Source organism: Heteronotia binoei, chromosome 1 (assembly GCF_032191835.1).
Source record: "Heteronotia binoei isolate CCM8104 ecotype False Entrance Well chromosome 1, APGP_CSIRO_Hbin_v1, whole genome shotgun sequence".
NCBI lineage: Eukaryota > Metazoa > Chordata > Lepidosauria > Squamata > Gekkonidae > Heteronotia > Heteronotia binoei.
The window spans coordinates 182,322,948-182,819,307 of record NC_083223.1 but is presented as its reverse complement, the minus strand read 5'-3'; the positions used below and the strand labels follow the sequence as shown (position 1 = coordinate 182,819,307).

Genomic DNA, 496,360 nt, shown 5'->3' with positions numbered 1-496,360 from the left:
TGGCCTCCCAAATTTTGTCCCCCCAGTCACCCTCTCAGCCTCTCTCTAGGCTTACTGAAGTGTTTCTTTTGATGACAGCCATGGTTTTGATTCCAGCCAGGAAAAATGCAGATCCCTGTCAAAAAAAGTAGATCTGACAAGCTCTTCACTGTTTACAGGGTGCAGCTCAAACTGAGGGAGATGCTGGGTTATTCTCTGAGACTGAGAAGGGCAGCCATGAACCAGAAAATATTCTTAAATTTAAGGAAGTATCACTGGAGACCAAGTTCAAGGTAGTTCTTGCCTTTATTTCCCATTACTACAGATGGGTAGCTGGATAATGAAGAAAGCTGACAGGAAGAAAGTTTATTCATTTGAAATGTGGTGCTGGAGGAGAATTTTACAGATATTGTGGACTGCCAAAAGTCAAATAAGTGGGCTTTAGATCAAATTAAGCCTTTCTCCCTAGAATCAAAAATGACTAAACTGAAACTATTGTACTTTACTCTGATCTGGATAGCCCAGGTTAGCCTGATATTGTCAGATCTCAAAAGCTAAGCAGGGTGGACCCTGTTTAGTATTTGGATAGAAGACCTCCAAGAAACACCAGGGTTGTGATGCAAGGGCTCTGAATGTCTCTTGCCTTGAAAACCCCATGGGGTTGCAATAAGTTGGCTGTGACTTGACAACAAAAAAAAATCATATTTTGGTTACACCATAAGAAGACAAGAGTATCCAGAAAAGATAATACTTCTTGGAAAAGTAGAAGACAGTAGGAAAGGAGGAAGATGGATTGACTCAGTCAAGGAAACCCATGGCCTTCAGTTTGCAAGACCTGAGCAAGGCTGTTAATGATAAGATGTTCTGGAGGTTTTTTATTCGTAAGTCAGAAACAACTGGATGACACATAACACGCCTGTCTTTAAAGGTTATTTATTTATTTATATTCCGCCCTATCCCAAGCGGGCTCAGGGCGGATCACATACATATAAAATCAACACATAATGCAATAAATGCAATGCAATAAAACCTATAAAAATCAATAAAAACCAATAAATACAATTAACATAGCACAAAATACAATATAGTGTAACAAAGTGGCAGACTGATAATACAGATTGGGGTAAATTAGTGGCCCCGATATGGCAGTTCAGATCACTGTGGGGGAGGATGGCTAATGGTACAGGCAGTAACCCAGGGGCGTCTGCCTGCCGCAGCCGAACACCTGGTGGAACAGCTCCGTCTTACAGGCCCTCCGGAAAGGTAACAAATCCGGTAGGGCCTGTATCTCCACCGGGAGCTGATTCCACCAGGATGGGGCCAGGGCCAAAAAGGCCCTGGCCCTGGTCGAGGCAAGACGGACGTCCCTTGGGCCAGGGATGACCAGAAGATGTTGATTGGCAGATTGTAGCTGCCTTCGGGGTTCATATGGGGAGAGACAGTTCCTCAGGTATGTCGGTCCCAGGCCACGTAAGGCTTTGAATGTCAATACTAAAACCCTGAAGTGGATCCGGTACTCAATTGGTAACCAGTGCAATGCGCATAGCATTGGTCGACTGTTTGCCCGTACAGGCAATCCAGTCAGAAGCCATGCCGCCGCACCTTGCACCCGTTAGTTTCCAGATCAGTCTCAGGGGCAAGCCTGCATAGAGCGAGTTACAGTAGTCCAACCTGGAAGTGACTGTTGCATGGATCACTGTAGCTAGGTCCTGAGAGGCCAGATAGGGTACCAGCTGCCTGGCTTGCCGAAGATGGTAAAAGGCAGAATGCGCAACTGCAGTGACCTGGGCCTCCATGGAAAGGGAGGTATCCAGTATCACCCCCAAACTCCTCACCTGCTGCGCTGGCACCAAAGGGGAACCATCTAAGGTGGGAAGTCAGATGCCCGATCCTGCCCCCCTTCCCCCCCCCCGACCCAGGTACAGGACCTCCGCCTTAGTTGGATTAAGCTTCAGCCGGTTTAACTGCAACCATCCTACCATGGCTTCTAAGGCCCTGATCAGAAGGTCTGGGGCAGCGTCCGGCCAGCTGTCCATCAACAGATAGAGCTGGGTAATTGAAATCTATGGTGCATTTAAAAGGGATGCATTTGAAAGGGGAACTCAAAGAGTGAGACCTGTTGCTCTTCACCTGGGGCGCACAGCTGGAATGCATGAGTGGAAGAAGGTCTGGCATTACTGGTAAAAGAGAGTTTCACCAGTTAAATAGCAGGTACTGACATAAAACTACACTTGTTGGATAACACTGACATCAGGACACCATGACTGGACTCCTGGTCTGTTGTAGCAGTTCTGTGCAGTCACTAGCATGTTGACTTGAAGGGCTGTCTTTAGAGGATGATGTGGAGTTGTTTTCTGTTGTCCTAGAAGGCTGTACCAGAACCAATGGGTTGAAATTAAATCAAAAGAGTTTCCAGCTAAACATTAGGAAGAACTTCCTGACAGAGCGGTTCCTTAATGGAACAAGCTTCCTTGAGAGGTGGTGGGCTCTCCTTCTTTGGAGGTTTTTAAACAGAGACTAGATGGCCATCTGACAGCAATGCTGATTCTGTGAACTTAGGCAGATCATGAGAATAAGGGCAGGAAGGGTTGCATCAGTGCTTAGTTTTTGTGGCTTTTTCTTACGCACCCCAGGAAATGCTCATTACCACTTTGGGGGCAGTCAGCAATTTTTCTCTGGATCAGTTTGACCAGGGATCCTGGAGGGGTTTTTTTGCTGTCTTCTAGGTATGGAGCAGGTATCACTGGGTGTGTGCAGGGGGAGGTATTTGTGAATTTACTACACTGTGCAGGGGGTTGGACTAGATGACCCTAGAGGTCCCTTCAACTCTATGAGTCTATGATTATTGACATTTAGATGGCTTATAGTTTTGGAGGGCAATCTTTACTTTTAGCATAATGTCTGATTAACACAATATTTCAATAATAATAATCATCTTTTATTTATATCCCGCCCTCCCTGCCAAGGCAGGCTCAGGGCGGCTCACAAGACATGGAGTGTACCATGATTATAATAAATACAATTACCGGTATGCAATAAAATACAGTTAAAACACATTAGATAAATAAATTAAAACCACTACAAATTAAAAGGTGCTACAGTACAGTGTGTGTGTGTGTATATATATATATAAATATGGTTAGATGTCACTTTCAGGATTCCATCTTATAAGCCAGTTGAAAAAGGACAGTTTTACAAGCCCTGCGGAACTGATTAAAGTCCCGCAGGGCTCGCACCTCCTCTGGTAGTTGATTCCACCAGTGGGGAGCCATTATTGAGAAGGCCTGTTCCCTTGTTGTTTTCAGTTTGGCCTCCCTTGGTCCAGGGATTTTTAGAAGATTTTGAGAACTAGATCTCAGTGCTCTCTGGGGGATATATGGAGAGAGGCGGTCCCTAAGGTAGGCAGGTCCTCGGCCATATAGGGCAATACAGTTGGGCGCTAGAAGATATTGGGATGAGGTTTATCAAAGAAAGCTAGTATGTGATAACAAGGCTCGGCCCTTCCCAGCCAAGCCGGCATCGCCGGCGTTCAGGCTGGGGGCCGCATTTGCCCTCCTGGAAGAAGGAGAGCAGGCATTGACAGCCCCAGCCCATCCGGGGCTTGAGCGGGGCGTGGCGCCAGGGCTATATAAGCCCTGGCCCCGCCCGACTCAGTGCGGCTGTCGTTTTGGCTCTCTGTTGGAGAGCCTCGTGCGTGTGCGGCGAGTTCTGGTGGCCTGCGGAGCGTCGTTTGACGGTGGTGTCGGCTCGGGCGGTGGTTCAGCCGAGCGGCGCGGGCGAGGCGGCGCGAGCGGCCGGTGATCGTTTCCTTTCTGGGGGGAGGCAGCGCGAGCAGCCGGAGATTGTCTCCTGGGAACGCGGTTTGACGTTTGGGGGGCGAGCGGTCGATTGCGCAAGCGGCGGCTGCTTCCAAGGAACCTTTTCCGGGGGCTAGGAGGCTGTGTATGGCGGCAGCGGCCGGGCTCGGCCAGCAGCGCGCGCGGAGGCTGCTTGGCGGGGAAGGTGTCCCTTGCGGTGTGGGAAGCCTCGTGCTCTGCATAAGGCGCTTGCGGTGGCCATTTTAAAAAGGCGGGCGTCGCTCCCTATTAGTCCCTGTCAGCAAGCACAGAGCTATTCACAGCGCGTGCGGCAGACATTGCACTGACTGCAATCCTTGGGCAGTAAACGGGGAGCTCCGTGATTCCCCACGGTGGGCACGGCGGCCATTTTATTGACGGCTGTTCGGGCGGCAGGGAGACGTTCGCGGCGGCCATTTTCCTGAGACAGGCGGTTTGGGCGGCAAGGAAGGGCATGCGGCGGCCATTTTCTGGGACCGTTACAGCGGCCATTTTAGGTGGTGCTACTGGTCTTTTAGTGGGCCTGTGGCGCAGCATCTGTTTAGCGGGCTGGGGGTGCTTAGTGAGCCCCTGGGCATAGCCAAATAGCTTGGTATAGCCAGCTACCTTGTTCTGCTGGTTTAAGGGGTATATATCTGCCTGTGGTCTTGTGGGGGAAGGGCTGGGTAGCAGTCCTCTTTGTTTGTTGCCTCATTGAAGGTCAAGGTTCTTAAGATGGCACCTAAGAAAGGTCAGGATAAGGGTAAAGGCAAACAGCCCGCTCGTCCACCTCGCGTGCGTCCAACTGAGGAGCTTGAGCAGGGTGAGCAGGTCCGTTTGGCCATTATTAGCCAAGTGGAGGCATTGGAACAGCAGCGGCTTGCAGTGGGGGCTCCCATTTGGCAGGGTCGTCGCCGCGCTTCTGGGCGGTCGGCGCGCCTTACGTTTGAGGCGGAGATGCTTGCACGACTGTCTGCATTACAGGGTGGAGTGCCAGCGCCTGAGCAGCAGCTGGAGCCGGAAGACGAGGAGGACCTTGGCGAGGGACCATCAGGGGGACAGCAGGGCAGAGGTATACCTGGAGGCGCTCTTCTGCAGAATCCGGAAGATGGTGGAGCTCCCGCTGATGCTGGGGGTAAGTCATTGGGGCAGCAGAATCCGGGATGGCCCTGGGGACCTATCCAGTCTCCGGCTCTCCCCCCAAGTTTAGGGGGGGGAATTGGGGCGTAGGGCAGTATGGTACACCCGCTATTCAGTGGGGGCGGGGTTTCCTTGGCCTTGGGGCATGCAGAACCCTGTTACTCTTGGACCTGGCGTAGGTAGTGCTGGCTTACAGACAGTGGGTACACAGGCAGTAACGGCGACTTCTGCAGCTCCCGCTGCACCGCCTCCCCAAGGGGTTCTGCCCTGGGGGGGCAGCAAGTTGCCCAGATGCATGGAATGGGCCCTACGGGGCTGGGGGGCGGGTGGTTTTATCCACCTAACCCTTATACAAACATCCCATTCCATGCGTTCCCATATGGTGACACTTCGTTACCTCTGGGCGATCATTTGACGGGAATTACCCGTGAAAAGATCTTACGCGGGGAGTATGTGGATGTTTTTGGACTTCTCTATAGAGAGCTCGAGAAGAAGAGCAAAGACGAGCTCGATGAGAAGGACAAGGAGAAGCTGAAGCGCCGAATGGTCGACAGGACCTGGGCAAACTGGCTGCCTGGCTTTTTGATCTATGCGGGGGTTATTGCCAGGGCACAGCCGGCCCGGGCGGCCGCCCTCTTCCAATACATCGATATTATTTATAGAGCTTATACGGACTTCGTCGGTGCAGCATGGCTGCAATACGACGAAGCGTTCCGTATGAGGGCCGCTGTTCACCCGGGGTTGCCTTGGGACCAAGTCAGCCAGCAGCTCTGGCTGCAGCTGATGTCCTCGGCGAAGCCTAATGCCGGAGACAGGTCCGACAGCGGACATCTAGTCCAGAAGCATCAGCAGCAGCTCACAACAGGTGCCCGCCAGTCGGCGGGCCAGCCGGTTCAATCCCGGCTGCTTTGTTGGGAGTTCGCTTCCAAGGGAGTGTGCCCCAGGAAGCAATGTAAGTTCAAGCACGAGTGCCCGCTTTGCAGCGGGCCTCATGCCCAGTCCGCCTGCAGTAGGTCTAAACCTAAAGCTTGGGGCAAATGCCCCGGGGGAGGCGGCAGCGGTCAGCAGCCACCTGGAAAAGGGGCCCAGCCCCATTCAGCTGAGGGTTCTCAATAATTTATTGAGGAGATACCCGCGTAAGGCCGATGGGCAATATTTGTGGGAGGGGTTTTTCTTCGGGTTCAGGATTCCTTACCAGGGGCCTAGGGCCCCTTGCTGGGCTCCTAACCTTAAGTCAGTAGTGGGTCTCGAGCATATCGTTCGAGCGAAGATCGCCAAGGAATGTCAGGAGGGGAGGGTCCTTGGACCCTTTGATTCGCCTCCAGTAGCAACGTTGCGGGTGTCTCCCTTGGGGGTGGTGCCTAAGAAGGCTCCAGGAGAGTTTCGTCTCATCCATCACCTGTCCTATCCCAAGGGGACGTCGGTTAATGACGCCATCCCGGAGGAACTTTGTTCGGTGCGGTACACGTCATTTGACCAAGCGGTCAAGGTAGTGCGGGGTTGTGGCATTGGGGCTAAGATGGCGAAATGTGACATCAAGTCAGCATTTCGTCTCTTGCCAGTGCACCCTGAGGATTTCGAGCTCCTGGGTTTTTGCTTTGAGGGCAAATTCTATATGGACCGCGCCCTCCCCATGGGTTGCTCGGTATCCTGCACCGCATTCGAGCATTTTAGTTCCTTCATTGAGTGGGCACTGCGGGACAGAACAGGGTGCAATGACACGGCGCACTACCTGGATGACTACCTTCTGGTTGGTTCTCCAGGCACTGGGCAGTGCGCTAGGTTGTTGAGGGCCTTTCAGGAGTTGGCCGGTGAGCTTGGGGTCCCGTTGGTGCAAGAGAAGACTGAGGGACCCAGTTCAGTACTCACTTTTCTGGGCATTGAGCTGGACACCCACGAACAGTCTTCTCGGCTGCCGGAGGCTAAGGTTAGGGACCTTAGAGCCCGGTTGGCTACTTTGAAAGGCCGGCGCAAGGTTTCGTTGCTGGAGTTGCAACAGTTGGTGGGTCACTTTAACTTTGCGTGCAAAGTGGTGGCCCCAGGCAGGGCTTTCTTGCGGCGTCTTTGTGACGCTATGCGGCAGTTGCGTTTCCCCCATCATCGCGTCCGCTTGACCGCTGGAATGCGTGCGGACCTTGAAGTTTGGGAGTTGTTTTTGGAGGCGTTCAATGGCATTTCCTTTTGGAGGGAGGAGTTGAAGATCGAAGCCGAACTTCAGATCTCCTCGGACGCCTCCGGATCCACCGGGTTTGGTGTGTACTTTAGGGGGCATTGGTGTGCAGAGCAATGGCCTACAGAGTGGCTGGACAGTGGGCTTAGCAGGGACCTGACATTTTTGGAGTTTTTCCCTATCCTAGTTGCCGTTTGGCTCTGGGGTGAGCAACTTGCCAACCACTCTGTACTCTTTTGGTGCGATAACATGGCAATAGTACATGTTATCAACTCCTTGACTTCGAAGTCTCTGCTGGTCATGAACCTGGTTAGATCTTTTACGCTGCATTGCCTCCGGTTGAACATTGTGTTCACGGCTAGGCATGTACCCGGGGTCTGCAATGGGGTGGCGGACGCTCTATCTCGCCAACAGATGGAGCGTTTTCGGCAGCTCGCCCCAGAAGCGGACTTGCGGCCGGAGCGGATGCCCTTGGAGCTATGGCGGCTTGGGAAGCTGAAGCCGGTAGGGCCATTCAGTTGGCTTTAGCGCCTAGCACAAGAAGGGCTTATGATAGGGCGGCCTCGCAGTTTCGGGAATTTAGGAGGACTGCTGCGCTGAAGGATTGCTGGCCTATTCCCACGGCCCACATTATGCAATTCAGCGTTTATCAGAAACAGAGGGGTTTGGGGTTAAAAACTATTAGAGGCCAACTGGCGGCGTTGGCCTTTATTAGCAAAGCCCATGGTTTTGAGGACAGCACGGCTGATTTTAGGATCAGGAAAATGCTGGAGGGTTGGGCCAGGGAACGCGGCCCGCGCGTGGATGACCGGCAGCCCATCTCCCCTGCTGTTTTGAAGGGTTTGTTTGGCGGCTGGCCGGCCATTTGTTCTTCCCCCTTCGAGGCCGCTTTGTTTCACGCGGCTTCGCTGGTGGCGTTTTTCAGGGCCCTAAGGATCAATGAGCTGGTGATGCAGTCCAAGTCGGACGTTTCCATGAGGGCGCTCCAGGCGGGAGACGTCAAAATTGGTCAGGGGCAGGTAGTTTTGTCAATAAGGCGGTCCAAGACCGATCAATGGAGGAAGGGGTCCGTCATCAGTATTGCTGTAAGACCCCTTTTTTGTCTTACAGGTGCTGTGGCTCGTGGTGAGAGGCGGCGTATTCTCATCTGCGGCCACAGCATGGTGTTCTGGGCCACCCATCAGGCTCGGCGGTCGTCAGTTGGCACCCAGCTGGGCCTCAGTGCATGGGCGGTCGTGGAATGGCTTGGTCGGCGAGGCCTGCGGTGGCCTGGTATTATGCCCTTATTGTTCAGGGAAAGGGCTGCTCCGCCTCCACACATATTGGTTGTTCACCTAGGTGGTAACGACCTTGGGATGCTGCGAGGGAAGGCTCTCTCGCAGCAGGCGCTGGCTGATCTCCGTGAAATAAAGCGGAGATGGCCTGGGGTGATCCTGGTGTGGTCAGCAATTCTGACACGCAGGGTGTGGAGGTATGCCCTTTCTCCTGGTGGGATCGAGCGCACTAGGCGCAAGGTTAATAGGGCACTACAAAAAGCAATGGAAGAGGGCTTGGGAATTTTCCTCCCTCATCCGGCCATACGGGTCGATGATGCAGACCTGTATCAGTCGGATGGAGTTCATCTGTCAGAGTTGGGCAACCGGGCCTTTTTGGATGAGATTCGGCAGGGTTTGCGGTCGGCTCTGGGCCGCCCGTTGGGGCGCTAATGCCTAAGCAGAGGCTTGGCATTGGCGGTGGCCGGGGATGTGTTGGCCACAGTGTTTCAGGGGAGCACCTATGGCCTAGCACCTTTGGTGCGTGTGGTCTGTATGAACCGCAGATGGGCTACACGGCTCAGTGCGGGGAATGCAGATCACGGGGAGCCTCACCTGGGGCGGATCTTTCCATGGGGGATCGATGCTAGCCCAGGTGGAGAAAGGCTGGAGGCCTGGCCGCTCAGTTACAACCCAAATACGGCGGGTTTGTGCTGGGGGCAGGGTTGCTCGCCCTTTGGACAAGGCGGGGTCCGTGGGTGACCCCAGGGGCTTGTCTGGTTAGGTCTTATCCCTGCCGAGTTCACAAGTTAATTGAGTTTAATAAAGCGGCCCGGTTTAAACCCAATACTTTGTGTCTGTCTCTTATTTCGACAAAGTTCTCTGCCTGTCTAATCGCCATACCCTCCCAAGCACTGCTAAAGCAGAGGGCAAAATCAACTCTCTATACATTTGCCTTCTCTGTTGTGGCCCCCACCTTGTGGAATGGACTCCCTGAGGTCAGGAAGGCTCCTCCTCTCATGGCTTTCTGCAAAGTATGCAAAATTGAGTTATTCAGTAGGATTTTTCTACACAGGTAATAGGGTAGACCTGCACAAAATGAGTCACAAAGTTACTTGGATAAATTATTAGGGACTGTGGTCTACACTACTGTGTATAGTTTAATGTAAATTGGATTCCAGTGTGTAATCTTGCATCATGTAATGTGTCATGTGATCTCACCTGCAATAATAAACTACTTAACACTAACACAGACTCCGGTACCAAGGCCTGGAACAAACCAAGATGCCAACTTTGCTCTCATATAGATCCTAGCAAAACCAGTTGCGGACCCAGCAACGTCAGCCATACCATCTCAGGTTCCTACTCCTACTCATCCTCTTAGGCGTTTAAGCCATCAAATGTCAGCAATTCCCTTCCACCCTCTACTTTAGACAAATAGGCCAGTCCCTACAACAAAGAATAAATGGACATAAGTCTGACATTAGAAACCACAACATTAAAAAAACAGTGGGGGAACATTTTAACATTCCAGGACATTCAGTTGCTGACCTAAGAGTAACAGTTCTCTTACAAAGGATTTTCAAAGGGGGATTAGAACAAGAACATAAGAGAAGCCATGTGGGATCAGGCCAATGGCCCATCCAGTCCAACACTCTGTGTCACACAGTGGCCAAATATATATATATATATACACACACACACACACACACACAAACACTGTGGCTAATAGCCACTGATGGACCTCTGCTCAATTTTTTTATCCAATCCCCTCTTGAAGCTGGCTATGCTTCTAGCTGCCACCACCTCCTGTGGCAGTGAATTCCACATGTTAATCACCCTTTGGGTGAAGTACTTCCTTTTATCTGTTTTAACCTGACTGCTCAGCAATTTCATCGAATGCCCACGAGTTCTTGTATTGTGAGAAAGGAGAAAAGTAGTTCTTTCTCTACTTTCTCCATCCCATGCATAATCTTGTAAACCTCTATCATGTCACCCCACAGTCGACGTTTCTCCAAGCTAAAGAGCCCCAAGTATTTTAACCTTTCTCCATAGGCAAAGTGTTCCAAACCTTTAATCATTCTAGTTGCCCTTTTCTTCACTTTTTCCAATGCTATAATATCCTTTTTGAGGTGCAGTGACCAGAATTGTACACAGTATTCCAAATGAGACTACACCATCAATTTATACAGGGGCATTATGATACTGGCTGATTTGTTTTCAATTCCCTTCCTAATAATTCCCAGCATGGCGTTGGCCTTTTTTATTGCAATCGCACACTGTCTTGACATTTTCAGTGAGTTATCTACCATGACTCCAAGATCTCTCTCTTGGTCAGTCTCTGCCAGTTCACACCCCATCAACTTGTATTTGTAGTTGGGATTCTTGGCCCCAATGTGCATTACTTTGCACTTGGCCACATTGAACCTCATCTGCCACGTTGATACCCACTTATCCAGCCTCAACAGATCCCTTTGGAGTGCCTCACAATCCTCTCTGGTTCTCACCATCCTGAACTATTTAGTGTTATCTGCAAACTTGGCCACTTCACTGCTTACTCCCAACTCCATCCAAATTGTTAATGAACAAGTTAAAGAGCATGGGACCCAGTACTGAGTCCTGCGGTACTCCACTGTGAAGACTGCCCATTTATACTCACTCTCTGCTTCCTATTAATTAGCCAGATTTTAATTCACAAGAGGACCTGTCCTTTTACTCCATGACTCTCGAGCTTACTAAGGAGGCTTTGATGAGGAACTATCAAAAGCTTTCGGTAAGTCAAGGCAAACAACATCGATTGCGTCCCCTTTGTCCACATGTTTGTTCACTCCCTCAAAGAACTGTAACAGGTTAGTGAGGCAAGATCTTCCTTTACAGAACTCATGCTGAGTCTTCCTCAAAAACATGTGTTCATCAATGTGCCTACTCATTCTGTCCTTGATAATGGTTTCTACCAACTTTCCCGGTATTGAAGTCAGACTGACTGGCCTGTAATTTCCCGGATCTCCTCTGGAACCCTTTTTAAAGATGGGGGTGACATTTGCTACCTTCCAGTCCTCAAGAACGGAGGCAGATTTCAATGAAAGATTACAGATTTTTGTCAGGAGATCCACAAGTTAAACTTTGAGTTCTTTCAGAACTCTTGGATGTATGCCATTTGGACCTGGTGGCTTATCAGTTTTTAATTCATCAATCAATTGTAGGACCTCCTCTCTTGTCACCTCAATCTGACTCAGGTCTTTCAACACCCCTTCCAAAATTAGTGGTTCTGGAGCGGGCAAACACTTCTCATCTTCCACAGTGAAGATGGAGGGAAAAAAATCATTCAGCTTCTCAGCCATTTCTCTATCCTCCTTCAGTAATCCTTTTACCCTTTGGTCATTCAAGGGCCCCACTGCCTCTGTGGCTGGTTTCCTGCTTCTAATATATTTGAAGAAATTTTTATTGTTGGTCTTTATGTTTTTTGCAATATGAGGTGTATCAAAGAAAGCTAGTATGTGATCCATTACCCAGTAGAAAAGTAACAGCTAACCCTTCATCTCTTTGAGATGAGTCCTTCCGAACCAGAGACATTTCATCTCCTGTCAGCTTTCCCCCAAGATTTAGTTTAAAAACTGCTCTGCCACCTTTTTTGATTTTAAGCGCCAGCAGACTGGTTCCATCTGGGGACAAGTTGAGACCATCTCTTTTGTACAGCTCCCGCATGTTCCAGAAAGCATCCCAGTGCCTAACAAACTTAAACCCTTCCTCCCTACACTAATTTGTGCCTGTCTCGCCAGCCCTGCACGTGGAACAGGTATCACCAACTGAAGAAGAGGTCCCTTCTGAGGGCGCATTCCCCTTCTCCTCAGAACGGTGCCCTGTTCCCTCTCGACCCTCATGCTCCCTGGCAGCAACGGGGCTGCCATGTTCAGAGTGGGGCTCATCTAATATGGCCCCGAGAGTCTTCTCCGAGTGCCTAACTGACTGTCTCTGCTTCTCCAGGTCAGTCACCTCGGCCTCAAGGGTACAAACTCGTTCCCTGAGGACCAGGAGCTCCTTGCATCGAGCACACACCCAAGACTTCTGTCCTGTGGGCAGATAGTCATACATGTGACACCCAGTGCAAAACACTGGAAAGCCCCCACCCCCCTGCTGGCATTCTACCTTCATGACAGCTTTTTTAAAATATACAGTCCCCTTTTAAAGCCTGTTTGTTTTTGTGGCTCTCCTTCTGGAGTGTCTACTTACCTTATTGGGAACACAAGGAAAATCGGGATCTGGGTTCCTGGTCCTTACACAGCCTCCAGGCTAAGAGCCACAAGCCAAGAGCCCTTTAGCTCTTGCCCTTCAGCTCGCGCCTCTGGCAAGGTGCAGCTTAATAATGCAAAGAGGGTGGGGCCTCAGTCTGTCCCAGGAACACAGCCACTCCTAATCATCTTCAGCCCACTCAAACCAAACAAACAGCAGTTCCCCAGCAACCACAAACTCAGAATTTTCAGCAGTCACACAAACTCAGAAATTCTCAGCAACTTCCCCAGCTGTTTAGAAAGCCAAACCTCACCCTAATAGCACTTCTTATCTGCTTTCTCTCAGAGCTCTCTGAAATGTGCTCAGCCTCTGGCAAGGCGCAGCTTAAAGAGATTACTGAATCACAACTGATAATGAAGCTCAGGACAGTGCATCCTTCTGGACTTAATTGAGACCTAGCTTTCCTGGCTCATCATCAATGCTGATTTCTCCACACCTACTACCCTTCTGCATATCACACCTAAGCCTATTGTCATTCAGCATCTGTAATCACTCTACTCTCACGACCCAGCACTGGGCCACACAGGCCTCAATGCCGGGTTGTGGGGCCTCCTGTACATATCCCCCTGACTAGCAAAAATCAGGGGACCCAGCTGTGCTTGCGCGGGAGCCTCCAAACCAGCACGAGGATGCATGGCGCCCTAGGCAGACTGGTGGCCTGCCACACATCCCTCACCTCCCCCCACAGCATTGCACTCCCATAACTCCTCCTCCCTCCCTTCCCCACCCCAGGTCAATTTCAATGTCCAATCAGCTGTGGGCTGTGTAAAGGCACCCCACCCCCGCCGATCACCTGATTGGCAGGAAAAACTGCACTGAGCGCTCACTCAGCACCAGGGCAGGCTAGTGGCAGCTCAAACCAACCATGTCCAGAAAGGGCACCACCACTGCTCCCTCCTCCGCACTTCCTGGATGGGAAGGAAGTGTGGAGGAGGGAGCGGCACCAGCGCCCTTTTAAGATGTCATTGGTTTGAACTGCCACTGGCCTGCCTGGGCACTGAGTGAGCGCTCAGTGTGGTTTTCCCACCAATCAGGTGATTGGAGGGGGGACCCTTTTATACAGCCCGTAGTGGCTGATCAGACATTGAAATTGACCTGGGTGGGGAAGGGAGGGAGGAGGAGGCACCGGGGGGGGGGGTAAATGAGGTTTGACTTCCCCCTGGCCAGGGGAGTTCAGGAGACCCAGCCGTGCTTGCATGGAAAGAGTCAGCAGTTTAAAAGGTGAGTTGGTCCCATCCCGTTTCTTTCCATTTTTCCTTTCTTTTCTTTTCCTTTCTTTTCTTCCTTTTGTCCCTCCTTTCTTTCACTCCTTCCTTCCCCTTTATTTCCTTCCTATTTCCTTTCTCTTTCTTTTTTCTTTTTTCTTTTTTCTGTCTATTTGTTTCTAACTCCATTCATTCATTCATTCATTCATTCATTCATTCATTCTTTCATTCATTCTTTCAGTCAGTCTTTCTATTACCCTATTTGCTTTATTTTCCACTTGCCCTTTCTTTCTTTCTTTCTTTCTTTCTTTCTTTCTTTCTTTCTTTCTTTCTTTCTTTCTTTCTTTCTTTCTTTCTTTCTTTCTTTCTTTCTTTCTTTCTTTCTTTCTTTCCTTCCTTCCTTCCTTCCTTCCTTCCTTCCTTCCTTCCTTCCTTCCTTCCTTCCTTCCTTCCTTCCTTGGCATTGCTAATCTGCGTAGACCAGGAGGTGGGGATGGGAGGAAGCTTGAAATGTCCTGCCATTCCATGTTTTCTGCTGTGTGATCCTTGTGCTTTTTCCTGATGTTTTATTTTAAAAATTGCATTGCAAAATCCCACCATGCTCCTACCTTTCCTAAACAAAATATTACAAGTTTTAAGCATGTTTGTACTTCATTTCCTGTCTCCCGGTTCCACCCCCAAAGTCTCCTGACTCCACTCCCAAATTTAATGGGCCACAGAGGAGAAGTGTAAAAATAACCAGGCCATGGGGGCAGGGGGGAGTTTGGGAAACCCTGCTCTAAGGTATAAGAACAAATACATTCTAGCTGTATCTGAAGAAGTGAGCAGTGGCTCATAAAAGCTCATACCCTGCCACAAATTTTGTTAGTCTTTAAGGTGCTACTGGACTCTTGTTCTTTTCACTGCTACAGACAGACTAACATGGCTACGTGCCTTCAGCTGTTTTCATGTTATCGGTGCAGAGGGGAATGTGCATTCACATCTTTTTCATTAATGCACACAAAGGGCTGCTTCCATTCCATGCACATCCATCTTGCTTTATCAAGGTAATATTTTAAAATATTTATCCCTTAAATGAATTTATACATTTCCTGTTAAATTAGTGGAAAGAGTTTCTCAGATAACATACATTCTAATTCTGCAAGATCTTTTCTACTGATAGTCCTGAGTTGACTAAATCTGCTGCTACTACTGCCCTTTTCTCATATGGTGAAGGCACTACCCAATATCTTTCTCCAACACTTTTAGCAGCAAATAGGCCACTGTCGTATATTAGCCAGTTATACATCATAAGGTGTGGATAAGCAATGTCTATGATAAGAGGGCTAGGCAGCTGCCATTTTCAATAGCAGTGAAGAAGGATGTGACCAAAAGTGGCTGTTTGGAAAAACTAGCTGCTTATAGAGTCATTTTGGTTCACCTCTAGATATATAGTTACAGGCATCTGAAGAAACGATAGCTGTTGGAAATATTTACAACTTGGAAATATTTACAACTTGGAATAACTTGGAAACTGATAACTGATGGACGGCCGGCCCGCCTCCCCCCCGGAAGGCCTGGATCGGGCGTTACAGGCTATCGCAACGTGGCTTAGACTGAGTGGGCTGAAGCTGAATCTGGCAAAGACAGAGGTTCTCTGTGTGGGTCGCGGCGCTCCAGGGGGGGAAATATCCCTCCCGACCTTCGATGGTGTGCAGCTAAAGGCGGCGCAGCAGGTGAAGAGTCTGGGTGTTTTACTGGAGCCTTCATTATCAATGGAGGCCCAGATAACAGCCACTGCCAAGTCAGCATTTTTCCATCTGAGGCGGGCAAAGCAGTTGGCCCCTTTCCTGGAGCGTCGGGACCTAGCAACGGTGATCCATGCGACGGTCACCTCACGATTGGACTACTGTAACGCCCTCTACATGGGGCTGCCTCTGTGCCGGACCCGGAAGTTACAGCTAGTGCAGAACGCGGCGGCCAGGCTGTTGCTTGGTCTCCCAAGATGGGAACATGTACGGCCGGGGCTACGCGAACTGCACTGGTTACCGATTGTATACCGGGTCCAGTACAAAGTGCTGGTTATCACCTTTAAAGCCCTATATGGCTGAGGACCAGCCTACCTGAAGGACCGTCTCTCCCCGTATGAACCCCAGAGAGCACTGAGGTCAGTAGGAAAGAACAGACTGACTACCCCTGGGCCAAGACAAATCAAACTACAGAACACTCGCTCTCGGGCCTTTTCGGCCGCAGCCCCATATCTCTGGAACCAACTTCCAGAGGAGGTGCGGGCCCTGCGGAACCTTGATCAGTTCCGCAGGGCCTGCAAGACCACCCTTTTTAAATTAGCTTATGAATAACTGAATTATACTGATAACGAAGAAAATCCGCCATCAGCATCAACTAGAAGAGCGTCAAGGATAGCGTTATAATATGTTTTAGTTAATTGTTTTAATCAGGTTTTTAAGGTCAATTAATGTTTAATGTTTCTAATGTAACTGTTTTATTGTTGGTGCACCATTGGTCACCGTATTGTTAGCCGCCCTGAGCCTGCTTCGGCAGGGGAGGGCGGGGTACAAATAAAAAATTATTATTATTATTATTATTAAATATTTACAAAGGCGCTTAACTGCATTCAGTCTTACAAGACCACTCACAGGGCATATAGTTAGGTGTTTATAAGCCTTTGAAGCATAGGAGAATTAAGGGATGTAAGATAAAGTTAAAACTTGCATGCAGTTTAGAATTGCACTACTCATGGAGATAACAAAATCTACATTCCATATAGTTTTTTACATTGCTTGCTTATTACTACATCTTTGTCCTTCCCAATTACAAAAAGATATAAAATGAATACCCAGCTTGCTGGGGTTAAAGTGTGGATGACTGGGGAAGGCAGTGGCAAACCACCCTGTAAAAAGTCTACCAAGAAAACATCATGATGTGATTTAACCCAAGGGTCAGTAACAACTTGGCGCTTGCACAGGGGGACTACCTTTACCTTTAATAGTAATAAATTACTTTGGGAACCAGGTTTCATGGCTCACATCAACAGCTATTAATTAATTTACACTGAGATGTTACTGAAATGACCCTACAAAGCTCATGATGGATGTTATACTATAAGGATCGGGGTGAAAAGGTTCAGGGGCAGAAACATGTTTTAAGGGCAGATTATGCCATAAAAGGGAATTGTTTTTCACATCAAGTGTTCTGCAAAACCTTCTGTATCAGCCTTTGGTAATCTAAATCGTTGGTTAGATCAGTTGTCAAAACAAAGGAATGTGAGCATTGTTAAACTGAGGACAAAGGTGCTTATTGTGTACAGAGTTTCTGTGCCAGGCTGCTTGTTCCCTCTGACAAAGAAGTTAAACACCATGTTGTATAGATAGGGGCTGGACTGTAAGCCATGCCCAGTGTTATTATTAGAAGGCGTAAATGACTCTTACATCTGGCATACACTGGCTACATCTTCTGTTTAATCCCAGCTCTGAAGTGACTGCAGGAGGGTAGACTGAGGAAGAGTAGATCTTGACTTCACTGAAGCCAAGGGAATTTAATTTCAGAGCTATGCCCAGAAGATATTATGAATGTGTCTTTAATTTGGTGGGTTTTGACCATATGAAATCTGGGTTTGTATCACATACCAACCATTTGCTTATGTGAAGACATTAATGAGTCACTATATCCCTATCTAGAAAACAGTATCCCTCAATATCCCTATCTAGAAAACAGTAACAATAATGACTAGAATGTGTTAAAACAATGGGTAATAGATGCGCTAACAAGCAGCCATAAATGATTACTTAATTTTTTTAAAAAAATAATATTTTGTTAAAAACATTTTGTTTGATCATTGATGTTTCTGTAGTTTAACCACTAAAAGAGACCCTGAATATGGTAGTTTGGGCAGGCTCAGAATGCCTCGTCTGTTCATACTGTGAATGCCTTATTTCAGCTGAAAGGGAAACAACATTAAATCAAAGCTGCAGACAAATCTAATCTAAAATAGTAAATGATTTGAGGTTTTCCATTATCTATCCCAATGTCCAGGCAGTTAGAACCACTGTGCTACTAGACCATAAGTGGGGAGGAGGAGGAGATGAAGGAAGAGGTGTCTCAGAGTGGCTTACAATCACCTTCCTTTCCTCTTCCCACAACAGGCAACCTGTGAGATAGGTGGGGTTGAGAGAACTCTGAGAGAGCTGTGACTGACCCAAGATCACTCAGTTGGCTTTATGTGGAAGGGTGGGGGCTCAAACCCAGTTCTCCAGATTAGAATCTGACCACTCTTAACCACTACATCATGCTTGCTGTCATGAGAGAGCTGCACAGCTCCTGACTTCATCAAAGAGCACTTCAGTCCTGCAAACCTGCTAAACTACTATGCTTGGCAAGCTCCTCAATGGAAACTCACTGTACCAGCCTCTCTTTCTTTATGTTTATCTATGGGTATAGTAGTTAACATGTTAGACTAGGACAGCGAGGACTAAGGCTCAGATCTCCACTTTTGCCATAAGGCTCACTAGGTGACCTTGGAGCAGACACTTTGTTTCAGCCAATCTATTTCACAAGATTGCAGTAAGGATAAAATTGAAGAGGGGAGAAACTCTGAGCGCTTTGGGCAAAAAATCAGATAAAAATGCAACAATAATGGTCCTTCCCCTTTGAGTCTCACCCTCTGAAGGTATCCAGAGAATGCACCATGAGCCAACATAAGGTAATTTTGCTGACAAACAGCAAGGTTAGTTTGCGTGGATTTGCTATCTGTGCCTACACTTTTAAAGTGTCTTTATCACATGTGTATTCTAAACTGTCTCCAAGTAGTTCAAGTAAGCATAAATGCACTTATCCTGTTTCTATCATAGATTGAAAACTCTGTAGGGAAAGTTAGGCTGTGAGATAATGCCAAAGCAAGACAAGAAACTTCATAGCTGAGCAGGGATTAGCACCCAGGTTTCTCTTTCCAAGCACTATGTTCTATCCACAATAGTATTCAACTCTGTGGCTCAGAGTGGTAAACTGCAGTACTGCAGTCCAAGCTCTGCTCATGACCTGAAAGTGAAAGCTGGGTTCAGTCAGCCTTCCATCCTTCCAAGTTCTGTAAAATGAGAAGCCAGCTTGCTGGGGGTAAAATGTAGATGACTGGGGAAGGCAATGGTAAACCACCCCATAAAAAGTCTGCCGTGAAAACATCATGATGTGATGTCACCCCATGGGTTGGTAATGACTTGGTGCTTGCGCAGGGGACTGCCTTTACATTTAGTGAATTACATTAGTGGCTTTACTATGATTCCACTCATTGTTCTTTGTTTTGCTTAGAGTTTTTAAAATGAAAGAGAAAGATGTGGCATGGGGGAAGAATAGTGAACAGGAGACGGTGAGAAATAGGGAACAACAGAGAGAAGAAGATGATATTGGATTTATATCCCGCCCTCCACTCTGAAGAGTCTCAGAGCGGCTCACAATCTCCTTTACCTTTCTCCCTCACAACAGACACCCTGTGAGGTGGGTGGTGCTGGAGAGGGCTCTCACAGCAGCTGCCCTTTTAAAGACAACCTCTGCCAGGGCTATGGCTGACCCAAGCCCATTCCAGCAGGTGCAAGTGGAGGAGTGGGGAATCAAACCCAGTTCTCCCAGTCCGCACACTTAACCACTACACCAAACTGGCTCAGTTACTACCAAACTGTAGTAAAAAATCATGTTGCATTTTGGATATCTCAGAAGCAGCATTGGCCTGAGGGTGCATGGCACCCTAGGCAGACTCACAACCTGCCTCCCCCTTCCACAGTGCCTCCATGCCTCCCCTCCTCCCTGCCGCACCTCCTCCTCCCTTCCCCACCCCAGGTCTATTTCAATGCCTGGAACGGTAGTCGAGAACTGCTCCCGAGCTATCTAAAGGCATCCCCCCCACCGATCAGCTGATCAGCAGGTAAAACCATGCTACACACTCACTGTCTGTCAGGGCTAGGGCAGGCCAGCAGCAGCACGAAGGACCAGCATCCTGAAAGGGTGCCGCCTCCTCCCCACTTCCTGGAACGGAGGAGTCAGCGATGGCACTGCCCTTTCAGGACACTGGTCCTTCCTGCTGCTGCTGGCCTGCCCTGGCACTGACAGTGAGCGCAAAGTGCAGTTTTACCCGCTGATCAGCTGATCGTCGGGGGGTGCCTTTAGATACCCCGCGAGCAGTGCTCGACACCATTCTGGGCATTAAAATAGACCTGGGGTGGGAAAGGGAGGGAGGAGGAGGCTGAGGAGCGGGCAAACTAGGCGTTTGCCTAGGGAGGAGGGGGGAAGGCCGAATTCAGTGCCCTGCCTTGCTGGTGCCCTAGGCACAGAAGGTTGAACACCACTAAAAAATAGTTTGGAATATATTAGTCATTTGTCATATAAACTTTATGAGAGACAGGGTTGGGTGTGGTTGTGTAATTAAAAGTTATTTTAAATAAATTATTTTTAGTGATGGGATACAAAATACTGAAATTTCTAAAATAATCCAATTTCAGAGGGTAGCCATGTTGATCTGCAGTAGGACAGTTAAATCTGAAGACAGGAGCACTTTAGAGACCAACAAGGTTTTCAGGGTAGAAGCTTTTGAGAAACAAAACTCTTTTTGGCAGACATGAAGAATCTCAAATCTTTGGAAGTCTGCAGTTAACACTTGCGGTTTTCTTTCTGTATCTGCCAGATTACAGAGCAATCCTGGGGGTGGGATCAGAATAGGGAGTCGACTTACCCCCACACCAGCGTAACTCAGACATATGCAAGGATCATATATGCTGGTGGAGGGCACGAGCAGTACTACACAGTGCACTGGCACTGACACAGCTTCACTGCAGCCACATGCTGGTGGAGTGACAATGCAAACCCCTATGCCAGTGGAAATGTGGGCATGCCAGGGGGCATGGTACCAGTCAGTCAGCTTCCAAAGCATTTTCAGCATGGGAATGCCCCCAGAACAGGTGCAAAAATGCTGATACAGTCTATTGGTAGCTATGGTGACTCCAATTCACCCCTCCCCCCACTCAGCTGCAGCCAAACTTTTTGGAACCCAAAAAACTCAGGATATCGACCAAAATTGCTCCCAGTCAGTATGCACCCCCAAGCCAGCCCTGCCCCTCCATGGCACCAAATGATGGCCCTACTCACCCTACAAATGGTTCCTGTAGATTGTCCCACAACTCCAGATGTAGGGTACACAGCATAGGATGCCATCTGCCTTCCCCAGCCAAAAGCACAAACTGCATGCTGAAAAACTGCAGGGCTGCCCAATGAACTTTTCAGGATCAGTCAGGGGGCACCATGGGGGGAGACGTCCTGCCTCAGCAGTGAGCACAGATGCAAATGCCATGGGTGCTCCCTAATGGATCAGCCATGGTTGAGGTCCCTAGGCCCAGGGGGCCAGCATGATCCGAAGACCAGAAACTGTTCTACAAACAATGCTATTGGTTTAAGGGGCCAGCACCTCAGTGTAGCTTGGCAGATAGCATTCGGCACTGGTGAGTGGAAATGGTTGATTTCAGAGGGCAGTCCCCTATAAAAGCTAATTTTGCACATCTGGATCCCAGTTGTTGTAGGGATATTTGCATATGCAAATGAGGGGCTTGGATGGCACATAGCGGTGGCTATTGGGCAACCTCAGCCACTGACAGCAAAACCAGGGCACAACGGTCAATATGTGCATCACCCTTCCTGTTGGCTTCCCTGCATGACTACTACCATGAGGTAAATGCTGTTGCTGTCAAGCCACATCCCAGCCACCCAAAACTATCACAGGGGCCAGTGCTCACAGAGTTAAGAGCATCCACCCATCACCGTGTGGATGCAGGGGGCTTGCACCATGGAGGGATCAATCATTCCCATGGATGTGCAGTCCCTTTCATAATCCTCAACCTATTGTTCTTACAAAACTGGTATATCTCAGTGGTCCCATCTGGTGGAAATTCCTAGCTCTGTAACCACTGCCATCCTTTCCCCTGTTAGAGGATCCTAAGCAATGTGAAAAACAGAATGGCTAGGGGGCCAGAAGACACAGCCCCCATGGCAGCAATCCCGCCAAACCCTCTGGATGCCAGAGTCCACAATGGCTCTGGCAGTTCAGCCATGGGTATGTGGATGCAGATCTGACTAAGCCCTGATGCTGGCCGGTTGAGCCGAGTAATGCCACTGTGTTCACTCCAGTGTGGTTAGCAGGCCACCCTGTCAGTTCTGATGACTTTCAAATGGCATCATGTACTGAGGAAGTCATATGGAGCCAGAGGTGCCCCAAAGGCCCATGGTAGAATTTAAGCATCATGGGTGGGCCACTAATGGCTCTGCTATTTCTCAGCAGCTCTGGAAAAGAAAGCAGGAAAAGAAAATTGCTCATGGACTGGATCTGAGCTCTGCTGGGGCCAGATATGGCGCACACAGGGCTGGTGCCAGGTTATTTGGCACCCTAGGTGAGGCTACCTACTTGCAGCACCCCCTTTTGGTACCCTAGGCAAGGCAAGGTGAGGGTGGGCAATAAAAATGGTGCTTTCACATATGCTAAATATTGCAGTTTCAATTCACTTCAACGACCACTTGTAAGTGGATTTTGCCAACTGAAAGTGCATTATTTAGAGCAGGGGTGTCAAACAGCATGTCAAATCAGGCCCCTGGAGGGTTCCTATGAGGCCCTGAGCAACTGGCTGTCATCTGCTTCCCTCTCCCTCTCTCTTGCTTCCTTCTGCATAACAGCTTGCTTTGCAAGGCTTGCTTAATCACACAAAAGCTACAAAGCAAAACCTCTATTTTCTTCATTGGCTGAGGCTGCTCCCTTGGGGAGGAAGGAGGTAGGCAGAGCTTGCTTTGCCAGGCTCTCTCAACTGTACAGCAGAGCTACTGAGCCAAGCCTCTCTTCCTTCTATTGGCTGAGGCTCCTCCCTCTCCTGGTCCCCTGGGGAAGGAAGGAAAGAGCCCAGTTCGCTGGATCCCATGGGGAAAATACAATGAAAGCACCTTAGCTAAGTGACTCATCAGCTAAGTTCTATAGCATTTTAATTATTCAAAAAGTCTATTTATTTATTATTTTATTACTTTACATTTATATCCCGCCCTCTCCGCAAGCGAACTCAGGGCGGCTCACAACATCATAAAAACAATCAATTCAATAAAACATATAAAACCATAATTTACTTATCAATTTAAAAACTATTAGCGCTATCTCAGTCCAATCTAGGCGGTAAAGTCTAAAATATGAATAAAAGCTAAGTTTTATTATGGTAGAGAGACCATTAACCATTGTAACGGTATCACTTTCATGGAACTAGATAGTGCTGTAATTATTTGCACCTGGAATACCAAGTACTGTTTAATTAGAAACCAGAAATGGCTTTGAGTAAAAGATTGTAACCCATAATGGAAGATGTAAGAGTTAGCAGTTTCTGATTAATGAGATATTGCTAAGTGAACGTAAAAATACGTAAAGGGTTTTTCCAGGGGATATATATTTGGGAAATGATTTGGTATTAATGTGTATATTATTATTCAGCTTAGAGGAAGTTTACAGTGAAAATGAGTTCCTAATATTCCAGAGATGCTCATTTAGCTGCTTGGTGAGCTGTTTGATAGCACCAACATTAATATTAACAGTATTAACAATAGCACCAATATTAACAATATTAACAATAGCACCAACATTAATATTAATTTTACCGTTTTTAGAATTTTAATAGTTTTTAATTAACTGTAGTTTAATATTGTTAAATATAGCACAATGTATGTATTGAATTTCTGTTGTTAGCCGCCCTGAGCCTGCTCCGGCGGGGAGGGTGGGATATAAATAAAATGTGATGATGATGACGATGATTTAGCTGGACTGCTGTCCCAAGAGGAATAATTTACCAGCGCGGCTGGAATAGAAGACTTCCTCCAGATTGAAGAGCATTTGTTTCACAGTATTAACAACTTACCTGTTGGACTAAGAGTACTGCGTCTGTTCCTTGCTGTAGTTGTTCCATGTATATCTGTGTGAATTTTTTGTTGTATGCGAATATTGTTTATAAGTGTTCATTAATAATTTGTGAATATACAGAATTGGATGCAGTACTTATTGAGACTGTTATGCACGGAGGCGTTGCTTCACTCAGTTGCCATCTCATCTGTGTTTCTCATTTTTGTTGTCATAATCCCCAGTTGGGATTCCCCCGCTTCACGGTTATCAGAAAGCGTGTGTGTGTGTGTGAATGTCCTCTGGGCACTCCCTTATACTTTATGGAGACTGGGCCCTATAGCAGGGGTGGCCAACAGTAGTTCTCCAGATGTTTTTGACTACAACTTCCATCAGCCCCAGCCATTGGTCATGCTGGCTGGGGCTGATGGGAGTTGTAGGCAAAAAACATCTGGAGAGCTACCATTGGCCACCCCTGCTATAGGGTATAATGGATTATTGATCTGTGGGTATCTGGGGCTCAGGGAGGATTGCTTTTTGAGGTAGAGGCACCAAATTGTCAGCATAGCATTTGGTGTCTCTCCTCAAACCTCCCCCACAAAGTTTCAAAAATATTAGACCAGGAGGGTCCAATTCTATGAGCCCCTAAAGGAAGTGCTCCCATCATCCATTATTTCCAAGGAAGAGACAGCATTGAAAAGGAACTTGGTCCTTTTAAATGTGATGGCCAAAACTCCTTTCGGAGTTCAATCATGCTTGTCACAACCTAGCTGCACCCCTAAAGTCCCCAGATATTTCCTGTGTCGAACCTGGCAACCCTAGTATACAAACACTTTAGATTCCCTCCCCAAAATAATTGGGAATGTATTTCTGAAGGTATCTACATGTGGAGCCCTTTGGATTACGCTAGTTACTGGTACTATCTGGGAGATTCTTATCTGGACAACAGAGGAAGAAGAAAAATGAAGGAATGATTGACAGGAGGCAGCAGGAACTTATAGGAGGGACATGGGAGCAACAATACAAGGAAAGAGTTTACTGTTATTTGACTGTGAAGATAAAGCTTCCCTGTAATTGATCCTGCCTGGCTCCAGTCCTACTTAGCCACTTGTAGTCTGTGGATCAGCTCCTATACATCCATCTGCCATGTACTGCATGGCTCTGTCCTTGACAGTCTGCTTCAATGACATATTTGGTGCAGGCCTGCTTAAACAGCATTTTTGACAGTATAATTTTGGCTACAGTGCTTACATCTAATATTCAAAAAAAGCAAAAACAAGAATTGCTGTTAGAAATCATTTTCTGCTAGTGAGCTATCTTGATTTTGAAGAGAAACCCAAACAATTATGCTCGGAGACATTCCCCAACTCTCTTTGAGAAAATATTGAAGTGACCTGCTCTTGAGTCCAGAGCTTTTCAGTAGATGATAGCAGAAGGCCATAGGAATTTATTTTCTTTTAGTATTTCTTGACATGTTCCGTGGTATTAAACAGTCTTCCAGGAAGTTATGATAAAATAAAGGTCCAGAATTTCACAATAGTTCATCTTCAATTTAAGAGCTTAAATGAGCCCTGAATTTTTACATCCAGTAAACTAGTTTTCCCCTCAATATCTTTGAGGGTGTATGAAATTCTGATCCTTTCACAGTGATGGCTCCACTGCTGCTATCAATATTTTTCTACTGTTTTGTGTGCATTACACTCTTTAAAAACAAACTATAATTAACAACAAAACAACTGTCACTTACATATGATCTTACGTGAAGTCTGTTGCTATAGATTTGTTTTGGGGAGTACATTGCTTGGAATTTACCACTCAATAATCTGGGCCAAATGTCACAAGCTGAAGAATGTATGTGATTGCCATGTATTTATTTGTGCAGCTGAATAATTATTAAAGGTTCTTCTAGTATAATCTTTCTCTTACTCAAGCTTATTCCAGCCTGTTTTCCAAACTGCTGAATCCATACAAACTGTTAATGTTATCTCCCAGGCAACCACAGAGGACATATTGCCCATGTACCATGGTGTCAGCACTCTGAAAGAAGAATTGCAGAAAGCAGTTCCCTATCTTAACAGGGGTGTTTCCTTAAAATAAATTATCTGGGAACCAGCATAATCAGAATTCTAAAAATTCAGATTGCCGATTTCCAGTTTTTAAAGATGATTATGGAAGACAAAGAATGGTCAGGAGTTGTATCAGATATACTGAGAGTCTACAGTCAAACTTCTGAGGGGAAATGGTCAAGTTGGTGTCAGGTTTATGACTTAGAAGGTGAACAGGCAACAGGAATGAGGTAATTTTGTATAAATACAAAAGTTTGTGACAAACAAGTAGCTGTTTTGTTATACAGATAAGTCTCCACAACTGAGTAGTGAGATTTCTTGGCAGTTTCTGCTTAAATAAAAAAGCATAAGCTTATTTGTCTCAACGATACTTAAGTTGGTAAAGGCAGGAATATTTACACAAGTATCCCTTTGTATCCACTTCTCAGTGATCACACATATCCTTTTACTAGGAGCTATTTTCCTCAGACTTGATAGAAATCACCCTCCTTTTCTAGGAGCTGTTTCCCTCAAGGAAGGGTCACTTGTCACAGTTTCTTACCTCAGTATCTTTTTTGATCCTCTCATGCCGCTTAACTCCTTTCACACTCCAGTCTCAACTGCAGAATTCCATTTAAATCCCCTGTCATTCAGGGTTCTCAGACCAGGTTAAAGCATTAACCATTTATTGCCCATCACACTTCCAAATTGCAATTTAGCAAATAAACAGGGGTTAAATACTTAAAAGTACAAGAAAAATAATAACTATAGTGAATTACAAGTCTACATCCTGGACTGACCTGGGGTGCGCAGGGCAGGTTTACTTAGGGCAACAGGCTAAGAGCAAAGGTCCAAGAAGACCCCTTTGTCTCATGCCAAAAGGCTCATTCCTCTGGCCATGTTCAATACAGGAAACATAAGCTCTGCACAGATCTGGTTCCTCAAGTGTTCTTTGCAGCACAGTCAACATGTGTAAATAAAACACCAATAAGACTTTCAACAATAAATGTTAAAATATTTGTATTCATCTCATGGGTAAAAGGAAGGTAGTGGCTATGAAATGTCTAAGTTTCCCAGTGATGTAAACACATTGCATTGTTCTGGATCCCGCAAGTCTTAGAAACCTGGCAACCCCAACCAGACAATATGAGTTTACAGTTCTTGATGTGAGTCATGACATCAGAACCTGATACTTCGTCTTGTACCTGAACTTCTGAATGAGTCACTCCCCCTTTTTTGACAATGGACATAAATCAGTTTTACTAACTATATCAAATCCTCAGTTATCAAAAAGCATATTATACATTCCACACTATTACCCAAACCATCGTTATGATCACCTATCATGTCCCCTGTCCAGTGGTTTTGTTTCCACAGCAATTGCATGTTTCAGAGGCAGAAAATGGAAAATGAAAAAGGCAAACTAAACTAAGTAACCAATAGAAATGATATGATGTGTACACAAAGGGCTTTTTTTGGAGATAAAGCCCAGAATGAACTCATTTGCATAGTAGGCCACATCCCCTGATGCCAAGCCAGCTGGAACTGCATTCCTGTGTGTTCCTGCTAAAAAAAGAGTAATGTGTACACAAATAATTGTATTGTCATTTAGTTCCAAAGATTTGCATGACTTGAACATGATTTTGGCCATTTGTAAGCACTGTGGTAATCTCTAACACAATGTAAACTCAAATGATATTTCATTTTCTACACAGGCAGCTTCACTTCAGCATAAAAAACAGCTAACATTTTTTAAAAAAGTAAATCAAGTTTTAAATATTTGGGTTTTTTGCTTTCTACTTAAAATAGAACTGAGTAATTCTGTTTAGAATAAAATAAAGCTCCAGAATTTTACAATTTCATTCATCTTATATAAGACAATACACTGTTTATTTAAGACAGTATTATTATTATTATTATTATTATTATTATTATTATTATTATTATTATTATTATTATTTAATATTTGATTTCTAGCTCATCCTTTCCTGAATGGGCTCTGAGCAGGTAACAACAATCAATAATACAAGGTTAAAATCAGATTCACATAATAAAACAATATAACACTACTGGGTCCCATGCTCTTTAACTTGTTCATAAATGATTTGGAGTTGAGAGTAAGCAGTGAAGTGGCCAAGTTTGTGGATGACACTAAATTGTTCAGGGTTGTAAGAACCAGAGAGGATTGTGAGGAACTCCAAAGGGATTTGTTGAGGCTGGGTGAGTGGGCGTCAATGTGGCAGATGAGGTTCAATGTGGCCAAGTGCAAAATAATGCACATTGGGGTCAAGAATCTCAGATACAAATACAAGTTGATGGGGTGTGAACTGGCAGAGACTGACCAAGAGAGAGATCTTGGGGTCGTGGTAGATAACTCACTGAAAATGTCAAGACAGTGTGCGATTGCAATAGAAAAGGCCAACGCCATGCTGAGTATATTTAGGAAGAGAATTGAAAACAAATCAGCCAGTATCATAATGCCCCTGTATAAATTGATGGTGTAGTCTCATTTGGAATACTGTGTACAATTCTGGTCACCGCACCTCAAAAAGGATATTATAGCATTGGAAATAGTGCAGAAAAGGGCAACTAGAATGATTACAGGCTTGGAACACTTTCCCTATGAAGAAAGGTTAAAACGCTTGGGGCTCTAGCTTGGAGAAACATCGACTGCGGGGTGACATGATAGAGGTTTACAAGATTATGCATGGGATGGAAAAGGTAGAGAAAGAAGTACTTTTCTCCCTTTCTCACAATACAAGAACTCGCGGGCATTCCATGAAATTGCTGAGCAGTCAGGTTAGAATGGATAAAAGGAGGTACTTCTTCACCCAAAGGGTGATTAACATGTGGAATTCACTGCCACAGGAGGTGGTGGCGGCTACAGGCATAGCCAGCTTCAAGAGGGGGTTAGATAAAAATGTGGAGCAGAGGTCCATCAGTGGCTATTAGCCACAGTGTGTGTCTGTGTGTGTGTGTATATATATATTATTGGCCACTGTGTGATAGAGTGTTGGACTGGGTGGGCCGTTGGCCTGATCCAACATGGCTTCTCTTATGTTCTTAACATCTTAAAAACAAACTGTAATTCTGCAGTTGGTGGTATCAGTTCCCTCCACTCCTTCCATACATCCCCTAGCTGGTATAGACAAATGGCTAGACAAAGTTATTTCATCGGGGACCCTGCTCCTTATTGAGAACATTGCACAGAATAACACAATAGAATTCAGCACTTTACAACTGTAGACTGTGGGAGAAGGAGTCAAAATCTGAATGGGTTGGATCACATCAGCCTGATCTCTCTTCAGATCTCAGAAGCTAAGTAGGGTTAGCCCTGGCTAGTACTTGGATGGTATTCCAGGGCGTTATGCAGAAGCAGGCAACAGCAAACCACCTCTGAAATGTCTCTCTTGCCTTAAAAACAAATATTGCTCACCACCTGGTGGTACAAAATGCTAAAAGAGCTATAACTTCTGGCTGCCAGACAATCTTAGAATCTCCTGGCGATACTACACACACTGCCATACAATAATTATTTATCAAAGATTTCAGGTTTTCACGGCTGGTAACATCATTAGGGTTTGTAGAATCTTTCGAGATCAAGTGCTGTGTTCTACTGGAGAAAGTTTTCCTTCCAGACGTTTCGTTCTCAGCTGCGGAGAACATCCTCAGTGGCGTTGCAGCCGGAGCAGGCGCTCAGACCTTCTTGGCTGCTGTGCATTGAGTGGAGCCAGGGCTGCTGGAGAGCTGCTATTTGTAGGCTGGAGGGGGTGTGATGAAAGGGCAATTGGTTTGTGGGTGTGCCCATTGTTTGGTGGGGCTTCCTGGAAGGGTAGTGATAAGGAAACTGGCTGTTGAATGTGACCATTGTTCTGTGTTAATTGCTGGGAAGGTTGGAAGGGGTTTGAAGATAAGGAAGATGGTTGTTGACTGTGCTTATTGTTCTGTGGAATTTGCTGGTTGTGCTGAGACTTTCTGCAATTTATAGTCTGTAGGGTGTTTTGCAGAGCTGGGTACCAAGATTGGTGGATGAAAATGCCTTCTTCCTTTCTGTTAAAATTGTGCTGGTGTTTGTAAACAGAGAAGCTATTGAGATTTACAAACACCAGCACAATTTTAACAGAAAGGAAGAAGGCATTTTCTCCAGTAGAACATGGCACTTGATCCCAAAAGATTCTACAAACCCTAATAATTATTTAATTCTTCCAGGCTCAAAGGGAAGAAGTACCTCCAGGGATTATTAAATAATTAAATAATTATTGTATGGCAGTGTGTGTAGTATCGCCAGGAGATTCTAAGATTGTCTGGAGATTCTAAGATTTTGAGTATGAACACATAGGAACACAGTTCCAGCTGGCTTGGTGTCAGAGGGTGTGGCCTAATATGCAAATGAGTTCCTACTGGGCTTTTTCTACCAAAAAGTCCTTTGTGAAACAATGGTGACATCAGGGGAGTGGTGGTCTTAATATGCAAATGAGTTCCTGCTGGGCTTTTTCTACCAAAAAAGCCCTGGGTACCTCTTTTGATTCTCCCATAAGTCTATGCCCAGATTTGTAGAACCTAGGGTTGCCAGGTCCAACGCAGAAAACATCTGGGAATTTTGGGGGTGGAGCTGGAAGAGTTTAGAGGCGGAGCCCGGAGACTTTTCCATTCCCTAAAATAAAAATACAGCAGTGTAGTTATCCTGAATACAGTCTTCATTTCCTCATTCCCCAGCAGCTAAACTTCCACTAAATGAAAATGAACACACACTATCCCAAAGCAGCCAAAATAAACAGTTAGCAAGCACACACTTCTGTGATTTCCCTGAGGCAATTTATTTACATGAGTTGCTGAATGTAAACATTTGGTGTATTTCAATCAACTTCTTCAGACTCATAGGAAAATGAAACAACAGCCTAGGGTGTGGAGTTTTCCTCCAAACAAAGAGAGGGACTGAGAGCAACATGGATTTGTCTGCTCACCCCACCCCCCTGCAGCTTTCCTGCTGAGATTTAAAGGCACACACACATTCAGAAACACAAACAGTTGCAAGCCTCTTCTAAACCAATAGGTTGAAATTAAATCAAAAGAGTTTCTGGCTAAACATTAGGAAGAACTTCCTGACTGTTAGATCGATTCCACAGTGGAACAGGCTTCCTTGGGAGGTGGTGGGCTGTCCTTCCTTGGAAGTTTTTAAACAGAGGCTAGATGGCCATCTGACAGCAATGAAGATCCTGTGAATTTAGGGGGAGGTGTTTGTGAGTTTCCTGCATTGTGCAAGGAGTTGGACTAGATGACCCTGGAGGTCCCTTCCAACTCTATGATTCTAAACCTGCTGAGGCACATGGTAGCTGTTATGGTGGGGCTGGCTGTCAGCAGGGAGGGGCCTAAAAAACTGTGGGATCCCCCTCCCAGACCTGTGGACTGGCAAGCCTAGTAAAACCCATGTAGCTAAAAACTTGTGGGATAGGTGGTAGATATGGAGGGTGATTGGATGAGAGTATCACTTTTTTCCTTGCACCAACAGAAAACCTAGTAAGATCCAACCTAATGCTTTTCCATGTAAAAGAAAACCTTTCTGCATGTAGTTGATTTGCAGAATGAGGGAGAGGCCTTTTCTGGGCTATAGTAATTTTCTATTTGTACCTAATTTCTTGTATAGATTCATATCCAGTCTTCCAGTTGCAGCCTGAAGTAGAACACCTAACAAATCTGTCACAGACCCATATCCAGAAATGTTATGGTGCACGAGCCTAAGTGCCCACCAGAAAGGGGGATTGGGGAAAATTAACAAAACAGCCAAAATCTAAAGAAGAAGGTGGTAAACATTCTTTCAGTGAGCAGAGCTCTGCTCTCAACAGTCTAGATCCAAACAATTGAGCAGAATATTAGAAGACAAGAGCAAGTGCACTTCTTAGTGAACAAATATGTAGAGAAGGCAACTGTCTACACAGCTCTTCTTACATATTACAAATAATAAAAAGTCTAGAGACTTAGCTACTTTTTAAAAAAGTAAAAGCTGAAAATTTAGGGAAAGGATGGCACTGGAAGGCCTCTTCATGCCTGTAGCCATGCGCTGCTAATTCATTCTACCACCTGATTCAGTGTAATTTATAGAACAGCTCTAAAGCTGTAAACATACTCTGGAAATCTTACTTAACTTGGAACTAGTTTTGCTTCTCAAAGTTCAAAGTTTCATGCTCTCATCTTTCCCAATGACTCCAATCAATAGATGGAAGCCTCATCAGAACAAGTCTTCTAATTTTTAACATTTATCTAGCATCAGTAATTTTCTGGTAACTGAAAGATGTACCATAGTTTTTATCACTGTGAAATCTGTTAAGTTAAATCATCTATATGCCATAGGGTTGCCAAGTCCAATTCAAAAAATATCTGGGGACTTTGGGGGTGGAGCCAGGAGACATTGGGGGCAGAGCCAGGAACAAGGGTGTGACAAGCATAATTGAACTCCAAGGAAGTTCTGGCCATCACATTTAAAGGGACAGCACACCTTTTAAAATGTCTTCCTTCCATAGGAAATAATGAAGGATAGGGGCACCTTCTTTTGGGGCTCATAGAATTGGACCCCCTGGTCCAATCATTTTGAAACTTGGGAGGTTCTTTGGGGAGAGGGACTAGATACTATACTGAAAATTTGGTGCCTCTACCTCAAAAAACAGTTCCCCCAGAGCTCCCGAAACCTCCAGATCAATTCCCCATTATACCCTATGAGAATCAATCTCCACATAGGGAATAATGAAGTGCTCAGCAGACGTTTCCCCCACCCTGTTTCTGGCGACTCTGAAGTGAGGGATTGGTCTCTCTACTCACGAGCTGCAGCCAACCTCTTCCAAGTAACACAGACACCCCATTCCAAGAGGAAGCCTTTCCAATTGGAGACTGGAGCCTCTGGATGGGGAAAGTCACATGATGGCTTTGGGGGTGGGGCTTCCCCCCCACCGGCCAGCTGACTGGGGGCGGGAAGGAGATGGGAAAGTGGAAGAACCCCCGCTGGGACCTGGGGATTGGCAAGCCTAATATGCCATATATATAGCTGCTGTGCCAGCTCCTGCAAGACCGGCTAGTTGGGTTATGTTGAGATGAACCAATCATGTTAGGAGCTTAGGGGAAAAGCGCAACAGATAAAAGAAAATTTAACTTAAACAGCTTTAGATGCTGCTTTACCAGTAATAGCACATGTCTTTCTGAGGTGTTTTGCATCATTTTTTGCAAGCAAGGTACTCTGCTTCCCTGGAATAATTGATATCAAGCTTCTCTGCTTGATACAACAGATGTATTTTGTTTAAGGAGCATTCAACTTGCCTTTGAAAAAAAGAGGAAACCTTTAAGAAAAAGTGGGAGGAAGAGGAGAAATGTAAATTACTTTATATAGTCCTATGACAGCAGTGGCTTATTTATAGCTGAAAACCAGAGGGCAGTACTCACATGGCTATTGAAAATGAAAACAGTATGTGGGGGTTTTGTTTTGTTTTGCGTTTTTGCAATTAAAATCTCTCTTTGCATTCCCCAAACCCCCTGTTAGTGTAACCAGAGCCATATTTCACATTGCTACAATTAGGGGCTATGTAAATTCCAAGGATTTTAACTGAAAGGCCCTGCACACTGTGTGTTTGGCCACAAAGAAGTTGACACAAACAGTTATGGACAACTTCTTGAGATGGATGATGAAGGTGCTCAAATAAACAGAAAACAGATGGGAAACAGCTCAAAATTCAGTCCGAACTGGAACCAAATGCCTTTGGGAAGTTCAGATAAGTACACTTTTGTTATAGTCTTAATGCTTTCACTTTGGTAGGGGAACTTTAGAGAAGCTCTGAAGTTATAAGGAATCTAATGGGACACATTATCATGGTATAACACATTGGTTTCAGTGCACCTAACATAGACTAATTAGTCAGTTAGCTGGTTTACAATGAGATGATTTTTTTATAGACTAAAGACCATCTGGAAGGTCAAGCCAGATCATTATCTCACCAAATCATAAACTCCCTGTTCCTACATATTTATTGTATAGCACTGTCAAAGTACACGATACTTTACAAAGTATATCAATATCCCCTGCATGTGGAGTCACACGCTAACAATCCAAAAGCTCCTTTAGTTTTATTGATAAACAAAAAATTGCGAACTTGTATTCTTAGTTGAAGGATTTTTTGGAACCAATGATTTTCAGCCTTTCCAGACCTGGGACCTACTGAAGTACCAGCACATTACAACAGAGCCATGGGATTGGGGTCATTGAAGACCCTTTCCTCCCAAACTCTGCCCACCTCAGGCTCCATCTCCCAAATCTCCGGGTATTTCCCAACCCGGAATTGGCAGCCCTATTGCTTCATCAACATTGAGACAGCAGGCCAAAAGAACTGCAGACAGAGCACACAAACCATTAACCAAGAGTGTACCATGGATCAGAGCCATAAAGAATCCCTTCCAGTGTTGATTAATCTTGTTTTCTTGTCTTGCTGATCCTCTCACTGTGTAGAAGGAGAAGCAGGAGCTGTGGTGCCTTTGCTCTTTATGCATGCATACTAGTCTCATATCTTTCCAAAAAGCATTCCACTAAACAGCAGCTCTAGAAAGACTCCAGGTCCAGTAGATAGGGCTTTGCAATACATCTGATTTTCCAAGCCATGGCTAAAGACCGCTGCTTTAAACAGGTGACAACAGAAGGCCAATAAAGGGAAGGGAACAGACAAGATGCGATGAATTTCACATACCTAGCAGACACTTTCGAGGTTGGTAAAATGAGTACCCAGCTTGCTGGGGGTAAAGTGTAGATGACTGGGGAAGGCAATGGCAAGCCACCCCATAAAAAGTCTGCCAAGAAAACATCATGATGTGACATCACATCATGGGCCGGTAATGACCCGGTGCTTGCACAGGGGACTACCTCTGCATCAGAACCGAAAGAATCAGCATGCCTGACCTTTATAGCAGTAAAATATGAAAAGAAGCAAAAAGGGCATGACTATATCTCATAAGGAGAACAGCACAAGCTGGCAGGTCCCCTGAATAGTTATTGTTTACTTGTTCACTAAGAATATCACAGGAAAAGGGGGAGAAACAATTTAGTAAAAGCATTCATTAACCTATGAAAAACACATTTTAACTGGCTCCTGCTGCAGTTGCAAGGCCTCTTTTGTGTTTAATAATTTTCAAGAGAATGGGAAGACACCATTTCAAGAGAATGGGAGGACACAATAGGGATAACGGTCAGGTTTTGGATAGGCTGGATGAAGGCAATGATTTTATCTAACAGGGTTAGATAGTCTTGCATTATTGAGAGGGACAGCAGGTCCCCAACTGTGGTAGTCAACTGTAACCCCTCAGCTAGAATTATTTTAAAAAGCACAAACTCACATACTTGCTGTTGTTACTTGAACAACTAGATTTGAGTCCAGTAACACCTTAGAGACTAACAAGATTTTTGAGGTATAAACTTTTGAGATTCAAAGCTACCTTCACCAGATGTTCTGAAACTATTTGATAATCTGAATATGTGGAATGGTAGTCATAGTGTGCCTCTTTACAGAACCCTGGTTCTGGTTACCGGCAGGCTATTGTATCCAGTAATGAAAACCAAGCTGAACAGGGATGACTGGGGTTGCCAGCTACCAAGTGGTGACTGGAGCTCTTCTGGGATTACAGTTGATCTCCAGGCAACAGAAATCAGTTCACCTTTAGAAAATGGCCACTTTAGAAAGTGGACTCTAATGCATTATACCACACTGAAGTCCCTCCCCAAATCCTACCCTTCTCAGGTAGGGTACAACCAAGCTTGCATGGTTTCAAGATAATCCAAATATCCCCCAACTTGGAGCTAGCAATCCTAGGGATGATGGACTAGCTGCTATTTTAAACTGAAAGTACAATAGGTACCATAGAGTTTCCCCTCCCAAATGGCTAGAGTGTCTGGGAAAACCATAGTTTTTCCGGAAACGCCTAGAGTGGCCACCACGCACCATTGCCAGCATGATGATGTCACTTCCGGGTGACATCGTGCCGACGACGTTGGGGGAGGTTCCCCCCGACCAGCCCAATGTGGGTCAGTGGGTTGGGAACCTCCCAGGTGGGGCAACTCCTGCCGGACTGGGGGCTTGGCAGCCCTACTTGGAGGCCCTTCCCCTGATTCAGGGTTATCAGAAAGTGGAGGGGGGGACTGTCTACTGAGCACTCCATTATACTCTATGGAGACCAGCCCCCATAGAGTATAATGGAGAATCAATTGTGGGTATCTGGGGCTCAGGGGGGCTGTTTTTTAAGCTAGATACACTAAATGTTCAGCACAGCATCTGATGCCTCTCCTCAAAACCCTCCCAAAGTTTCAAAAAGATTGGACCAGTAGAGGTTAGTCGGGCTGAGATACTAATATAATTTTAAATTGGCAGAAGATAAGAAAAACACTTTGAACAGGCAGGCAGTGCCTACTGGACAATAGGAACACTTTGCAGAGTTGATGGTCTAGCCCTATTCTTAGGCTTCACAAATAATAAAAATAATAAATTACATTTACTCTTTTCCACACACACTGAGGACTCCTGACTTGTGCCAGATCAATATTCCCTCACAGACATACACACCAGCATTCAGGATTCACACTTTTGAGAGCTAATTTCCAGCCCCTCACTCCTGTGTGTCCCACCCAGCTAGATTTCTAGTCTGTATCTTGGGATTCCTTCTAGCCACAAGAATCCAATCCTCTCTTCAATGTTAGAGTGTTCTCAGTTTTACTAAAAGTCTGTCCTGTTGTGCTGACAGACCTCCACAGAGAGTTTTGCCTCACAGAAGGTGCCTGGCTGTGACCCCTCTTCTGACCAAAAACTCTCTCATTAACAGAAGCTTTTTATTCAGCTCTGTCCACACAAGGAACTCAGCCCCACTAGCTGTTCTCAGCTCCTTCCAGTTGCTTCCCACAGCAACTCAACAGCTTAAGTACCAAGTCTCCACTCCCCTGTTCAGTACTCAAGCTCCAGACTGAACAGAATCTAAAACCCTGAGGCATTTTACTTTCCTCCAAGCTTTTCTAAATTTGCTACATTTTCATTTCTGTAGCTGTTGCCCAGCCAATCATTGCAAGGCTGTTCCCAGCTTCCAGGTTAACTTGCCAGAGTCCATCACAGACAAAAGTAAGGGGGAAAGGGAGGAGCAAGAGGAGAAGGGAAACTGTGTGTGTGTCTGTGTGTGTGAGAGAGAGAGAGTAAAAGAGAGGGGGAAGAAAAAACCTCATATATTGGGAGTTGTTCAGCTTCTGCTCTAGAACTCGCACATGTGCGTGTGAGGCAGGGAGAGAAGAAGCCTCAGAGATTTGGAGCTGTGCAGCTTGTGATCTATGAGGCATGTGTCTGTGCATGTGAGAGAGAGTGAGAGAAAAATAGCCTCAGAGACTGTGCTGCTCTCAGTGAGGCATGTGTGTGTTTGTGCAGTGGAGAGAGTGTAACGTGCTGAGACAGGAGACGTTGATAGGGCAACATGCTTTAATGGAGGCACATTACAAGAGAGAGAGAACACGCGGGCCGGGTCCCGCTTATGTACAACTCCGGGAACCTCCCTCCAGACAGGCCAGTCCAATCCTGGCCTGTTGAACTTCCCGCCATAGCTGGTGATTGGCTGGGAGTTCGTGCCCTGCGCTGAGCAGCCCGGGGACAGCCCAGTCGCTCCGCGCAGGGTCGCGCTGGCTGGTTTTATGTTATCGCGTTATTGCGTTGTATCGTTATCTTGATACACTACAGAGAGCACAATCCAAAACACATCACACAACATTTTGTTGTGGGGCCCCTCTCATCATATCTAATCTGCTGTCTAAGCATGGATAGAAATTGTTAGGCAAGACTTCTACCCCACTGTCAAAAATTGACCACTAACAAATCACATTGTCCATGCTTGTCCGGCACTCTGTGATGGGTGGCTTTGGCCTGTGTGCATCCGTAAGTGTTATTTGTTTATCCAGACTGTAGCTTGTGCTGCTCAGCTTCCCCCCCCCCCCCACATAGTCCACAAAAAGGAAAAAACATAACAGTCTTTTTAATTAAGCAAGTTTGTCAGGGATGTGCCCTCAGCCCAGGTCTTAAAAATGAAACTATATCTTACTGACCTCAAACAGGCTAAAAGTTTTCTCATTAGGCTTTGTGTGAATTTTAACCTGTCAGGAATTCATGGCCTATAAAGGTAGTGATCAAACAACTGAAAGCATTTTTCTTTCTTTCTAAACAAGAGAGTGGAGGGGGGTGGAATAGAAGATATAGGCCTGATAAGTGCAGAATCACAACAACACATGCAATAAAAAGTGCTTTTCTAGTTTACTATTTAAAAATTCTATAAAAGACAGTAACAAAAAATAGGAAGTGCTGGGGCTCATGACTAACATGATTTAAATAGTCTTCAAAAAGCTTCACTGCCTAGAATATACGTTGTCTGCCTGTGAGTCATATTGGGACACAGTTAAGAAAAAAAGGATCTTCTTGAACAAAAACAAATGTCAACTTCAAAGCCTAGGAACAGAAATGCTGGCTTGCAGGCGGATTATAGCTTTAAGGCTAGCAAATGTGGAAAGTAAGTAAGTAAGCAAGATTCCCTCTTTGATGCCAATATGTGACAGACACTGAGATACTGAGCCAGTGTTTACCCCACTTCTTCGCCCCTTCTAGTCCTATCAAGACTGCTCTTTGATCATTCCTACCATCTGGGGGTGAAAGATCTCTTTAGCTCATTTTTTTTAATAACCCTAAAAGGCCCTGGAGCAAATTTAGGAGAAAATTATTAACCTCTGAAAGTTCCATAGATGGTTTCTATGGAGTCTTCCACACAGCAAGTTATGTTGAGAACTACTTTTGGTCCTGAGGACAGCAATTTGTACACAGGTGTTATTAGATAGGCAGGGGGCTCACTCACTATTAAGGTGATATTCTCATGTTACATTTTAAGAACATCCTCCAGAGAAGAGAAATGGCATTTTCAAGCACAAGGTACATTATTATCTTTTATCACACCTTCTTCTAAGGAGCATATTGATGTATATGGTTTCCCTTTACCACCATCCATGTAACACAGGTTTAGGATTGCCAGCGTGACCAGAGAAAAATAACCTGTCTCTTTAAGAGAAGATTAATGTATAGAAATGAGCAACTATGGAAGCTTTATGTATAGAATTCCATGGCTGTTCACTATTAGTCTAACACTACAACCCTTTCCTAGGATTGTTCACGTGGTAACAATTAGATCATAAACTTTTATGTGTTAGGCTCATACTCATTCATCTGGAACAGCCTAGCAGACTGAGTGCACACTCTGTCTTCAGGAAAGCTTGTAAGACATACAGGGCTGGTGCATGGAAATAGGCGAACTGGGCAATTTCCTAGGGCACCAGCTCCCAGCAGGGGAGGAAGGCAGGCGCCCCCTCCCCACTTGTGCCATCCCTGAGCCTCTGCTGCTCTTTTGGCTCTGAGGGATCCAATTAGTGGATACAAACGAAAGTGACATTTCCCTTCCCCGGCATCCTCCAAGGGTGCTGGGGAAGGGCCAAGTGTTCTTTGGACTCTGAGGGATCAGAGGAGCTTCCCTTGATCCCTCAGAGCTGAAAGTGGTGTTTCCCTTCCCAGACATTCTCTGAGGGAGCTGGGGAAGGGAAGCACTGAGCACCCAGCATGATGATATCACTGTGATGTCATCATGCCATGCGGGCACTTTGTGTGCAAGACCTTTTATGAGGGGGAGCGCACGTTGGGATTCTGCCTTGGGTGCCAGAACCCCATGCACTGGGCCTGAAGACACAGGGTTGCCAGTCTCCAGATGCATTGAAGTGAGATGGAGCATGTCTTGCGACTGCCAGTATTTGAAGTATTGGTATTGGATTATATAAAGCTCGTCAAAGCTGGAGTGAAACAAGGATACAAGTACGGTCTCGTCGCTGGATATTATTGCCAAGCTGCATTGAATTCAAGAAATTTGCAACTGAAACACTGGACTCTTTTAAGAATATTTATTTGAGAAGCTTCCTCCCAATCCTCTTACTTGATGAAATTGCTATGGTGCCATCATAAAAGACTGGAATTTTGTAAGGGGAGCAGATGTTATTGTTTGTATGCACTAATATTCATGTGTCAGATATGAAAGTATTTATTATTGATGGATACATTATTTATTTTGTGAAATTATTTTGAAACTGGTTAACGTGGAGGCTTTTGCCTTTTTTTCTCTACCCAGATGGGGGCAGGGGATCCCCTGGTTTGAGGCCCTCCCCCCACTTTGGGGTTATCAGAGAGTGGAAGTGGGGAAATGTCCACTGAACACTCTATTATACCCTATGGAGATCAGTCCCCATATGCTATAATAGAGAATTGATCTGTGGGTATCTGGGGCTCTGTGTTTTGAGGTAGAGGCACAAAATTTTCAGCATAGCATCTGGTGTCTCTCATCAAACAACCCCCTAGGTTTCAAAAAGATTGGACTGAGGGTCCAATTCTAAGAGGCCTAAAATAAGGTGCCCTTATCCTCCATTATTTCCAATAGAAGGAAAGCATGTAAAAAGAATGTGGTTCCTTTAAATGTGATGGCCAGAACTCCCTTCGGAGTTCAGTCCTGCTTGTCATAACCTTGCTCCTGGTTCCAGCCCCAAAGTCTCCTGGCTCCACCCTCAAAGTCTCCAAATATTTCCTGAGTTGGACCTGGCAACCCCAGTAAGACAGTTTGGTTCCTGAGGGTATCTGGGGACTAGATGTGTTTATAAACTCTGTGATTGAATTGTTAATTGTATATTTATATTGTTTTCAATCTTGATACTGGACACTTTTGTTGGTCTTATGACTTTGCAGCTATCACAGCTTTGTTAGCTGCCTTACATTGGAAAAGATAAGCCGGGAAATAAATATTTTAAATCATTAATCATTATACCACCATGGCTTTCAAAAATGCAATATAATTACATTGAGTCTGAAATTTCTGCTTCATGACAAAGGAGTACTTTGATCAGAACAAATCAATATTGCACAAACCATGAACTTGCATTAGGTTTTTTTTGTTTCCTAAACTGGCCTGTGCTCTGTTTGGTTCAGGAGGTAGTAGAACAGCCCCCTTGTGAGTTAGAGATGCCAAGCTCACAGGGAGTATTCAGCAGGTTCTCTTTCATCCTCCTTATGAGTTTAGTGAAGATTGGATCTGCAATGTCTGAGTTATAGCCTTCCAAAGCAGGTGCCCCCAGGAAAGCTCAGTTCTAGCTCCAGGTTCGGTCCCTGAAACCACAACAAGGAACATCTTCCCAGCTGGTAGAGGTGTTTAAAAATTGTCCCACTGGGGGTGTTTGTGTGAAAAGTCCCTCAAAGCCTCCTCTAAATCAACAATGCAGCAAACAGTTCTTCTGCTCTCATGACAACTAACTCTTCTCTCTTCATGCTGCAAAGTGAAAGCATCTGAGAGAGGGTGTGATATTATACTGGTCTATAATTTGCTCTCATAGAGCAAAAGCTTAGTGGTTGGCTCCCAGAGCTGCCAATCAAGCTATGGACAACTGTTTTGGGTGTTTCTAGGGCTCTCCACAAGTCCACCCTCAGCACTGCCTAGAGATTGATTGAATCGGCGCCAGGCTGTCTGCAAAATGAACCACAAAAATGCACCTCCCAAACCTCTACGGAAAAAAGGCAGTTCATTTTTGGGTTTAGGAACAATGCGACCAAATGAACTGGTGCAAACAAAGCATGAACCAGCCTGGTTCATGCTTGAACTGTGGTTCATATTTTGGTTCATGCCCATCCCTAATATATGTAGTTATGAGAGGTTAGTGAGTCTAAAGAGCAAGGCAAGTGGGCAGAAGTATCTTTCTATTGCCTGACAATTGCACTCCCATACTTCCTATCATACACAAATGTCTATAGATAGATATGTATGTTAGTCTCTCTCTATCTCTCTTTCTCTCTCTCCATGTCTATCAGTTCTATCTGTCTGTTTGCACTTCCAGAGTTGGTACTCTAGGTGACCATGGACCAGTCTATCACCCTACGAAATCTATAGATAGGATTGTTGTTAAGATAAAAATTGTGGAAAAAACATATTTACTTGATCTGGATAGGTAGGCATAAGTGAGAAAGAGAGATGAGAATCCATGTAGAAGACTTAAGTGAGTACTGCAGTCATTAACAGACCAGATTAAATGTCAAGGACATCAAATATTTTAAAAATGAAGGTCTGAGGGAGGGAACCTGTTCAGAAAACATTAATATGAGTATATGTGTGAAGAAACATATGACAATCAGACAAAATATTCTGAGTAAAAATAGAGGCTCCAGGATTTGTTTTTGGGGTTTTTAAAAATGGGTTTGAGAACATTTTGTTCTAGTCTTTATGGGTTATATCTCCATAGTGCTGACCTAGGTTTGAGAAGTCACAGAAATTTAAGCTTTGGGATCTATAATTAGTATTCTTCCTTTCACCTCTTGTGCCAGGAAATAGGGTCCTCCAACTAAAATACAGAGTTGCCCTGAAATGACTTTACATTCTTCTGGAATTCCAGAATCCTCTGGAAGTCATCCAATAACCATGGTTAACAGATCAGTAGTAGTCATGACACATCTGGAAAATGTCTAGATGAGGCTGTGTAAATCTGGCATTATCTCATGCACTATTTAAGTAATAAAAAGTGGTTTAGAAAGAAGGCTAGAACTGTAACCAATATTATTTTGGATGGGGAAAAATACTGAGCCCCCAATTCCAAAATATTTGTGTTCCAACCCCTCCCTCAAAAAAGCCCTATCTAAGGAATAGGAAAATAAGCTATAGAAATAATGTATTAGGGATTCATGAGACACAATGACACATACACATACTCAAAGACTGACATAATGTTTTAAGGACAAACTGCCCATCAGACTGCCCTCCAAAAAAAACAAGTGCAATGCAGTCATCCTTTATAATAAACTCCCCTTTGTCTTGGCAAACCCAGGCTTCCTGATTGGTTGGGACTGGGAAGGACTGTGGTGCATCAATCTTTGGCCCGTCAAACTATCGATCAAGAGTACTTGTGTGCCACTGGTTGAGTCCACTCCTCTCTCCCACCTGAGTGGCTGTTACTAGCCAGCAAAGCTGATTCTGTCAGTAAAAGGCAACCAACCTTAGTTCTGGAAGTTACTGGCTCTCCCTACACTCCCACTGACTGAGCTGCCTGTTGCACTGATTCATGGATGTGAGAAAGAAACCCTTTCCTCAAATGGCTGAGGGAGGGAGGAGAAGGGAAACAGCCAGAGAAAGGCTTCCGTTGATTGGCTAAGGATTCCTCCCTATTCTCCTCTGGAAAGGGGAAAACACTTTGTCCTTTGGAAACAGGCCACCAAGTGTAACATTTCACAATAGCCACAATCCTGGATTCCAAAATAGATACTGTCTCTTTAAATCACCATGAAAGCTGCTGTGGAGAGGCCTGGTAAATGACACTATACTTTCTCGCTGCACTCTCTCTCTCTCGGCTTGACTTCGCGAACGAAGATTTAAGAAGGGTGCAGTAGTCCACTGTGGAGAAACGCCATCTTAGTCAATGTTGGTGCTTCTTTGGGAAGGAACTTGAAACTGCTAAGCAGGCTTCGGCCTAGCCTTCCCCTCACTCCCCCCCTTCCTTACAGAGCCAAACCAACAACTCTAGAGGGAAAGTCTCCTAGAGAGGCAGGAAGTTCTTTTGTTCTTGGCATGTGCTAGGCAGGAAGGGAAGTGAGTTCTCAGCTGCAGCTCGAAGGAAGAGGCTGCCAGTGGGAGAGCTCCTGCCTGTGCATGCGGCCTATTCAAAAGAGAATGAGGCCTCCAGGCAGTAAGACAAAGTAAGTCATCCAAAAGGGCAGGGCATGTTTAGATCAGGGCCAGCAGGATGCGTTTATAATCAACTTTTCTTTGTTATGCTGTGTGCTGTGCGGGTGCTGTGCTAACTTTTTAAATGCAACTGTTTTTGTTTTGTTTTTCTTTCCCTTTCTTTTTCTCTTGTAAATAAATATTTTTTCTGTTTTAAATGCTGGCAGTCAAACTCTGTACCACATAGATCCCCAACCGCTTTAGACCACGCTGTGTTAAGAAGGGGGCCCCAGGTGAAGGGGGGGAAGGCATGCAGTTGGATAAGGTGCCAATCCTCCAGGGGTGCCCCAAAGAAGTGCTGAGGTCTCTGTGAAACCCAAGTGCAGGGTGGCAGAGGACCTTGAGGCCTGGCCTCACAGCTGGAGAGGGGGATTGGGAGTCCTGTTCCTCTCAATCTGAACCCCTAGACTGAGCAGGTGGTGGCAGCGAGCCCAAGGGGCAGGAGGAGAAATAGCTCCCTCCAGGAGTTGGCGACTCAATAGGGAGCTGACGGGACCGGGTCTGAAGGCAGAATCGGGCCGGTTCTGTCACATCCACGTCTGCTGCAGGCTCGCTGGTGGCTGACAAGACCAATGCGGGACAGGCAGATCCGGCCACAGTGGCTGCAGGGAAAAGTCTGATTTGGGGTTGGTGCTGTAGCAGTGCGATTCTTCCTCAATCTCCTTTTGTCCTCAAGACCAGCTATGCGTGCGTTCTCAAAGGAAGAGACGGCCTGGTGGATGGTGTGCCTCCATGCTTTGCAATCTGAGGCTAGGTCAGACCACTGGTGATGGTTGATGCGACAGGTGCCAAGGGATTTCTTCAAGGAGTCCTTGTACCTCTTCTTTGGCGCTCCTCTATTTCGATGGCCGGTGGAAAGTTCGCCATACAGAGCAATCTTGGGAAGGCGGTGGTTTTCCATCCTAGAAATATGCCCTGCCCAGCGCAGCTGCGTCTTCAACAGCAGTGCCTCGATGCTTGTAACCTCCGCCCGCTTGAGAACTTCAGTGTTGGTCACAAAGTCACTCCAGTCGATGTTGAGGATGGTGCAAAGGCAGCGCTGATGAAAGCGCTCAAGGAGTCGCAGGTGATGACGGTATAAAACCCACGATTCGGAGCCGTAGATGAGGGTTGTCATCACAACCGCTTTGTAAACATTGATCTTTGTGCCTTTTTTCAGATGCTTGTCTCTCCACACTCTTTTGTGCAGTCGGCCAAATGCACGGTTTGCCTTTGCCAGCCTGTTGTCAATCTCCTTGTTGATCTTGGCATCTGAGGAGATGATGCACCCAAGGTAGCTGAACTGCTGGACTGTCTTCAGAACTGATTCACCCACAGTGATGCAGGGAGGGTGATAATCTTCCTGGGGTGCAGGCTGGTGGAGAACTTCTGTCTTCTTCAGACTAACTTCTAGGCCGAATAGCTTGGCAGCCTCTGCAAAGCAGGATGTCATATGCTGCAGAGCTGATACCGAGTGGGAGACAAGTGCAGCATCATCAGCAAACAGTAGCTCTCGGATAAGTTTTTCCATTGTCTTGGAGTGAGCCTTTAGTCGCCTCAGGTTGAACAGGCTGCCATCGGTGCGATAGCGGATGTAGACACCATCGTCATCATCTAGATCTACTGCGGCTCTTTGAAGCATCATGCTAAAGAAGATCGTAAAGAGAGTTGGCGCGAGAACGCAGCCTTGCTTTACACCTATGCCTATTGGGAAGGGCTCCGAGAGGTCGTTGCAGTGTCTGACTTGGCCTCGCTGGTCTTCATGTGGCTGGATGATCATGCTGAGGAACCTTGGGGGACATCCTAAACGTTCCAAGATTTGCCACAGGCCTTTCCTGCTAACGGTATCGAAAGCTTTGGTAAGGTCGACAAAAGTCACATATAGACCCTTGTTCTGTTCCCTGCATTTCTCTTGGAGCTGCCTGAGAACAAATACCATGTCGGTGATGCTCCTGTTAGCTCTGAAGCCACACTGGCTCTCTGGGAGGAGTTCTTCTGCAATGGTGGGCACCAGTCTGTTCAGGAGTATTCTGGCAAGGATTTTGCCTGCGATGGAGAGCAGGGTTATCCCCCGGTAGTTGGAGCAGTCTGACTTTTCCCCTTTGTTCTTGTGCAGAGTGATGATAATTCCATCGCGAAAATCCTGTGGTAGTTTGCCTTGTTCCCAGCAGGTGACAAGTACTTTGTGAAGTGTGCTATGTAGTACTATGCCCCCATGCTTCCAGATCTCTGGTGGGATTCCATCAACTCCCGCTGCCTTTCCACTTTTCAGTTGCTTGATGGCTTTAACAGTCTCTTCTAGGGTGCGGACCTCATCCAACTCTGTTTTCATTGGTTGAAGTGGGGTGAGGTGGATTGCTGAATCTTGAACTACGCGGTTGGCACTGAAGAGAACCTGAAAATACTCCGACCACCGGTTCAGTATGGATGCCTTGTCTGTGAGGAGCACTTGGCCGTCTGCACTACGCAAGGGACTCTGAGCCTGATATGATGGGCCATATACTGCCTTCAGGGCTTCGTAGAACCCTCTTATATCACCAGTGTCTGCACACAGCTGGGTTCTCTCTGCAAGCTTGGTCCACCACTCGTTCTGAATGTCTCGAAGCTTGCGCTGGAGGTTGCTACATGCAGCGTGAAAGGTTGCTTTTTTTCCCAGGACAGGAGGGCTGAGCAAGATGTGCTTGGTAGGCAGATCTCTTTTTTGCTAGTAATTCTTGGATCTCTTGATTGTTCTCGTCAAACCAGTCCTTGTTCTTCCTTGTGGAGAACCCGAGGACTTCTTCAGAGATCAACAGGATGGTAGTTTTTAGGTGTTCCCAAAGTGCTTCTGGAGAAGGGTCTGTGGGGCAACTGGGGTCCTCAATTCTTGACTGGAGTTTTGCCTGGAAGGCAGCTTTAACTTCGGCTGACTGAAGGCTGCCAACCTGAAGCTTCCTCCGAGGGATACCTCCTCTCATGGGTGTGGGTTTAAAGTGAAGACGGAGATTGAAGCGTACAAGACGATGATCCGTATGACATTCCGCACTGGGCATTACTCCGGTGTGTAAGACATCGCAAAGGTCTCTCTGGCGCACCAGAATGTAGTCGATAAGGTGCCAGTGCTTGGACCGTGGGTGCATCCAGGTTGTCTTCAGGCTGTTCTTCTGCTGAAAGATAGTGTTGGTGATGGTGAGCTGGTGCTCCGTGCAGAATTCTAGCAGGAGGCGCCCGTTATCATTGCAGTTGCCAATGCCGTGTTTGCCAAGTACTCCTTTCCAGGCTTCCGAGTCTTTACCTATTCTGGCATTGAAGTCGCCAAGGATGATCACCTTGTCCTCTGTAGGGGTCTTCCGTACGAGGTTGCGTAGATCAGCATAGAACTTGTTCTTTTCTGCAGGATCTGCTTGAAGGGTTGGGGCATACACACGGAAGAGTGTTGCATGCTGTTTGTTTTGAAGTGGGAGGCGCATAGACATGATGCGATCTGAGTGACCTGTTGGCAGGTTTTCGAGTTTGGAGGCAATGGAGTTCCTGACCATGAAGCCAACGCCAGAAAGGCGGCTCTCAGCCTTTGACTTACCCGACCAGTAGAGGGTATAGCCAGCACCACGTTCTTGAAGACTACCTTCCTCAGGGAAACGGACCTCACTGAGAGCTGCTATGTCAATATTCAACCTGAGAAGTTCGTGGGCAACTAGAGCAGAGCGTCATTCAGGGCGACCACTGTCTACTGTGTCAAGCATGGTTCTGATGTTCCAACATGCAAGCTTTAGTCTTTGCACACTTTGTGAGGCAGGTGCATGCCTTTTCTTTGTTGTTATTTTTTGACCGCAAGTAAGGATGCCCGTTGACCATGGCTAGCCAACTGGGGTGGGGGAGACGAGCTTTGTTTAGGCCACCTTTTCTAGGCCCCTCTCCATGCGGAGGAAGCAGTGCTGTCCCTAGATAAGGCTGCTTGGTCATTCAGGGTGCTGCCGAAAAATGCTTTCGTCTCCGGGTCAGCATCAGGCGACCAATACCCTGAACCGCCTACATGCAGGATTGGGACTGCGGCTTCCAGTGGCATCTTCCACCTGCCGTTTCGCCCCTTGCCCATCGCTGCAGGACTTGGTGTGTTGTGGGTTGTGGATGTGGATATGCCCTTCAGGCCTGCGTAGAGGAATTTTTAGGTGAAGCACAGTGTGCGCGGTACTGGCTCCACCCTTTCACCTTGGGGTCATCTGCCATGGCCCAGTAAGCCGGGACGCCGGCAGCGAGTCCTCCAGGTGGTAGGTGTTACATTAACGAGCTCTATCTGCCTGGGTTTGATGTTAAGAGCTTTCCTTCTCTTGGCTGGCGAGGTTGGTGAGCCCAGCCTGCCCATCCGGTTATACCGCCGGACATTCGGTCGCACCATGACGTGGCAAACTCTTTGAGAAACGGGGGGGACCAGCGGGAAGGTGTTGCCACGGATGCAGTAATGCAGGAGAGGCCATTGCAGTGACCATCTGCCAGGCATAGCCGGACAGTGACCACGCGGCGTTCACTACACCGGGAAAGGAGAGGCTATGTATTGCGCATACACTTTCTCTGGGGGGGGCAGGATACCCATGAGGGAGCCCCCCCTCCCCCCTCTAGTTGGTGTGTAAACTATATTTACTTCCCAAACAGTCAATGCTTGTGTCAGAGTGATCTTGAATCAATACTTAACTTTAGCAATCAAAGGAATCCATGGAGACTGGAAAACAGGATCTACAGAAGACAGAGAGGACTCACCTTTTCTGAAACTAATGGGTGGTTTTGAATGTCTTTCTCAGCTCTATCTCTCTTTCAACAAAACACTTCTTCACAGAGCCACAGAGAATAATCTGTTGGTTTGGATTAATGTGTACACTTCTGGTCTCTGCAGGGCTGGCCCATCCATTAGGCAACCCTAGGGCGTGGCCCGCAGGGAGCACTAATATGGGCCCTCTCCCCACCCTTGCCTCCTCAGCAAGGGAAATAGGCAAGCACAGTGAGGCTCCTGTGCCTCAGAGCGCATGTGCCACTTGGCCATCGTCACTCAGCCTCCTGGGTTTGGAAGTGCAGACCTGGGCGGCTGAGTGACAGCAGCCAGGCAGCATGTATGCTTTGAGGCACAGGAGCCACGCCACTCCACCGCAGTGGCATTGCCCCTTGCCAGGGGCAAGGGTGGGGGGAGGAAAGGTATAGGTGGCAGAGCAGGACCTTGCCTTAGGCACCAGACGTCCTGAAGCCAGCCCTGAGTTTCTGCACGCATCAGTCAGTCAAAACTGCCCATCAGTTCCGGAAAAGGCAAGTCCTCTCTCTCTCTTCTGTAGATCCTGTTTTCCAGTCTCCATTGATTCCTTCAGTTGCTAAGGTTAAGCCTTGATTCAAGATTGCTCCATCACAAGCATTGACTGTTTGGGAAGCAAATAAAGTTTACACACCAATTAGAGCATTGGAGAAGTATAGTGTCATTTACCAAGCTTCTACACAGCAGCTTGCAAGGCGATTTAAAGAGACAGTATCTATTTTGGAATCCGGGACTTTGGCTATTGTGAAATGTTAAGCTTGGTGGTATAAGATTGTTTATTTAAAAGTTATATAAGTAGTAAGAGCATATTTGGTTGTATATGTGTATGGAAATTTAGAAAATATATAATTGATATTGTGTTTGACATTGTTTCTTCAATGTTTACTTCTTCAATCTCCAGGTGAGGGCTGGATATCACTCAGAATTACAACTGTTCTCCAGATGGCAGAGATCAGCTTCCCTTGAGGTGAGGGGGGGGGAGTGTATGGCTTCACTTGGGTGGGTGGGAAGACAGTGGGGGGGGGGGCACTTACCCAGAGCCTCTTTCTAGAGCCCGTTGTATTTTTTCTCCACAATGGGTCTCATTCCTAGTCAAAGAATAAATCCCAGCCAAAGCTTCTATCACCACTTTAATATCAGTGGCAGTGAGAACATAAGCACTGGTGGTTGTTTCAGTGGAGAAGTCCTGATCCAGCAGTGGGATCATGAGATTATAACCAATGTACACACCCATCCTCAGCATACAAATATTTTCTACCCACCAGAGAGTTATTTATACTGTGTGTGGCTTTAAATAGAACAGCCTAGTATCAATTTTCCCATTTAAGATTTTTGCAGTTCAAGGAGAAGATCAGAATCAAACTGTAAAATTGCAATACTACTGATATTGTAGGGTTGCCAACCTCCAGTTGGGGAAAAAATAAAGCACAAAGCTTCCACGATTACCAGACTCAAACAGAAATCAATAAACACTATTATCAAAACAGTTATATTATAAACCACACTCAAGGCAAAGTCAATGGAGTTGGGAGTAAGCAGTGAAGTGCCCAAGTTTGTAGATGACACTAAATTGTTCAGGGTGGTGAGAACCAGAGAGGATTGTGAGGAACTCCAAAGGGATCTGTTGAGGCTGGGTGAGTGGGTGTCAACGTGGCAGATGAGGTTCAGTGTGGCCAAGTGCAAAGTAATGCACATTGGGACGAAGAATCCCAGCTACAAATACAAGTTGATGGGGTGTGAACTGGCAGAGACTGACCAAAAGAGAGATCTTGGGGCCATGGTAGATAACTCACTGAAAATGTCAAGACAGTGTGCGATTGCAATAAAAAAGGCCAACGCCATGCTGGGAATTATTAGGAAGGGAATTGAAAACAAATCAGCCAGTATCATACACACATATTTTGACCACTGTGTGACACAGAGTGTTGGACTGGATGGGCCATTGGCCTGATCCAACATGGCTTCTCTTATGTTCTCAATGCAATTACTTAAACAAAACGGAACATCATAAGAGAACCATTGGAAATTAAGTCCAATCCTAAAGCAATCAAATGCTGTTTTCTTGCCAGGAAGTCCGATGATGAACTGAAGAAGATTGATGTCCAAGTTGATCCAAGTTCCAATTTATAAGGCAGTCAGCAGTCCAATCATTGATTTGCATTGATTTGCTTGGAGAGACTTGATTTTTTGGCGTTCACACCTAGATATTTGAAATGGATTTTTGAAGATTGAAGAAGCAATTGTGAAACAAGGCATTAGTACATCCTTGTCACAATGACTGGACTGCTGGCTGCCTTATAAATTGGAATTTGGATCAACTTGGACATCAATCTTCTTCATCACTGGCAAGAAAACAGCATTTGATTGCTTTAGGATTGGACTTAATTTCTGATGGTTCTCTTATGATGTTCCCTTTTGTATAAGTAATTGCATTGACTTTGCCTTGAGTGTGGTTTATAATATATCTGTTTTGATAATACTGTTAGTGTTTGTTAATTTTTGTTTGAGGCTAGTAATCACGGAAGCTTTGTGCTTTATTTTTTTCCTACCTGTTACCATGATTCTCTTATGTGATTGCTTAGCCTCCAGGTGGGAGCAGGTGATCCCACGATTTCATGGGCTCCTGCCTGCTGCCAGCCAGCCAGTCAGCAAAGGGAAACCCAACCTCCAACAGCCACCACCCAGCATGATGTTCCCAGCCTGATGACATCATGCAGAAGTGACATCATCATACTGAGGATGTTGTGCAGTGACACGCTAGTATTTTGGGCAAAACTCTATAGTAGCCAGAGAATTTTGCCCAAAATACCAGAGCCAAAAACCCAAAAGAAAACTGTGTCCTAAGGATGCTACACACAAAGTTATGAAAACAAATGTATATTCAAAGAAGGTTATATATAATACAAATAACTATTATTACAAAAGTCCCAAATGCTAAATAGACTCCTCTGTAAGCGTTGTGTCTTTGGTAAAGTCTCTATAGACCCAAAAGCAATGTTCTTGAAGAAGAAGGTAAGCAGCTTTCTTGGGTAATCAGACTTTCATTCCCAAGTCATATAAGGAGAATGTTATATAAATCTGATGTGTCAAATCTCAATATGAATATACAACGCAATTTCCAGATATCTATGCATTTCAGGGATGAAGCCTTTCCTCAGGTAAGTGTATTCCAGTAAAGGGCATATCTTCTGCCAAGAGATTTTTTTACACTCCAGTAATTATTTCTTAACAAGATCCCGATCGAAAATTTACAGCAGCACAGCTCACATAATTCAAAAACTCAGGCAGTATACAAGAGCATTGCCACACAACATCACCAGTGTGATGACATCACTTCTACATGATGTTATAATGCTGGGGATGTCATGCATGGTGACTTCGCTCCCCCACCCCACTCCTGTAAAGCTCTCTCCCACCCATTGCCAGCAACAAGGTAGAACTTGGCAACCGTACATTATATGTCATGATCCCCTTTGACCAGTCCAGTAACTCAGACTCAGAGTTATCATGGGAAGAGCCTAAGGAGCCAAGGCTGGTGGCTGAAGAAGGCCAAGGAGGATCATGCAGCGTCTGGCACCACTGAGACACCTGCTGACAGTGGCCTAACAGCACCAGAGGCCTTCCTTGCTGAGCCTGCAAGGGAGGTCCCACCACCAGCCCTTGAATATTCACCAGGCCTCTGTTGGGCAGGATGCGAACTTGGGCCAATAGCCCCCCAGGGAATGCTCCCACTCTGCAGGAGCAGTGATGGCTGAATGCTGGGGCCTAGGTGGCCCAAAAGAGACAATTGCTCACCTAGCTCCATTCAACCCCATTCTAGAGCCAGGTACTGTGAACAATAACTCTTCAGAGGCTTCTGGCCAAAGTCCAGTGCAGCCGCAGGAGCTCAACATCTGCCAGCAGAGCAGCTGAGTCTGATTACTTAAGCTGAGGCTTGGGAAAGCTGCTATGCTGGATCAACCAGTCTACTAGGCTCAAGCTTTTGTGCCAGCTCCAGTTCCTTGCCTCCTCCTTCTGGCTGCCAGCACCAATTGATTCTCCTAAAACTTGCTATCTAGACCTGAGGGCACCATTCCATAGAATACCCAATTGGGCCAGCCTGCAGATAGGGATGCCTGTCTCCAGGTGGGCCCTGGATTCAGACACGCAAAGTTCAAGATACAAGACAATACGATCAAAATAAAAAGCTGCAAAATAAACTCCCTACATAGAGAATACAGTATTATCAACTGAAGGTCCCCTCCCCCTCTTATCATTACACAAACAAAACCAGCCCTGTGCTGTAAAGTTGCTATAAAGACAAGCAGGACTAACTGACTGAATTTGAGACCCTGACAGCCTAATCAACTTCATAATGCTGCATGACAGCTGAGGGGCATTACCCCCTCTGGGAAATCCCAGGGGACTTTAATCCTGCAGCACACTCTCCCCATTTGAAACAAGGTTTTCAGTGTATTCAGGTAATTGTCAGCTCCTTTCAATGGGCATACTTCAGAGGTTGGAGAGTAATGCAGTGGCAAATTACAAAGTTGCAACATGATGGTTTTATGGAGTTATAAAAAATTCAACTAAAATGTTATTATGATATGTGTTTGCAATACCAACTAAGCTGCTGTCAGGGGTGTGTGTATGTGCATGAACCAGCGATCCTTCTTATATTTTTTCAATTTAATCCAAATTATAGCTCAGTTCTGGAACATCTTTTATTGCCAAGTTTCATACCAGAGATTTCAGAATTCAGCCTTGAAATACATGATTTAATCATAAGAAGAAGGGAATTGCAGTGGCATGCATCTTGCCACTTCACTGAGCAATGAAGGAGCCACTTGAGTTGGAAGAAGGCTCCTTGGGGTGGAGGAAATTCCTCCAGTCTATGGTTGGATATGTCAAAGTGAGTGGGAGTGGGAGGATACTGAATTCAAGTAGTGTCACATAAAGGCAGGGACGCGCCCTAACAACATTCTTTCTAGAATATATAAATTGTTCCATGGCTTGTAGATACCTTTGATTCACCATTCAATATGATAAAAATCTTTTTTTCATAATCACTGACATCTGGTACAGTCTTGTAACTAAGCAAATGAGCCGTGATCCTGGAGGTTCTTAATTTAAATCTCACAATATTTTAACCCTCATACAAGTCACTCTTTGTTAGCCCTCCATCTGCAATGTCTTGGATTATAGAACTGAGCCACCTTACAACACAACAATGTCTGAGGACTACTTCGTACACACTAATAAGTACTGTTGTCATACCAAAATTCTCATACCCAGCCAGCCCGAGTTAGATATTCGGGGGTGTGAACTCTAAGTGCTGAAAAGTGTAATGAATATCAGCTAACATTTCAGCTTCTTATTATGGAAAATATGGTTTGTCACTAACAGTATGTTAACCCTATTTTGGAAGATTTTTGTTTGAGGTGTCAGCCAGCCTTCTCAATTAGCCCATTATGAAGCAGTTCTTCTAGGAAAAACTGACGCCTAGTTACTGGAAATAAGCCCCACTTAGAAATAACGACTGAATAACTGCTGTGTTACTCCTTTGCAAATCCAGATGTATTTATATCACTGCCAAGACAAAAGTTTTGGAACACAGTACATGTGAGCAACCACATAGGCACATGTATGCATATACATACATATAATCACATTCCTTTTCAGTGAGATTCTTTTTCCTTCAATACATGCAAGCTTAAATGGCAAGTCATGTTAGATTTTGCCTTGGACATTGGTCCACTAAAGCATTGCCCCCATTCCATGAGTCACTGCAGTCATTATTCCATATACCACCCACATCAACATAGGAGATTCCTGCAACTACTTAAACTTACATGTCTGTAGTCAATCCATTCTTTTGACATAGCATCTCTCCACCCAACCAATACACTTCTCTACTCTGCAACAATTTACACTCCTACACACAAAAAGCAAAAAGTATTTGTAGCTTTGCAGCATTACAAGAGCATCAGCAGCCTTGAAAGAGCCTCTTTTGCGGTTGCCAGTTTGTAGAACACCATGACCAGCATTGTATAATTCATTCCTGTTCTTCATCCTCACTCCAGTTCAGTATTTTTATGCCTTATGCCTACTCATTAAATTGTGTTGGCTTTGCTAGAACAGCTGTATTAATGAAACTCTTAACATCCCCCAACACACACACACACACACACAAAGTAGCTTGTTAAGGCAATCCAAGATCATGAAGCAGGCAAAGCAAGATTTTATTTTACATGCCTTGGGGGACAGAAGGAGAATGTGGGAAAGGAGTAGAAGGCAAGTAGCTGTATATGTAAACTAAAAGCAAAGGAGATCATCAAACTGAGCTCCTTGTTTTAGTACTGACCTCTGTCAAGAAAAATCATTCATGTTCCAGATAAATTCACATACCATGAGGTAGCTCTGTTTCTCATACAGTCATGCTACAGTGAAAATGTAATGATCTTCTCTCTCTAGCAAATTAAAACAGACCACAATAACTCCCCTATTGCTTCACTTTTAATCTCACTGGTCACATGAATTCCAAATTTAATTCAGTTTAAGGACAGAGTGGCTAACCATGCTGCATGAGAGACAAACAGCAGGATCTTGTTTTTCTTTAAAATCTGTATCCAGATTTCATTTTACTGTAGTCATAGTAGACTTTTTAATCATGCACTTTGTTTGTATTAGCAGAAAGCCATTTCACTTCTTTGGGTTAAAATTGTTCTCTCCCTAACCTTCTTATTTATTCTTTCCGAGGATATCCATGCTTCCAGTCAGTTCCTTCCATAAGAAGTCATGATAAGTGTCTCAAATTAATGCTGAGCTCCTTCCACCAGGGTTGGTTGTCAGTCTTTTCAGATATCCAGCAGCCTAAGGGTATGCAGACAGATTCAAAGTGCTGAGAACCCCAGACTTTAGGAAACATTTTTCTTCAAGAAACCATTTGGGATAAGCCTGACATACTGGATTCAATTTTCCAGTAGGAAAAACCCCACCTGGAAATTGATTTAATGCATTTCTTCACAGGTGCTTTGAGGAGATGTCAGAATGATAGTGTTAAAATCAGATGAGAAATTCTTAATATTTGGGTTCAACTGGGCTACTGCTTAGGAACACAGTTGTAATTTCCACCTCTTAAATGCTTCATATGATGAGGGAAAGTAGAGACAAGCAATCTATTATCTCTTCTATCTTGGTGGAATCCAAAGTTGGATGTACCGTATATGTATGTCCTCAAACAGGGATGCAGCCCTGGGGCTTTAAGTCACAGATCCCTCCCAATTTCTTTCACTCACTACAATCAGACAGTAACCTGAGAGTCTTCTTGCTGTCAGTTCCTGTATATAACAGTTCAGAGAAACAAACCATTCAACCTAAGTCCTCCAACATCCCAGAATATTCTTGAATTGTTTAAAAACAGAAACTAGAGCTTACCCTTTACTTTTATTTTCCTGTCAGGAATGAAGAGAGTTGTTGCACTAGCAACACTTGCATCACACTGTTTTCATTCCCTGTGCCTTTCTGCCTTTTTCCTTGCAATCTTACAGTCCACACACAGAGCACTACATGTCCGGCTTTCCTTTCACTGCCTGTTCTGTCCTCAGAAGTGAACTGCTGCTGTTTTCACTTTCAGATCAGCCTTCCTCTCCAAGAGCCTCTGACATCAGGCTGCCTCTACAAGGTATTTATGACTCAAATGCTTAAGGTTTCCCTAGGTAAAGTTCAAGATTGCTGCTCTGTGGGATTTTCACTTTCAGATGGCAATCTTTTCCAAGGGAGAGAGTGGGATCAGATGAGCACTTTGATCCATTGGCATTGCTCCTATTGAATGGATTTGAAGTCTCCAACCAACCTAAGGTGCCGGCAGGGCAGGGGCAACAAATTCAGCCTTCCCCTTTTCCCCCTAGGCAAACGCCTAGTTTGCCCACTCCCCAGCCTCCTCCCCCCTCCTCTCCCCATGTCGATTTAAATGCTGGAATGGGCTCTAGCGCCACATTCCTGGCTATCTAAAGGCGCACGCCCCCCCCCTCACCGATCAGTGGGTAAAACCGTGCTGCATGGCCATGTTCACTGTCTATCAGGACCAGAGTTCTAAAAGGGTGACCCTGCTGCTGCTGACTCCTCCCCTCCCCACTTCCTGGATGGGAGAGGAGTCAGCAGCAGTGGGGCCACCCTTTCAGGATGCTGGTCCTGACATGACAGCGAGCATGGCTGTGCGGCGCAGTTTTACCCGTTGATCGTGGGGGGGGGGGGATGCGCGTTTAGATAGCCGGGAGCATGGTGCTAGAGCCCGTTCAGCACAGAAGTCCAGCATTGAAATTGGCATGGAGTGGGAAAGGGATGGGGAGGAGGAGACACGGCGGGGAGGATGGAGGTGCAGGGAGGTGTGGGGGAGTGCAGAGCCACAGGGGGAGGTGCAGGGGGTGCTGTGGGGGGTGCCAGGCAGCGAGTCTGCCTAGGGTGCCATGGGACATTGGGCCAGCACTCCCAACCAGACAGCAACATCTGGTTTCCGTCCTGCAGTGGTCACCCTCCCATGCTCATCCTTAACTTTCCCAACACCATAGAAAGTCTGGTATTTACAGATCCTACTGGTTTCACAGCACTTCTGTAGACGTCTGGTTGCTCTCTCGTGGGGTAAAGCCTTTTGGGAATTAAAATTGCTCATTTCCTCTTTCATTATCATTTCCCCCTGAGTTATCGATGCGTGCATAAGCAGCTATGCGCTGCAACACACTACTTGTGCATTTTGTCACCTGCTCCATTCACCCCTCTCCCCTCCAGCTGAACAAAAGAGAGTCCCCTCCTCCCTCCAGAGCCGCTATCTCACCTGTCCCTTCCCTGAACTAAGGCAGCTGCATGTGTGAGACAGTTAGCAAAGCACTTATACACGTGCTCAAAAGACAAATTATTTTAAAATGCCCACTACCCCACTTTGTGGCTGCCATGTCTGATCAATCAACCATGGGGTGAAAACACATTGAAACAGGTTAAGGGGCAAATGTCTGATCAAAACTCTCCATTACAAAACAACAACAACCCTTGATCAATTAGAAGCAGGGCCACACTGGATCAAACTGCATGTCTGATTGCAGTATATATGAGATGGTGGAGTCAGGACAAATAGGGAACATAGGTGTTTCAGACTGCACAACAGAAAAGTGCTGCATCTTTTCTCTGTCTCTTATAAATAGGAGGCAACTTCTGTCTCCCAACTGGTTATATATAGGGTGAGGAAGAATTTGAAGAAACACAACTACCATATTCCTTAGGTCATCACCTCAGAAAGCAGTGATTCTTGCCATACCCATTGCCATTTACACCTAATCTTGCCCTGGGCTAAGAAAAATTATGCTAGGGCCTGCACACACATCAACTTCTTCCACCCTCTCCAAAAACCCATTCATATATTCAGCACCAATGCCAGGCTATAAAGCGCCCCAGGCGAGGCTTCCCTACCACCCAGTCTCCACCCCAACCTTCAGGCAAAGCATGTCCCCCATCACCTGATCTTCCTCCCCAAAGGCACCTGGCCAGCCTTGCCTTGCCTCAGCTGCCTTACCTGAGGGGTGTCTGAGAGGTGGGGCAGAGCTCCCTTCCTCGCCATACCCCAGTGCAGTGCAGCCTGGTTGCATGAGCTGTGATCCGGACACATGATGCCTTCACCTCTGCCGCACTCTCCCTCCCAAGCAATTTAAAATGCACAGGAGGGCGCAGGTGAAAGGGCCTGCCAATCAGCTGATTATCCTCAAGCAAGAAGGGCAGCGGCTCTCCCTTCCTTGCTAGCTTGCTTGCTCCCCCCACCCACCGCCCAAGAGGAGGGTGCTCAATTCAATACCCCTCCCCCCCCAGGGCTGCACCCATAGGCAACCACCTAAGGTCGCCTAATCGATACTGCAGCCTTGCATACATTCTTTTGAGATTTGCCAGCCACACTAGGAATTGTTACAATTTGGGCAGCAAAATTAGTACTGCACCAAGTAAACATTTGTGCAAAAAGAGCAGAAGTAAAAACTGCTGTATGTCCCAAATTGAAATATGGGTCCCCAACTTTTTGAACATATTCAAGAAATCTCTACTGATCATAAGAACATAACAGAAGCTATGTTGGATCAGGCTAATGGCCTATCCATTTCAACACTCTGTCACACAATGGCCAAAAAAACCCCAGGTGCCATCAGGAGGTCCACCAGTGGGGCCAGGACTCTAGAAGCTCTTCCACTGTTGCCCCACTCCCAGCACCAAGAATACAAAGCATCACTGCACCTTGCCCATTTGTGACAAAACTGAAGCAAAAGGACTATTAGTCAAAGGCTGGATACCAGCATTTTGCTGTAAAGCAGTAATGCTTTAAAAGGCTCTCCTCACACCTGCCTACATGTCAGTCCATCAATCAAGATTCTCCTTCCAAGATCTTCTATGCTCTTACCTGTAGAAGTCAGGTAGGTGAAACTGATAGACAGGCTTTCTTTCAGTGTTGGCTAGGAATGCTATAAATAAGATCCTACCAATGGTGTGACTGAATGTCCATATTATACAAATAACTAATTACATAAACCTAGCACATGAACTGTTGTGTTATCTAACACCTGCCTTGTATATCCTCCTGTTAACTACCACAAAAACAGAGAATGATAATACACCCATTGCTCATACCAAAATTTGCTCAGGAGCTCTTCTATGACAACAGTAAACAGCTTGCCTGGGAGAGATAAAGGTGCAGCAAGACAATGTGCCCTATGGGCCCTGGTTTTGTTCTTCCAGCAGTTCATGGTTCTGTATCTGTGCTCAGTTATTGTACAAGCAAGAGTTCCCATGAAGGACGTTCTTATTTGTTTTTCTGCCAAGTCTTGAACCCCTGACAATTTAACTATACATAAAAAATATGTATAAAAAATACAGCTTGTAGCAGTCACTCTTAAGCAGTAGGAATGGGTAGTCCTCATGGCCACCCAAAGTAAGATTTGGGCTTCTATTCAGTGCACATCAATCTTCTATTGATTTTAGTGGAGTTTCACTGGTTTCCATTAAATTAACCATCAATGAAGTGTGAACAGGACTAGAACTTTAAAGTCTAATCCTAAATTACTCTGAAGTAAATCCTATCCATTAAACTGGATTACTTTTCAAGCAAGCGTGCATAGTAATGCAGCCTTAAATATTTCAAATATCTCCCAACAACACACAGTAATATAGAATCAAAGAATTTCTCTGTGCAAAACATTAATGAACTATAAAACTCCAGATAGGTTTTGTGATCAATTTGTTTCATGATCCTATTATCCTTCCTTTAAACATGGGGAGCTGAGTATGAGAAAATGGCTAGTATATTTGAAAAGAGGTTTGAACCCAGACCTTGGTACTCTTAAAAACTTTGGGTCTCCTATTATGTTGTACCATGTGAACACTAGCACTGCAAAATTGTAGTCAGTATGACTCAGTGGGAAAAGGAAGGACACTGGGGCAGCTAAAGCAAGAGGCACCTAAAAACACTCATTCAGAAATAGATGCACCACTTATACTTACACTCCCTCTCCCAAACAAGATACACATTCACAACCAAAAATATGGCTCTTGCTGACAAAAAGCTGACACTTGCCTTTTTTCATGCCTAGCCACTTATATAACTCTCTCAGAAGAGCCTTTGTTTCATCCTCTGATGTTCTGATTCATATGGCACTGTTGCATCGTAGGAGTAGCTTTCACATCATTTGGTCCCATGCCACGCACATGGTTTGGGCAAATTACATGGTACTTTCCTATGCCTTTTTGGAGCAACTGACACTGATGAGGGAAGAAACCACATAATTTGTACTATCTACATACTTGTTTTTATACATATTATCAATGTGGAGTGGACTGTATGGAAGTGTCTCATGCACAGTAACATGAATTACCCCTCAACCATATCAGAAGAAGATGCTCGCACATTTTTTTAAATTTATTTATAGTAGTTATATTCGGCCTCTCTACTCATTAAGCACTCAAGGCAGCTTGAATCGTAGAATATTTTTTCATATAAATGTTTATCCTGTCCTTTGTTCAAAGATCTCAGGCTCATGGCTAGAGATGGGCATGAACCAGGAAAATATCCTTTGGTTTGTGGTTAGGGATGGGCATGAACAGGCTCATGAACAAAAGCTCATGATGAATTTTGGCCAGTTTGTGGTTAACATAGTGGTGTTCATGAACTGAACAGCCACCACAAACTTCCATGAATTTTAAGGCAATTCATAGCAGTTTCTGGGCATTTAAACCCCTGCTTTCTGCTTCCTTCCACTCAGCTGTTTTTCACGGGAACAGAAAGCAGGAGTTTAAATGGCTCAGAGCCATTAATGGCCTGCTTTCTGCTCACTGCCACTTTTTGCAGGGAGCAGAAAGCTGCAGTCACAAACTAATATCAGCTGGTTTGGTTCATGAATCAACCTCACAGTTTATATTGGTTCATGGCTTGCTTTGTGGTTTGGCCATGAACCACAAACTGAACCACAAAAATGTGTTTCATGCCCATCCCTATTTGTGGTCTGTGGTGTGCCAATTTGTGACGCAGAAACCATCATGAATTTTTAGCCACCAAACAAACCAGTGTAAGAGTGTGGCCATGGATTGCATCACTAATGTTGACACTTTCATGAACATGCACCTGGCTGAAGAAACATTTACGGACCAGCATAGCTGTTCCTTCTGGGTGGACAGCCTCTTTGTGACAGGAAGGAACATTTGCTACATCCACATCCTTGATGATGTGAATATCACGATCACAACTGAGAAACAGTTGCAGTTCATCCACAGAGTTCACACCTTTGGTGGCCAAGACAAGAAGAGGAAGTTTGTTCTTAGGCCAAACGACAAATGAATAGGACTGGCAGTGTGCCCTGATGTTGTTCTGGTTGTTTTTCACTGAAATCCACTCTCTTGAGTTAGGGCTTCACTATCTCTCCTTTGCTGGCTATACCTTATTTGGTGTTTCAGGGATTTCAGTATTTATTTTTTTTAAGGAGAAAGGTACTGAGTCTTTTGTACATTAAAATTCTCTGAAGTTTCTAATATGTTGTGCTTCTATAGCTGTAGTTCTATTTTGATAAATTCTGGTTTTGTTTGTTATTTTTCAAATACATTTGTATCAATACCTTTAAAGTCACAGGGAACCTCCCCCAGACACTCCCTGTAAGTTCTGTCCTCCCTGTTGCTTTGAAGTTTGGTAAGCATTTAGACTGAGCAGAGACAGTCTGTCTGGAAATATATCCTTTCATAAACCACCACAAACAGTTAGAAAGTTCATGGAAAATTTGTGCCTATTAACCTCCCATGAACTTTACTTTGCAAACCATGAAGTGTCCAAAATCTATCATGAACTTTAGTTTGTGAGCTGGTTTGTGCCTATCCCTACTAAGAGAGCCAGTTTGGTGTAGTGGTTAAGTGTGCGGACTCTTATCTGGGAGAACCGGGTTTGATTCCCCACTCCTCCACTTGCACCTGCTAGCATGGCCTTGGGTCAGCCATAGCTCTGGCAGAGGTTGTCCTTGAAAGGGCAGCTGCTGTGAGAGCCCTCTCCAGCCCCACCCACCTCACAGGGTGTCTGTTGTGGGGGAGGAAGGTAAAGGAGATTGTGAGCCGCTCTGAGACTCTTCGGAGTGGAGGGCGGGATATAAATCCAATATCTTCTTCTTCTTCTTCATCATCTTCTACTAATGGCTCTTTCCCCATGTTGTCCTCATGACAGCCTTACAAGGCTGGTTCCTTATAACAACCCTTTGAGATGCAATGGCTGATTCAAGGTTACCCAGTGAACTTCATAGGCTAGGAAGCTGGGTGCCCCAAGTCCTAGTTCACCATTCTAAACCACTACACCACAATCTGTAATTCATATATATGACACATAATTTATTTTATTTGATATATACAGGGCTTTTTTGTAGCAGGAGCTCTTTTTCATATTAGGCCACACACCCCTGATGTAGGCAATCCTCCTGGAGCTTACAGTAGGCCCTGTACTAAAAGCCCTGTAAACTCTTGGAGGATTGACTAAATCAGGGATTTGTGGCCTAATATGCAAAGGAGTTCCTGCTATTAAAAAAGCCTGAACATATAAGGCGAAAACACTAAACCAATAAATAATTATACATTAAAAAAACAGCATCAGTGCAAGAAAAGATACAACTTATTCAAATATAAATGAGGCCAAGCCTGCTCTGTCTCCAGGAATGGTCACAGTTATCAAACTAGCCTAAATAGTTGTGGTGTTTTTAAAGAACGTTCTATGGCATGGACTCTTAAAGGGCTGTAGGCTGTGACCACTGCCAGTCAGTTAATGCAGTATTACAGAATGTTGTCTGGAAACAAATTTTCTTCCTTTAGAATAGCAGATCTGTCAGAAAAAAAAAAACAGGTTTATCTTCTAGAGTCTAGGCAACAGGTTACATTCTAGGTTCTGTAAATTCTAACCATATGACTGAATACTATCTGACATCTGCTATTTCCCTGTGTTTGTCATCCATATACAATAAGTGGTTAGCATGTCCAACTAGGATCCAAAATACCAAGGTTCAAATCCCAACCCCATCATGAATGTTGCAGACCAGGGGCCAGTCAAAGTCTCTTGGCTAACCTATTCCACAGGGTTTACTGAGGATAAAATAAAGGAGGGGGGAAATGACACTGGAAGCTGCTTTGGGCCCCCACTGGGGAGAACACAGCATTTAAATGTCTACATAAATAGTTTTGGTGACCAACCATGAATTATAGTTTAAAAAATCTCTTGTATGAAACCAAAGGCTAGGTCCAGTCTGTTGCCTAATGATAGTTCAATGGGGGCATAAATTGGTTTCCTGCGAAGAATTATGTTCAGGAGACTTTCTGTACACATGAGTTATGTTCTCTTTTGAACTAGCTCACCACACATAATCCGTATAAGTACACAACAATAAAGAGTACTGTTTAGTGCTGGAAATGAGAAAAATGTCCAGAATGACTCATGCATAATTCTCTCAGATTAATTAGTAAGAAGACATGCTGTTCCAGTCCCCAAGAGAAGGGGGGGGGGGGAATGTTACAAATCACAAGGAATCAGTGCACAACTCTGAATGGCCAACTCTGGCGCTGGTTTGCTTGCAGATGTCATTTCCTTGTTTTTACATTATTTTGCTAGTCATTGTAATTTAAGGTGCCATCTCACAGGAATTATCCACGATTCGGAATATCAGCATTTTAACAGTCAGGAATCCACATGCTACTAAAAATAAGACTGAATACTTGAGGAATTGTGATCCATGGAGCTCCTCAATCAATGATTCATATATCTACATTGGCCTGAAGATTTATAAAGTGACTGGATATATGAATCTAAACTAATTTTTTCAACTGGCTGTTTGGTTATTAAGACCTGGTCCATAAATTACATTGGTGATGTAGTTACTATAAAGGAGACAACGGGAACAGACATCCAACAGCATGGTTGGTCTCTCTGGAAAGCAGCAGCAGCATTCAATGGGGAACATGACTATAAGAGATTTTCCTGTAGTGAAATAAAAAATAGCCTACAGTATCTTCTTGTTGAAAACCTTGTTCAAACATGCTCAGAACAATCACAACCGTTTGAGTGACAGTTACCTAAGTGGCTATTGTAGAAATTAAGAATACTAGTAAAAGATGCTGCACATGTAGGGAAATATTAGATTTATTGATGTTAAGGGAAATGCAGCTATACAGCTGGTCATGCTACTGGAATGTTATTGCTAAAGCAAGGTAAGTTTGTTCCAATGGAAAATAACAATAAATGAGTGTTATCAACTATGAAATCCCCCTTGGCAGAAAGAACTGGAACCTCTAAATCATTAGGGGAGTAGCCTGAACATGCTCTTTCTAGGTTTTCGTATACTCTATGTACACCAGGTGACCTCTTAATGGCTACAATAGCCCATAGGAATAATATTTAGCTAAAGAAAACATTCTGTAAGATACCTACCACCAGAGTGGGAAATGCTATAAGACCAATTTGTCTCATCTGAGTTAAAAATATGTGTGCACTAAAAAGAGTAATTTGAATTTGGCAAGAGAAAAAGAAAGCTCAATGGTTTGTTTTACAATTTTAGAGTCGCCTATTGTGACTACACATGACTAACTATAGTATTGCTTCCTAAAAAGGAAATTAAACCACAAAACCTGCAATCAAACATCACAGTCATACCATAGTAGATCTCCGTCTGGTATGCTGCCTCCAGCAACACTAAAATACCTGGCAATTTAAAGCAAGCAGAACAAAAAGGATAATGCACCTGGCCAGTTCTGGAAGGAAATTTCACAGATGGAGTTGTGGTGTTAGGAAGAAAATGCTTTTTTAAACTCCCTTGGCTGATCAATTACTCCCTAAAGTAAGAGGCCTCTGCTACTGAATTTCTTGGTTTCTCTAGAAACCCATTTGGAAACCTATTAGAACAGACTTAAAGCCAAATTATTAGAAAATTTAAACCAGAGGCTTATGGTAGTAGGCATTCAGGGATCTGATATAGAGGCCACTTTTTGCTTAAGAGCTGACAAGACAACTTCCAAATATCGATTTAGGCGCTGTACAAAACAAAGAAAGGCAATATCTTTGCAGAGAGAATCCCATCACAATATACATTGGGAAGATGAGCCAAGGGAACAATCAGGGAGTCATTTTATGCTAAAAGTGTCTATCTTATGGCTGTCTTGTAACAAAAATGGTATTGTTTCTTAATAATTATAGAGATATCATCAATGGGCTTTAATTGTTAAGAAATGGTGTCCAAGCACCCGTCAGGACTTGGATGAGTTAACCTCTTTTCTAAGCTCAAGAGACGAGGCAGGTATGTGCTTGTGTGAAAAGAAAGAATGGTTTAGGTTCTGGACTATACAAAGAGAGAAGCAAACCGATACCACTGTAATTTGGGGGTGTAGGATCTCTCTTTTTTCTGCAGGGTATTATGAGGGGTAGTGAATTTCCTGCTCTATAAGAGCACCTCTGCCTGTATTCTACATACATTTATAAATAAAGCAAATACCACAAAAACACCATGCGTCTCCAATGCTCTAAGGGAACCATACAATATGCTGTGTCTAGAACTCTTCAACTTGGGAAGTGAGACACAAGTAACACAGATTAGTACTGAACATATAATAGAAAAGATTCTAATGTCTCTGGGTGAACATGCAAAAATAAGTATAATTTGTCAAATGCTTTGCTAAAATTTGAGTCTTTAGGAACTATTTAAAGAAGGGAAGCAGCTTAACGAACAAGGTATAAGGAACTTACTGTGCCAAGTAGAGTTACACAGCTTTCTAAGTCCATTGCAGTCAATAGACTTAAAAGGGTGGAACCCTGATTAGGATGTCACTGATAGTGGTGCAAATACAGGAATCTGAAAAAGAATGATTGCTGTTGGGGAAATTTACTACCCTTTTAACCTTGTTCATCCCTTCTGTCCTGCAAAGTCCCTTTTTAAAAATATACAAGTATCCTTGATAATAAACCACACCTCTCAGGAAGATGGTGTTGGCTGTAGTTCCTGATTAAGAGTATCCACGTAGATCTGCTATGTATTAGGCAAAAAAGGCACAAAGTGAGGATCAAAAGCCTGAAGTGGATGTGGAGTGTGACTAAAAGCCAGTGAAAGAATGTAAAATATGGGATGACCATGATCAAAGTACTGGAAGGAAATCAATGCATTTTGCAGATGAGCTGTATCACCTGGAGAAATTCAGTAGGCTGCACAGCATTAGGAACTCACAGCAGTCTAGACAAAAGACAAAACAAGCACATGGGGAAAGTTGCAGCAGTTAAGTGGATAGAGGAAATCAGTCTTGGAGGTGTTGGAAAGGAAGAGGTGGCAAGATTTAAGGATCATTTGGATGTGGGAGGAGGAAGTACAGGAGCAACATGACTCTAGCCAGAATGCCACCATGATGGCAGCAGCAGCAAAGTGTGAGTGGGCATATCAGTAGGTTTGCTTATTTTATGTTTAATTTCAGATATGAGAAGAAGGCTCACTTCGCAACTTTTATTGTGACTCCTTTCCCAAATACTTCACTCTCTTTCCTCCATGTAGGCTTCCCAATCCCCAGGTCCCAGCGGGGGATCCCCTGGTTTTACAGGCTTCCCCCCTCTCCCAGCCAGCTGGCCAGCGGGGGAAGCTCCACCCCCATAGCCATTATGCACCTCCAGGAATTCCCACAGGGAATGATAGGGAATTGATCCGTGGGTGTCAGGAGCTCTGGGGGGGCTGTTTTTTGAGGTAGAGGAGCCAAATTTTCCGTATAGCATCTAGTGCCTCTCCCCAAAATACCTCCCAAGTTTCAAAAAGATTGGACCAAGGGGTCCAATTCTATGAGCCCCAAAAGAAGGTGCCCCTATCCATTATTTTCTATGGAAGGAAGGCATTCTAAAAGGTGTGCTGTCCCTTTAAATGTGATGGCCAGAACTCCCTTGGAGTTCAATTATGCTTGTCACACCCTTGCTCCTGGCTCCGCCCCCAGTGTCTCCTGGCTCCACCCCCAAAGTCTCCTGGCTCCACCCCCAAAGTCCCCAGATATTTCTTGAATTGGACTTGGCAACCCTACCTCCATGGTAGTCTCCAGGGTCTAAGCATAGGGAGAAGAGTACACTTTGCCAGGAATGGGAGATGCATGGAGGCCTGGCTAGGCCAGAGAGCATGTAGGAAGAGAATGAAGCTAAAATTGCAGATTATGTGTGAGGATATTTATGGTAACATTTCCTTGTCACCACCAGATATGAAAGAATGAGCCCTTTCCTTCTGCCACCTCTTCAACAAAAGAGGAGACGATGTGGGATACACATGGTACAGTTAATTTCTTTAAATGTTACACAGAGAGAGAGAGAGAGAGAGAGAGAGAGAGAGAGAGAGAGAGAGAGAGAGAGAGAGACATTCCACCTGAAACACTGTCTCGCCAAAATATGTATTGGAATTAAAATGGAACCTCATGGATGTATGCAGCTTGTATGCTTCTACTTTCTGTTCAGTACTCTCACAGGCAGATACTATGCTGCATATATTTTGAAAGAAAGAATAGTTTCTAAAAGAAAGAAATTGGCAGAAACATAAATTAAAAAAGGAATATGAATTTTAGCAGATTTCTGCTTTCTTCCTAAACAACTAACAACATTGTCCCTGAGGACAGTACTGTTATTATCTAAGTATCTAGGTCTTAGGTAGGTTTGCATGTATAAAGCCTTAAGCATGTATAAAACCTTGGTATCTTCCATAAAAGAATCTTAGTAGTAAAGCTGAAAAGCAACATTGTCTACGGCAGAGGTGTCAAACTCATTTATAGTGAGGGCTGGATCTGATATAAATGAGACTTTGTCAGGCCGGGCCATGCAGGTCATAAAATGTAATGCCAGGCAGTGGAGATACAAACTTTATAAAGGACACAGACAAACACAATTAAAGATTTTTTAAAAACTTAAAATAAAACATACTGAAAACATTAGCACTCTTGCAATGTGTTGTTGTTTATTTAACAATCTCTGATTACTGACACCTCTTGATCTGAATTATTGCATTAAAATCTGGAGAGAATGTCTGTGCTGTAACAGTCTCAAGTATGCTGTTCAGTGTCATGGGTGCTGGGGACCCTGCAGAGGAAGTTGAGCCTGCAGAAGAAACTGTGCCCCTGCCACCTGCACCAGTGCCCCTGCCTCCTGCTGGAGAAGATCCCAGCCCCCCCTGCCTCGCCCTCTCGGGTGGCGCGTGTGCGTGACCGCCTCCGTCAGGACCTCAGGGATCGGAGGAGGGCGGCACACTCACAAGCAAGACGCTCCCTGAGCCCTGAGTTTTGAGAGGATTCTGGCCCTTCTAAGAGCAAGGATGCTTGAGTTGCAACAGGATCCTGGCTGCCTCTCTGAGCCAGCAATTAGCCCAAATGGGCAACAGCCAGCAGAGGGCTATATAGATGTAGGCTTTGGGAGGAGGCTTTGTGGAAGCAACTAGTCATCTCCCTGACGTTCTAGCATCCACTCTGGCTTGACTTTGGTTTCTGGACTCACTGACTTTGGCTTGTGACTTCTGGACTCCCTGACCTCGGCTTCTGGACCTTGGACCTGCGATACTTGTACAGTGATTTGGATTTGGCGCCTTGGACCCTCCTGCTTACTGGCTACAGACCTCGGACTGCCCCTGGACTTTGCCTGACCTGGCCCCAGCCGTGACATTCAGGTGTTGTTCAGGTGTGTATCTGTAAATTGCAAACCTACTGTTGATTGACATTCATTACAGAAATCTCATGGTCAATACTTTGAGCCTAGGATCCAGAGGAAAACATGAAATGACTGGGCATTGCAAGCTTTTGTACACAAGTTACTTCATGGGCTGGTCAAGAACATGTGAATGTACCATGACACAGACTGAGAGTTATGTGTTTTGTCTACAAAACTATAGTCTTCCCCAGAGAAAATAACTACTACTCCTACAAGGCAGTGCAAAAATAGAGAGACAGCAATGAATAGTGGTCAGTATGAGCTGACAATCTGGGAAGCCTAGGTTAAAAATCTCCAGTCTGCAACAGAAATGTGCTGGGTCAACTTGGTCTGAACACACACTCTCAGCCTAATCTACCTCACTGGCTTGTTGTTATTCCTCATCTAAATAGTTGACATTGCTTTCCTACTGAGAAAGACTTTCCTACTGAGATCATGAGGGCATGAATACAGTGAAAAAAGGGGAGGCAAAAGAAGGCAAACCCCGTTGCACCCAGGAGAGCCAGTTGCACCCAGGAAAACTGCTAATGCCAAGGATGCTGATGAGGATGCCGGGGATATTGCTGAGGATGCTGCTGAGGCTGAGGATGCTAAGGCCTAGGATGCAGAGGATACATATGCCAAGGATGCTGAGGATGCTGATGTTGATGCTGAGAATGCTGATGCCAAGGAGGTTGATGTAGATGCCAGGAATGCTGAGGATGCTGCTGATACTAAGGATGCTGATTCTTATGCCAATGCCTAGGTTGAGGATGCAGATGCTGCCGATGCTGAGGTTGTCAATGCGGATGATGCCAGGGGTGCCGATGCCAGGGATGCTGAGTATGCTGCTGATGCTATGGATACTGTGTATGCTAAGGAGGAAGCTGCAACTGATGCCACAGATACTGAGGAGGAGGATGCCGCCTAGGATGCCAAGGATGCTGTGGATGCTGAAGAGGATGCCGAGGATGCTGATGCCAAGAATGGAAAGGATGCCACTGAGGATGCCAAGGATGCTGCTGATGTTCATCTTCAGTGAGTTATCTATTATGAATAGAGTTATCTATTCCTTTCTGGTTTGAAAGGTTTAAATGTATTTATTCCTTTGCCTCTTGCTAGATCATGCTTGTGTTGATTGCCCATTAACAACAAATGAACACAAGTTGTTTTTTTTTTAAATTCCTTTACCAACTGTAGAAGGTTCAAAGTTTTGACTCCAAATAACATCAACAGGATAGGGAGAAAGAAATATGGCAAGAAGCCCGGGAAAAGGCAAGTTGAGTAGGAATGGGAATTGGACACAGTAAGCCTCCAAGCCAGTCTTAAATAGCTTTATAGCCTTTGGAGAAGAATAATGGTGTAATATATGATATGTGGAGACTTCTGAATGTTATTGGGAGTATTATACAAAGAAATATAAATCTGTGGTATGACCACATTCAGAATACTGTTGCTATTCTAGTCTCTTATCTCAGTAATGGTATCACTGAGGTGGAGAAAATACATAAAAGGGCAACTATAAGAACACTCAAAATATTGGAGTATTCACATTAAGAAGAAAGGTTTAAGCAGACAGGACTTTTTACTTCAGAAAAAGATCATGCTTTATGGCATTATGAATGCTGTAGAATCAAAAGAGAAATAAATTATTTTCTTTGAAAACAACAGAACATGCTTTCTATATTTTATTCTTTGGAAATAAAATGGCATGATAAATGAGAGCCAGCCCTAGCTATTACTACTATAGTTAGAGCTGCCAACCCACCGAAACAGCCTAAACTTCTTTGATACTCCTTGCATGGCAAGATGAGCATTATCATCTGCTTATGTTTGCACACGTAACTATTGCTAAAAGGAAAGCAGATGGACTGTTCAGTAAAACTGGCAATCCTAGTTGTGATAATAGAAAAGAGCAAGAATCCAGTGGTACCTTAAAGACTACCCCTGAAGAAGTGAGCCATGTCTGAAGTGGTATCTGAAGAAGTGAGCAACGACTCACAAAAGTTCATGATATTATATTTAGATTTTTAACTATTGTTGATATTATGTTTAATTATTTTGCTGTATTGTATTTTACCATGTGATTGTAACCTATCCCAAGCCTTGTGGTGCAGGGGAAAATGGGCTCGAAATCAAATAAATACCCTGCCACAAATTTTGTTAGTCTTTAAAGTGCTACTGGACTCTTGCTCTTTTCTGCTGCTACAGAAGAACATGGCTACCCATCTTGATCTAGCTGTGACAATAGCTTATGCATCATGTAGAGAGCCTGAGATTGCAAGTAGTCACCTTCAACCCAGAGCCAAATCCCAGGCTCCCATAGAAGCCATCATGCTGTAGTGACTAGAGTGTAGAAAGACCCTGGTTCAAATCCCCAGAGTGTTAAGCTTGCTGAGTGAATTTGGACCATTAATTCTCTCTCAGTATAACCTACTGCCAGCACAACTGGCATTGGAAGCTGAGTGTAGTTTTGATAGACTGCTGTTATATGTTTTATTATTTTACTGTTTTAACTGTGTAAGATGTTTTAAATTCAAAAATTATGTTAGATTTTTATGTGTTGTGAGCTGCCGTGAGCCACTTCGGTGGGAAGGGCGGGTTATATATTTAAATAAACTTGAAACTTACTTTACAGGGTTGTCATGATGATAAAATGGAGGAGGGGAGGACAGTGTACACCACCCTGGGCTCCTTGGAGGAAGCGCAGAAAATGTATTAAATAACTAAAACAAAAACCATATAACAAAATGTACCACATGGCTTTTGTTTTTTTTGCTATAGAGTAGCTATCAGGCATACTATCAAATCCTCTGACATGGAGAGCCCAGGCTACCTTGATCTTAGCCGATAAACTGCATCAGCTCTAGTGAGTATTTAGAAGAGACACCACCAAGGAATACCAGAGTCATGACGTTGAGGCTGGCAATGGAAAACCACCTCTGAATGTCTATTGCCTTGAAAATCCCAATAGGTTGCCATATGTCAGTTGTGGCCTGATGGCAATAAATAAAATATAAATAAATAAATAAATATTGATGGCAATAAATAAAAAAACAAAGACCAACAATAAAAATTTCTTCAAATATATTAGAAGCAGGAAACCAGCCAGGGAGGCAGTGGGGCCCTTGGATGACCAAGGGGTCAAAGGATTACTGAAGGAGGATAGGGAAATGGCTGAGAAGCTGAATGCATTTTTTGCCTCAGTCTTCACTGTGGAAGACGTGATGTTGCCTGCTCCAGAACCACTAATTTTGGAAGGGGTGTTGAAAGTCCTGAGTCAGATTGTGGTGACAAGAGAGGAGGTCCTATAACTGATTGACGAATTAAAAACTAATAAGTCACCAGGTCCGGATGGCATACATCCAAGAGTTCTGAAAGAACTCAAAGTTGAACTTGTGGATCTCCTGACAAAAATATGTACTCTTTCATTGAAATCTGCCTCCGTTCTTGAGGACTGGAAGGTGGCAAAAGTCACCCCCATCTTTAAAAAGGGTTCCAGAGGAGATCCGGGAAATTACAGGCCAGTCAGTCTGACTTCAATACCGGGAAAGTTGGTAGAAACCATTATCAAGGACAGAATGAGTAGGCACATTGATGAGCACAAGTTATTGAGGAAGACTCAGCATGGGTTCTGTAAGGGAAAATCTTGCCTCACTAATCTGTTACAGTTCTTTGAGGGGGTGAACAAGCATGTGGACAAAGGGGACCTAATAGATGTTGTTTACCTTGACTTCCAGAAAGCTTTTGATAAAGTTCCTCATCAAAGGCTCCTTAGAAAGCTTGAGAGTCATGGAGTAAAAGGACAGGTCCTCTTGTGGATCAAAAACTGGCTAATTAATAGGAAGCAGAGAGAATATAAATGGGCAGTCTTCGCAGTGGAAGACGGTAAGCAGTGGGGTGCCGCAGGGTTCAATACTGGGTCCCATGCTCTTTAACTTGTTCATTAATGATCTGGAGTTGGGAATAAGCAACCGGGTGGTCTTCAATCTGGCCTCCCTTGGCCCAGGGATATTCAGCTGGTTCTTTCCAGCTGACCTCAGTGCTCTCTGGGGTTCATATGGGGAAAGACGGTCCCTCAAGTAGGCAGGTCCTCGGCCAAATAGTCTCTCTTTTCAGCCAGGTCATGTGGCCTGGGTTAGCTTGATCATGTCAGATCTCAGAAGTTATGCAAGGCTGGCCTTGGTTAGTATTTGAATGGGAGACCAACAACAAAGGAAGCAGAGAGTGAGTATAAATGGGCAATTTTTGCAGCGGAAGATGGTAAGCAGTGGTGTGCCGCAGGGCTCAGTACTGGGTCCCATGCTCTTCAACTTGTTCATTAATGATTTGGACATGGGAGTAAACAGTGAAGTGGCCAAGTTTGCAGATGACACTAAATTGTTCAGGGTGGTGAGAACCAGAGAGGATTGTGAGGCACTCCAAAGGGATCCGTTGAGGCTGGGTGAGTGGGCGTCAACGTGGCAGATGAGGTTCAACGTGGCCAAGTGCAAAGTAATGCACATTGGGGCCAAAAATCCCAGCTATAAATACAAGTTGATGGGGTGTGAACTGGCAGAGACTGACCAAGAGAGAGATCTTGGGGTCGTGGTAGATAACTCACTGAAAATGTCAAGACAGTGTGCGATTGTGATAAAAAGGCCAATGCCATGCTGGGAATTATTAGGAAGGGAATTGAAAACAAATCAGCCAGTATCATAATGCCTCTGCATAAATCGATGGTGGGGTCTCATTTGGAGTACTGTGTGCAATTCTGGTCACTACACCTCAAAAAGGATATTATTGTATTGGAAAAAGTGCAGACAAGGGCAACTAGAATGATTAAAGGTTTGGAACACTTTCCCTATGAAGAAAGGTTAAAACGCTTGGGGCTCTTTAGCTTGGAGAAACATTGACTGCGGGGTGACATGATAGAGGTTTACAAGATTATGCATGGGATGGAGAAAGTAGAGAAAGAAGTACTTTTCTCCCATTCTCCCAATACAAGAACTCATGAGCATTCAATGAAATTGCTGAGCAGTCAGGTTAAAAGGGTGATTAACATGTGGAATTCACTGCCACAGGAAGTGGTGGCGGCTACAAGCATAGCCAGCTTCAAGAGGGGATTGGATAAAAATATGGAGCAGAGGTCCATCAGTGGCTATTAGACACAGTGTGTGTGTATAGGCCACTGTGTGATACAGAGTATTGGACTGGATGGGCCATTGGCCTGATCCAACATGGCTTCTCTTATGTTCTTAAAATAAATAAAATAATAATATTTTATGATTTGGTTGATTTTAAATTCAATGTTACTAGAATAGACTCAGAGGAATCAGAGAGAGAAAGGAGTAATTCCTTATAAGGTGAGTGTTCCTATTGAAAGGAAAAGAACAAGGTCTTAGATAGCCAATGTAATACAGAAAAGGTAAAAACATTCCGGAAGGATGTATGTGAAAGGCCCCCCCCCACCAATTTGCAAAGCCTGGATTTTATCCACAAATAAGTAGATCCAATTAAAAACGAAGTTACTAAGTTTTATTTTCCATGCCTGGCATATTTTTTTAACCCTGTTTTGTCGTACACTAACAAACACGGATCCCTATTGGTGATTCGTTTAATCTGCTAAAAACATTCCCATGATCCCACACTGCCCACTTATATTACCTACTGCTACTTCCCTTTTCCATTTTGTCTGATGAAGTCTGCTTAAGAGCATACGAAAGCTTACATTCTGAATAAAACTTAGTTGGTCTTAAAGGTGCACTTGTCTACTGCTTTGTTCTATAAACTGTAAAGGAATTTTTACAAAACACTTGAGCACCTTTATGGTGTCACAAGACCATTTCTGATGTTCTCTTTTATTGGTTAGGAATTACTTCCCAACATTTACAGAATAATTCTAATAGAGTTTTTCTATTTTATGTACATTTGACTTCAATAAATTTAGAAGGGTATAATGCCACTTAGGATGGCACTGCTAGGAGTTGCCTTTGTTTTGCCTAAGGCAAATTTAGAGGACTTTAGCTCTAGTAGTTAAAATAATATTGATAAGGGTAGAATATAAAGCAGAGCTGTGTGGATTGTACACTAATTTTTAAAGGAAAGTTAAAGAACATAGGGTGATGTTCCTTTCACAACGTTTTCACGGCAGACTTTTTATGGGGTGGTTTGCCATTGCCTTCCCCAGTCATCTACACTTTACCCCAGCAAGCTGGGTACTCATTTTACTGACCTCAGAAGGATGGCAGGCTGAGTCAACCTCAAGCCGGCTACCTGAAAACCCAGCTTCCACCGGGGATCAAACTCAAGTCGTGAGCAGAGTTTAGGACTGCAGTACTGCAGCTTTAACACTCATTTTAGTTTAAAAGAGATTATTTAAATCTTTACAGACTTTTTCAAATCTGAAGTGTGCTTGCACATGAAAGTTCATACCTTGAATAAAATTTTGTCTTAAAGGAGCCACTGGACTCTTAACTTTGTTCTGTTGCTTCAGACCACCACAGCTACCCACTGGATCTACATGGCACTTAGTTGCAGTTACTGATTCTAGAATTACACCTCCCTATGGGATTACAAAAAAGTCTAAGTACTATATACAAGCAGCTGCTTGTTCAGATTGTTAGCAAGAATGCTAAACACGATCAGAGAGCTTAAGTAGATCCTTGTAGTTTATCTGAACATCACTCTTCTGCCTGCCGTATGTTATAACATAGATTTTCTCTTTATGATCCACTCCCCATTGTCCTGTCATGTCCGTGACTTGGGGGGGGGGGGAATAGTTTCGTTTGTCTGACATGGGTATGATAGTTCAAATTAATAACACCAACAATCCTGAATTGCAAATGTGTTACTTAAAGCCCACATATTTCACACACATTGCTTCATCATCCACGAAGGCTGCAACTTCATTTCAAAACGGAGCAGCTGGAATATTTTGCTTACATTAAGCCCTCTATCAGAGGCAAGAGAGGATACTAGATGGAAAGGAATCCCATGCCTGCTGGAAGAAAGGTGTGTGGAGGGGAAGCAAACCTTCACCGGTTTCTGTTAACAATGAAAGATAAAAGGAAAAATGCATTCCCTAATTGGTCAATGGAACCTCCACAACCAGTTAAAAACATGAAAAGGGTCACGACAAAAGACTCTTTCCTACAGATCTACCCAGACCGCCCTTACCTCTTGCCCGCGCAACTTCCTAGAGGTTTCCTAAACACCGAAGCTGGGGCGCAAAGCATGCTGGGTAGCGTTCCTTGGTTACTGTTGCTAGGAAGGGCCTCGCGCCCCTTCGCTGGTCTCCAACTGGCAGAAGGTTTAATTTGCAAAGATGGTGAAGCAAACGATCCAGATCTATGCCCGAGTGAAACCTTTGGGCAGGAAGCAGCCGCCGGGGGTAAGTGCGGGAAAACAACAGACATGGGCAAGGAGCGAGTAGCTCGGGGAGTGGGAAAGGTCTACAAAAGGCGAGAACTGGAGGTTTCTGTATGGGTCAGAACAAAGTTGGAGTCGAGTTGCACATTTAAGACCAACAGTTTTATTCATAGTGTCTTAAATCGTCTTAAAGTTGCTACTGGACTCCAGCTTTGTTCTATTGCTGCAAGCCAACACGGCTGCCCATCTGGCTCTATCTGTGTATGGGTTAGTGAGGGAGAGGGGGATACAAATAGTAGGGAGCTTGAGGTGGTCCTAAGTGTTTGCATATATCTAGGCAAGAAGGTGATTCAGGGAAACTGCTTTGTAGGATTGCCGGCCTAACCGTGTGGTATGGAAGGTATTACTTGCACCCATGAGGAGGTGTAGACGTGGATGCTCGGAAAGTAGGCGTGTAAGCTGCATTTGGAAAGGCAGATGCACACGACCATGTTGTTTATGTGATTATTAATCAACAGCTAATTTCTGGGTAGTCAGGCCATCACCCCCATTAAAGTGTGAGTTTTCACTGGACAGTGAACTTCCGTGTAATCATATTGTACTATCACCATGACAATGGATTGTAAAACAGGTGAAGTTGAATCTCCATGACAGGAATTGTACTGTAAGATTTAAGTCAGATTTTTTTTTTAAAGGGGTCATGGTCTGTATCTGTGGCATTGTTCTCTAGAATGGCCATGTAGGCTTTTTTTTTTAGAGGGGAGGTTACCAAATTTTATTCTATCATGGCATCTGTGATTCAAAATAGTAATAATAATAGTAATAATACTTTTTATTTATATCCCGCCCTCCCCGCCAGGGCAGGCTCAGGGCAGCTCACAATATGCGAGTATAAAATACAATAAAACCATACATAGTAAATTACAATTTCAATAATAAAATCATCATTAAACCATTAACAACTATATTAAAATTAACATTGTGGTGCTATGACTTAGGTCTTAATAAAATTCAGTGGCTAAAACATGTCCAGCGAAACTTTCTTGGCTCGGTATTAGGTGAAGGCTAGTTTGAAGAGGTAGGTCTTGCAGGCCCTGCGGAACTGATCTAAACATCGCAGGGCCCGTACCTCCTCCGGGAGTTGATTCCACAGCAGTGGGGCTGCAATGGAGAAGGCTCGATCCCGGGTGGTCTTCAATCTGGCTTCCCTTGGCCCAGGGATATTCAGCTGGTTCTTTCCAGCTGACCTCAATGCTCTCTGGAGTTCAAATGGGGAAAGACGGTCCCTCAAGTAGGCAGGTCCTCGGCCAAATAGTCTCTCTTTTCAGTCAGGCCATGTGGCCTGGGTTAGCTTGATCATGTCAGATCTCAGAAGTTATGCAAGGCTGGCCTTGGTTAGTATTTGAATGGGAGACCAACAACAAAGGAAGCAGAGAGTAAGTATAAATGGGCAATTTTTGCAGCGGAAGATGGTAAGCAGTGGTGTGCCGCAGGGCTCAGTACTGGGTCCCATGCTCTTTAACTTGTTCATTAATGATTTGGACATGGGAGTAAACAGTGAAGTGGCCAAGTTTGCAGATGACACTAAATTGTTCAGGGTGGTGAGAACCTGAACTATGATTGGGGTCATAGTCAGACCCCAATACCGCCAGACTAGACTGAGATAGCGTACTAGTTTTTAACTTGATAAATGTTTTATGGTTTTATATGTTTTATGGAATTGACTGTTTTTATGATACTGTAAGCCGCCCTGAGTCCGCTTGCGGAGAGGGCGGGATATAAATGTAAAGTAATAAATAAATAAATAAATAAACCAGAGAGGATTGTGAGGCACTCCAAAGGGATCCGTTGAGGCTGGGTGAGTGGGCGTCAACGTGGCAGATGAGGTTCAACGTGGCCAAGTGCAAAGTAATGCACATTGGGGCCAAAAATCCCAGCTATAAATACAAGTTGATGGGGTGTGAACTGGCAGAGACTGACCAAGAGAGAGATCTTGGGGTCGTGGTAGATAACTCACTGAAAATGTCAAGACAGTGTTCAATTGCAATAAAAAAGGCCAATGCCATGCTGGGAATTATTAAGAAGGGAATTGAAAACAAATCAGCCAGTATCATAATGGTGCGGTCTCATTTGGAATACTGTGTACAATTCTGGTTACCGCACCTCAAAAAGGATATTATAGCATTGGAAAAAGTGCAGAAAAGGGCAACTAGAATGATTAAAGAGTTGGAACACTTTCCCTTTGAAGAAGGGTTAAAACGCTTGGGACTCTCTAGCTTGGAGAAATGTTGACTGTGGGGTGACATGATAGAGGTTTACAAGATTATGCATGGGATGGAGAAAACAGAGAAAGATATAAATAAATACAGAAAATTTTATCAATATAAAGGTAATTTACAGGGGCTACATATATGTTTTACAGATATATTCAGTTGGTGAAGATGAGACATCAGCATTCAGTTTGGAAATTACTGTGCCCCGTGATTTGGCAGATGGATTTGTTAATAATAAACGAGAAAGCTACAAGTTCAAGTAAGTTAATATTCCACAGGGTTTCTTTCTGTTTAATTAATTTTAGAGATTTTATATTATTTAAATGGTAGAACTTGATGGTTTTTGTTGTATATGTCACCAGCTCCCCCCCCTCCAGTTTCTATACGCAAGAAAGGCGCTCTTGAGGATGTGATGAGGTCTGGAGAAGCCTTAAACCTCTTTGCCCTCTAACATACCTTCTCCTGCCCTCTGCCCTTTCACAAGCCAGAAAGAGAGATGCTGTTGTCCATACAGTCCTATAGAAGCAGTACTCTGAGTGCCAAGGTCTCTTGAGATTAGTTGTCTCATGGCTGCTGTGGTGCTTAGTAAGAAGCCCTGAGAAACTACATTTCCTAGCAGTTTTGGTATCCATGATCATGTTCCAAGACCTAATGATGGCCACAGTAACAGCCTTTTTCATCTCTATCTCTAAAACTAGTTAGGTTTTAGAAGTAAACATTTGGGTTTGTTGGTGCTGGGACTTAAGAATTAGTACTATTTGTTTGTTTGAAATAAATTAGTTCAAACTTCATAGAATTTTGGTCACAGCTTATAATTAGCTTGAAGTTCTTAACCCATGAAGCTTCTGCTTCAGACTCTTAAATCAGGGGTCCTCAGCATCATGCCCATGGGTGCCATGGCATCCTTTTCTGGCAGCCGTGGAGTATCTTTTGGAAGTTATCAGGGCCAGTAGGGCTTTTGCCCAGCAAGGCTTCTGATTGACTATTGGAGATCTGATTGGCTGTGCAGCTATTTCAAAATATTACTTGGCAGCAGCTGGTATCACACAACAAGGATCTGCACTGTGTCACCAAAAGTTAATCTGCAGTAATCATATATGGCTGGGCTGGCTGCATCTCCCACAGTAGCACTTTTGTGACAGCTGTTTTGTTGCTGTCCCCACCTTGCCATTTCAGAATTCCAAATGTACCTACAGGCTCAAAAGGGTTGGGGACCCCTGTCTTAAATTGTAATCATCTCTCAAAAGAGTCAGATTATAAATATTCTCTTATAAGGAACCACTACAATGGGGAGCTTGCATTTCACATTTTATATGCAGCATTGCTTTCTTATCAGGATCTGTTGCAAGTGTAAAACCACTCTAAAGAAGTAAAATTTAGTTATTCATTTGTATTAGGTAATGGAAGTAGAGCAAAATTGCTTTTGAAATGTTTGCTCCTCTTCTACAATAACTTTCCTACTGACTTTCTTAAGAGAAGAAAGTGAAAATAGCTGATGTTGATGCACTCTCGAATTTTAAAGTTGCTTATACAAGTTTCTGTGTGTGGCCCTTTGGAAGCACTGAGCCCCTTGACAGTAGTAAAATACAGTTGTCTTTTTCTAAGCAGTATTATTTTTATGAGAGGATTTTATTGTACAGATTTTGTGAAAGCAACAGTGTTTACAGTCTTTTGTGGATACAATAGCACAACAGCATAGTGTGGTAAAGACTACAGGGAAAACATTGTGCCGGGTTATGTAAGTCTAGTGATGTAAACATTGACTTAGTTACAAACAGATTTTTAAAAAAATGAATCAAGTAGTGTCTTAAGATTCTGGATGACTAATTGTTGATAATTTGAAGATTTCAGAAAGTTTTTGATCAGGAAGCAAAACAAGATGAAATTTTTGAAGCCATTGCCAAGCCAGTTGCAGAATGGTAAGTCTGATTCTTTTAAATGAGCAATGGTGTGAGATTTCCCATTAAATATATTGCTGATAATTGCCTATATTATTGTTTGAAAAGCTATTTATACATTCAGTGGTTTATGTCAGGCAGTGTTTTGCAAGAGTGTCAGATTAGGATCCGGGAGATCCCAGTTTGAATCCCTACTCTGTCATGAAAACTTTGCTGGGTGACCTTGGGCCAGTCACACACTTTCTATCTAACTTAGCTCATGGGGTTGTTGTGAGGATAAAATGAAGGAGAGGAGAATGACATAAACTGCTCTGTGTCCCCATTAGGGAGAGATGTTAAAGGTAACTGAAGCAAAGTAGGAGAGAGATCGTGTAGATGACTTTATATTTAGAGGCAATATATTCTAAGCAGCCATCATCTTTAGGCTCCTAAATCTCTATTGGCTATGCCTTCTTTGCTGCTGATTCACCTGGCTTGTTAGGAATTGGGCTTTTTTCCCCATTGGAGTGTCATTGCTTTTTAATGGCTTTCCGGAGGCTATATGTTAAATCTCTTTCCTATTAGCTTGTTGATGGGCCTGTTATTTTGGAGGACATTCTGTTGAGAATTATGGAAATACATGGGATTTCTGTTACTGCAGAAAAAGAATTATGGTATTTTATATCAGAATTTTATTTATTCATTCATTTACATTTCAATGATATATGGTCCCTGTGACCCACTACAGTCAATATTCTGGTTGCCGCATTCTGTCTTCAATGGCAGCTTCATGTAGAGTACATTGCGATAATGTAATATAAATGTTACCAGGTATGATGGACATAGGCTTGCCAGCCACAGGTCCGGGTGGGGGATCCCCTGATTTTGCAGGCTCCTCCCTGCTGCTGGGTCAGGGGGGAAGCCCTGACCAAGCAGCCATGATGTGCCTTTAAATCTCAGCAGGATGAGAGCTGCATGGGGGGGGGGGGAGCAGGCATGAGCCACATGGCTTTTCCCGGTGAGTGTGTGAAGTGTGTGTGATAGGAAGAGAGCACAGGTCCATCTGTTTGTTTTGCATTTGTTTCAGGAGTTGTGTGTATAGTAAAATGGATAGTAAAGAGTTAACTAGAAACTGATTATGAGATGGAGGAAAAATCCATCCCCTAGACTGCTTCCTTAATTTTGGTTTTCTCTGTTAGTCTGAAGAAGTTGGTTGAAATACAGCAGATTGTTACATTCAGCAACTCCTCTGAGTAAAGCGATTTATACCATTGTCTCAGTGAGATTACAAAAGTGTGGACTTGCAAACTGTGTTTGGGAAAGCACAAAGGCTGCTTTGTGAGTGTGTGGGTGTCCCTTAATAAAGCCATGTTTGGAAATGCTGCCAAAGCCTGACAGGGGAGTTGTGGTGGTATGAAAATTGCACTTTCATTTTGTGGAAGTGCAGCTGCTGGGAAACCCTTTGAGGCCAAAAAAGAGGATGAGGAAATGAAGACTGTATTCAGGGGAATGGCACTGCTGTATTTTTATTTATTTATTTTAGGGAGTGGGAAAATCTCCAGGCTTCACCCCCAAAGTTCACAGGTATTTCCTGAGTTGGGACTGGCAACCCTAAACAGGCTAGGCTCAGTCTCTCCCAATTAATAGCTAATAAGAGCTGACAGAATACTGAGACTGTAAGACTTTAAATTAAAGGAAGCAATTGAAAAATGACAGGGGTTAGCAGCAGAGAGCAGTTGACAGCTTGGGCACTGAGGTGAAAACAGGTTTTCTGACTGACTGGAACTATGTAGAAGGCTTGTGACAGGGTGAAAATAGTAAATTTGTAATTGAAGGATCCAAGTTGTAGGAATAGGACCAAAGTTCCAAAGTGCAATGGAAGTGAAGTTTTATTCCTTGTACTTTATTTTTCTCAGTGTTTTGTTCATATAATAAATAAAAGTTTTCTTGTTTGATTAACCCTGTGGTCTGTGTGTAATCTATAATGATACTTCTTTTAGAAGTTTTCTAGTTTTACCAAAAAATATTTTTTTCAGAAATGCCCGTCTTCCTAAGCTGTCTTTCTCTGCCAAATAATCTGTCAAAGAAATATCATTTTGTGCTTTCCTTCCAGCATGCTGTTGCCTGTACTGGGATAGCCAGCTTCATATCCTTGGGAACCACTCTGTTCTCTAGTCAGTGGTTCAGGAGCCAGGAGTGGTCACTCCCAAAATAAAGTTGGTACATCTAGCAGTAGAACTATAATTATACAATACATGTTGTCAGACCTAACACTGCACCTAAAAAGTGTACATTTGCAGAATCTGAAGGAGGAATGTAATAGTTAAGTTTTCAGTTGGTCTTTTTAACAACTAAAAAAAAATTGGTAGCAGCCTGATCTAGATTATAAGCTTGACTGGGGCAGGCACATTTATTTTGTGGTAAAGATGGAATGTGATAATTTGGTAGTCTGGAGTATCTCTGTTGATTAATATGGATGGGATACCTTTTGTCATGTAAGAAGTACTACAGTGATGATTCGCACATGATAATCCTGCTAAGGAGCATGGGCACAGCGTGGTGGGTTCTTATTTATTTTTTGACACTTCTCCTGTGAAGAATAAATAACTGCTAGAGGCAAGAAGTTGGACAGATGTAGGAGGCATGTTGAAGCTCCCCTTTTCTCACAATAGCCATTTATATATCTGTACATGTACGCACAAAAATAAAGGTGGAAATAAAAAAAGATGAAGGGAACATCCTCCATGTGTGGTCCTGCGCTGTTACTGGGACTGGATGGACCCCTATGTCATAATCAGCAGGTGAGCTGAATCCCTCAGTTCAGCTTTTAACTGACAGCATTAAATTTTTCTTATTAAGTTGTATGTGGATCCTATTTTTACTTGTTTCTTTTTCCCCAATATGGTTTTACACAATGTTTTGGAGAAATAACAAAATATGTGTATTAAATTGCCAAATCCACAGCCAGCAACAGGACCTCTTCTTATGTTTATGTTCTTTCTAAACTATGTTGTAATTTACCCCTTTGTTCTGAACTTATGCTTGTTTCCAAATAGTTAAGTAACACTTTTGTTCTATTTTTTGTCTTCAAAATACAGGATGTTTTTGCTTGCTGGTAATTGCAGTTATATTGCAACATGGTTTATTATTTAGCAAAGTGATATTTTTATAAGCCTGTTGATTTTAAAGAACTTAGAAAGGTGTAGCATTGTTTAGGATTGCACTGTAAGTGTGCTTTGTAAGTATATGTTAAAAACCAGCAACTCCTGTCTGTGTACATTTCCAGAATGTACACTTCGAACTGTGTTCATATTCTAAAGTGCTCTTCATTTAGTAGTCCTTCAGCTGCAGTTATATATATTTCACTCTGTAATTTAGTATGCCAAAATTCCTTTATATTGTGTTAAATTAATTTAATTATTACTATTTTAGAATCATGATTCATAATAATGTTTTTGTTACCTTAAAAAAACCAAAGGCCAACATGCTGTTTTGGCAGATGATTGCTTCTGGAAGCTGAATTGGACATATTCTTGAAGGGAAAAGTAAAGCTGTAAGTAGAGAGTAATCAGTCTCACTGATGTGTTTCCAGAAAAGTAATACAACAGAAAACACCAGTGAAGTTTTTCATCAGCATTTTAAAGTTGCTTGTCATATGATTACATGAAAACTAAATTTGATATTGCAACAGAATAAATCTGTTGAAACAATAAGAGCAAAGAACACATTTGATGCTAACTAGAAGTTTCCAGTGCCTTGCTGGCAGGATGAAGATTTAAATAATTTTTTTATTTTTGTCTTTCAGCATGAGCAGTAACCAGGGTTTGCAAACCAACTTTGTATCCTGGTTTCATACTCTGGTTTATGAGGGCATATTAATAATTATTTGGCATTAATATGCACACTAAACTATGATTAAAGGAAACTGTGGAAGGAAAGATGGAATTCAGATGTGTGAGGGCAAAAGGGAATTAGGGTACCCTATGGTATCCTTCCATTCTTCTAACTATGGTTAGGAGATTGGAGCTGAATTCTAAGCACACTTACTAGCATGTAAACCTCATTTAACTCAATAGGGCTTCTGATTAAACAACTTTTTTTTAAAGGCGGGAGTGTTACATCTGCACTGTTGCTTTAAAATTGCAGTGTATTGGACCCAAATCATTGTGCAGTGGAAATTCACTTGTATGAGAATTCTTTCTGCAAGCAGCAACTTAAAGTTCCACCCCACGCCTTGAATAGAACCCAGTAGGTTTTTACTAGGCATCTACATTTAATGAACTACATTTTAGATAAATATTACATGATTTTATTTTTGCTTTTATTATGTATGTTTTTGTGTAGAAGAATGTGTATTACCATTCTTTGCCTTCTCCCACAAAGAATGGCTATTGCCATTATTCTTTGTTCATTGTTCTAGCCGTTCAGCTGTGGTGTAGCATGTCGCATTTTCCATCCTCTATGACTCGATTGAGTGCAGCTGCAGCATGTTGATTCTGGACATGTAGGTGCTTTTTTCTGGTGTAGTAGGTTGCTGGGCAATCTAACTGTCAGACAGAATGTTTTCCAACACTGTGGCTGTACCAAAAGAAGCCTTTTAAAACCCATTTATGCTACCTGAATACTGAAAAGGAAGATATTGTCAGTTTTCCTGTGTTAGATCATTTAATGCTTCTGCTATTTGAGACCATAAATTCTTTGGCACAAGAATTGTCATTTAGTTTTATGTTTATACAGCATCTGGAACAGCATGTTCTAATCTGGAGTAGTGTACTCTGTTTTATATATTCTAACCAAAAGATTTACTGTTGAGGTTTGTAAAGTTTTGTGTTATTGTACCTTACTTTGAAGAATGCATAACCACAGTAACTGTAAGACACATTTATCTTCTTTGGAATGCACAAATTAAGGTGGAAAAGCCAGATTGATCTTTAATGCATCTCAAGGGTATATTACAGTTATCCAGTTTGATTATCAAAGTCTTGGAATGGGTGCCTTGAAAACTGACAGGATGAAAACTCCTACCTTGGAAAAGTGGACTGGCAGCAAGTTCTTTTTATGGTATCATTGCCACATCCTTCCATACCCTTTTCTTGTTGGTGGGTCCCCCCTCCCCCCCCCCCCCAAAAAAAAGAAAGAAATTTCAGGGGTCCAGGATTGTCCCTGGGCCCCTGTTGGTCCCTGGGAATTTTTATTCTTATGCACGTACTCTAAGATATTGAGCAATTTAAGACTGAAATCTGATATTGAAATAGGGTGCGTTTCAGATGCTACTTCCTTTAAGTGAACTGCAACTTGAAATTTGAAGCATTAACCATAAATGAATAATAAATGCAATATTCCTGTACTCCATAAAATCAAAACTTGAGGCAGAGGCAGTGTGGTATAGTGATTAGAGTGATTAGAAGAGACTGAAGCTCAAATCCCCACTCTGTCATGAAATTCACTAACAGTGCAATCCTGTGCAGAGTTGCTTCAATTTAAGTATGACATGACGTCCTCTGCCCAGCCCCCCGTGACTTTGTCTCCAGGTCCTCAGGCAAAGAGACTGAGGAGGACCAGAGAGACCAGTGATGGCCCAGCACTGCGGAGGTGCCTGCTGCCAATGTTCCAGCAGAGCCAGAGGCCCTCCTGTGACAGCCTGCAAGGGAGACCTCACTGAAATAAATTCCAGGCAGGATTAGAGGCAAGCCTCAGCCATGCAGTCCATAGCTCCACAGGGGATGTTCTCACTCTGCAGGAATGGTGACAGCAGAAGGCTCAAGCCGAGGTGGCCTAAAGGAGGTGAAGTGCTCAACTGGTTGCTTGCAAACCCATCCCAGTGCCAGGCAATGAGAACAGGTAATACTTCACAGGATCCCGGCCTAAGTATAGTGCAGCTGCAGGAGCTCAACACCTGCCAGCAGGGCAGTTGAGCCTGATTACTTCTCAGACTAATTAAACTGAGGTTTGGGGAGGCTGTGTTGCTGAATGAACTGGTCCATGAGGTGCAAGCAGTTCCTGCTTCAGCTGCCAGCTTTCGTTGAAGCTCTCAAGCCTGGCTACCTACTCCTGCTGATGCTCTCAAGCCTGGCTAGCTATCTGCTCATGAGGAGACATATTGAAATGAATGACATTAGACTGGAGTAATTCTGTGTAGGATTGTACTGTGATGGATCTTGGACCATATTGTGTCCAGGGTTTTGTGCACCCAAGCGCTCCTGCGGTGGCCCATTGGAGCCGATGGACTGAACTTGGAACTCTCATAACAAAGGAAGCAGGATCCTAGTCTCTGCACTTCCCAGACCAATCACGGGTCCCCCTGCTGGTTGAAACAAGCCTATGTCATGCCAGTGCGGGAACCCAATGTGTACATAGTTGGCTTCATTGGCCCTTGCCAGTGAGTTCAGTTCTTACTCGTTATGCTGTAATCACAATAAAGTGAGCTGATCACTATGCTATGTGCCTCCTTGTGAATCAAACCCAGTATTTAACAGACCATTTGCTCTTTTTTTAGCATAATGTACCGTGACAGGTTAAAATGGGAAGGGGAAATCATGTATGCTGCTTGAGCTCCTTTGGGGCATGGGGGGATACCTGGTTGAAGTCCTAGGGCAGGAAACAATGTGTATTCCTACTTTTACATAAGGAGGCAAGTGTCAACTATTTTGGGAGTCAAGTAGTCTTAGAGAACCAATTTCTGTACAGCCAGTGTAGCAAGTACAAGATAATTTATTCTTGCTTCCAGATAGAGAATGTGGACTAATTACCTTTCTAGGAATTAATCTTTTAAAACCATTAGCTCCAAATACCTCCGGGATCTATCATATTGAAATTTGTTTGCAACCTTTAATTTTTTGATAGTACAAATTAATTAATTGTGAGTTCTGTTCTTTGAATTAATACCAGAAAACCAGACAAAAACCTTCAACCAATGATTATCTTTTACTGAAAAAAAATAGTTCTCTTTATTAGATAATTTGTTGGAAAATACAAGTATGTGAAAATTAACTCTACAGGTACTGCAAAAACAAGTGCAAGAACTATCAAAGCTCCTATGATTTCTCTACCATATTAGGGTAAGTAAAATTTAAAGCAAACTAGGTTTTGGATTATTGACCTAAACTCCTTTTAGGAGTTTTTGTATAAACCCAAGTCCCTGACAAACACAGAAATCTCCCCTAATCTCTTCTGAGAGTTCCATCCAGAGAAATCTAATTTATTTATTACATCAGTGCATTTACATAGAAAAATAGCAATCTTATGCTAGATCTTTTCTAACTTACATATGTGGTTTTCATCTAGATAAATGGTTTATTCTTAACTATTGATGAAATAATCACAGTTGCACCTAAAAGTACATCTTCTAAAGCAAGATCAGAAGGCTAAATGCTTTATTAAAAGGTAATAAATCTAGTATTTATGTAACTTTTTAAAATTAGCTGTCAAAGATAAAAGAAAAACCTTATGCAAACAGAGTTGATCAATAGTTGAATCTGGCATGAGCTCACAAATACAGGAATACATGCATGATCAGCAAGAAAACCTGTGATATTGTCAAAATATTGCTATACCAGTCACTAAGGACTCATTCACAAAGTCCTTGTCACTGCTATGAGGACTTTGAATTAGATTTGTGTTGGGAATTCTGTGATTCCCAAGAGTATGCAGGCCCAATTTGGAACAAGACCCTGATGTGTGTGGAGAAGGGACTTCAGCTTCCTCTCTCAAGCTGAAGAGGGTTTTCCTGACCTGCAATGGCCCTGGGGACTATTTCTTTGGGAAACTTATGTGCAGCCATCATTACATGTAGTTTTTTTTGCCACAGAGCAAATAGATGTTCCCTGGAGCTGTTTTGGAAGAGAGGAAGGGTTAGGTTGAAGCTCCTCCACGTGTATCCAAGTGTTTGGGATGCACAGAACCTTCAGTGTATGTGTATCCAAAGTCTTCATGTTGTCCTCAAGGATTTGTATGGTATGAATGAGCTCTAAATTGCAAACTGCTTTTCTTGCTGCATTTTGTCCTGCATGGCAGCTATGCAAATGGGCTTCTGGTGAGGCCACAAGAAATGTAGCTGAAGCAGTTCAGATCCAGCAAGCAGTTCAATTCAGCAAGCAGTGGCCCTCATAGTAAGTGAGTGCTGCTAGTGGCCATCACAGCAAAAACTAGCAATCCAGAACCTTAGTGCCAGTTGCAGCTGGTACCATCTTAATACTGCTTCATGTTCTAGGCCTTGCTATAGATAACCTTTTTCTTGGCGTGCCTAGGCTGAGTAGAATATACAAGGCATTCTAGCACTGAGTGGCTGGCTGCATAAAAATGGAGGTTAGAGGTTGGGGACCATCCAGCTCTTCCCCAAAAGCTTGCTTCATGATTTAATTGTTGAATTGGAAGTATCCAGTCCCTGCAGTGATAGGTGCATATGATACGCTCTGTTTAGGAGAACAACTCACATTAGTTACCATTTCTGTTAAATGGGAATATGAATGATCTTGAATATGGACTGTAGCTGGGCCTCTCAGATTAAAATAATACACCTCCCCAACTTGGGAGCCGGTAAGAAGTTGACTGGGAAACGGCCAGTGGTTGAGAAACAATTATGTACTGGAAGGAATGATCTTTCTTTATCTTTTTATATCTTTTGGTCCATATGGTGGGTGGTGGTGAGGCTTTGTAACAGATAAGCATGCATCACATCTTTATTCCTATTAATGTGGGTGACTTGACACAGAGATCTGTAGGATCTATTTGCAGGATGGTGGGTGAAGAAAATAACACCCTTTTTGAATGCCAGTTTGCCATGATTATAGGATTTTGTTTAGCATGCTTTAAGTTTGCTTTCTATTTAAATTTGGTAAAAAATTATGTATCAGAACTGCAGCAATTAAAGTCTCTCTTTAAAAGTCTTCCAGCTGTGGAGCACAGATCTGGACTTGTGTAAGAATCTGTTAACTTTCTATTAAATTGCTATTATAGCACACAATATCTTAAGATTCATTTTGACATAAATTACATACTTTCCTTCTATTAAAGTTACATATAGATTATAATATGATGTCTGGCATTTTACCAAACACTTGGTATATAACATTTCAATCAAAAATTGTTTTACTTTTACAAGTTTACATAGTGTTAAACAGTTCAAATTAAACAAGAAATGTCACATCTCTCTTTTGAGGCCAATTGTCATAAATTTCTACAGGAATGGATGTATCCTGTATGGGTTTGGTCCTAGAAAAAAAATCAGTGCTGTTAGAAGTATTTAAATGGATATAACTATGAAATGGGAGGGGGGAACCCTTTGCTAAATTGGTTTTATGCTGCATATCTGCGTAAAAAAAGTAATGCTGAGACATTTTGTTTATTTTTGTTAAACAGATTTTTATCTTTGAATGAGAACATATTTAAGTGCAAATCTTCTCCAAAGGGAGAAGAAAAAGAAAATTTACCCTCATTTAATCCTAAACAGTGGGACTTGAGACTTAAACTTGCCTGCCATTTGTCAAATTTCATTGAGCATCTATGATGGATTGGATATTATCAAAATACTCTAGACTAGATTACAGTTTCTTTACCAGATTGTTTTCCCTAAAGAAAAGCTAGTGTATGCGTTGTTTTTTATTTTATTATTTCTGGGATTTCTATCCACCCATCCTGCCAAGACAGACTCTGGGCGGAATACAATATAAAACAGGATCAGCCTTTTCCAATGCTCAAACCTATGGGCCCTCAAGGTTATCTACACACAAGAAGCCAGACTTTGGTGAAATATATGAAGGTTTCTTAAATACTTGAAGAAGTAGGATATCATTGGGCAACACAATCTCTACAATCCTGTAGCAAGAAAATAAGAAAAGCTAATTTTTCTATCTAATATTTCAATACCTGGTATTAGACCACACACTTTTTAGACTATCAAAATTAGAGGCTTAAATGTTTTCTATGTCACAGGCCATTGCAGTGAGACTTGATATAGTCAGAACCCCAGAGCCATGGACCAGTACCGGTCCGTGGCCTATTAGCAACTGGGCCGCGGAATGAGGCAGAGATGCTGCACTGCCCCTTTTGCCCGTCTGAGTCCCAGGTGGATAAAAGAAGCAGCACAGACTCACTCTGAAGCACCACCTCTTTCAGTCGCCGAAGTCCCAGGCAGGTGGAAGGGGCAGTGCGGTAGTGACCTTCACCTATCTCTCATTTAAAGACCCCCATGGGAGGGCAGGGAGGGGGTGGGAGCAGCCTGGGACAGCAAAACTCCCAGCACCCCCACCCCCACCAGTCCGTGGAAAAATTGTCTTCCACAAAACCAGTCCCTGGTGCCAAAAGCTTGGGGGCCACTGCTCCAGAATATGATGACATCCGCTCCTGCTTCCCTCCTCCCATTCAGTTACAAAAGTGAACACAGGTTCCCATGATTAGCCAATTACTACATTCTTGAATCCAGCCTTGAAAGAGATAAGGATGGCATAGGCAGGGAAGGTATTACTTCACTCTATTCTGGTTAGACCTCACCTAGAGTATTGTACTCAGTTTTGGGTACCACAATTTAAGAAGGATACAAACAAGCTGGAACATGTCCAGAGGAGGTAAATGAAGATGGTGAAGGGTCTTGAGACCAAGCCCTATGAGGAAAGGCTGAAGGAGCTCAGTATGTTTAACCTGGAGAGGAGATGACTGAGAGGTGATATGATCACCATCTTCCAGTACTTAAAGAGCTGTCATATAGAGGATAGTGCGGAGTTGTCTTTTGTTGCCCTGGAAGGTCAGACCAAAACCAACAGGTTGAAATTAAATCAAAAGAGTTTTCAACTGAACATTAGGAAGAACTTCCTGACAGAGCAGTTCCTCAGTGGAACATACTTCCTTGGGAGGTGGTGGGTTCTCCTTCTTTGGAGGTTTTTAAACAGAGGCTAGATGGCCATCTGACAGCAATGCTGATTCAATGAATTTAGGCAGATCATGAGAAGGAGGGCAGGAAGGGTTGCATTAGTACTTTGTTTTCATGTTCTCTCAGGGAATTGCTGTTCGTCACTTTGAGGTTAGTCATCAATTTTTCTCCAGGCCAGGGATCCTGGAGGGTTTTGTTTTGGGGTGTTTTTGCTATCTTCTAAGCATGGAGCAGGGGTCACTGGGTGTGGGTGGGATGGGAGGTATTTGTGAGTTTCCTGCATTGTGCAGGAGATTTGACTAGATGACCCTGAAGGTCCCTTCCAACTTTGTGATTCAAAGCCCAGTTATGGACACCTGCAAACCAGAGCAGGCCAGCTAAACTTCATGTTAATCCATGGGCAAGGAATCAGGGTATCCTCTTGCCTCACAAAGTGTTATGCCCTTCTAAGTTCATTAAAATAAAATCCACTAAAATCAATTGGCTTAGAAGAGTGTAACCCTGTTTAGGATGAATCTGTATATATTTAACTGTTTCAGATATACTTAAGGTAACTTACCTAGGCACAGTACAGAACAAGCTCTGCTCCTATGTTCTCTAAATCTTTAGGAGGTTTTAACTGAAGGAATATTTCTCTCCAGAAGTGGGCGGGCGGGGGGGGGGGAGACAATGAGTAATCTTTTATTCAGTCGATTAATCAGACTGCTGACAGCCACCATGGGCCCCCAGGCAAAGATTCTGCCTGCACCCCCATATGGCTTTGGTCAACAAAACAAATCACTTGGCCTGCTGTTACAAGAATTGGCCTGTTTGTCCATCTGTCCATTCATCTATGGCAGACATAACGCATCGTATAATAAAGCTAGGAGACTCAAAATTAGCTACTAGCTTCTGGATGGCTGTGGGGGTTCCATGGCCAAAAGTGAAAAACATAGAAATATCCTAGCCCAGGATATTTCAAGACACATCCCTCATACTATTTGTAACAGAAGCTAAGGGTCTCCATTTCTTGCAGACATAACTTATAAGAAAATAATGCTTTATGTTTAAAAAACAACCCTAGAATGATTATGGAAGTTACAGTGCCAAAAATGAAGGGAAATAGAACCCTAAACTAGGTTATCTTCATGGTAGACAACACGTAATAACAGAGCTTTTAAGCAACCTGTTATGTGTCTCTAATATTCAGGTCCCCAGAGAGGACCTTCTCGGTTACAGCTCCCTGCTGGTGGAACCAGTTGCCAGAAGAGGTACGGGCCTTGCGGGACCTTAACCAGTTCTGCCGGGCCTGCAAGACCGTCCTCTTCCAGCTGGCTTTTTAATGTGGAATTATTATACCATCGCTACGCAAGCTATGCTATATTCGTAGCACCAAAGTAATCTGTGGTTTTAAATTCTTGTTTTATTGATGTTTTAATGTTGAACTGAGAAATAATTGTAAATTGGGGTATTTTATTTTGTTTTATTATTGTACTACTGTAATGCAGTATTTTGTTATGTGAGCCGCCCTGAGCCTGCTTCGGCGGGGAGGGCGGGATATAAATTAAAAAGTATTATTATTATTATTAAGCTTAGGAAATGTGCTGGGTGGATTTGGTCTGGACACACACTCAGCCACACTCACTGGCTGGTTCTTATTTCTCATCAAAGTAGATCACATTGCTTTCCTACTGAGAAAGATTGGATCATGAAGGCATGAAAAGGGAACCCAGTTTCACCCAGGAGTGCTCTGGCATAATAAGGCAGCAAACCACACAAACAAACAAAAAGCTCATATCTTGAATAAAACATTGTCTTAAAGGTGCTTTCTTTGTATCTCTCCCATGCAGTCAAGGGAACTGGGCAAAGGAAGCTCTCACTTCTTCCCCCCAGCCCAGGGATGAGGAGGGGGAGGAGCCTCACCACAATGAGGTCACACCATCAAGCTATACAGGGGCATTACAATATCTGCCATTTTATTCTCAGTCCCTTTCTTAACAGTCTGTAACATAGAATTTGCCTTTTCCACTGCTGCAGCACACTGGTTTGACCTGCATTGAATTATCCACTACAACTCCAAGATTTTTTCCTTCTCTCAGCAAGTTCAGACCTCATTAGCCTATACTTGAAGTTGGGATTTCTTTTACAATAGAACCAATGTAAATGTTTGCTGATGACTTTGATTCTGATTTCTGATCTTGCATGAAAATAAATTTAATGTTAATGTACATTAATGTACAATGACTGTAGTAGCTATCAGCTGTGCTAGCTTGTCCTGCTCCAATACTGCTTTGGTTGATGGGCTTAGCATGATTTGGTAGGCAAATTTGTTTCAGTCATGAAGAAATGCAAGTCTAGCCAGTAGCCAGAGTGCCTTTTTCTGTGCTCAGACTTTATTGTGCTCCTGGTTGCTGCAGCAGGATCTGCATTAAAAGTAAAATATATGGAAAGGCATTTGGCTGGATGCAGTATAATGCATCCTTCAGGGGCTCTCTGGTGACTTGTGTCCTGGAAATTGTCCCCTAAGTACCTCCAGCTCAGTGGCCCTGCCATCAACAGCTTAGCCTGGCATACATTTGTGAAGTTCTCTACATAAAGTTTTGTAATAAAAAAGTTTGCTGCAATTTGTTTCAGCAGGGTCTCTCTCAGATTATGAGTCTTGAGTGTGTTTTGTTTGAAATACCAAAGGGAATTAACAGTGACCAGTTTATCAGCTCAAGGGTGTTAGAGAAAAAATTCTGGTTTCTAATTCCTTTTTATGACAGCTTAATATGTAGTTCCTATTGTCAAATGCGACCAGGATACTCTGGTTACTTGGTTCTCTTTTTCTTGTACACAACCATTTTTCCTGATATTGTTAGTTTTTCTTCCAGTTAAGTTCCAGGCTACATGAATGCTTGAAATGTATTTGTGTGAAAGAGACTGACTCTGTTCTGGGGTTTTGCATGTTCCAGATTGGTGGTGTCTAGAGAGATACTAGGGGAAAGCAGCCCTGTTCTAATGTATATGGCTTGTAGGAATGTGATAGGTTTTAGGTGTCTCAGGTAAATCAGGCAGACCTAGTAGGAGACAATTCTAAAGTGCTTCCATGTGCAGCCGTGAACTTACTAGGAGTCCAGGATATGGAGCAGACAACACTGGCATCTCTTAACACAGTCATCAAATGTCCTCTGTTCCTTGAGTAGCTCTGTGAGAGAAGCAGGAGAGCAGACAAATCTAAAAGTGATCAGTGGATATTGGAAGGCACAGCTCCAGGCCCAACACAATCCCACCTACTGTTGGCAAAAAGGCCACATGCAAGGAGGGCTTGTGGAGTTGCTGGATCTAGTGTTGGGGCAACTCAGCAAGGCAGACTCCTCAGGGCTAGTCATAATAAAGGTTGCACCCAACCAGCAGCTGTCATCTCCCTTTGCTTTCTTGTGCAGGGTTAATCACACAGGAAGCAGGGACATGTGATGATGTGGGCACAGCCAATTGTGCCTGCTTTGTAAAGGCCAGGGACTTAGGCCAAGAGAAGCCATGTTGGATCAGGCCAGTGACCCATCCAATCCAATACTCTTTGTCAGACAGTGGTCAAAAAAACCAAGCACCATCAGGAGGTCCACCAGTGGGACTAGAAGCCCTCCCACTGTGCCCCCCCCCCCAAGCACCAAGAATACAGAGCATCACTGCCCCAGACAGACAGAGAGTGGCTAGTAGCCACTGATGGACCTCTGCTCCATATGCTTATCCAATCCCCTCTTGAAGCTTTCTATGCTTGTAGCCACCACCACCTCCTGTGGCAGTGAATTCCACATGTTAATCATCCTTTGGGTGAAGAAGTACTTCCTTTTATCAGTTCTAACCTGACTGCTCAGCAATTTCATTGAATGTCCACGAGTTCTCGTATTGTGAGAAAGGGAGAAAAGTACTTCTTTCTCTACTTTCTCTATCCCATGCATAATCTTGTAAACCTCTATCATGCCACCCCACAATCAATGTTTCTCCAAGCTAAAGAGCCCCAAGTGTTTTAACCTTTCTTCATAGGGAAAGTGTTCCAAACCTTTAATCATTCTAGTTGCCCTTTTCTGCACTTTTTCCAATGCTCTAATATCTTTTTTGAGGTGTGGCGACCAGAATTGGACACCGTACTCCAAATGAGGCCGCACCATCGATTTATACAGGGGCATTATGATACTGGCTGATTTGAAGAAGAAGATGATATTGGATTTATATCCCGCCCTCCACTCCGAAGAGTCTCAGAGCGGCTCACAATCTCCTTTACCTTCCTCCCCCACAACAGACACCCTGTGAGGTGGGTGGGGCTGGAGAGAGCTCTCACAGCAGCTGCCCTTTCAAGGACAACCTCTGCCAGAGCTATGGCTGACCCAAGGCCATTCCAGCAGGTGCAAGTGGAGGAGTGGGGAATCAAACCCGGTTCTCCCAGATAAGAGTCCGCACACTTAACCACTACACCAAACTGGCTCTCAATTGTTTTCAATTCCCTTCCTAATAATTCCCAACATGGCATTGGCCTTTTTTATTGCAATCGTACACTATCTTGACATTTTCAGTGATTTATCTACCACGACCCCAAGATCTCTCTCTTGGTCAGTCTCTGCCAGTTCACACCCCATCACCCCATCAACTTCTGGAGTGGGCAAACACTTCTCATCTTCCACAGCGAAAATGGAGGCAAAAATGCATTCAGCTTCTCAGCCATTTCCCTATCTTCCTTCAGTAATCCTTTACCCCTTGGTCATCCAAGGGCCCCACAGGCTCTCTGGCTGGTTTTCTGCTTCTAATGTATTTGAAGAAATTTTTATTGTTAGTCCACATAGTCCCTTTTTGCCTGCCTGATCACAGTCTTGCATTTGATTTGCCACAGCTCATGTTCCCTTTTATTAACTTCACTTGGACTAGCTTTCCATAGCTTAAAGGAATCCTTCTTACCTTTTACAGCTTTCATTGCTTTATTTGTTAACCATGCAGGCTTTTTTAAAAATACCTATTTGTGCCTTTCCTAACTTGTGGTATGTATTTTATCTGAGCTTCTAGGATTGTAGCTTTAAATAGCCTCCAAGCTTCCCCAAGAGTTTTGACCCTATTTAACTTTCCTTTCAGTTTCCTCTTCACATGCCTCCTCATGTCAGAGAATTTACCCCTTTTAAAGTTAAAAGTGGTTGTGTTGGTCTTTTGGGGCAACTCCCTGTTTATACAAATGGTGAAATCAATAACATTATGGTTGCTGCTCCCAAATGGTGCAATCACTTTTACATCTCTGACCAGGTCTTGGGCATTACTTAGGACCAAATCCAGGATCGCCCCACCCCTGGTAGGATCTGTGACCATCTGCTCCATAGCACAGTCATTGAGAGTGTCTAGAAACTCAATCTCTTTCTCCCGACCAGAACACATATTTTGTTTAAAACCATTTTATTAGTAACATATGGTAACAAAATTATTTCTTAAATCTTAATAACTTTTTTTTATCTATCCCATATATTACTTTCTACTCCCCCCTCCCCCCATTACTTGACCCCCGCCGGTGTTTTTTACTTAAAATGCTAATATTTAAAGATACCCTTAACTATTAAAACAAAAACTTATATTCTTCTTCTTCTAAAACTTAATCATTATCAGAAATTGTCTGATGTCCTTTTACTTTCCACTCTTTTTCTACATATCTTCTGAACTTTTTCCATTTCTTCTTAAAAATTTCTAAATCATAGTCTCTTAGTGTTCTTGTTAATTTGTCCATTTCACTCCATGTCATAACTTTTATGATCCAATCCCACTTCTCTGGTATTTTTTCTTGCTTCCACAACTGTGCATATAATGTCCTAGCAGCTGAAAGCAAGTACCAAATTACAGTCCTATCTTCTTTTGGAATTTTTTCCATTTGTAATCCCAGGAGAGAAGTCTCTGCAACTTTCTTAAATTCATATCCCAAATTTTTAGTAATTTCTTGCTGAATCATCTGCCAATAATTTTTCGCTCTTTCACAAGTCCACCACGTATGGTAGAAAGATCCTTCATTTTTTTTTACATTTCTAACATCTATCTGGCATCTTATTCATCTTTGCCAATTTTTAGGAGTCATGTACCATCTGTACATCATTTTAAAACAGTTCTCTTTAATACTATGACACGTCGAAAGCTTCATAGAATTTTTCCACAAATATTCCCAAGTTTCCATCTGTATTTCTTTATTTACATTAATTGCCCACTGAATCATTTGAGATTTCACTACTTCATCTTCCGTAGACCATTTTAACAATAATTTATATATTTCTGTTTGTCCTTTTCTTATCCCTTCAGTTTTGATATCATTATCCACCAAGCTCTTTATTTGTTGCATTTGGAACCAATCGTATTTATTGTTCAACTCTTCAGCAGTTTTCAATTCTACTTTGCCACTTTGTATTTTTAATAATTGATTATATGACAACCACTTTTCTTCACCTATTTCAGCTGTTATTTTTATTATTTCAGCCGGCACTATCCATAATGGTTTTCTCTCATCCCCATATTTCTTGTACTTCATCCATGTATTTAATAAGTTATTTCTTATATAACGGTGAGAGAAAAAACTGTCCATCTTCTTTTTTCCATAATGCAAATACGCGTGCCAGCCAAATTTATGTCCGTGACCTTCCAACACTAAGAGCTTTTTGTTTAACAGCGTTATCCATTCTTTTATCCACACCAAACAAATTGCTTCCAAATATAATTTTAAATTCAGTAGTTGAAATCCACCTCTCTCTTTTGCATCTGTCAGAACTTTCATTTTAATCCTTGGTTTCTTCCCAGCCTACACAAATTCTGAAATTTTCCTTTGCCATTTATCAAATTGTTTACTTTCTTTCACAATGGGAATAGTTTGAAACAAATACATAATTCTTGGTAGGATATTCATTTTAATTGCAGCAAATCTACCCAGCAATGAGAAATTAAGTTTGTTCCATTTTAGCATATCTTCATCCATTTTACGCCATAGCTTCTCATAATTGTTTTTTAATAGATCAATATTCTTCATTGTTATCGCAACATCCAAATATTTTACCTTGGAGGTAACTTCACAGCCCATTAATCTCTGTAATACTTGTTGCTTATTTAATTGCATATTTTTGCATAGAGATTTTGATTTTTCTTTATTAATACAAAGTCCTGCCGACTCCCCATATTCTTGTATTTTAGCTAACAACAAGGGTGTAACTTGTATGGGGTTTTCATTTATAAACATATCATCTGCAAATGCTCTATATTTGTAAGTAAATCCTTTTATTTTTAATCCTTCTATTTCTTTATTTTCTTGAATCTGCATCAGTAATATTTCAAGAGTCATTATAAACAACAATGGGGAAAGCCGACAATCTTGTCTTGTTCCTTTACTAATTATCATATCTTCTGTAAGATCTGCGTTTATACATAGCCTTGCACATTGTTCAGTGTATATTGCTTTTATCATTCTAATAAAGCTTTCTCCCAACTCCATCTTCTTCATTACTGCAAACATAAAGTCCTAGTTTAAATTGTCAAATGCTTTCTCTGCATCCACAAAGAATAATGTTACTTCCTTTTCTGGATGTCTTTCATAATCTACAATATTTACAACAGTTCTAATATTGTTTCTTATTTGCCTTTTGGGAAGAAACCCCGCTTGATCTTCCTTTATAAAATTTATCAAATATTGTTTAAGCCGTTCTGCCAAGATTCTTGTATATATATTTTATAATTATTTAATAACGAAATTGGTCTGTAATTTTTTACATTCGTGACATCTCTATCTTCTTTTGGTATCAACGAAATAACAGCTTCCTTCCATGTGTTTGGTATTTTCCCTTTTACTCTTACCATATTCATCAACTTCTGCAATTTCGATGTTAACTCATCTTTAAAGGTTTTAAAATATTTAGCTGTATATCCATCTGGCCCAGGTGCCTTTCCATTTTTCATTGCATTAATTGCAGCCTAAATTTCAATTTTTTTTCAATTGGATCATTCAAAATTTTTCGCATGTTTTCTGTTAAGGGTTCTATTTTTATCTTTTGTAGATACTCATCCATCTTTTCTTTCTTTATTTTAACACCTTTAAACAACTTGGCGTAATACTTAAAAAATTCTCTTTTTATTCCCTCCTGACTAACCACCTCTCTTCCATCTACCACAATTTTATTAATTTTATTTTCTCTTTTTTTCTTCAGTTGCCAAGCCAAATACTTTCCAGGTTTATTTGCTCTCTCAAAAGATTTCTGCTGCAGTCTTTTCAAATTCCATTCCAATTCATTATTTAACAAATGTCTCATTTGCGTTTGTAATATTGTAATTTCCCTTATAATTTTCTTTTTCCCTGGCCTTTTCCTCAACTCCTTCTTTTTTCTTTATTTCATTCTGAATATCCAACAGCTGTTTTTCTTTTGCTCTCTTATCTTTATTATTCAAGGTAATCAATAATCCTCTCATTACTGCTTTATAGGCATCCCAAACCATCTGAAATTCCATATCCTCTTTATCATTCACTTGAAAGAAAGCTTCAGTTTCATTTTCTAGGTATGTCACTATTTCTTTATTCTGTAGTAAATCTTCATTCAATCTCCATCTTCTCAACTTCTTAGACAATTTTGTAATCCACATTATTGGGTTATGATCAGCCCCAATTTTAGGTAAAATCTCTATTTTTCCTTTTTTATAAGACCTAAATTTTTAGTGCCCCACAACATGTCAATTCTGAAAAAAGTTTTATGTCTTGCTGAAAAAAAGATATAATCCCGCACCTCAGGGTTACATTTTCTCCATTTATCCTCCAATTTTTCTTGTTTGACCAATTCAAAAAAGGACTTTGACAATTTTTTTCTTTGTTATCATTCCCCCCCCCCCCCCCCGATCTATCCAAAGAGTTCTTAATTGTTCCGTTAAAATCTCCCATTATCAAAATTTGGTCATACATCAGTTCATCGTTGTTGCGTAATGTCTTTAAAAAAAATCCTTTCCACCATTAGGCGCATACAATCCCAATAACAACGTTTTCTTTGCATTTAATATTATTTCTACTGCTACAAATCTTCCAGTTTTGTCTTTGAACACTAATTTTGGCTCCAATTCTTGTTTGATATAAAAAATCACTCCCCTTTTCTTCTGTTCAGCCAATGAAAAAAATTCTAACCCCAATTGCTTATTCCATAAAAAATTGTAATCCTTTTGTTTAATATGCACTTCTTGTAAACAAACTATATTACAATTTTGTTTTTTAATCCAATGAAACGTTGCCCTTCTTTTTTGTGGTGAATTTAGTCCTTTTACATTCCAAGACAATAATTTGTAATCCATCATGGTGCAAATTCTTTATTTTCTTCATAAAAACTACGCAATTCCTGTGCATTTGTGATTGTGATTCTTTTCCCCTGAAGTTCAAAGCTCAAACCTTCAGGTATTATCCACCTAAACCTCATTTCTTTGTCCCATAGTTTTTCTGTCCTTTTTTAATATGTTCTTCTATCATTTATCACTTGCCTTGGCAACTCCTTCATGATCCTTACTCTGCTGCCTCCCACTATCAATGTCTTTTCAAAGTTTTTACTCATGATCTTTCCCACCATTTCTTTTGTCATTTATCTTATAACAACATCTCTTGGTAGATTATTTTTCTTGGCATAGAGTGAATTCACTCTATACATATAGTTATACATATTTTTAGTCTCTTCAGGATCTTCCTTTAAAAATTCAATTATTTTTATTATATACTCTTTCAAGTCACCATCTTCCTTTTCAGGTACTCCTCTCAGACATATCTGAGTTTCCATCAATTTGCAGTCATGGATTGCCACTTTTTCTTGTATTTTCAATGAGGTGTAGTCATGTATTTTTATTCTCCGTTCTACCTCCTGCACTTTTTTAGATGTTTCCTCTCCTTCCTGAGATCTTCCATATCTTTTTTAATTTCTTCTATAATTTCTTTTTTTTTGATGCAGTTATCTCTTTCATACCTTTCATCATTCTAGCCTCCATTCCCTCTAATTGGTCTTGCATTTTCTCCAATGAAGTGGCCCTTGTATGGCCTTGCTTGTGTTCTGACATTTAAAAACACCGAAAATTTTGATCTCACCAACTTGAACTTGAACTATCCAGTTCAAAAGATTAGGGCTTGCTTTTTACAACAAGCCTAATTTTGCCGCCCTCAGAGCTTCCCAGACCAAAATATTAATTTTTAAAATTTTTAAATTCTTCAAAATGGTGATCACAACTTTTTGCTGCTCTCTGCAACTTTTTCCCCTATTTCTTTTAAAGGTTTCTAAAGTCCATTACAAACAATATGTCCAATATGTCTTCTTATCATCTCAATCAATTCCAACAATTTTTAATGTCCTGAATACTTTAATTTTAACCTCCCAGCAATGGCCGCCAATGTTTCTCAATGGTGTTATAATCCTAGAGTAAGCTTTTCTTCCTCTACTTCCTGCTTTACTTGCCACCAAATCGCGTTTCCACTGGTAAGGAGATCTCACGATGCTTGACGTACTTCCTGTGTTGATTGCATATGCTGCAGGTGTCAAGTCTGAGTTATGCTTTAGTAGTATAGATCTAAACTCTGGTTCAAACTTTGGTTCAGGAAATGACTCCTGGGTAAAAACCATACTGTATTCAAGTGCTGCTAGCTCAACCTCTCCCTACCCCCCTCCTTCCCTTTGTTATGTAGCAAAGCTCTGCAACTAGCTATGAGAAAAAGATTACTGTGCCTTCTCAGAGATAATGGGTACCAAGGAAGCGCCCAAGGCCAGCCAGGCCTGAGAACGATAAAGTAACAACGAGGTGTAAATGTGCTCGCTTAAGAATACCCCCCCCGGTAGGAGTTCCTCTGATCTGTACCTTAAATGTTTGCCCTCTGTATATGCTCGCCAGTTCTCTCAATCTCTGTCGACCAGTCTTGCAATATGTTACAATAAACTTGAAACTTTTATCAACAAGAACTCGTTATTGAAACATCAGACTTGACAGCAGGTCTGTGACGATGGTGCTCTTTTTTCAAAACCACAAGTAGACCAAGCAATAAATTCCTTTCCACTTTTTAGCACAGTCCTTTAAATTTACAAAGTCCAAATTTCACCTCTTCCTGCCTTCTTTTTCCAAGCTTACTAGATTTCTATTTCCCACCTTCTGAGTTTATTCTGTTTAACTGCAAATAGTCCCGGAATGAAAGATAATCATCTGTACCTTCTCTACCGGTTATCCAGATTCACACTGTTCTTGCGTAGCTTTAGATGTTTAACAAAGTCCAAGAAGGTTAGGATTCTGTCAAGCTTATGTCAAATAAATGACTCTGAGAACTTCTGCAGATGATGAAAATGCAACTCTTCTCCGAAGACCCCTCAAAGCCTCAAAGGAGCCCCCCTCCCCGGGACTCCCTTTTAGCCAAGGTAAATCTCCTCAAAGTTTCTTGTGCATATCTTGGACTAATCTCTAACTGACAAAAGTAGGCAGTAGGCATTAATTTGCCTTCCACTACCCTGAACAGAAGTTCCAGCCTGCTGCCGTTGTGGGAAACAGCTCAGCTCGACATTTTCCTCTCCCAGAAGTCCCAACCAGAACACATAGGGCCTTTTCACACTTACTGGTGGAAACCGGAAGGGAGTCGGTATTGTGCCGCCTTGCAATAATCTGAGGCAGGGATGGGAGTTTTCAGACACGTTTTTCCCCCCGGTAGGGTTCCGTGATTGAAGCAAGCCATTTCACACTGTTCCGCTTTTATCTCGCTTCCACCAGCGCCAGCCGTTTTTGCCAGCCGTTTTGCGATCTCCGGCTTATTTTTTTTTTTTGGAACGTCGGGCAAAGATTGCTATTGCGCTATAGCAACATATCACAACAGCACCACCATAGAGATGGCTAGGCTCCATTGAGATAAGTTACCAAGTTTCAGTGGCGGCGATCTCTGGCATCTTAATGGAACCCAGGCATCCCTATGGTGATGCTGTTGTGATATGTCGCTATAGCGCTATAGCAATCTTAGCCCAATGTTCCCCCCCAAAAAAGCCGGAGATAGTGTGCGGTGGGCGAAAAAGGGCACAAAAACTGCTCCCGGATTAGATACTGGACAATTCACACAGTGCCCCATACCGATTTCAACCTGGAAGGAGGGGTTGAAAACTGGAAGAAGCTGCTCTTTGTTAGTAATGACTCAGGCATGCCTCACTACCGGGACAGCCGCGGGACTGTGTGAAAAGGTGACAGTATTCCGGTAGCAGTCAGTTACTGAGTCGGGTCTGTCTGAAATGCCAGCAGAAACCCGTTACTGTTCAGTAACTGACCAGCTTCCATACCGGAATACATAGGCTGTGTGAAAAAGTTCATATTGACTCAATCAATCTGTGGGTAGTTAAAATCATCTATTATGACACAGTTTTTACATTTAGCCACTATCTTTAATTCTTGCATCACAATATAAACCTTGCTCCCTCTGTGCCTAGCTGATTGGAAAGGAAAGTGGGGGGAGAGAAAGAAGAGCTGAGTGACCTGAACACCTTTCCTCTTTCAAGACTCAAGTATCCTGGCCCAGCCCAACATGGTGACACTGCAGAGACTTTCAAGGTGCTATTGAGATGGGTGAATTCTGAAATTGAAATCTAAGGCTTAGAAGATAGGGAGATTTGTTGGCATTATTATTTGATACCATAAGGATGTGCTTTTGTAAAATTTTGTATAGCTGTCAGTTCAGTAAGAGTTCTTCAGGCCTCAACTTCAAGGATGGGGAAAGTTGCCTTCTTTTCTTCAACAATTATAGTGCCAAGGCTGAGGGAGAGGTGATTTGTACATAAGATGAAAATTGAATGGATATCAGAACAATAATCAACACCCCCCCCCCCCCGGTTTCATTGCAATACCACAATGTGCAGAAAGGGATGTTAAACTAACACTAAAAGTTGACACATCTGTTTTACTCTAATTGTTTTTGACACAGTAGATAAAAATGATACCTTGCAAACTAAGGTGGAATGTCTGCCTAATAACCAGGCAGAAAATGAATGTTTCAGAAAACTTTGCTATTTTTCTAGTGAGCAGATGCTGGCTTTCTTTGGCATCTCATTGTGTGCATTTCTTTGACATTTTGCTATTGTAGATTATACTGAGCCATCTGGCAACTGCTTAGGCTTCCAGATAAATGAGTTGGAGACCCTTTGCCTCTCTCATGGCACCAGAATAGTAGCTGACCTACACATGGCCCCTTCCTTTGAAAGGAGGAAAGTTTTGCTTTTCTTAGCTTGATTTATTTATAACTTTACTCATAAACAGAGTACACATAAATGCTTCTTATTATTTTCTTTTACATAACCATGTTTTAGGTCTTTGACCTGAGCAATCCAAAAGAATTGTTTTTTGAAGCAGAATAAATCTTATCTGGAGAATAATTCTTTTTTGATTATCAATATTTCAATTCATATTCTTATAAGTTGCTGATAGCTTTATGGTGAAAAGGTATTTGAGATACATTTTTGCAGATTACAACTGTGTTATGTGCACAGCTCTGTCTCTCGCTTTTATTGCTCTTTCTAGAATAAGAGGAAAAAGCTGGTTTATGGATATACTTTGAGAACAACACTAAATGGTCTGCTAGATCAGGGGTCCTCAACCCCCGGGCTGGGGACCGATACTGGGCTGTGGCCTGTTTGAGATGGGCTGTGCAGCCTCCTCTTCCCCCCGTTTTCACCATTTTAAGGTCGGAGAAGGGAAGGCTCCTTCCCCAACCTTAAAATGGTGAAAATGGGGGGGGGAGGGAGACGATGCTGTGCCGACAGTGATGGTGAAGGAGGAAAATGGAGGGGCGGAGGCGACAAGGCTGCGTGGACAACAGCAATGGCAAAGGAGGAAAATGGAGGGGGGGGAGGCAGGGAGGCTGTGTGGACGGCGGCTGCAGAGGAAGGAAACAGGGGAGGAAAATGGGAGGAGGAGGAGGCGGTGAGGCTGTGCACGGGGGGGGGCTAAGGAGGGAGGAGGAACTAGGAGAAGAATGGGAGGAGGCAGCGAGGCTGTACAGGGGGTGAAGGAGGGAGGAGGAAATGACGTGGGGGAGACGCCGAATTGGGTGCCCCCACCCTGCCAGTCCTGGGGCTGTGATTGGCAAGCCAACCCTGGGGCCAAAAAGGTTGGGGATCACTGTGCTGGATGGTCTAGAGATAGTATATCCTATGGGAAACGTCTGCACAGAAAAACTAGCATAAAATGTCCATAGTGGGAATAAATTTCATTTGTGTCTGTTGTCATAGTTAGTTAGTTCTGAATTTCTAGCTTTCATTAACAAAAATGTCTCTAACCTTCCCCCCCCCCCCCCGAAGAGATATAAAGGGGAATGAACGCTGTGAATTCAGACGAACTAGTTGAACACAGTGACAGATCAGTATAATGTTATCTCTGTAGCAGATATTACACTACAGCAAGGGGAAAGATCCAATAGTGTGGAGAAATGGTAGCAACTGGGGAAATAAAATGCCATTGATATTGGCAGGACTGGAAAAAAATCCCCACAAATTGCAAATGTACTTTGACTGTAATCTTTCCAGAAAGTGTAACAACCCCATCCTAGGAATAATTGCAGCAAATCAGGGGAAACCTGGAAAGTGAACAAGCAGGGGATGATAGAATGTGAATCAGGGGTGGCCAAACTGTGGCTCAGGAGTTGCATGTGGCTCTATCACAGGCCTGGCACATGGGAGTAGGCAAACTAGGCAATCGCCTAGGGCACCAGCTGCCAGCAGGTGTGTGGGGTCGGGCGTCCCCTCCCTACATGCACCATCTGGAGCCTCGGACTCACGTCTGCAGTTCTGCAGCACCCACGGAACTTGCCGAGTGGGTTTTTTTTTTTTTGGTTTTTTGCTTTAAGGGATCTGGGAAGTTTTCCGACCCCTTAAAGCCAAGAAAAAACGGGGCTTGGCTTTCCCCTCTGCAGCCGTCTGCGCAAATGTGACAATCTGCCCTGCTGGGCTTCCCCACACCATGGGGAGGTCAAGCAGCCAGGGGGAGGAGCAAACTGGTCACATTTGGGTGGATGCTGGGGGCACTCCCCCACTGGGGCAGGGATGGAGCCTTGCTGAGGGTGGCAAAAGTCCCAGTGCCGGCCATATTGCGTGGCTCTCAAAGACCCCTCCCCCTTGGCCAACTTGGAGAAGGCATTCTCATTTTAAATCACATCTCCAAGCCAAGCCAGCTGGTGGCTTGGAAAATGCATTTAAAGTTAAAGTTGCTTTCTTCCCATCTCTCTCTCTACTATCTTCCTTCCTTCCTTCCTTCCTTCCTTCCTTCCTTCCTTCCTTCCTTCCTTCCTTCCTTCCTTCCTTCCTTCCTTCCTTCCTTCCTTCCTTCCTTCCTTCCGTTGCACACACCATCAGTGCCAAGGGTTGAGTCCCCAGCCCATTTAAGAGACTCAACAGATCCAGAGATTCTTTTATTGCCATCGATAGCAGGAGGAAAAACAACTCTCTCTCTCTATACCAACATTCTTCCTGCATTTTTTCTCAGCTCTCCTTTTCAAAACATAACATATTTATACAATTTTGATAACAAAGCAAGTCTAGTTGATTGGTTACAAAGTTCTCACTTTTGGACTTTTAGCTCAGTTTATTGGTTCAAAGAAACCTGTCTCTATTCTGGGAGATAGGAGATTACCCAGGATGAAGTAGCTTCTTTGAAGTTCTTTTGATATGTACCCTGAATCGCTGCCTTCTGGGCATCTTGCATCTGGGCGGAACTCTGTGGTCATGGTGGTCATCTGAGAATGTGCGGATAGCCAAGGGGTGTTGTTTAGGTCCTTTGTCTAGATTGTTTGGCTTGGTTCCAGAGAATATGTCAATAAGCAAAATCTCTGCTGTGTGGGGTTGTTCTGACCTCCAAGTCAAGAGGCCTTTTTCTGGTGGTGGGAAAATTGTATACTTTTCAGTGAAGGAATATGACTGTCAGTGAAGATGTTTATATTTTCAGGAACAAAGTCTTCTATCCTCTGTCAATACTGTAAAATGCTTTGCAATATACTTTTGGCCATTCAAGTGACACTGATTCCTGAGTGTTAAGACAGGCTACATAATTAAAGTTAGTGCAATGTGCTTGGCACTCTGTGCATACTCTAATACAGATCTGAATCTACATTCTACCCTCCCTCCCTTCCTTCCTTCCTTCCTTCCTTCCTTCCTTCCTTCCTTCCTTCCTTCCTTCCTTCCTTCCTTCCTTCCTTCCTTCCTTCCTTCCTTCCTTCCTTCCTTCCCTCCCTCCCACATCTGATGTTCATCTTGTGTGGCTCTTACGGTAAGCAAGTTTGGCTACCCCTGATGTGGATACTTCCCAAAAGCCAACTCCAATGTAACAAAACCTCTGTGGAGAAGCAAGTGTACATTTTCAATGGTTGTTCAACTACTACACCATACTGGCTTATTCCTACACAATCCTCCAAGTATATTTGTTCTTCATGTTTCTTGCTTAGCTTTCACATTTGATCTGGCTTCTGCCAAACTTCAAGTTACTGGCTTAGTAGGCAGAAACAGCTCATTTCCTCTTTGAAGTGTCCTTGTCATTCAGCAAATTATGTTGGAAGACTGTGGCTATTGGTAGGCACAGATTTACTGATTTCTGTTTGTTTACCTTATGAAGTGCTTTTTTTTTGCCACGACAGTGGTCTCTTTCTATCTTGTCCTCTTTCTTCCACCCTCTTTTGTCCATCATCTTATTAAGACATGGCATTTCACAAGTATCTGAGCTGAGTGACTGCTGCAGGTTAGTAATATTATTGGAAAAAACAGCTCTTAGGCTTGCATATTAAAGTTCACAAGAGTGCCTAATGTTTAATTACAGTGTGTGTCACAATGTTGTATGTTGTTGGTTTGAGAAACCTTTTCATCTAAAACATGCAATGCTCATTCATGTCAACAAAGTTTTCTATGGCTGCATAATTACAAAGTAAATGTTTGCAAATTTATATTAGTTATCCATGGTTAACATATAACGAATTTTCTGCTGTATATTCCTCCATTTTAGTGCTCTAGCTGGCTATAATGGCACTATATTTGCCTATGGACAGACAGGAAGTGGCAAGACATTTACCATTACTGGGGGAGCAGAACGTTACAGTGATCGAGGCATCATTCCCAGGACCCTGTCTTATATTTTTGAGCAGCTGCAAAAGGTAGAGGACATATTCTCTGCTCTTTAATACAAATAAGTGACAAAAGTGATGATATAATAAGTGAAATAATCCCACTGTGGTACCTGAATTTAGTATAACCTATGCATTTCTTCTCCATAATCTTGCTGCAGATAGCTGTATGTTAATTTCACCCCAGCCTCAGTTTGTTTAAATAGCTAGAAGCATTAATTAGATTGTTTAAAATGTTGAGTTTATTCTGAAATGTGTATATCAAAATACAATGTCTACTGTGTTCAGATTAAATTATGTTTATAGTATAATTCTGATTATAGTGTTTGGGTTTATAGAAATGTAGGGTTGTGGGAGGAGCAGTGTGGGTTGATTGGTGCAGTTGGGCCAGAAGGTCCCACATTCTGGATTTAGATGATGATGGTGATTGATTAAATTTGATTAATCACCCCATCTCAGCTAGTGCAATTTACATCCGAAATAGAACATACTACAAAGTTAAAAATCTTAAAACAATATAATTAAAATGTTTTATAACCCCCCAGTAGCACCCTGCTACTTCTATAATTCCAGACTATAGGCGTCATATTGGAGGGGTGAGGGAGGATTAAGAATGAGGGTGCCAACTAGGCAACCATTGCTGTCCCTAATCGAAAGCCTGGCAGAATATCTCTGCCTTATAAGCCCTGTGGAATTGTAAAAGGTCCCACAGGGCCCTAATGTCATCTGGCAGAGTTCTACCAGGTCAGGACCAGAACTGAAAAAGTCCTGGCCCATGTTGAGGACAGCCAGATGTCTCTAGGGCTGGGGATTACCAGCAAGTTGCTACCAACAGAGCGTAACACTCTTCCAGGGACATAGCAGAGGAAGCAGTCCTGTGGATACATCAGTCCCAGACCTCTCAAGGCCTTAAAGGTCAACACCAAAACCTTGAATCTGACTCGGTACTCAACCAGAAGCAGCACAAGTGAAATGTGTGCTGTCCATGGCGTTCCTGTCAGGACTTGCACTGCCACATTCTGGACCTGTTGGAGTTTCCAAGTCAGTCCCAAGGGTAGACCAGCACAGAGCAAGTTACAGTAGTCTAATCTGGAAGTGCTCATCATGTAGATTACAGTGGCTAGAGCAGAGTGGGACAGAGTTCTAACAATAACTGTGAGTTCTAACAATAACTGCAGCACCAACCTGCCTCAATCCAGTTGTCTACAAAGATAATCCATCAGGGCAACCAGTACAGTCTCCTTCCCATGACCAGGGCAGAATTTTATGCAAGAAAAATATATAGTACTGCTACAGTCAGAAACCAGGTCAGTGAACAAATCCAGACGTCAAAACTATAGAAACTGGAGTAATCATAAACTGAAAAGTTGCTTAAATGCACATCAAGGTCAAAGCCTTTGGCAGAAAGAGGAAAGCATCTAGAAAAATGGAAGCCAAAGAAATGAAACAGGTAGAAGTTGGGTAAAGTTAGGCTGAAGAAGAGACTGAAAAACAAAGAGAAGGGGGAAACAATCTTTCAAAGCAAGACTATAGTAAATCCTTCATCTGCAGAAGGCTGTTGTTTTATGAAGGTACCCTGTAAAACATGGCATGAGAAAAGGAACTTTGCACAACATAATAGGTGAGTGATCTGGCATAATTATGTAGGTATGGCTTTTGACAGCAGTTCTCATTGTCAGCGTAGGGTTCATTGAGTCTTCAACAATGAGAGAACTCTTTTCTTTTTGAAAATAAGTTTCATTTATTGATTACAACAATGTTACTCTTGCAGAAGGTCTTTGAGAGTGATAACGTATAGGGAACAAACACTAGCATTTATGGGGATACATCAAAGCCTGGGGGGTTTAAATCATTCTCATAATAAAGTTACATTCTGCTTTCAGAGGTGCTTGATTCACACGCTTGTTATCTCTTCCGTTGGGCCATCCCCACTCCCCCTCCTGGCTGGTGTCCTTGCCGGCGCCTGGGAAGCGGCCGTACTCCTCTGCACTTCAAAACCCTTTATGGCCTCTGGCGCCCAATTCCCTCCCGCCTTTCTTTTCCCCCTCAGGCATGCCTAAAGTTCTACAGGGGATCACTGGGGTTAGTTGCAGGTAAATAAACATTATAGGAGACATGGTTAGTATCAATGGAACACAAGCTGACACTCATAGGCTCCATCTTATCATTCTGACAGGAATCCAGGATATAGGAAGAGAGAGTAAATGGAAACCTCCTACTAAAACTGTTTCTACATTTTCAAACCTTTCACAGTGAGCTGATCACATGCTAGAAGTAAGCTGAGATTCTGAAGAGGCAGATACTGAGCTTGTTTTGAACATGTCTCCTATTTTTTTGCCACTGGTTGTGGGGGGGATGACAGGCCAGCTTTCAGGGAAGTTAGTCAGAGGCCCAACTAACTCAATTTGAGATCAAGAAGAAAAATGGTCAGCAAGCAGTGTGCTTCAGATTAGTTATCAGAAGTAGTTATTCAGAAAGATCATAGAATCATAGAGTTGGAAGGGACTTCCAGGGTCATCTAGTCCAACCCCCTGCACGATGCAGGAAACTCACAAATACCTCCTTGTAAATTCACAGGATCTTCATTGCTGTCAGATGGCCATCTAGCCTCTGTTTAAAAACCTTCAAGGATGAGAGGCCTCCACCTCTTGAGAAAGCCTGTTCTGCTGAGGAACCGCTCTAACAGTCAGGAAGTTCTTCCTAATTTGAGCCGAAAACTCTTTTGATTTAATTTCAGCCCATTGGTTCTGGTCCTATTCTGGGGCCACAGAAAACAATCCCGCACCATCCTCTATATGACAGCCCTTCAAATACTTGAAGATGGTGATCATATCACCTCTCAGCCGCCTCCTCTCCAGCCTAAACATCCCTTCTTCCATGGTCATCTGTTGAGGGAATTCAGGCATCATATTCTCTTCATGTCTTTGGACCTCAACACTGGTAACAGAGGTCTTGGATCATGATGATATGTATTAAAACATTATGGCATGTTAACCATCACTGAAGCATATGTCTTCAGGTACAGAATTATCCAAATTATGCTTTCTGTGCCCTTCTTTATTGTCAAGATACATTTTTTGCAATATTGATGTATGATAAAAGAAGACTATTCACCAACTCTAATGGACAAAGAAAAAGTAGATGCTAGGCAATCGTTTTTCTTAACTGCACCTGCAGACCACATGAGCCAGGTAAATCTGTGAATAGAAAAACACAATAAAAGTATTTTGTCCAGAACATATTCTTCACTGGAAACACTTTTTCACCTGTTTTGAATTTGGTGCTTTTAAGATATTTAAAAAGGTACCTGGACCTGAAATACTATTTAACTCAATCCTATAGAAGACTTTGAAGAGTGAATTGTACCATAAGGCACAGATTTACAGCTGTTCTACAGGTGGAACTACCACTGAACGTTTTGTTGGTAGGCTGCTCACAGACATGGCTGCATTATGAAATATAGTGTTTGGTATTAAGATAGTTAAATAAAAGTGTGTTTCTAAATCTGCTTACATGGGAAAAAGTCTTAAGACACAATTTCCATAGTAATATATTTAAGATCAAAATGTTAGCCTCACAACATGTCTATTTTCACTTTCCTTTATCACTCATTTTTAAATTTGCTACTATCCTGCATCCCATTAAATGGTTTCTCCCATAAACAATTTTACAGTTAAATCTTTTAAATTAGCCCTCCTTTGTATAGTGTTTTAAGCTATATATGGTGCTTTCAGTCTTTTCACTGGTGCAATCCTGTAACATGTTGCATTAGTTAGAGGAGCAGGAAAGTAGTATTTCTTGGTGTTGGTAGATGCCTCTCCCCCATTACAGCTACTAAATGGCTTTTCAACAATAGGATTTTTTTTCATAGTAAAGAGTTTGGGTTGTAAAAGGCATTTGTGTGAATAGATCATCTTAAATTTTTCATCTTAAAAGGCTGTTTGCAGAAATGGTTTAAATCAGTATAATCAGACTGTCTTGATTCCAAAAGTTATGGTCAAAATTCAGTGCTGTAATACTATGAAAGTGGGAGATGTGGGCAGCAAATGAATTATTATTATTGAACTCATGGCAGAGTCATGGCAAGGCTTAAAAAAATGAGTTGTCGGACAGCAGAAGGAATCAGTCAGATTACCACATTATCATAGATTCAGTGCTTACTTTTGCTAACTCACCTCTTAGTATCTCTGACTGTCATGGATGCACCATTTACTTCTGTAGCAATGGTGAAATTCACTAGGCAGTCATGAAATTACCAAAAAGAAGCACATCTGAGTGAATTATAAGGCACCATACATTTTAATGACTCAAAGAAGCGAATGTCTAGATATGTTCTCAGCACCTGGTTCTAGAACAGGACACTCAATGGGTGACCTCAAAGCAGCTGTTTTACTGAACAGGAACTTCAAGAACAGAGTAGAAAGGGAAATTGCTGTATTACAAGTTATTACAAAACTTGGAGCCAGCTGGTTGTTCTTCTGACTTGTTAATTGTGCTATTTTGGCATGGATTCTGACTTGGTGCTATTTTGCATGCTTGATCACTGCCCACCAGCTATATGTAACTCTGCTCACTGTACCCATTTCATTCTCTGATTAAGTGTGCGTGCATGCGAAAACTTACATTCTGAATAAAACTTTCATAGAATCATAGAATTAGAAGGAACCTCCAGGGTCATCTAGCCCAACCCCCCCCCCCCGCACAATGGAGCAAACTCACAAATACCTCCCCATAAATTCACAGGATCTTCATTGCTGTCAGATGGCCATCTAGCCTCTGTTTAAAAACCTCCAAGGAAGGAGAGCCCACCACCTTCTGAGGAAGCCTGTTCCGATGAGGATCCGCTCTAACAGTCACGAAGTTCTTTCTAATGTTGAGCCGGAAACTTTTTTGATTTAATTTCAAACCATTGGTTCTGGTCCTACTTTCTGAGGCCACAGAAAACAATTCTGCATCATCTTTTAAATTACAGCCCTTCAAGTACTTGAAAATGGTGATCATATCACCTTTCAGCCTCCTCCTATCCAGGCTAAGCAGGCCCAGCTCTTTCAACCTTTCTTCATAGGACTTGGTCTCCAGACCCCTCCCCGTCTTCGTCGCCCTCCTCTGGACCTATTCCAGCTTGTCTATATCCTTCTTACAATGTGGTGCCCAAAACTGAACACAATACTCCAGGTGAGGTCTAACCAGAGCAGAGTAAAGCGATACTATCATATCTCGTGATCTGGACATTATGCTTCTGTACATGTAGCCTAAAATTGCATTTGCCTTTTTAGCCACTGCATCACACTGTTGACTCATGTTCAGTGTATGATCCACTAAGACCCCTAGATCCTTTTTGCACATACTACTGCTAAGACAAGTCTCCCCCATCCTATAGCCATGCATTGGATTTTTCCTACCTAAATGCAGAACTTTACATTTCTCCCTGTTAAAATTCATTTTATTGGTTTTAGCCCAGTTTTCCAGCCTGTCAAGGTCATCCTGCATCCTGTCGCTGTTTTCTACTGTATTTGCAACCCCTCCCAATTTAGTATCATCGGCAAATGTAATAAACATTCCCTCTATTTCTTCATCCAAATCATTTATAAAGATGCTGAACAAAACAGGTCCCAGGACCGATCCTTGAGGCACTCCACTTGTCACTCCTCTCCAAGAGGATGAGGACCATTCACAAGCACTCTTTGAGTGCGACCTGTCAACCAGTTACAGATCCACCTAACGGTAACAAGATCCAAACCACATTTTACCAACTTGTCAACAAGGGTAGTATGTGGAACCTTATCAAAAGCCTTACTGAAATCAAGATAAATGATGTCTACAGCGTTCCCCTGATCCAGCAAGGTAGTCACTTTCTCAAAAAAAGAGATCAGGTTAGTCTGACATGACTTGTTCTTGAGAAACCCATGCTGGCTCTTAGTAATCACATCCATTCTTTCTAAATGTTCCAGGACCAACTGTTTGATGATTTGTTCTAAAATTTTTCCAGGTATAGACGTCAAGCTGACGGGTAGGTAGTTACCCGGATCATCTTTTTTCCCCTTCTTGAAGATGGGGACAACTTTTGCCCACCTCCAATCTTCCGATACCTCTCCTGTTCTCCAAGTATTCTCAAAAATAATAGCCAGAGGCTCAGAAATTACATCCATACTACAAATCACCCCACCTCAAAGAAAAAAGATATCATCAGTTATTTCCACACTTTAGAGGAGATGGATGGAGTGCAACAGCAGGATCAGATGATTGCTCTTAACACTCCATAATTAAGAAGGATATATTTACATATCTATCACCAATTCTAACATATTTAGTTGACTCACTGTTTCCCCTGGAATTGAATCTAAATAATGATGAGCTTATAAATTTAGCTTGTTATTCCTGTTTGCATCTGTTAAAACATTTCATTATATTATATGCTTGTATACTAATTTGCTGTTCAACCTCTGCCTTATATGCATGGACTGGTAAATTTCATTTCATTTTGTCTGAAGAAGTGTGCACACACACGGAAGATCACACAATAAAAGTTTGTTGATCTTAAAGATATCACCAGATTCTCACTTTTTCCCAGCATTACCTCTGGTACAGGAATGCCTTTTTTATTTCTTTGGCTAGTGCAGATGTGCTTTTCAGAACTTGTGAAAAGCCTATAGTATCACAGGTTTTTTCTAAATAGTGAATTATTATGTCAGCATTAAGGTTACTGTAATCAAACCCGAGTTAGACAGGAATCCTGGACACTCTAAACTAGGGATGGCCCCGAACCTTGTAACAATCCTAAATTCATATTGTAAATCACCCAGTTCATGTGATCCCATCTGCAGTGAAACTCCAAAGGACCTCCATGGTTTTAATGGATGTTTGGGTGGTTCGTGTTGGTAGTTTGTCAAAGCAAAGAGGGGTGGACTCCAGCCTTTCTGAAACCCTAGAAACATCAGTAGTGGCCCACCAAACAAAAGTGGCCCTTGTGGGACATAGAGGAAAGCATGAAAGAGTCTGGGTCAGGGGTGGAAAGAGATGAAGGAGAGGCAGAGGAGGGGTGTGCACTGGTAGCAGCACAGGAGAGAGAGGAGGCAGAGATCCAAAGCTTGGGGGAGAAAGAGGAAGGTGATCTCTTTTTTGCAGAAGCAACAGGAACTTTGGGAAACCATTATGTAGAGCAGTCAGAGGGAGGCCAGCAGATGAGGCCTAGCCAAAAAAAGGGGACCCCAGAAGGTTCAGAAGTCAAGGATCACAGGGTCGGAAGGAAAAAGGGAGAGCAATCTCCCTTTGATGGAAATGGCAGAAGTTCTGGAAAACTGATCTGGAAACTGAACTGGAAAACTGGGGCAGTCAGAGGGAGGCCAGCAAATGATGCCACCCAAAAAGGGGACCACAGGAGACCTCAACAATCATGGGATCAGAAGGAAAGGGGGAGGTGATCTCCCTTTGGTAGAAGAGGAGAGTCAGCTGGAGACTCACTGTGAGTTTGGCATCTCTAGCCTGCAAGAGGGCCATTCTACTTACTGTATCACAAACCTCATGAAACAAAATGGTTTGTAAATGGGAAGGTTCATGGCTTGTGAGACCCCACAAACCATAATGAAGAAGAGTTGGATTTATACCCTGCCTTTCACTCAGAGTCTTAGAGCAGCTTATGATCTTCCTTTCCTCTCTGCACAACAGACACCCTGTGAGGTGGGTGGGGTCGAGAGACAGCTCTAAGAGAACTGCTCTTGAGAGAAGAAGAGGAGATTGGATTTATATCCCACTCTCCACGCCGAATCTCAGAGTGGCTCACAATCTCCTTTATTTTCCTCCCCCACAACAGACATCCTGTGAGGTGGATGGGGCTGAGAGGACTCTCACAGCAGCTGCCCTTTCAAGGACAACCTCTGCCAGAGCTATTGCTGATCCAAGGCCATTCCAGCAGGTGCAAGTGGAGGAGTGGGGAATCAAACCCGGTTCTCCCAGATAAGAGTTGTCATGATCCTTGGCCTAGTGAGGCCTGCAGGCCCCAGGGAAGCCAGCTTATGAGTTACTGGGAAAAGCCTACATCTCCCAGGATCCCTTCCTGTCCCTCTGATTGGGTGGCAAGGTTTTGTAGGGAAACTGGCCCAGAGAGGGGTGGGGCCTGGGTGGAGGACTTAAAAGGGCCAAGCCTAGGAGGTGGGTGATCGTTCCCTGGAAGGCTGAACTGGAGGTAGGCTGTGCCTGGAGAGCTTGAGCAGGGGAAAGCTCTCTCATCCAAGGCAAGAGGTGAGTGTTGGTATTAGGTAAGGACTGTATAGATAGACATGTTAGGGCATTTGTTTATTTTCCCTTCACCCTTTTACTGTTTTATGCACCTTGTTTGTTATATTGCTCTGACCTTTTAAATAAACCTTTCCCCCCCTGTTGTAAACTCTGCCTGGTCCTCACGCCCTTATTTGGCCTAAGCTAAGGGAGGCCTGAAGGGCTTGGGAGGGTACTCTAGGCCTTCTCAAGGGGAACCCTTAACCCAGAGTGGTGGCAGCAATTGGTAATACCCTTCCTGAGTCGTGACAAGAGCCCACACACTACATCAAACTGGCTCTCAGAGAACAACTCTGAGTGAACTGTGACTGACCCAAAGTCACCCAGCTGGCTGCATGTGGAAAAGTAGGGAATCAAACTTGGTTCTCCAGATCAGACTCTGCTGCTCTTAACCACTATACCAAACTGGCTCCATGAAACCTCCGTTTTCCCAGTTCCTGTCCTTCCCTAGTCTTAACCATAGTTAATCTTGTCATAATGCTTAACTACAGTTACATCAGGAGGGATGGATGTGGTCTTCAGAATGAAGCATGCAGTCCTGAGCTCTCAAACATGTTATGGAGTGTATCTAGACTGGTTATACCAGCTTTAATATCCAACTATTATTGATAGAAATATTGTTAATAGAAAACTGAACACAGGTTGGAGAACTTTATATTAAGCTTTCTTCTGATGAGGTGGGAATTGGAGGGAGTGAAGAATCTTACTGGTCATGCAAAAACAAACATGAGATTTTATTTTACTAGATGAGAGCAGATACATTGAAGAGGGTTGTACATACTCAAGTCAAGCCTCTAAGACAGCCTGGCAGTTCAATACTTTTGTGCAGCAGGAAATGAAAGGCCCTTGGTAATCCTGCCATCATATTTCACAGAAAAGAAAATGAAATTTTATTTATATTTTGAAATATCAGTTCTATCACTTCATTACCTTTTGAGGCAAAGCCAAAAGGAAAAGTTTTATGCTCTTCCAAGTTAAAATCTTTGTATATTCTTCTATCCTCATTCTCTAATCTAGTCAAATTGCTGCTGAATTAAGCTTTATTGGTTTATTTACTCTCTGGTTAAAATGTGAGAATTGTGTTTCAAGTAGGCAAATGTTTTTCTAATTTATTATATGAATCTGCCAGAATCTAAGCCTAGATTACAGATAATTCTTTACTGATGGAATATTACATTAGCAAAATAGGATTTCATTTTATTCTATTGATAAAATCTTTTTTTACTAGGAAAACCTGGTTTATGTAAATTTATAGAAACATGTTTATCATCCTTGAATGACCTATATCGCATTAAGGCCTATATCAAAGTAGAAGCTTTCAATGGACAGGTAATTGCTAAGAGCTGTACATTGATCTTTCTTACCAATCTTAGGGGTCTTGCTAGGGTTGCCAAGTCCAATTCAAGAAATATCTGGGGACTTTGGAGGTGGAGCCAGGAGCAAGGGTGTGACAAGCATAATTGAACTCAAAAGGAAGTTCTGGCCATCACATTTAAAGGGACCACATACTTTTTAAAATGCCTTCCTTCCATAGGAAATAATGAAAGATTGGGGCTCATAGTTTTGGGGCTCATAGAATTGGACCCCCTGGTCCAATCTTTTTGAAACCTGGGGGTATTTTGGGGAGAGGCACCGGATGCTATACTGCAAATTTGATGCCTCTACCTCAAAAAACAGCCCCCCCCCTCATAGCCCCAGATACCCGTGGATCAATTATCCATTATTTCCTATGGGAATAAGTCTCCATTGGGAATAATGGAGTGTCCAGCAGTCATTTTCCTCCCCCCCTCCCGCTTTCTGATGACCCTGAAGCGGGGAGAAGGCCTCCAAACTGGGGGATCCCCTGCCCCCACCTGAGGATTGGCAACTCTGTCTCCAAATGACAGAGGTCAGTTCCTTCTGGGGGGCAATGGCTGCTTTGGAGGGTGGACTCTCTGGCATTATATCCCAAGGAAGTCTGTCCCCTCCACAAACCCCCACCTTCCTTAGGTTCCAACCCAATCTCCAGGATTTTCAAAGCTCCAGAATTTTCACAGGTCCATCAGTGACTCTTAGCCACAGCATATTGTTGGAACTCTCTGCCTGGGGCAGTGATGCTCTGTATTCTTGGTGCTTGCGGGAGGGCTACAGTGGGAGGGCTTGTAGTGTCCTGGCCCCATTGGTGGACCTCCTGATGGCACCTGGGTTTTTTTTGGCCACTCTGTGACACAGAGTGTTGGACTGAATGAGCCACTGGCCTGATCCAACATGGCTTCTCTTATGTTCTTACCCAGAGTTAGAAATAGGGTTGCCAAGTCCAATTCAGGAAATATCTGGGGACTTTGGGGATGGAGCCAGGAGGCATTGGGGGTGCAGCCAGGAGCAAGGGTGTGACGAGTATAATTGAACTCCAGAGGAGTTCTGGCCATCATATTTAAAGGAACCACACACCTTTTAAATGTCTTCCTTCCATAGGAAATAATGAAGGATAGGGGCACCTACTTTTGGGACTCATAGAATTGGACCCCCTCGTCCAATCTTTTTGAAACCTGGGAGGTATTTTGGGGAGAGGCACTGGAACTATATTGAACATTTGGTGCCTCTTCCTCAAAAGACAGCCCCCCCCCCGAGCCCCAGATACCCATGGATCAATTCTCCATTATTTTCTATGGGAATAAGTTTCCACAGGGAGTAATAAAGTTCCCAGCAGATATTTCCCTCCCCTCCCCTCCCCTCACTTTCTGATGACCCTGAAGCGGGGGGAGGGCCTCCAAACTGGAGGATCCCCTGCCCCCACCTGGGGATTGGCAACCCTAGGTCTTGCACACAAGGACAGGATTTTGTGGCTTCCTTGTTGCTGGTATGGCTGCAAATAAAGCATAGCAGCAGGATTTCCACAAGATGTGTTTTCACATGTGAAAGCCATTTTAGTATAGAATATCTAATTCTCAACTTGAAGAATTAAATCTGGAGATTGGAGTCATGAACAGACGAGACAACTTTCTACAAACCTGAAACTGCCTCAGATATGTAGAAAAATATGATGGTGTCTGACAGCATATATTGGGTTTCAGCTTCTGAATAATGCATTTTAAATATAACTTCTTTATTCATAAACTGAAGCTTTACATTTTTATAGTAATGTGTTTTGGTGATAAAATAGTATATGGCATAGTTTAGTATCCAAGTTAGCATATTATAAGTATGTTTTTGAGATGCCTATGAATGCAAATATAATGGGGCAAATGTATTTGAAAAGATGCTCATAAAGATAGGTTCTGGTTGCTTGGGTGGGTGAGCATCTCAGCCTCCATTTAATTTCCAAGCATTTCTACCTTCTGGTCCTATTTGTTTCCTCTGAGTCAGAACCTTATCCTTTGCTGTAGGTTGCTCATGTTATAGAGTATGACTGAATTATATAGCTGTCTGGTTGTTGCTTCTTTTTGTCAATATTGATTCATGATCCTTTTCTTCTAGACCTGCTAACCAAGGCATTATTCTGTCTTTTAGTGTGATTTGCTAGACATGCAGATTAGTCTGCAAGGAGGGTGGTGATTGGTGGGATTAATAACTGATATGATGAATACTTTAATGCCCTGCTTAAAGGAGGGGTAAGTGGTGCTTTTTCCCATGTAGCGTCAGTGTGAATGGGACCTTTGTATGGTGCTTTCCCAGGTGAATTTTGGAAATTTTCCATAGGGAACACAGTCTATTAGTTTCTCTTTCAGTTTTCAGTTGAAACATCTGCTTACTCTAGCGAAAGAGACAAACTTCATATTTAGCTCAAATTGAAAATGTGTCCAACAAATGAGATACAGTAAAGAGATATAGTCACAAAAGCTGTACTGCCAATTTACCCTGGGGTTTTAGACAACTATTTAAAGATGATCTTTTTATTTTTTTTTAATCCAGGACAGCAACAAAGTATATACAACGCATATTTCCTACTTAGAAATTTATAATGAGTGTGGTTATGATCTACTGGACCCAAGACACGAAGCCTCCAGACTAGAAGATTTACCGTGAGTAAATATAGTTTTAACATCAGCAAACCTCCTTTTTCTTCCTCTTAAAAAACAAAATGAAAACCACATGGATATTTTAACCTGCAATAAATAACCTATTGTATTCACCTTTGAAATGCTGACAAGCCACCCTCATTCCCTGCTCAGGCAGCTATCTCTTGAGGAAACCAGTTAAGCCCAGCCCTGCTCCGAAGCTAGGGAGGAAGTCATTTTGAAGAGGGAACCCTGCCCTCTCACCCCAGCAGGAATCCCTTGCTGCTCTCCAACACCCCTCTTAAGCATGGTTCAGCGCCATTTACCATAATTTGATCCCTGCCCCTGTCTCTAGTTTGGTGCCAGGAGAATCATCCAAGCTGGGGCTGATTTCATAACTTGAGCAACAGTGACGCATATAGGAAAGAAGACAATCACTTTCTCTTAACTGATACGATTTCATTCTATAGGCAAAACTCTAGAGCAGGGGTGTCAAACATGTGGCCCTCATCTGCCTTTAGACTGGTAACATATGCTTCAGTTAGGATTTAGTATTTATAGAACTGGTATTTAGTGTATGTGTGTATGTTCTTCTACCTTTGTATTCAGTGTGCTAATTCCCTATGTTATTAGTTTAGTTTTCTCAATGAACTTTCAACATTGAACCTGTTTATTTCTAAGAATCTGCACACTTATATGAAACATTAGCTCTGATCTTGGACCCTGGAATACATGAGTCATAAGGTCCCTGCATACAGGTGTTCATATGCTCTTAATATATATAAGGGGGAATGCTTCTAAAGTCAAGGTAACATGTACATCTGCAGCATCGGTTCTTTTCCCTGTCTTACCCTTTCATTTTTCTAACTGTTACTGTTTGTTATGAGAGACAAAAAAAGTTCCTTCCACAAGCCTAGGTGTTAGGTGCAGATTAATAAATAGCCTGTAGCTTTGCAAAAGTTTAACCGGGCTTGGAAGAGTCCTAGAGCTTGACCAGACAAGTTCAGGGATTGCACAGCTTTTATTTCAGTGTTTCAGAATTTTCTTGAGTGTTCTCAATGAAAGCATTTAGGGAGGTAGGGAACAGAATACAGAACTCCAAGAACAGGACCCCTCTTCTTACTTTTGTACTCACATGTTTTGGTTTCTCTTATTTATTCTAAATATTTCTATGCTGCCTCTTCCGAGAACCTGCTTGAGATGGCTTAGAGTAAAATATAATGCAAACACTAAATGTCATAAAAGTTAACTTTTTTTTAAAGCTAGTATTTTCCTGAGATCCTAGAAAAAATTGTTGATTCCTAAGGTTTGCAAAAATTGCTGCTCTTGTGATGTGAAATAAACAGACACTGACAAGGCAGTCCTGAGAACGCTTCCCTAAGTACAATGGGAGAAAGTCCCACTGAAAAGACTTTAGTAGGATTCTAAGTAGACCTGTTTAGGATTGCTCTGTAAATCCATTAATACACTCAGACTTAAGCAGGGCGGTCTAGGGAGTGGGTGAGGAGGGAAAGCAGTTTATAGCACAGGGAGGGTTAAAATAGGGATAGAATGAAGGAACTAGTTCAGTAAACTGAGAGGTCCAGCTTTGGCGCAGCTTTTCCAACCGATCATATGTTCAGCAGGGGGGGCACCTTGCAAGAGCCCCAGGAGCCCGCTCTTTACTTTTTCACCCAGTGGGTGAGTGGGTGGCTGCGTGGGAGGGAGAGAGGGGGAGGTGCCGCATGGAAGGGGGCAAGGCCGTCAGAGCCGTGGGGGGGGGGGGAAGTGGTGGCAGAGAGAGTGGGGGCCACCAGAGGGGGGCCTCTCCATCCAAAAAATTTTTTCATGCCCCCCCCACCGCAGTTTTCTGGCTACAGGCCTGCATGGGGAAGGAGTGTCATAGGTTGAAACTCTATTGTGCCCACAATCTTGTCAGTCATGACAGCTGCTTGCTTATGAACTTCCTTAATGTACAAAATTCTAAAACTTGTAATCATATGTTAATCATCTAAGATTTCTTGATACATATTTAACTGAACAGATTTATATCTTGTTCCACATTTTGAAAGTGCTATAGCTGAAGTATGAATTAAATTGCCCTTCTATCTGGGTGAGATATTAACACTGACTACTCAAGATATTAACTAGGCTCTTGTAATATTAAAATAGCATATATTTCTGCAGGGAAATCCATGTAGTGCTGTGAGAGGAGGGAAAGGAAATGGGCAGCACCTGTGTTGAGCAACCCTTTCCTTGGCCATCAGCATCTGTTAACACACTCTTTGTACATGGGAATTAGAAACACATGCAGAGCAATGTGCCTGAACATTTTCTTTACTTTCAGGTGCACACCACACTTTTTAATTTTCCTTTGTCTGGTGGTCACATGATGCCAAATGCCTTCCTGGCTCTTGTCCTTTCATTGTTTTTTCCCTTCCATTTGCTTTGTTGGCAGTCTTGGCAGGGATGAACCCTGTTTTAACACTTTTCTGGCATGCTTTAGAACTTCCATGTAGCTGAAGACTTGGTGCTTAACATTAAACTTTACATATTAGCTCCACAGCGCTTTACCTTTTTCCGCAAAGTTTTACTGTGTGGTGCATCTAATTATCCTGCAGACTGATTGGCTGATACTTTATTGGAATAGCCAGCCTTGAAGGAGATAGCTGCCTTATTTATCACCTGGGTTTAGAATGTGATTCATTATGCTCAGTGCAGTGAATTGAGCTGTAACAGCCACCATCACCAGGCATTTTAAATTACCGTATTTTTCGGACCATAAGACGCACTCCCCCCCCCCCAAAAAAAAGTGGGGGGAAAAGTGTGTGCGTCTTATGGTCCGAAGGTACGTATCTTCAGGGGGTGAGGGGGCGATCTGCTGCCTCTTCCTCCGATCCGGCGCTTCCCCGGCGCCTGCTTGCCTGGCTCCATCTTCTTCAGGCAAGTGTGGGATCGCTCCACGTGGCCCCAGCGCTTCGCAAGCGCGGGCCGCGGAGGGGGCAGCGTGCTTCCTACTTCCTTGTGTTCCTGCCTTCAGCTGTGACATTTAAAGCAAGCGCTGGGATCGGAGGGGGGAGGGAGCGATCCCAGCGCTTGCTTTAAACGTCACAGCTGAAGGCAGGAACACAGGGAAGTAGGAAGCACGCTGCCCTCTCCACAGCCGGCGCTCGCAAAGCGCTGTGTTTGCAGAAGGGGCGGGTGCTTCCTACTTCCCTGTGTGCCTGCCTTCAGCTGTGATGTTTAAAGCAAGTGCTGGAATCACTCCCTCCCCCCTCTGATCCCAGCGCTTGCTTTAAACATCACAGCTGAAGGCAGGAACACAGGCAAGTAGGAAGCACCCGCCTCCTCCGCAAACGCCGTGCTTTGCGAGCGCCGGCTGTGGAGAGGGCAGCCTGCTTCCTACTTCCCTGTGTTCCTGCCTTCAGCTGTGATGTTTAAAGCAAGCGCTGGGATCGGAGGGGGGAGGGAGTGATTCCAGCGCTTGCTTTAAACATCACAGCTGAAGGCAGGAACACAGGGAAGTAGGAAGCACGGTGCCCCCTCCGCGGCCGGCGCTTGCGAAGCGCTGGGGCCATGTGGAGCGATCCCACGCTTGCCTGAAGAAGATGGAGCCAGGCAAGCAGGCGTCGGGGAAGCGCCGGATCGGAGGAAGAAGCATCGGATCGCCCCCCAGGAGGAAGGTGCGTCTTATCCTCCGGTGCGTCTAATCGTCCAAAAAATACGGTAGTTTTGTTGGGTAGAAGTAGATAGGCGATGCTGCTTTATGAAAGATGCAATTGATGGAAAACTGTAAAGAGTACACTTGAATACTAGAAATAAGTTTTTCTCTTTTTATCCAATACTCAAAATAGTTCTAAAGTGTATTTCTTAATTTTGGCCCATGTCAGGATGATCCCAGCTAGCTCAATCTCATCAGATCTTGGAAGCTAAGTATGTTCAGCCCTGGTTAGTATTTGCATGGGAGGCCAACAAGGATCTCCAGAGTCACTATGCAGAGGCAGGCAATGGCAAGCCACCTCTAAATGTCTCTTGCCTTGAAAACTCTATGCAGGAGTGTCAAACATACAGTCCATGGGATGGAACCAGCCCTTGCAGGGTTTGTATCTGGCCCACAAGCAATTGGCCTCCTGCTTCCTTATCTGGGGCTGCAGCTGCATCACAGCTTGCTTTGGCTGGCTCCCTCAATTGCATGGGAGAGATAGAAAGGCAATCCTCTCTTCCCTTCATTGGCTGAGGCTCCCCCCTGCTCCTCCTTTGGGGGGAGGAGAGAGGGAATGAATGAGAGCTTGCTTTCCTAGGCTCCTTCAGTTACACTGGATACAAAGGCAGTCTCTCTTCCCTGCACTGGCTGAGGCTCTGCATCCCCTCCCTTGAGTCCAGTGGCATCTACATAAGACCAATAATTTTTTCAAGGTATAAGCTTTCCTGTGCCTTGCGACAGCTACTGTGCATGTGTGTGTGTTTTGTTGGGCTCATTATGCTGCAGCTCTCCTGTGTGCAAATGGGTTTGCCTCCCCCGCCGTTCTTTTTCACTGTATTCATGCCCTCGTGACCCAGTCTTTCTCAGTAGGAAAACACATACAAAAGCTCTCAATGCCCAACCACTTTATATCTTCCCCTGGGCTCAGAACATTGAGCATGAGATTTCTGTAATGAATAATAAACCAACAGTAGGTTTGCAACTTAGAGATACACCCCCGAACAACACCTGGACAGTATACTCAAGATTGTTACAGCACAGACATTGTCTCTAGATTTTGATGCAATAATTCAGAGCAAGAGGTGTAAGTTATCAGAGACTGTTAAATAAAACATTGCAAGTATGCTAATCTTTTAAGCATGTCTTATTTTAAGTTTTTTTTAAAAAAAATATTTAATTGTGTTTTCTGTGTCCTTTATAAAGTTTATATCTCCGCTACTTGGCATTTCATTTTATGACACACACTAGCAGTAAAGTCCATTGTAGGAAGAAAGACAATGAGCCCTAGAAAAAAATATGAATGTGGGGTGATGAATGTGTAGGTGGGAGGAAGGAAGGAAGATAGACAAACAGAATGAAAGAAAGAGAGAATGAATGGTAGGGAAAAGATGGGGAGAAAAGAGTGAGAGAAAGGCCCTTTCTCCATTCAGCTTTGCTCCAGATTTACTGAGTACTGAATCTACCTGCTACAAACTCACATCATTCAAAATGATTCTACATTTAAAAATATGTCCTCACCTCTTGCAGAGTTTTACTTCTATATTTGAAAAGAAGGAAGCCCCAGGCAAGGATTCCTGCCCCCCACGCAATGGAGTGCACATTGCTGCTGCGTGCCACCTCTTTTACCTGCCTGGGACCCAGGTAGCTGAAGGGGGTGGCAGGGCGCCTCTCCGCCACTTGGAGGCTGCCTTCCTTTGCCACCACCTCTTTTGCCTGCCCGGGACCCTGGCAGGCCCAGTGCTAAGGCCTCAGATGCCCCAGACTGTTCCCCTCACTTGCGCCTGCCCTGCCACTGTACCCCCGCCCATGGGGAGGGCAGGTGCAGTGGTGTGGAAGGAGAGGTGGGCAAGCTCCAAGCCGGGCATGCACAGTGTGTTCTTGAAGGCACAGACCACCTCTGAGAGCGCACTGAGAAAGCGTTCTCCTCTGAGTTGTGCTTGGAGAAGCCACATTGATGCCCCACCTAGCTGCTTTCACCTTGAGGGCAAGAGCAGCCGGGTGGGGTGTATTTTTTGAGTTGGGCCTCCCTTGTGAGGGAAGCCTGGCTTGGAGAAGCTGCACTGACACCCCTCCCGGCTGCCTTTGCATTGAAGGCGAGAGCAGCCAGGCGGGGTGCATTCTCCTCAAAGCTGAACTTTCCTTGTGAGGAAGCCCTGCTCAGAGGAGAGCATATGTCGACACAGCTCTGAGCAACGCACGTAATGATTTCCTGAATCACTGTTCTTGCAAGTGAACAATGGACAGGGCTTTGGGAAAGTAGGGTTGCCAATCCCCAGGTGGGTAATATAAATCTGCAAAAAAATGGAAAATAAACAAAAAAGACTGAAAATTATTTCAAAAATATATGTGATTAGTCAACTACCTCTTAAACAATATAATGATGATGATGATGATATTTAATTTGTATCCCACCCTCCCCGCCGAAGCAGGCTCAGGGCGGCTCACATAAGAACATAAGAGAAGCCATGTTGGATCAGGCCAATGACCCAGCCAGCCCAACACTGTGTCACACAGTGGCCAAAAAAATTGTACACACACACACACACACACACACACACACACTGTGGCTAATAGCCACTGATGGACCTCTGCTCCATATTTTTATCTAACCCCCTCTTGAAGCTGGCTATGCTTGTAGCCGCCACCACCTCCTGTGGCAGTGAATTCCACATGTTAATCACCCTTTGGATGAAGAAGTACTTCCTTTTATCTGTTTTAACCCGACTGCTCAGCAATTTCATCAAATGCCCACGAGTTCTTGTATTGTGAGAAAGGGAGAAAAGTACTTCTTTCTCTACTTTCTCTATTCCATGCATAATCTTGTAAACCTCTATCATGTCACCTCGCAGTCGACTTTTCTCCAAGCTAAAGAGCCCCAAGTGTTTAACTTTTCTTCAGAGGGAAAGTGTTCCAACGCTTTAATCATTCTAGTTGCCCTTTTCTGCACTTTTCTCAATGCTATAATATCCTTTTTGAGGTGCGGTGACCAGAATTGTACACAGTACTCCAAATAAGACCGCACCATCGATTTATACAGGGGCATTATGATTCTGGCTGATTTGTTTTCAGTTCCCTTCCTAATAATTCCCAGCATGGTGTTGGCCTTTTTTATTGCAATCGCACACTGTCTTGACATTTTCAGTGAGTTATCCACCATGACCCCAAGATCTCTCTCTTGGTCAGTCTCTGCCAGTTCACACTGCATCAACTTGTATTTGTAGCTGGGATTTTTGGCCCCAATGTGCATTACTTTGCACTTGGCCACATTGACCTCCTCTGCCACGTTGACCCCCACTCACCCAACCTCAACAGATCCCTTTGGAGTTCCTCACAATCCTCTCTGGTTCTCACCACCCTGAACAATTTGGTGTCATCTGCAAACTTGGCCACTTTACTGCTTACTCCCAACTCCAAATCATTTATGAACAAGTTAAAGAGCATGGGACCCAGTACTGAGCCCTGCGGCACTCCACTGCGAAGACTGCCCATTTATACACATTTTCTACTTCCTATTAATTAGCCAGTTTTTGATCCACAAGAGGACCTGTCCTTTTACTCCATGACTCTTGAGCTTACTAAGGAGCCTTTGATGAGGAACTTTATCAAAAGCTTTCTGGAAGTCAAGGTAAACAACATCTATTGGGTCTCCTTTGTCCACATGTTTGTTCACCCCCTCAAAGAAATGTAACAGGTTAGTGAGCCAAGATCTTCCCTTACAGAACCCATGCTGAGTCTTCCTCAATAACTCGTGTTCATCAGTATATCTACTCATTCTGTATTGAAGTCAGACTGACTGGCCTGTAATTTCCCGGATCTCCTCTAGACTGAGGCAAAAAATGCATTCAGCTTCAACCATTTCCCTATCCTTCTTCAGTAATCCTTTGACCCCTTGGTCATCCAAGGGCCCCACTGCCTCCCTGGCTGGTTTCCTGCTTCTAATATATTCGAAGAAATTTTTATTGTTGGTCTTTATGTTTTTTGCAATATGCTGCTCATAGTCCCTTTTTGCCTGCCTGATCACAGTCTTGCATTTGATTTTCCACAACCTGTGTTCCCTTTTATTAATCTTTCTTGGTCTAGCTTTACACCGCTTAAAGGAGTCCTTCTTACCTTTTACAGCTTCCATTATTTTGTTTGTTAACCATGCAGGCCTTTTCTTATACCCGTTGGAGCCTTTTCTAACTTGTAGTTATATTTTATCTGAGCTTCTAGGACTGTTTTTAAATAGCCTCCAAGCTTCCCCAAGGGTTTTGACTGCATTTACCTTTCCTTTCTGTTTCCTCTTCACATGCCTCCTCATCTCAGAGAATTGACCCCTTTTAAAGTTAAATGTGGTTGTGCTGGTCTTTTGGGACAACTCTCTATTTATACAAATGGTGAAATCAATAACGTTATGGTCACTGCTCCCAAGTGGTGCGATCACTTTTACATCTCTCACCAAGTCTTGGGCATTACTTAGTTCGAAATCCAGGATCGCCCCACCCCTGGTAGGTTCTGTCACCATCTGCTCAATAGCACAGTCATTGAAAGCATCTAGAAACTCAGTCTCTTTCTCTCGACCTGAACACATATTGACCCAATCAATATGAGGGTAGTTAAAATCACCTAATACGACACAGTTTTTATGTTTAGCCGCTATCTTTGATCCTTCCATCATATTATAATCGTCCTCTATTTTTTGATTTGGTGGGCGATAACAAACTCCCATAGTTAAATTTCCTTTTGGGCCCTCTATTTCAACCCAAAGCATTTCTAGAAGGGAATTTAATTCTTTTGACCTTAGTCTTACTGGACTGTATGCCCTCTCTGACATACAGAGTCACCCCACCTCCAACCCTTCCCTCCCTATCCTTCCGATGTAACTTATATTTCGGAATCAACGTGTCCCACTTATTCTCCTCATTCCACCAAGTTTCTGAAAGTCCCACAATGTCTGTGTTTTCCCCGAACACTAAACATTCCAGCTCACCAATTTTACTTTGAACACTTCTAGCATTTGTATACAAACATCTATAATTTCCCTTTTTTTTGTGAAAAAGTTTTTTATTATAAAACAATTACCAACAAACACAAACAAAAACAAACACACTCAAACCCACAAACTTACCAAATACAGTCCCAAGCTCTCGCACATAATACATTCCAGAAATCACAATACATTCTAAACAGATCTGTACGAGGTACAACAGGATACAACCATGACCCATACTACAACCACCCACCATACACACAGGGAGATGAAGAGGATTTTAGAAAGTTAGAAAACAGTATTATTACTCCATACCAAAACCTTTACTTTTAACCCATTCGTAAATAGGGTCCCATTCCTCCTGACATTTTTGCACATTACCGTCTCTTAATCTTGTGGACATTAAATCAGATTCTGCGACATCCAGCAGCTTATTGATAAATTCGTCTCTATGGGGGGTTCTGTCATTCTTCCAATACTTGGCATAGAGTATTCTAGCGATAGTAACTATATACAATAAAAGTTTCAACTTTGTCGTAGGAAGGTTTTGTCTGCAAATATTTAAAAGGTATAAGTCTGGTACATGGTTAATTTGTATTTTCAAAATTTTTTGTGCCCAAGTATTAACTTGGGCCCAGTATTTCCTAGCACGTTTACATTGCCACCATATATGAAACAGCGAGCCTTTGACTTCTTGGCACTTCCAACATTTGTTAGAGTATGTGGGGTAAATTCTAGCCAATCTGTCCGGTGTAAGATACCATCTATACACCATTTTATATAAATTTTCTTTAAGGTCCACTGGTTTTATTAATTTTAAGTTCTGTTTCCATAGCTTTTCCCATTCATCCAAGTCTATGTTATATCCAAAGTCCTTCAGCCAACGAATCCATGTTTCTTTCACAACTTCATCTTGCATTTTAACTTGAAGTAGCCAATCATACACTTTAGAAATTATCTTCTGTTTACTCTAAAATAAGATCTAGTTCAATTGGTTTATTCGAAAAACCCTTTTCCTTGTCTTTTTGAAAACTTGATTTAAGTTGACACTGTAGCCACCAATTTAATTTAGAGAGCTCTTCCTCAATCAGTTCATTCTGGTTATTCAGTAAATAAGCATAGTCTTGTGGATTGTCCCAATTATACAAGTTGGGATGAGTAAACGCTTCTATTGGGGATAGCCACTTCGGGGTATATGGGTACTGCGATTTAATTTCTACCCAAATTTTGTACAAAGATCTTCTTATTTCATGTCTAAAAAAATGGCCAGTTTTTATTGGGGTACGATACCACATATAATTATGCCAGCCTTCTCCTAGGCCAGCACCCTCAATGGTCAATAGTCTCTTATTGTCTAGCTTACACCAGGTTCTCAACCATGCAATACAGCAAGCCTTGTAATACAGACTCCAATCTGGGAGGGCTAGACCACCTCTTAATTTACTGTCTTGTAAAACTTTCAATTTTATTCTGGGCTTCTTGCCTTGCCAGATAAACGTCTTAATCAGAGTTAAGTTGTTGAAAAAATAATTTGGGTAGCATGATAGGAATTGTTTGGAAGAGAAATAAAATTCTTGGAAGAACGTTCATTTTTATTGTAGCAATTCTACCTAAAAACGAAATCTGAAGGTCTTTCCAAGTAGTTAAATCATTACGAATTCTTTTTAATATTTTTTCATAGTTGTCTCTATACAAAGTCTTTAAGTCACTTGTCAAGTAAATTCCAAGATATTTTATCTTTATTTCATGCTTGAATCCTGAGAGTTGCTGAAGAGATTCAATTTGAGCTTTCTCCATATTTTTTGTTAGAATTTTTGTCTTAAAAACATTCAGTTTAAAACCAGATATGTCTCCAAAATCTCTCAATCTTTGCTTCAGAAGAGCTATTGAAGAAATAGGTTGTTCCAGAATGAAGACTAAATCATCCGCGAACGCCAAAGTCTTGTTCTACATTGTTTATTCTGATCCCTTGAATTCGGGTGTCCTCTCTGATCTTCTTAATTAAAGGTTCTAACGTCAAAATAAAGAGCAGGGGAGATAGCGGACAGCCTTGTTTGGTTCCCTGTTCTATTTCTATCGAATCAGACATCACTCTGTTAAATATCACTTTCGCTGTCTGTTTCGAATAGACCGCTTCAACCATTCTACGGTAACTTTCACCACAACCGATTGCGGCCAATGTTACTTTAATAAAATTCCAATTGACGTTGTCAAAAGCCTTTTCCGCATCCACCAAAATAGCGGCAAATTCTTTGTCAGGATGGTCCCTATAATATTCGATCACATTTAACAATAGTCTCACATTCTGGTTCATTTGGCGGCCTGGAACAAAACCCGTTTGGTCTTCGTGAATTAAGCCAGCAATTATTTTCTTCAGCCTATTTGGTAAGATTGCCGCAAAAATCTTGTAATCACTATTCAGAAGTGAAATTGGTCTATAATTTTTAATTTCTGACGGGTCAGTACCTTCTTTATGAATAATTTCCCAGGCAAGCTAGGCCCTCAACCTTCCTCCTGCTGCCTCAAGACTTTGGCAGGCAGCCAATACTGTTTCTCACCATCTCAGTGGACAACTCTGATCCATTACCCGGTAGAAAAGTAACAACTAACCCTTCATCTCTTTGCGATGAGTCCTCCTGAACCGGAGACATTTCATCTTCTGTCGGCTTTCCCCCAAGATTTAGTTTAAAAACTGCTCTGCCGCCTTTTTGATTTTAACCGTCAGCAGCCTGGTTTCATCTGGGGACAAGTGGAGACCGTCTCTTTTGTGCAGCTCCCGCTTGTACGACTCACATAGCATAACATAAAATACAAACATTACAATAATAAAAGCACGTTGGTTACATAACAAATTACATATTACAGTTCACTTATATTATTACATTAAAACCATCAAATTCAATTCCAACCAATTAGTTTGGTGCTACAGTTTCGATGTTACTCATCTTACAATTTTACGTGATGACAGTACAATAGGTTCCACATTAAGAAAAAGCCAACTGAATGAGGGTTGTCTTGCAGGCCCTGCAGAACTGGATAAGGCTCTTCTGGCAATTGGTTCCACCAGTGGGGAGCTGTGATTGAAAAGGCCCTTTCTCATGTAGCTTTCAGTTTGGCCTCCTTCGGCCCAGGGATTGTCAATAGATTTTGTGAACCAGATCTCACTACCTTCTGGGAAACACATGGGGAGAGACGGTTCCTAAGGTAGGCAGGTCCTCTGCCATATAGGGCTTTAAAGGTAACGAATCCGGTACACAATTGGCAGCCAGTGCAGTTCCCACAGACTCAGCTGTATGTTCTCCCACTTAGATAGTCCCAATAACAGTCTGGCTGCCATGTTCTGCACTAGCTGCAGTTTCCGGGTTTGGCATAGGGGAGCCCCATGTAGAGGTTAATATAATCATTAATATCACTATAAATTCCAAAAACCAAGGTAAATGTGCAAGAGAACAAGTTTACACCGTTTTTTCAGTTCATCATATCAGTTTCAATTCATCATGTCAGTTTCAGACTTCAAGCGCTCAATGACTGGCTCCGCGGGAAGAATAAAGTGCCAGTGCCAACCAGATTTCAAGTGCAGATGATTTGAGTTTTTCAAAGATGTTTCTTCTGTTGCAGGTGTTCTATTAAAACTTCCATCTTTTTAAAGCAATTTCAAATTCAGTGGGTTTTCACAGCCTCTAACAGTAAAGCTGCCTGTAATACTGTTTCACTTTCCTTCATCTAAGAGACGTTTCCCACTCATCTGCAATCAAAGACATACATCAGTCCAACATATGTTACCAATAATTAATACAATGTAGCCAAGTCAGATAACAACTTACCAACACACAAAGAAAACACTTTTTGTAGCACTAGCTCTGGAGAAAACTCTTAAAGGGTTTCCCCACACATTCAGCTTACATTGTCACAATCCCCAGGTGGGGGCAGGGGATCCCCCACTTTGGAGGCTCTCCCTTCACTGCAGGGTCATCAGAAAGCGGGGGCTGGGGAAGGGAAATGTCTGCTGGGGACTCCATTATTTCCTATGGAGATCAGTGCCCATAGGGTATAATGGAGAATTGATCTGTGGGTATCTGGGGCTCTAGGGGAGTTTTTTTTTTAAGGTAAAGGCACCAAATTTGCAGCATAGCTTCTGGTGCCAATTCTCTGTGGCCCCCAAAAGGTGCCCCATTTTTCATTATTTCCAAAGGAGAGAAGGCATTTAAAAGGTGTGTGATCCCTTTAAATGTGATGGCCAGAACACCCTTTGCAGTCCATATGGGCTTCTAAAACCAGCTAACAGGGCTATTTATCTTCACTGGACAGAGATAAACATTCTTCCATTCTCTGACATGTGCTAAACAAAATAATATAGAACTCTAATAGAATCAAAGCCTACTAGCAAGTTATTAATGTGGTTGGAACCCTAGTTTGCACCTCATTTTCTCCTGGAGCTTATAGGGCTGTTCTTACAGAACCTACTGGAAACTCTTGGAGAATTGGCTACTTCATGGGTGTTTGGCGGCAGCCTAATATGCAAAGGAGTTCCTAAAACAAAAAAAGCCCTGGTTGCTATCAATATGTTTGGTGGCATTCATTTTTAGTTAGAATAAAGCCTGGTCTAGAGTTTGTAGCTGAAATACCAAAATGTTTCACTCAACCTCTTCCCTTGCCTTTTTCTTTCAGAAAGGTGACAATAATGGAAGATCCTGATCAGAACATTCATCTGAAACATCTCTCTTTGCATCAAGCAATCAATGAGGAGGAAGCACTGAACCTTCTTTTCTTAGGAGACACCAACAGGATGATTGCAGAGGTGAGAATTTTGGGCCAAACCAACCTAATTATCAGTTTATTCAAATTGTTGAAGCATTCCAATAAAAATGATCAAGTTAGTGTAAGATAGGAGGTCTCAATGTATTAGTCGCTTCTTCAGATGTTTAGAAGCATGACAAATTGTTTCATAATAATAAAAATAATAATAAATAAAATAATACTTTTGTCTCACTTGATTAAGAATCACTGGATCAGAGCAGTGGCCCATCTAGTCCAGCATCCTGTTGCACACAGTGGCCAACCAGTTCCTCTAGTGACCCAACAACAGGGCATTGAGGCTGAGACCCTCTGGTTTGCTTTCTGAATTTTTACTTGTTATGGGGGCGGGGCGGTTTGTATAAATTCTGAACTAATGGTTCTGTGTAGGTATATTGGAACACTTTTTCCCAATAGCCTACAACAAATGGTTGAAGGCTGAAACAAAATATCATTCATACAATTTTGTGGAAGAATGTTGGATATTAAATTGAATGTCTGATTGAATTTTGTGCATCCTGCATAAGTAAATAGACATAAAAAGATCAGAGCAGTTATTTTATATGATGGTATTAAAACTTCTTTCAGAATTGTATTGGAAGAGGTTATAGTAATACTGGAAGTAAAATCATTTTTATTTAGTTTTACTCCCTTTTGTATGCCTCTACGGGTGTGTGTGTGGGGGAATATATGGGATATATTAGTATGCTTAAAATGAATAACAATATATTAATTTGTATTCTAATTAAAGATTTGTCCTAGATGCAGGAGCTCCAACGTACATATTCAGCTTCCAGTCTGTCAACAGTTTTTTGCTTTTATTTCAAAATGAAGGGAGCCAGTCTGCATTTGCATTCTATTGTAGGTGAGAACTGGCTCCCTCTACTGAAGGGCACTCACAAGCCATTCCTGTATTTAGATAGAACAAAATAGGAGTCAAGTTGCACCTTTAAGACCAACTTAGTTTTATTTAGAACATTGGATCTTAAATTTGTACCAGTTTGCATTCTGAGCCACTGACTACCAGCTATCTGTGGGTTTGCTCACTGTACTGGATTCCTCGTCTGATGAAGTGTGCTTAGAGAGCACATGAAAGCTTATGTTTTAAATAAAACTAAATTGGTCTTAAAGGTGGAACTTGACTCCTATTTTGTTCTACTATTTCAGACCACCACAGCTGACTACTTGGATATGTCTTTAGATAGATATACTTACTTCATGGGGCTGTGTTAAATGCTAAGAATTCCAAAGAAGGGTTTCATTTGAAGACACAGGTCTTTTATCTTTGTGTCTGGATTCATTTTGAATTATGCTATTAATTTAAAATAGCACAAAATATACCTATGTGGTACTATCAATCTGATGCATTTTTAAATGCTGATTTAAATTTACCCATGTGCGAGCACATTGTTAGATGGATATGGCCAGCTGCATAAAAAATTAACCACATTTGTTCATGATGTATGGAATTTCTGCTGTGTAATTTTTTATCAGCTTTTCTGAAGATGACTTTAAAGGTCCACATGAAATGAATCAGAGTGGATTCAGAATTTCTTGAGATTTCTGCAAGCTGTCTTGCAAGGAAAGTTCAACCAGTACGTGAACATTAATTGGTGGAACATGATTTTGAGGTTTGCCAAATTCATGCTAAATGGTGATTTGAGTACACAGTTGGACCCTCCACATAATCCACTTCATCAGCTGGTTATAAAACATACAGATACAATGGTGGGAGGGGATAAAAAGTGTGTGAACCAGAAAGCAAAGGGGGGAAAGAACATGGTACACCTAAACTATTATTTCTATGTTATGAATACACGTCTTCATAATATGATGATGCATGTTCATAAAGGCTAAGAAATGACTGCTTAACTCAGTAATGGCCATTGGAGACCATCGTGTTCAGCAGTAAAGCCTGATATAGAATAATCTTTTTTGAATTTTTAAACTCAACACATAAAGATTTCTGGCATCTGGAAAACAAGAATTTTTAATGCAGTTGAAGGACTTATTTTTGCTTGCGTACAATGTCACTGTCTGGGTTTTTATGGCTATATGGGTGCTTATGAACCTTGAATATCTGATTTTATCATGCAACAGAGCAGCAAAAAATTGTTTTGGTTTTTAACCTATCAATTTTCAGGTTTATTTTCTGGTGAAGTAGTTTAGTAACTTAGTAACCAGTTTTTAAAATAAGGTGTCATGACTCAGGGGGGTCTTACCAAGTGCTGCCACCATTCTGGGTTAAGGGTTCCCCTTGAGAAGGCCCAGAGTACCTGTCACGGCTGGGGCCGGGTCAAGCAAAGTCCAGGGGCAGTCCGAGGTCTGTAAGCAGGAGGGTCCGAGGCACCAAATCCGAATCACTGTACAAGTATCGCAGGTCCGAGGTCCGGAAGCCGAGGTCAGGGAGTCCAGAAGTCACAAGCCAAAGTCAGGGAGTCCAGAAACCAAAGTCAAGCCAGAGTGGATGCTAGAACGTCAGGGAGATGACTAGTTGCTTCCACAAAGCCTTCTCCCAAAGCCTACAGCTATATAGCCCTCTGCTGGCTGTTGCCCATTTGGGCTAATTGCTGGCTCAGAGAGGCAGCCAGGATCCTGTTGCAACTCAAGCATCCTTGCTCTTAGAAGGGCCAGAATCCTCTCAAAGCTCAGGGAGCGTCTTGCTTGTGAGCGTGCCGCCCTCCTCCAATCCCTGAGGTCCTGACGGAGGCGGTCACGCACACGCGCCACCCGAGAGGGTGAGGCGGGGGGGCTGGGATCTTCTCCAGCAGGAGGCAGGGGCACTGGTGCAGGTGGCAGGGGCACAGTTTCTTCTGCAGGCTCAACTTCCTCTGCAGGGTCCCCAGCACCCATGACAGTACCCTTCCAAGACCTTTAAGCCTCCAGTAGTTTAGGTCAAATAATAGGCATGAGGACCAGGCAGAGTGAACAACAACAAAAAGGTTTTATTTTAAGAGGGAAGTTCAGTGCAATATAAACAAACAAGGTGCATTGACGAGTAAAGGGATGAAGGGAAAATAAACAAATGCCCTAACGCGTCTCTCTATACAGTCCTTACTGTCTCGGTCAAACCTGGGCCTACTCACCCTTCCTCTAAAGGCGAGGGTGTCTTCCTTGCAGCAGCCTTCCTCAGCTCTTCCTCCTAGGAAAAAAACACCCCCTTCCTGGGCTTGACCTTTATGTATTCTCTTCCCAGGCCCCACCCCTCTCTGAGCCACTTCACTGCTCACTCCCAACTCCAAATCATTTATGAACAAGTTAAAGAGCATGGGGCCCAGTACCAAGCCCTGCGGCACCCCACTGCTTACTGTCCTCCACTGCGAAGACTGCCCATTTATACTCACTCTCTGCTTCCTATTAATTAGCCAGTTTTTGATCTACAAGAGGACCTGTCCTTTTACTCCATAAAAACCAGGTCATCTGCAAAAGCTCTCAATTTATATTGTTCACCCTTTACCACCGCTCCCTTAATACTTGTATCTTCTCTTATCTGGTTATTCAATATCTCTGAGCATAAAATAAAAAGAAGTGGTGACAGTGGGCAAACTTGTCTAGTACCTTTTTGGATATCAATTGCTTCTGTTAATTCACCATTCACCATCACTCTTGCTCTTTGGGAGGAGTATATTGATTCTCTTGCTCTCAAGAAATTTTCACTACATTCCGTTCCCTTCAATTGTTGTAGCATAAATTGCCAACGAACATTATCAAAGGCCTTCTCAGCATCCAAACAAATTAATGCCAATTGTTTATCTGGATGGGTCTCATAATATTCCAGTATATTACAGACTGTTCTAACATTGTCTTTCAGATATCTTCTAGGAATAAATCCAGCCTGGTCTTGATGTATTGTGGAATGTAGAACTTTCTTCAGGCGCTGTGCCAATATTGCTGCAAAAATGTTATAGTCCACATTCAAAAGAGAGATTGGGGGAGAATTTTTAATATCTTTCAAATCTGCACCTTTTTTTGGAAGTAAGAATATTGTAGCTTCTTGCCAATAAGCTGGTATTTGGGCTTCATCTTGAATCCTTTCAAGGAGACGTTTAAATGGTAACAGTAAGGACTCCTCATAAGCTTTGTAAAATTCTGCAGGCAATCCATATGGACCCGGGGCTTTACCATTCTTTTGAGATGCTATTGCATCTCCTAGTTCCATTATTGTTATTGGTTCATTTAAAATGTTTTGTTCTTTTATAAATTTATTAAGATTATTTTGACTAATATATTCTTATAAATCTGCCTTATGAACTTGTTTAACTTCATATAATTTTCTGTAAAATTGTTCCACAATTGGGCATGTCTCCTGTCTTTGAACTTTCTCTTTGTTATTCTCATCTTTCAGAACTGGTATTATTCTTTTGGCATTCTCTTTTCTCATTCTGTAGGCCAACCACCTTCCAGCTTTATTAGCATGTTAAAAAAAATTTTGTCTTGTGAATCTCAGTTTTATCTCCATCTCCTCTATAAGTAATAAATTGAGTTGATGTTGTGTTTCTTTGACCTTATTTTGAAACTCATGTCTTGTCGGTTGCACTTTTAAATTCTTTTCAGCTTCTCCTGCTTGCAACATTAATTTTTGAAATTTTTCAGTTCTTCATCTTTGCACTATATCTGATTACAAGGCCCCTGTAATATGCTTTAGCAGTATCCCAAACTACTTTCATCTTTACACCTTGAGTTATGTTCTGTTTAAAAAAAGATTCCATTTCAACCTTAGATTCTTGAAGAAAATCTTTATCTTTCAAGATAGAAATATTTAACCTCCATGATCTTCTAATTCGTGTACCTTTGAGATCTTCTTTGTGGTCTCTGTGCTTCACACACATGGGGATAGAGCGCCAATCCCCAAATCGGTACCTAAAAAGCCCAGGATTTTTTTCGCGCTCGGCACCAGTGGGCATGCGCAGGCGTCCCAATACACATGCTCATTGGCACCAGCGCGAGTATCCCGCCAGTTCCTTCTTGACTGCCACGTTGAAAGGATCTGCTTTTGACTGCTCTGGTCGATGCATGGTAATCTGTTGGATTTCCTCTTCTTAGCCCGTTTGTTGTTTTCCTCTTAGTAGTTAATAGTTGTTGTTTTTTAAAAAAAGACTTTGTGTTGGACTTTGCCCCTCAAGGCTTTATTTTCCCCTTCCCTTGTGGGCTCCAGTCCTATGGAAAGGGGTTGGCGGTTCTTCAAACGCTGCTTGAAGTGCGGTAGTAAAATTGCACCCCCTGACTGTCACTCCCTCTGCTTGTTGTGCCTGGGTGAGGGAAACCATGTAGACTCGTGCCCGCATTGTTCGAGGTTTTCAAAACCTGAAAAAATCGTGTGGCAAGGCTATCGGCGGCCTTAGTCGAGTCGGCTCTTTGCCCGCTTAAAATGGCTGTGGATCCATCGGCATCGATGGGGGATGCCATTCAGGCTCTGGCTTCGACGTAGGTCGATCCATCGTCACCAGAGTGGGGCCGACCCAGAAAACTACCCTCTTAAGGATTAGTGATGCCCACACCATCGAAGAAACATCGGGACGAGTCGGGGACCCGATCGTCCCTCCCGAAGAAGCTCAAATCGAAGGAGAAGCGGAAGGACAGACTTTCTCACACTCCCTCTCCTTCTCGGGATGTCTCTATGGAGTCGGTGTCAGTGCAAGTTGCTCCACCTAGGAAAATTTTGCCGTCTCCTAGCTCGTGAAGTCCGTCAGTACCGAGGAGCCGTGGCTCGCAGCCGCTCCATCTTTTGGGATCAGAGCAGGAAATAGATCTAACACAGTGGACCCATTCATCCAGGTCGGGGTCGCATCGTTGGAGCAACAGTGGTTCGATATTGGAAGTCGAGGCTTCAGCGCCGAACGAACCTCTAGCACCATTGCCACCTATTACAGGACGCAGAGAGCTCAAACCGAGTACTGTGATGCGTCGCTTCCCTCCTCCACCATTGTGGGACCAATGCCACTGGCCTTGCTCATATGGACCGCACTCGTATCGGTCGCCATACCCATGGTACCCTCCCCATGAGTTCCCGGAATGGGATCAGCGGTCGGAAGCTTTTTTCTCGAGGCTTTCGTATCAATTGGCCACTTGATGCAGAGAGCAGTCTGGGGACTGGGAAGTTCATCCATTGGTATCGCTCTATTCACCTGAACGTGCTTTGACCCTGGTTTTATCTGAGCACTCTGCTAGGAGAGAGTCTTCGACATCGAACTCTGAGGTCGGTACTGATGATCTGGACAGAGCAGCGGAACCTTCTCCAGATTCTCATATTGCTGAGAACCTTCTCATGTCACCATCAGAAGATCTCAAGTCTTATGGGAACCTGGTGAAGCAGATGGCAGTCTCTCTCCCTGCCAGTAGTCCAACCACAGCCAGTCGTCGATGATACCGTCTTCGACATAATGCAGAGGGATACATCGACAGCTGTGGCCCTTCCAGTGACGAAAGTTATTCTACAGGCTGTAAAGGAGTCTTGGACCAAGCCGGCGTCCACACCGATCTCAACACGTCGCCAGGACCACATGTACCATGTTCAGGAGGCTGGTGCTGAGTTTTTGTTTTCCCACCCCAAACCCAACTTGTGTGGTTTCTTCATCTTCAAGGGCGTGTAAGACGCATTCTTCCTCACCCGATAAAGAGGGCAAGAAAATTGACAATGTTGGCAGACGATTCTACTACGCTGCTTGTATGGCTCGCTATCAGTATGCGGTTTGGGAACAGCTCACACCATTGATGTCATCCCTGAGTGAGGAGAAGCGGGCTTCGCTGGAGAAGTTGCAAAAAGAGGGATTTGCCGTGGCCAAACAGCTGACTGCATCAAAGCACATGGTGGATGTCTCTGCAAAGGCCATAACTTCTGCTGTCTCCCTGTGCTGTCACTCTTGGCTATGGTCTACAACTTTGCAGCCTGACACAAGGGCCTATGTTGAAGATTTTCCCTTAGAGGGTGAAGGTCTTTTTAGTTCCACCACTGACAGTGTCTGTCAAGAGATGGACAAAAGTATAAAGACCTCAAAGAATCTTGGTGTCCCTGCATCTACTAGGGCCGGCAAGCCTAAGCAGTGACACAAATCTTGGCCCAAGAGGCCTTATCAAAAATTTTCCCCTGACCAACCCTGGAGACCTCGCTCTTCACAGCCAGAGAGTAGATCTCCTTATAGGGGAAATAACAAGTCTAGGTTTGCTTCAGCTTCTGCTAACACCAGCAAATCTAAGGGCTCTCGCCAGCAGAAGCAGGGCCTTTGACTTTTCTGCTGCACACATCGCCGCCCCTCTTTCTTCTCACATCCGCCTCCATCACCATCTACCGTCTTGGGAGTCCATCTCCACAGACAGATTGGTTCTCTCCATCATTGTGGAAGGCTACAAGATAGACTTTGTTCAAGTTCTGGCTCAGTCAGTGATTGTTACAACACCTCCTTCCCCCCCTCTGCTAGAGGAAGTCAGCAACCTCTTGCAGAAACAAGCCATAGAACCGGTTCCAGTAACAGCCAGAAAGGGGGGGGGGGTTCTATTCTTGTTATTTCCTGGTCCCCAAACAGGATGGGGAATTGAGGCCAATCATGGACCTTCGAAATCTGAACAAGTTTATCGTGTATCAGAAGTTCAGGATGTCCACTCTGCAAACAATCCTTCCCCTCATCAACCAAGGGGATTGGATGGCAACATTGGATCTGAAGGATGCTTACTTTCATATCAGCATCCATCCATCTTACAGGCATTTCCTCCGGTTTGTGAAAGGCTCCAACCATTTCCAGTTCAGAGCCCTTCTATTCGGCCTGTGCACTGCACCGCAGGTGTTTGCCAAGATGATGAGTATTGTAGCAGCACATCTTTGGCTCCAAGGCATAGTCATTTATCCGTATATCGACGACTGGCTCCTTGTGGCGGATTTGGAAGAGCGTCTATCCAGCCATATTGCAATCACTCTTCGTCTTCTTCACACCTTAGGTCAACATGAAAAAGTCCCATCTCATACCATCAAGGACAGTTCAGTTTATTGGGGCTCTGCTGGACACAAACCTTCATCGTGCTTTTCTGCCTCAGCAGAGAGCAATGGACATTTTCAATCTCATCCATCTTTTTCAAAGCCGGAAATGGGGCACAGCACAACAGCTACAGTGGGCTGATGGCAGCGACTACCAGTGTGCTGTTGTTTGCAAAATTGCACATGAGAGGGCTTCAACTTTGGTTCCTCAGAAAGTTTCAGCCTTTATGGGACTCACCTCGAAAGAGGTTCATGATTCCATCATCGATCCTTTGGGCCATGGAATGGTGGACATCCAGAGACAACATCTGTCAGGGAGCTCCTTTCCATTTGCCTGTGACGACAGTTACAATCACCACAGATGCGTCTTTATGGGGCTGGGCTGCTCACATGGACTCTCTGTGTATGGGAGGACCTTGGCCTCCACAACTGACTCTTTGTCACAAACTATCTCGAACTGTTGGCAATTCATTTCGCCCTTCGGTCCTTCCATCCTCTGGTGGCGGGGAAGGCTGTGGCCCTCTTGACGGACAAGACTACAGCCCTTTGTTATGTCAACAGGCAGGGTGGAACAGTCTCTCGACAGTTCTGTGCACTAGCAATAGAACTGTGGATGGAGTGCTTAGAACATGGTATCTATGTGAAGGCTGCGCACCTTCCAGGAGTACTCAATCTGCAGGCGGATTTGTTGAGCAGAGGAGCAGCATCTCCACATGAATGAGAGATGCAGTGGCGCTTCCTTCAACCTGTGTCCCAGCTCTGGGGGTATCCTCAGGTGGATGTTTTTGCCACAGCACAGAATCGGAAGTGTCCCCTGTTCTGCACCAGGGGAGGATCGGACCTAGAGTCTTTGGGAGACAGCCTGATGTTCCTGTGGAACAATTGGTTCCTGTATCTGTTCCCGCCTCTTCCACTGCTGACGAAAGTTGTCAACAAAATAGCGAGAGAGAAACCGAGGTGCATTCTAGTCACACCGTGGTAGCCTCGGCAGAACTGGTTCCCGATCTTGCTTCGTTTAGCGAGGGGAGTTTATCAGTTCCTGGTGGAACCGGACCTTCTGTCGGCCCAGGAAGGACAAGTGTTTCATCACAATGTACCTCACCTGAAGCTGACGGCGTGGTTCATCGACCCTTCGAATTCTCGAGCAGAGTTCAGCACGTCTTTCTAAATAGTAGAAAGTTGTCTACTTGTGCTTCCTATGATAGGAAGTGGGGGAAGTTTCTTCGGTTTTTGACTAACCCTACAGTCTCACCCCAACGAGTGGGCTTACCGGTGATTTTCGATTTTTTTTTTTTGTCCTTGGTGGATGCTGGACTTTCCTTTTCTTTTGTTAAAGTTTATGTATTAGCAATATTATCGTACCATATCGTATATCATCTGTCGAGGGACATTCAGTTTTTGCTCACCCTCATTCGAAACAGTTTATGAAAGGACTGATCAGGTTGCATCCTCTCTCTAGATCACCTCCACAGTTGTGGGATTTGTCGTTACTATTGGATAGGTTGACTTCGCGTCCTTTTGAACCAATGACAACCTGTTCCCTACAGCTTCTGTCCTGGAAGACTGCATTTTTGGTGGCAATCACATCAGCATGCCGTGTAGGGGAGCTCATGGCTATGCGTTGTGACCACCCATATTTAGTTTTTCATGAGTCCGGAGTGTCGTTGGCTACTGATGTTTCATTTCTCCCTAAGGTGGTTTCCCAGTTTCACCTTAATTTGGACGTTTGGCTACCCACATTTTATCCCACACCTTCCTCGGACAAGGAACGTCGGTGGCACGCTTTAGATGTTACTTTTTTACTTGAGTCATTCTAAGAGTTTTTGTCAGGACCAGTATCTTTTTGTTTCTTATGCTGCTGCTAGATTGGGTTCAAAAATTTAATCTCAGCGGCTTTCGAAGTGGCTTACTGAGACTGTTAAACTGTGCTACTTGCTGGCCAAGAAGCCGTTGCCTGGACCCATTCATGGACACTCTACTAGAGCGATGGCAATGTCGGTGGCATTCCTGAAGGGATGTGTGCAAGGCCACCACCTGGTCCTCTCCGCATGCTTTCATGAAGCATTACGCTCTGGATGTACATGCTCAGCAGAGAACTCGTCTGGGAGCTGCGGTGCTGCAAGCTGTCTGTTCTGGTTGTCCGTCTTCCCGCCTCCAGGTATCTCTGGCTTGATAATCTCCAATGACTGTGAAGCACAGAGACCATGAAGAAGATAGACAGGTTGCTTATCTGTAACTGTAGATCTTCGAGTGGTCATCTGTGCATTCACGCTACCCGCCCTCCTTCCCCACTGCTGATGGTCTCTTTATGGTAGGGGCTTCCAGCGGTCAGGAAGGAACTGGCGGGATTCTCGTGCTGGCGCCGGTGAGCATGCATACTGGGATGCCTGCACATGCCCACTGGTGGTGAGCGCGAAAAAATCCCGGGCTTTTTAGGGATCAGCGCAGGTGCTGTATTCCCATGAGTGTGAATGCAAAGATGACCACTCAAAGATCTATAGTTACAGGTAAGCATCCTGTCTTTTCACCATTACGGGACTATGGTCTGATATAACTCTTGTTTGAATTTCTGTCTCAACTAAATCTTTAACCAAATTTGCAGAGAGCTAGCATATACCTATTCCTGACCATGTTCGATGACTGGCAGAGTAGTAGGTAAAGTCTTTCGAATTTGGATATCTTGTTCTCCATACATCAACCAGATCCAGTTCTTCTAATAGCTTCAAAAAGCTTATTGGTAGTTGAGGACTTTTGCTTTTAGTATGTTTATGTATTTTTTTGTCCAGTTGTCTGTCAGAAACTGCATTAAAGTCTCCTACTATAAAATGTTCTACATATTCTAGATTTGATAACTTGTGGGAAGGGCGGGATACAAATCATAAATAAATAAATAAAAATAAATAAAATGTAAATCTTGAAAAAATTTCTCTTGGTGATCATTTGGAGCATAAATATTTGCTAGTAGAATTTTTTTGTTGTCCACCATGACTTCCATTAAAGAATTCTGAAGCATACTGTAGTTTTGGGTTAAATTTATCCTTAACATAAACTGCTGCTCCCCTTTTCTTTTTATTCATGTCTGTTGCTATAAACAAACTGCCAAGTTTCTTATTTTTCAAAAGGTGTTGATCTCTAGCTGAAATATGGGTTTCTTGTAAGCAAATTATGTCCATTTCCAATTTTGTCAGGTACCTAAAAGTCTTCCTCCTTTTAATAGGATAATTGAGCCCACTCACGTTAATAGAAATTATTGATGCCGTTATGAATTTTTCTTATCACTATCTTTTTTAGTCTGTAATCTTGTCGGGTATTTCCGTGGTTCATTTGGGTCCTCTTCACCAGAGCTTTCTTCTTCCTCTTCATCATCCTTCTTTTCCTTCCCCTCTTTTTTCTTCACTCTGTCCAGAAAATTCTGAGCTTTGAAAATAGAATTTATCCTATACCTGTTCTCTTCATAAGTAAAAAAGAGGCCTTCCGGCATTAGCCATGTATAGGGTATTTCTTTTTCCCTCAGGAAGCTTGTCAAAGTTTGGTATTCTCTCCTCTTGTCTCACTGGCCAGGTTACCTCTCTCAAGATTTTCACCGTATTTCTTGCTATCATCATTGGTTTGTCTCTTGCTTGCTTCAAAATATCATCTCTGGTCCTCTTTCTTGTAAGTTTCAAATGAATTTTGCTAGGCAATTTATTCCATCTCATAAAGCTTGATGGTACTCTCTTAATCAAACTCTTCTTCTATCCTTTGGGGAGTCACCTGTAGAATTTCAGCCAAGGCCTCACTTAGTATTTTCTGTAAATCTTCATTTTTCTCTTCTGGTACATTTTGAAACCTCAGCATATAGGCAGCGCTATCTATTTCCAGTTGTAAGAGTCTGGTACCATGTATATTCTGTTCTTTTCCCAGTTGTTCCACCTTTTGTGTATTGTCTGTCACCTGGGCATCTAGTACCTTTAAGGCTTTGTTAGTCTCGGCTGTCTGTTTTCTGTTCTCTAGAAGCTTTTGTTTGATCTTGCCGTCTGCTCCCCTACATTATCTACTTTATCAGTCAGCTGTACTATTGCAGTTAGAGTATTCTGCATCTCTTTCATATTTCCCTACATGGTCGTAAATTTCCCTGGACCAGATGCAGAGCTGGGTGATGGGATTGGTGGTTTACCTTCTCGATTGTCTTTTTTTAAAATTGTTTCTTTAAAGCCAATCACAGCTTTATTTTCCATCCTTATTAATATATTTGCATTCACAACCACAAGGTCCTTATACTGCCTCTTGATTTATTTTGGAACTCAGTATTCCTGTGTATATTAGATAAGCTAGTATTTGCCAAACAATACCAGTATTATACAATGATTTTAGGAAAACAGCCTCCTAGCTACTATCAACAATTCACCAGACCCAAAACAATGATAAAACTTATAATAAACAAGATCTTTTTAGCCCAACATCATTAGTGCCACTTAGCCAAAACAGTTCAACTCACTGAAACAACAACAGTTCACTATGACATCTCTTCTAATAATGGTAGTGCAATAAAATCCAAGTTTTAGCAAACTCATCCAACTGCTCCAGGTCATAAATTGTAATCCAGGGCTGGATGCCCCATTTGTAATCCAGAGGTGAAATCAAAAATTAAAAATTAAACAAACAGCCCAAGAGAAAAAAGGAAAAAAAAATAGAATAAACCAGATTAAAATAATCCAGATATTCCCCCCAGAAAAAAACAAAAAGAAAAAACTCCAAATATGATATGAAAACAAGGGAAAATGGAAAAAATGAGTATAAAAATGAAAAAAACAAAAATGTTCAAACCATATGGAAAATAGGACCAGACTTAAAAGGTTATATCCATAACATCCACCATCAGAGGTTTATAATCCACTTTAAAGGTTTGCACAGGTATTCTTCCTTCAGCCAACAATCTAATTATATTTTTTAGTCCAATATACATAGCCCACAAAGGTTTAGATGTCTGTTTGAAGCTCACACAAATTAGTTCAGAGCACTTCAACATAACCTTCAGATTCCTTCTTATGCCAGCTGTCCTTCTTATCCATACATATTTGCAAGCAATTTTCCCAAAGCCAAGTCTTTCTCCAGAAAGAAGTTTAAAACAAGTCAGTTCAATTCAGCCATCAAGTCTTTTCTATATTGGAAACTGGTGTGCTTCATACTTCTCGTGCAAGGGTTATAAACATCGCCAGATTAGGCAGGAACTTTTGGAAGCCTCGGAGGAGAAAGAGAGAGTTCCACCCCCTTTCTCAGCCTTTGCCTCTGCCAAAGTTCCTCTTCAGTCCCAACTCTCTACTTTCCCTGCTTAGAGAAGCAATACCTCAGGATTTGATATTAGAAAGAAAAAGCACTTACAATCTTCATAAGAATGATGCAGCTTGTCCAATTCATGCAGAATCACTAGTTGAAAGGAAGAAAAGTAGAAGTCCAGCAGTCAGCTCCTGTGCCATTTAAAAATGGCGATAGGGACATTGAGGCTTATGGCGAGCCGGGATCGGGAGTCAGCCGCCGCTGTCACCCCCATCCCACAGTTCAAGCTGTCTGCCTTCCAGGACCCCTCCCGGGTCCCAGAATAGAGTCTCCCAAGTCGGGGAGACCCCTCCACTTCCTGATTTAGGAGCGGCTCTGGACACGCTAATCCGAGCCGCTCCTAACGGTGGGTTGCCAAAACCGGAAGTCCCCCAGAGATGCAGATGCAAATCTGTGGACTATGAAATCTGGTCTGTGACACCAGGGATGCACAGGGATACCTGGAGGGACCAAGGACCTTGGTGAGACCAGGCTAATGAAACAGGTGGCTAGTGATGTGGGGAATGGAACTATAGGAGTGTCACATTGGCAGGGTTGACCAGGAATCCTGTCATCTGGGCGAGGGTGGCTTGGGCACATGGTGGCTGTATGTGGAAAGGGTCTCCCATTAGAGCTAAGTTGGGATTGGGGTCAGAGACCAGGAAGGCAGGGGGATGAACAAGGAGAGCATTCCTGGCTTATTGGACAGGATCTTGAGGCATTGCAGCAGAGTTGGACTGCATCCCTGAAGGGGCAACAGGAATTGGGTTGGAGTGCAGCAAATGCCAGACAGCCATGATATAGACTGTAGAGAGGCCATACTGGCAATAAAAATAGAGCCTGGACAACCTTATCATTAAAGGGCTTGGAAGCAAGACCTCCCTCCAGCTTATTGTGAGTGACTGCTCCTTCCAAGATTCCAGGTATTTATTTATTTATTTATTTATTACCTCTACCTTGTCCGAGCCACCCCCAATTACCTGATCTGTATTGGGCCCATTATTTGCAAGTGATGTTGGTTGTCTCTTGCTCCTCCCGCCTTTATCAATCTTCGCTAGAAAATCATCCTTCTGCATTGCTGAGAGGTAAAGTATCACCCTGTATGTTTTCTCTTATGTGTTTCCCTACCTAATTTCCCATCTATTTTCCTAGGACCGTGTGAATGTTGTTTGATTTGTTTTTCTTGTGTGCTGGAAAAATTTTCTTAATAAAAACTCTTTTTTAGTACACCCATCTCCTTGTTATTTGAGAGGGCTCCTGGGTGGACTGACTCCTGTATAAACAGGTTATTGACCCCCACTTAGTTTGCCATCTTTGCCCATCTAAATAATTCCCCCATACCTCATTTGAGGGCTATTTGGCTAACACCTTTGCACATACTCCATTATCAATATAAATGCAGAATGTATATGAATGTGAAGGTAAAGGCTACTAAAGGCCCTAACAGATTTCCATGTTTTTAAATTAATTCCCTCACCATTTAATCTTTACAATGGTCAGTACCTCTCCTGAAAAAAGTTACAGCAGACCCGGCTGAATTGGCGAATTACCGGCCGGTGTCCAATTTACCGTTTTTAGGTAAAATTATTGAGAGGGCCGTGGCGCAGCAGCTACAGGGGTTTCTGGATGACGCTTCTGTCCTAGACCCATGTCAGTCTGGTTTCCGGCCGGGCCATGGGACGGAGACGGTGCTGGTCGCCTTAGTGGATGACCTCCAACGGCAACTGGATCGGGGCGGCGTTGCGGTACTGATGTTGTTAGACCTGTCGGCTGCATTTGATACAGTCGACCATCGGTTACTGACGCGCCGCCTCGCCGACATTGGGGTTGAGGGGTCGGCCTTGCAGTGGCTTTCCTCCTTTCTCCTAGGTCGGGGACAGAGGGTGGCTATCGGGAGCGAGCGGTCCCGGAGGCGCACACTGGATTGTGGGGTGCCTCAGGGAGCAGTTCTCTCCCCGATGTTGTTTAACATCTATATGCGCCCCCTTGCCCAGATTGCCCAGCGGTTTGGGCTGGGTTGCCATCAATATGCAGATGACACCCAGCTCTATCTACTAATGGATGGCTGGCCCAACTCCGCCCCAGGGAACCTCGACCGGGCATTACAGGCTGTTGCGACATGGCTCAGGCTGAATGGGCTGAAGTTGAATCCAGTGAAGACAGAGGTCCTATGCGTGGGTCGCGGCGCTCTGGGAAGGGAAATAGCTCTCCCGACCTTTGATGGTGCGCCATTGAAAGCAGCGCGCCAGGTAAAGAGTCTGGGTGTTTTACTGGAGCCTTCACTATCGATGGAGGCCCAGATAGCAGCCACTGCCAAGTCAGCATTCTTCCATCTGAAGCGGGCAAGGCAGCTGGCCCCTTTCCTTGAGCGCCGGGACCTCGCAACAGTGATCCACGCAACGGTCACCTCAAGACTAGACTACTGTAATGCCCTCTACTTGGGGCTACCTCTGTGCCGGACCCGGAGATTGCAGCTAGTGCAGAACGCGGCGGCCAGGCTGTTGTTGGGACTCCCAAAACGGGAACATATACAGCCGGGGCTACGTGAACTGCACTGGCTGCCGATTATATACCGGGTCCAGTACAAAGTGTTGGTCGTTACCTTTAAAGCCTTATATGGCCGAGGACCTGTCTACCTGAGGGACCGTCTTTCCCCATACGAACCCCAGAGAGCACTGAGGTCAACCGGGAAAAACCTAATGACTGCCCCTGGGCCGAAGGAAATTAAATATCAGAGTACCAGAGCACGGGCCTTTTCGATCGCGGCCCCTACCCTGTGGAACCGACTCATGAGTCAGCGACACACCTGACTGGCCAAAAACCTGGCCGCCTTATAGCCAAATTTGTGTCCTGAGGCAGTGTCATGTGGTATATGACATCAGCCTGGAGATGGCTCCCAGGAGTTTGAACAAAAGGATTAATGGGCAATGATGATTTTTACCTAGTGCAAACCACCTTTTAAGACAAAGAAATTTGATTGGTCAATCTAGAGCCAAATCATTACCTATTGTGATACCTTAGCTAACACAGTGGAGAAGGTCTGCGTGACAGGATGAAGTAGTAGACAGACGATCATCTTTACCAATGTTCTACTGTGTAAGATGTTTGCCTTGATGGTTGGCAGGAAGAATCTTTTGTTAGGTGCAAAGATGTTGCAGCCATTCTATTGTTGACTGTTGGCTTCTTCATTTACATCTCCAAAGCATGTCTGGTCTCTGGAATGCAGAACATGGTGTGTAAATCTCCTCTGCATGGTGGTTTGCAGAAGTGAGGGTTGTCTTTTTGGGAACATCTCAGGAACATGACTTCTGTCATGGTTGCTTCCGGCACTGTCTTCTGGATGTCAGGAGTGCAGTTGCTGTCTGCAGGGTTGAGCAGCTTATTTGGGAAGTTCAGTCTGGAGTCCTCATTGCAGGGCAGGCACAAACAGTCATATAGTAACAGGTACAGGCAGGAAGCTGGCTGGAAACACTGCTGCAAAGTCCATACATGGTAAATGTCCATATTGGGGCTGGCACAGAGACCAAATGCTTATAGTCCAGTGAGATTGAATGTCCATAGTGCAGTAGGCATGAGTTTTAAGTTAACAGTGTCCATTATAACTGAAAGTTCATGTGGGTCTGGCACCAGAGCCAGAGAACTATAGTCCATAATGGTGGGAGAGGGAGTCCAAGACTAACAAAGGCTGTCAGAAAGAGAGAGAGAGCATATACACATTAAAAATTAACACAAAGCATAAGGGGATTCATGGGACTCATTCTGCTCCTGCTTCAGTGATTGAATGGTAAACTTTGAATACAAATTCCGTAAAAGAGACAGTATGATGTGGCATGAGAGAGCATTACATTGACATTATGCCTTGGAATATTGCAATGCCATGTGTGTATCTGCTGCGTTAGCCCCTGAATATGGGATCTGCTCACACTCTTATTTGTTTTACAGAGCTATGAGAGTGATGGTTTTGGTAACACACATGGGTTTTTACACATTTTGCTGTTTAATACCTGAAAAGTCTTTTCATTTTAAAATGAAAGAGATTTGTTCCGCTAGGTGGAAAATTGTCTCAGAGACTCAAAAGTGGTGCTATGTGGCCAGAATTCAGAACAATCTAGTGTAAGACATTCAGAACCTTTCCCTTGAGAGTTTATGATCCTTTTTGCACATCCCTATCTTCAGTTTTTCCTTTTGCAAGTCTCCGGTCTGCCAACAATCTAAACATATTCTAGGGATCTTGACATCACTGGTCTGATGAGGAAAAAAACTGTTGTGTATTCATAAAATGTTGAGGTTTCGATTGCTCATTTAAATTATTTGTTGAAATAAAGGGCAATGAATTCCTAAAATTAAAAAAAAATGATGACCACCACTTTCTTAGTTAAATACAGAGGTGACCTGAGCAACAGTAGAAGAACTGGTTATCTGAGGAGGGATCTCTTTATTTTTAAGGAACTTTTTAAAAAGGAATGATCTAGGAATTGTGTGTGTCTGTGTATAAATGAAAGGAATTGTTTAGAAACAGAGTATATATAACTAATATAGTAGGTTTGCCAGCCGTATCTGGCAACCTACCTGCAGGGAGCAATTGGGGGGATGAAAACAGGTGCACTAGCCTGATGCCAGCATACAACATTTACTTACCAGCGAAAAACCAGAAGTGGCACCATTACATTGGGTAGCACTCTAGAATTTGCTTTCAACTCTATAGAGTGTTGCTCCAGTGTAATGACAGCTTGTTGGTTTCTTCCCCCGCCAAAAGTGATGTTGTGTGCCAGTGTGCTATTGGCACCTCCCTCCATTTTTCCCTGCCAGCCTGTGATGCGCTGGCAGGGAATGAAGGAAATTGTTTAGAAGTCTCCCATTACAGCTATAGTGGAAGACCTGCCCACCCCCTCACCCCCGAGTAGATTAATAGGGTAGCAATGTGATAACCCTTCAAAATAACCTATTATATATCAGTTTTAAGAATGTTTCTTCAGGATGCAAAGCAGCAGTCTGGAGGAGTGAGGACTTTAAAAAGTCAAAAATACTGTTGCATAGGAGTTCTGTTGTGCTGCTAACTTCTGTGGAAAGATTAAAAATAAATACTGTTCCACCCCCCCCCCCCCCCCCACACACACATGTATTCAGGAAGATTCACAAACAAACATCCAATTGGCTTAAGGGAAGTGTGCAATTGTACAGTTAATTTATATGCAAAATCATGGACAAAGGCCACCTTAAAACTAACAGTTCCTAGTGAATTTTATAGACATGTACAGTCTTGTATTTCATGCTTCTTTTAAACTTATCTCCATACAATTGTGCTTTCTCTTGTTTTTTTAGAAAGTACTCTACAAATGCCTCCCTTTGATTTAGAGGATTATATCATTTTCATTAAAAAAAATAATGAACATGACACAGCTGATATAAGTACAGCTTTTCAGTTTTCTTGGCTCATGTTTCTCTAGATACTTCTAAATAAAGTGTGTAGTCAGACATTTTAGCTCCTCCGGATATTTTGCTAATAATCCATATTGTTGTGTGTGGTGATTTTTTATGCAATCACAGTAACAAATTTGTAGCTGCCTGAACTATTAGCTGGCATCACAAAATTTTATGATCTGTTATCTATTTTAATTTTAGGAAAGCTACACATTTTCACAGTACCAGAATACTGGAGATATAAGGGAATAATCAGAAACAACTGCAGCAATTTTCTAACCAGAAATCTCCATATAAAGTTGAATATTGTTCAATGCTATAAGGATTGTTACATATCCTGAGATTAAAATGCAACTAATGAGCAATGAGAATTGACATAGAATGAACTATATTTAGTACTTCTAGATAGCATGATATAGCTTTTGTGATAGACATGAACTTATTTTACCGTGTAATGTCTTAAGGCCATGCAGAAGCCACTATCTGTTGTTGAGGGGGGGGATTACAGTGGTTACCATGCAGGCATATAGTGTAGCCAGAATAAGTGCTGTGTTTCTCATAGAAGTTGCTGAATAAAGCATTTTGTTCTTTTTGCCCCTCTTATGAGATAATGAAGGATTTGAGCATTGTGGTTTATGATGTCATGGCATCCTGATGTTGAAGTTATTTTCTAGTCACTGTGATCAATTTATTTATTTTACGTATAGTGTCGCACCAGTAACCATCTGTTCCAAGATTGACTCATTCTTTCCAATGATAAATATGTTTGGGATGTTTTAAACAAGACTGAGTAAAAATCAGTAAAATCCCATTAAAAATGGTAGATTTAAAAAATTTTTTCCAAGTGGTCCGATTAGCTTCATAAGTAGATTATGCTGTGAAATTTCATAAGAAAGATGAACACAAGGAACAGAGGCTTTATTGTTTCTGTGAAGATTCTGACAAGTGCTGTTTCTTTTATCTGTGCCCAATACTGAGTGTGTATATGGGTATGGTATGAGAAAAAATGTTTGAGGGTGGTGGTGGCGTCATAAAGATTATGGTCAGGCTCAGCACTACTACTAGGTGAAATTGGGAATCGCTTAGAGTGCTGGCTTTTGGGAACACCAAATTAGATACCCCCATGTGACGTCTGCCACTGGCCCTCTTCCCTCCTGGGCTTCCCCATAAGCTGTGCAGTGGTGGACTGCACCTGCACAACAGCAGCAGATGTGGTCACCTGGCTGTGGGGGAGTGTGCACACAGATGTGAAGAGCCAGCCACGGTAGCAAGGAAGGGTTTCGTGGGCCAGCAACAGCACGGCAGATGCCAGTAGTAGGGGGTGGATGGGCAGGGAAGAAAAGCTGCCAAGGGACAGGAGGAAGACTAACCCCTAAAGGGCACAAGACATCCTGGGAAGAAACGGGGATGGGCGATGAAAGCATTTTATTTTTATTTTTTTTAATTCTGTGTCATCTTTCCTCCTAAATAAGGTGCCCTGTGGATGCATGCTTAGTCTGGGCAATCAGAGGCTGACCATCTGTCACTTTCTAGGCCGAGTGTCATGGCCATGCTTCCCCCAGTTATGGGGCAGATGTGCGCGCAAGCACATGCTAATGAGTCCCTGCTGGGTGTTTTCTACCAAAAAAGCCCTGGCCTCACCTAAAAAGTAAGTAGGGTGGTCTCATCCTGGAGCGCTCTCCCTTTCTCTGTTCTCCACCTGTGATTTGTGAGAGAACACTAAGATGTCCTACTCAGATTTGTAAACCTGTTTTTACATAACTGCCAAAAAACATCCCTCCCCTCTCATGAGACTTCCTGGTCCCACAGTTTTGGCCAGGGCTTTTTCTTTTTTTAGCAGAAATGCAATTCTGGCTGGCTTGGCATCGAGGGGTGGGGGTGGGGTGACCTAATATGCAAATGAGTTCTTGCTAGGCTTTGTCTACAAAAAAGCCAGTGTGAAACAATGGTAACATTAGGGGTTGTGGCCTAATATGCAAATGAGTTCCTGCTGGGCTTTTTCTACAAAAAAAAAAAAGCCCTGCATAGGTTCATTGTAACTTGGGAACAAAGCTACAGATCTTTCTCTGTGTGGGAGGGGATATTGGTTGGAGTCTTACTTCTGTGGGGAGACCACAAGGGGGTGGAATGGTTAAGCCCCTTCTCACACTGCAGTTTCAACGGTCAGCTGCTATTTGCTTTTGGTTTCCAGTGGTGGCAGTACTGGTTTACTGAAGAGTGAGATTTGAGTCCGGTAGCACCTCAGAGGTTAACATTTTTGGAGCATGAGCTTTTGACGGTCTTGCGTCAGATACATGCTTTTAACGAATGCTGGGGATCTCTGATTGTCTGTTGCCCCCCCTTCCCAGCCAGGTTAGATCCTTGGGGAATCAGCTGGCTAGGAAGAGAGAGGAGCTGATTTGACTTGTGAAATGTCTGGCTAAATTTTTTTCCTGGAAGACTTGTGTAATTCTGCCTCTCAGGGTTGCCAAGTGATCTGGAGAAACGTGTATAATATAGATGTACTGCTTTGTGTCTGAGTGAGAAAGATGGACTATAAACAAATGCGTCCATTGACGAGATTGCTCCCTGGCGCCCTCTTCACTGCCATTCACGGTTTGCACCGTGGTATACCCCGGAGTTGTGGCTGATGAAACGGCGACTTAGAGAGCTAGAGATGTGATGGCAGCATACTCGTGATGAGGCGACAAGAACATCTTATAGGCTGTTTATGAAGTCCTATGAGGTGGCAGTCAAGGCAGCAAAGAAGGTTTACTTTGCGGCTCAGATTGCATCTGCAAACTCTCGCCTGGTCCAATTGTTTAGTACAATTTGGACCCTTACTAATTTGCCACAGGTCAAACCAAATGCTAGGGAATTGGAGATTGGCTGTGAGGCTTTTGCAGACTTTTTTGCAGATTAGGTCTTCTCTTTCCACCGTGACCTCCCTGCCAACTTTGATACAGTAAGGGAACTCGAGGCTCCAAGCATGTCTTCTGATTCGACTCTGGATCAATTCACTCTACTTGGCCTGGAGGAAGTTGATAGAATCCTCTGCACTGTATGTCCCACTACCTGCGATTTGGACCCATGCCCATCCTGGCTAATATGTTCTTGCCAGATGGAGCTGCGGGCCCCATTGCAGGAGATTATCAACAGGTCCCTTATTGAAGGGATCTTTCCCACGCCTCTTAAAGAGGCAGTGGTTTGCCCTCTCCTTAAAAAGCCATCCTCGGACCCGGCCGAATTGGCAAACTATCGGTTGGTGTCAAACCTGGCCTTTTTGGACAAAGTTATTGAGAGGGCAGTGGCAGTACAGCTACAGGTGTTTCTAGAGGATGCCTCCGTATTAAATCCATAAACTGTTATATTGTTATATTATATAGTCTTGTTTTTAAAGCTGAATTGTTGTTTTAAAATGTTGTTAGCCGCACTGAGCCTGTAAAGGGAGGTCGGGATACAAATCTGATTAAATAAATAAATGAACATATATACATAAAACCATACTTTGCTTGTGTAGATTTTATCATACCTGAAAGTTATAGAAACACACATTTGTTGCTCTCTCTTGGGGTTGGGCTTTTCTAAGGATGGTGTTTTTTACTGAAAGTGGTCTTACTGCTTGTCTTGTTCTTATGCTGTTTGATATTTGGGTTCCTTGAACGGCTTCAGATAGCCTTGAGTCTTCTACACATTTACCTTTGGGACTCCAGGAATAATTTAGAAAGTTGCCTTTGGTGTTTTGGTGCTGAGGTAATATGGTCATGTTCAATAAATGTAGTTTAGACGCAGAGAATTATTGGGGTCTAAGAATTCAGTGGTAAATTGCATCAACAACATTTCTCATCCTCAGCTACCCAGGTTTTAAGACAGTGGATTTGTGGTTTGACTTATGCTTGTGATGGGAGAGGATGTGTGTACCCAAGGTTTTTAATGAGCTGTCCCCCTTGCAAGTGGTGTTTAGCAGGTTCAGGGAACAATTTCAAGTTTTATGCTTTTCATTTTCCCCACAATTCATCTGTTTTTGAAATTTGATTATCAGTGTGGCGGGGATGGGGACCAGAAGTTATCCTTGCCTAGGGTGCCAGACAGTCTAGGATTGGCCCTAATTATGGTTAGTGTTCCATTATTACACCCCCTAGCAGTTTACATTTTTCCTGGCCATGGTGAATATTCCTCATGTGGGAAGATATAATTATTTGAACTATTTGAATTATAAGTGAACTAAACAGTATATTAAAGAAATCATATACTGATTGTGCATGTACAGTATCTTGCATTAAGGTTCCTTAGTGCTGTGTTTGATGACATATACGTGTGTAAATTTCGTTAAAAATGGATGCTCTTACCATTGGATATCTGTCTTTCCTATTATGTAATGCAGGGTGTCAAACCACACAGGGTTCCTATTCGGCCCTTGAACAACTGGCTGGTTCCTGCTTCCTTCTCCAGTTCTGATTCTGCTGATAGACTGCTTTCACAGGGAGGGTGGGATATAAATTTAATAAAATAAATAAATAAAAATAGACAAGCTTTTGTTCTCTGCATTGGCTGAGGCTCCTCCTCAATGCCTCAATCGCATGGGAGAAATACAAAGCACCTTTTAGGCCAACACAGTTTTATTCAAGGTATGAGTTTTTGTGTACCATGCCACAGTGTGTGTATTCTCTTGGGCTCATTATGCTGTGGCTGTTCTGGATGCAGCTGGGTTTGCCTCCCCTTTTAAATTGTATTCATGCCTTCATGGGCCAGTCTTTCTCAATACGAAAGCAATGAGGAATAGGGTGGGGAGGAATTTTTAGTTCTGGATTGTAAGAATAAATTCCCTGCATATGGAATTGGCTTATTAATTAATTAGTATTGAGACTATGTTGATGTTTTATATTAATTAGTTTATTTCTGGAAGTATAGATTTACGGGTGTAGAGGTCAGTTTTTGTAGTGAAAATTGCTGTTTGCAATGTTGATTTAACCAAAGCTGTACGCCACAGTGTCTGCCTCCAGAGATCTAGTGGGCCCAGGCTGGGCCAATACATTCCAATGGGGGAGGCCACACTGGGGTCAGGGATCCCAGTGCTGTTGGGGCATGGGAAGTATGGCGGTGGGAGAAGGTCGTTTGTAGGAAGGAGACAGATATATGGATATGCTCGGTCCCTTTCCAACCTTCGTCCCATCCCGAGAGATGCTGGCTGTGGGGATAGAAAAGTACACCCTTCTCCGACACTGGTGTTGTACAATGCCAGATCTATCAATAATAAGATCTCTGTCCTCCAGGATCATCTGGTGGAACAGGCGGTAGACCTGGCTTGTGTGACCGAGACCTGGGTGCGAGATGGTGAAACTGCTGCCTTGAGGCAGCTGGCTCCCCCAGGTTTTTCGGTCCTCCACCAGTCCTGGACTAATGGTCGGGGAGGGGGTGTGTGGCGATATTTATTCAGGAGACTTTCTCCTTCAGGACACTCCCTGAGACACGGATTGCTGGCATTGAATGTGTAGGCCTGGTGTGGGATGCTGAGGAGAGCTTGGCCATTTGGCTGGTGTACTGTCCGCCTAACGCACCAGCCAGTGTCCTGCCTGGCCTGATGGAGGCTATATCCGCCTGGGATACCAATAGTATCCCAGACTATTGGTTCTGGGAGACTTCGGTGTCCATGCAGAGTATGTGACCTCCTCTCAGGCTAAGGACCTGGTGTCCTCCATGGCAGCACTAGGGCTCTCCCAAGTTGTTTCAACTCCCACCCATCAAGCAGGTCACACGCTAGATCTTATCTTTGTCTCAGGGATTGGAGTGGACTGTATTACAACAGATGTGGTGCCATGGTCAGACCACTTTGTCCTGAAGGCCTGGCTATCCTCGCCTAACCCTCCCTGTTTAGGTGGCGAGCGGGTTTACGCTCGCCCGCGGAGCCAGATGGACCCAAATAGGTTCCAGGAGGCTCTGCAGGATCCAATTCCCCCTGGCAGCCCATTAAGAACATAAGAACATAAGAGAAGCCATGTTAGATCACACAGCGGCCAAATATATATATATATATATATATATATATATATATATATATATATATATATATATATGTGTGTGTGTGTGTGTGTGTGTGTGTATATATATATATACACACACACATACACACTGTGGCTAATAGCCACTGATGGACCTCTGCTCCATATTTTTATCTAACCCCCTCTTGAAGGTGGCCATGCTTGTGGCCGCCACCACCTCCTGTGGCAGTGAATTCCACATATTAATCACCCTTTGGGTGAAGAAGTACTTCCTTTTATCCGTTTTAACCTGTCTGCTCAGAAATTTCATCGAATGCCCACGAGTTCTCGTATTGTGAGAAAGGGAGAAAAGTACTTCTTTCTCTACTTTCTCCATCCCATGCATTATCTTGTAAACCTCTATCATGTCACCCCTCAGTCAACGTTTCTCCAAGCTAAAGAGCCCTAAGCGTTTCAACCTTTCTTCATAGGGAAGGTGTTCCAGCCCTTTAATCATTCTAGTTGCCCTTTTCTGAACTTTCTCCAATGCTATAATATCCTTTTTGAGGTGCGGCGACCAGAACTGCACACAGTACTCCAAATGAGACCGCACCATCGATTTATACAGGGGCATTATGATACTGGCTGATTTGTTTTCAATTCCCTTCCTAATAATTCCCAGCATGGCGTTGGCCTTTTTTATTGCAAACGCACACTGCCTTGACATTTTCAGTGAATTATCTACCACGACCCCAAGATCTCTCTCTTGGTCAGTCTCTGCCAGTTCACACCCCATCAACTTGTATTTGTAGCTGGGATTCTTGGCCCCAATGTGCATTACTTTGCACTTGGCCACATTGAACCGCATCTGCCACGTTGACGCCCACTCACCCAGCCTCAACAGATCCCTTTGGAGTTCCTCACAATCCTCTCTGGTTCTCACCACCCTGAACAATTTAGTGTCATCCGCAAATTTGGCTACTTCACTGCTCACTCCCAACATTGGATGGGCTGGTGAAAGACTGACACAGCCGTCTTTCTGAAGCCATTGATGTGGTCGCTCCCTAGCGCCCTCTCTGCCCCCTTACCAACTTGGCTCCTTGGTATTCCCCGGAGCTGAGGCGGATGAAACGGGAGCTGAGACGACTAGAGAGAGTGTGGCAGAAGGCTTGAGACGAAGCTACAAGAACATCTTATAGATCATTTATGAAGACCTATGAGATGGCGACGAAGTCAGCAAAGAAGGAGTTCTATGCTGCCTCCATCGCTTCTGCAAAATTGCGCCCAGCTCAATTATTTAGATTAATTTGGTCTTTAACATCTTTGCCTCGGGGCATGCCAAACACTAGGGAATTGGATATAGGCTGTGTGGCTTTCACGGATTATTTTGCAGATAAAGTCTTGTTGCTCCACTGTGACCTTCCGGCCGCAATTGATACAATTCAAGACCACAAACAATGCCTCTGTTGAGAGGGGCAAGTTGATGATCTCTCTCAGGGGGGTTCGTATGCCATCACTGAAGGCTTTAATCAACCATGACAGACAAGGATCAAGGGGGCAAGTGGTAGGTTTCACAGCAGCCAGGGTCTTGTCAACTTCATCCTGGGACAGCAGGCTGAAATGGTCCAAAACTGGACCTTTCACGCCAAGGAACCATCCCTGGGCAGGGAGAGAGGGGTTGTCTTGGTAGTTGGTGATTCAATCCTTAGGCAAGTAGACAGCTGGGTGGCAAAACCACGTACTGACCGTATGGTGACTTGCCTGCCTGGTGCAAAGGTAGTGGACATTACGTATGTAGTAGATAGACTGATAGACAACGCTGGGGAGGAGCCAGTGGTCGCGGTGCATGTTGGCACCAACAATGTGGGGAAATGCAGTCGTGAGGTCCTGGAGGAAAAATTTAGGCTTCTAGGCGGGAGACTTAAGGCCAGGACCTCCAAGGTAGCCTTCTCAGAAGTGATACATGTTCCACATGCAGGGCTGGAGAGACAGGCACAAATTAGAAGTCTCAATGTGTGGATGAGACGATGGTGTAAGGAGGAAGGGTTTAAGTTTGTTAGGCACTGGGATGCTTTCTGGAACAAGTGGGAGCTGTACAAAGAGACGGTCTCCACTTGTCCCTGGATGGAACCAGGCTGCTGGAGCTTAAAATCAAAAAGATGGCAGAGCAGTTTTTAAACTAAATCTTGGGGGAAAGCCGACAGAAGATGAAATGTCTCTGGTTCGGGAGGACTCATCTCAAAGAGATGAAGGGTTAGCTGTTACTTTTCTACCGGGTAATGGATCAGAGTTTTCCACTGAGATGGTGGCAAACAGAATGGACTGCCTGCCACAGTCTCGAGGCGGCAGGAGGAAGGTGGCGGGCCTAGCTTGCCTGGGAAATTATAGATGTTTGTACACAAATGCTAGAAGTGTTCAAATTAAAATTGGTGAGTTGGAATGTTTAGTGTTGGGAGAAAACATAGACATTGTGGGAATTTCAGAAACTTGGTGGAATGAGGAGAATCAGTGGGCCACGGTGATTCCTGGATATAAGTTATATTGGAAGGATAGGGAGGGAAGGGTTGGAGGTGGGGTAGCTCTGTATGTCAGAGAGGGTATACAGTCCAGTAAGACTGAGGTCAGAGAATTAGATTCCCTTCTAGAAATGCTTTGGGTTGAAATAGAGGGCCCAAAAGGAAATTTAACAATGGGAGTTTGTTATCGCCCACCAAATCAAAAGATAGAGGACGATTCTAATATGATGAAAGGCTTAAAGATAATGGCTAGACGTAAAAACTGTGTCGTCATAGGTGATTTTAACTACCCGCAGATTGATTGGGTCAATATGTGTTCTGGTCGAGAGAAAGAGACTGAGTTTCTAGATGCACTCAATGTCTGTGCTATGGAGCAGATGGTCTCAGAACCTACCAGGGGTGGGGCGATCCTGGATTTGGTCCTAAGGAATGCCCAAGACTTTGTGAGAGATGTAAAAGTGATCGCACTGCTTGGGAGCAGTGACCATAACGTTATGGATTTCACCATTTGTATAAATAGGGAGTTGCCCTAAAAGACTAGCAAAGCCACGTTTAACTTTAAAATGGTAAATTCTCTGAGATGAGGAAGCATGTGAAGAGGAAACTGAAAGGAAAGGTAAATGCAGTCAACACCCTTGGGGAAGCTTGGAGGCTATTTAAAACTACAATCCTAGAAGCTAAGATAAAATATATACCACAAGTTAGGAAAGGCACAAACAGGTATAAAAGAAGGCCTGCATGGTTAACAAACAAAGTAATGGAAGCTGTAAAAGGTATGAAGGACTCCTTTAAGCGGTGCAAAGCTAGTCCAAATGAGATTAATAAAGGGAACACAGGCTGTGGCAAATCAAATGCAAGACTGTGAGCAGGCAAGCAAAAAGGGACTATGAGGAGCATATTGCAAAAAACATAAAGACCAACAATAAAAATTTCTTCAAATATATTAGAAGCAGGAAACCAGCCAGGGAGGCAGTGGGGCCTTGGATGACCAAGAGGTCAAAGGATTACTGAAGGAGGATAGGGAAATGTCTGAGAAGCTGAATGCATTTTTTGCCTCTGTCTTCGTTGTGGAAGATGAGGCATGTTTGCCTGCTCCAGAACTACTTATATTGGAAGGGGTGTTGAAAGACCTGAGTCAGACTGAGGTGACAAGAGAGGAGATCCTACAACTGATTGACGAATTAAAAACTAATAAGTCACCAGGTCCGGATGGCATACATCCAAGAGTTCTGAAAGAACTCAAAGTTGAACTTGTGGATCTTCTGACAAAAATATGTAATCTTTCATTGAAATCTGCCTCTGTCCCTGAGGACTGGAAGGTAGCAAACGTCACCCCCATCTTTAAAAAGAGTTCCAGAGGAGATCCGGGAAACTACAGGCAAATCAGTCTGACTTCAATACCGGGAAAGTTGGTAGAAATCATTATCAAGGACAGAATGAGCAGGCACATTGATGAACACGAGTTATTGAGGAAGACTCAGCTTGGATTCTGTAAGGGAAGATCTTGCCTCACTAACCTGTTACATTTCTTTGTAAATAATAAATTTATTATTATTTAGCCGCCCTGAGCCTGCCTTTGGCGGGGGAGGGCGGGATACAAAAATAAATTTATTATTATTATTATTATTATTTGAGGGGGGTGAACAAACATGTGGACAAAGGAGACCTGATAGATATTGTTTACCTTGACTTCCAGAAAGCTTTTGATAAAGTTCCTCATTAAAGGCTCCTTAGAAAGCTCGAGAGCCATGGACTCTTGTGGATCAAAAACTGGCTAATTAATAGGAAGCAGAGAGTGAGTATAAATGGGCAGTCTTCGCAGTGGAGGACGGTAAGCAGTGGAGTGCTGCAGGGCTCGGTACTGGGTCCCGTGCTCTTTAACTTGTTCATAAATTATTTGGAGTTGAGAGTGAGCAGTGAAGTGGCCAAGTTTGCAGATGACACTAAATTGTTCAGGGTGGTGAGAACCAGAGAGGATTGTGAGGAACGTCAAAGGGATCTGTTGAGGCTGGGTGAGTGGGCGTCAACGTGGCAGGTGAGGTTCAATGTGGCCAAGTGCAAAGTAATGCACATTGGGGCCAAGAATCCCAGCTACAAATACAAGTTGATGGAGTGTGAGCTGGCAGAGACTGACCAAGAGAGAGATCTTGGGGTCGTGGTAGATAACTCACTGAAAATGTCAAGACAGTGTGCGATTGCAATAAAAAAGGCCAATGCCATGCTGGGAATTATTAGGAAGGGAATTGAAAACAAATCAGCCAGTATCATAATGACCCTGTATAAATCGATGGTGTGGTCTCATTTGGAATACTGTTTGCAATTCTGGTCACCGCACCGAACCCCTGCCAGTTTTGAGACAGTTAGCGAAACTGAGGCCCCGAGCCTGTCTTCGGATTATACTCTGGATGGCTTTAGCCCCCTCAGCCTGGAGGAAGTTGACGGGATTCTCTTATCTGCTCGCCCAACAACTTGTAAATTGGACCCATGCCCTTCCTGGCTTATTAAATCTTGCCAGGGGGATCTTAGATATCTTGTACGGGATATCATAAATAGATCCCTGATGGAAGGGCATTTTCTAACGCCGATCAAAGAGGCTGTGGTCCGTCCCCTCTTAAAAAAACCATCTTTAGATCCGGCCCAATTGGCACACTATCGGCCGGTCTCAAATCTGCCCTTTTTGGGCAAACTTATTGAGAGGGCAGTGGCGATGCAGCTACAGACTTTCCTGGAGGATGCTTCCGTCCTTGACCCATTTCAGTCCGGCTTTCGCCCGGGACATGGGACGGATACGGTGTTGGTTGCTCTAGTGGATGACCTTCAATGGCATCTGGATCGGGGTGGCTCGGCGGTGCTGATGCTGTTAGACCTGTCGGCTGCGTTCAACACGGTCGACCATCGGCTACTGAAGGGTCGCCTCGCTGACGCGGCAATTCAGGGGTTGGCCTTACAGTGGCTTTCCTCTTTCCTGGAAGGTCGGGGACAAAGGGTCGCAGTTGGGGGGGAACTATCCCGGAGGTGCACACTCGATTGTGATGTGCCCCAAGGGGCGGTTCTCTCCCCGATGTTATTTAACATCTATATGCGGCCTCTTGCCCAGATTGCCTGAAGGTATGGGCTGGGGTGTCACCAGTATGCTGATGACACCCAGTTCTATCTACTGATGGACGGCCAGCCGGTCTGCGCCCTGGAAAATCTAGATCAGGCACTATATGCCGTGGCTGAGTGGCTCAGACTGGGCGGGCTGAAGCTTAATCCTGCGAAGACAGAGGTCCTTTGTCTGGGTCGCCGCGGCCCGGGAGGGGGAATCCCCCTACCAGTTTTTGACGGTGCGCCGCTGACAGCAGCGGACAGGGTCAGGAGCTTGGGGGTGCTATTGGAGCCTTCCTTAAAGATGGAGGCTCAGATAGCAGCCGCTGCCAAGTCCGCGTTTTTTCACCTTAGGCGGGCAAGGCAGTTGGCCCCCTTCCTGGAGCGCGACGACCTAGCAAGAGTGATCCATGCTACGGTCACCTCGAGATTGGACTACTGTAATGCCCTCTACATGGGGCTGCCCCTGTCCCGAACTCGGAAACTGCAGCTGGTGCAGAATGCCGCGGCCCGGCTGTTACTGGGTCTCCCAAAATGGGGACACATTCGGCCGGGTCTTCGGATCCTGCACTGGCTTCCAGTGATATACCGAGTCCGGTACAAGGTGCTGGTTATTACCTTTAAAGCCCTATATAGCCTGGGACCTGTCTACCTGAAGGACCGTCTTTCCCCACATGTTCCCCAGAGAGTACTGAGGTCGGGAACACAAAATCTCCTTACCATTCCTGGGCCAAAAGAAGCCCGCTTGAAATCCACCAGAGAAAGGGCCTTCTCTGTTATGGCCCCTACATGGTGGAATCAGCTGCCGGAGGAGGTGAGGGCCCTGCGGGACCTTGTTCAGTTCCGCAGGGCCTGTAAGACGACCCTCTTCCGGCTACCTTACACCTAGCTAAGATGAGAACTCAATGTAGCTTGCCAGATTTCTTCTTATATATATTTGGAATATTTATTAATTTTTAAGGTTTTATCTGTTTTAAATGTTTAATTGTTTACATGTTTAAATATCGTTTAATTTTTATGTCGGATCAATTGTTGGAAGCCGCCCTGAGCCACTTGTGGGAAGGGCGGGATATAAATTCTAAATAAATAAATAAAAATAAATTTAAAAAAGGATATTATAGCATTGGAAAAAGTTCAGAAAAGGGCAACTAGGATGATTAAAGATTTGGAACACTTTCCCTGTGAAGAAAGGTTAAAACGCTTGGGGCTCTTTAGCTTGGAGAAACGTCGACTGCGGGATGACATAATAGAGGTTTACAAGATTATGCATGGTATGGAGAAGGTAGAGAAAGAAGTACTTTTCTCCCTTTCTCACAATACAAGAACTCGTGGGCATTCGATGAAATTGCTGAGAAGTCGGGTTAGAACGGATAAAAGGAGATACTTCTTCACCCAAAGGGTGATTAACATGTGGAATTCACTGCCACAGGAGGTGGTAGCAGCTACAAGCATAGCCAGCTTCAAGAAGGAGTTAGATAAAAATATGGAGCAGAGGTCCATTAGTGGCTATTAGCCACTGTGTGTGTATGCGTATACTGTGTGACACAGAGTGTTGTACTGGATGGGCCATTGGCCTAATCCAACATGGCTTCTCTTATGTTCTTAATTCGTTTCTGAGCTGTGTAAGAGGACAGTGATTGCATGAACTTGAGGATTCCCCTAGGCTTTTTCCTGTAGTAACAGATCTTGTTTTTTTGTTTGTGATTCATGCCACTGAGTAGTCTCAGGTATCCTCTCAGCCTTTGTTTCCCATAAATAAATTGGCAGTAATGATATTTAGAGGATTTGTGAGGATAAATAAGCTAATGGCTGCACACTGTGAAAAAGGAAGTATTTAAATTGTGTACACAGACCATGTTTCAGCATATATTGACATTGTCAACAGCTATCTCCCCTTCATCCTTTGCTAGCATGCAGCATGGATACTATTAAGTGAGCTACAGCTCTCTCTTATGAAATTCTTTCCCACACAGACGCCGATGAACCAAGCCTCTACTCGTTCACACTGTATTTTCACTATTCACATCTCAAGCAAAGAACCCGGATCTGCAACCATTCGACGCTCCAAACTACACTTAGTGGATCTAGCTGGTTCAGAGCGTGTTGCAAAGTCTGGAGTTGGAGGTCAACTGCTGACAGAGGCCAAATATATCAATCTGTCATTACATTTCTTGGAACAGGTAAACTTCACATAAAGTTTAATTCTTCATTTTATGACTACTTTTGAAAAGTAGTTTGCTTTTAGTATGTTCATGTTCCACTGCACTTGGCATTGTGACCATTTTATAAACATTCAGGAAAGAATATGAGTATTAGTGTAGCTTATCTGAGTTAACAGCATGGCAGATATAATTTTCCTTGCACAATTTTACTGCACTGTACCTTTGTTATATAACTTCTTGTTTTTGAGTAATTTCAGCAGAAGTTGTTGAAGTATAGCACTAGTAAATGTGTTGTTCCATATCAAAGCAGGGCATATGTATTTCAGAGAAGGTTTAACAAAGCCCTAAACAGTAGTTTCTTGTACCATTTTAGTACAATGGCCCCATATCCAAAATCCCCACAACATTTATGAAATGAGTCTTACTTTCACATTTTGAAACATAGTGTTAATCCTGTTTTCCCCTCAGATACTTAAACATAACCAATCCAGCCTGCAACTCTTGAAAATTTGAAGCTTACTCTCATTTTTATTTATCCATGTTTATTTATCCAGAAAACACAGCAACAGAAATATTTTTCTGTTTCAGCACTTCATGTGGTTTTTTCCCCCTAATATTTCTCCTTTGTGCTGCTTTTTAAATCCTCTCACTTCATTCCACAAAACTCAGATCTCTATGTAGGAAGACATGCTTGAAGTACCTCAAAGACAGATTAGTAACTTGTTGAGTACATTATTATTACTGTATTGTGTTGTATCTATATTAATAGCTTAAAGAACATTATCCATGTTTCATGTGTTCTGTCAGAAAAGAAAATATTGCACCTGCTAGAAACAGATTTTTCCACTCTAAAGTTTCAATGCAGAGTATTGTTTTCATAGCCTAGTAAGCATTCAGTATAATATCAGGCTTTTGTTGATTTTGGAGTCCTGTCATGGACACATCTCCTTTTCCAAAAATTTCTTTAAAGCAATTGCTTTAAAGCTACAGTAACTGGGTACAGGTCAGTCTGTAAAGCAAGCATTCAAAGAGAAAAGCAGATGAAAGACTTAAGAAAATGTGTATTATGCTTTAATTGTGTGCCCCACACTTTTTTATTTCGGCATATTGGAGTTTAAAATAAAACACTTAGATCTGCTGTAGTTTATAAATATTACTGAGAAGTTGATTTTGTCTTCTGTATTTCTACAAGGAGTTGCACTCTTCCATTAAAGACAGTGGTGTTGGAAGGGTATAACTAGGGGTGGTAATGGGGTTTTTGCTGCCCCAGGCTGCTGCCCCACCTGTGCCCCCCTCCCTGCCCCCATGGGGGGATCTTTAAATGGGGGGGAGGTGCAGCTGCTTCTCCCTCTCCTCTAGATGGAGAAGTGGCAGAAGCAGCTGATCTTCCTCTCCCCCTCCCATTTAAAGACCCCAGCTCATCAGCAGGGGTATTGAAATGGTGGGGAAGGGGTCACCCTGGCACCATCTCTTTCATCCGTCTGGTCTGGGTGCATGAAAGAGGCAAGTGCGGGGCCTCTGCCTTGCTCTGAGGTTGCCTTTCCTTGCAAGTCTGTGAGTGGTCTGAAATCACAGTGTAGACCAAGGCAGGAAGGAAGCATTACACTTCAGTGGGGTGTAATGACACACAGTCTACCTTGTAAAGCCATTTGGAGAGTAGTTGTAATTCTGAGTGATCTCCAGCCCTCACTCTGGGATTGGCAACAATGATTCCCCAGGAGGAAATGGCTGGTTTGGTGGGTGGAATCTATGGCATTGTACCTGCCTGAGGCCCCACCCCTCCTCAAACCCCACCCTCTCTAAGCTCCACTCCTCAAATCTCCAGGAATTTCCCACCCTGGAGTTGGCAACCCAATCTCTGTCCCTTTATCTGTCCCTTTTAACTTCAGCTTTCCATCTCCTTCCCCCTCCCTGAAGCCTCTCCCTAGGAAAAGTACAGTCTTTCTGCACAGTGGAGGGACCAAAGCAGCTTACATCATTCTCCTGTTCTCCTTTTGATGCTATGCATAACAACCCTGTGAGGTAGCTTAGGCTCAGGGCCGGCCCTGCCACTAGGCAAAATAGGCAATTGCCTAGGGTGCCAGTCTTCTGGAGGCACAAAATTGGGTGCCTCCATAGTGACGTTATCAGTGCAAGGGGGGGGCACCAGAAGTTAGCCTTGCTAGTTAGCCTAGTCTAGGGCCAGCCGTGGTTATGCTGAAAGTCTGTGGCTGGTCCAAAATTCCTCGATCTACTTTCACAGCAAGAACTTGGGTCTCGTAGACCCTGTTCTGCAGCTAAGTCCTATGCCACACTGGCTATCATAGGAGTGCTGCTACTGAACAGTAGCAAGCATAATACTCAGTCCTTTGAACAAAAGGAAGCATTTACACCAAGAGTTCTTTTCCTTTATATGGTAAAATTGTCCAGCTTTCCCATGTAATCCTGGTGTGATATTCCAAATGATGAATGTCTCTCTATGGATGCAGCCAAATTTTCAAAGAGGAAAGCACAAGGTTGTACTAATACCCTTGTTTCGCAAAAGCTTTTTCAAGCTATAAAAGACCTCTTAGCAGAGACTTCTTCAAGCTGCAATAAACCTCTTGGTAGAGAGCATATTCAAGCTATAATAGAAATCTTAGCAAAGAGCTTCTTCAAGCTGCAATACACCTCTTAGCAAATTCTTAAAGCAAAGGCAATCATAGCCCAGATGTTTTCTAACAGAACACCCAAAGGTGCTGGGTGCAAGCAACCAGGCCTATGGTAGCCAACCTCCAGGTGGAGCCTAAAGACCTCCTGGTATCACTACTGAACTCCACACAACAGATCTGTTTCTCCCTGGAGAAAATTTTTGGAGGGTGGACTCTATGGCATTCTATTCAGCTGAAGCCTCTCCCTTCCCCAAACCCTGCCCTTCTCAAACTCTACCACAAAATTTCCAGGAATTTCCCACCATCGTGGAACTGGTAGCCCTAGTCAGGACTGGGCCTAGTGAGTTCTCCCTCAAAGGCCTTTAGTGATACCTTTCAGACTGACACTCTCCTCTCTGATAATGTTGTTAGTCTTAAACACAGGAATTTAGTCTATCTCTGTGTCTCTCTGGCTTTCTTCCCTCCATGTATCTGCTCTGCTGCCATGGGACCCCCCCCCCTTTCTCCGGCTGTTTCCCTTCCAGAGGAGGAGAGGGAGAAGCCCTCAGCCAATCAAGGGAAGGCTTTCTTTCTCTCGCCTGCAAAGTAGTGGCAGGCAGGTCAGCCAATGGGAGAGTTTATTACCATTATGTTATTTTAATATGGCATGCTAACTTTGTCTGCTTTCATTTGTATCCCGTCTGCAGTACCACATGGAATCTTACATGCACATTGCCTTATCATAGAATCCTCTCTAGTTTGGGAGCATTAAATGTTTCTTATTGTTGCCTTTGATACCTGTTGTCTCTGTCAAGAGGCAGGGAAGATCCATTACCCATTCATTTCATTTATTGTCATTGTTGAGAAATGAGCTCCAGGTTCTCTTCTTTTGTGTTAAGAATGGTTTTTGTCTACTGAAAAATTGTCCTATTGCTTCTTTTAAAGAGTAGGCTTAGATTTTTGTTCTATTGTTGAGCAAGGCAAGAATAAAGCTGTCCAATGAAGTGGTCACCAGTTTTTGTTGCACAGGTTTAGAAGAAGGTCATTCCTTTCTGGTCTACAAGAAATTGCCAAGAAGACAAAGGTATTTCTTGAATGAAAGCAAAAGACAGAGTACTAACTTTGGCTGATGGTTTCCTTCACAAATCCCATCAAAATCACTCAAACCTAGAATACTAGTGAGAAAAGGGCAGTGAAGGAGACATTTAGATTCAGTTTTGCAAGTAGGAATTTTAGCCTCAAAAAAGCCTGAAAAAGAGATGTAACGGTTTCCTTCAATGGCTTTTCTTTCCGTGCTGTTATGAAATAGCCAACAATTCCTGGAAACAGGCTCATATTTTCAAACCAGTAGTGCAGAGCATTTACCAGTAAAACAGCCTCTACTGCCTCTTCCAGGTAACATTTGTAGGTTTTTCTATTTGTGAGTCTGCATAGAAGCCACAAAGGAGGCCGTACAGTTACATTTATCTGTAATCGTTACTTTACTGATAGCTGTCTGTGCAGTCACTTTCCCCATGGTAAGGGTTAGAGTGTTAGTTCTGTGCCTTGGCAGTATTGAGAAGGAACTGAGCAGATGAGGACAGTTAATATTAAAGCGCTGGTGAAAAAGAAGAACAGAGCCTGTCACTCTGAAGTGCCACTTTCTTATCTGTGCATGTGCATATCTCGTTGTGTGACTACCCAAAGAAAAGTACTTAAAAATATTGACAACTGCATTGTATTGATAGAAGCCTTTGCTGATTTTGGCAAATTCATGGTGACCCTATGAATTTATGACTTTCAAAACAGCCTTGCCCAGGTCTTGCAAACGGAGGGCTGTGGTTTCCCTGTTTGCGTCAATCCATTTCATGTTAGGTCTTCCTCTTTTCCTGCTGGCTTCAACTTTTCTTAGCATTATTGTCTGATTTCTAGCATTTTATTGTTTCCGTCCTATGTCTTGAGAGCTCTTTTATGTGGAAAGGTAGGTTATAAAAGCTAGATGTAACTAACAGATCAATTCTAAGCAGAGTTGCCTCCTTCTAAGTCCACTGAAGTCACTCGACTTAGAAGGTGGTAACTCTGTTTTGGATTGCACAGTTAATGTGATACATATGGTTATACTGCATTGATTCAAATGTTGGTACATAAACTAAATCAAATATTTAAGTCTAGCAGAGTAAGGCTGCAGTCCTAAGGACACTAACCTGAAAGGAAGCTTCATTTAATAACATGGAATAACATAGGCCTTATTTCTGAGTTGACCTGCTTAGGCTTGCTAGTTAAGTCTTAAGTACCAAAAGTGAGTAATATTCACTAATCAGTACTGGCCCAACACCACATGGCGCCCTAGGCAGACTTGCTGCCTGGCGCCCTCTTCCACAGCACCCCCCGTGGCTCCCCCTGCAGCTCTGTGCCCCCTGTGACTCCCCCCACCCCGCAGTGCCTCCTCCTCCCCCCTCCCTTCCCCACCCCATGTCTGTTTCAATGCCAGAATGGGGCTCTAGCACCGCGTTCCCGGCTAACTAAAGGTGCACCCCCCTGCCAATCAGCTGATCAGAGGGTAAAACAGTGCTGCGTGGCCCCACTCATTGTCAGGACAAGTGACCTGAACGGGTGGCCCCGCTGCTGCTGACTCCTCTCTACTTCTTTCCCATCCAGGAAGTAGAGAGGAGTCGATGGCAGTGGGGCTGCCCTTTCAGGACGCTGGTCCTGACAGACAGTGAGCGTGGCTACACGGTGCAGTTTTATCAGTCGTGGGGGGGCGCCTTTAGATAGCCGAGAACACAGTGCTAGAGCCCCGTTCCGGCACTGAAATAGACCTGGGGTGGGAAAGGGAGGGAGGAGGAGGCTTGGGAGCAGGCAAAGTAGGCATTTGCCTAGGGGGGAGGGGGGAAGGCTGAATTTGGCATTCCCACCCTGCCAGCGCCCTAGGCAATCACCTAGTTTGTCTAGTGGGCGAGCCAGCCCTGTCACTAATATATACTACTATTTCATTGATGAAACTGCTCAGTTGTAAAGTGATATTAGCATGATGCCAAGAGCAAAATAATACACTTTTCTGTTTCTGTTCTTGCAGGTGATTATTGCCCTGTCAGAGAAACATCGGTCTCATATCCCTTACAGGAACTCTATGATGACCTCAGTGCTAAGAGACAGCTTAGGAGGAAACTGCATGACCACAATGATTGCAACACTATCAATTGAGAAAAGGAACATAGATGTATGTTAACCCCTTTTCTTCAATATAGTATGCTTTAAGTATAACATATTTTTAAAATTATCTATTTCATTAAGTTCTAACATATCAAAGCACAAAATTAATACAAATGTTTTGTTTAAAATCATGGCTTGTGATCTTGGTACCAAGATCTTGGTACCATTTTAGTTTTCTTGGTACTCAATCTTGTTCTGAACCTTGTTGGTCTTCTGTGAATGTATTGTAAAGATTGGGTTCCAGTGATAAATAAACCTCCAAACTGAAGAAAGACGGATGAAACGTCTTGATATCCAAAACAGACATCTTTGGAAGGGCTTCTTTTAGTTCCACAAACTAAATACTGGAATATTGTTACTCCTTGGAAAGACTGTTTTTTAACTGTCTTCTGTGAATGTCTTTTTGCTACATGCTCTCGTCGATTTGAAGTTCTACATGCAAGCTTTGTCAGAACACCACAATCTCTACATTACACTGTTTTGTTGTTTAAAATTTATTGTGCCTCTTAGCGGTTTTTTATTTACATAGCTGTGCACTAAGATCCTATAGTTTTGCTATACTCAGTGTCCTGGCAGCCCACAACCCTGAGGATCTCCACATGTTTGCAGGGCTGCTGCACTTCTTCCACGGGTGGCATCACTTGGAGATCATGTACAACGAAAACATGTGCAGCTTCCACCTGCTCATGCTCTTTGACAAGTTTTGCAGTGTGCTGGTGGTGACCAATCACGATGATCCCGTCATCTTCGTCTTCCAGTCCCTCCAGCAGTGAGAAGGACATGCTGCTTTGGCCCTCCCCCCTGAGCTGGGGGGGGCCTTGCTCTTCCATGGCCACCCCCAACAATGCTCTGAATTCACGACACTCTCAGCTGGGAAGTCAAAGGGGAAGGGGGCTGGGTGTTAGCCCCGTGGACACACACAGCTTTTGCCAAACAAAGGACTGGGTAAGGCTGTCACCAGAGCAGCAAGTCAGACATTTGGGCTCTGACTTTGCCCCAGCAGTTTCGGAAGGAACTGTCCTGTTGCGAAGGATGAGACGTGTCTCTCTAGCCATTAGATGTGACTCTTCCACAACCCCAAGCAGCCGCCTCCACTTGACCAGTAAATGGAAAAAATGTTGTTTAATAAATCTGGTTTGTGAATAATGGGCTAATAATCATATTTAGTATATAATACTTGTAAGAGTTCAAAACACTGAATAATCTTACAACAGCTGTATGAGGTAGGTCAGTGATATCCTCATACTGCAGATATGGGATTGAGGTTACACAGTGAGTTAATTGTTGCAGTATGATTCCTTTTTCTCAGCTTCAGTATTACGTTACTATACTGCATTCACTCAAAAGAAGAAAAAAGGCTTCTGTGCAGCTAAATTCCAGTTAATTTTATAAACATAAATGGATTCAATCCCTTAAAATGACAAAACGATCTTCTAGCATGATACAATCTATAAATTATGCTTTCTTAGTAGAGATGGGAATTCTGTACTGGCAAAATGGAAGGATGTACTACTGATATGGGTGTGATGTCATTGGTACGCCCATGGTAGATAACAGCTGCACTGGCAGTGCACTTCCAGTGCAAAGAGTAAATCTGGGTAGAGTTAGTATGTAATGAGGAGAAGCAGGGTTTCTTTGGAATTTCATACTTTCTTTGGCCAACTTCAACATAAAATTACTGCACCAAAAGAGGTGGTGTAATTTCTCCTATGGAACTTGTGAATATGACTCAGTAGCAGAAAATACCTTTTCTGATGTAGTTTGATGTTGATGAGCTTGGTCAAATCCCAAGAAATATGAAATCGTTTATATGTTGTGAAAAATGAAGATGTTTGTCTCAGTAAGAATAGTGGACTGTATTAAATTATCTAACACTTGCAAGTCTTTGAAGGTGTGGACTGGTGGGTTAATATTTTAGAAAAACATTTTAAATTAAAATAAATTTGCATAATATGGCTGGTTTCATTCTTATCTCATACAGTAGTGCAAAATAAAAAAAATTCTCATATATCAGTTCTATGCATCTTTACTCAGAAGTAAGTGAATTCACTGAAAGCAGTGGTACTAATTTCTAAGCAAGTACTGCCATTCAGGATGTGTACCAAATGACATTACATTGCAACTTTAATTTTTTGTTTTTAATATCAATTCATTCTTTTTATTGCATTAGCTCAAACAACAACAATAAATAAATAATGTATACATAGTATAGCCAGGGGATCCTAAGACTGTCTGACAGCCAGAAGTTGTTGTTGTTGTTATTATTATTAGTTTATTTCTATTCTGCCCCTTCCCCCTTTTGGGGGGCTCAGAGCGGAGTACAACAATTTAAATTAAAATCACAATAAAATCATAATAAAAAACAAATTCAGTGTTCAGTAAGTGCAGTAAGTTAGTTCAGCAAGGTGATATGAGCAAGATTATAGCTCCACAATACAGTAAAGGCATAGGGGGAGGCCAACCGATCTAATAGATGGATGCCCGCTGCCTCATCCAAAGACTTGGCAGAACAGCTCTGTTTTACAGGCCCTACGAAAGGCCAGTAGGCCAGGTAGGGCCCGGATCTCTATTGGGAGCTGATTCCACTAGGTCAGGGCCAGGATCGAGAAAATCCTGGCCCTGGTAGAGGCAAGATGGGCATCCCTTGGGCCGGGGACTGTCAGAAGATCCTGGGAGGCTGAACGAAGTGACCTCTGGGGCGTATATGGAAGGAAAGAAAGTTCTAGCTCTTTTAGAGGTATGCGCCACTAGATGGTGAACTAGACTTGTTTTTAAGGCAAGAGACAATTCAGAGGTGGTTTGTCATTGTCTGCCTCTGTATCATGCCCCTGGTATTCCTTGAAGGTAGCCCATCCAAATACTAGCCAGGGCCAACCCTGCTTAGCTTCCAAAATCTGATGAGATAGTGCTAGTTGGGCTATCCAGGTCAGGGCAATTATTATTATTAATTAATTATTAGCTCAAAGACATAGCAGAATAGTGAACACACAGTATAGAAACTGATACAATAAACAACTGTGCACAATAACAAATAAAGAATAAAATTTGAAGTCTTAAGAAATGTTTTTGTGTTTATAATAAATATGTATTGTCAAAACAGCTCACAAAAATTTCCTGGTCACATAGAAACAAAATTGTACACAAGGATAATACCACAGTGCTGAGTAAGAATATGTCAGAACCCTCATGATGAAACTCAAAAAATGGACTTTCTGTATTTAAAATAAGACAATATCTGTTTTTTAATATGGTCCAATGAAGATGACTTTGCATCCTGCCAAATCAGTCCAATGAATTTATGCCTCCTCCCAATGTGTCCACTAGCTTAAACCAAGCTGTGTTTCACATTCCACTTCCTCAAGAGCTTTTGAGCGTACACCATTTTTGAGGAACTAGATACCTGTGTATAAGTCTTGGGACATCACAGAATGCTGTAAAGATTCTGTTGGCTCTTGTACAGAGTTTTGTTATATCAAAGCCATAGCAGAACAGCAACAGTGGTAAGAACAATAAAAGAAGAAAATAAGGCAATCACCATATCTAGTAAAATCCATAAAATATCAATTGGAAGGTTAAAATACATAATTTTAGTAAATAAATGTAATATATCAGTAAGTTAAAATAAATAAGAGTTTAAAACATAACTCTTATAACTAAAAGAAACAGAATTAACAATAACTTATTATTCTTATAATAATGTGATGAGCGTAAAACTAGTGAACTGTTCATTGACTAACGTTGCATCGGAGGGTTTTGACTGTATTTTTATAATCAGGGCCACAACAGATGGGCATTTAGGGGCAGATCGGAGGTGTCCCAAATTGGGCCGGCTCAAAAAGAGCTGTCCTGAACCTTCCACATGCTCCCCAGCAAGACGGCCCCATCCCGTCTGCGAGGTGGCTTGGCGTGATCAGACAGGGAGTGCCTCAGACCCTGGACCTATGTTCCCTCTAAGCTGCAGAATCCTGTGAGCAAAAATTCTACTTTGTGAGCTACTGGTATTAAAGTTGTGAGCTACTGCATAAATTATTGTGCTCTGGGGCCATTTTTCCTGAGCTAAGACAAAAATGTGTAAGCTGGAGGCTAAAAATCCATGAGCTAGCTCACGCTAACTCTTAGACAGAACATTGGCCTGGACTGCTATTTTTCTCCTACAAGTCAAGCGCTCATGAGCTCAAGTCCTCTGGGTATTTAAAAAAAAAAAGCCGGAAATGGCTTGGGGTGGCTCGGCGATTTCACACCGCCAAGCTGCCGCGAGCCATTTCCGGCTTCTTTTTCACACCGCTAAGCTGCCTCACTTGTGCATTTTCCCATCAAGACGTCAAAGAGGTGACTGGCATGTGATTCAAAAATTTGCAACCACTTTGACAGTGGTAGCTTTTTGAGCATCTCTGAGGCCGCTGGAGGACAAGGTGAGTATGGGATAGGGCTGGGCAGCAGATGTTCACATTTGCAAGGATGCATACTATCAAAGGATCCAGGTTGTAGTCTATTCCAGTTAGAGTCATCAGGTTGCCCATTATGGCAGGGTTCCCGCTAGCAACCCTTGCTATCTTTTCTCTTATGGGAGAATATTGAATTTTAAAAATCACTGTTGCACCAATGGTACCATCCCCATATCCCTGTCCCACCCAGCTGAGTGTTAGCCATCAGCTAGTAACCCTAATTCCAGTTGCTTATGTTTCTTTCTTTCTTTCTTTCTTTCTTTCTTTCTTTCTTTCTTTCTTTCTTTCTTTCTTTCTTTCTTTCTTTCTTTCTTTCTTTCTTTCTTTCTTTCTTTCTTTCTTTCTTTCTTTCTTTCTTTCTTTCTTTCTTTCTTTCTTTCTTTCTTTCTTTCTTTCTTTCTTTCTTTCTTTCTTTCTTTCTTTCTTTCTTTCTTTCTTTCTTTCTTTCTTTCTCCCACCCTCCCCCGATGGGCTCAGGGCAGCTAATATTAAAAACAGAATATGCAGTAAAATCACTTCCAAACATTTTACATTCATTAAAAGTCCAAGATGCAGGGTGATGTTCTGGTTATTCTGATGTTCTGGTTTCAATTATATTGGTTCAGTGAGATTGTCGGTGCTGTGGAATAATAGCCACCTCCCCTTAACCATTGAAAGCAAATTTGAACAGTTCAGTCTTACAGGCTGTAACGGTCCGACCCTTATGACCGAGACCAGGTGGGCCGTTAGAATGGTGGCTCAAACAAAAATCCAAATATCCAGGCCCAAAACCGGATCCTGGGGTAAACTGCCACCAGGCTGGATTACTTTTTTTCACTCTGAGATCCCAGCCCAACCTCAGAGTTTTATCCTCTAAAACCAGGGAAAGCCCAACCACAGCAGATGTGGCCGGGAGTTCCCCAGACAAGGTATTTTTTCTTATTTGGTAGATTAGGCGACCTTCGGGGTGGTCGAGTAAGCTTTTGGCATGTTGCTACAACCCCCCACACAAAGCGACAAGAAAGCTCTTTTTTAAAACCAAAAAAGAGTTTATTTAAAGATAGGCTTAAAAATTATCATTAAGAGCAGTGAGCCAAAACAATAACTTTGCAAAATATACTTAACTAAAGGCACCATATGGTTCCAAAGAAATCAGGCAACAAAGTCCATTGAATTCACAAACAGAGAGCCCCAGCGTAGAGTCTAGGGTCCCAGAGTCTAGTCCAATCGTCCCATAGAGGGCCCAGAACAAAGAAAAAGCTAATCTTTTTATTCTTAAGGAGCCCTCGTGGGTAGATTCGAAAAACCCAATCAGAACTCAACTCCACAAAATAGCATTAATGAGACCCAGATATTGGTGTTAGCCACAGGTGTCTCCCTTCAGTTTCCTGGGCAACGAATCTGCAGGTGCACCAACTCAAGGCTCTCTCTAATGGGCCTGACCTTTAGGTTCTAGGGCTTTGCCAAAAAAAAAGAAATATTAAAAATTTATAAGCAGGCCTCCAGCCTGCCCAAACTTAAAATTAAGAGGAACCATATATAATTTTGGTCCACAGCATTACACAGGCCCTGTGGAACTGTAGCAGGTCCTGCAGGCCCTGATGTTTTCGAGGAGGGTATTCCACAGAGCGGGGGCTATGTCTTCTGCTTTTATAATTGTCTCTGTAGAACAAATAGGAGTCAATTGCACCTTTAGGACCAACTTAGTTTTATTCAGAACGTAAGCTTTCGGGTGCATGCACACTTCTTCAGACGAGGAATGAGGTACAGTAAGCAGAGTCACATATAACTGGTGGGGTTTGGAATGTGAAGTGGTACAAAGTTAAAAACCAATAGCAGAATAGTAAAATTAACAAATTCAGAAAACCTTTGATCTGGGTCACATTAGTGTGGGAAACCATAAAACATAATAACAATAATAATATATTTTTTTAAATTTATATCCCGCCCTCCCCACCGAGGCAGGCTCAGGGCGGCTCACAAGACATGGTACATACCATGATTACAATAAAATACAGTTAATACAATAAAATTACAAATTCATAAATTAAGTTAAGTAAATAAATTAAAACCAGTATAAAATTGAAGGTGCTACAGTTCAATACATATACATATATAAAGATGGGCTAGATGCCATTACCAGGATTCCACCTTAAAAAGGCAAGTTGGAAGAGGACGGTTTTACAAGCCCTGCGGAACTGATTGAGGTCCCACAGGGCTCACACCTTTTCTGGCAGCTGATTCCACCATTGGGGAGCCATTATCGAGAAGGCCTGCTCCCTTGTTGTTTTTAGCTTGGCCTCCCTTAATCCAGGGATTTTCAGAAGATTTTGAGAACTAGATCTCAGTGCTCTCTGGGGAACATATGGAGAGAGGCAGTCCCTAAGGTAGGCAGGTCCTCGACCATATAGGGCTTTAAAGGTAATAACCAGGACCTTGTAATGAACTCGGTACACAATTGGCAGCCAGTGCAGTTCCCGCAGCCTTGGCTGTACATGATCTTCTTCGTGGTCTCTGTGCTTCACACTCATGGGATAGAGCGCCTGCGCCGATCCCTGAATCGGTATCTGAAAAGCCCGGGATTTTTCTGTGCTCTGCGCCAATGGGCATGCGCAGGCATCCGAGTACGCATGCTCACCGGCACCAGCGCGGGGATCCCGCCAGTTCCTTTCTGACCACTGCGTGGAGAGGATCTACCTTTCCGTGTCCCCGGTCAGTGAGATAGTTGGTTTTTGCCTTTATCATTGTATATAGCTTGTTTGTTGTTGTTTTTTAGTGTAGATAGATAGTTATTAGATAGTTAGTTTAAAAAAAAGTTTGTGATTGTTGGACTTGCCCTTCGGGGCCTTCCCCCCATTTGTTTCCCTTAATTTTTCCCCTCAGAGGACTCTGAGTGGGTTTTTTTGTGACTGGCGTCTATGGAAAGACGTTGGGGTTTTTTCAAATGCTGCCACTCTTGTGGGAAGAAGATTGCCCCCCCCCCCCAGACGGCCATTCTCTGTGTTTTCTCTGCTTGGGTGAAGCGCACCGCGTGGAGTCCTGCCCACACTGTCTCTGCTTCTCCAAGCAAACGAGGAAGAACTGGGCGGTGCGGCTTTCGGCTGCCTTAACCGAGTCGGCACTTCGCCCTCAGAAATCGGCATCGGGCCCGTCGGCATCAACCATGGCAGACACTGCGGCCCCGACGGTCACATCAGCCGATGTGATACCGGTCTTGACCGAAATGCCGATCGAGCGAGGTCCCTCCACAAAACGATCCCATGAAGGATCAGTGGACATGCCCGCCAAGAAACGTCGGGATGACTCGGGGACCCGAGCATACGTACCGAAGAAGGCGAAGTCCAAAGAGAAGCGGAAGAGGTCCCGCACTCCATCGCCTTCTCGCGATGTTTCGGCACTGATGACTTCTGCTCTGCCGAGGAAGATCCTGGCGTCCCCCGTACTGCAGCCCATCGGCATCAAGAGGCAGTGTTCATCAATCCCTTCTCTCGATGTCTGAGCAGGAGATCGACCTCACTCAGCGATCCCCGTCTTCCGGGTCGTGGCGACGTAGTGGGAGTGGTTCGATCTCTGAAGTAGAGGCATCGGCACCGATGGACCCGTCTACCCCGATGGAACCTAGGGGCAGACAGGAGCTGGAGCCTTCCATGGCACCATTCCGTTTCCCACCACTACCACCGTGGGAGCAGCGTCAGTGGCCGCCCACCTATCCGTACCCTTACCCTCCATATCTGTGGTTTCCATCGAGGGAGTTTGCGGTGTGGGATCAACAATCGGAGGCATCCTGCATGTCGAGGCTTTCGCACCATTCACGGAGGCCATCGGCATTGATCCCTCTGGAGAGGCACACCACCCCAGTGGCTGAAGCTCATCGGCGACCATCGACATCGACCCGTTCATCCATCTGGGAATCGACGCCGATCCTCTCCGAACACTCCTTGCAGAGGGAATCCTCCTCGGCGGCCTCTGAGAGCAGTACCGACACCCAGGAACGTGCCTTGGAGCCTTCGCCAGTGTCTCATACGGCCGAGGATCTTCCTTTCTCGTCATCGGAGGATCTGAAGTCCTATGGCGAACTGGTGAAGAGGATGGCAACCTCCGTCTCCCTGCCTGTGACACAACCACAACCCATTGTGGATGATAATGTCTTGGACATTATGCAAAGGGACACATCCACAGCAATCACTTTGCCAATCACCAAAGTGATTCTGCAGGCAGTCAAGGAGAAGAAACCATCTTCTACGCCGGTGTCATCTAGAAGACTGGACCACATGTATAGGGTCCAGGAGGCGGGTGGTCCAGCCTTCTAGGGTCCCGGGAGGTGTTTGTTCCAAGTTTCATAATAATTTGTAATTCAGCAAATTCTCTCTCCATTCTGTTCTTGATTCTGTTCCATTCTCTGTAGTTTGTGATATTATCGTGTCTGATATTTTTTCCTTTTTTCCTTTTTAAAGTTTTTGTAATCTTAGTCCTATTGTATGTCTTATGTTGCTTGATTAAATAGTTTCACATTGTGTGATCCATTTTGAGCAGAGAGGGCAAGCTGAATGTGGGTTACCAGTTTTGATGGCAAATGCCAGTTGATACTGATTTAACATAAATTATATCAGAACTATTATCCATTCTCAAGATAGCTGTTGTATTTTATGAGTCATGACTAACTTACATGGTTCGATGTTAATAAAGTTGTTTCCCTCCCCCCCAAAGGAATCTATATCAACTTGTAGGTTTGCACAGCGTGTTGCCCTTATTAAGAATGAAGCAGTGCTTAATGAAGAAATTGATCCCAGACTGGTAAGGACTCATCTTCATTGTTTAAATATGATAGTCATGTTTAAACTAAAAGGTTACTAAAAGTTCCTAAAAGTTTATAATTAACTCATAAATTTGATGATGCAAGCTACAATTTTTGTTGTCATGTAAAGGCATATTCCCTCTCAACTCTTTTTCTTATTGCTTTTCCCATAGCTTTACAGCATTAAAAATGATGTGCGTATCATTGGCTTCCACACAGGGACAGTCTTCAGTAGTTTCCATGTACTTACTGCGGCAGCTAATATAGTATGGAAACAGGGTTTCCACACAGCATGTTTCTCCTGTAGTTTAAATCAGAAACTGAATGGTGTTATATTGATACACCAGTATATGTATCAGGTTCCCTGAATTATCAGATAAGAAAAAAGTCATAACTTGTTTGTTTGTTTTTAAATCGGGGAACCTGATACATACATTGATATAACACTATATCAATAGCCTTTAAAAAAATCCCTAATGACACGGAAAGAAAATGGCTGCTGCAGGGAAATGGCTGTTGTGAAAGGCCACCAGGAAATCCAAACTTTCCCATCCACATGGTGGACATCCAGACTTTGCTGCCATCTTTCCAAACACTTTAGAGCAAAGCAGGTTTGGGAAACCCTGGAAGTTGCAGGAACATACCACAATTCTGTTAGGGAAGCAGGGAAAAAATCCACTTCCCATAGGGTTGCCATTCCCCTGGTCAGGGCAGGGGTTTCCCTGATTTTAAGGGCTCTAATCCATCACCAGCCAACTGGCCAGCGAGGGAAGCCCCACCCACAAACAGCTCCCTCCCATGCTGACTTTGTCGGTGTGATGATATCACTTGGAAGCGACATCATTGTTATGGGCATGTTGCATCCTGACACTCTAGCATTTTGGCCAAAATTCTATGGTGACCAAAATGATAGTGCATTGACACACATGATGATGTCACTTCTGGGTGATGTTATCATACCATGCGTGCAAAGAGTGGAAAAGAACATCCAGAATGGACCCAGGATTCCCCTGCTGGAAGCCAGGTAAGGACCTGGCAACCTTAACTTCCCAAACAGCATCAAACTCAGGGCAAATAACCCTTGTGGAAATACCTTTTGTTAGTCTTAAGTTACTATTTATGATTTTACTATCAATGTTCATAAATGTGTATACACATCCAGAATTGCTGCATCTTATATCCTTCCCCTGCATGCACATTTTTGAACCATTTCTTGAGATAGGAAATTTATTGAGATTTTGGGGGTGGAGCCTGAGGAAGGCAGGATTTGGAGAGGGAGGGACTTCAATAGCGTATAATTTTTATATTGGGTATTGAGAAGTGGTTTAAACTTGATAGCTATCCTAGAGTAACAATATATTGTGTTCCAAAGATGTTATGTGTATTTGTAGAAGAGATTCTTGTGCGGAATAAAGGTGACTAAGAATTGTATTATCAGCCTATTAGTATCAGTATTATCAGAACGTACAGTATATGTTTTGACAGTTGACTTTTAGAAAGTGTCCTTCATCAGAAGTCCTAAATTGGTAAACATTTTGTTTTAATTTGATTTTTTGACCAGATTTCATTAAATAGCATGGTTTAATTTAATTGCCCTAAATCTAGCATAATTCAGAGTTGAAAACAGATTTCATAAAACAAAAGATATCAAGGCTCTGATTGTCCTAGAGAAACTGGATGTCACTAACAATGGTCTTCTTGCATGGGATTTCTTTTCAAATTCCTTGGAATTTTGAAGCAACTTTCATTCCGAATTGTGTAGAAGTACTTCTTTTGATCTAACAGACAAAACAATATCCTAACATTTAATATTTTGACATGTTTTTGCTATTGAAGGATAAGCCCGTAGCCATGGAGGGGGCCCAGGGGGGACGCCCCCCCAACCCTCCTTGGACCTTTATGGCCCCGCTCTCTCCGCGCCACTTTTGGCGGTGTCAAGACACACACACGAGGGGGGAAGAACCCTCTAACAGGAGCTGTTGTTATTGTTACTTAATACCCAGCTGCTGATTTATAATAATAAACTTAATAAAATGTTACGTAGGTTCTTTTTGGTCAGGGTGTTACCAGGTCCCAGGTCTACCAAGTAAAAGGCTAAACTTACAGAAAAATATATAAACTTTATTCATAAGATAAAGGGAAAAGGGAAACACAAAATGGGATGGTAAAAACCAATAAAAACATACTGTGCACAAAGGAACACTTAGGCAAATTGCCTGAAGGTTTTGTTTATCTCCCTACATTGGACTGTGTAGTAGTTGGCTAATTCCCTAAACTTATACTCACTGATGCTTTTCTGCTGTCAGGCCCACAACACCAAAGTCTCGTCCTCATTCACCTGGTTGTGTTGTTACCTTCTCCTAGATCTCCTGGAGAAGACTTCTGGCTTGGAAAAGTAGAAGCTCCTCCTTTTGTAGGCATCTAGTCTGATTTTATCCAGGCTAGCTGACTGGTCAGCCAGTCGCTGACAAGATCTAATTTACAAGCTGTCGTCTAGCCTTGACTCTAGATGTTAACCTATCAAGGCTAGATCTAAACAATCTATGTCATTTGTGGGCTGACTTCACAGGTGTATCCAGTTAGTCTCCAGCTGGGACTATTTAAGTGCCTATTAGCTTTGATATACTGTTGGTGCAAATCCTGAAACACTTATAACACATACAGACATTGAGTACACAAACACTTAGGTGTCTCTCAGTTTCTTGACATGCCCCCTCTTAAAAAGCTTGATCCTTAGCCCTCAGGCTATGATCATAGCAACTTTAAAACATAAAAAGTACAAAGATACAGCATTGCTATACATAACTGGACACTACATAATATTTAAAAACAAACATCTACCCACTAAGGTGGGTGTCCAGACAAAACATACAGGTGCAATGAAAATTTAACATGCGGTGTCAACAAATACATTCACACTTACAATGTCACAATAATACAATTGCTTCATGTCCTATGGCTTAAAACAAGCTACCAGCTGATTAAACCTCACGGATGTTCTTACTGGTGTTTCAGTAGCTCTTACTCTGTAAGCCCTGGAATTAAGGACTCTTCCTGCCTCTGCTCGACTACATTCTTTAACCACACTCTCACATTGTGAAATTACATTGGAGGATGACTCACGAGGAATTTTTCTTCCTCTCTTTGGAACGCTATTTCTGCTATGCTGTCCATGACCTGTGCCTCTGCACTATTTGGTAACTCCACCCTTCTGGTTCTATCTGGGGGTTCCTGAATATGTGACTGAGCCTGTTCTGCCCTTGAGCATAAAGCTTTATACAATAGATCTGCCCTGATCACAAAATTACATTCAAATTCTTCATGGACTAACATTATCTGTTCCATTATCTAAACTTTATATGCACTTTCACAACAGGTATCAATTTAGAGGAACACCCATAAGGGTCCACACGCATTAGACCTTCATAATGGATGTTCTAGCCCTCTAAAAGAGTCTTTCTGATGGAACTTAAATCTGTTCCTGTGTCTTTGGTACCCATGACAGTCATTTCCTGGTTTACAATGACTGGTTCCAACTGGAGTTTGTCCACCCATTGCTGTTGTTCCTTGGAGATGAACTGATTTGCATTCAGAATCTCCAGTCTATTCATGGCAATGGCTGTTCCAACCCTCACTGCTGATGTTTCTGCATCTCTGCAAGCAGCGGGAATGCCTGGGGTCTTTCTCCCAAAATCTCTGGATGACGCACCACCTGCTGGAAACGACTAACGGGCTCTGTCATTTCAGCTGTAGGGGTAACAACATTGTAGCCCTCTCTCCCATAGTTCAACAACAACAACAACAACAACAACTTTTATTTGTATCCCGCCCTCCCCACCGGAGCAGGCTCAGGGCGGCTAACAGCATTATTTCATACATTGGTCATACAATCAATAAAACTACATTGACAGTTTAATTAAAATTCTAATTAAAATTCTAAAATTAATAAAATTAATAAAATATATACTGGTGCTATGATTACGTTTACATTTATGATGGCGAGTTCTTTAGCAGTTTCCCTCTTAATCGGTGAAGGCCAACCGGAAGAGGGTAGTCTTGCAGGCCCTGCGGAACTGTTCAAGGTCCCGCAGGGCCCGCATTTCCTCTGGAAGTTGGTTCCACAGGCGTGGAGCCATAGTAGAGAAAGCTCGGTTGCAGGTGTTTTGCAACTTCACCTCTTTCAGCCCAGGAATGTTCAGCAGGTTTTTCCCAGATGACCTCAGTGCTCTCTGGGGTTCATACAGGGAGAGACGGTCCCTAAGGTAGGCAGGTCCTCGACCATATAGGGCTTTAAAGGTAATAACCAGCACTTTGTAATGAATCCGGTATACAACTGGCAGCCAGTGCAGTTCGCGCAGCCCAGGCTGTATGTGACCCCACATTGGGAGTCCCAACAGCAATCTAGCCGCCGCGTCCTGCACTAGCTGCAGCTTCCGGATTCGGTACAGAGGCAGCCCCATGTAGAGGGCATTACAGTAGTCTAGTCTTGAGGTAACATTACAGGGCATTACAGTAGTCTCGTTCTCACAGTTGACAAAAGAACTATTGCTGTTGTGGCTACTCCTCCCAATCAGCTGTACTTTAGCCCTGCTAGAATCCCGTTGCAGCCATGCCTTGCATGCCTTCTTTGTATGCGCAGTTTGACGACAGAAAAAACAAACGATGTCATTGCTGCTTTTATCATTGTTATTAATTAAGCCTTTCCTCCCACATGTCACACAAGCAAATCCATTACACTGTCAATCCATAGTGAGGATACCATTTTATGGAATTATGGATTCCAAACTCCACTAATAATGATAATAACTATTTCATAAGCTTAATTACAATCTAAAATAAAAATACATCTTCTGAGACAGGCATCCACTGGGAAATGTCACATGCCATTTTCTTGGAAAACCTGGGTAAATCTAGTTTACTAGGCTTTGTATACACATAGTGATTATTTTAGTACTTGAAGCCTATCTAACTGAAGCTATAGTTCTTTGTAGACATAGCTTTGCAGAAATGTCTGAATGCTAAAATTGTTTGTCATTAAAAATGACAAATATTTATTCATAGAGATGGCCATTTTTTCAACATTTGCTGATGTTGGAGAAAATTCAGTATTATTTAAATGGCTGTTCTTTGGTAGCAGGTGATAGACATTTATATACACGTAAATATATAATGTTTGATCCAGTGCTCACATAAGTGGCTGCTGTTACTCTGAAGCTCTAGAGTGGTGACTCATTAGGAAATCCAGATAGGATTTACCCAGAATCAAAATTTTCTATTCCGTCGGCATTTTCTGGCTCTGGGGTAATATGGAAGAAATGCTGCTTTGCAAAGCTGTGGGGCAATAATATTTTAATTTAATTTTCTGCTTAGCTGGTTGGCTTTTAAAATAACATCTTCTATCTGTGTCATTCAAATAACTGAATTTATTTAATTTGTACAGTTTGTCCATAGAAGGAGAAAAAGTGTGTTGATATATATACGTGTGTGTGTGTGTATAACAAAATATAAATATAAGATTTCTTTCTGTATAAATATAGCCCGGCCAGCACTGTCATCTGTGCTAGGAATTGAAATAAAAACTGTCATCCCTATGAGATATCATGATGCGAGATTGCTAGGCTGGGCAATATGTGATGTCATGGTAATCTGAGTGTTGTTGAGTTGTCTGTTTATAAACTGTTTTTATTGTATTATATTGTTTTGTTTTATGTTGTACTCTGCCCTGAGCCCTACGGGGAATGGGCAGAATAGAAATTTACTAAAATAAATAAGATAAGATAAAAAGTTCTATAAGCAGCACTTTTTTTGTAGCAGGAACTCCTTTGCTTATGAGGTCACACACCCCTGATGTAGCCAATCATCCAAGAGTTTACAGGGCTCTTACTACAGAGCCTACTGTAAGCTTCAGGAGGATTGGCTACACCAGGGGTGTGTGGCCTAGTATGTAAAGGAGTGCCTGCTACAAAAAAAGCCCTGTCTATAAGAGAGAGCCCAAGAAATTCCAGGTTAGATTCATACCTATTAAATAAGAAATGCCTGTTTTATTTTTCAGATGATAGCACGATTAAACAAAGTAATTCAGGAGCTAAAAGATGAATTGGCCTTGGTGACAGGAGAACAAAGATTAGAAGAACTTACTCAAGAAGAACTACTTCAGTAATGTTTGGTCTTTTTCTTTTCTTTCTTTCACTTGGAATTATTTTGTATCTTAGCATAGCAGGAATCAATTCAGTTCTACTGAAATGAAACCAAAGCACATTCCATTGATTTCAGTAGAATAAGTCCCAAGTAATTTGTTTCCTTTACAATGTAAATGTTAACTTATCCTGAGATAGCAGCAAAATTCAGTTAAAGGTTAGAGTGGCTGCTTTCTGTGGAAAACTGACCTAAAGAAGTGCAGCATTTTTTCTCAGTTCTGCTTTTAATGGACCAAGGTAAAAATGTGACAGATGAGAATGCCTATCGTATGTTGGTTATGGGAAGACTATAGGGGGAATACATTTGACTGTTCCTGTGGCTCTTGCCTGTTTGGTCTTAACATGTAACACTTCTTGTAGTACATTTACAATTCCAAATAGTGATATTTCCCAGATGTGGAATGAAGCTAATGGAGTGGCTTGTATGTACATCTCCTGGAGATAAAGTAATACGAATAGGTATAGGAAGAATGTGTGGGGTTGGAATTCCTGTAGAATTGGTGGCAGGAAGATGCAATTTCCTTGAAGTAATCCTTGAAGGGGTACTAAGTCATGGGAGGAAGAAAAGGAAGGGGGAACTATACTAATTCCCTGCTTCCTGACCTGAAACACCAAGGTCTTACTAGGGGGAAGCCAGATTCATATTGGGATGTTTAATATTAGTTAAGGAGGAGATTTGTATTTCAATATTTTGGAAGTTTTCAGGTAATTTTTTTTGTGTGTGTTGAGACATACTACTGTACTGATTTTTTGAGTACCAAAGTAAGCGTGAATTTATAATGTACGCTATGCCCACATATGTATTATTTTGCTGTATCATTCTACTTTATAAATATGCTTGTTAGTGCATGGGGAAAATATGGACTTGTAAAGAATGCAGATTCATAGTAGCAGGGTGCATAATTGCTCTCATGTAAACAGTTTAGAGACTTTGTGGCAGTCAGTTCTTGAAGTTGCTTTGTCAGAAAATTGATAGGCTATTAGTTATAATGAGAACAGAACTCTATGAATATCATCACTGTTGCATTGGCTCATTCAGAGTTTGTCATGGCGGCTGGATGTTACACAGCAGTTAGTTGGGATGAAGAAAAGTTGTTTGGTGTAGATGTCCTTTACACTGAATTGCTACCATTGACTATATGTGTGTTAACAGACAGGATATCTTCTGAATTTTATATGAACGAAGGAAGCAATAGTGTTCATGGAAGTCCATTTACTGTGGGAATCATGTCACTTTCAGCATATCACTCCCCTGCACTTTTGCATGCCGTTAAGGACAGTTGCTTTGCTCTGTATTGAACAAAACATGCACATATTCCACATATCCTTTTATATTTTTCACATATATAGGTTTCCTCATCTCTGTGCTTTAGCAGCTAGAATCTGACATTACTTCAGTGGTATGGGAACAATACCACTGCTTCCCATTAAAAAAACCAGAATCATTTCAGGGGAATCCAATTTGTAGCTCCTCCCCCTCTGGAAGATAACCCAGTGTCTGGAGAGAATGCTGGTATGAGCAGAACTCACAGCATGGGCTTCTATATAAATATATTGCTTTTCATATTATCCTAATAGTGCATAAAGGAATGGTAGTGGTTTCAATGCTCTCATAACATAAACGCTGGGCCAAACAGGAACGATGTGTCTGTCTGTTGGGTGGCAAATAGATTATTTCTCTATGAGGCACCTCTTTCCAGGTTGAGGTATATGCTTTGATTACAATTCTACATTCATTTTAGGTGAAAAAATCAAGCTTCCATGTGAGCCGAATCTGCATACTAGTAATCTTTCCAGATCCTCTAGTCTAGATTCTGTAGTTATTATCAACTCTTTATTTTTCTAAAAATGGATGGAGAAGAGAATTTCCCCTCAACACCAACCTTTTTTACATAGGTCTTTGCTTCATGTTAGATGCTATTGGGAAGCAGATTTTTATTAAGCTGCGCCTTGCCAGGGACTGAGCACATGGCAGAGGGCTCTGGAATAGAGCAAAGAAGTGCTACAAGCCTGAGGTTTGTGGCTTAGCAGCTGGGGGAGTTTCTGAAAACTTCTGAGTTCGTGTGAAGGGCTGAAGGTGAAGGTGATTGCTGCTAATTGCTCCTGATTGATTAGGAGTGGCTGTGTTCCCCACCCTCTTTGCATTATTAAACTGCGCCTTGCCAGAGACGCGAGCCGAAGGGCAAGAGCTAAAGGGCTCTTGGCCTGTGGCTCTTAGCCTGGGGGCTGTGTAAGGACCAGGAACCCAGATTCCTTGTGTCCCCAATAAGGTAACTAGACTCTCCAGACGGGGAGCCACATAAACAAACAGGGTTTAAAAGGGGACTATATATTTTTAAAAAGCTATCATGAAGGTAGAATGCCAGCAGGGGGGTGGGGGCTTTCCAGTGTTTTGCATTGAGTGTTGCATGTATGACAATCTGCCCACAGGACAGAAGTCTTGGGTGTGTGCTCGATGCAAGGAGCTCCTGGTCCCCAGGAAACGAGTTCATACCCTTGAGGCTGAGGTGACTGACCTGGAGAAGCAGAGACAGTCAGTTAGACACTCGGAGAAGACTCTCGGGGACGTGTTAGATGAGCCCCGCTCTGAACGTGGCAGCCACGTTGCTGCCAGGGAGCATGAGGGTCGAGAGGGAACAGGGCACCGGGCTGAGGATAAGGGGAATGTGCCCTCAGAAGGGACCTCTTCAGTTGGTGAGCGGAAATCCTTTCACACCAAGGAACCATCCCTGGGCAGGGATAGAGGGGGGGTCTTGGTAGTTGGTGATTCGATCCTTAGGCAAGTAGACAGCTGGGTGGCAAAACCGCGTACTGACCGTATGGTGACTTGTCTGCCTGGTGCGAAGGTAGCGGACATTACGCGTGTAGTAGATAGGCAGATAGCTCTGGGGAGGAGCCAGTGGTCATGGTGCATGTTGGCACCAAAGATGTGGGGAAATGCAGCCATGAGGTCCTAGAGGAAAAATTTAGGCTTCTAGGCGGGAGACTTAAGGCCAGGACCTCCAAGGTAGCCTTCTCAGAAGTGATACCTGTTCCACATGCAAGGCTGGAGAGACAGGCACAAATTAGAAGTCTCAATGTGTGGATGAGACGATGGTGTAAGGAGGAAGGGTTTAAGTTCGTTAGGCACTGGGATGCTTTCTGGAACAAGCGGGAGCTGTACAAAGAGACGGTCTCCATTTGTCCCTGGATGGAACCAGGCTGCTGGAGCTTAAAAACAAAAAGGTGGCAGAGCAGTTTTTAAACTAAATCTTGGGGGAAAGCCGACAGGAAATGAAATGTCTCTGTTTCGGGAGGACTCATCTCAAAGAGATGAAGGGTTAGCTGTTACTTTTCTACTGGGTAATGGATCAGAGTTTTCCACTGAGATGGTGGCAAACAGAATGGACTGCCTGCCAGAGTCTTGAGGCGGCAGGAGGAAGGTGGTTGGCCTAGCTTGCCTGGAAAATTATAGATGTTTATACGCTAATGCTAGAAATCAAAGTAAAATTGGTGAGTTGGAATGTTTAGTGTTGGGAGAAAACATAGACATTGTGGGAATTTCAGAAACTTGGTGGAATGAGGAGAATCAGTGGGACACTGATTCCTGGATATAAGTTATATCGGAAGGATAGGGAGGTAAGGTTTAGAGGTGGGATGGCTCTGTATGTCAGAGAGGGCATAGGGAGGTAAGGTCTGGAGGTGGGATGGCTCTGTATGTCAGAGAGGGCATACGGTCCAGTAAGACTGAGGTCAGAGAATTAGATTCCCTTCTAGAAATGCTTTGGGTTGAAATAGAGGGCCCAAAAGGAAATTTAACAATGGGAGTTTGTTATCGCCCACCAAATCAAAAGATAGAGGACCATGCTAATATGATGAAAGGCTTAAAGATAGTGGCTAGACGTAAAAACTGTGTCATAATAGGTGATTTTAACTATCCGCAAATTGATTGGATCAATATGTGTTCTGGTCGAGAGAAAGAGATTGTGTTTCTAGATGCTCTCAATGACTGTGCTATGGAGCAGATGGTCTCTGAACCTACCAGGGGTGGGGCGATCCTGGATTTGGTCCTAAGTAATGCCCAACACTTTGTGAGAGATGTAAAAGTGATCGCACCGCTTGGGAGCAGTGACCATAAGGTTATTGATTTCACCATTTGTATAAATGGAGAGTTGCTCCAAAAGACCAGCACAACCACGTTTAACTTTAAAAGGGGTAAATTCTCTGAGATGAGGAGGCATGTGAATAGGAAACTGAAAGGAAAGGTAAATACAGTCAAAACCCTTGGGGAAGCTTGGAGGCTATTTAAAACTACAATCCTAGAAGCTCAGATAAAATATATACCACAAGTAAGGAAAGGCACAAACAGGTATAAGAGAAGGCCTGCATGGTTAACAAACAAAGTAATGGAAGCTGTAAAAGGTAAGAAGGACTCATTTAAATGGTGGAAAGCTAGTCCAAGTGAGATTAATAAAAGGAAACGCAGGCTGTGGAAAATGAAATGCGAGACTGTGATCAGGCAGGCAAAAAGGGGCTATGAGAAGTATATTGCAAAAAACATAAAGACCAACAATAAAAATTTCTTCAAATATATTAGAAGCAGGAAACCAGCCAGGGAGGCATTGGGGCCCTTGGATGACCAAGGGGTCAAATGATTACTGTAGGAAGATAGGGAAATGGCTGAGAAGCTGAATGCATTTTTTGCCTCCGTCTTCACTGTGGAAGATGAGAAGTGTTTGCCTGCTCCAGAACCACTTATTTTGGAAGGGGTGTTGAAATACCTGAGTCAGATTGAGGTGACAAGAGAGGAGGTCCTACAACTGATAGATGAATTAAAAACTAATAAGTCACCAGGTCCGGATGGCAAACATCCAAGAGTTCTGAAAGAACTCAAAGTTGAACTTGTGGATCTTCTGACAAAAATATGTAATCTTTCGTTGAAATCTGCCTCTGTTCCTAAGGACCGGAAGTTAGCAAATGTCACCCCCATCTTTAAAAAGGGTTCCAGAGGAGATCCAGGAAATTACAGGCCAGTAAGTCTGACTTCAATACTGGGAAAGTTGGTAGAAACCATTATCAAGGACAGAATGAATAGGCACATTGATGAACACGAGTTATTGAGGAAGACTCAGCATGGGTTCTGTAAGGGACAATCTTGCCTCACTAACTTGTTACATTTCTTTTAGGGGGTGAACAAACATGTGGACAAAGGAGACTCGATAGATATTGATTACTTTGACTTCCAGAAAGCTTTTGATAAAGTTCCTCATCAAAGGCTCCTTAGTAAGCTCGAGAGTCATGGAGTAAAAGGACAGGTCCTCTTGTGGATCAAAAACTGGCTAATTAATAGGAAGCAGCGAGTGAGTATAAATAGGCAGTCTTCGCAGTGGAGGACAGTAAGCAGTGGAGTACGGTAAGCAGTGGAGTGCCGTAGGGCTCAGTACTGGGTCCCATGTTCTTTAACTTGTTCATAAATGATTTGAAGTTGCGAGTAAGCAGTGAAGTGGCCAAGTTTGCAGATGACACTAAATTGTTCAGGGTGGTGAGAACCAGAGAGGATTGTGAGGAACTCCAAAGGGAGCTGTTGAGGCTGGGTGAGTGGGCGTCAACGTTGCAGATGAGGTTCAGTGTGGCCAAGTGCAAAGTAATGCACATTGGGGCCAAGAATCCCAGCTACAAATACAAGTTGATGGGGTGTGAGCTGGCAGAGACTGACCAAGAGAGAGATCTTGGGGTTGTGGTAGATAACTCACTGAAAATGTCAAGACAGTGTGCGATTGCAATAAAAAAGGCCAACGCCATGATGGGAATTATTAGGAAGGGAATTGAAAACAAATCAGTCAGTATCATAATGCCCCAGTATAAATCGATGGTGCGGGCTCATTTGGAATACTGTGTGCAATTCTGGTCACTGCATTCAAGCATGGTGAAATTCCATTGATAATTGGTTTTTTAGGGTCCTGCCTAACCTGGTCTGTGAATTATCATGGAGGATCCAACTTTGCTAGCTTGTTATTCTTTCCCTTCCCCTGTCTTGCTTTCTGGCTTATAATTAGAAGTAGTGGGAACTGAAACCAAGTAATCAGCACCTTCCCATACAGCCCTGTAAGGGAGTACGAGCCATCTGGGGAAAGCAAGGATGCAGTCCTGATAACGCTATGGGAACGTAGACATTTATGATAGTTTATGTGTGAATGCTACCTCGCAACCCCTTCCCTTGGAATCCCTTTGAAGTACGCCTTAAAAGCATTGTATCAATGTATTGTCAGCATTACTCTCAAAAACCTGTTACCAGAGTATCGGTCTATCAATAAACGTAGTCTGTATCAACTTCAACTCGTCATTGAACCCGCATGCTTAACATTTTGAGAGTCAGTGATGAGGGGGGAGCCCTCCGTGTTAGAGACTCAGTTAGTGCCTGTGGGTATCAAAGGCCACTGGGACCAGGAGGCTTTTGTAATTGCCCCTCCTCCTCCTATGATGTGGTTTTGGGAGTAGGTTGGTTGTCCAAACATGAGCCAGACATTCGGTGGGGGGAACAGACAATAGAATTCAATGACCCGAGATGTTAAGCCCATCACTGGACTAAGGAATGGGCTCCCAGTCCACTGCCCCAAAAAGGGATGGTCTGCTTGACAATGGAGGAGGTCCAAGCGATCCCCAAAACTTATAGAGACTTGAGGGGGGTGTTCAGCGAACAGGGGGCCGATGAGCTACCGCCTCATAGGGACACGGACTGCGCCATTGAACTGATCCCGGGGCAGACCCTACCTAAGGCCAAACTGTACTCGATGGGGTGGGCGAAAAAGGTGGAACTGCGGAAATTCCTAGATAAGAACTTGAAACAAGGTTTCATCTGACCCGCCACAGCCCCCCATGCAACCCCAGTCCTTTTTAGGAAAAAGAAGGATGGCTCGCTCAGACTTTGATTTTTGTGGGATTAATGGGATCTCCACCTCCAATGCCTACCCAGTCTTCCTCATCAAGGACATGCTCAGCATGGTGTCGGTGGGGAAGGTGTTCACCATGCTGGACTTGAGGGATGCGTATTTTAGAGTGTGCAACAAAGAGGGGGATAAATGGAAAACAGTGTTCAATACACCCATGGGACAGTTTATGTGTGAATGCTACCTCGCAACCCCATCCCTTGGAATCCCTTTGAAGTAGGCCTTAAAAGTATTGTATCAATTTATTGTCAGCATTACTCTCAAGAACCTGTTACCAAAGTATCGGTCTATCAATAAACGTAGTCTTTGTATCAACTTTGACTCATCATTGAACCTGCATGCTTGACAACCGCACCTTAAAAAGGATATTATAGCATTGGAAAAAGTACAGAAAAGGGCAACTAGAATGATTGCAGGTTTGGAACACTTTCCCTATGAAGAAAGGTTAAAACGCTTGGGGCTCTGTAGCTTGGAGAAACGTCGACTGCGGGGTGACGTGATAGAGGTTTACAAGATTGTGCATGGGATGGAGAAGGTAGAAAAAGAAATACTTTTCTCCCTTTCTCACAATACAAGAACTCGTGGGCATTCAATGAAATTGCTGAGCAGTTGGGTTAGAACTGATAAAAGGAGGTACTTCACCCAAAGGGTGATTAACATGCGGAATTCACTGCCACAGGAGGTGATGGTGGCTACAAGTATAGCCAGCTTCAAGAGGGGGCTAGATAAAAATATGGAGCAGAGGTCCATGAGTGGCTATTAGCCACAGTGTGTGTGTGTATATATATATATATATATATATATAATTTTTTTGGCCACTGTGTGACATAGAGTGTTGGACTGGATGGGCCATTGGCCTGATCCAATATGGCTTCTCTAATGTTCTTATGTTCTCACTTCCCCACAACATTGTGGTACTTTTGTGTACCTCCTGGTTTTCTCTAGCTTTCTGTGATATTTTTGCAAACCTGCTTTGCTGTAAAATTTTGGGAAAGATCATAGCAAAGCCTGGATGACTGCTGTGTGGGTGGGAAAGTTAGATTTTCCTCATCCCATGCACATGACAGCTATTTTCCCTGTCTCCGTGATGGCCATTCCCACCCTGCCATTGAGGTGTGTGTTAAATTTGTAAATTAATATAGTTAATTAAATTAATATAGTTAAGTAAATTATTAATATAAATTAAATTAAATTAATATAAATTAAATTAATATAGTTAAGTAAATTATAGTTAAGCAATATAGTTAAGTAAATGAATATAGTTAATATAGCCGCCCTGAGCCACTTGTGGGAAGGGTGGGATATAAATTCTAAATAAATAAATAAAGTATAATGCTATAACAATCTATACATAAAATATTCTGAATCCCCAGCTTTCTTTTATATAGCCCCTTACATTACAGAGATATTCCACAGTGCAAGGAGGACTTACTTTTTAAGAGATGAAAGCTGGAAATTGAGAGAACCTGAAAACCTCCTGGTGGTGAGGAGAGGGACTGGCTGGTGAGGGAAAATGCAGGGAAACCTATTAAGTGAAAACCCCATTGCCACTGTACTGAATCAGTAGCTGCACCCACAATGGGGAAGGCACACAAAGTTGTCCCTGTGTGGAAAGTACCAACCAATACATTGGATTAAAGGCAGTAGTGCTATAGGATATTAGCATCCGTTATAGTACACCTGTTTACAATTGTCATTGAATGCTGTGTTGATCTGAAAATAGGAGTAGGCACAATTGTTGGTAGAGCCAGGGCCTTCCTCCAGATTAAAAAAAAGTATGTTCATAGCCAAAACTGAGAATACACAGATTACATATTGAAGTTGTTAACCTGTAATAGTCCTTTGAATGAGGTATCTGCATACTCCTCACTCATATCTCTTGCCTCCTCTTTTGTAGCAGAGATCATGGCAGATTTGTAAAGTTTGTATTTGAATAATCTTAAGTAAAAGTAAATAGTAGCAGACACAATTAGTTGTTAATTTGATGTGAAGAAACTTAAAAGAAATTGGTAAAGGCAAATATACAGACTAACTGGAGGTATTAAAATGAGGATCCCCAACTTCGCTGAGCATGTGAATTCTAAATTTTGAGAAAGAATAATGGGTTCTGCCACAAGATGGTTACTGTGGTAGATGGAGCTAGTTACAAAAAAGGTTGCTTTGGAAGTTGAGGCCAGTCACAAAGCTGATAGCATTGTTGGCAGGATCAGCCCTTTGAAGGGCTGGCCCTGCCACTAGGCAGACTAGGCAATTGCCTAGGGTGCTGACTTTCTGGGGTGTCGAATTGGGTGCTCTCCAGATGACTCAGTGATGTTATCAGTGCAGGGGTGTGCGTGTTTGTGTGCCAGAAGTTAGCCTTGCCTAAAGTGCTGGACAGTCTAGGGCTGGCCCAGGCCCTTTGCTTTGAATAATGATGCTGTTTGGATTCAGTTTTCAAAGAATGTATAGGGTTTTTTTTCTGGATGGCCAACAGGAACAGATTGCCAGGCCCAGCGATAAAAGTAAGTCTGTGTCTGTGGACAAATGAAGACCAGACAGCTGTGATATACCTGCAGGGATGAGCTGTCTGTATTGCAACTCAGTCAGCTAACAGGGAAACTTACTGGGTTTTTATGTTTTTTTTCTTTGTTTTTCTGTCCCATTGAAATTCTTTTGGATTTTATCTCCAGAACTCAAGAAGTAAGCAATGCATGCTGGCAAATGCTGCATTGCCTACAGGCATGCTTTAGAACCATGCTTTAACCTTAAAATGAGTCTTTGTTTTCACACCACATGTTTAAATAAGAACTTATTTGACTTTGCATTGTTATGCAAACGTAAAATGCATTTTGGTGAGAATGATGATTTGTATTTCAAATGCATATCCTCCTTATTTTAACAATTTATGTTTAAACAATTTATGGTAAATAAGTTGAGTGACAGATTCAAGTGGGTAGCTTTGTTGGTCTGAAGCAGCAGAACAAAGTTTGAGTCCAGAGGCACCTTTAAGACCAACAAAGTTTTATTCCAAGGTATAAGCTTTATTGTGCACGCACACTTTTTCAGATACAATGAAATGGAAATTACCAGTCCATACGTATAGATAGAGGGTGAGAGCAGTAAATTAGTGTACAGCAAAATGAAGATGTTTAACATATTCAAAGACCAAAGCCAGGGGGAGGGGGAGTTGAGAGAGAAAGTCTCAGATGTCTTCTAAGGGTCAATGTGAAAAAAGTCCTTAATTTCCCCCTCCCTTTAATTAATGCTTAATGTTTCAAACCTTTATTCTTCACTTGTATGCTCCTCTAAATAGCTGTAGTTTATTTATAGCCTGTTTAATTTGTGCTTATCCAAAGTGGACACAGTAGACTTAACCAGTACAACATTTAAGGCAACATTTTCTCCTGTGGGTTGCATACAATGATGTTATTCATGAAACCTCAAATGGCATTTGCTTAAGTTGCAAATACATTACATTTTTGTCTAGACTGAGAAGGTAAATTAAATTTAGACCTAAAGATATTTAGAACATGATCCAAGAGATCAGGGTCTTGTTAGGAGCTGATATATGTAAACTGTCAACAGGTCTAGGAGACAAGCTGTTGCTGGGAATTTAATGCTGTGGCAGAAAGCAAAACCTGATGTGGAAAACCAGCAAGAATGAGGCAGAAGTTGAGATCAGGTAGTCGAAGCCAGGAGAAATAGAAATAAATCTAGCAGGAGGAGCTGGATCAGGAGAGCCCAGATCCCCTGTCCACAGAAAAGGCACATAACTATTATTTTGTTTATGAAACTATTTTCAGTGGAGTTGTGTTATGAAAGTAATTTTAAAAATTTTTATCTCAGTTTTCTCTCAACATTGGCTTCTTGGGAGGTTCACAGGAATAAAATAAAAGTTATTTGAATAACATGATTTTTTTTGTGTAAATGTTCATTGTGGAGGTCACAATTGAAATGTATTGATTCATGACAGAAGGTTTCCATATTGCTTTCTGTCTTCTGCCTGTCAGTGGAAGGTGGGGCTGTTAGCTAGATCTGAGTCTATATACGGTGGTATGACGTCTTGCTGCTTCCTGCCTTCCTCTGATTACTTCATCTATGACAATTGTAAACTAGATGGGTAGATGCTCTCATGTGGAGCAAGATGGAGTATATTTAGGTATTGCCTCTGATGGCTATTAAATTTTGATCTAATAATATATGACATTTTTATTAAAATGCAGCGGATGACATTGGCTTGGAAGAAAAGTTTTTCTGCCTATAGAAGGGTACTTCTGCTGGTGGAAGGATATCTGCATGTTTTTTGTTGAGTTCCTCTCCTCTCACAGACTGCCACACCATATCCAGAGTGTAAAATGTAATGTGCTTCCTACTAGTCTCCACATGATCTCTGGAAGCATTTGGGAAGCCTTAGCTGGCTGTGTGGGAGCAAGGAGACAGGAAACTAAAACTAAAGTATTAGTTGTGAAAACAAAGACCCTGGATCCAGGTCTATATGCTATTGTCTACCCTAAAAAAAACCAATTTAATTTAGGAAAATGTTTATAAGACGCACTAAAACCATAAATATAGTGAATGGATGATAATCGGTATCTATTAAATATACTTAGGTTTATAAAATCATAGAATCATAGAGCTGGAAGGGACCCTAGTCCAACCCCCTGCATAATGCAAGAAATTCACAAATACTTCTCCGTAAGTTCACAGGAACAGCATTGCTGTCAGATGGCCATCTAGCCTTTGTTTAAAAACCTCCAAGGAAGGACAGCCCACTACCTCCTGAGGAAGCCTGTTCCACTGAGGAACTGCTCTGTCAGAAAGTTCTTCCTAATGTTGAGCTGGAAACTCTTTTGATTTAATTTCAACCCATTGGTTCTGGTCCTACCTTCTGGGGCAACAGAAAACAATTCCGCACCATCCTCTATATGACAGTCCTTCATTTCATATATTACACAGGTTTCATTTCATATATTACACAAAAGCAAACCCAAGTCAACAGAAACCTTCAACAACCTTTCCAGACTTGGAACTCAACCTTTCCAGACCTATTGAGGTCCTGGAAAAGGGGTAGCAAGAGTTACGATCCCATCAGCATCAAGACCAGCAGATCAAAACCACAAGCAAATGGATCAGAGCCATGGAAGAGCCCTTCCCACCACCAGCATGTGTACAAATAACATCAGAAGGAATGGCACCCTTGGTCTCTATGTATTTATTTATTATTATTTATTTATTTTATTGGATTTATATCCCACCCTCCCCTCCTTTCAAAAGACAGCTAAAATGGCAGCTCTGTAGAAGCTTGCAATCCAGCAGGAGATGCTCTACAGCCACCTGAGGGTTTGATCCATGGGTTGAAAAACACCACAATAAAATATCAGATTGCTGGTGAATGATTTTAATTATTTATTTATATTTTAACATACTGTGTCTCACTGCGACTCAAGGCAGATACAGACACCAGGATGGGACATCCAATAACCAGGATATGCAGCAGTTGTTGGAGTCCAGTATGTAAGTGATGATTTAAACTAGTCCAAATCACATCTCCTAATACCTACTTCTGTCTCTGAACACCTTGACAGGATAATATGGTCCAGTGTATAAAAGGCTGCAGTTTAATCCAATAGGAGCACAAAGAGTCATGACCTTTGTCTATATTTAGACAGAGGTTGTCAGATAAAGCTACCAAAGCTGCCTCTGACCCATAGCCCATAGCCAAGGGGAAAAGGGTCCAGAGCACATGAGTTACCTAAGACAACTTGGAGTTGGTCCTGTACTGCTCTCTCAATCACTTTGCCCAGAAAGGGCAGATTAGAGAATGGGTGATAATTGGCAATGTCATTTTTCTAAGAGAACAAACAAACATTTTTGCAATATATCAGAGAATGATCTGCTGGTCTTAGAATTAGTGAAACCTGGTGAAATGGTGAAATCTGTGTTGTTTTCTGTTCGGGTAACTGAAGTTAACTGGCTTTGGCCAGTAACTACTACATTGCCTAACCTACATTAAAGGATTGTTGTAAAATTTTTGAAAAAGGAAAATTCCCATGCCAGTTTCCTTAGCTCCTTGGGTGAATTATAGGGTGGAAAATACAACTGATAGATACAGTAGATAAACCTGGCATTTCCTTTAAAAAGACAGATACACATAATCAGCTAGATTAGTTTGAAAGAAAATTCAAGTTCTCCTGAGTCAAAACTCTAAACATTTATGTTGAAGAAATTTTGTTGTAGTTAATAGGCTCAATATATAACATAGCCTGAAAGAACAATGAGTTCAGTAGCACCTTTAAGACCAACAAAGTTTTATTCAGAAGGTAAGCTTTTGTATACATGCATACTTCATCAGACAATGAAATGGGGCACAGTGAGCAGAGCCACTTATAGCTGGTAGGCAGTGGTTTAGAATGCAAAGAGGTATAAAGTTAGAATCCAATGGCAAAAAACAGCCTGAAAGACACAAGCATATATGTAGGTAAATTATTGTCCCATAGCACACAGTAAAAAAAGTATTTCCACATTATAACATTTATGTGAACCACACACAAATGTGAAGAATGCCAGAACAATATTAGACTGGATATATTGTGTAATTATATTTTCCTATTGTAAGAAGGTGTAAATTTTTGAAAAAAATACGTACACAAAGCAATGGGTCAAAATAATGATGGGTTATGCCTCCCCCCTTTGTCTGATTTGTAAAATGGGATAGAGTATCCAAACATTGGCTCAACAAGCCTTTATTGTTTATATTGCTTTTCATAGTATTTCAAGCAAAATGAAAACCAAATGTTTTGATTCCTTTTAGAAAATGAATTTACATATACCACATAAATAAGAAATCCTGTAAACAAAATCGCTTGCAACTGCTTTGGAAAATAGCTTTGATTTGAATTTTGTTTAGTTATATTATGTGCAGCCCATTCCTAACCATATTTACTTGGAAGTAAGTCACACTAAGTTCAGTGGGATTTACTCTCAAGTGTGTTTAGGACTGCATCATTGGTAAGTTTTATGTACTACTTTTGTTCTTTATAAAATATTACAACGTTTTGTTCTCATTTATTTAAAAGAAAGGACTTAATTTGAAATGACAGTGACTGTAGAAGTGTTTCATAAAATGATTTCCAGATTTTGAATTACTGTCTTTGGATGAGATGATTAGCCTTCCTTAATATGAAGTTCATCTTTAAATGTTTACTTTAAACTAACATTCTTTGTTTAGTAAAAGATGCTGGCATCCTTGCAAATTTGAGAAAATGTAGATGAAATTGCAAGATGTATCCTCTCTAAGCAGGATACTACTGTATACTTAGAGGCTTCTGTATTATAGGGTTTTTAATGCAGGACTGAAATGGAATCCTCCTCCTTTTATATTTTATGAGGAACATGCCAGAAGTAAAAGGGAGAGGCCTTTTTGTTTGGACAATGTTGGTATAAGTTCTTCCACCAGATGAGCTCACTAGCAACTCAAGTTTGCCCAGAAAGTCAGGATTTCACATCAAAACTGCTATGTTCCTTAGCACCCACGCTTCTGGAGCCCATGCCAGTTGGAACTTTTTAAGGCACAGACTGGAAGTGCTGGCTTAGTACTTTAGTTTATTAATATCTTTACCTTACTACTATTATATTGTCAAATGGGAGAAATAGTCCTCTGAATCTCATCAGATAGGTAAGGTGGAACTGAAAAAATAATCAGGAAGGTACCGTACATCATTGGGAAGGCTGATTTAATGGTCTACTGTGTACAGATTTGCCCCAAATGCAACTTTCAGTATTCTGGAGTTTAGGTTTTGTGATAGCTTTAATGCTTTATTAGCCCTACGTTTTGAGAAAATGTAATATTTCTGAAGATATTTCAGTATATTACTTTGGTCCACAACATGTAAATAAAGTTTTTCTAAACAGTTCTCACTACAGTTGCAAAAAGCACAGTCATAAGGACTGAAAGGCAGTGAAAAAGCATTTGGTCTGGCTAATCTTTAGATAATTTTTGAGGAGCTATTTTATCTACTAGAATGGGAAGAATTGGCAGCTATGAATTATTATCACAATGTTTTGTATACTTGATTATTTTCATTATGTAAATGCAAGCAGCTTTATATTCCAGTGTATGGGAAGTAGGACTCATATGTGATATAAATAAGCATCTCTATAAAGATTAGCTGTATTTTCATGTCCCAAGATCAGCACCATTCAATTGCAGTCTTCATGAGAACCTGAATTGCCTATACTAATACTGAGACAGACTCAGTAGCATGTATAATCTATGTTGAGCAGTGGTTCCTTTGTATAAATGATAAGTGACTGGAAGAAGACTGGAATTGAAATATAATAATACCTGGGAGATATGTTGCTATCCCTTATCTTCATTAAAAGCTTGACAACATTTGCTGCAATCAACTAATGGGTGACCTTGTAGTCTTTGGCTTTATATTTGTGCAACTGAAGGGGGAATCTTGGAGAAGGTTCTTGTATTTGATGCTAATTGTTGGACTTATAATAGTAATGGACATTTAAAGAAACAGATATAGAAAAATTTTGACTATATATTATTTATTTGTAAACTGCAATACAGCAGAAGAAGAAGAAGAATCAAACCTGCTTCTCCCAGATAAGAGTCTGCACACTTAACCACTACACCAAACTGGCTCTCACTGTTAATTTCTACACAGTGTTGATTTGTGGTTTGCATTTTGTACAGTGTGGTTTTCTGTGTTTTGTTACATCTTTTCATACCTGGCAACAAATACAAGTCTCTCCATCAACTGGCTATAGTGTAGTATGGGCAGGGGTGGCCAATGGTAGCTCTCCAGATGTTTTTTGCCTACAACTCCCATCAGCCCCAGTGAATAATTCGTATGTTAATACAGCTTTGAAGAGCAGATGGTTTGCACTCTTCCATATTGACTGTTTCAGTGTCTCATTACTTTTGGGCTACCTTTGCACATAAGTCCATGGAATATACATTCAGATGACAATCATCTCTCTTTTCAGTTATGCTTTTTTCTTGGATATCTTCAGGAAAAGGTTGAACATTTGTTAGTCATGGACTGAAAACATGGAATCCAGCTTCATGGCTGAGATAGAACTGGATGAATTGTATATAGCTCCCAAGTCCTGAGATTTATTTATTTATTTCATTCATATCCCACCTTTCTCCCCAATAGGACCCAAAGCAGCTTACATTGTTCTCCTAGGAATATATTATTGCAACAAAATACTACAGTATGATTTAATTTTATCAAGTTTTTCCACATCAGTGCATAGTGGTTTATATTCAGACATTTGTTTGAAATGTTATTAAAACCAATATGAGCAATAGAGGAATGTGCATCTTGTATTAATCATATTTCAGTACTTGGGACATTATACTATTATCTCATGTGTCTAAAAATGCATCAGTCTCTGTTTAAGAACTATTTATACCACATAATAATTAGTATGTGTATAACTTTTAAAGGTCAATGCCTACTTACCATGCTCAGGGATGTAATTTATCATAACTTTGACTTAGATTATTGGTCTGAATTAATTATTTCCACGCCTCCTCCTCAGGGATATACATAAATACATTTGTGTTTTTGGACACATCTTCCATTCTCCTCCCCTAACTCTAGTCCCTTTGTTACTAATGGAATTCTGGTGGTAACTCTGCCATAGACTTTTCACTTGCTGGAACATCCTGAGCCATCAGTGGGAATTACTGACCTTACAAGGTCCAGTAGGATAAGAACTTGTAGAAATGTTTTTGAGTTAATCCCTGCCTTCCCCTGGCACAATTTTTCTGGCCACCATTATATCAAACATTATTGCATGCAAAAATATAAAATGTCTAATAAGTAGATGCTGTTTGGATTTATGCCTGTAAATTAAGCTGATATATGTTACAAACCTTTTTAAAGACTTACCTTCATTTCAAACTGAACTTCAAGAGAGCTTTTATTCAGTAGTATGACTGCTGTGGAAACCTTACAGTTGTAAAGGACAATTTTGTTGCTTAGTATTAAAAACAGATAACAACTTCCTTCAATTGTAAGCTTTTTTAAAATTGCTTTTTTATTGGGTGACAGCTTCTTAAGGACTCTATTAATAAATAATAAATCTGCAGTTTTCCTTATTATGTAGGTTGTTCTGGTTGTAACATTCCCTTCATTAATAGATTCATAATTTTCATCCTTGCTCTAAATACCAAAAGAGTTCTAAAATAATTAGTTAAATTACATCTATCATATTTAAATTTAACTAGGGGTATTTTATAGGGATGAGCACAAACCGGGTGACAAGCCCAAATCCAAACTGAACTTTGCCTGGTTTGAGGCTTTGAAATTGATTTCCTGTGGAAATTTTCTGAAGACGGAACATCTTGCAGAAGTAATAAAAATACCTTTTAAAAATTTGTGTGCATGTTTACTAGTGGCAGATAAGTAGGGGCTTAGACTTAAGAGTAGGTTGAGCCTGCGAAGAGTAGTGGTTGGAGTGGTGGACTGAGACTTGAATCCCAGTTCTGCCATGGAAGCTTGCTGTGTGATCTTTGACCAGTTCAAAGAGTTGGAAGAGCTCTTCAGGGTCATCTAGTCTAACCCCCTGCACATTGCAGAAAATTCACAACTACCTTACACACACACATACATCCCCAGTAACCCCTGCTCCATGCCCAGAAGATGGCAAAACCTCCAGGATCCCTTGCCGAAATGCCCTGGAGAAAAATTGCTGACTGACCCCAAAGTGTCAATCAGCATTTTCCTGGGCAGGTATGAAAGGGCCATGAGAACTCAGCACTGATGCAACCCTTCCTGCCCTCCTTCTCATGATCTGCCTAATTGACAATCAGTTAGACAATAGGAGAGAGCTGTCACTAGAGAATGAGCAAATGACAACCAACAGGTTTATCATCATAGATATAATAAAAGCTCAATGAGTTGGCTGAATTCTCAATTTTGATTGGAAGTTGTGGCAACCACAGGAATGGCCTTGCACTCTATCACCACTCCCCCTGTCATTAAGTAGCCTTGCTGTGACCTGTCTACTGCTGGTCCTGTCAGACTGGAACCCCATCAGAAGGCCACTGACCTCTGAGTGAGACAGTTCTCTGCTGAGAGGTTCTCTTGGAGCCTTTCTGATTACTACTGCCTCTGCTCAGGGCCTGTTGTAAGAAGTCTGGGAAAGTCCATCTACCCCCTCCACACACATACACACAAACAACACTGCTGCAAAGCAAACAGTAAACTGAGAGACATGTTCCTCAGCCCCCGCCTACTCAGGCCCAGGAATGTTAATAGTTTTACCTCAGAGACAGCCAACTCAACTCTGCATTATTAGGCTGCACCTTGCCAGAGGCTGAGCACACTTGGGCTCTGGGAGATAGCAGGAGAGGAGTGCAGCTGCAAGGGCGAGTGTTTGGCTTTCTAAACAGCTGGAAGAAGTTGCTGAGAGTCTGAGTTTGTGTGGTTTGTGTGGCTGCTGGGGAACTGCTGTTTGTTTTGAGTAGGCTATAGATGATTGTTGCTGATTGTAGGTGATTGTTGCTCATTGGGAGTGTCTGTGTTGCCTGGGGCAGACTGAGGCCCCACCCTCTTTGCATTATTAGGCTACACCTTGCCAGAGGTGTGAGCAAGAGCTGAAGGGCTATGGCCTGTGGCTCTTAGCCTGGGGGCTCTGTTAGAAGCCCGGAAAGGACCAGGAACCCGGATCCCTATTTTCCTTGTGTTCCCAATAAGGTAAGTAGACCTTCCAGAAGGAGAGTCACATAAACACAAAAGGATTTAAAGGGGGGACTGTATATTTAAAAAGTTATCATGAAGGTAGAATGCCAGCAGGGAGGTAAGGGCTTTCCAGTGTTTTGCACTGAGTGTCACATGTATGACTGTTTGCCCACAGGACAGAAGTCTTGGGTATGTGCATGATGCAAGGAGTCTTGGTCCTCAGGGAACGAGTTCGAACCCTTGAGGCCAAGGTGGCTGACCTGGAGAAGCAGAAACAGTCAGGCACTCAGAGAAGACTCTCGGGGATGTGTTAGATGAGCCCCACTCTGAACATGGCAGCCCCATTGCTGCGAGGGAGCATGAGGGTCAAGATGGAACAGGGCACCATGCTGAGGATAAGGAGAATGCGCCCTCAGAAGGGGCCTCTTCTTCAGTTGGTGATACCTGTTCCACGTGCAGGGCTGGAGAGACAGACACAAATTAGTGTAGGGAGGAAGGGTTTAAGTTTGTTAGGCACTGGGATGCTTTCTGGAACAAGCAGGAGCTGTACAAAAGAGACGGTCTCCACTTGTCCCCAGATGGAACCAGTCTGCTGGCGCTTAAAATCAAAAAAGGTGGCAGAGCAGTTTTTAAACTAAATCTTGGGGGAAAGCTGACAGGAGATGAAATGTCTCTGGTTCGGAAGGACTCATCTCAAAGAGATGAAGGGTTAGCTGTTACTTTTCTACCTGGCAATTGATTAGAGTTGTCCGCTGAGATGGTGACAAACAGTATAGACTGTCTGCCAAAGTCTCGAGGCAGCAGGAGGAAGGTTACAGGCCTAACTTGCCTGGGAAATTATAGATGTTTATATACAAATGCTAGAAGTATTCAAAGTAAAATTGGGGAGTTGGAATGTTTAGTGTTGGGGGAAACATAGACATTGTGGGAATTTCAGAAACTTTGAAGAATGAGGAGAATCAGTGGGACATGGTGATTCCTGAATATTAGTTATATTGGAAGGATAGGGAGGGAAGAGTTGAAGGTGGGGTGGCTCTGTATGTCAGAGAGGGTATACAGTCCAGTAAGACTGAGGTCAAAGAATTAGATTCCCTTCTAGAGATGCTTTGGGTTGAAATAGTGGGCCCAAAAGGAAATTTAACTATGGGAGTTTGTTATCGCCCACCAAATCAAAAGATAGAGGATGATTATAATATGATTGAGGGATTAAAGATAGTGGCTAAATGTAAAAACTGTATCGTAACAGGTGATTTTAACTACCCGCAGATTTATTGGTCAATATGTGTTCTGGTCAGGAGAAAGAGATTGAGTTTCTAGACACTCTCAATGACTGTGCTGTGGAACAGGTGGTCACAGAACCTCCCAGGGGTGGGGCAATCCTGGATTTGGTCCTGAGTAACACCCAAGACCTGGTGAGAGATGTAAAAGTTATTGCACCGCTTGGGAGCAGTGACCATAATGTTATTGATTTCACCATTTGTATAAATAGGGAGTTGCCCCAAAAGACCAACACAACCACTTTTAACTTTAAAAGGGGTAAATTCTCTGATATGAGGAGGAGGAGAAATTGAAAGGAAAGGTAAATAGAGCCAAAACCCTTGGAGAAACTTGGAGGCTATTTAAAACTACAATCCTGGAAGCTCAGATAAAATATATACCACAAGTTAGGAAGGCACAAACAGGTAAAAGAAAAAGCCTGCCTGGTTAACAAAGTAATGGAAGCTGTAAAAGGTTCCTTTAAGCAGTGGAAAGCTAGTCCAAGTGAGATTAATAAAAGGGAACACAGGCTGTGACAAATCAAATGCAAGACTCTGATCAGGCAGGCAAGAAGGAACTATGAGGGGCATATTGCAAAAAACATAAAGACGAAAACTAAACATTTCAAATATATTAGAAGCAGGAAACCAGTCAGGGAGGCAGTGGTGCCCTTGGATGACCAAGGAATAAAAGGATTACTGAAGGAGGATAGGGAAATGGCTGAGAAGCTGAATGCATTTTTTGCCTTTGTCTTCACTGTGGAAGATAAGTGTTTGCCCACTCAACCGCTAATTTTGGAAGGGGTGTTGAAGGACCTGAATCAGATTGAGGTGATGAGAGAGGATGTCCTACAACTGATAGACAAATTAAAACCTAACAAGTCACCAGGCCCAGATGGCATACATCCAAGAGTTCTGAAAAAACACAAAGGTGTTGTGGATCTCCTCCAAAAATATGTAATCTTTCATTGAGATCTGCCTCCGTTCCTGAGGACTGGAAGGTAGCAAATGTCACCCCCATCTTTAAAAAGGGTTCCAGAGGAGATTCAGGAAATTACAGACAAGTCAGTCTGACTTCAATACTGGGAAAGTTGATAGAAACCATCATCAAAGAGAGAATGAGTGGGCACACTGATGAACACAAGTTATTGAGTTCTGTAAGGGAAAATCTTGTCTCACTAACCTGTTAAGAGTTCTTTGAAGGGGTGAACAAATATGTGGACAAAGGGGACCCAATAGATGTTTACCTTGACTTCCAGAAAGCTTTTGATAAAGTTCCTCATCAAAAACTGGCTAATTAATAGGAAGCAGAGAGTGAGTATAAATGGGCAATTTTCGCAGTGGAATATGGTAAGCAATGGGGTGTCGCAGGGCTCAGTACTGGGTCCCATGCTTTTTAACTTGTTCATTAATGATTTGGAGTTAGGAGTAAGCAGTGAGATGGCTAAGTTTGCGAATGACAATAAATTTTTCAGGGTGGTGCGATTATAACTCCAGCTTACCCCCTGCCACCACCATGCTTGTCAACCTTCCGTACACCTCCTACACCATGCCTAGACTCAGTCCTTCCACCAGGGGTGTAGGCTACCCTGCCGTGGCTCCACCCACTGCTCCTCCTCCACTGACACCTATCCTGGGGGCATGATGTCACTGAGTCACACGGGGGCACCCTATTCAGCGCCACCAGAAGGCCAGCACCCTAGGCAGTTGCCTAGCTTGCCTAGTGGCAGGGTCGACCTTGGGTTCAGCTCTGCTGGTTTTATTAGATCTGTCAATAACATTTGATACAGTTGACCATTTGGTCCTGGTCAGCCACCTGGCCTCACTGAGGGTATGTGATACTGCCTTGAATTGGTTTTCCTCATTCCTCCAGGGATGCTCTCAGAGGGTGGTGCTGTTGGGAACCAGGTCTCCTCCTTGTGTGGACTGACTGTGATGTTTGCAGGGTTTGGTCCTGTCCTGGAGTTTGATCAGGCCCTCTAGCAGAACTTATTAGGAAATTTGGCATTGGGTGCCATCAACGTTCTAATGACACCCAACTTTCTCCTGCTGGGTAAGCAGTCAGATGCAGCTCTGACTGTACCTCTAATATTTTTGAACTTCTGTTTTTTCCTATTGAAAAAGTGTCTTGTTTTTCTTGTTTGAGAGATTGTGCAAAAACTATAGACATTGTAAACAACCAGGAAAATTAAACAGTTTGCAGCTACTAACTATTGTTATTTACGATGATGATGCAAAAAAACCCCATATTGATATCAACTCTGTTGCACTGAAAAAATACATAAGGATGTACATGAACTTGAAATGTGGATTTCCAGTACATAAGATAAGGTAACCAATTCCCAATAAACATTTATTCACTGTTGTTATATTTATTTAGGGTTGATGAGAAGATTAAATATTTTTTGGAAGATACGGATCCTGAAAGTACATTGGATGTTGGCGCTGATATGCGGAAGATCAAATACTGTTTCTGCCATTTAAAGGTACACTTCATTTACTACTGTTTGCGTCAGGGTGGGGAGGGATTCCTAATTTGATAATAACATATTATGTATCCAGGGAAGAGGTGAATAGGAAATGCAGGGTCCATGTTAGAAGCCTATTAAATTAAATGGTTGGAACATCAAGTTTGTTGTATTGAAAGAAAATATTCTATATCTGGAAAATTTCTATATCTGGAAAGTGTCCCACAAATAGTATTATCTAGCTGCCAGAGGACATAGTGATGGGGATCCCTGCTGTATCTTTGGGCACAACTGCTGGACTTGGACCAGGGCTTCTGGAGCACCATGGAGTCTGAAGCCAGGAACCAGCGTGATGGCCATCTTCATGAAGAACTTCTGGAAGGGCCTGATTTGTGGCAAGGAAAGGTCCAGTGCTTTGGCTTGGAATATACTGTGGAGGTGGGGAATTACCAGTGCGTTTCTGCTGCTTGACTGCCTTTTGCACTTGTATTATAAAGCCCAATCAGAATTTTCCCCGTTAGTATGAATTCATTGAATTTTATTTATTTCACTGTTTGATTGATTGTTTGCTTAACTTCTGATACAGTACTCTGATTGATTTGTTTAGTCAAGTAATTAGATTGGAATTAATAATGGCATTAGATTAATTGGGCTAAATTATATTGATTGCTGGGTGGAGGAGGGTGCAAGGTTTATAATTGTTAGTGAATAGGAGGCTATATAGCTTAGTTAGGTTGTATTAATCAAATTTGATTAATTGATTGTAGTATGGATGTGAGGAATTATAGGGGGAAGGTTGGAGTGAAACATCTAGTAGATGAGGGAGACCTGCAAGGGGTTAGGGATCCCAGTAATTAGGGGACAAGGGAAGTATGGCAGTGGGAGAAGGTCTTGTAAAGGACAGAGATACGGGTATGCTTGGTCTCTATCCAAACTTCATCCCATCCAAAAATATGCTGCTAGTGGGGACAGGAAAATAAACTCTTTTCCAATTCTGGTGTTGTGCAATGTCAGGTCCATTAACAATAAGACCACCATGTTGCAAAGTTATTTTGCAGTGCATAAAGTGGACCTGACATGCGTGACAAAGACCTGGATGAGAGAGGGTGAGACAGACACCCTGAAAGAACTGTCTCAGCTGGTTTCTCAGTCCTTCACCAGTCCCAGAAAAAGAAAGGTGTGTGTGGGTGGCAGTCCTCATTTGGGAACCTTTCTCCTTCATGGCACTCCCTGTGCCAGAGATCCCCAGTATTGACTGTTTCAGCCTGGTATGTGATGCTGAGGAGAGTTTGGCTGTTTGGGTGGTATAGTGCACCAGCAGATACTCTGCCAAGCCTGCTGGAGGTGGTAGTGGGCTGGGCATTGGCGTTCCCGAGACTTTTATTATTGGGAGATTTTAATGACCGTGCTGATGCCTCATCTCAGGCTGTGGACCTGGTGTTTTCCATGGTAGCACTGGGACTCTTCCAACTTAAGAACATAAGAACATAAGAGAAGCCATGTTAGATCAGGCCAATGGCCCATCCAGTCCAACATTCTGTGTCACACAGCGGCCAAATATATATATATATATATATATATATATATATATATATATATATATATACACACACACACACATACACACTGTGGCTAATAGCCACTGATGGACCTCTGCTCCATATTTTTATCTAACCCCCTCTTGAAGGTGGCCATGCTTGTGGACGCCACCACCTCCTGTGGCAGTGAATTCCACATGTTAATCACCCTTTGGGTGAAGAAGTACTTCCTTTTATCCGTTTTAACCTGTCTGCTCAGCAATTTCATCGAATGCCCACGAGTTCTCGTATTGTGAGAAAGGGAGAAAAGTACTTCTTTCTCTACTTTCTCCATCCCATGCATTATCTTGTAAACCTCTATCATGTCACCCCTCAGTCGACGTTTCTCCAAGCTAAAGAGCCCTAAGCGTTTCAACCTTTCTTCATAGGGAAGGTGTTCCAGCCCTTTAATCATTCTAGTTGCCCTTTTCTGAACTTTCTCCAATGCTATAATATCCTTTTTGAGGTGCGGCGACCAGAACTGCACACAGTACTCCAAATGAGACCGCACCATCGATTTATACAGGGGCATTATGATACTGGCTGATTTGTTTTCAATTCCCTTCCTAACTTGTATCTGCTCCCACACATCAAGCAGGTCATACACTGGATCTGATCTTTGCTATGGGGTTAGATGTGAGTAGATGTAGAAAGAGCCCAACAGGAACTCATCTGCATATCTGGCTACAGCCCTTGACACCAAGCCAGCTGAAATTGTGTTCCTGCTCAAAAAAAAAACCCTGGATGTGAGTCTGGTTGATATAGAGGAAATGCCATGGTTGGACCACTTTGTCTTGAAGGCCCACCTAAGTATCCCAAACCCTCCCTGTTTAGGCAATGAGCTCATTTATGCCTGCCCACATAGACTTATAGACTGAATAGGGTTCCAGATTGCTTTGCAGGATTTGATTCCCCATGGTGGTTCCTTAGATGAGCTGGTAGAGAACTGGTATAGCTAGCTCTCTGAAGCCATCAATGAAATCACCCCCAATGCCTTCTTTGCTCCCATGCCAAAATAGCCCCTTGGTATACCGAGGAGCTAAGGAGAATGAAATGGGAGCTTAGATGATTAGAGCAAGCTTGGTGATCCATACAATGGTCCAGACTGGATTACTGTAAGTCGCACTACATAGGGCTTCTCTTGAGGCTGATCCAGAAAATGCAACTGGTCTAGAATGTAGCTACAAGGGTGTTGGCAGGAAGACCCTTTAGAGCACATATCCAACCAATGCTTTATCAGCAGCACTGGCTCCAGATTGAGGACCCGATCAAGTTCCAAGTTCTGATCCTGACCTTCAAAGCCCTTAATGGTTAGGGACCAGCATACCTTCAGGACTGCATGTCCTGGTATGTCTCCCGTAAAACATTATATTCAAGTGACCAAAATCTGCTGATGGTCCTTGGACCAAAGAGCATCGAGTTATCTCCAATTAGGGCCAGGGTCTTTTTGGTCCTGGCCCCAGCCTTGTAGGACAGTCTTCGAAGAGAGATCAGGGCTGTGAGGGATCTGGGACACGTCTATAGGGCCTACAAAACAAAGCTTTTCCACCAGGCCTCTATCTGAAAGGCAATAGCTAGTTTCTGGCCTTCCCCTTTCCCCCCAGTTTCTCCCTTCTTCCCTTCTCAGATGTTTACTTACTGCCACACTGTATGACTTTACACCATTTTGAATTTTATAGAAGTTGTTTTATTTATTTTATTGTATTTATGACTGATTAATTGTATGTTTGTATATATTTGTATATTAAATTGTATTTAACTTCTATACGTACCCCCTTGCCCAGATTCTCCGGAGATTCGGGCTGGGTTGCCATCAGTATGCAGATGACACCCAGCTTTATCTATTGATGGGAGGCCAGTCCGGCTGTGCCCCGGAAAACCTGGACCTCGCTTTACAAGTCATAGTGAAATGGCTCAGGCAGAGTTGACTGAAATTGAGTCCAGCAAAGACGGAGGTTCTGTGCCTAAGACAAGGCTGTCTGGGAAGGGAGATCCCTTTACCAACCTTTGATGGGGCACCTTTAGTGCCAGCTTCTAGGGTCAAGAGCCTAGGAGTTCTCTTGGAGCCCTCATTAACTATGGAAGCCCAGGTGGCAGCCACGGCCAAATCTGCATTTTACCATTTTAGGCAGATAAGGCAGCTGGTCCCTAGAACGCAGCGACTTGGCAACAGTGATCCATGTGATGGTCACCTCAAGAATAGACTACTGTAACACCCTCTACATGGGGCTGCCCTTGACGCAAATTCAGAAGCTGCAACTGGTGCAAAACGCAGCAGCCAGGTTGCTAATGGAGCTACCTCTACAGGAGCGCATTCAGTCTGTGCTGGAATTGTTGCACTGGTTGCCTGTGGCGTTCTGGGTTCACTTCAAGGTGCTGGCCTATATGGCCTGGGACCTGCCTACCTCCAGGACCGCCTTTCCCCATATGAGCCTCAGAGAGCACTCTGATCAAGTTCACAAAGTTTCATGATCCCTGGGCCAAAAGAAGCTCGGCAGGCAACCACTAGAGCTAGAGCCTTTTTGATGGCAGCCTCTGCTCTATGGAACGCCCTCCCCGAAAACATCAGGGCCTTGTGAGACTTGCCACAATTCCACAGGGCCTGCAAGACAGAATTGTTTAGGCTGGCATTTAACATCTAATGGGGAGGTGATCACTATTCCATCATCGCATAGCATTGGTATTTGAACCCATCCCAATATAAATGTAGAACGCTAAACAACACCTAACATCATTATTACATGTAGCGCTCAATAAGAACTAATCATGCCATCTTGGACTTTAGGGAATGAAACTGAAACTGAAGGATTGTTTTAAACTGTATAAAATTGTATGAAATGTTTTTAATGACCTTATTGTAATTTTATTTTAGCACTGTTGTTTTAACTGCTGCTAGCCGCCCTGAGCCTGTCAGGGGAGGGTGGTATACAAATGTAAATAAATAAATGTAAACTGTATATTTATAGGCTGTTGTCATCTATTCTGAACAGGGCTTGGGGAGAGTGAGATACAAATTTAATAAATAAAAAATAAAATAAATGGCCACAGGCATATAGAGCTTTAACAGAGAATTTGACAGATTCATGGAGGATAGCTTTATCAGTAGCTACTAGACATGGTGACTAAAGGGGACCTCCAGGTTCAGAGGCAGTAAATCTCGGAATACCAATGTCAGGAGGCACCATCAAGGGAAAGACTCCACTTCTATGTCCTGTTCTTCTATGCCTGCCAGAAGGACTGAATGGCCACTGTGTGAGACAGGATCCAACAAGGATGTTATGTTCTTACCTTTTTTTTTTAAAGTCTATATTACTATTGAATATCTCCTTATAAATTAATAATATTAATAATGTATAATCACTGTTGAATGTCTTTTTCCATCAGCATCACTGCTGAATGTCTTTTTCCATCAGCATCACTGTTGAATGTGTTTTCCACTTGTTGGGGAGGGTGGTATAGAAATGTGAAAAAAATAAACTATTATACAGAATAAAGAGGACACTTTTTATTGACACTATATTGCTTATAATAAAACAGAACAAAGGTTAAAGGGGAGAAAGAGCTTCATAAAACCATACTCAGGATGAAGATGGATGGAAGTTCCATAAAGACACTGTACTGGTCCAACAAAAATCTTCCAGATAACATACCTTTTGAGAGAGAGTTTGAAGAAGATGAGAGATTAGCAAAGCAAAGTAGATGGGATTAGTGAGGAAGTGAATTTGGGACAAAGTAAAAGGCGAAAGTGAGGAAAGGTTTTGAAAGAAGGGAGAACAAAGTAAGGAATGAGATGAGACAGAAGTGAGTAGAGTGGTTTAAATATGAGGAAAAGGAATTTAATTAGAAGTGAAAACCACTGGCCTGGTACTACCCACAACTAGGGATGTGCAAAAAAAAAAAATCGGAAGTACACGGATTCGGAAGTATAAGGGGGGGGGGGGGAATTCGGAATCCCGTATATTTCTGAATTCCGTAGTCAAAATAGCTGCATATATGGTAGATGCGCGGCTATTTCTGAATATACGGCACCATTATACCCTATGGGCCATTGAAATCAATGGCAAATAGGGTATATTTGAAGCCGCCTGGAGGGGAGGGGGTTTGAGGGAGAGCCCCCAAATTTGCAGGGGACATGCAGGGGACTCTCCCCTACAAACCCCTCAAGTCCCAAAAAGATTGGGCAAGGGGGTCCCATTCCAGGGGCACCCAAAGAGGGTTCCCCTATTCCACCATTATACCCTATGGGCCATTGAAATCAATGGCAAGATAGGGTATAATTAGAGGCTACTGGGGGGCAGGGGGTTTGAGGGAGAGCCCATAAAACTGCAGGGAACCTGCAGGGGACACTCCCCTACAAAACCCCCAAGTCCCAAAAAGATTGGGCCGGGGGTCCCTGTCTTTGGGCTCCCCAAAAGGCCCATTGCCAACAATGATGGGGAAAGCCCAATTAGCCACTTCCTCCACTATAATTGCTGTGGGGAAAGTGGCTCTGGCCAGAGGGGAGTTTGAGGGAGAGGCCCCAAAACTGCAGGGCAGCTTCAGGGGACTCCCCAGCATGAAACCCCCCTGGCCCAAAAAGACTGCACCCATCTGTGGGCACCCCAAAAGGAACACTGCTCCCAATGGTGAGAAAAAACCAATTAGAGCCACTTCCTCACTGTAATTGTTGTGGGAAAAGTGGGAGCAGGAGGTTTTGAGGAGAGCCCCCCAAACTGCTGTGCAGCTTCAGGGCACTGTCCCACACAAAACCCACAAGGCCAAAAAAAAAAAAAAAATTGGACCGGGGGGTCCAAATCCTGGGGCACCCAAAGCCAAACCTAACTTCACACCAGATAATCTCTATAGAACCCAAATGCACTACATCCCTCTATCTACTCTATGAACCCTGCAGGCCTGGAACCAATATAAACCCAGTTGCCAACGTCACTGCCACACAAAACACAATCTGCTCAAGGTCTGCTCTGCAGACCTGGCTGCAGCAAACCCAGATGCCAGCTCTCCAGCCCTGCCCCAAACAACACGGGGAGAGCTGGCCAAGCACAACAAGCCTGCTGGTTCTGGGTCTCTTACCCAGGTGCCAGCTTCCCTGCCACAGAACACACAATCTATAGATGCCAGCTTTCCAGCCCTTCCCCAAACAACATGGGGAGAGCTGGCCAAGCACAACAAGGCTGCTGGTTCTGGGTCTGTCACCCAGGTGCCAGCTTCCCTGCCACAGAACACACAATCTACAGATGCCAGCTCTCCAGCCCTGCCCCAAACAACATGGGGAGAGCTGGCCAAGCACAACAAGCCTGCTGGTTCTGGGTCTCTCACCCAGGTGCCAGCTTCCCCCCCCCCCAAAAAAAAAAAACCAGAACCAGGAATAGGGACAACAGGAGAAGGCCAAGAAACTCAACTGTTAAAAAGTGGCCTTTTAAACAATGAAAACTAGGCCAAACAGCACCCCCCCCCCCAAGAACCAGAACCAGAAAAGAAAAGGAACAACAGCAGCACAACAGAGCAGCAACAAATCAAACACAGAATCCTTTTAAAACAGTAAAAAACTTAACTTTTAACAATACAGGACTTTACCAACCCCTTCCCCCCCCCCAAAAAAACCCTTCACCCTAACCCCAAGAAATCCAAGCCACCCAAATCAGGAAAAGTAAAAGGATACTGAACTTTTAAAAGTCCTCTCACTAAAGTAAGATATGGGCAAATTGGCAAAAAAAAACCCCACTCCAGCAGAACCCCATAACCCCAAATAAGCTAGTACCCACCACCCAAATCTGGACAAGTAAAGGGACTCTGAGTCTTAAAAAGTCCTTTTACCAACTAAAATAAAAACAAGAACCCCAAGACTGTCTTACCTTTTAGACGTCTTCTCTTACTCCAAGCAAGTCTGGTAAGGCTGAGCAGCAGCAGCTGCCTAAGGCCAAGGGCCAGCACAGCACAATCTCTCTCACACACAGACAAAAGAACAACATTGTTGCTGATGGCTGGAGGATCAGCTACACAAAAGCCCTTCAAAGCATACATTTGCAATGCATTTTGCAAATGCATGCTTTGGATTGGCTGCTGGGGCTCCTCTTTCCCCTCCCCCCTCCCTGATCCCAGGGAGGCTGTGGGAGAGGCGGGAAAAAGCTACCAAAGGCGGGAAAGGAGGCAAGCAGCTCCCCTGAGGCTGCAGAAGCCCCTTTCCCACCTTTTGCATTGACTTCCTTATACTTCCAAATATTTATACGGAAGTATGCGGGGAGCTATACTCGGCTCCCGCATAATGGACCCCAATTGGAATCGGCTGTATGCGATTCCATATACAACCGAATCGGGTGATTCGGCGGTTCATTCGGTTCGGCCGAACCGAATGCACACCCCTACCCGCAACCATAGGCCTGACAGAACAGCTCTGTTTTTCAGGCCGAGCAGAATTGTACCAGATTCCACAGGGCCCTGATCTCTCGGAAGATTGTTCAACAAGGCTGGGGCCAGGGCTGAAATGGTCAAACAAAAGAGATAAAGATGGCAGTAGATGACGCAGTGACAAGTAGGAGAGAGTGCTATCATGAACTAATTGTAGCGGTCTACAATGTTAATATTGGTTAGGCTAAAGAAATTCTTGTGTCCTCCCTCTGCTGAAAAGACAAAGAACTGAAAGAACACTAACAGCATGATCATTAAATTATAAAGAGTCCAGAACTGTTTCCCCTTCTTTTTAATAGAGACTGCTTAATGATGCAAAGCCCTGTGAGAATGTTTTGCTTGCCACAGACATTCCTGAAGATAAAGTTGTTAACAGCTCATCTGGGACGGAAGAGTTAAAGAAGCTAAAGGATCTTCTTCATCAACGGGACAATGAAATCAGTATCCTTTCTGAAAGACAACTCATTAAGATTTCGTTCAACTTGGAAATGTCATTGTGTTGCTTGACAAATTTAAGGACTTCTTCCCTACATAGTTTAACTTAAAGGAATATGGGTCCAAAGTTTGCTACTATCTGTAACATGCTGGTTCAATCTCCTTGATGTAAAAATCTTTGTTGCTTGGCTTAGTTCTATCTCAGATCCAGAGTTTTTGGAAACCAAATGTCAAGCAGGTGCCTTTTTTAAGTAATGGAAAAAAGTGATACTATATAAAGAAATATTTATAACCTTTCAAAAAGTTGAATTTCCTGTAATTGTTATTTTTAGCCAAGTGAAATGTTGCTTGGGGGACTACTGGACTTCAGATTTAGATTAAATATAAATCTATATTCAACATGAGGCTCTATACAGTGTATATAAAATATATTGTGCTGCTCACTGTATTGACTCACAGAAAACATAGCTGCAGCTTTGGCATGGTGCAAAATTATTTAGATGTGATAGAAATGTATGAGATTACTCCAACCTATATGTATGCAGGAGAGAAAAATCTAATAGTTTTGAGCTATTTATTTATTTATTTATTCTATAATTTATATCCCGCCCTTCCCACAGAGTGGCTCAGGGCGGCTCACAACAACGACAAAACAATAAAACAAGGTACAAAGTTAATACATTTAAAAGTCAAAACATTTAAAAAACCTAAAAACATTAAAATCTTAACATTAAAACTATCCAGTATATTTCACTAAAATCTGATAAGCTACATTTATCTAGTCGGCATAAGCTAACCGGAAGAGGGTTGTCTTACAGGCCCTGCGGAACTGAGTAAGATCCCGCAGGGCCCTCACCTCTTCCGGCAGCTGGTTCCACCATGTGGGGGCCATTATAGAAAAGGCCCTGTCTCTGGTTGTCTTGAGACGGACTTCCTTGGGCCCGGGGATGGTGAGAAGGTTTTGAGTCCCAGACCTCAGTACTCTCTGGGGAACGTGTGGGGAGAGACGGTCCTTCAGGTAGGCAGGTCCCAGGCCATATAGGGCTTTAAAGGTAATGACCAGCACCTTGTACCGGACTCGGTATGTTATTGGAAGCCAGTGCAGAGCCCGAAGGCCCGGCCGGATGTGCCCCCACCTTGGGAGGCCCAATAACAGCCGGGCCGCGGCGCTCTGCACCAGCTGCAATTTCCGGGTCCGGCACAGGGGCAGCCCCATGTAGAGGGCATTGCAGTAATCCAATCTCGAGGTGACCGTAGCATGGATCACTGTTGCTAGGTCGTCGCGGTCCAGGAAGGGGGCCAACTGCCTTGCCCGTCTAAGATGAAAGAACGCGGACTTGGCAGTGGTTGCTATCTGAGCCTCCATCTTTAGGGACGGCTCCAACAGCACCCCCAGGCTCTTGACCCTGTCCGCCGCCGTCAGCGGCGCACCGTCAAAAGTCGGCAGGGGGATTTCCCCCCCCCGGTCCACGACGGCCCAAACAGAGGACCTCTGTCTTCGCAGGATTCAGTCTCAGTCCACTCCGTCTGAGCCACTCAGCCACGGCCTGCAATGCCCGATCTAGTTTTTCTGGGGCGGAGACAGGTCGGTCGTCCATAAGTAGATAGAGCTGGGTGTCATCAGCATACTGGTGACACCCCAGCCCATACCTTCGGGCAATCTGGGCAAGAGGTCGCATATAGATGTTAAATAACATCGGGGAGAGAACCGCTCCCTGGGGCACTCCACAATTAAGTGTGTGCCTCCGGGATAGCTCCCCCCCAATCGTGACCCTTTGTCCCCGACCTTCAAGGAAAGAGGAAAGCCACTGCAAGGCTAGCCCCTGAATCCCCGCGTCGGCGAGGCGGCAAGTCAGTAACCGATGGTCGACCGTATCGAACGCCGCCGATAGGTCCAACAACATCAGCACTGCCGAGCCACCCCGATCCAGATGCCGTTGAAGGTCATCCACTAGGGCAACCAACACCGTCTCCGTCCCATGACCTGGGCGGAAGCCGGACTGGAGTGGGTCAAGGATGGAAGCGTCCTCCAGGAAAGTCTGTAGCTGCCTCGCCACTGCCCTCTCGATAAGTTTGCCTAGAAAAGGCAAATTTGAGACCGGCCTATAATGTGCTAATTGGGCCGGGTCTAAAGATGGTTTTTTTAGGAGGGGACGGACCACAGCCTCTTTAAGCGGTGCTGGAAAAAGCCCTTCCGTCAGGGATCTGTTTATGATGTCCCGCACAGGATATCTGAGATCCCCTTGGCAAGATTTAATAAGCCAGGAAGGGCACGGGTCCAATTTACAAGTTGTTGGGCGGGCAGCTAAGAGAATCCTGTCAACTTCCTCCAGGCTGAGGGGGCTGAAACCGAAAGCTATCACAAATGTTATAGAATAATTCAGCTTTACATTAGGGTTGCCAGATCCAACTCTGGAAATATCTGGAGACTTTGTGGGTAGAGCTGGGAGACATTCCCATTCCAGATAAATAAATAAAAATACAGCAGTGTAGTTCCCCTGAATATAGTCTTCATTTCCTCCTTTTTTTGCATTCAAATGGTTCCACAGCAGTGGTACTTCCACTAAAATGAAAGTGAACTCTCTCTGTGTCTCTCTCTCTCTCACACACACACACACTCACTCACTCACAAAGCAGCCAAAATAAAGTTTGCATGACCACACTTTTGTGATCTCCCTGGGACAATGGTATAGATAGCTTTACTCACCGGAGTTGCTGAATGTAACAATCTGCTGTATTTCATTCAACCAACCTAAGGAGAGAGAGGTCTAGGGCAGTGATGGCTAACCTTTTCAGCTTGGTGTGTCGAAAATCGGGAAAAAGCGTAGTCTTCCTCGGGTCGCGTGTCACTTCACCATGTCACTTCAAGAAATATCAATAATTTGATGATATTTGCAGCCCCAATAAAGAAAGAGGGTTGCCAAGTCCAATTCAAGAAATATCTGGGGTCTTTGGGGGCAGAGCCAGGAGACTTTGGGGGTGGAGCCAGGAACAAGGGTGTGACAAGCATAATTGAACTCCAAGGGAGTTCTGGCCATCACATTTAAAGGGACAGCACACCTTTTAAAATGCCTTTCTTCCATAGGAAATAATGAAGGATAGGGGCACCATCTTTTGGGGCTCATAGAATTGGACCCCCTGGTCCAATCGTTTTGAAACTTGGGGGGGTATTTTGGGGAGAGGGGGATCCCCTGCCCCCACCTGGGGATTGTAACCCTGCGGGAAAGGGTGTATCTTTTTTCTTCCCGCCTTTTCTCCTCCAGCGCTTGCCAAGGGGGGGGCGACCCAATGCTCCCCTCCCCTTGCTCTTTTGCAACCCACACACAGCCCCCATCGCCCACCCCCTTCCTCCTCTTCCAAGCTGAAAAGGGCAGCTTGTCCTTTAAATCTGAAACCCCGCCTCCGGCAGGCGGCCATGAGAAAGAGCAAGATGTAAAGTGAGAAAGATCATGTTGGTTGCAAAAAAAAAAAAAACAGGACTGGGTGGAGGAGGAGGATGGGGGGGCAGCCCCACAACAGGCCCAAGAGCGACGCCCCCTCAGGCATTGCACCCCACACACACTGCTGCAATGCCATCTCTGCCTCCCCCCCCAGCCGCTCCGTGCAAACAAACGGAAAAAAAACACGCCTGCCTTGCTCCTGCATTTCAAAGCCCCGGCATTGCAAAGGCGCGACCCGCCAAGGAGGGCACTTCTTTCCCCCCCTGCCTCTTTTTTTGCAATGCTCTTTTTTTCTTTCTTGCTGTACCCACCTATTTCCTCAGGCCCCGGGGAGGGCAGGAAAAGGGGGTTGCAAAGCTCGGCCCTGTTGCGAGGAGGAGGAGGCGCGTTTGGCTGCCTCTGCTTTGGGTGGGGGACGGGTTGCGCCAGGAGGCTGTCTCCTCCCACCCCCAGGTCAAGGCGAGGCGCTGGCAGCGTCGGCCAACCTTCCCTCCCACCCCCAACCTTCCCTCCCCCCCCACCCCCGGCCTGGAGCCGGGGAAAGAGGCGGCGGCTGCAGCCCGCTGCGCTGCTGCTGCCTCTTCTCGCCTTCATCTTAGCAGCTGCTGCTCCTCCGAGACGGGCTCAGCAGCCTCCGAAGGACTCGCGGCTCGCCACGCTCCTTGGTTTCCGGTGTGTCAGCCAAATTGCCTCGCGTGTCACCAGTGACACGCGTGTCATAGGTTCGCCATCATGGGTCTAGGGGGTGCAGTTTTCCTCTAGCCCACACTCAGGTTCTAGTTAACTCTTTAGAACTATGCAAACAGCTTCTGAAAGAAATGCATAACCAACAGAGGAATTGGGCTCTCTCACTTCCTCTCTCTCTCACACACGCATGTGGCTCTTCCTGCTTGCTCCCTCCTTGCAGCTTCAGTCTTGCTGAGATTTAAAGGCACAGACACCTTCCAAAACAGAATCAATTGCAAGATTCTGAACCTGTCTAATATCTAAAGGCACATCATGGCTGTTTGGGTGTGGCTTCCTCCTGCTGGCCAGCTGGCAGCAGGGAGGAGCCTGCAAAACCCGGGGATCCCCCGTCTGGACCAGGGGACTGGCAAACCTATTAACCATACTTTTTCTTACCGTGTGTTTGACAAGCTGTGTATGCTATGCAAGTGCAGAATACGGTATCTGACACAATTTAGAATTCTAAAGATCTCTGCTCTTCATTTTTTGTCTTAAGATTAATTTGCATTCATAGTTTGAAAATACAACTTGCTTATAAGCAAGAGATTTTTAAAAGTTCAGAGGAGGACCTTATTTTCCTCATTCGCCTCCTCACTGTGTTTCCACTTTTCTTCATTCTATCCCTTAGCAGCATCTGCAGCCTTTCCGTTTTCTTCCCATCTATCTACCTGCCTTTTTCTGCCCCCTACCTTCAGCTTTCCCTTCCATCCTCCCTCCAGCTTTATATCCCAACCCTCTTTCTCTCCCGTTACTGTACTTGCTTCATTTTCTCCCTCTCACAATTATTTACAGTCCCTCTTCCCTTCCCATTTACTGACACTAAGTGAGGCATGAAATACTTAGGTTATTATCTGAAGTTCCCTAACAATTCTCCAAATGGTCACTGAGATCTCATGATATTGTATGAGACCTCAGTCAACATACTTTTTCTTAACATTGCAGACATTGCTTCTATGATGGTGGGTAGAAGCCCAAAATATTTTTGGGATTTTTAGATTTCAGATTTGTTTTTCAGATTTAGATTTTCAGATTTTCCTTATAATGAATTGTAGATATTTTAGTAAATATGTTAAAGAAGGAAAAACAGAAAGCCCAAAATGCCCTTCTTCACCTCAGTGCTTCTTCAAGGGAGGCCCCAACCTCAGAAAGTTTTCTTATTCAAAAAAGAGTAGAAAATGAGCACATGTTAACTGTCTCTTCAAAACCTAAACCTGATTTTCTTCCCAGGAACACAGGTTAGTACATTTAGTAATATCTACAAATTCAGAATTGGCACATTGTGATGTGGCCTGTTTAAGGCTGAAAGAGTTAGGGTTGCCATTTCTAGGTTGGGAAGTACCTGGAGATTTTGGGAGTAGAGGGTGGGATTTGGGAATGGGAGGGACTTCAGCAGGGTATAATGCCACAATGTCCACCCTCTAAAGCAACTAATTTTTCCAAGGAAACTGATCTTGGTTGCATGGAGTTCAATTGTAATCATGAGAAATCTCAAGGTGTCACCTGGAGCCTGGCGTTGGAAGGATTTCTTAATTGGTGCTTATAGAGAATGTTATGTTATTTTAGTAGTCTTGATAAAGATATTGCGTGGCCTGATATACAGCCACCAACTCTCTTTGTCATATATAATCTTTTCACTGAGAAACATTGATCCAGCATTCTCTATGGAAAAGTTAGCTAAGAAACTACCATCTGTCTGTGAACCAAAATTATGCTTAAAGAGGCTATTTTGTACTTATATGAATGTATCCAAAAACCAACCAATAGCTTGAATTTCTAAAGGGGGTCCCCCCACTTTCGTTTATTAAGAATATAGGAAATAAGCATTATTTTGATGTGCATTCTAGATAATTTATGGTTTAACCCACAGCACTGTCAAAGTACTTGTCCTTAAGAAGAAATCCACTTTGTCAACCACAGGATGAGTTTTACCTTAAACATACTATTGAGTAAAGGCTTTCTGCCCAGTGGAGACCAGAGTGGTGGGGATCTGGAAGGAAGGAATAAAAGGCCTAGCTAGAGCGGGAGGAGTGTTGTCTGGGGAGAGGCTGCAGCTAGGAGAGTTCCCTCATCCTAAGAGGGATGAGTCAATTTGGAATAAAAAGGAGGGAACATATAGTTCAGGAGTGGCTTAACATAAGAGCCAAATAGAATAAATGTTCAATATTTGAGAGCCACAAGACATGAACATCAGATGCTTGAGAGTCGCAAGACAGGAAGGAAGGAAGGAAGGAAGGAAGGAAGGAAGGAAGGAAGGAAGGAAGGAAGGAAGGAAGGAAGGAAGGAAGGAAGGAAGGAAGGAAAATAGATGGAAAGGGGGGAGGGAGAGGTAGAAAGAAAGTAACTTTAACTTCAAATGCAGTCTCCTAGCCACCAGCTTCTTGGCGCTTGGAGAAGTGATTTAAAGAGAGAAATGCCTTCTCCAAGCCAGTTGATGGGGCGGTGGGGGCGTTGAGACCCACACAATATGTGTGAAAGAGCCACATATGACTCCTGAGCTGCAGTTTGGCCACACCTGGTATAGTTAGTTGTGTCAGGGCTTTTATCTTTCTTTGTAGCACCTTTACAGCTTTTTCTTCCCCGCACCCCCCCCCCCCTTCCTTATTGCACTAAAATTTTTAGAAACCACTTGTTTGTTCTTGAGCACTTACAATAAACTTGTTGTTATACTGCCTAGATCCTCATGCCTCTTTGGTCTCAGACAGACCTATACCAAAGTGGTGGCAGCCTGTAGAGGCCCTCCCCGGCCCCCTGCTTCTGGCACTTTTTGTTCTATGTTGTAATAGTTAACATTTCTAAATTTAATATTGGTGACTTAAGTCTTCATTTGATTTATTCTACTCACTGTCTATTTCTAGGTATTTTAGTTATTGTCTAATATTTTAACTTCGTTGTAAATATGGCATCCATGTGTCATAAGTTTTAAAAAATCTGTATCCTTTGTGATCCCACGATCAGCATAGACAAGTGATTTCACTTAATTTTGCATTGGGGTTAGAACTGGCAAAACCCAAAGTCAAAACACCTTTCATCTGTTTTAAAAAAAAATCACTGGATTATCTTGTGCTAGTTATTCTGTTTTAGCCTTTGTTCTGAGAAGCCAGCATGCTTTCGTCGTACAGTGCTAGATTAGATCCTGGATGACTCAGCTTCAAATCTTCAGTCTGCTATGGGAGTTTGCTGGGTGACCTTGACGTAGTTAGCCTATCCTACCTTGCAGGGTACTTGTTACAATGATAAAATGAAAGAAAAGAGAACAATCGTGTAAGCTACTTTTTGGGGAGTACAAATATTTAAATAAATAAAGATAAAATAGAGGTAGAATATTGTATTTTGCCTTTGCTCCTTGGTAAGAATATAATACTAGTTTATACCATAATGACAACTGTAGGTAACAATCCTAAAAATGCTTTTCTGGGAGTAATCCCCATTGAATAAAACAGGACTGAGTAGACTTGTTTAGGATAACTCCCAATATGAATCAAATTGATATGTTCTTGTTATAAATGTCCAAGTACTGCATTTGTAGTTGGTAATATGATATATCAAGTGCATTTATCCAGTCTAAAGGACCTAACAAATGTTTTTTAGTATAATCTGGTCAGACACTAGGATATTTATTCCAATACTGATGTTTTCCATCACAGTAGATTATGGTAGATTTGGGATAAATCAAATATTATTTAAAATAAGAAAATTATAATTCACAGATAATTCAAACTAAAATGATATCCATACTATCATACAAGGAAATAATACTTTTGTATCTGTGGAAAAATTCCAACATTATTCATAAATATGTAAATTCTGCTTGTTACACACAAAGCTGTAAAATGCCCTTTTCTGATTTAAAAAATTTAAGATTTTTCTTTTAAAATCAAATTAAAGTTGTCATTCACTATAGAGCTTCCTTAATGTACAATTACTTGTATTTAAGCAAGAGCAGATTGGAGATGAAAACTTGCCCTTATTGTACTAAAATAATGGGAAAGCCTACATGTTAAACACTAATCTTAAAAACCGTATTGTTCTCTTTAAAATAGCAGTTGTGGTTGTATTTTTACATTTGTTTGAGTATGTGTTCCAAATAGTTACCTGGAATTATTCAGTGCTGTACAAGTCTCTATATGAGTCATTGCATCCTTTAACCATTTGAGATTCTCAAAAAGCAATACTGAGTGCTGAAAGTCATCTGAGTTGAAAGTTCTCATTCAACCACTAGGCAGTATTAAGGCACATTAATAATGCATTGCATGAGGATTGTAAAATGCCATTTATTAATAGATGAGTTGCTAAATAACAATGCCAATTGCTTATGTTAAAAAACACTTTCACTCCTGCAAGTTCCAACTATGGAATATCAGCAAAAACTTCCCCTCCCCCCCACTTTCACTAATTTTTTTTTCCCAAGTTAAACATTTTTATTGAGGTATAAAAGTAGCTTACAATCCATAACACAAGAAGTTTACCGTGAAAATTAACAGAGATAACGTCGTAAGCTTAATAGACAAAATACAGAGCAAAAACAACAACATTTAAAAAACAAAATAAACAAAATACAAACAGAAGGTAATAATAATTATAGTTGTTATAACACAGTATTTAAAAATAAAATAAGATCAGGGAAAGGAAAAAGGAAGATATAATACCCTTTAAGTAACTTGAAATTAACTTGTTAAAAAACAAATTTTATAACAACAGGAAATCCTTATACATTTTATTTTTAGAATAAGAGTTAGCATAAAATGGATCGGTGTCAAGCTTTTCCAGAATGGGAAGCCAAATTGCCAGATATTTAGCGTAGGCTTGGTATGGATCTTTGTGGTCTATGGCTGCCTGAATTTTATCCATTACAATGTGTTCCCAGACCTTAAGTAGCCAGTTGTCAAGTGTCAAATTCGATGTGTTTTTCCAGGACTGCGCGATCGTGGTTTTAGCCGCTGTCAGGAGTTTAACTATCAAGGATTTTTTAGAAGGTGAGAGACGGGTATCAGACCAATGATTAAGAAGTATCCTTGATGGGTCATCTGGGATCAGGACCCCAACTAGGGAGGAGAGATGGGCACAAATTGAGGTCCAGAATGATCTGATTTTAGGGCAGTCCCACCAACAGTGAAAATAAGAGGCTTTGAGCCCACAGTTTCTCCAGCAGTCTGAAGAGCCTAACTGGGTCATATGGGAGAACTGGTTAGGAGTAAGGTACCAACGTGCAATCAATTTAAAGTTTTGTTGAGATATATTTATAATAGTAGATTGTAGGGCATCACTAGCCCATATAGAATCCCATTGGTCGGGGGAAAGGGTGATGCCACAGTCTTTATGCCATTGAGTGGTGTAAGAGGGTAAGGTTGCTTCAAGTTTGGACAATAGGATTCAATACAGCCGTGAAATGAGACTTTTAGGCGTTCTCTCTTCGTGAAAATGAAGAACCAGATATTCGTAGTCAGATGAAGGGCGAGAAAATGAAGAAATCACATTAGGGTCCTGAAGAAAGTGCCTGATTTGAAAGTATTCAAACTAAGGTGCTGGCTTGGTCAAAACTTGGTCTAGGTCATTTTTAGGTAGAAGTTGTTTAGAAGATGAAAGAAGATTAAAGAAAAAAACTTTTGAGGAGTCTCTCCAGACCTTGAAAGAGAAGGGTAGTTGAGCAGGGAGGAAATATTTTTGTCCTACAAAGGATGAGATGGTAGAGAGACCTGGAGCTAGAAAATAACGCTCCGAATCCCATACTGACAAGAGCGCCCTGAGGAATGGGTTCATAAATTGCCACGGTGGGCGTTCATTTTTCTTAAGCCATAGTAGTTCGTAGTATTTCAGTGGGGTAAAGTGAGCTTCCTCTATGGGCGTCCATGGCGGTGGGGGATGTTGGTACAGTATTTTGGTCATCTGGGATAAAATAGTAGCTTTATAATACTTTGCAATGTCGGGAACTGCTAGGCCACCTTTTTGTCTTGATCGACATAAAGTTGAAACTTTGATTCTAGGCTTTTTATATTTCCAGATAAAGGAGGTCAGTATTTGTTGCCAGGATTTTAAGATAGGCTGAGAGATCTCAATAGGAAGAGCCCGAAAGAGATATAAAAACTTGGGGAAAATGAAAGATTTAATTATATGGATTCTTTCCATCCAGGATAATTGCAACTTATCCCATTGCTTTAGCGTGGTAGTAATCTCAGAAGCCGTGGCCGTGTAGTTAGTTTTTAATAGGCCAGCTATGTTTAAGGGAATTTTCAGCCCCAAATAGGACCAATAATCAGAGACCCAATGGAAGGGGTAGTTTGCAATTATGTCTTTTTTAGAAGTATCGGAGATTTTAATTGGGTAGAGAATTGATTTTGAGTGGTTAACTGTAAGACCTGAAAGTTTACTGTAATCAGACAGGAGAGAGGAAACAGCTTTAATAGACTTTAGTGGATTTGTAATATATAAGACTATATCATCGGCAAATAAACTTATTTTGAAAGTAGAATTTTGGACAGTGATACCAGAAAACTCTGAAGAAAGCCGTATCAAATTTGCAAAGGGCTCTATGACCATGGCGAATAACAGTGGTGATAGGGGGCACCCTTGACGAGTTCCTCTTTCTAGGATAAGTGAAGGGGACTGTTGGCCATTAATTTGTATAAAAGCCGATGGACAGGAATACAAAGAATCTATAACCGTTCTGAACCTAGGTCTGAAACCCATATGATATAAGACTTTTTTAAGGAAGAGAGGTTCTACACTATCAAAGGCCTTCTCTATATCTAAAGCAAGAATGCAAGAGTCGTATTGCTGAAAAGTGCAATATTGAATTAGGTTAATTGTTTGTCTAGTATTGTCTGTGATATCGCGATTCGGAATAAAGCCTGATTGGTTGGTGTGAATATAGAGCCCTATGATTGTGTTCAATCTAGCAGTCAAAATGGAAGTAAATATTTTATAATCGTTATTTAGTAAAGAAATGGGGCGGTAAGATTTAACATTTAATGGGTCTTTGTCTTTTTTGGGAATCATAACTATTTTCGCCTGGGACCAGGAGGGAGGCATACAGCCGGAGTCCAGAATGAAATTGCAAACAGTGGTAAGGTGAGGTACCAGGGAAAGATTGAATTTTTTGTAAAATTCTGAAGGTAGTCCATCTCTACCTGGGGTTTTATTGATTTTAGAGGCCTTAATGGCGTCAACAACTTCAAGAGAAGAAATCGGAGAATCTAGAAAGGCTTGGTGTTCGTGGGAGAGTTGGGTAAGGATCTTCTGGTTTTGAAAAAAGTGGTCTATTAGGTGAGAAGGAGGATTGGACGAGGTGTATAGCTGTTGAAAAAACTGATGGAAAGTGTCCAAGATTTTTTTGTTTGATGAGTGTATTTTGCCAGAGTTGTCTCTAAGACATTTAATCTGTCTCTCACCTAACTCTTTCCTGAGTTTCCATGAGAGTAGTTTCAACGAATGGGGGTGGTTATACCAGTATTTTTGTTTCACGAATAGTAGATTTTTTCGAATATTGGATGTTTCCAATAAGTCTAGTTTCTGTCTTTCGAGAACAAGTTTTTGGTAAACTTTATTAGAGCAGGTTTGCTTGTGTTTTTGTTCCAAGTGTTTAATATTGTCTAAAATGAGTTGTTTCAGTTCTAATTTTCTTTTTTTGTAGGCCGAATGCAGGGAAATACACTTGCCTTGCAGAACAGCTTTCATTGCGTCCCACACAATTTCTTTAGAAACCCCACAATCCAGATTGTTTTTAAAATAGAGATTGATCTCTTGCTCTAATTGTGTACAAAATTCTTGGTTCAGAAGGAGTGATTTATTTAATTTCCAATTGAATAAAGGCCTGTCCTGAGAACCAACATGCAGTGTGCACTCCAACCAAGCATGGTCGGAAAGTGTCCTAAGGCCAATATTGGAGTGAGAAACTTGGTTCAATAAGGAGGGAGAAATAAGAAAATAATCAATCCTTGTAAAGGTATTGTGTAGTGCCGAAAAGTAGGTGTAGTCCTTAACCCCCGGGTTATGCAATCTCCAAACATCACATAGGTTAAAATTATGAAGGACAGATTGCATAGGTGCTGGGAGAGAAGTCGGGGGAGAGTGTGGCTTAAATGATCTGTCCCACTTGGGGTCTATGATTTGGTTAAAGTCCCCCCCTATAATGACTGCCCCTTCTTGGAAAAGGGCAAGTTTAGAAAGCGTATCTTTTATAAAGGTAATTTGTGAGGAATTGGGAGCATATAGAGAAACCAAAGTGAAAGGAGAGTCATTGAGTGTACCTTTTATAAAGATATAACGTCCTTGGGGATCGACTTCTTGAGCTGACAAAACGAATCGGGTATTTTTTGAAAGTAGGATGGCGACTCCGCGTGATTTAGAAGAACCGGGAGCTACATACTGTGTATGGAACCATTTAGATCGAAGTATGGTGGAGCTTGCCGACCTAATGTGAGTTTCTTGTAGAAAAAGAAGATCAGGTTGTAATTTGGTCAAAGCAGAAGAAAGCCGCTTGGCTTTAATAATGTTGTTGAGACCTCTACAGTTAAGAGAAATTAGCTTTAAGTCAGACATAATTTAGGTACATTAAAGTAAAAAAAAACATTGTTAAAATCCATATAACGCCTGCAGAACCCGGACTGGGGCTCAGTATAACAATGATGAAAAAAAAAATAGAATAAACAGGTGACAATGACCAGATTTCCCTTGTTCTCAAAACACAGAATAAACAAAGAGAGAACATTGGGGTGGGAGTACCAGGATTGGTGACCTGGCTGCCAAAGTCTAGGTTCACAACAACAACCATATTTGTCTGAACCAAATTGAACAAACACAAAACACTTTTCAGTATAAATGTAAAAATTTCCAAAAACCTAAACACCGCTAAAGGGATCCACTGTGTTCGAGGGTCGTGGCCAGAATATACCAGGACATACCAGTGCTGGTCAAAAGGCACCGTCTGAAGAGGGCCATAAATAAACACCAGTAAAAGGTACCTTTTCCCTTTGAAAAAACAAATCAACAATATTAACAACATAAATCTTACCAAACTGTTCATTGTTTCCTACCAGGAAACAATGCAACTTTACTCAGTATATAAGAAATATACAATCTAATATGAAGGGAGCAAAAGGAAGGAACATCCTGGCTGTTCCCTTAACAATGTGACATAATAAGAGGAAAGAAAAACCCCGCTCCCTTAAACCAGAACAAGATGGCATGGGCAGTGCAAATACGACTGTTCAGTAGCAGGAGATGGAAGTAACAGGAGGTGAACTGAACGTCCATGAAGAAGTCAGCGTCGTCTTCTTGGCTTGAAAGAAAATGGTGGGTTAGTTGAACGAGATGAAGTAGCCCCACCTGAGTCAGGAGATGAAGGAGAGTCAATGTTTAGTTGTTTAAGGAGATCACAGCCGGAGGTGAAGTCAGAAGCTGTTAGCCGAAGGCCCTGGTGAACAACCAGTATCTGGATAGGAGAAGCCCAGCGAAAGCGTATTTTGTGTTCAAATAGTGAATTTAGAATCGGCTTCATTTCTTTCCTATGCTGCAGGGTTTCTGGTGAAAGATCAGCTAGAACCAAGATCTTTTTGCCCTTGTAGAGTAGACCCTCTTCAGATCGGGCTCTCTGTAAAATCAGGGTTCTGGTCCTGGAGTCTGGAACCGTGGCAAGTATGTCTCTTGAAAAGTCTTTTGACTTGGGCTGTAATGCCCCCAGACGGTAGGCAGAATCAATAAGAGGGGCGACTCCATCTTGGAGGTGGAGGGCTGAAGCAAGCCACGAGGCTAAGAAGGTTTTTACCTCCTGATTCTCTTCCGCCTGTTCTGGCAGGCATCTAAATTTCAGGTTGGCAGCCCTTAATCTGTTATCCAGGTAAAGCACCTTCTCATGGAGCCATAAGTCTGAGCTTTGCAGGGCTTGTACAGCCTCGTGGGCCACCGTAGCCATTTCCAGCGCTGAGTCTGCAGTTTGAGTGACTGCTGAAAGTGTTTCATTATTTTTTTTTAGTTCTAATTGCAAGGGGGTAATAGCTTTGCTGATCTTCTCCCCCATTGTGACCCCTATTGAGACCTCCAAGCGTGAAATCGCCTCTTGAAATGTTTGGGTCGTTAATAGAGAGCCCTCTTCCTGAGCAGGGCCGGGGGAAGGGCTGGACGCCATTTCAGAGAGAGGTAAGGGCCCGGGGCTCGTTGGAAGAAAGTTTAATACCTGCTGCGTCGGTGTGGCTTTCGCAGGAGTTTTCTTGGCTGCCTTGGTGTTCCCTGCAGTTCGTTTGCCCATGCCAGGTGAAAGAAATGGTTGGGAACGGGAGCGGGAGAAGCAGGAAGGGACTGTGAGCCGGGAGCCACTGCTTCAAGCGTCCGCCATCTTCCGCGTCGCCGCCTCAAGCCCCACTTTCACTAATTAACAACTGGTGCATTTCTAGAATTTAATATATTTATTATGAGGCAATGTTACTTAAATGGGATCTGGAGACCTCCAGGCCTTCCATGAGCCCTTTGTAAGGACAGAGGGCAGCACTTTCTTACACCCAAAATATGAAAACAATAACCTCTAATTTTTCTAGGAATGCTACCAGGGATTTTCTGCAATGAAGGGGGGCAGGGAGTAAGAATCAAGTTCCCTCTTTTTTGAAGGCTGGAAGCTCATAAAGCCATTACCATTTACACCCACCTTGCCCCGTGGTGCAAAGTGATAAAGCTTCAGTACTGCAGTCCGAGCTCTCTGTTCACGACCTGAGTTCAATCCCGGTGGAAGCTGGGTTCAGGTAGCCAGCTCAAGGTTGACTTAGCCTTCCATTCTTCCAAGTTTGGTAAAATGAGTACCCAGCTTGCTGAGGGGGAATTGTAGATAACTTTGAAAGGCAATGGCAAACCACCCCGTAAAAAGTCTGCTGTGAAAACATCATGATGCAACGTCACCCCAGAGTCAGAAATGACTGGTGTTTGCACAGGGGACTACTTTTACCTTTTAAGCTTCCAGATTATCTCAGACCACTAGTCAGAAAATGCACTGATTGGCTGCTTAGAACTGATAGCTCAGTCCTGGAAACTATAACTGGCTGGTTAATATTAAGGAAGCATAGTGCTAACAGAATTATCATAGTTATTTCAACTATAAAATAGAACAAGTTTCTAGTGTGTTTTCCAGTGCAAAAGAATAGAAATAGATATCATTGTATAAACCCATATAGACAGTAAAACCATTGGCCATTTAAGTTCAGGAACTATGTGGTGCTGGACTTCTGCTGTTTCTGTGAGTAACTTTGAAAGGTTTTCTAGATCCCTTCCTGCTCATCTTCAGCTGGGTTTTTAAGTTGTGGCTGTATGGGATAGCTACCCTCTGAGACCTGGCCTTGCAGACCACATAAAAGGAAAGGCCTCATGGTCTTAATCACAACAAACACAAAAATGGATGGAGTAAGTGTGTTCATTATTACAGTATGTTTAATTCTAAATTAATACAGTGTAGATGTTACTGTTACTAGTACTACATCAGTAGCTCACACGGGGCACTCCAAGTTAATCAGCAGCCAGCCATACAGTTGCACAGAGCCAATGTTAATATATTTATATTTATTTGCAAGGTTTATATCCATTTTGCTGCCCAAGTGCCTAAAAATAGCAGTATAAAATATTTCATTAAATGAGTTAAAATTAATTAACATTTATTTATATAAAAACAGGAAAACATCAATTAAAAACATAGAGCTGGAAGGAGGGATAATTGAAGTGATGCCAGACAAAACAAAAGGTCTTTACCCACTAGTAGAAGACACTGATAAAACATCACATTTAAAGGGACCGCATACCTTTTAAATGCCTTCCCTGCATTGGAAATAATGAAGGATAGGGGCACCTTCTTTGGCGGCTGATAGAATTGGACCCCTTGGTCCAATCTTTTTGAAACATGGAAGGTATTTTGACAAAAGGCACCAGATGCTATGCTGCAAATTTGGTGCCTCTATCTCAAAAAAACAGCCCCTCCCCAAGCCCCAGATACCCATGGATTAATTCTCCATTATATCCTATGGGAATTGGTCTCCATAGGGCATAATGGAGTGCCCAGCTGACATTTCCCTCCTCCCCTTTCTGATGACCCTAAAGTGGGGGGAGGGCCTCCAAACCGGGGGATCCCCTGCCCCCATCTGGGGATTGGCAACTACGTCTGGGTGACATCATCACACCAGGTACACTGCATGACAACAGTGGGCAGGGGGCAGCAGTAGAGATGCCAGAACACTTAAGTGCTCTTCCAGAGTGGTTTGATGCTCCCCAATAGCCTTTGGATGACCATCTAAAACAGTGCAGACATATCATGGTATGGTAACTAGAATACTAGATTTTGACTGGAAAGATCAGGATTCAAATCCCTTCTACAAAATCTACTGGGTGACCTTGGTTGGCACTATCTCTCAGACTAACCCACTTCATAGGACTGTTGTAAAGATAAAATGGGGACTGGAGAACCCTAAGTACACTACCCTGAATTCTAAAGAAAACAGGTAGAATCTAAATCTTAAAAGTAAATAATAACAGCTCCAAAGCCCTCTGAAATAAAACTGACTCTTAAATTCTGAGTGTTATTATTTCTTGGATTGTTGGTTCATGTTGGCTGCAGCTATATCTTTTTTCTAGTTTATGTTGTTTTTTTGATGCTGTGTTTTATGCTTTTTAAATTATAGCTTAATATATTTCTGAATGAAAAATTCTTTCTGAATTAAAAATTAGGGTGCAGGTATATGCCATTTTTACATTATAAAGTGTAATAAAGAAGCATCCGAATAAATGGAGAAATCATTGAAGACCTAACATTTATTGATTTGTATACCACAGAAGCCAGGCAATCTTTTTTTCAAATATTTTATTTTATTTATTTTTATTTAATGAACTTATATCCCGCCCTTCTCACCGAAGTGTCTCAGGGCGGCTCACAACATAATGATTCATACAATTCCATTTAAAACATTTACAGATACAATAAAAGCATAGTTAATAAAACAAGATTAAATAAAGCCAGCGGTCTATAAGAGCATTTTGTTCCATCCAAAGATGTTCCATCCAAAGTATCAGTTAGGTGTTATAGGCCTGCCGGAAGAGGGCTGTCTTGCAGGCCCTGCGGAACTGCCCTAGGTCCCGCAGGGCCCGCACCTCCTCCGGCAGCTGGTTCCACCAGTAAGGTGCCGCTGTTGAGAAGGCCCGATCCCTGGTGGATTTTAGGCGGGCCTCCTTTGGCCCAGGGACTACCAGCAGATTTTGTGAGCCGGAACGTAGTACTCTCTGGGGAACGTGTGGGGAGAGACGGTCCCTCAGGTAGGCAGGTCCTAGGCCATACAGGGCTTTAAAGGTAATGACCAACACCTTGTACTGGACTCGGAATGTTACTGGCAGCCAGTGCAGATCCCGGAGCCCCGGCCGAATATGCAAGAAGTCAGTTTAACCCCATGCTGATACTACTTTAATTGAGAACATGTGACTAACACTTACATGTCTATCTGTTCTAGTTCTCGTATTGCACTGCTTTAAGAAGGCTTCTGTCTACCAACCTAGTGTAATTTGAGATTGTCTCACACTTTGTTACCAGTAAATATCTTGGGCTGATAAAAGAAATACCTTGCGTTTGAACTAGTAATACAGAACTCCCTTGTAGAGCCATTTGTGTCAAGTTAGAATTGGAATGGATTAACAATTTACATGCATTAACAATTTATGATAGTAATATCTAACTATTCATTTAACAATAGCATATGCTATTAAACATACATTTCAGTTGTATATAAAATTGAATTGTTTATGAAATGTCAGCTTTTTATTAATAGTGTTTCTTAGGATCAGATTATTAATAGTGTTTCTTAGGATCAGATTGGTGTAAATAGTCATTACTTTCCATAGATAAGCCTATTTTGTTCTGCACCATTCAATTTGATCATTCCACTGCTAAATCTAAAGACAATTACAGTTTTTAAAATATTATATGGAAAGGGGTAAACCTTCAAGATAGGAGGTAGTAATTTTGATCCTTGGTTCTGAAAAGCATGGAGAGTCTAAGGCTTTCAGAAAATGTACTTTCTAATTGAAGCTTCTTTACCTCCTGTCCAGATCTCCTGACTGAAAGAATCAAAATCTGTACAAACTAGAAATCATAACTAACTGGAATTTCAGATTCTGAGAACACCGTATCTTAAGTTTCCTATATAAGGAACAAAATAATTTGATCGACTACATTTATACCCCATCTTTATTTACTTCATTTATACTCTACTCCAATGGGGATCCAGAATGGCTCATATTATTGTCCTCTACTACATTTTATCTTCAGAACAGTCCTGTGGGGTAGGTTGGACTGAGAGTATGTGACTGGCCCAAGGATACTCAGCAACCTTACATTGTAGAGTAGGGATATGAATCTCAGTCTCCCAGAGCCTAGTCTGACACCAGACCACAATATTAACCCAAAAACAGTCTTGTAAAGCGACCCAGGATAAATGAATAGAAGCAAAGCATTAGCAAGACACTGCAGTCACAGAAGTATAATTTAAAAAGAGAAAATTGATTCATTATAAAAAGATCATCAGAACTGATAAAGCACTCAAAAGCAAAAGGAAGAAAATTAAATGGTGAAAGGTGTCAATTTAGAATACTAATATTACCCCTTGACAGCTGTCAGATGGTTAGAACAGATAAAAGGAGGTACTTCTTCACCCAAAGGGTGATTAACATGTGGAATTCACTGCCACAGGAGGTGGTGGTGGGTTAGATAAAAATATGGAGGGGGTTAGATAAAAATATGGAGCAGAGGTCCATCAGTGGCTATTAGCCACAGTGTGTATATATATATGTATATGTGTGTGTGTGTGTGTGTGTGTATATATATATATATATATATATATATATATATATATATATATAAATAAATTTTTGGCCACTGTGTGATACAGAGTATTGGACTGGATGGGCCGTTGGCCTGATCCAACATGGCTTCTCTTATGTTCTTATGATACTAGTAGGTTTGGATCTGGCACCTTTGCTGCCATCTCCATTCCCATGGCGCTGGGACTGCAAACATAGGGTCATCCTTTTGGGTTCACTAAATTGTTGTTTACCCAATAAAGGAAGATTGTAAACCATAATTCATTTATTATATCACAGAAATGTCTACTTTTGACTAATGACGTTAGTTTTGACTAACAGCCAGTGCAATTCTAAACAGTTACATCCTTCTAAGTCTACTGAAATCAGTGAGTTTAGAAGAGGGTTCAAGATTGTGCTGTAATGGAAGTCCTAGTGCTTTAATTCTTATTCAGCCATAACTAGATTTTGCTGGATCAGGACCCATGTTGATCCATGAAAAAGATGTATCTGTTTATGCTGATTTTCATTTACTTCTTTTCCCTCTCATATTGCACTTTCATTATTTTTATGCCACCTGGACTTTAATTTTAGTTTAAGTTAGGATGGATCTTATGAATCCATTTTTTTAAAAAAATTATTGTGAAATTGAATTTTTTTCATTTCTTATAAATGCCTATTTTAATATCTGATATTTGCAGAGAGATAAAAAATGTCTTCTTGTTGTCCGTAGTCTGTCCTGAAAACTATTGGCAAAATTTACAAAGCTCACAGCTCATTTAAAAAAAGTAAACTTATAAAGATTCTTAAATTTAAAATGCCTCAGTACTGTATACCTGTCAGGCAACTGAAAGCTGACTGTTTTGTCTAGATTGAAAAGAAATCAAATTATTCTCCCCCCCCCCCCGCCCCCACCGTACTTGGAAGTGATCTGTTACAGATTTAATTTCTACTGTTTTCTTCCCCACTTGATTAATTCTCTTTGGTATCCTTCTTATCTATTTCCAATTGACTCATAAAAGACTCTGGGCAAAGCAGGGAGAATAGAGTGAGCTCATCATTTGATGGTAACAACTCTTCCTGGAATGAAGAGCTGAAAATACTGAAAGCAACCTTTTCCAGATGGATCAAATGTGTTATTCTAGAATCCAGGAAGAAAGCTGGAAAAACATGACCTTCAAGTCTCAGAACACGTTTAGTGAGATCTGACTGCACATCTTGATCAGAAATAAATATACCAAGGAGGTCTGCAAAGAGGCCATTGGCAAGCCTCTCCAACTTTCATAAAACGCTAAGGGTAGACCACCTATCTTTATCATCTGCTTTCTTTGGCTGTTAAATTTTATTATCTGCCATAGATTTTAAAATAATTAAACTCTTTTGCTTCTCCTCTGTCTTCTCTTTCTCACATTGTGGCACAAAGTTACAGAGGTTGCCCATTGCATGTTCTGAATCACATACTAATGGAAGAACACAGGGAACTGTGTGTTCATAGAGTTTAGGAACAAAAGGTTTCCCTGTTGCAATGGAGCCATGGTTTTTAAGAATAAGCAGCTTAATTTTTTCTTCACAGATACTGGTTGTACAAGAGTCTAATTTTTACTTTGCTCCTCCCCAGTTCAAATTGTCAGCAGTTGGCATGTTTGAGCATTTCCTGACTTCATAGCACTGGTGGGACCACAATAGTCAGTAAATGCTCAATCATGCCAGCTGCTGACACTCAACGTGAACTGAGGAGGAACCAAGGGAAAATTACTCTCTTGTACAACCAGTATTCCCTGTTCCCTGGAAAATCAGATGCTGAAGCTCAAATACTTTGGCCACCATATGAGAAGAGAGCATTCACTGGAGAAGATCCTGATGCTGGGAAAGACAGAATGCAAAAGAAGAAGGGGACAGCAAAAGATGAGATGGCTGGACAGCGTTACTGATGTAACGAACATGAATTTGAGCAGACTTTGGAGGATGGTGGAATACAGGAGGGCCTGGCATGACTTTGTCCATGGGGTCGCAAAGAGTCAGACTTGACTGTGTGACTGAACAACAACCAGTATTTGTGAGATCCAGTGTGGTGTAGTGGTTAAGAGTGGTTAAGTATGGTGCAGTGGTTAAGAGTGGATTCTAATCTGGAGAACCGGGTTTGATTTCCCACTCTTCCACATGCAGCCAGCTGGGCGATCTTGGGTCAGTCACAACTCTCTCAGAGCTCTCTCAGCCCCACCTACCATACAGGGTGTCTGTTGTGGGGAGATAAAGGAAGTGTAATTGTAAGCCACTCCAATACTACTTTGGGTAGTGAAGGGTGGGGTATAAAACCAACTCTTCTTCACCTGTTGGAGCCATTAAACTAAATGCTGATTATGGGCCTTATTGAGTTTGCTCCTATGCTCAGTCTTTCCTGTCCTTGAAATGGCCAGTTGGCAGCTTCTGAAGTTGCAGTGATAAGCAAATTAGCTGAGCTGACAGAAGTCTGCTGCTCAACCTTGCAGGCCACTGGCTAATGTTGGGGTGTCATTTCAGAGCCCCCCCCCCCAAGCATTGCCTCTTGAGCAGGTTGTAGAAGAGCTATGGACAGCCAGGTAAGGATAAAAGCATCCATGTGGCATTGGTTGTGGGGATGGGGGATGATAATTGAAATTCAGAATAATTACTTGGTCCATTAGCACCTTAAAGATTTTAAAAAATTGTGGTAGGGTATGAACTTTTGTGTCATTGCTTATTTCTTCAGATACACTTCTTCAGATACTGCTACAGACAGACACAGGCACCCATCTTAACCTGGTCCATGTATGTATTAGGGGAGGAGTAGGGGTTTCTTACCCAGCACGCTCACAAGAGAGTAGAGCTGGCCCTCCCCTCAACTTAATGCACAGGAGCAATTTCTTAAATAGGGCAGTATGTCCTCAGTTACAGGTAGGGCAGTACAGAATGATCTCCCATTTTGATTTATATGTCAAAAGTATTGCTTTCATAGAGGTGAGACTATTATTTTGATCTTCTTACGGAGCCATTTGATTCCTCTGGCTGCTGCTTTGGCTTCATTTTTACTGGCTGGGGTATCTTTCTAATGTGATTCCAGCAAATTATTATGTTATCTACATGTAGACATCACTGGGGCAAATAGAGTAATGGAACTCCTTGTGCTTCATGCACCAATACCTTTCAAAGAATATTTTTTTTATGAAGAGTGCAGAAGTCCTCATCTAAGTCTCTAAAAACAAATAATCTCTTGTATCGAGATCTTCTGAAATGCTTTATTTTTTAATTAATACAATATATAACCTCTTTTAGTTTAGTTTTGTTTTTAGTTTCTGTATTAGTGGCATCTTAGTTAAATTGATACTGAAATTTGATATTAACTTGATGCTACAAGGAATAAATGACAGTTTAAAACTCAATATTGTAAGCGTTATCTGGCAGAATAGAAAGGATGATATGTGTGTGGGAATGTGGTTAATGACCTAATGTGACTTGATTTCTTTTCATCAGATATTTTTACCTTGCATAATATCATAAATAAGAAATTGACTACTAATATTATGGAAATATTAAAAAGTAATAAAGACACAGATGGTAAAAAATAGACCTAATGTCATATCTTTTTTCAGTTCTCCAAGCCATGTGCTCATAACTGAATGTGTGAAAGTGTATTTTAAATTAATTCAAGAACAAAAAAAAGGCTATTGTATGGTTAGAAAAACTCTAAGATATAAACATGAAAACAGAACACAGCAGTTATTAAAACTAGAATAATAAGCAATTATTAAAACTAGAGTAACACAGTTATTTCACCATTTGGGACCTTATTGCAATGGCTAGTTTGAAAAACATTGCCACTTTTCCAATAATACATTTGTCTTCTTGTGCCATAACCAAAAGTGGAGCAATAATATCAGATTGATGTTAATTCTGAAATGGAATCAAGATAACGTAAATAATTATGATAATTATACAAATACAGTGCCATGACATGGAAGGGACAGGGGAATTCACATGGGAGGTGGGAGGGAGGAAGAGGAAAGAAATGAGCCCAGGGCATACTTCCAGTATGAAGAAGAAGAAGAAGAAGAAGAAGAAGAAGAAGAAGAAGAAGAAGAAGAAGAAGAAGAAGAAGAAGAAGAAGAAGAAGAAGAAGAAGATGATATTGGATTTATATCCCGCCCTCCACTCCGAAGAGTCTCAGAGCGGCTCACAATCTCCTTTACCTTCCTCCCCCACAACAGACACCCTGTGAGGTGGGTGGGGCTGGAGAGGGCTTTCCCAGCAGCTGCCCTTTCAAGGACAACCTCTGCCAGAGCTATGGCTGACTCAAGGCCATGCTAGCAGGTGCAAGTGGAGGAGTGGGGAATCAAACCCGGTTCTCCCAGATAAGAGTCCGCACACCTAACCACTACACCAAACTGGTTCTCAGTATGAGAACATTGCTTTTTTATAAAGCATAGATTACAAATTTTTTCCTCTATGATTACTTCTTCCATATTTTGTGTGCAAGTGTGTGTATATTATATATTCTCTCAAGTGTTCACCAAAGTCTTGATTTGGATGAATAAGCCTGGCGAAAACTAGTAGTGCAACTCCAATTCATTGTGATGAGATGTAAACGGAAAGAGTAGAAAAGTAACATACTGTTTTTGTGATCACTGAACCAGTCTCAAGATTATCCCTCCAATAGTGAACATTGTGGAACAGAAAAGAAGCTGGATGCTGAAGTAACTGTCATTACAAACTAGGTTTTAAAACCAGAAGTGGAATGTCATGAATCCCTATTGGGAATATAAATGTTTCTATTAATATGAAAATACTGAAGAGGGATGTCAGGGTTGGGGTTTTCCAGGCAGATATCCTTTTGTCTTTTTAGCAGGTTTATTTAATTAGCTTGATTCCGCTACAGAATTGTTTACAGCTGTAGTTTCTAGTGCAGTATGCAGGATGTTGAAATAGGATAGCATGACAAGTAGTTTCCATTATGTATGATAATTGTTTGTCCTACCAGATACTACAGACAATTTAAAAGTGTATGTCTACTACAAAGGTGTTTGTGAATAATTATTCTACATTATTAGAAATATTTTAGGATGTATTGATTGACAGAAAGAGCCAGTAGTAGAATTTTTCCCCCAAGAATGCAATGTTCTTTATATTGTAGATGGAAATGTGTGGAAGTAGAAGTGAGTCAAAGGTGGATACTTGTTTGCAGAACAGCTTCAAGATCAGGAACAGTTTTTCCTTTTTTTGCCAAGATGCATACAGGAATCATGAGGATATTTTCAAACTCCTTGTTCAGGATTTCACAGTTCTATTCTGATGAGTTTACCATCGTTCTCTGTTGTTTCTGTCTCTCTTGGTTGTTATGGGCCAACAGTTTGTAATCATGGAAGCTGTGACATTCTCTGGAGCAGAAACGCTGTTCATTGTTTTAAAAAATAGTGGAGGCAATTTTTTATGCCTTTCCCTAGCTCTCCATTATCCTTGAAATGTCAGTGTTGGGGACTGGGGATCCTTGTGGACAAAATGCAGCATGGCATGGAAGGCTGCAGTAAATAGGGAAACGAGACAAATTTGCTCCATCTCTCATCTGGAGACAATCAGAAGGGGGAAGATAATTAATGGATGAAAAATTGCCTAAGTAATAGAGCAACCATGGCTCAGTGACCATTTGCTGTGCATGCAAAGGTCCCAGATTCAGTCTCCAGTTAAAGAAGCTCTTGAAACAGGTATTGAGAAGAAACTCTTATCAGTGTGAGATTCTGAAGAATTAATCTGATGAATGCCTGAGGCCTGATTTGGTGTAAGCATCTTATGCATTGTTACATTTCTGCTTTGGCAATGAAGTACTAAACATTTGTGTTATAGTGGGGAGATATTTATTTGAAACCTTTGTAATATCATGTTTGCCATGTTGGTTTCTTAGCAGTTGATACACCCTACGCAGGCTCTGATATTTTGGCTTACTGAATCTTAGGATCATGTTATTAGGCTGTTGTATATTCTCTCTGCATAAATTCTGAAGAAACAGTTCAGAATTGCACATCTCATGGAAGTAACATGGGTTACAATTTACAAATAGTTCCTCTCTGTTGCTCTCTACCATGCTATACTTACATCAGTTTGTAATCTATGTTTTGAAGAAATGTTGTTCAGCAACAGAATTGAGATTAAGCCAAGAGTGCATTTCCAAACTCATTAAGAGATGGTGCTTGAAAATTGATTTCAAAAATAGATTAAAGCTTCCATTTTAAGCCTTAGAGGATTTGAAATGTTTTTAAAGCTAGATTAATTGCCAAAATCCTCTTTAGTTGCTTCATACTCATAAATTCCTCTGTTCTCTGTAATGATTTTTATCTAAAGGGAATAATCAAGCATGGTTAATGAAATACCATGGGTATTTGTGGAAGATTCACGGAATTTCACAAAATGTGTTGTTCATAATTCAGCCAGATCGCTTGTGCAAAGAATATAAATGCAAACATATTTTACTAAAATCAGGGACAATATCAAAATTAGGAACAATCTTCCTGCTCATTTGGTAAGTGATTCAATTTACATTGGGTGATTCAATTTATATAGGGTGAAATTCACTCCTTAATTGCAACTCCATGAAATCTTTGTCCACAAGAGAAGTCTTAGAGAAAATTAATATCACCAGTTTGGAATATTATCCATTCCAAACACCCCACAAAACACTGCAGTAGTATAGCATAAGCACTATTTTAGGTAATGATACATCATCCCAGTGTCAGCCATAAACTCAGTTAAACCTACTCTCATAATTTTCCTAAGCTTCCAAACTTGTGTGAAGGCTATAGCTATTCAATAATTATAGCTTTCCCTTATTATTTTGAATATGTACATATTCTTGATTTTTATAATTTTTATTGATTTTAACTATAAAAAGAAAAAGCATAAACATAGATACAGAAGCATTAAAGAGGGGGAGGGGTGGATACAGAGTGGGAGACCAGAAACAAAGAAAATGCAAATATATCAGTTACATTTCTACCTCCAAATGAAATACCCAATTCTTTCTACCTGCAAGTATTAAATTTTCCCCTTATATTTTACTATCTTTATCTTTCATTATACACTTTTTACTAAACTATTACTTAAAATACGTGTCTAAACTATTATTCTTCAGCGCATATAAGTATAAAAAAGTCAGAGAAGTTTCAACACAGAACTAACTGGCTAAGCTTAATCATATTAAAAATACAGATTAACTTGTTATTTTAACAATGTCATCATTAAAATGAACATAAGAAACAAATATCTTTATTCTTCTAACTTATTTCAAACGGAAAGAAAAAGAAATCAAATTTAAATTATCATAAAAAGTAGAGAGAGAAAAAAGTAATAAGCAGAAAAAAACATAGTAATTTATCTGTTTCAGTATAAACAATTTCTCCAAACAAACATATTAAGAACAGATCTACCGGATTGCAGAATAATTGTGTTGTCTGCCTTCTTAAAAATTAATCCAAGTTAGCTATTTATATAAAATTCTTCTCAAAACTTTTCAATCTTTTAACTCTTATATCCATATTGCTCTAGGAGGAACAACTTAATATGACCCAAAAATTTCACTTGGCCTTTTAAAATCGCATGTCAGTTCTTGTTGAGAATTCCATATCCAATTAGCCACAGAGAGAGAAACAGTTCAAAGACCCTTCTTCCTAAAAGTTTTCCATGTCTTGATTTTTTTGCTGAGATGTACCTTTTCTCTCTTTAGTGCAGTCATCCCTCTCGGTAAAAATAGTAAGGATCCCACGCCACTTGTTCCTCTTGAAAAAACTTCAATCAGTCTCGATTTCCGGTTCTTCTTTTTAACTGTGCAATAAGGTTCCATTTTGGTTTTCTTCTGTTCATTTCACAGCGGATCACTCTCCATTTCCAATTCCACAGACATCACCGAGATTTCTTTAACACTCTGTTCATGTAGATTTGAGATTTCGCTAGCTTTCAACATAAAAGCTCCCATTTGCTTTTTTATCAACTCTTTTAATGAACTAAGATCTTTCTTTAGAGAAGTTATGGTAACCATTATATCTTTTTTATAAAACATTTCGCTTGGTAATGCATTTTTCTCTACCAAATAACTCAGTTTATTAATCCAAGTTGAAAAGTAACTCAGAGACCCAGTTAGTCTGTCTCTCCAAATCTCCTCCAGCCGTGTTTTGATTGTTGCCATTTCTGTCGCACTCAGGCAGCAAAGACAAATCTCTCTAAAATATATCTCATTTTTGTTCAGACCATATTATAGCCAGATAATAGTCTTAGTAACACATATTCAATTATAATCTGAGTCGATTTGAGTATCTATATTGTCTAATTCAAATTGTTGCCAATGCTCAAAGTTGTTCTTTGTCTTTTTGAAGCTGCATTCACAGGAAAGTGGGGGGGGGATCCACCCCTTTCCCTTCCTTTGAACTGTCCCATTTGTTGTTATGTAAAATGACCCATTAGTCAGTGGTATTGAAAACAAACTTACTTGCCGAGTAGAATTGCCATGCTTGAGATAGGAAAGTTATGCATCAGAAGCTTGTTAAGAGAAAAAAGAGCAAGTGGTCGGGTGTTCACCTCTTACTGCCGTAATGGCGATCATGGCGGCGGAGCTTCAGGGCATACAAGAAGGACAGGAAAAGCCGCCGCTATGCCCCTGGCTTCTCGCAAAGCCCCATGCTGAAAGGAAACCCCTTCAAGATCTCCCTGGAGATGCCATGTCTGTGGCACCTCTCCAACTGCCTGATTCAGGGGGGCTGCTAGAGACAAGCTCCGTGGGCCCCCAAGGTGACATAACCCAGAAGTCTCAATATGCACATATTCTCATGACCTTTTCTGGCATGGTGATATCCTCACCAATCGACTTCGTCATTTTTTGGAGAGAAGCAGTTTTGGAATGTTCAAACATCAAGATTACAAGATGTAATATTGTAGTTGAACTACATTAAAAAACCAGAAATAAACAGGACTCCCCCACCCCAGCAGCAGGGCTTTTTTGGTAGCAGGAACTCCTTTGCATATTAGGCCACAGCCCCTGATATAGCCGATCCTCCAAGAGGTTACAGAGCTTTTCTTACAGGGCCTGCTATAAGTTCTTGGATGATTGGCTACATCAGGCGGGTGTAGCCTAATATGCAAAGGAGTTCTTGCTACAAAAAAAGCCCTGCCCAGCAGGAATGCAGTTCCAGTTGGCTTGGTGTCAGGGGCTGTGAGTTAATATGCAAAGGAATTCCTGCTGGGCTTTTTCTACAAAAAAAGCTCTGGAAATAAAAACCTCCACAGTCTTTCTGACACCGTGTTACATATTCTTTCCAACATACGTATTAATATTGGGAATGGGTTGTAAAGTCCTAATAATATGAGATTTCATGTGTAGGAATCCTTTACATATGCTTAAGAATATATGACATTGTGAACTCTAAGGAAATACGGACTGAGATTTTGCTCATCTGTTTTAGATGGCCTGTTTTCTTATTACTTTACTAAATTTGTTACATTCTGCAGTAGCTTTGTAACCAGATGAAAGGTAATATTTTGCTTCAACTCCATCTGGTTTCTGCCAGATTCTGTAAGCAAAATGAGTCATAATAATTATACATGGGTGAAAGCAAATCATACTTGTTTAAGGACGAGTTGTTTGCAACTGTGTGAATCTAGGACATAAAAGAATTGTCTAGAGCATTTGGAATACATTTACTTTGGACAGTGCACCAAAGATTCATCATTCTTTCAAGGGAAAAGATGACTGCCATAAAAACAAATTAAAAATAGTTAAAGGAAACTAAAGAAATTGTTGAAAAACTTTTGAACAGCTGATAGAAACAATTGCCAGTAAGAAAAAGTAGCTAAAAGTTATAAAAAGAACTATACTGTTATTTTAAAAATGTAACCCTTAGGCAACATGAGAGCATCTCACATAGTTATAAGCTTTGAAGCCAGTTTTGGGCTGTAGCTGTTAGATATGATTGGAGTTTAGTGTTTTCTTGGAGCTCTCCTCCCTGCACCAAACAGTCCCATCCGTTAACAATGCAACTCAAGGGAAACGCGCTCAAACCAAACTGCACAGCAGCCTCTTTTGTGGCAAGGGGGATCAGTCCTCCCTCACAAGGCCCGAGCCAGATTGAGGTGACAAGAGAGGAGGTCCTACAACTGATTGACAAATTAAAAACTAATAAGTCACCAGGTCCGGATGGCATACATCCGAGAGTTCTGAAAGAACTCAAAGTTGAACTTGTGGATCTCCTGGCAAAAATTTGTAATCTTTCATGGAAATCTGCCTCCGTTCCTGAGGACTGGAAGGTAGCAAATGTCACCCCCATCTTTAAAAATGGTTCCAGAGAAGATCCGGGAAATTACAGGCCAGTCAGTCTGACTTCAATACCGGGAAAGTTGATAGAAACCATTATCAAAGAGAGAGTTAGTAGACACATTGATGGACACAAGTTACTGAGGAAGACTCAGCGTGGGTTCTGTAAGGGAAGATCTTGCCTGTTACAGTTCTTTGAGGGGGTGAAGAAAGAGGACCCAATAGATGTTGTTTACCTTGACTTCCAGAAAGCTTTTGATAAAGTTCCTTATCAAAGGCTCCTTAGTAAGCTCGAGAGTCATGGAGTAAAAGGACAAGTCCTCTTGTGTATCAAAAACTGGCTAAATAATAGGAAGCAGAGAGAGTATAAATGGGCAGTCTTCGCAGTGGAGGACGGTAATCAGTGGGGTGCCGCAGGGCTCAGTATTGGGTCCCATGCTTTTTAACTTGTTCATAAATGATTTTAATTGGGAGTAAGCAGTGAAGTGGCTAAGTTTGTGGATGACATTAAATTGTTCAGGGTGGTGAGAACCAGAGAGGATTGTGAGGCACTTCAAACGGATCTGTTGAGGCTGGGTGAGTGGGTGTCAACGTGGCAGATGAAGGTTAAATGTGGCCAAGTGCAAAGTAATGCACATTGGAGCCAAAAATCCTAGCTATAAATACAAGTTGATGGGGTGTGAACTGGTGGAGACTGACTAAGAGAGAGGTCTTGGGGTTGTGGTAGATAACTCACTGAGAATGTCAAGACAGTGTGTGATTGCAATAAAAAAGGCCAACGCCATGCTGGGAATTATTAGGAAGGAAATTGAAAACAAACCAGCCAGTATCAAATCAGCCCCTGTATAAATTGATGGTGTGGCCTCATTTGGAGCACTGTGTACAATTCTGGTCATCGCACCTCAAAAAAGATATGCAGGGGTGGCCAACGGTAGCTCTCTAGATGGTTTTTTTTGCCTACAACTCCTATCAGCCCCAGCCATTTGCCATGCTGGCTGGAGCTGATGGGAGTTGTAGCCAAAAAACATCTGGAGAGCTACTGTTGGCCCCCCCTGTATTATAGCATTGGAAAATGTGCAGAAAAGGGCAACTAGAATGATTAAAGGGTTAGAACATTTTCCCTATGGAGAAAGGTTAAAACGCTTGGGGCTCTTCAGCTTGGAGAAACATCGACTGAGGGGTGACATGATAGAGATTTACAAGATTATGCATGGCATAGAGAAGGTAGAGAAAGAAGTCCTTTTCTCCCTTTCTCACAATACGAGAACTTGTGGGCATTCAATGAAATTGCTGAGCAGTCGGGTTAGAACGGATAAAAGGAAGTACTTCACCCAAAGGGTGATTAACATGTGAAATTCACTGCCACAAGAGGTGGCGGCAGCTGCAAGCATAGATAGCTTCAAGAGGGGAATGGATAAGCATATGGAGCAGAGGTCCATCAGTGGCTATTAGCCACAGCTTATTGTTGGAACTCTCTATCTGGGACAGTGATGCTCTGTATTCTTGTGCTTGGGGCGGAGCACAGTGGAAGGGCATCTAGCCCCAATGGTGTACCTCTTGATGGCACTTGGGTTTTTTGGCCACTGTGTGACACAGAGTGTTGGACTGGATGAGTCATTGGCCTGATCCAACATGGCTTCTCATGTTCTTATGCCATAAAATGTAACTTGAGTTACTGGAGATATGAACTTTATAAAGGTGATATCAGATGTCATATGGCAATTGCAGGTGAATGACAGTAGCAGGCTTGATTGGATTAGGTGTGATACGCAGAGGGGTAGTAGGCATGGAAATACCAGCATTGGTAATGAGTCAGGAAACCTAGGTCTCAATTCCATCCAGGAGGATTCAAAGAATCAATGGATATAAGTCTGACATTAGAAACCACAGCATTCAGTTGCTGACCTAAGAGTAACAGTGGTCTTACAAAGAAATTTCAAAGGGAGATAAGAGAGACTGCTGAATTGCAATTGATGATAAGGCTCAAGACAATGCATCCTCCTGGACTGAACTGAGAGCTAGTTTTCCTGTCTCATTACCAATGTGTGCTATTATCATTTGGCATCTGAAACCACTTCAGTCTCCAAGATATAAGGACCACTCCAAGTGTCCAAATTCCTAATTAGGCCTTTTTTGAAAGAAAATTAATCCAGATAGTAACAGAGAGATCAAGAAGGAATAAAGAGAGAATTATTTAAGTATTATGCTAAATTATTTAAGGGTGTTAAAGTAAAGAAAGAAAGGATCAAAGCGTATTTGCAAAAGATCAAAATAGCACCCTTAACTATATATATGGAAAAAAAATTGAATGATCCAATTGAAAAAACAGAAATTGAAGTAGCGATTAATGTAATGAAAATTGGAAAGGCACCTGGACCAGATGGATATATGGCAAAACATTTTTAAAAGCTTAAAGAAGAATTAGTACCGAAACTTCAAAAATTGATGAATGCGATAAGATTAAATGGGAAAATACCAAATACATGGAAAGAAGATGTAATTTCGTTGATTCCAAAGGAAGAAAGAGATGTCACGTATGTAAAGAATTATAGACCAATTTAATTATTAAATAATGATTATAAGATATACACAAGAATCTTGGCAGAACGGCTTAAACAATATTTAATAAATTTTATAAAGGAAGATCAAGCGGGTTTTCTCCCTAAAAGGCAAATAAGAGACAATATTAGAACTGTTGTAAATATTGTAGAATATTATGAAAGACATCCAGAGAAGGAAGTTGCATTATTTTTTGCGGATGCAGAGAAAGCTTTTGACAATTTGAACTGGGACTTTATGTTTGCAGTAATGTAAAAAATAAAGCTGGGAGAAAACTTTATAAGAATGATAAAGGCAATATATACTGAACAATGTGCAAGGCTATGTATAAATGCAGATCTTACAGATTAAATGATAATCAGCAAAGGTACAAGACAAGGTTGTCCGCTTTCACCATTGTTGTTTATAATGACTCTTGAAATTTTATTGATGCAAATACAAGATGATGAAGAAATAGAAGGAATGAGAATTAAAGGATTTGCCTATAAATATAGAGCATTTGCAGATGATATAATGTTTATAAATGAAAATCCTACACGAGTTACACCTTTGTTGTTAGCTAAAATACAAGATTTTGGAGAATTGGTGGGACTTTATGTTAATAAAGAAAAATCAATACTTCTATGTAAAAATATGCAAGTAAATAAAAGGAATTGCAGAGGTTAATGGGATGTGAAGTTACCTCTAAAGTAAAATATTTGGGTGTGGAAATAACAATGAAGAACACTGATCTGTTTAAAAATAATTATGAAAAGTTATGGCTTAAAATGGATGAAGATATGATAAAGTGGAGCAAGCTTAATTTGTCATTGCTTGGTAGCATAGCTGCAATTAAGATGAACATTTTGCCGAGAATAATGTATTTATTCCAAACTATTCCCATTGTGAAAGACAGTAAACAATTTAATAAATTACCCTCGGGACATGCCAGACTGGGATCGGTGTTCGTCTTACTGTTCTGCTGATTGACACCGGGAGGACCCTAAACCATTTAAACCAATATCGGCATCAGCATTGAAATGCCTGGCCACACCGACTCTTACTCAAACCCAACCCGTCTTAACCAAAATCCTCCAATGCCAAGGAGTCAGCTGGCTCGATCGGCGCCGACTCTGATCAACATCATTCCGAGCCTATGCCATCGATGCCAGTAACTGACGACGCTCCAATGTCTCCATCAGAAGACCTGAAATCTTACAGAGACTTAATTAAACGTATGGCAACCTCCTTAGGTCTGTCGGTTCAACAACCCCAGCCCGAGGTCAATGACCTGGTTTTCGACATCGTGCAGTGTGCAGCCGTTGCCCTTCCCCTTACCAACATCTTGTTGCAAACTGTCAAAGGACCCTGGGAGAAACCAGCCTCCCTCACAGCCTCTACTAAACATCTAGACCACATGTATAAAATTCAGGAAAAGGGAGCAGAATTCCTATTTAATCATCCTAAGCCCAACTCCCTGGTGGTCACATCGTCGTCTAAGGGCAAGCATTGTGCATCCTCTCCTGACAAAGAGGGAAAGAAGATAGATCTACTATTCTCCAGCATCTTCCGGAAAAACATCGCCGTTCCCTGCAGAAGATCCAGAAGGAAGGCATGTTGGTAGCAAAGCAGCAGCTCAACTCCTCGAAACATGCAGCTGACACCTTTGGCAAAACATTGTCATCTGCTGTCGCCCTCCGTAGACATGCATGGCTTAGGTCTACCACTTTCAATCATGACATGAGGTCTGCCATTGAGGACCTTCCATTCGACGGTTCGGGCCTCTTCCATTCCTCAACGGATACCAACTTACAGGACCTTGATAAGAGCATGAAGGCTTCCTGTACTTTGAGTGCTTCTTCCTCCACACGTTCCTTCTGGCAGAAGCCATACTCCCGTCCATGGTCCTGCAGATCTCAGAGCCATTCCTCCCCTGATCAACCGTGGTAGAACAGATCCCATTCTCAACAGGGAAAGTCATTCCCAGCGAAATAGAAATTTCAAGGTCAATTTCGACAATCTCGTGCAAAACAACCTACCAACCCCAACCAGAGTCGTTGACTCCCCTGTTGTTGCCCTACCAGACTTTCCTGCACTCACTGCCACCCCTGGAGCCACTCGGTTATCTTCCTTTTTTCATGCCTGGGAGAATATCACAACGGACTCCTGGGTTCTTACAATTATTGCTCAAGGATATGCGATTGAGTTCCAAGAGTCATCACCCATCCCACACGTCATCATCACACTGCCTTCAGAGGCCCTAAAGACCGAAGTCCAATCTCTTCTGGAGAAGGGGGCTATCGAACCTGTGCCTCAAGCTCTTCATGGACACAGATTCTACTCCTGTTATTTCATTGTTCCAAAGAAGGATGGGGGCCTTCGGCCTATTATGGATCTCCGGGGCTTGAACACTTGCGTCGCTTACAAAAAGTTCAGGATGACTACCTTGTTCCAAATCCTTCCGCTGTGGGAGGAGAACTCTTGGATAGCTACCATCGACCTCAAGGAGGCGTATTTCCATCTGTCCATAAGTCAGGGGCATCGTCAATACCTCCATTTTGCAGTGGGTGCAGAACACTACCAATATACCGCCCTTCCGTTTGGCCTGTCCATGGCCCTCAGAGTTTTTACCAAGATCATGGTAGTAGTGGCAGCTCATCTCCATCTCTTAGGGGTTACTGTTTTCCCCTATATAGACGATTGGCTGTGGGTGGCCAACTCCAGCTCCCTGCTGTCACATCACATCCAAATAACGCTACAGACATTAGCATCGCTGGGCCTCTGCATGAACCTCCCAAAATCCAATCTCCCAAAGGAGCCGGATCTCCTCTTCATCAACAGGAGACGGACATACCATCTCGACGTCCCTCACTTGAAACTGGCTTGGCTCATTGCTTAGCTTCTGTTTCTGATAGAATTGACTTTGTTTTGTTAAACATCAGAAAGCCTTCCACCAGGAAGTCCTATAACCTGCAATGGAAACGTTTCGTTTCATTCGTTGTTTCTTCTAGGCTCTCTCTGGATCAGCCTAGTCTTCACACAGTTTTTTCATTTCTGTTACATTTGCTGGACTCTGGTGTATCATACTCCTCCATCAAGGTTTACCTAGCATCGATTTCTGCGCATCACGCTCAAATTGAAGGCTATACTGTGTTTTCTCACCCAGAAACTAAGCGTTTCCTGAATGGTCTTTTTCATTTGCATCCACTGGGCCGTCATGTCGTCCCTGCTTGGGATCTCTCTGTGGTTCTCAGAGGTTTTATGCATCACCCCTTTGAACTGATGGCTTCATGTTCCCTTCACCTTTCCTGGAAAGTGGCATTCCTGGTGGCAATCATGTCCGCTAAGAGGGTTGGGGAGCTCTCAGCCTTCAGATCAGACCCTCCATACCTGCGGTTTCATGATCAAGGGGTCGTCATTGCTCCAGACATTCATTTTTTGCCCAAGGTGGTGCCGGAGTTCCATCTACATTCCAAGACTTTGTTATTGGCCTTTTTCCCTTCCCCACAGGGTCTGGAACAAAAAACCCTGCATACGCTTGATGTTAAACGTACCTTGTTGTTCTACCTACATAGAACTAAGGAGTTTTGTTTAACGCCCAGCCTGTTTGTGTGCTATTCCGGTCCATCTAAGGAAAAACGAGTCTCCTCCCAGAGACTTTCGAAATGGATTGTGGAGACTATTAAGTTGGGGTATCTACAAGCCAAACGGCCTTTGCCGGAACCTCCTAGAGCTCATTTTACACATGCTATAGCTACGTCCACTGCCTTCCTCAAGGGGGTGCCTCTTACCGACATCTGCAGAGCAGCTTCTTGGGCAACCCCCAGATACCTTTGTGAAGCATTATGCCTTAGATGCGTGTGTGACGGACCGCATGTGTGTGGGGAGTGCGGTGCTTCAGGCTGCAGTCGTCTAGTGCCAGCTCCCTCCTCCAGGTAAGCTTTAGCTTGGTATTCTCCCAATGGTGTGATGCATAGAGACCACAAAGAAGATAAACAGGTTGCTTACCTGTAACTGATGATCTTCGAGTGGTCATCTGTGCATTCACACCACCCGCCCTTCCTCCCCTCCGCTGGCACTTCTTCAGAGGTTGATTGGAGTTGCTTCAGCGGTCAGAAGGAAACTGGCGGGATCTTCCTGCACCGCCTACTGGGCATGCGCGGTTGTTGCCATGGGCATGCCCAGTGGTCGGGACATAAAGATCTATTTTAGAGCTTTTCAGTACTGGTTGGAGCCAGTGCAGGTGTCTGGAATCCCAAGGGTGTGAATGCACAGATGACCACTCGAAGATCATCAGTTACAGGTAAGCAACCTGTTTTTCCCCCCATCAGTCTTCAGCTTTATTTGCTGTATACTTACCCCCTTTTTGCCCAGTGGGGACCCAAACCAACTTACAGTATTCTTCATTTTGTGCTTACAACAACACTGTGTGGTAAATTGAGCTGAGAGAGAGTGATTATCCAGATGTCACCAACCAAGCTTTCATAGAGGAGCAGGGATTTGAACCTCGGTCTCAGATAAGTGTCTGACACCCTAACCACTACACCACACTGATCCTTGGCTATTCTTCATTTCCTCCCCCAGTAGCCTCTTCCCTGGAGAAGCCTGGTCAAGTGATTTGTGTGGTGACTTCGGTCAATCGCCCTTAATCTGGATATGAGGACATGCATCAAGGACCTCCCATTCAACAGTATTGGTGTCTTCCACTCCAGAACAGACACCATGCTGCAGGACATGGACAAGAGTGTAAAGGCTTCTCGCAATCTGAGCATCACTACTAGCACCTGCACTTATACATCCAGATCCCGGTCCAGATCATAGGTCTTGCCATTCAGCAAAACCTCACTGGATCAGATATGGCATATACAACATCTTCAGGGAGCAAAGAGACTATCATAAGGATCTAAATCCAAATCCAGATTGTCCAGACCAAAGAACCCCAAGACCTCCAAGCAGAACCTTTAACTCCTCTGCTCTCAGTCTACCGAAGCTGAAGCCACCTTATCACCACCCATGAATCTTCCCTACCTGTCTCCATACCTTCCTATCATCCTGGAAGTGGATAACATCAGAAAACTGGGTCCTTTCCATTATTTCACAAGGATACACTATATAATTTATTTAGTGGCCCCCACACCTTGGTTTGTCTCCACCCCTCTATCTTTCAAAAAAAGAGATCAGGTTAGTCTGACATGACTTTTTCTTGAGAAACCCATGCTAGCTCTTAGTAATTACAGCCATCCTTCCCAAATGTTCAAGAACTGACTAATGATTTATTCTAAAAAAATTTCCAAGTATAGACGTCAAGCCAACAGGTCGGTAGTTACCTGAATTCTCCTTCTTCCCCTTCTTGAACATGGGGACATTTGCCTGCTTCCTATCTTCTGGCACCTCACCTGTTCTCCAAAAATTCTCAAAAATAATAGACAGAGGCTCAGAAATTACATCTGCAAGTTCTTTTAGTACCCTTAGATGCAATTCATCTGGCCCCAAAAATTTCATTTCATTTCAAGAAATTAGGTGTTTATATACTACCCCTGTAACGATCCTAGGCTGCAACTCTCTTCCCTCATCATATGTTCTGTTTTTGCTATGTTGAGCACCATTTGCCTTCCAAGGGAAAACTGAGGAAAAGTAGGAATTGAACAGTTCTGCCCTCTCTTCATCACCTGTTACAGTTTCTGTTTCCTGTTCCCACAAGGGGGCTACCACAACCTTTGTTCTTTTTCTTACTTTGAACATAAGAAAATATCTATTTTTTGTTGTTGTATTTAGCATCTCTCACTAGCCTAAGCTCATATTGAGCTTTAGCTTTCCTAACTTTCTCTCTACAAGCACTAGTTATTTGTTTATATTCATTTTTGGTTATAAGGCTCTCCTTCAATTTCCTAAACAAGTCTTTTATTTCTGAAGTCATTAGAAAGCTGTTTATGGAGGCACCTTGGCTTCTTTAGGCTTCTCCCATTTTTCCTTCTCATAGGAATCATTTGTGATTGTGCCTTCAATATTTTGTTTTTAAGAAACTCCTACCCCTCTTGAACTTAGGGTTGTCAGCTCCAACTCAGAAAATATCTGGGGACTTTGGAGGTGGAGCTGGGAGACTTTGGGGGGTGGAGCCAGGAGATTTTCCCATTCCCTAAAATAAATAAATAAATAAATAATACAGCAGCACAGTTCCCCTGCGTACAGTCTTCATTTCCTTGTCCCCAGCAACTACACTTCCACTAAATGAAAGTGAACATACACTCTCACCTAACAGCCAAAATCAACATAGTTAGCAAGTACACACTTATGTGATCTCACTGGGGTAATTTATTCACGTCGCTAAATATAACCATCTGCTATATTTCAGCTAACTTCTTCAAGACTTCTGGGTTTTGGTCATGGAGGATTGAGCTGCTCTTCAGCTGACGAACAGATCAGAACCTCTGTTCTGGGCAGAGAAGGTGATCTTAACACCTGCTGCCTACCTGTTCCAGGCAGGGAGAGGGCCAAGATATGCTTATCAAGTTCTGAGGGGATTTACTTTGGCTGACGAGGGACTCCAGTGGGGTTCCTTTTTGGATTTGAAGAGTCCCCCGAGAAGGACTGCATTCAGTCGTCTACAGAGGATCTCTGAGGTCATTAAGTTGGCTTAAATCCACCAAGATACAAAGCTTCTTTGAGACTGATCAACATCTAACAACTAAGAGAGCAGTGCACAGAAGGATATCAGAATAGAAGGTAAAAGATTTATATCTATCACTCCGGGACTAATAAAAGACTAAATAAAAATAAAAACAAAGGTCTTGATCCAGAAATATCATCTTATATTAAGGAAGTGAAAGAAGGGGTTAAAATTGGGACTTGTAAACTTGGAGAATTAAGACTAAAAGAGGAAAAACAAATATTGTTTGGAATACCTGTGGTCTGAAATAGACAACCTCTCCAAGAAGATTTGCTGAGCTGGTGATTATAATACAGGAAATGTCGTCATTGAAACAACGTGAGATTTCATAACCACTGAAAATGAGACTTCGTGTCAAGAAAGGAAAGAAGGTAAAGGAAGGAGACATTAGGAGAAGGGAAAAATAACAAGCTTCCCAGCCTTCTCTAGGACTCAAAATCATAGAGAAGTATCAGCGGCCATTATAAGAAGGTCAAAATTTTAAAAATTAATTAAAAGAAAACTGGACATTGAAAAAGAGCAGAGCCGGCAGATATTGTCATTAAAAGGTTAAATCTATTGGACTATATACTTAGAATCAACTTTGGTACTGTTTTGGAGAAAAAAGAAAAAAAAACTTTTTAAAAGGACAGAAAAACCGCAGTGGCCAATTTGAGTAAAAAATTTTTTAAAAAAATTAATATCTTGACCTAGGAACATCAGAGAATGGCAATTTTGGGCTTATGTAAAAGGACATGATTTAATCTACAGGACTGTGTATTTAAAATTTGAATATGAGAGGTCAACTTTTGGACCTATTTAAAGCAATAGGTAAACAGTGATGTCGGAGCAAAGATTAGCAGCAAGGCAGATGCGAACGAGGGCTGGGTCACTTGAAGAAGAAAAAATGGCCAAAGTTAAAACTGACAGGGCTGAGAAACCAGGATGGCAAGAAGCAATGGATGCTATGGAAGCAAGATTGGCAAAGATAATCAGAGAAACGAAAACAGAACTAAAAAAAGATATTGAGTCCAGTGCATAAGAAGTTAAAAAAGACATTGAAGATCTCAGAAAAGACACACAAGCAGCTCTACAGAAAGTGCAGAAGGTGGAGGAAAAGATGAAAGACCTAGATACAAGAATGGATAAAGTAGATTCCACTATGCAAAAAATGCAGGAGAAAGCATTATTAGCTGACTGTAAAACAATAATTTGGTATATGCTTTCAGCTGCATGGACATTATATGCGTAAATATGGAAGCAAGACAAAATACCAGAAAAGTGGGAATGGACTTTGAAGGTCATGCATTGGAGTGAAATGGACAAACTTACAAGAATCTTAAAAGAACAAGATCTAGAGAAGTTTAAAAGCGAGTTGGGAAAGTTTCAAAAATATATTGAAAAACAATGGAACATTAAAGGACATCTGGTGATCTTTGACAATGGTTAATCTTTAAAGAAACTATATATAGATTACAGTTTTTTAAAAAATAGAATTATTGGATTATAACGTTTTCGTTTACTTGCTAATAAGAAGAAATGCCATGAAGATGGATTATAATTATAACCTTTGGGCTTTTTAGAAAAAGATTCTTTAATAGATAGAGTTTATTACCTTATAACAAACTAAATTAAATACTATTATGGAGATGTTTGTTAAGGGGGAAGGCACTGCTGGGGGTCACCAAAAAGGGGTGGTGGTGGAGAAAATGTGATATATGTGTATTAACATTTAATGACAAATGATAACATACCATTACAATATATTACATTATAATAAATTGTTTTAACCAAACTAACTTCTTCAAGAAAACGAAAGAATAGCCTAGGGGTAGAGTTTTCCTCCAAACAAACTGAAGGACTGAGAGCAACATGGCTCTGTCTGCTTGCCCCAACCCTTGCAGCTTTCCTCTTGCCAGATTTAAAGGCACACACGCATTCAGAAACACAAACACTTGCAAGCCTCTTCTAAACCTGCAGAGGTTTTAAGGCACATGGTGGCTGTTGGGGTGGGGCTTCCCATCACTGCACAGCTGGCTGGTGGTGGAGAGGAGTCTGAAAATCCAGGGGATCCCCCACTGGGGCCTGGGGACTTGCAAGCCTACTTGAACTCCCTTCTCCTTAAGTAATTCTGGCCATGGAATTCTACCCAGCATAACTTTAAGTCTGTCAAAATTTTCTTTCCTGAAGTCCAACCTATATGTTTGACTATACACAGTTTTCCCCTTCCCCAAGATTGTAAATTCCAAAATCATGGTTACTACTACCCAGGGTGCCCACTACTGTCACCTTGTCAACCAGTTCTTCCTTATTGGTGAGAATCAAGTCCAAGATAGCAGAATCCTTTGTTTCCCTGCCTACTTTCTGGAAAACGAAGTTGCCAGTCAGTAATTTATTTGACATTTCATTTTTAGCAGAGTATCATTTGTACCCACAGTATTATTTGTACCCACATGAATCAGCAATAAAGGATAATAATATGTGGGCTTCATGAGTCTTCCTACCCTTTCAGTCACATTCTGGATGTATGCATCCGGTGGACAGCATACTTCTTGTGACAAGTCCAGTCGGCTTTACCCCACTGAGTATGGAATCCCCAGGTACCAGCACACATCTTCTCCTATATAGAGGAGCAGAAGCTTGAGTCCTCTCATTCACCAGGGCCTGAGAAATTTCTTCAAAGCTTTGTGGAGGCTGGGGAAGTTGTCCTTGTTCCAGTGGTCCAGAATCAATATTTAAAGGGAGACCCTGGAACCGACTGCTTAGCCAGTTTGGTGTAGTGGTTAAGTGGGTGGACTCTTATCTGGGAGAACCGGGTTTGATTCCCCACTCCTCCACTTGCACCTGCTGGAATGGCCTTGGGTCAGCCACAGCTCTGGCAGAAGTTGTCCTTGAAAGGGCAGCTGCTGTGAGAGCCCTCTCCAGCCCCACCCACCTCACAGGGTGTTTGTTGTGGGGGAGGAAGGTAAAGGAGATTGTGAGCCGCTCTGAACAAACATGCCTCAAGTCCCTGTATCTTGTCCTCCAGTAGGGCTGCCAACTTATAGTTGCTGCAAGTGTAATTGCTGTCACTCTCAGGTAAGAATACAAACATGCCACAGACTTTGCATGTCATTGGCTCTCTCCTTCACCAGCCATGCTGCTGCAACCCATTTCAATTTTCAAATCCAATCCAAATTAATTCTCTGAATTTTACACCTCCCTGATAACTTTCCTGCCAAACTGCCTCCAAAAACTACTTGTTAATAGCCACTCATCTTCCTACAGGGCCTTCATGTCGGACTTCCACACTAAGAGCCCCAGGGCAAAAGCCCCTTAGCTCTTGCCCTTTGGCTCATGCCTCTGGTGAGGAGGAGACTTGCAATTTAAAGGCTCATAGCCCCCACTAATGAGTCAACAGCCAGAGCAACAGTAGAGGGTGGGGACAGCAACCACCCCTGGGCAAACAGGCATTCCTCTCTCAGCAACAAACCAGGCAAAAACACAGAGAAGCAATCAGAAACCCCTCTCTAGCAGGTACCAAGCAGTCACACAGCAACCATCATACAATTCTCTCACACAGCATAAGAACATAAGAGAAGCCATGTTGGATCAGGCCAACGGCCCATCAAGTCCAACACTCTGTGTCACACAGTGGCAAAAATTTTTATATACACACATACACTGTGGCTAATAGCCACTGATGGACCTGTGCTCCATATTTTTATCTAAACCCTTCTTGAAGGTGGCTATACTTGTGGCCGCCACCACCTCCTGTGGCAGTGAATTCCACATGTTAATCACCCTTTGGGTGAAGAAGTACTTCCTTTTATCCATTTTAACCTGTCTGCTCAGCAATTTCATCGAATGCCCATGAGTTCTTGTATTGTGAGAAAGGGAGAAAAGTACTTCTTTCTCTACTTTCTCCATCCCATGCATTATCTTGTAAACCTCTATCATGTCACCCCGCAGTCGACGTTTCTCCAAGCTAAAGAGTCCCAAGCGTTTCAACCTTTCTTCATAGGGAAAGTGCTCCAGCCCTTTAATCATTCTAGTTGCCCTTCTCTGGACTTTCTCCAATGCTATAATATCCTTTTTGAGGTGCGGCGACCAGAACTGCACACAGTACTCCAAATGAGACCGCACCATCGATTTATACAGGGGCATTATGATACTGGCTGATTTGTTTTCAATTCCCTTCCTAATAATTCCCAGCATGGCGTTGGCCTTATTTATTGCAAACGCACACTGTCTTGACATTTTCAGTGAGTTATCTACCACGACCCCAAGATCTCTCTCTTGGTCAGTCTCTGCCAGTTCACACCCCATCAACTTGTATTTGTAGCTGGGATTCTTGGCCCCAATGTGCATTACTTTGCACTTGGCCACATTGAACCGCATCTGCCACGTTGACGCCCACTCACCCAGCCTCAACAGATTCCTTTGGAGTTCCTCACAATTCTGTCTGGTTCTCACCACCCTGAACAATTTAGTGTCATCCGCAAACTTGGCCACTTCACTGCTCACTCCCAACTCTAAATCATTTATGAACAAGTTAAAGAGCATGGGACCCAGTACCGAGCCCTGCAGCACCCCACTGCTTACCGTCCTCCACTGCGAAGACTGCCCATTTATACTCACTCTCTGCTTCCTATTACTCAGCCAGTTTTTGATCCACAAGAGGACCTGTCCTTTTACTCCATGACTCTCAAGCTTTCTAAGGAGCCTTTGATGAGGAACTTTATCAAAAGCTTTCTGGAAGTCAAGGTAAACAACATCTATTTGGTCTCCTTTGTCCACATGTTTGTTCACCCCCTCAAAGAAATGTAACAGGTTAGTGAGGCAAGATCTTCCCTTGCAGAACCCATGCTGAGTCTTCCTCAATAACCCGTGTTCATCAATGTGCCTACTCATTCTGTCCTTGATAATGGTTTCTACCAACTTTCCCGGTATTGAAGTCAGACTGACTGGCCTTTCCCGGGTAATTTCCCGGGTCTCCTCTGGAACCTTTTTTAAAGGTGGGGGTGACATTTGCTACCTTCCAGTCCTCAGGAACGGAGGCAGATTTCAATGAAAGATTACAGATTTTTGTTAGAAGATCCACAAATTCAACTTTGAGTTCTTTCAGAACTCTCGGATGTATGCCATCCGGACCCGGTGACTTATTAGTTTTTAATTTGTCTATCAGTTGTAGGACCTCCTCTTTTGTCACCTCAATCTGACTCAGGTCTTTCAATACCCCTTCCAAAATTAGTGGTTCTGGGGCAGGCAAAAAGTTCTCATCTTCCACAGTGAAGACGGAGGCAAAAAATTCATTTAGCTTCTCAGCCATTTCCCTATCCTCCTTCAGTAATCCTTTTACCCCATGGTCATCCAAGGGCCCCACTGCCTCCCTGGCTGGTTTCCTACTTCTAATATATTTGAAGAAAGTTTTATTGTTGGTCTTTATGTTTTTTGCAATATGCTCCTCATAGTCCCTTTTTGCCTGCCTGATCACAGTCTTGCATTTGATTTGCCACAGCCTATGTTCCCTTTTACTAATCTCACTTGGACTGGTTTTCCACCGCTTAAAGGAGTCCTTCTTACCTTTTACAGCTTCCATTACTTTGTTAGTTAACCACGCAGGCCTTTTCTTATGCCTGTTTGTGCCTTTCCTAACTTGTGGTATGTATTTTATCTGAGCTTCTAGGATTATAGTTTTAAATAGCATCCAAGCTTCCCCAAGGGTTTTGACCATATGTACCTTTCCTTTCAGTTTCCTCCTCACATGCCTCCTCATCTCAGTGTATTTACCCCTTTTAAAGTTAAACGTGGTTGTGGCGGTCTTTTTGGACAACTCCCTATTTATACAAACGGTGAAATCAATAACATTATGGTCACTGCTCCCAAGTGGCGCAATCACTTTTACATCTCTCACCAAGTCTTGGGCATTACTTAGGACCAAATCCAGGATCGCCCCACCCCTGGCAGGTTCTGAGACCATCTGCTCCATAGCACAGTCATTGAGAGCATCAAGAAACTCAATCTCTTTCTCTCGACCAGCAACCTCAGTTAATGCTCCCCATCAGTTTAAGAAAAGCAAAATTAACAGTCACCTCACCAGCAGTTCTGTGCCAGCTGCTTCCCCCAGCAATGCTGAGTAACTTCTATATAAACAACCTACAAAAGACTTATGGAATGTTATGACACTCTTAACAAACCTCAGAGTTGATTTATGAGATGCAGCCAATAACAAAATATAGAAATTTGAAAGGGTGCTTTTAACTTTGATTTTTAGGTACTATTCAAATATATTTCTCTCTCAACAAAAAGTGTGGTCAACAGGTGTTGTTATGTGGTCAGCTATACAAATACAGTAACTATAAAACTGGTACTTTTAGATATTACTACATAGAGTGCATTGTATGTAGCCACTTTGTGATAATCTGTACATTTCTTCATTTGTCCCAGTGCATCTCAGAGAGTAGCTGTGATAATTGGAATCTTAAAATACAAAAAAGAAAAAAAACTAATGATTGAGATAGAGGGTGGGAAAAAGAGGAAGTAAATTGCATGAATCAGATGTTAGTGAAAGGATTCCACTGTGTGCATAATTAGACTGACCTCTAATTTATATGAAGACTAATGCAAAGCCTATGTTCAGTTTAAATACCACCAAAGTGTATTCTGAGGACTTCATGTGACTTAAGTAATGCTTAGGCCTTGTGTCTGACCCTCTGCATTTAGTTCCATTGTAAATTACTTTGGAAGCTGTCATCATGAGATGGGGTTAGCTGATTTTAAAAGATCCTTATGGTTTGCCTTTAAAATTCTGATCACATGTGAACAGAATAAATCTAATGATGTTGAAAGTGACATTATGGTGCCAACAATTCATTCAGCTCATTGAATTTGGGCACCCAACTTTTCCTCTGAGAGTTTGGATATTTTCATAGGTTCCATGTTCTGCTGTATAACACTTTGAGAGTACAATGAACTGCCTTGTTTTATATATTTTCCATTTTTGAAGTGAAGCCCTGTGAAGGTAGCCAGATGTATTACACATGATCTTTAAGAAGTTTGCTGAAGCTTACAGCAGGGGAGTATTACTGCTGAGTTCTTCCCCTTTTTTAAAGTCTTCAAGCCTCTTGGTTCATTGTTTGCTTATTTTGAAGCTTTTACTATTTTTTGTTTTGAGCAGATGGATATGATAATATCAGAGGAATCCTTATGGAGAACCAGTAAATTATAGCTACATGTGAATGTTTCTAGAACTGTAGTAAAACAAAAATTGTTCGAGTAAATTGTCTTCAGATTGTCTTGAAAATGTCTCTTAGGTTTTTTTTCCATTACCAAGTCTGCAAATTTAAATAAGTGTGCAGTACAATACTAGATATGTTTACTCAGATGTAAATCTCATTATTGCCTTTCTACTATCAAATTTACAGCATCTATCACCAACAATGGTTGGTGTCACCCAGCATGTTTTGCCATGTTTTTTACTGCTAGAATTTCACAAATCAAATTGGAAATCAAGGAATGGATTTTACTTTAGTATTTCTCTCTCTTTCTCGCTCTGTACTTCTGTTTCATGCTGCATTCAGACTCTGTCCTGAACCTCAAACCTATCTCTTAGTAGACATGGGCATATCCTTCTAAGGAACTATATGCCCCCTTTGTGTCTGAACTACAATACAGCAGAAAGTTTTATGCTCCGCCACTAACCTAGTCATCCTATCCCCATGAATCCCACTGATGTCCGTGAGACTTACTCCCATGTAAGGTCACTAGGGTTGCCAAGTCCAATTCAAGAAATATCTGGGGACTTTGGGGGTGGAGCCAGGAGACATTGGGGGCGAAGCCAGGAGCAAGGGTGTGACAAGCAGAATTGAACTCCAAGGGAGTTCTGGCCATCACATTTAAAGAGACAGCACACCTTTTTAAATGCCTTCCTTCCATAGGAAATAATGAAAGATAGGGGCACCTTCTTTTGGGGCTCATAGAATTGGACTCCCTGGTCCAATCATTTTGAAACCTGGGGGGTACTTTGAGGAGAGGCACTAGATACTATACTGAAAATTTGGTGCCTCTACCTTAAAAAACAGCTCCCTCAGAGCCCCCGAAATCTCCAGATCAATTCCCCATTATACCCTATGAGAATCGATCTCCACATATGGAATAATGAAGTGATCAGCAGACGTTTTCCTCCCCCCCCCCCCACACACCCCGTTTCTGGTGACTCTGAAGCGAGGGATTGGCCTCTCCACTCACAAGTTGCTGCCAACTTCTTCCAAGTAACACAGACACACCATCCCAAGAGGAAGCTTTTCAATCGGAGACTAAAGCCTCCGGAGGTGGAAAGGCACATGGTCCTGTGGGGGCGGGACTTCCCCCCCGCCGGCAGGCTGACTGGGGGTGGGAAGGAGCCTGGGAAAGCAGAAGAACCCCCGCTGGGACCTGGGGATTGGCAAACCTAAAGGGCACACAGGATGATGCTCTAGTAACTTAACAGCAGGATTATAGGCAGTTATTAGGCAGGTTGAAAATAACCGAGATCACATAATTGAGAGGCTCCTGGCCTACTTGGAAGAATTTATAATCTGATAGACACCAGATAGTTCAGCAATACAAGAATGCACTCTTTGTACTAATTTTAGGAAGAAAAGAAAATAGGCTCCTAATTGAGGTGGGAGGATTTTCAAAGCTATGAGTAGCAAAAAAAAGAAGGCACAAAATAATGTGTGGGAGGAATCCATCTGAAAGCTGTATAAATCTTCATTATTAACTAAAACAGAGTTCATCAGCAAGGGAATAATCTCTTTCTACCAGCTCATCAAGTTTCCCCAATTTCTTGACATTTCTTTGTTGTGCTGACTCTGCTGTATGTTTCTCCCAGTCTCTCCATCACTATCCTGAGTATGTAAAATTCTTCTTCAAACTGTCTTGCTGTCACATTATGTCTAGACGTTTATTTCCTACATTCCAGATTCGTTTCTTTGCAATTTGAAGTCTATCTCCTATCTCCTTATCGTTCTCCTTGCACACCATTTTCTGATTTTCTCTTGCATTTTGTAATGATCAAATGTCAATAAATCAAAAGGCATGGGTCATCCTTCCTCTCCAAGCAAATTATTTGTTATGTGTTAGACAACTATGCAAACTGGGTTTTAATTTCAGAAGTTCAAATTATTATTACTTGGTGATGGTTTTACTACTGAATTTATACATGTGTTGACTGATAATACCTGCTCTTACAGTGCTTACTGTTTTTCTTATGTGCTTTGAATGCTGTTATAAAAGAGAGCAACCAACCGGCATTCATTTTATCCCTCCATGTTCAGTGGGACTTGTATATTGTGCTTAGGAATGTAGTCTTAATTTCATTGATTGCTGTGGAATAGGACATTGCCTGTGTCAATAAAATAGTGTTTTATTAAATATTAATTTTTAAAATCATGGGTCCAGAGAATGTTGTCAATGACCATATATACTTGTTGCATTCATAAATATATCTCCAGATCAAATAGCCCCAAGCCTTCCTTTGCTTCATATTTTATTATATAATGAACACATCATGTTCCAAGTTCTTGAAACCATTTCTGGTAGAAAGAGCTTTTGAACAAGGAAAAATGAAGAAATTATTTCCTTTAAAAAAGAGAACACAAATTTGGTATTTTGAAAGGAAGCATAAAGTGTGAGATAACTAACACATTGACAATGCAATAGATGTAAATACTATAGCCAGTGTGAACTTAAAATTACTAGGCTTCAATTTCCCCCCTCATCTGTTCTTAAAGTACTCACTCTTGCTGATCTGGATTAACAATTAGGCCAAGTAGGCACTGGCCTATGGGCCCCCACACCTTTAGGGGCCTTGGGTTGGCTCCCCCCTGGTTTCCCCCCTCCTTGCAGCTCTCCCAGCCTGCATGAGCAACCAGCAACTCAGCTGCTCTTTGCCAGACACGTCTGGTGCCGCTGCTGCTGGCATTGTCACCAAGTTTGCCTCTCTCTGCCTCTCCCCCACAGCTTTGACAAAGGGCTTTTGAGAAGGTGCTTGCAGGTTGCAGCAGGGGTTGTGGGGTGGGCACTCAAACTGAGATCATTTGCAAGGGGGCCTCCAAAGATTTTGACTGCCTAGGGACCTCCACAGGATATAATCCGGCACTGCACTCTTGTTAATCTCATAGTTGACAACAACAACACATTCATATTCATGAAGCTGATAGATGAAGCAAGATTTTTTAAAATATTCAACGTATGATACCACATGGAGAAAAGGCCATCATCAATGTAATGGTGAACTAATTTGAAATGTATTTTGAACAAAAAAAGTCATGAAGTAACCAGTTGGAGAACGTTTTAATGGAATTAGCTTTATTGTCTGGGACATTGATATAGATGTCTGGCATTCTTCAGCTGTGAAAACACTACAAATTTTTTCTTTTTAAATGTACAGCTTTGATTGTTCCACTTGGCTAAGCTTTAGATTTGTCCTTGTGTTCTTGCAGCTACTGCGTTTTGGATGATGTGATATCACAGTAGCAGTCTAGTTGTGAGGGAATAATGCACTGTAAAATATTGTGCCAAACTATAGGGATTATAAAGCATGCTTCCAGAAGGTAAATAATTATATCCAGATTACAGCTTTTATACACAAATGAGATAGTTGTACAGTACTAGACTTCTTTAAAAAAATCAAATGGTAACCATTCTTTGTACATCAAATTAATATACACCAGCATTATGCAAAATAGTGTGTGGGGGAGAAAGAAAATCTGTTGGCCAGTTGAGGTTTCAGATTAGACTGTGTCATGGTAGGAAGACAGAGCTCTGAAATTCCTCATATAAAACTCATCATCTATTCTGGGCCCAACCATGGAACGGGAACATTCTATTTTTCAGTTAGGATCAAACATACTATCTCTGTCCTTCCCCTGTAGTTCATTTGGTCTGTAAAGATGAGAGTAATAATCTCTTTTTGCCCTGCCAGGATTTCTTTTGTTTGTATGTTTTCAAAGAGGTAAAACATTGCTACATGATTTTTGCCATCTGGTGATTCCAGATGGGGTTATTTCCCCACCTATCATGTTATTGGTATTATATGTTCTCATGCTATTGAAATAAAATAAGCAGGAACCCACAAGGACTTGCAGGAAGCATCTCATTCCCATTCCTCTTCCATCATTTCCCCTTTCCCTTTCCTGAAAGCCCCCATAGCCTCTCCCCTTTTCCTGCTTCATTCTCTTCTAGCATTGCCAGTCATCACATGGGACCTGGAGATCTCCTGGGATCGCAACAAATTTCCCAACTATAGAGATCAGTTCCTCAGTCAGATTTGCCAGCTCCAGGTTGGAAAATTCCTAGAGATTTGGAATGGCACCTTGGGAGAGTGAGGTTTAAGGAGGGAAATGACCTCAGCAAGATATAATGCTAGAGAGTCAACCTTTCATAGTAGACATTTTCTCCAGGGGGATTGATCTTTGTCATCTGGAGGGCAGTTGTAAATCTGGGTGATTTCTAGCTCCCTCCAGAAGGTTTCTGTCACAGGATGGGTGCAGTCGGCAGCAAAATCCAAGTTCAGTCCAGGGTCGAGCCAGGGAATTCTAACCGAAGTTGAGTCAGGTAGTCAAGTTGGGGGGGGGGGGGCGGAGAGCAGGGTTATCTGGAGCCAAGAGTCAGGAAGCTGAGGAGTTCAATCAGGAGACGGAGAGCCAGGGTGGTTGTGAGTTGTCATGGATGTGACTTGTTGCTTCCACAAGGAGCCCAACCCCAAGCAGGGGGCTAAATGGGCCTCTGGCGATGTTCCCATTAGTGCGTACTAAAACTTCTGTCAAAACTCAGGACTCAGCAACCGCCTTCCTCGCACTTTTCTTATGTTCTGAGTAAGATAAAGAGCAAGGACATGGCAGGCCCATTGCGAGGGCAGGAAAGTGAAATTGTAACAGGTAATGAAGAGAGGACGGAACTGCTCAGTTCCTACTTTTCCTCAGTCTTCTCTTCTGAGGGAAACGGTGCTCAACATGGCAAAAACAGAACATATAAGGAGGGTATGAAGTTTCAACCTAGGATCAGCATAGGGGTAGTACATAAACACCTAGTTTCTTTAATTGAAATGAAGTCCTTAGGGCCAGATGAATTGCATCCAAGGGTTCTGAAAGAGCTTGCGGATGTAATTTCTGAGCCTCTGGCTATTATTTTTGAGAGTACTTGGAGAATAGGAGAGGTGCTGGAAGATTGGATGCGGCGAATGTTGTCCCCATCTTCAAGAAGGGGAAAAAAGAGGATCCAGGTAACTATTGACCCGTCATCTTGACGTCTATACCTGGAAAAGTTTTAGAACAAATCATCAAACAGTTGGTCCTGGAACATTTAGAAAGAATGGATGTGATTACTAAGAGCCAGCATGGGTTTCTCAAGAACAAGTCATGTCAGACTAACCTGATCTCTTTTTTTTGAGAAAGTGACTACCTTGCTGGATCAGGGGAATGCTGTAGATATCGTTTATCTTGATTTCAGTAAGGCTTTTGATAAGTTTCCACATACTATTCTTGTTGACAAGTTGGTAAAATGTGGTTTGGATCTTGTTACCGTTAGGTGGATCTGTAACTGGTTGACAGATCGCACCCAAAGAGTGCTTGTGAATGCCTCAAGGATCTGTCCTGGATCCTGTTTTGTTCAACATCTTTATAAATGATTTGGATGAAGGAATAGAGTGAATGTTTATTAAATTTGCCAATGATACTAAATTGGGAGGGGTTGCAAATACAGTAGAAGACAGAAACAGGATACAGGAAGACCTTGACAGACTGAAAAACTGAGCTAAAACCAATACAATGAATTTTAACAGGAATAAATGTCAAGTTCTGCATATAGGTAGGAAAAATCGAATGCATGGTTATAGGATGGGCAGTAGTATGTGTGAAAAGGATCTAGGAGTCAACGGTGTGATGCGGTGGCTAAAAAGGCAACTGCAATTTTGGGCTGTATCCATAGAAGTATAGAGTCTAGATCACGTGAAGTGATTGTGTCGCTTTACTCTGCTCTGGTAAGACCTCACCTGGAGTATTGTGTTCAGTTTTGGGCACCACAATTTAAGAAGGATATAGCCAAGCTGGAATGGGTCCAGAGGGGTGGGGAGGGGTCTGGAAATGGGGAGGGGTCTGGAGACCAAGTCCTATGAGGAAAGGTTGAAGGAGCTGGGGATGTTTAGCCTGGAGAGGAGGCGGCTGAGGGGTGATATGATCACCATTTTCAAGTACTTGAGGGGCTGTCATATAGAGGATGGTGTGGAATTGTTTTCTGTGGCCCCGCAAGGTAGGACCAGAACCAGTGGGTTGAAATTAAATCAAAAGAGCTTCCGGCTCAACATTAGGAAGAACTTTCTGACAGAGAGATTCCTCAATGGAACAAGCTTCCTCGGGAGGTAGTGGTGTTACTGAGAGGCGCTGCCTGATAAAAAAAATAAACAAACGGAGTACCCCAGTGCAAATAAAGAGAGAGGGTCTCCTACTTCTATTAAACAAAATGGAGTCTGACCAAAGACAGGCCAAGAAAACACTAAGTAGAGAGACTAAGTAGAGAGCTTGTCTTGGTTGGTGCCTGAAGTCTGTTTCCCAGCATAGTTTCAACCATTCCCCCCCCCCTCCAATGCCTTCGCCCAAACGGGATGCATAATAACATGGAAATTGCAGGTAAGTATTACTCTCACTCTGATCTTCTGCTACTTGCCAATTGTCCCTTCCTCCAGCCTATCACCTCTACCTTGCTAACTCCAATCAAATGCATAATTTGATTGATCTTACCCTTAAAGATCTTTGATCCCTTTCCAAGTGTCAGCCAAAAACCGGTAACAAATTATTCAATTGCTTTGAGCTTATCAGCCTAGCAAAATGTGCGAAGTTTCCCAACATAGCGATTCAAGATAGCCATCAATGGAACATCAAAGCCATTTGGTAACTAACAACCCCCATCCATCAAACCCCTATATAGTGTGAGTCAAAAACCCACCTTGGGGTGCATTCTGTAGGGCGCCATTTGCAGTCTGTAACCCCCCCCCCCACAACTTTTAGTCTTAAGAAGTTTATAGCTTATAGGTTATGCTAAATAAATTGTTACTCCTGTAATTGGGTCTATAGGGCGTGTTACACTGGTCGTTTGCGTACCTCTGCTTCAACAACCCTTGAATTCCTCTATCGATAATCTCTATTTTCTTAGTCTCTTGATTGCTTGTACATAGATCTGTGTGTGTAAATCCTTTTGCTACATATCCTAAGTAAACATTATAAAAATACAATTGCTTGGACTATTCTTGGCTGAAAATCCGAACTCCGTATCATTGAAAGAAAAGATCTTCACTCCTAATTCACTCTACCAAGTCTCTTAGCTAATTTCCCCATTAAAAATAAGAGACTTAAAAGCATTGTCTGTAACAATAGGCTCTCCTTCCTTGGAGGTTTTTAAACAGAGGCTAGACGGCCATCTAACAGCAATGAAGATCCTGTGAATTTAGGGAAAGGTGTTTGTGTTTTTCCTGCTTTGTGCAGGGGATTGGACTGGATGACCATGGAGGTCCCTTCTAACTCTATGATTCTATGAATACCAGGGTCACTACAGAGGCAAACCACCTCTGAATGTCTCTTGCCTTGAAAATTCTGTAGGTTCATGATAAAAAAAACTTTTAGCCTGTTAAATGTTCAGTTATATATATTTTATTGAAGTTTTGAAAAGGAGGATGGGTAAAGGAATACAGATGTGGGAGGGGAAAGGGTAAAAATAAAATAGAGTGCACATCATTCCCCCCCCCCCGCATCATTAGATTACATAATAGTACTTTTAGTCTTAAGAAGTTTATAGCTTATAGGTTATGCTAAATAAATTGCTAGTGTAAATTCAGTTTTCTCAAAATGAGGAATACATTGGAAAGTGCAACAGACAATATACAAATTCAAGTTCATGAACTGAGCCATTTGTAAAAAGGTTTCCAAATGTTAAATGTTAATAAACGTTTGGATGTGAGTTGAAAATATTGAATATGTGATCGTTGAAACCTGAGGTAATTGTGTTTATTAATTTGATTAAAGTGTGGTGGGCTACAGTGTGCAAAATCAAAGATGGAAAGATGGTAAATAAAAAATAAGGAAGAAACTATGCACATTTTCTGCATGAAAATGCCAATGGTTTAGAAAATATTTTCCCCGCTTTGATTTTTAATGCTCTGGATTTAATTAGGAGACATTCACAACTGTTCCAGAATTATTAAACATGTAAAGAATTCAAACTAAAATATGTTCAAGTGACATGAGATGAAATTTAATTTCCCATTTTAATCATACTACTCTTCGTAAGCTTTTTATTTTTGACAGAATGTGGACTCTGGCTCATTTAGTATGAAAGTAGTCCTCATGTTGATTCCAAAAACTGGATCAGAAAGGTTCAAACAATGTATATATTCCTTTGGAACTCAAAAATCTGCCAAAGGTTCAAACAATGCGTATAACTCAGTGGAACTAAACAATCTGTCAATTTACAAACACTAGTATTTCAGTAGTGATTGTAAATTGGCAGATTTTTGAGTTCAATAGAATTCTTCTTCCTAGTTTTTACTTTTTGTTACATATATTTTAACTGTGCACTAAAAAAGCAATTAAACTGGGTTTTATGGCATTTATCTAAAAAGTAATGAAATCCCAATTTGATTTATTCCCTGAGCAGCATTAAGAGGAGAAATGTCACTTGGACGCCAAGAAGCCTTTGAAATTTTCAAGAGAGATCATGCTGATAGCATAACCATTGAAGACAACAAACAGCTCCTTAAGCAAAGGTAAGCTTTATACTGTGTTGTTAGACTCTAAAAACACACTTAGAGCACAAGTACATAACTTTGGCTGTGATACAGATACCGGTTGATACAGATATAATATTTGAATTTAAACTAATTTCTGTGGAGTATTTCTAAAAGGCAAGAAGTGGATAAGACTGGGTGCAAATATCATTGCATCGACTCAGGATTGCGCAGCTGTGTTATGCAAAGTCTTCCACAAAGATGTTGATGATGTGTGAAGGTAGTGCAGCAGAATCAGCAATCCTGTTTGACACTGCAACAGATCTGTGGGATGACTACATGTAATTCTTAACACAAAAAAATAGCAGGTGTTGATAATCCAAAGAACTGTCAAAGAGAACAGATGGGCATGTAAAGATAGTGCTGTACTATACTTTAAGCATGCAACATACTGATAAGTTCAAGTACTGCTGGAGACTGGGCGTTTTCCCACAGAGCTTACCTCGGAGTGACGTCCCTCTTCACCGCGCAGCGTCTGCGCGGATTTCCCACCAACTGCTCTGCATAACCAGGAAGAGCCGCGGCTTTTGCGTCGCTAACGTAAACTGGTTTTTAGCGGTTTGCATCTGCGACGCAAAAGGTCTGGCACTTTCTGGTTATGCAGAACAGTTGGTGGGAAATCCGCGCAGACACTGTGCGGTGAAGAGGGACATCGCTCCGAGGTAAGCTCTGTGGGAAAACACCCTATGTTGGCATCCATATATTTAAATGAGGGAGAAAAGCCAGTGTGATATAATGATTTGAGCAGGGGTATAGAACTAATTTGTTATGAGGGCCAGATTTGACATAAATGAGACCATGTTGGGCCAGGCCATGTGTGTCATAAAATGTAATGCCAGATAGGGGAGATACAAACTTTATAGAGGACACAAACACAATTAAATATTTTTTAAACTTAAAATATGCTTAAAAGATTAGTACTCTTGCAATATTTTGTATATTTAACAGTTTCTGGTAACTGACACCTCTTGCTCTGAATTATTGTATCAAAATGTGAAGAAAATGCCTGTGCTGTAGCAATCTTGAGAATGCCATTCAGGTGTTCTTCAGGTGGATGTGTGTGCAAGTTGCAAACCTACTTTTGATTTATTGACATTCATTACAGAAGTCTCATGGTCAATGCTTTGAGCCTAAGACCCAGGGGAAAACATGAAATGGCTGGGCATTGCGAGCTTTTGTACGTAAGTTGCTTCATGTGCTGGTCAGCTAATGGAGAAAATAGAGGCTTTGCTCTGTAGCTCCTGTGCAATTGACCAAGCCTGGCAAAGCAAACTGTAATCCAGAAGGAAGCAAGAGAGAGAGAAGGAAGCAGATGACAGTAAGTTACTTGCGGGCCTGATAGGAGCTCTGTGGGGGCCTAATCCGGCCTTTGGGCTGCATGTTTGACACCCCTGGGTTTGAATGTCAGACTAGAACAGGGGTGGCCAAATTTGCTTAATATAAGAGCCACAGAGAGTAAATCTCAGATGTTTGAGAGCCACAAGTCATGATTGTCAGATGTTTAGAGCAGTAAGGCAGGCAAGCAGGCAAGGAAGGAAGGAAGGAAGGAAGGAAGGAAGGAAGGAAGGAAGGAAATAGATGGGGGAGAGGTAGAAATAAAGCAACTTTAACTTCAGATGCATTCTCCAAGCTGCTGGCTGGCTTGGCTTGAAGTGATTTAAAGAGAGAAATGCCTTCTCCAGGTCAGCTGATGGGGTAGTGGGGGTTTCAAGAGCCACACAATATGTGTGAAAGAGCCACATGTGGCTCCTGAGCCGCAGTTTGGCCACCTCTGGACTAGGATCTACGAACCCCTGCTGTGAATCTGTACTCTGCCATGAAGTTTGTTGGATGATCTTGGGGCATTCATTCTCTCTAAGCCTAACCTACCTCTACAGGGTGGTGGTTAGGATAAAAGGAAGGAAGAATCATGTTGTAAGCCACTTTGTGTCCTCATTGGGTAGAGAAGCAAGATATAAATATTTAACCGTTTTTGTCTTAATACTAGATATATTTTATTTTTAAAAATCCCATAAATCGATATATTTCACAAATTGGTTGTCCTTATGTTTGTTCAGCGCCAAAATATTTTTGTTGCCTTCTCAGTTTGGTGTAGTGGTTAAGTGTTCGAATTCTTATCTGGGAGAACTGGATTTGATTCCCCAATCCTTCACATGTACCTGCTGATGTGACCTTGAGTCAGTCACAAATTCTTGCAGAGCTGTTCCTATTAAGAGCAGTTTCTGGCAGAGCTCTCTCAGCTCCACGTACCTCACACGGTGTCTGTTGTGGGGAGGGGAAGGGAAAGAAGATTGTTAGCCCTTCTGAGATTCCTTTGGGTACTGAAAGGTGTGGTATATATCCATCCTTCCTCCTCAAAAAAAAATCACTATAGTTTCATCCATTTTTTCCTTTATAAAATACTATAGAGTAGGAAATATGGTGCCCTCACCTGGATAGCCCAGGCTAGCCCAGTCTCATCAGATCTCAGAAAAGGGACATAGCCAGGATTTTTTTAGGTTGGGGGGCTTTTTAGCAATCCAGGGGATGCAGTCTCCCAACCTAAACAGCCCCTGTAACAGAAGTGGCCCAATTCTGCCTTCAGATCCGGTCCCGTTGACTCCCTTTTGAGTTACCAACTCCTGGAGGGAGCTTATCTTCTTCCCGTCACTAGGGCACGCTACCACCACCTGTTCAATTTAGGGGTTCCTGACCGAGAGGAACAGGACTCCCAATCCCCCTTCCTGCCAGTTCTGAGGCCTGGCCTCAAGGTCCTCTGCTAACCCAGCACCTGGTTAACCCAGAGACCAAAGTCCTTCTTTGGGACACCTCTGGAGGATTGGCGCCCTTGCCAACTGTATGCCTTCCCTGGACTCCCCTCTTGCAGTAGCGTGGTCTGTGGCGGTTGGGGAAACTTTGTGGTACAATGGGACTACCTTTTAAAAAGACAAAACTTTTATTTAAAATTTATAACTATATACAGGCATTTTTTTAAAAAAAGGTGAACAGAAGACATAACTTAAAGTAGGGAAAAACACTCCTTCTCTCCCTAATATACAACTGGCCCTGACCATACCATCCAGAACCGACTCACCAGCCTCCAAGACTCAAATCAAACCTCTTTTCCCTCCCAAAATCTATAATATAAAATTTTCCCTCCTGCAGCCTTCTGGGAGACCAGCCTGAAAGACTTCCTGTCTCTCTAGGAGGCCTCAGAAGTGCTGCTTCCAGACAGGAGGGGAGGGGGAAGGAGGAATAGACTAGGCCAAAGCCTTGTCTAGAGTTTAAGACTCCTCTAGCCAACTCCCAGATAAGCACAGGCCTAAAATGATGTTTCTCCACAGCCCCCAATCTAAAAAGGTGGGGCCAGCAGGCTGCAAGAAACATTGAGACCCTCCCCCTCTCACTTTCCCCCGTGCTCAGCAAGCAGAAGGGAAGAGAAAAATGGGGCTGGCCAGCCCTAGTGTTCCTGCTTCTTGCAGCCAGCTGGAATAGTCTCCAGCTAGCTACAGGAAGCAGGAGGATCACCACCCATTCTTGCTCTCCCTTCCTGCTTGCTGAGCAGGAGGAGAGAGAGAAGTGGGGCCAGCAGGCCTGGTTTTCCTGCTTCTTGCAGCCAGTTGGAGAAGTCCCAGCTGGCTGTGAGAAGCAGAGAGACCACTGCCCCTTCTTGCTCTCCCTTCCTACTTGCTGTGCAGGAACGGACACAGAGAAATGTGTGGCTGGAAGGCCCAGTCTTCCTGCTTCTTGAAGCCAGCCAGCTCTCTCTGGCCAGCTGCAATTTGACATTATGCAACGGGATACATCCACAGCAATCGCTTTGCCGGTCACCATAGTGATTCTGCAGACAGTCAAGGAGCCCTGGAAGAAACCATCTTCTACGCCGGTGTCATCTAGGAGGCTGGACCACATGTATAGGGTCCAAGAGGCGGGTGCCGAGTTCCTTTTCGCCCACCAGAGGCCGAACTCAGTTGTCGTCTCTTCCTCCTCCAAGGCGCGTAAGGTCCACTCATCCCCACCTAACAAGGAACAGAAGAAGCTGGACAACATGGGAAGAAAGGTCTACTCTGCAGGGGCCCTAGGAGTAAAGGTATCTAACTATACTGCATGCATGGCTAGATACCAATACTCTGTATGGGAACAACTCACCCCTCTCCTCTCTTCCCTGAGTGAAGACAAAAAAGCTGCTGCCAGGAAGCTGCAGAAAGAAGGCTTTGCTGTGGCCAAGCAACAATTGGCTGCAGCAAAGCACATGGTGGATGTATCCGCAAAGACCATCACGTCCGCGATGTGCCTCCGTCGACACTCATGGCTAAGATCAACAGCCCTTCAGCGGGACACTAGGGCCTTTGTTGAGGACTTGCCCTTTGAGGGAGACGGCCTCTTCAGCACCACCACAGACAGTGCACTGCAGGAGATAGACAAGAGTCTGAAGACCTCGAGGAACTTGGGTGTTCAGGCCACCTTCAGAGCTCCCAAGGCAAAGCAGTGGCACTAACACTGTGCCAAGAAGACATATCAAAAGTTCTCACCCGAGCAGCAATGGAGGCCTTGCTCGGCCTAACCTGATAGTAGGCCCTCGTATTCAGGCAACAACAGGAACCGTTATGGCTCCCAGGCCACTGGCAAATCCAAGGGCACTCGCCCTCAAAAGCAGGGCCTTTGACTTTCTCGTGGCATGCGTCATCGTCCCTACTGGTTCTACATCTATCCGCCTCCGCCCTTTCCTACCTGCCAGGGAGTTGATCTCTACAGACAGGTGGGCACTGTCCATCATAGAAGAGGGCTGCAAAATAGAGTTTGTTCAGATTCCGAACCAATCCGTGGTAATCACCACTCCCCCTTCCCCACCTCTGCTGGCGGAGGTGAACAACCTCCTACAGAAACAAGCCATAGAGAGAGTTCCGATGGAGGCCAGGATGGGAGGTTTTTACTCTCGTTACTTTCTGGTCCCCAAGCGGGATGGGGGCTTAAGACCAATCATGGATCTTCGGAATCTGAACAAATTTATTCTGTACCAGAAGTTCAGAATGTCCACTCTGCAAACAATCCTGCCCCTCATCAATCAAGGGGACTGGATGGTGACCCTGGACCTCAAGGATGCCTACTTCCACGTCAGCATCCATCCGGCGTTCAGGCATTTTCTTCGGTTTGCAGTGGGTTCTCAACACTTCCAGTTCAAAGCTCTTCCATTCGGCCTGTCCAGTGCACCTCGGGTGTTTACAAAGATGATGAGCGTTGTGGCTGCCCATCTCCGTCTCCAGGGAGTTGTCATCTTTCCATACATCGACGACTGGCTCCTTGTGGCGGAGTCGAAGGAAAGTTTGTCAACTCACACTGCCATCACTCTACGTCTTCTCGACACCTTGGGGTTGCAGGTCAATTTGGAGAAATCTCTCCTTACTCCGTCAAGGAAAGTGCAGTTCATAGGAGCTTTGCTGGATATGAACCTGCATCGTGCATACCTGCCTCCGCAGAGAGCAAGGGACATTATCTGTCTGGTACGACTTCTACAGAGGCGAAAGTGGGGTACAGCGCAGCAGCTGCAGCGGATGCTGGGGCTGATGGCGGCGACGACAAGCGTGCTACTTTTTGCAAAACTGAGGATGAGAGGCCTACAGTTGTGGTTTCTTCGCCAGTTTCGACCACTCAGAGACTCACTTCAAAAGAGGTTCGTCATCCCATCTGTGACTCTTCAGACGCTGCAGTGGTGGGAGTCAGAGAACAACATCTTTCAGGGAGCTCCCTTTCATCTCCCGACTCCCACTGTGACTATCACAACAGATGCTTCCTTGTGGGGTTTGGGGGCCCACATGGAAGGTCTGTGTGTGGGGGGCTCTTGGCCGCCAAAACTGACTCAATGCCACATCAATTACCTAGAACTGCTGGCGGTTCATTTTGCCCTGCGCTCTTTCCGCCCCTTGGTGGCAGGGAAGATCGTGGCATTACTCACGGACAGTACCACTGCCCTGTGCTACATCAACAGGTAGGGAGGGACAGTTTCTCGCCAGCTCTGCGCATTGGCGATGGATCTCTGGTTGGAGTGTCTACAATACGAATCTTTGTGAAGGCTGCACATCTTCCAGGGGTCCTCAACATGCAAGCAGACTCCCTCAGCAGGGGTGGGGCTTCCCCACACAAGTGGGAACTGCAGTGGCATTTTCTCAAGCCTGTATTCCAGCTTTGGGGGTACTCGCAGCTGGATGTCTTTGCCACGACTGAGAACAAGAAATGTCCTCTGTTCTGTTCCAGAGGGGGAGCGGATCCAGCGTCACTTGGAGACAGTCTCCTGCTTCCTTGGGAGGGTTGGTTCCTCTACATGTTTCTGCCTCTGCCGTTGTTGACGAAGGTGGTCAACAAGATAGCAAGAGAGAGACCACGCTGCATCCTGGTGACTCCCTTGTGGCCTCGCCAGAACTGGTTCTCGATCCTGCTCCAACTGTCAAGGAGGGTCTTCTACCAGTTTCTGGCAGAACTGGACCTTCTGTCAGCTCAGGGCGGTCACGTACTCCATCACAACGTGCCCCACCTGAAGCTGACAGCATGGCTCATCAACCCTTGGGGTTCTCTGACAGAATCCAGCAAGTCCTCATGAACAGTAGAAAACCCTCCACCCGCGCTTCCTATGACAGGAAGTGGCGGAAATTCACTCAGTTCTTAGTTGACCCTTCAGTCTTACCTAGCAGGGTGGGGTTGTCGGTAATTTTTGATTTTTTGTTATCCCTAGTGGATGCTGGCCTTGTTTTCTCCTCCATTAAGGTGTATTTGGCAGCAATATCTGCTTTTCATGATCCAATGGAGGGATATTCTGGTTTTGCGCACCCTCATTCCAAGAAGTTTTTGAGGGGTTTGTTTAGGCTGCATCCACCATCAAGCTCGCCCCCGCAGTTGTGGGACTTAATTTTAGTGCTGGACAAACTAGCTTGTCGCCCCTTTGAGCCGATGGCCACGTGCTCTTTGCAGCTTCTATCATGGAAAACTGCATTTTTGGTTGCTATCACGTCAGCACGTCGTGTAGGGGAGCTCACGGCGATGCGTTGTGATTATCCCTGTCTTGTTTTTCGGGAGGCTGGAGTTTCCTTAGCTCCTGACATTACTTTTCTTCCTAAGGTGGTCTCCCAGTTCCGCCTCAACTTAGAAGTTTGGTTGCCCACTTTTTACCCTACCCCTTCCTCGGATGAGGAACGTAGGTTACATGCTTTGGACGTAAAGCGTGCTTTGCTGTTTTATTTGAACCGTTCAAAGAGTTTTCGTAAGGACAAGCAGCTTTTTGTTTCATATGCTGCCCCCAAGTTAGGTTCCAGGATTTCGTCTCAGAGGCTCTCAACATGGCTCACTGAGACTCTGTTATTTGTTGGCAAAGAAGCCGTTACCTGGGCCTATTCATGGACACTCCACAAGAGCGATGGCTACGTCAGTGGTGTTCCTGAAAGGCGTGTCCCTGACTGATGTCTGCAAGGCTGCCACCTAGTCTTCTCCGCATGCCTTCATGAAGCACTACGCGCTGGACGTGCATGCTCAGCAGAGGACTCGGTTTGGAACTGCGGTGTTGCAAGCTGTTTCTTCCAGTTGACTGTCTTCCTGCCTCCAGGTATGTCTTGCTTGCTAATCTCCCATGAGTGTGAAGCACAGAGACCACGAAGACGATAGACAGGTTGCTTACCTGTAACTGTAGATCTTCGAGTGGTCATCTGTGCATTCACACTACCCGCCTTCCTTCCCCACTGCTGATGGTCTCCCTCCAGAAGGGGCTTCCAGCGGTCAGGAAGGAACTGGCGGGATCCCCGCGCTGGCGCCGGTGAGCATGAGTACTGGGATGCCTGCGCATGCCCATTGGCGCCGAGCGCGGAAAAATCCCGGGCTTTTCAGATACCCATTTGGGGATCAGCGCAGGCACTCTATCCCATGAGTGTGAATGCACAGATGACCACTCGAAGATCTACAGTTACAGGTAAGCAACCTGTCTTTCTTTTAACAATTTGTCATAATTGTCAGTTTTCAATGTTTTTACCCTGGTTGGATTCCCAAATATTTCGATCTTTTTTCGTATCCAAAACCCGATTTATCTTCTAGTTCGCTAATTTGTTTTTTGTCATATTTTTTGTCAAAAATTAGGGTTTTTTGTAATTTAGTTTAAGACCCACTACTGTACTGAATTCCTTCAACCTTTCTTTTAATTTATTGATGTTAATGGATCCTCCAATATGAACACCAGATCATCAACAAACGCTTGCACTTTGAATGATTCCCCTCTAATTTTTGTTCTGTCTTTCTTTTGGAGAAATATCGGATTGCAATTCCTTTGAAAAAAGCTTTGAAGGCATCCCAAATTATTTGTATTGATGTGTCCTTTTCCAATTTCTGCTCAAAAAATACTTTAGTTTCTTCTTTGGCTTCCTTTATGAATGCCTCTTTTTATAAAATTTGTAGAATCAGAGTCCATCGCAGTCTTCTTAAAGATTGTTAGTGTGATTTGTAATGGGCCGTGGTCTGCAAATGTCCTGGGCATTATCACCACGTCTTCTAGTTCATGGAACAACAAAGACGAAATCCAGCACGTGTCTATTCTGGACCACGAATTATGTACTTCAGAATATTAAGTAAAATCTTTGGTCTTGAGGTTTTTTGTCCTCCAGCAATCCACAAATCTTAATTCTTCCCCCAACCTAAAAAACGGTTTTAGGGAGGTGGTTACGCTGCTTTTTCTTTTTCTTTTTTTTCCAATTTCCTATCCAACTCTGCATCAAAGACAGCATTGGTCTCCAATGATACAGTGTTCTTGGTAATGGAATTCAGTTATTTTATCATGGGTAGCTTTATAAAAAATTTCCTGTTGTTCATTTGACACTTAGATATTACCTAATAATATTTTCTTTTTCATTGTAAGTAATTTCAGTCATTAATATTCTATCATTCCCTGCTGCAAATAACAGTTTGTATTCAATCTGATCTTTAACATAGGTTGCAAGCCCTCTCTTTTCCTTTTGATCTGCCGCCTCATATAGTTTCCTCAGCTTTTTATTTTGTAAGTATTTCGCATCTTTTTGCGTAGTATGCGTCTCTTGTAAACATATTATGTCCACCTGTAGTTTTCCCAGTTGTAATTCCCCCCCCCTTTTTTGAGGCGTATTTAAACCATTGACGTTAATATTATTTTTAACCCTTCCTTTCCCATTATTTTTTTCTGGGAATTACTATCTTGTATTCCTAATTGCTCTTTATGTGTTTGTGATCTTGTCGTGATTTTCCCTTCTTTTGCCTGTTTCAGGATCTCTTTTCTTTTTGTTCCCCTCTTTATTCTCTCCTTCTTCCTCTTCTCCCTCATCAGAGTCCGTTACTTGCCTGTTCTCATCTGCATACTGTTCCAGGAAGTCTTGAGCTGTTGAGATACATGTTGAGATAACATTAAACGTTTTATCTTGAAACATAAAAAAGACTCCTTCTGGTATCAGCTATTTAAACTGGTCTCCATTCTCAGTCAGCCAAGCTGTCAGTTTTTTATATCTATTACTTCTCTGCCGCATATTCCACGAAACTTCTTTTAAATTTTTTATTTTATTTCCAAATTATTTCAGCTTCTCTTGTAGCCCTTAAGATAGCGTCACAGACTGAAATTTTAGTAAATCTAATGTCAATCTCTATAGGCAACTTGTATTTTCTAGTATAGGCTGAGGCCACCGTTCAAGCCCAATCAATCTCCTGCTCAATATCTTTTGTCAGAGCCTCCACTTCTGTTGCCAAGAGTTCACTAATTTTTCTGAGTACATCCTCTCCCTTTTCTTCAGGGATATTTTGAAAACTTAAAATATATGCAGCCTTGTCCATTTCTAACTTAACAGCTCTATCGTCAACGTCTCTACATCTATCTTTCCATTCTTGCAAAGTGGCAGTCATAACAGTCATTTTCGCTTCTAGTTCCACCACCTTAGAAGATAACTTATGTGTTTGCTGGTTATTAGTTAGGAGTTGCTTTTGAAATTCATCCACTTTCTCATTTGTTTTTCTTATTTTTTCTTTGAGTTCTATTTTAATGTCTTCCAGAGAGTCTTGGTTCTGTTTAAAACCTGCCATCATCATGTTTTGCAGTTTTCAATAGCATCTTATTGATGTTGACACTGATTTACTTATCTCTGGTGAAGTACCTTGTCCAGGTTTTTTCATTTTTATATCCATTTTTCCTTCCTCCATCTCTCTTTCCTTCTTTGAATTCAGTAAATCAATAATTAATACTTAAACTATTCTCATTAAAGTCCTTACTATTCTCTATTTTTAATTTTTCTCTACTATTTTCTGTTCTTCTCTACTCCTTCAATTCTTTGCACACCTTCCTAGTTCATTAAATTGTAGAAAATCACATTCTTCAAGTTCATTAAGTTCATTAATTAATAATTCTATAATTCCAATAAATTCATTAATTTCACTGACTCAATAACTTAATTAAATTCCTTGAGTTCATTAATTTAATTAAACTTTTTCTCCCCAAACAGATCACTTTCAATTAGAGGGGGTTTTATATTTAACTAGAACTTTTGCCCAAGACTCAATACGTCACTTCCTCCCCTCTCCCCAACCAATTACTCCCAATATTATTTCAGCTTATCCAACTTATTATCTTATCTTAGTATCTTGTACCAATTTGCCCCTTCAACACAAAAGTTTGTCCACTCACTCTCTTAAATGCACATTTTAAATTTTAGTTCATGTTTTAAAGGTCCATTCTCAGTTCCGCTTGGTCCTCCAAATCAGCAAACTTTAATTCCAGAGAGTCCAAGCCAGCAAGTCAAAGTCCTTCCTTCTTTTTTCCTGCTTCCTTCTTCTTCCCAGAGTTCTCAGCACATCTCTTCCTCACAAACACCATCATAAAACACAAGTCTCGTCTTCTTCACAAACTCAACAATCTAATCTCCAGTTCCCAGCCTCGATTCAAAAGCAGACCTTCGCAGTGTAGAGCTACTCTTTCCCAGACCAAACGACCTCATCTGACCACCAGCTCTTCAAAGAAGGGGCAGCCGTGCTCCACTCTGCCAAGAACCACCCCTTCCTCTTTAACTCTCCACTCCAAACCACCAAGCCTAGACAAGTCACCAAGTATACAACCAAAACGCCTCAATCCACAACAAACACCTCAGACACTTCACACACTGCTGCCTCCCATCACTCTCCGCTTCATCCCATCTCATCCGGCTCCTCCACTTCTCCAGTCTGCTCCTCCATTTCATGCTCACCTACACAGACAGTTCTCCATCTCAAACCGCTGCTGGCAGGAACCACTTCCTCTCTCCTCTCCAGTTTATCGGTAGATCAACTTCTTTCTAATTTTTAAATATCCAAGCAGGATTTAGCCTTTTTTAAAAACTCCTCCAACTGGGCTTATAAGTAAGAAATTTCCATTTTCCAGTCTGTTGACCTGTCTCTTCCAGAGACTGGGGACCCAGTTGCAATGCACAAGGCATTTGCAAGTCTCAGCATGGGATTAGCAGGCGTGGTAGGGAGACCTCTGTCTCCCTTCCAAAGTCCCCTCCAACTCCCTTTGCTGCAGGGTGTCTTACCAATGCTCTTTTAGGGGTGCTCAAGTAAATGACCCCCCTCTAAGGCTTGCAATTCGGAGCGTTAGTGGAGATCCTCTGCTAAACGCTCTGCATCACCATGCCATTTTCCCAGAAGTCTCTAATCTAATCATTTAAGTTCCCACTTCATCACCCAACGCTCCAAGGTGTACTATGGGGCTAATTTGGAGTGGGAACAAAGAGGATGTTAGAGATAGAATTGTCAAACACACCAGAACAAGCGATAGAACCAGCATCAAAACAAAAAATGTATTTAGTTAGTTATTTTTATTTATTAGTGAATTTATGAATTGCCCATCCCTATCCCAGCAGAACCAACCTGGCAAATTCCCCCTAACATGTGATCCCATTTGCCTATAAGAACCGCTTCCCTCACCCCTCCTTCCTCTTGCCCTGGAAATCTGCAAAAAGAAAAACAGAAGAAAACAAAAACCTCAAGTTTGGTGTACTATTTCCAGTATTGATCAGATTCTTTAATATATATATGGATCCCAAATATACTGAGAAAATACCAATAAGGTATTTTGGGGGCTATATTTTTGGACTAGATGTATCTGAATGCATATCCTTGCTATCAAGTATCTGTGTGGAATCCCTGGGATTTCCAGAGTCCTGTTCTGAGAAATGCTAGTTTAGCGCATGAAAGTAGAATGAACATATTTTGAGGGCCAGTAAAATGGACTACAATAGAAGGGAGAATGAATGTCAAACTTTTGGGAAATTCCATCACAACTCCAAACAAGGTTGCTTGGCCAAGGTTTCATAATTTTCCATTTCTTCATTTGGCATATAAATATGGCAGACCTCCAGAGCTCAGTGAACACAAGGAGAAGCATGGGAATTCTGGGAACAAATAGAGGTACTTAGAAAGATGTCATGCATAGCCTTTCACACTTTACACTCCTTTATCCTTCTTATACTGTCTGCTTTTGATTTTTCTCTGTCCTAGCAATGCCTTCTTGTATTTTGCTTTTTTCTGACTTTCACTTCTATTAGAGGCATTCTGCTCAGAACTGTCACATACTTGATCAATTAGCAAGACTGGGAGATACTCCACAACTCTAAAAATTAGTATTTTGTAGCTTTTTAAATTATGCTTTTAAATGATTTTCTCTATAAATAAACTACATAGTGTCTTTGCTTATTACAGGTAAACAGAAAAGGAGACAGAGCCTGTCACTGCCTAACAGTAAAGAAATTTTTAGTTTTTCATCACACCCCTCCTCAGTTTTTACTTTGCCACTGCTAAAGAAGAATGCTTTACAGCTAGCTCATGAGTTTCTTTCTTTCAACAATCTTTGGACACCATGATGTCATTTATAAAATGCTTGAGGTACTTAACTAGAATTGATGAACAAGGAATATGTTTGATTTGCCTGGGCAAGAGTCATAATGTTGTGGCATGTTCCATCTACCAGCATTTTACCCCCAAGGCAAGAGTTGATAGGGCTTCTTGATTAAAAGCTGCTCTTTGGGGGAAAGCTCTTTGTGCTTTTAACAACCTGGCAGCTGATTTATGTGCCCAGGTGAAGCAAATGAAGGTTGAAGAGCCACAACTGTGATCTGATTGTGAGTCTAGAGTGCCGTTGGTGATGTCAGGACACTTGGTTCTGAGATTGGATCTGGCAAGAAAGTGTTCCAGAAACCAGCCCAAAGCATTTGGCAGCTTTGGCACCATTGCCCAAGAAACAGACTGGAGTCAATACACAAATCACATCAATCAGAATCAGTGGCAGCAGCAAAGAAATTCCAACACCATCAGTTTCTGAGACTAAAGACATGGAACTGTCTATTCAAGCAGCTTCTCATTCTCCATCACCACTCTACATTGCACTGCCACATTCTTCATTCTTCTAGATGTCAAACTAACCAGATCACTCCTTCCATTGCCCACTGGAGGACACATGGCATGGAGAACCATACTGCAATCAACCACCTTGCAGAGAGGAGCAATCTGTTCTTTCAAATCTGACCAGGGAACCACTACAACATGGAGTCAGCACTATGTATACCCCCATTGGTTGGTCAACCCAGCAGGTACCAATATGTTATGGTTCCAAGGAAGAGGACAACTGGAAATCTACAGTTAGTTCCAACCTAGTGTCCAAACCCTCACTTGAGGACACTGTGGGTGATTGGGACCTGGTCTCACCTACTGAGGATTTATGGCTCTACACAGAGCAAATGATTCATGTATAGCTGTCTCTGGACAGCCAAGTTACTTTGATTGAGACCAAACCAAAGGACAAGATCTTTGGTAGACTCTATCCAGATATGTCTAGTATAGTTGCTTTCCCATCATTGGAGGGGCTTTTGGTCATGGCAAAGGGAATCTGGTGCAAACCATCTTTCATTTTTGCAGCCTCTAGGAAGGTTGAGGGGGGGGGGGGCTCCCTCTGGGTGTCCCGCCTCCCCAGGGAAAGTGCATGCGCAATACATCGCCTCTCCTTTCCCGGTGTAGTGAACGCTACGTGGTCACTGTCTGGCTATGCCTGGCAGATGGTAATTGCAATGGCCTCTCCTATATTACTGCATCCGTGGCAACACCTCCTCGCTGGTCCCCTCCATTTTCACAGAGTTTGCCACGTCATGGTGCAACCGAATGTCCGGCGGTATAACCGGATGGGCAGGTTGGGCTCACCAACCTCGCCAGCCAAGAGAAGGAAAACTCTAACATCAAGCCCGGGCAGACAGAGCTCGTTAATGTAACATCTACCACCTGGAGGACTCGCTGCCGGCGTCCCGGCTTACTGAGCCATGGCAGATGACCCCATGGTGAAAGGGTGGAGCCAGTACTGCGCACACTGCGCTTCACCTAAAAATTCCTCTGCGCAGGCCTGAAGGGTATCCACATCCACAACCCACAACATACCAAGTTATGCAGCGATGGGCAAGGGGCGAAACGGTAGGTGGAAGATGCCACTGGAAGCCGCAGTCCCGATCCTGCATGTAGGCGGTTCAGGGTATTGGTCGCCTGATGCTGACCCGGAGACGAAAGCATTTTTCGGCAGCACCCTGAACGACCAAGCAGCCCTATTTAGGGACAGCACTGCTTGCTCCGTATGGAGAGGGGCCTAGAAAAGGTGGCCTAAACAAAGCTCGTCTCCTCCCTTTCAGTTGGCTAGCCACGGTCAACGGGCATCCTTACTTGCGGTCGAAAAATAACAACAAAGAAAAGGCATGCACCTGCCACACAAAGTGCACAAAGACTAAAGCTTGCGTGTTGGAACATCAGAACCATGCTTGACACAGTAGACAGTGGTCGCTCTGAACGACGCTCTGCTCTAGTTGCCCATGAACTTCTCAGACATAGCAGCTCACAGTGAGGTCCGTTTCCCTGAGGAAGGTAGTCTTCAAGAACACGGTGCTGGTTATACCCTCTACTGGTCGGGTAAGTCAAAGGCCGAGAGCCACCTTTCTGGCGTTGGCTTCATGATCAGGAACTCCATTGCCTCTAAACTCGAAAACCTGCCAACAGAGGTCACTCAGATCGCATCAGAAGTCAGAGGTCACTCGGATCGCATCATGTCTATGCGCCTCCCACTTCAAAACAAGCAGCATGCAAACCTCTTTAGTGTGTATGCCCCAACCCTTCAAGCAGTTCCTGCAGAAAAGAACAAGTTCTATGCTGATCTACGTAACCTAGTATGGAAGACCCCTACAGAGGACAAAGTGATCATCCTTGGCGACTTCAATGCCAGAGTAGGTAAAGACTCGGAAGCCTGGAAAGGAGTACTTGGCAAACACGGCATTGGCAACTGCAATGATAACGGGCGCCTCCTGCTAGAATTCTGCACGGAGCATAAGCTCACCATCACCAACACTATCTTCCAGCAGAAGAACAGTCTGAAGACAACCTGGATGCACTCACGGTCCAAGCATTGGCACCTTATTGACTACATTCTGGTGCGCCAGAGAGACCTTCGAGATGTCTTACACACCCAAGTAATGCCCAGTGCAGAATGTCATATGGATCATCATCTTGTACGCTGCAATCTCCGTCTTCACTTTAAACCTACACCCAGGAGAGGCGGTATCCCCCGGAGGAAATTTCAGGTTGGCAGCCTTCAGTCAGCCGAAGTTAAAGCTGCCTTCCAGGCAAAACTCCAGTCAAGAATTGAGGACTCCAGTTGCCTCACAGATCCTTCTCCAGAAGCACTCTGGGAACACCTAAAAACTACCATCCTGTTGACCTCTGAAGAAGTTCTCGGGTTCTCCACAAGGAAGAACAAGGACTGGTTTGACGAGAACAATCAAGAGATCCAAGAATTACTGGCGAAAAAGAGATCTGCCTACCAAGCACATCTTGCTCAGCCCTCCTGTCCCGGGAAAAAAGCAACCTTTCGCGCTATATGTAGCAACCTCCAGCGCAAGCTTCGAGACATTCAGAACAAGTGGTGGACCATGCTTGCAGAGAGAACCCAGCTGTGTGCAGACACTGGTGATTTAAGAGGGTTCTACGAAGCCCTGAAGGCAGTATATGGTCCATCATATCAGGCTCAGAGTCCCTTGCATAGTGCAGACGGCCAAGTGCTCCTCACAGACAAGGCATCCATACTGAACCGGTGGTCGGAGTATTTTCAGGTTCTCTTCAGTGCCAATCGCGTAGTTCAAGATTCAGCAATCCACCTCACCCCACTTCAACCAGTGAAAACAGAGTTGGATGAGATCACCACCCTAGAAGAGACTGTTAAAGCCATCAAGCAACTGAAAAGTGGCAAGGCAGCGGGAGTTGATGGAATCCTACCAGAGATCTGGAAGCATGGGGGCATAGTACTACATAGCACACTTCACAAAGTACTTGTCACCTGCTGGGAAAAAGGCAAACTACCACAGGACTTTCGCGATGCAATCATCATTACTCTACATAAGAACAAAGGGGAAAAGTCAGACTGCTTCAACTACCGGGGGATAACCCTGCTCTCCATCGCAGGCAAAATCCTTGCTAGAATACTCCTGAACAGACTGGTGCCCACCATTGCAGAAGAACTCCTCCCAGAGAGCCAGTGTGGCTTCAGAGCTAACAGGAGCACCACAGACATGGTATTTGTTTTCAGGCAGCTCCAAGAGAAATGGCAGGGAACAGAACAAGGGTCTATATGTGACTTTTGTCGACCTTACCAAAGCTTTTGATACCGTTAGCAGGAACGGCCTGTGGCAAAGTCAGACACTGCAACGATCTCTCGGAGCCCTTCCCAATAGGCACAGGTATAAAGCAAGGCTGTGTTCTCGCGCCAACTCTCTTTACGATTTTCTTTAGCATGATGCTTCAAAGAGCCGCAGTAGATTTAGATGATGACGATGGTGTCTACATCCGCTATCGCACCGATGGCAGCCTGTTCAGCCTGAGGCGACTAAAGGCCCACTCCAAGACAATGGAAAAACTTATCCGAGAGCTACTGTTTGCTGATGATGCTGCACTTGTCTTCCACTCGGTATCAGCTCTGCAGCATATGACGTCCTGCTTTGCAGAGGCTGCCAAGTTATTCGGCCTAGAAGTTAGTCTGAAGAAGACAGAAGTTCTCCACCAGCCTGCACCCCAGGAAGATTATCACCCTCCTTGCATCACTGTGAGTGAATCAGTTCTGAAGACAGTCCAGCAGTTCAGCTACCTGGGGTGCATCATCTCCTCAGATGCCAAGGTCGACAAGGAGATTGACAATAGACTGGCAAAGGCAAACCGTGCATTTGGCCGCCTGCATAAAAGAGTGTGGAGCAACAAGCATCTGAAAAAAGGCACAAAAATCAATGTTTACAAAGCGGTTGTGATGACAACCCTCATCTACGGCTCCGAATCGTGGGTATTATACCGTCATCACCTGCGACTCCTTGAGCGCTTTCATCAGCGCTGCCTTCACACCATCCTCAACATCCACTGGAGTGACTTTGTGACCAACACTGAAGTCCTCAAGCGGGCTGAGGTTACAAGCATCGAGGCATTATTGTTGAAGACGCAGCTGCGCTGGGCAGGGCATATCTCCAGGATGGAAAACCACCGCCTTCCCAAGATTGCCCTGTATGGCGAACTTTCCACCGGCCATCGAAATAGAGGGGCACCAAAGAAAAGGTACAAAGACTCCTTGAAGAAATCCCTTGGTACCTGTTGCATTAACTATCACCAGTGGTCTGACCTAGCCTCAGATTGCAAAGCATGGAGGCACACCATCCACCAGGCCGTCTCTTCCTTTGAGAACGCACGCATAGCTGGTCTTGAGGACAAAAGGAGATTGAGGAAGAATCGTACTGCTACAGCACCATCCCCAAATCAGACTTTTCCCTGCAGCCACTGTGGCCGGACCTGCCTGTCCCGCATTGGTCTTGTCAGCCACCAGCGAGCCTGCAGCAGACGTGGACTACTGCACCTTTCTTAAATCTTCATTCGCGAAGTCAAGCCGAGAGAGAGAGAGAGAGAGAGAGGAAGGTTGAAAATATATACAGAGAGCAACAAAATTCATGTTCATTCCTTTCTTACACATCCAGCCCCTCCTTTGGTCATTGCCAAAGAAATGAAAGCTAAATATAGAACGGGAGCACATTCCACCCCTGCAGATAAGGAAGGGAGAAAAACAGACATATTAAACTGCAAGTCTGATGCATCTTCATCATTATCTCTCAGGATTTCCAACTACGAAGCCATCATGATCGTTTATCAGTTATGACTCTGGGAGAAAGTTATACCATTCCTAGACCAATTAATAATAATAATAATAATAATAAATTTATTCTTATATCCCGCACTCCCCCGCCAAAGGCGGGCTCAGGGCGGCTCACAAGCATGGAATTCCATGGTTCAGTAAAACAATACAATACAACAGCAATTTTAAATAATCAATAACATAATAAATAAGTTAATTAAAATAGATAAAAGGTGCTACATTACTATGGGTCGTAATATCCACAAGATGGCTGGATGGCTACACATCAATCTCATCAGTTTAGCCAGGTTCTGTTTCGAAAGCCAGCTGGAAAAGAAATGTTTTACAAGCCCTGCGGAATTGATTCAAGTCCCGCAGGGCTCGTACCATCTCTGGTAGATGATTCCACCATCGAGGGGCCATTGCGGAGAAGGCTTGCTCCCTGGTTGCCTTCAATCGAGCCTCTCTTGGCCCAGGGATTATTAAGAGATATTGTGAGTTAGATCTCAGTGCTCTCTGGGGAACATATGGGGAGAGGCGGTCCCTTAGGTAGGCAGGTCCTCGGCCATATAAAGCTTTAAAGGTAATGACCAGCACTTTATAGCGAACACGGTACACAACCGGCAACCAATGCAGATCCCGCAGCCCAGGCCGCACATGTTCCCACCGTGGTAGTCCCAATAGCAGCCTGGCCGCCGCGTTCTGGACTACCTGAAGTTTCCGTGTTCAGTATAAGGGCAGTCCCATGTAGAGGGCATTGCAGTAGTCTAGTCTCGAGGTGACCGTTGCGTGGATCACAGTTGCTAGGTCGCCGCGCTCCAAGAAGGGAGCCAACTGCCTCGCCCTCTTGAGGTGAAAGAAGGCGGATCTAGCAGTGGCAGCTATCTGGGCCTCCATTGACAAGGAGGATTCCAGTAGCACTCCCAGGCTCTTGACTTTGCGCACTGGTATCAGTGACGCACCGTCAAAAGCCGGCAGCGTAATCTCCCCTCCCAGTCCGCCGCGGCCCACGCAAAGGACCTCAGTCTTCGCTGGATTCAACTTCAGCCCGCTCAGCCTGAGCCAGTCAGCCACGGCTTGCAGCGCCCGGTCCAGGTTTATTGGGACATTGCCAGCCCGGCCAGAAGATCAGAAGATCAGAAGAATTACCAGAAGATCAGAGGTCTCTTGCTAAAGTTATTCAAACTGAGGCTTTAAAACTGTCTAAACAACAGCTGAATGCAAATAAACATGTAGTGGATGCCTCTGCAAGGACCATGGCTTCATCAATTACTTTGAGAAGACTTGCTTGGCTGAGGTCTACAGCTCTTTCTGCAAGACCTGCAGGGCAATTCTGGTCACCGCACCTCAAAAAGGATGTTATAGCACTGGAAAAAGTGCAGAAAAGGGCAACTAGAATGATTACAGGTTTGGAACACTTTCCCTATGAAGAAAGGTTAAAACGCTTGGGGCTCTTTAGCTTGCAGAAACGTCGACTGCGGGGTGACATGATAGAGGTTTACAAGATAATGCATGAGATGGAGAAGGTAGAGAAAGAAGTACTTTTCTCCCTTTCTCACAATACAAGAACTCGTGGGCATTCAATGAAATTGCTGAGCAGTCAGATTAGTCTTCTAGCTCCCTATTTCCACTTTTTAACTGATCCTCACCAAAGAAGAGCACTCATGCTGGCAAGATTCAATGCATTACCATCGGCCATCCTTTTCGGAAGCTACCACAGAATCCCCCACAATCTTAGACAATGCCCTTGTAGCCAAGGAGTCATTGAAACGGTCCCTCATGTTCTTTTGGACTGCTCTTTCTATAGCAGTCCACGAGCAAGATACCTCTTGCTGGTTTTTAAGGTTTTATAATATTCTATAGTGTTACTGTTGGTTTTAAACTATACTGTATTCTTACATTAATGCCAATAAAGGTCTAATGGACACACAATTAAGTGGTAGGCATATAAGTTTCAGGCAGTTACTTAGGTGTCTTCAGATAATTTCATCAGGCATTACACTGTAGAAGTGAATGTAAGAAGGGAGACTTCAGTGGGGACTGCAGTTTTCCAGTGAAAGCCGGCCGTGCTGAATCTGTAGCTATTCTGGAGGGCCTATAAAATGGAGCTGTTCTGTCAGGCTTATGGCTGAGGCAAGCAGACATCCTTACCATATTATACCATCAAATTGGCCTCCCTGCACTGTTATTTAAATCGAGCCAATACAGTTGACATCTTTGACAACAAAGCTGTATTTAACGGATGTGTCCGCACCATTCCATGCCGCTTTAAATCAACTGAGTTAAACGGCTTAACTTGTTTAAATTTTAATGTTTTTAATTGTTTGATTCTGTTTTATTGTTGGCTTGATTGTTTTTTTGTGTTGGAACCTGCCCTGAGCTCATTACAGGATAGGGCGGGCTATAAATAAATAAATAAAAATGGCTCACCCCACCATCTGGCAATTTAACTTGGTGGGACTGCACAGAAGAACAAAGATGAAGATTGTGGCAGAATTATAGGCAAGCTGGGAGAGTTCTGTACGACAGCCTGAATTTGCTTAGGCCTCTCTGTTTCTCTCCCATAAGACGTTTTAGGAGTCTGTTCAAGCCTGACAATGCACCCTGCACTCTGCTCTAAAAAAACTGTTTACATTTCTGAGTTCCAGTTTTAAAGTCAAAACATTTAGATATGAGGACCTGGCTCCAAGCTCTTGCCTTTACAGGGAGGATGTTTTAACTTAGTGATACTGAGGGAGTGTGTGGCGCCTCTCCCTGGACCACATGACCATTAGTCAGAAAACGGCTTGTGCATTTCCAGCTCCTCCCACTCTGTTTCTATGCTAGCTAGAAATCTTCCAGCATCTGGCCTGCACAGTGACAGCTTTATGAACAACAGTTACAGGTAAGTGCAATACTGTTTTTTACTGTCCTTCTCTTGAAACATGAGAAGTAATTATCAGTGTCTCTCTTAAATATAGAACACTTTTCTTCTAATTTCTTCCCTTATTCCTCTTCCTGCTTCCTCATGCCATTTTTTTAAAAGGATAGGTGAGTACCTGTGAGCAAAGATACTATATTTGAATATATTTTCCTGTTTTTCTAATTCTTTCTGTAAGATGCTTTGAATCACCATGTATGTTAAGAAAGGTATGATATTTTAATTATTAACAAATAACTTACTCCGTTCTCTACTCTCTTATACCCTATTCTGTTATACATTTTTTTAAAAATTCCTAATCAGAAGCAAAGGGGGAAAAAGACATACTTCCATCAGTCCATCCTTATATTTGTCTGTTTATTACAAGGATGTTCATGGTAAGTTCTCATAGGTGTTTCTTTTTGCTTAGACAGAATTAAGTGTCTCCCCCTTTGGAGATCAATATCCATTAAAACCCACTGAATGTGTCCAGGTACCTGCATTCAGATGTTAAAATAAACAACTTAGATTGAAGACTTCCAACATCAATAATTCTTCAGTCATGCTTTAGGGAGGGGGAAGGAAGCAGGCCTGTGAGCACAATAAGAAGCCAGTTTCAAATATCTGAGCATGTCATTTGACTGTAACCGCACTCACCGATATGAATGTGGAATCTTCCTTCGCCTTGTTCAGACATCACTGAACAGGAGTGACCTTGTGCCACTTCTGTTCTCACTTACTGCCACATCTCAGTTACCAGTGAATATAGGTGATGTGTATGTTTTTACAATATTAGTATGAATATGTGTATCAACCAAGGATAATACATCATACTTCTGATGAAGTGGCTCTAGTCCCAGAAAGGTTATTTATACATGGTAAAACTAAAGTGCCATAGTGCTCTTTATTCTTTTTGCATTAATAGATTGCTGCCCCTCTGGAACCACAGTTTGGCACTTTGGAAATGCAGCTGTAAAGACTTTTAATTGGACATTTTATTATTGATTATTTCATTTATACACAGGGGCAGCTCTAGGGCAAATAGCGCCCTAGGCAGGTGGTGCCCCTGGTGGGCTTCCCTAGCCCGCCCTTGCCACTCACTTGCCCACCCCGCCGCTGCTCACTCGCCCCCTGCCACTGTGCTCTGCTTGCTTGCCCCCTCTCCCCACTCTTTGCGACTAAAACTAAGTCCTGCCATTTTGCAGCCCGCGCCTGTGCGTTTTGTTAGGAGTCTCTTAACAGAATGTGCAAGCGCAAGCTGCAAAGCTGGCAGAGCTTAGTTTTAGTCGCAGCAAGCAGGGGGGGGGAGCACCGCAGCGGGGGCAGACTGGAGGGGGCTAACGGCAGCCACGGCAGCGGCAGGGAGGAGGGAGACAAACTAAGCACTTGCCTGGGGTACTGGGGTGGGGAGAGAGCCCAATTTGCTGCCCCCTGTCTTTCATTTGCCTAGTTTGCCTAGTGGGCGAGCCGACCCTGTTTATACAACTTCTGAATATTTGCTCTCTACTTGTGGCACTCTGTGGTCTGGATTGTGTAAATTAATTGTGTGGGTGTTGGGTGGATGAAATGTTACAGCAGTTGGTTGGATGAGTGTTTTGTGTGATCTTTTCCATTGCTATGATTTTATAATTAAGGATTCTAACAAATTGGAAGCAATTTGGGGGCAAACCCCAATGAAGATACTAGTCTGGTTGGGAGTGGCTGGCAGTGTAACTCTACCACAGAGTAGCATAAGGAAATCTATAACAAGTTCTCCAACACTGCTGAATGTATGACAACATCCACCCATAAGAAGGGGGCAGCAGAACCATGAAAGGAACAGTGAGAGAAAAATCATTGTAAATCAAGAGCTGAACATGGAATGAGAAACATGCTAAACCTACTGCATACAATAATGTTGGCATATGATGTTTACATTTTGGATAAAGTTATGTTAACTTTGAAATGTCTTGTATATATAATCCTTACTTAGCAGTTTGAACAGTGGCTGGGTCACTGAGTTCTGTACAAGTGGTGGTTCAACAGTAATGTTCCAAATTACAGAGTAGATTTGAGAGAGTTTGTTTTGAACAAGCATAATGAATTTGGAGTTCCAAACTTCCTTTGCTAATGTGGAAGGAGCAACTTGAGCCATTTTCAGTGTTTGTTTGTATCACAATAGCAATTTCCATGAATATGGGCAATACAGTACGCTGATACTAAGTTAAAGATGGTTTGATTCAAATGTCAGATATGAATGATTGTACTTTGAGCTTTGTTCCATCTTTGTGCCTTTGATTCATCTCAGATATATGGCCTGAAAACTGGAATGAGTAACATTAACATCTTAAAAAACGCAGAGAATTTGAAAAGAAGTTCTATTAACTCTGGAAAAAGTTAGTGATGGACACACTGCTGTAGCTTGCCATGTTCGTATTTTGGCTTTTTTAATCTGTCTGTGAAGACTCTTGGAAACCCCCTTGGGGAGGAACATTACACAGAGTTCTCCAGGAAATACTGGAACTTTGATTCACCTGGAAAGTTCCCTGGAAGCCCTCCCTCTTTCCCATGTAGATTTATCATGTGAATGGAAGGAATGCTCTGTAGGCTTCATCCTTAAAGCGGGACAATCCTCAGGATTTTCCATTACTTCTAAGATAACCTCCCAACTAGTAATTGAACTGGGAGCAATGGAAATTAACAGTTCCTATTTAGGGAGCAATAGATACTCCAAAGCATTCTCTGCAGTATTTAAACCTTAAGGACAGGGTTTGCCAACTGTAGGTTGGGGAATTCTTGGAAATTTGGGGCTGGGTGAGCTCAAGTGCAATGTAATGCTATAGAATCCACCATCCAAAGCAGCATTTTTCACCAGGGGTAGTAGGGTTGCCAGGTTCAATTCAAGAAATATCTGGGGACTTTGAAGGTGGAGCCAGGAGACTTTGGGGTGGAGCCAGGAGCAAGGTTCCTGGCTCCACCCCAAGAAAGGTCAACTGCGGGATGACATGATGGACGTTTACAAGATAATGCATGGGATGGAGAAAGTAGAGAAAGAAGTACTTTTTTCCCTTTCTCACAATACAAGAACTCGTGGGCATTCAATGAAATTGCTGAGCAGTCAGGTTAAACGGATAAAAGGAAGTACATCTTCACCCAAAGGGTGATTAACATGTGGAATTCACTGCCACAGGAGGTGGTGGCGCTACAAGCATAGCCAGCTTTAAGAAGGGATTGGATAAAAATATGAAGCAGAGGTCCATCAGTGGCTATTAGCCTCAGTATACATATATGTATGTATATGTGTATACACACACACACACACATTGGCCACTGTGTGACACAGAGTGTTGGACTGGATGGGCCATTGGCCTGATCCAACATGGCTTCTCTTATGTTCTTAAGGTTGTGACAAGCATGATTGAACTACAAAGGGAGTTCTGGACACCACATTTAAAGGGACCACACACCTTTTAAATGCCTTCCCTCCACTGGAAATAATGAAAGATAGGGGCACCTTCTTTTGGGACTCATAGAATTGGACCCCTGAGGAGAAGCATCGAGTGCTATACTGCAGATTTGGTGCCTCTGCCTCAAACAACAGCCCCCGCCCGAGTCCCAGATACCCGCAGATCAATTCTACATTATATCCTATGGAATTGGTCTCCATAGAGAATAATAGAGTTCCCAGCAGATATTTCTCCCCTCTTTTCGCTTTCTGATGACCCTGAAGAGGGGGGAAGGCCTCCAAAATGGGCAATCCCCTGCCCCATCCTGGGAATTGGCAACCCTAAGGGGAACTGATCACTATAGTCAAGAGATTGTAATTCTGGAAGATCCCTAGACCCAGGGGTATAGCCAGAAAAAATAGGGTGGCAGGGTGTTGGGAAATCCTGTGGGGCACAGGAACCAGGGGAAAGAGAGAAATAAGACAGTTGGAAGCTGCTGACAGAATTTTTTTTTGCATTTTTAAAAACCTAGTTATATCTTCTTCGTGGTCTCTGTGCTTTCACACCCATGGGATGAAGCGCCAGCGCCGATCCCCGATCGGTAACTACAAAGCCCAGGATTTTTCGCATCCTGACACAGTCGGTATGCGCGACAGCCCCAGAGTGCATGCTCACCAAGCGGACGCGGAGATCCCGCCAGTTCCTTTCTTACCGCCGCATCAGTTAGTCACGTCTGTGATTGCTCTGCTCCTGTCGATAATTACCTACCTTTCTCCGGGTTTTTCATTCTTTGTTCTTGTTGTTATTCTAAAAAAAAAAAAGTTAAAAGTTATTAGGACTTGTTAGTTGCATGTTGCCCTTTGGGGTCCCCCCCCGCTCCCGTCTATGGAAAGGCGTTGGGGTTTTTCCAAGCGGTGTCGCAGTTGTGGAAGTAAGATCCCACCCCCCCAGATGGACACTCTCTCTGCCTACTGTGTCTGGGCAAAGGTCATCGCGTAGACTTGTGTCACCATTATCTGCAGTTCTCGAAGCAAACGAGAAAAAAACGGGCTGCTAGACTCTCGGTGGCACTTTTGAAGTCAGCTTTGCACCCAGGTTTCAGCATCGGGTGGGATTTCGACCAGCTCATCAATGGCGGCATCAGCATTGGCACATTGCTCTCAGTCGCGAGCCAGCCGACTCAGCAGTTGTCGGAAGTCGACCATCCCCCCCAAAGTGCGCGGGCTTGGCATCCCACTCTGATCCCTCAACACCGGCCAAGAAGGCCAGAGTGGATCGTGATACTTATACATCTGAATTGAAGAAACACAAGAAGCAGAAGAAGCAGCGCCAAGACTGGCATACCCTTCTCTGCCGCCGAAGGACCCAGCAATCGTTTCAGGGTCACTCCCAAAGAAAATTCTCGCCTCTCCGGCTCTATCAACAAGCCTCTTGGGTCCGACGGGCACGCAGCCTATTTCTCTCTTCGGTTCTGACCAGGAGATTGACTTCACTCAAAGATAGGTTTCTTCAAAATCGACCTCTAAAGAAGGTGGTGATGAGGGCTCGGCGTCGGACATCGACACCTCCCAGCCTAAGAACCTCCTGGCACTGAGAGCACTGCTAGTTCCTCTGCCCAACAGGAATGTGGATGCTCCAGATCCGTTTCGTCAGGCACATCCTCCGCTCAGCTGGGACCCGTGTCCCTGGTCGTATCCATTTGGGGATTACCCATATCCTCCCTACCATTGGTATCCCTCCCAACAATCTGACTGGGACCAACACTCTGAGGTCTCTCACCACTCCAGGGTCTTGGCTCGCTCACCACCAGATTGACAGATGCTGTCAACATCGACTTTGACCCCGAGGATTGGAAAGAAGACATCTACTACAACCTCAGAGGTGGGCAAGGAGCCTGCTACCGAGTTCATCCTGGATGCCCCGGGATTACCTGAAATGCTTGCGGACAGCTCTTCTTCTTCTCCCTCGGCCTCAGATGAGGAGAGGGAGGAGCAGTTGGACCAGCAGCCTACAGACTCTTCCCTGGAGCCCAGGACAGCTGCAGATCTTCCGATTTCCCTCTCTGAGGACTTGAAGTCATAAGGAGAATTGATTAAGAGAATGGCCCAAGCTCTGTCATTTCCCGTAGTACAGCCTCAACCTATCATCAATGACACTGTCTTTGATATCATGCAGAAGGACACTTCCATAGCAGTAGCTCTACCGATAACCAAGGTGATCCTCCAGACCATAAAAGAGCCATGGTCCAAACCCGCCTCAACTCCTATCTCTTCAAGACAAATGGACCATATATACCGTATCCAGGAGCAGGGCACAGAGTTTTTTAAATCATCCCTGCCCTAACTCGGTGGTAGTTTCGTTATCATCAAACACAAAGAAAACCCGCTCTTCTCCTCTAGACAAGGAAGGAAAACGGATTGACAACTTCAGCAGGTGCTTTTATTCTGCTGGTGCTCTCGGAGTTAAGATATCTAACTATTCTGCGTGTATGGCTAGATATCAGTTTGCTCTCTGGGAGCAGCTTTCCCTGCTTCTAGCTACCCTTTCAGAGGACAAGCGGACTCAGGCCAAGAAAGTGCAGAAGGAAGGCATGTTGCTAACCAAGCAACAGCTACAGTCCTCCAAGCACATGGTGGACACTGCAGCTAAAACTTTAACCTCGGCAGTTACTTTGCATCGACATTCCTGGCTCAGAGCGACCGCCTTCAAATAGACACCAGATCCTGGGTGGAGGACCTTCCCTTTGAAGGGGAGGGTCTCTTCAGCTCGACTACTGATTCCGTCCGCAATAAATGGACAAAAGTATCAAAACCTCAAGAAACCTAGGGGAACCTTCTTCCTCTTCCTCCCGCCCCAACAGGCAGCGTACCTGGTCTAAGCAATGGCCCAAGAAGCCATACCATACCAGGTCGCTGGACATATCCTAGAAACCGCGCACAGGACAGCATGACAGTAAAAGCTCCTATGCCCTGGGGGGCAAGTACAAGTTTTCTTCTTTGGCCTCCCATAGCAGCAAGGCCAAGGCCAACAGGAATCCCAAGCAGGGACTTTGACTTTGGCCTTCCCACTTCCGATTCCCCCCCCCTCCTCTGGACCTACCTGCCTCCACAACCATCTTTCGGCCTGGCAGCAGATTACCACTGACAAGTGGGTCCTTTCTATCATAGAGGAGGGTTATGCGATAGAATTTCTCCAGATTCCCTCTCATTCCAAGGTGGTGGTCACACCCCCTACAGAAGTATTGTTGGAGGAGGTCCAGAACCTTCTAGACAAACAGGCAATAGAACCTGTCCTCGATCATCTCCAGGGCCAGAGTTTCTACTCCAGGTACTTCGCTGTCCCCAAGAGAGACGGGGAGCTTCACCCCATCATGGATCTGAGAGAACTGAACGAATTAATCGCTTATCAAAAATTCAGGATGCTCACTTTGTAGAGCATTCTTCCTCTCATCAACAAATGGGACTAGATGGCCACCTTGGACTTTAAGGATGCCTGTTTTCATATCAGCAACCTCCCCAGTCACAGGAAATTTCTTCGTTTTGCCATCAGAACGGTGCATTTTCAATACCGTGCCCTCCCATTTGGACTGTCTACTGCCCCCAGGATGTTTACGAAGACCATGGTCGTTGTGGTGGCACACCTTCACCTGCGGGGCATAATCCTATTTCCCTATATAAACGGCTGGCTGCTGGTCGTGGCAACAGAGCAGTCCTTGCGAGAGCACTTGCAGACAACTCTCAATCTGTTGACAGAGTTGGGCTTGCAAGTAAATGTAAAGAAATCACACCTGGTGCCCACGAGACGGATGCTATTCATGGGAGCCATCCTGGACACCTCTCTTCATCTGGTGATCTTACCAGACTCTCGGGCCCAGGACATCATATCCCTGGCCAAGCTCTTGCAATTGGAAGAATGGGGGTTGGCCTTTCAGATCCAATGCCTACTGGAATTGATGGCGGCCACTCCAAACGTTCTGCGATTTGTGAAACTGAGAATGAAACCTCTTCAGTTGTGGTTTCTCAGGCATTTCCACCCCTTGAAACAGTGGTCCTCAAAATGGCTGCACATACCGCCTCAGAAGTGGGTGTCATTCGACTGGTGGGGAGCACAGTCCAATCTTTGTGTAGGAACACCATTCCATATCTCCCCTCCTTTGGTCACGGTGACCATGGATGCATTCCTGTGGGGGTGGGGAGCACATTTGGACGACCTCAGAATAGGTGGCCCATGGCCTCCGTTCTTGGCTCACCAACACATCAACTTGCTGGAGCTGATGGCAGTTCATCTGGCCCTTCGGTTGTTCCAACCCTTGGTTATGGGTCTCACTGTGGCAGTCCTGTCGGACAACACCATGGCTGTCAGCTACATAAACCATCAAGGTGAGACGGTGTCATGGAAGCTATGCGCCCTGGCAATGGATCTTTGGGAAGACTGTTTGGCAATGCAGACTTTCGTGATAGCCACACATCTGCCGGGGGAACTCAGTGTGCAAGCAGACTCACTGAGCAGGGGAGAGGCTTCATCCCACGAATGGGAACTGGTCTTACCTGAAACCCCTGGGCCAGCTGTTGATAGATGTGTTTGCCAGCGCCCTCAACAGGAAGTGCAAGCAGTTCTGCAAATCCCTAGGAGACGGTCTCCTCCTGCATTGGGCGGGCAAGTTTCTCTACATGTTTCCGTCGATACCCCTTCTCACCAAGGTGCTCCACAAAATAGCTCAGGAGCGTCCAGAGTGTATCCTGATTGCCCCCTGGTGGCCGAGACAGAACTGGTTTCTTGGTACTGAGACTGCGGTGTCACCACAGGTTCCCTTCAGAACCCGACCTCCTTCTGGCTCGAGGGGATCGGCTCTTTCATCACAACATCCCTCATCTCAAGCTGATGGCTTTGCAGATCAGCTTCCAGAGTTTTTGGACAGAATAAGGTATGTAATGTTGAATAGTAGGAAGCTGTTGACTCGCCATTCCTACGAGGGCAAGTGGAATAGATTTTGTAAGTTTGTGGGGGAAGACAGTGTCAGTGCTCGGCTGGGAAGCCTCGATCGTGTCTTCGAGTTTCTACTGTCACTGGTGGATGCTGGACTTAATTATTCCCCTATCCGAGTTTATGTGGCAGCGATCTCCGCTTTTCATGACTTGGTGGAGGGTAAGTCGGTCTTTACGCATCATCAACCAAGCGCTTCTTGAAGTGGCTCTTGAGACTTCATCTGCCGTCTAAGGCCCCTGCTCCTGTATGGGACCTCCCTCTGGTCTTGGACAGACTGTCAAGAAGGCACTTTGAACCCTTAGCTACCTGCCCTATACATTTTCTATCTTGGAAGACGGCCTTTCTGGTGGCAATCACGACTGCCAGACAGGTGGGAGAATTAGTGGCCTTGCGTTGTCATTCTCCTTACATTTCTTTCCACGATGAGGGAGTTTCCTTAACCCCGGACATCTCCTTTCTCCTGAAGGTGGTGTCTAGTTTTTACCTTAATTTGGAGGTTCTGTTGCCAGCCTTTTATCCTTCTCCTTCTTCAGAGGAGGAGAGGCGTCTGCATTCCTTGGATGTCAAGAGGGCTTTGCTGTTTTTCCTGTATCACACCAAAGCCTATAGAAAAGCCCCTTATTTTGTTTTTGTCTTATGCTGCCCCTAGACTGGGGTTGAAAGTCTGTGTCCAACGACTCTCGAACTGGATCACAGAGACAATAAGACTTTGTTATTTGCTAGCAAAAAGACCGCTGCCAGGTCCAATTTGTGCCCATTCTATGAGGGCTAAGGCTATGTCCACAGGGTGCCTTCCTTCAAGGTGCATCACTGACGGACATTTGCTCTGCAGCAACCTCGGCATCCCCTCATGTCTACATGCAACATTATGTCCTTGACGTCAGGAGGCGTAAATGAGCACAGCTGGGTAACCTGGTCCTGCAAGCCACTACTTCTGCCTAACTGCCAGCTCCCTCCTCCAGGTAAGCCTAGCTTGCTAATCTCCCATGGGTGTGAAGCACAGAGACCACGAAGAAGATAAACAGATTGCTTACCTGTAACTGATGATCTTCGAGTGGTCATCTGTGCATTTACACCACTCGCCCTCCTTCCCCACTGCTGCTGGTCATATTGGGGTCTTAGGCAGCAGAGGGAAAGAAACTGGTGGGATCTCCGTGTCCGCTCGGTGAGCATGCGCACTGGGGCTGTCACGCATGCCCACTGGGTCGGGATGCGAAAAATCCCAGGCTTTGTAGTTACCAATCGGGGATCGGTGCTGGCTCTTCATACCATGGGTGTGAATGCACAGATGACCACTCGAAGATCATCAGTTACAGGAAAGCAACCTGTTTTTCCTGCCTGGAAAAAAGAAAACGAGACTGAAGCTTCCCTAACTGTGCCTGAGGGTGATTTTGGAAACCCCACATGAATCTTGCATTATTTATTTAAATTGAAATTTCTTTGAATTTTTTCTATAGGGCAGCACTCATCTGTGGGAGACATTGGTGCTTAATGCTCCCCTCCATGGCTATGGGTCTGTCCAGACCCCACCTAGAGGCTAGTAACCCCACCTTAAGGGAGAAATCTACAAGGCCTATGCTATCATAAGCCTGCCTTCGCTGTATCTTCATGTGTTTGAAGAGTGGGGAAGGGATAGAAGAATGGAGATTTAGGGTTTGTAGAATCTTTCGGGCTCAAGTGCCGTGTTCTACTGGAGAAAGTTTTTCTTCCAGATGTTTTGTTCTCAGCTGCGGAGAACATCCTCAGTGGCGTTGCAGCCGGAGCAGGCGCTCTGACCTTCTTGGTTGCTGTGCATTGAGTGGGGCCAGGGCTGCTGGAGAGCTGCTATTTTTAGGCTGGAGGGGGTGTGGTGAAAGGGCAATTGGTTTGTGGATGTTTCCATTGTTTGGTGGGGCTTCCTGGAAGGGTAGTAATAGGAAACTGGCTGTTGAATGTGACCATTCTGTGTTAATTGCTGGGAGGGTTGGAAGGGGTGTGAAGATAAGGAAGATGGCTGTTGACTGTGCTGATTGTTCTGTGGAATATGCTGGTTGTTTGTGACTTTCTGCAATTTCTAGTCTGTAGGGTGTTTTGCAGAGTTGGGTACCAAGATTGGTGGATAAAAATGCCTTCTTCCTTTCTGTTAAAATTGTGCTGGTGTTTGTAAATCTCAATAGCTTCTCTGTTCAGGCGGGTATGATAATGTGAGGCCGTAGAAAGGACTTCAGTTCTTTCAAAGTGGATGACGTGGTCTCCTTCTTGAAGTGCATGTTCAGCTACAGCTGATTTTTCTGGCTGAAACAAGCAACAGTGTCTCTTGTGTTCGGTGAGGCGGGTGTTGATACTGTGTTGGGTAGTGCCAATGTAGACTGCACCACAGGAGCAGGGTATTTTGTAGACTCCAGGGGTTGAAAGTGGATCTCTCATATCTTTGGCCGAGCGCAGCATGTGGCGGATCTGTTGTGTGGGCTTGAAGACTGTGTCAACATTGTGGCGTTTGAGAATTTTGCCAATGCGGTCGGTGACAGATTTTATGTAGGCCAGGAAGGCTGTACCTACATTTGCGTGAGGCTCGGGATTTGGTGTGGATGGTCTCCTGGGATGGAGGGCTCTTCTAATTTCTTGGCAATTTCTTTGTAACTTGAGCCCAAACTCTGGTGAAGTTGTAGCGTCAACTCATAATAGATTCACAGATGGACCTGCAAGTACTTATGATCTTCTTCATGGTCTCTGTGCATCACACCAATGGGAGAGGCGCCGGCGCCGACCCTGATCGGTAAACTTCAAAAGCTGCGGATTTCCGCGCCTCCGTCCCAGCGCGCATGCACAGACCCCTTCCCCCACTGCGCATGCTCGCCAGGACGGGAGCAAACATCCCGCCAGTTCTCTTCTGACCGCCGTGCTGATCGGTTGATCTTTTTGCTACGGTCGGTGAACTTTGTTGGATTTTGTCCTAGATTGTTAGAAATAGTTAGTGTAAGTTGTTAGTGTTAGTTAGTTTAGTTAGATAGTGTTAGATTTGTTCGTCCGGAGCATGGGGTGAGTTTTTCCGCCCTTCGGGGCGCCCCCCCCCGTGCTCTCGGGCCTTCCACCCGTTTTTCCCTAACCCTCGTATGGAAAATCGGTGGGGTTTCTTCTGTCGCTGTTCGAAGTGCGGAAGCAAAATCGCGCTGCCGGACGGCCATTCTCTGTGCTTGCTGTGCCTGGGGGAGCAGCACAAGCCGGACTCTTGCGTCCATTGCACCAAGTTCTCAAAGCAGACGAGGAAGAACAGGGCGGTGCAGCTGGTGGCAGTGCTCATGGAGAAAGCACTATCACCACGTGCGCTCTCCACTGATCAAGGGCAACCTTCGGCTGAACTGTCGACACCGAAATCGGTCGACGCCGAAAAAGGTCCCTCTGACGCCGATCGGCCCCGCAAGCGCTCGGGCTTGGCAGCTGCATCAGAGTCCTCGGTGCTGGCAAAGAAGAACAAGGAGGACAAAGGGTCACACGCTGAAAAGTCGAAGAAGCAGAAGAAGGCCAATAAGCCGCAGCACAAGCCCGCTTCGCAATCCTCGCCTGCATCGCTCTCTGAGTCTTCGACGCCGGTCGTCCCGCCGCTGAAGCTATTCGCCTCACCCGTTCGTCGGTCGAGCCCGCCACTGCTTACCTCGATGTCGACTCAGCTGGTCATCTCCAACTCTGACTCCAAGATCGATTCAGCGCAACGCGTCAATACCGACAGAAGCCCATCTGGTCGGCTCACGCCGAGGCAAGGGACTCCTCGTTCTCGTAGCCCTGCCCGGGATCGACGTCGGGACTCGCACCGGGATCGGTCGTCGAGCAGCCGCTCTCCTCGCTACCAGAAGAGGGATCTGTCTCCACATCGGCCAGTGTCGCAGATTCCTTGGGATCAGCGGCAATGGCAGTACCTCTACGGTGCTTACCCGATGCAGCCCCCGTTCCCTTGGTTGCCACCACGGCAGATGGATTGGGATCAGGCTTCGGAGACTTCCTATCGGTCCCGGATGTCGTGCAGAACCCCTCGACGTGCGCCTTCCGCTACGGTATCAAAGCCGCCCGAGGTCGAGCATCCGGATCGGCATCGGGAACCAGAGCGGCATGCCTCCCCGGAGAAGCCAAAGATGACACCGATGGTTCGGACGTCGCCACCTCAGCGTCAGCCGTCTGAACAGTCGGAATCGCCTGAAGCATCCCCCAGGTCCTTGAGGGAGTCGTCACCGGAAGAGCAAGGGGCTTCCTCTATGGATGAACCATCTCCACCGGAAAAGACCACAGAGGATCATCCCATCTCTCCGTCCGAAGACCTTAAGTCCTATGGGGACTTGATTAAAAGGATGGCGCAGGCGCTGTCTTTACCAACGGTTCAGCCTCAGCCTGTGGTCACGGACAGTGTTTTTGATATTGTCCAAAGGGACACCTCGACGGCAGTTGCCCTACCCATTACCAATGTGATGCTTCACACGGCAAAGTCATCCTGGGACAAGCCTGCGTCCACGCCGGTGTCCTCGCTCCGGCTGGACCACATGAATCGCTTGCAGGAAAATACAGCGGAGTTCCTGTATATGCACCCTAAGCCTAACTCAGTTGTGGTATCATCTTCGTCCAAGGCGAAGAAGACGCATTCGACTCCCCCTGATAAGGAAGGTCGGAAGCTGGACGCTACGGGGCGGCGATTATACTCCACTGGGTCGCTTGGGGTGAAAATTGCAAACTTCTCTGCGTGTATGGTCAGGTATCAATATACCTTGTGGGATCAGATCTCGCCCGTCATGAACACTCTGCCAGAACAGAGCAGATCGCTTCTGAAGAAGTTGCAGAAGGAGGGGATGGCCCTTGCGAAGCAGCAGCTAAATTCCGCAAAGCATTCAGGTGATGCTTGTGCCAAAACTCTCACTACGGCCATATCTTTACACAGGCACTCCTGGCTACGCTCCACCGCCCTGCAACCTGATACGCAGGTGTATATTGAAGATCTCCCGTTCGATGGCACGGGTCTCTTTAGCGCGAACACGGACTCGGTCCTCCAGAAGATGGACAAGAGTATAAAGACATCCAGGAACCTGGGGGTCTCCACCTCTCGTCCTCAGGTGAAACGGCAGTGGCCGCGGCAGTGGCAGAAGAAGCCTTATGCTAAGTCTCCTGAGCGGCAGTGGCGCCCGAAGTCAGCAACCACCTTTTCACGGCCTCAGTACCAGCCCAAGCAGAAGTACTCGCCGTCCTTTGTGCAGGCTTCAAGGCAGAAGGGTGCGAAGCAGCACAAACAGGGCCTTTGACTCCCCACTTCCTACTCGCCCCCATGGGGACTCGGACTCTATCCGCCTGTCTCGTTTTCTTCCAGCCTGGTCCCGTATCACCTCAGACCAGTGGGTCTTATCTGTGATCCAATGGGGGTACGAGATAGAATTTTTCCAACGTCCCCCTACCCCGACATTTGCCTACACTGCACCCTTCCCTCCTCTCCAGGAAGAGGTTCAGTCCCTCCTCCTCAAGCAGGCCATCGAGGAGGACCCGAAGGATCAACGCGGCTGTGGGTTCTACTCCCACTATTTTGCTGTCCCGAAGAAGGACGGGGGCCTGCGTCCAATTATGGACCTTCGGGGTCTCAACGAGTTCAATCGCTACAACAAATTTCGGATGACCTCCCTGCCCTGCATTCTCCCGCTGCTGGATCGCGGGGAATGGATGGCCACTTTAGACCTGAAAGACGCTTACTTTCATGTTTCCATTCACCCCCGGCACCACAAGTTCCTGCGCTTTACGATCGGCAACGCTCACTTCTAGTACAGGGCCCTGCCCTTTGGTCTGTCGACGGCCCCGAGAGTGTTTACAAAAACGATGGTCGTCATTGCCGCCCACCTAAGGCTCCAGGGGATCTCCCTATTCCCGTACATAGATGACTGGCTGATAGTGGCGGGGTCAAGGAAGGCTCTGCTTCAGCACATCGACATCACTCTCGCTCTGTTGTCAGACCTGGGGCTCCAGGTCAACTGGAAGAAGTCGCACCTCCAACCATCGCAGAGAGTGCAGTTCTTCGGCGCGGTGCTGGATACTGTAGAATGCAAGGCGTTTCTCCCAGTGGATCGAGCGGAGGCCATTGTCCAGGCAGTTCGCTCCCTACATCACAATCCGTCGGTTCCTGCTCACCGGATTCATCGCCTGCTGGGTCTCATGGCAGCCACCACTTCGGTCGTGCTGAATGCGAGGCTTCGCATGCGGCCACTCCAGCTGTGGTTCCTCCAGGAGTTCCGCTGCAACTTCGACTCCCCGAATCGGTGCCTGACTGTTCCTCCAGAAGTGTTGGCGGATCTTGAATGGTGGGGGCAGGACCACAACCTGACGGGAGGGGCGCCCTTCCACAGACCACAGCCGTCCGTGACGATCACGACAGATGCGCCCCTTTGGGGATGGGGCGCGCATGCGCTGGGCCTGTGCGTCAGAGACCGGTGGCCGGCCCATCAATCTCTGCAGCACATCAATTACCTGGAACTGTTGGCCATTTTTCACGCTGTCCAGTCGTTCCAGATGCTCATCAAGGGGTGGGCGGTGGCGGTCCTCACGGACAATATGATGGCCATGGCCTACATAAATCGTCAGGGGGCCACAGTGTCCCGCAGACTCTGCCGGCTGGCAATGACGATTTGGGAAGCGTGCATAGCCCTAGGGATATCGCTGCTTGCAACCCACCTTCCTGGTGTTCAGAACGCCTGGGCAGATTTTCTCAGCAGGGGGGGAGCGTTGCTCCACGAATGGGAGCTCAACTGGAAGTTCCTAGAGCCCGTGTTTCGCCTGTCGGGAGCGCCCACGCTGGACGTCTTTGCGACTCGGGACAACAGAAAATGCGAGTCGTTTTGCACCAGGGGCGGTGTGGATCCGATGTCCCTCGGGGACGGGCTCCTGTTCCCATGGAAGCACCACAGGGTGTATCTCTTCCCCCCTTTACCACTGATCACCAGGGTGATGCAGAAGCTCCTGAGGGAGAAGCCGGTGGGCATCTTGGTGACACCATGGTGGCCGAGGCAGCAATGGTTCCCGTTGGTCCTGCGTCTTGCCCGCGGGACATTCCACCACTTCCCGCAGCTTCCGGATCTGCTGCTGTCGCACCAGGGGCGGGTGGTGCACCACGATGTGCTGCACCTGAAGTTAACGGCCTGGCGTCTGGACGCTTGCAGTTATCAGAGAGAGCTTGTTTCGTGATTTTGAGCAGCCGGAAGCCTTCGACTCGACGCTCATATGCTTACAAGTGGTCAAAGTTCGTTCACTTCTCTATGAGCAGAGGGCTGGAGCCGCGGGCAGTGGGCCTCTCTGCAGTCTTTGACTTCTTGCTGTCCCTGTTGGACCATGATTTGGCGGCTTCCTCAGTGAGGGTGTACCTGGCGGCCATCTCGAGTGAACACGTGCAGATTGACGGGCATTTGGTCTTCGCCCATCCAGAGACTAAAGGGTTCCTCAAGGGAATCGCTCGTCTGTATCCATCGGTGCAGCTGCCCGCACCATCCTGGGACTTGCCCTTGGTACTCAAGGCTCTTATGGGTAAACCGTTTGAGCCTACGGCTACTTGTTCGCACCAGCTGTTGGCGTGGAAGACAGCGTTCCGGGTCACAGTCACGTTGGCAAGGCGAGTGGGCGAGCTGATGGCGCTGAGGTGTGACAAGCCCTACCTTTGCTTCTCCACTGAGGGGGTGGTGCTCCGCCCTGATATCATGTTCCTACCCAAGGTGGTCTCTGCGTTTCACTTGAATGCCGAGATCGACTTACCCGTGTTCTTCCTGAACCTGTCGTCAGAGGTCGAGCGGCGACTACACGCCCTCGACGTGAAATGAGCATTGGCGTTCTACTTACACTGTACGAAGCCTTTCCGACGAGATTCCCGGCTCTTTGTCTCTTACGTGGCTCCTTCTTTGGGTTGGAGGATCTCTTCCCAGAGATTGTCTACATGGATTACTGGCACTATTAGACTGTGCTATTTTCTCCGTAAGATGCCGCTTCCCGGGCCAGTTTGGCCCACTCTACACGAGCGGTGGCATCCTCGGCAGCGTTCATGAAAGGTGTTCTGCTGCAGGACATTTGCAAGGCTGCCACCTGGGCATCGGTGCATACCTTCGTGTCGCACTATGCGCTGGATATGAGGCGGCGCCAGGACTCGGCGGTGGGCCGTGCTGTACTGCAGACTGTCTCTTGTTGATGGACCGTTGCGCCCTCCTCCAGGTATGTCCTTTGCTTGCTAGTCTCCCATTGGTGTGCTGCACAGAGACCACGAAGAAGATAAGCAGGTTTCCTACCTGTAACTGATGATCTTCGAGTGGTCATCTGTGCAGTCACACTACCCGCCCCCCTTCCCCTCCACTGTTGGTCCATCATGTGTGGGCTAACGCAGCGGTCAGAAGAAACTGGCGGGATGTCCGCTCCTGTCCTGGCGCGCATGCGCAGTGGGGGGGGGGGTGTCTGCACATGCGCGCTGGGACGGAGGCGCGGAAATCCGCAGCTTTTGAAGTTTACCGATCAGGGTCAGCGCCGGCGCCTCTCCCATTGGTGTGACTGCACAGATGACCACTCGAAGATCATCAGTTACAGGTAGGAAACATGCTTTTCTAAATTTTGGTAGCAGTGTAAATTTGTAGGTTATTATTAATTAGGTTGATATTCCATGCTTATGGTCTTAAAGCACTTGACTTGTTTCTAAAAAGCATATACTCTAGATCATTATTTATATATTATTTCATACAATTTGTTAGGCCACCCTTCCCTACAAAGGATTCAGGGTGGCTTGCATCAGAAAATACATGCATAGTTAAATTAAGACTTAAATACATTAATACAGTTCCTCTAATATATAACACTAAATCTTATGCTCAATATGATAGTAGTTTCAGTCTGCTCCCTGGGTGGAGGGAATATGGAGAAAAAAAGGAGAAGGGGGAGTTTGAGAGTGCCAGACCTTTGCTGTCCTCAACCAAATGCCTGGTGGAGCATCTCTGCCTTGCAAGCCTTATGAAAGGTAACAGCTCCTGCAGGGCCTGGATGTTCTCTGTCAGAGAGTTCCACCAGGCAGGAGCCAAGGAAGAAAAAGCCCGGGCCTTAGTCAAGGACAACTAGATCTCTCTTAGGACAGGAACCACCAGAAATTCTTATTGCTACAGCATAACACTCTTCCAGGGGCATATTGAGAGAGGTGGTCCCGAAGATATATAGGTCACTAACTGCTAAGGGAGTTAAGGGTCAGCACCAAAACCTTGAACCATATCCGGTGCTCCACTGGAAGCCAGTGCAGCTCACTCAGCATTGATTGAATGTGTGCCGTTCAAGGGGTCCCTGTAAGGAACTGCATCGCCACATTCTGGATCAGCTGGAGCTTCTGGGTCAGGTGCAAAGGCAGGCCAGAAAAGAGCAAATTACAGTAGTCTGTCCTGGAGGTGACCATTGCATGGATCACAGTGGCTAGATTGGGAAGAGACAAATAGGGAGCCAACTGCCTAACCTGGTGCAGTTGGTAAAATGCCAGCTTGGCGACCTTCACAACCTGGGCCTTCAGGATCACGCCCAGACACTTGAGGGTTGGAGCTGGTGATAAGGGCACCCTATCAAGAACCAGGAGTTGACTACCCAACCACAGGTCCCCACCCACCCAGCCACAGAACCTTCATCTTGCCTGGATGCAGTTTCAACTGGCTCTGCTTTAATCACCCAACCGTGGCCTCCAGACCCTTGGCCAAATTTGTGGGAATGGTATCTGGTTGGCTGCCCATCAACAGAAATAGCTGGGTGTCATTGGCATATTGATGACACCCCAGCCCCAAACTCCACACCAACTGAGTGAGGGGGCACATATAAATGTTGAATAACATCAGGGAGAGGAGTGCCCCTAAGGAACCCCACATTCAAGTGGGTACTGTGGAGACACTGACACTCCCAATGCCACCCTTTGTCCCTGACCATGGAGGAATGAGGTAAGCCATTGCAAGACTGCCCCATGAATCCCTACATTAGTGAGGCAGTCAGAAGATGATAGTCAATTGTGTTGAATGCTGCTGTAAGATCTAATAGAATCAGCAGCACTGACTCACCTTGATCCACTTGCCTGCAGAGATCATCTGTGAGGACAACCAATGGAGTCTCCATCCTATGGCTAGGACAGATTGGAATGGATCTAACACTGATTTGTCATCCAGAAATTCCTGGAGCTGTTTGGCCACCTTTCCTTCAGTTACCTTACCGAAAAATGGTAAATTAGAAACCGGGCAGCAATTGGTCAGATCTATAGGAACTGAATTTGGTATTTTTAAGAGTGGGACAACTACTGCCTTCTTCAGCCCCACATTAAAAAGTCCCTGTACCAAATGGATGATGTCTTCCTGGGGACCTCACAACCCCTCACTGCTGGCTTTCATCAGGAGGCAGGTGGTTGGCTTTACAGCATCCACAATCCCGTCAACTTTGACTTGGGAGAGCCAGCTGAAGGTATCAAAGACTGAGTTCAAAGATGGCCAAGGGGCCTCCAGTTCACACACTGTATCAATATTGACTGTGAGATCACCATGGAGCGACAAGATTTTATCTGCAGTAAAGTTCACAAATGCCTCACAGTTTATGGTCAAATTATTATTATTATTCTGTGTCCTCTTTGAGAGGGATGTAAGAGACCGAATTATCCGAAACAATTGAGTTGGGCGAGAGCTTGCCAACACAATGGAGGTCTCATGAAAATCCTTTTTTGTTGCCTTCACTACCATCTCATAGGATTTCATAAGCATCCTATAAGATGTTCTTGTAGCTTCATCGCAAACTCCTCTCCAAATTCGCTATTATTGTCTGGGTTCCCATTTTATAATACTGTGCTTTATTAATCAAATACTACAAATTGAGCTCTGTTGAGAGCTCAGATAATACAGTTAATCAAATACTACAGTTGAGCTCTGGGGAAGAGCGGGAAAAGTGTGCTGCTGAAAGAGTGAGTGTCTTTCTTAACTGCCTTTTCTAAACAGCTGGGGAAAGTTGCTGAGAGTCTGAGTTTGTGTTGTTGCTGGGGAACTGCTGTTTGTTTGTTTTGAGTGGGCTGTAGGTGACTGTTGCTGATTGGGAATGTCTGTGTTGCCTGGGGCTGACTATTGGCCCCACCTTCTTTGCATTTACAAGGCTGAGGTGAGAGCTAAAGGGTTCTTGACCTGTGGCTCTTAGCCTGGGGGCTCTGTAAGAAGCCAGAAGAACCAGGAAGTGGGGGCCCTAGTTTCCTTGTGTTCCCAATAAGGTAAGTAGACTTTCCATAAGGAGAGCCACATAAACACAAAAGGATTTAAAGGGAGGATTATATATTTAAAAAGCTATTATGAAGGTAGAATGCCAGCAGGGGGATGGGGACTTTCCAATGTTTTGCACTGAGTGTCACATGTATGACTATCTGCCCACTGGACAGAAGTCTTGGGTGTGTGCTCAGAGCAAGGAGGAGTTCCTGGTCCTCCTTTGCACCCTTGAGGCCAAAGTGGCTGACCTGGAGTAGCAGAGACGGAATAGAGCAAATAGAGCAGGCACTTGGAGAAGACTCTCAGAGACTTGTTAGATGAACCCCATTCTGAACATGACAGCCCTGTTGCTGCCGGGGAGTATGAGGGTCGAGAGATAACAGGGCACCGTGCTGAGGATAAGGGGAATGCGCCCTCAGAAGGGACCTTGTCTTCAGTTGGTGAGTGGGTATCCTTTCACGCCAAGGAACCATCCCTGGGCAGGTAAGGCGGGGGGGGGGTGGTCTTGGTAGTTGGTGATTCAATCCTTAGACAAGTAGATAGCTGGGTGGCAAAACTGCATACTGACCACATATTGACTTGCCTGCCTGGTGTGAAGGTAGCGGACATTACACGAGTGGTAGATAGGCTGATAGACAGTGCTGGGGAGGAGCTAGTGGTAATAGTATATGTTGGCAACAAAGATGTAGGGAAATGCAGTCGTGAGATCCTGGAGAAAAAATTTAAGCTGCTAGGCAGGGGACTCAAGGCCAGGACCTCCAAGGTAACCTCCTCAGAAGTGCTACCTGTTCCACACACAGGGCCCGAGAGACAAGCACAAATTAGGAGTCTCACTGTGTTGATGAGATGATGGTGTAGAGAGGAAGGGTTTAAGTTTTTTAGGCACTGGGATGCTTTTTGGAACAAGCAGGAGCTGTACAAAAGAGAAAGTCTCCACTTGTCCTCAGAAGGAACCAGGTTCCTCAGAAGGAACCACAAAGGTGACAGTAGTTTTTAAACTGAATCTTGAGACGAAGCCTACAGGAGATGAAATGTCTCTGGTTTGGGATGACTCATCTCAAAGAGATGACAGGTTAGCTGTCACTTTTCTACCAGGCAATGGATTAGAGTTGTCCACTGAGGTGGTGACAAACAGTATGAACTGCCTGGCAAAGTCTCAAGGCAGGAGAAAGACTGCGGGTCTAACTTGCCTGGGAAATTATAGATGTTTTTATACAAATGCTAGAAGTGTCCAAGGTAAAATCGGGGAGTTGGTATGCTTAGTGTTGGAAGAAAATATAGACATTGTGGGTATTTCAGAAACTTGGTGAAATGAGTAGAATCAGTGGGACACGGTGATTCCTGGATATAAGTTTTATTTATTTATTTAGACTTCTATTCCGCCCTCTCCGCAAGCGGACTCAGGGCGGCTAACAATCAGTTAAAAACATCTACAATTGCAATTTTAAAACAATAAAACAATTTTAAAACATTTTATGGTGCTGTTTAATTTCAATATAGGTGGGATCTTTCTTTCTTCTGGCAGGGATCCTATAATGATCGTAATTCCTCAGCGGTGCAGGGTTCCAGTCCTCTCCCAGTTAGGTGTTAAAAGCCTGTCTAAATAATTCAGTTTTGCAGGTTCTATGGAATTGAGAAAGATCCCGCAGGGCCCTTATTGCCTCGAAGAGGGCATTCCACATCTCTGGTACTACCACTGAAAAGGCCCTAGTCCATGTAGAACAGTAGAACAGTCTGGCCTCCCTTGGTCCGGGGATAGACAGTAGATTTTGTGTCCCTAAATGCAGTGCTCTCTGGGAAACATACGGAGAAAGGCGGTCCCAAGTGCACATATTGCCTAAAATTTACGCGGATCATAGTCCCATACAAATCAACTTAGCGGGTTCCCTTCCAAAAGCACGTTGACACTTAATTTGCAAATCTTGAAAGAAAAACCCTTTGTCGAAAAAGCTAAAACAGAAATTCAGATTTTTTCCCAACACAATATGAAGAAAGACACTTCGATGCCGGTTATCTGGGATGCATTCAAAGCCGTTTTTAGGGGGATCGCAATTGGTTATTCCACAAAAAGAAAGAAGGACAAGATGAAAAATTATAAAGAATTATTGTCACAATTAAGAGAACAAGAAGAGCAACAAAAAGTGAGAAACACCAAAGAAATAAAATTAAAAATCCAAATCATTCAACATGAAATTAACTTAATCCTCACGGAAGAATTAGAAAAACAACTGAAATGGGCAAAACAGTTTCACTTTGAACATGCAAATAAGAACAGCAGGTGGTTGGCGTACAAGCTAAGAAAGGAAAAAGCGAAAAATACCATCACCTCACTTAAGAATGAAAACAAAGAAGAAGTCTCTCAAACAACTCAAATGGAAGAAATAGTTCAAAACTTCTTTCAAAATTTGTACACCAATCAGGAGATCACGGAACAGTCCCAAGAAGAATATATTAAGCAAGTTCAAATTCAGCAGTTAACCAAAGCCCAAAAAGATAGGTTGGAAGAACCTATCTCTATGCATGAAATATGTGAAGCTCTCAAAAAACAGAAAGTGAATAAATCCCCAGGCCCCGATGGTTTACCCATCGAATTCTTCAAAACATTTGAGGAGGTCCTGCTTATCCCGTATAAGGAGCTGATAGAGGATATCCAAGACTCGGCTATAATTCCTGCATAATGGAGCGAAGCGATAATCTCCTTAATACACAAGAAGGGAACTGATCCTCATGAAATTAAAAATTATAGACCTATATTGGTCTTGAATGCGGACTACAAGGTATATGCAGCTATCTTGTCAAATAGACTTAAAAACGTAGTCTCATCGGTGATTCACTCTGATCAAACGGGATTTATTCCCGGAAGAAAGATGACTCAGAACATAAGATTTCTATTAAATATTTTGGAGTTCTATCGTGAGTGCCCGGACGAGCAGTTTGCAGGTATTATGCTGGATGCTGAAAAGGCCTTTGACAAAGTAAATTGGAATTTCATATTAAAATCTCTGCAGGCCATCGGATGTGGTGAGAAATTCATTAGACTGGTGAACGCCATCTATATCAGGCAAAGTGCCAATATTAAATTCAATGGTCACCTCACAGATAAGATTGAGATTCAACAAGGCACAAGACAGGGCTGCCCGTTGTCCCCACTGCTTTTTATACTAACTCTAGAATTCCTTATTAAGAGTGTTTGAGATGACGTAGAAATTAAAGGAGTTAAAATTAAGGACAACATCTATAAAATTCAGGTCTTTGCTGATGACGTATTGTTTGCCATAGAAGATCCCATCCACTCAATTGCCCAACTAAAGGAGAGACTTAAACAATATAGTGTGGTATCTGGCTTTAAAGTGAATGTTTTTAAAACTAAATTCCTATCACAAAATATGTCAAAGGAACAAATAGCACATTTGGAAGAAGAATCCGGATTTAAACATGAGAAGAAAGTGAAATACTTGGGTATTTATGTAACCAGCGATTTGAGAACACTACAAAAGGACAACTATGATAAAATATTAAAAGAAATCCAAGCTGATTTGACCCGATGGCAAGATCTACAAATTTCACTGCTGGGAAGAGTTGCTTCTATTAAAATGAATGTTCTGCCCAGGATACTTTTTTTGTTTCAAATGATTCCAATTACACTACCCCAATTTTTTTTCAAACAACTTAACAAGATAATTTCGGCTTTCATCTGGCAAAATAAAAAACCAAGAATTAAACTCAAGATTCTGCAAGACAGCAAACTGAAGGGCGGCTTTGCCTTACCCGACTGGAAGCTTTATTATTGGGCTTGTTGCCTGGTTTGGGCGAGAGAATGGTTTCTGTTAGAAAATAAGAGACTGTTATTGCTGGAAGGTACCGGTCTAACCCGTGGTTGGCACTCGTATATTTGGTACAAAATGCCTTCGGGAAAGAACGTTTTTTGCAGACATATAATTAGGAAGTCTATTCTTAAGACATGGATTGAAATAAAGAAAACATTCTATACAAAGGTACCCTATTGGGTATCACCAGTTGAAGCCTCTATACACCCTAATATTTATAATTGGGACTATAACTACAATTATGGTACTTTATTAGACAACGCTCACAATTTAAGACTAACGAAAGATAACATCCAGGTAGATTGGTGGACTAAGATGCAAATCAATTCTAAATTCCAAGTCGACAAGGTAATGGGGTTTTATAGTAAATTAAATGAATTGGACATGATAATGCAAGACGAGCAGAAACTTATTTCAAAAATATATAATTGGATGTTACAGGAAAAAATGCAAGACGAATCAATCAAAGAGAGTTGGATAAAATGGCTTCAAGATTTTGGCTATAATATTGAACTGAAGGAATGGGACGAAATTTGGCGACAGAATATACGACTAACTAAATCAACTATATATAAAGAAAACCTCTACAAGATGGCGTACCGATGGTACCTAACCCCTGCCCGATTGGCTAAGATCTATACGAAGTACTCCAACAAATGCTGGAAATGTGGCAGAATTAAAGGCACTCTTTATCACATATGGTGGCAGTGTAGCTACGCAAAAAAATTTTGGGCCCAAATATATGATTGGTGTCAGAAAATTTTCAAATTAAGCCTCCCTCATACCCCCGAATTATATCTACTGAGCATTGTTAAAGGAAAAATGTCTAAGACATCTAAGCAATTGTTGTTACATATAATCACAGCAGCTAGATTGCTATATGCACAATATTGGAAGGTCCCTAAAATACCTGACAAAAATGAATTTTTACTTAAGGTTTTAGAAGCTGCAGAGTTAGACATGTTAACCACGAGATTAAGGGGGGGTAACCTTCAGGATCGTCAAAAGATTTGGGATCCACTGTATTCATGGATTAATAGCATGGGAATTGACATGAGAAATCTGAAATGGTGTTGTAAATTTACCCCTCCAGCTCAGGGGGATGGGTGAAAGATCTTGACTGTAATGACTGTTGACAGTATATATTTTCTTTTTTGTTTGTATATATGTGTTATACAATAAAAGCATATTTTATGGGGGGGGGGGAACAGCCATGCTGCTCTGTTTTGCACTAGTTGTAGTTTCTGAGTCAGAGTCAAGGGTAATCCCATGTAGAGAGCATTACAGTGATCTATTCTCGAGGTGACCATAGTGTGGATCACCATTGCTAAGTTGTCATGCTCCAGGTTAGTGAGACAAGATCTTCCCTTACAGAAGCCATGCTGAGTCTTCCTCAGCTGGAGGTGAAAACTGCTGCCTCAGCCTCCATTGACAGAGAGGACTCCAGGAGCACTCCCAAGCTCTTGACCTTAGGGGCCAGTATTAGTGGCACCCTGTCAAGAGCCAGCAAAGGGATCTCCCTTCCCAGACCACCCAGGCTCAGATAGAGAACCTTCATATTTTTCAGATCCAGCTTCAGCCAACTCAGCCTGAGCCGAGATGTCAAGGCTTAAAGAGCCGGGTCTAGGTTTCCTGTGGTACAGTCGGACTGGCCACTCCTCAATAGATAGAGCTGGGTGTTATCTGCATATTGGAGACATCCCACCCCATACCTCCTGTCAATCTGGGCAAGGGGGCGCATATAGATGTTAAATAACATCTGGGACAGAAGCACACCCTGTGGCACACCACATATAAGTTGGAAGGACAGAGAGGGAAGGGTTGGAGGTGGGGTGGCTCTGTATATCAGAGCCAGTAAGATTGTCCAGTAAGATTGAGAAGATAAGAGAATTAGATTCTCTTCTAGAAATGTTTTGAGTCGAAATAATTGACCCTAAAGGAAGTTTAACTCTGGGAGTTTGATTATAAAATGATGCAAGAATTAAAGATAGCGGTTAAATGTAAAAACTGTGTCATAATAGGTGATTTTATGTGTTCTGGTCAGGAGAAAGAGATTGAGTTTCTAGACATTCTCAATGATTGTGCTATGGAACAGATGATCACAGAATCTACCAAGGATGGGGCAATCCTGGACTTGGTCCTAACTAATGTCCAAGACCTGCTGAGAGATGTAAAAGTGATTGCACCACTTGGAAGCAATGACCATAATGTTATTGATTTCACCATTTGTATAAATAGGGAGTTGCCCCAAAAGACCAACACAACCACTTTTAGTTTTAAAAGAGGTAAATTCCCTGAGATGAGGCATGTGAAGAGGAAACTGAAAGGATAGGTAAATAGGATCAAAACCCTTGAGGAAGTTTGGAGGCTATTTAAAACTACAATCCTAGAAGCTCAGATAAAATATATACCACAAGTCAGGAAAGGCAAAAATAGGTGTTAAAAAAGCCTGCCTGGTTAACAAAGTAATGAAAGCTGTAAAAGGTAAGAAGGATTTCTTTAAGCGATGGAAAACTAGTCCAAGTGATATTAATAAAAGGGAACACAGGCTGTGGTAAATCAAATGCAAAGTCTGGGATCAGTCAGGCATAAAGGGACTATGAGGCATGTATTGCAAAAAACAGAAAGACCTACAATAAAAATTTCTTCAAATATATTAGAAGCAGGAAACCAACCAGGGAGGCAGTGGGCCTCCTGGATGACCAAGGAGTAAAAGGATCACTGAAGGAGGATAGGGAAGTGGCTGAGAAGCTGAATGCCTTTTTTGCCTCTGTCTTCACTGTGGAAAATAAGAAGTGTTTGCCCACTCCAGAACCGCTGATTTTGGGAGGGGTGTTGAAGGACCTGAGTCAGATTGAGGTGATGAGAGAGGAGGTCCTACAACTGATAGACAAATTAAAAACTGATAAGTCACCAGGTTCGGATGCATACATCCAAGTTCTGAAAGAACTCAAAGATGAACTTGTGGATCTCCTGACAAAAATATGTAATCTTTCATTGAAATCTGCCTCTGTTCCTGAGGACTGGAAGTTAGCAAATGTCACCCTCATCTTTAAAAAGGGTTCCAGAGGAGATCCAGGAAATTACAGGCCAGTCAGTCTGACTTCAATACAGGGAAAGTTGGTGGAAACCATTTTCAAAGAGAGAATGAGCAGGCACATTGATGAACACAAGTTATTGAGGAATACTCAGCATGGGTTCTGCAAGGAAAGATCTTGTCTCACTAACCTGCTAGAGTTCTTTGAGGGGGTGAACAAACATGTGGACCAAGGAGACCCAATAGATGTTGTTTACCTTGACTTCCAGAAAGCTTTTGATAAAGTTCCTCATCAATGGCTACTTAGTAAGCTCGAGAGTCATGGAGTAAAAGGACAAGTCCTCTTGTGGATCAAAAACTGGCTAATTAATAGGAAACAGAGTGAGTATAAATGGGCAATTTTTGTAGTGGAAGATGGTAAGCATTGGGGGGCTGCAGGGCTCAGTACTGGGTCCCATGCTTTTTAACTTGTTCATTAATGATTTGGAGTTGGGAGTAAGCAGTGAAATGGCTAAGTTTGCAGATGACATTAAATTGTTCAAGGTGGTGAAAACCAGAGAGGATTGTGAGAAACTTCAAAGGGATCTGTCAAGGCTGGGTGAGTGGGTGTCAATGTGGCAGATGAGGTTCAATGTGACCAAGTGCAAATGAGGACTACTATGTACAATTTTGGTCACCGCACCTCAAAAGAGATACTATAGCATTGGAAAAAGTGCAGAAATGGGCAACTAGAATGATTCAAGGGTTGAAATACTTTCCCTATGAAGAAAGATTAAACCACTTGGGGCTCTTTAGCTTGGAGAAACGTCAACTGAGGGTTGACAAGATTATGCTTGGGACAGAGAAGGTAGAGAAAGAAGTACTTTTCTCCCTTTCTCACAATACGAGAACTTGTGGACAGTCAATGAAATTGCTGAGCAGTTGGGTTAGAACTGATAAAAGGAAGTACTTCTTCCCACAAAGGGTAATTAACACATGGAATTCACTGCCACAGGAGGTGGTGACAGCTGCCAGCATAGACAGCTTCAAGAGGGGATTGGATAAACATATGGAGCAGAGGTCCATTAGTGGCTATTAGTCACAGCATATTGATGGAACTCTCTTGTCTGTGGCATTGATGCTCTGAATTCTTGGTGCTTGAGGGGGCAACAGTGGGAAGGCTTCTAATGTCCTGGCCCCACTGATGGACCTCCTGATGGCAACTGGTTTTTTGGCCACTGTTTGACACAGAGTGTTGGACTAAATGGGCAACTGGCCTGATCCAACGTGGCTTCTCTTATGTTCTTAAATTAAATACTATTACTATGATGAAAAGCTTGATTTAACTGAAAGGGCTTCCAAGATCCAGCAAAACTGGCTATTACAGACAAGGCTGAGTGATTTTCAGAGATGGAAGTTTTAAATGCCAGAGAAAAAAGTACCAGGTAAGTTGCCTGTAATGATTACTGCTCTCCAAGGGTTAAGACATTTTCATCAGGTGCTCACAAATGTACTTCATAGCGAATTAAAATTGAAGGTTTCCAAAATCAGGGAATATGTAATCACATTCTTTGCCCAGTGGGGAATAGCACAGCAAAGCTGTTCCTTGCCAGTTGTCACTTGTTTGGAATTTTGTTTGTTTTCCCTCCCAAATTCTGATTTTACCTGGTACCCATCCACAGATGTCTAGAAGGACTGTAAAGACTTCCAAAATGAGGCAGAAGATCAGGGTAGTGGTCCATCTAGCTCAACATACTGTTTACACAGAGACCAGCCAGTTGTCCTGTAGAGCCAAACAGGGCATAGATGTTGAGGCCCTCCCCAGCTGCTTCCTACTAGCACAGTATTCAAGGGTTTGCTGCCTCTGTGTATAGAGACTCCCTTAAGCAGGACAGGAGGCAAAACAGGTTGCAAACAGACCTCTTTGTTTGTGATATTTTTAAAGAGCCTGAATACTAATGTCCTTTCTCTTGAGAGAGGTGGATTTTAGCCATTTGTGCAAGAATTCTTTTTCTTGATTCCATGAAAACAAACAGGACTGGAACAAAATGACATTATTCCTTGAGGCACAAAACCACTGTTCCCAGATGTCTTCAAGATTCTACGGCTTTGCACTTTGCACTGGCTTACTGTTATGTATTTGCATTTATTTATATTACATTTTCTCCCTAGTTCAGACTCAAAGTGACCTTTAGAACATTGTTCTAAAAACATTGTTCCCTCCTCCATTTTCCCACAACTACCCTGTGTGGTAGGCCAGGCTGAGAATTTGTGACAGGCCCAAGGTAATCCAGTGAGCTTCCATTGCAGAAATGGCATTTTGAACCCAGATCACTCAAGTCTTAGTCCACTCTTGATTCACTACACCCCACTAGTTCTGGGTAGGGTCTGTGTTTTCCTTGGGTAATCTTATGTTTGGAATTCTCTCCCCTTTTTTGAGTTAATTGTATTAACCCAATTTCAGAAATACCAGATATTTTTTAAAATAGCACAAAGTTTCCACAACTTCTGCCCTGCTCAGATCAGAATTAAAGTTTTGAGGAGCCTTCCAAGATGTTCCAATTATATATGCTGGATTCAGTTTTTAAAACAAGTGAGCATGAGCAAGTAAGGGTGTGGAGACCTAAAATACCGGCTGCTGACAATCTGAAATAAAAATTGAATAATTGAGAAGAGACAGTTACCAAAGTATGCCTCTCATGTGGAAAAGTGCTATTTCTTAGCTTTATTCCACTTCTTGTTTTGCTAGACAAAAATGGAACTTGTGGGTTTTGCCAATAGTTTTTGCTAGACCAAATCTTGCCCAGATCATCAGTTAAACCTAGGGCTCACTTAACAGTTAAGTGCTATAGTTATGTCTTCAGTCTTAACAATGATGATTATACACATCTGAGTAACCATTCAGAATTTCATGAGAAGTGTACTGTCTTGGCCACAAAAACCATAACAGAATGAGTCACCCCACAGGTATCCTTGATTTATTGAAACTTGAGTTATCTTTAATACCTTGAATCTAAAGAACCGCACAATTCTTTTTCGGCAGGGGTGGGGGGTGCCAAATTGGGTATGGAGTCCGTTCTATCTATGAACCCATAAGATAGAATGGGCCCATAAGGGGGCGTCATTTTTTAATTTTGCCCCCCCCCCCCAAATGTAGATCCAGTCCTGGACGTTAATTATGAATAATGTTATAATAATAAAAATAAATTTGGTATCATAGAGGTTATTTTAAGTACCTTTGCTCAAGTAACTCTAAGAATTAGAAAATGGTAGCACAACTTTGCTACTCCCTAAGCAGCACAGAACTTCTGTTCCTTGAAAAGGAAATTAAAGCTAGAGGCAGGTTTGGTGACAGAGCAAGCTTTCTTTTCCCCCACCATTACTCCTACACCGTCAATCATACCTTTCTCTAAAATGAAAACTAATTGAAGCATGAGTGTGTATGGAGAGCTGGTAGGATGACTGCTTTATTTTGGGCCCAAAATACATTATCTGATTAAAAGTTTGTTTGCAGGTGTATTGTAAGCCAAATTGCCCTCAATGAGAGGTTGGGGAATTTAACAGTTGGGCAACTATGGCTCAGTGGGATACAAAACCACTGTATACAGGAGATGACCTCCAGAAACTCCCTCTTAAATGATGAGGAGACTAATTAAATAAAATAATTGGATTTTATTAGAAAAATAGAACACACATACAAGACAATAAAATCATACAACACTCACACAGACCTAGGAAAATAGACATGAAATTGATTTGGGTAACATAGGGATAAAACACAGACAAGGGGATACTATATATGTCGTCACCTTCATCTGAAGCTCCAATAGCGACAAAAAGTGAATAGGGTAACAAGACACGGCCGGAGTAGCTTGCTATTGGTGGCCCGAAACTGATCAGGTTTAGGGGGTGGATTCAGACAGCAGAGTGGGGTAACTGTCCGAAGCACACCAGAGGAGAGGTTGACCTTTTAAAGACTACCTGGTGCCCTTAGGGGGACCAGGTCAGATGACCTGTCAGATGGGCTGTGACACAGGGTCAGGTGGGATGTGATGCAGGGTCACATGGGGTATGACATGTGAAAAGTGATTAAGGGTGATGGGAGTAACATTCCTAGATAAGGTTATCTAAAAGGGTCAATATAGAGTCAAATTATTATCTTAGAGTGACACCCAACAAACACAATAGTCATGGTCTCCTCCTCTGGAACATCCATTATCTTTAACACATCTGGTGTTGCACAGTTCATTGTTTAGTGTCTGGCTTAGGATGGCTGGCAGGATGCAGCTTGCAGAGAACTTGATGGGTTTATGCAAAGTCCGAGGTATACCCTGTGTATGTGGGTCTCCTGCTTCACTCCTATGGCTTTCCAAAGGGACAGGAGGCTGACAGCTGCTGTTGTTAACCTGGGCAATGGCTTCCCTTGCACCAGAAGGCTGGAACAGCGAGACTGGAGCAGCTATGCTGAAACCATGAAGCTGGACAGCTCAGGACAGGCGCACTTTCTGTCTGTTCTGTAGCCGGAACACGATGTCAGCTGGGAGCCTGTGTAGCTGTGTTGGTATCCAAGCTATATGATGGCTGCTTGGATAATAGAAATCCCGAAAATAGTTGGCATAGGTCAGACAAGGCCTATGCCTGGTGCAGATGTTTGAGAGTTCTACGCGTTTTAAAGCACCCTGCCTGCTAAGCCAGAGATCACAATGTCTGTTTATAGAATTGAAGGGGGCCTTTGCTCACAGTATTTTTTCACTTTGACATCACCTGAGAGGTGGTGTTGGTAGGTACACTGCAATATAGCCAGTCAGTGTTTTATACATATCTGTTATGGGAAGGGAAGAAATTGTTTGAAAGTTGGCACAAGGACAGGCTAGTCAGTGTTGGGCAAATGCAGCTTGGTCTTCCAGCAGAAAAAATGTTTCCCGTGTGCCCACTCCTAACTATATGGGTGTCACAGGTACAATGAGTGCACTTCCACAGCAAGCTCACCATTGAATGTCTGTCATTCTATTTACACCATAAATGTACTAGTTTCTCCCAGCAGTGGATCTATTGGCTTCCTTCTGTTATGCTGTGAAACAGCTAGATCTCCTCCCAGGGATGCAGAAGGGATTCCCAGATTCATCTGCTTGTCTAAACCACAATTTATTTCGTGTCATGTTAAAGAAAAAACAACACAACACCTTGTTCAGTTACTGGTCAAAATTTAAGCCGTGATATATTTTACCATCATTCTAGTCTACTATTCTATATTATCTAGCTTTTCTACCCTTTGCCTTTTCTTTTTTCATTGTTAGCACTTCTCTTTTTTTTTTTTTCATTGTTAGCACTTCTTCACTGTCTTTGTTTTTTGTGACTTATGGTCACCTTCTATGTGTGTTTCTTCAGAGGCTTAGACCAAATATCCCATAATGGTTTGCAGTAGTGTTCTGTTGATTGACTATGCCTTTGTTAGGTCAATGGTTCAAAATAGTTGACTGACAATGGTACTAATTTTTCAAATATAGTTCCCTAATGGTTCTGTTAAATAACTGAAGCTTGGATGAGGCAATCCCTCCGTGTTGAATGAAGGGGAAATGTGTGCATGTGTGTGTGAAGAAAATCAGTAACAAAAAAGTTGTGCTGATTAAAAGACAAGTCATGTCAAAACTTTGGTAGGTTAATTTCTGTGCAAAGAGAAGAATGGCATAGAAGCATTCATTCTGGGTATGGAGGAGAGGCTTCATTTGCAATCATATCCCCAGGCATCTTGATTAGTGTAAAGAAGAATCTTATCTGGGTACATTGTTTTAGAAAGTTGATTTTACATATTATTCGTTTGAGTTCGCTATAGGAAAGGAAACAAAAACAACAATGCCAGCTCCATTCGCAGTTCTGGAAAGCATAAAATATTTTTTTAAGCCCTTTACATTGCACCCAGCCAGAAAACCCAAATAAAATGAATGGATATCCAGCATAAAACCAGTGCAGTGCCAGTAACAATTCCTAGTAACATTCCCACTTAAAATGCAGAGTAATTATTTAAATTACTAAAAGAATGGGAGTATAGATGGCAGGACTTGTCCATTTTTTTCTACTTCTGGGATGCCAATGTAGAAAAATAACCAGATTTAGATATTTTGGGGGTGGGATTTTTGGGAGGGATGACATAGTTCCTGGAGTTATTTTCTAGGACTTGTGCTTCACCCCTTCTCAATGTTTTTTGTTTGCTTGCTTTTGCAAATATATAAATCGGAATAATTTTTCTGCACTAGTGTTCCCAAAATATGAAAAAAACAGATGGGTTCTAGCATCCAAATTCTCACTCTTTTAGTACTTTGAATAATCACTCTCCATTTCAGTGGAAATTTAATAGGAACTGTTCACAAACTTAGGCAACTTTTAAGTCATTTGTGAGTAGATACTATGAGGATTAAAATCTCATTAAAGTATTTGTGAGTCACTAAGCAGGTTTCTAGACCGGCAGCATATAAAGGAAGGAAGGAAATAAATAAATAAATAAATGTAATTGAATGTTAGCACAAAGTGGACATCCCAAAAGTCTTTGTTATTTTTAAAGCTATTAACAGTTTGCCCAATGTTGTGTGAGATGCTGGAAGTGCCATGCTTATTCCCCTCCTCCCACCTCATTAGGTCTCCAAAAGTTAAATCTCTAAGTGGGATAAGAAAATACATTTTGTGTCTTATGTACTTTAAATACACACCTTACCGTCCAGATATGGTGGCAACGACAGATATCTTGTAAACTTCATGCTTAATTCTAAGACATTTCTGAACTGCTGTTCCCACTGGAATACACATAAATTTTAGTTTTTATTGCTTCTTTGTGGTTGCTTCTATTATTTTTCCTACTATATAATGTTGGACTCTAACAGAAGGGAATTTGATAATTGGATTCCACAAAGAGCCCCTGTTGACTGCTGAGTCTTGAAACAGGTTAACGTGAAAAGACAAAACCCAGAGAAGCATCTCATAAATAGATAAGTTGAGGGACTAGTATGCATGCAAAATATGCACTAGTCCCAGACTGTTCAGAGTTTACACATTGAATTGTGTCTGTGAGCTGATATCTAAGTCAGTGCCACCAAGCACTGATGTAATATGGTTCCTTCAGCAGAAAATGAACCACTTTATTAGGCACTGTCTGCAGCTTCCAAACAGTTTTCCAGAATAACCCTATGTAGACTATATTTCAGTCTTGAATGATGTGATTGGCTAGAAAGATCTTTGTTCTCCAGGAAGCAGTTAATATATCGTCTAACTAATAAAAGCAGTGATAATCTTTTTGTATTTTGCATACATGGATTATAGTCAGGGCTTTTTTTGTAGCAGAAACTCCTTTGCATATTAGGTCACACATTCCTGATGTAGCCAATCCTCCAAGAGCTTACAGTAGGCCCTGTAAGCTCTTGGAGGCCTAATTTGCAAAGGAGTTCCTGCTACAAAAAAAGCCCTGATTTTAGTTATAACCAAGTCACCTCCCAGTATGAAAGAATCAAAATTTAATGCACATTGGAAATATTACTGCCTGTTAATCTAGCAAAGAAGGTTGTAAAGAATAGCAGTTTTGCAGTAGCAGCATAATTACCAGTGAACTAATTTGACCATACCACTAGGGTTAACATCCATAATCTTGCAAGACATGTCACAGGATCTTTTATTCATGCAGACAGGAAATAGCTTGCTTTTCTTTTTTCAGCACTCCTGAGCAATATGTGGGTTAATTAGATGAATGCAACCAATCTAACAGATAGATGCCCGTTGCCTCATCCAAAAGCCTGATGGAACAGCTCTGCTTTACAGGCCCTATGAAGGCTAACAAACCAGGTAGGGCCCGTCTCTCCATAGGGAGCTGATTCCACCAGGTCGGGGTCAGGACCGAAAATGTCCTGGCCCTGGTAGAGGCAAGATGGGCATCTTTTGTGCCAGGAATGGTCAAAAGATCTTGGGAGGCCAAACAACGCGATCTCCGGAGGCATATATGAGGAGAGATGGTCCTGCAGATATGTTGGTCCCAGGCTGTGCAAGGCATTAAAAGTCAAAACTAACACCTTGAAACAGACTCAGTACTCTATAGGCAGCCAGTGCAAACCAATAATACAAACAAATAATGTATAGACCAAAGGATAAAAGTTTTACTCCTTCATTGTTGAAAGCATTACGTGTTACTTATTATAAGATAATTTTTGAAGGGATATTATTTAATTTAATTAGCAAAAAAAAGCTGTGATGGGCAAATTATGTCTCTCACATAATTTATTCTATTTCAGTTAACCCCAGATTCAGTTCAACTTAATGGATAAGTCATAGTAATATATTTGTGCTATATGCCATCAGTTTCATTTATCACTGATATAATTATAATGCACCATTCTATCTATAGGTTTTCAGAAGCAAAATCCCTGGGAGAAAAAGTAAATGAGATAAGAAACCGAATCAGTAAGTAGGCTATTTTATTTTTCATATTCTAATATATAATGTCTACATTCCTTGATTACATGAGCTCAACTGTTATAGATGGTCTGAGGGAACTTGCTTACTTGTGTTACAGTTAACACCAAACAGATCCATAATTTCACAATTGCCTGTCTTTTCTTTAAGCGTCTGATTATATATGTGAAATGAGGTATGGGTTGGGAGCATAGCAGAATGTGAGGCATCACTATTCTAAACAAATACCTCCCCCACCCATTATTTAATGGCAAAAACACTTGAGGTGGAAAAGAGGGAATGCTGAAGCACCTGCTGCTGCACTGCACTCCAGGGCTGTTTCCCGCCTCCCCTTTTAAAGCTGGAGAGCCAGTTTGGTGTAGTGGTTAAGTGTGCGGACTCTTATCTGGGAGAACTGGGTTTGATTCCCCACTCCTCCACTTGCACCTGCTAGCATGGCCTTGGATCAGCCATAGCTCTGGCAGAGGTTGTCCTTGAACGGGCAGCTGCTGTGAAAGCCCTCTCCAGCCCCACCCACCTCACAGGGTGTCTGTTGTGGGGGAGGGAAGTAAAGGAGATTGTGAGCCGCTCTGAGACTCTGAGATTCAGAGTGGAGGGCGGGATATAAATCCAATATCATCTTCTTCTTCTAAAATATGACTATGAGGTCACACATGAAACTTAAATTGGGTTGAGTTCCCTCAACCCAACTTACATTTCATATATTGTATAATCAGACTATTAGAGATAATTCTGTACTTCAGAAGTATATAGACTATGTGTCCAAAGGTTTTGGACATATAGTCTACAAAGCAACCAATTAATAGAGTGTTCAGATAGAGTGGCTAGGATGCAGGACTGGAATAGGTGCAATCCAGGATCAGATTGACGGTGCGTGTGTTTGCAGAGTGAGCGGTGTGATGTGTACAACGGTGAGCCCCAGTAAAGAAGTGAGCCAGACACCTGCAGCTAGTGCTAAAACAGTGTATTTACAGATTATATACAACGTGCTCACTAGTGCAGAGATATACATCAACTATAGGACCAAAGTGCTCCGCCAGCATGTGACTCCTCGAAGAGAGACCTGTGCACTGGTAGCACAGTCCATATATAGTTCCATCAGCCAATCCTGGCAGTCCACAGTCATGCTGACTCAGCAGGTACTTTCCACCTGTCCCTTACCGGCTAGAACCGGCTTGTAGATAAGGTCACTGTGTCCTAGCCTGCCAGCTAGATCACTTGCTGTCACATTAGAGCTGTCAGACTGTGTAAAGGCAGACTCAATACTGACACACCTCCTAGTCTACCGTACACAGTAAACCTAAGTATTTTCATAAACAGTTGACAACTTTACATCATACACAATGTTATGCAGTGTTCACTCACATGCCTGTACATTGTTCTCTGGACAGCATCAAACATTTGCACTTTGGTATTTACAATTCACAATTTCCAATCCAAGCACTCATTATCACTGTCCTGGTCAGCCATTTCCCTCTGGCGTTTGGCCTCAGCCTCCTTGTTTCGCGCCTCACTCTGCAACCCAGACCTTCCATGCTTCAGCTTTTTTCCTCAGTGTTTCTTGAAACCCTGGTGGATCTGGTTTAGTTATCAGTGTCACATATGGTACTTTATACCTAGCAGGAGGGATACCCTTAGTGGCTCTGGCAGATACTCGAGGCCCTGCACTAGCACTGGGCTCGTCTTCTCCAGACTGACTGCTTGCCACCTCCTGGGCTGGCACCACCTCTTGGCTTAGAGGTTCCACCTCCTGACTCGACACATGAGGCTCTGCGCTAGCACTGGGCTCAGCTTCTTCTGCCTCCTTTGGTGCTAGCTCTTGGCCGGGAGATTTTGGCACCTGCTTAATCTCCCTTGGCAGAAGAAGAAGAAGATATTGGATTTATATCCCGCCCTCCACTCCGAAGAGTCTCAGAGCGGCTCACAATCTCCTTTACCTTCCTCCCCCACAACAGACACCCTGTGAGGTGGGTGGGGCTGGAGAGGGCTCTCACAGCAGCTGCCCTTTCAAGGACAACCTCTACCAGAGCTATGGCTGACCCAAGACCATGCCAGCAGGTGCAAGTGGAGGAGTGGGGAATCAAACCTGGTTCTCCCAGATAAGAGTCCACACTCTTAACCACTACACCAAACTGGCAGGACTCCGGCACTGTTATCAGTACTTGGCAGCAACACAGCTTCCCTTTCAGTACCATGTAATATAGGCCAGCTGGTATGCTCGTTAAACCTTGCTGACCGACTGAAAGTCAGCTTGGCCTTCTTATCACAAAAGCGATAACACCAAGTTTCTGGCTTGTAGCCCAGAAAAGTTAGGCGTACTGCCCGGCCAGCTCCCTCCCTCCTGTTATCCGAGGGGACATTAACCCATGCCTGCGTCCCGAAGACCTTTAAAAATCTTAAGTCAGGGACTTTACCATATAACCTTCTATAAGGCATGTCATGCACAGCTTTGCTCCAAATTCTGTTATACAGATACACCGCGGAGTAAATGGCCTCGGCCCAATATGCAATTGGCAAGTTGGCATCCTCTAACATACTATACATCAAGTTCTGCAAGATAGCTCCATGCCGCTCAGCCAGCCCATTCTCCTGGGGCGTGGCTGGGTTTGCTAATCTGTGAGCAATGCCTTGGCTCTCCAGCCAACGTTTAAACTCATTTGAAAGAAACTCACCCCCGCGGTCACTTTGAACTGCCTTGATATGCAAGTCCAACTCCCTTTCAACCGCTTTAGCCCATTTGGTAAACAATTTGTACACCTCGGACTTGTGCTTCATGGCAAACACCCAGGAATACCTTGTATAATCGTCGGTAGCCACTAGGCAATACTGCCTCCCCGACAGACTCTTGGGAAATGGGCCAATAACATTGAGGTGAATTAGCTCTAAAGCACGCTTACTCTCTCTGGTGCTTTTTCTAGCCACTGCACAAGCCCTGCTCTTGGTCTTTTTACAGACCTGGCAGTCTAGGTAACACCTACAGGGCTTCACCTTCAGACCTGGCACCATCTGTAGGGTCTTCTTCAGTGCGTGAAACCCACAATGCCCAAGTCTTCTATGTAACAGATGGATACATTGGTCGTGCACTGGCACATTAGACACTTGTGCAGCCTGGGCACAATCACTCTGGACCACATATACATTTCCATCCCTTTTTCCAGTAGCAAGTAGCTTCCCCCCACCTCCTAAGATCTTACAACAGGATTTCTTAAATATCACCTCATAGCCGTCATAAATTAACATGCTGATGCTTAGCAAATTAGATCTTAACGAGGGGACACATAATACATGCTGGAATGTACAATTCAAAACAGGAAAATTTACATTCCCACTACATGTTACAGCCGCGGAAGAACCGTCGGCTAATCTCACATGAGTGAGTTCAGGAATGTCAACATCTCTCAGCACCAGAGTCTAATATCCACAAAGACCCGGTACTCTCTCCTGAAGAAGTGACCAGCCGGGCTTCTTCCTCACATCTGCTGGTGGCCCTCTGCTCTCGCTGCCTCCGTCCACGCCGCTTCCCTTTCTCAGGGCAAACGCGCAAAAGGTGTGAGGATGAGCCGCAACCAAAGCAACGCCTGACCGACAGTGCAGTCGGCTCCTCTTCAGCCTTTGGTTGTCTGCCAGCAGCACAAGCCGGCTCCTGCTTGGACGCCTTCCCAGACGAGCCAATAGCCACACGCTCTCCAGCCGACACTCCCAGATAGCTCACAGCTGCAATCCTCTCCTGGAAATCATGCAGGTGGGCACACACATACTCCGTAGTCAGAGTAGCCACATCAACCATTTCCAGGGAGGTAATTAGTGGTGTAAACTCCGGCGGCAACGATGACAACAAAATATACACTCTGTCGTCAGGAGCAACAGTTTTGCCCCGGGCTTCAAGCTCCACGAAGCAGTCTGTCAGCTTCTTGATGTGCTGCCTTACACACCCTCCAGCCGGCATTAAAGTGCGGAACATTTTTCTGGTCAAGGCCATTAGGGAGCCTGCAGTGGTACTAACATATACCCCACTGAGCGCGTCCCAGGCAGCCTTGGCAGTGTCCTTCCCACGCACATATATCAACTGGTCATCTCCCACGGCTAGCACAATGTTTGCCAGCACCTTCTCGGCCAACACAGTCTCGTCAGGAGATAACACGGCAGGGGGATTACTTACAAACAGCCATTGACCCTCACGCTTGAGATAGTGTTCCATTCGTAGGCTCCACACTGCGTAGTTGGCTGAATTAAGCTTCTCGACGGCCACTGCAAGCTGCTGCTGAGCCATGACGCAGACTCCTCCAAACAGCTGGCTGCCATCCTCCCCCTGGCTCTCGGATTGAGATAGCTGGTACTTTTTGTCCTCCAACGGCTCCTTCACAACTCTCGGTCAGCTCAACACTCACGTTGCTCCTCCACGCAGCAGAAGCGTGCTGGGCCCATAACCCTGACGGTGCGGGTGTTTGCAGAGTGAGCGGTGTGATGTGTACAATGGTGAGCCCCAGTAAAGAAGTGAGCCAGACACCTGCAGCTAGTGCTAAAACAGTGTATTTACAGATTATATACAACGTGCTCACTAGTGCAGAGATATACATCAACTATAGGACCAAAGTGCTCCGTCAGCATGTGACTCCTCGAAGAGAGACCTGTGCACTGGTAGCACAGTCCATATATAGTTCCATCAGCCAATCCTGGCAGTCCACAGTCATGCTGACTCAGCAGGTACTTTCCACCTGTCCCTTACCGGCTAGAACCGGCTTGTAGATAAGGTCACTGTGACCTAGCCTGCCAGCTAGATCACTTGCTGTCACATTAGAGCTGTCAGACTGTGTAAAGGCAGACTCAATACTGACACAGATTCTACTAATTAGCAATTTACAGGCAGTTTCTTGGGCAGCCCAATCCTAACTTCCGTGGTGGCTGGCTGTGACATGATTGAGGCACCGCTCGTCCACTTCCTAAGGGCTTTGTTCCACTCACATAGCTCACCGCATGTGGAAGAACCATAGCTCGCTGCATGTGGGGCCATCGCCACGGCAACTCTGCTGGTGTGGCCAAGGTGGAGGCAGAATCCCAGGGCACCCGGATTGGCCAGTCCTGGCGCAGGCTTGTGGCACATGACAGTCGGGGTGGGGAGAGGTGGCCCCAGAGAGGCTGATTGCCTGTTCCTCCCCACCCCCAGACAGAGAACTGTGCCAATCACAGGCATATGGTCCAAGTCAAAGGAAAGAAGTCCTGGCAAGCTGGGGAGGGGAAAGGAGTGAGGAGTCTTCCCCTCTCCCCTTCCCAAGGAATAAGTTATCCCGCCCTCCAAGACATTCCCATGCGGAGGGCAGGAAGGGCTGACTGAGTAGAGCGGGAGGGGGGGGGGCGAGGCTCGAATCGCCACAAACAGAAGCCTCTCTGTTGAATTCCAACCTGCAAAACAGAGACAGAGACCCTTTGCACTCGGGGAGCAGTGCCATGCCACTTGCAGCCAGGGAGGTCCCGTCCTGACATGGGCAGCAGAGGTGGTGTGGGGGGGTGTATAGAAATATCAACCCACAGCATATGATGAAACCAGCCAACACACACACACCTGTCCTGGATTAAAGCATTCCTGGCTTGCTTGGAATTCCTCAGCCACGGCAGCTGCAGCATGGGGCTGTGTCTTAGCCAGGGACTCTCTTAAAGGGACAGTCACTGACCTGCCTCCCCACAGGCAAGGGAGCAGCTGCCAGACCCCCAGTGGCCTGCCAGCGATGGGAGCAAGGCAAAGGACAGACCGGGGCATGCAGGGCTGTGGCGACCACCCCATGCCCAAGCTTGCTGCCAGGTTCCAGTGCCGGGGATGTTGTCAATCTGCTTAGCCTCGAATGAGGGGAGGGGGGGAACTTGAGGGTGTGCAATTGCACTTACCCATCCATGTGCAAACACCCTTGCGCACTCAGCCTCCAGAGGCTGAATACTTGTTGGGGCTTGGAAACAGGAGAGGTTAGCCAGGGAGTGGAGACTTTGCTCTCCTCCTTGCAAGTCAAAGAGATCACACTGTACTGTCTATGTGCCTTCTGTGTGCAGCTCCCACCACCAAACTGCTTCAGCCCTTATGCTAAATCCACACAGCAGGGAGCTCTGTGACAGTGTCCTGTGCCGCATGCCCGACCTTACCTGAAGAGTTGTGCAAGGCTGGGGTGGAAGCTTTTCTTGGAAATGGGGAGTGATGATTGGGTGTTGGGGTGGGGGCTCGCCCAGCCCAGGATATGATGGGATTGGTGAGGCAATTACATGGCTCTCTAAGGGGTTTGCAGGCATGCGCGGCGGTGGACTGTTTCAATGAGTGTCTATGGGATATGTCAACATTTTTGTTGTCATAAATATACACATTTTGCAGGAGGTGTTCCCAGGCTAGAAGGTCTTTGGGAGCCAACTAACACCAGCCACCCCCCTGGGGCCACCCCCTCCTCCTCTGGCGTGGCTCTCTCCACCCCAGTTGCGCCACAGGCAGGACGGGGCACTGCTCTGCTGCCAGCCATGGGTGGACATATGCTGAGGTGACCGTAGACTGGCGCAACTCCCATTTGTGCAGGCGTGGAGGGGTGTAGAGTGGCTCAACTCAGACTTCTGCCAACGTAGTGGTTAGTTCGCTCCCAAAGCACTTTCAGCCCCCCCCCCCTTAGGATTGCACTGATAATCACCTAATTATCTCACAGGATTTCTGAAAAGATAACATTGTCTTCTAGGCTCCTTGGAGGAAAGGCAGGATACCAATATAACAACTATTAACAGTAAATAATTCCTAGCCCAAATATGTAGGGTTGCTGGTAAGGAAGGCTTAAAGTATCTGGGATACATCATCTTTTTTTTTTCAGGGCCACAGGAATGAACATGAAAGTACCTCAGGCTCCAGACACTAGTATCAGCTGTGGTTGCCAATTTCTTCATCTTTTGGTGTCAAAGACTATATTATTTACATAATGACCATTCATGCAACTTGGGCTGAAGACAGGCAGATCTTCTAAGTGTGGTAGAAGTGGTTTAACACACATTCTCTGCCCTGAAAGCAAACACTTTGGAATGCAGTGAATGGAATGTGTGTTCAAACCATTTCTACCACACTGGGAATGTTACATAGGTCTTTACCCAGTGTTTCGAAGCACAAACTAACTCATTTTAGGGGCAAGAATTCTGCTTGGTGAGCATTCACAGCATTTAACTTTTCAACTTTTCATCTAAGTAGTGTAACTACTTTGGGACTCATTTACACTCAAGTTCCAAATTATCCACAGATGTGGGAAATGAAAAAGTAAGATAGACTTCTCACTGGAAGTTTAGCTATCCAGTTAATCTTCCTGGTTTGAAGACAAATAATTGCCATCAGTACACAAACATTAGAACCACTAGATGTAAAAGCACAACCAGCTTTTGTAATAGGATGTTTTAGTTCTGACCCTCTAATGATTTGTACCATTCCCATCTTTGGCAAGACTTCTGGTCTGTAGTTTACATTTTTAACACTTAATCCAGTGTCTTGCATTATTTGCACTTTACAGCAAGTGAAATGCAGATTTTCTGCATATTCTGAAATTTCTAGAATGCTTACATTACAACATTGGGAAGGTAGAATAGCTACCCTTGAGATCTCGAAAAGCACTTAGTGCTGAAAACTATAAAATGTTTCTAGAAGTGACCCCTTCAGAGGTAAGGAATATGCAAGAACAACAAAGGCAACAGGGAAAAAACCCCAAAGTTTTATTCTTTGAAGTGCTTATTAAGGTTTCTATTAAAATCAGTAAAACCTGTATGTTTTTCATGGACAGGACTGCATTGCCAAAGTTTAGTTGAAAAACTGATATGCAGGCACAGAAATGGAGCCATTATCTGATTATGTATTTAATTTTTTTATTATTATTTTGCTAAGAGCTAACCTGCCAGGGCAATTTTAGTTCATTTTTATTAACCTTTCTATGAGCACTATACAATGATTTTAGAATACCTTTCTACTCTCCACACACAACCAAGACCAAGTATTTTGTCTGGATTTTCCTGCTGAGCTAGAAAAATTAGACCAGTTGAACAATAGAAACATTCTTTAACTAAGTATGACTCGTTCATAGTATACATGCTTCGACAGAGTATCATTCATTATGCCATGCATGGTTGCTACCTGCCGAAATTATACTGGAAAACCAGATTGCAAAAACTGTAGCCATCTGTGGCCTACAGCTATACATTTAATTTACTTTTATTGTTATTTTGGTTTCCTTAAAGCATTCCTGGCTGCTCCAATGTGCACAATTAAGGCCAGATCACTTCAGTATCAGTTTCTGTTTCTCTAGCCAGCACTTAATAATATAAAACTCTTTACCACAAAGGTCATTGGAGGACTTTTTGGTAAGCCACTTGATGCAGTGTGGAATCCATTTTAGCATTCTGAATGATTTACAGTGATAGCGACAGGCAGCGTTTGGCTGTTGTTTAAACCATTGTCAAATCTACTTTATTATTTTACTTTTCTGTTGCAATTACCTAGGGTTGCCAAGTCCAATTCAAGAAATATCTGGGGACTTTGGGGGTGGAGCCAGGAGACTTTGGGGTGGAGCCAGGAGACATTAGGGGTGGAGCCAAGATCAAGGCTGTGACAAGCATAATTGAACTTCAAAGAGAGTTCTGGCCATCACATTTAAAGGGACAGCACACCTTTTCAATAATGAAGGATAGGGGCAACTTCTTTTGGGGCTCATAGAATTGGACCCCCTGGTCCAATATTTTTGAAACTTGGGGGGGTATTTTGGGGAGAGGCACTAGATGCTATACTGAAAATTTGGTCCCTCTACTCCAAAAAACACCCCCCCCCAGAGCCCCAGATACCTATGGATCAATTCTCCATGATTTTCTATGGGAATAAATCTCCATAGGGAATAACTGAGTTCCCAGCAGACATTTCCCTCCCCTCCCCCCGCTTTCTGATGACCCTGAAGCAGGGGGAGGGTCTCCAAACCGGGGGATCCCCTGCCCCCACCTGGGGATTGGCAACCCTACAATTACCACTGTTTTACAACAAATAGATGCAAAATACTATAGCCACTTCTTAAATGGTCAAAGATCTATAGAGACATTTAGAATTCAGCAAAGACATTTAAAATAAAGTTTTCATCAGCAAAGAATTTATGTCATTATTGTAAGGTTTAAGGCAGTCCCATAGTTACAACCCCCCTTCCAACTTTATGGACCCCAATCTGTCCCCTTTGCTCACCTCCACTCTGAACAAGTAGTAGTATTGCTGCTGGTCTTTCTGCTGTGTCACTCAAAATAAATAACAGACAACAATGTGGGGAGGAGGAAGAAGGAAGGGACCAAGGCAGCCAATGAGATAAGGGCCCATGTGCTGACCTGGCAATTGCTGGGTGGAAGAGCCCCAGATGCCTCTTGGCCTAGGCACATTGTTGGCAGCAGAGGCAAAAGAAGGGCAGCAGCAGACAGCGCACAAGGCAGCCACTGCTGTGCAAGACAGGCACCTTAACAAAATAACAACAAGGGAGGGCAGGGGTTGATGAGCAGCCACCTGTCCACTTGGCTGTGCCAAAGTCACTTCTTCAAAGCTTTCCCCCTTCTCACTTTCTTCTCTCCCCTTCCCTAACACAGTATGCAGAGCAAAGGGGGGGGGGGGGAGTCTTCTTGCAGCCAGACTTCTGAGCACCCAACTTCAGTTCAAGAGGTCTCTGTCTCTCTGAGAGAAGAGCACATAAGAAAGGAGTTGGAGGAGCAGAGCTGCTGTGACTGCCCAGGCGAAGAGGGGTTAGCTTGTGTGAACTGGTGGAGAATGCCCAAGAGAGAGTTCTTGGGGTCGTGGTAGATAACTCACTGAAAATGTCGAGACAATATGTGACTGCAATAAAAAAAGGCCAATGCTATGCTGGGAATTATTAGGAAGGGAATTGAAAACAAATCAGCCAGTATTATAATGCCCCTTTATAAATCAATGGTGCGGCCTCACTTGGAATACTGTGTACAATTTTGGTCACTGCACCTCAAAAAAGATATTATAGCATTGGAAAAAGTGCAGAAAAGGGCAACTAGAATCATTAAAGGGTTGGAACACTTTCCCTATGAAAAAAGGTTAGAACGCTTGGGGCTCTTTAGCTCGAAGAAATGTTGACTGAGGGGTGACATGATTCAGGTTTACAAGATTATGTATGGGATAGAGAAGGTAGAGAAAGAAGTTGTGACGGAACCGGCCCGATTCTGCCTTCAGACCTGGTCCCGTCAACTCCCTATTGAGTTGCCAACTCCTGGAGGGAGCTATTTCTCCTCCTGCCACTTGGGCTCACTGCCACCACCTGCTCCGTCTAGGGGTTCAGATTGAGAGGAACAGGACTCCCAATCCCCCTCTCCAGCTATGAGGCCAGGCCTCAAGGCCCTCTGCCACCCAGCACTTGGGTATCACAGAGACCACAGCACTTCTTCGGGGAAACCCTGGAGGATTGGCACCTTATCCAACTGCATGCCTTCCCCAGGGCCCCCTTCTTAAAGCAGCGTGGTCTAAGGCGGTTGGGGATCTATGTGGTACAGAGTTTGACTGCCAGCATTCAAAACAGTAAAAATATTTAATTAAAAGAGAAAAAGAAAAGAAAAGAAAAGCACAACGAAAACAGTTGCCTGTAAAAGGTTAGCACAGCACAGCACCCGGACAGCAAACAGCATGACAAAGAAAAGGTGGTTATAAATGCATCCTACTGTCCCTGGTCTAAACTTGCCCTGTCTTGTGGATGACTTACTTGGTCTGACTACCTGGGGGCCTTTTCCTCTTGAATAGGCCTCTTCCACAGGCAGGAGCCCCCATGCTCACAACCTCCTCCTTTGAGCGCCCGTTGAGGACTGCCTCTCTTCCTGCTAACTCCAATACAAAGAACAAAAGAACTTCCTGCTGCTCTAGGAGGCTTTCCCCCTAGAGTTGCTGGTTTGGCTCTGGAAGGGAGGGGGGGTTGGAGGGAGGCTAGGCCAAAGCCTGCTTAGCAGTTTCATGTTCCCTCCCAACTAAGATGGCGTTTCACCACAGAAGTATTTTACTCCCTTTCTCACAATACAAGAACTTGTGGACATTAAATGAAATTGCTGAGCAGTTGGGTTAGAATGGATAAAAGGGCTTCACCCAAAAGGTGATTAACACATGGAATTCACTGCCACAGGAGGTGGTGGCAGCTGCAGGCACAAACAGCTTCAAGAGGAGATTGGATAAACATATGAAGCAGAGGTACATCAGTGGCTATTAGCCACAGTGTATTGTTGGAACTCTCTGTCTGGGGCAATGATGCTCTGCATTCTTGGTGCTTTGGGGGGGGGGCACAGTGGGAGGGCTTCTAGTGTCCTGGCCCCACTAATGGACCTCCTGGTGGCACCTGTTTTTTGTGGGGGGTTTTGGCCACTGAGCTGGAATACCAAATTAATTCCTGTTGCACTGATTCCTATAATTTCTGTCTGTTGTGTCACAGATCCAGTCTTAATGTGTCATGAGAAAAAAGAGAAACATTTGCTTGAAACCTGCATTCTCTGAGCATCCATATAGCAGATAATTAACAATCTTTATGATGTTTGTCATCATAGTAACTCTCGGACAGGTAATTGTTGTTTATATTTCAGAGCTGGCAAATTGTAGCTGAGATATAATGTTTAATCAGAGCCACCAGTGTGACTCTTACAGAGATGAGGCTCAAGAAACAAAGTTGCCAAACACAAAATTCAGTTGGGGCATACTGGTTCTTAGGGAAGCTTTCTGCCTCCTAAAAGAAATATGGGAATTATCATTGCTTGCTCAGAGAAATGAAGAGATCTGGAAAACGAGCAACTTTAAGTACAAAAATGGAAGGAACATGGATATAAGGAGTACAAGGATCAGCCATTTGGGAAGCAGTTCACCCGTTTTTCAGTTGGTAAGATGGCAAAACTTATTTTTGCCATGTTTAATCAGTTTGTTAATCAGTTATAGGGAATAATAAGGAAAGAAGCTGTTGAGCAAAACTAGAGTCCATACTCAGATGTAATGACATTCAGTGATATTTCTACTTGGTTACTGATTGGATAAGCTAATGGAAGCTAAATACTGACAATGCTATGATGATCTCTGTATCTTGTAACTTGGAAAGTTTGTATATGTTCATGTATGGTGACATAGGGATACACATGACAGATGATGTTCAGTTCCCATAGCCTCAAAGATTTTCAGATGTTTCTGAACCTATTGGTATATTATGGTACTTCAGGCTACAGCATTAGTCAGGAATATTTTCACCAACTCTACCTACTGCTGTCTGCAATCCCTTCCTTTAGATTCAGGATTAGAGTTATAACATGCTTTGCATAACATTCCCTTAAAGGTTGGGAGTAGAAAGTTAAAGGTAGAAAGTAGTTGTGTAGAAGGAACAATTCAGTATACCAGGGTGTTTTTTTAATGAACTATATTCACTTCTTGTAATCTTCAAGACATACAATTCAAAATCCTGGTTTTGACCTAGATGTCTTGGATTATTTCAACCAGAGGTGTCAAACATGCAACCCGGGGGCCAAATCAGGCCCCCGGAGGGCTAGGCTTCCCAATCCCCAGGTCCCAGCGGGGGATCCCCGGTTTTACAAGCTTCCTCTCGCCCCAGCCAGCTGGCCGGCGGGGGAAAGCCCCGCCTCCACAGCCACCAGTACCTCTAGATCTCGGGCAGGTTTAGAAACAAGCCCAGTTTTAAAATGTATGTGTGTGTGTGCCTTTAAAGTTGAGCAGGAAGTACTTCATGGGGAAGGGTCAGCAGCAGCCTCTGGGAACACAGTCACTCTGTTTGTTTTGCTTTCGTTTCAGAGTAAGTGTGTTTGTGTGTGTGTGTGAGAGAGAGAGAGAGAGAGCAGCGTAGCCCCTGTAATTTTCAGATGTTGTTGTGAAGGAACCAGACCCAGTGAGAGAGAGATAGAGTGTGTATGTGTACTTTTCAGAAATCTTTGTAGGGGAGGCAGTAATAGTGTGTGTCTGTCTCTGTGCTTGTTTTGCATTGTTTTCAGAGTCTTTGTATAGGAGTCTGTTTATGGGATGGAAGAAAACTCCTCTCTCTTTTTATTTGCCTGTGTTAGCCTGAAGAACAGCAGTTCCTGTGAGTAAAGCCCCAGGGAGATCACAAAAATGTGAGCTTGCAAACTCTGTGCATTTTGGCTGCTTTTTGTGTGTTTACACTTTCATTTACCAGAAGTGCAGCCATTGGGGGATGAGGAAATGATGACTATTCAGGTGAACTGCACTACTGTATTTTTATGCATTTATTTTGGAAATAGGAACGTCTGGCTCTGCCCCCAAAGTCTCCTGGCTCCACCCCCAAAGTACCCAGATTTTTCTAAATTAGACTTGGCAACCCTACGGAGGGCTCCTATCAGGTCCCTCAGCTACTGGTTGCCATCTGCTTCCTTTTCCCTATCTCTTGCTTCCTTCTGCATAATAGCTTGCTTTGCAAGGCTTGCTCAATCGCACAGGAGCTACAGAGCAAAGCCTCTATTTCCTCCATTGGTTGAGGCTCCTCTGCCTCCTGGTCCCCTGAGGAAGGAAGAAAAGAGCCAGAGCTTCCTTTGTCCAGTTCCCTGGATCCCATGGGAGAAATACAAAGCAGGCACCTTTAAGACCAACAAGTGCTAATGTTTTAAGTATGTTTTATTTTAAAGGGTTTTTAAAAAATCTTTAGTTGTGTTTTTCTGTGCCCCTTAAAAAGTTTATATCTCTGCTACCTAGTCTTCAATAGACACACACATGCCCCAGCCCAACACTGCCCAGCCTGACAAGGTCTTTTTTATGTCAGATCTGGCCTTCATAACAAATGAGTTTGACACCCCTGATTTAAACAATATTATCATCCCCTTTGTATATATTCTTTAAAATCAGTTGATACTATACTCTATACTATTGATATTAAGGTTGCCGGGTACCCCATGGCAGGGGAAGGGTGGGAGGTAGGTATAATGTACCAGTACTGGAGACGTAAGTCGGGCAACATACTTTATTGCAGGTACATTACACGCAAGAGGGCGAACATGCAGGCTGGGTCCCGCTTATATACATCGCCCGGAACATCCCCCCAGACTGGCCAGCCCAATCCTGGCCAGTCAACTTCCCGCCACTGATGGTGATTGGCGGGTGCTCAGCGCGCTCCGCAGAGTCACCTGGGTGTCCCCAGTCGGCTCCGCTGGCTGCGCGGACTTACGCTATTGCGTTATAACGAAATGGTTGCGCCATAATGAAATGGTTGCGTTATAACGAAATGGTTGCGTTATAACGAAATGGTTGCCGCAATACACTACAGTAGGATTGCCAGATTGGGAAATTCCTTGAGGTTTGGGGATGGAGCCTAAGGAGGACAGGAACCTCAGTGGAGTGCAATGCCATAGAGTTCACACTCCGAAGCATCCATTTTCTTCAGTGGAACTGATCTCTGTAGTCATGAGATGAGCTGTAATTGTGGGGAATCTCCAGGTCCCACCCTATATGATGTTCTACATAAAGACATGCTTCTCTGTAATAGTTTTAAGATCTGTTAAAGTCCAAATGTGAGCTGGGTTCCTCCATCTATAGGTAGCACTGGATCCCCTGAATGTCATAATCCTAACCATAAAACTCAGTATTGTTGCCACTTCAGTGAATCAAGAACCTAGACCAGGACAGAGCTTGGTCAGATGTTCAGAAAATGAACTTCAAAATCAACTAACCTCTTCTGTTGCTGTTGAGATAGTGATAAAATTATGTCGTCATACAAAGAATGGAACAGAAGGCATCCATACTTGTGCATGTAAGGTTTAGTAAAGATTTCAAGTGCATTATTTTAATGTGATGCTTACACCACTGATTGGTATAACCTTTTCATGGTTTAAACAATTTTATTGATAACATATGGTAACAATATCTAATTATATCATTACTATCTCTAACCCATATGATATTTTTCCAATCCCCCCTCCCTCCGTTACTAGACTCCCACCGAGGTTATATACTTAAGTTCAGTTATAAAGGTACCCTTTTTGAGTTAGAGACACCAAATTTTCAGTATAGTAAGTGCTACAATTTTAAACATCATTCCTTATTGTCATACTAAATTGTATTAATAGTAGCAGTAGAGAAAGAATGTGGACACCTCATTGTCTAGAAACGTTATTGTGTATTATTCTACAAGATGGCTTTTAACCTAGCCAAGATAGATTCCATGTCTTTTGTGAGTGGAAATCACAATAAATTGATTTTGTGAATATTGTGAAACCATTGAAGGACTAATTGACAGAGCTGTGGTTCCCCTTCATAATTCTCTGCATTGGTTCTCCAAAGCATTCTTCCTTATGTGTCAGCTCCAAAGTACAGTGTCTCTGTCTCAGCTATTTCCCCCTTAGCTCCTCTTATTCCACTTTTTTGCGTGTTCTTCTGTACTTCAGCCCCTTTTGATCTACTACTCATTCTTTTTCAAATGCACATACACACAAAGATTTTGAGGCCACAGTTTTGAAAATAATGAGTTAAGGTGTGCTCACCTGCTATTAATATCCTGTTTGAGGTTTGCTGGTCTCTAGTCTTTTTATCTACCTGCCATATGAAACATCAAAAAAGGTCATTTTTATTAAAATCTGTGGTTAGTAATATTATCTTTGTGGAGTTATTGATGTGAATGCAAGTGAAAGCATGATATGAAATGAAGGAAAATAAGATAGGATGGTGAAAATAAGATGCAACTGCACTGGTAGAAAAGACAATGGATAGAAAGGTGGGGTAGAATTCATGGAATGAGAGTTTTGCATACTGTGGATCAAAGAAAAGAAAAAAGTGTAGAAATGTTGGTGAGAAATTTACAAATAGAAATACATTTACAAATACAGAAAATTTTAAAAATGAATATACAAATGAAACCAGAAACTTTTTGTTTGGACTGATGGACAAACAACTGGAAGACAGACATGGAACTGTCTGTTTTTATATATAAAAACATGTTTGGAACATGTTTTTATATATAATACAGCAGCTAGGTTACTCTAGGCACAGAATTAGAAAACTACTATAATACCTACAGTGGAAGAATAGTGGTTGAAGATGTTGGAATTAGCAGAAATGGCTGAACTTACTGTTTTAATTAAAGAAAAGGCATTTTCTTCTTTTATTGCTAGTTGGAAGTCCCTAACTGACTTTCTGTATGTCAAAGAAAAAAATGACTTGATGATATGTGGATTTGAAGAATAAGGGTTTGTAATTAAGTTTATACAGGATAGAGAGAAAAGGTTGGGTAAAAGAACATGATTAAGAGGAATAAGTTTGACTGTGGTATTAAGTGATTGTATTTTGCTTCGCTGCTAAGTTTTTTTAATTTGGTTAACTGTAAAGATGTTTCTCCACTTTATTTTCCTTTCTTTTTTTCTTTTTTCTTTCTATTTTTGTTCTTATTGTTCCTATGCTTTTCCTTTCAATTTTTTTATTTTTTAATGTAGATACTTGAAACTTCAATAAAAATATTAAACTGAGAAATTATATAATGGCCCTGGGAAGGTTGAATATTTATGTAAATTAGACTTTACAAATTATAATTAGACTTCTGTATGTCTCCTCTTATAAATAAATAGGAGACTAGTCTACTACTACGAAAACAGCCTTTGTTCTTGTGGAACCATAGTTGATGGTTTTGGGGGATATACTTTTAGCCAGTTGATGGCTATATGCTTGCTATTGCAACAATATTGTTCAGGTTAGGAAAACACCACTGTCATCTGATGTGGAGCTTCTGTGTAGTATTGTGAAGCAACTCCATGAAAAAAAATCTCATATACTGTATTTGTAATTTTCTTTGTTAATATGAATGGCATAATTTTTGAAGACAACTATTTTTTAATGAAACAGTCCAACAAATTACTGGAATGTCACATGTCATAATGACTATATATGCTTTATATCAGGGGTATCAAATTAATTTCTTATGAGGGCCAGATCTGACCTAAATGAGACCTTGTTGGGCCAGGCTGGGCTGGGCCAGGACATGTTGGGCGGGGCCATGTGTGTGTCTATTGAAGACTAGGTAGCAGAGATATAAACTTTTTAAAAGGCACAGAAAAACACAACTAAAGATTTTTTAAAAAACCCTTTAAAATGAAACATGCTTAAAACATTAGCACTTGTTGGTCTTAAAGGTGCTTTCTTTGCAGGCCTCAGATTCAGTGGGAGCTCACAGGCGCACAGCTCCTGAATAGGCTAGCCAATCCCCAGGTCCCAGCGGGGGTTCTTTCGCTTTCCCAGGCTCCTTCCCTCCCCTAGTCAGCTGGCCGGCGGGGGGAAGCCCCACCCCCAAAGCCACTATGTGACTTTCCCCCTCCGGAGGCTCCAGTCTACGATTGGAAAGGCTTCATCTTGGGATGGGGTGTCTGTATTACTTGGAAGAAGTTGACTGCAACTCATGAGTAGAGAGGCCAATCCCTCACTTCAGAGTCACCAGAAACCGGGGGGGGGGGGCCGATGTCTGCTGAACACTTCATTATTCACTATGTGGAGATCGATTCTCATAGGGTATAATGGGAAATTGATCTGAAGGTTTCAGGGGCTCCGGGGAAGTTGCTTTTTGAGTTAGAGACACCAAATTTTCAGTATAGTATCTAGTGCCTCTCCCCAAAGTACCCTCCAAGTTTCAAAACGATTGGACCAGGGGGTCCAATTCTATGAGCCCCAAAAGAAGGTGCCCCATCCTTCATTATTTCCTATGGAAGGAAGACATTTAAAAAGTTGTGCTGTCCCTTTAAATGTGATGGCCAGAACTCCCTTGGAGTTCAATTATGCTTGTCACACCCTTGTTCCTGGCTCCACCCCCAAAGTCCCCAGAAATTTCTTGAATTGGACTTGGCAACCTTACTCCTGAACCTTTCTGAGAGTTCCACCTCCTCCTGAGAGTTCCACCTCCTTGTTCATTGAATAGTATGTGCAGCTGCATAACAATCCCTGGATGAGCTCCACCAGCTATTTTTCTACAAAATGACGGCTGTTTCTTTGTATTTCTCCCATGGGATCCAGGGAACTGGACAAAGGAAGCTCCGGCTCTTTCCCTCCTTCCCCAGGGGACCAGGAAGGGGAGGAGCCTCAATCATAGAAAATAGAGGCTTTGCTCTGTAGCTCCTGTGCGATTGAGCAAGCCTTGCAAAGCAAGCTGAGATGCAGAAGGAAGCAAAAGAGAGGGAGAAGGAAGCAGATGTTAGCTAGTTGCTCAGCAGCCTGATAGGAGCCTTCCGGGGGCCTGATGTTTGACATAGGGGTCCCAACCCTCCCGCCCTGGCGGGGGACCCCAGGATTTCCACCCTCTTCTCCCGCTCCCCCAAAAAATGGAAGCGGGGGGAGAAGGGGGAAACGGCAACCCTACCCCAAGCCATTCCTCAGGAAACGGTGCGGGAGGGAGCCCCTCTCGCTCCTCCCGAGGAGACCCTATTGCCAGGCACAGGCTGTGCCTCGAGCGCAGCACGGCCTGGGCACCTGCTGGCTGGCTCCTCCTCCCCTCCGCACCCTGCTGCGCTCCAAGGCCCCACCCCCCTTTCCTTCCCCCCAGGCCAGCCGGAGGGGCGCTCAGGAGCCCGCTGGCCTCTCGATCAAGAAGGCCCCAAAAGGCAAGGAGGGAAGGGGACGGGAGGGAGGGAGCCTTCGCGGTGGGGGCGGGGGAGGCCAATGTGCAGGAGCTCCGGACCGGAGAAGGGCAGCACACAAATACACATGGCCCAGCAGGAGCGCCCCTGCCCAGCGCGCCGCCAAAGAGGCAGTCCCTCTCTCTCCTCCCGAGGAGTCCCTGCCAGTTTGGTGTAGTGGTTAAGTGTGCGGATCTCTTAAGTGTAAGGGTCTCTGTTGTGGGGGAGGAAGGGAAAGGCGATTGTGAGCTGCTCTGAGACTCTTCGGAGTGGAGCGCAGCCAGCCACGGGAGAGGGTGACTCCCGCTTCTCCTCAAGACCAGCCGGAGGGGGGCGCCCTGGAGGGCGAACCCAAATGGCAAAGAGGGCAGGGGACGGGAGGGAGGGAGCTGTCGGGGGTGGGGGGAAGGCGAAGGCGCCAGAGCTCGGGAGAAGCGCAGCAGCCCCTGTCCTAGCGCGCTCCCAACCCCTTCCCTGGGCAGCCCCCCCCTCTCCTCCTGAGGAGACCCTACCACCAGGCAGAGCCTCTTCCTTGCTGGCAGCACAGCTGGCTGGCTGGATCCTGACGCCCCTCCCCAAGACTCCACCCCGAAGGTCTCCGACGGCCCGCCCTTGAATGTTGCCAAGCCCAGCCAGGCAGGTGATTGGCCCCGCTCCCTTCCCTTCCCTCCCTCCCCTGGAAACTAAACAATCTTTTCTGCCTCTTGAAAGACTCTTCTACATATTAAGAACGCCTGGATTTTCTTAGTGACCTTCCTTGGGGAGTCCAAAAGAAGGTTTTGTCCGTGGGTGCAAAGTTACCATGATAACACCAAAGTCATAAAAAGAAAAACCATATTTAAAATGTAAGGTGATGAATATGGAAAGGGGGGGGAAGGGAAGTGAGCAAAATGTTGCTAACTACAAGGCAAATCATTGAGAATTGATCCACGGGTATCTGGGGCTCAGGGGGGGCCTGTTTTTTTAGGTAGAGGCACCAAATTTTCAGTATAGCATCTAGTGCCTCTCCCCAAAATAACCCCCAAGTTTCAAAAAGATTGGACCAGGAGGTCCAATTCTATGAGCCCCAAAAGAAGGTGCCCCTATCCTTCATTATTTCCTATGGAAGGGAGGAATTGAAAAAGTGTGCCGTCCCTTTAAATGCGAGGGCCAAAACTCCCTTTGGAGTTCAATTATGTTTGTCACAGCCTTGATCTTGGCTCCACCCCCAAAGTCTCCTGGCTCCACCCCAAAGTCCCCAGATATTTCTTAAATTGGACTTGGCAACCCTAGTTTGACACCCCTGCTTAGATAGCTCATGCATGAGCTTGAAGCAGGACATATAGCCCCACCTTCCTGAAAATTCTACTTGAACATAACTAAATAATGAATTAGCCCTCTTATTATTATAGGATGTTATTTTTCCTTTTCATTTCTGTTATAGCAGTTTAGTTTATTTGTTGTTTAATCCACATTCTTAGGAACAGGGTGCACAGTTTAAATCTCAAAAATGAATTATGCATTCACAAGAAATAAGGTATACAGGAGTGGTTGTACTTGGGGAAATTGCCACAGTTTAATAGGAAGCTGCTTTACTCATACGACTTCATACTACGGTTGCCAAGTCCAATTCAAGAAATTTCTGGGGACTTTGGGGGTGGAGCCAGGAGACTTTGGGGGTGGAACCAGGAGACACTGGGGGGTGAAACCAGGAGCAAAGGTGTGACAAGCATAATTGAACTCCAAGGGAGTTCTGGCCATCACATTTAAAGGAACAGCACACCTCCATAGGAAATAATGAAGGATAGGGGCACCTTCTTTTGGAGCTCATAGAATTGGACCCCCTGGTCCAATTGTTTTGAAACTTGGGAGGTATTTTGGGCAGAGGCACTAGATGCTGTACTGAAAATTCGGTGCCTCTACCTCAAAAAACAGCCCCCCCCCGAGCCTCCGATACCTCCAGATCAATCCCCTATGAGGATTGATCTCCACATAGGGAATAATGACGTGCTGACCAGACATTTCCCTCCCCCCCCCCATTTCTGGTGACTCTGAAGTGAGGGATTGGCATCTCTACTCACAAATCGCTGCTAACTTCTTCAAAGTAACACAGACATACCATCCCAAAGGAAGTCTTTCAATTGGAGACTGAAGCCTCCGGCGGTGGAAAGTCACATGGTGGCTGTAGGGGCGGGGCCTCCCCCCACCGACCAGCTGACTGGGGGCAGGAAGGAGCCTGGGAAAGCGGGAGAACCCCCGCTGGGATCTGGGGATTGGCAAACCTACTTCATATATGGTGATAAGATCACCTGGTTTTGCTTTCTGAGGCTATTCTACTATGATGAATTGTACCTTAGTATCTTGTGATGAGAGATTTGTTTATTATTTTAAATCAAATTTTGTTTCTCACATATTATGTGAGAAATTCTGTTTGAAATTCAGTGTGAGAGAAAATAACTACATTTCAAATTCTGAAACTCTAAAGCTGAAATTAATTAGCTTATTAATTTTGACCAAAAACTGTTTAATTAAAGGAGCTCTGTTCGTAGGCTCATGCACTTGGCAGGCTTTCCACAGGCAATCAGTAAATGAAGACAAAAATAGGAGTAAGAATAAAAGAAACACTTTGCTTGTGCTGTGCAGTTGACAGTAGACTCCAAAGCAGAGTTACATTCTTCTAAATCCATTGCACTGTTCACGTTTTCCAAGCCAAAAGAGACTTTCACCATCTGGTTTCTCTTTATTTTGCCTTTGGGGGACCCGAGTCATACTCCTTTCATGGACTATAATTACTGCTTGGGGAAAGCCTCCATAGGCAGAAATGACACTGTCATGTTTCATGTGTGTCTCCTTGAAAATATTGTGGTGGTGGCTGGGTGCAGTCAGGGGAAGATTAGACTACTGTTGGCATCACCAGTGAATAAATTGTCAGCTGATGTTGCCTGCTATAAGAGAAAGCAATAGTGCAATTTGAAGAGATTCCATCAGCAGCAGTCTGGCTTTCATTTTTTTAAAAAAATCGATTTCTCAGATTTTTTTTTCATATATCAAGAGATTCAGGGTATTTCACTGAGATAATATCTGTATCTTTATATTATAGTACTATATTTTTCACTCTTTTGTACTACCATGAAGAATCAGGCCCTGAATTCTGATTTTTAAAAGGCCATTCTGAACAGAACCTAACTTTACAACTTAGAAAAATATAAGGAAGTTATTTTATAACAATGACCTATGAACAGACTTGAGCAGCATTCACAAAATTGCTGTAGTAAAATACAATGGTTGGTATTTTACAGCTTGATTAAATTTTAAATCATGTGGGATTAGCACTGTCATCACAGCTGTTTCTGAATATTACAGTAGGAAAACAGTCTATAGCACAATAAGCTCCTGTACTCTGTCCATCATTACAGAACCACAGCTAAGAGAGAGTATGGGCCTTTTTTTATATTGCTGCTATACCTGAAGTTATGAAAGGGTTTAAAATCCACATGCATAGTAGAATTACATCTCCATTCTTATGCTAGGTTCAGAATGTAACTATTTTAGAAGCCATCGGAATCCAGTTCACTGGAATACTTTAGAATTAGAAGCAACTGATTTTTTTCCTATATAGACTTCTCTCTATAGGATATTATAAGGTCTTATGGCCTTGAGTGGAACAATTTGCCATCTCCTTCTCCCCCTCCCCCTTTAACTGTCTCTCAGCTGTTCTCAACATGCTAAGGGCAAGAGGCAAGAAAAATTAAAGGTGAGGATAGATGACTGGGAAATTCTATCACAATCCCCATCTACTCTTGTAAAATATTGGGGTGGATTCAACCATCCTCCAAGAAGCCTTCCTCCAATTTAAGCATTTGGTTTAGGTAGTCAAATATGGTAACTAACAGTGTAATCCTAAGCAGGTCTGCTCAGAATTCTACTGAAGTCTGCTCAATGGGACTTACTCCTAGGAAAGTGTTCTTAGGATTGCACTGTAAAACACATGGATTTGGATACTTATTTAGGCTTCTATTACCTTCCTGGTGGATTTAAGACCAACCACCTACTTTGGAGGATGGTAGAAGACAGGAGGGCCTGGCATGACTTGGTCCATGGGGTCTCAAAGAGTCAGACTCGACAGTGCAACGGAACAACAACAAACCTACTAGGCAGCAGGTTATATTCCAAGGACATTGGGATTTTGATGTCTGGCCACAGGTATGTATAGTTATTCCTGTTGAATAGTTAGGGTAGATATACGTTACTACTAAGATGGCTATAGTTTCTGTCATATCTCAACAGACTGATAATCATACAAAAATAAATGATGGGAATACCCTTACCACAGGGGCGAGGAAGTGGAGTCTGCTTCCTTTAAAAAAAAAAAAATTGTCAGAAAATGTTTGTTTTAGTGATATTGATAGAAAACACATGCTCTCCAAATCAAAGTAGACTTTTAAAAACATAAGAAAATACTTATGGGATGACACAACATCACTGTGAGGGAAGCAGGTAGTCTTGCTTTATCTCCTTTTAAAGTACTTGAATGCTAATACAGACAGTCTATATTGCTTAACATCCGTGTAAACATTCAAGTAGTGGACTTCCAAGTGTCAATTCACACATTACATTTTTTAGGGTTATGTTTAAGAATCTTATGTATTTATGTAATGTGGCTTTTAGAAAAAGCTTTAAACTGGTATGATAGAATGATTGTAAAAGGTGTAACAATTCATTCCCATTCCATAACTTATAAAATCTTTTAAAAACTATTCAGAGTTCTAGAGGAAAGTGCCTTTCTCTCTTCTATCATTGCTTGGAAATTAATAATAAAAATGCAAACAGAAATCCATCATATCTTGACTCATCTGGAGCCCTTAAGGCTCGCCTGCAGCCTCAGCATGAATATGTAATTAATTTAAAGGACAGTGAACCCTTAGCCATATGGCATTGTGGGTTTTGTTGTTGTTTTTAATTGTGGCCAGCTCTATATTTAACTCAAGGACAAACAGATGTGATAAACAACTAAAGGACAATATCCAGATGCTGCCTTTCTAATTTTCAATGTTATTGACATGTTTATCATTTATTAGTGTCCCTGAAAAATTGTTGAACCATAAAACTGGAAATTGACTAGCTTGTGGTTCAGTTGCCTACACTAAGGCAAGACCCTAATGATACTAATAAATTGGAGTACAGTATACCTTCTACATAGTGTAATAAGCAAGGGTGGAATTGGCTGGGCAGGCTACATTCTTTATTACCTTTTTCCTTGTAGTGTGACATGTCTCCATGTAAAGTAAGGTTTTGAACCTTGGCTAGGAATGTTAGTAGGGAATGCAGATAACAGCTGCCATGACTTGGCTTGGATGTAGCATAAGGGAGCCAAAGATAGTATCTAGATATGACAATGTGTTGCCATGCCCTATTATCAGTAGCATGGGTAGGTGTTACCAGAATGTGCCCAGGCCCTCTGGCAAGATTTGAATTCCTTGTGAACACTGATTGCTTCTGTGGTATTAGAAAAAAGTATGGAATGCAATATGAAATTTCACAACTGCACTTGATTTTATGCTGTTGTTGTCCCTTAATACTAAGTGGATGTAGAGTAAGCTGCTGCATGGCTCAGTGGCACACAGCTCTCCCTTGTGCAGTTGTATCTCATTCTCTGCAGGGCTAGCTCAAGACATTCAGCCTCCATACACACCTCAAACTATTTTGTCACCTGCTCCTTTGCCTCTCACCTCTTCCTATGTTGCTGCCAGTTGGCCAGTTGAGCATCCTCAGTGGGTTGTGGCACCAAAGTGATGGCTTGGGTTGTTCAGTGCCAGTGGTAAACTGCCTCTGATTATTGTTAGAGCCCAGTGTCCCAAGCATGCACATACCCTGCTAGATAGAAAGGTGCACTGTAGTAGCAGTAGTACAATATAACAAAGAGGTTATTTAAATCACTGGCAATTTTAACACATCTCATTATGGCAAATAGGCATGGGTTCTATTAGTACCGCACTGGCTTGCATTCAAAGGTGGGCTTCCTAGAATGAACCAGACATTTTCCTATATAAGTGGTACTGTTGGCCATGCTTTGAGCTATTTTTGATCCCAGAGGTTAGTAGATGTTCTCCCTTCTCCCCCACAAACACTGACTGACATCTAGGCCTGCATTACGATGACAGCAGCATCTGTCATCTGGGCCAGAATGTCTGCACCAGCACATCACAAGAAGCTATGGATAAGCATAACTGTAGTTAATAAACCAACTTCAGACAAGGGTTTCAGATCCTGGTTTGACTTGTCCTACAGTCCTACCTAGCTATAATTGGTGGAATGTTCCATGTCCTACCTAACTATAATTGGAATGTTCACACTAACCATTTATGTTTGCAGTGATGGAGAAACTGAGATTGGGAGAAGACTTTATAAGAAGGGTGAAGGCAATATATACTGACCAACAAGCAAGGCTTTGTAAATGCAGATTTGACGGAAAAAATGATGATTAGTAAAGGAACAAGGCAAGGTTGCCCTCTATCTCCATTGATATTTATAATGACTTTAGAGGTTTTGCTAATGCAAATTCAAGAAGATAAAGAAATAGAGGGACTGAAATTGAAAGGTTTTTCTTATAAATACAGAGTGTTTGCAGATGATATAATGTTTATAAATGAAAACCCCACTCATGTAACACCATTGTTGCTTCGTAAGATACAAGAATATGGAGAATTGGCAGGCTTTTATATAGAGAAAAATAAAAAATTTTGTGCAAAAATATGTTAAAAAGTAAACAGGAAGAACTACAGAGGTTAACAGAGTGTGAAGTTACTTCCAAAGTAAAATATTTAGGTGTGGAAGTAACAACAAAAAATCTGGACTTGTACAAAAATAATTATGAGAACCTTTGGCGTAAGATTTTTGCATCATTATATAAGAAGCAATCTGCTAAATACTTGGTCAAAATATAAAAGATATAGGGATGAGAGGAAACCGCTTTGGATTGTGCTAACAAGTAATAAAATTATATTCAGACATTGAAGAAGAGAAGTGGTTATCATATAAACGGCTGTTAAAAATACATGGAGGAAAGGTGGAATTAAAATCGGCTGAAGAATTACAATATAAGTATAATTGGTTTCAATTGCAACAAATTAAGAGTTTGCTTGAACAGGACATTAAGAATGATGGAATAAGACCATAAGAAACAGAATTGGAGAGAATGCTGTTTGGTGAAAATGAAAAATTGATTTGAAGAACTTATAAATTATTATTGAAATGGTCTGCGGAATATGAAGTAGTTAAATCTGAAATGATAACATGGGCGATAAATATAAATAAAGAAATACAGATGGAGTCATGGGAATACTTATGGAAGAACTCTATGAAAATATCGACATGTTACAACATTAAAGAAAATTGTTTCAAAATGTAATACAGGTGGTATATGACACCTAAGAAACTGGCAAAATTGAACAATCAGATGTCGGACAGATGTTGGAAATGCAAAAAAACAAGAAGGATCTTTCTACCATATGTGGTGGACTTGTGAAAAGGCAAAATAATTTTGGCAAATGGTTCAGCAAGAGATTTCAAAAATTTTGGGATATAATATCAAGAAAGCACCAGACATTTTTCTGTTGGGATTACAAATGGAAATATTTCCAAAACAAGATAGAACGATAATTTTGTATATGCTTTCAGCTGCTCGGATATTATATGCACAGATGTGGAAGCAAGACAAAATACCAGAAAAGTGGGAATGGACTTTAAAAGTTATGCATTGGAGTGAAATGGACAAGCTTACAAGAATCTTAAAAGAACATGATTTAGAGAAGTTTAAAAATGAGGGGAAAATTTCAAAAATATGTTGAAAAACAATGGAATGTTAAATTATATTTGGCGAATTTTGACAATGATTAAACTCTAAAGGAACGTTAAATGGACTAAAGCAAAAAAAAAAGTGAGACTATTGGAATATATTTTTTTTTGTTCTTTTGATAACGACTAAAGTATTACTATGAAGATGGATTACAATTATAACCTATGTTTTTTCTTTCCTTTTCTCTTTTTGCTTTATGATATTTTCTCTTTTATGAAGATTCTTTAATAGATAACGTTGATTACCTTTTGTTTAGCAATTTAGTTAAAATACACTGCCGGGGGTCACCAAAAGGGGGTAGGGTGGAGAAAATGTAATAGTAAGTAAGTAAGTAAATTTATTTTTCTATCCCGCCCTCCCCCGCCAAAGGCAGGCTCAGGGCGGCTCACAGACATGGAATACCATGATTTGGATAAAATACAATGTAAACAGGAGTCTTAAAAATACAATTCAACTACATAAGTTAATTAAAATAGATAAAACAGGTACTATAAGGTGCTATAGATCACAATCATGCATAAGATGACTAGATGGTTACAGGTCGGTTTAGCCAGGTTCTAACTTAAAAGCTAGCTGAAAGAGAAAGGTTTTGCAAGCCCTGCGGAATTGATTCAGGTCCCGCAGGGCTCGCACCATCTCTGGAAGTTGGTTCCACCATCGAGGGGCCATTGCTGAAAAGGCTTGCTCCCTGGTTGTCTTCAGTGTAGCCTCTCTTGGCCCAGGGATTTTTAAAAGATTTTGAGAGCTAGATCTCAGTGCTCTCTGGGGAACATATGGGGAGAGGCAGTCTCTAAGGTAGGCAGGTCCTCGGCCATATAGGGCTTTAAAGGTAATAACCAGCACCTTGTAGCGAACACGGTACACAACTGGCAGCCAGTGCAGGTCCCGCAGCCCAGGCTGTATGTGTTCCCACCGAGGTAGTCCCACCAACAGCCTGGCCGCCGCATTCTGCACTAACTGGAGTTTCCGTGTTCGGTACAAGGGCAGCCCCATGTAGAGGGCATTGCAGTAGTCCAATCTCGAGGTGACCGTTGCGTGGATCACAGTTGCTAGGTCGCTGCGTTCCAAGAAGGGAGCCAACTGCCTCGCCCTCTTAAGGTGGAAGAAGGCGGATCTCGCAGTGGCAGCTATCTGGGCCTCCATTGATAAAGAGGATTCCAGTAGCACTCCCAGGCTCTTGACCCTGCGTACTGGTATCAGTGGCGGACTGTCAAAAGCCGGTAGGGTGATCTCCCCTCCTGGTCCGCTGCGGCCCACGCAAAGGACCTCAGTCTTCGCCGGATTCAACTTCAGCCCGCTCAGCCTGAGCCAGTCAGCCACGGCTTGTAATGCCTGGTCCAGATTTATAATGTATATGTATTAATTTTTAATAACAAATGATAAGTTTTATTACAATATATTATAGTATAATAAATTGTTTTAAATGGAAATAAGGAGGAGATTTGATTAAAATGGGTTTTAGTAGAAAAATAGTTAAAGCTTACAAGAAAATAAAATCACACAACCACCATACAGTCCTAAGAAAAATACAAGGGAATTGGATAGGGAAACATATAAGACACAGACAGGGCTATACTTTACCAATCTTGAAGAATCCAGAAGAATGATCCAATAGCAAAGACGATAAGGGAAGGGGGAACAAGAAACAGCCAGCGTATCTCGCTATAATGGGCCCAATACTGATCAGATATTTGGGGATGGCTCAAACAGCAAGGGTAGGGGTACTGTAAGAGACACACTGAACTGACCAAAACCCGGCCTTCTTATAGCCAAATTCATGTCCAAAGGCAATGTCAGGTGATGCCTGACATCACCCTGGAGATGGCTCCCAGGGGTTTGACAAAAGGATTAACGGGTAGTGATGGTTTTAACTAGTGCAAACCATCATAAAAATAAAGAAAATTAAATGGGCAATCTAATGCCAAATTGTTTACTATTGTGACACCATAACTAACACAATGGAAGAGATCTACATGACAGAATTAAGTTGCTGACAGCGATAATCTTCCAAGATGTTTTATTGTGTCAGACATTTGCCTAGATGGTCAGCAGGAAGAGTCTTTTGTTAGGTGAGAAGATGTAGCAATTCTATTTTTAACAATGAGCTTCTTCATTAACATCTCCAACTGGCCTCTGGGATGTAATATGTGTTCTGGACATCTCTCTGGTATGGAGGTCTGCAGGAAAGACTGTTGTTGTTTTGGGACATCTCAGAAACATGGCTTCTATCAGGGGCTGCTTCTAATGCTGTTGTCTGGATGACAGGAGTGCAGTTGCTGTCTGCAAGACTGGGCCGTTCATCTGGGAAGCATGAACTGGAGTCCTCTTGACTGGGCAGGCATAACAGTCACATAGGCACATGCAGGAAGCTGGTTGGAGCTTGGCTAGAAACACTGCTGCATGATCCATACAGAGTGAATGTCCATACTGAGGCTGGCACAAAGGCCAAATGTTTGTAGTCCAACAAGTCTGAATGTTCATAAGGAGTAGGCATGTGGGTTTAGAGACAAAATACCATAGTGGCTAAGAGTCCATGTGGGCCTGGCATCACAACCAGGGAAATCATAGTCCTTAATGGTGGGAGAGGGGGTCCAGGGCTAACATGGAAGTGGGTAAATAGTCTGCCCTAAAACCAGAGATGTGCAGCAAGCAGATTTAACAAGGGCTGGAGTCCTAACTACCAATAACCCACTTCTAATTAGTATATTCCAGAAGACACACCCATTCATGTGAAGAGAGGGAGTTCTACTTATGACCTATTCCATACATTAACAGTGATGTCATGAAAGATTGTCTATTCCTGATAAGAGGTATTGATTTTCTCTATGCAATGTGGTACTTCTGACATCATGCAACAATTTCAAGACAATACTATTCAAACAGGAAACTAAAGCTAACCCAAATGAATTCCTTTGCTTTTTCTGCTAGTTGCTAATTAAAGACATCCAGTTTGAGTAGACAGCCATTCATTTAAATCAATGATTATGCTTTCTGAATACTAGACTCTGAACTAGAAACAGACCTTGCTTCTCCTTCATATTTTTGCCTCATTTTTATCTTCACTCTTTCTTCATGCCTTGTATCTTCTGTCAAAGTTTGCACACTCCTTTAGATAGTTTCATCTTTTCCCCATACTTTGGGATGGTACAGATATCCAGAAACTGAAGCCAAAACCACCAGATTTATCACAGTCCTAATGACAGCTAACTGCATGCTAGGTGAATTCCTCAATTCCCCAAAACTACATTTTTGCCAGAATATGTGGAGCTCCAGCATTCAACATTTTATTGGTAGTTTTCTCCAAATGAGGAATTACACTTCTGGAAAAAATGATTTTATATTAACTGTGGGAATATTGGGGGTGGTGTTTTATGAGGCTCAGAAAATATAATTAGCTACAGAGAAATATTAGTCAAGTCTTAAATTCAATTTTTATACAAGCTTCACTTAAAAGTTACCTTGTCTACATCAAAAAAGTACTATAAAAGTGTAAGATAGGGGACAGGTTGTGGCTCAGTGGCAGAGCATCTGGCTGACATGCAGAAGGCGCCAGGTTCAGTCCCCAGCATCTCCAATTAAAGCATCCAGCAGTAGGAAATGTGAAAGACCTGTGCCTCAGACCTTGCTGGCAAGTCTGAGTAAACAATACTGACTTTGATGGAACAATAGTCTTATTCAGTGTGAGGCAGTGTCATGTACTCATGGTTGCTTCATTGTTCCTTGGGTAAATCTGTGTTTTTTAAAGTTATGGAACTGGTAGTACTAAATGCTGGTGCTATTAGTTTATATGAAAAGGTCTGTATGTGGAACAGTACTGGAATCAATTTTGATACTAATAAACTTTTGAGTTTGTCCCCGGTGACCTGTATTCTCTGGAGTTACAGCACTAACATTAGTTTAAACAGTATTTCTATTAATAATTTAGGCCAACTTTAAAGAGGGAGTTATAAAAGAATAAACTGATCACTTGAGCCAGTAATATGCTGCTGTGGAACTCCAAATTGCTAGTGTATGCTGTTTTATTAAATATATTATTTCTAGTATGTAGTGTGTTGCTACACACATGCAAATTTTGCTCATTGTACATAACCAGAGAAAAATGAGGGTTGTTTGGACAGAATCAGCCATAGAAATCAGCCATTTCTATTATTGCAGTAGGAAACGCTACTGATTTTTAAAATGATTGAAGTAAAATCAGTGTTTGATGGAAGATTGAGGTAGGACTGATAGTGTTGTATTTATGATGACATTTGAATTATAATATTTATATCTGGCAATTGGGGAATGAGTGACTGATCTCTCCAAAATAAATTTGAGGGTTGGTACCATGGTAACAATGCAGGGGACAAGAAATCTGAAAGACTCTGGACTATGAAACCTAATTTATGTTTTAGAATTCAGTTTGTTCCTCCAGCCTTTATTTGTTTATTTACTTATTTATATCCTGCCTGTCTCCACAGTGAGGACCCAACTGACATCATTCTCCTGTCCTCTGTGGTATCCACACAACAACTCTGGGAGATAGGTTAGGCTGAGAGTGTGTGACGGGCCCAAGATCTCCCATCAAGTTGTGTGGATTCAACAGAGGAAAGGGGATTCAAACCTGGGTCTCCCAGATCCTAGTCAGATAGTCTAAACACTAGACACTAGCTCTATTTGCTTTGTTTAGAATTTGCCTTTCTTACTGAGACTCAAAGCAGACTACTCAGTATTAAGTCAATGGTTAAGAGATGAAGTTATACTGGATCCAGTATTACTACTGAAAAAAACACCTAAATACAGCTGCAAAAATGCTTTCTTCCAGTTTTGTTTAGCCTGGAAGATAGCCCCCATATCTAATTGGCATATCTTATCATCTGGATACATGCCATGGTAACATCAAGATTAGACTATTGTATGTAGGCTTCCCAACCCTCCCGCCCTGGTGGGGGACCCCAGGATTTCCACCCTGATTTCCAGGCTGAGCCCATCTTGGAGGAGCAGCCACGGCGAGCGGAGAAGAGGCCGCCGCGCCGCTGCTGCCGCGCCGCTGCCGCCTCGCCCGCTCCGCTTCTGGGGTGGAAGTGGAGGGGGGGTGGAGGCGGGCCGGGGCTCGCCGTTTCCCCTCCTCCCCCCTAGCTCCACCCCAGTGTCTCCTGGCTCCACCCCCGAAGTCTCCTGGCTCCACCCCCAAAGTCCCCAGATATTTCTGGGGATGGACTTGGGAACCCTAATTTTATGGCACTATACATAGTTCTGCCAGTGAAATCAACTCAGAGGCTCTAGTTGGTACAGAATGCCTTACATGGGTTCAGAATCAAGGTGCCTCCTTCACACAATAGTAGTAATGTATAAGTATGTGTAGAAACTACATATTTACCCTGAGGAAAAATGACCTGATTCCCCCCTTTCCAATGAAAAAGGTTACACACAATGTTTTTTATTGATAGCAAATCTTTATAAAAACAGTCTGTCTTCTTTTCAGGTAATTACAGTATACACCACACTCCATACTGTCAATGTATGCCTGGTAATTATAGTGTATCATGGTTAGATATCTTTGTGTCTTTATGGTAAAAGAATACAGCTTCCCCCTCCAAAGAGGATGGAATATATGTATGTATTTGCTGATCATCCTCTAGAGATGACTGTATGGATTTGTGCTGTATGCTTTGGATCTATGTAACAAAAGACCACTTTTGGACTTTGGGGGAGTATGTTGGTTAGCCTTTGTGGTTGGGCAAGAAATATCTGTTAACATTCTTCAGCTGCACAATTGGCCAAAGGTGTAACCTTTAGTTTGACCTAGTGGTTGAACATCATATTTAAAGAGATCATTAATCTACCTGATTTATGGACAGCTTCTGTCAACACTTGTTACAAAGAAAAATACTGGGTACAGTCTACAGGCAACATGTCCTGCAAGGCATAATTGAAATAAATGAGGCTTCACAACCCTGAAGACAACCCTGAAATCTGTTAGATGAATCAAGAGAAATCTGTTGCTCTCAGGAAGATGACAAAGATTAAGAGAATGAAAGAATAAACCAGATCTTTTTATCTTATAAAGTAGAAAAGAAGAATAAAATATATATACCCACAACCACAGCAAACTAGCTCTGTTCTGATGTTATTTCAGTGCATGGAGGAAGGAGGAATAGGATAATATTCACAAGAACATGAGAAGAGCCCTGCTGGAGCAGACCAGTGGTCCATCTAATCAAGAATCCTGTCTGACACAGGAGTCAACCAGTTCTTCTGGAGATTCAATAACAGGGAGAGAGGCCAAGACATTCTCCTGATGTTGCCTCGACACTGGTATTCAGATGTTTACTGCTTTTTTAAAATTAAAACTTTTATTAATAAAAACTAAAACAAATACATATATCCTTAAAAATAAATCAAGCTAGACTATACAGAATTATTAGGTAGAATTTTTTCCTCAGTTAGAGAAGAGATTGGATGTTCACTTTAATCTCCACGGCTGGTAGCCATTGATAGACCTATCTTTCATGAATCTGTCTAATCCCTTTTAAAAACCATTTATGCCGGTGGCCCTCCATCATCAACAAAGAGGGAGACTGCAACCAAGAAATCAGAAAGAGATTTAGACTGGGATGGGCAGCCATGAAGAAGCTAGAAAAGATTCTTAAGTGTAAGGATGTGTCACTGGTGACCAAGGTGGGATTAATTTATGCCACAGTATTCCCCATTACTATGCATGGCTGTGAAAGCTGGGAGAAAGAAAGTTGATTCATTTGAAATGTGGTATTAGAGTTTTATGGATACCACAGATCGTCAGAAAGACAAATAACTGGGTTCTAGCCTGAACTCTGCCTAGAATCTAAAGTGACTAAACTGATGCTATCATACTTCGATCACATTATGAGAATATAAGACTCACTGAAAAGGATAATGCTAGGAAAAGTTGAAGGCAGTAGGAAAAGAGGAAAACCTAGCATGGGGTGGATCAACTCAATCAAGGAAGCCACGGCCCTCAGTTTGCAGGACGTTTTGGACATCTGCAGGATGTTTTAGAGGACAATAATCCATAGGGTTCCCATAAATCAGAAGTGACTTGACAGCACTTAATACAGATGTATATGTCTGTGGCCAGCACAGCATCCTCTGGTAGCAAATTCCACATTTTATTCACTCATTGTGTAAAGAAGTATTTTCTTTTATTAATCCTGAATCTGCTGCCCATCAACTTCATTGGATGCCCTCAAGTTCTAGTATTCCTTTGGGAGAAGGAAAGAAATTATCTTTGTAAACTCTCTTCACCCCATGCATAACAGGCCTCCCAGCCCCATATACAAACAGATTGATTGTTCATTATACCCAATGGAGACCAGTCTCCATAGGGTACAGTGGAGTGCCCAGCGGACATTCAATCCCCGCCCTGCTTTCTAATAATCCTGAAGTTAGGGAGAGGGTCTTCAAACCAGGGGATCCCCTGCCCCCCATTGGGGATTGGCAACTCTATCTGTTTGTGTTAATCTGAATCCTCTAAATGTATAAAGTAATAATAGAAGGAAAAAGAGTTGTGGAAATAAAGATTACCCCCCCAAAAAACCACACACACACACACACTGGATCCTTCTCTAGACCTTGATCTTTTTCTTTAATCAAGGATATTCCAGGTGTTATGGATTCCATCATCAATCTGTATCCATTTTCATTCAGGCATTTTTTTGGGGGGACTGTGTGATCTCTCAAAACAACCTCACAATTATTCCTATTTTTTATTAAACAAAAAAGGATGGACATCTACTCAAGGTCATTCAATCAGGGCTTTTTTTGTAGCAGGAACTCCTTTGGATTTGGCCACACACACCTGATGTAGCCAATCCTCCAAGATCTTAAAGGGCTCTTAGTACAGGGCCTATTGTAAACTCCAGGAGGATAGGCTACATCAGGGTGTGTGGCCTAACATGCAAAGGAATTCATGCTACAAAAAAAGCCCTTCATTCACTCATGTTCACTCAGCATTTTGCTAGCATGAATTTTTATCTACCATTATTTGCAGTCTGGCCACTAGCTATAGAAGGCACATCACCAGTTTGGTATCTTCTTCTGACTGTCTGAGTTCCTCTGGGTCTTGACCCGCATTTTAAATATGTCTGATAGCATAATCCTTGTTTTGTCTACTCAGAAGTAAGTCTAGGGTTGCCAAGTCCAATTCAAGAAATATCTGGGGACTTTGGGGATGGAGCCAGGAGACTTTGGGGGTGGGGCCATAAGCAAAGTTGTGACAAGCATAATTGAACTCCAAAGGGAGTTCTGGCCATCACGTATAAAGAAACCGCACACCTTTTAAATGACTTCCCTACATTAGAAATAATGAAGGATAGGGGCACCTTTCAGGGCTCATAGAATTGGTCCACCTGGTCCAATCTTTTTGAAATTTGGAGAGCATTTTGATGAGAGTCATCATGCTGAAAATTTGGTGCCTCTACCTCAAATAACAGCCCCTCCAGAACTCCAGATACCCCCAGATCAATTCTCCATTATACTCTATGAGAATTGATCTCCATGGGGAATAATGAAGTGCCCAGCAGACATTTCTCTCCCCCCTCCTCCCCCGTTTCTGACGACTCTGAAGCGGGGGATTGGCATCTCAGCTCATGAGCTGCTGAACTTCCAACTTCTTCAAAGTAACACAGAGCAACCAAAGGTTTACCTTTCCTATGCAAAGGACCTCTGAAAAGATTGTGCAACCAACAGAGGGTCTGGGCTGCTTTCACAGGCATTGGGAGCAGCCATGTTCTTCTGCTTATTCCCCCCCACCCCCATTCAGCCTTAAAGACACAGACACACCATCCCAAGAGGAAGCCTTTCCAAGCGGAGTCTGAAGCCTTTGGAGGTGGAAAGGCACATGGTGACTGTGGGGGCGGGTCTTCCCCCCATCGGCCAGCTGACTGGGAGCGGGAAGGAGCCTGGGAAAGCGGGAGAACCCCCGCTGGGACCTGGGGATTGGCAAGCCTAAGTAAGTCCCACTCAGTTCATTGGGACTTTCTCCCACGTAATGTGCAGAGGACTCCAGCGTGAGTTATTCTGTCAGATTTCCGGTTTCTCCAAGCAAAGTACCTTTGCTGTTCATAACAGCAAAATCTGCACTGAGCCAACATTTAGAACAGCAAGGAAGTCCTCTTCTGAGCATTCAAAAGTCGAAAGGGTTGAATTAACAGCATGGACAAAAAGCTTCTCTAGATTGGATCCTACACTTGGCAGATACAAGGAAATTACAGAAATGGATCTTCTTTCTCCAACAGCCTCCTGTCCCCCACCCCCCGCCCAATTCCTTTGCCAAGGTTCAGGTTCCTCCTAATGAAAATGCCATGTGGCCATTTGCAGGACAACCAGACATAATTGCCCCCTTTTTCTTTTCTTTTAGTAGAGGAGCCTTGTGGATCCCTGCCTGCTGTAAATGTTTGGCTGTTGTGATATATTTCAAAATATATAAAAAATCTGCAATGGCCTCAACTTGGGCTTTATCAGTGGCTGTCCCATACTTGTAGAACAGCCTCCCAAAAGAGGTCAAGGGGGTCTTCTACCCTCCTTTCCAGCAAGACTGTTAAACGGAAAATTTCTGGGGAGTTTTTGGTCAATCTGACTCTGGACAAGAAAAGGAACGTTTTACTCATTGTGTTGAGTGGTTTTATATTGTTTTTAAAATGCAATTTTAAATGTATTTTATAATGTTTCTAGTGTTCAGTTTTTTATGTTTTATACAGTAAACTGTTAATATAGTTTCTATTTACTTTTGTTATTCACCTTGGGTCCTGAGCTGTTCATCTTCGTGGGACTACGTTTCCGCAGGCCTGCCACTGGGAGGAGCTAGCAAGCTTATAAGAAAATTCTAGCATTCCAAGAGTGCTAGCTTCCTCCTCACACACAGTTAGCTTCCCGTCCAAAAGTCACGTGATGTGGGAGAAGCCAGCACTCTTCCCTCAGTTCTCTTTTTGCCACCACAGAGAGAGGACTAGTTCCAGCGAGCTGTTCACTTTGTGCTACTCAGATGCTACTATTTTAACATGCCTTTATTCAAATGGTGTTATGAATGTGAGATGAAGATGGCATAAAAATTGATGACTGTCCATTGTGTTTCTCTGCCTTGGCTCCTCAGGCCAAACATGTACTGGAATAACTTCCAGGGCTCAGGTGATGACTCCCCTGTGGGGGCTGGCTCTGATGGCAACTGATACCTCAGAAGGCACTCCTGACAATCACCAGAAATCCAGAAGGAGTAAAAGAGAATGAGTGCTCGCTTCAGCAGCACATATACTAAAAGGGGGATGATGCAGACACAAATTTCTGTCAGCGTTCCATATGTATGCCACTCTCAGACTACATCAGTCAGCAATACAAGTCCCTAAACCGGCTGATGCTTTGGCATCCAGGGTGGGCTCTAAACCTGAAAGGGAAGGAAAAATCCTGTGACTGTGCACAGTGCTCCCCACCTTCCCCACCACAACAGACCCTTGGTTGGCTGACATTTTCAGCCGCTGTGTGGTGCCATCAATCACCATTGCCTCAGCGCCGTGTGATGTCCTCACCTGGTTCCAACCATTGCTTTGGAACCACTGCTTTGGCACCAATCCCTGTTGGAACCACAGGTCAATCACCATCACCTTGGCACCATGTGGCATCATTAGTTGGTTTCAACTGTCGCTATGGAACCACTGCCTTGTTACCAATTCCTGTCAGAACCACAGGTCAATCACCGTCGCCTTGGCACCATGTGGCACCATTAGCTTGTTCCAACTGTTACTCTGAAACCACAGGTAATTCACTGCTTCGGCACCAATCCCTGTCGGAACCACAGGTCAATCACATGTGTCATCATTAGCTGGTTCCAACCGTCACTCTGGAACCACAGGTCATGCACCGCCTTGGCGCCAACCTGTCGGGTTCATCCACACTAAGACATGGTTCAGAATGAGTACTCTGTTCCCCACTGGTGCCTCACAGAGTGCCCTTATTATCAGATGGGGGACTGGTGGAGCACCATGAAGATAGTAGAGGATCTGCAGGGTGTGTTAATTGATGACACTTCTGCTTGCAGATGCTGACCCTTTCAAAGATGGTACTGTTGCCTCATATTGTTCTCTGTCCCATGGGGACATCATGAGGGTTCAGGGCACTGATCATCCTGGTGCTGATGCAGTTCTGATTTGGCCTTAGCTTCATCGCCTGGTGGTGCCATAGAAGAAGATTAGCCCAGATTTTATGTATGGCTAAAGCATTAAAGCTACAGTTTACAGCTTTAGAACCTAACAGCATGGATCCACTCATGCAAGCCTTATTTACTTCCAGTAGCCCTTCCATTACTTAAGGCATTCAGGTAGGTGATGCTCTCAGTATGACCCAAACCAGCTTCTACTTCACCTTCAGGTGGAAGCCAAGAGATTCTTTAAAGGGTCAGTGCCTCTTACTGTGGGTTTCTGTTTCATCACCCTACAACCAGTTCTTTTTATCTGAATTTATTTTACCTAGGGGCCAAAATGGCTTCTGTAATTCTCCTAATATAGGGAGAAGTGAAAGCTATCAAGGTCAAAAGAGGTCAGCTTTTCCTCGGTGCCATGGAATTGACAGTGGTCAATTTCACTGCTTTGATGGATGTCCATAATAGACTTCTGTGCCAGAATATGCTCCCCTACATGACAGAGTCACCTTGGGATAAGTAAATCCTAGCAAACACATTAGTAGAGGGTGGAGTACGCCTTGGCAAGCAGCAGATCAATGCTGCTTGGCATGCGACTGCTAGCCATAGCAGGACCATGGGCTCCAACCATCACTATGTGATAAAAGATTGATTCTGTACGATAACATGACCTTTCCTTATTTTTATGGAAAAAATTGATTACAATCTTTCCAGGGATCAGGTAGACCTTCTTACCGTGCTACTAATGGTGGCATGTTTCCAGAGGGAAACGAGCCAGGAAGTACGTCCTGTATGGGCAATGCTGGCAGGGATAATGACCCTTCTTGCTTCATTCAACTGGTTAGGAGCTTGTATTCTCTGAGTTACCTGCTATCCTATCTTCAACTGACACTGTCTCTCACTAGACTCATTCCATCCTTACAAAGGGTGCAGTAGTTCATGATACAGCTACATCCCCAAGACTTATGGTGGAAACAGCCTCTTCTTGACCTGCATCCTAATCAAATTCTGCCTAACCTTAAGTTAGAAGGCTAGCCTTACAAGATATTATCTTGCTTCTGTACCACAACTGCTGTTGTGCCAGATTTTAAGGATGCATATATCTATATTTCTGTACACAAAGTCTGCAGGGAGTTTTTTGAGGTTTACCCTGGCTGGCCAAAACTGTGACTACTCAGTTTTACCTTCTGGGTTTGATTCTACCCCAAAGGATTTTTAGTCAAGATGCAGGTCAGTAGCAATATCTCACCTGCATTGACAGATGTGTATAGTCTTTCCCTGAGGGATGCCTATGCATAGCAGAGGTCCTGCAAAGCCTTCAAAGAAGCATAGAATTCTTTGAACTACTTAGGATTTCTTCCAAGAGCATATTTGCTAATCACTTTTGAATTTTCCACAATGGCAATACAACCAGTGCAGAGAGACTGCAGCAAGGTGCTGGATTGAGACTGCTGTGTCAACTTTAAAACTAGACCATATGAGACCACTCCAAATTGGTTCCTTAGAGTTTCCATCCACACTCATAACATTGTCAGCTTTCCATCCCTAGAGCTATGCTGACATCTCTAACTTGGTGGTCTGACATGTCCAAGCTCATGACAGGTGTTGATTTTAGAGGATGACATCATGATATTCGCATCTTCACTGGCAAATCCTTGAAAGGATGGGGCGCACATTGTGCTGACACTACCGCCCAGGGACTGTGATCCCATAAGGAGTCCAGTGTACACATTAAGATGTTGGAGCTCCATATAGTGAAGAGAGTTTTCTTTCTCTCTCTCTCTCTCTCTCTCTCTTCCTGCACACTGACAATACCACAGTAGAATGCTACTTCCTCTACTGGAAAGCAAATCTTCATTGAGCAATCACCAGCAATGTACAACTCAGTGCCATTCTCATAGCATGTAAACTGAATTGACAGGCAGACATGCTAAGCAGGATTTTTGACGCCGCCCATGAATGGTCTCCTTTAGACTGCTGCCAGCAACTGGTGTTCTGACAGTGGGGTCTTCAACAAATAGACCTATTAGCACTTCAGGTGAACACCAAAGGCTCTGTGTTTTTTGCTCAAAACCAGCAGTCTGAGAGCACTCCCTAGCGGATGTCTTCCAGCTAACCTGGAAGGGCTATCTGTTTTTATGCATTCCTTTTCCTAGCCTGCTAAAACAAGGTGGTAGCCAAACCTTTTAGGGGCAAAACGACAGTCTTTCTGGTGGCTCCTTTCTGGCCATGGAAACCATGGTTCCACATACTTTGGGCCCTAAACAGGGGAGTACATCACTGTGTTTCCCAGATACCATTTTGGTCCTCACCTATCCGTTCCCTCCCTGAGAGTGGCAGTGTAGTTAATTTGACCCTCGGACCACTTCCTGGGAGGGTACTGGTGGTCCTGCTGGACATTCTTATAAGTCAGGTGGGAACAGTCTGGAGTTAGGTGACTTCGGACAGTATATATCCTAAGCTCTGTGACATTTTTCACATATTTGACCTCAATATCAAAAAAAGAAGGGCTACCTAATACTTCCTTTAAGGTGTATTTAGCAGCTATTTCTAACTCTCATGAGCACTTTCGAGGTACAGCTGTTCTTTGTTTTGTTTGTTTTTTTGCATTCCCTGATTCAAAACATTTCATAAGGGGTCTCAATACTTTAGATCCAGTTCCTGTATTGCCAGTCCCTCTGTGGACCTGGTTACTAATTTTGCAAAAATGGTGCATGAACTGCTTGAACCAATTGCCTTCTATGAATTGTTTTTTTCTCTCATCCAAGGTTGCTTTCCTTGTAACCATTGTATCAGCCACGAGAGTGGTGAGCTTACTACTCACCTCAACTAAGAGTAGAAAACAGTACACACTCTAGAGGTGCAGAGAGCGCTCCTTATTTTATCTAGACAGAACAAAGGAGCTTTGTAAGACACCTCTTTGTTGCTTTAGAAGACACCACCAAGGGCATGGTGCTTCTGCTCAAACGATATCCAGATAGATTTGTTCAGCTATAATGCTGGCTTATTCAGGTGCAGATGCCTGATGTCTTGTAATGTGCTCAACACACTCTACACAGGCTCAGGCTTCATCTGCAGCATTTGCTTCAGGTCCCCCTCTTCTCGACATTTGCCGAACAGCACCCTGCTTGTCTCTGTCCACCTTCATATACCATTACATGGTGAACATGAATTCTCGGAGAGTTATGGCTGTGGGAAAAGCAGTACTGAAAATAATGTTTCGGTGAGACATCCCACACCCACCTCCAAAGTAGGTGAACTTGTTAATCTCTCGTGTGGGACTGCACAGAAACCATGAAGATGAAAATGGGGGTTGCACTTACCTGTAACCTTTGTTCATCAAGTGGTTTTCTATGCAGACACACATCCCTCCCTCCTTCCCTGTTGTGGGTGTCTTTCACTCCTTAGTGGCAGCTGGTGGAGAACTGAGGGAAAAGTGCTGGCTCCTCCCACATCACGTGACTTTTGGGCAGGAAGCTCACTGTGTGTGAGGAGGAAGCTAGCACTCTTGGAATACTAGAATTTTCTTATATGCTCGCTAGCTCCTCCCGGTGGCAGGCCTGCAGAAACACGGTCCCATGTGTGCCTGCACAGAAAACCACTCGATGAACAAAGGTTACAGATAAGTGCAACCCCTGTTTTAGGATAAAAGTGGGTTATAAATATTTATACAGCTTTCATATTCAAGAATTATCCTTTTAAATCTTAAAAAATTGGACTTGTTCTGGTTCACTCATTTCCAGAATTCAGACATTCCTTTTGTTTGTTATTTTATATTTTCCGTCTAGTTTAAGACACTCCCTATAGACATAGGACATACTTTTTGGCTTAATTCCTGGGATTAATAATAAATACATATGCATAAATTTTAGCTCAAAACATATGGCATCCTACTTCCAATAACCTTGTAGTTTTTCCATTTTAATTTTTTCAGATCTGTGACTTTAAAAAGTATATCTACATAAAAGATTCTCTAAGAATATGCTTCTTGTACTTAGCCCTTCATGTATTAGAACTACCCTTTTACCATCAAAACAGTAGCTGTTTCCCTCATCAATTTCATTCTGTTCTTATACTATGTTGAGAAAACATTATGGCTATCACATCTTCCCATGTGCTAAATATTCCTTATCCAACTCCTAACTTTTGCCTCTTTTCATCCTCTCTTTTTTCTTCCTGTATAGATTCTTGTGAAATTATTCTCATGTGTACATTCTTATGAAATATGTTCATTCTCATATAACACATAGGATAAAAATATGTTCTAGCCAACTATTTTTTTTCAGGAGGGCAGCTCTAGTTAAAATCTATCCTGGAACTCTTGCACTTTCAATTTATCATAAGTTTCCCCCAGGAAGCTTGAAACTAATGTGGGTCTTCCAGCACTAACAAAAATGATTTAAAATGGAATTACCAAAGAACATTTGTGACCTCTATAATGATAGGAATATTTCTCATCTAGTAAGAATTCAATGTGAAGTTCCAGTATGAAAGCACCCAAAAATTGTTTTGAGTTTTTTGAAAGACCTAAGATATCTTAATGTTTTCAAGACATGCATACTGGCTAAAGTTTGGGATTTTGTTTTATTTTCCATAAAGAAAGGTCATACTAAGTAACAAATTATGAGTGATCTTATTTAACTGATGTCTGAAATAAGAAGACTGCATTCAGACATGCCACTGTAAGGGTTGAGAAAAACATGCCCAAACCCTACTTGTTTCTGGGCTTGTGTATCTTGCTTCTTTCTTCTCACATCTCTTCTCATGGTGAGAATTATAATTAAACAATAACCCCAGTTATCCATGTTGCACAAATGCAGGGACTGCATTAAATGTAATTAATCCCATCCTTCTCCAGATAATCCATTAACCAGATCCATTAACCAGATAATTCATTAACATAGTGGCAAGTAACCAGAGTTAGTGTTCAGCTGCAATTCTCAGTAGGGCTTTTTTTTGAACAGGAACGCACAAGAATGCAGTTCCGGCTGGCTTGGTGTCAGGGTATGTGGCTGAATATACAAATGAGTTCCTGCCAGGCTTTTTCTACAAAAAAAGCCCTTCAATATAAGAAGGGGAGGGGACGAGTAAGGCATGTACATGAGGCAAGTAATAAGCTGAGTTTGTGCACATTTCCCCTCAAAACAAATGATGTCTGATTGCATCCTTAGCATGTTACATCAGTGCCACAAATGGAAAAAGTGTGACAACTAATGGATGTAGGGAAGAAACCCCCCAAAATCTATATTCTTTAGCCCTAAACAGTTAGCTCAGGAGTAGGTTTTGCTGCTGTCAGATCAGGGTTATGTAGAAGAAGCATTTTTATGAACTGGTGTTGCAACATGGGTGGTGTCTATTTGGTTATAGTGGCTGCCTGAAATATTGCTGTCTCATCATGAAAATCAATGTGACTGCATTTTTGTCACCAATAGGAAAGCAGTAATTCAAACAAATGTGAGGCTATCCTAGCTATCGGCTCTATACAGGGCCGGCTCGCCCACTAGGCAAACTAGGCATTTGCCGGCAGGGCAGGGGTGCCAAAGTCAGCCCTCCCCCCCACCCCCAGGCAGATCCCTATTTGCCTCCCCCTCCCTCCCAATTTTAATGCACAGGTGAAGCACCACGGAGCCCCGTGCTCCCAGGGCTCTTTCAAGGCTGCCCCCCCCACTGCTCAGCTGATCAGCAGATAAAGCAGCGCAGAGGCTGGCAGCTCCTATGCCAGCCTTCTACGCACTCTCCAGGATCAGTGCTGGGGCAGCGGGAAGGATAAGGAGCTGCTAAAAAAGTGCCCGCTGCCAGCTGACGCCTCCCCACTTTCTCCCTGGATTGCTTGGGGAGGAAGTGGGGAGGAGGCAGCAGCAGTGGCCGCTTTTTCAGCAGCTCCTCATCCTTCCCACCGCCGCTGCCCCAGCGCTGATCCTAGTGAGCGCACGGAAGGCCAGCATAGGAGCTAACAGCCTCTGCGCTGCTGATCAGCAAGGGGGGGCAACTTTGAAAGAGCCCTAGGAGCATGGCGCATCACCATTCTTTACCCGGACATTAAAATTGGAAAGGAGGGGGGGCACTGCAGAGGGGGCATGGCATGGGGGGCAGTGGGCAGCAAGGCTGCCTGGAGTGCCATGCACCCTAGGGTTGTCCCTGGCTGTGTATGAAACACTCTTAGCTTTCTTGTGAAGACTCTAGGAAGCAGCACATTCATCAGAGTGGAACAGCTGGTGGCAAGATATGAAATAGCACGTTGCACCAATTTCTCATGTTATTTTCAGTTACATGATATAAAATGTTCCTTATATTAAGCACTGAAAATTTTAGCACCTTTGTCACCTCAGATATTTGTAACTGCCATAGGGAAACTACTTTAACATGCAGGTAGTAAGATAGAGTGCTTGATTAATAGCCATTTCCCCTTTCCAGTTTTATGCAAGAGTATTTGGAAGATGGTCTTTCACTCTATTTGGCTTGCAGAGTTTTAGGATACATGTATGTTTAACTTCCAGAGAGTATATATCCATGACAGTGATTATGAAGCTATTTTAATTTCTGGACTAGGGCGCTAAACAAAGAAATGTTTAGGTTTATGTAAGATACAAATCATGCCTAATAGAATTATCTACAAGGCAAAGAAAGGGTGCAAGGGGTCCTTTGTCTATTGATAGGAGCATACTCTCTATGCCAGGAAGTTAACACATGGCAGATTATTAGTTAACCTTAGTACTGTTTGAAAGGCTGAAAGTTCTTTAACCTGTTATATTGTGTTTTTTGTACAGACCATTTAAAAGGAGAGATAACCCAGAGGCACATGCAAAAAGCAGCTCAAGGTAAGTGTATTGCAGGCCTTTCCAGACAAGGTTTTTTTCCCACATAAATATGTAGGGGCATGTTTTGCACAACCAGCCGTGTTCTCCTTCCCTGTTTCTCACAGTGATGAATACATTGTCTTCATGTTGGTCAAGAGTTATGCAGCACAATTTTTATTTGGAGCTGTCTTGATAGCCATAAAGTCATTAAGACATTCATGAAAAAAAAAAACTGTTTGGTAGCAAGCCTAATCAGGGCTGTGCTGAAATCCAAATACATAATGAAACATATCATTTCAATTTGAAATCTTGGTGATAACATTTTCCAGCTGCCTCTTTTATTTAAAACTCTTCTCTCTATAGAGATACTTCACTTAAATGTTGAATAATGATGATCTGTTTTCCCTGATGGACCAACTTCAGATGTGGATTTCTCATTTAAGGACTCTCATACTTTATTCATTTATTGGAACTTATTTATACGATTGCCTTTTCTTGCATGGACAGAGGATTACTGATTAGACACATGTTTACTATTGCCAGTAGTGCTGGGTCAAATTACCAAAAGTGCACCACAGTGGACAAGGTATGCTGTGATATAGTCCCATTCTCAGGATCAAGGTGCAGGACCAAACTACAGATTGTATCACGGTTGGTACAGAAGGTTTCTAAACCACTGCTGTAAATAATTAATCCACATAATTTGTGAGCCTTATTAGTGTTATTTCTCTGGCACAATGCTCCTAGTATTGGGTTGGCATTAGACCTTCACTCACAGTCACTTCCTGGGCCTTGTGCAAAGATGGCAAACAGATGTGGAGAACTACTATGACATTTTGGCAAGTGATCCAAATTTTCACTTAGAATACTACAAATAGATGAGGATACTAGGGTTGCCAAGTTCCCTTATCTTGATAGTGGGGGGCATTCTGGGGGGTGGACAGGAACATCCCACTTGAAAATGATGTTTTGGACCACTTCCTGTAAAACCAGAAATGGCCCCCAAAATAGTAAGTGGGACGCAGTTATTTGATTGGTCCCTTTTGCTAGGAGGCAGCAAAAGGGACCACACAACTAGCTGCCATCCATTTCATGGCCAGTTTTGCTTCCCCTCACTTCTAGTTGCGGGGGGGGGGGGGGAGGAAAGTGAAACTGATCATTGAGAAGGCTTGCAGCCAGTTTAGCTGTTAGCCTAAACTTGCTGCAAGCTTTCTCGCCTATCAGGGTCACTGAAGGCCAACCACTCAAATGGCTTGCAGCCATTCATTTTGGGAAGCCCTTCCTAAATCGGGATCCCCCGCTGGACCAGAGGGCTGGGATCCCTAGAGGATGCTTACATAGGAGGAGGTCTTATACTTGGGCCTTGGTCCAGAGCTGTGGAGCCTAGCAATGTAAAATAACTATCCCAGACCTACCTTTAGATGAGCTTTAAACTACTGGATAGTTTGGGATTACTATTGTTGTTGTTGCCATCAAGTTGCAGCCTACGGCAACCCCCTTAGGGTTTTTCAAGGCAAGAGACATTCAGAAGTTGCCTTCTTCTGTGTAGCAATCCTGGTGGTCTCCCATCCAAACATTGTTCAGGGTCAACTCTGCTTAGCTTCTGAGATCTGACAATATCAAGTTACCCTGGGGTCATCCTGAGAAAACAGGGAATTGTAATTCATCTACCTGTAGTCCATGCTATTCAATGCTGACACTAGGAGGCAGAACAAGCAAGATGTCTACTTTCTGTGAACCAGAGACCTTGACAAAGGACTGTCAAGAGCTACTTAGGGTCCTGGCAATAAAAAAAAACCCTAAGAAGCAAAGGAAGAGAGATAGAAGAGGGGTATGCAGAGAATGGTAAAACTGAAATAGGCCCCACTGACATTAGGAGAATTCACTTCTTTATTACTGCCCATATAAAGACAGTTAATTCCATGTTAATTCTGTGTGAAGTGCTTCTTTTTGTCTGTTCTGAATCTACTGCCGGTTAACTTCATTAAGTGATCCCTAATCCTGACTTAACGTTCCACATTACAGTATATATTCAATCTGCAGATTATATCACATGTATGCCTAAACGGCATCCTTAAACAGCTGTTGAGTACAGTAGAATACAGATGACTCTATGCTGCAAATTGTCATTCACTGCTTTCCATTCACCTCTGTGACTGGGTTTAGAGTCCCATTACTTAAAACCCTGCTGTTGCAATGATACCTGGTGTTTTCATAATGACTCAGAATATTTATGTTACATTTCCAAGCACTGCTGATACGTACAGTGTTGGAAGTGGTTGAAGCTGAGCACAGTTTTTTTATGACCACTTACTGCTGAGCAGCTATGTGTAGAGTGCAGGTTATTATTTACCTATGGCAGTGCTAAAGAGAGAATGGGGAGGGTAGATCTCAGAATAGTAGCTGTGCTACCTCCATAGTGATTACTGAGAGGCAAAAGGGTAATAGAGCATTTCAATTCCAGCAGTATGTGGTATAAACATTACTTATTGTATTTATTTGTTTACGTTGTTTATAGTCTGGTTTTCTCACTGAGACTCAAGGCAGATACACAGTGTAAATCTAATATAGTCAACAGGATGTGACATTCAAGAAACAAGGCAACTGCAGTTTGAATTGCAGAAAACTGAAGGAGCTGAAACAAAGCATAAGCATTAACATGACATGTTAAATTATGCAGAAAGTACATTGCAGAATCAAAATAACAGACAGTCCACAGTCCCTATACCTTTGCCAAAGAATATTTAACATTTTGTTATGGTACAGCTCTAATTACCTGTGTAAAAAAGCCCTCCTAAATAATGCAGCTTTGTATAGTTTGCTGAAAGCCAAGAGGGTTTCCTGACCTCATCAGGCAGGCCATTCCATAAGGGGAAAGCCACAACAAAAAATGCATGTCTTTGGACATTTGTTGAGTGGCTGTTGCAAAAGGCCCTATTCAAACAAATGAGCAGTAATGGTGAAGCATGGGGGACAAGCAGACCTGCAGATGTGAGGGACCAAGACCGTGAAGGGTTTTGTATGTGATAGCCAGTGACTTGAACTAATCTCACTAACTGATAGACAGCCAATGGAGTGACTGCAGAATGCAAATAATATGCTCCTAATAACCAAACTGTGACATTCTGCACCAACTGGTGTCTCTATGTTGACTTTGAAAGGTGACCTTTGTAGAGTGCATTATAGTACTGCAGTCTCAATGCTTACCATGGTGTGGATCCAAGTGGCCAGATCAGCCAGATCAAGATAAGAGGCCATCTTTCAGACTGGACCAAGTTGGAGGCAAGTGTGGTGTTTTGCAGCAGCATTAACTTGTTTCTCCAGCAGCAATACCAGATCCAATATAACTCCTAGGCTCTAACCAAGTCAGTGAGGAGCAGCTGAATTTCATCAAAAGTGGAAAGCACATTATCCTTCAAGATCTCCATCTTTCCAATGAACATCACTTTCATCTTGTCTGGGCTCAATTTTTTCTACTTTAAGCTATTTAACTATAGTCATCAGGGAGTGGTTCAAGACATCTACCACATCACCTGGGGGTGTGAATACAGAACTGTAGAGCTGGGAGTCATCCGTCTACTGATGATATCCATTTCCAAAGCTGCAAATGATTTCTCCTAAAGGCATTACATAGAGCAGGGGTGGCCAAATTGCAGCTCGGGAGCCACATGTGTCTCTTTCACATATATTATGTGGTTCTCAAAGCCCCAACCACCTTGTTGGCCAATTTGGAGAAGGCATTTGTCTCTTTAAATCACTTCTCCAAGCCAATCCAGCCAGCGGCTTGGAGAATGCATTTAAAGTTGCTTTCTTTCCACCTCTCCCTCTCTCCCCTTATCTATTTGCCTTCCTTCCTTCCTTGTGGCTCTCAGCGATCTGATGTTCGTGTCTTGTGGCTCTCAGACATCTGACATTTATTCTATGTGGCTCTTATGTTAAGCAAGTTTGGCCACCCCTGACATAGAGGTTGGGAGCTATTTTGTGGAATCCCACAAAACAACTGTCAAGCTGATGATCACTGGTCTCCGACAGCAAACCTTTGAGTTGAATCAATGAGGAACTGTTTAAACCAGTCCATGGCACATCCCCTGAGACCTATGTCTGTCTCCAAACACCTCAACTGGATGGCGTGATCTCCTGAATCAAATGCTGTAGACAGAAAAAAAAACATGGCCTCTTTGACAAAGGTCATCACCTAAAGCCTCCAGGACCATCTGTGTCTCATAGCCTGGTCTGAAGTCAGATTGGAAAGAGTCGAGAACACAAGCCATCCAAGAAGACCTGCAGCTGATCTGCTGCGGGAAAGGCGGATTAGAGACTAGAGGTGTTTTCGCACTCACGTTTTACTGGCGCCACGACCCTCCTGACGCCGGCGAATCTGCATGGATTTCGCAACAGAAGCGCCGGCGCTCCCAGAAGCGCCGGCGCTTTCCGTCGCTAAGCCAGCGCAAACGTTTTCCTGCATCTTTGCGATTTCCGTTTGCGCTGGCTTAGCGACGGAAGTAGCCGGCGCTTCTGGGAGCACCGGAGCTTCTGGTGCGAAATTCATGCAGATTCGCCGGCGTCAGGATGGTCGTGGCGCCAGTAAAACGTGAGTGCGAAAACGGCCTAGGTGATAATTGGCCATGTTGTTTTTCTGAAGGGATTTAAAATAATAATAATAGGCAGGTAACACCTTGTTGAGGGGCTGAGGAAAGGTGCCATGAGCTAGTGACTGATTTATGATGGATATCAAGGGCTCATTAATGTGGTTCTTACATTATTTTAGCAGCCAGGATGGACAAGGATCCAGTGTACAAGCGGTGGCCTTCTTAGAACCCAGGAGCCTGTCAGCATCCATCATGGTAACTGGGTCAAAGTGGTCCATAATCAGACCACATGAAGTATTAGACCTTTCTTCTGCCGGCCTAAATTACAGGTGGCATTCAGATCATATTCCTGTTCAGATCATATTCCTGTTCTTTTATCAGCAAAAAAAACCTTTGCAAAGGTATTGCAGCTAACTGTCGAAACAATGAAGGCTCTGATTTAGGAGTTGGGATAGTTGTGAGCCAGCTGAGGCTCACTGCTACTTCATAGGTGTTCAGTGGACTCTATAGCTTGCTCTGTTGGATGTATAAATTGCCCGCCAGTGTCTTTTTAAGTATCTTCTAGGCATCCCACGTAGATCAACCACAGGGCTGGCTTTCACCTCAAGGGTGGGAGAAGCTGACAAAGAGAAGCATTGCTGGTAACTTAGAAGAGCTTCACCTTCCAAGCTCCCACCACAGCCTCAACAAAGCTTGTGTTTGGAATCCTATAATCCCCCAAGGCATTTTGTAATCCAGAAGGATCCCTGATTCTCAGTGCATGAACCATTTCAACTGCCCCCCCCCAAGTTTTTGCTTTGCTTTTCTGTCTTTGACAGTAGCATTTATTGGTCTTGGTACTTTGTAAGTTCTCTTGGAGTTTGTATTTTTTCCTTCGCACAAATGATGGGTTTGTATTCTTGGTTGCATCACTGTGTTGTAAGAGCAGACACCTACATTATTTTAAATGACATAAAAGGTGAACTGTGATTTTTCTGCCAAGATTAATTTGTTCAAATGGGGTTATTACAGCTCAAAGCTATGTAAGTTAAGACTTCTAGTTGGAATGTTTGCTCTCTGTGGCTTGGAACTTGCCTAGTATATCTAAGGAGTTGGAGATTTTTTGCCAGTTCCCCCTCCCATTCCTAGAGACCCCTGTCCTTGAGGAGTAGCATTTAAGGATGGGCTGCTGAGAAAAGGGGGACATCAGTTAAAATCACCCCCCTTGTGCCTGTTGAAATTTCAGGTTATATTTTTACTTTGGATATAGCATGATGGACAGAGCTGATGCTATGTGAGGGTTGTTGTCTTTCCATTGTGCTAATGCAGTCTGTTCAGATTTTTGTTGGGAGAATGGAGAGATCTGATGAACATGCAACACTGATGCAATAAAAGGTGTGGGTTTTTTTAAGTTTCAAAAACAATTTTTTTTTTGAGACAGGGCTTTTTGTAGCAGGAACTCCTTTGCATATTAGGCCACATATCCCTGATGTAGCCAATCCTCCTGGAGCTTACAGTAGGCCCTGTACTAAGAGCCCTGTAAGCTCTTGGGGATTGGCTACATCAGGGATGTGTGGCCTAATATGCAAAGGAGTTTCTGCTACAAAAAAAAGCCCTGATTGGAGATAAGACTGTGATACAGCCATACATATGATAAAAGAACTAATACTATAGTAATGTACAGTAAGGTTTAAAGATTATGCATGGGATAGAGAAGATAGACAAAGAAGTACTTTTCTCCCTTTCTCACAATACAAAAACTTGTGGGCATTCAATGAAATTCCTGAGCAGTCAGGTTAGAACTGATAAAAGGAAGTACTTCTTCACCCAAAGGGTGATTAACATGTGGAATTCACTGCCACAGAAGGTGGTGGTGGCTACAAGCATAGACAGCTTCAAAAGGGGAATGGATAAGCATATGGAGCAGAGGTCCATCAGTGGCTATTAGCTGCAGCTTATTGTTGGAACTCTCTGTCTGGGATAGTGATGCTCTGTATTCTTGTGCTTGGGGCGGGGCACAGTGGCAGGGCTTCTAGCCCCACTGGGGGACCACTTGATGACACTTGGGTTTTTTGGCCAGTGTGTGACACAGAGTGTTGGACTGGATGGGCCATTGGCCTGATCCAACATGGCTTCCCTTATGTTCTTAGAAGTAAGACTAAAATTTTATGTCAACAAATGAAATAATCTGAGGGTTCTTTAAATTACAGAAAGTGCAATTTAAGAATCTAAACAATACAAGAACAGTTCTGGTAAAAGTGGACATCAGCTCTGAACAATAAAAGAGTCCCAACAGAGAGTCATCTTAGAGTGTGCATTAAAAGTGAAGCCATTCATGGTAGCTCAAGTTAGAAGGTAGGAAATCTCATTCTGTCATGAAACAAAAGACCAGTTCCCAGATGAGCACCAATTTGACATAAGCATTTACAGAACCAGATTGAGGTTGATCCACCAAGGCAGAGCTTTTGTGCATGATAAATTGTGCAATAAAAGGATATGATATCCTGAAGCAGGTTGAAGCCAATGATTACCATACCATGACTGAAAATTGAACAGGAATTGAATTTCTGTAGTTCAGATATTTAACCATGTTACAATGTTATAGAACAATGTGATCTCTTGAATATGTGTGTTTCAGATTTGAAAGCAATAGCCATCCATTGCTCCCTGTGTGTGAGCTGAGAGTTCCAGTACCAACATAGATATGCTTTTGACTCACTTCGTAGAGTGGCCTCTAGCGGCATCTCAGTCTTTTTTTCCAACTATAGTTAGGGAGAAATTAATTTTCCCCCAATATTTCCATGAGCTCAGAGCAGAACAATTGGCATTGCTTAGCCTTGAGGGTTTATTTTTGGAATTCTACAGCTAAAAGGAGATTGATCAGCTGATGTTTGTTTAGAGTGTATATTTTCCACTAATCGTGGAACAAGGTTTTGGTACCAATTCTGGATGAATCTCAAACACATTCCAGAAATATTTGCCTTGGGGTGAGGGATTTGAATTTCTCTTGGCTGATTTAAATCTTTTTGGGTTCACATTTCTACAGAGTTACAGAAAATGAGTTTATTGGCCAGGAATCTTCAAAACAGCAATATAAGCAAAAATAAATGGGCATAGAAAGTGAATTTTATTCATTAAAATTATTGCTTTTGTATCAAGCCTGAGACTGGAAACATTTTTTCATGATACAGTTGAAGCAGAGAAACAATAACATATGTTAATGTGTCCTGGCAAAAGTAGACAAATTTTTTAAATACCAGTTTCAGTTAGCTGCAAATAAATAACTGTGTGGGTGATTTTTTTCCCCTCCTCATAGCAAGCATATTATCATATCAGTTTGATAGCGTAAATAAATATGAGAAAGTTGATATTTTTGCAGCATGTTACATGGAAAGAACAAATTCTGTTACCTCTTTATAGATGTTCACAGTGAGGTCCTAAGGAGTAGACCTTGAATACGATTCTGAGTATACCAGTTTAGGACTACAAGGCTAATCGCTTTAATCAGTAACTGTCTACATCCAGTAAAAATTTTATATTAATACAAGTAGTTTCTGAGCTTTACAGTATTGTAGAAATGTGTATGTGTGTGTATATATATATATATATATATATATATATATATATATATATACACACACACATACACTTTATTAGCTCACTCAGCTTTATCTACAATCAGTTCTTGTGTTAATATGGAACGGAATGCCTGCTATGGATGTAAACATATTGTCCATGTCAGGAGGATTTTTAGCAAGCTTTACAAATGATACCTCTTAGTGATTCAATGTATAAACAGGGCTGTCAAAGAGGCCGCATCACTATGATAACTGTGGAAAACGATGTTTATGGTTGCAATTTTAACTGCATTTTAAAAATCAACTTTTTAAACTTTTCCTTTTCTCCCTGCATTCCATGGTGCACTCTTTCCCCCCGTCTTTCTTCTCCATAAAACTTCCATCTCTCTGAGTCCCATAATGTGATTTCTCTACCACCACCATCAACCACCCTTTCTCCACCACTGGTCCAGTCTCATCTCCAAGTTACTTCTGTCATTAAAAAAAAAAAATCCTTATCCACAAGTCTCCGAAGCCTAATTTACCACCCTTTTTTTCTGTGCTCTCCAAATCAGTATGTTTGAATTTACAGCTGTTACCCCTCTGTTCTGTTTCACCACTCCAGATCAGATGGGTACCAATTCCATCACATACAGAATCCAGAGAGAAAAGAAGCAATTCAGGCAGCTTGGTGCTGACATTCTCACATCCACAGCCCGTTTTTTGATAAGTTTGAGCAGGTCTTAGATAGTCCAAGTGGCATGAGAAAGAGCCACAAATAATGGCCATAAAGTCTACTGGTGGGGCACAAAGAACCTAGGAGGGGCTGCAGTTGGTCTACAGGGCTTTTATTGCCTGGGCCTTGAAGTTATGTATCTATGAAGCTAAGTATCACCTTACTAGCATACTATTCTCTTAGTAAATGTATTTTTTACTTGGTGAGTAGCCTAGTGCTGAGAATGTTACTTTGCTGTAGCATTTTGGGGGGGGCAGGGGGAACGGTTGTGATAAAATCTAATAAATATGGTATGGTTTTTTATCCAGCTGTAAATGAAAGCCAGAACTTTTTTTTTAAAGGAATCTTATGAAAACTCCAGGTTTTGGGTCTGATCTGGAATAACTCCCTGATCCAAGAAAAGATTGACACATCCTAAATTCAGCTTCCATGTATGTAAACAAAGACAGAGATGGTTCATTTTTTGTTCACTCTCTGTTTTGTTTACTCTCTGTTGGTAAGGTAGTGTTGGATCTGGATGTAGGTACCTTGCAAGGATGGATTCCCCCCCTCCCAGTATCTTAAAAGAAGGAACTAAAAAAGCTTTTTCAACAAGAAATTAATCATATTGAACAAAAGATGAAAAATTATCAGAAAGTTTTTAAAATATATAGAATTAGTAAGTTCCAAGAAAATAGACAGATGTTTTAAGGGAAAAAAAACAGAAAAGAAAGTAGAATTATTACAAATGAAGATTTAGAGAATAAAATGAGAGACAGTAATATTAAATTAAGTGGGATCTTAACAGAGCTGAGTTGTTTTTAATGCAAGGCTTTTATAATGAAGCTCTAATGAGATCCAACTTTACATCTAGCTTTCTGGTTTCTAATAAAATTTGATTTATATGTTCTTTTCAAAGGATCCTATTAGAAATCATATATGTTGTCTAAAATGTCACAAGCTGAGAGAAACATTTTAGTTTAAGGATGAAACAGCAGTGCTGAAAGCCACTGAAAACTTGTTTTGCTTGGGAGAATTTGCCAGGTTCATCAGTATTTTATAACTTTCCAGTATGGTTTAAATAATGACCTTAAACAAATAGCTTGGTCATTAAGATATATTAAAGCATTTTTAAAGTAGTTCAGATAAATTGTATTCATATTAATTTCATAAATGCTTACAAATTGCAGTGTAATTCCTATAAAGAGAACACAACAGAGGAGTTCTGGTTTAGGAATCTGGGAAATTAATTTAATTTTTTTATTTATACCCGCCCTATCCCACAAGTGGAAAGGGTAGTAGGCATCACCAAAAAATAGTACCATTGACAAAGGCTGATCACAAACTGTAAGCAGCACCCTCAATTTGTCCATACATACAGACTTTATGGCAACTTTTCACTGTGATTGTACAAGGAGCAAAAATTACCTTTCTTTGGAAACTCAAATCAAAACAAAACAAAGAATTGATGTATTCTTCACTGCTATGTTCCCACCTTGACTGCTGACAGTTGGGGCTTGAGGATGGGGAGATGCAGTCTATAGCGGATGCCTGAGAGAGTAGCTTCTGATCTCGCCTTCATAGAAAGCACTTTAACTCCTATAAATTGTCTTTTAATCTTGCTCGATGATGGGCAAAAACATCCCAGTGAAGACCAGGGCAGCAACATCTCTGTCAGTGACTAACTTCTTCCTGGATGGAGAAAACAGATGGGATTCTGCCCAGTGTAGTGGCACCAACACCAAAATGGTGGACAATGGACCTTCTGAATTGATAGGAGGTTTATCCCTTACCAGCCAAGAATTTTTCTGCTCAATCAACTGCCTTGAAATGAATATCAGGGAGAGGATCTTGGCTGCAATGATACCTATACAACTAAAAAAACTGAATAAAATTCTTACCATTATCACCCAGGCTATGGATTCTTCATTTGAAACAGCTACCATGGCACAAGAGGATATGAAATATTTAAAGCTCATTATGGAGCTCAAGGTAGTTTCTCTCTCTCTCTCTCTCTCTCGGCTTGACTTCGCGAACGAAGATTTAAGAAGGGTGCAGTAGTCCACGTCTGCTGCAGGCTCGCTGGTGGCTGACAAGACCAATGCGGGACAGGCAGATCCGGCCACAGTGGCTGCAGGGAAAAGTCTGATTTGGGGTTGGTGCTGTAGCAGTGCGATTCTTCCTCAATCTCCTTTTGTCCTCAAGACCAGCTATGCGTGCATTCTCAAAGGAAGAGACAGCCTGGTGGATGGTGTGCCTCCATGCTTTGCGATCTGAGGCTAGGTCAGACCACTGGTGATGGTTGATGCGACAGGTGCCAAGGGATTTCTTCAAGGTAGTTTACAGCATAGATAAAACACATAAAACAAAACACCCAGGACCACCAGTCATCAAAACATAACATCTAAGATTTATAATCTGTACAGCTATGGTTTAAAAACAGCTATTTCTGCAACCATGTGTATACTTATTCAAAAGTAAATCCCATTAAACATGACAAGGCTTATTTCTGAGCTTGCTTCACACACCAGCCAAGAGAGGTGGTCTAGAAGCAAAGTAACCCAGCTGCCTGCTGTTGCTGCTTAGAAACCACACCAGTGGGATTCCTCCTGGAAGTCTACCTTTTTTGTTGGAGCAGGCCCCTGAGTCAGCAGTTTCTGCTCAGGAGATAGGATTGTATCATTGTATTTCCCCAGTTTTTCTGGGATACGTTGACTTCTGCAGATAAAACGTTGACGTTCCTGAGGACTGGAAGGTAGCAAATGTCATCCCTACCTTTAAAAAGGGTTCCAGAGGAGATTCAGGAAATTACAGGCCAGTCAGTCTGACTTCAATACCTGGAAAGTTGGTAGAAAGCATTATCAAGGACAGAATGAGTAGGCACATTGATGAACACAAATTAAAAGGAAGTACTTCTTCACCCAAAGGGTGATTAACATGTGGAATTCACTGCCACAGGAGGTGGTTGCGGCTACAAGCATAGCCAGCTTCAAGAGGGGGTTAGATAAAAATATGGAGCAGAGGTCCATCAGTGGCTATTAGCCACAGTGTGTGTATACACACACACACACACACACACATATATATAATTTTTTTGGCCACTGTGTGACACAATGTGTTGGACTGGATGGGCCATTGGCCTGATCCAACATGGCTTCTCTTATGTTCTTATGAAGCTGAAATCGGCCCCATTTTTGCCTCACCCCTTTTCTGCCGACTATCTTTTCGGTTGAAACTAGCACAGGCCTGGTTTCTTTTTCTCTTGGTTTGCGCACCTTTCTATTGTAATAATAGCATGATGTAACCTTTGTAAGCTGTAACTGTAATAATATGGTTATTGCTTTCATTTTTGCATACCGAATAGAACTATCTCAGAAGGCTTGAAGCAAGAGCATTTGCATTTTCGCACTCTGCACATGCTCCACTATAGGCTCTGGATTGCTAAGAAGCACTCTATCTCAAGGCCCTATGTGTAATTCTATCTTTTATTTGTAAGATTGGGCTGTACCAGTGGCCCTCAGGTTAAAAGAGGACAGGCCGTTACACTTCCAGAGCATTGTGACTCCATCTAAAAACTCCCCTCTTCCAGTTTCTCTATGCATCAGAACTGATCCCCCTGATATGCCATTTTATAAGGGCACTCGGGATTTGGAAATGACACTCGAGTCCTTAGAAGGAGAGGAATGGTTCAGCCCACCTTAGCAGCAGAAGCACAGAAATGGAGAAATGCTTGTTGATTATTATGACCATCGTGCATATATGCTTCCTGCTCCATGAGTGTATTATTACTGTATTATGTCTGATTAGATTAGATTATGTCTTCTGTGCCTAGACTAGATTATGTCTTCCGTGCCTTACTGATACAAACAAAGGCCTAGAATTTCCATTTCAATAGAAGAGTGATTTGCATAATCTCTTCTCTATTGTCCCTTCCCCCTCTTCCTCCACACGCCACCTGAGCTGCTACAGCCTGAGCGGTACTGTTGCAAGACTCCGATGATGTTTCTAGTTGCCAGATGCCATCTCCTGGGTGGGAGTCAGTACAAAAATTCAAATTTTAAGCTTTCAAACGGGTATCCATGTATATCTAAGTCTATTCTTTACCATATATAGGTAGACTAGCCCCAAGAGGGCTAGCTTTGAGGTAGTTGCAGACTCGAACCACAGAGTCGGAACCCATATCAGGACCCAGATGGGACTAAGGGACAGAAAGCCCCCACCCATGCTGCTGTAAGGGTGACTCCATGTACGCCAGGTTCAGAGCAACCTACCCCAAATGCTTACCCACTTTAAGATTTTCCACCAAGACCACTCCCCGAACTAACTTCCATATTAGGGTCCAACTTTATTTTACATCATGTATATGCTATATGGGCTCCTGGTATTCGCAATGACTATGTATGCTTATGGATTTTAAGGTGTACTGTACATATGTTTTGCAACAATTTATTGATGTATTTAGGTTTGCACCCAGAAGTCAGTGCAAACAATCCGGTTTATTTTCATAACTCAGCCCTCTCATGAAAAGGGTCGATCACCGTCGAAGGCCCTGGACTATGTATAGCCAAACTCTATATCCCTAAACAAATCCCAAGACCACTCCCTCTTCCAGCAAGTATTGGGCTTTCTGGTGGACGGGAACCTGGATAATATTCAAGGCCAAAGACTAGGTTATGAAAAGGATCATTTGGATTGTTCTATCTTTTACCTTAAATAAGGGGAATCCCCTGACCAGCAGGCGACTCCAATAGGCCCTAAAAAGAGACCGGGCTACCGTCAGGTCTCTCAGAGCCACAAAGGCTCGAGATTAAAAATAGAGGGCTACAGAGTCCGGTTCCTCCAAACCCAGTGCAAGGGGAGACGCCCATACAGGACAAACTCCCTGGTTCAGAGTGCTGAGCTCTGAAGCCGACCTCCTTGCAGGGAAGAATAACCCTCCACCCAACCACCTATTAGGGCCCCAGTGCAGATGTGACTTTATGTAATGATGAGGTATAACCTTTCAGTGCAAACAATAACCACTGATACCATAACACATAAAAGTGACCATATCCTTACTCTGAGTGAATTCAGGTTTTGTCAAAGCATCAATACTGTTTGCCCATGATGTCTTTCCAGCAGCCCTTGCAGCCCTCTTTACATATGTAGATCAGGATCTTCCCCCATTCTGGTCTGGCTGTACATTATAGGGTCAGGCCTCAGTGGGGTGGGGAAGCCCATTCTCCTTCAGGTACTTTCGGTTCAGATCGCATTGAATACAGTCCGTGGAAGAAACCAACACTCAACCCTCACTACTTGTATGGGAACGGGGGGGGGGGGGGGAGACATAATATTACCTACTTTTTATCTGGACCTGTGCTCAATGGAAGAGTGACATCTCCACACATTGGATGTGAAGAGGGCTTTGTCCTTCTACCTGCACAGGACACAGAGCACTGGTAAGACCTTGTTCATCTCCTATGCCACAAGATCACTGGAAGCCGGAAGTTCATCATGCCTGTCCAAATGGATAGTAGAAACTATCAAGCTTTGCTACCTGTTGGAGAAGAAACCTCTCCTTGGCCTAATTCGTGCACATTCAACTAGGGCTCTTGTGACCTCTGCTGCCTTTCTCCAGGGAGTTCCCGTTCTGGACATCTGCAGAGGCGCCATGTAGGTAAACCCCCCCCCCACCTTTGTACGCCACAATACTCTGAAAGTTCGTCACACTCAAGGAGCTCCAATGGGCAGAGCAGTTTTACAAGCAGCACATGTCTGAGTACCTCCAGCACCCACCTTCAGGTAGGTCCCTGACTTGCTTGTTAATCTCCCATCAGTGTGAAGGACAGAGACCACGAAGAAGATAAACAGGTTGCTTACCTGTAACTGATGATCTTCAAGTGGTGCATTCACATTACCCACCCTCCAGCGGCATCTGGACCAAGGCGGCGTGCCGGTGCTGATGTTGTTAGATCTGTCAGCTGTGTTCGACACGGTCAACCATCAGTTACTGACCCACCGGCTTGCAGACGCAGGGATCAGGGGGCTGGCCTTACAGTGGCTTTCCTCCTTCCTTGATGGACGGGGACAAAGGGTGACAATTGAGGGAGAGCTGTCCCAGAGGCACTCACTAGATTGTGGGGTGCCGCAAGGGGCAGTTCTCTCTTCGATGTTATTTAACATCTACATGCGCCCCCTTGCCCAGATTGCTCGGAGGTATGGGCTTGGGTGTCATCAATATACAGATGACACCCAGCTCTGTCTACTAATGGATGGTCAGCCTGACTGCATCCCACAAAATCTGGACCTAGCATTGCAAGCCGTGGCAGGTTGGCTCAGGCTGAGTAGGTTGAAGCTGAATCCAACGAAGACAGAGGTCCTTTGCTTGGGTCGTGGCACTCCAGGAAGAGAAATCTCCCTCCCAGTTTTTGACGGTGTGTCACTGAAAGCGGCACATAGAGTCAAGAGCTTGGGGGTTCTACTGGAGCCTTCATTGTTAATGGAGGCCCAGATAGTGGCCACTGCCAAATACGCATTTTTTCATCTGAGACGGGCGAGGCAGTTGGCCCCCTTTCTGGAGCATCATGACTTAGCAACAGTGATCCATGCAATGGTAACCTCGAGACTGGATTACTGTAATGCCCTCTACATGGGGCTGCCTTTGTGCCGAACCCGGAAGCTGCAACTGGTGCAGAATGCGGCAGCTAGGCTGTTATTAGGGCTCCCGAAGTGGGAGCACATACAGCCGGGGCTGTGCGAGCTGCACTGGCTGCCAGTTGTATATCGGGTTTGTTACAAAATGCTGGTTATTACCTTTAAAGCCCTATATGGTCGAGGGCCTGTCTACCTTAGGAACCGTCTCTCCCCATATGAGCCCCAGAGAGTACTGAGGTCAGCGGGAAAAAACTGGTTGACAATCCCTGGGCCGAAGGAGGCCAAATTGAAGACCACTCAAGAACGGGCCTTTTCAATGGTAGCTCCACACTGGTGGAATCAACTTTCGGATGAAGTGCGGGCCTGCGGAGTCTTGATCAATTCCGCAGGGCCTGCAAGACCACTCTTTTTAAGATGGCCTTCGTCTAAATATGGAGTTAAGTAAGATCCGCTGTTGACGTTTCCGCCACTATATTCACTGAAGGTCTGAGATGTAGCACCATAAATGTTAATTTTAATAGTAATGTTGGTTTTAAATGATGGTTTTATTTAATGTATTATCTATTGAATTGTATGAATGTTTTATTGTATATCAAATTTACATGTTGTGAGCCGCCCTGAGCCTGCTTCGGCGGGGAGGGCGGGATATAAATAAAATGTATCATTATTATTATTATTGCTGTCAGCTCCTGTTTTGGGGCTTACAGTGGTCAGAAGGAACTGGCAGGATCCTTGCACCCATCCCAGTGGGCATGCGCAGTGGAGGCACTGCGCATGCCGATTGGGAAGGGTGCATAAATCCTTTTTTTCTAGGCTTTATAAGTATTGATTGGGATCAGCGCAAGCGCACTGTAACCCATCAGCATGAATGCACATATGACCACTCGAAGATCATCAGTTACAGGTAAGCAACCTGTTTTTGCTAAGCATCCACAACAATATTTAAACCCTGTCAGTAAAAGAAAGGGGGAAGGGCCCTTTCCAGAGATATTTTGGCTTCCCATCTACCCTTGTTCTCTTCCCTCCTGCTCTGGAAGGAGAACTTGTTGGGGCCAGGCCCAGCAGCAACCACTGGGAACCAGTGTTCCCTCTAACTCACACATTTTGAGCCTCTGGGTCACACATTTTTTTCTTAGCTCAATAAAAATGGCTCCAGAGCAAGCTAATCTATGCAGTAGCTCACAACTTTAATGCTAGTAGCTCACAAAGTAGAAATTTTGCTCACAAGACTCCACAGCTAAGAGGGGGAATTGCTGGCAACTTGTTACTGTGCAAATTTGCACAACTGTGCTAGGTGCAGTGGTAGCTACCAGATGATGCCACACAACTCACCTAAGGCCAACAGCCCTGGCACAACTAGTGCTATGTGTCTGGGCCCACCACTGGGTCACTCCACGGTTTACTTGAGCAACCTGCTGCTGCACAACTTTTGCTACTTGTCTGGACTTTTCTCAGGGAGAGGCTGCTGGGGTAGAGAAGTAAAGCTGAGAACGAGTGTGGTATAGTGGTTATAATGTCAGACAATGATGTGGCAGATCCAGACCCAAATCCACATTCTGCTGTGGAAACTTGCTGTTTGATCTTGGGCCATTTGCTCTCTCTCTCTCTCTCTCTCTCTCTCTCCTTAATCTGCCTCACAGGGTTGTTGTGAGGATAAAGTGGAGGAGAGGAAAATTATATAGGCTGGTTTGGGTCCCCATTATGGAGAAAGATGAGTATAGATTAAGTAAATAAATACTAACTTGAAGACCAGAGGAGGCAATTGAAATAAAAGTTGGTTAGTGATTGGGAAGGAGAAAAGGATATGCAGGCTGCTGGGGAGAGAGAGAGAGGAAATAGTGTGGAAAAGGGGATATGGGAAATGAAGTAACTTCCAAAGTCCTTGCAGGTTCCCCACTTGTCAAAACATAAAAACCAGCAACAGTACATTTAAACAATCAGCACAACTGCAGGTCAGTTTCCAAAAGCCCTTTTAAATAATTTATCCTTACATTTTTCCTGAAGATTACCAGAGATTATACTTCCTGTGCTTCTGTAGGAAGCATATTCTAAAGGGCTGGGCTCTCAGCCCTTTAGAATACGCCAGAATAATATGAGCTAAAAACTGACTTCTCAGAAGACTTCTCAGTCTTCTTTAGAAGACGCCAGAATAATATGAGCTAAAAACTGACTTCTCAGTGTTGAGACTGTAAGCAACAACCATTGTGATTAATATAGTGCTCTTGAGAGCTCATACCAGGAGAGGCTGTCAAGCAAGTATGTAGGTCTTAGGTCATGGAGAGCTTTGAAACCAGCGCTTTGAATTGATCTTGGAAATCGACTGGCAGTCAATGTAGAAGTTTCAGGATCTCAGTGATATGGTCTGATTTGCCAGCTCCCATCAGTAACTGAACAGCTGCATTCTGTATTAATTGAATGTTCTGAGTTGACTGAAGGTAATTCTATGTATAACACATTACAGTAGTCTTGCACTGAGATTACTCTAGGATGGATGAATTGTAGGGGTATCAGCCACATCCAGGAGGATGCACAATATTTAAGCTAAATGTAACTAAAGGAAAGTATTCTTAGAAAAAAAAACAGCAAGCTGCTTCTCCATCTGAAAGCCACATCCACGTAAAAACTGTGTCGTAATAGGTGATTTTGACTACCCGCAGATTGATTGGGTCAATATGTGTTCTGGTCGAGAGAAAGAGATTGAGTTTCTTGATGCTCTCAATGACTGTGCTATGGAGCAGATGGTCTCAGAACCTACCAGGGGTGGGGCGATCCTGGATTTGGTCCTAAGTAATGCCCAAGACTTGGTGAGAGATGTAAAAGTGATTGCGCCACTTGGGAGCAGTGACCATAATGTTATTGATTTCACCGTTTGTATAAATAGGGAGTTGTCCAAAAAGACCGCCACAACCACGTTTAACTTTAAAAGGGGTAAATACACTGAGATGAGGAGGCATGTGAGGAGGAAACTGAAAGGAAAGGTACATACGGTTAAAACCCTTGGGGAAGCTTGGATGCTATTTAAAACTATAATCCTAGAAGCTCAGATAAAATACATACCACAAGTTAGGAAAGGCACAAACAGGCATAAGAAAAGGCCTGCGTGGTTAACAAACAAAGTAATGGAAGCTGTAAAAGGTAAGAAGGACTCCTTTAAGCAGTGGAAAACCAGTCCAAGTGAGATTAGTAAAAGGGAACACAGGCTGTGGCAAATCAAATGCAAGACTGTGATCAGGCAGGCAAAAAGGGACTATGAGGAGCATATTGCAAAAAAACATAAAGACCAACAATAAAACTTTCTTCAAATATATTAGAAGTAGGAAACCAGCCAGGGAGGCAGTGGGGCCCTTGGATGACCATGGGGTAAAAGGATTACTGAAGGAGGATAGGGAAATGGCTGAGAAGCTAAATGAATTTTTTGCCTCCGTCTTCACTGTGGAAGATGAGAAATTTTTGCCCGCCCCAGAACCACTAATTTTGGAAGGGGTATTGAAAGACCTGAGTCAGATTGAGGTGACAAAAGAGGAGGTCCTACAACTGATAGACAAATTAAAAACTAATAAGTCACCGGGTCCGGATGGCATACATCCGAGAGTTCTGAAAGAACTCAAAGTTGAACTTGTGGATCTTCTAACAAAAATCTGTAATCTTTCACTGAAATCTGCCTCCGTTCCTGAGGACTGGAAGGTAGCAAATGTCACCCCCATCTTTAAAAAAAGGTTCCAGAGGAGACCCGGGAAATTACAGGCCAGTCAGTCTGACTTCAATACTGGGAAAGTTGGTAGAAACCATTATCAAGGACAGAATGAGTAGGCACATTGATGAACACGGGTTATTGAGGAAGACTCAGCATGGGTTCTGTAAGGGACAATCTTGCCTCATTAACCTGTTACATTTCTTTGAGGGGGTGAACAAACATGTGGACAAAGGAGACCCAATAGATGTTGTTTACCTTGACTTCCAGAAAGCTTTTGATAAAGTTCCTCATCAAAGGCTCCTTAGAAAGCTTGAGAGTCATGGAGTAAAAGGACAGGTCCTCTTGTGGATCAAAAACTGGCTGAGTAATAGGAAGCAGAGAGTGAGTATAAATGGGCAGTCTTCGCAGTGGAGGACGGTAAGCAGTGGGGTGCCGCAGGGCTCAGTACTGGGTCCCATGCTCTTTAACTTGTTCATAAATGATTTAGAGTTGGGAGTGAGCAGTGAAGTGGCCAAGTTTGCGGATGACACTAAATTGTTCAGGGTGGTGAGAACCAGAGAGGATTGTGAGGAACTCCAAAGGGATCTGTTGAGGCTGGGTGAGTGGGCGTCAACGTGGCAGATGCGGTTCAATGTGGCCAAGTGCAAAGTAATGCACATTGGGGCCAAGAATCCCAGCTACAAATACTAGTTGATGGGGTGTGAACTGGCAGAGACTGACCAAGAGAGAGATCTTGGGGTCATGGTAGATAACTCAATGAAAACGTCAAGACAGTGTGCGTTTGCAATAAAAAAGGCCAACGCCATGCTGGGAATTATTAGGAAGGGAATTGAAAACAAATCAGCCAGTATCATAATGCCCCTGTATAAATCGATGGTGCGGTCTCATTTGGAGTACTGTGTGCAGTTCTGGTCGCCGCACCTCAAAAAGGATATTATAGCATTGGAGAAAGTCCAGAGAAGGGCAACTAGAATGATTAAAGGGCTGGAGCACTTTCCCTATGAAGAAAGGTTGAAACGCTTGGGACTCTTTAGCTTGGAGAAACGTCGACTGCGGGGTGACATGATATAGGTTTACAAGATAATGCATGGGATGGAGAAAGTAGAGAAAGAAGTACTTTTCTCCCTTTCTCACAATACAAGAACTCGTGGGCATTCGATGAAATTGCTGAGCAGACAGGTTAAAACGGATAAAAGGAAGTACTTCTTCACCCAAAGGGTGATTAACATGTGGAATTCACTGCCACAGGAGGTGGTGGCGGCCACAAGTATAGCCACCTTCAAGAAGGGTTTAGATAAAAATATGGAGCACAGGTCCATCAGTGGCTATTAGCCACAGTGTATGTGTGTATATAAATTTTTTTGCCACTGTGTGACACAGAGTGTTGGACTTGATGGGCCGTTGGCCTGATCCAACATGGCTTCTCTTATGTTCTTATCCAGGAATACTCCCAGACTATTAACTGAATCCACCAAAGCCATTCCTATAACTTCCAATGGCAGCAAATTTATATGTCTCAATACTTTGGCTTTTCCAACCAGCAACAGCTTTCTTTTGTCTGGATTCAGCTTCAGCTTCCACTTGCACACACACACACACACACACACCCCGGTCATGATCAATGCCTCCAGGCAGTACTCCAAAAGTGAGATGACCAAATCTGGGGCCTTAGTCAGAAATAGAGATATACACCTGGGAGTCATCTGCATAGTGATAACACCCACCCCTCAAATTCTGTATAAATCTACTACAGTGCTGCAGATGTACACTACATAACATAGGGGAGAAGACAGGCTGAGGTGCATCACATATTTACTCCTAAGAGACCAGTTCCACTTCTCCTCTTCATTCTATCTTGGTGCAGATCTTCTCCATTATGAAACAAGACTTAGTGAAGATTTATCTCTGTTATATTTACTGTATGCTCAGTAAACACAACAGAAAGCCAGTTTGGTGTAGTGGTTAAGTGTGTTGACTCTTATCTGGGAGAACCAGGTTTGATTCCCCACTCCTCCACTTGCAGCTGCTGGAATGGCCTTGGGTTAGCCATAGCTCTGGCAGAGTTGTCCTTGAAAGGGCAGCTTCTGTAAGAGCCCTTTCAGTCCCACCCACCTCTGTTGTGGGGGAGGAAGGTAAAAGAGATTGTAAGCCGCTCTGAGTTTCTGATTCAGAAAGAAGGGCGGGGTATAAATCTGCAATTCTTCAATTCTTCTCAGGTATCATTTTGTGCCTGACCACTTTTTTTGGCATGGAAGATACTACACAAGGTATCTTCTAAAACATAAGCTTTTAGTCTTTCTATTGCATATGGTGGGTGGCTCTTACCTAGCCGTCATCTGTTGAGTCCTAACCTCTGAGCTTCTGTGCTCTCATCCTTTTTTTATTTTTGGGAACTCCATCTCCCTGTGAATTTTGTGAATAGTCCTCAGGCACATCTCCTAGGATGTGGGTATATAATACATATAAGTATAACGATCAATGCACTATTTCAGACTTTGTCAGAATTCTAATTCTTTTATGTGCATTGAGTTGCACTGGGCTATGGTTGTCTACATATGGTGTCAGTTAAACTCTTTGAAATAATTAAACAAGTTTAAAGTGTCTTAGAAATAGGTGCAACTACTGTAATCCATAAAGGAGCCATTGACTCTGCTTTACCTTCAACTGAAATTAACACAGCTTCAGAAACTATTGCATTAAAGATCTGGAGAAATTACTGTCAAACAATGCTTCCATAAGTAAGTGGGATTTTTTAGGATGGAGTCTGTAGAAGTGCATGTTTGGCATTAGTCTGAAGAAAGGATAATCATAAATTCTGTAGCCAAGTATGTTTCTAGTTTTGTGTTGTCTTGTTAACCCAGCATGATTTTGTGTCTAGGAAAACAAGTTTCCAAATCTTCACTTTGGCTAGATTCTTAGATTTTTAAGACCTTTTGGAAAGGCGCTATAAAATTGTCATCTTTGTACTTTATTCAGATCCCTTCCAGCAGAGCTCCTATTGCAGCTAACATGGTTACTAAATTTGTTTTACTTTTTTCATTCTTCTATCTGGAAACCATCTGTAAGGCACGGAACATAGTTCTAATGATGTCACAAAGAGTGCAATACTTAATTCAAAATCTGTGCCTTTCATCGAGGCTGTTAGAATTCCAAGGGCACTAGACAAAGTGAACCTCTAAGCACTTGCTCCAGAGTCCAGAATAGTCTGTTACTTTCCCATGTCCTACTGAACCATTATCTTCTTTGCTTCTTACATATGGATTGAATATACTTATTTTAATATATCACACCTGGAGATTAGAAATGCACTTTTGATATATGCAGCACATATACAATCTGATTCAACATTCATTGTTACTACTCCATTGTTCAGATTGGGATGTATCTGGCTCTTGAACCTATTCATTTGGGATCTATAGCAGCAGATTCATGAACTTTGTACATGTATGCAACTCAAAACAGCAAGAATCCTTTTCCAAATATGAACACAAGCTGCCTTACGCTGATCCAGACCATAGGTCTATCATGGTCAGTATTATCTGCTTAGACTGGCAACAGCTTTTGAGAGTCTCAAGCAAAGATCTTTTATATCAGCTACTACTGTATGGGTGTGTCAGGTACTCTGGCAGAACGTGCCTGCAGATCCCATCCTCCCCTGCCCTCCTTGGGGGTTCCAACTCCTCAGAGGGGTTTTTCCTTTTACTCTCAAATAGCCATCACCATCACCTGACTGATAATAGGGATTTCCCACTAAGGGGATCAGGACCTTCAGCTTCCCTTCCCATCTCAGAGACCTTGCCTCTATGTCTTCTGCTAGTCCAGAGCCTGGCTACCATAGGGACAGTTTACTGCTTTGTGTTCCCCTGGGAGAATACCCTGTTGCCAACTGTTTGTTTCCCCCCCACACACTAGAGCTCCCTTTTTAAAATACCAAATTCGAAACGGTAGAGGTCTATGTGGTACAGAGCTTACCACTGCCAGAATTTAAAGTTATAAAGTATTTATTAAAAAGAAAATGTTTACAAGCATACATTTAGCACAACAGTAGATTAAGCAAAAAAACAAAACAAAAAACCCTAAAGAACTTGTTAAGAAATACAAATACTCTATCCCTGCTTTGAACCTGCCCTATCTGATATAGGACAAGCTCTTTAACTTAGCTGTAATAGTTTCTCTACAGAGCTGTTATTATCTTCAGGCTCCTTTCAGATATCTAGGTCAACCACATGGAGGGTTGCCAAGTCCAATTCAAGAAATATCTGGGGACTTTGGGGGTGGAGCCAGGAGACATTGGAGGTGGAGCCATAAGTAAAGTTGTGACAGGCACAATCGAACTCCAAAGGGAGTTCTGGCCATCACATTTAAAGGAACTGCATACCTTTTAAATGCCTTCCCTACATTAGAAATAATGAAGGATAGGGGCATCTTCTTTCAGGACTCATAGAATTGGACCCCCTGGTCCAATCTTTTTGAAACTTGGAGAGCTTTTTGAGGAGAGTCATCAGATGCTATGCTGAAAATTTGCTGCCTCTACCTCAAAAAGCAGCCTATCCAGAGCCACAGATACCACCTGATCAATTCTCCATTATACCCTGTATAGACAAATTCAGCTTATTCCATTTTAATAAATCTCCATCAATTTTCCACCAGAGCTTCTCAAAATTGTTTTTATATAAGTCAATGTTTTTTGTTGTTATTTCTACACCTAGATATTTTACTTTAGAAGTCACTTTGCATTCTGTTAAGCTTTGTAATTTTTCCTGTTTATTCTTTGACATGTTTTTACACAAAATTTTTGACTTTTCTTTATTTATATAGAAGCCTGCCAACTCACCATATTCTTTTATTTTACGAAGCATCAATGGTGTAACTTGGGTTGGGTTTTCATTTATAAACATTACATCATCACCAAACGCTCTGTACTTATAGGAAAAACCTTTCAGTTTCATTCCTTCTATCTCTTTATCTTCTTGAATCCGCATCAACAATACCTCTAAGGTCATTATAAATATCAATGGAGATAGAGGGCAACCTTGTTTTGTTCCTTTGCTGATTATGATTTTTTCTGTCAAGTCTGCATTTATACAGAGTCTTGCTTGTTGTTCAGTATAGATCGCCTTCACCATTCTTATAAAATCTTCACCCAATCTCAGTCTTTCCATCACTGCAAATATAAAGTCCCAATGAACATTATCAAATGCTTTCTCTGCATCCACAAAAAATAATGCTACTTCTTTTTCAGGATGTTTCTCATAATCTGGACCGAGGCGGCTCAGCGGTACTGATGTTGTTAGACCTATCGGCAGCGTTCAATATGGTCGACCATCGGTTGCTGACTTGCCGTCTTGCCGACGTGGGGATTCAGGGTTGGCTCTACAATGGCTTACCTCTTTCCTCAAGGGTCGGGGACAAAGAGTGGCGATTGGGGGTGAACTGTCCCGGAGGTACCCGCTGGATTGCGGGGTCCCTCAGGGAGCAGTTCTCTCCCCGATGTTGTTTAACATCTACATGCACCCTCTTGCCCAGATTGCCCGGAGATATGGGCTGGGCTGCCACCAGTATGCTGATGACACCCAGCTCTATCTACTTATGGACGGCCGGCCTGCCTGTGTCCCAGAAAACCTGGACCTGGCATTGCAGGCCGTATCTAGATGGCTCAGGCTGAGCGGGCTGAAGCTAAATCCGTCGAAGACAGAGGTCCTTTGCCTGGGTCGCCGTGGTCCGGGGAGGGAGGTTCCCTTACCGGCCCTCGATGGTGTGCCTCTGTCAGCGGCGCATAGGGTTAGGAGCCTGGGAGTGCTATTAAAGCCTACTTTAACTATGGAGGCCCAGATAGCAGCCACTGCCAAGTCCACATTTTTTCATCTTAGGCGGGCAAGGCAGTTGGCTTCTTTCCTGGAGGACAACGACCTGACAACAGTGATCCATGCAACGGTCACCTCGAGGCTGGACTACTGCAATGCCCTCTACATGGGGTTGCCCCTGTGCCAAACCCGGAAGTTGCAGCTAGTGCAGTATGCTGCTGCCCGGCTGTTGTTAGGGCTCCCTAGACGGGAGCACACTCAGCTGGGGCTGCGGGGACTGCACTGGCTGCCGATAACCTACCGAGTTCGGTACAAGGTGCTGGTTATGACCTTTAAAGCCCTTTATGGCCTGGGACCTGCCTACCTTAGGGACCGTCTCTCCCCACATGTTCCCCAGAGAGTGCTGAGATCGGGGTCTCAAAACCTTCTTACAATCCCTGGGCCAAAGGAGGCCCGTCTGAAAGTGACCAGAGACAGGGCCTTCTCGATTGCAGCTCCCTGTTGGTGGAATCAGCTCCCGGAGGAGGTGAGGGCCTTGCGGAACCTTGAACAGTTCCGCAGGGCCTGCAAACAGCCCTCTTCCGGTTGGCATATAATTAATTGTTATCGGAATGCCTGAACATTCAAATCTCGAACATCAGATTATTCAATACTGGAATATTGAAGAATTGATTTAAGGAAGGTAGCATAGTACATACTGAAGTGAGTTTTACGTGTTTTTATGTATTTTATAAGTATTTTATGTATTTTATTGTATAATTATGATTATTAATGTATTATTAATGTATTTAAATTGATTTTGTTAGTTTTTTGTGTTGTGAGCCGCCCTGAGCCCGCCTCGGTGGGGTAGGGTGGGATATAAATCGAATAAAATAAATAAATAAATAAATAAATAAATAAATAAATAAATAAATAAATAAATAAATAAATAAATAATATTCAATAATATCTATCACCGTTCTGATGTTATATCTAATTTGCCTCCTGGGAAGAAATCCTGCTTGCTCTTCTTTAATAAAATTATTTAAATGCTGCTTCAGGCGTTCTGCTAATATTCTTGCATATATTTTGTAGTCATTGTTAAGTAATAAAATTGGTCTATAATTTTTTATGTTTGTGACGTCTCTGTCTTCCTTCGGTATCAACAAAATTACTGCTTCTTGCCAAGTATTGGGTATTTTCCCATCTTTTCTTATAGTATTCAGCTTCTGAAGTTTTGGTAGAAGAGTCTCCATGAGGACTTTATAAAATTTTGCTGTAAAACCATCTGAACCGGGTGTTTTTCCTAATTTCATTGAGTTAATTGCCACCTCTATTTCTTCCTTTCCAATTGGTTCATTTAATACCTTCTTCATATTATCAGTTAAGGGATTTACATTAATTTTCTATAAATATGCATCAATTTTGCCCTTATCCACCACATGACTTTTAAACAACTTATCATAATATTTATAAAATTCTCTTTTGATTCCTTCCTGGTCTACAATTTCTTTATCTCCCAAAATAATGTTATTAATAATTTTATTTTTGTCATGGGTGCTGGGGACCCTTCAGAGGAAGTTGAGTCTGATGAGGAAACTGTGCCCCTGCCACCTGCACCAGTGCCCCTGCCTCCTGCTGGAGAAGATCCCAGCCCCCCTGCCTCGCCCTCTCGGGTGGCTCGTGTGCGTGACCGCCTCCGGCAGGACCTCAGGGATCGGAGGAGGGCGGCACGCTCACAAGCAAGACGCTCCCTGAGCCCTGAGTTCTGAGAGGATTCTGGCCCTTCTAAGAGCAAGGATGCTTGAGTGGTAACAGGATCCTGGCTGCCTCCCTGAGCCAGCAATTAGCCCAAACGGGCAACAGCCAGCAGAGGGCTATATAGCTGTGGGCTTTGGGAGGAAGCTTTGTGGAAGCAACTAGTCATCTCCCTGACATTCTAGCATCCACTCCGGCTTGACTTTGGTTCCTGACTCCCTGACTTTGGCTTTGGACTTCTGGACTCCCTGACCTCGGCTTCTGGACCTCAGACCTGCGATACTTCTACAGTGATTCGGATTTGGCGCCTCGGACCCTCCTGCTTACTGGCTACAGACCTCGGACTGCCTCTGGACTTTGCCTGACCCGGCCCCAGCCGTGACAGATTGCTTCCACCGACAAACACCCACTCCACAGGATGGATGCTGAAGCAAGTGAAACCACAGAACTACTGGCTGCGCTCCAAGCCCAGGTACAGCAGCTAACACAGGCAGTAGTGCACTTGCAGCAACAACCTGCGGCCAGTGCTCCAGCCAAGTGCCCAGTTCCCCCACCTGACAGATTTGGGGGTGCCGTGGAAGAATTTCCTGCCTTCCTAGCACAGTGTCGGCTGTACTTTGAACTGAGAGCACGGGACTTCCTCAATGACAAAACCAAGGTGTGTTTCGTCATCAGTCTGTTAAAGGGGCAGGCGGCCAAATGGGCCACACCCTTACTGGTCGCGTCCTCTCCCCTACTGACTGATTACCAGGGGTTTGAGGCCCACCTGTCTGCTGCTTTCTCAAACCCAGTCCAAGCAGCCACAGCTAACCGGAAGATCAGGGCACTGAAACAAGGCAACTCCTCGGTGGCTCAATATGCCACTGAATTCAAGCTCCTGACCCAGGACTTGGCGTGGAATGAGGCTGCCCAGATGGACCAGTTTACTGAGGGGTTGGCAGAGGAGGTCCTGGATGAACTGGCCAGGGTGGAGCAGCCACCCACGCTCCAAGAACTTATCACCCTCTGCCTCCGCATCGATGGCCGCCTGGAAAGTCGCCGCCAAGCCAAGACCAGAGGGCGCCAGCTCCCTGCGCCGTGCTACCTGGCTCCTCGCCCGTCCCCAGCTAGTACCAGCACCAAGGACGAGCCTATGCAGCTTGGAGCTGCTCGACCCCGCCTGACCCCAGAGGAAAAGACCAGACGCCGCACGCAGAATCTGTGCCTCTACTGCGGCACGGCAGGCCACTATGCCTCTGGCTGCCCTGCTAAGCATCGGATACCTGGACCTTCGCTGCCACCGCCGCCAAAAGGGCAGCCCCAGGCGTAAGTGGACCCCCCAGCCTGGGGCGACTAGCTGGGTCCTCCGAACAGCGGGCTGATACCCCAGGGCCATTCCTGCTACCAGTCAAACTCCGTCTGCCTGACGAACGCTGGCTGTTCGTGTATGCCATGCTGGACTCGGGAGCGGCCCACTGTTTTATAGATGCCGCCTTTGTGAAGCAGCACCAGATCCCTGTGCAGACAAAAGGGATTCCGTCGCTGGTGGAGGCTATTGACGGGCGCCTCCTCCGTTCTGGCCCCGTCACCCAGGAGACCTGTCCCATCACCTTCCACGTCCAGCAGCACCAAGAACAGCTGCGGTTTGATGTCGCCCGCATGCCTCGCTTCCCGCTGATTCTAGGCCTTTCCTGGCTGAAGCTGCACAACCCCATCGTGGACTGGGCCCAGCAGGAACTACGCTTCCAAGACCCATGCCCCCATCTGACTCCTCCCACCACTCTAGCAGCTGGCATCCCGAGTGGTGGTCCTCAGCTCCCTCAGAAGTATGTGGACTTTGCTGATGTCTTTGAAGAGACAGGAGCTGATCAGCTTCCCCCTCACCGGCCCTACGACTGTGCCATTGATTTGGTACCTGGGGCACCACTCCCGGTGGGGCGTCTGTACCCAATGTCGGAGCCGGAGTTGGCAGCTCTGCGAGACTTCCTGGACAAGAACCTGAAACGCGGATTCATCCGACCCTCAACCTCTCCCTTATCTGCTCCAGTGCTCTTCGTGAAGAAGAAAAGTGGGGAGCTCCGGCTGTGCAATGACTACCGGGCCCTGAACAAGATCACCATCCGCGACCGGTACCCTCTACCACTGATCCCTGAACTCTTGGATCGCCTAAAGGGGGCCCAAATCTACACCAAGCTGGACCTCCGTGGAGCGTACAATTTGGTGCGCATACGGCCCGGAGACGAATGGAAGACCGCGTTTGGGACCCGATACGGGCAGTACGAGCACCTGGTAATGCCCTTCGGACTGACCAATGCCCCCGCTGTCTTCCAGAGGTTCATGAATGACATATTCCGGGACCTGCTCGACCGCTTCGCGATCATATACCTGGATGACATCCTAATTTACTCCCGCAATCCTGCCCAGCACGCCGAGCACGTCCGCCAGGTCCTGCAGCGCCTACGAGCCCATGGTCTCTACGCCAAGCTGGAGAAGTGCGACTTCGACCTGCGCTCCGTCGAGTTCCTTGGGCACATCGTGTCACCGCAGGGGATCCTCATGGACCCGAAAAAAGTAGAAGCGGTCCTGACCTGGCAGGCTCCTCAGAATCGCAAAGACCTGCAGCGGTTCCTCGGTTTTGCCAACTACTATCGGCAATTCATCCCGGCCTACGCATCCCTGACCACACCCCTGACTCAACTACTCCGCCCCAAAGAACCCTTCCACTGGTCCCCAGAGGCCGATAACGCCTTCTCCACCCTGAAGACTCGCTTTGCCACCGGGCCACTCCTGAGATACCCCGACCCCCAGCTTCCCTTTACGGTGGAAGCTGATGCCTCCAACGTGGCCCTGGGAGCAGTGCTGTCCCAGCGCGAGGAGCCGTCCCAGCCACTACAGCCCTGCGCCTATTACTCGCGGCAGCTCACTGCTGCAGAGAGGAACTATACCATCTGGGAGAGGGAGTTGCTCGCGATCAAGGCGGCGTTTGAGGGTTGGCGACATTACCTCGAAGGGGCTCGCCACCCTGTTCAAGTGCTCACCGATCACCGGAACTTGGAACACCTCCAGACCACCCGCCGTCTCAACCAGCGCCAGATCCGGTGGTCCCTATTCTTCTCTCGCTTCGACTTCCGGATCTCCTACATCCCCCATACCCAGAACCGGAAAGCAGACGCGCTCTCCCGGAAACCGGAATACGCCCCTGCCTCAACTGAGACCGCGCCCGCTGCTCCAATCCTGCCGCCCTCAGTATTTGCAGCCACCTCCACTTCACCAGCACTCGTGGAGGACATTCGGGCTAGCCAGGCCAATGATCCCTGGGTCCAGCAACACCTCCAGGCTCTCCAAGATGACCCAACAGGGGAGTTCACGACTCGAGGCGGCCTCTTGCTACACCGCGAACGCCTCTATGTGCCGCCCGGGCCCTTGCGGGCAGAAGTGCTACGCCTGACCCACGACTCGTTACCCGCCGGGCACTTTGGACAGCATAAGACCACCCACTTGCTGACAAGGGAATTCTGGTGGCCACGAGTTCGCGCTGATGTTGCCCGCTATGTCAGCTCCTGTGACGTCTGCCGACGGGCCAAAGACATCTCAGCCAAACCCTCAGGGTTGCCGCAGCCCTTGCCCACATCTTCAGGACCCTGGGATACCATCTCGATGGACTTCATCACGGAACTTCCACGCTCCAAGGGTCAGACTTGTATCTGGGTGGTCGTCGACCTGTTTACCAAGATGGCCCACTTTGTTCCGTGCCCGAAACTCCCCACAGCTCAGGAGACGGCCCAGCTTTACCTGCAACACATCTTTCGTCTGCATGGACTCCCAGCCCATCTGATCTCCGATCGGGGCCCTCAGTTCTCCTCTCGGTTCTGGCAAGCCCTCCATTCCAGCCTGGGTACTCGAGTGCACCTGTCCTCGGCCTACCACCCACAGACAGATGGCCAGACAGAGCGCACCAATGCCACGCTAGAGCAATATCTCCGCTGTTACACCTGTTACCAGCAGGATGACTGGACCACTCTATTGCCCCTAGCGGAGTTTGCATACAACAACGCGGTCCATTCATGCACCCAAATGACCCCGTTTGCTGCAACCTACGGGTACCACCCTCGGTTCTTCCCAGCGATCCTACCACCCACGAATGTCCCCGCCGTCGATGCCTACCTGCAAGAACTCCGTGCCAGCCAAGACTTGCTCCGAGAGCAGCTACAGCAAGCCAAGGAGGCATATAAACGGGCTGCGGACCGAAAGAGGCAAGAAGGCCCTCCAGTGCAGCCGGGGGATCAGGTGTGGCTCTCAACTCGCTACCTGCGCCGGCCTGGTCGGTCTCACAAGCTGGATGCACGGTTCATTGGACCCTACCCCGTCGTTGAACAAATAAACCCCGTCGCCTTCAGGCTCCAGTTGCCACCCCACCTCCGCATTCACCCCGTGTTTCATCGCTCCCTCCTTGTTCCGGCTGCACCCCCTGACCCAGCTCGGACTCCTTCCCCACCGCCGCCACCACCAGTGTTGGTGGATGACGAGGAAGAATATGAGGTGCGCCAGATCCTGGACTCCCGGTACCATCGTGGAGGCCTCCAGTACCTGGTGGACTGGGAGGGATACGGCCCAGAAGACTGGTCTTGGGAGCCCGAGGACAATCTTCATGCCCCGGACTTGGTGCACCAGTTCCACAACGACCACCCCGACCTTCCAGGTCCCTCGACGGAGGGGGGCCCTGGGGGGGGGATAGTGTCATGGGTGCTGGGGACCCTTCAGAGGAAGTTGAGTCTGATGAGGAAACTGTGCCCCTGCCACCTGCACCAGTGCCCCTGCCTCCTGCTGGAGAAGATCCCAGCCCCCCTGCCTCGCCCTCTCGGGTGGCTCGTGTGCGTGACCGCCTCCGGCAGGACCTCAGGGATCGGAGGAGGGCGGCACGCTCACAAGCAAGACGCTCCCTGAGCCCTGAGTTCTGAGAGGATTCTGGCCCTTCTAAGAGCAAGGATGCTTGAGTGGTAACAGGATCCTGGCTGCCTCCCTGAGCCAGCAATTAGCCCAAACGGGCAACAGCCAGCAGAGGGCTATATAGCTGTGGGCTTTGGGAGGAAGCTTTGTGGAAGCAACTAGTCATCTCCCTGACATTCTAGCATCCACTCCGGCTTGACTTTGGTTCCTGACTCCCTGACTTTGGCTTTGGACTTCTGGACTCCCTGACCTCGGCTTCTGGACCTCAGACCTGCGATACTTCTACAGTGATTCGGATTTGGCGCCTCGGACCCTCCTGCTTACTGGCTACAGACCTCGGACTGCCTCTGGACTTTGCCTGACCCGGCCCCAGCCGTGACAATTTTCCCTTTTTCTTTTCATTTGCCAGGCCAGGTATTTTCCAGGTTTATTCGCACCTTCAAAAGACTTTTGTTGTGTTTTAACAATTTATTAATAACACATGGTTACAATATTTAATTAACTCTTTCTTATACTAAACCATATGATATTTCACCCCCCATCCCTCCAATGTTGACTTCCCTGAAGTTATAAATTTCCAGTTAATTCTAAAGGTACCACTAATCTACCAAAATATAATACTTTTGATTTATACTAAAAAATTGTCCAGTGTCCTTTTACGTTCCACTCTTTCTCCATATATCCTTTGAATTTCTTCCACTCCTTTTTGAATAAGTCTAAATCATAGTCTCTTAAACTTTTGGTTTATTTGTCCATCTCACTCCACGATAAAACTTTCACAATCCAGTCCCATTTCTCTGGTATTGTTCCTTGTTTCCAAAGCCGCGCATGCAATGTCCTAGCAGCTGAGAGCAAGTACCAAATTAAAGTCCTGTCTTCCTTTGGAAATTTTTCTAATTGTAATCAAAGTAAAAAAGTCTCTGCAATTTTCTTAAAGTCATAGCCCAAAATTTTGGAGATTTCTTGTTGTATCATATTCCAATACTCCTTCGCTTTTTCACAAGTCCACCACATATGGGAGAAAGAGCCTTCATGTTTTTTACATTTCCAACATCTATCCGACATCTATTTGCTCATCCTAGCTAGCTTTTTCGGAGTCATGTACCGCCTATACATCATCTTAAAACCGTTCTCCTTAATACTCTGACAGGTTGAAATCTTCATCGAGTTCTTCCAAAGGTGCTCCCATGTATCCATTTGTATTTCACATTAATTGCCCATTTTACCATTTGAGGTTTTCCTACTTCTTCTTCTGTAAACCATTTCAATAGTAATTTATATACTTTCGATATTAATTTTTCATTATCTCCAAGCAGGATCCTTTCCAATTCTGTTTGCTCGCGTCTAATTCCATCCATTTTAATATCATTTTCCATCAAGCTTTTAATTTGTTGCATCTGAAACCAATCATATTTATTATTTAACTCTTCTGCAGATTTTAATTCAATTTTGTCTCCTTGAATCTTAAGCAGTTGATTGTATGACATCGCTCTTTCTTCATCAGACTCAGCTGTTATTTTTATTACTTCCGCTGGCACTATCCAAAGCGGCTTTCTCTCGTCGCCATATTTCTTGTATTTTATCCACGTGTTTAACAAACTATTTCTGATATAATGGTGAGAGAAAAAGCCGTCCCTCTTCTTCTTTCCATAACACATATATGCGTGCCAGCCGAATTTATTCCCATGAGCTTCTAACCATAAAGGTTTTTTATCTAACATCATTATCCAATCTTTGATCCATGTCAAACAGACCGCATCATGATACAATCTTAAGTCCGGGAGCTGAAAACCACCTCTCTCTTTGGCATCTATTAAAATCTTCATCTTGATCCTTGGTTTCTTTCCAGCCCATACAAAATCAGAAATTTTCCTTTGCCATTTGTTAAATTGTTTGGTATCTTTCACAATCGGGATAGTTTGGAACAAATACATTATTCTTGGCAAAATATTCATCTTTATTGCAGCTATCCTGCCCAATAAGGACAAGTTAAGCCTATTCCATGTCATCAAATCTTTGTCCATCTTACACCATAATTTTTCATAATTATTTTTAAACAAATCAATATTCTTCATAGTTATTTCCACTCCAAGATATTTAACTTTAGTCGCAACTTCACAACCCGTCACCGTTTGCAATTCTTTAAGTCTATTTGGTTGCATATTTTTACATAAAAATTTCGATTTCTCTTTATTTATGTATAGTCCTGCTAATTCTCCATATTCTTTTATCTTAGTTAACAGCAACGGTGACACTTGGATCGGATTCTCTATTATAAACACAATATCATCTGCAAAGGCTTTATATTTATAAGAGAATCCTCTAATTTTTAATCCTTCTATTTCATTGTCATTCTGTATTTGTTGTAGTAGAATTTCAAGAGTCATTATAAACAACAATTGTGATAACGGACATCCTTGTCTTGTACCTTTGCTTACCTTCAACTCTTTTGTGAGATCTGCATTTATACACAATTTTGCATATTGTTCCATGTATATTGCTTTCGTCATCTTTATAAAATGTTCCCCTAAATTTATTTTTTCCATTACTACAAACGTAAAGTCCCAATTTAAATTATCAAAGGCTTTTTCTGAGTCCACAAAAAATAAAGCTGCTTCCTTTTCTGGATGTTTCTCATAATATTCCACAACATTTATAACAGCTCTTACACTGTCTCTTATCTGTCTTTTAGGAAGAAATCCGGCTTGGTCTTTTTTTATAAAATTAATCAAATATTGCTTCAATTGTTCTGCCAAAATTCTTGTATAGATCTTATAGTCATTATTTAGCAAAGAAATTGGTCTATAGTTCTTTAGATTTGTGACATCTTTATCTTCTTTAGGAATCAAAGAAATTACAGCTTCCTTCCAAGTATTTGGAATTTTTCCATTTTCTCTTATCGTATTTAACAATTTCATCAGTTTGGGTGTTATCTCGTCCTTGAGGATTTTATAAAATTTGGCCCAGGGGCCTTACCTTCTTTCATTGCTTTTATTGCTGCTTCGATTTCAATTTTCTCTATTGGGTCATTTAAAGTTTTTTTCATGTACTCAGTCAAAGGTGCCACTTGAAAATTACGTAGATACTCTTCCATTTTTCCTTTCTTTATTTTCACACCCTTAAATAAATTTGCATCATATTTAAAAATTCTCTTTTAATTCCATCTTGATCTACTATTGGTTTTCCATCAGCCATAATTTTATTAATGGTTTTATTTTCTTTCTTTTTCTTCAGTTGCCAAGCCAAATACTTTCCAAGTTTATTCGCACTTTCAAACGATTTCTGTTTCAGACTTTTTAAGTTCCATTCTAGTTCTTTATTCAGCAAGTGTCTTACTTGTGATTGTAATATTGTAATTTCTTTTATTAATTTCTTTTTCCCAGGCCTTTTTTTCAATTTTCTTTCTTTTTTACTTATTTCATTTTGTAATGCTAACAGCTGTTCTTCCTTAGCCCTCTTATCTTTATTGTTCAATGTAATAAATATTCCTCTCATTACTGCTTTATAAGTGCCCCATACTGTTTGAAATTCCATGTCATCAGTTTCATTTATTTGGAAGAAAGCCGCAGTCTCCTTTTCTACAAATGTCACAATATCTTTATCTTGTAGTAAGTCCTCGTTAATTCTCCATCTTCTTGTTTTCGTTTGCAATTTTGTAATCCAACATATTGGGTTATGGTCTGCACAAACCTTTGGTAGAATCTTTACTTTTTTAGTTATAAGGCCCAAAGTCTTGGAACCCCATAACATATCTATTCTAGAAAAAGAATTATGTCTAGCTGAAAAGCAAGTATAGTCTCTTACTTCAGGATTGAATTTTCTCCATATATCTTCCAAATTTTCTTGTTTGACCAACTCAAAGAAAGAGTTTAGTAGTTTCCCCTCTTTGTCATTCTTCTTTTGACTTGATCTATCAATATTGTTTTGTATTGTCCCATTGAAATCGCCCATCATCAAAATTTGGTCATATGTCTTTTCATCTAATTGTCGATTAATTTATTTAAAAAACTTATCTTTCGCTCCATTGGGCGCATATAATCCTAATAATAACGTTTTTCTCACCTCAATTATCACTTCTACAGCAATATATCTTCCTTCCTTATCTTTAAATATTAGTTTTGGTTGTAATTGTTCTTTAATATAAAAGACTACCCCTCCTTACTTTTGTTCCGCCAATGAGAAAAATTCCAGTCCCAAATTTTTATTCCACAAAAGTTTACAGTCTTTTGTTGTATATGAACTTCCTCTAAACATATTATATTACATTTTTGCTTTTTAATCCAATGAAATGTTGTTCTTCTTTTTTGTGGTGAATTTAGTCTATTTATGTTTCAAGATAGTAACTTGTACTCCATTATGATGTAGACTTTTTATTCTCTTCAAAAAAGCTATACATCTCTTGTTCGCTCTTTATTGTAATCCTTATTCCATGTTGTTCAAAGCCAAGACCCTCAGGTAGTATCCATCTGAATCTTGTGCCCTCTGTACGTAATTTGTCTGTTAACTTCTTGTATTTCTTCCTGTCATTAATCACTTGTTTTGGTAGCTCTTTCATTATTTTGACTTTGCTCCCTTCTATGATCCAATCTTTTTGAAAACCTTTGTTTAAGATTTTCCCTGCTATATCTTTAGACCTTAGTCTTATAACAATATCTCTTGGTAGGCCGTTATTCTTTGCATATGCTGAGTTAACTCTGTAAGCGCCATCCAACATACTTCTGAATTTTTCAGGATCTTCTTCTAAATATTCAGTAATAATATTCACCATGTGATCCATTAGATTTGCTCCCTCCCCTTCAGGTACTCCTCTCAAACGAACTTGTGTTTCCATCAACTTGCAATCATGTATGGTAACCTTCTCTTGAAGTTTTAACAAGGTAGAAGCATGTATATCCACTTTTTCCTCTACCTCCTTAACTCTATCCTTAATCTCATCCTTAAAGCCCTCAATATCTTTCCTGAGATCTCCAACTTCCTTTTTTAGATCTTTTCTCATTGCCAATTGCATCTTATCCATTGCCTTTAACATTTTCACTTCCAGGGCGTCAAATTGAGATTGCATTTTGTCAAATGAGTGGGCCCTTGCACGGGTTACCCTTCCTTCTGACATATAAAAAACCCACCAAGACTAAAAAAATTTTTCCAATCAAAGTTCCACACAGAATCCAGTAGCTTAGGGTCTGCTATGTCAAACAAAACTAGTCCTGTTTTTCTCTTTATTTATTTTTTATTTATTTTATTTATTTTATTCGATTTATATCCCGCCCTACCCCACCGAGGTGGGCTCAGGGCGGCTTACAACAGTAAAAGCTAACAGAAATCGGTTTAAATATGATTAAAATTATACAATAAAAACATAGAAACCTAAAAATACATAAAACTCACATCGGTATACACTATGCTACATTTTCCTTAAATCAGTCCTTCAATTTCCAATATTCAGTAATCTGATGTTTGAGATTTAGTATTCGGCATTCTGATCACAATTAATTATATGCCAACCGGAAGAGGGTTGTTTTACAGGCCCTGCGGAACTGCTCCAGGTTCCGCAGGGCCCTCACCTCCTCCGGGAGCTGATTCCACCAACAGGGAGCTGCAATCGAGAAGGCCCTGTCCCTGGTCGCTTTCAGACGGGCCTCCTTTGGCCCAGGGATTACAAGGAGGTTCTGAGACCCCGACCTCAGCACTCTCTGGGGAACATGTGGGGAGAGACGGTTCCTAAGGTAGGCAGGTCCCAGACCATAAAGGGCTTTAAAGGTCATAACCAGCACCTTGTACCGAACTCGGTATGTTATCGGCAGCCAGTGCAGTTCCCGAAGCCCCGGCTGAATGTGCTCCCGTCTAGGGAGCCCTAACAACAGCCGGGCAGCGGCATTCTGCACTAACTGCAACTTCTGGGTTCGACACAGGGGCAGCCCCATGTAGAGGGCTTTGCAGTAGTCCAGCCTCGAGGTGACCATTGCATGGATCACTGTTGCCAGGTCGCCGTCCTCCAGGAAAGGGGCCAGCTGCCTTGCCCGCCTAAGATGAAAAAATGCGGACTTGGCAGTGGCTGCTATCTGGGCCTCCATAGTTAGGGTAGGCTCCAGTAGCACCCCCAGGCTCCTAACCCTGTGTGCCACTGACAGAGGCACACCGTCGAGGGCCGGTAAGGGAATCTCCCTCCCCGGACCACAGCGACCCAGGCAAAGGACCTCTGTCTTCGTCGGATTTAGCTTCAGCCCACTCAGCCTGAGCCATCTAGACACGGCCTGCAATGCCAGGTCCAGGTTTTCTGGGACACAGGCAGGCCGGCCGTCCATAAGTAGATAGAGCTGGGTGTCATCAGCGTACTGGTGGCAGCCCAGCCCATATCTCCGGGCAATCTGGGTAAGAGGGCGCATATAGATGTTAAACAACATCGGGGATAGAACTGCTCCCTGAGGAACCCCGCAATCCAACGGGTACCTCTGGGACAATTCATTTTCTCTTAGCTTCCCAAGCTGAGATATTGATTTTTAACCAATTTGACAGTTTTATTTCCCTTTAAAATGGCACTCGTTCTTTCTCTGTAGTTAGAGGGGTCCTTCTTGATCTTTGTTTTAATTCCTTCCTGGTTCAAATGTCACAGCTTTTATAATCCTTACAGACTTTATTTAATTGGTCAAAACCTTTAACTTCCTGGGTCAAATTGCTCTGTTCACGTATCAAATATCGCAGTCTTTGGAATTGGTAGGGATGTAGAATTCGTCTGCGTCACTGATCCCAGCTACTAATGTTCAGAAAATCTTTCTCTTTTTTCTCCTAGCTCTTTCAAAGCTGTTAAACTCAGTTCTGGGAGGCTGCCATCTTCATTAATTCAGTTATCTTTCAACTCAAATCATTTATAAATTCCAATAATGTTTAAAGCCTGTAGAAGTGTATAATATCCCCAGAAGGAAAACTCCTTCATCATCCACCGCAACTCTTCAAAACATCCTTCTCTTTTCCCGAGCCTTGCCAAACCCCAAATAAACAAAGTTTTAAAAGTTCAAAATTGGCAGGCAACCAACTTCCTCCGGTCACTCCTCAATTCCTTCTGTTTATAAACTCCCGCAATTTTTAGATAAGCTTAGAAAGTCTTAAGAGTAGAAATGTAAATCAAAAGCACCTTAATTAGATATTCTTGGCACTTCGGCTTATCATCATCTTACAGTTATAAGTCCTTTCTTTAAGTGTCTGGATTCCGACAGGCTTAAGTCAAATTAATGACTTTTAATCCTCTGCAGATGCTGATTTGACATCCCTCTAATAACGCTGGACATCAAGATTTAAAAAAGGTGGCTCCCCACCTTTCCAAATCGATATCAACAGCTCAAGGGTCTTGACGTCATCTTGGATTAATTCTTAACTAGAATTAATAGGCATAGACCCCCCGGAAGAGGTCTTTAATACTTTGAACAGAGAAATAAAAATCCCCCTTAATAGGGAGTTTCAGTCTGCCTTCCAAGCCAAACAGGAAGCCATTTTAGATTCCACTCCACTTCTTTGTTTAACAAATGTCTCATTTGACTTTGTAATATTGTAATCTCCCTTATGATTTTCTTTTTCCTAGGTCTCTTTTTAAGCTCTTTCTCCTTTCCAATCTCTTTTTTGCAAATTTATCATTTGTTTATCTTTGGTTTTTTTGTCTTTGTTATTCATTGTAATTAGGATGCCCCTCATTACTGCTTTATATGCATCCCATACCGTTTGAAATTGAATGTCCTCATTATTTATTTGAAAGAAAGATTTAGTCTCCTTTTCCAGAGACTCTACTACCACCATTTCCTGCAGCAAATCTTTATTAATCCACCATTTTAAAGTCTTTTTAATGGGTTTAGCAGACCACATTAATGGATTGTGGTCTGCCCCTATTTTAGGAAGAATCTCTATTTTTTGTTGTTGTAAATCCCAGATTTTTTGTAATCCATAACATATCGATCCTTGAGAAAGAATTATGTCTTGCTGAAAAGAAAGTATAGTCCCGTACTTTAGGATTAAGCTCCCTCCAAATAGCCACCAAACTTTCTTGTTTAACTAGTTTGAAAAATGACTTTGGTAGCTTTCCTTCATTATTCTTTTTCCCAGATCTGTCCAGAATATTCTTAACCGTTCCATTAAAGTCTCCCATTAGCATAATTTGATCATATGTCACTTGATCTAGTTGTTGCGTAATGTCCTTAAGGAAAGAGTCTTTTGCTCCATTTGGGGCATATGGTCCCAATAACAAAGTCCTTTTATTGTTTAACATCACTTCCACAGCAATAAATCTGCCATTATCTTTAAAAATCAATTTTGGGTCCAATTCTTGCTTCACATAAAAAAAAAAACACAGCTTTTTTTTTTCTCCTTAGCCAATGAACAAAATTCCACTTCTAATTGCTTATTCCATAAAAATCTGTAATCCATTTGTTTAATATGTACTTCTTGTAGACAAATTATGTTACATTTTTGTTTCCCAATCCAATGAAAAGTTGCCCTTCTTTTTTGTGGTGAGTTAAGTCCATTTACACTCCAAGATATTAATTTGTAATCCATCGTGGTTTTCTATTTTTAATCTGTACCCTCAAATTCTTTATGCTCCTGCAAAAACTCCTCCATGTCTTGAGTGGTTGTGATGGTAAACCTCTTCCCCTTATATTCAAAACCCAGACCTTCAGGAAGTATCCATCGATATCTTATTTCACTATCTCTCAGCTTGTCAGTCAGCTTTTTATACAATCTTATGTCATTTATAACTTTCCTTGGCAATTCTTTCATAATTCTTACACTATTGCCATCCACCTCCAATTTACTCTCAAATTATTTACTTAAAATCCTACTAACCAAGTCTCTTGTCACAAATCTCACTACCATATCCCTTGGTAGTTTATTTCTCTTTGCATAGACTGAATTGACCCTGTAAATGTAGTCATAAAAATAACTGGTCTCATCAGAATCATCTCCCAAAAATTCAGCAATGCTTTTTATTATATACGACTTTAAGTCAGTCTCATCAGTTTCAGGCACCCCTCTCAGACGTATCTGGTTTTCCATTAACTTGTAATCTTGTAGTACTGCTTTCTCCTGTATTTTTTTAATTGTGGAGTCCACTGTATTAATTCTTACATGATGGTCTTTCATTTTTACATCATGGTCTTTCATTTTCTCTTCAACTTACAGCATTTTTTTTCGCTGCTTGAAACTCCTTAGTGAGAACTTCTATGTCTTTTTTTAGTTCCTTCTTACATTCAGATATAGAGTCTTATATTACTTTAACCAATCTTGCCTCCATGGCATCCATTTGATCTTGTGTTTTATTCTTTTTCACTTCTTCCAATGTCTTAGCCCTTGTCTGGATCTGTTTTGTCCTGGTTTTGGGGCTGACATCACTGCCTTCCCATTGTGAATATAGGCTTTAAAGTTGAACTCACCAAATCACTTTTTAACAGCACAGTCTTATAGAATGGAGCATGCCCTTTCAAATGAGCCCAAAATCACCTTTCTCCGAAGCTCCAAAGCCAAGATATTAATTTTTTAAACTTTTACCTTCTTTCAATGGCCACCGATGTTTCTCTATGATTGTAGTCCTAGAGAAGGCTAGGAGGTTTACAGTTTTCCCTTCTTTTAATGGCCGCTTCCTTCCTGTCTTGCCACGAAGTCTCGTTTTCTATGGTTGAGAAGTCTCACGATACTCTTATGACGCCACTTCCTGTGATGTCCTATTGATCTGCAGCTCTGTTCTGCCTCGGAGGGGGTTGCCCAGCCGCAAGTATGCAACACAATTTTCTGTTTCCTTTTTTTAACCTTATTCTCTAATTCTCTTAGTTTCAAATTTACCCCCTCCTTCTTCTTCTTTACTTTAATATAATTTAAATGTATCCAGACCTTTGTTTTTTTTCTCCAAATAAATCTTATTTTAGTCCCGGAGTGATAGATAAAGATCTTTACCTTTAAAGATCGTAATCCTTTCAAGCACCGTCTCCTTTCAAAGTAGCTATTAATTAGTCCCAAAGAAGCTTTGGCTCATGGTGAATTTATATCAGTTTAACGACCCCAGATGTCTCTGTAGACGTTGGAATGCAATTCTTCCCTGGGGAACCCCACTGGGATGCCTCGTCAGCCAAAGTAAATCTCCTCAGAATTCCAAAAGCATGTCATAGCCATCTCCTTGTCTAGAATATGTAGGCAGCAGGCATTAAAAAACCCTTCTCTGCCCAAAACAGAGGTCCTGGTCTGCTCCTCGATGAGAAGCACGTCAATTCTCCATGACATCAAGCAGGAATCTCTGCAATTAAAATGAATGTATTACCAAGAATTATGTTCTTGTTTCAAACAATTCCAATAGTGAAGGATAACAAACAATTTAATAACTGGCAAAGAAAACTTTCAGAATTTATATGGGCTGGCAAGAAACCAAGAATTAAAATGAAAATTTTAACCAATGCAAAAGAGAGAGGAGGCTTCCAAGTGCCAGATCTAAAATTATACCAGGATGCAGTATGCTTGGTATGGATTAAGGAATGGATAACGTTTTTAAATAGAAAATTATTAGCATTGGAAGGCCATGGAAATGTTTTTGGATGTCATGCATATCTATGTTATGGGAAGAGCAAGATGGATGGTTTTTTCTTACATCATTACATAAGAAGTAATTTGTTAAAAACGTGGTTGAAATACAAAAGATTTGGGGATGAGAGGAAACCGCTTTGGATTGTGCCAACAGAAGTAATAAAGTTATATTCAGATATAAATGAAGAGAAATGGTTATCATATAAACAATTGTTAAAAATCCATGGCGGTAAGGTGGAGTTAAAATTGGTGGAAGAACTGGAATATAAGTATAATTGGTTTCAATTGCAACAAATTAAAAGTTTGCTTGAACAAGATGTTAGAAATGATGGAGTAAGACAAGATCAAATAGAACTGGAGAGAATGCTGTTAGGCGATAATGAAAAGTTGATTTCGAGAATTTATAAACTACTATTGAAATGGTCTACAGAAAATGAAGTGGTCAAGTCTCAAATGATAAAATGGGCGATAAATATAAATAAAGAAATACAGATGGAACAATGGGAGCACTTATGGAAGAACTCTATGAAGATATCAACATGTAATAATGTTAAAGAAAACTGTTTTAAAATGCTTTACAGGTGGCATATGACACCTAAGAAACTGTCAAAAATGAATAATCAGGTGTCGGATAGATGTTGGAAATGTAAAAAACATGAAGGATCTTTCTACCACATGTGGTGGACTTGTGAAATGGCAAAACAATTTTGGCAAATGATTCAGCAAGAGATTTCAAAGATTTGGGGTTATAATATAAAGAAGGCACCAGAGATCTTTTTGTTGGGATTACAAATGGAAAGTTTTCCGAAACAAGACAGAACAATGCTTTGGTACATGCTTTCAGCTGCATGGACATATATGTGCAGATGTGGAAGCAGGACAAAATACCAGAAAAGTGGGACTGGATTATGAAAACTATGCATTGGAGTGAAATGCACAAGCTGACTAGAATCTTAAAAGAATATGATTTAGAAAACTTTAGTGAGTGGGGAAAATTTCAGAAGTATGTTGAAAAACAATGGAAGGTGAAAGGACATTTAGTGATTTTTGACAGCAGTTAAACGCTAGAGAAAACGTCAATGGACTTTAGTGAATAAAATGTGATTACGGAAATATAACCTTTCTTTTAAGGATAATAACGAAGATAGATAATAATCATAGTTAGTGGTCTTTTCCTTATTTTTAACTTACTATAATTATAAGGGTTTTTTTAATGAAGATTCTTAAAATGTCAAATTACCTTTTTTTTTTTTTAAATGCACCGGAGGAGGTCATGAAAAGGGGGGGAGAGAGGTAGAAAATATAATGCAATGTATCGGTATTAAACATTTAATAACAGTTGAATATTATAAAATGTTGCAGAATAATAAAAAATGTTTTAAACCAATTCTCCATTATACCCTATGAGAATCGATCTCCGTAGGGAATAATGAAGTGCCCAGCAGACATTTCCCTCCCCCCACCCCCTGTTTCTGACGACTCTGAAGCGGGGGATTGGCATCACTACTCATGAGTTGCTGGACTTCAAACTTCTTCAAAGTAACACAGAGCAACCAAAGGTTCACATTTACCTTTCCTATGCAAACAACCTCTGAAAAGATTGTGTAACCAATGGAGGGTCTGGGCTGCTTTCACAGGCACTGGGAGCGGCCATATTGTTCTGTCTCCTCCCCCTGCTCCCATTCAGCCTTAAAGCCACAGACACACCATCCCAAGAGGAAGCCTTTCCAACCTCCGGAGGTGGAAAGGCACATGGTGGCTGTGGGGGCGGGGCTTCCCTCTGCCGGCCAGCTGACTGGGAGCGGGAAGGAGTCTGAGAAAGCGGGAGAACCCTCGCTGGGACCTGGGGATTGGCAAGCCTAACCACATGGTCAAAAATGGCTGCCTGCTTGTAGGGCCCAACTCAGAGTCCTCCTGCCTGCTGCATCCCAAAGGAGAGAGAGCTATTTTCCATTACCCCAATTCTTCCCCTCCCCCTTGACCCCAGTTAGCCCAGGTCAAGGTTTCTTTTCCTGTTGTCTCCAGGAAGCACTTTCCTATAACCTGTCTAGCAATTACTAACTTCACCTCTATCTCTGCTTAGAGAAGGGGGAAGTATGAGCAGACCAGTGCTTCTAGACATCCTCCCACCCAGCCTGTAGGGGGGGAAAACTTCGAAGACAAGGGGATGCTTGCTGCTTGCCAGCCTCCCTCCATGAGAAAATGCATTTCTTCACAGGTGCCATCAAGTCACTTTTGACTTATGCTGACACTAGGAATCAATGACCTCCAAAACATACTATCATTAACAGCCTTGTTAATGATGAATTTTGGCCACTTCATGATTCATGAAATGAAGCTTGTAGAAGGTCAACCAGAAAGAATCTTCCACAAACCTTCCGGCTGTTTGGGGTGGCTTGTGAACTGATAACATTTCCAGATAAACTGTCTCTACTCAGTCTAAATGTTTACCCAACTTCAAAGCAGTGAAGGGGCAGAACTTGGAGGTCATGTTAAGTAGCATCGGGGGAGGCCCCCCGTGACTTTGATGTCTCTAGCTTGCACAGGATCTGTTTAATACACTCCTGAACCTCCTGATCAGAATGAACCGGTCAATGACACAGGTTTAGGAGGGTCAGGGGTGTATAGAACTGATCTTGTGCAATCTAGAGGTACCAAACTCACAGGAGATTTCCAGATGACTCTCTTGTACTTGCCCTCCACATATAGTGAGGATCAGATTTATGGTATCCAAATTATGCCCTCCCCACAAGAAGGTGCCCCCAGGAAAGTGCTTTCTGGATAAATACCTGTTTCTTTTAAAAACTGCTATAGATTGTCATGATCCACACAATCAAAATATTTGCAGTGAACTATGAAACACAAGCTGACTTTCTTCTGAAATTCTTATATGCTCCAGTATCCCACATATATTTGCAATATGATATCTAGCACTTCTTCCCTTTTGGAATCCAGTTTGAACATCTGGCATTTGTTTCATATATGGTCACAATCTTCGTTGTAAGATTTTGAGCATCACTTTATTCATGTTGGAAATTAATGTGATGCTGCAGTCTTTGACGTCTTTTTTTGTTTGTTTTTGAACTGGCATGTAAATTGAACATTTCCAGTCTGTGGCTTGTTGTTTTGTTTTCCGTATTTGTGGGCACAAACTTGTTAAAATTTCAATTGACTGCATTTCTGTGGCTTGGAACAGCTCTACTGATGGATCGTCTGCTCCTGGTGATTTGTTTCTCCCAATTGCTCTCAGTGCAGCTCTCACTTCACTTTTTATAACTGTAGGTTCTTCTTCAAAAGATTCTTCTTGGAAGGAATTTGTCATCCGTTCATCTCTTTTGTATAACTCTTCAGTGAATTCCTATATTTTCTTTATTTCAGTGCTCTGGCTCTGGAAGCTGACCAACTACAGTCAGCTGCACAAAGCAGTGGCATGTGGGAGATACACTCACTTGCTTCCCAGAATGCTGCAAGAGTATCTGCAGCATCAGTATGCTAGAGAAAAGATAGTGGCTGGTTGTTTCCAGCCTCCAACAAGGCCTGCAATCACTTACAAGCATGAGGAGAGGAAAAGGAGAGAGGTGGAGCCCTCTGTTGCTGCAACTGGTTCAGGCCCTGGCAGATGATAAGTTTTGCTGCATTTTGCTGCTGCCATCTACAAGTTATGCCTTCCAGATAGGGTTGCAAAGTTTAACTCAGAATATCTGGGGACTTTGGGAATGGAGCCAGGAGACTTTCACATTCCTTAAAATAAATAAATAAAAATACAGCAGCGTAGTTCCCCTGAATACAGTCTTCCTTTCCTTATCCCCCAGCAGCTGCACATCCCCCCCCCTCTCTCTTCCCCCCACACTCTCTCTCTCACTCACACACTTTTGTGATCTTACTGGGGCAGTTTACTCATAGAGTTGTTGAATGTAACCATCTGCTGTATATTCAGTCAAGTTTTTCAGACTAACACAGGAAACTCAAAGGTTCTAGTTTACTCTTTACTCTGTATTTTACTGTGCAAACAACTCCTGAAAGGAATGTAAAACAAACCCTCTGTTTGTTGTGCTGGTTTCCTTTCCTTTCTAGTAGTTCACTGGGAGCAGCCATGTTGTTCTGCCGGTTTGCCCCACCCCCATTCAGCTTGGCTCCTACACATTTAAAGGTATACACACCTCCTAAAAAGCAAGCAGTTTTCAAGCTTCTTCTAGGCTTCCAAAGTGGAAAGGCACATGGTGGCTTTTGGGGCAGGGCTTCTTCCCACTGACCAACTGACTGGGGGTGGGAAGGAGCCTGAAAAACCAGGGGATCCCCTGCTGGTACCTGGGGATTGGGAAGCCTACTCCAAGATCCAGTTCCTTCTCAGCCCTAAAAATACTGGACATTTATATGTTGTGTATTTTCTCTGGGTTTGCCCCCTCCCTGAGTCCATAGGAATACTGGACTGTTTGAAACAATACCAGACACTTGGCAACCCTAAATCTTTTTAGTGCTGTGCATGCCATGTGTCTGAACTAGCAGTATTATGGGCTGACCCATAGCTCTTTAACTTCCACTAACTCACATTATGCCTCAGTATCTTCCTTCCTAAGGTTGTAACCAGTTTTCTTATCAACCAGGATATCATCCTACCTGTATTTTTCATTTAAGTTGCCAGCCTGCTTCGTTATATGCCAGTGATCATAAGAGGCAACCTGTGTTCTCACAAAGGTTTAGCTGCTGGATTTCACTTACTATTGAACTTTACTGCCAGCTGGCATGTAAACCACCACCTCCTTGTCCTAAAGCAGACTCCTTCAGGTTTATTGCAGTCTTGCATGCCTTGAACTCTCTTAAGTAGATACATGGACACAGCCTATAAACTATACACTCAAAGTGAAAGTCTGCAGAGGTGCTACTTTTGGGCAAGCCATTCTTCTCCTAGCAGCCTTGCTAGTTTTCACCCATCAGTGTGATGCACAGAAACCACAAAGAAGTAAAAGAAGGTTGCTTAGCCATAACCAGGGCTTTTTTTGCACAGGAACGCAGTTCTGGCTGGCTTGGCATCAGGTGTGGCCTAATATGCAAATATGTTCCTGCTGGGCGTTTTCTACAAAAAAAAAAGCCCTGTGCAAAACAAAGGTGATGAAAGGGGATGTATCCTAATATGCAAAAGAGTTCCTGCTGGGCTTTTTCTACAAAAAAGGCTCTGGCCATAACTGTTGTTCTTTGAGTGCATCTGTACATTCACACAGCCCATCTACCTTCTCTACTGCTGGTAATTTTTTCAGAGCAGCATTGCCAGTTTGGATAGGACTGAGCAGGAGACATGGCCTTTTGGGCATGTGCAATGTGACTTTGAACCAAAACGGGGGATGTTTGCATCTTTTTTAAACTCTAGAAGTTTCCTGTTCTCACTTCGGTGTAACAGCCCCTGAGTGTCCCACAATGGAACACACCTATGAATACACTGTGTGCAACGCTCACCGCTACCTGCTGAATAATAATAGTAGGGCACCTGAACAATGGATGCTGGTTGTGTGTGTCTGTGTCTCAACAGACAGAGATATAAACAAATTGTAACCTATAATATGGGCCTGCAAGGAGATGACAAAATAGACCTGACCTACACAACCTATGCCCTGATCCCCCCCCACACACTCCTACTCTTGGTAAGTATGGAGGCCAGCTGGGACGAATGTCTTTGGAGTGTGAAAAGCTCCCAAAATATATTGCTTTGTGATGCCTCTCTGTCTCTAGCTCATATCTTCAGTGTGTTTCATCCCCGTCAGTATAAACAAACTACATCTGTCCTTCTCTGGTAAAGAAGTTTTATGCTCACTCCAGGGTTATTGAAGGAAAATTATTGCTTCTAAGTGTATAATTAAATCAGTAATCAATCAGATCACTATCAGTTAACCATCTTGCACCTGGGAAAACATCCTGAGAGGATGCTTCCCACCCATTTTAGTGAATGTTGGAAATCAAGGTTCAAAGCTGGGAAATTTCCTCTCTCCTATCTCAGGAATGTACACTCACATCCCCTAAAATAGTATTAAAAGTCACCCCTACTAGAGCTCAGTGAGACTCTATTGGACGTCCAGGTAACAGACTCCCCTGATATGTATATCAGGTCTTGATGCATACGGTGCTGGTTGCTGCATATACCCATCCCCTTTTCTACCTGCAGGCTTGTCTGCTCTCCGGTTACATTTATTTATTTATTTATCTATTTATCTATTTATTTATGTATTTTTATTTGGTTGATTTATATTCTGCCCTTTCCCATCTGGGCTCAGGGCGGATTACATAATGTGTCCTCCATACTTACTTCTTCCCTCTCTATTATACCTGCTACTGCTGCCTTTCATTCCAATATCTTGTGTAAATGTTTTGATCTGAATGTATATTTTCAAATCCTATCATTTTTCTACAATAAAACTTATTTTCTATTATAACTGGCCTGTTTTGTGGTTCCAGTAAAGAAGAAGAAGATATTGGATTTATATCCCGCCCTCCACTCTGAAGAGTCTCAGAGCGGCTCACAATCTCCTTTACCTTCCTCCCCCACAACAGACACCCTGTGAGGTGGGTGGGGCTGGAGAGGGCTCTCACAGCAGCTGCCCTTTCAAGGACAACCTCTGCCAGAGCTATGGCTGACCCAAGGCCATTCCAGCAGGTGCAAGTGGAGGAGTGGGGAATCAAACCCGGTTCTCCCAGATAAGAGTCTGCACACTTAACCACTACACCAAACTGGCTCTCTAAAGCAGGGGTGGGGAACCCTTTTTCTGCCAAGGGCCATTTGGATATTTATAACATCATTCGCAGGCCATACAAAATTATCAGCTTAAAAAACAGTGCTCTGTCGAGGGAAAATGATTCAGGCTGGCAAAATTAATGCAAATAAGTGTTTTTCTATTTGAAGTCACACGGGGAGAGCCTAATTTGGCACACACACACACCCGACTCACTGCTGTAGGCAAATACCTAGGTCCAGGGCTTTCTTTGGTAGAAGAAGCCCAGCAGGAACTCATTAGCATATTAGACCACAGCCCATAATATTAGCATATTAGGTCACACACTCATTAGCATATTAGGCCACACCACCTGGGATAATCAATTGCAAATTGAACTGGTGGGAGATGGGTAATAATATTCTACCAGAGAATAACTTTTTAGTTATCTTTTGTGAATATGAGTTATTGGTTTTCAAAACATCCAAGTTACTGGTCATGTGCTAAAGTAATTTTACACACAGAGAGACACAAATATATCGCATGTCTGAGCAGAATGAATGTTACTTGCATTTGGGGTGGGGATAATCAGCAATTTCCAAGAATTTCCCCCATGGCAGTCTCCTATGCCATATCTCTTGCTTTTTCCAAGGGCCCCCGAATCCTCAGGACCCACTATATGGGTTTCAGGGAACTGCAGCAGGAAGGATGAGGCATGAAAATCAATTTTATAAGCAAAACTCTGTTTGGACTTATTAGGATCCAACCACATGCATTTATACAATTCCATCCATAGATCGTATAATGTTCATTTTGTTAGTTCTGAAACTTCTGTCAATGAATTTCAGTCATTTGGATGTTCCCAAATTTCCCCATTTCTGGAAACCCATTTCTGTGCTAACATCCTTCATGTGACAGTGAGGGAGTCTTGATTACATGCATATCCAGTGATGTTTGAATTGTTTAGAAATTTTAAAAATTAATAGCAGAAATGTCAGTTGGAGTAAGCTGCAATGTTTTAGCTGAGTAGCTCTGCAGGATATTACTTGCCCATGGATCAAAAGTTGGATGGTTCCAAAATATGGGATGGGTACAAAAATATTGTAGGAACTTATTGTTTAAATAAACATGGAATTGTATATACTGTGACCTGGATAGCCCAGACTAGCCTGATTTTGTTAGATCTCAGAAGCTAAACTGGGTCACCCCTGGTTCATATTTGGATGGGAGACCACCAAGGAAGTCCAGAGTTGCAAACCACTTCTGAGTGTCTCTAGACTTGAAAATCCTACAGTTTAACCATAAGTCATCTCTGACTTGAAGTAATTTTACACACACATACACATATAAACATATACATACACAAAGCAAAGGCGCCTCTCACCAGGAAGTTTTAGGAACGCCAAGTTGCTACAAAATTTGATGTAACATACTGTAAGACTGCACAATCAAGTGGTTAAAAAGATTTAGGAACATTTTATAAGCTTGCACATACACATATATAGTCAGGCCTCATTTTGGGCAGGCGCTCACAGGAGCAGAGCTCCAGAACCTCTAAATTTTATTTTACTCTTTCTTTCTTAAACCCCACACCCCAAAAAAATTGCTTCTGGGCTCCATTGTTCAAACCACCTGTGAGAATTTTGCTGAACTTGAAGATTTGACAAACTTTCTAATATTTTTCCCCACGAAAAATGGGAAAATGACCAAAACATATAAAGCAGAAAGATGGAAATCTTCATCATGCCACTGTGGACACATTGGAGAAAGAAAATTTAAAAGTATGATGGGAGTAAGGTTTTATGATGACAATTATAATTCAAGAAGCATTTTAAGGTAGATACTGAGCTGATATAATTTTGTATATCCTCCGGTGATGTCGGGTGTGTGGCATATGCAAATTATGTAAATGAGTTGTGCTGATGAGCTCAGGTGCCTCTTCTTCTACAAAATGACCCCTGTATATAGTATGTAACATCCAGTTGTACTCAGCATCATAAACAGTCTGTGTTAATGACAGTAGATCACCAGAAATTTTATACAGAATTTGATTCCTTTAGACGTACTTCAAGTAAATGATAGAACACTTTTTTAAAAAAATGTTTTTCAACCAAAACAGTAATGTATTAATGACTGAACCGAGAGGTTAGCATAACATGTTTTTTCTCTGTTGGCAATTAAAAAAACAAACTGGTTACTTGATGCAATATACTATTTCTTCTACTTTACAGAAAAATCCCCTTATAATATGAAAGCCCAAATGTATTGGTCAGGACTCACTGCATCAGCTATTGGCCCATCAACTGCCACTCAAGTTCCATTGCATTCCATTGGTTGAGTCTGCTCCTCTCTCCTGCCTGCTGTCACCTAACCACTGTCTGCGGCATTCAGAAGAGAAAGTTGGCAGCAGTAGTGGGGAGATGGCAAAGAGATGGAATGAAGGTGGTAATGTGACTAGGCAGCAAGACTTGGCCCTGCCAGGAGAGTTTCCTCTTTCCTGTCGCTCCATCCCTCTCTCCTCCCCTCATCCTTGCCCTAGGACAGACGAGGATTGGGCCACTGGGGAAGCTGCGAGGCAGTGACTGTTACTAGACAACCAAGTTTGGTTCTTTCAGTAAAGGGAGAGGCCTCAACTGAATATAATGCCATAGAGTCCATCCCAGATCTGTTGTCTGGGGTTCAGTTGTGATACCAAAAGATCTTCAGGTTCCACCTGGAGGTTGGCTACCCTATGACTGGTTGCTTGCTACTGTTCAGCAGCAGCTCCCCTATGATAGCCAGTGTGGCATAGGAGTTAGTGCTTTAGAGCAGGGTCCGCCAGACCCAAGTTCTTGCTGTGGAAGCTGACTGGGTGATTTTGGACCAGTCACAGACATTCACCCTAACCTACCTCACAGGATTGTCATACAGAGACTGATGGAAGCTGCTTTGGTCCTCACTATGGCGAAAGAGTGTCCTTCTCCTAGGTAGAGGCTGCAGGGAGGGGGGAGGAGATGCAAAGCTGTTTGACTACTGTAACTCGCTCTATGTGGGCTTGCCCTTGTGACTGAACTGGAAACTCCAGCTGATGTAGAATGTGGCGCTGCGCCTGCTGATGGTGTGGACCCATGTTCAGCTGGTGCACTGCCAACTGCACTGGCTACCAATTGAATACCAGATCTGTTTCAAGGTTTTGGTACTAACAGACTTGTGTGGCCTCAGACCAAAATACCTGAGGGATCACCTCTCCCCATATGTGCCCCCATGGAACAAGATATTCTGGTTGGCCCTAGCCCAAGGACATCCACTTAGCCTCAATCAGAGCCAGGGCTTTTTTTACCTTGGCCCCAACTGAAACATGCTCCAGGCAGAGATCAGGGCCCTGCAGGATCTATTGCTGTTCAAAGGAGCAGATAAAGGTAGGTTGATGGTTGGCTGTGAAGAATAGGGCTGCCAACTCCAGGTTGGGAAATTCCTGGAGATTTGAGGGGTGGAGCCTGGAGAGGCTGGGATTTGAGGAGGGATGGGACTGCAGACAGGTACAATGCCATAGATTCAACCCTCCAAAGCAGCCATTTTCTCTTGGGGAATTATTTTTTTGCCAGTTTCCAGGTGAAGGCTGGGGATCACTCAGAATTGCAACTGCTCTCCAGATGGCAGAGATCAGCTCCTCTGGAGAAAATAGCTGCTTTGCACGGTGGACTCTGTGTCATTATACCCTGCTGAGATTGCTTCCCTCCTGCTTTGGTACACACTGTGGACAAAGGCTGTACTTTTCTTGGGTAGGAGGAAGGAGATGCGAAGGGAAGGGGGGAGGATACGGAAAGCTGAAGTCAGATCAATTCCCCTACTGAAAATGACTGCCTTGAGGTGCATACTCTATGGTATACCATGACACAACCATGTCAGGCCAAAAAACCCAGATCACACCACAGGCTCATGCAGATGCTAAATGCCACAACACTGAATAGGACAGGAAAAGATGGCAACAATGCACTGCAAACAGAAGGAATGCTGAGCTTCAGCCTCTGTGTGACCATTGCCATGCCCATCTACAACCCTATTAATTATTCTTCCTTATCTCCATTATGGGCCTCTTTCAGAGCTTTGAGCCACCACAGACACAGGAACACGCACCACAGAAACAGGAACACACACCACAGAAACAGGAACACGCACCACAGACACCACAGACACAGGAACACGCACAAGGGGGGGGAGCCAGCATCTGTTTCAGCTGTGGGGTGGATAGAAAGACAGCAAGAGTGGGGGGGGAGGAGTGAGTGAAGGCCAAGCGTTGGTGGGTGGGTGGATGGGAAGACAGCAAGGGTTGGGGTGAGTAAATATCACAGGTGGGGGAGTAGTGGAGTGCCAAGGATTCTGGGATAGTTGAAAGGAAGAGGTGGTTGGTGGCTGGGTAGGTGGAGTGGGGTGGGAAGACACCAAGGGTGGAGGGGAGTGAATGCCTTCACTTGGGTGGATGGGAAGACAGCAAAGGTGGGGAGGCACTCACCTAGAACCTCTTTGTACAGCCCATTGTATTTTTCTTCACAGTGGGCCTTATTCCTAGTAATTATATAAATCTAATGATTTTTCTGTTTGGTTCACTTACATACAATTTGCATTTATTTAGAATTAATTTGTGAAGCTTGAAAAATTATCCACAATAAAGCACTGAATGTCTTCCCAGCTCTGGCTAATCCTGATAATGTTAACGTGTGTAATGGAAGTCCTGTATGTGGCAGTGTTCTCCTTGGCTTTTTGCCTGTATTAAAACATTTGACCTAATGTACTTTCAGTGAAATTAATTGGTTCAATCTATTTTTTTTAAAGCTGCTTGGTGCTATAACTAAAGATTAATGGTTTTAACTGAAGTGCTGACAAGCAAATAAGGGCCATTAATACCTTGGTGTTCCAGCCAGAATTCCTTTCCTTAAATCTAGAGTGCAGTCCTTTAACCTAATGGTAGTTTGATTTATAATTTATTTTCTTGGCTAAAGGAATGATTGAGATGGAAGATGTATTGTGCTACATATCTTTTGTTCTGCACTTTTTTCTTGCATGACATTAAGGTCGTGAGTCATTTTCACTAATATTTGCAAGAAAAACTCCTATAAGATTGGTATTCTATACACAGTTGCACGGTTTCATGTTTCCTTGCATTGCTAAAACTCACAATGAATGTGAAATTTAAATACTTCAACCTGGCTCAGCCTTTTTTTAAAAAAATGTATCCACCTTTCCAAGCTAGAGCTCCACCCAAGACAATATACAAAAAACACCCCCATATGACATTTAAAATGGAATTAAAACAATACAAGATAGAAAGCATGTGAAACAATTTATTAATTTTCAGCCAAAATATAAATATGAAAAGAAATCTTTCTCCTAAAGACCTTCACAAAGCAGCTTAATCCAACCTCTTTAGAAAGGAAATTCCAGAGAGTAACAATTTCTCAGTTGTTCTACCACAGAAAAGTTTCCACGTCATATCTTTGCCAATATAACCTCCCAGGTAGATAAATGCATGCAACATCTTCAGATTTCAGTAAATGATGATGTCCTTAGGAATGAAGACACTCTTGAAGAACATGTAATATCAAAATGATGGCTTCCGTATAGATAATTACACATCTTGTTTGACCTTAATTTCCCTTTACTTTATTTTAATTAAATAAATGGGTTGATTATTTATTTATTTAGGACATTTTTATGCTGCTTAAGGCCGCTCAGAACAATAAAACAAAATCAATCAATACAATAAAACAATTAAGGAAAATAAATTGTATAATAAAATCAGTCAAAGAAAAAAGGATATTAACAGATGGGCTGGACAATATAATTATATAGATGAAGCATAAAGGACTTTACTCAAAGAGTAGTTGTCAATTACATTTCATTTGAATAGAGGGAGGTGTCCAGTGAAGTGCCACAGTGCTTGGTTTTGGGCCTAGTATTTTTCAGTATTTTTATCAGTGATCTGGATGAGGGTGTGGAGGGACTTACTCATTAATTCGCAGATGACAGCAAATTGGGAGGAGCAGCAGACACACCAGAAGATAGAGAACTCAACAAGATTGGAACACACTGGAGAAGTGGGTGGAAGTGAACGCAGTGCAATTTAACAAGGATAAGTGCTGAGTTCTACATCTGGGTAACAAAAATTAGGAACACACATACTAGATGGGGGATAGACTTCTGGGTAGGTGTGTGTGTGTGTGAACAAGACCTTGGGATATGGGTGGACCATAAATTAAATATGAACGGCCAGTGTGATGCAAGAACAAAAAAAGGCAAATGCCATCTTGGGGTGTATCAACAGAGGCATAACATCCAAATCACAAGATGTCATAGTCCCACTGTACACTGCATTGGTCATGCAACACCTGGAGTATTGTGTGCAGTTCTGGAGGCCTCATTTCAAGAAGGATGTTGATAGAATGGTGCAGATGCAGAGAAGAGGGACAAGGATTATCCAGGGTCCTGGAGCCCAAGCTCTAGGAGGAAAGGCTGAGGAGCTTGGGAGTGCTCAATCTGGAGAAGAGGTTGAGGGGGTTATGATTGCTCTCTTTAAGTATTTGAAGGGCTGTCGCGTAGAGGAGGGCAGGGAGCTCTTCCTGTTGGCAGCAGAGGATAGGACCACAATAAGGGGTTTAAATTAAGGGAAGGAAGGTAATGGCTGGATATAAGGAAAAACTTTACAGTAAGAGTTGTTCTACAGTGGAATCAGCTACCTAGGGAAGTGGTGAGCTCCCCCTTGCTGGCAGCCTTTAAACAGCAGCTGGACAAACACTTATCAGGGATGTGCTGTAGGCTAATCATGCATTGAGCAGGAGATTGGACTAGATGGCCTGTATGGCCCCTTCCAACTCTATGATTCTTTGATCTAGTCTCTGATCTATGACTTATCAAATATGTTTTGACATTGTATTCCTGTCTGTTAAGAATGTAGCCTGCTTTACCTCAGCGATACATGAGAGTACACCCTCACACCCCTATTTAAAATGTAACATTTAAAAGATGTGATATACAATGAAAGGTACAACAATTACAACAGTGGCTCTCCAGACCTGGTTCCCTACCTCCACCAGGACAACTATAGTTCTCTGTAAGATAACTACAACTTGCTCAAGGGCTGGTGAAAAAGGCTTAGAGTGTACTTGAGGCGGAGGCAAAAGGCACAATCATTGTTAAACTTGTCATTGGCAGAGAACAGTGAATGTGGGCCAAATCTATAAACTGGTGGGGGGACAGGGGAGAAAAGTATAAGGCAGACTAGGCTAAAAAAATCATGCAAGACCTTAAGAACAATTTCATCTGAAGAATTTCATCCCTTAGTGAGCATGTCAATATTAAAAATGGGATAGTGAGCAACTAACAGAATAACTTGGTGCTTGATAGAGAGGGATACATAAAAGTTGCTAGGTCTTGGTGATCGCCCTAGCTTTCTCTTTCCCCATGATAAGAATCTCTGTGATTATTGTGTCTTAAAAGTTCACAGACACTGACTAAGCTGTCAAGTACCATCCCAAACCTACAAAGTATGTTCACAATATAGAAAACTAGGTACATTTTTACATGGAGTATTAGATTTTGATCTTGCCCTGAGGCAAATCCAGCAAAGGCTTTGTAATATTACTTTTTTTTTTTAAGTCTGCAAATAGTAAGGTTGGAATGTATTCCTTCGTTGGACACAGGACTTTCTAGGTGAGAAACATAAACAGTTCTGCCCATCACATGAGGCAATTTCATTGAACAGATGCTTTTCTTTACTGATGTTTTATAACAATTGCTGAAACAGATTATACCTTGCAGTTCTTGGCAGTCCACAAAAAATGGATGAACACGATTCAGTAGAAGAGGCACTTCGGGCACAAATTGAAGAGGAGAAAATCAGGTTCAGTCTGTCTTGTTTTTAAAACTTTACATTTCCTACACATCTTTCATATATATTTATTAACTCTTCTGAAGTATACATGAGTTCTGACTCAGCAAGGGGGGGGGGGATGTAAATCTGGCTAGATAGCTAACTAACCCATTACAGGGGAGTGTGCCATTTTTCTCTGCTCCATAATCTTCCAGGTCTCTAGTCCTAACCTATAGGGAGAGCTGTTTTCATTGCCAACTGGAGGCAGATTTTATTTATTAACTTTCTGAAAGGCTGAGGTGAGGGATCAGTACAGGGAACTGCAAGCAGAGCTGTTTGTGCATGTGGCTCCCAACTGAGGGAATATGCACATCAAGCCAGCTTGTATATGATTATTGTCCTCACTGAATCTGGGTATTAATCAGTAATGACCAGGATCAAAGTCAGGATTAGAAAAGAGAAGACATGATGATCACAGCATGCTGTTCCTGCCAATAGTGCAAAAGGGACCTAAAATTTGCACTGAAGTTTTTTTGTCTGCTGCAGGGGGGGAGAATGGGAAATTTTGATGGGGCTGAAACACATATTCTTAAAAAACCAGCACCAATCAGTACCAAGTAGGTCATAGCATGCTTATATGTAGTGTTATACGTTTTCAGTCATTTTATTTGTTTAATTCGACATGACAATCTAGCAAGCCACAAGGCATTTTTTTTTCTAAATAGCACTTCTCTGCCCTTCAATTACATCTCAAACTTTGTCTTAACTTAGAGGAATGTATAAAAAACCCACAACACACCACTGTATATGTCTCTGGATCTTGGGTATCTAGGGAAACATCATACAATACAGAATTCCTAGATAGAAGACATGGTATATGCTTTCGTTTGAAGCCAGCTGGGTTTTTTTTTACTCACTGCACACACTTATTGGAAGCAACAATAGCCATGTTTCCGTACAGTGTAGAGGTCAAGGGGCAGATAATTACTCTTTAGGCAGCAGTTGATGACTTCAGTGACAAATATCAAATGGTGAGGCAAGACAGTGTTTTCTTTTTGGTACAACAACAAAGTATACGGAACAAGAAGTCTGGGGTTTTTTTGCTGTTTCCTCCATTTCTCTTCACATTTCAAACAGCTCAGGCTTTTAATGATATATTCAGCTCTAAAGATTACCAGTGCTAAAAAGAACACGAGTTACATCAGAAATTGAATTCCCTGTTTTATTTCGAATATTCTCATTGTGTATATATCAATCAGACATTTGTCAGAATCATATCTTGCAGAAAATATACTCCATGTTGAATAGGTGTGCCCTGAACAAGAATGATAGGTTTCCATTCCTAAAGCATCTTCTTTGTCTTAACTTAGACATGTGTCTGGTTAGAACTGTTCAGAGTTCTAAGTCTACCAGACAATGTTTCTTTCTAGAAATGTCAAAATTATTTTGACTCTGTAGTAAACTTTTTCTCCTTTTCCTTAACTGTAGTTATAAAACAATGTTCACTCGTTTGAAAGGAATGAAGATAGAGATTGAACACCTACAGCTTCTTATGGAAAAAGCAAAGGTGAAACTGCAAAAAGATTTTGAAGTTTGGTGGTCTGAGGAGGCAACAAATTTACAGGTACTTTAGTGTTTTCATCTGGATTTATCTTAACATTCAACTGATCACTGGCGTACTAAGAGACTTTAATTGCCTGGATTTTAGCTTGTATAAAATTCTAACCTAAAATTCATTCAACATCTGATTCAGTTGGAGAGACTGGAACCTGAGCTTTGCCATTTTAGAAATCAGTCTTCAACACACCAGCCCAGCCTAATGCATCAGAAACTTCAGACTTCCAGGTGTCTTATGGGAGGCAAGGTGTTATAGAAATAGATAAAATGTTGTAGGTTAGAATTATAGAGTAAGATTCTACATTTCCTCAGCGTTTGACTTTACTGGGGTAGGGATTAGTCCATTACTTTTCACTTGTGAAACTCCCATTCTACCTATTTAATGGTTTCTAGATCCAAGAAGAAAAGCCATCTTTGCTTAATTCAGTCAGTGCTTCAAAGATTTCACCCTTGTTTCTCGAAACCCAGCCCTGCCTAGATAACAGGTAAGTTGGGTACCTTTTTGAAAAAATATTTAATGTTGGCAAGTCGATATTTCACAGTTCCACAGTCTTAGCTCTGATCACATAACTATGTTTTTAACATGGTAATTATATGGAATGTTAGTCAGAGATTAAGTATTCAGTGGCAGGCTTTTTATATGACAGCTATGAGGACTGACCCTTACTTCAGCAAATATATGGATTGCTAGGTACTTCTGTTGTTGACTTTGGTCTTCAAATGCTAGATTATCAGGTTGCCTTGGAGGCCTAAGTGTTATAAATATCAAATATGTAGAAGATAAAAAAACTGAGAGCATGAATAAAATGTGATATTCTATGCAGAGGAGGTGATGTAGTTCTATTTTTATTTTGAGATACCTAATATCACATATGCCATTACATTTGTAATGACCCTTTTAAGTTCTCCATGGACCTTTTCTTTTCAGATATTTGGCACTTTAGTGTTATTATGACTTAAGCCTGTTAAACCCATTTTATGCAGCTATGTTCTCAGTATGATGCATGAAGAATTTGTAACGGAGCTCTTGACATTGTGAAAGGGAACAGCAAACTTTTATACCCCACTGTGCTGAAAATTTATTCTTGTCCTCTTGCCTGTTTGAGGCATTAACATTTCAGAGCCAAAGTTTCTAGTTTCTTACATTTAAGTATATAAAATAACAGAATGATCAATTCCCATGGATTCCATTGAACCTGAATGACACAGTAACCTTACTTGTTCATTCCCATAATTACATAGGATGAGACATTTGGCTTGATATTTTCTCTCAGCTCCACATCCCTGGAGCACAAAAAGCTCTTTGTTATCAAATAAACACAGAACCAAACTAGTAATTTGCTCACAGAAATTGATTTAACCATCATTTTCCATGCAAGTTGACATGAATTATATATTATGTAACAATGAATGTGGGTCACAATAATTTCAATACCTTTTGTGAATAGGAATTTATTCCTATTCCCATATATAAAAGTTAAAAATGTAATTGACCCAACCTGAGAATCATAAGAATAAACAACTAAAACAGTTAAGGTCATTATAGCTACTCATGAACAACTTGTACTGTGCACAGATTTCAGGGCTGGACATATGAAATGTCTATTGATTTTAACTATGCGTGATTACAGATATAACTATTCTACAAATCTAATTCTACTACTTTAATAGAGAGCATGGTATTCACAGTATGTTGTGATAATTTGTGACATACATTATGATCCCTGAATATTTCTCAAGATGTAACTCTACTTTCATGAAAACAGCAGGATTTTTGGATTCCTGCTCCATCCCAAAAACAGCACCCATACCCTTCCATTTCTAAAAAAGCAATTCATGAGACTGGAAAGACCTTTCAGCTTCTGACAGACAATAAGGAGCTGCAGCAGAAGCAAAAAGTGAAGTTTAATATATATACAGAAGTACTTAGTGTATACACATCTTATTTAGTTCCTGCCAAAATATATGTAATGCCAGTTCCAGCACTTCAAAGTAACAGTAAACTGTAGGCAAATATGTAGTGGATGACACAATGAAAATCCAATGCAAACTATGTGAACCAAATTCAAACAAAGCATAAGCAAGAAAAGCAGTGCCAATATACTGTATCCTTCCAGTAGATTCAGATTGTGTTATTAATGTGACAATTGTACTTGGTTCTCTCCAAAAGAGGCTTTCCTTTTCTGAAAAAGGCCTCCTTTAATAATGAAATTGCGTCCAAATATAGACCAATGCCAAATTTGCCTTTTTGGTGCAAAGTAATTGAAAGAGTGTTAGCAAAGATAATCCAACATTTTCTAGTTGACACATCTGCCCCTTGATCCATTCCAGTCTGACTTCAGGACCTGGCCTTGTGATGGAGACTGTATTTTTAGCACTGGTGGATGATCTCCAACTGCACCTGGATAGAGAAAACGTGTTTCCTGGTTCCATTAGATCTTCTGACCCTGTTCAATACAGTGGATCCTCAATATCACTTTGAGATGGGGTTGAAAGGCACAAGACACTACACTGAAGTCCTCCCATTCATTGTCATCTGGATGTACCCAGAAATTGTCATGGATAATTCAATCAGGGGGCATGGGGCTAATTTTGTGGTGTTTAGCAAGGTTCTGTTCTTTCATCAAAGTTGTTTAAATCTATATATTAGACTGTTGAGTGAGGTTGTCCAAGTTGTAGGAGTTGGGTGTCATTAATACAATGAAACAACTAGCTTTAGATTTGTTTGAACAATTGGAAGTCTCTGTGCTAGTCTCTTGAAGAGCCATGATCTAGAGGCTAAAGGATAACAAGCTAAAGCTTAACCTAAATCAGATATTGACAGTTTTGGCCACGAAATGGAAGCTTTAAAGGCTATTATGTTGTTCCCCATTAGATGGTGTTAGTCTGAATTTGACTAACTCTGTAAATATTCTAAGAGTGTTATGGGACCTTGCATTGCTCATGGAAGGTCAGATAAATGCAGTGGTGCAGAGTCCATTTTTTCAGCTAGACCTGGTGTGGAAACTATCTCCGTTCTTGGACTCTGCCATCATGGCTGCATTGATTCATACTTTGGTACCATCAATATTAAACTGTTGTAATGCATTGTCCATAGGGCTGATCTTGAAGACAGCTAAAAAAATGCAAAGGGGACAAAATATGGTAACTTACATATTGGTTAGAACTGGGAGGTAGAATCATATTATGCCCATAATCAAAGAGGTTTACCCATTTGCTTCCAGACCCAATACAGAATCCTAATTTTAGCCTTCAAAGCCTTATGTGACTTGCAACCTCCTACTTGAAGGATCAGCTCTCAGGCTATGAAGCCTGTGTGCTACCACAGATCCTGCCGGAGTTTTTGCCTATCAGTGAGCTGTTCCCCTGAAATTATTCAATGCAATTGTTTGCTCTTGTTTCAGCAGCAGTGCCAGTGTTACAGGATAATCTGTAGGGAGAAAGGAAAATATTGACACTGGACTTAACGGTCTCACAGGTGTGGGGAGAGGAAGGGAAGGCAATTGTAAACTGCTCTGAGACTCCTTCAGGTAGTGAAAAGTAGGGTATAAAAACCAACAACTTTTCTTCTTTTTTCCTCCTCCTCCTCCTTGACATGATTTCATGGCAATGTCTGAGGATGTTGCTGTTTTTGATGGGTACATGAATTTTTGGACAATTTGGTACTGCAATCTTATTGAATGTGACTGTTGTATGTTTTCATTGAATTTTGCCTTATTAGCATATTTATAAACAAAATTTATATCCTGTCTTTCTCCCCTTACACATATATGATAAAATTACATTATAAAACCATTATTATGTCCCAAACATACATTGTTAAAACAATTTTTAAAAGTTTAAAAACAGAATTAAAACAGTTAACAATAAATACAAAACATTTTTTAAAAATTGGTCAGAAAGGACAAATCATTGAGGGAATGCTAAATAAAACAGAAAAAAATCTTTACCCACTGGTGGAAGATGGCAACAGAAGGGGGCAGACAAATCTCCCTGGGCAGAGAATTCCAGATCTTTGGAGCCATGACCAAGAAGGCTTTCTCCTGCACTGCCATCCTCCTCATTCAGAAGGCAGGGATACCCGAAGCAAGGTCTCTGAAGATTACCACAAGACACTACCTGGAGACTTTGTGAGTGGATCTGGGAGAGGGCAGGGTTGGGGGGGGTGAGGGGCCTCAGCATAGTACAATGCCATAGAGTCCACCCTTCAAAGCAGCCATTTTCTCCAGGAGAGCTGATCTCAGGAAGATGGATAACAGTTGTAAAAGTGGGAGATATCCAGGCCTCACCTGGAGGCTGGTAACTCTATCTGAAGTACCACCTAATCCCTTATGAACCTGCCTGACCACTGTGGTACTGGCAGCCCTAGCTGGCTCTAAGGTTTTGGGGAAATTGGACCTGCATACCAGCAACTCCCAGTGGATGCTGAGACAGCAGAGGCTCAGACCATTCTGACTCACAGGGGAGCTTTTCGGGTGCGGCGGTTGCAATTTGGAGTTAGTGTGGTTCCGGGGATCTTTCATAGCATAATGGACTCTCTTCTTAAAGGGATCCCCGGAGTGCAACCATTTTTGATGACATTTTATTGCCGCCCCAGATGCTGAGGAGTTCAGCAGCTGTCTGCGAGAGGTACTCCGCTGCTTCCAGATGGCAGGACTTAAAGTGAAGCGGGAGAAGTGTTCCCTCGGGGTGTCGAGGGTAGAGTTCTTGGGGATTGCTGTAGATGCCACGGGAATCCACCCGACGGCCGACAAGACCAGGGCAATAGTCCACGCCCCGGCCCCCACGTGCAAGGCGGAGTTACAAAGTTTCTTGGGCTTATTAAATTTTTATCATTCATTTTTGCCCCCAAAGCAGCCATCGCAGAACCCCTTCATAGGCTCCTCGATAAAAATGCCCCAGGGATCTGGGAAAAGAAGCAGGCTGCTGCTTTTCAGGCAGTCAAGGACCTCCTAGTTTCCAATGATGTGCTCCACCATTTTGACAAATCCCTACCAGTGATTCTGGCTTGCGATGCTTCCCCATACGGGGTGGGTGCCATTCTGGGGCACCAACTCCCAGATGGGAGGGAGGTTCCCATGGCCTATTATTTGAGGACCCTGACCCCTGCAGAGCGCAACTATGCCCAGATAGACAAGGAGGACTTGGCAATAGTGGCGGGGGTACATAAATTCAACGACTACCTGTATGGTAGGCGTTTCACGATTGCCACAGACCACAAGCCGCTACTGGGCCTCCTCGCCCCAGACTGCCAGACACCGCAAATTCTGTCACAGTGCGTCCTGTGGTGGAACCAGTTCCTCAACTCGTACACATATGCCCTGGTCCACTGCCCTAGCAAAGCTATGAGACACGCTGACGCCCTCAGCCACCTGCCGCTGCCCTCGATGGACCCGGATCCCGCCCCTGCCCACCATGTGATGCTTCTAGAGACTCTACCTGAGAGGCCCCTCCACGCCACTGAGGTAGCTAGGGCCACAGGTAGAGACTGCATCCTCGCACGCCTTTTCGACTGGGTGGGAAGGGGGTAGCCAGCAGGCAAACTGGATGCAGAATTCAAGGCATTTGAATCACGCAGAGATGAACTGTCCATACACAAGGGGTGCATTCTCTGGGGTAGCAGGGTGGTGGCTCCCTCCCCATTGTGGAAGCAAGTGCTGGAAGCCTTACACGAAACACACCCGGGGATAGTGCGTATGAAGGCCCTGACATGTAGCTATGTATGGTGGCCGGGAATGGACGAGGAGATAGAAGGGTGGGTTAGAAGATGCCAACTCTGCCAAGAGTCCTGGCCTGATCCGCCCAGTGCCCCTGTCCACCGCTGGGAGTCCAACAGGAGGCCGTGCTCCCGGTTACTCCTAGACTTTGCGGGGCCATACCAGGGCCAAATATTCTTTATTCTAGTCAATGCGTACACCAAGTGGTTGGAAGTGATTCCTGTAGCTTCAACCTCCACTGCGGTGGCGGTCAGAACCTTGCAAAGGGTCTTTTGCACTCATGGGATTCCCGAGAACGTCATCATGGACAATGGTGCCGCTTTTACCTCCCGGGAATTCCAGGAGTTCATTAATAGGTACCTCATCCAGCACATTCGGTCCGCCGCTTTCCATCCAGCCACCAACGGCCAAGCAGAGCGCATGGTGCGCACCACTAAAGAGGCTCTGGGTCGCATTGTACAGGGAGATTGGGACCACCACCTGGCAGCCTTCCTATTTGGGAACAGAATCAACCCCAACCCCATCACCGGGTTAAGCCCTGCCGAGTTGCTAATGGGGAAGAAGTTTATCACTAGGCTAGACAGGTTGCATCCTGACCAGGCCACGGACCTCCACAGTTCCGCCGAAACCAGGGAAGCTGCTAGGGGATTCTTTCCATGAGATCCGGTATACGCAAAGAACTTTGCAAGCAGGCCAGAGTGGGTGCTGCAGGTCACCGGGTCCCGCTCCTACGAGGTCTCGTCAGAGGGGGCCAGATCCTAAGGAGGCATATTGACGAGCTGCGCCGCCGCACCTTGCCGGAAGAACCGACAGTGATCGGGGGAGCGGGGGAGAACTAACAGCAACACCCCTGGGAGCTACCCAGCCTATGCCGGCCGCACCGACTATGCGGGTGGAAGAGCAGCACAGCGGAGGGAGCGACCCTCCCAAAGAGGAGGTTCTGGAACAGCAACAAGTGGCGGGCAGCCCTCTTCCGGCATCACCCTACCACGAGGAACCAGCCGCTCCACCAGCCACAACGGCTGCTCCAACTCCCCAAATAACCCTGAGGAGGTCGACCAGGGAATGCAGGGTGCCAGCCTACTTGAAAGACTTTGTGTCTCTTGGGGGGGAGGAGCATTGTGTCTTGCATTTCAGTCCTGAAGTTACAACGCAGCGAACGCTACAGAGGTGACCAGTGGGAGTCCACTGGTCCCCGGACATAGCTCGCAAATATGCTCCACCAATCAAGATCTGTGGTGGGAAGTTTAACTGGCCAGGATTGGACCTGACCAGGCTGAGGGTTGTTCCGGGGTATGTATATAATCGGGACCTGGCCCGCGTTTCTCTCTCTTGTGATGTACTCGCTACTAAAGCATGTTGCCGTCAACACGTCTCGTCACTCAGTACATTACACCTGACAACCCTATCTTCAGGTATGTTGATCCCCAACACTATAGGGCTTTGAAGGTCAACACTAGCACCTTAAATTGTGCCCAAGAACAAATTGGAAGCCAATGTAGATGAGCTGCGACTGGAGTGATATGGTCCCCATGACCCATTCCAGTCAATATCTTGGATTCAGCATTCTGTACCAATTGAAGTTTCTGAACACTTTTCAATAGCAGAGTGCACTGATTAGAACATAAGCTAATCTAAATGTAACCAGGGCATGCACCACAGGGCCAGATCTTTTCTGCCCAGGGAAGACCACAGTTGGCTATTCAGCTGAAGCTGGCAAAAGGTACTCTTGGCCATATGTAAACTGCCTTGAGACATCAGTGATAGTGGAGAAGTGCAGGGTATAAGTGTTTTGATAAAGAAATAAAGGAGAATTCCAAATGTTTTTTTTTTCCAATCAGGCGAATTTGTTCAACAATTAGAAAATATGTGATGCAGAAAAAGTTGGGCATTAGGTATTAAATAATTACTGCATTTTTTTGCCTTACCTTTTTTGGCCTCATGTTGAATAGGAGAGACACTGTGAACTAGAGACAAAGATGTCTTCCGCATGAGAATAAATCAGCTCTTAGATAGAGCTGAGGGAGTTTGGCTTGCTCCTGATCTCAGCTGGGCTGGCAGGGAATCTCTCCCCTTGGTAGAGTCAAATGTCTATGACCCTTCCAGCCAAGAAGAAATTATTTCTTGGCTGTTGTAACTGCCCTCCAGACACAGTTAAGAGAGGAAATGCATAGAAAGGATATTTTTCCATTCTCTCTTTCTTTGCAAGCACCAATTTGAGCTCAAATTTAAAACGCCTCAAGTTCGCCATCTAGTGGTTACATTTTGGCTATTGGTACCTTCAGATTCCAAATTAGTTCCTGAAATACTGACAAGGACATCATATGTCATTGAAGATTAGGTTGTTTTACAGAATTACAATGATCTACCTTGCTCCTGCAAAGCATAGTGATATTTGATCTGTAAAGAACCAGAGGCAGTGCATTTTCTGTGGCTAGCCCACCCCTATGAAACTTTTTGCTACTTTGTTTTGTAGCAACCTGATTTCTGGACTTTCAGGAAACTGTATCTGTATTAGGCAGGTTTATGCTAGTGGGTCAGCATTATGCTTATTCTCTTGAACACTATATTTTTGTTGTTTGTGGGTCATTATATGAATATTAGCAGATTCTTTTTGTATTGTGTATACATTTGGAAGTGTCTAGAAATTTTTTTTTTTTATATATGAATATATTTATTGTTTTAGTCATTTACATTGAGCTTATCCTTTTTCTCATACAGAGTATACATCTGAATCTCTATCTCCCTTTACAAGGTATTCTTGCTCGGTCCTTTTAATTTAAATGTTCTTATATCAGTCCATATTGAGGTCTTCTTGCTTCCAAATAGTACCGTCGTTCTTTAGTCTTCTCCTTCTAGGCCTTATTAAGTCCATTTTCTCTTTCACCTTCATATTCTTGTCACTTCCGAGCTTTCCTGCCCTGACGGTAGGGATGAGAATGTTTTAGTACATAGGATTTGATTTCCTATCACATTCATCAATCTATTTTTCTTCCCTAATCCCTCCCTCCCTCCCTTGCGTGCTCAACTTTCTAGCCAGGGGCACAAATTAAGAAGCTTCCACCGAATGTCCCGCCGTTGACCTTCTAGTGACCACTTTAAATATGGATACCATTTCTCCTTTATCCTTTTTGTTTTTGACCCCCATTGTTCATCACGATTAAGCATGGCTATAATGTCCGACTGAACGTATTCAAATAAATAATTATGCCAGTTTTGCTCCGTCCATTTGGTTTTATCCTTCCAGCCAAAGGCTATTACAGCCTTGCCAGCTAGCACCATTGCTTTGAATAGATCCAGCCCTTCTTTATTGATTCCGTATTTATTTAGTATGCTCCCGAACATTAAATCTAGATCTATCGTTGGTCTTATGGCAAAAAAATTATGGATATGCTCTATTACCTTTTCCCAAAAGGGTTTAACTTCTGAGCATTCCCACCACATGTGGGAATACCATCCTTTTTTCTTTCCACAGTGCCAACAGTTGGAATTCAAACCCTGGAACATATTGGCTAATGCTGCTGGTGTTCTGTACCATTTTGTGAGGAACTTTAGCTCCAGTTCTCTAAATTTATGCGTTTTGAGCTGATGTATACCTTTCTTGAGACTGTCAAATACATTATCTGCTAAGTTAGTTTCAGAGCTCCATTTTTTTTAACTAAATTTTTTATCTCCTCCTTATCCGTCGTCATTTTCCTATATATCCTTCCTACTGTCCCTTTCTTTGTTTTTATCATCCCTTTTAACAACTCCTCCATTGGTTCTCCTTCAGTCACCAATCTGTCTTCTATTGTCTTCCTAATTCTGTTATATAATCCTGTTATTTTCAGCCAATATTTCCTACCTATTTCATCGTATAGCGTTTGCAATGGTTTGAGTGTCTGCCCAACTAACATATCTTGTAGCTTGTTATACCCTTTTTTACTGAGTAGTCTCCACCATCCTTTATCGTCATTCTTTTCATCCAAGGCCTCTAATGGGGTTTGTTTAGATGTTCCCTTTAACCATTTTAATTGCCATTTTCTCCAAATCATTAGTGCTGTTTTCCTCGGTCCTGTTTCTAATATGTTAACTTTGATCTTGCGTCCAGTGAAAACCCCTAAATTCCCTATTCCATTATTTGCCTCATTCTCTACTCTTACCCACTTCCTCTCCCTTTCCTCTCCTATTTCCATTAATGCTTTTAATTGAAATGACTCATAATAACTCCTCAGATCTGGGGCCCCCCAACCCATGTTTGTATTATGCGCATATATGAAATGCCTTGAAACTCTACTTTTTTTGCTACCGAATATCCATTCTTTTATTTTCGCGTTCCAACTATCGAGTTTTTGTTTTTTAATTTCTAAAGGTATCGTTTGGAATAAGTACAGTAGTTTCGAAGTCCAAAACATTTTCGCTATATTAATCTTGGTTGTTATGTTTAACATCTTCTTGCCCCATCTCTTCATATCTTTTACTATCGTACTCCATATTCTGTTATAATTCTTTTCTACCAACTTTTTAACATTTTTGACTAAGTCTATTCCTAAATATCTGATTTTCTTGACCCCTAGTCCTATCCCCGTTCGTTCATGAATCTCTTTCCTTTCCTCTTTTTTTACATTAATGTACATTATTTCTGATTTTGCCATATTAATTTTTAGTCCTGAGTTTGATTCAAAGTCCTCTAATATAATCTGTATCTCCTTTACTGCTTCTTTGGGATTAACTATGACTATAATCAGATCGTCTGCAAACAAGTTCAACTTAATTTCTTCCTTGCCTAAATGACATCCTTCAATTCTCCCCGAATTTCTGAGACGTTGGGCTAACTGTTCCATTGCCATTATGAAGAAAAAGGGGGAGATCGGGCATCCCTGCCTAACTCCCCTCTGGATTGCGAATTGTGCCGTGTGTTCTCCATTAAGTCTAACTACAGCTGTACCTTCTCTATATATCTCCTTAAATACCCTTATTGTTGATTGACTTATCCCATATTTATCCATAACTGTCCACAAAAAATTATGTGACAATGTATCGAAGGCTTTATAGACATCTAGCTTCAATAACGCCAATTTCCCGGACTTGTTATGGCTCAAAACATTTATTATGTTTCGGATTGGATGTGCAATGTTCCTACCTTCTACAAAACCATATTGATCTTCTTTTATAACTTTTTGTATAATATTTTTAAGCCTATTGGCCATTACTTTGGCAAAGATTTTATAATCCTGATTCAATAGGCTAATTGGTCTGTATGATCCTACTTCTTGAGGATCCTTTTGGGGTTTTAAAATCACTGTGATTTCTGCCTTTCTCCATGTGTCTGGAGCTATGCCCCCTTTAAGTATATTATTAAATACTTCTTGCAATTCTGGTACTAATATTTCTCTCATTTCCTTATAAAATTCTGCTGAAAATCCATCCAGTCCAGGAGATTTTCCTACCTTTAAACTATCTATCACTCTTTCAATCTCTTGTCTTGTTATATTGTCCTCTAATCCTCTCTGCTCTGTATCTGTCAACCTTACTCCTATCTCTTCTTCAAAATCTTTCACTCCTTTTTCTCCATATAAATCTTTATAAAAAGTCTCAAATGCTGCTTTTATTTCCTCTGAATTCTGTGTTAGCTTTTTATCCACTCTGATACTTGTCACACTTTGCCTTTGTTTCTTATTTTTTAGAAAATTTGCTAGTCTCTTAGCTGAGTTAAGAGTATTTCTCTGGTATTCATTTTTTACCATGACCTGTTTCCTCCATAATGCCATAGAGTCTAGATCATCTAGTTTTTTCTGTAAATCCCTAATTAACTTGTGTCTAATGGGGCAAAACTTCTGAGCTTGGTCTTTTTGCAGTTTACCTAATTCTTGAAGCCTGCCTTCTCTGTCTGCATACCATTTTTTCTTTATCTCCTTTTCTTTCATAATACATTGCCCTCTGATCACCGCCTTAGCTGCATCCCATAAGATATTTGTTCCCACTGTACCTCTATTCTCTTGAAAGAATAGCTTCGTTTGTTCCATAATATGTTTTTTATCCTTATCCTTAACCATAACCATATTATTGTATCTCCATATTCTTTTAGTTTGCTTATGTGTTGTTTTAAATTCTACACTTATCGGGGCATGATCCGATATCCATATTGGGTGGGTAATAACTTTTTTAATTTCCCAATTGCATGTTCTATTAATTAATACATAATCTAAACATGAAGTCGTTTTATATCTCCCTGAGAAGTATGTGGGTTCAGGTACCAATTTAAGGGCTTTATATACTTCAATAAAGTTCCATTGTCTCCAATTTATTATTTTATCCTTATTAACATCCTTATTAAAGTCCCCCGCTAATATCACCTCCCCTTCAATAAATTTACTAGCTTTTTTTAAAACTTTTAATAAAAAGGTTTTCTGTCCTGTATTTGGAGCATATATATTTATCAATGATGTTAACCTATTTTCAATCAAACACTTAACCATGACAAATCTCCCTTCAGCATCTCTTATCACCTCTATTGTTCTTATATCATACCTTTTATGAGTTAGGATTGCTACCCCCCTTGCTTTATTTGATCCTCGTGCCTCTGCCAAAATTTCCCAATTTGGGTCACTAATCAAGGGTCTCTTATCTCTTTTAGATTTATGAGTTTCCTGGAGCCAAACTATGTCTATATTCTGTTGTTTAAGGAATCTAGAGAGCTTGTATCTCTTTAAGTCTGATCCCAAGCCATTGACATTCAGTGTCAGCATCCTTAATGTTTTATCCATATTTAGATCGAAAACTACCATTCTTTTGTACCCCTGGCTGAATACCTAGTTTGCTTTTGTACCCCTTCCCATTCCCAAATACCTCTTCCCTCCCCTTCCCCATCTCTCCCCCCCCTTTGTGTAGAGCCATAGACTGAGGATGATCACTCATCCCTTCTCTACACCTTGAGCAAGCGCACTCCCCCCCCTCCCGGGTTATGTTACTACTTATTTAACCATTTTGTTTTTATTTGGATACTTCCCTTAATATGTCTCAGTCTCGAGACAGTCTTATCCTTTTCTCCGATCGAGTGGATGCTCCTTCTTCTGGGTCCTGCTCCTGTGACTGGGGTTGGTGAGGTTCCTCCATAGGCATTGGTTCACTGCTCCTCTCATCTGCTCCCAATGTCTTTAATAGCTCCCGTGCCTCTTCAGGGTGCCGTGCACAAAGTCTTCTTCCCTCCTGGTAGATAACTAAAGACGCTGGATATGCCCAGCTAAATTTAATGCCGCTTTGATTAAGTTTCTGTGCATAGGGTTTCATTTGAGACCTTTGGTGTAATGTTTCTTTACAAAAGTCTTCTTTCACATAAACTTTTCTGCCTTTAAAAGTTAAGTCTTTGGCTTTTTTAAGTGTTTTGAGGACTCTTTGCTGCAGTTTCTCTCTTGCTAGTTTCATTATAACTGGGCGGGGCGCCCCGCCCTGCCTTCTTGTTTGAAGTCTGTGAGCACGTTCTACTTCTTCTAGTTGTATCTCCATGCCCTGGTCTAATAACAAATCCACCAGTGTTTGCTCTAAATCGCAAGACTTAACTTCTTCTGAAATGCCAAAGAAGATAACATTCTTCCTCCTGCTTCGGTCTGAAAGTTCTGTGGATTGTTTTTTCAAAAGGTCAATTTCCCCTTTATTTTGCAGTGAAAGAGCCTTTGCTTCTGTCGCAATGGCAGCGACTGACTTAAGTTCTGTGCCTAAGCTCTGCATCTGTGTTGTTAAGTCAGCCAACGTTGCATGTACTTTAGCTTGAGATTCAAGCATTAAAGTCTGGAACTGTGCTAATTGCTCTGAGAGGCTTTTCACAGTGACCGCCATGTTATCTCAGCTTCCTCAACCTCCCCTCCTTTTCTTTGATATTATTGCTTATTTAAGCTTGCTTATCTTTAAGCCACTTATCTTTTCACTCTGCTCCTCCTTATGTTAGACGTCTCGCAGCCAGTTTCGATGACTCCCGCTTTTAATTACGTTGTTTTACAGCTTGTATCTTTGTTTTCTTAGGGAGAGTGGGGACGAGGCGTCCGAGTCTTAGCGCGTGCGCATTGCTCCTCGGAAGTGTCTAGAAATGATGAAGATTGCTGTTATTATCATAATGTAGCTTGTGGAGACAAAAAATATTACTGCCTATATTATGTCTAAGGACATTTGTCCTGATCCAGCTGTAATTGTGCCTGGAAAAGGTATTTACATGTTAGTCATTGTGCCAGAGTGTGGATAGAGGTGCTCATTGAAATGCAGGTTAGAATGTGCAATGTGGATAGAGGATATTCACACTGGAAAGTGCATTGCAAAACATTGTTACCCAAATAGGCAGTCTTCTAATTAGTTGAGTGGGATTAGAAAAGGAGACAAAGCAAGAGGCAAGTAACTGGGATTCTCCATCTATGTGTATCAGGATTTTTCCTTTCAGATAACTCTCAATAAAACCAGGCAGATGTTCAACCGGAAAGGTTTTCATTAAAAGAAAAATGAAAACAAAACGAAAATGCATACACAAAGAAATACACAGAACTAACTAAGAAAACAGGGAGGAAGGGAAGAGCTTTTTAGAGAAAGGTGTTAATTACTGACCTTGAAGAGATCCATAGGACCAGCAAAAAGACCAGCATTTTGAGAGACAACAGAAAGAGTAGAGTCCACAAAGTAGGAGTGTATGTGATTGATACCAGGGACACAAAAATACACACTGTTGGGGATAGTCCTGTTATAGGACAAATGTGCTCTCAGGTGGGGATGGCATGCTTGCCAGAAAACAATACCAAATTGGCTTAACCAGAGGTATGACAAAAAAAAGTATGAAAAACTTGATGGTTTGGCAAGTACCGGACAGGAAGAGGAATCTAGAAGGTGAAAAGATTTTAGTGTTAATTAATAGCCACTTTGTAACATATGGCGTTCGCAGAACGCCACCATTTCGTTATAACGTAACCATTTCGTTATAACGATATATCGCAATAGCGTAAGTCCGCCCAAAACAGCGGAGTCTACTGGGGACACCCAGACGCCTCCGCAGTGAGCTCGGGCCAGCCGCCAATCACAGCCAGTGGCGGGAAATATAGCTGGACGTCATAGGACGGCCAGCAGGGTAAATAGTTCCGGCACTGTATATAGGCGGCCCCGGACCGCGTGTTCAGCAGTTCTTCTCCACCTTGTTTTGTACCTTGCAATAAACTATGTTGCCCTACGCTCGTCTCCAAGTTTGGTACATTACACACTTAATCAAGGTGTAATGGAGGAGGGGGCCAGGGTGACAATTGGATTATGCTGGACATCACATTGTTCTAAAGTCATGCATCTCTCCAGGGCAAGGAAGAGATGTAGCGAGCCAGCCTCTCTGTCTTGCATTTTGAAACTATTTTCCCAGGCTAATGCCTGGTTGTCATTTTGGGTTCATTTTGACCTAAACCATACTCTACAATTCAAATATTGGGCTAATATTAAGAAAGGTGTTTGTGGCTCTTTCAACCTATAAACTACCTCTCAGCAAGAGAGGTGTATTTGAATATTCATCTAATTTATGCTCTTACTTCATGATCTAACAAGTGGTATGTGTACACAAATGTTGGTTATGTACATCTCCTTAACTGAATAGGAGCAACCATTTTCAAAGTGCATTATCACCAAAGAGAAAGTTTCCAGTGTTAAGTCCTTCATATAGCACCATCAGTTCAGATACTGGTACTGGTTTTATATATGGTTAGCATTTTAAAATTTACTTAAAGTAGTTCAAGAGCTCATGCAGGCAAAGCCTTTACTAATTTACCTCTTTCTTTATTCTAGAGTTTTGGTTGTATGATAATAGATAGAATCAGCATATATACAGTATGTCACAGAAGTGAGTACACCCCCTCACATTTTGTAAATACTTAAGTATATCCTTTCATGTGACAACACTGAAGAAATGACACTTGGCTACAATGTAAAGTAGTGAGTCTACAGCTTGTATAACAATGTAAATGTGCTGTCCCCTCAAAATTACGCAACACACAGCCATTAATGTCTAAACTGCTGGCAACAAAAGTGGGTTCACCCCTAAGTGATAATGTCCAAATGGGGTCCAAGTAGCCGTTTTCTCTCCCTGGTGTCATGTGACTTGTTAGTGGTACAAGGTATCAGGTGCGAAGGGGGGAGCAGGTTATCGCTCTCCCTCATACTGGTCACTGGAAGTTCCACATGGCACCTCATGGCAGTGAACTCTCTGAGGATCTGAAAAAATGAATTGTTGCTCTATATAAAGATGGCCTAGGCTATAAGAAGATTGCCAAGACCCTGAAACTGAGCTGCAGCACGGTGGCCAAGACCATACAGTGGTTTAACAGGACAGGTTCCACTCAGAACAGGCCTCGCCATGGTTGACCAAAGAAGTTGAGTGCCCGTGCTCAGCATCATATCCAGAGGTTGGGGATTTCCAGTTTCGGTGACCTGACCTAAGGAACTGTTCCAGAGCCGCTCCTTAATCGTTCAATTGAGGGGTCTCTGCTATTGGGAGACCCAACTCTGGGACCCAGGAAGGGTCTCGGAAGGTGGACAGCTCAAGCTGAGGGTCAGGACTGACAGCGGCAGCTGTCTCTTGAGCCCAGCTCGCTGTGAGCCTTGCTGGTCCGATAGCCATTATTAAATGGCATTGGGGTTGACTGCCGGACCTCTTCTTTCCCTTTCATCAAGCGTTTCTGCATGAGCTGAATAAGTTGTATTATATCTATGAAGATTGTAAGTCTCCTTTTTCTTCTAATATTGAGTTCTGAAGCACTATTTGTGTAACTTGTGGGACTGGAGAGTTGGGAGTGAAGCGGAGCACGGACAGAGGCAAAAGTGGCGAGAAAGGGGGGGGATATAACCTGGGAAATATGAATCACACCAGTCTTTAAAGATAGAAAAGCCTTGATGGCTGAATTGAATTGATCTGCCTTAAACTTTTTTCTGGGAGGAAGATCTTGCTGCTGTAAAGTTGCTTGCAAGCATATGTGGATGAGAAGGACAGTTGGTGCAAGAAGGCACAGTTGTCAATGAATATTATAAAGAATTGAACTCTATGGGACAGATACAGTGTTATATAAACTTTCAAGACTTTGAAAGATATAAAAAAAGGAAGGAGTTTGAAGTTTATGTTGAAGTATCCTGAATAAGTCTTTGTGGGTCCTAAATATACACTTAAACTCTCATTGGATTTGTACAGTGGATTATAAAATGCAGCTATATTGTTGATTGATGGAAGAATAGCTGTGAAATCTTCTAAGTGGATTATAAATTCCTGATGGTGGATATTATGGATATGATCCTTTAATTTTGGTTCTATTTTTATATGGTCTGAATATTTTTTCTTTTTTACCTTTTTTCACTTACTTTTCTCCATTTTTCCCCTTTTCTTCATTTTCTGTGGAGTTTCCACTTCTTCATTTTCATTTTGGGATCATCTGGATTGTTTTATTTTTGTTTATCTTTTGGAGGGGCTATTTTTAATTTCTGCTTTTACCTGTGGATTATACAAAAGGGGCATCCAGCCCTGGATTATAATTTATAACTTGGAACAGTTGGATGAACTTGATAGGACTTGAACTCCATTGAACTATTTGTTCTGAAAAAGACATGACAGTGAATTGTCTCTGTTTCAGTGAGTTGGCTGTTTTGGCTAGGTGATACTAAAAATTGTTGTGGTAAAAAGGCTCTGTTTAATATAAATCTTATCGCTGTTTGGGGTTTGTCAAATTGTTGATAGAAGCAAGGTTGTTTTTTCAAACAAACTATTATCTTTGCATAATATTTATACTGTCTGATAGATATTAGTTCAACTAATATAAATAGGAACATTGTGTTCCAAAACAGACTACTGAAAAGGCAGTACATAAAATTTGTGGCTGTGAGTGCAAATATACTAATAAGGATGAAAAATAAAGCTGCTATTGGCTTTAAAGAAGTAATTTTAAAAAGACAATTGAGAAGGTAAACCACCAATACCCTCACCCAGCTCTTCGTCTGGTCTAGGGAAGTTTACAACCATGCAGGGGGACATGAAAGAGAGGCAGAACACTCTACTAACTGCCATAGCATAGCTGACTGGTAAAGTAGACAACATAGGAGAGCAGATGGCAGAAATCAAACAAGAGCTTCAAGAGAACAGAAAACAGACAGCAGAGATCAATAAATCTTTAAGGTCCTAGATGCACAAGTGACTGACAACACACAAAAGGCGGAACAGCTGGAAAAAGAACAGAAAGCATAAGATAATAGACTCCTACAGCTAGAGATAGATAAAGCAGCTTACATTCCAAAATGTACCAGAAGAAAAAAAAGAAGATTTACAGAAAATATTAAGTGAAGCCTTGGCAGAAATCTTACAGGTGACACCTGAAAGGATGGAAGAAGAGTTTGATCAAGTTAAGTGAGTACCATCAAGCTTCATGAGACAGAATAAATTTCCCAGTGAAATCCATTTGAAGCCCACAAGAAAGAAGACCAGAGACAATATTTTGAAGGAAGCAAGAGATAAACCAGTGACGATAGCAGGAAATATGGTGAAAATTTTGAGAGGTGCCATGGCCAGTCAGACAAAAGAGAAGAGAATATCAAACCCTGACAAACTTTTTGAGAGAAAGAGAAATACCTTATACATGGCTAATGCTGGAAGGCTTACTCTTTAGCTATGAAGAGAACAGATACAGGATAAACTCCATCTTCAAAGATCAAAACTTTATGGAGAGAGCGGAGAAAAAAGAGGGGAAGAAAAAGGAGGACGAAGAGGAAGAAGAAGGCTCAGATGAAGAGGATCCAAATAAACCATGGAAATATCCAACAAGATTGGAGACTAAAAAAGATTAAAAAGATAGTGATAAGAAAAATCCATAATGGTATCAATAATCTCTATTAATGTGAATGGACTTAATTCTCCTACAAAAAGGAGGACGATCTTTAGATATCTAACAAAACCGGAAATGGATATAATTTGCTTACAAGAAATTCATATTTTGGCTGAAGACCAACATTTTTTGAAAAATAAGAAACTTGGCAATTTGTTTATAGCAAGATACAAATTTTAAAAAAGATTAGCAATATACGTTAAGGATAAATTTAATCCACAACTACAGCATGCTTCAGAAGATGGAAGAATTTTACTAGTGGAAGTTATGTTGGACAATAAAAAAATATTATTGGCAAATATCTATGCCCCAAATGATCATCAAGAACATTTTTTCAAAGACTTACATCTTAGGTTGTCAAATTTGGAGTATGCAGAATACTGTATAGTAGGAGACTTTAACGCAGTTTATGACAGACAATTGGATAAAAAAACACATAAACACACTAAAGTCAAAGGTATCCAATTACCAACAAGTTTTTGGAAGCTTGAAGAAGAATTGGAGCTAGTTGATGCATGGAGAACAAGATACTCAAATTCAAAAGATTTTACATATTACTCTGTCAGCCACCAAACGTGGTCAAGAATTGATATGTGTTGGCTCTCTACAAACTTGGTTAAAGATCTAGCTGAGACAGAAATTCAAACAAGAATTATATCAGATCACAGTCCTGTAATAATAAAACTTAAAGGTACACAATTGAGAAGAACTTGGAAGCTAAATACTTCTATTTTAAAAGATAAAGACTTTCTTAAAGAATCCAAGGTTGAAATGGAATCTTTCATTAAACAGAATATAACTCAAGATGTAAAGATGCAAGTGGTCTGGGATACCGCTAAAGCATATTTTAGGGGCCTTGGAATCAGATACAGTGCAAAGAAAAAGAAAGAAAGAATTGAAAATTATCAAAGACTAATGTCGCAAGCAGGAGAAGCTGAAAAGAATTTAAAAGCACAACCGATAAAACAGGAGTTTCAAAATAAAGTTAAAAAAACACAAGACCAACTTAATTTACTGCTCATAGAGGAAACGGAGAAAAAAATTGAGATTTGCCAGACAAAACTTTTTTGAACATGCTAACAAACTTGGAAGAATGAGAAAAGAGAATGCCAAAAGAATAATACTGGTATTGAAAGATGAAAATAATAAAGAGAAAGTCTAAAGATAGGAGATATGCCAAATTGTGGAACAATTTTTAAAAAAGATTATATGAAGATAAACAAGTTCTAAAGGTAGACTTAGAAGAATATATTAAACAAAATAATCTGAATAAATTCACACACGAACAACAAAAATTTTTAAATGAACCAATAACGATAAGGGAAGTGGGAAATGCAACGGCACCCCAAAAGAATGGCAAAGCTCCGGGTCAAGATGGCCTACCTGCTGAGTTCTATAAAGCTCACGAGGAGCCTTTACTGTTGCCATTTAAACATCTTATTGAAAGGATACAAGAGGAAGGCCAAATACCAGTTTCATGGCAAGAAGCTACAATATCTTTAATTCCAAAGGAGGGTGCAGATTTGAAAGATATAAAAATCTACTGGCCAATTTCTCTTTTAAATGTGGATTACAATTTTTTTGCTACAATTTTGGCACAACGCTTGAAGAAGGTCTTACAGTCCACAATACACCAAGACTAGGCAGGATTTCTTCCTAGAAGATACCTGAAAGATGTTAGAACAGTATGTAACATAATGGAATACTATGAGAACCAACCAGAGAAACAATTGGCATTAATCTGTCTGGATGCAGAGCAGGCCTTTGACAATGTTTGTTGGCAATTTATGTTGCAACAATTGAAGGGAATGGAATGTGGTGAGAATTTTTTGAGAACAGTACAATCAATATATTCCTCGCAAAGGTGATGGTGAATGGTGAACTAACAGAAGCAATTGCTATTCAAAAGGGTACAAGACAAGGTTGCCCACTGTCACCACTTCTTTTTATTTTGTGCTTAGAGATACTGAATAACCAAATAAGAGAAGATACAAGTATCAAGGGAGCGGTGATTAAAGGTGAACAATACAAATTGAGAGCCTTTGCGGATGATTTGGTCTTTATATTAGAGCAATCAAGAGATTCAATTGACTGTTTGATAAATAGGATTAACCAATTTGGCCACTGGGCAGGATTGAAGATTAATTATCATAAAACAAAATTCCTGACGAAGAATATGACGACAGAACAAATTCAATTTCGCCAACAAAAATCAGGGGGGTTTTTATGAGAAAAGAATTAAATACTTAGGTGTACACATTTCAAATAAGTGCAGCAGTCTCAGAGCGGCTCACAATCTCCTTTACCTTCCTCCCCCACAACAGACACCCTGTGAGGTGGGTGGGGCTGGAGAGGGCTCTCACAGCAGCTGCCCTTTCAAGGACAACCTCTGCCAGAGCTATGGCTGACCCAAGGCCATGCTAGCAGGTGCAAGTGGAGGAGTGCAGAATCAAACCCGGTTCTCCCAGATAAGAGTTCGCACACTTAACCACTACACCAAACTGGCTCTTCACACCAAACTGGCTCTCCGAAGGACACTCTTACTTTAAAAATCATTAGTTCCGGAAATCTCTGTATCATACATAGTTGTGGCTAAAACCAAGAATTTATCAGAAAATTCCAAGATGGGTATCTCCAGTGGAAGCATTCACTCCTCCAAATCTTTTGAAACCTAACCAGAGTTATAGATATGAAGAACTGCTGAAAAATGATAACCAACTGAAAACCAGGGAAGAGCTAGAAAACATGGACATTAAAATGAGTTGGTGGTTGAGAACACAAGTTGAATCTAGATATGCCAAAGACAAGACAATAGACTTTAATACAGAACAATATCCATTTGACAAAAGCTTCTTAGGTCCTCAAGAAAAATTAATTTCCAAGCTATATTTATACTTATTACAGATGAAGATGCAAGATGAGATAGTAAAAGATTGTTTGGTCCAATGGGCAAAAAACTTGGAGCGTAATATTATGCTAGAAGAACAGGAGATGCTGTGGAAATTCAATATTAAATTAACTAACTCAGTAACCTTTAAAGAATATCTGTATAAGATGTTTTATAGATGGTACATAACCCCACAGAAATTGTATAAGATGTATACTAACATGTCTAACAAATGTTGGAAATGCACTAAACATGTTGGGTCTTTTTATCATATGTGGTGGACCTGTGGGGTGGTGAAAGACTAGGAAGATGGTCCATGAACAATTACAGAAAATTTTGAAGACACAGATCCAATTTAAACCAGAACTGTTTTTATTGAACATATTTCCTGGTGATTATTCCAAAGAAATGAGACATTTGTTGGCGCACATTAACACAGCTGCTAGGATTGTTTTGGCACAGAGATGGAAGCTTCAGGAGATCCCCACAAGAATGGACTTGGTGGGGAAAATTCTGGAAACAGCTGAGCTGGACTGTTTATCCCAGTTGTTGGCTGGGAAATCTAAGGAAGAAGCAGGAAAATATTGGGTGAAACTATATACTTGGCTAGACGCTCAAGACTCTTAAGATTCTTTGGTGTGAACTCATACGCTGCATGCTGCATCAAAGTGGTCTGCAGGGTTGTCATCCCAGAAGGAAGCCTCTTCTAAAGATGATGCACAAGAAAGCCTGCGAACGGTTTACTGCAGACAAGCAGACTAAGGACATGGATTTCTGGGACCATGTCCTGTGGTCTGATGAGACCAAGATAAACTTATTAGATTCAGATGGTGTCAAGCATGTGTGGTGGCAACCAGGTGAGGAGTACAAAGACAAGTGTGTCTTGTCTACAGTCAAGCATGGTGGTGGGAATGTCATGGTTTGGGGCTGCATGAGTGCTGCCAGCACTGGGGAGCTACAGTTCATTGAGGGAACCATGAATGCCAAGATGTACTGTGACATACTGAAGCAGAGCATGATCCCCTCCCTTCGGAGACTGGGCTTCAGGGCAGTATTCCAACATGATAACGACCCCAAACATACCTCCAAAACAACCACTGCCTTGCTAAAGAAGCTGAGGGTAAAGGTGATGGACCAGCCAAGCATGTCTCCAGACCTAAACCCTATTGAGCATCTGTGGGGCATCCTGAAACGGAAGGTGGAGGTGCACGAGGTCTCTAACATCCACCAGCTATGTGACGTTGTCATGGAGGAGTGAAAGAGGACTCCAGTGGCAACCTGTGAAGCTCTGGTGAACTCTATGCCCAAGAGGGTTAAGGCAGTGTTGGAAAATAATGGTGGCCACACAAAATATTGACACTTTGGGCCCATTTGGACATTATCACTTAGAGGTGTACTCACTTTTGTTGCCAGCAGTTTAGACATTATTGGTGGTGTGTTGCGTAATTTTGAGGGGACAGCACATTTACACTATTATACAAGCTGTAGACTCACTACTTTACATTGTAGCCAAGTGTCATTTCTTCAGTGTTGTCACATGAAAAGATATACTTAAATATTTACAAAATGTGAGGGGATGTACTCACTTCTGTGACATACTGTATGTAAACTATGCTCAAATTAGGACTGAGAATGGATCCTGGGTCTGCGGGTTGAAGGCCATGGTTTTTTTTCCTGGATGGATTCAATTGATTCCTAAAAGAACCATGAATGGCAATATGCCCTAAAGGTATCATCATCTGAATTGGATGCATTATTATTTTACTAGAGCTTTCCCCCCTAGATTCCAATAACATTTTAAACACAGCATGATTTTGTATAGTCCTTCTCTCCTTAGGGTTCCAAATAGCACCACAGCCAGCTTCAGTGAAGAATCCTCAGTGACAAGCAGCTTGCGCCACCTCAGCAACTCAGCTTCAGTAGCAAGGTATGCAGTATTTGCCATCAACCTGATGAGTTACGTCAATGTATCAGCCTGCTGCCATGTCTTGCATTCTCCCACCTTTGCTTCCTTAACCTTGGATTTGGCAGTAACCCTGGAGTCATGAGCAGAGACTTTCCAAGTCCTTTCCTATCAGCCACAGGTCCATATTTTTTAGTGGCACATAGTGAAGGGGAATAACTATTCACACATTTCTCCTATAACTGTAAGTAGAATAAACCCTGATGTTACCCAAAGAGGCAGTCTCCTAATTAATTGGGGGGAATTAGGAAAGGAGACAGAGTGAGAGGGAGTAACTTGGATTCTCCACAAGCGTTTACAGGGATTTTTTCCTTAAGAGAACTCTCAAATAAACCAGGCAGATCTTCACCAGAAAGGTTTTTATTAAAAAGAAATAGAAATGAGCAACACACACATACATATACACTGAAAACAAATACAAGAGCTAACTAAAAAGGAATCAGGGGGGAAAGAGAGAAAGCTTTTTTGGGGAGGTGAAGGGTAATATCTTGCAGAGATCTGGGGAGCAAAATAGCCAGCAACTCACAAAGAGAAGAGACCCCACAGAGTAGGGCCAAGAACACACACACACACCCTGCACTGGTGGCTAGGGACCCTTAATATTTAGCAAAATGCTCCCTGGGGAAAGATGACATATCTGCCTGAAAAACAATAACTCCGTTGGCTTTTCTGAGCTGTACAAAAAGATATAAATGGCTTGATGGGTTTTCCTGAGATGGACTATAGGTGTGAAAGGCTTGATGACCCTGCTAATGTTGGATGGGTAGGGCTAATGGGAAATGTGAATAGGCTTAAATGTTGCTTAACTGTCACCTAGTTAAGGGAAATGGGTCTAGGGGAAATAGATGTAGGTGTTGATGAGATTAATCCTGGGTGTGTCAAAAGTTCTTGGGACACCCATTGTTGCAAATTATGCATCTCTCCAGGGTGTGGAAGAGAAACATTAGCCAGCCAGCTGCTTTGACTCATAGAATCATAGAGTTGGAAGAGACCTCCAGGGTCATCTAGTTCAACCCCCTGCACAATGCAGGAACTTCACAAATACCTCCCCCACACACATACATTCCCAGTGACTCCTGCTCCATGGCCAGAAGATGAGAAAAATCTCTAGGATCCCTTGCCAAACTGGCCTTGAGAAAAATGTCAAAGTGTCAATCAACATTTCCCTGGGCATGTAAGAAGGGACCACAAGACTTAAACTTTGATGTAACCCTTCCTGTCCTCCTTCTCATGATCTGCCTAATTCACAGGATCAGCTTTGCTGTCAGATGGCCATCTAGCCTCTGCTTAAAAACTGCCAAGGAAGGAGAGCCCGCTAGCTCCCAAGGAAGCCTGTTCCTCTGAGGAAATGCTCTGTCAGGAAATTCTTCCTAATTTTTGGCCAGAAATTCTTCTGATTTACTTTCAACCCATTCTGGTCCGACCTTCTGGGACAACAGAAAACAATTCTGCACCATCCTCTATATGACAGCCCTTCAAGTACTTGAAGATGGTGATCATATCACCTCTCAGTCATCTCCTCTCCAGGCTAAACATACTTAGCTCCTTCAACCTTTCCTCATAGGACTTGGTCTCCAGACCCCTCACCCATGCTGGCTCTTAGTAATCACAGCCATCTTTTCTAAATGTTCAAGGACTGACTGTTCGATAACTCACTTCCACAATACTTGACAAGGCTTGTTTCTAACTAGCATCCATTTTGTTTCATTTTGGGCCAGGCAATGCCCTGCACTTATGATTTTGGGGTGACATTAAAGAATGTGTGTGTTTATGTCCCTTTCTACAAGTGGCTCTTCTCTGAAGCTGTCAGAGTTTCTGCTGTGAGCATTGTCAGAAGAATTCCAGCTGTGTAGCAAGCCCATGTGCAACACCTTTGGATTGAGGTCTTAATATGCAGGGTGTTTTATCATTCTTGTGCTATTCTTATTTGCAACAACCCCTGTGAGAGATTGAAGGGCCTTCTACTGGCAGCCACTCTAGTATGGAGGGCCCAGAGCACCCAACCACCCTTTGTCTTCCTTATTAATAAATACCTCTTAACTGTGACCAAGGAGATGTGAGAACCTAGGCAGTTTAACAACAAAAAGAAGTTTATTATTAGTGCTCTAAAACAGTAAGTGGGCGATAAAGATTTAGTGCTAAAGTGAATATGAAACAGTAAAGGTTGGTGCAAATAAACAAGAGCCCTGACCCATCTATACTGTCCCTACTCTAATACCAAACTCACCACACTTCCCTTGGATAAGGTATCTTCCTACTGTCTGTAAGCTTCCCAATCCACACCCCCGCCCTGCCGGGGGACCCCTGGATTAGAAGCATCCTCCCCCGCTCTCCAAAAATGTGGAAGCAGGGGGGTGGGGAAACGGCGCCATGTCTCTTTCCCTGCCTGCCTCCCTCCCTTGCAGGCTTTAGGCTTCTCCCTTCCTCTGGGTCACAAAGACCCACCCACCGCTGGCCTGCTATTCGCTCCAGTCCGGCCTCCCTTCGTGAGGTGCATGCTGGGACTCATAGTCCTTGCGTCCTCTCTGGCTGCCACAGGTGTCTCCTCGGGGAGTCTGGCCGGCGGAGGGGGGGGAGCTCCATCCCCAGAGGACCATGTGCGTTTCTACCTCCGGAGGCTTCAGTCGCTGATTGAAAGGCTTCCTCCTGGGATGGGGTGTCTGTGTTACTTTGAAGAAGTTGGCAGCAACTCATGAGTTGAGAGGCCAATCCCCCTTCAGTGTTGCCAGAAATGGGGGTAGGGGGGGAGTCTGCTGAGTACTTCATTATTCTCTATGTGGAGATCGATTCTCATAGGGTATAATGGGGAATTGATCTGGAGGTTTCGGGGGCTCTGGGGGCGCTGTTTTTTGAGGTAGAGGCACCAAATTTTCAGTATAGTATCTAGTGACTCTCCCCAAAGTACCCCCCAAGTTTCAAAACGATTGGACCATGGGGTCCAATTCTATGAGCCCCAAAAGAAGGTGCCCCTATCCTTCGTTATTTCCTATGGAAGGAAGCCATTTTTAAAGGTGTGCGGTCCCTTTAAATATGATGGCCAGAACTCCCTTGGAGTTCAATTATGCTTGTCACACCCTTGTTCCTGGCCCCGCCCCTATGTCTCCTGGCTCCACCCCCAAAGTCTCCTGGCTCCACCCCCAGAGTCCCCAGATATTTCTTGAATTAGACTTGGCAACCCTAACTGTCTGTTCCAAAGAGCAGTCTTTCTCTGTCTGCAACCTCTCTAGACAGAGAACCTTTCCTCATGCAGCCTCTTCAGGAAAGAACACACCCTGTCTGTGCTTAGCCCTTTTTATGCTCTTCTCCCAGATCTCACCCCTCTCTGGGCTAGTTTCCCTCCAAGACCTTGCCACCCAATCAGAGGGACAGGGCGGATCCTGGGAAATGTATGCTTTCCCCAGTAACTCCTAGGCAGGTTTCTCTGGGGCCTGCAGGCTTCACTAGGCCCAGGATCATGACAGAGATGAATTGACCAACACAAGTTAATAGACTCCTTTCAAGACCAAGTGGTGTCTGCCTAGGGAGTGTTAGTGGTGACTCATTTGGTGTACAGCTTCCTAGCATTTCAGTGGCTGGGAAAAATGAATTTCCTCCTTAGAATACTTATAGGTAAATTAAATGAATTCTTGTTTCATTTAAAATGGGGAAAATGTATGATCTGAAATTATGCTGATTGCTGCTTTTACAGAAACCCTTCTCTTCATGCTTCCATCCTCAGAGTGAGGTGAATGGCTACCAGAGACATGGGGCATTTTCGCACTGACCTTAATCGGCAGCGACGCCCCTCTTCACCGCGCAGGATCTGCGCAGATTTCGCACCAATTGCCGCGGAGCACCCAGAAGAGCCGGAAAGTCCCGCGGCTTTTGCGGCGCAAATGGAAACTGGTTTTTGGCGGCTCTTCCGCGGCTCTTCCGGGTGCTCCGCGGCAATTGGTGCAAAATCCGTGCAGATCCTGCGCAGTGAAGAGGGTCGTCGCTGCTGATTAAGGTCAGTGCGAAAACGCCCATGGCCTTTTTAGTGGTGGAGCTCTGACTTTGGAATTCCCTCGTTGGTCCATTCACCTGGCATCTAACTTCTACAGCTTTTCCCACAGGATTTTCAGTAGCTGCCTTTGTTTTTTGTTTTTTTCTAATGCTTGCTCCATTAAGTACAATCGTTACATGTTTTTAACAGTAACTGTTTACTGCTTTAATTTTCTGGTTTTAGCTGTTGCTCAGGGGCAGATCATGTGATGAACTGTTGGAAGGAATCTTCTAGTGATCTATTATAGCAGCTGCCACTGAACTTCATTGAAAGAATTTGGTGCCTTTACTAGAGAACGGTAGGAAGTAGCAATAAAGGCATCGGGGGTGCTGCCACAGCATCAAAGAGGCACATAGCTAATGAGTAGACAGCAGCCAGGAAGCAGCATCAATCACACCAGGTACTGCTATCTACTCAGCACTCATGTAATTGCACACTGCTGTGGGAGCAGGCCACTGCTTCTACCATCTCAGGATGAGTTCCAGTGAAGGCACCAAAACCCTTCTCCCTTCAGTGATGCTTAGTGGCAGGATCTCCACACAAATGGCCCTGTTGTTGCTGCTAGTGCATTTAAAGATGCTGCCATTCTTCTTTATTGCTAGGTTCAAGGTTGAATTGATATGGTTGTATTGTATGTGCTTAGAGTTTATGGAATATAAATGTGCTTAGAGTTTGTGGAATATAAATATTTTAAACAAATACATAGCACAATGATCTGCATAACTGATTAATTTTGTAGTGCTTTTAAAAATTGTAAGCCTCTTTGGAGCTTCAGCAAAAAGCACATTACCTATGTTTTAATAAATTAACATAATACCCCTTCTTAGATGCACATCTTAATGCGGTGAGGGAGTTTGTGTGTGTCAGGAAATCTGAAAGTACTACAATAAAAAGTTTAGACTCTGTCAAGAGGCTAAGAGTCACTCCAGATGGAACATTCACAGTGGAGACACCAGACTAAGATGCATCCACCCCCTTCAAAAGCCAAGAACCACATCAGTAGAAGAGGACATATAATCCCAGTAGTGATGGGGGTGGAGAAATCCTTGAAGGGATGTTTTTACTTTACTGGGCAGCAGCAGTAGTGGAAGGTGACACTGGCAGAGGATCTATCATAGACAAAGGCAGTACTGCTTCATCTGAACCTGGTTAATACTGCACAGAATAAGGCAGTGGTCAACCGCCTCTAGGGCCAAATAGACTAGTCTGGGAATGGAAAATCCATTCCATTTTTCTTTGTGTTGCAGTTTATTTCAAAGGGACCCAGAGGAGCTTCTGCCAGGGAAGAGGAGCTGGGAAGTTCAGCAGCCCTGCCTTCTGCTTCCTATGCTCAGCAGGAAAGGGAGTGGACAGGGGGAGAGAAGAGAGCTGTGGGTCAGATTAAAGCCCTGGGTGGGCTGGTTCTGGCCCATAGGTTTGACACCCCTACTATAAACAACAGGAAGTCATTAATTCATAGGGTCACCATAAGTCAGAAACAACTTGATGGCACCTCACATACAAAACCCCTGTAAATTAAACCTAGGCACTAATACTGAGCCCCACATAAACAGAGATCACATAGTCCTGTGTCTGGAGGTGAGATTATTGAACAAGCAGTATTTAAACAAGAGAAAATATACTATTAAAGTAATAGACTGATTCAAGCTAAAAGATTATTATTATTATTATTATTACAGAATTTCCCCAGGTTCAACCATCCCTCTCACAGGAGACCGTCAGACTGATGCTGATATTCTAGCTTTCATTAGAGCAAGGCGGAATCTCCAGCAAAAAAAAGGTACCTTGCTAAGTGCAGTAGTTGATGAAGTTGTCTGTCTTATGCAATACCGTAAATGTAAGTATATCTAGTAGTCTCATCCATTTATAACATTTGTGGTATGTTCTGTGATTCACTACTTGCAGCTGTTTTATGCTTTCATGCAGTTTGATTTTAGCAGTGCTGCTGCTTGTTTTTATTACTTTTATTGGTCCCCTACCCAAAAAGGAAGACACAGGTCAGGCACCAAGTTTAAATTACACTAAAATTTTACAAATTATTTGAAAAGAAGAAGAGCAGTAGCTAAACTACCCTGTTAGTGTGGGCATCCTGTTAGTGTGGGTAATCCCACTCTGGCTTCAAGGCTAGAGTGCTGCATAGTTCTTCATCACTTGCACATCAAAACTGTACAGAGAAATGCCATCTGTCAAGGCCTATGTCAGTTAGCATGAAGGTTCAGGCATTAACAAGCAACACCCAAAATGTGTCCCCCCCAGGCATTTGGATTGGACAGCCTGAATTGTCCAGTCTGGTTATCTCTCCCTCTCTTATGGTACCTCAGATTGCTTTCCAATATAATTCACACAACAGTGTACCAGCATGAAGCCTGTCACTTTAGTTAGGTCCTTCCTAGTCTTCGCTGATTAGGCATTGACTCTTCCCTATCATGAAACAGCCTAAAAGGCCAATCAAAGACAGATCCAAAAAATTCCTGTGGTCCTGAAGTGACCTGCTAATCTCATATTGTACTCAAAGGAAGGGAGGACGGGGCAGATTTTCCAGCAGAAAAAAAAGGAAGGTGAAAGAATGCTGGCTTTAGGTAGCCAGCCCCAAATGTCCCCCCGCTTGCCTAGGTAGCATCATAGTATGTCATCTACCAACTAGTCTGGTACTTCTCAATTCACATGATTCATCAGGAGCCAGTTCGGTGTAGGGGTTAAGAGCTGTGGACTCTAATCTAGAGAACCAGGTTTGATTCCCTACTCTTCCATATGCAGCTGCTGGAGTAACCTTGGATCAGTCACAGTTCTCTCAGAGGAGTTCTCTCAAGAGTAGTTCTCTCAAAGATCTCTCAGCCACACCTACCACACAGGGTGTCTGTTGTGCAGAGAGGAAAGGAAGGAGATTGTAAGCTGTTCTGAGACTCCAAGTGAAGGACAGGGTATAAATCCTCCTCCTTCTCTTCTTCTTTTCAAAGGGCAGGGCAGCAATAGGTATCAATTGTCTTGTTAACCAATTTGACTGTTAATTGGATTAGCAGAAAAGCAGCACATACATACAGCAAAGTGAAACAAAATATGTAAAGTGCCCAATTTTAGACAAAGGCAAGGGAAAGGAAATAGAGATGTGCCCAGAATTGTTTCTTCTTGGCACCTGTATGAGGAAGGAAGGAAGGCACTGGCTAACTATCAACATAGTTAGGGAAAGATCAGAGCAACATATGCAAGCCTTTCTTCTAGTTTCTCCTGTATCAAACTGTCAAATAGCAGCAAACTGGTTACTTCCCCAACAGCACCTACCAGCACTTAATGGCAGCAACAAGAGGAAGGAAGGAAACACCTGTTGAAGCAAAAGCAGGCTGGGAAGCAACAATAGATATTGCTGTCTCCCTGTAGTATTCTTGCCAGTTTAGCATTCAAAGCAAAGCTCCCATGCCTATCCATGTTGTATTGGCATTATTAATATGCACTGGAAGCTGCATATGTAAATGCCTGCAAAAGTAGGCCCAATTCATTTGATTCATCCCTTGTGATAAAAGACTGCTCAGATTCTGTGAACATGTCTAATTGTAGATAAATTTATTGATATAGGTCATGGTCCAGGCCTGGCACTAGAGTTTCCAGCTCTCAAGGCTGGAACCCACTCCTCCACCCCCCCCCCCCAAACAGCTCAATTCATCATGATTACGTCACTGTGATGCCTCCCCCAACTTTGCAGAGACTGCCCGAGCCTCAGGAGGCCTCTGCAAAGTTCCAAACGCAGCAGGTGCACTTAGAGTGCACTTGCTGCCCCCCCAACTTTGCAGAGGCCGCCCAATTTTCCAGAAGCCTCTGCAAACCCTCTGGGGCATGGGAAGAGGGGTGCCTCGGGGTGCCCCTAGGCCAAGTGACTCCCCAGGCGGCTGCCTACTTGGCCTACTCCCACGTGCCAGCCCTGTTGTTTCCCACTAATGGTTCTATATGGAGTGGAGGATGCCCAGGCTCACTGTATGCAGTGGAGGAGGGTGCCCAGGCTCATTCCCACCCTTGATCAAATTCATATGCTAGATGCCCAGACTATATGAGAACAGCCTCCAGGTAATGAATGTTTAACATTTCATTCTCTTCCAAAGGTAACTAAAATTGTCAAGCAGTAGAAGATGTTCATTATTAAATGGACAGCAGTGGCACCTAAAGGTAATAAGGAAGTTATTAATCCTAGGAAAAAGAAAGATTCACAGTGATTTTTTTTTAGCGAGAGGAACAAATTATACTGAGCAGATGAAAACAGCTGTGATTAGTGAAGCAATAACTTTCCATCACTACTCCAGTGCTGATGACAGCATTACTCAGCAAGCTATCAGCACCTGCCAGATGGTGTTAGCATTATCCCACAGTGGAGATTTGGTCTATCTCTGTGGTTATCAGCAATAATTGTCAGGTGTAAACACAAGTGCTGCAAAGCCAGCCACCTTCCTCCATCTAGAACAAACATTCTGCACACATTGGCTTTGCACTTTCATATGTCTCAATTTAGTAAACTTGTTGTCAAACTCCTTTTTGAAAATATAATGATGTTGAATTTGTATGATATTTTCCTATTAAGGGGTTGCAGAATAAGGTCGACAAATTTAAGAGATTCTTTTGTTTTAAATCACCCAGTTCATAGTTATAAATGGCTGCATCTTAATGATAAGAGAATACCTTTCCTTGACACACCAAATTACAGCCCAGCCCAGAAATTCTGATAAAGAGAGTAGAGTAAATTCAAAGAAAATGGGCAAAGCAACTCTTGCCCTTAGAAAATATGGCCTAGGACCTACCTACCTTAGGGACCGTCTCCAGAGAGTACTTAGATCGGGATCACAAAATCTATTAGTAATCCCCGGGCCGAAGGAGGCCCGATCGAAATCAACTAGAGACAGGGCCTTTTCAGTCATAGCCCCCTGCTGGTAGAACCAACTGCCAGATGAAGTGAGGGCCTTGCAGAACCTTGTGCAGTTCCGCAAGACCTGCAAGACTGTCCTCTTCCGACTGGCATTCAATTGACTTGGCACTGGTACGTAAGAGAAGTGGAAGAAGGCCGTTGCCACCAGAATAGCACCAACTCAATATTCTGTTTTTCTGTTTTAACTGTTATAATCATTGTATATCTATTTTATTACCGAATGTGTAATTTTAATACTTATTAATTTAATTGTTTGTGGGATTTTATGTTGTGAGCCGCCTTAGGCTTCCCAAATCCCTCGCCTAGGCGGGAGACCCCCGATTTGGAGCCTCCTCCCCCCGCTCGGCAAAAATCCAGAAAGTGGGGGGGGGAGAATGGTGGCCCTTCCCACGCAGCCTAGATCCCAGCAGCTTCTCCTCTCCCCTTCCCACTGATTCCTGATACTTCTCCTCCTCCCTTCCCTTCCCTTCTCACCTCGGATCACAGCAGCTTCTCCTTGCCTCTCCGCTTCCCACCCAGCTCCATTGCAGCAGCTGGAGCTTTCCCAGGCTGCTTCCTGCCCCACCCCAAAGGACCATGTGCCTTTGCACCTCTGGAGGTGGTGAAAGGCTTCAACTTTCTGTGTCTGTGTCTTTGTTGCTGTGAAGAAGCTGGCTGGTGAGTAGAGAGGCTAATCCCCTACATCAGATTTGCGAGAAGGGGGTGGGGTGTGGAGGAGAGGAAAACGTCTTCATTATTCCTGTGTGGAGATGGTTTCTCATAGGGTATAATGGGGAATTGATCTGGAGGTTTCGGGGGCTCTGGGGGAGCTATTTTTTGAGGTAGAGGCACCAAATTTTCAGTATAGTATCTAGTGCCTCTCCCCAAAATACCCTCCAAGTTTCAAAACGATTCGACCAGGGGGTCCAGTTCTATGAGCCCCAAAAGAAGGTGCCCCTATCCTTCATTATTTCCTATGGAAGAAAGACATTTAAAAAGGTGTGCTGTCCCTTTAAATGTGATGACCAGAACTCCCTTGGAGTTCAATTATGCTTGTCACACCCTTGTTCCTGGCTCCGCCCCAATGTCTCCTGGCTCCACCCCCAAAGTCCCCAGATATTTCTTGAATTGGACTTGGCAACCCTAAGCCGCCCTGAACCTGCTTCGGCGGAGAGAGTGGGATATAAATTAAATAAATAAACAAATAAATACATAAATAAATAAAATCAAGCCTGACTGGGCTGTTTCTAGATAACCTGTATATATTCAGTAACAGCATATGATGATGGATCTCTGCAGATGGTGGATCTGAGCAGAGATGTTTAACCTGTAAAAACCTTTTCTGACATTGAATAGTCAAACCTGCTCAGCTGCTGTGAGAGCCCTCTCAGGCCCAGCTGCCTCACAGGGTGCCTGTTGTGGGGGGAGAAAATATAGGAGACTATAAGCCTCTCAGAGTCTCTGATTCAGAGAGAAGGGCGGGGTGTAAATCTGCAGTCTTCTTCTTCTCAAAGGTTTGAACAGGCTATTTTGACCTTTGCGCTCTATGCTTAGTTAGTTCACCCAATATATCATAGAATCAAAGTGATCCTATGGACGGTTTTAAGCATTAATGCATTTCCTACAAATACTGCATTTCCACAAAGTAAAAAGTATGAAAACTGGGTGTGGTTTCTTCATGGGGTATTAGGGACCCTGCCTCCTGTTTCTTACCCAGGTCCTCTTGTAATACAAGTGTCAGTCTCTGCATGTGTATGAGCATCAGAGGATGAAGAAAGCAGTGCCAGGGAGCATGCAGCCATAACTTAAAAGCAGCAAGCAACATGGGACAGAAACAGTTATGGTTGCCCTAATGGATGACCTCCAGAGGCATCTGGATAGAGGGAAGTTTGCCGGTACTGCTGTTGTTGGAACTGTCGGCTGCGTTCAACATGATCAGCTATCAGTTATTGACCCACTACCTTGCTGACACTGGGATCAAGGGGTTGACCTTACAGTGGCTCTCCTCTTTTCTCCAGGGTTGGGGACAAAGGGTGGTAATAGGAGAGAAGCTATCTCGATGACACCCACTTAAATACAGACTGTCACAAGAGGCAGTTCTCTCCCTGATGTTGTTTAACATCTACATGTGTCCCCTTGCCCAGATTGCCTGGAGACATGGGCTGAGATGCCATCAAGATGTAGATGACACCCAGCTGTACCTGCTGATGGGTGGCTGGTCTGACTCCACCCCAGAAAGTCTGGCTCGGGCTCTACAAACCATGGCAGGTTAGCTCAGGCTGAGTCAACTGAAACTGAATCTGATGAAGACGGAGATCCTGTATCTAAGTCGTGGCAGTCTGGGAGTGGAGATTCCACTACCAGCTTTCAATGGGCATCACTCACATTGGCGCCAAAGGTTAAGAGCTTAGGAGTGCTCTTGGATACCTCCTTAACAATGGAAGCCCAGGTAGCAGCCATGCCAAATCATCCTTTTACCATCTCTGGCTAATAAAGCAGTTGGTTCCCTTCCTCAAATGCAATGACTTGGTGATAGTGATCCATGCTTAAGTCATCTTGAGATTGGATTAATGTAATGCCCTCTACATGGGGCTACCCTTGTTTCAAACCAGGAAGCTTCAACTTGTGTAGAACACTGCAGCCAGGTTGTTATTGCGGCTTTCCTTGTGGGAGCACATTCAGCCTATGCTGAAAGCACTGCACTGGTTACCTATTGCATATTGGATTCATTTCTAGGCGCTGGTTCTTACTTTTAAAGCCCTATATGGCCAGGGACCTGCATACCTTCGGGACCACCTTTCCCCACATGCTCTGACCCCCGGCTTTAAGGAGGCCAAGTTCAAGACAATGAGAGCCAGGGCCTTCTCTATTGCAGCTCTGTGCTGGTGGAATGAGCTTCCTGAGGAGGTTTGGGCCCTGAGGGGTCTTCCTCAGGGCCTGTAAGACTGTGCTTTTCCACCAAGCCTTTGTTAACTAAAATCAAAGACTACAACGGAAATTGAAGTGATCTGACCAACCTCAAAGCACAGACCTAAGATCTTTTTTTATGAAACATCTGGTTGTAACAGCCAATGATGGAATTAGACACAGAATGGATAGGCAGCTAACCACCATCATTAAATATATCATTATAAGACTGTTATAGCACCTGAAATTGTTTTATATTTTTACCGTATTAGGAATATTTTGATTTAATTGGTTTTATCTGATGTTTTATGGATATGTAAGCTGCTCTGAGAACTCCAGTTTTCTGGGTTACATCTCTGATGGTATCCCAGTTGAGCTATTCAGAGTCATAAAAGATGATGCTGTTAAAGTGATGCACACATTATGTCAACAAATTTGGAAAACACAGAAGTGGCCACAGGATTGGAAAAGATCAGTTTATATTCCAATCCCAAAGAAGGGTAATGCCAAGGATTGTTCAAACTATGGCACCATTGCACTCATTTCACATGCCAGCAAGGTCATGTTAAAGATGCTACAAGCTAGACTTCAGCAGTATGTAGATCGGGAACTACCAGAAGTTCAAGCTGGGTTTTGGAGAGGTAGAAGAACTAGAAATCAAATTGCCAACATTCGATGGATTATGGAGAAAGCACAGGAGTATCAGAAAAACATCTATTTCTGCTTCATTTACTATGCTAAAGCCTTTGATTGTGTGGATCACAACAAACTGTGGCAAGTCCTTAAAGAGATGCGAATACCAGATCACCTCACATGTCTCCTGAGAAACCTGTATAAGGGTCAAGAAGCAGCAGTCAGAACTGGATATGGAACAGCTGATTGGTTTAGAATAGGAAAAGGAGTTCGACAAGGATGTATATTGTCACCCTGCTTATTTAATTTATATGCAGAGTACATCATGCGGAATGCTGGCCTGGATGAAGCACAAGCCGAAATTAAGATTGCTGGGAAAGACATCAACAACCTCAGATATGCAGATGACACTACTCTAATGGCAGAAAGTGAGGAGGACCTAAAGAACCTCTTGTTGAGGGTGAATAGGAGAGCACAAAAGTGGGTTTGAAACTCAACATCAAAAAAACTAAGATCATGGCATCTGGCCCCATTACACCTTGGCAAATAGAAGGGGAAGACATGGAAGTAGTGACAGACTTCACATTTCTGGGAGCCAAGATCACTGCAGAAGGTGACTTTAGCCATGAAATTAAAAGATGTTTGCTCCTTGGGAGAACAGCTTTGGCGAACCTGGGCAGTATAATAAAAAGTTGAGACATCACCCTGCCAACAAAAGTCCATGTAGTCAAAGCGATTGTATTCCCAATAGTAATGTATGGCTGTGAGAGCTGGACCAAAAGGAAGGCCAGGCGCAGAAGAATAGATGCTTTTGAGATATGGTGCTGGAGAAGACTCTTGAGAGTCCCTTGGACTGCAAGAAGATCAAATCAGTCAGTCTTAAGGGAAATCAACCCAGACTGTTCACTGGAAGGTCAGATGCTGAAGCTGAAGCTCAAATACTTTGGCCACCAAATGAGAAGGGATCACTCACTGGAGAAGATCCTGATGCTGGGAAAGACAGAAGGCAAAAGAAGAAGGGGACAGCAAAAGATGAGATGGCTGGACAGTGTTACTGTTGTAACAAACATGAATTTGGACAGACTTCGGAGGATGGTGAAAGACAGGAGGGCCTGGCGTGACTTTGGCTGTGGGGTCGCAAAGAGTCGGACTCGACTGTGCGACTGAAGAACAAAAAAGTATTGTATACATTCAGTTTCCTCCCAAATCGGGAGGTAGGGGTTGTTTTAGGGGGTGTGGGACAAAAAAGTGTCTTCAGAGTGTATGTGCATTTTGAAATTATGCATCTTGCAAGAAATTGCTTATCTGGTTCATCATTCAGTGCAATATGGAAGTGGCCAGTGGTAATGATGTCAGTCTGTAGAAATCATACTGACACCTAGTGGACAAATGCTTAGGACCCCAATTATTTAAAACTGAATTTTGAATAAGTTTTGAACAACCTCCATTTATCCAAGTATTAAAAGTTCTGAAAGCAGTACCTCAGGGAAGAGGTCCTCAGGCAAGTGTGGCTGAGCCCAATAAGTCACACCAGAGCTGGGAGACCAAGTTGCATAGGAAAACGTACTTTATTTGCAAATAAAGGAAGCTACGAAAGAGCTTGATAATGCAGTAGTAACACACAATTTTATACCTGAGGTTCCCCCTCCTCAAAAACACCTCCTTGTGACATCATTGGGCATGCTCAATTGAACTTTCTTTGTTCAAAACTTGAGCATGCATACCAACAAAACATTTGTCAGCACTTTTTAATTGGCCTGTGACTCTTAGCCTGGGGGCTCTGTAAGGACCAGGAACCCGGATCCCTATTTTCATTGTGTTCCCAATAAGGTGAGTAGACCCTATTCCTTGTGTTCCCAATAAGGTAAGTAGACCCTCCAGAAGGAGAGCCACATAAACACAACAGGATTTAAAGGGAGACTGTATATTTTAATAAGCTATCATGAAGGTAGAATGCCAGAAGGGGGGTGGGGGCATTCCAGTGTTTTGTACTGAGTGTCACATGTATGACTATCTGTCCACAGGACAAGTCTTGGGTGTGTGCTCGATGCAAGGAGCTCCTGGTCCTCAGGGAACAAGTTCGTACCCTTGAGGCTGAGGTGGCAGACCTGAAGAAGCAGAGACAGTCAGTTAGGAAATCGGAGAAGACACTTGGTGACTTGTTAGATGAGCCCCACTATGAACATGCCAGCCCCATTGCTGCCAGGGAGCATGAGGGTCGAGAGGGAACAGGGCACCATGCTGAGGATAAGGGGAATGCACCCTCAGAAGGGACCTCTTCTTCAGTTGGTGAGCGGGTATCCTTTCACGCCAAGGAACCATCCCTGGGCAGGGAGAGAGGGGGGTCTTGGTAGTTGGTGATTCGATCCTTAGGCAAGTAGACAGCTGGGTGGCAAAACCGCTTACTGACCATATGGTGACTTGCCTGCCTGGTGTGAAGGTAGTGGACATTACGTGTGTTGTAGATAGGCTGATAGACAGTGCTGGGGAGGAGCCAATGGTCGTGGTGCATGTTGGCTCCAACGATGTGGGGACATGCAGTCGTGAGGTCCTGGAGAAAAAATTTAGGCTGCTAGGCAGAACCTAGCAGAACCGCTAATTTTGGAAGGGGTGTTGAAAGACCTGAGTCAGATTGAGGTGACAAGAGAGGAGGTCCTAGAACTGATTGACGAATTAAAAACTAATAAGTCACCAGGTTCGGATGGCATACATCCAAGAGTTCTGAAAGAACTCAGAGTTGAACTTGTGGAACTCCTTACAAAAATATGTAATCTTTCATTGAAATCTGCCTCCATTCCTGAGGACTGGAAGGTAGCAAATGTCACCCCCATCTTTAAAAAGGGTTCCAGAGGAGATCCAGGAAATTACAGGCCAGTCAGTCTGACTTCAATACCGGGAAAGTTGGAAGAAAGCATTATCAAGGACAGAATGAGTAGGCACATTGATGAACACAAGTTTTTGAGGAAGACTCAGCATGGGTTCTGTAATGGAAAATCTTGCCTAACTAACCTGTTACAGTTCTTTGAGGGGGTAAACAAACATGTGGACAAAGGGGACCCAAAAATATTGTTTACCTTGACTTAATGAAGTTCTTCATCAAAGGCTCCTTAGTAAGCTCGAGAGTCATGGAGTAAAAGGACAGGTCCTCTTGTGGATCAAAAACTGGCTAATTAATAGGAAGCAGAGAGTGAGTATACATGGGCAGTCTTCTCAGTGGAGGCCGGTAAGCAGTGGGGTGCCTCAGGGCTCAGTACTGGGACCCATGCTCTTGAACTTGTTCATTAATGATTTGGAGTTGAGAATACACAGTGAAGTGGCCAAGTTTGCAGATGACACTAAATTGTTCAAGGTGGTGAGAACCAGAGAGGATTGTGAGGCGCACTCCAAAGGGATCTGTTGAGGCTGGGTGAGTGGGCGTCAACATGGCAGATGAGGTTCAGTGTGGCCAAGTGCAAAGTAATGCACATTGGGGCCAAGAATCCCAGCTACAAATACAAGTTGATGGGGCGTGAGCTGGCAGAGACTGACCAAGAGAGAGATCTTGGGGTCGTGGTAGATAACTCACTGAAAATGTCAAGACAGTGTGCGACTGCAATAAAAAAGGCCAATGCCATCCTGGGAATTATTAGGAAGGGAACTGAAAACAAATCAGCCAGTATCATAATGCCCCTGTATAATCGATGGTGCGGTCTCATTTGGAATACTGTGTACAATTCCACACCTCAAAAAGGATATTATAGCATTGGAAAAGTCCAGAAAAGGGCAAATAGAATGATTAAAGGTTTGGAACACTTTCCCTATGGAGAAAGGTTAAAATGTTTGGGGCTCTTTAGCTTGGAGAAACGTCGACTGCGGGGTGACATGATAGTGGTTTACAAGATTATGCATGGGATGGAGAAAGTAGAGAAAGAAGTACTTTTCTCCCTTTCTCACAATACAAGAACTCGTGGGCATTCAATGAAATTGCTGAGCATACAGTTTAAAACAGATAAAAGGAAGTACTTCTTCACCCAAAGGGTGATTAACATGTGGAATTCACTGCCACAGGAGGTGGCGGTGGCTACAAGCATTGCCAGCTTCAAGAGGGGATTGGATAAAAATACAGAGTAGAGGTCCATCAGTGGCTATTAGTCACAGTATATATATGTGTATATATATATATTTGGCACTGTGTGACACAGTGTTGAACATGGCTTCTCTTACGTTCTTAGGCAGGAAACGTAAGGCCAGGATCTCTCAGGTAGCCTTCTCAGAAGTGCTACCTGTTCCCCATTCAGGGCTGGAGAGACAGGCACAAATTAGAAGTCTCAATGTGTGAATGAGACGATGGTGTAGGGAGGAAGGATTTAAGTTTGTTAGGCACTGGGATGCTTTCTGGAACAAGCGGGAGCTGTACAAAAGAGACCATCTCCACTTGTCCCCAGAAGGAACCAGGCTGCTGGCGCTTAAAATCAAAAAGGTGGCAGAGCAGTTTTTAAATTAAATCTTGAGGGAAAGCCGACAGGAGATGAAGGGTTAGCTGTTACTTTTCTACCAGGTAAAGGATCAGAGTTGTCAACTGAGATGGTGACAAACAGTATGGACTGTCTGCTAAAGTCTCGAGGCAGCAGGAGGAAGGTTGTGGGCCTAACTTGCCTGGGAAATTATAGATATTTGTATACAAATGCTAGAAGTGTTCAAAGTAAAATTGGGGAGTTGGAATGTTTAGTGTTGGGGGAAAACATAGACATTGTGGGAATTTCAGAAACTTGGTGGAATGAGGAGAATCAGTGGGACACGGTGATTCCTGGATATGTTATATCGGAAGGATAGGGAGGGAAGGGTTGGAGTTGGGGTGGCTCTGTATGTCAGAGAGGGTATAAATTCCAGTAAGACTGAGGTCAGAGAATTAGATTCCCTTCTAGAAATGCTTTGGGTCAAAATAGAGTGCCCACAAGGAAATTTAACTATGGGAGTTTGTTATCCCCCACCAAATCAAAAGATAGAGGACGATTATAATATGATGGAAGGATTAAAGATAGTTGCAAAATGCAAAAACTGTGTCAAAATGGGTGATTTTAACTACCCGCAGATTGATTGGGTCAATATGTGTTCTGGTCAAGAGAAAGAGATTGAATTTCTAGATGCCCTCAATGACTGTGCTATGGAGCAGATGGTCACAGAACCTACCAGGTGGGGCAATCCTGGATTTGGTCCTAAGTAATGCCGAAGACCTGGTGAGAGATGTAAAATTGATTGCACCACTTGAGAGCAGTGACCATAACATTATTGATTTCACCATTTGTATAAATAGGGAGTTGCCCCAAAAGACCCGCACAACCACGTTTAACTTTAAAAGGGGTAAATTCTCTGAGATGAGGAGGTATGTGAAGAGGAAACTGAAAGGAAAGGTAAATGCAGTCAAAACCCTTGGAGAAGCTTGGAGGCTATTTAAAACTATAATCCTAGAAGCTCAGAGAAAATATATACCACAAGTTAGGAGAGGCACAAACAGGTATAAGAAAAGGTCTGCATGGTTAACGAACAAAGTTCTAGAAGCTGTAAAAGGTAAGAATGATTCCTTTAAGCAGTGGAAAGCTAGTCCAAGTGAGATTAATAAAAGGGAACACAGGCTGTGGCAAATCAAATGCAAGACTGTGATCAGGCAGGCAAAAAGGGACTATGAGGAGCATATTGCAAAAAGCATAAAGACCAACAATAAAAAATTCTTCAAATATATTAGAAGCAGGAAACCAGCCAGGGAGGCAGTGGGGCCTTGGATGACCAAGAGGTAAAAAGATTACTGAAGAAGGATAGGGAAATGGCTGCGAAGCTGAATGCATTTTTTGCCTCTGTCTTCACTGTGGAAGATGAGAAGTGTTTGCCCACTCCAGAACCGCTAATTTTAGAAGGGGTGTTGAAGGACCTCAGATGAGAGAGGAAGTCCTACAACTGATAGATGAATTAAAAACTAATAAGTCACCAGGTTCGGATGGCATACATCCAAGAGTTCTGAAAGAACTCAAAGGTGAACTTGATCTCCTGACAAAAATATGTAATCTTTCATTGAAATCTGCTTCCGTTCCTGAGGACTGGTTAAAACGCTTGGGGCTCTTTAGCTTGGAGAAATGTTGACTGCAGGGTGACTAACATTCACTGCCACAGGACGTGGTGGCGGCTACAAGCATAGCCAGCTTCAAGTGGGGTTTGGATAAAAATATGAAACAGAGGTCCATCAATGGCTATTAGCCACAGCATATTATTGGAACTGTCTGGGCAGTGATGCTCTGTATTCTTGATGCTGGGGGGGGTCAAAGTGGAAGGGCTTCTAGCCTCACTTGTGAACTTCCTTTTTTTTGGCTACTGTGTGACACAGAGTGTTGGACTGGATGGGCCATTGGCCTGAGCCAACATGGCTTCTCTTATGTTCTTATGGTGGTACTTTTGACCCCACCAATAATATGATAAATGGAAACCTGTGTTTCAAGCCAAAATTTTAAACCATGGTTCAAGGTTCCATTTCCAGAAACTTAATGAGCAATTCAAATAATAAATTTCAAATAACGAGGGTTTGAATGGCATACAGCTTCTATAGCAAGTTTTACTATAGCTAATTAATGAGGATCCATTTTACAAAGAATTATAAATTTGAAAACTTAAGATCATAGCACCAAAATATTTTTATGCCTTTTATGTTTTATATTACTTTATATTTTATGTCCTTTTGCCTCCAGCACCTGATCTGATTTGTTAATCAATAATCAATATGAGGCTAGCAACAATATTCTTGGGAGGGGTCTCTGACCCTTACAGTTCCATCACATCCAGCATACAATGTTTTACTGGCAGGAAACATGGAAACAATAGAAAGTATCATTGAATCATCCCATCCCTCCAGTATAGAACACAAGGCTCACACAGTCTAGAGCAGGGATGTCGAAATCATTTGTTAATGAGGGGTGAATCTGACATAAATGTCACTTCGTTGGGCCAGTTCATGTGCGCCATAAACTATAACGAGGTATTGGAGATATAAACTTTATAAAGATGCCAAATAGTAATTGTAGGTGAATGACAATAGTGGGATTGATCTGGTTAGGTGTGATATGCAGAGGGGTAGAAATGTGCAGATACCAGCATTAATAATGAGACAGAAAACGCAGGTCTCAATGAAGTCTAGGAGGATGCAAAAAATAAATGGACATAACTCTGACATTAGAAACCACAACATTCAAAAACCGGGGAAGAGGGGCATTTACCCTTCCAGGACACTTCAGGTGCTGGCTTAAGAGTAGCAGTTCTCATGCAAAGGAACTCCAAAAAGAGATTAGAGAGACTGCTGAATTGCAACTGATAATGAAGCTCAAGGCAATACATCCTCCAAGACTCAACTGGATCTAAATTTCTTCTCTATTGACTGCTATTATTTGGAGTCTGAAATCACTCCGCTGTCCAAGATATAAGGACAAATGGACTCACATTCCAACTGTATCTGAAGAAATGAGCAGTCATTCATGAAAGCTCATGCCCTGTAAGCCAAAATGCCCTCAAAACGAGGTTGGGGAATTGTCAGGTGGGCACCTGGCTCACTCAGGATCTTTTTACCTGTGTATACAGGATTAACATGTCCAGAAAAGTAATGCTTAAAATATTAGGGACTCTAATTAAGTAAACCAATTAAAATTTATTAAGAAAAATATAGGCTTCCATACAAGATAGAGTACTCATCAAAACACACATTCAGTCCTAGGAAACATAGATAGAGAAATAGGGGAACACATGGGTAGACAAACAGGGTGATATTTACCTATCTTAGTCTTCAAGGAAGGCTCCAATGGCAATAAGCGAGGATGTGGGAGAAGGGAATCGGGGATGGATCTATGCAGCGGAAGTTGGGATACTGATAGAAGCACACCTGTGGGTAGCTAGTCCACAGATTATAAGGACTCTCTTGAGCCCTTAGGGGATGGGAGGTACGAGGGAGGAGGAAGGTGGTCAGCTGGTTCGTGACCTCATGAAAAGGGGAGGCTTCACAGTGACCATAAGGGCTGGACTATTGCGGCAACCAATAGAAAGTTCATTGGTGGCACCTAATTGGGTGCTTGCTCTTGACCAATGGACTTGCCTGGATCCTGGATACCTGAGAGAACTTTCAGGTTGAAACGGACCAGGGGGAGGCTCCAAAGTGACAGTTGGGGAGAAGAATAGAGAGATTACTTGGGTGGGGAGATGCTTAGGACTATTGGACTTATCTAAAAGGGTGACAATAGATAGTCAAATCATGGCCTAGGTAACACCCAGTTTGTACAAAGGAACTTGGCTCTGGCTGAAGATGGTCTTCCTCTTCTTCTGTCTTCTGGGCACCAGTCTTTGTTTTGAGTTCCGTCAAACAAAGAAAGTGGTGGACGATTCAACCGCTCCTAGGGTGGGTAGGTTGCTTGCAGGCATAGGTGACATCTGGTGTGTACGTGAGCCGTCCACTTTGCTGGAATGGACTCGAGCCTGGTAGGAAGATGGCTGTGTGTGATGTTAGCCCTCCACGGTGGATTCCATGGTCAGAACTTCATAACCGTTCGTCTGGATAGCTCCTGGCAGCGCAGTTTTCTCCGCTCCAATGCTGGGATGGACGTCATACGGAACGACCAGAAGCCTTCCGTTCTCCTGGTGGGCACTCTTGTACTGGTCTAGAGTGCCTTTGTAGCGTTATGGCTGTTTGTACTGCATAAGTCCCTTTTGCCCCTGGATAGGTTTACCCACACTCTCTGGCCAGATGTGTGTGAGTCACTTCTCCAGGTGCTCTGGCAACCAAGCTGGTAATCACGATGTTCTGTAAGGGGGTTTTTCCTCACAGCCCCGCTGCAAATTTTGTTGGTCTTGAAGGTGCTACTGGACTCTTGCTTCCTTCCATTAATAAAGATTGCTGTTGTTAGGTGTCTTTTCTTTTTCATCTGTTAGAACTGGAAAGGGAGAATTCTCCAAGTGAAATCATGTGTTGATTTCAGACTGGGCAAAATTCACTCAGTGCTGATAATAAGAAAACAATTAAAAAAGCAAAATGTAAAAAAGGCAGTCAGTGAGGTAGGAGGGGGGGGGAGTGAACAAGTTTCTCTCTCTTTTTTTTACAGTACCAGGAACTCCTTCCTAGGATCTTTCAAAAGGGGAGGGGGATTGTACAAGAGTGCCTGCACCTTTCCTAAAGCCTGAGGTGGAGAGGAGGGAGAATAACCATACTGCAAGCATGCTCTTGCAAGAGGCTCCCACCTCCATCTCTCCCAGAGAATCCCATCTCTTGAGTTTCTGGATTATAAGAGGAACTGCACATGCATCATCATGAGTACAGGAAAGAGTTTGCAGGAGATCCAAAACTAGGGGAAATGCATCCTTTTGCTAGTTCTTTTAAATAAAATAAGCCTTGGCTAATCCTCATCATTGTTGAGCCAAATCTCTTTATTTTTCAATACTGTTATTAAAATGATTTTTTCCTAAGATTACAGCAACAATAATATGTTAGGAAACTGCAACTTTAAGAAGCAAGGCAAGGTTTCCCTCCCCCGCCCCACCCTTGTTGATCAACATACTTCTCTGCTCTCCTTTTCATTCAAGACTGTAAAAAGGGGAGGAAGAGAGTGTTCCACCTTTTGAGAGTTCTTAATCCCCTCCCAGATCCTCCCCCCCCCCCCCCGAGAAATGTAAAGTAACAACATCAGAGTGAGTCTGCAAACATTGCTCTTTGGAAGGGGACAAGGGCTGCCAATCCCCAGGTGGGGGCAAGGGATTCCCCAGTTTGTAGCCCCTCCCCCTGCTTCAGGGTCATCAGAAAGCAGGGGGAGGGGAGGGAAATGCCTGCTGGGCACTCCATTATTCCCTATGGAAACTGATTCCCATAGGGTGTTATGGAGAATTGATCCATTGGTATCTGGGGCTCTAGAGGAGTTGCTTTTTGCGATAGAGGCACCAAATTTTCAGCATAGCATCTGGCGACCATCCTCAAAATAATCTCCAAGTTTTAAAAAGAGTGGACTGGGGGGTCCAATTCTATGAGCCCCCAAAGAAGGTGCCCCTATCCTTCATTACTCCAAATGGAGGGAAGGCATTTAAAAGGTGTGCAGTCCCTTTAAATGTGACATCCAGAACTCCCTTTGGAGTTCAGTTGTGCTTGTCACGCCCTTGCTCCTGGCTCCACCCCCATGTCTCCTGGCTCCACCCCCAAAGTCCCCAGATATTTCTTTTTTTGTATAAACAACTTTTATTATTCTGCAACATATTGTAACAATAATATTCGTCTATTAATAAAAACTTCATACCAATACATCACATTTTCCACCTCCCTCCCCCCCCATTTCGTGACCTCCACCTGTGCATTTTAAAAATTACAAAACAAACTAAAAGGTAATTTTCAATTTAAGAATCTTAATTTTTTAAAAAAGGCAAAAAGGTATAATATACCTATAGCAGAATAACTATACCTTTCAACTATAATCCTTATCAAACTAGGTTGAAAAAAAAATATTTTCATTATTTAACTGTAGTCCATTTGTTATCCCTCTAACTTCAACTATTATCAAAAATCACCAAATGTCCTTTAACTTTCCATTGTTTTTCAACGTATTTTTGAAATTTACCCCACTCAATTTTGAATTTCTCTAAATCAAGTTCTTTTAAGATTCTTGTAAGCTTGACCATTTTACTCCAGTGCATAACTTTAATAATCCAGTCCCACTTTTCTGGTATTTTATCTTGCTTCAACATCTGCGCATATAATGTCCTTGTAGCTGAAAGCATGTACCAAATTGTCGTTCTATCTTGTTTCGGAATTTTTTCCATTTGTAATCCCAACAAAAAGATTTCTGGTGCCTTCTTGATGTTATAACCCAGAATCTTTGCAATCTCTTGCTGAATCATTTGCCAAAATTGTTTTGCCATTTCACAAGTCCACCACATATGGTAGAAAGATCCTTCATGTTTTTTACATTTCCATCACCTATCTGACACCTGATTGTTCATTTTTGGCAGTTTCTTAGGTGTCATATACCATCTATAAAGCATTTTAAAACAGTTTTCTTTTATATTATTACATGTCGATATCTTCATAGAATTTTTCCATAAGTACTCCCATTGTTCCATCTGTATTCCTTTATTTATGTTAATCGCCCATTTTATCATTTGAGATTTTACTACTTCATCTTCTGTAGACCATTTCAACAATAATTTATAAATTCTTGAAATCAATTTTTCGTTATCACCAAACAGCATTCTTTCCAGTTCTGTTTGTTCTTGTCTTATTCCATCATTTTTAATATCCTGTTCAAGCAGACTCTTAATTTGTTGCAATTGAAACCAATTATACTTATATTCCAATTCTTCCACCGATTTTAGTTCCACCTTGCCGCCATGTATTTTTAACAATTGTTTATATGATAACCATTTCTCCTCTTTGATATCTGAATATAGCTTTATTACTTCTGTTGGCACAATCCAAAAGCGGTTTCCTCTCATCCCCGAATCTTTTGTATTTCAACCAAGTTTTTAACAAATTACTTCTTATATAATGATGTAAAAAGAAGCCATCCATCTTATTTTTCCCATAACACAAATATGCATGCCAACCAAAAACATTTCCATGACCTTCTAACGTTAATAATTTTCTGTTTAATAACGTCATCCATTCCTTAATCCACACCAAAAAAACTGCATCATGGTATAGCTTTAAATCTGGTAATTGGAAGCCTCCCCTCTCTTTTGCGTCTGTCAAAATTTTCATTTTAATTCTTGGTTTCTTGCCAGCCCATACAAATTCTGAGAGTTTCCTTTGCCATTTATTGAATTGCTTATCTTTCACTATTGGAATCGTTTGAAACAGAAACCTAATTCTTGGTAACACATTTTAATTGCTGAGATTCTGCCCAGCATAGACAAGTTCAATTTATTCCATTTTTGTAGATCTCCATCAATTTCCCGTCAGAGCTTCTCATAATTGTTTTTATACAAGTCAATATTTTTGTTGTTATTTCTATACCTAAATACTTTACTTTAGAGGTCACTTCACATTTTGTTATATTTTGTAGTTGTTCTTGTTTAGTCTTTGACATATTTTTACACAAAATTTTTGACTTCTCTTTATTTATATAGAAACCTGCCAGCTCTCCATATTCTTGTATCTTACGAAGCAGCAATGGTGTAATTTGAGTTGGATTTTCATTTATAAACATTACATCATCAGCAAACACTCTATATTTGGAAGAAAAACCTTTCAACTTCAGTCCCTCTATCTCTTTATCTTCTTGGATTTGCATAAGCAATATCTCTAACATCATTATAAATATCAGTGGAGATAGAGGGCAACCTTGTCTCGTATCTTTACTGATTATCATTTTTTCTGTCAGATCCACATTTATACAGAGTCTTGCTTGTTGTTCAGTATATATTGCCTTCACCATTCTTACAAAATCTTCTCCCAATCTCAGTTTTTCCATCACTGCAAACATAAAGTCCCAATGCACATTATCAAATGCTTTCTCTGCATCTGCAAAAAATAATGCTACTTCTTTTTCAGGATGTTTCTCATAATATTCAATAATATCTGTCACCGTTCTAATATTGTCTCTAATTTGCCTTCTGGGAAGAAACCCTGCTTGCTCTTTTTTAATAAAATTGTTCAAATGCTGTTTCAGGCATTCTGCTAATATACTGGCATATATTTTGTAATCATTGTTAAGTAATGAAATTGGTCTATAATTTTTTACATTTGTGGCGTCTCTGTCTTCTTTCGGTATCAACGAGATTACTGCTTCTTTCCAAGTATTAGGTATTTTCCCATCTATTCTTATAGTATTCATCAGTTTTTGAAATTTTGGTAATAGAGTCTCCATGAGGACTTTATAAAATTTTGCTGTAAAACCATCTGGGCTGGGAGCTTTTCCCAATTTCATTGAGTTAATTGCTGCCTCTATTTCTTCCTTTCCAATTGGTTCATTTAATATCGACTCCATATTTTCAGTTAAGGGATTTACATTAATTTTCTGTAAATATGCATCGATTTTTTCCTTGTCCACTGAATGGCTTTTAAACAACTTGGCATAATATTTATAAAATTCTCTTTTAATTCCTTCCTGGTCAACAATTTTCTTGTCTCCCAAAATGATTTTATTAATAATTTTATTTCCCCCTTTTTTTTTTCATTTGCCAGGCCAGGTATTTTCCAGGTTTATTCGCTCCTTCAAAGGATTTTTGTTGAAGCCTTTTTAAATTCCATTCCACTTCTTTATTTAACAAATGTCTCAACTGATTTTGTAATATTGTAATCTCCCTTATAATTTTCTTTTCCCCAGGCCTCTTTTTGAGCTCCTTCTCTTTCTTTCCAATCTCACTTTGCAAGTCTCTCATTTGTTTATCCTTGGCTTTTTTATCTTTATTATTCAATGTAATTAGGATGCCCCTCATTACCGCTTTATATGCATCCCACACCATTTGAAATTGAATGTCCTCATTTTCATTTATTTGATAAAAGACTTTGGTCTCCTTTTCCAGAGATTCTGCTACCACCTTATTCTGCAGCAAGGACATTTGAAATTGAATGTCCTCATTTTCATTTATTTGATAAAAGACTTTGGTCTCCTTTTCCAGAGATTCTACTACCACCTTATTCTGCAGCAAGTCTTCATTTATCCGCCACCTCAAAGTCTTTTTTACAGGTTTTGCAGACCACATTAATGGACTGTGGTCAGCACCTACTTTAGGAAGAATCTCTATTTTTTTTGTTGTAAGTCCCAGATTTTTTGTAATCCATAACATATCAATCCTTGAGAAAGAATTGTGTCTTGCTGAAAAGAAAGGGCTGGAACACTTTCCCTATGAAGAAAGGTTGAAACGCTTGGGACTCTTTAGCTTGGAGAAACGTTGACTGCGGGGTGACATGATAGAGGTTTACAAGATAATGCATGGTATGGAGAAAGTAGAGAAAGAAGTACTTTTCTCCCTTTCTCACAATACAAGAACTCGTGGGCATTCGATGAAATTGCTGAGCAGACAGGTTAAAACGGATAAAAGGAAGTACTTCTTCACTCAAAGGGTGATTAACATGTGGAATTCACTGCCACAGGAGGTGGGGGCGGCCACAAGCATAGCCACCTTCAAGAGGGGTTTAGATAAAAATATGGAGCAGAGGTCCATCAGTGGCTATTAGCCACAGTGTGTGTATATATATATAATTTTTTTTGCCACTGTGTGACACAGAGTGTTGGACTGGATGGGCCGTTGGCCTGATCCAACATGGCGTCTCTTATGTTCTTATGTTCTAAGTGTAGTCCCGTACTTTAGGGTTAAATTCTCTCCATATATCCACCAGACTTTCTTGTTTAACTAATTTGAAAAATGACTTTGGTAGTTTTCCTTCATTATTTTTTTTCCTGATCTGTCCAAAATATTTTTAACTGTTCCATTAAAGTCTCCCATTAGCATAATTTGCTCATATGTAACTTGAACTAATTGTTGCATAAGATCCTTTTAAAAAGAGTCTTTTGCTCCATTTGGGGCATACAGTCCCAATAACAAAGTTTTTTTATGATTCAATGTCACTTCCACCACAATAAATCTAACATCATCATCTTTAAAAATCAACTTTGGGTCTAGTTCTTACTTCACATAAAAAACCACACCTCTTTTTTTCTCTTTAGGCAATGAACAAAATTCCACACCAAGTTGCTTATTCCATAAAAATTTGTAATCCATTTGTTTAATATGTACTCCTTGTAGACAAATTATATTACATTTTTGCTTCCCAATCCAATGAACAGTTGCCCTTCTTTTTTGTGGTGAATTAAGTCCATTTACATTCCAAGATATTAATTTGTAATCCATCATGGTTTTCTGTTTTTAGTCTGTACTCCCAAATTCTTTATGCTCCACCAAAAACTTCGTCATGTCTTGAGTGGTTGAGTGATAAATCTCTTCCCTTTGTATTCAAAGCCCAGGCCCTCTGGAAGTATCCATCTGTACCTTATTTCACTTTCTCTCAGCTTGTCAGTCAGTTTTTTATACAATCTTCTGTCATTTATAACTTTCCTTGGCAATTCTTTCATAATTCTTACACTACTACCGTCCACCTCCAGTTTGCACTCAAACTGTTTACTTAAGATCCTACCCAGCAAGTCTCTTGTCACAAATCTCACTACCACAACCCTTGGTAGTTTATTTCTCCTTGCATAGTGTGAGTTGACCCTGTAAATGTAGTAAAAAAACCCTGGTTTCATCAGGGTCATCTCCCAAGAATTCAGCAATGATTTTTATTATATATGTCTTTAGATCAGTCTCATCAGACTCAGGCACCCCTCTCAAACGTATCTGATTTTCCATTAACTTGCAGTCTTGTAGTACTGCTTTCTCCTGCATTTTTTAAACTGTGGAATTCACTGTATTTAATTTTAACATCATGGTCTTTTACTTTTTCTTCAACTTCCTGCATTTTTTGACACTGCTTGGAAATCTTTACAGAGAACTTCTATGTCTTTTTTTTAATTCTTTCTTACATTCAGCTATAGATTCTTTTATCACTTTAACCAGTCTTGCTTCCATGGCATTCATTTGCTCTTGCATTTTGGACCTCTTTACTTCTTCCATCGTCTTAGCTCTCGTCACAATCTGCTTTGCTCCTGGCTTGTGGGTGGACATCACTGCCTTCCTATTGTAAATATAGGCTTTAAAGTTGACCTCACCAATTCACTTTTCAATGGTACGGACTTGTAGAATGGAGCATGCCCTTTCAGATGAGCCCAAAATCGCCGTTCCCAGAGGCCCCAGAGTCGAGATTAATTTTTTAAAATTTAATTTCCTTCAAAATGGCGTCCGTGGCTTTTCTGCCCCCCCTTTTTTTAAATTCTTCTAGAATGCTCCAAACTTAGTTCCAATCATATAATCCAATAAATCCAATCCTCTAATTGAAATATTTGCCATCTCAGCTAAATGTTAATGTCCCATTGTATTTTTAAATTTTTTTAAACTTTTGACCTTCTTTCAATGGCCGCTGATGTTTCTCTATGATTATAGTCCTAGAGAAGGCTAGGAGTCCAAGAAGTTTTCCTTCTCTTAATGGCCACTTCCTTCCTTTCTTGCCACGAAGCCTCGTTTTCTATAGTTAAGAAATCTTGCAATACTTCTGTGACACCAATTCCTGTGACGTCCTGTTAATCTGCAGTTCTGTTTCATTTCTGAAGGGGTTGTCTGACCGCAAGTATGCAAAACAACTTTTGTTTTTCTTCTATTTTAACTTTGTTCTCTTAATTTCTTAGTCCCAAATTTACCCCCTCCTTCTTCTTTACTTAAATGTAATATAGATATATCCAGACCTTTGTTTTTTCTCCAAATAAGTCTTATTTTAGTCCCAGAGTGATAAAAATCTTTACTTTTAAAAGTTATTAATTAGTCCCAAAGAAGCTTTGACTCATGGTGAATTTAAGTCTAATGAACGACTCCAGATGCCCTCTGTAGACGTTGTTCTGCAATTCTTCACCGGGGACTCTTCAAAGCCCCCCAAAAAACCCCAGTGGGATTCCTCATCAGCCAAAGTAAATCCCCTTAGAATTTCCTGAGCATGTCTTGGCCATCTCCCTGTCTAGAAGATGTAGGCAGCAGGTGTTTAGGTCACCTTCTCTGCCCAGAACAGAGGCACTGGTATGCTCCTCTGTGAGAAGCACATCAATCCTCCATGAAAACCAAACCAGAAGCCAAGTCCCCAGATATTTCTTGAGTTGGACTTGGCAACCCTAAAGGGGATCAAACTTTGCCATTGTTTGGAATGGCTGGTTCCTCCCTTGCTATAGCTCAGGGAGCCAGAAAGAGCTACCTTGTGGTTGCTCTGGTATCAAGTCCTCCTCTGCTAAAGTTAACTTGCAGCTTGCAAGCAAGTTGTACAATAGGCAAAATGCACCTATAGCAGCGCCCGCCTCACGGCCTCACTGGATCTCTTTAACTCAGTCTCTTCGGGGTATTTTACTTAATTATTTGATGGAAATAGAATACTCTTCTTAGGGGACCACAGCAGCTTTGTTAGTTTTTCCCAAAAATATAGGCTCTCAAGAACTTTAACTCAAACCACAGATTTATTATAACACAAAGTCTTTAAACTGGGGATATGGGAGATATTTACACAGGCTAACACGTTGCTCAGTTGTTTCAGGCTTTACATTAACTTTTTCTTCCTTTGAGTCTCTCTCAGTTACACAGTTCACAGTTTCCCTATATCTTGCTCTCTCCACCTCTAGCAAAGGCTGGCCTCTTGGGTATGATGTGCCAAGTCTCACCCCTCGACTGGAGCCACTACTACCAGCCCTTCTGGTGTCTCAGACCCACATCCACTCCCTCAACCACCTCACTAGATCTTCAGAGTTGTCTATAGGTGTCTGTGACCGTTCAGGTCCTGACTGACTCACACTGGTTCCTCACACACAGCCCTCTTGGCTGGTTTTGTTGAGCTTGCAGTCTCTGGAAGACTTTCCCGTCACTGTCTTAAGCTCCTTCACAGGATCAGCTGTCCTCCCAGCCTCGGTCAGGCACGAACTGACCCACTCAGTCTCTGTCAGGCCCCAACACTGACAGACTTCTGACAGGCACCAACTCTGTCAGACACCAACTGACTGAATGACTGCCTCAGCAGATTCCGTCACTCAACCACTTTCCCTCCCTGAGAGCTCCGAGCACTTTGCCCCCACCCTCAGGTCACCTGACGCAGGCCCTGTGCGTCTTCAGTGTCTGGTTAACCCCTAGCTTTCCGTCACAGCACCTCATTTCTGGGCAGAGTAAAGTAGGCGGGGACAAGCTGGTGATGATGAAAAAAACTTTTTGCAGAGAGAATGGGGAAGGGAGGAGCTGCTGCTGCTGTTTGTTGGTGGTGGTGGATTGAACTTTGTCTTGATGAACCTCGCCCAGTTCCGCAGGGCTTGTAAGACAACCCTCTTCCGGCTGGCCTATGACTAGCTGGTACAAGAAACAAGAAACTGAGTATAGTTACACTGAATGTCTGCTGTCCCTAATGTTTTAAATGTTTTAAATGGTTTAATATTTTAAATGGTTTAATGTTTTAAAACTTAAATGTATTATTATTCTAATGTTTTATGCTTAAATGTTATTTATGCCAGATTTCTGTGAGCCGCCCTGAGCCACTTGTTGGGAAGGGCGGGATATAAATCATAAAATAAATAAATAAATAAATGATGGATAAGTTTGCTGTTGGCTCCCCCCTTTCTGTGCTTGCTCTCCCTCCCCCGTCTCCCACACCTCTTAGTTACACTATCTTTCTATTTCTGGGAGTGCTCAGCAATGCATTCTTGATGGGTTATAAAAGAGAAAAGCCAGTGTTCTTCTAGCTCACCAGATTTCTCTTCCCTTGCAAAATGGATAAAGCATTTTGCATTGCCAGGGTCTGTGCTCTCTCTTCCTCGTTCCCTCTCCCTCCCTTCTCCACCAAAGTAGGAGGGGCTGCTTCTGACAAGAACCAGCCATTCCTTCTGCTGCTAGTAGTTAGCCTTGGCTTAGGAAAGGGAGGGAGGCAGAAGCCAGCGGCCAATGAGAAGGGGAGGAAGGCAAAAGTCAGAAGCCAACAACGGGGGCTTTCCGAACGAGAATCTTTGAAACAGTCAGGAGAGAGAAAAAGTCCAAGACTTAGAGGGAGTTTGGCTGGTGCTTGAGAGAGAAACTGGCTGAGTAGGTGTCTTATACAGGTGTTGAGGGGGGCAGTGGGCAGGATTCCTACTCGTGGGCCTAATTGAAGTCCTGGGAAGGCTGGGTGTCGCCCACAGGCCATATGTTTGACAACCCTGGTCTAGAGACATATAAAGATAATGCACATCAGGTTTGGTCTTTGTAATTTGCCCTAAAATTCATTGATCAAAGGATTTCTTTCTCAAATATTTTTTTTTTCTAGACATTGACAAACTGATAATTATATATTTTTCCTAATAACCATATCATTATTTATTTCAGGACTGAAGAACAAGTAAATTTTCAATTATGAAACAGTCTGCTATTTCAAAATTGCGAAACTGAAGAGAACACCTGGAGCACCAGGACCAGTGGATCTTTAAGATACAGCTAAATTTACAACAAATAGCATTTTGTCCCCCCTTCCCAAGAAATGGTGTTCAACATGTGTCTTCTATGTTTTTATCACTGCAAAGAACAAGCAAAACCAACAGGAACCCCTAGTGCAATTTTTTTAGCAATTTGATGGCCACATTATGTGGCTTATAAATGTCAGGATTATTTAACACCTTTTAAAAATGCTCTTCCATGCCCAGCGCAAGCAAAAGAATTCTTTGCCAGGGACTTTTCTGTCCCTTGGAATCTGATGAAATGCTTGCCTAATTCTCAACAGTCTGGATGTACACATTTTGTTGGGTCCTTTGTTTAGTTTGGTTTACATTGGCTCAAAAGCACTGTGCAAAAGCAGAAAAATATTTTTGTTCCATGTAACTTCATTTAGAGAGCTGTTAATTAATGCCAAAAAACTACCCCCAATTTTTTTTTTTTCAAAGCCAGCTTTCATGTACTTGGAGAGCAAGAGTTATGTTACAAAATCTGATTTTCATCATAAACTGAAATTTCATAGGTTGTTGTTTATCAAAGAATGAGGTCAGACTAATGAAAAGGTAGCTGGTGAATTGGCACTGGGATATATCCTTGATTGTAACTACTGGATTATTTTTTCCCCAAATCTTGTATTTCGTGTAAAAAAAAAATTCATGGTTGCTATTGGGATCCTGGGATCCTTCATCTGTACAGACCTGCTTTCCTTCTGTTCATGGATAAGTTTGGACACCTTTGTGCTGATTATCTTATACAAGAAAATGTTTTTATTACTTATAATTATTAAATGTAGAACTGTCAAACTAATTTGACTTGACACAAATTGGAAATTAATCAAAATGTTAAAAAAAAAAAATACAGATGCTGCTGATTTTCTCTTCATTTAAAAATCCCCAGTCTGAAGTGATTAGAGAAAAGCTTTACCTCTGAAATACTTTACGACAGTGAATGTGTTTACTAAATGTGTTTACTAATGGAAAATAACCACCTTTTCAGTTGAAGAGCAAGAAAAGGGGACTAGTATATCTGTTTAGGTACTTTATTTCAGGGGCCAAAACTGACTTTCCACTGGCAGAAGGGCATTTCCAGCAGTGGAAGGAGTAGGGTTGCCAGGTCTGTGTTGGAAAATACCTGGAGGATTTGGGGATGGATCTGGGAGATGGTGGTGTTTGGGGAGGGGAGGGGCCTCAGTGTGGTTCAATGCCATTAAGTCCACCCTTCAAGACACCCGTTTTCTCTAGGGGAGCTGATGTCTGCAGCTGGAGATCAGCCGTAAAAGTGGGAGATCTCCTGGCCCAAACCGGCGGCTGACGACCTTAAACTGGTAATTTTTTCTCAATTCTGCCCTACAGTATTCCTCCATATCATGCCCAGTGTTTCAGGACTATAGTTGGGGGGAGAGGTGCGAAAGTTAATTCTACAAGTAGAGCTCCAATTGAAGCTCTTTGGATCCAAACCCTCCCCACTTTTTAAAAGAACAGCAGTTGACCCCTTTATGGGATTCAAAATGCATGTCTGCCTTTGTTTTGAGCCAAGAGGAGGAGGCAGGGGGAGAGCAGCTGGAGAGGCAGTCTGAAGAAGAGAACCTGCAGACATATTACATTAATTGGATACTAATATAATGGAAGCGTGCAGTTCTTGAGTTCATGTTCACTGTAGGCCTCCGCATTCCTATACTGCAGGAGTAGAACCGCTAGCTCTGAAGTACAGGACATTGTGATCAGTTTTTACAAAAAGATTGCCATAAAAATGAACAAAGCCTTGTTAAATATTCTTTGGTACAGCTTGGCAGGAAAGGGGTGTATGTATCTGAAATTCACGCTAATTAATGAGAAATGTATTCTCTGTTTTTCAGTGAATACACACCCACCCTTTTTTAGCCAAATCCTATGCATATTCACTCAAAAGTCCCTTTGATTTTGTTCCGGCTTACTCTCAAGTAATGGTGTGTAAGATTGCAACCTTAATGGCCTTACAGAAATAATCATAGTTATTTATACAATCTTAGGGAAATGCCCCAAAGCCTGCAAAGCAGAAGGCTCACCCAGAACATAAGTTTATATTTGTATTTCAGTCTGTTCAATTTCCAGTGGAAAAGCTGTCCTAAGTAAATAGTCTCTCATACATGCTGAGTGCCAGCCAACACAATATCAAACAAATGGCTGTGTATACTTGTCAATATGGTAAATATTACTTATCATTTCAAGCTAGGGCAAATCACTCTGACTCCAAATGCCTTATTTTCAGAGAAGCCCTGGGTGAGAAAATGCAGAGTGCAAGATGACAACCAATTACCAGAAATCTCAATCATCACTCCCACTTTAACATGTATACAAACTGATTATTCAGAGGAGCTGTTTGTGAAAATCTAAAGGTTTAAAAACATGGCCAGTCCCAGGTTTTGAGGAATCCTGGGCAAACAGGGCCCAGAGACTACTGTCTGTCCACTACCAGCCCCCATACCTTTTTACCCCCACATTCTCCCCACTCAAAACCTTCCCACTGCACCTACTCAGTTGTCTGCTCCACCTACACACCCTTTCCCCTTTTCCCCTGAGACTATTGCTGCCATGAACACCAGCAGCATTGCCTCTGTGCATCACATGCCTTTCCCTACTAATGCTGTGCAGCTGGAAGCATGGCTGGTAGAACATGTCAAACAAACAGATGGGGAAAGGCAAGCAGACAGGTGGCAGGAGAGGTGTGTGGGTAGGAGTCAGCAGGAGTGGGCCCAACCAGGAGCCCTGGACCCTGGCAGCCAGGCCCGTAGCTACAGGAGGGCGGCTGCTCTATATAACCCCCCCCCCCGCTTCCCACTGTAGGGCCCCTCCATTCCTAAGCTATTTCTCCCCCCCCCCTTGTGTGCGGGAGAGCAAGGTGGGCTGTAGAGCTGCAGGCAACACTGAGCGCCGAGGAGGAGGCAGGTGGCGAGCAGTGGGTTTTCGTGGTGGCCGAAGCGGCAGCAAGGCTGCATTACAAGCAAGAGGCAGAGTGGTTGCTGAGCCGGTGGGACTTGGTGATCATAGATGCCGGCAATGAGCTGAAAAGCTTCTGCTACAAGCTTTATTGCCTCAGCAAACACATTGCCTGCCTCCCTGCAACAATTCTAAACAAGAGAGAGAGCAGGAGAGTGAGAGGAGGCAGCAACAGTTAAAGCAACAGGGAGAGCAGGGGAAAGAGATTGAGAGCCAGAGAGCGACAGGAGGCAGTGACAGTTAAAGTGACAAAGAGAGAAGGGGAGAGACAGCGACAGAGAGAGAAAGCGGGAGAGCAGAAGAGAGAGCGCTGGGGCCCGGTGGCTAGCCACTGGAAGAAGCAGCCAAGCTCCAAGGCCCCCCCCCAAAAAATTATCCCCTGGGCCCACCCACCCAAAAATTTTTGGCTATGGAGCTGCTGGCAGCTTCCCCATCTTACAGTATGCTAATGCTGACACTGCTTAAGAACCATTTACTACTACAGCTATTTAACAACCCTGAGCATGCCCATGTGCTACCTGTCCAAACTGACAATGTTCTTGCCCAAATCTTAGTCTGAGATGATTCTCCATTTACCGTATTTTTCGCACCATAAGACGCACAAAAAAGTGGGGGGGAAAGTGTGTGTGTCTTATGGAGCGAAGGTACCGGTACCTACCTTCCTGGGGGGGGCGATCTGCTGCCTCCGCCTCTGATCCCGGCGCTTCCCCCACGCCTGCCTGCCTGGCTCCAGCTCTGATGCTTACAGCAAGCGCCAGGATCGCTCCCTCTGCCCTCCAATCCCGGCGCTTGCTGTAAGCATCAGAGCTGAAGCCAGGCGGGCAGGCACGGAGGAAGCACCTGCCCCCTCCGCAAACCCAGCGCTTTGCGAGCGCCGGCTGTGGAGGGGGCAGCGTGCTTCCTCCGTGCCTTTCTGCCTGGCTTCAGCTCTGACGCTTACAGCAAGTGCCAGGATCACTCCCTCTGCTCCTTCCCTAGGTACTGTCCCTGCCTCCTTTTCAACACAGCCAATGAAGCAGGAGAGAATCCTTCTGACAGCTTGCTATTTGTCTTGCTGCCTGATCTACTGGGAATTAAACAGAGCCATTACCAAATTGCCTCTCTCCTTTTAGATGGGGGAATTAGAAGGGAGATTGAGCTGGCAAAATGAGCATAACAGGAGGGATCTACACCTGTGTATACCAGGGTCAGTCTCAAACAGAACAACTCTTCGAATGATCAGGACCAAATGAGAAGGAAATTTGTTTTATTGAAAAACACTAGTTAAATGTAAAAATATAAACACCAAAGCAATCAACACAAGGCTACAGAGAAACAGAGGAGCTTAGAGACATAGGGAGAATTATGAGGTGATTTTGACCATCCAGATATGTAGAAGTCTGTGGAAGGGAGATTGTGAACAACCAGCGTATCACAAAAAAGGAGACCCAAATTGTATATTTGGGGGTGCTAATGTATTAGGCACCCTAGAGTGATACACACAGCCATATACATGGGCAGTAGTTTTTATAGACTATAGAAGGTATCCTGAGGGGCAGGAATTATAGGTCTGTACAAAGGACTGTTTCCCAAATTCTGATCAAAATTCTGATCGCAGTGGGTATATCCTGGAGTGTGCATGTAGCCGCCCTGAGCCTCCTAGGCGAGGAGGGCGGGGTACAAATGGAATAAAATAAATAGGGTTTATGGTTTATATCTTTTTGGTAACCCAGAGAATAGCCCAAGTAGAGGAACATAAATCTACTTTCCAGAAATGTTTACATTTTAAAGGAGGTTTGGCTCAGAAAGAGACAATAAAGGACAGAGTAGGTGTTTGCAGAGAATTGTGCTAAAGGAGATTTACACTACAAAGAACCAAAGGAACTTTCAGGGAAAGACTATCTCCATACTGGGGCTTGCTGGAATGCTGAGAACGCATGGGGGGAGGGGGGGGCAAACTACACATAGAAAGAACAGGTATTCTATTTCTAAAAACCCCAGGGTCCATGTTTTAGCCAAGCTCCCATGATCATACATGCATCCCCTTCAGGACTACCCACAGTCCCAGAAACAATGCTTTGGGGGACCCTGGGGTAGTTCAGGGTGCCTGTAAATGTGCCTGTAAATGTGGACGTAACAGCTACCCTTACTTGCAGGGCATAATGGTGGGGTTAAAGAACCTGCACTGTGCTGATGCACAGCTTGTCAAGAGAATGCCTAGCTTATCATTGTCCACAGTGACAGGATGATGCAGTGGGAGGGGGAAAGACTGGTACCTCCCTTTTCTGAAACACTTCAGAACTTTCATATCTGCATGAGGTATAACTCTAAAACTACACTTATCTGTGTGCAGGAAGAAAGTTATCTGTTTATTTTTGGAATTGTGCAGAAGAATTTCCAGCAAATGTGAAGGAGTGAGAAAAACTATTTGCTGAAATACTCTCTTCTACAAAATATGGAAGAGGGGACAGTACTGTAATCCACTTTGGGTCCCTATATGGGAGAATTGTGGGGTATAAATGAAGCAAATAAATAAAATAACTATGGCTCAGTGGCAAAATATGTCCTTTGCATGCAAAAAGTCCCAGGTACCCTGTATTAGAAAAACCCTTTCTTTACCTGAGACCCTGCTGAGATGCTAACTGTAAATTATAAGTTTAGAACAAAATGATCAAATATGAATTTTCTTTTTTGTTGACAAAGCACAGGAATTCTAGGCTACAGCACCACTGCACAGCATTTTACTTGCTTCGTTTTTCGAAAACATCTCAAACTTTCCTTTATGTTTGTCTCTTTCTTCATTTGTTTAACTGGAAATATTTATAAAAGCATTTCCTTCCTCCCCTTCCCCCATATGCTATTCTGATGTTACCCACTAAAATCAGATTTATTCAAACAGCTGGTGCAAATCCAGTCTATACAATTATACAGCAAAAACAGCATAGCTGAGGGCTGGTATTCCAGATGGCTGTGGGAATTCCATATTAAGCAAGGAAATGGCAGTATTGAAAACCTATTTTTTCTAGTAGAAGCCACTGCACAACATTATTGTAGCACAACATGGACACAGTACACTGTAAAATTCTCCTGCACAATCCCATTGTCACTTGTACCTTGTGACATTTGCCTCTAAAGTAACCTATGTTGTGACTAGCTCATTATACACCAGTCTTCAACATTTCAGAAATGCACTGTCATTGCCACTGCATTGTACATCTGGAAAAAAAATACAAAATACATACATTTAAAGAAAATATACTGTGACTGTGACATACCATTTATCTCTAGCACAGATCAGATGCAAAATATCATAGAATCATAGAGTTGGAAGGGACCTCTAGGGTCATCTAGTCCAACCCCCTGCATCATGCAGGAAACTCACAAACCCCTCCCTCTAAATTCACAGGATCTTCATTGCTGTCAGATGGCCATCTAGCCTCTGTTTAAAAACCTCCAAGGAAGAAGAGCCCACCACCTCCTGAGGAAGCCTGTTCCACTGAAGAATCGCTCTAACGGCCAGGAAGTTCTTCCTAATGTTGAGCCGGAAACTCTTTTGATTTAATTTCAACCCATTGGTTCTTGTTCTACCTTCTGGGGCCACAGAAAACAATTCCACAACATCCTCTATATCAGGGGTAGTGGTAGCTCTCCAGATGTTTTTTGCCTACAACTCCCATCAACCCCAGCCATTGGACACCCCATAAAAAGTCTGCCATAAAAACATTGTGATGCGACGTTGCCCCAGAGTTGGAAGAGACTGCTGCTTGCACAGGGAACTACCTTTACCTTTTTAAAAATCTGTCTATTGGTCATAGGACTTCATCTCTTGTCACCTCAATCTGACTCAGATCTCAATACTCCTACTGAAACTGGTAGTTCTGGGAAAGCACCTCCCATCTTCCACAGTGAAGACAGAAGCAAAAAATGCATTCAGCTTCTCTGCCATTTCCCTATCCTTGAGCAATCCTTTCACCCCTTGGTCATTCAAGTGCTCCACTGCCTCCCTGTCTGGCTTTCTTCTAGTGTATTCAAAGAAATTCTTATTGTTGGTCTTTATGGTTTTTTTCAGTATGTTTCTCATAGTCCCTTTCTGCCCGTCTGATCACTGACTTGCATTTGATTTGCCAAAGCCTGTGCTCCCTTTTATTTATCTCACTTGAACTGTTTAAAGGAATCCTTCTTACCTTTTACTGCTTCCATTACTTTGCTCGTTAACCATGTAGACCTTTAAAAAATACCTAATTGTACTTTCCGTAACCTTTATCTGAGCTTTCAAGACTGCAGTTTTAAATAATCTCCAAGCTTTCCAAAAGGATTTGACCCTCCTTACCTTTCCTTTCAGTTCTTCTTCACAAGCTCCCTCATTTAATAGAAGTTACCCCTTCTAAAGTTAAAAATGGTTGTTTTGGTCTTTTTGAGCAATTCCCTATAAACAACTTTTTGAGCAACTCCTTAATAGCATTATAGTCACTGTTCCCAACCAGTGCTATCACATTTACACCTCTCACCAGATCTTGAGCATTACTTTGGACCAAGTCCAGGATTGCCTACCCCCAGGTAGGTTGTGTGACCACTCCATGGCAGTCATTGGGAGTATCTAGAAACCCAATCTCAAATCCAACTATTTTATTTAATTTATTTATTTATTTATTTATATTGTGATTTATATCCCGCCCTTCCCACCGAAGTGGCTCATGGATTAATTGGATTAATTATGGATTAATTGATCCATGCATTGGAGAGCCAGTTTGGTGTAGTGGTTAAGTGTGCGGACTCTTATCTGGGAGAACCGGGTTTGATTCCCCACTCCTCCACTTGCACCTGCTGGAATGGCCTTGGGTCAGCCATAGCTCTGGCAGAAGTTGTCCTTGAAAGGGCAGCTGCTGTGAGAGCCCTCTCCAGCCCCACCCACCTCACAGGGTGTTTGTTGTGGGGGAGAAAGGTAAAGGAGATTGTGAGCCGCTCTGAGACTCTTCGGAGTGGAGGGCGGGATATAAATCCAATATCTTCTTCTTCATCTCACTGAAATAATTCGTTGGCATTAGGGATGGACATGACCCAGTTCGTGAGCCAAAATTCAGCACAAACTTGGCCTGGTTCAAAGCTCCTGAACCTATGTTTGAGGAAGGCGCCTTCTCCAAACATTTGCCAAACTTTTGTCTGGTTGGGTTTGGCTGTTTGGCCCATTTAAACCTAACAGCTGAGTAGCACCAGTCTGCTCATTAGCTGTTAGGTTTAACTGGCTGTGAGCCATTTCATGGGTCGGTTATGCTCCCCCACCCCCCCACTTCAAATAAATCCCTCCCTTGGAGGGGGACACAAACTGGCTGGTTGAGACAGTTTTTCCCTACCTTCATAGGTAACCAAACAGGTTGAAACAAAGAAGGAAAAACCCTTGTATATGAAAATATCAATGTCAATTACAAAAAAGCTAAGATTATAGTAAATCACAAAAACATTAAGCAAATACTAAAACCTGTGCATCAAAATCCATCTATTTTGGTTACATATATAAATATCTTCCCCTAGTGTCAAAAAAGGCTGTTAATGCATCATTATATTGAACGTTATGAGAAGATGGTGTTTTAGTTCTTGAACAAGTTCTTTCCCATTTTCGCTATGCTTAACAGTATGATGTCAACAAGTATTATTTGTTAACTTTATGAATCATTAATCTTTACAATACTCAAGCCTACTTATTTTCAGTTCCTGAAGGTCTAGTACAAATGCCAGAAACATCATCTTTTCAACTTGAATCAAATAGAGCCACTGTTCCCCACCCCTGATCTATACTAAGGCCTCCAATATCTGCTTTGTTAAGAGCATATTGCACATATTGGCGCCCTGCCATCCCATCCCATTCACTAAATTCAATTAGCAGAGATTCTTGGATTCCTGTTCAGTTTTCACCAGGGCTGTTGCTGGCCCTTCTCCTAATGCTCCCTTGTTCCTTGTGTGTGAACTTTGAAGCTGGGTGATTTTCAGGGTTACAAGGGCTGTGCAGAGAGAAGGAAAGTGCTGAAAGAAACTTTGGTCATTTTCGTACTTACCTTATTCCGGAGCGACGTCCCTCTTCACCACGCAGCGTCTGCGCGGATTTCGCACTACTTGTTCCACAGAACCCGGAAGTCCCGCGGCTTTTGCGTCGCAAATGTAAACTGGTTTTTGGCGGTTTACATTTGCGACGCAAAAGCCACGGGACTTCCGGGTTCTGCGGAGCAAGTAGTGCGAAATCCATGCAGACGCTGCACGGTGAAGAGGGACGTCGCTCCGGAATAAGGTTTGCCCACCAAGGTCGGAATAAAGAAACGGACACAATGCATTGGAATAAAATTGGGCCACTTTATTAACTCACAACATGAACAGCAAGGGCACCCCACCAGCGGCCTGGCCAGGGCTAGGGGTCACCGCGACCGCTCCCCTGCCATTAACGGGCGAGAGACCCAGCCCCCCAGCCGGAGCTGAGCGACTCAGCTCCCTCCAGGAAGGCCCAGCAGGGAGGCCCGCACCAGAGGGCCCAAACCCAGACGCACGTCTCGGCAGAAAGGCACCCTCTAGCCGAGCCTCCTGGACAGTCTGCATTCTCCAAACCCGGGTCTCCAAACCCCAAGGTCGATCATGCCAGACCCCAAAATTCCCCAAAAGGGGGATGCTTCACAGTCCTCCCCTAGCCGCATAGTGTCCTAAACCCCTAAAACCTGCCAGTAATAAGGCCAAGTCTCTACTTAGGGCTTAGCACCCACCGGGAGGCCCAAAGCCACCCGCAACCCTTGCTGCAAATCTCTCAGGAAAAGCATATTACCCTTTTCCGAGAGATGGACCCCATCCCCTCTGTAGAGGTCAGGACATCTCGCTGAAATATCCGGATGGGGTAAATAGTGGCCCAAACCCTTCTCAAGTAATTTTTTAATTTCTTTATTGGCTTTATACCTGGCTCTCTCTATGGCTGCGGGGTCCAAAGCATAACGCCGCACCTGGCGGGGCAGCATGGCTGACCAAACTATAATGGTCTCCGGCCATCGCTCCCGAATGCACTGGAAGTCATCACGGGCTTGCCACACCAAGGCCTTACCTTTCAATAACCCCAGATCATTACCTCCCAGGTGAACCATTAAAACCTGAGGAGGAGGACCCGCTCTACCCTTAAATAACAATGGCAGCAAGCCCGGCCACTGAAGGCCCTGACGCCCCTGCCATTCAATAACTGCATGCTGGCTGAGTCCCAGTTGAGAGCCGACCGCAGTTCTCCGTGCTTGAAGAGCGGCCCAAAACACGTAGCTATGGCCGCAGATGAGAACTCGGCTCCGGCTCCTCTGGCCAGGAACAGCAGCATCTAAAAAGAGAAAAACCATTAGACACAAACAGAACCAAAACATTCCACAACCCAGAGCACTCATTGCCCGAAAAAGGGGTGTA

General features: G+C 43.1%; 1 protein-coding gene across 1 annotated transcript; it reads left to right on the top strand.

The window, feature by feature from the left end:
• Positions 1-75,814: 75,814 nt before the first annotated feature.
• Positions 75,815-486,537, top strand: KIF6 (kinesin family member 6). The gene is made up of 22 exons (XM_060245036.1): positions 75,815-75,931; positions 78,332-78,441; positions 80,027-80,101; positions 107,892-108,039; positions 120,175-120,284; positions 133,580-133,709; positions 165,921-166,127; positions 171,774-171,917; positions 181,042-181,128; positions 187,182-187,285; positions 209,576-209,681; positions 217,945-218,086; positions 223,299-223,481; positions 272,211-272,319; positions 328,277-328,332; positions 372,695-372,745; positions 429,402-429,483; positions 430,942-431,077; positions 431,464-431,555; positions 454,363-454,452; positions 460,192-460,292; positions 485,889-486,537. The coding sequence occupies exons 1-22, from the start codon at positions 75,866-75,868 to the stop codon at positions 485,903-485,905; spliced, it is 2,346 nt and encodes a 781-aa protein (XP_060101019.1). The 5' UTR covers positions 75,815-75,865; the 3' UTR covers positions 485,906-486,537.
• Positions 486,538-496,360: the final 9,823 nt, after the last annotated feature.

What these genes read in the sequence shown, in the direction of transcription:
- KIF6 (XM_060245036.1), top strand. Translation starts at nt 75,866, where the DNA reads ATGGTGAAGCAAACGATCCAGATCTATGCCCGAGTGAAACCTTTGGGC. An exon ending in GCAGGAAGCAGCCGCCGGGG is followed by an intron (nt 75,932 to 78,331) that starts GTAAGTGCGGGA and finishes TATGTTTTACAG; the next exon opens with ATATATTCAGTTGGTGAAGA. An exon ending in AAACAGCTCCTTAAGCAAAG is followed by an intron (nt 272,320 to 328,276) that starts GTAAGCTTTATA and finishes TTCTATCTATAG; the next exon opens with GTTTTCAGAAGCAAAATCCC.